The sequence below is a fragment of the Schistocerca cancellata genome, chromosome 1, assembly GCF_023864275.1.
Source record: "Schistocerca cancellata isolate TAMUIC-IGC-003103 chromosome 1, iqSchCanc2.1, whole genome shotgun sequence".
Lineage (NCBI taxonomy): Eukaryota > Metazoa > Arthropoda > Insecta > Orthoptera > Acrididae > Schistocerca > Schistocerca cancellata.
Window position 1 is genome coordinate 304,697,568 of NC_064626.1, and position 487,587 is coordinate 305,185,154.

General features: G+C 41.1%; 3 protein-coding genes, 1 long non-coding RNA gene and 1 other non-coding gene across 8 annotated transcripts; 2 read left to right on the forward strand and 3 right to left on the reverse strand.

Annotated features, from left to right (window-relative positions):
• Nucleotides 1-31,223: 31,223 nt before the first annotated feature.
• Nucleotides 31,224-137,529, reverse strand: LOC126172493 (pseudouridylate synthase 1 homolog). 2 transcript variants are annotated; one of them, XM_049920888.1, is made up of 8 exons: nucleotides 137,381-137,494; nucleotides 137,035-137,230; nucleotides 134,342-134,567; nucleotides 100,250-100,416; nucleotides 57,856-58,123; nucleotides 57,519-57,774; nucleotides 55,580-55,725; nucleotides 31,224-31,519 (listed from the first exon to the last, which is right to left on the reverse strand). In XM_049920888.1, the coding sequence occupies exons 3-8, from the start codon at nucleotides 134,524-134,526 to the stop codon at nucleotides 31,279-31,281; spliced, it is 1,263 nt and encodes a 420-aa protein (XP_049776845.1). In that variant the 5' UTR covers nucleotides 134,527-134,567; nucleotides 137,035-137,230; nucleotides 137,381-137,494; the 3' UTR covers nucleotides 31,224-31,278. The 2 variants fall into 2 exon arrangements, with proteins under 2 accessions (XP_049776845.1, XP_049776844.1); XM_049920887.1 differs by lacking the exon at nucleotides 137,035-137,230 and having other exon boundaries at nucleotides 31,226-31,519; nucleotides 137,381-137,529.
• Nucleotides 87,025-87,099, forward strand: Trnas-uga (transfer RNA serine (anticodon UGA)). Its single transcript has one exon. It is a non-coding gene; the product is annotated as a tRNA-Ser (tRNA).
• An 87,494-nt stretch (nucleotides 137,530-225,023) lies between the features above and the next one.
• LOC126172546 (cyclin-J) lies at nucleotides 225,024-294,264 on the reverse strand. Of its 2 annotated transcripts, none has more exons than XM_049920891.1 (6): nucleotides 294,021-294,264; nucleotides 268,739-268,846; nucleotides 264,925-265,096; nucleotides 249,918-250,202; nucleotides 236,126-236,285; nucleotides 225,024-227,096 (listed from the first exon to the last, which is right to left on the reverse strand). In XM_049920891.1, exons 1-6 carry the CDS (start codon nucleotides 294,045-294,047, stop codon nucleotides 226,964-226,966), a joined length of 885 nt encoding a protein of 294 aa, XP_049776848.1. In that variant the 5' UTR covers nucleotides 294,048-294,264; the 3' UTR covers nucleotides 225,024-226,963. The 2 variants fall into 2 exon arrangements, with proteins under 2 accessions (XP_049776848.1, XP_049776850.1); XM_049920893.1 differs by having other exon boundaries at nucleotides 294,045-294,263.
• An 81-nt stretch (nucleotides 294,265-294,345) lies between these two features.
• Nucleotides 294,346-472,464, forward strand: LOC126172520 (actin-interacting protein 1). Of its 2 annotated transcripts, none has more exons than XM_049920890.1 (15): nucleotides 294,346-294,488; nucleotides 295,111-295,232; nucleotides 296,825-296,915; nucleotides 313,492-313,639; nucleotides 355,522-355,702; nucleotides 369,908-370,063; nucleotides 385,351-385,479; nucleotides 391,906-392,010; nucleotides 393,814-393,916; nucleotides 408,803-409,017; nucleotides 416,061-416,180; nucleotides 436,014-436,172; nucleotides 466,573-466,723; nucleotides 466,802-466,911; nucleotides 470,492-472,464. In XM_049920890.1, the coding sequence occupies exons 1-14, from the start codon at nucleotides 294,473-294,475 to the stop codon at nucleotides 466,909-466,911; spliced, it is 1,806 nt and encodes a 601-aa protein (XP_049776847.1). In that variant the 5' UTR covers nucleotides 294,346-294,472; the 3' UTR covers nucleotides 470,492-472,464. The 2 variants fall into 2 exon arrangements, with proteins under 2 accessions (XP_049776847.1, XP_049776846.1); XM_049920889.1 differs by lacking the exon at nucleotides 294,346-294,488 and adding an exon at nucleotides 294,613-294,724.
• Nucleotides 470,736-479,419, reverse strand: LOC126172572 (uncharacterized). The gene is made up of 2 exons (XR_007535475.1): nucleotides 479,306-479,419; nucleotides 470,736-473,131 (listed from the first exon to the last, which is right to left on the reverse strand). It is a non-coding gene; the product is annotated as an uncharacterized LOC126172572 (long non-coding RNA).
• Between the last annotated feature and the right edge of the window lie 8,168 nt (nucleotides 479,420-487,587).

Genomic DNA, 487,587 nt, shown 5'->3' on the forward strand with positions numbered 1-487,587 from the left:
CCAATTACAAGTCCATGATGTAGAGGTGATACTCCGCTGGAGCAAGTGGTGCGATGTCGGAAGGTAGGCGCCGTGGACAATCATGGCAGGTGCCTTATATGCCCACCCCCCCACGCACACCTAACATGACCACTGGAAACGTTTGGGTATGCACAAGGTGCGCGGCAGTTGCGAGAAGTGTCACCTTAGGTTGCATGGTACCAGCATAGCAGGTAAGCATGGAGGCAAGGTGGTGTGGAGTGGGCAGAGCACGCAGCTGACTATGTCGTAGCCCAAGACTGCTAAGTCTGCTGTTCGGACAAGGTCGGCTGCTGTCAGGAGGTCGCAGGCAGTACCTCCTGTAGGCCACCAGGAGGCAGCTCCTGGCAGGTCACTGAGCTGTTGAGGTGTTTGTGCTGGCCCCTATCAGCAAGGTGCGGAACCAAAGGTGCAGGCATGCCAATTGAAGGTGAAGGCAATGTCATCCGTGACAGGTGGTGTCGGTGAGAAATGATTGCATAGACCCGATCAGCCACGCATAGACGAACGGCGAGAGATTCAGTTATGTGAGATAGTAGATGAAATTGTAAATCCGATGGAAGCTTGACCATCCAAAAGTTCCACAGCGTGGCGTCTGGTAGTGCTTGGTTATCAATTAATGCATGAAGCCACCGCCAAAGCTGCGAATATATGTGGTCATTGAGGTGCTCGTCATGGATGATGTGGTGGATAGCCTCTGCTGGAAGGTGAGAAAGACGTTTGGTGAGCAATGTTTTTGCCAATAAATACTTGTACGAGGAAGGCAGTGAGAGAAACAGATCACTGATGAGGTCTGGATGAGCATGGAGGTGGCTCACCTGGCAGACGAAGCGTGTGTTGTCGTCCGAAATCCCGTGGATATCCAGTAGATGATCCAGCAATGTGAACCAAGTCTTACGGTTGTCCTTTTGCAACGCAGGCAGGTTAGGAAACCTGCCGGGTAACACATGTTGATATAGACCTGGGAGACGAAGATCTGCATGAGATGTGTAGGTAGCACCTGACGTCGGGAGTGCAGCAGTGCTGGACGATGTATTGCACGAGGCCTGTGTGGGGCGGCAGCTGCAACCAGCACACGATGTGGAGGGAGCCGGTACAACCAACGATGTGTCCCAACTGCAGGCCCAGAGGTGGACGCAGAGCAGGTGTAACAACCAGTGCTGTTGTAAACAGCAGGCAGAAGGTAGTCGCGATGTAGCCAAGAGGGGGGGCTGATCCAGAAATCGGAATGGAAGAAATCGCTGGTGCCATTACGAGAGCAGGCAGTAGGCAGTCATAGTGTGCCCACGGAGTGATGGTCGTGGAAACCAGCACGGTCGACCGAGTGGAGTTGCCAAGACATCGTGTGGAGTGGGGGGGGGGGGGGGGGTGTAGTGCTGTCAGGCATATAAGAATGTGCGACCCAACAGTGTCGGCACATCAGACCAAACCGAAGGCGACTGCTAAGCTGACAGATGAAACACACCGTCCTTCACATGATTATCATTCACAATGTCACTAAGTGGCATGCACTGTCCACGTAGCAGCCATTGCTGCGTAATAGCATTTGACATGGCCACCAGTATGGCTGGGGCCAGGTAATTGTTCACATTTAACCAAACGTACATTAGGAACATTAGTAAAAACGCAAGCACAAAACAACACTGGTAGATCCATTGTTCCGAAGACAATGTGGACCAGTACATGAAGTCTGTTACAGAATAAAAGAAGCACAACATAATTCCTGAACACACAACGATAATGTTGGGGTCACCACTTTGGATATTACAAGTCATAGATGGGTAATAACACACTTTTGCAGTCGAATGACATTTATTTAAATGCCAGACAAGGCGAATACAATATGGCTGTACGAATATAGCCCGCAGAGAGAGCTAGAAATAAGTAGAATCAAAGATCATTGGGTCCAAAGACATGACGCTTCATGCCAGAGGCGCCACAATCTCATTAATGTAATTTGTTTTTTGCTGGTATATTTCGAATAACCAAAACGAGAATGATGTGATGTGAAAAGAAAGCTTTCGTAATACATTTTATTCCACTTTGCTGTATTCATGTCAACAGCAAATGAAGTTGGAAGTCCAAAAGGAATGCTTGTTGCTTACTAATAGGGGTTCTCGTTCGTTTTCAGCTTTCAACTCATATGCACAACACTTTTAATGTTCATGTTTGCAACTTACTCACCTATATGATCTATGTTAGCCCATAAACGTGTTAAATAAGGAAAGAAGCAAGAGATGATATCATCTTTTGTGCTTGTCAACAAAGTGCAGTAGTATTCTATTACTTAGTTGACCTATGTAAGTCGGCTGAAGTATGGTGATACAAATTTTACATTTGTCGCTTTTTTTCGCTTTTGCATAGTTCAACTGAGGTACAGGATGCCAATGTTACGTATATCGGTTTTTTCGTCTTCAATAGCATTAGTTTCATATTCTTCAGTTGACCCAAGTAAGTCAACTGAAGTATGGGATACAAATTTCACACACATCAGTATTTTAGGCTTCGCTAATACTAGTCACTGAAGTTCGGGATACAAATGTAATGTATGCCCCTATTTTTCACTTTCGTTAGCAGTAGTATCCTGTTCTGCAGTTGACTTACATAGCTCAACTGAAGAACAGGATACTGTCTTCATATTTCAACTGAGGCACAGGATGCCAATGTTAAATATGTTTTTTTCGTCTTCGCTATCAGTAGTATACTATTCTTCAGTTGACCTATATAGTGCAGATTAGCTGAAGTTCGGGATACAACTCATATGTGTCAACTGAGGCAGTCCATGCTAATGTTACTTCTGTCCCTTTTTTTTCTTTTGTGCACTAGCATCCCATACTTCAGTTGAGCTATATAGGTCAACTGAAGAATAGGATACTAGGACTCAAAGAAGTGATTTACCTAACATTATATATAGATATATATATATAGATGTACATGATATATGTCTACCAGATGTCTGCTCTGTTCTGCATTCCTTTATTTTTCAACATTCGTCTTTACTGTTAAATCTGTGCAGTACGAGATACAAATATAACATTCGTCGACTTTTTCGCCTTCGCTAGCAATAGTATCCCATTCTTCAGTTGACCCTGTAGGTCAGCTGAAGTACGGGATACAAGTTTTGCAGATTTTGTTTTTTTTCGCCTCTGCTACTACTAGCATCCTATGTAGGCCAACTGAGGTAAGATGTGCAAGTATTTTGTGTACCGGTCTTTTCGCCTTCGACAGTGCTAGTATCGACTGAAAAATAGTGCAGTTATATGAGGGTTAGGAAACGTGAAAAAAAGCGATAACAGTAAAATTTGTTTCCCATGCTGCAGTAAAGATAGACAAATCTATTCCTACAAACGAAAATCAAAACATAAAAATTGTCCAGAACGAAAAACAGTTCTTCCAAAATATCTCAAAATCATTAAGAATAAAATTAAGTACCGAACGATTTGGAAAGAACAAATTATTTAAACTGATGCAAGCGACAAAAATCGTACACAATGTCTAGACCCCCCCCCCCCCATGAACCATGGACCTTGCCGCTGGTGGGGAGGCTTGTGTGCCTCAGCGATACAGATAGCCGTACCGTAGGTACAACCACAACGGAGGGGTATCTGTTGAGAGACCAGACAAACGTGTGGTTCCTGAAGAGGGGCAGCAGCCTTTTCAGTAGTTGCAAGGGCAACAGTCTGGATGATTGACTGATCTGGCCTTGTAACAATAACCAAAACGGCCTTGCTGTGCTGGTACTGCGAACGGCTGAAAGCAAGGGGAAACTACGGCCGTAATTTTTCCCGAGGGCATGCAGCTTTACTGTATGATTAAATGATGATGGCGTCCTCTTGGGTAAAATATTCCGGAGGTAAAATAGTCCCCCATTCCGATCTCCGGGCGGGGACTACTCAAGAGGATGTCGTTATCAGGAGAAAGAAAACTGGCGTTCCACGGATCGGAGTGTGGAATGTCAGATCCCTTAATCTGGCAGGTAGGTTAGAAAATTTAAAAAGGGAAATGGATAGATTAAAGTTAGATATAGTGGGAATTAGTGAAGTTCGGTGGCAGGAGGAACAAGACTTCTGGTCAGGTGACTACAGGGTTATAAACACAAAGTCAAATAGGGGTAATGCAGGAGTGGGTGTAATAATGAATAGGAAAATAGGAATGCAGGTAAGCTACTACAAACAGCATAGTGAACGCATTATTGTGGCCAAGATAGATACGAAGCCCACACCTACTACAGTAGTACAAGTTTATATGCCAACTAGCTCTGCAGATGACGAAGAAATTGAAGAAATGTATGATAAAATAAAAGAAATTATTCAGATTGTGAAGGGAGACGAAAATTTAATAGTCATGGGTGACTGGAATGCGAGTGGAGGAAAAGGGAGAGAAGGAAACGTAGTAGGTGAATATGGATTGGGGCTAAGAAATGAAAGAGGAAGCAGCCTGGTAGAATTCTGCACACAGCACAACTTAATCATAGCTAACACTTGGTTTAAGAATCATGATAGAAGATTGTATACATGGAAGAATCCTGGAGATACTAGACGGTATCAGATAGATTATATAATGGTAAGACAGAGATTTAGGAACCAGGTTTTAAATTGTAAGACATTTCCAGGGGAAGATGTGGACTCTGACCACAATCTATTGGTTATGACCTGTAGATTAAAACTGAAGAAACTGCAAAAAGGTGAGAATTTAAGGAGATGGGACCTGGATAAACTGAAAGAACCAGAAGTTGTATAGAGTTTCAGGGAGAGCAAAAGGGAACAATTGACAGGAATGGGGGAAAGAAATACAGTAGAAGAGGAATGGGTAGCTTTGAGGGATGAAGTAGTGAAGGCAGCAGAGGATCAAGTAGGTAAAAAGACGAGGGCTAGTAGAAATCCTTGGGTAACAGAAGAAATATTGAATTTAATTGATGAAAGGAGAAAATATAAAAATGCAGTAAATGAAGCAGGCAAAAAGGAATACAAACGTCTCAAAAATGAGATCGACAGGAAGTGCAAAATGGCTAAGCAGGGATGGCTAGAGGACAAATGTAAGGATGTAGAGGCTTATCTCACTAGGGGTAAGATAGATACTGCCTACAGGAAAATTAAAGAGACCTTTGGAGATAAGAGAACAACTTGTATGAACATCAAGAGCTCAGATGGAAACCCAGTTCTAAGCAAAGAAGGGAAAGCAGAAAGATGGAAGGAGTATATAGAGGGTCTATACAAGGGCGATGTACTTGAGGACAATATTATGGAAATGGAAGAGGATGTAGATGAAGATGAAATGGGAGATACGATACTGCATGAAGAGTTTGACAGAGCACTGAAAGACCTGAGTCGAAACAAGGCCCCTGGAGTAGACAACATTCCATTGGAACTACTGACGGCCTTGGGAGAGCCAGTCCTGACAAAACTCTACCATCTGGTCAGTAAGATGTATGAGACAGGTGAAATACCCTCAGACTTCAAGAAGAATATAATTCCAATCCCAAAGAAAGTAGCTGTTGACAGATGTGAAAATTACCGAACAATCAGTTTAATAAGCCACAGCTGCAAAACACTAACACGAATTCTTTACATACGAATGGAAAAACTAGTAGAAGCCAACCTCGGGGAACATCAGTTTGGATTCTGTAGAAATACTGGAACACGTTAGGCAATACTGACCTTACGACTTATCTTAGAAGAAAGATTAAGGATAGGCAAACCTACGTTTCTAGCATTTGTAGACTTAGAGAAAGCTTTTGACAATGTTGACTGGAATACTCTCTTTCAAATTCTAAAGGTGGCAGAGGTAAAATACAGGGAGCGAAAGGCTCTTTACAATTTGTACAGAAACCAGATGGCTGTTATAAGAGTCGAAGGACATGAAAGGGAAGCAGCGGTGGGGAAGGGAGTAAGACAGGGTTGTAGCCTCTCCCCGATGTTATGCAATCTGTATATTGAGCAAGCAGTAAAGGAAACAAAAGAAAATTTCGGAGTAGGTATTAAAATCCATGGAGAAGAAATAAAAACTTTGAGGTTTGCCGATGACATTGTAATTCTGTCAGAGACAGCAAAGGACTTGGAAGAGCAGTTGAATGGAATGGATGGTATCTTGAAGGGAGGATATAAGATAAACATCAACAAGAGCAAAACGAGGATAATGGAATGTAGTGGAATTAAGTCGGGTGATGCTGAGGGAATTAGTTTAGGAAATGAGACACTTAAAGTAGTAAAGGAGTTTTGCTATTTGGGGAGCAAAATAACTGATGATGGTCGAAGTAGAGAGGATATAAAATGTAGACTGGCAATGGCAAGGAAAGCGTTTCTGAAGAAGAGAAATTTGTTAACATCGAGTATAGATTTAAGTGTCAGGAAGTCATGTCTGAAAGTATTTGTATGGAGTGTAGCCATGTATGGAAGTGAAACATGGACGGTAAATAGTTTGGACAAGAAGAGAATAGAAGCTTTCGAAATGTGGTGCTACAGAAGAATGCTGAAGATTAGATGGGTAGATCACATAACTAATGAGGAAGTATTGAATAGGATTGGGGAGAAGAGAAGTTTGTGGCACAACTTGACCAGAAGAAGGGATCGGTTGGTAGGACATGTTCTGAGGCATCAAGGGATCACCAATTTAGTATTGGAGGGCAGCGTGGAGGGTAAAAATCGTAGGGGGAGACCAAGAGATGAATACACTAAGCAGATTCTGAAGGATGTAGATTGCAGTAGGTACTGGGAGATGAAGAAGCTTGCACAGGATAGAGTAGCATGGAGAGCTGTATCAAACCAGTCTCAGGACTGAAGACTACAACAACAACAACATGTCTAGACCTGTTTCTATAAAATACATTCATTTATATCAATTCACAGAGATGACACTTCGCCACAGAAAATAAGCGATTTATTATCTGTGACTCGAAAATAAAGACGTTAATATTTATGAGTAAACTATGACATCATTGTATCCTGTTCTTCATTTGACCCATTGTATTGAAGCCAGTGTGAGCGGGTGGACGCTCGCTCGCTCGCTCAAAATGACAAACCTTTCCTGGGCTTGACTGTGAGTAGGTTAAGCGCCTGGTGCGCTGTTCCTACCATTCTTCTTTGGTTGGGGTAGTTGTGCCTCGCTTCTTGGATATCCTTCTTTTGAGAATGGCTCCTAGACCTTCCTCAGGGTGGTGGGATAGGTTTCTATTCCCACAGCAGGTCAGGCCAGTGCATGGTTGGCCTATGGTGGATCTGCTGGCCCAAGACTTTGATGAGCCAGTTCTCGGAGTTTTTCGTCTTCGCATAGAACTAGTGTGCTGTTTGCTTGTACCTATTTCGCAGTTGCGGGATGCCATTATCTTCGTGTAGCCTTTGCGTGCTATATCTGCTCGGAAGGCGCAGATCGAGCTTCAGAGCCCTGTTTTGCACCCTCTGCAGCGTCCCAGCGTTCGTGTCGGTCGCGTTTCCCCACAATACCACTGTGTAGTCTAACACTGGCCTGATTAGACTCATGTACAGTGTGATGCCGTGGTGTGAAGACAACGAGGACGGCGGGTTGATTAGAGGGTATAGTGCGCGAAGTCGCCCTAGTGCTTTGCCCTTGACGTCTCTGATAAGCGACAGCCATGTCAGTCTTTGATCCAGAGTGACTCCAAGGTAGCAGCTGGTCTTGCTCTACGGGATGGGACCTCCCACGATGGTAACTGGCGGCAGGTCAGGTGGCAGCAACTTTCTTGAGAATACTACTTCCTGGTTCTTGACAGTATTGTATTTCAGCTGCCATTTTTTTGGCCACGTTCCGAGCATGTCGCAGCCAAGTAGTCTTCTCATTACTGCCACGTTCATACTTCGCATGAGTAGCGCTGTATCATCAGCATATATGGCCAATTTCACGTGCGTCACCCACGTGGCGTCGGTGGTGTAGAGCGAGTACAACAGGGGTCCAAGCACTGATCCCTGTGGCACTCCCACTCGAATTGGCCACTGCGTCAATCTTCCGTCATCAGTGTGGATGTGGAAGACTCCATGCCAAAGGATACCAATGATGGTCGTCAGGGTCTGTTGGGCTCTCACTAGCAGGTTTCATAAGAAAGAGCTGTCAATTCCATCAGCTCCTCCTGCCTTTCTGATGTTCAGTGACTACAGCTGCTCTGCTACTTTCTCTTCCTCCATAGGGGTGTTCTCATCATTCTCTTGCCTCGCTGATAGGTACATTTACATTGGAATTTCTTCATCCACATGTCATATGTGATCCAGGTCCACGTCGTCTTCCATAGCTGTGGAGTTCTCCATTGCGAAAGTGTCTGCTAATATGCTGGTCTTCTTGTCTTGGTTGCAGATGTAGTTTTGTCCAACCTGTAGTGGCAGGATACATTGCCACCGGCAAAGGAAACTTTTCACTACCTGCCATGTGCTGCCATCCTCTGGGTTTAGGGAGGAGACCAGGCCATCCCAATCCCAGTTCCTGCGGTCTTCCACCACTGCCTTGATTTCTCACCTCATCTGGTTTAAGCGGCACTTGGTAACCGGCTGGTGTGTGAGCTGCCACTTTTGGAAGGCCCTGTTATTTCCCTGATGGGCTCAATGATGTGAGGAGGGAGCTTCCAGGAGTGTGCCCACTGCTGAGGTTGACTCCTCAGTGTGGCTGCTTCTGCTACTTGTAAAATTGGGCGGTTCATGGATTCAAGAGTGGCATTGTACCCTTGGTGTCAGGGCCCGGCAGGTCCTCCAGCATGTCGAGAACTTCGTTGTCACAGCGCTGTAAGTTAAACTTCTTGTAGCAGTGGCGGGCAGGTAGCACAGTACCTACTATGTCAATATCGTAAATAACTGGCAGATGGACCAATGACATGGCGCAGCGAGTTGTGTCAGCCGAATGTTGCTCAACAACTTTGATGATGGCTATGTCAAGGACGTCTGGCTGCCCTCTGGCAGGGTAGATCGTCGGGTCGAACAGCCCCACTATGATGTCGCCGTTTTACTGGGCAGCGTGCAGGAAGTGGCGATCACTGACATTTATGAGGTGGGAGTTCCACTGTGTGTGCATTGCGTTAAAGTCACCCGCAATGAAGATCCTTCCCCCCCCCCCCCCAACGTCAGCAATGCTTGAATGTCAGCAGCCTCCAAGTTCTCTCTTGGCAGTTGGTAGGCCGCAATGAAGATGATCTACCTGACTGTGGTGTTGACAGTGACTCCTGTTGCCTCCACAGTGTCCAGCGCAGGCAGATGCACCAAGTGGTGTTTCAGCGAACTCTTATTGTATATGGCAGTGCCACTGCCAGCCATCAGCCTGTTGTTTCGGTAGCATTGGTAGTTTGTGGCTCGCACATTGACATCCCAGAGTGCCCCTGAGAGCTAAAACACTAAGAAGAACCGCTTCTCGGCTTTTGGCAAGATCAATGTGTAGTAGTGTTTAATATATAACAAAAGCTTTGAGGTGAGTTTTGCACATGAGACAGATGTCGATTCCCTTGTCATGGAGGAATTGGCGAAACTCACCTTGCTGGGGACAGAGACTGCGAAAGGTTCTTCATGGGAATGGCGCTGGCCTGGAGGGCTGCCATAACTGCTGTCACCAGGACTGGCAGTTGCTGTAGGAGCTCACTGAGTGATCTCAGGAGTGATCGGAGTACTCTGGCGCCTTCTCTCTGGGCAGGGGCAGCCATTGTGGCTGGAGCAGTGCACTGCGACTGGGCAGCAGCTGCTGGCTGTTGTGTGGCTCGTTTTGCGGGCCACAGTTTGGTGAGGGCGGGTGGGCGCTCCGTGCGTCGGACTTGCACTCTGGGTGCTGTTTGCAGAGCAGCTGCTTCTTTGTCTGGCTGTTCCAAGGTTGCTACGGTAGGCTGCGGCTGTTGGTGTGGGTTTGCAGTGGGTGCTCCCCCTTTGACGGCATCCACGAAACTGGTGCCAAACCGCACCTTCTTACATGGCGCTGCCTTTCCTTCTTGAACGCCTTGCAGCCCCTGTAGCTTGCCACACGAGGCTCACTGCAGTTGCAGCATCATGGCGCATGTTCTTTCTTCAGAGAGCATTTGACGCAACAAGACAGCATGAAGCAATACTGCACCACATGGTCTAGGTCCTGCCACAAGTAGCATTGAGGCAACCTTCTCTTAGCTTGAAGCAGCTAGACTGTCACTTGTACTCAGGCAACGTGCTGCAGCTGGAAAATCTTACAATTTTCGACGTTGTCAATCAGGACAACACAGAACAGAGGCATGTCCCTGTGCGTCCTTGGAGACTTCATCAGGCTCATCGATCGGACACCATAGCCCAACGCCTCCAGTCCCTCCTTCAGGTGGCTAAGCTCCATCTTCATTGGAAGGCAGCGTATGACCACCTTGAGGAGTTTGAGGGGGTCTGCATTGTACATGTAGCAGTGGAGCCCCTCCTTTCTGAACATGTGTGCTTCAGTGCTGCTAATTTTGAGCTTGAGAAGGTCATTTTTGTTGACAACGCCTGTTAGTAGTTCGATTCCTGTGATCAGGTGCAGGAAATTGTTGTAGGTACCACCCCAACGGACGACAACAGGCGGAGGGGGTTGAGGTTTCCTCCCCTGTGACAGCTCAGTGCCACTCATGCCAGCGTCCCCCAACTCAGGTATACCACTGAAACGATTTTCCATTGGTAGTTGTTGCACTGGCTGGAGTACTTTGGCCTCAGCAGTGTGCTTCCGGCTTGGGAGGATAAATCTCTCTCCATCTCCCTTCTGATTAGGAGCAGGCGCAGCAACTTCCTTCTGCAGCCTCTTCTTTGACCGCAACTTTCTGCTTGTGCTTCTGCTTTCTGCTTGCATTGTGGAGTCTCCTTCATCAGAGGCAGCTCTGCATTTCCGTGATGGCTGCGAAGATTTCAGGTGTTTGCGATCTTCTGGGGCCGCACCCTTAGGGAGAATTCCCTTTACGAACACCAAGGCATCAGCCGTATACTGGGTGGATACTTCTGTCTTATCGGCATTCGGCGAGGTAAGCTACACTGCTGCGTGCGGCGCAGGGGCAGCGGCTTGTGTGGTGGGCGTGACCACCGACCGCCATCTGCATCTTCCAGCTACCACAATGATTTTTGCGTCCCCATCTTGGCAGTAGAGGTAGCCTCCTGTAGCCATGTGGTGCATGGCAGCGTTGTATCTGCCTGACCACTCGCTTCTGCAGCCGAGACTGCATCCGCATAACGACCTTCTGACCCTCTAGTAGCGTCCCTTTCGTGTTCCACTGCCAGAGACTGGTCCGTCGTAGGTGACAAGCAGGAGGGTACTGCTGATGGAGCAAGCTTCACCAGAGTTTCTTTGTGTATGTATGGTGCATTACGCTTATGTTTCAGCTGGTATGATGCAGTCCATATTTCATTTTGGTGTGTGGGTATCACCTGTATTTCTATTATGATCATTATTCCTATGCACTGTTACTTTATTTGTGTTCTCAGTAAAATTATTTTTGACAGTTTTGGCTCCAGTGATGCTATATGTTTACGATGATAATTATATTTCATGGGAAGTCAGTGATTACATCTAAAATTATTTTTGACAGTTTCAGCTCCAGCGATACTATATGTTTACCATGAAAACAGTGATCACTGGGTTTCACATAGTTAATAAATGTTGTCTTTATACCCCCCCCCTCAAAGGTGTGGGCGACAGAGTAGAAATTTTTACATTATGATGCGGGCAGTGATAAGATGAATCAACATTAAACCTATACTGTCAAAATCTATCAACAGTTGGCCTGAAGACTTTGAAAATATTATGGCACCTCCATTGCAGAAAAGAGACATTCATGTTTGAAAAGACATTCACGAAGAGGCACAGGCATCTAATGAATGATTTACAAAACCTTTTACAATCCAAGAATTAGAAATGGTCAGGGGTGGCTTCCGAGGCAGTGCTGCTGTGCTGTGGCACCACTTGTATAAAAAAGAAAGAAAGAGAAATCTATGTGAACTGCACATAAAACATTGTTGTGGAGTATGTATTTTCTGATTGAAGAGGCGTGTTTCGCTACGCGTGCTCTCACGGTAGTTTTCAGAAGCTTGGAGCCAACTACAGATTGGCACCGTCTGTCCTCATAAGTGCTGTGTGAAAGGCTCAGTTGTCGGGTTACTACATGCTTCTTATGGCAGACGTGGTGCCACAGCTTGTCTGACTCATAACTTTATGTCCCTTCTGCCAGATAGGAATAAAGTGCAGGACTTAGAGAAGCACGATCTGCCATCTAGCGACCATGTTGAAATACATTGGACCACAGATTTCTTGTAATTCAGTTTACCTTTCTGCAGGTTAATGCTAAGGCATTCCTAAACGCTAATTAATGCTTAATTAAATCGAATACAGAAATAATACACTTAAATGTCGTTATAAATAGCTTGAAGAGACATTGTAATAAATAACTATATGTAATTTGAATATCATTATGCCCTTAGATTTTGAAACCAAGAGGCATTATTTCAGTACTAGTATATCTCACAACTGCAGAGCTATTGCTACAGAACAAAAAAACTAACGTATTCACCACGTGTTGAGCAACTGTTTTCCAAATAAAGGTGTAATATTTCTGTTTACAGTCGTTATGTTCATTTAATACAGTGCTGTACAAACACATTGTAGTTATTGCAAGGTCAATGTTATCTGTAAGGGAAAATTCAGTTGACTGTTAAAATATCTAACATGAACAGAGTAAATGAGTTGTTAAAAACGGCATTTAGTGGCAGGACTCTCAGATAAAAAAAACACTAGGTAGGCCACTCCCAAATCTGAATCTACTAAAGCAAACAAAAAATCCATGCCGTAAATTCAATCTAGAGTTTACCAAAAGAAGAAATGGATTGGTGGTTGTGAAGAAAGCGATGCTATTTCTTCTTTTCCTTGTATATTATTTGGGGGAAAGTTTCATTGGTGTAAGGCTGGAAAAACTGATATTGGGCGTATGTTATCTAAAATGAAAGTATATGAAATGTCAAAGTGATACATGAATAATGCAGTTAGCCTTTCATTTCTAGGCAAAACCAACATTCAGCAGAAATTAGATTCGCAATATAGACAAACAAATGACAGCCACAACAAACACATAGAAAAGAATAGATATATATTGAATTTAATTGTAAACTGTATTCGGTTCTGTGGTGATTTGGAACTGGCTCTCAGAGGCCATGATGAATCTGATGCCTCTCAAAAGAAGGGGGTTTTTCGCGAGCTAATTCAGTTCAGTGCAGAAGCGGATAAAGATCTTCAAGTTCATCTCATTCAAGCAGCAGTCTTCAAAGGCATTTCTAAGACTGTTCAGAACGAACTGCTACAATGCACATTGGAACTGTACCATGATGGAGTTCGTAAAGAACTAAAAAGGCCTGATTATGTTGCTATAATCGTGTATGATAGCACAGATGCGTCTGGGGAATTTCAATTGGTTATTGTTTTGCATTATATTGTTGAGGGAAAAGTGTTGAACGATTTTGGAACTCTGTTAATCCAGAAAGTCAGAATGCTCATACTACAGCTGAGAGTATTCTGAGGAAAACTGAACCATTAATTGGTGATGGTCGAGCAAAAGTAATAGAGTTATGATGGTGCAAACGTTATGAATGGCAAGTCGAACAGAGTTCAGAAATTGATTAAAGACAAATATCCAAATGCAAACTACATCCATTGTTATGCACATCAGTGCAACCTTATGTCTACAGCAGCCTCTGTTAATCGCAATGCCTGCATCTCTTTTGCACACTTTTCAGTTAATTCTTTTTTTTTTTCTAACTTGCCACAGAGCTCAAAAATGTTGCGTAGCATTATTCAAAAAAGCTTGCCCCATGTGTGTGATGAGACGGAATTACCATTCCTGTGTAGTAAAAGATGTTTTTGAAAACGGAAAAATCTTATTACTGTTATGGAAGTCACCGAAACAAGTGAGAGCATAAAACTATCTTCTACTAATGAAACAGGTGCTTCATACAAACAAAGACTGCAAGATAACGAATTCATTTTCTGACTGTCATTTTTCTATAATGTAATTACTCGTGTAGACGTAATTTTTAATCTGCTTCAAAAGAAGATAGCCAAACTGACCACAGCAAAGCAAGACAACCAGAACTTTGAAGCAGTGATGCAAAATATCAGAGATGACATTGATTCCATCCTTAACAAGATTAGTTCCAAAAATTATGAAACAATGCCTGCCAAGAAGCCATGGATTCTTGATGGGCATAAAAAAAGAGATGCTTTGGATGTGTGCAATGCTGACCTTTCTGAAATAAAATTACATTTTCAGTTCACTAAACATCTCATTAAAGACAAATATACATTTCTGGACAAAAAGGTGAGCTTCAAGTCTTTTATGTTAGGCCTGCATTGAGAGCAGTTTCTGGGGCAGTTGGTTTCTTTTGCTGATTCTAAACGATGAACTTCGTGACACATCACAACACCTGTCTCAACATCATAAGTTGAGCAGTGCTTCTCAATACATATACATACATACATAATGTAACATTAGCGACAGCCCTGGACGGTGCACAACACCCACCCAATCACCCCCCTCCACACCAGTCCATACCCTAAGCTCCGCGCATGGTCTGCCACATGTTCCAACATCAAAGTTGTTCATATCACAGATATGACAGTCATAACAAGGGAGAAAATCAGTAGTTAGTACGAAATACAGTTTTTCTGGTACCATTGTGAAAAGAATTAGAAATATGTTCATTGAATATGCGAGTTGAAAAATCATCAATAAGAATGAAAAATAAAAATGGTATCCACACTGACTTTTTTATTTCATGAGCTTTCATCTGCACTATATCAAAAAATCCGATATTTGTTAACTGCAGTGAGCGCAAATTTCTGTCACCTCGTGTAGTGTAAGAAATTCTGTTCGGAAATATTAATTGGTAGTACCACCAAGGTTGCTGTCCATTATCTCGATTGTCTGAAGTCAATGTTGTGCATAAACAAGGCAAAGTCGATGTCTTGGTTTGTTTCTGATTACCTCATTAAGACTAAAGAATATAAGAGTGGGGTAATGTATAAATGCGTAATGCAAGCAGTCAGATATTTATACACTGACATTCTTCATTAATATTTGCCTGTGTAATGGGTGAATTTGTACTTGTGAACTCTTATGACTGCTTGCTTATAGCACGAGATTACTTTGAGTTCTTCTTCAAAGTTGAGAGCTTTAGACCTGCCTATTGTTAAACATATGTACATAATACCGTCAGTGTCATTCCAACACATATTATCGTACTTTAATGTCTGTTAGATATCAGTTTTGACAGCAGTTGGTGACAACAGTCAAGATTAGGTACCTTGTGTACGATAACTTTATTGAGAGTGCATATCTATGTTTCATTTTAACAGTATTACACAAACTGCTAAGAAGTACTAACAGCACAACACTGCTAGTATGAACAACCGTGGTAAAACAAAAAACGACGAACATAAACACGACAGCGAGAGGACTACCAAAGATCATATTGATGCGCTCTTGGTTGGTGTGGTGGGGGGTAGGTGTGGAGGGGGGTAAATGGGCGGGGCTTGTGCAAATGTCCAGGGCTGTCGCTAATGTTTCCTCATACATACAGTAATCCTCATACCATAGATCGTGAATGCGACATTTCATAATGATGTGGAACGTGTCACTTTAACACAAGTTTTCTTTACAGAAAATAATAATTATTTTTCTACAGTTACTACTTCATATCTAAGAATTCATCTATTGAGTAGAAGGAGTTGTCATTCAGAAATTCTTTTAATTTGCTTTTAGGTGTTGGTTGGCTATCTGTCAGACTTTTAATACTGTTCGGAAAGTGACCAAAGACTTTTGTGGCAGCAAAATTCACCCCTTTCTTTGCCAAGGTGAGATTTAATCCAGAATAGTGAAGATAATCCTTTCTTCTAGTGTTATAGCTATGCACTTCACTGTTATTTTTGAATTGGGATGGATTATTAATGACAAATTTCATAAGAGAATATATGTATTGCGACGGTACTGTGAACGTCCCGAGTTCCTTAAATAAATATCTGCAAGGTGGTCTTGGGTGGGCTCCAGCTATTATTCTGATTACACGCTTTTGTGCGATGAATACTTTCTCTCTTAATGACGAATTGCCCCAAAATATGATGCCATATGAAAGCAGTGAATGAAAATAGGCATAGTAGGCTAATTTACTGATATGTTTATCACCAAAATTGGCAATAACCCTAATAACATAAGTAGCTGAACCTAACCGTTTCAGCAGATCATTCATTGATGTGTTTCTTCCAGTTCAATTTCTCATCAATGGACACACCCATAAATTTTAAGTATTCTGCCTTAACGACAGACTTCTGTTCAAAGTCTATATTTATCAATGATGTTATGCTATTTCCTGTACAGAATTGTATAAACTCTGTTTTCTCAAAATTTAGCGAGAGTCCATTTTCAGAGAACCACTTAATAATTTTCTAAAAGACATTATTTACAATTTCCTCAGCTGATTCTTGCTTGTTGGGTGTGATTACTATACAAGTATCATCAGCAAAACGAACTAGCTTTGCATCTTCATGAATATAGAGTGGCAAGACGTTACTATATAATAAGAACAATAAGGGACCCAAGACTGAACCCTGTGGGACACCATTCTTGATACTTAATCAGTTAGAGGACTCTGCTGATTTTTGCAGACTATCTTTACTGTTAATTTCAACCTTGTGCAATCTTCCAGTTAAGTATGAATTATACCATTTGTGCACTGTCCCAATCATACCACAATACTCAACCTTATCTAGAAGAATTTTATGATACACACAATCAAAAGCCTTTGAGAGATCACAAAATATCCCAATGGGCGATGTTTGGTTATTCAATGCATTTAATATTTTATCAATGAAAGCATACATAGCATTTTCTGTTGAAAAGCCTTTCTGAAAACCAAATTGGCATTTTGTTAGTACTTAATTTTTACAAATTTATTATGCTACACTTGAATACACTACTTTTTCAAGAATTTTGGATAAAGCTGTCAGAAGTGAGATTGGGCGGTAGTTGTTAGCAACACACCTAACCCCTTTCTTATGCAATGGTTTAACAGTAGCCTATTTCGGTCTATCTGGAAAATGCCCTGTTTCAATGAGCTGCTACGTATGTGGCTGAGAATCCTACTTATTTGTTGGGAACAAGCTTTTAACACTCTGATGGAAATGCCATCAATCCATGTGAGCTTTTACTTTTGAGTGAATTTATTATTTTCCTAATTTCAGGAGTGATGGGCTGAATTTCAATTTTATCAGATTGCATAGGTACTGCCTCTTCCATAGACTGCCTTGCATTTTCTCTGCAACACTTAAAAAATGATTATTAAAAATATTTTCTACTTTCGATCTCTTATTAACAAACTTTTCATTGTGTCCTCGGTTGCCCTGTTTCCCTCAATTGCTCAAGAGAATTAAAATTTTCCTACGAGACACCATGAAAGAAGAATAACTGAATGCCATAGGGATGCTATCCTGTGAAAAGCCGTTCGTATGTAAAATTGAACATTTCAATCTGAGATGACAAATTTATTTGCCAACAAGGAGCTACGAATCGATTTACAATATTGTTCCCACTAATTAGTTTGACGCTGTCTTCCCAAAGTCATGGAGTTGCTGCTTTTGGTGAGTACATTGATTTTAGTTTTAATTGTTGGAAATTTGATTAAATTTGCTTCGCAAAATCCATATCACAAGTAGGAATTATTTATATATGCTCTATTATTTCTCATATTGGCACTCGTGCAGTAGCGGACACTTTTCTGACAGTCGGCCGCGAACGTAAAACAAACGAAGAGTTGGCTGTCGAGGGAGGAAGAGCGGAGTGGGGGGAAGGGCCACGCCTCCCTCTCACAGGGCTGGCAGCCTACGTCCGTTTTCTGTGCTCTTGGGAAGGCAGAACCGATGTAATAATGTACATATGGATCGCTGATTCCATCTGGAATTGTGAGAGACAGGTGATACAACAAGAGTGTTCTCTGCATTCATTTCAAAATAAGAAAAGGAAACAACCTGCATCACATAATTCACTTGGTAACGGCTAGAGCGCAATCGTATCCTGTGAGGAGTGAAGAATTGTGGTGCTGAAATGTGTGCGCGCGTGTGCATTTGTGTGTGCGAGAGAGATTTTCAGAGTTAGTGTTACGTTTTATGTTTCATGCAGACATGCGAAAAAGATAGCTAAAGCAACCCCCCCCCCCCCTCTCTCTCTCTCTCTCTCTCTCTCTCTCTCTCTTTCTTATACCATCACTTGCTATCATGTTCTCCAGGAATATATCAATCTCTTACTGTGCATAAGTAGTGCGCTGTTGTAATAATTGTGTATTTCTGTTTCTCTATACATTTTGCTTGACATAATATCATGTGAAATACACGAATTATCGACAAAATTAACAAAATTCTGCAATATGTTTGATGCTACCAAGCTACGCTTTTTCTTTTCTTTTCCCATCACAGAATGCCTCAGCAGTCGCCACTGGAAAGCACAGGGAAATGATCAAATAAATTACACTATGATATAAAACTTCCCAATAGCAGTAAACAACATAATATACAGAGCTTTTATGCAAAATGGGCAGAAAATGAAATTAATCAAGAATGAACCAAATAAATAATGGAACCTATACTAATGCCCAGTGAAGATCCTTCAACAGCAGATTCATTTCGTACAACTGCACTGTCATAGTGCTTAGCCTTTTGAAAGCCTTCTCAAATTACACTACTGACCATTACAATTGCTACACCAAGAAGAAATTCAGATGATGAACGGGTGTCCATTGGACAAATACATTATGCTAGAAGTGACATGTGATTACATTTTCACACAATTTGGGTGCATAGCTCCTGAGAAATCAGTACCCAGAACAACCACTTCTGGCCGTAATAGCGGCCTTGATACGCCTGGGCATTGAGTCAAATAGAGCTTGGATGGCATCTACAGGTACAGTTGCCCATGCAGCTTCAACATGATACTACAGTTCATCAAGAGTAGTGACCGGCGTATTGTGACGAGCCAGTTGCTCGGCCACCATTGACCAGACGTTTGCAATTGGTGAGAGATCTGTAAAATGTGCTGGCCAGGGCAGCAGTCGAACATTTTCTGTATCCAGAAAGGCCATACAGGACCTGCAACATGCGGTCGTGCATTATCCTGCAGAAATGTAGCGTTTCGCAGGGATCAAATGAAGGGTAGAGCTACGGGTCGTAACACATCTGAAATGTAACGTCCAATGTTCAAAGTGCCGTCAATGCGAACAAGAGGTGACCGAGACGTGTAACCAATGGCACCCCATACCATCACGCCGGGTGATACGCCAGTATGGCGATGGCGAATACATGCTTCCAATGTGCGTTCACTGTGATGTCGCCAAACACGGATGCAACCGTCATGAAGCTGTAAACAGATCCTGGATTCATCCGAAAAAATTACGTTTTGCCATTCGTGCACCCAGGTTCGCCTTTCCCGTGCGAGCAACATCATGGAGGCAGTAGTCTTGACAAAGCTTGCCAAGGCACGAGAATCTGACCAGGAGCTACAGAGATTTTTAACGTACACATCTGGTCTTCAACTGAGACTTACCGACATCGCAGGCGCTCCCTGTCTGTGATGCAGTGTCAAGGGTATCCGCAGCCATGGCCTCCGAGCTGATAGTCCATGCTGCTGCAAACGTCGTCGAACTGTTCGTGCATATGGTTGTTGACTCAGGGATCTAGACGTAACTGCACTATCCGTTACAGTCATGCGGATGAAGCCTGTCATCTCGACTGCTAGTGATACGAGGCCATTGGGATCCAGCACGGCGTTCCGTATTACCCTCCTGAACCCACCGATTCCATATTCTGCTAACAGTCATTGGATCTCGACCAACGCGAGCAGCAATGCCGCGATACGATAAACCGCAATCACGATAGGCTACAATCCGATCTTTATCAAAGTCGGAAACGTGATGGTACGCATTTCTACTCCTTATATGAGGCATCACAACAACGTTTCACCAGGCAACGCCGGTCAACTGCTGTTTGTGTATGAGAAATCGGTTGGAAACTTTCCTCATATCAGCACGTTGTAGGCGTCGCCACCGGCGCCAGCCTTGTGTGAATGCTCTGAAAAGCTAATCATTTGCATATCACAGCATCTTCTTCCTGTCGATTAAATTTCGCGTCTGTATCACGCCATCTTCGTGGTGTAGCAATTTTATTTGCCAGTAGTGTATGTTTCGAGTGCTGGTTAGAACGTAATAAAATTTTGCCAGCATCACAACATAGCTTTCGGAAAGGGAGGTGCACTATTGACACTTTATGGATCCTCACGATGGTCATTGAAAAAGCTTTCGACAAGAATGATTATCTTACAACTTTATTCTTGGATATATACCGAGAGCATATCACTCTGTTGATGCTTCTTTCTCTTGCAGAAGTTGGACTACTTAGGTGTCCCACACATTTTTGAACATTTTCTTCAAAATTATTCATACCATAGTACTGCTTACATTAGAAGGAAAGACAACATTTTATGTAGTCCCTTCTCAGTGTGGAAAGGCTTACCTCAAGCTGTTAGTGTAAGTCCCCTCTTACATGCCTTAATTGCAGCAGTTTGAGAAACTAGTGACCTCGCTAGTCATGTGCTACAATACACAGATGGTGTCTGCATACAAACAGCGTCCATCGGCTCGAAATTGTGTTGCTCATTGATGAATAATGTTGCTGATCCACTATCAGAATTGCTCCTGAGGAATGGTCTCAATTTGTCACTATCAAAATCTTGTGTAGTTTCCTTTACATGAAAACACAGAACATAGCAATAGATGTGGTAAGCCTGGGACCTTTTAGATTTACTGTACAATCATCAGAAAAGGTATTGGGGCTTTTTCTGGATAGCAGGCTAACCTGGTCACAACATGACAATAATATTGTTACAAAAACAGAAAGCTTTGAATATTTTACATTCTGTAAGTCGTGTGTGGTTGGAAGCCCAACCAGACACACTCCTTTTCTTCTGTCATGGACAATACGCTCCTTAATGGAATAAGGAAGCTTTATGTTTGTAAATGCCTCACAAAATTTACTAGAAAAACTAAATGTACTTCTGTTCCAGGCTATTAGACAGTGCCTAGGAGCAATGTAGTTGTCACCAGCTTCTAATAGCAGCTGAAGAAATATATTGAAAAATGCGGGATGGAATAACGACAATATTACGAAAAAGATAGTTGCTATTCACGATATAACGGAGATGCTGAGTCAATAGGCACAACAAAAAGACTTTCAAACAAAGCTTTTGGCCCAACAGGCCTTCATCAGAACACACACGCACACACACATGTATGCGAATGCAACTCACACATATACACAACTGTAGTCTCTGACTGCCAAGGCCAAATTATGTTAACAGCATTCAAAACAGATGGCACACATTAAAAAGAGAAGGAAAAACTACCTATGTCACAGGACCGTATAGAGGTCAAATATTGAAGAAGATGGATGACCTGTTCAAGAAAACGAAAATAAAATTAGCATTTAATTCAAATAACAACTGGATGACCAACATATAATGAACAAAAAGTAATATCTCCACTTTTCAAATCCATATGCCTTCTTGTGACTATTCTAACAAATTTTATATTGGAACAACAGGTAGGTATTTCGGAATTCGATTTAAAGAACACACATGAAACTGCATAAACAACCAATCCACATTTTACTTGCATTTAAAAAAGCAAACGCATACGCAGAAAGTATTGAAAGTGCCCTAAAACTTCTAAACAAAGCAGCTAAAAGACATACACTGAACATTTTTGAGGAAATTGACAAACGGATTTTAAGTATAAAAAATAGTATCTGCAAGATTTTATTGACTTTATAAAAGAGAACTGCAGGAGCCACTTACCTCAGCATTGTCTGGTCCTATAGTTAAAGGAAGAACACCAATATAATGGACCGACACGATGAACACTGCTTTCGAATCAGCTAAACAAAGCATAGCGGACGCAGCGCTTCTTGCGCATCTGGCATTAGAAGCACCTCTTGCACTTGTAGTGGACTCCAGTCAAACTGCAATTGGTGCTGCATTGCAACATGACATAGGCGATGCCTAGCAGCCCGTCGTATTCTACTCACATAAATTCCCCCCAGCACACAAAAAATACAGCATTTGACCGCACATTAGTTGCAGTTTAACGAGTTCATAAAATATTTTTGTACACAGTGGGAGGCAAAAGAATTTGTCATTTATACAGACCATAAACCCAACATCTATGTCTTTCAGCAAAATAATGACTAGTGCTCACCAAGACAATACGAGTATAATCAGTTGGAATTCATCACACAATTTAACACTGATGTGCGACATGTATCAGGAATCCATAATGTAGAGGCGGACTGCCTTTCCCGTACGAGCATCATGAAGGCAGTAGTCTTTACAAAGCTTGCCAAGGAACGAGAATCTGACCAGGAGCTACAGAGATTTTTAACGAACATCACATCTGGTCTTCAACTGAGACTTACCGACATCCTGGGTACATATGCCAACTATATTTATGAGGTAAATTTTCTTTACTTTACATCTATGGTCACAAACTTTTTGTCTGATGGCCATAGACGTAAAGTAAAGGAAATTTATTCTATATTCGGGTCACTGTTTTATTTGCACCATTGCACCAGGTGATCAAATAGTCAGTATAAATTTGAAAACTGAATAAATCACGGAATAATGTAGATAGCGAGGTACAAATTGACATACATCCTTGGAATGACATCGGGTTTTATTAGAACCAAAAAATACAAAAGTTCAAAAAATGTCCGACAGATGGCGCTTCATCTGATCAGAATAGCAATAATTAGCATAACAAAGTAAGACAAAGCAAAGATGATGTTCTTTACAGGAAATGCTCAATATGTCCACCACCATTCCTCAACAATAGCTGTAGTCGAGGAATAATGTTGTGAACAGCACTGTAAAGCATGTCCGAAGTTATGGTGAGGTATTGGCGTCGGATGTTGTCTTTCAGCATCCCTAGAGATGTCAGTCGATCACGATACACTTGCGACTTCAGGTAACCCCAAAGCCAATAATCGCACGGACTAAGGTCTGGGGACCAGGGAGGCCAAGCATGACGAAAGTGGCGGCTGAGCACACGATCATCACCAAACGACGCGCGCAAGAGACCTTTCATGCGTCTAGCAATATGGGGTGGAGCGCCATCCTGCATAAACATCGTACGTTCCAGCAGGTGTTTATCAGCCAGGCTGGATGCGATTCTGTAACATAACGGCGTACCTCTCACCAGTCACGGTAGCTGTTACAAAACCAGAGTGACGCATTTCCTCGAAGAAAAAAGGCCCGATAACGGTAGATGTGGTAAATCCAACCCATACCATGACTTTCTCGTCGTGCAATGGAGTTTCCACGACAGTTCTAGGAATTTTGGTAGCCAAAATTCTGCAGTTGTGGGTGTTGACAGACCCTCGGAGCGTGAAATGACCTTCTTTGGTCCACAATACGTTACTCAACCAATCATCATCTTCCGCCATCTTTTGAAACGCCCACACCGTAAATGCCCTCCGCTTCACTAAATCACCAGGTAACAGTTCATTATGCCGATGGATTTTGTACTGATAGCATCGGAGGGTTTGCCTAAGTGCCAACCAAACAGTAGTGTATGAAATGACGGTATGATGTGCGACTGCACGAGCGCTGACTTCCCTGTGCATAGACGAACCCGCTACAGTCTCCATTTCTTCCTGAAATGTCTCAGCAGCATTACGCCTTGTGCTCGGTCGGCCACTACGGGGTCTATCGTCTAAACAACCCGTGGCTTCGAACTTCGAAATCATTCTCGCCACAGCTGCATTTGTCAACGGACCTTCACCCGTTCGAATCCCCTTCCTATGGCGATAGGATCATAACGCTGAACAAGCACATTTCCCATTCTGATAATACAGCTTCACTAAAAGCGCCTTTTCAGGTAACACCAACATGCTGCGACTGCTGGCGCATCCGATTCTCTCTCTCGTTACAGCTCCTTTTATACATGATTGTCATGTGCAGTCACTGACGTTTTACTGTCTAGCGCCATCTATTAGTGGCATAGCAACAATCAAACTAATATTTAGTTATTTTATATGGCCAAGAATATAAAAAGATTGCCGCATCTGGGCTTGCACATGTCCACAATGCTAGTGCATTACTTGGCATGTCCACACCCCAGTGGGAGATTTTCTCAGGACAACAGCACAATCTGCACATGTTCATATTGATGTAGTAGAACCATTACCGCCTTCAGTCAAACAGCAATATCTTTTGACAGCGATTGACAATTTTACTCGAAGGCCACAGAGGCCGTCCCATTGGACACAACTGCTGCCGAGACAATGGCCACTGCCTTTCTGTCACACTGGGTGTCCCGCTTTGGTTGGCCACTTCACACTACAGCAGGCTGAGGACGTCAGTTTGAGTCTGAACTATTTGGCCAGTTGAGAAAATTTTGTGGCGCAGCGCACCACATAACTACAAGCTATAGTCTGTCTGCAAACTAAAGAGCGAGAAGCGCTTTTGGTGGGGGAAGTGGCCTTTCCCGGAAGAACTCTGCCACCGGCCTACAGGGGCACACAAAATCTGTCGCCCATTTCTGTCTAGGGGTGTAGATCAGCGTGCAGTGATATACGTCGTTTCTGTTCGTGGGATCTTAGTTGCCAGTGTCAGTGAGTTAACTTCGTGTACTTACTGATGTACTTCGATATCCAGAAGTGATGGTAGATGTGCAGAATACGAAGAATAGGAGGTGAAGAAGAGGAGGTATTGGGGAGTAACGAGCGTTTGGATCGTCTCTAATGTTATTACAGCGTGAATTAAAGAGGCGACCAAAAAGATCTGTTGACTAATATTACCAGACCCAATCAAATGGCTGGAATTTATGCAAACGTCAGCCTCACCTAATAGGACCCATATGTAAGGAATGGAAAAATAAGCTGCATGATTTACTGGAATCGCCACGAAGGAAAACTAATAATTTGGGGAGGAAACCCATCGTTAAAGATAGTTTCAAAATCACATAATGCTAATGGAACACTAAATCTCTATCTCGGTCACTATTCACCTGATTATAAGACATATTGCTTAAAACATGTGCGTAATAGCTATTCTAAACACTGCTGAAATTTCCTTCGAAACATGTACACCGATTCTGGACTTCTAAGCAAAAAGCTTGACATACAAGGTGTGTTCACATATTAATTTTTATTTTTTGGTAAGAAATTTATTTGTTAATCTACAGAAATGTTGTCCTCTTCAAAATATTCTCCATTACATACTATACACCTATGCCAGTGCTTTTTACAATTCCCGAAACACTTTAGGAACTGTTGCTTTGGGATAGTTTATAGGTTTCTTGAATGTGCATTTTTAATCTCATCCTTGTAAAACCGCTGTCCTTTAAGGCCTGCTTTGAAATGTTTATACCACTTTTCTGGCCTTGGTTTACTCATAACAGGCTCACCAAAAGCAATATTTACCATTTCTAAAAATTTCATACACTTTATTCCATTCTTATAACAAAATTTAATACAGATTCTCTAATTTATTTTTATACAAAACAAATATTTGTTGATGCTACCAAAACACATGTAACCTTTCTGAAAGCTGACAACAGAGTAATTACCCAATGTGCATAACATTGAACACATATTTTTGAGGCATGTTTACGAAGACAGTAACAAAAAAGTAGTGCAAATCGGACTGATACAACACAAAAAACTAATTTCTGCTTACTTTTTAAACACTCTTTGCGTTGCAAGAACTGTTAAGTTTCAATGTAGTCCTTAAAAGAAAACTTCTACCTTTTAGTAGAAACACAAAATAAGAACAAGCCTTAAATTCAACAGACTGATTGCATTATATGGGGTTCGTTTAACGAATAGCAATAGAGGAACATACATTCACATGAACAGGCATTCGGTTCTATGTTTGTAGCAGAATCCTGACTTCCGTTCTTGTGTTAATATTATTTACTCTATGATGATGTGTTTCGGAAGAAGCTATCGTTTTTTGTATTCCTTATGGTCTTAATGCATTTGTCTAAAAATCAACGCAGCTGAGACGTATCTGTACACGGCTTCGCCACAGATTTGAAGCGCGCTCCGAGTCAGGGCCGGTACTACGTTGTGACACAGCCTGTAGAAGCGCCTTGTGGCGTAGCTGGGTTGTGAGAGTGGGGACTCGCTCTTCAGTTTACCGACAGACTATACTACCCTGGAAGTAACGGTGTGGTTGAACACTGGCGCCAGCGTTAAAAGCTGCGCTAATGTGCCATGAGTCAAAATAGACATCTGCATTACCTAACTTTTGCAAGCCTGACATAAGACTCGTCGCCAGCTAAGTGAGGATATGGAGACGTTCTATGGCTAGTTGGCGAATTTGTCAGCCCACGTGCAGTCACAATGGATATCTCAAATTAATCAAGACTTCATTACTCGCTTAAGAGAACAAATGTCACAAAATGATCCAGGTCAAAGCATCACGTCATGGAACTCTACAAACCTTTGTGCATCGAGAGTTGCAATCCTGTGTACATGTAATGTTGCACAGAGATGAGGTGAAACCTGCACTGACACCTCCATGTACTGGACCACATCGTATCCTTAGCAGAAGTGGAAGAACATTAGATAGTCTTCTCAATGGCAAGCCTAACATTGTCTCACCGTGTTATAGGAAACGTCAGAACCAAATGCCCAACGCAACGAGTCAGAGCCTATGCTAGAAATTTTATTAACTACAAAATCCCATGGGCCGAATCAGGGCTATCACATCAGGTGGAAGAAAGAGTGCTTCTATACCATCAGACCTTAAACGCTAGGCGCAAATTGAGACGCGTATAGCACGTGTGACATGACACGACATTACAGCGGGACACGCACGTTCCGCTCAAGTCGAGCATATTGCGACGCGTACACCATATTTCGCACGCGCCGACTGGCGACGCTCTGCGCTGACAGAACCGAAGCGCGCGAAACCTGCTATCTTCCTCAAACGATTTTACAGAAACTATTCACTGAAAATATTCAATTTTTCCCTTACTTGTAGCGTTAAATGTCAGCTTCGTGGTGAAATGCCCATCTCGCTAAGGCCATTCTTATTGTGACGTACACATTTTAGAGTAAGACACTACGCAAAACTCAAAAAGTTTGCAACAAAAATTAGGGGTCGCTACGATTTTGCGCTTGATGCGTATTACACCATATGTTGCTGCGTATGAAATTTAGCTAACATGTTGAATTTTTGTTTAGACTTGGGAGGAGGTCTCTGTCTGACTCCGACCTCGAGAAAATGGATCCTATGTAACGCGCTCACTTCCAATCTCACGCCCGCGAGAATGAAATACTCGCAATATCTCTCATATCTCCTAAACCGTTCGAGACATCGAAATGAAAGTTTGGCGAATGATAGCACACAAGGATGAGTTTTTTGCCAATTCTTAAACATACGGAACTTTCTTATCTATGGCGATGTATCAGTACTTATACTTCCCTTTTTATTTCACTCCAGTGACTAATTTTTTAAGTTATCGACAGCTAGCGAAACAAGAGCTTCCTAGTATGAAAATAAACATGAAATTTCTTCTTTTATGTTACTGCAAACTGACACTATGAGGTTTTTCGTAAGCTATTTAGCTCTGTGATTGCCAATGACTTGTTTAACGAGGTACTCCGTTTCGGAATTCTGTCGCAATAGCTACTGTGAGATGAGTTTGGCAAATTACACTGTGACAAAGGAAGTACAATTAAACCTGTCACCAAGAGAAACGTGGCAGTTACTCATAAATGGTGATGCTTCTTCGAATGAGAAAAGGTTAACAACTCACACAAAAATAGATTGCCAATTCTGTTGGAATTTTGGTGGAATCCCCGTGACCCATCGTATTTTTAACGCTGAGCAACTGAAATGGAAACTTACCAAAGGATTTTATTCCTTCTTTTGATCTGAGCCGTATTAAAATGGTGACGAGCGTTCCTTCAGGTGGAATGATAGGCACATGCCAGATCCTGGTTACTCACCTACGGCTTGCCTAACTGACAATGTGTGATCGCGAATAAAATAGTTGTTATTGAGAAAAATAAACAATTGACCTGTCGCACAACACAACGGGCAGTGTATTGTCAGCAGTGGAGGATAATGCGTGCAACAGGAATGCAGAATCTAGCCATGTGAGCTGGAGTTCGAAAAACATTGCCATGAAAGTAGATCCGCCTTTGTCAGCAGTACATTTCAACAAATTAAATATATCTAATCATGACACTCCTTTAGGATATTCATACTTTCGTAATAATACCAACCATTTTCTTAATCTGTGTAGCCTGTAGTATAATTAGTTTATTAATGCTGATAATGTGCATGCAACAATTGAAATGCTTCTTCTCATCACGGCGAACAAATTAAAACATTGTTATTCGTGACTGCTTTTCGACTGTTTCGAGCTTGCAGTGGAAATGTGATGTTCCCATGCATGTAGTACAGTGTGTCGTATTACATTATTACATCCATATCCAAGTAATCACAGTGAGACCTCTATACTTCAGGTCTTGGACGCTTTTTACCAGGAGCACAAAGAGGTCACACCCGTGGAGATTATCCCTTTCCAAATTTTTGTAACAGATCGTACAGATACGCCAGCATACTAGGCAGCGAGGAGATAACCTTGTTTTACTTTCCTGCCTTACTTCTTAATCACATGATTTTATAATATTCCTTGCTTCCTTATTCCCTACCCTCTGTCCCTTCTTGCGATCTGAAAACATTGCGGAGGCATATGATACAATTCCAGCGGCCAATGGCTCAGCAGTTACTGAAGTATGCATTTTTCTTGACAGAAGAAAAACAAAACAAAACTATACAGATACAAATAACAAAAAAGTATTATTTACTAACGAAAAAAGCTGGAGCGTTTAAATGGCGAAAAACGAAACACTACACAAAGGCAATAAAATTTAGTATATAGTAAGGCAATATTTATCGTATGGGCAATATTACCACTGCTCAATTTCCCACGGTGCTACCGAGGCACGCGTGACGCGAGAAACTGCCACAACCACAACGCCGCGCGACCTGTTGCAGGCGTGTTTCGCGTCCCAGTCGCATCACGTCGCAATCTGCGCGGTCCCATTTGAACCTATGAAGTTACAAAAATGCGCGCTGCGCTGTGCCGTGCCACACGTGTCTCAATTTGCGCCTAGCCTTAGAGTCACATCAGAAGGAGCACCGTCAATTATAAGGATAGGTTTCAGAGGGAACCTGTTCTTCTTCAGCTTTTCTCTTGCAGCTGGTATGAATGTTTCGTGGAACCACGAAGAAAATATTTCTCTGTCCATTCACCGTTTGTACTGAACTCAATCTTGTGCTGGTAATGCATTTACGTCACTGTGTTGAAAGCAATGTGGATGTTGGGCTTTCCCAATTGTCATGTGCAATAATTTATGACTCCCATTTGCATTACAGCACGCTGTTTCTGTTGGTTTAACTAACTAGCATCCTTCTTGTTCTTGGTAGCTAATGTTTTTGAAGGAAGCATCTTGTAGAAGAGGACTGGTTTATCAGAACTGCACATGGCATCAGCAATTAAATATTCTTCCTCTATTATCTTCCGTATATTGTTACAAACTCCTCTGTAAGTTTTTTGATAAATAACATCTTGCTTTTTGATATCATAAATAGTTGCTTGGCCAACACTATACTCAGCAGTGATGCCTCTTTGTGAATAACCTCAGTTTAATTTATCTAAAATTTCAAGTTTTGTTGAGATTTAATGTAACATGTTTCCTTTTAGAAGCAACGATACTGAACTGTACAGAAAGCCACCATTTCAAATACATATAGCACAGTCTAACATAGTAACTACCTAACAACATTAATGTGCACAATAATTCATTGTTGTGCACGTGATTTCAGCTTGAATGACCAGAGGCTGGATGGGGTCCAGATTACTGAGAGACCACATCACTGAGGGCCATATTAGTGAGAGTCTAGTGTACTGCATCTGTCTTACTGCCGATTGATCTGTCTTCGTATCTTCTGCCCTTAGATGTCACTGTCATTACATTTTGGAGTTCTGTTTTCACTACTTGTACTAGCGCAGCATAGAATATGTAGTTTCCTCCACTATCCACACTTTTACGTGGGCGTAGAACAAGTGTAGTCAAAAAAACACAATATATGGGTCTCATTTACTTCGCTTTTTTAGGTATAATTCAAGCTTATTCCTGTTTTGCCAAAAGAAAGTAAACTGCAAGTTATTTGGCTTACAGATGTGAAAACAGATTTCAAAAAGGCCTAACACAGTTACACACCTTTTAGTTAAATGACTTTAGCTCCAGTGGAGGCCCGGGTAGCTAGCAACACTTTGGTACAGTGTGCAAGCAGCACGCATGCTCACAGATAGATGGCAATGCCACTGTGCCCGCTTGGTGCTGCACTCTGTGGTCAGATACAGAACTAATATGACTTCATGTTGGTGCACACAGCAGTTAACTGCCACACTGCAAACAGTAGTGACTCTAAGCCTGGTCACTGCTGCCATTGCTGGCCAATTGAGGAACCATTGGGGTGCTTAGCAACAGCACTGCGACGCACTTAGAGACAGCCAGTCAACACACGAAAAGTCAATATCTACGTCCTCCAATGAGGTAAAAAAGCACTGTTTGTTACTTATTGTCACTCTAATGTTTGTTAGCATTATTTATTAACCACAGGGTTCAGTAAATTTACTGTTGTAGAGGTACAAATATGCTTTTGTCGTAGGTTCCTTAACAATCACGTTCACTCTCACAAAAACACACAGCTTCACTAGCAAACCAGTTTACAAGCGTAAAACATAGTACTGTCTTATACCTGTGATCATTTTACTACATAGAAATGATTTTCTTCATGACAGACTACGAAAACATATGTCGCAGGAGTGCACTTGGGATTCATCTGCACAAGTTGACACCTCAACTCACTTCTTCAATACTGCCTTTTCTGAATTACATTACTGGAAAATGTCACTGCAACACATCCTTCAATCCCATAATCCTGCTGCCATCAATCTCTTCTAGCCCCTACACCGCACCCACTTATGCACCTGCCCCATGACACTAATTCCACTCATCTTGTACTCACATCCTTCTTTCTAAAGTCATTCTCTATTCCATTTCCATCTCTGAACACACACACACACACACACACACACACACACACACATTGTTTCCTGTAAATTACAAGAAAAAAACACAAGTTTTTAATAAAGTACAAAATCATTTTGTCAAAAATAAAATTACAGCAATGTATTAGCTCTTCTCTTCTACAATGCAATTGGGTACATTGGAACTATTTTTAAGGGAGGGAGCTATCACTCCTGCATTTTCACTGTCTGCTACAAATGCTGAATTTGAAGTTTTTAGTGTTGATTCATCAACTTTTTCATTTTTATTATACACTTCATTAATAGGTGATGAGTTATCCAATTCTGCATTCTGGTTACGAATGTCATAACTATGATATGGAAGAGTTAGCAACCAGTTCAAAAAGCTGGAAAAAAGTTAAGGAAAAACAAAAGATTTTTAAGCACATCAAATTTAGTATAAGTGCATTATCCAAAAATATAAAGTGTTTCTTGACTCTGCCTCTGTGATTACAGCCAAAATTTATTGAATAAAAATATGTAGATACAATATCAGTATGACCAAGCAGGGATATAGCACAGTTCATAAGGTGAAAGAGAAAATCTGCAAACTTAGCAGCTGTGGTCATATGGTTTGAAAATATGACACTTTTAACATTATGAAAGGTAAAAGATGCCCACTGGGTCATTGGTTATTACAACCTACTGGCAAGAGTACAATGATGACAAGGGCAATACAAACTGTCATTATGGAACAAGCCAATTATGGTGCGAAGATTTGGTTGATGCTGGAGGAGGAGACATACCAAAAATTATCACGGGGTCAACATCCACAATAATGAGGAACACATTTGAACTTTTTAAACAGTACACACTAGAACAGTGTGTCATCAAAAATTTCATTCCTCAGGCACCTCGACCACACAAATTTTATGGCATTCCTAAAGTTCATATCAAGAACATATTCTTACAGCCTATCATGACCAACATGCAGACTCACAAAAAGTCTCATGAGACTTCTCACTCTGCGTGTTGGTCACTGTGTGCACCACATCAAGACTGTGATGACTTCATTAACTGACTTAAATGCCTGTATCTAAGAGAAGAAGATATGGTTATCAGTTTTGATGTGGTCTCACTATTCACACACATTCTCATCAAAGACTCTATACCTCTGCTCTCCCAGTTATTTGATGATATTGTTAAGGTGCGTCCACATGATGCCTTTTTTGTGTTTAACTTTGTGCACACACATAAATTTCCAACAGTGCAACTACGCATTTGCATTTGTGTATGTGTAATTTCTTGGAAATGGAGGCCATGTGTAAAGCACATTGGTACCTGCCTTCGGTTGGATTCTTTGCGCTTTTTAGCAGATGACAAGGAGTCGAGGCCCATGTGCATTTGTGTAAAGTGTTGAGGTTATGCTGAGATGTGAATTATGCACAGTAATGTCTGTTGACCCCAAAGGAAGCTCACGTAAGTGTATGGAGCCCTGAGCATAAAGTATCATTAAAAGGCCTCCAATCATATTTTTGTAAATAATAAGATATCATAAGTTTAGAAGTAGAAAAACTGAGAATAATAAGCCAAAAATTTATAAAAAGTGTGGGCCTATATGAAAACTATGGACTCATATTTATACTGTGGCGACATAAGATCACAACTGGGGCATCCGACATTTGAACAAAAAAGGTGATGGGGTACGTTTAGCTCATCAAAAAATACACTGATGATGCAAAAAATACAAATTCCCAAATGTGCCGAGTGCAAGGATGTTAATCTACACATCATCTTTCATGATTAACATTCTGTATGCAAATAAAATACAAATGCTGCATTGACAATTAATTAACCTTCAATACTCCTTAGTTTCAGGAATAATCAACTGAAATGCTTTGTTTTGAAATAAGGAATAAATAATTGAAACTGGTATATAAGTTGCCATTTACTGGCTAACAAAAATTTATTGCTGGCCTTACCGCTGCAGTTTCCAAAGCAGAAAATCTAAAATCTTGCTGTGATCGCCTTTGAAATTTGCAAACAAGATATTGTCATCATTTCATATTTCTTTAACTACAGTTGCCTATGTGTTTTCTTTTTTTGTCACTTTTTCATCACAATAAATGAAGCAGAAGCCCCCAAGCGAAGAAGGGAATTCACAGCAGACTGCTTGCACAATGAGGCAATGTGTGGATAAAAGAACACCCATGTGTACATGTGTTCTTCCCACAAACTTTTGTGCATGGTCTTTTATTCCTGCGCATCTGCAACTGTGCATGTGTGAACATACTTTTATGGATTTATTTAAGCACTGGAGACTATTTCAACTACACAGATGGCATTGTGATGGAAACATGTTTATGGGGTACTTTGACAACTTGCATTGGATATGGCTCCTGCAAAGCCTAATTAATTACTTTTATCATCATCTTGACAATACATTCATTGTCTGGTCTCATGGATAAGAAAAGCTGCGAGAATCGTTGGACTGCAACAACAACATCCATGACAACATCAAGTTCATGATGGAGGTGGAGACAGATGGTGCCTTACTCTTCCCGTAAACTTTTAATGTCACACTGTAATATTATTAGCTATTTAAGCATTATAAGAAGAATAATATAACTAAAATAAACAAATTTAGAAATAAGATAGCCCAAATCAGAAACTAAACCACCTCAGTAATTGTTAAAAACTTTTTTAATAACAAGGTAAAGCAATTATATAAGGAGTAGGAAAAATTAATCATGATAAAAATCCTTCCAAAACTCACCACACAATCTGCATGCTACCAGGTACCACCAACCCTCACAGAAACATTCTTTTCTGGGCAACTTGGTGACCTCAACAACTGAAAGATTTCGTGACCCATCTCTCCGTAAACACACCAGCAGAATGCCACTGAAAAGGACATGAAAAGCCTGTGCTTTTGCCATTCTGTGGCTCAGTAACAGGAAAGATTAGCTGACTCCTAAAGAGGCATAAAATCAATTTGGACTTCAGGCCTCCAGCAAAAAGTTCAGCAACTTATGAGGCCCATGAAAGATGATGCAGGGCCAAGAACACCAGGAGTATATAAAATCCCATTTGTGTGTGGGGACAGATTTATGTTTGGCAGATTGGGTATACTACTTGACAGCATCTTACAACATGAGAGTCATCTCCACCTATAGTATCCTGAAATATCAATGGTAGCAAAGCATGCTCTGGAAAACAGCCCAAACTGCATTCGATGAAACAGCTGTTATTAAACATACTAATGGTTTCTGGGTTACTGAAATGAAAGAAGGGACTGAGATAAAAATTTATCATGACACGCTCAATAACGAAGGCAGCCTACAGCTAAGCACAGCTTGGGACCCAGCCATCAGAATGCTGAAGCAGACATTTTGCGTTATCAATGAAAACATTACTACGTATGAGCCTGGACTGAGCACCAGTGGTGTCACATGAAGCAGAGCGAGTACATGAGGATGGTGGCAGCGATTACATGGCAGTCACCACTTGACAAAGGTCAAGAAGCACTCAGCTGAAATCTCATGGATTTTAAGCCATTCAGACCCAATGGCAACAATTGTGTACATTAATATTTAGTGTATATTAGCTGCAACAGAAATATTTTTCCTCAATATAAAACTCATGTACACATCTGTGAATGTTTAATCTTTTCATCATGCACATATGCTTCCACATTTTGGGCATCTCTGTCAAAATATCAAGTGTATGTAGCAGTGCACAGCAGCCTGTGACCACCAGAATTCACAGAAGTTGTTGGTTAGTTATACTCCACTGTATGGTTGAATATTATTATTATTATTATTATTATTATTATTATTATTATTTTGCATGGTAATTATTGAATTATCAATTATTTATTACAACAGTGAATTTTTCAAAATTGTTTATAAAAATAAACCAAATGTAAAAAATATATATTGAAAACAAATACATATATTAGTATAAATTATAAAGAAAAATTTTCCTTCCTCTGGGCAGTAAAAAAAAGGAAGAATCAAATCTGAAACGGTTAAACCACTTGAAGCGGCTGGAAGCCCAAGAGAATTTTAGCACTATATACTGCTGTGAAAGCATGCATTCTTATATTACATAACTAGTGAACCTGCCTATGCTTTTTAATTGCTAAATATGTAGAGGGATTGGATATATGCCCTGCGTGTAAGCTACTACAAACAGCATAGTGAATGCATTATTGTGACCAAGATAAACACGAAGCCCACACCTACCACAGTAGTACAAGTTTATATGGCAACTAACTCTGCAGATGAAACTTCCTGGCAGATTAAAACTGTGTGCCAGGCCGAGACTCGAACAATTTTAATCTGCCAGGAAGTTTCATATCAGCGCACACTCCGCTGCAGAGTGAAAATCTCATTCTGGAAACACCCCCAGGCTGTGGCTAAGCCATGTCTCCGCAATATCCTTTCTTTCAGGAGTGCTAGTTCTGTAAGGTTTGCAGGAGAGCTTCTGTGAAGTTTGGAAGGTAGGAGACGAGGTACTGGCAGAAGTAAAGCTGTGAGGATGGGGCGTGAGTCGTGCTTGGGTAGCTCAGTTGGTAGAGCATTTGCCCGCGAAAGGCAAAGGTCCCAAGTTCGAGTCTCAGCCTGGCACACAGTTTTAATCTGCCAGGAAGTTTCATATCAGCACATACTCGGCTGCAGAGTGAAAATCTCATTCTGGAAACATCCCCCAGGCTGTGGCTAAGCCATGTCTCCGCAATATCCTTTCTTTCAGGAGTGCTAGTTCTGCAAGGTTCGCAGGAGAGCTTCTGTGAAGTTTGGAAGGTAGGAGACGAGGTACTGGCAGAAGTAAAGCTGTGAGGACGGGGCATGAGTCGTGCTTGGGTAGCTCAGTTGGTAGAGCACTTGCCCACGAAAGGCAAAGGTCCCGAGTTTGAGTCTCGGCCTGGCACACAGTTTTAAACTGCCAGGAAGTTTCATATCAGTGCACACTCCACTGCAGAGTGAAAATCTCATTCTGGAACTCTGCAGATGACGAAGAGATTGATGAAATGTATGATGAAATAAAAGAAATTATTCAGATAGTGAAGGGAGATGAAAATTTAATAGTCATGGATGTCTGGAATTCAATAGTAGGAAAGGGAAGAGAAGAGAAGGAAACGTAGTAGCTGAATATGGAATGGGTGTAAGAAATTAAAGAGGAAGCCGCCTGGTAGAACTTTGCACAGAGCACAACTTAATCATAGCTAACACTTGGTTTAAGAATCATGATAGAAGGTTGTATACATGGAAGAACCCTGGAGATACTAAAAGGTATCAGATAGATTATGTAATGGTAAGACAATTTAGGAACCAGGTTTTAAATTGTAAGACATTTCCAGGGGCAGATGTGGACTGTGACCACAATCTATTGGTTATGAACTGTATATTAAAACTAAAGAAACTGCAAAAAGATGGGAATTCAAGGAGATGGGACCTGGATAAAAGGACAGAACCAGAGGTTGTAGAGAGTTTCAGGGAGAGCATAAAGGAGTGAGTGACAGGAATGGGGTAAAGAAATAGTGAAGGCAGCAGAGGATGAAGAAGGTAAAAGACTAGGGCTAGTAGAAAACCTTGGGTAACAGAAGAAATACTGAATTTAATTGATGAAAGGAGAAAATATACAAATGCAGTAAATGAAGCAGACAAAAAGGAATACAAAAGTCTCCAAAATGAGATCAACAGGAAGTGCAAAATGGCTAAGCAGGGATGGCTAGAGGACAAATGTAAGGATGTAGAGGCTTATCTCACTAGGGGTAAGATAGATACCGCCTACAGGAAAATTAAAGAGACGTTTGGAGAAAAGAGAGCCACTTGTATGAATATCAAGAGCTCAGATGGAAACCCAGTGCTAAGCAAAGAAGGGAAAGCAGAAAGATGGGAAGGAGTACATAGAGGGTCTATACAAGGGCAAGGGACAATATTACGGAAATAGAAGAGGATGTAGATGAAGATGAAATGGGAGATATGATACTGCGTGATGAGTTTGACAGAGCACTGAAAGACCTAAGTCGAAACAAGGCCCCGGGAATAGATAACATTCCATTAGAACTACTGACAGCCTTGGGAGAGCCAGTACTGACAAAACTCTGGTGAGCAAGATGTATGAAACAGGCAAAAGACCCTCAGACTTCAAGAAGAATACAATAATTCCAATCCCAAAGAAAGCAGGTGTTGATACAAGGGAATGTTACCGAACTATCAGTTTAATAAGTCACGGCTGCAAAATATTACAGACGAATGGAAAAACTGGTAGAAGGCGACCTCAGGGAAGATCAGTTTAGATTCCATAGAAATATTGGAACACATGAGGCAATACTGACCCTACGACTTATCTTGAAGATAGATTAAGGAAAGGCAAACCTACGTTTCTAGCATTTGTAGACTTAGAGAAAACTTTTGACAATGTTGACTGGAATACTCTCTTTCAAATTCTGAAGGTGGCAGGGGTCAAATACAGGGAGTGAAAGGCTCTTTACAATTTGTACAGAAACCAGGTGGCAGTTATAAGAGTCGAGGGGCACGAAAGGGAAGCAGTGGTTGGGAAGGGAGTGAGACAGGGTTGTAGCCTCTCCCCGATGTTATTCAATCTGTATATTGAGCAAGCAGTAAAGGAAACAAAAGAAAAATTCTGAGTAGGTATTAAAATCCACGGAGACTAAATAAAAACTTCGAAGTTTGCCGATGACATTGTAATTCTGTCAGAGACAGCAAAGGACTTAGAAGAACAGCTGAACGGAATGGACAGTGTCTTGAAAGGAGGATATAAGATGAACATCAACAAAAGCAAAATGAGGATAATGGAATGTAGTTGAATTAAGTCGGGAATGTAGTTGAATTAAGTCGGGTGATGCTGAGGGTATTAGATTAGGAAATGAGACACTTAAAGTAGTAAATGAGTTTTGCTATTTGGGGAGCAAAATAGCTCATGATGGTCGAAGTAGAGAGAACATAAAATGTAGACTGGCAACGGCAAGGAAAGCATTTCTGAAAAAGATAAATTTGTTAACATTGAGTATAGATTTAAGTGTCAGGAAGTCGTGTCAGAATGTATTTGTATGGAGTGTAGCCATGTGTGGAAGTGAAACATGGACAATAAATAGTTTGGACAAGAAGAGAATAGAAGATTCCAAAATGTGGTGCTACAGAAGAATGCTGAAGATTAGATTGGTAGATCATGTAACTAATGAGGAGACACTGAATAGAACTGGGTAAAACAGAAATTTGTGGCATAACTTGACAAGAAGAAGGGATCGGTTGGTAGGAGATGTTCTGAGGCATCAAGGGATCACCAATATAGTATTGGAGGGCAGCGTGGAAGGTAAAAATCACAGAGCAGACCAAGAGATGAATACACTAAGCAGATTCAGAAGGATGTGGGGTTCAGTAGGTACTGGGAGATGAAGAAGATTGCACAGGATAGAGTAGCATGGAGAGCTGCATCAAACCTGTCTCTGGTCTGAAGACTAAGACAACAACAACAACTGCCCCTCTCTATGTCCATCTCCTCTTCCTCTCCTCTATCTGTCTCCACCTCCTTTTCCCTCATGTCTGTGCCCATCTCATTCTGCCCCTTCTCTATGTCCATTGTTAACCCTCTACCACCATCCCTGCTCCCCCTCCCCCTTCCTTTAAGTCAATTTTCTGTTTCCCCATCTCACTTATCTTAAGACTTGTTCATTGTTATAGCTAACGACACTGTGATTAGGAATGAAAGTCGTTTAAAATAAATGGGTAAATCAGTTGAGATCATGAGAGACTTCTTCAGCTGCTTGATCTGTGAGGATACTAGCTTCAATGACAGTATTTTGCATAGTTGTAAATGAGTAGGATTACAAAGTTTTTAGACAATTCAGATTCCATAGCAGTATTCTAATCATAACCCCACAGCCATAAATACAACTTTCCTGTTTCCTGTTAAAACCCACTGCTAGGAAGAAAACAAAACAGCACATAGTTGTGTATACAAATTTTGGTTGAAATTATATATAATGAGAAGGAAAATATATATGGGAGAAACAATTTATCCAATGGTTTAAATGCCCAGTTATTGTAGCCAGAACTGACTGTAAGAAAGAAAATGACACTGTAAATTTTTACCGCACAGTATTTTCATCCTCGCAGTTGGTCCTGATAGAGTACCTGCACACTGTTGTTTAAAAAAATATATGCTATGTCCATCCGAATGTTTATTAAAGTATTGTGTAAAAATATGGAGTAAATCAGTAAATAACTTTTTGAGATATTTACTAACAACTTTTGCCAATTACATTCCTTACATGTATTTATAAACCATATATATAACATGTAGTCTATGTCCATCTGAATATTTATTCGAGTATTGTGTAAAAACTGGAAATAAATCAGCCCAGAACATTTTGAAAATCTTGCTAGTAGCTTTGCCACATATGTTTGGCTGTATGTTGATTAGAATAGTGTCTAAACATTGTAAGTAGATTAGTCAAGAACTTTTCAAACTTTATGCCTAATAACATTTCCCCTTTACACAGTGTGTTTGTGTGTGTGTGTGTGTGTGTGTGTGTGTGTGTGTATTTATATACACAAACACACTTAAATAACAAATACATTTAAAATAAGCAGCTTACGTTTGTACATAGGTTTATAAGAATATCGAGTAAAAATCTGAATCAAATTGGTCCAGAATTTTTCAAGAATTTTATTACCAATTTTGCCCTTTTATAAATACAATAAACTCTCGACTATCCATGGCCTATTTCTCCTTTTAAGCTGCTGAAAATTTTTCTTTTACCAGAGAGTGGAGAAGGCAGTATTGATATCAGAATCTGGCACTGATTTATGGCTCTGAGCACTATGGGACTCAACTTCTGAGGTCATTAGTCCCCTAGAACTTAGAACTAGTTAAACCTAACTAACCTAAGGACATCACAAACATCCATGCCCGAGGCAGGATTCGAACCTGCGACCGTAGCGGTCTTGCGGTTCCAGACTGCAGCGCCTTTAACCGAACGGCCACTTCGGCCGGCACTGATTTATGATGTGGGTTAAACTATAATATTCAGAAAAGAAAGACAAAGCAATTCAATTTGTTAGCAGTTCTGACTCATCTACAGGTTTGCAAAAGCGGAAGGCTATAACAATGTTTACATCTGCAGAACTGGATAAAGCCATAATGGAATGGTTTCGACAGGAAACAGCAGAGGGCACACAAGAATCTGGCCCAATAAGCACCAAAAGTTACAGTTTTTCTTCAAAATCCAAGGGGTGGAAGGAGATTTTATCGCATCTTCTGGCTGGCTATCAAGCTTTAAACAGCATCATGGCATCTGGAAAAATGCCGTTCAAGGAGAAAAGTTAAAATGCAGATATAAAGCTACTTCTGAATTTTGTAATGATTTCCAAGAGTTTATTCCACAAGAAAATTTAGAGCTTGAGAAAATATAAAATGTGGATGAAACTGGACTATTTAGGCAGTGTCTACCAACAAAGACTTCAGCTTTCGAGACAGAGCATAATGCCCCTGATTACAAATGAAGTAAGAAAGAATAACTGTGGTGTGTTGTGCTAAAGGTACAGGACTACATAAAGTTATGCTTGATATAATAGATAAAGTTAAAAACTGCTATGTTTCAAAGGAAAAGGAATGCACAATTTACCTGTCCATTATTTTCACCAGAAAGGGGCCTGGATGGACCACACAGTATTTCAAAAATGGTTCCATAACTCCTTTGTGCCACAGGTGCAAGAAAACTTAATGTTAAAGGGCCTAATTAGAAGGGCTATACTGTTACTGGACAATACACCATCACATTCAAATGAACTTGTTCTAAAATTGGATGACAGGATGATATTTGTAAAACATTTACCCTCTAATGGGATAGCCTTAATTCAGCTAGTGGATCAGTGTTCCTGCCGCCATGAAGAAAATTTATAGAGGAAATCTGTTACAGAACCTTATTGATAAGGGCAGCAATCTTCAAACATTTGGGAAACTACTGACTGTGCTAGATGCAAAGGCGTGACGTAACGTAAAACAGTCAACCATAGCCAAGTCCTGAAAAACGTTAATCCTAAAACTGATGAAGTCAGTGATTCCGACAGTGAGGAGGACATTAGCTGCTGTTTTAAAAAGTACTCCGGGGTGTGAAACTGTTAACAAATAAAATATTTCTGAATGGTTTGACATGGGCCACACATAGCCTGGTCAGGAGATGTTGAGTGACGGTGCTATTGTCTGCGAGTATATGGGAAATCTGAGGAGGTGAATGACAGAGACGAAGATGACAACATTCTACTAATTCCAGAACACTAATCAGTCATGCATTAACATTTCAATGGGCCAAAGAGTTACTGGATACCTGGAACAGCAGGACGATGTTACCCTATCTGACAAGTTGGTGTTGCTTAAAATGCATAGTGTGATATGTAAAAGACAAGCTACCTCACTGAAACAAAAATCAATTTGACTATTTTGTTTGAAAGTGGTGTAGTGTAATGTGAAATTGGCTTCCACTTTATTCTTTGGAAATACTGCATTTTCACACATAATACATTGAACAAAGTAGAATTTATTATACACATTAGATAAGTAGTGTTAATTAAAACAACTCTAATACATTACTGTGTACTTTAATTCTTTAATTACAGGTTATCCATGGATAACTGATAGTACACTGTGCGTGTGGGTAGGGAGAAGGGGTTTCTTGGCAAGAAATAAAGAATGCACTTTTCAGCATTTTTGGAAATTTAGCCCCATGGGGGTGAAATAGTGGGTGAAAAAAATGTATTTCAGTGTTTTTGGAAATTCAAACCTCTAAGGGGGTGAAATAGAGGATGAAATGTTTTATGAAAATATTTCATTATAAAAGCATTTTTAACACTAGAGCTATTAATATTTGAATTTGGCTTCTCAGTTAGAAAAGAAAGAAATATGTGTTTCACTGTATTTGTAAATTCAGCCCACTAAGGGGGTGAAGTAGGGGATGAAATGTTTTATGAAAATATTTCATTATGAAGGCACTTTTAAAGCTAGATCTATTAACATTTGAATTTGGCTTCTTGGTTAGAAATGAAAAAAATATGTTTCACTGTTTTGGAAACTGAACCCCTAAGGGGGTGAAATATGGACATCACCCAGACCAAACTTCGAAGGACAGAAAATTTTAAATTTGGGGACTGTGATGATCATTCTTTGTGGACATCATTAAAGAAATGCTTGTCCAAAATTCCACTCTTAAGGGGCAGAAATAGAGGATGAAAAGTTTTATGAAATTATTTCATTATCAAAGCATTTTCAAAGCTAAATCTACGAAAATTTATATTTGGATTCTACGTTAGAGGAATTAAACCACCAAGGGGGTGAAATAGAGGATCAAAATGTTTTAAGAAAATATTTCGTTATATTGGGGAAGAAGAAGAAGAAGAAGAAGCTAAATCTATGAAAATTGGTATTTCACTTCTCAGTTACATATAAAGAAATATATGGAAGGAGAGACACACTGCAATCAGTCGCAGCCCCGTAGTTTTTATTACTCTTGCATATACACCAATAAGATAGAATGGCAACATGTACTGCTGTAAGTTTGTTGGATCATAACTCAACTGCACTGAAGATGGCTACTTATACCCAAAGTTCAGATTGCCAGAGTAATAAAAGCTAATGGGATTGTGACTGATTGCTGTGAGCCTCTCGTTCCTTACAGTCTATGGTCATTGTCCACAACAGTCCCTTATGGAATCAAAGATGGTGAAGAAATATGTGTTACGGGATGAAAGTTTCTATGGAAATATCACTACAAGAATATAAGAGGCATATGTTGTTACAGAGACTGTAGTCTAATACACACTGTACCGTACAGCCATAGTTACAGTATGCATGGTGGTACCGTTTCTCAAACATCATAACCTAGTGCCCTCTCCTACCATACCAATTGGTAATATTGCATCCGATTCACTTCTCTTGTTGACGTACCTTGTAGGGGATGTGATACAAGATTGTAAATAATGGTTCCATATTCTAATCAAGAACTTGCTGACGGAAAGGCAAATGGCAACGGGTGGCGGGCAGCAATGTTGTATCAACAGAGCTATCCCCGCTGACATTTAATCACAGCATTCAATGTTAGCAACAGCGTTTCGCCATATGTCTGAGACAGGCTTGTCTCAGGAAGCAGGAAATCATGAAGGAGGTACCTGAAACATTTGAGCACCAGGCTTGAAGGAAAATGTGATTAACACTGTGGAAGGCAACTGTCACGTACCAAGCAATTGGCCCGCCAATAAAGGATAACATCCTCCATGACAACTGTTACTACCCTTACCACTTACAGTGTGTGCAGGGCGTACTAGTGACAGACTTTTCACATCGGGAGCAGTTCTGTCACTGGTTTCTTCACCAGGCAACCATGATTCCTGGATTTGTGTCACCCATTCTATTCACAGCTGAGGCCACCTTTACACAGAGTGGTATTTTCAACTTTCATAACCGTCATCTGTGGGATGGTATGTAGAACCCCATGGTATGGTGACAGTGATCCATCAGCATCAGTTCAGCCAGAATGTGTGGGCCGGCATAATTGGTGACCATATTTTGGAATCAGTCTCCCTTCATGTTTCCTAACAGGCAGGAACTATCGGTGTTTCTTGCGGATGACTTTGCCTTCCCTCCTGGAAGAAGTACCACTGATGATTCAAAGGGTTATATGGCTGCTACATGATGGTGCTCCAGTCCACTTCACTGTTAACATCGAGACACAACTCAATTGTATGTTCCCCGGTCCATAGATTGGACAAGGGGGTCCAGTTGCATGGCCTGCTTGTTCACCGGGTCTCAACCCATGTGATTTCTGATTATGGGGTATGTTTCCCGGTCAGTGGATCGGATCAGACAAGGGAATCCAGTTGCATGGACTGTTAACCAGATCTCAACCTGTGTGATTTCTGATTATGGGGCCATCTCAAAAGTATCATGTATCCAGATCCCATTCCAGGTGTAACGACACTGGTGCAGTGTATTCATGCTGCCTTTGATACTGTTCAGATGCAGCCTGACCGATGTGAATGTGTGAGACAGAACATGCTACGGTGTGTAAACGCATGTGTTGAAGCACATGTAAACCATTTTTAATGCCTACCGTAACTGTGGCTACATGGTACAGCACATATTAGACTGCAGTCTCTGTAACAATATATGACTGAATAAATGATCTCTAGCACGGAAACCAAGGATTTACAGACTCGTTCATCAGACCTTTTTTTCTTCTGTATCCTCTCATCAATCAATCCCTAGAGTTTGTACATGGTGGAAAAAATCACCCTGTGTAAAGAGAAGTAGTTGTTTAACATTGTTACCAAAATCTCAATAAGTGCTTGACCGATTTACTTCCAATTTTTGCATGATACTCTAATAAACATTGAGACAGATGTAGGCTAAAATTGTTTTAGGTCTCTCTCTCTCTCTCTCTCTCTCTCTCTCTCTGTCTCTCTGTCTCTCTCTCAGGCCACCATGTCTTCCTCAGCCCCTAGGGCTGAGCGCACCATGCTTATCAACAGCACTTGCACCGGGCTAGCCAAGCCCGGTTGTGCTCAACTTTGATGGTCTGATGGGAATTACTTCAGATTTGTACACAATGCTCTAATAAACCTCGTAATGGATATAGAGAACCTATTTTTAAAAAATGATATGAAAATATATATTTAAATCTGTTCTACATACATGCATCAAAAAAAGTTTTGCATCACCCTGGTTCCCAGAACTCCTGAAGATAGACATTGACTGTGGATATTGTATCATAGCCACAGTCCCTTTGACTGTTCAGAGATATCACTAAACCTGCCCAAAGATGTAAACAACTATATGCATAAGCAGCACATATTAGACGGTGGGGGTCCAACAGTTGATCAGTTCCAGTTATTCCACCAGGAAGGAGATACACGGCTCATGTTGTCTGTAGTTCAACCATACCTAGATGGTCAATACCATGGTTCGATCACGTCCGCATTGTTACTTTGTGCCTCGAATGCACAGTCTCTCAGAGTGAACCAAAGCAATGTTGTTCGGACATGGAGAAGATAAGAGAGACAGGAACTGTCAATGACATGCCTCGCCCAGGCCGCCCAAGGGCTACTACTGCAGTGGATGACCGCTACCTATGGATTATGGCTTGGAGGAACCCTGACAGCGACACCACCATGTTGAATAATGCTTTTTGTGCAGCCACTGGACTTTGTGTTATGACTCAAACTGTGCACAATAGATTGCACAATGCGCAACTTCACTCCCGACGTCCATCGCGAGGCCCATCTTTGCAACCACGACACTATGCAGTGCGGTACAGATGGGCCCAACAACATGCCTAATGGTCCACTCAGGATTGACATCACGTTCCCTTCACCGATGAGTGTCGCATATGCTTTCAACCAGACAATCATTGGAGATGTGTTTGGAGGCAACCTGGTCAGCAAGTGCAGCAAGGTGGTGGTTCCCTCCTGTTTTGGGGTGGCATTATGTGGGTCCAATGTACGCCGCAAGTGATCACGGAAGGCACCATAACAGCTGTACGATACGTGAAGGCCATCCTCTGACCGATAATGCAACCAATCAGCATCATATTGACAAGGCATTCATCTTCATGGACGACAATTCGCATGCCCATCATGCACATCTTGTGAATGACTTCCATCAGGATAATGACATCACTCGACTAAAGTGGCCAGCATGTTTTCCAGAAATGAACCCTATCGAAAATGCCTGGGATAGATTGAAAAGGGCTGTTTATGGACAACGTTACCTACCAACCACTCTGAGGGATCGTGCCGAATCGCCATTATGGAGTGGGACAATCTGGACCAACAGTGCCTTGATGAACTTGTGGATAGTATGGCATGATGAATACAGGCATGCATCAATGCAACATGGCATTCTACTGGGTAGTAGAGGTACTGGCGTGTACAGCAATCTGGACCACCACCTCTGAAGGTCTCGCTGTATGGTGGTACAACATGCAATGTGTGGTTTTCATGAGTAATAAAAAGGGTGGAAATGATGTTTATGCTGATCTCTATTCCAATTTTCTGTACAGGTTCCAGAACTCTCAGAACCAAGGTTATGCAAAACTTTTGTTGATATGTGTAGAAAGAGACGTCTGTGTTTAACGGGTTGCCAAAAATCTTGATAAGTTCTTGACCAATTTATTTACAATCTGTACATGATACTCTAATAAATGTCTGGACAGATGTAGATTACATATTTTTTAAAATACATATGGTATATAAATATACATGTACTATACTAGCTTAGCACCTCATGCTTCACTCGCATAGACTTTATGATCCACACAGACCTTTTTTTCGCTTTTCTTTAACTGAATTTTTATGTTGTTCATCAATTGCAACACCTTCTAAACTTTTCAAACTAATTATGGCCATAGAAGCATGGTTTTTTTCTGAATGTACATCTGACCAAAAAGAAAATCTGGTAGCTGGAGTCCAAGGTTTCTGGTACTCATTCCTTTTGTATTCTTGTAGTGATATTTCCACAGAAAATTTCATTCCCTAACACATATTTCTTTACCAATTTCGATTCCATAAGGGTTTGTTGTGCACAGTGACCATAGACTATAAGGAAGGAGAGGAACACAGCAGTTAGTCACAATCCCATTAACTTTTATTTCTCTTGCATATCTAAATTTTGGCTGTAAATAGCAATCTTCAGTGCAGTAGTGTAACAATCCAACAAACTCGCAGCAGTATGTGTCACCATACTATCTTACTGGCAAAAAGGCAAGAGTAATAAAAACTACAGGACTGCAACTGATTGCTGCATGCCTCTCCTTCCACAATTTCTTTATATCTCACAATGAAGTGAAATACCAATTTTCATAGATTTAGCTTCTTTTTTTTAATATAACAAAATATTTTCTAAACGTTTCATACCCTATTTCACCCCCTTGGTGGTTGAACTCCCCTAAAAGAGAAGCTAAATACAAATTTTCATAGATTTAGCTTTGAAAATGCTTTCATAATGAAATAATTTCATAAAACTTTTCATCCTCTATTTCTCCCCCTTAGGAGTAGAATTTCGAACACATCCTTCTTAACTGATGCCTACAGTGTAGGATCAACACTGTCTCCGAATTTCAAATTTCTATCCTTAGCGATTTGGGCTGGGTGATGATGGCCATATTTCACCCCCTTAGTAGTTGAATTTCTGAAAACAGTGGAACACGAATTTTTTTCATTTTAACCTAAATGCCAAATTCAAATATTAATAGCTCTAGTTTTAAAAATGCTTTCATAAAGAGATATTTTCATAACACATTTCATCCCCCACTTAGTGGGATGAATTTCCAAAAACAATGAAATATAATTTTTTTTTTTTTTAATTGGAACCAAGAACGAAATATGAATTTTCACAGACATAGCTTTAAAAAATACTTTAGTAGTTCGTTCATAATGACTTATTTTGAAAACAACTTTCACCCACTATTTCATCCCCTTGGGGCTAAATTTCCAAAAATGTTGAAACATGTATTTCTTTATTTCTTGCCAAGAGGCCCCCATCCCCACACACATGCACAGTGTACTCTCAATTATTCGTGGACAACCTGTAATTGCAATATCAAAGTAAACAGTTATGCATTAGAGTTGTTTTAACTAACACTACTTAACTAAAGTGTATATAGTATATTCTACTTTATTCAACAAAATGCAGTATTTACAAAGAATAGAGTGGAAGCTAATTTCACATTACACTACATCACTTTGAAACAAAGTAGTCAAATTGATTTCGGTTTCAGTGGGGTAGCTTGTCTTTTACATATCACACTATGAATTTTAAGCAACACCAACTTGTCAAAAAGGGTAACATCTACATCTACATCTACACCTACAACCACATCCATACCTCGCAAGCCACCTGACAGAGTGTGGCGGAGGGTACCTTGAGTACCTGTATCGGTTCTCCCTTCTATTCCAGTCTCGTATTGTTCGTGGAAAGAAGGATTGTCGGTATGCCTCTGAGTAGGCTCTAATCTCTCTGATTTTATCCTCATGGTCTCTTCGCGAGATATACGTAGGAGGGAGCAATATAATGCTTGCCTCCTCGGTGAAGGTATGTTCTTGAAACTTCAACAAAAGCCCGTATTGAGCTACTGAGCATCTCTCCTGCAGAGTCTTCCACTGGAGTTTATCTATCATCTCCGTAACGCTTTCGGGATTACTAAATGATCCTTTAGCGAAGCATGCTGCTCTCCGTTGGATCTTCTCTATCTCTTCTATCAACCCTATCTGGTATGGATCCACACTGGTGAGCAATATTCAAGCAGTGGGCGAACAAGTGTACTGTAACCTACTTCCTTTGTTTTCGGATTGCATTTCCTTAGGATTCTTCCAATGAATCTCAGCCTGGCATCTGCTTTACCGACGATCAACTTTATATGATCATACCATTTTAAATCACTCCTAATGCCGACTCCCAGATAATTTACAGAATTAACTGCTTCCAATTGCTGACCTGCTATATTGCAGCTAAATGATAAGGGATCTTTCTCTCTATGTATTCGTAGCACATTACACTTGTCTACATTGAGATTCAATTGCCATTCCCTGCACCATGCGTCAATTCGCTGCAGGTCCTCCTGCATTTCTGTACAATTTTCCATTGTTACAACCTCTCGATATACCACAGCATCATCCGCAAAAAGCCTCAGTGAACTTCCAATGTTATCCACAAGGTCATTTATGTATATTGTGAATAGCAATGGTCCTACGACACTCCCCTGCGGCACACCTGTTTGAGAATGACATGCTGCGTTCTGTAATCTAGGAACTCTTCAATCCAATCACACAATTGGTCTGATAGTCCATATGCTCTTGCTTTTTTCATTAAATGACTGTGGGGAAGTGTATCATCCTGCTATTCCAGGTATCCAGTAACCCTTTGGCCCACTGAAGTGTTAATGCATGACTGATTAGTGTTTCTGGAATTAGAGGAATGTTGTCATCTTTGTCACTGTCATTCACTGCCTCAGATTTCCCATATACTTGCAGAACAATAGTACCGTCACTCAACATCATCTTCTGACCAGGCTCTGTGCGGCCCACATCAAACCAGTCAGAAATATATTATTTGTTAACAGTTTCACACCCTGGAGTACTTTTTAAAACAGCAGCTAACATCTTCTTCATCGTCAGAATCACTGATTTCATCAGTTTTAGAATTAATGTTTTTCAGGACTTGGCTACGGTTGATTGTTTTGACACTTCATAAATTGCATCTAGCACAGTAAGTGGTTTCCCAAACGGACTTCTGTTTTGTCTTCTAACATGTCAGCAGACAGTTAAATGACTGCCCTTTTTAGATTCGTCAGTTCCTCTTCAATCAATGTGTGTACTGTTGTGTTCATTATCACAGTATCTATAGCCTCAGAGAACTCTGAAGATACTTCATCAGTCTTCATTATTTCAGTGATCCACTTCTTTTCAAATTGATTTTTCCTGCTGACTATATTAAACTTCAGCCTGCTCTTCACATTACTACCGTAAACTGCAATGTTCCTGGGTACACCTTATAATCAAGTATCTGATATCAGAATGTCATTATGATGTAATCCAGCAGGTATCTTACCATGCCTCAAGTTGTTTCCACATATACCTCCTCCTCTTGAGATTTTTGAGCAGTGTATTTACTATTACCAGCTACAATGTATTGCAGAACTCGATTCATTTGTACTGCCAAGCCTTCATTCTTCTCTACTTTCCCCTACCACAGTGTTCCAATTCCCCCCCCCCCCCCCCCAAATGATTATCATTTCCCTTTACATACTGACAAGGGGAGGCCACGACATTAGAACCATGAATTGACTTCAAACTTTGCACACCTTTAATAGGCCATTAAAATAATAATGTGCAACCTACTCTGGCAATTCTGAGAGGAAGAGAAGTTTTACATGTCTATTATGTGGCATGTGGTTCAAATGGCTCTGAGCACTACGGGACTAGAACTTAGAACCACTTAAACCTAACTAACCTAAGGACATCACATACCTCCATGCTCGAGGCAGGATTCGAACCTGTGACCATAGCGGTTGCGCGGTTCCAGACTGAAGCATCTAGAACCGCTCGGCCACACCGGCCGGTTGTGGCATGTATATCAGTGCATAGGTGCTGTACATTAGAGTTCATGCTGGTCAAGTGAATAGCGTTAGAGTTTCAAAAGACTACCTTGTATGAGGCGATGGTTCAATCCCCACCGAATCTATATTTTTTTCATCGCTGGCCACATTATTTAATTTATATGACATTTGAGAGGTAACATAATTAAAAAAACACATCTACATGCATGAAGTTTTAATGAATTTCATGTTATTTGATTACCTACTATTGTTACCTGACTTAAATTACTAGAACAAACATATTTATAACTATCGACAAATAAACAACGAAACACAGTTTTTTCCTTAAAATGTTTGCCTGTCATGATTTGCAAAGTTCCTTATACATGCAATCTGCTAAGGTACCTGTAACTACTTTACATCTCAACACTTTGAGCTGAAGCCACAGAGGCAGGCCCAATTTGGCAGTTAACCTGCGTAGTGATAAGACGTTGCTAATTTTGCAAGAATGAAAAGTGTTGTGCAAATTTTTTGAATATCACAAAAAATACAAAAATGTAGGTGACTCCCTGTGACAGGATTCTAACTGTCACCTGGTGTGCGACCCTCTTGCCAGGCTCGAACATTAACCACTTAACTACAATGACTTCTCACAGGTGGCCTCTTAGCACAGATACCTCAGTTACACAATAGACGCGTAAAACTTCTCTTATGATTTTCTCATAAGTGCCAGAGCAGTGCACCTTCTTGCTTGCACATTATATTGTTTTAATGCCAACAAAAGTGTACAAAGTTTGAAGTCAATCCGTGATCCCAACATTGTGGCCTCCCTTTGTCAGTATGTAAAGAGAAATGATAATGGAACACCATGGTAGGGGAAAAAACAGAAGGCAGACTTATGGGAGAATAAAAGCTTGGCAGTAGAAATGAACTGAGTTCTGCAACAAATTGCAGCTAGTGTTAGTTAATACATACACTGCTCAAAAATCACAAGAGGAGGAGGTATATTTGGAGAAGAGTTGGAGACATGGTAAGACACCTACTGGATTACATCACAGTGAGACAGATATTCTGAAATCAGATACTTGACTGTAAGGTGTACACAGGAACAGATTGCAGTTTAGTAATGTGAAGAGTAGGACGAAGCTTAAGAGAATTATCACGAAAAATTAATGTGGAAAAAAGTGGGACACTGAAGTACTGAGGACTGATGAAGTGTCTTCAGAATTCTCTGAGGCTAGAGATACTGTGATAATGAATACCACACTACACAGTTTGCTTGAAGAGGAACTGACATATCTAAAAAGGACAGTCATGAAACTGTCTGTTGAATGTTAGAAGACAAAACGGAAGTCAATTTGGAAACCATAAAACATTCAGTATTACAGTCAAAGTTTAACAGGAGATTGGAAGATTTGTAAACAAATAAGGCAGAAGAGCTAGATAACATTTCTTCAGAATTTCTAAAATCATTGGGCAATTGGCAACACAAAAATTATTTACGTGGTGTGTGAAATCAACTGAGACTGGAGACGAAGCATCAGACTTCTAGAAAAGTAAAGACAGCAAGAGCAGATAAGTGTAGGAACTATTGCACAATCTGTGTAATGTCTCACATATCCAAGTTACTGACAAAAATAATATACAGAAGAATGGAAAAGTAATTCAGGGGGCTGTTAGATGATCATTAATTTGGCTTTAGGGAAGGTAAAGGCATCAAAGAACCAGTTCTAATGTTGTGCTTGATAATGGAAGGAATATTTAAAAACCAGACACTTCCATTGGGATTGTCAACCTAGAAAAGTATTTCACTGTGTAAAATGGCATATCTATAAGGGCCAAGAGAAAAAACTAAAAATGAAAGACCATAATGAGGTGTTCAGATTAGAAGAGGAGTAAGTCACTATTGAAATTTATTGGCTCCACTGTTCAATCTACACATCAAAGAAGTAATGATGGAAATAAAAGATAAGTTCAAGAGTGAGATTAAAATTTGGGGTGAAAGGATATCAATGGTAAGATTCAGTGATAACATTGCTATCCACAGCAAAAGCAGAGAAGTAGTACAGGACATACTGAATGCAATGTAGTCTACTGAGCGTGGAATATATATTGACAGTAAACCAAAGAAAGAAAAAAGTAAAATGAGATCAATAACCAACTAACCAACAAAACTAGAAATCACAAAGCAGACAAATTGAAGCAATTCTGCTATCTTAGAAGTAAAATAACACACAACAGATGATGCAAAAGCAACATAAAATGACAGTAGCAAAGGCAAAGAAGGCATTTTTGTCAAAAAGAATTCTGTTAAAGTCAAACGACATTGAGTGCCAGCTGCGGCAGCAGACCATTGGAATAAGTCAAATGCAAACAACACTGCTCTGCGCATGTGCGCGTTTGGCTGTGCTGTACAGTTTTGCCAGTTTTGTCACACAACAATGACAACAGCTGATATGGTCCCAGTACTCAGCTTTGTTGAAGCGTGTGCCTGAATAGCTGTGCTTGTACACTTGAACAAAACAGCAATCATCAAGTTCATACTCAATAATTTACTTCTTTTTACTTTAATGCCATAGAATTTGATTCTAGAAGACACATTACGGCAGGAAAGATGGGAAAACATGATCAACACTTTTTAAAATTATTTTGTGTGTCTTTCCTTTCATTTTTTTGTTTTATATCACGTGCAAGAAGCATTATTACTGAAGGATATTTATCTATAAAGTGACAGGATTCAAGATTTGTGAGTTATTACTTATTCTTAAAATTCCCAACGTTAACTAATGATAGTTGTGTCATTGCACGGTTCCATTCGGCAGTTCAACTCAAGTTGTTAGAAGCGCTGCATTTCTGATAGACGTAATAAACCCTATAAGCAAGTTCAGAAACATACGTGTGCTTGTCTTAAGAAACTAATGGTTAAATAAAGCAATGCCAGAGAGTAAATAGTTATGCAACATATTAATTACCCTTTGCTAAAATTATTACTTATTGTTCTTGAATATGTATTCTATCAAGGAATCAATTTCAAACTGCAGTAGTTACGTGTCAAAGAATATTACAAAGTTTTATCATTTATTAAAATCTTACCCTAAAAGAAATATAACAAATACTCGTGATATATGCCAAAATAAGTTTCCTGAAATTCTTACTTTACATAAGAAGGCAGTTCACATTTCTGCATGAGAATGTTAAATAAGAATAAATGAATAGTGAATTCACTATGTACTACACTAATTCAATACAGGAGATATGCCAAGATTCTCGTAGTCGGAGCAGACGCTGGAAATTTCACGATCAGCTGAAATCTCGTCCTCAGAGCTACTGCTGCACTCGTATTATCATCTACTTCACCAAGATTAACAATAATGTTTTCTGTCAGAAGTGCGGGTGTCCACATATCTGGTGTAACTTCATTCAAAGCTCGATGAAGCAATTTTAACACCTTGATTTGTAAGAAATGTGAACCCGTGTTATTTCTTGCTACATTTCCTTTCACTTGAGCCCAAATAAGTTCAATCGCATTGTACATGGAATGGTATGGTGGCAAATGAATAACTTTTGTATTAATCCAAGTCTCACCGGTAAATATGACTATGTCAAAGTCAATAGTGCACATTTTTCTGAGGAAACTGCAGTGCAGAAATACTATGTCTGTCCTCTCCATTACAAATTTGCTGTTGTTGTATGTTTTCTACCTGAAACCTAAAGGATTCAGAACCGAAGAAAGCAACATCTTACCACAGGAAAACAGCCCTGCTTCACAAAGAAAAACAATAAGTTTTTTTCCTAGTTGGTAATTCACCTCCACAGTAATAATTTTAAATATGGTCCTGAATAGCACACCGATTAAAACTGTCAACAGCTGTCACTCGCTTCGTACCCTTTCTGCGTTTACCTAGCATGCTAATCTTTCTCACCACTATCAAGGCCTATATATTTTTTCCTTAGTCACACATTTCACTGCAGCAGTTCCAATCAGCTGTTTGTTGTACTAATTTGACACAGTGAGAATAGGTCCTTCATTAGGCCTCTCACTTTCAAAGTAATCCCACACACAAACAACAAATTCCCTCCCTTGAGAATGCACTGATAAGGGCCATCACGATTGTTAGCTATACTGTCCGGCAGCAAACTAATGATTTGGCAACAGGGCTGCTTTCCATTTCTGTGTGCGGGGCGATCTCCAGGCCCAGTAGGCGGAGCCATGGATCATCATGTTTCAGCCCGACAATAGTATGAATCAGTGGACTTAATTTGAGAAATACATTTCTGAGAATGTACATCTGGAGCACACACTTGTATGGAAGATAATCATGGACTGCAGAGATAGCAGAAAGGAAGAGAACTGAAGTGTTGGGAGGTCATGCTATAGAAGGCTGTTGAAAATTAGGTGGACACAAAATAAAAAATGAAAATGTTCTCCATAGAATTGGAGAGGAAAAAAACATGTAGAAATCACTGACAAGAAGGAGGAACAGGATGATAGGGCATGTGTTAAAGATATTAAGGAATAACTTCCATAGTACTGCAGAGAGCTGTAAAGGGTAAAAACTGTAGGGGGGATATAGATTGGAATACATTGTGCAAATAATTGAGAATATAAGGTGTGAGCACTACTCTGAGATGAAAAGGTTGGCACAGGAGAAGTCATGACAGGCCGCATCAAATCAGTCACTCAAGACTGATGATGTAAAAAGAACGGGCCCATTTATTGAGCTGAGCCAACATTAGCCACAGATTTACTTACTACTTCACATGTGCACTGAAAGTATAGTTAATTATGTACTTTGAGTGGGCCCAGGTAATTATAAATGTACCAAATAGAATGGCAAATAAACATTTCTATATAGATAAATCAGCTGCAGGTAACAATGCAGTCAAATGTGATAAGTAATTTTTGTATGAGCTTAACACAAGTTACCAAATACCTAACCAGAGGAAGAGTGACTATTAAATCTCAAAATTGACTCTTTTAGTACGAGTGCTAGGATACCTTTGTAAGACAGGACACGTACACAGTCAACTGATTAATATATACAAAGTTTTAACAGACTTATAAAAATGAATATATGCATTACATTAAAACTAATTTCAGGACTGAAAGTTAGTTAGTTAGACCTATCAATCTAAAAATAGCTTTCTGAGAAATCCAGAGGTTTGCTTTTCATATAAGATTGATTGCAACTATCAGACAACGATGACAGAAATTAATATCTCATAATGCTGTCAGCAAGAATATTTTTAATTTCAGTAGGTAAAGTCTCTATAAATATTGCCTGAAGCTTTGCAATCTGGTAGCAATTTTATAATGATAAAATAATACCAAATAAAATTAACTTAAAAAGGATACCATTTCTCAGATATTTCTGTATTCACAATAGCTGAATAGATGTATTTTTCTCTGAATGTGATCAGTTCTTTCTCAACGTCATCCCACGTTAGTGGTTCATGAAGGCCATCATTTCCATAGCGTTTATTGTAGCGATCATAATGTACCTGAATTTAAGACAAAAGGAGTACTTCAGTCATAGTACTCAATTCAAACTACAAAACACTCCAAATATGATGAAACTGATTTATAGGCTAAGCATAAAATTACATATTTTGCAGTCATGATTATTAAAATTAAGACTAAAATTATGATGCAAATACAAAATTTACGCATTTTTATTACGTGCATTTTGCTTCAAAATTGCTGATTCTGATGAAACAGACAATAAATTTGCAAAACAGAAAACAAGAAAAAATATAAGTAAATATTTTTCACTTTCATCATTTCAACAAAATTTTATCATTCTTGTTCACATTTATGGTTTAAAACCCATTATTCCAAAACACTTCAACACATCTTATGAAGAAAAAATGAGGCTTTTGAATGATTACTTAAGAGCACAATGTAATTAAACTTGTCCATTATACTAAACCACTTCAGTAGCTTTCAAAAGAAGAAATGAGGTTGCCAGAAGATTATGTGAGAGCATAATGTATTTGAGCTTGTTTACTTGCTACTTTTAAGGTCATACATTCACCGTTTTTGAAGACTCTGTGGTCTTTGTTTAATCACTGTCCTGGCAACTGATCTCAAGAGTGCTTGTGTTTATATATTAGAATAATGTGTACCATTTTACTGTATCACAAAACCCCATCCTACAGAAATATGGGCTTGAAAAACTAGCCAACTAGCTCATCTACATCTATATTCCACAAGCCACCTTACAGTGTGTGGTGCAAGGTAGCCTGTACACCACTATCAATTCCCCACTTTCCTGTTCCAGTCACAAATTGTGTGTAAGAAAAATTGCTGTTGGTGAGCTTTTGTGGGAGCTCCAAAACCTCTAATTTACTTTCATGATCTTGATCACAAGATGTACATAGGAGGAAACAATATGTTGCCAGTCTCTTCTTGGAATGTATGTATTTGCAATTTTAACTGTAAACCACCCTATGATTCACAATGTCTCTCTTGTATGTCTGACATAGAGTTCAATCAGCATCTCCATGACACTTTCATGCTACTAAAGGAACCTGTAACAAGATGTGTTGCTATTCTCTGAGGTTCTCTATTGCCTGTATCAGTCCTGCCTGATACACAACCCAGATTTTCTCCCTCTTCCTCTTTCTTTTTACTTCCCTTCACAGGTTATTTCCAGCTTACTTTCCTCTATCTTCTAGTCTCATTTTCATTGTGGGACAGATTTATTTGTTTTGCTGGTCATCTTTGAGGATCCATTCTTTGGGGACATTGAATCCACCTTCTATTATTTTGTTCCAACTTGTCTTTTGCACAGCATATGTTTAGTTTATGCCTAAGATCAACATTTTTGTTTCTTTCTGTTCTTTTACATCTCTCCACACTTCTTAATAACTTCATTTTCTTACTTTGGTTGTGTATTTCTTGTTTCTTGATTTTATTCAAACATGATTCCCACTTAAATACACTTTTTTGACATTTTAAAGAAATAGCTTGGGGTTTGCAATCCCACTGACATGGCCTGCTGAGAGCAAGATCATAACGGCATTTCGGCATGGTGATACATCATTTTGTTCAAAAACATATAAATACAACTTGTTATCAATACTGTATCCCAGCATCTATTTGCACATACAGGTGGTATCTAAGTCAATCACGCAGATTTAGGGAGTCACAATATAAGCTCTGGTGTGTGACATTCAATGCACAGTTTTCTTCAGTTTATTTTTCAAAGAACACATGAAACTGCTCAAAAAGCAATATTATTGTATAAGCTAATATTTTTGTTTACCTGATATTTCATTCAGAAAGTACTCACTTCTTCCAACACAAGGCCCACTCCTGGAGCCATTGGTATATCTATCCTGTCTGGTTTCCATGATTTATTTATTGTTTCTATTGTCGTATGACCTCTTGAAACTGCCACTGCTAATCCTATCATTTTCCTTATTTGATGCAACATGAAACTTTGTCCTTTTATTTTTATGGTACAAAATTCCATATTTTCTGAGGTGAATGGTTCACCACAAACAAAGTTCATTATATACCTATGCGCACTTGGATCCAAAGGCTTCCTAATAATTAAAGAAACATCAGAATTAGAAATGAAAACAAATGAATTTCCTGGAACAGTAACTTTACAAGGTTATACATACTTTCTCGATGTAAAATTGTGAAAATTGTGTGTTCCTTCAAACATTTTCAGCACTGAATTGACATTATTAATAATAGTTGAAGAAACTCGGAAATTTTCTGATACTTCTTCACCAGCAGGCATAAAGGCAAATGTTGGCAGTGTATATGAATATGTTCTTGCATCACAGGCACTTTTACTGTTGAAGCCTTTGGTTGTGCGTTTTATAGCAAAAACTCTGATCTGATCTGGCAAATGCTTGTTGATATCACTGGTATTGGCACCTTCAGCTGTGAGGAAACACAAGGAAGAGTAGTATAAAAATTGTAGTACAATAATTATAATCATTATTCACAATACCTGCTTTACGCTTTTCTAAAAATATATTGAGTCAGCTAACATTAGAATAGTCATATTAGTGTTTTATCTACATCCACCCTTGCCAACCTAGCCACAGTTTTAAAGCCGAGACAATCTCTCATAATACAGAGCAGGCTTGGGTGCCTGCAAGCAAACCTTATGCATAACAACATTTAGTTCCAAAACACATTCCTTTATCATTCCAAGTACATATTAATAACTTACTTTACTGAGTCATAACTACCTTTAACATCAAATGAAAATGGGAAATGACTACAGTTCAAGACTTGAACTTTGTACTGAAGGTAGTAGTAATGATGACTTCCAGAAGTAGCCCATTGTCATTCTTACTTGACTGGGAAGAAAATACAACACTTAATACAATGAAAGAATATAAAATGCAGCATCACTATTGCACCTTCATGTTGCACAATATGATCTGCTGGACAGTAATGCAAGAAAACAACTTTTTGACATTCTGAAAGATGAAGTAGATACAGTAAGAGGTAAATCTAAAATAAGAAGAATAAGAAAAACCTGCTTCTGCGTGTGCTTCAAATACACTTTTGATTTTCCAAAAAGTTCCATGCAATAAATTTAGATCACAGACAATGGGTTCCATCATATTTTCGATGCAGGGATTCAGGAGATACATAACATAGAAAATGAATCAAAATTATTTAGCACTCCGTTTTCAGTTGCACCAAATACTGTAGCCTTGAAAACAGAAATAGATGAATGATTTATTGTATTGATACAGAGTTCAATGTATTGTAGCTCACAGACAGACACAGTTCCTCGTGGTCGTGCAAGCGATGTAAGTCAAGAGTCCAACTGGTCTGTCCTCTGGAGAAGTTCAGTGTTTAAATATGCTTGTGTGGTCATGCACTCCCATTAGCCTGAAGCCTTTGCTTCGAAGCATACAGATGACTCCATTTGATGCAGCTTTTGAATCTTACTAAGGGTACACTGTGAATTTCGAGGCAAACATTTCTTTTAAACATTAGCAGTATCTAAGTTCTGTTGAGAACGTCCAGTGCCATTTGCTATATGCAAACAAGTAAGGCTGAACTAGACAAGTTCGAAAGTTTGAGGGTTATTTCAGTTGCATCTTTAAGTCAATGGGCATCATCAATGGTTGCCTGTAAGAAGCCCAACTGGACATTCAGATTATGTGGTGATTTGAAAGTTACAGTAAATAAATGCTCATCACAAGTAGATCTGTATCGAATTCCAATGTAAGAGGAATTGCTAGCCAAGTGGGCTGGAAGCCCTTTGTTTTCAGAAATAGACTTGGCTGACTAGTATAAGCAGTTGTCTCTTGATGAGGAAACAAAATGGATCCTAGTCATGAATGTGATACAACAGATTACTATTTGGAGTCACAAGAGCTCCCTCAATTTTTCTAAGACATCTTAAACAGTTATTCAGGGCATCCCAAACTGTGCAAATCATTTGACGATATCATTGTAACAAGGGCTATAAGAGAGCAGCATTTACAGGCATTCACCAACTGTGGTGCTGGCTTGATAAGTGTCAGTTTTTTTACCCAAATATGAAGTAGCATGGTCGTATTTTCAGCGAAAAGATGCAAGGTCCGCACAGGATCACGTAGAGGACATAGACAAGAGACCTGTCCTGAGGGACCCAAAAGAGTTATAGTTGTTCTCAGTATAGTAAATTATATTGCCAATTCATTCCGCAACCTGTCAACATTTCACATCCATCCAACCAGCTGTGCAAAAAAGGGGTAAAATATGTTGGGTCGGAAGTGTGCCTTAAAGCATTCCTGAATTAAAGAAGTGTCTTTGAACAGCTCTCTGTTTGATTAAATTTATTCTGGGCTCATATCTTATAATGGTGACAGATGCTTCAGATTTTTATATTGCTGCCTTTCTGTTGCAAAAGCATACTAAGGGCACAGAGAAGCTAATTGCATTTGTGCTCTCACAGCCCACTGCAATAATTCCCAACTTGAAAAGAAGGCACTGGTGATTATTTAATCTGACTACACCTCTATTCCACCCCATGTCAAATGCAGGAGTGTAGTGCTGGCTAGAAAATTCAAAATGCACTTGTGCAACATACAGAGATGACCACTTCTGAGGAAGCATTCACCAGTTTTCTTGTCACTTATCAATCATCTCCACCAATGGACACAGCCCAGATGCAGGCCTCGGACTTTATTTGCTCTGCTACACCTGACCCAGAGGGCTCATGTCCTGCACAACCACACCCACAACCTCACAGCCACTACTATATGTGCCTGCACATTTGGCCAAAATCTGGGATCGTTGGCAATAGGGAGAGATGGATGTTTAAAATTGTAGCTGGATGTGAACTGAAATCAGCTCTGGTTTGACACTCCACACTGTCTTCGCTCCCCACCCTTCCTCCCACTGCGAGCTGGCAGTATAATCTGTACCCCTGTCCCAGCTTACAGCGGTCTGGGAGGAGAAGGGGGGGAGGGGGGGAATCCTGTCAATAGACCAGTGATGGGAGCCAATGGTGATGAAACCATTGCCACGCTCTAAGCTCTCAGGGACATAATTTCAGCCAGTGCAAATAACCACACTGCTTGTCCTAGAATAAACTGCACATGAGGTTCTGGCACAGATCAAAGCACCTCTCTCTCTCTCTCTCTCTCTCTCTCTCTCTCTCTCTCTCTCTCTCTCTCTCTCCCCCCCCCCCCCCTCCCCTACTGCCAATTAAAAGGGTGGAGGTTTTTGTATGCAACAGAGCTTCAGACTCCTGTCCAAGTCACTGTATCAATATGATGCTGGCAAGTAGGAACACTTCCTCATAGCTCTGAAGATGGCGCACGCCCAGAGTACTATTGGCATGCCTTCTGAAAGAGTTCTGTGCTTAACATGTTCAGGCTGGTACTGCAAACAGCGTTTCTTACTGTGGGATGTCATGTGTACTCACGCTCATCTGGCACTTCTGCTTTTCCTGTTTCTTGCCATGGGATGGCAGTCATATTCAAATGCCCTTGGCTACTATTTTAATATACTGACCTATTACTTTGTAAATGGCATAAATTCATTCTCCCTCTTTTTGAAGGGATGGAAGGATGGGCAGAGGGGAAGTAGAGAGGGGGGGGGGGGGGGAGAGGGAGAGGGTGTGTGTGTGTGTGTGTGTGTGTGTGTGTGTGTGTGTGTGTGTGTGTGAGAGAGAGAGAGAGAGAGAGAGAGAGAGAGAGAGAAGACATAAATTAATTTTACCCTACACTAATCACAATATACCATTTATTCAGAAAGCTCTACCATTCAAGGGTCATACAAAATTGTATTCACAGCTGTTTGTTGTGCCTAGCTCATACATAAACACCATATGTTAGTGTGTTGCTGGTACTGTAATTGGTAGGTTGAACTTGAGGTATCAACGTTATACACATGGTACATACCAGCGCGAACATGTTAAATATGCTTGCACGGTCACATATTGCCCCTTCCTGTTATCACATGAAATATTCGCATCATGCCATTTGATACAGTGTCCAAATATTGCTGTTTTACAGCTTTTTCTCTTTTGTTATTCACTCTGGTGTGATCTTGGGGTGCATCCAACAACCTAGCTTGGTTTCAAGCCAACCACTGACTGTGAACTTAGCCCTAAACCAACAACATGGAACTGCCATTTGTTCAGCTGGTCACCACATGCTGAATGATACTGAACTTTTGCAACCTACACTGGGTAGGACAGTAAAAAGCATTAAACATCCTGTTCTAACAACTCCATTTGGCTAGTCAAAGTCCCTTCCCTAGCTTGTATTGTTGCACATAGTGTTGACTGTCAGCTCAAAAGATGTTTGCCCCACCTACCCACACTACATATGGGCAGTCAAAGTGGTGGGCAGTAAAAAGTCTATCTCCCTCCACTTTCTTTCTCTTTCATGAGGACACATACATAAGGGCTGGGAGACGTACAGCAAGTACAATGTTTCAAGCATCAGTAAAAAGTGTAACGTACTTGATGACCTCTGCTACAGTTACAAATTTATCCCATTAATAGTTTTTCTTTAAGTTTTGCAGGAATAAGTTATGGCAGATCGAGATTTATGGTACTAATATTATCAGAAAGGTATAAATAACATACAGGTATTACAGAAATGCTACATAAACTAGAATGGGAATCCATGGAGGGAAGGAGATGACGTTTTTCCAAAACACTGCTGGGAAAGTTCAGGCAACTGGCGTTTTTGACAGACTGCCGAACGGTCCTACAGCCACCAACAAACATCTCGTGAAAGGACTGTGAAGACAAGAAACCAGATCTTCTATGGAAGCATACATATAGTAATTTTTCCCTCATGGCATTTGTGACTGGAACAGGAAAGGGAATGAGTGGTAGTAGCAGAAGTTACCCTCCACTGTGCACAGTATGGTAGCATGTGGAGTATCTATGTAAATGTAGGGAGGACATCTAACAACAGTTGGAATTTGCAAGCATACTCAGCACTTGTTCAAATTACACATTTCTGAGGGAGAAACTGAAAATGTTGTAAGTTGCAGCACTGAAAAATACACAAACTGGGCCCTTTCAAGGATAGCAATGTAAAGTTGTTATATTACTTCCTCTCCCTTGAGTAAAATGAAGAACTATAGAAAGTTTAGTGGTGGCAACAAATGATACTATGGAAACCGAGTAGCTGGCACAACATTACTGTCAACCAACATGGCACACGCTCAGATGGCACTTGTCATCAGAAGCACCCTCTGAGGGGTCTATGCTAGTATTTGGCATACAAGCCAGTCCAGGGCTGGTCTGAGTCAGTTGTGATGAAATCTCTGAACTGTGAAGAGAGTGTGCTACTGGTTTCACTAAGGTGCTATTATCGTGGACTCTATTTATCCCAGACAGAACTTTGATATAGTGTGGACTGGACTTTGCTTAGGATTACAGAATTAAGTTAGTTTGCGCTGTTTCAGAAGAACACCTTGTGTATGTGTCTTCTTGTAAATAAACTGGGATGATTCCCTGCTTACTCATGTGTAATTTGCTTCGATAAAAATTATGATGTCAGCCCTGTGATGCATGCAAATCAGAATTTGATCATTTTTGTAATTAGGCCATAGTAGATGTTTTCAACCACAGAAGTTTTCAGAGCCAGTGGCTACTTCTTCTGGCAGAAGAGTTGAAGGGGAAAGAAGAGGGGTGAAGGAACAACCCTTCCGGTAAGTCTCCCGTGAGCCGGGGTTCTGGGAGACTTTTCTAAACTGTATCCCATTCCCTAAACCTCTCCAGTCTTTTTCCTTCAGCCCTCTTCTTTCCCCTTCAACTCTTCTGCCAGAAGAAGGAGTCACTAGCTCCAAAAGCTTGTGAAAGTTAAATTCTCTTGTGTGTGTGTGTGTGTGTGTGTGTGTGTGTGTGTGTGTGTGTGTGTGTGTCCTTATGCCACCACTTGGTGAGATGATTTTTTTACCTATCCATTTACATGACATGAATAGTGGGACACATACCTCTGACAATAGCAGTTATACTTTTCAGCCTGTCAAATTTCTCATATGGAAAGGCAAAAGGCCATGTTCATGTCTGGAAATCCTGGATTGCACCATCTAACAGAGTAATAGCACTATTAATAAATGCAGCGGAACTTGAGTTGCCTAGGATTTTTTTATTTATTTCAATAACATTTTTCAATGAAGAAACATATTATTCCAGCCAGTTAGAATTTTGGCAGTGGAAAAAGGGCCCCAATAAATCTTATGTGGACCAAGTCAGCAAACTAAGTGGATTAAATAGGAATTACAATTTCAAATGTTTGCGTGGCCAAAATTACAGGGACTCTTCAATCATGGTCATCATAGTGCGACTTACATAGTTGAAATACCATGTGCTGAGGAAATCAGATCCTTCTCTTACTGAATTAATGTGAACAGCACGACTCTATGTAACTGCCCTTGTGGCCCAAACTTTGTTTCCAACAGAAGAAGATGTCACAAAACTCAGCATTCTGGCATCGGTCATTTGGGAGGCCACATCATGCGCAGCAGGGACCTGCCCTATGGCCCATACGACTATGTGAAAAACTGTGCCAGCGACAGGCAACAGTAGCAGCAGCACCATTGCCCAGCTGTAAATATCATCTCCTTCACCGCACCAGCGGTGCATGCCCCCAAAAGAGCACAAAGTTCCAAGGGTGTAGCATAAAAGGACACTTGCAAGAGGTGTATTTCAGCTGCCTCACTGCAAATATACACCAAGATGCTGTAGTCAACCACGTGAATGACGGGTGTACAGAAGTGCAGTTTCTCTTAATGCGACCCAGAAAATATTTTTACAAGTAGATGCTTTCACAGGTAAACACCCTATGAGGTTACTCCTAAACTCCTGTGCTTCTGTGTCCTTACTAAACATAGATAAGTTTATGGGCACCACCTTTGCAGGCAGCAGAGACAAACTTGTGGACCTATGGAGGCACCCAGGTGTCCTTACTAGAAAAACTTACATCAAAGCCACCTGTCTGGTAAATTTTATTGTGGAAGGAAATGTGAACAGGAATGGTTTTACCACTGTCCCTCATTCGTTTTCTACCAAGTGAATCCAGTAAGAGAGGTAGAAGTTGCTCAGATGGCAAGTGTAACTTTGCAGGTAAAATCAATAGCAGACAGCCTATCTTTATCACTGATACAGCTGCAGAAGTGTTTTGTTCATTAAGTCCACTTATGGTGGAGAATTAAACTTGCCACGCTGTAGACTGAGTGAATTGGGAAAAACGGTAATTTAACCAATAGGTCCACAAAATGTGGAACTGGAAACAGACAGAAGGAAGTATGAGTTCACACTCAAAGTGGTGTGGAAGCATGACCACAATTTTGATTCCAGTTTAGGTAATGATTTCCTGTGCCATTTCCATGACTTAGCTAATTTCCAAGCACAGGAAGTTAAAATTTGGGGAAATGTCCAACTTTTTGTGTTCCCACTATAAGGATGCAAGGGAGTACAGAGCAAATGGTCACGTTCCAATAAACAATGTACCACACCACTGAAGTTAAATGAAACCAAGAAAATATTGTCTGGTACTGGGACAATCCTTTGGATAATGTTAATAAAAGATTTATTAAGAGGAGATATTTTCTTAGTGGAACCATTAACAAGAAATGAAGTTCTGGACGGTAAACAGACACATATGCGATGTAGTTTATCTCGAATGAGTACAACAGAAGAGGATATAATTTGGCCAAATTTTGGAAGTAGTGACATTAAAATACCCCAGGATACCATACTCGCCAAAGTGCATGAAATAAATACTGATGAGATACAACAGTGTAACAAGAAAATGAACAGCCTGATAGAACACTATACATAAATTCCATCACAGTTACATCACCTATAAAACTTGAAAGTGAAAAGAAAGTTGAACCTCTGTGTGGGGCAGATTGGGAAGTATTGTGTTCTAGCCAAATATGCAACTTTGTTTGAAGAAAAGAAATGATTTCCAGCAAAAATCAAACAATGGAAAATGCAGGATGAAATGTAACAAAATTATGAAAAGGAAAGTTGCTACTCACCATATAGTGGAGATGCTGGGTCACAGATAGGCACAACAAAAAGCCTCTCACAATTAAAGCTTTCGGCCATTAATGCCTTCATCAACAATAGACAAAACACACACACACACACACAAAACTGCAGTCTCAGGCAACTGAAAGCACTGCGACTCAGCATCTCCGCCATATGGTGAGTAGCAACTTTCCTTTTTATGGTTTCCAGCAAAACTCAGAAAGAATCGCTTGGCACAAAATCCAATGTGCAGTAAAATTGTTACACAGCAACCAATGATTTCACATTGCTATAATTTACATTCCACCTCTCAATACAATTTATAGTCTAGGGTTTAAAAATTTTTATTGTAAATCTTTGGTGGGAGATAGCCCCAGTATTTTCTATGTCACTCTATAGTTTAGCCATACTGATGGTTTTGTTGTGTGTTTGCACATCAATCAGGCCCTGATTAGCTATAATATTTTGCTTAAGTGTTGTATTTGTGCCATTCTTAAAAAGTTGCCTTCTTAAGAACGTTAGTTCAATATTACTACTGCCTGTATAGAACCTCTTCCCCACTGGACTGTTAGTATGGACAACAGCCTGTCAGTTACTCACACCAACGCCAGCCAAACAGCTGATGCCTTTGGTTCGCTGTACCCCATTCTGTGTTCTAACATGGTTGCATGTTGATTCCACATGACTAGCAGGCCTCTCCAGTCGGCTTCTCGGAATACTGGTACTAGCTGTTTCTAGTGGCAATACTCTTCTTGATGCCTGCTCCTTCCCACTGCTTTGTTGTGGGTACATTTCTACCCTTCAGAATTTAGTCAGCACATACCCGGCTGTTGTACAGAATACAACGTGCGACACCTCACATTCCATTTGTTTTTGGTCATCTTTATTCTCCATTAAACTCTTTTTTTACATAATGTAAGTATGATTCTTTTTGTTTTTCTTATTTTTAATGTTAGTGAGTAGACTAGTACACATTCAGAAAGGTTTTTTTTAGGTAGAGCCTGGTAAAACTTGAAGATATTCATAAAATTTTATAAGAATTAGAAGAAGAACAGAATGAAAGAACAACTCAAAAAACAATCAACTTGAAATTTTGAGGCAAGTGATCCCTTCAGATTTAATTGAAGAAGAAACAACACAGGCTAGCCATGATTCTGAAACAAAAGATGGGGGGTGGGGGTGGGGGGGGGGGGGGAGGTGAAGAGAGCAAAGTTGAAACAATGGCTGAAGATATTTACGTCTGGAATGATAAATTGCAAAATGGTGTGAACCAGTGTTATTGAAACCCTAAAAATTTTTAAAAAAATCATAAGCTTAGATAAAATTATTGGGAAAACATGGTCTCAATTGAACATTTATTAACAATATGACTGACTTTTGCCTTTAGTAGTAGCCCAATATTCAGAAAATGCACCATCTGGCTGACAATGATCATGCTTGGAACAGCTGTGCTGACCCTAGTCACAAAACTGTGAGTGGGGTCAGGAAAATTGCAACTGGGGCCAGCACAGCTGTTCCATGCTTGATCATCGTCAGCCAGATGGTGCATTATCTGAAGATTGGGCAACTACTAAAGGTCAAAGCAGGTAACATTTTTATTAAATGTGCAATCGAAACAGTGTTTCACACTTTTAAGAAAATATAGTACAAAATATAGCTGGCCCAAGAAGAAAAGTAAGGGATTCCATATCTCCAACTGATGTACTTCTGATACTTTTCATTGTAAAGATAACTCCGAAATTCTAAGACAAAATAATTCAAAAATTGAAAAATTACACCCAGTGTACATCTGGCCCAAAGATTGCATTGATCTAACCAGAGAACAACTATTGGTCACAACAGGTATCCTTATTCAAATACGCTTGAAAAGGGGATGAGTGGTAAATGTGGAAGAATTATGGGCAAAGAATGGGACAGCAATACCACTTTTGAGAGTGGCCATGAGTTTCTATGATTTTGAGGAGCCTTCAGTATGATGACAGTGCAGCCCGGCAGGAAAGAAGGAAGCTTAAGGAACTTGCTGCCATAAGACATATTGTTGAGAGCTTTGTTCAAAATGTAAGAAAATCTTACAGCATGAGTGAACTTGTTACTGTTGATGGAATGCTGAATCAATTTTGTGCACGCTGTTCATGTATTCAATATACACCATCGAAACATGCCAAATATAGCATCAAAATGTATGCAGTGGCAGATGCAAAGATATTTTACTGGGGAAATTTGGAAGTATATATCAATAAACAACCAGTCTGTATTCTGCCAGAAGAAATTGCAAAATGTCTTGTTGAGGACACAGTCAATGCAAACAGAAATTTAATGGCTGATAATTCATGTACCTGTAATGCCTTTAGCCACATACCTTCTATCAAAAAGTACTAGACTTTTAGAAAAAAAAAGGCATCATTCATCTAGAATTTTTGCCTAATAAGATGACAGCTGCAGGTTCTTCAATATTTGGTTGCCAGAAAGATCAAACTCTCATATTGCACAACAACAAAATAAATAAAGCAGTTGTTTTGCTGCCTATGATCCATTGTAGTGGAGACATAGACCTGGAAAGTTGACAGCCAGATATTATTCTGGATTATAATAGGACCCAAGTTGGAGTGGACACAAAGAGCAAGTTATGTGCTAATGTGCTACAAACAGTGTAGCCAGAACAACAAGAAGGTGGCCCTAATTGATTTTTTTTCACCCTTGTAAATATAGCTGGAGGGAATTATAAATATAGCTGGAGGGAATGCTGAAAGGAAACGAAAGATCGATTTTAATTAGAATTTTTTTGAAAATATTGTCCCTTGAACTAATGAAGGAATATATGTATTCCAGGAGTAAAATTATCTGTCTCTCAACAGACCTCAAAGCATATCTACAGCTCCAGTATCCACAACCTTTAACTGCAGCTACAGTGAGTCCTCCAGAAAAAAAGGCGCGTCAGACACGCACCCTCTGCAGGAGGTCGAAAAACAAAGACGTGTAGTCACTTTGCATGTAAAATTCCCTTTTCAAAACAAATTGTTTACAAGTATTGTCTACATCAACAGTTTATAATTGTTATTAATTAGATTCAGTTATAATACAATGAACAATCTTAAAATTATTTTTTATTGTTTTTTATCATAAAAATTTAATACACACAATGGAAATTTGAGGTTAGAGTATCAACAATACTATGAAAATGACAGAGTGTAACTCACCATAGACATGATATACTGAGTTACAGGCAGGCATAAAGAAAAGATTGTTACACACTGAGCATTTGACCAGAGCCTTCTTCAAAAAAGGAAATGCACACACACACACACACACACACACACACACACACACACACACACACACAAGCAACCACACCTCATGCACACACGATCGCTGTCTTCAGCCACTTTGGTCAAAATGCAACTGCATCAAATGGAAGCAGCAGTTTGGAGTGGGGTGGGGAAGGAGGGGGGCCAGCAGTTTACAGGTACAAGAAGAGGGAGGGAACTGAGTGTTGAGTGTTGCCTGACAGAGAGTCCAGGGACTAGATGGTGGCAGGACAAGGTTGCCAGGTGCAGTTTCAGAAGGCTGTGGGGAAGGGGGGGTTGGAGGGGGGCAGGTGAGTGGTGGAAAAGGAGAGGAGCAGAGAAGGAGAAAAGACCAGTGGGTGCTTTATGTTGGCAGTGAGTGGAGTACAATGAGGGTGAAGGGACATGAATTGAGAGGAAGTGATAGCACAGAGGGAGCGAGAACAGTCAGGTGGAAGGTGTACCGCACAGTTCAGAAAAGCTGGTGGTGGAGAGGAGGATCCAGATGGATCCGGTTGTGAACTAACCATGGAAATCAAGCAATATTCAGCTGCATGTTGTGCCACAGAGCGATCCCCCTTCCTCTTGGCCAAGAGGCCCCGACTCTGACAGGGTAGGATAAGCCTACGACAGGGCTGGAAAAGGAAGTGCTGTGTGGGTGGATTCGGCAGTTCTTGCACCTGAGCCTTCCACAGGGATATCATCTCTGTGGTTGGGGGTTGGGATTAGGAGTGGCATAGGGATGGACTAGGATGATGTGGAGGTTGGGTGGGTGGCAGAACACCACTTTAGGAGGGGTAGGAAGGATCCGGGGTAGAATGCCCCTCACTTCAGAGCATGATAACAGATAATCAAAGCCGTGATGAAGGAAATGTTTCAGCTATTCCAGTCTGGGGTGGTACTGGGTGATGAAGGGGGCATTGTTTTCTATTATGTTCAAGGTGATGTGGGAGGTTTGGGGAGATGGCACAGGAAATCTATTTGTGGATGAGATCTGGGGGATAGCGCCTGCCTGTGAAGGCTTAGATGTGACCTTCAGTATACTGGGCAAGGGAGTTCTTGTCATTGCAGGTACACCGTCCCTGGGTGGCCAGGCTGTTTTGGAGGGATGTTTTGGTGTGAAAGGGATGGCAGCTACCAAAATGCAGGTACTGTTGGTGGTTGGTGGGTTTTATTTGGACAAAGGTGTGGATGGAGCCTTCAGAGAGGACACCAATGTCCAGGATGGTGGCACACTGGGTTGAGGAGGACTAGGGGAAGCAGATGGGACAGAAGCTGTTGAGGTTGTGATGGAATGAGGATAAAGGGTCTTGGCCTTGAGTCCAGATCGTGAAGATATAGTCAATGAATGTGAACCAGACCAGAGGTTTTCAGAGGCTAGGATGATACCTTGTAAATGGCTCACAAACAGATTGGCAATGAATGGTACCACAAGGGTACCCATGGCTGTCCCATGAATTTGTCTGTATATCTTCACTTTAAAGGAGAAGTGTTGTGTAAGTTAGTGAAATGTATGAAGGATGAGGCTGTGGGTTTGAAATCTGAAGGATATTAGGAATACAAGTGCTCAATAGCAGCAAGACCATAAAACGGAGGAATGTTGATGTATATGGAAGTGGCATCAAGAGTGAGAAGTAAGCATCCAGGAAATAAAGAAGTGTGGATGGTAGAGAGTCGGTAAAGAAAGTGGATTTTGGGCAATTGGTTGGAGGTTTTGTCAGTGAGGGCTAAAATTCTTTCAGTGGGAGCACAACAGCCAGCTACAGGATTGTTGGATTTGTAGATTTCAGGAAGCATGTAGAAGTTGGATGTATAGGGTATCATAAGAGTGAGGAGGAAAATGGATTCAGATGAAAGCACCTGGGAAGAGCCTAAAGTTTTAAGCAGGGATTAAAGGTTATGTTGGACTTCTGGGATCACTATGGCAGAGTTTATAGGTGAAGGAGTCAAATAGCTGGCAGAGATCTTAGCCAAGTAGTCACTGCGATTCATAACAATGGTGGAACCTTCATCAGCAGATGGGTGACTAGGTCACAGTCTGTTTTGAGGTAGGTTCACTTCACTTGGTTTGGGGGAAAGAGACCAAACATCGAGGTCATCCGTCTCATCGGATTAGGGAAGGATGGGAAAGGAAGTCGGCCGTGCCTTTTCAAAGGAACCATCCCGGCATTTGCCTGGAGCGATTTAGGGAAATCACGGAAAACCTAAATCAGGATGGCCGGACGCGGGATTGAACCGTCGTCCTTCCGAATGCGAGTCCAGTGTGCTAAAAGTGCGCCACCTCGCTCGGTTTGAGGTAGGTCAGGACTGGTTTTGAGGTAGGTGGGGATCTGTTTTGATGATGTGTATGAGTGCCTTTTCTTCTGTTGAAAGGTTGATGACCTTAGGGAGGAACCTGGGAAAGGATGGGAGGTCAAGCTGAGTTAAGAATTTCTTGGAAGGTGATCAGGGGCTGGTTAGGTGGGAAGGAGAAGGGATTACGATTGGATGGTGGTATGAACAGGAAGAAGCAGTGTTCAAAGCTGGGATTAGGTAGACTTCCACTGGAGGGATAGGTGCAAATAAGTGTTTCCATTGCAGGGATCGGGAGTAGGAGAGTAGATCTTTGAAAGTAAAAAATAATTAGATTTGGGTGTAAAGCTGAAGGTGAAGGCCTTTGGATAGAATTGAAATTTTTGTGAGGCTGAGGATTTTGGTGGAGAGGTCAACAACAGTGTTCCAAAATTGTTTCGGCTCTGGATTTAGTGGAGTGTTGGCGGGTAGTTGTGGAAGACATTGCAGGTTGAAGACATCAGCTAGACGAGGTCTGGGTGCTATGAGTGGTTGACATGGAGGAACACCTTCACTGGGCTATGGGTTAGAGAGCGGCGCCCCAACATACCAATAGTGGTCCCCCAAGGCGGCAGTAGAATGTCAGCAGGCTGGATAACTTGTGGAGGTAGTATCTGGAATGCTCTTCCAGATGCTGTAGCACAAGGGACTCAATTTCAGAGATGTGATGTATTTAGTATGGACTGCACAGTAGCAATGTCTTGCGCAGGGTGCAGACGTGATTCGGGGATGCCTGTGCCATGGAGACATGTGCTTACATTCCTAAGTTTGTGGGGAAAGGGACAGGCAGGAAATGAAACAGTGGAAGTCACTGTGAAAGGAAGGCTGGGATCCAAAGAAAAGAATTTTTATAGTTATGCTGTTGGGGGGGGGGGGGGGGGGAGGAGATTTCATGGTTCAGGCAGAATTTAAGACATAGCATGTGGGACTGGGTTGTAGCCAGGGAAAGGGATACTTTTCTGAACTGGCATATGGAGCATTGTGGTAGGGATGGTGTTGGGGAAATGAGAAATGACACAGGAAATGGGGAAATGAAGGCATTAGGTGGTTGTGAGGGGAGCTGGATAACAGAAAGAGGTGCATAAAAATATGTATAGATACACAAAACACTCACAAATACGAGGGTTGAATGAAAAGTAATGTCTCCACCTTCATTAATTGGGTTTTGAGAATATTTTAATAAATCAAAAGCAGAAATATTCCTTAGAAAGTGATCTTTAATTACCAATATTCACTTTTCCACTTAATCACCAGCCAATTGGATACAATTCTGCGAATGATAAACAATTTTTCTGAAGCTGTCATGAAAGAAGTCGACACTCTGTTATCACAACCACATTCTCACAGTTCTCTCAACGTCTCCATCAGAAGCATAAGAATGTCCCCACAGATCGTCTTTCATTATCAGGAACAGATGGAAGTCAGATGATGCTAAACCTGGACTAAATGGAGGATGCTGTATGGTGGTGAGATTCAGTTTCTGAAGTTCTGCTTTGGTGGCCTATGAAGTGTGTAGTTTGGCATTGTCATGCTGTAAGAAAACATTTCCTTTTCCTTTCGGACCTTTGTTAGCCGTCGTACCAGAGTTCACAGCGTCGAGGTAAAGCTCTGAATTTATTATTGTTCCACGATCAAGGAAATCAACATGGATTCCACCATCTGTGTTCCAGAACACTGTGGCCATGATTTTTCCAGCTGAGGGCTGCGTCTTGAATTTCTTTTTCTGGGGCGAGTGTTTGTGTCAATATTCCATTGGCTGACATTTCATCTCCGGGTCCTAGCAGTGTACCCTCATTTTGTCTCCTATCACAATTGAATGGAAAAGGCGTCACCTTCATTCTCGTAACGTGAGACGAGTTCCTGGCAAGTTTCAAGTCTGTGCCCTTTCATTTCAGGAGTCAGCATCCAGGGTACCCATCATGCACAGATCTTCCGATAGCCAAGAAAAACAATAATGTGACCCACATGTTCTTGTGAAATGCCGATTGTGCTTGCAGTTTCTCTCTGAGTGATACAACAATCGTCCTGAATCAATCTGTCAACATTTTGCTTGTGAAACTCGATGGTTACTGTCACAGGACGTCCAACTCTTTGTTTGTCATGCAGGTCAGATGTTCCCGCCTCAACATCTTTAAAGTTACTCACCCAACAACACACAGTACTCACATCAACACAATCACCATAAACTGCTTTCATTCTCTGATGAATCTCCTTTGGGGTGACACCTTATACTGTCAAGAACTAAATGACTGCATGTTGCTTAAATCACATTGACCGACCACCTGTGCAGGGTTCTTCCATACTTTACACTGTAACAACACAACCATTCAATGATAAGGCTTCCCACCAACTGGAGCTGTAGAGGAGAGGCTACGGAACAAGCCAGTACCTGCCATATACCAATGCTGCCAACTGTTGAAGAGTTATGAAGGTGGAGGCAGTACTTTTCAGTCAACCCTCATACATAAAAATATGAAAAAGTACATGAAAATATGCACACACACACACACACACACACACACACACACACACACACACACACACACAGAGAGAGAGAGAGAGAGAGAGAGAGAGAGAGAGAGAGATGTAGAAAAGTACAAAAATGTGGGAAAAAAGATGGAATGGATGAGATGGGAGAGAATGTGTATAATGGGATAAGGGAAGGGAGAGAGGGAGAAGGACGAGGTATTGGTTAGGTTGAGGTTCACAATTTCGCATGGCACAGGTAGGCGTGGAAAATAACACACGAAAATACTTGAGAATGAGGGAGGAAATATGATCAATAGGAATAATTATCAGTGGGAAGACGCTGCACCAACAATTCGCGCACTCGCATAGCCATGTGTTGAGTGCAGATGAGACCGTTGATACAGTGTGGCTTGGCAGTCAAAGCTTGTGCAGTTTGGAATGTGAGGAAAGAAGAGAAACAATGGACACTGAGTAGAGTAATGCTTTAGAGAATAGTAACAAAGGAAAACATCACTGGGATGTAGGATGAAAGAAAAGCCATTAGGAAAAATCACACCTCACGAACACATGACCGCTATCTCCAGACTGGTCCCTGACTGACAGTCGAATTAACACAACCTTTATTCCAAGGCATAAGAATTAGCTATTTATATGCCATCTCATACCCCATTCTGGTTTCAATTGTGTTCAAATCGTAATTTCAGTCCACACACACACACACACACACACACACACACACGTACTTCTATTCAAAGCATTTCGTTGCTCTATCTTGGGACCTGAATTCCAGTTCTCTACACAACTGAAAGATGCTTTAAATGTCACTATCAAACCAGAATTTAACTTCTCTCCCAGTAAACATCGCCCTTACCAGTTGTTCTGGATATTAACAGCACTGATTTGTTCAAGCCCTCGGAATTCTTGGTGGCACTGGAGTAGCAACAAATCACAAGACAGAGGTGTCACCTATATTGTTGCATTTTACCATACTTTACTTATTATAACTGCTCCCACAGTGACATCTACCCCGCTTGCTATTCTAATACTGTACACAAATAAATGCTTATGTTTCACATGCAAATTATGTAATATAACACAGCCACTTCAGATGCCCCATGCCTTTCCCAATTTCCAGTGCAAAAGTTAATGACAACTTTTCTTTTACTAAAGTCATGAACTGTAATTTTGTAATCTTACTTGTTTTCTGTAAATAAAACTGTTACTTTATATTTGCCTTATGCATTGCTTACTTTGGTGATTTTCAAACAATAGTCTTTTATCATTGCACATTGTCCATTTGATGTTTTATTGTAATGAGTTATTTTTACCACATTTCTATTCAGTTTAAATGAATTTAATTACCTTTCTTCTGTGATCACATAAATCAGGGTCAAAGGAGTTACCCTTCATGTGTTTACTGTATATGATTTATTACTTGGCAAGAGATGGATGGATGAATGGGTGGATGGGTGAGTGGATCGATGATAGAGACTAGAGCAGGTGACTACAACACCTAATCCTTGGAAGGAGATGATGATGATGATGATGATGATTTATAACTTGTTTATACGATGCATCGATGAAATGAGAAGCATCATATTTTTTAGTTGTCCATTTATACTTTTGTTAGTAAAATCTATGTAATTTCACATGTATTGTGGTTGTAGCTCAGAAATATTTAATCAAGTAATTGACTTGGTGCCTTCCACACATCACTGGTGATGACAAACTTGAAATAAATTTGACTCACAATGCTTCCCCCATTCCTGATTACAGTTAAACGAATTGCTGTGTTTCAAAATTCTATTCCGTGACTTTGATCTACCTTACCATCAAGTTGGCAATTAATTAGTGCCATCTTGGTGTTTATCCAGTCACCATAAGGATTTTATGTACTGTGTGCTCATGTCATCCAAAAAAGACCAATCGCAGTCTGACGAGGCCTGTATTCTATTACAAAACACATCTGACCAGTTACCTCCTCTAATAATGCTAATAAACAATCATTCACTTCCTTTATTAATTAATTAAAAAACTGACAAGTAAGCATGTATTATATTTAAATTATATTGTAATCCTTTTCATACAAGTGCTTCAACTGCTTTCACTCATTAAAGCTGTATGTGAAACCAGCTTTGACTGCCTTTGTAACCGCACCACCGTCACAGTCCTGTGTCGAGCACTGTAGTCACTACAGGATGACTTAACAATTATACTCACATTCCAAGATTCCAACTGTTACATGAAATTAAAGTATTTTTATCCATATATTTTGGACCCCACCGAGATGGCCAAGTACAAGTGTGGTGAATTCTTTCATGCAGAGGGGAAGAGATGCACAAGGTGCCCCCAGGCTCCAAACAAAAAAAAAAAACAAAAAAAAAAAAAAAAAAAAAAAAAAAAAAATTATTTAAACTTTACAAATAGGTCTCCTTTTTCATCTGCCACCTTTCAGCTGATGTGACAAAAATTGATCAGTTCAGACCGTTAACAGGCCAAATCATCATCAATAAAGCTACCTTGCCAATCAAATCATGTCGTAGGATCACCTGACCTATGAAACTGAGGACTTTCAGAATCAGTATCGAAAAACACCTCTCTCTTCTATTCCAAGCCACTATCTAGAGTGGACACTAAGCAGCTTAGTTTCCTTAGCTTTGCTTTTTCCCTTCTACTCTGAGATAGGTCTGGGGCAACTGGTGTTATTGTCTCTCGTTCCTGGCACTCCTTGCTATGTAATCCCATGAGCAAATAAACCAATATGGTTCCTTTTCCTAAACCTGAGTACCATATATTTACTACAAGCCAACACTGCTTTCCAATCCTGACTACAACCCCAAGGGGGTGTAGAGAGCTAAAGATAGAGATACCTCTTCTTCAACATTCTCTATTATCTCCTGACATATGGGGTCAGTTTTGATGGCTGTTATTTCTTGTGTACTCAGTCAGACATCTCTGGCTAGTGGTGATCCTCCACAACTGATAAAGGGGCCACATTCAGTAGTTGGTCATGCTTTTTTCATCTAATTCTTTCCTGTTGCATTTCCCAATTTGCTGGCACAACCTGATGAATTCCACTGTTGTTATGCCACCCTTCCCGCAACAGCTTGGTACATGTCTTCTGTGTACCTTTACATCAAGTGACATCTATCATATTCAGATTCACAATGTGGCACACAGGGCCAAAACATTCCATGTATAAGGCTGCGTTATTTTTCCATTATGTTGGTCATCATTTGTTCTTCTGCTAAGCGGTCTTGCTGCTGATTTTCACCAAATGTTTTCTCTTTATTTGGGCTGCAATTTTTCCCAACTATTGACATTTTCTTTGTTGTACCTGAACCACTGCTAGGCTGTCCATCCAAAACCAAAGTATACATTTGCCAAACACATTACGTCATCCTACCTGTTGTGTTTGGTGACTTGGTTGAATAATTTCAGACATTTCGCTGAGCCCTGATCAGTGTCCCTGGAAAATACTGATGAATGCCTGATGTGATGTTTTGGAATCCATTGGTCTCCTGAATGTATGGACCTTGAAAACTATGTAATACTTGTATTGCAGTACCTTTCCATGTAGGAGTTGGCTTTTACTTTGTCTAATTGGAGGACGGTGATGTTTATGTTTAGAAGTACCCAACATATCCACGAAACAACGTCATGTCATAACCACAAATCATTCCAAATACAACAGTAGTGTCATCAATGAAGTACAACACTTAGCCCTGAAAGCTCTTTTATTGTGGACACCAACGTACAGACAGAACACAACTGCCTTGTGGACAGTGTGTGTGTGTTGCTATTTATACAAACATAAAATATTCCAGATATAAAACATTACAAACATAAAAAATTCTGGGAATCTTTTAGAAATGATGCGTACTAAATAATAATCACGTTCTGGTGCTCGGATCTGAACTGGTGCACTGCAGCATGCCAGCCAGCAACACTAACCACTACATCACATTACACGCAGCACAGCTTGCAGCAATGCGTGGCCTGCTCTGTGTTATCGTGTTCTCATTATCATCACATAAGATACACGATGGAAGAACTAGGACTGCTGTATATGCTTCCTCAAATATTGTTTATCAAAAGAAGTTATCTATAGCAAGATTAGAGAGATCTTCGGAGAAAAGAGAAGCAACTGTATGAATATCAAGAGCTTAGAAGGTAAGTCATTACTAAGCAAATAAGAGAAAGCTGAAAGGTGGAAAGAATATGTGCAGGGTCTCTATAAGGGAAACAAACTTGCTGAAAACATTATAGAAAGATAAGAGGAAGTAGATGAAGATGAGGTAGGAGATACGATATTGTGAGAAGAATTTGTCAGATCACTGAAAGACCTCACTATGTGATCAAAAGTGTCCTGGCGGAAAATAACTTAAAAGTTCATGGTGCCCTCCATGAGTAATGCTGGAATTCAATATGCTGTCTGCCCACCCTTAGCCTTGATGACAGCTTCCACTCTCGCAGGCATACATTCAATCAGATGCTGGAAGGTTTTGTGAGGAATGGTAGCCCATTCTTCATGGAGTGCTGAACTGAGGAGAGGTATCGATGTCGGTCGGTGAGGCCTGGCATGAAGTCGGTGTTCCAAAACATCCCAAAGATGTTCTATAGGGTTCAGGTTGGGACTCTGTGCAGGCCAGTCCATTACAGGGATGTTATTGTCGTGTAACCACCCCACCACAGGCCATGCATCATGAACAAGTGCTTGATGATGTTGAAAGATGCAATCGCCATCCTCAATTTGCTCTTCAACAGTGGGAAGCAAGAAGGTGCTTAAAACATCAATGTAGGCCTGTGCTGTGATAGGGCCACAAAAAACAAGGAGTGCAAACCCCCTTCATGAAAAACATGACCACACCACGACACCACCGCCTCCGAATTTTACTGGTGGCACTACACACACTGGCAGATGGCGTTCACCGGGCATTCACCATACCCACACTCTGCCATTGGATCGCCACATTGTGTACTGTGATTTGTCACTCCACACAACGTTTTTTTCCACTGCTCAATTGTCCAATGTTTACACACCTTGCACCAAGCAAGGCATCATTTGGCATTTACCGGCATGATGTGTGGCTTATGAGCAGGCGCTTGACCATGAAATCTAGGTTTTCTCACTCCCTGCCTAACTGCCACAGTACTTGCAGTGGAATTCCTTTGTGATGGTCTGGATAGATGTCTGCCTATTACACATTATGACCCTCTTCAACTGACAATGGTCTCTGTCAGTCAACAGACGAGATCGCCCTGTATGCTTTTGTGCTGTACGTGTCCCTTCACATTTCCACTTCGCTATCACATCAGAAAAGTGGATCCAGGGATGTTTAGGAGTGTGGAAATCTCGCGTACAGACATATGACCCAAGTGACACCCAATCATCTGACCACGTCCGAAGTCCGTGACTTCTGTGGAGTGTCCCATTCTGCTCTCTCACGATGTCTAATGACCACTGAGGTCACTGATATGGAGAATCTGGCAGCAGGCGGCAGCACAATGCACCTAATATGAAAAACATGTTTTTGGTGGTGTCCAGATGCTTTTGATCACATAGTGTAAGTGGAAACCCAAGACCCCTAGAGTAGATGACATTTCATCTCAGTTAATGAGATCCTTGGGAGAGCCAGCCATGACAAAACTATTTCACTCAGTTTGCAAGATAAATGGAACAACTGAAATATTCTCAGATTTCAGGAAGAAAATAATAATTCCAAAGGCAGATTCCATCAGGTATAAATACTACTGAACCATTAGTTTAATAATTCATGGACATAAAATTTTGACTTGATTTATTTATAGAAGAATGGAAAAACTGGCAGAAGACAACCTTGGGGAAGATCAGTTTGGATACTGGAAAAATGCAGCAACATGCGAAGCAGCATAGACCCTACGACTTATGCTATAAGCTGAATAAATCCAAACATATAGTGTATCCAGGTGAACTATTTTGTCAGAGATAGTTTGAAATAGTTTGATTTCCTATACATAAATATCAAAGATACAATCAATTTTCAGTTACTGGTATTGTACATCATCTGGCGAATCCTAATTTGGAAAGATCATGTGTGTGCAAACCTATTTGTGTAAAAATTGTATGAATGGAGCAATGTAAGAATGAGTCAATGATGTGCTTTCATGCCAACAGTGGGTGGCTGAACAGTCTATTTAAGATACGCACTGCATAATGCAACCTAGTACTTAGGAATGGGACCTAACATTTTATGACAAAGAACCACGTACATTTGTTTGTTGGCTAATGCTCAAAAGAGAGTATCATGTGGACACTTTTAATGAGGCAAATTAGGTAGCAGATGTTTTGAACTGCAGTGCATCAAATACTGCTAGATATCAGACTTAAACAATGTTGTTAACAATACTCTGCTAACCTCAACAAGCAATTGTGTGCAGCCATCCCCAAATGCTGGGTGTTGTGCATTGCTCTTTTTTTCCCCTTATTTTGAGGTAAGTGAAGCAACTAATCCTGGTTCATCACAAATTTCCGTTATCATTGTTGCAACACCAGGAAAGATCAGCAATCCCTGTGACAATGTGTCAGTTCAGGCCAAAGACCTTGTAAAAATAAATAGATCCCCGAGGGTATTGCAGTCATGGGATATTTTGAACCTTTGGCTGGATGCCATTGTGGTGGTAAGAGTCTGTTAAGCACAAGTGTGTTGTGGCCACCAGCAATCCCTCTGATAATGTGCCAGTTCTGCTCAAAGACCTTGTAAGAATAACTGAAAAGGACTAGGCTCCCCAAGAGCACTGCTGTCATGAAATATTTTGAACTTTCGGCTGGACGCCATTGTGGTGTAACAGTCTGTGAAGCAGATCGAACACTATGTATTTATCAAGATGCATATACTGTATTTGTCAGTCATAATTGTACTACCTAGAAATTACAGTTTATGTGAAAAACCTGATGAAGAGTTGTGTAGCATTTAATTGCACAAATAAATTTGATAATAGGACCAATACTACCTTTCATAGGTTCATGGATGTTTTTAGATGCTCTGCATGTTAAAGCATTTGCCTAATAAAGTGTCTACAATGTGATAATATACTAAATGTGCATTTAACTGCAGGTTTCTGGTTTCAGACCACAGCTTTTAGAAAACTGGTTTAGCGCTTTTCAACCAACAGAAAACCATTTTCTATGTTCAGAACATTCCGAGGCAAGTTGTTTCCTTTAGAACTACGTAAACTGCAGAAGTCTAAAAGATGGTGCTGTTCCATCTATCTTTCATTTTCCAAACCTTATACAGCAGGATGTAAACTATTTATGTAAACCATAGGACCTGTCATATTTTATTTTAACTATAGAACTTTAAAGACACTGAAGCGTAAGCAAGAGGAGACTTCACATGTAAGTTTACCACCACAAGGGGCACTATTCAATTTGTCCGCTGTTCACTTACAGGATTGTGGGACCTTGGTTCTGCTGCAGACTGGAGCGAAAGCAAAGTGGGGCTTGTTTCTCCACACCACTCCTCTCCCTTCTGGTGGTCAAAATTCTAGTTTGGTTTGCTCATGGCAAACTGCCACTATATTCTATAGTACCCACACTCTGAGCAATAGTGAATGGAAAACAAAATCTGTAATGTTTTTCGACTGGATTGAAATTCTTCCCCTAATGTTAAAATAGAGGTCCAGTACACTCAATTCTATTTCTACATTAACTACCTAGTCAGTTCTGTTTGCAGCAATGTCAAGCTTGGGTCACATGGCTATGAATGCCCGTGAAAAATTGAAATTAATAGTCTGCAGATTTTGTAATCATGGAATTGGGAGGAAAAGACAATGTCCAGAAATACCTTAAATCGGGAATGCATTTAGTTCACTGGTGACGAAATGCTGCTGCTCTTCAACAGAGCAATCATTTTTGAAAGTTTAAATACAGCCAAATGAAGGAAACAAAGGCCATTTCTGAAGGAAAAGGTGTTGGAGTTTTTGTAAAACATTCCAGTCACAAAGTTCTCAAACAGCACTTTTTTTCAACAGTCAATTTCAAAGAATTAAGGTTTTCTTTGTCTTCACTTACATAGCATGAGAATCTTTTAAATTTGTGTGTGTTAACTATTTACAAACAAAAAAATAGTTGCAAATTTTGACAAAATAGATGCAAACTTTGCAAAAAATAGATGCAAATTTTGCCAAAAATAGATGCTAAATTTCTGGTCCCTGCTAATGAAGCAGTAAATTGAATTGGGGAAAAAATAAATTTATGGTACTTGACTAAATAGAGGGATCAGTTTATAGGACACAATCTGAGGTATTATGGAAATGCCACATTGGTAATGGTGGGAAGTGTGTGTGTGTGTGTGTGTGTGGAGGGGACAGGGTCCTTAAAAAAATTTAAAAAAATACTTTATAGGGAGACCAAGGCTTGAGTACACTAAGCATGTTCAAATGAACATAGGTTGCAGAAGTTATGTAGAGATGAAGAGGCTTGCATAAGATAGACTAGCATGGAGAGCTGGGTCAAACTTATATTCTAACTGAAGACTGCAACAACAAAAAATTTACCCAGCACTGTTTAGTGAAAATAACATTGGCTTTCTTCTAAACATTCATATTTAGGTTCTCTGAGGGTCACTGTCACACTTTTGTATGTTTTGTAGCATCATGAATATGAATGCATGATGAGGGTCATAAGTAATACAGCATTATCCTAGAGTTTGTGACACCATACTTGCAGATTCCTTTTTCAGGTGCACCTAAATTTCCCTAACAACTCTAAATCTTCCATACACCTACCCCACTACTGATTACACATCTCATATCAGTTAACATCATTATCCCTAGACACTCAAACAACATAAAGATCCCACAGGCTAACCAATGATTTTGTAATTGAATCTTGCACACCTAGCGGAAAAACTACATTTTGGAAACGCAAAACAACACCCATTAATTATGATACATGTAAATTGCTTGGTAGATAATGTCAGTAGATTCCTGAGATAGACTGTTTTATATTTGTTATATACAAAAAGGTATCGTGATACAAAAATGTTAAAAAATGGATGAAAACTTATAGATGATCAACAGTTGGTGTAAAGACTGACATCTGACTCTCAAATCATCAAATTTAACTTTACACCCGTAGCCAGGGAAATGGTTTTCTGTTGTTTAACACAAGAAAAGGTCAATGTATTTGGTCAGTTGGATACAAGACAACACATAAAGCTATTGAGTATACAGTGGAGCATCTTCGTATTTACTGCTGGTGGCACAGAAAGAGTGTCTCTTGTGAAGTAGCACAGAATATAATTTCTGAAAACTGACTCGAGCAGTTAGTTCGACACTAACTACATGTAATCAAAACAACTTATACCTTGTAGCTACAAAGAGGCCAGACCTTATAGACAGTGCCAGCACAGAGACAGAGAATAGTGATAACGATGTGTGGTGTAACAGGTGTAACATATCATTACGTGTGTGATGTATAAACCTATGTCTTCCAACCTGAGGAAAGAAAATCACGATCTTTAAGCCACATAATGAGTTGGTAGTTACCAGTATGAAACTGCCTGGTGTTTTTGCTATCTGTTTTTGCACACAAGGTGTGTGGAGGGCTGGTGCATGTCTTCAAGGTGGGGAGTATCTTCAATAGATGCAATACCTATGTCAGCTCGTGAGTACACTCTAGGGTCCATTCCCAAGTCTGGAGTAATATGACAAGCCAATAATAAATGCACACAGTGTAGTAACACTACATGACATCCGTGCAGAAACACAAGAAGATATACGATATTCACTCATATATCAAGCTGTCAAACTGACACACACACAGTCTTATGGAACATTCCTTATAGTGGAAAGTATGGTGTAGAAGATTTGATGTACGTATGAAAAAAATATGGAGACAGTTACAGAAGAAACTGTTTGTATTTATTTATGGAAGTATCATGTACCTCAGGAATTTCATTTCCAGCATTATGCAAGGCTGCAGCATCTACTACGAGCCTGATCCAGTTGCACCAGGACATTCATACATAAATCTATTTTGTGCACAGAAATTGATAACTACAAGATGAAAAACACAAATCTGAGGTCACTTATACATGACACACTGCAGATGTCACTGTAGCAACAATGATTACTAAAGTTAACAAATCCATCAAGAAAGCTAGGAGAGTTGTTATGTTAGAAAGAGCAGACAGGCAATTGTTAGAATCCTCTTATACAATGAATGGACATCATTTAGTTCTAGAATGATGAATGTAGAGCAACTATGATTGTAAATTGCACTCTGGTGAAGTATGTGCCAAGCAAGTGGTCCAAGGATGAAAAAGAACCACCATGCTTTAATAACAAAATTTGGAAATTACTGAGGAAGCACAAATTGTTGCACACTTAGTTAAAAAAAGAATAAAGCAGTCAACTTACACTGTAATACCTTAGCGAAAGATCCATCCACGCACTCATTGATCAGTCTGGTATGGTCACAGAAGACAGCAAAAGGAAAGCTGAAGTTTTAAATTTTGCTTATAAAAAGTAACTCACACAGGAGGATTATACAGTCATACTCTCGTTTGAACATCACACAGATGTGGAGAACATAGAAATAGACATCTCTTGCACTGAGAAGCAACTGGTGAAGTTGAAAACAAATGAGTCACCAAGTCCAGATGGAATCCCAATTCAGTTTTACAGAGAATGTTCTTTGGCACTGGCCCCTTACATAGTTAGCATCTGCGAATCTATCGCTCCGCGCAAAGTTGCGAATCTATCGCTCCGCACAAAGTCCCACGTGATTGGGAAAAAGCACAGGTGAATCTTGTACATAAGAAGGATAAAAGAATGGATCCACAAAATTCACAGACCAGTTTCCTTCAAATCAGTTGGCTGCAGAATTCATGAGCATATTCTAAGTTCAAATATAATAAATTTCCTTGAAATAGAAAGGCTTCTGTCCATAAATGAGCAAGGATTAAAAAAGCATTGCTCATGGGAAACTCAGCTTGCTCTTTTTTTGCACAAAATCCAGCAGACTGTGTTTGAAGGGCAATGAGCATATTCCATATTCCTAGATTTCCAGAAAGCATTTGACAGAATGCTCCACTGGAGATCTTTAATAAAGATTCAAATATATGGTATAGGTTCCCATGTATGTGAGTGGCTTCTTAAGTAATAGAACCCTTTACATTGTCCTGGACAGCGAGTGTTCATCAGAGACAAGTGTTTTGTCAAAAGTGCCCCATAGAAATATTATAGTGTGAATCTTGTCCACTAAATCACTTGTGCAAGCCATCCTAGTATAGTGCTCAAGTATATAGGATCCATGCCAAATATAACTAAACACGGAATACTGAACATATACAGGGAATGGCAACAAGAATGGTCACAGGTCTGTCTAACCCATGAGAGAGTGAAACAGAAATTCTTAAGAGACTCACTCTTGAAAATAGATGTAAACTATCCTGAGAAAGCGTACTTACAAAGTTTTAAGAAGCAGTTTTAAATCATGACTTTACGAATACACTAAAATCCCCTACGAATAACTCCCATGGGTATCTAGAGGACATGATTAGATTAATTACATTTAAATAATCACTCTTCCTGTATTTCACATGTGAATTAAATAGGAAAAAGCCCCCATAACTGGTACAATGGGACATACGCTCTACCATGTACTTCACTGTAGTTTGCAAAGTATTGATGTCGATGTAGATAAATGATCTGGCAGATACAGTGAGCAGCAATTTGTGTCTGTTTGCTGATGACATTGAAGTGTACGGGAAAGTATTGTCAATGACTGACTGCAGGAGGACACAGGATGACTTACAAATTTCTATTAGCTGGGATGAATGGCAGCTTGCTCTAAACGTAGGAAATGTAAGATAATGCAGACAAATAAACTTGTGATGTTCAAATACAGTACTAATAGTGTGGTGATTGACAAGTCATGTTGATTAAATATTTCGATGTAACATTTTAAACTGATATGAGACAAACAAACATGTAAGGTCGATTGTAGGGAAGGCAACTGGGTGATTTCGGTTTATCAGGAGAATTTTAGGAAGGTTTAGCTCATCTATAAAGGAGACCATGTGTAGAACACTTGTACAACCCATTCATGAGTGTTCCATTGTCTAGAATCCCCAACAAGTCTGATTAAGGGGGGACTTAAGGCAATAAAGAGGTATGCCACTAGATTTGTTATGGGTAGGTTTGATCAACACACAAGAATTGTAGAGATATTTCTTGAACTGAAATGGAACCCCTGGAGAGAAGACAACATTGTTTTCATGAAAAACTATTGAGAAAATTTAGTGAACCAGCATTTTCAGCTGACTGCAGAACGATTTTACTGCTGCCAACACACATTTTGCCACAGACAAGATAAGAGAAATTAGGGCTCGTACAGATGTGTGTAAACAACATAATGTGATTGGGTAGATAAAACAATCTTCTCACCAAGTGGCAGCAGGAGAACACATACAAAAAAAGGTTTAACTGATGCAAGCTTTCGGAGCCAGTGGCTCCCTCTTCCGGCAGAAGAATTGAGCGGAAAGGAAGAGGGGTGAAGGAAAAAGACTGGAGAGGTTTAGGAAAAGGGATACAGTTCAGAAAAGTCATCCAGAATCCCAGGTCAGGGAAGATTTACTGGACGGGATGAAAAGGAAAGACATTATGAGAATTTCACTCTGCAGCGGAGTGTGCGCTGATATGAAACTTCCTGGCAGATTAAAACTGTGTGCCCGACCGAGACTCGAACTCGGGACCTTTGCCTTTCGCGGGCAAGTGCTCTACCAACTGAGCTACCGAAGCACGACTCACGCCCGGTCCTCACAGCTTTACTTCTGCCAGTACCTCGTCTCCTACCTTCCAAACTTTACAGAACCTCTCCTGCGAACCTTGCAGAACTAGCACTCCTGAAAGAAAGGATACTGCGGAGACATGGCTTAGCCACAGCCTGGGGGATGTTTCCAGAATGAATGGTAGAGCACTTGCCCGCGAAAGGCAAAGGTCCCGAGTTCGAGTCTCGGTCGGGCACATAGTTTTAATCTGCCAGGAAGTTTCATATCAGCGCACACTCCGCTGCAGAGTGAAAATCTCATTCTGGAAACATCCCCCAGGCTGTGGCTAAGCCAAGTCTCCACAGTATCCTTTCTTTCAGGAGTGTTAGTTCTGCAAGGTTCGCAGGAGAGCTTCTGTAAAGTTTGGAAGGTAGGAGACGAGGTACTGGCAGAAGTAAAGCTGTGAGGACCGGGCGTGAGTCGTGCTTCGGTAGCTCAGTTGGTAGAGCACTTGCCCGTGAAAGGCAAAGGTCCCGAGTTCGAGTCTCGGTCGGGCACACAGTTTTAATCTGCCAGGAAGTTTCAGGAAAGACATTGTTCGGGACTGCATGAGATATTTCCTCCTCATCCCGTCTGGTAAGTCTCCTCTGACACGGGGTTCCAGGTGATTTTTTGAACTGTACCCCTTTTTCTAAATCTCTCTAGTCCTTTGCCTTCACCTCTCTTCTTTCCCCTCCAACTCTTCTGCCAGAAGAAGGAGCCACTGGCTCTGAAAGCTTGTATGAGTTAAACCTTTTCGTGTGTGTGTGTGTGTGTGTGTGTGTGTGTGTGTGTGTGTGTGTGTGTGTGTGTGTTTTATGGTGACCTGTGGAGTAAGTACATAGGTGTGGAGGTGCATAATGGCAACATAAGTCTCGTTAAATAAGCTATGATTCAATGGAAAAATTCACATGAAGGGAGATTCATCTACTAATGCTACTTACAAAACACCTGTCATATCCTTACTCGACTACTGTTCCAAGTTTTGAATATCAACAAACCCTATTAACACAAAGGACAAATCATCTCACAAAAAATTGCATGATTCTCAAGTTTTCCGTTATTATTTCCACAAATAAGGGAACAAATGTGAATGGGAGTTGCCAAACAGCACTTTTATGAATCATGAAAAGAATTAGTCTTAAATGTTTTAAGTCAAGTATATGCTGCTACCTACCACATTCATGTTATGTAATGCATACAATAGTAGAATTACATAAAGTTGGGCCAACATGGAAGTGTATGGAAGGGCTTTTTCCTATAGATTATCTGGACACTGAATAGGGTTAAACTACAACATCCCATGGGTCATTGTACATACAAATACTTTGCTTGTAAAGGGGGAAAAGGTGACTGTACACTAGTTAAGAACCAATCTAGTATTTTGTTGAAATTATTCTGGGAAACACAGTAAATGCAAAATGAGCTTGCCACATTGGTACACATTTTATGTTCGCATATCATGACCTTTCCGGAAACTGAAAAATCTGTGCTGTAGGAATCAACACAGACTCTACAAACAATATTCTTGTGAAACACAACTATACTTTGTATGCAAAAGAAGAGCCCTGAGACCTAGCAGCACTGTTGCCAGCTCTTAACAGAAAAGCACAAATGGCTGCTGGCATTAATGAATCAATGTGACTGAAAACAATACTCTTCTATAGGCTGCAGCTACACTGAGGGGCTGGCACATAAATGTATACAAAATAGTGTTACATGATGGGTTGTGGTAGATACAGGAGACCGGCATAATGAGTCCACTTATATCTCAGGCCTCTTCTTTTCCCAAACAAACTACATCTCTGTTGTGATTAAGAAGGCTTTCCCGGCGTAATAATTCATAACATTCTTCTCGGGTGTGCAGCCGGACCATAACGTCATCTTGACACAATATTTCAGCGGTCCAACTGGCCGCCATCTTCAGGTGAGAGTGCTGGTACACGATCTCACCGGAACTGACTTCTCAGTGCAAGCGGGGGCCCCTATATAGGCCGCAGAAGGCCCACAACGCGTGCGCGAGAAGGTGCCGTAACTGCCCTCTAGCACAAGTAAACATACTGCGCCACCAGTGGTGGAAACAGGTGAAATCGATATATCGCTATCAAAAATTAAAAATTATTCAAATGATCGAAACACAGACCGTTGCTTTTTAATGTCTGATAACACTGGGTTCCAAGTCTTACTTAAAAGGTAACCCTTGTCTCTATTAATAAGATTATCAGATAAACGAATCTCTGTGGATTCTTTTAAAACACAGTGCCAATAGCGAGATGCAGGGGCAACCATTTGTGTCTCGTCATACAGCATTCTATGTCCCTTGGTGAGACAGTGCTCTGTCACTGCAGATTTCTCAGGCTGAAGCAACCGTGTGTGGATTGGAGAGTCATTAGCAAAGAGCACACATTATTCAGAATAAATGTTTGTGCTGTAGGAGAGTGTGCACTGAACTGATACTGTATGACACATTAAAACTGTGTACTGGACTTGGACTCAAATCTGGGACTTTTGCCTTTTGTGGGCAAGTGTTCTGCTGATAGCTAATCGAGCATGACTCACAATCACTCTGATAGCTTTGCTTCCACCAGTACCTCATCTCCTACCTTCCAAGCTTCATACATGCTCTCCTACGAAACATGCAAGACTAGCATTCCTGGAAGAAATGATAGTGTGGAAAAATGGTTTAGTCACAGCTTTAGGGAGTGTTTTTAGAACGAATTTTCTCTCTGAGGCAGAATGTACACTGAACTGAAAATTCCTAGCAGATTAAAACTGAATGCCAGACTGGGACTTGAGCCTGAAAACTTTCCCACCAAGGAGGTGGCATAAGTCCCAGGTTCGAAACCCAGTCCAGCACACAGTTTTAATCTGCCAGGAAGTTTCAATACAGCATGTTATTCTTAACAGAGAAAACTGTTGTGAAATAAAAGTATATTGGAGTGTTACAACACCACATTCAAATATCCATGAGGTTGTTCGTGAATGGTTCTATCGTATACAGTGAAGTCACAACACCAGGAAATTGCAGTAAGATGCAGAAAGATGGGCAAAGAATCGACTTGGCACAGGGATTGCCAGCCAATTCTCACATAAACAAATGTAACACATTGTGCATAAATAGCCAAAGGATCCATTAATGTTTGATTATATGATTACCAAACAATCACTGGAAACAGTTACAACCATTAAATACCTGGGATTATACATAAGGTGTGATTTTAAGTGGAACAGTCATATAAAACTAACTGTAGAAAACACCTTAACCAGAATGAGATTCATTTAAATAATACTTAGAACATGTGCTCCACTCACAATGCAGGTAGCTTAAAAAAATCACAGGGTCCTTCAGTAATCGCAAAATTGTCACAGAGATGTTCATTCAATTCTGGTGATAGATGCTAAAATGGAGACATTGCATATCACAGTGTGGTTTACGGTTAAAATTTGAATGGAGTATATTCTTAGGAGTCAGAGAATGTATTACTTCCTAGCTCGAGCTTGTATGGTAAGTTGTTAACAGTAGATCTTCACAACTGGAACAGGAAAGTGGGTGAGTGACAATTGTACATAAAGTACCCTCTACTGCAGACTTTAAGCCTTTCATGACCAGTGAGATGTGTGTCCCATATACAACTTTATTTTCCAGAGTTCACACGGATGTGAAAGTCCCACAGAAGTATGGTGCTGTGACCTATCATTGAATTTATCAACTGTTTGCAGCCTACAGGCACATAACGCACGGGATATCACTTAACTTTTTCAGTTGTGCATTGTGTGCCTTATGTTTTCACAGTTTTATGCAATTTTTTTTTCCTTTTTGCAACTGATATTCTCAGTAAAGGTATTTATTGTCTTTTTACTTTGTTTGCTAGAAATATACAGATTTATGCACATATTTATTGATAAAAAACTTTTAATTTCGTGTATTGGTTTCACTTATGGCCAGCGTGGGTAGAGAACTTCTATTTGTACCTTTTATTCAATTTTGTGTCTAAATTTTTATATTTATATATTTTATTTGGTGCCATAAAGTTATTTTAATTACTTCGATTTGATACGAAACAGAAAACTCCACAAATTCTTGGTTTGTTTTTCATAACAAATGTTTGTCTTTACTTCTCTTTATACATCTCCCAGTTGAAAGCTGGATGAAAAGAATTTTAGCCACATTTTCCTCCATTATTACAGTCCCACATGATGAAACCATTTTCTATTGCAATTTCAAAAAACGAAATTAACAGATCACCATTTCTCTCCCCTGATAGAACTAGTCTACAGCTCCCATTACAGCTCTGTACTCGGCTATGGATGCAGGACAGGATGTAGCTGAGGTTGTACCATCTCTATTTTTCTTGTGAAGAATCTTATATTTTTCGGCTGGTGAGCAGTTGCCAAAACTGTAACTGGCTTGCTTGTAATTTGTTTGACATGATAATGGTGCTTACTTTCTTCTTTTGACAAATAATTCTCCGAGAGTCCAGCAGGACATGTACATCCCACTTAAAATAATTAAAAACCTATAAACAACAATCAAAATTTAGAAACATGGCTTCACTCAATACCCATTCCAGAAGCAGAAAACCAATTTTTACAGTAGAATGCAAAATTGTAATTAATGCAGTCATTAAATGGTTAAGGCGCACTTGCAGATGGGAAGAGCATTCCACTCCTAAGTATAAATTCAGTGCCTTATGGTTACTGGATCATCTTGGACTGTTAAGAATAGATACTAATGATAATCCCACGCTAATGTACCCCCTCTGCAATACACCAGACAGTGTCTTGCAGAGAGAGGGAATGAGCGAGAGCGAGAGAGAGAGAAATGTACACTATACTAAATCTAAAGAGAGCTAAAAGCTTGAAAACTTGTGAGTGAAAATGTCAAACATTGTAAGTACCACTTTTTTTAACATGTTTTCAATGCTACTGTGTTGTTGGCACTCTGCTGCAAGTCCCTTGACTTGGCAAGAAGCCAAATTATGGAGCAAATATTTCAAACATGTTTTGACTCACCGATCTTTCAAAGTGCCGCCGCGCAGTTACGTGCATCCTCTACATGCGGCGCTGTCTGCCAGCCATGCAGCAGCAGCGCCACCTAAGCGGCCAGCCAGCCAGCGGCAGCTAGACTCGGACTCAGTTATGATTTGACTGTTACAGTGACACACGTCTTACTCTGTTTACTTGTTCTGTGACATCCATGTAATGCATCGTCCTTGAAATATATTTGTTCACCTTGAAGTTATAACAAAACATTCATTACTAGATGGTGCATGGTCTTAGTACCAAGCAGCGCTTCCGCCTAGAGTTCCAAGTGCTGTGCATCAAGATCTCCCCCATTTAGCCAATGCACAGTATAGGCAATATGCAAAGTGCATGTAAGCTTTTATTTTTATCAATTAAATGGCTTTGTAATTGAAAGGGATAGTTTGGGTTTCAAAAATATTAAAAAATCTGGAGAAATGAGTAGACAAAACAATGTAGTTCTCAAAAAAAAATGATTAAGAGAGAAAGAAAAATGATATTGTGCTAATAAACAGCCACCAAACTGTCAAGTTAGTACGTCTGCTGATACTCTGTTGTCAACGAGGCATTTTAGGTCTCTAAATGCAGTATGGTCAAAATGTTATACTCGTTGTTGTTGTTGTTGTGGTCTTCAGTCCTGAGACTGGTTTGATGCAGTTCTCCATGCTACTCTATCCTGTGCAAGCTTCTTCATCTCCCAGTACCTACTGCAACCTACATCCTTCTGAATTTGCTTAGTGTATTCATCTCTTGATCTCCCTCTACGATTTTTACCCTCCACACTGCCCTCCAATACTAAATTGGTGATCCCTTGATGCCTCAAAACATGTCCTACCAACCGATCCCTTCTTCTAGTCAAGTTGTGCCACAAACTTCTCTTCTCCCCATCCTATTCAATACTTCCTCATTAGTTATGTGATCTACCCACCTAATCTTCAGCATTCTTCTGTAGCACCACATTTCAAAAGCTTCTATTCTCTTCTTGTCCAAACTATTTATCGTCCATGTTTCACTTCCATACATGGCTACACTCCATACATATACTTTCAGAAATGACTTCCTGACACTTAAATCTATACTCGATGTTAACAAATTTCTCTTCTTCAGAAACGCTTTCCTTGCCATTGCCAGTCTACATTTTATATCCTCTCTACCTCGACCATCATCAGTTATTTTGCTCCCCAAATAGCAAAATTCCTTTACTACTTTAAGTGTCTCACTTCCTAATATAATTCCCTCAGCATCACCCGACTTAATTCGACTACATTCCATTATCCTCGTTTTGGTTTCGTTGATGTTCATCTTATACCCTCCTTTCAAGACACTATCCATTCCATTCAACTGCTCTTCCAAGTCCTTTGCTGTCTCTGACAGAATTACGATGTCATTGGTGAACCTCAAAGTTTTTATTTCTTCTCCATGGATTTTAATACCTACTCCAAATTTTTCTTTTGTTTCCTTCACTGATTGATCAATATACAGATTGAATAACATCGGGGAGAGACTACAACCCTGTCTCACTCCCTTCCCAACCACAGCTTCCCTTTCATGTCCCTTGACTCTTATAACTGCCATCTGGTTTCTGTACAAATTGTAAATAGCCTTTCGCTCCCTGTATTTTACCCCTGCCACCTTCAGAATTTGAAAGAGCGTATTCCAGTCAACATTGTCAAAAGCTTTCTCCAAGTCTACAAATGCTAGAAACGTATGTTTGCCTTTTCTTAATCTAGCTTCTAAGATAAGTCGCAGGGTCAGTATTGCCTCACGTGTTCCAACATTTCTACGGAATCCAAACTGATCTTCCCCGAGGTTGGCTTCTACTAGTTTTTCCATTCGTCTGTAAAGAATCCGCGTTAGTATTTTGCAGCCGTGACTTATTAAACTGATAGTTCGGTAATTTTCACATTTGTCCACACCTGCTTTCTTTGGGATTGGAATTATTATATTCTTCTTGAAGTCTGAGGGTATTTCGCCTGTTTCATACATCTTGCTCAACAGATGGTAGAGTTTTGTCAGGACAGGCTCTCCCAAGGCAGTCAGTAGTTCTAATGGAATGTTGTCTACTCCCGGGGCCTTGTTTCGACTCAGGTCTTACAGTGCTCTGTCAAACTCTTCACGCAGTATTATATCTCCCATTTCATCTTCATCTACATCCTCTTCCATTTCCATAATATTGTCCTAAGTACATCGCCCTTGTATAGACCCTCTATGTACTCCTTCCACTTTTCTGCTTTCCCTTCTTTGCTTAGAACTGGGTTTCCATCTGAGCTTTTGATATTCATACAAGTGGTTCTCTTTTCTCCAAAGGTCTCTTTAATTTTCCTGTAGCCTGTATCTACGAGGTTCATTCAAGCTCTAAGGCCTCCGATTTTTTTTTCCTAATTAACTACTCACCCGAAAGCGATGAAACTGGCGTTACTTCTCGATGTAATTGCCCTGCAGACGTACACATTTTTCGCAACGCTGACGCCATGATTCCATGGCAGTGGCGAAGGTTTCTTTAGGAGTCTCTTTTGACCACTGTAAAATCGCTGAGGCAATAGCAGCACGGCTGGTGAATGTGCGGCCACGGAGAGTGTCTTTCATTGTTGGAAAAAGCCAAAAGTCACTAGGAGCCAGGTCAGGTGAGTAGGGAGCATGAGGAATCACTTCAAAGTTGTTATCACGAAGAAACTGTTGCCTAACGTTAGCTCGATGTGCAGGTGCGTTGTCTTTGTGAAACAGCACATGCGCAGCCCTTCACGGACGTTTTTGTTGCAGTGCAGGAAGGAATTTGTTCTTCAAAACATTTTCGTAGGATGCACCTGTTACCGTAGTGCCCTTTGGAATGCAATGGGTAAGGATTACGCCCTCGCTGTCCCAGAACATGGACACCATCATTTTTTCAGCACTGGCAGTTACCCGAAATTTTTTTGGTGGCGGTGAATGTGTGTGCTTTCATTGAGCTGACTGGCGCTTTGTTTCTGGACTGAAAAATGGCATCCACGTCTCATCCATTGTCACAATCGACGAAAAGAAAGTCCCATTCATGCTGTCATTGCGCATCAACTTTGCTTGGCAACATGTCACACGGGCAGCCATGATGTCATCCGTCAGCATTCGTGGCACCCACCTGGATGACACTTTTCGCATTTTCAGGTCGTCATGCAGGATTGTGTGCACAGAACCCACAGAAATGCCAGCTCTGGAGGCGATCTGTTCAACAGTCATTCGGCGATCCCCCAAAACAATGCTCTCCACTTTCTCGATCATGTCGTCAGACCGGCTTGTGTGAGCCCGAGGTTGTTTCAGTTTGTTGTCACACGATGTTCTGCCTTCATTAAACTGTCGCACCCACAAACGCACTTTCGACACATCCATAACTCCATCACCACATGTCTCCTTCAACTGTCCATGAATTTCAATTGGTTTCACACCACGCAAATTCAGAAAACGAATGATTGCACGCTGTTCAAGTAAGGAAAACGTCACCATTTTAAGTATTTAACACAGTTCTCATTCTCGCCGCTGGCGGTAAAATTCCATCTGCTGTATGGTGCTGCCATCTCTAAGACGTATTGACAATGAATGCGGCCTCATTTTAAAACAATGCGCATGTTTCTATCTCTTTCCAGTCCGGAGAAAAAAAATCGGAGGCCTTAGAACTTGAATGCACCTCGTATCTTACCCCTAGTGAGATAAGCCTCTACATCCTTACATTTGTCCTCTAGCCATGCCTGCTTAGCCATTTCGCACATCCTGTCGATCTGATTTTTGAGACGTTTGTATTCCTTTTTGCCTGCTTCATTTACTACATTTTTATATTTTCTCCTTTCATCAATTAAATTCAGTATTCTTCTGTCACCCAAGGATTTCTACTAGCCTTCGTCTTTTTACCTACTTGATCCTCTGCTGCCTTCACTACTTCATCCCTCAAAGCTACCCATTCGTCTTCTACTGTATTTCTTTCCCCCATTCCTGTCAATTGTTCCCTTATGCTCTCCCTGAAACTCTCTACAACCTCTGGTTTAGGCAGTTTATCCAGGTCCCATCTCCTTAAATTCCCACCTTTTTCCAGTTTCTTCAATTTTAGTCTACAGGCCATAACCAATAGATTGTGGTCAGAATCCACATCTGCCCCTGGAAATGACTTACAATTTATAACCTGGTTCCTAAATCTCTGTCTTACCATTATATAATCTATCTGAAACCTGTCAGTATCTCCAGGATTCTTCCATGTATACAACCTTCTTTTATGATTCTTGAACCAAGTGTTAGCTATGATTAAGTTGTGTTCTGTGCAAAATTCTACCAGGCGGCTTCCTCTTTCATTTCTTACCCCCAATCCATATTCACCTACTATGTTTCCTCCTCTCCCTTTTCCTACTGCCGAATTCCAGTCACCCATGACTATTAAATTTTCGTCTCCCTTCACAATCTGAATAATTTCTTTTATTTCATCATACATTTCTTCAATCACTTCGTCATCTGCAGAGCTAGTTGGCATATAAACTTGTACTAATGCATTCACTATGCTGTTTGTAGTAACTTACCTGCATTCCTATTTTCCTATTCATTATTAAACCTACTCCTGCATACCCCTATTTGATTTTGTGTTTTTAACCCTGTAGTCACCTGACCAGAAGTCTTGTTCCTCCTTCCACCGAACTTCACTAATTCCCACTATATCCAACTTTAACCTATCCATTTCACTTTTTAAATTTTCTAACCTACCTGCCCGATTAAGGGATCTGACATTCCACGCTCCGATCTGTAGAATGCCAGTTTTCTTTCTCCTGATAACGACATCCTCTTGAGTAGTCCCCGCCCGGAGATCCGAATGGGGGACTATTTTACCTCCGGAATATTTTACCCAAGAGGACGCCATCATCATTTAACCATACAGTAAAGCTGCATGCCCTCAGGAAAAATTACGGCCATAGTTTCCCCTTGCTTTCAGCCGTTTGCAGTACCAGCACAGCAAGGCCGTTTTGGTTAGTGTTACAAGGCCAGATCAGTCAATCATCCAGACTGTTGCCCTTGCAACTACTGAAAAGGCTGCTGCCCCTCTTCAGGAGTCACACGTTTGTCTGGCCTCTCAACAGATACCCCTCCGTTGTGGTTGCACCTACGGTACGGCTATCTGTATCGCTGAGGCACGCAAGCCTCCCCACCAACGGCAAGGTCCATGGTTCATGTTATACTCATAAATCTCAAATTGCTATTAACAGTGGAAAGTCCATGTTGGAATACCAACAATATTACGAATAGGGTAGATTACTACTCACCATATGGATAACGCATTGAGTTGCAGAGAGGCACATTGGAAAGATGGTTACATATAAGCTTTCGGCAGAAGCCTTCTTCAGAAAATGAAAACACACACACATTCACACAAGCAAGCACACCTTATGCATTAATGACTGCTATATGCAGCTGTTCTGGCCAGAATGCAACTGAAATACGTCAAACAGGAGCAACAATCCAGAGGGGGTTGAGGAAGGGATAGCATGCTATGGGTAGGGGAAGATGAACCAGTGCTGCCTGGTGGAGAATGCAAGACTAGAGCCGGCAGGACAAGGTTGCCAAGCACAGCATTGGGAGTTGTAGGGGTGGGAGGTAGGGGAAGGGAAACAAGGAGGAAAGAGAGGAGCAGAGAAGGGGGACAAGACCAGGGGTGCACTGGCCGAGAGCAGCACACAATATGTGAGAGGGGACATGAAATGGGAGGAGCTGACAGGACAGAGGGGCCAAAAATACACTCCTGGAAATTGAAATAAGAACACCGTGAATTCATTGTCCCAGGAAGGGGAAACTTTATTGACACATTCCTGGGGTCAGATACATCACATGATCACACTGACAGAACCACAGGCACATAGACACAGGCAACAGAGAATGCACAATGTCGGCACTAGTACAGTGTATATCCACCTTTCGCAGCAATGCAGGCTGCTATTCTCCCATGGAGACGATCGTAGAGATGCTGGATGTAGTCCTGTGGAACGGCTTGCCATGCCATTTCCACCTGGCGCCTCAGTTGGACCAGCGTTCGTGCTGGACGTGCAGACCGCGTGAGACGACGCTTCATCCAGTCCCAAACATGCTCAATGGGGGACAGATCTGGAGATCTTGCTGGCCAGGGTAGTTGACTTACACCTTCTAGAGCATGTTGGGTGGCACGGGATACATGCGGATGTGCATTGTCCTGTTGGAACAGCAAGTTCCCTTGCCGGTCTAGGAATGGTAGAACGATGGGTTCGATGACGGTTTGGATGTACCGTGCACTATTCAGTGTCCCCTCGACGATCACCAGTGGTGTACGGCCAATGTAGGAGATCGCTCCGCACACCATGATGCCTGTTGGCCCTGTGTGCCCCATCTGTCCTGTTATCGCCTCCCAATTCATGTCTCCTCATCCTCACTGTGTGCTGCCTTCTGCTGGCACACCCACCAGTCTTTTCCCCTTCCCTGCCTTTCTGCTCCCTGCCCCATCTCTCCCCCACAATCCCACTACTGCACTTGGCAGCCTTGTTCTGCCACCTCTAGCCCTCTGCAAACTCCACCATGCAGTACTGATCCCTCTTCCCCTACCCATAATTTGCTATCCATTCCCCTTTCTTGAACAACTCCAGATTGTTGCTGCTGTTCAACATATTTCAGTTGTACTATGGCCAGAGTGGGTGGAGACAGCAGTCGCGTGTGTATGTGTGTGTTCGTGAGAGAGAGAGAGAGAGAGAGAGAGAGAGAGAGAGAGAGAGAGAGAGATGTATTTGCTTGTGTGAATGTGTGTGTGTGTTTTCCTTTTTTGAATTATGCTTTGGCCAAAAGCTTATATGTAACTATCTTTTTGATGTGCCTGTCTACAACTCAACTACAACACAGCTACTCATTGAGTAGCTGTTTAAAAAGCTATTAAAAATTCTTACTCTGAAACAGAAGAATGGAAAAGCGTCAATGTATTCAAAAGAGGGAAGAGCATGGTTGATGTATGGCATGTAGTACTTCATCTGAAAGACCAGTTATGTTAATCAGTTGCAAAACAGAAAGATGTTCATGATGTTGCCAATTCTTCCTCAACAGCACAGAGTTCCACAGTAAACTTTGCAACATCAGATCGCAAGCATGGAGTTGTGTAAGAGACAGAAGACAATAATAAGAGGTTTTTGTCCTTCAATTTAATTTTCTTATTCTCTTGTAAAATATTAAAAAGATATGAGAAATGGTTTTTTGTGCTTCAATTCTACTAGTTGAAACATTACTGTTTCATCCCTGTATTTGTGTTACCACAAATAAAATGTAGTGATTTAATATTAATGGCACTTAAAAACAAAAAAAGCTTTCTTACTGGCACTTGGAACCAGTTAGTCCCGATATGGCACCTAGAATGTTTTTAATAAATTATTTATTTTCTAATTTGTCTCACAATTTTTTGGAGATATGAGATAACTAACATAATTCTGTGGTATTGGAATACCTTTCTGTGATGTCACCGCCAGACACCACACTTGCTAGGTGGTAGCCTTTAAATCGGCAGCGGTCCGCTAGTATACGTCGGACCCGCGTGTCGCCACCATCAGTGATTGCAGACCGAACGCCGCCACACGGCAGGTCTAGAGACACTTCCTAGCATTCGCCCCAGTTGTACAGCCGACCTTGCTAGCGATGGTTCACTGACAAATTACACTCTCATTTGCCGAGACGATAGTTAGCATAGCCTTCACCTACGTCATTTGCTACGACCTAGCAAGGCGCCATTACCAGTTACTATTTATCTTGTGATGCATGTACCGTCAGACCGATGTTCACCAATTATGGATTAAAGTTAAGTATTCCAGAAGCTACGTACCTTTATTACTAAACTCAACTCCTATAACTGTTCCAGACCTCACGCCAGCCTACGTGAGCTTAAACGCATGCCTTTCGGCTTCCTCCTCCAAGTGGCTTGGCTGTCTTGCCAAGTCACAACACTTTCCATTGTTTCAGATACAAATAAGTTACGTACAAAAAATGATACATTGTTTTTTGATTCCTCTGACAAATGTGATGTTTGGCACTTAGAATGTTTGGCATTTCCAATCTTCATATGATCTTCAAGCGAGTCTATGAGCAATGTAGCAATAATTTATGTGTGAGAGACTGACTATATGTTTATATATTGCTTTTATTCTGGAATTTTCATTACTATAATAATTCATGTCTTATATTAACACCCAACAGAAATTTTCTAATGTACATAACACTATAATTTTATAGTATATTTTGTGCACACTGATGAACTGTGTTTTAAAAAACTAATTATTATTTTACATCATCAAGATCATCAAAAACTATGTTCATCAGCCTGTGACAGATAAAATACACTGTAAATAGAAAGTTGCCTGTCTTGCACAAGTGTGTGTTAATGTCTTTTTTTTCTGTATCATCTATTATTGATACTGTTCTAATTGCAAGTAATAAATGTACCATTTTCCACACACCTACTAAATATCAAGAAACTTATTACTTCTGTATCTAGTCTGGAACTCAATTCCACATGCATGTGTTAAAACACACTAAGAAACTCTGGTATGCATTTCTGGTGTTACAGTTACATCATCAGGTTCACAGTCTTTTGGGGTTAATTTATTGTCAACACTACTCTGGAGGAAAAAAATTAAACACTTACGTAATTTAAGAGAGAGTATCTGGCGTGCTGCTGATACACCTTTATCTGTGCGTGCTGCTCTCTGAAACTGTATCTGTTGTGGTGATGTAAAAGCTTCCTCAGGTATAAAGCCAGCTCTTAACATAGCAGTTAGCAAATCTTCCTCAATAGTCTTTGCTCCTGGATTTCTAAATCAAAAAATCAGAATAACAGTGATTTACATCAATATTGTACCAGGTGAAAAACAAAATTTACAAACAACCCTACATAAATTAACAATGCCAGTACTAGCCTATATCAATTTAAAGGATGTTTAAATTTGGCTAGGTTACTGTTGAAATGAGTATCTGCATTATTCCTCTATAAATACCTAAATATTCTGTGATCAGTGCACTTGCTAAACTAATAAAAGAAACATTTGTTCACAGTTCGAGACCATCATCTAAAACGTAAACAAAAAAGAATAGAATGCCTTGATATGAAAAAAAGAATTCCACACAGTAACTGAAAGGGAATGACCATATTTTAACAACTTAAGAATACAGTATTTCTGAAGTAAAAACCACTTTTTCGTATAAAACAACAACAGATAATCATAACTCAAATTACTTCCTCTATAATAAAGATGTATCTCAAAAGAACGTAAAGGAAATTATAAAGAGATGTAAACATTTACGCAGCGACCTCCATGAAGCATAATAAATTTGATTGGGAGTGCAGTTTGCATTTTTGGCCACTTACACAACTTAAATACAGCTTGTAGAAAATTTTGTCATTCTTTATTTTCATGCACAATACTAAACATTTTTTAGTAGTGCTACCAAACCTACTAGAATTTTGTGTATAAGCTGGCCCATGGCCAGTTTGAGCCAGGTAACGGTGCAGTGGAAGTGTGTGCTGGTCGGTCTATTGGTTTGGTTCTCACTATGGACTTCATTTACAGGTATTTATTCTTCAGACTCTGTTAGTAACTGACTGGGGTTTGAAACTGCCTGAACTGGATATTGCTGTGATTGCTTACTTAATGACAGCTTGCATTGCTCCAGGGAGCATTCTCTAACATATGTCAATCTCTCAAATAAACCGGGGGCATTCTCCATTAATTTTGAGTATAGGTCACCTTTACAAAATAGAGTGTGGGTTGTCATCAAGGAGCAACTTCAGCAATTACTAGACTTCCATGTCATGTTGTTCTGGCAGGACCTGTGGTTCCTGATCCTACACTCCCATGCATGTGTTTAACGTGGGCATGACCCCCGCACCCATCACTGACTCACCCAACCACCAAACATTTATGTTTTTATAATTATTTAGTGGCACCTGAAGATGAAGCTTTAGACTTCAAAACCAATCTAGCAATAAATTAAGAAATTACTCACAATTCGGGTTTGATTCCCGGAGGGGTCAGGGATTTTCTCTGCCTGGGTGTTGTGTGATGTCCTTAGGTTAGTTAGGTTTAAGTAGTTCTAAGTTCTAGGGGACTGATGACCATAGATGTTAAGTCCCATAGTGCTCAGAGCCATACTCACAATTAATGCGGATTTTTTATTCTATAAAAATATAAATGTTAGCAAATGTAACAGGTAAGTCTTCCATACCACTCATATTTATGGTTTTCCCATCTTTTAACAAAGAAAGTGAAAAGTGGGAAACTTACCACCAATGACTGCATCTACATTTTACAGACTGACAAATTTCCATCATGGAAAGACATAACGCCAATTTCTTATCAGGAGTCCTGACCTGTATCACCTAACACAGAAACTAGAGCAAAAGAACTTGACTTGCGTAACACATTTTATTTATTACAAGAACATTTTTCAATGAAGAAACATGTCACTGCATCCAGTGTAATTTTTCCTCCTATCTACGTGATTATGAAGCTCTCAATTCGTTCGAGCAATCAATCATTCATGATAGGAAACACAGTCATAGCTCAGTCACTCCAAAATGATTCTGAAATTTTACTTGTTAGAATGAAATCAGGCGATGATTCTTCTTCTCTGCAGGCTCGTGCTTTGCGGCAGTCTGCTAATCTGTACAAATAAAATGCCTCGTAATTTTGGGAGCGTTGTATAATCAGTCGGGAAACCTCAGATCAAGCAGATATTTGGCTTTGATGAAGTTTAACCTTCCGAAGAAGTAATGGAGCTCTTGGATTATTAAATGCAGGTTCGTATCCAGTCTTTCGGAAGTCCCTTCTGATTAACAACTACGCAATATATCGATAAATATCATTAATTCCCAAATGTCACATACACACCTTTTATTTTTGAAGGAGCAATATATATATATATTTCCTTTTTAATCATACAGTTCGTATCAGTTATCTTCTGTGATAAATCTCAATAATCAGATTACAGTTCTTCCAAACCAAGCTCAGGCTAATCGGCACGAAGACAATCCCAGAAGCTCCCTTTCTTTTTTTTTCTAACAACCACCAGAGAGAGTACTACAAAGAATACTTATGCGCTCATGGCATAGCTATTGTATGAACTACTTTTCGCATGGATTCTGCGAGTATGAAGATAGAAAATTAGTAAACGTCATTCAAGGGTAGAATTGTATCAGAATAATTCATCGAATATAAAGAGATATTACACCAGGTTAGAATTTTGGCAGCAAAATAAGCACCCAATCAACCATACACAACCTGGGCCACTGACTTACACAGATTAAGCAGGAACTACATGAATGTTTGCATGAGCAGAGCTACCCTGACTCTTTAATCAAGGACATTATAATGTGTCTTATCATTGACTCAAAAGTGAGAAACCACGCACTGAGATGAGTCTCTGATGAAAGGAATAGCTCAAGCCTTTGAAACTGTCCAGACAGCCCAGAGTTTGTTTGCAACAGAAGAAGACATTATGGCAGTCAGCTCCCTGGCACTGGTTATATGGGATGTCACGTCATCTCCAGCAGGCTCTCACCTACTCCACAGCTTGGATGAACCCATTGACAACAACAGCAGTAGCGATGGGCCATCTCAATGGCAGAGCCACTGCCTGGCAGTAAATATTGCTTCCTTCACCACTCAGACAGCATGCCAGCCACAGGTGTGGCAAAATGAAGCGCATCTGCAAGAGGTATGGTGTAGTAGCTCCATCACAAACACACACTCAGACCTGTGAAGTGGACCAAGTGAACAATGAATTCATAGAAGTGCAGACTTCTAAGGAACATAGCACAGCAAACATACTTAGATACATGCGTAGGCAAGCTCTCAGTAAGACTGCTATTTCACACTGCTCTCTCTATATCCTTGCTAAAGCAAACCTTATGTAAGTTCAGAGTCTCCAATCTTGCAGGAAACCGGGACAAATCTTGAGACCTATGGAATCTTTCTGTTTTACTCACTCACAAACCAGTCACAGTAAACTTTCTTGTAACAGTTCATCCCAAAGTGGATAACATTTTTGGGGTAGCCTCTCTCCATGCTGTTTATGAAACAGTATACACCATACAGTCTCAAGAACCATCCTCTACTCTAAATGCTCTCTGTGATACATATGCTCAAATCATCTTACCTAGGTTGCAGAAGGTAACTGATTTCCAAGTTTATGTCATTCTTAAGGTCATGCCTACTTCACACTTCTTCAAAGCTTGCTCAGTGCCCCTGCCTCTAAAGGACACCCTCAAAACAGAATGAGACAGACTCACTCATGAAGCCCCGTCAATAGTGCCTCTGCTTTTGTCCAAGGAGCTTGACTCCATGCAAAAGTAGGCACTTTCAGAGGTGAGGGAGATAAGTACTCCCTCTTGGGCCATCCAAATCACATGCAAATGTGTACTGGGCAGAAGAAGTGGGACAAAATGAAAGCATTTGTCCAACGCAAGGTGTGACATGATCCATGCTCAGAGGTGCAAGGCACATGGAATGATGTGTCACAAATGGAGTATCTGGGACAACAAGCAACCTCCCTGAGTAACTATACTTGCAGCAGTGCAGGGCTCAGTTGGTATCAGTCGATGTGTGTCCCCTATACTTGTGGAACCAAACTGGATGAAAATAGAAAATTTAACAAAACTGATGAACTTCATGTTCCAGATACATCAAACACCCAGACAGATGGTGCTGTGCCAACAGAAGTTGTTTCCCCAACCGTAACAGGGGAGGGACTAGTTCCATGAATGGAAAAAGTTACTGAGAAGCTGGACCAGATCAAAATTACAGCCTTGTCTGGTGCATAGAGGACGAAAATGCTAAGAAAACAAAGAGAAAAGGAAGGAAAGGAATGGCTTACTAAGAATAAGTGGAGTGAACTAAAAGGTCTTGAATCTAAGAACCCCACAAAAGAAATGTCCCAAAATGAAGGAAATAAAAGGACAGGTCATGTGGCATTGTTGAAACACTTTGGAGAGGTCTGGAATTGAATACAGGACAAAGTCTGGTAATAAGGAACTTAATGCCACCATCCTTTCTCCCCTTTGCCTTTATTGACAAGAAAAACATTGCTTAACTTTGGTGGTCTGACAAGAACCAATGTACTCAATGAGGCAACAAACAGACAAGGATAAACAGGCCCCTTACTCCTAAAACAGGTAGCAAGAAAATAGTCGTCTGTTACTATCAGCACACAGGAGCAACATGTCCACACAAAGCCAAGGTAGGAGACAGGGAATCAGACCTATTGTACTCAAATCTCAGTTTTTCGGAGGGCACTTATTCAACAAGGCTACCCTCTTATTAACACCATCTCACAACAGGAGGAGCTAGTCTAGATGGTGTACTTTGAAAAAATTGGGAAGGACATGGACCAAGACCCCAAATTCAAGAGGGTCTATATCATTAAGGATGCTCTGATCTTTGTACATGAGGGGATGTGGACAGTGGATTGGCTGAAAGAACTGGTGTCCAAGTTACCTCTGTGGAATGAGGGAAAGCTGCTGGTCAAGACAGCAGCAGAACAATTCAAGACTGATTAAATATTTATTAACCTGCATACCAAAGTTACATAAGGATGTTCCCCCAAAGACCCTATTACAGAAAGTGGTGTTTAGAACCAGACAGTCTTGACAGACAACCAGAAGGTCATTAACACTAAGGTTTGAACTGACAATCAAACATTCATGGTGGAAATCAGAGAGAAATTCCTGAAGGCAATGCAAGAATAAGAAGTAAAACTGCATTTAGTGTTCTAGCTGGTGACTGTCAGGATGATTAACGATATCAAAGTTGGCGGCCAAAAAGTTACAGATAAACCTGCCTAACAGTAAGGAGGCAACCATCACCTTGAGTCACAATCTGGCAAGAAAAGAGGTGGACGTGAGCCTGATAAAGGGTGTAAAGGGGGTGTATAAGGCTCGGAAAAACTGGATTGATTTACACAGGGAGTCTAAACACACCCAGAACATTCATTTGTGTTAAAAATGGAATTGCATTCATGCCGAAGATGAACTTCTGTTCCAGGGACTTCCTGACCATCAGAATGAAACAGCATTAAGGAATGGAGCATGAAAGAAGTGGTATTGGCCTCAATAGGACAGCACCCCACCATGCCAGGAAGTGATGAGACTGATAGCTACCTGCAGCTGAATGAGCAACTAATGGTTTATGGTGATGGCAATGCTCACAACCTGGTGTGGAAGTAGTGATGCTAACAGCAGAGGCGAATACCTATTTTAATACATATTAACGAGTAACCTAGATATCTTGACTAGGGGTAAGGAACGTGTCTTGAGGAACAGTGGAAGGGAAGAAGTAACTGACATAACTTTTGGGACCGTCTTAATTGGTAATTACATCAAACAATGGCATGCAGGAATGGCATTATCCTTACATGGGCACATATACAGGGTTATTACAAATGATTGAAGCGATTTCACAGCACTACACTAACTTTATTATTTGAGATATTTTCACAATGCTTTGCACACACATACAAAAACTCAAAAAGTTTTTTTAGGCATTCACAAATGTTCGATATGTGCCCCTTTAGTGATTCGGCAGACATCAAGCCGATAATCAAGTTCCTCCCACACTCGGTGCAGCATGTCCCCATCAATGAGTTCGAAAGCATTGTTGATGCGAGCTCGCAGTTCTGGCACGTTTCTTGGTAGAGGAGGTTTAAACACTGAATCTTTCACATCACTATGCGTGAAACTTGCCCGTACGCGTTCAACCGTTTCTTCACTCACTGCAGGCCGACCCGTTAATTTCCCCTTACCGAGGCATCCAGAAGCTTTAAACTGTGCATACCATCGCCGAATGGAGTTAGCAGTTGGTGGATCTTTGTTGAACTTCGTCCTGATGAAGTGTCGTTGCACTGTTATGACTGACTGATGTGAGTGCATTTCAAGCACGACATACGCTTTCTCGGCTCCTGTCGCCATTTTGTCTCACTGCGCTCTCGAGCACTCTGGCGGCAGAAACCTGAAGTGCGGCTTCAGCCAAACAAAACTTTATGAGTTTTTCTACGTATCTGTAGTGTGTCGTGACCATATGACAATGAATGGAGCTACAGTGAATTTATGAAATCGCTTCAATCATTTGTAACAGCCCTGTACATTAAGCTTAAGGTGGAAATAGGAGTTACACAGACCATGGGCTATAGGAATCCAAGGAAAACAGATTGGGATTTGTATAGGAAGGACCTAAACTTACATCTATCTGAAGTTAAAGCTTGAATAACAAATCCAGTAGACTTACATGAAATGGATAATGAAGTAATGGCTGTCATTATGACCTCGTATTTAGAAAATCTTCCAATGCAAGAAGTACACAAACAGGATTGTACCTTGCTGGAACAATAATCTGGAATTGTGAAGAAAGTGAGCAAGAAGACTGTTTAACTTTGCAAGAACAAAAGGACAATTGACAAAATATTGGTGTTGCCTTGTTAAATACACTCTTGGTGATAAGCAAGTGAAACAATCATCCTGAAATGCATTCTGTGAAGAGGCAGAAGGTATAGCTGCCAGAGCCAGTCTTTGCAAATTCCTCACTAGGATGCCAACAAATCCAGAGGACACAATGAGGAGGAAGAATCATGATTATACTAGATCAATAAATGAGAATTACTCCTCAAGACTCATTTCCCCCAGTGCACTATTGCAGGTGATTCAGATCAAGATGTAGCCCCTGCAGTAATGGTTTACAAGTAACCAATGGAAGAACTGGGAATCTGCCACAGTATGTATAGATTTCAAGATGATCCAGTGGCTGGCAGGAATGTTTCAACTAGGCCCAGATGATATCTTTCCGGCTCTGCTACAACAAGGAGGAGATGGGTTAATCAGATTCCTATGCAGACTATTTAGAGTCAGTTTAGCTGCAGGAGTAATTCCTAATCCTTGAAGGACAGTGACTTGTTTTTATTCCAAAGCCAGGGAGAATTAATTCTAAGGCTAAGGAATGAGACCGGTCAGTCTGTTCTCCTTTCTCCTACAGATAAAACTGATTAGCATGCACATTAGTGAAAGGATGTTACATGAGGTTCCTCTACATGAAAACCAACATGCATATAAATCCGGCAAATTATGGGAAACAGCATTTCACCAAATTCTTGTGAAGATATAAAAAGCAATACACTTTCGTGAAATACCACTCTGCTTCTTCCTGGATACTGAGGAGGCTTACACCAGCTTCAAACCCTTGGTTAAAGTAGAGAACTGCATGGCATGAGGCCCACTCTATGTAGATGCATTAAGATCATGCTGGGTAGGCAAAATGTAGAAGCCACCATGATGGGTGTGCAAATGGTGGTAAAACCCCTAGAGGGCATCTGGAAGGTAGGATCTTGTCCCCATTATTCTGGAATCCATATGTGAATGAGCTCACTGAAGAGCTAAATGCCAAACACCATTTTTGCTATGGATACACAGACAATTTAGTCGCAGTAATCACTGGCAAGTCTGCAAGTACTGTTAGAACACAGGCACGATGCACTCTGAATGCTGTGTAAAACTGGTGTAGGAAACAGGATCAAAATGTTGGTCCCCGGAAAACCGTAGTTGTAGCATCCATGAAGAGGCATATCCAGGACACATACTGGAATCTTAAGCTCTTCGATGAAACTCTACAAGTACAGGAAGTACTGAAGTATCTTGGGTTAACCCTGGTTGCAAAGCTATCATGATCCCTCACATAAATGTGTTACAAGCCAAAATATGCTCTTATGTGAACTAGGAGGGCCTTTAGAAAAAAACTGGGGTCTTAGTGCCAAGAGGAAGTGCAGGATTTACACCTCTGTAATAAAATCCCATAATTTATGGGGCTACAGTATGATGGAATAAAGGAAAACAGAAGGTGGCTGGTAAGTAGCTCAAAAAAGTGTGTAGATTAGCCTGCCTAGTCTTAATGGATAGAATTAGCAACACTCTTACTGCTGGAATGGAGACCAAGCTGGAGATGTGACCATTATATCTTTGGGTTACAATGGAGGCTGCAGCAGGGCATACAGTTTAAAAACTGGATATCTTTAGGATGTCCAGAATCCCACACTAATATAATGAATGTGGTAAACATATGAATGGTCAGCTGCTTCAATAAATGTTCCTATGTAATCACAGGCATTAGGGAGCAGTTGAAGAATGAAGCATGATGCCATTCAGGTGACATAGTCTGGTTTAATGACACGTCGTGAACAAACAAGGCTGCCAGAGCTGGGGTAAATAGAATAAAACCTCAACTGGAGAATGCAGTCCCTCTGGGGAAGTTGGCTAGTATCCCTGGTGGAGATATTCACTATTACAGCATGTCCAGAAAAGAATCTACGTATCTGTATTCATTCACACAACCATGCAGCACTGAAACCTCTATCAGCTACTGCAACGAGATCACAGATCAGTGCAGAATGCTATGAAACACACAAGAATCTAGGGGAAAGCAACAGGGTAAACTTGCTGTGCATCCCCGGTCACTTGAGAATTAATGGTAACGAATAAGCTGACAGGCTGACCTGGGCACCATGGACCAGAATCTGTCTTAACAACCACTGAGGCAATGGTAAAAGCTAAGCAACGTAGCTTAATCATGAGACAGTATGTAGAATATTGGAAGACCAAAACCAAAAACATAGCAAGCTAATGAGGTGTTCTGTCATCCTGGAGTTGAACAGGAGGTAGGTTAAAGTCAAGACGGGTATAAAGATTGTCCATCGGAACTTTAGGAAACACCTGCACATGACGAACATAGAGAAAGACGTTCACTAGTGGATAGTATGTAGTACAAAGGATGAAACTTCACCACATTCAATTTTCCAATGCAAAACACTGGAAGCCAACGAACACAAAACACATGGGTCATTAATTCCAGAAGAAATTGTGGCTAACAAAGGTCTAGTAAAGGGTCTCTTACTATTCCTGAACTTGGATGGCTTCTATAAAATGACAAGGATAGATACAGCACAATAAACTCAGTTTTGGCATTGGCAACAGAGGGAGGGATGGGGGCTAGGACTGACTATTGTTTCATGTGCCTGGTCAAATTGAATCACTCCTGAAGGTGTGTTAATGCTGCTTTCTATAGTTAATGGGCCACCCCATTGGTAACAGTATGAAAACCTAATAGCACTTCGAGACTTTGTGGTGGCTTTACAGATATGATAAACACACAAGCCGAAGTGCACATTTACCCCCTACCAACTGCAGATGAACTCTTTGCAAAATTACGCCATGGCACCTTACCCGGTGAAACTGAGCTCCTAGAGGCATATTTTCAAATTCCCTTGGCTACAGCATCAAAGCATACCCAGTGCCCAATACATCACACACTCTCTTGTCACAATTGAGTTACCTTTTGGATTCTCATCAGCCTCCGCCATATTCTGGCATTTTATGGATCAATTTTGTTCTTTCATGCAACTATCCATGGCATATTTGGTGCTCAAACTATCAGCCAATGGATCAAACCAACAGAAGATTATCTTGGAACAAAGGACAAAGTGCAGCCAACTTCAAATTCAGAAGACCTACAAGTGTTTCTGGTTAATATCAACTATTATGGGCACATTATTGCAAACCTACGTGAAATGTCTTTCCCACTGTACTGCTATGACTTCAAACGTGAATTTCGAAAGGTCACCCCTCTGTCAACAAGCTTACCTGTATTTCTCTGTCGGTGCCTCAACGATACAGATAGCCGTACCGTAGGTGCAACCACAAAGGAGGGGTGTCTGTTGAGAGGCCAGACAAACGTGTGGTTCCTGAAGAGGGGCAGCAGCCTTTTCAGTAGTTGCAGGGGCAACAGTCTGGATGGCTGACTGATCTGGCCTTGTAACACTAACCAAAACGGTCTTGCTGTTGTGGTACTGCAAACGGCTGAAAGCAAGGGGAAACTATGGCCGTAATTTTTCCCGAGGGCATGCAGCTTTACTGTATGTTAAATGATGGCGTCGTCTTGGATAAAATATTCCGGAGGTAAAATAGTCCCCCATTCGAATCTCCGGGCAGGCACTGCTCAAGAGGACGTCATTATCAGGAGAAAGAAAACTGGCATTCTACGGATCGGAGCGTGGAATGTCAGATCCCTTAATCGGGTAGGTAGGTCAGAAAATTTAAAAAGGGAAATGGATAGGTTAAAGTTAGATATAGTGGGAATTGATGAAGTTCGGTGGCAGGAGGAACCAGACTTCTGGTCAGGTGAATACAGGGTTATAAATACAAAATCAAATAGGGGTAATGCAGGAGTAGGTTTAATAATGAATAAAAAAAATAGGAGTGCGGGTAAGCTACTACAAACAGCACAGTGAAAGTATTATAGTGGCTAAGATAGACACGAAGCCCATGCCTACTACAGTAGTACAAGTTTATATGCCAACTAGCTCTGCAGATGACGAAGAAATTGAAGAAATGTACGATGAGATAAAAGAAATTATTCAGGTAGTGAAGGGAGACGAAAATTTAATAGTCATGGGTGACTGGAATTCGACAGTAGGAAAAGGGAGAGAAAGAAACATAGTAGGTGAATATGGATTGGGGCTAAGAAACGAAAAAGGAAGCCGTCTGGTAGAATTTTGCACAGAGCACAACTTAATCATAGCTAACACTTGGTTCAAGAATCATAAAAGAAGGTTGTATACATGGAAGAATCCTGGAGATACTAAAAGGTATCAGACAGATTATATAGTGGTAAGACAGAGATTTAGGAACCAGGTTTTAAATTGTAGGACATTTCCAGGGGCAGATGTGGACTCTGACCACAATCTATTGGTTATGAACTGTAGATTAAAACTGAAGAAATTGCAAAAAGGTGGGAATTTAAGGAGATGGGACCTGAATAAACTGACTAAACCAGTGGTTGTACAGAGTTTCAGGGAGAGGATAGGGGAACAATTGACAGGAATGGGGGAAAGAAATACAGTAGAAGAAGAATGGGTAGCTTTGAGGGATGAAGTAGTGAAGGCAGCAGAGGATCAAGTAGGTAAAAAGATGAAGTCTAGTAGAAATCCTTGGGTAACAGCAAAAACATTGAATTTAATTGATGAAAGGGGAAAATATAAAAATGCAATAAATGAAGCAGGCAAAAAGGAATACAAACGTCTCAAAAATAAGATTGACAGGAAGTGCAAAATGGCTAAGCAGGCATGACTAGAGGACAAATGTAAGGATGTAGAAGCTTATCTCACCAGGGGTAAGATAGATACAGCCTACAGGAAAATTAAAGAGACCTTTGGAGAAAAGAGAGCCACTTGTATGAACATCAAGAGCTCAGATGGAAACCCAGTTCTAAGCAAAGAGGGGAAAGCAGAAAGGTGGAAGGAGTATATAGAGGGTCTATACAAGGGCGATGTACTTGAGGACAACATTATGGAAATGGAAGAGGATGTAGATGAAGATGAAATGGGAGATACGATACTGCGTGAAGAGTTTGACAGAGCACTGAAAGACCTGAGTCGAAACAAGGCCCCGGGAGTAGACAACATTCCATTGGAACTACTGACGGCCTTGGGAGAGCCAGTCCTGACAAAACTCTACCATCTGGTGAGCAAGATGTACGAGACAGGCGAAATACCCTCAGACTTCAAGAAGAATACAATAATTCCAATCCCAAAGAAAGCAGGTGTTGACAGATGTGAAAATTACCAAACTATCAGTTTAATAAACCACAGCTGCAAAATACTAACGCGAATTATTTACAGACGAATGGAAAAACTGGCAGAAGCCGACCTCGGGGAAGATCAGTTTGGATACCGTAGAAATGTTGGAACACGTGAGGCAATACTGACCTTACGACTTATCTTAGAAGAAAGATTAAGGAAAGGCAAACCTACGTTTCTAGCATTTGTAGACTTAGAGAAAGCTATTGACAATGTTGACTGGAATACTCTCTTTCAAATTCTAAAGGTGGCTGGGGTAAAACACAGGGAACGAAAAGCTATTTACAATTTGTACAGAAACCAGATGGCAGTTATGAGTCAAGGGACATGAAAGAGAAGCAGTGGTTGGGAAGGGAGTGAGACAGGGTTGTAGCCTCTCCCTGATGTTATTCAATCTGTATATTGAGCAAGCAGTAAAGGAAACAAAAGAAAAATTTGGAGTAGGTATTAAAATCCAGGGAGAAGAAATAAAAACTTTGAGGTTCGCCGATGACATTGTAATTCTGTCAGAGACAGCAAAGGACTTGGAAGAGCAGTTGAACGGAATGGACAGTGTCTTGAAAGGAGGATATAAGATGAACATCAACAAAAGCAAAGCATCAAAATTGACTGCAGCCCAAGGCCAACCTGAGCATATTGCAGTACTGATGCAGTGGAAGGGCGTGTCAGTTGGTCTATTGGTTTTGTTCCCACTTTGGTTTCATTTTATGGGTGTTTACTCTTTGGACTCTGTTATTAACTGGCTGGACAGTGACACTGTGCGAAATGGATTGCTTACTTAATAATAGCTATCATACTCTGGAGAGCATTCTGTAACATATCTCAGTTTGTTGAATACACTGGGGTAAACTGCTGTTAGTTTTGAGTGTAAACCACCTTTACAAGAATTTTACAAATGACTTAATACAAAATTAGGAACTGTGACATGCTATCAAACATAGTGAGTTCAAATCATTTTCTCATCTCCGTATGTGCGTGCGTGTGCGGCCTGCGGGTGGATGGAGCAACATTTATTTCCTGAACTCAAATGTTTCACTTTTTGAAGAAAACAATACTGAAATAACATAACTTACATAATATGATGCATTCGAGAGAAAACAATTGTGATTACAGAGGGGAAAATTTAGGCAGAATATTTGAAAGTGGAACTGCTTCAGAATACGAAGCTTTCAACTTACACACTGGCTGATTGTTCATTTATACTGCACCAGCTCCTTAGCTAACATACACATCTTACCTGATAGAGAGACTGCTGCATAATATCCCTTGGCTCGTACTAGTGGTCAGGAATCGTAAGCCGATTAGTAGATCGGTTCAACGACCTTCTTATTGTTATTGGTTCAAAGTTAATATATATTGTGAGGCGGAAAATTTTGCCTGTGCGAGGAAAATACACTCCTGGAAATTGAAATAAGAACACCGTGAATTCATTGTCCCAGGAAGGGGAAACTTTATTGACACATTCCTGGGGTCAGATACATCACATCATCACACTGACAGAACCACAGGCACATAGACACAGGCAACAGAGCATGCACAATGTCGGCACTAGTACAGTGTATATCCACCTTTCGCAGCAATGCAGGCTGCTATTCTCCCATGGAGACGATCGTAGAGATGCTGGATGCAGTCCAGTGGAACGGCTTGCCATGCCATTTCCACCTGGCGCCTCAGTTGGACCAGCGTTCGTGCTGGACGTGCAGACCGCGTGAGACGACGCTTCATCCAGTCCCAAACATGCTCAATGGGGGACAGATCCGGAGATCTTGCTGGCCAGGGTAGTTGACTTACACCTTCTAGAGCACGTTGGGTGGCACGGGATACATGCGGACGTGCATTGTCCTGTTGGAACAGCAAGTTCCCTTGCCGGTCTAGGAATGGTAGAACGATGGGTTCGATGACGGTTTGGATGTACCGTGCACTATTCAGTGTCCCCTCGACGATCACCAGTGGTGTACGGCCAGTGTAGGAATCGCTCCCCACACCATGATGCCGGGTGTTGGCCCTGTGTGTCTCGGTCGTATGCAGTCCTGATTGTGGCGCTCACCTGCACGGCGCCAAACACGCATACGACCATCATTGGCACCAAGGCAGAAGCGACCCTCATCGCTGAAGACGACACGTCTCCATTCGTCCCTCCATTCACGCCTGTCGCGACACCACCGGAGGCGGGCTGCACGATGTTGGGGCGTGAGCGGAAGACGGCCTAACGGTGTGCGGGACCGTAGCCCAGCTTCATGGAGACGGTTGCGAATGGTCCTCGCCGATACCCCAGGAGCAACAGTGTCCCTAATTTGCTGGGAAGTGGCGGTGCGGTACCCTACGGCACAGCGTAGGATCCTACGGTCTTGGCGTGCATCCGTGCGTCGCTGCGGTCCGGTCCCAGGTCGACGGGCACGTGCACCTTCCGCCGACCACTGGCGACAACATCGATGTACTGTGGAGACCTCACGCCCCACGTGTTGAGCAATTCGGTGGTACATCCACCCGGCCTCCCGCATGCCCACTATACGCCCTCGCTCAAAGTCCGTCAACAGCACATACGGTTCACGTCCACGTTGTCGCGGCATGCTACCAGTGTTAAAGATTGCAATGGAGCTCCGTATGCCACGGCAAACTGGCTGACACTGACGGCGGCGGTGCACAAATGCTGCGCAGCTAGCGCCATTCGACGGCCAACACCGCGGTTCCTGGTGTGTCCGCTGTGCCGTGCGTGTGATCATTGCTTGTACAGCCCTCTCGCAGTGTCCGAAGCAAGTATGGTGGGTCTGACACACCGGTGTCAATGTGTTCTTTTTTCCATTTCCAGAAGTGTATTTATTCCTTGACTAAGCATTGCTCCATGGTGAGCGAAGAAATGTAGGAAAATCGGTATGTGACTGGACTTTGTCATGAGACAGGATAACAAGAGGATGTGTATGAAGTGTGTGCAATGAAACAGTCATTGTTAGCCGCCATATTGTATAATTTGTGTTTTTTAAGATTCACATTTAATGTGTAACATTAATGTGGAGTTTAGTAACAGCCATAATGCAGCCTGGTGTATTCCAAAGGTAATTTCACGTATTTATTTTTGATCAAAAAATTCTGTGGTGAACTGTAATGTACAAGCTTATATAGGGCTACGAACATTTGGTGCTTGATGTTTGCTGTAGAACCTACGTCAATAGCATGGTCAAAAGCATAGAGAAAATTTTCTCTGCTAAAACAAACTCATTTCACTTGCAGACAATCATCGAATGACCAAATGCGAATGGCAGTTTTCTTTCTCTTACATTTCAATGATTTTACAGGCGACCGTCACAGTCGGCAACTGCTTCTACACCATAAGGGTAACTTGTCTACGAATACGAACGTATGTATGCTGTGGGAGTAGTCAATGCCACTCTGGAAATTGATATTGTCCTTCACAGACATGTAAATAGAGGCACTACACACACTAGTTCAATAATAATGAGTTTAATATTAGCAGCTTAGAAACATTAATTTCTTCTTTTGAGCCATAATTTTATAAAAATGGCTAAAACATGACAGGAACTACAAGGAGTTAAACACAGACACTGTCAAGTATTTCACGACCAAAAACAAATTAATACACGATCATTCAGTTAAAAGCATTTATTGTATATATTGTGATTTGTTGGAATAAATGTATATTTTATGTTATGTACATTTACTAATGTGTTTTGTATAATTTCATGTATGACTGATGGAATCATTCTAGGTGACCTGCATTTGACATCAGACAGCCACGACCACGCTGGTCCACCACATATGAACTTCATACGGTTCTACTCCAGTAACGGCAAGCACAAGAATGACATGCTAACTCATTACACACATTAGTCTGGTCTTTGTAGACTGGGTTAGGAATATTTGTAGATTTAGTTACTATATGTTTTAGTATATGCAGAGTGATTTGTGGATTTTTTTTTGTGTTCACAATTGTGTAGAGATATTCTGGGGTATAGAATCTGACGTGTATTTTCATGGGGTAAAGCTGAATAGTGTCCAGACTAAAGTAATTAAAAGAATAGTGAACAATTGAATTCTTATGGTTAAAACCAAATCACAATTTAAGGGGACCACGCCGTGGTTCAGGTCGAAAAAAATCAATTTTCGGTTTTCATCATATTTAGATAGAATAAGGTTTTATTCAAGTACTCTGAAAAGGATTTTGCTGAAAACCTTTTTTCGAGCATTTAAAGAGCATTTTCCAACCACGTGTGTTTATGTGCCATGCCCACTTTTCTGTCAACCACTTTTCTGCATATATTAGATCTTTATATCCCCAACATTGCACGTTAGAGATTTTTTTTTTACTCCCGAGTGTGTTGGCTATGGAATGCAACGGTTGGTATTCTTTTGTTTCTGCTGCTTGTAAACAACACGCTTTCAAACACACGGCTAATGTTCAAGGGTGATAGCGAGTAGTTGTTATAATTACGTTTGCAGTGCTTGTTTACGTGTGTTTTGTTGTGTTTATTGAAGATGATGAAATGTAAAGGCATTCTCAAGAAATGACAAATTAGAGGAAACAAATTTACAAAGCTTTCTGTGCAAGAGGTTATGTCGCTGGCAACGATGTTTCTAATTGTAATTCTCCAACAGGTGCATCATCAAAGAAGCTCTCACCATTTCAAGAGAGTTACAACAAATTTACTGTAAGTCACAAGGGGTGCAGTAACATTATTATAAAACTGAAAATATTATCAGATGTAATTTCTAAATTTGTACAATGTATACAGTGTGGTGAGTCGCAGAGTGTGAAAATTTGTGAGAGTGCCAGTGGGAGAAAAGGCCTAGCAACTGCTTTGCATTTAATTTGCACTAAATGCTCAGCTGTGGTTTCATTTATGAGTTCTTCAAAACCAGATGCAAGTGGCCCTTATGTAATCAATACTAGATTAGATTAAAACTGTGTGCCAGACCGAGACTCAAACTCGGGACCTTTGCCTTTCGCGGGCAACTGCTCTACCATCTGAGCTACCCAAGCACGACTCACACCCCATCCTGCAAGCTTTACTTCTGCCAGTACCTCGTCTCCTACCTTCCAAACTTAACAGAAGCTCTCCTGCGAACCTTGCAGAACTAGCACTCCTGAAAGAAAGGATATTGTGGAGACATGGCTTAACCACAGCCTAGGGGATGTTTCCAGAATGAGATTTTCACTCTGCAGCGGAGTGTCCGCGGATATGAAACTTCCTGGCAGATTAAAACTGTGTGCCAGACCGAGACTTGAACTCGGGACCTTTGAAATTCGCAGGCAACTGCTCTACCAACTGAGCTACCCAAGCACGACTCACGCCCCGTCCTCACAGCTTTACTTCTGCCAGTACCTCGTCTCCTACCTTCCAAAGTTTCATATCAGCGCACACTCTGCTGCATCATCAAAGAAGCTCTCACCATTTCAAGAGAGTTACAACAAATTTACTGTAAGTCACAAGGGGTGCAGTAACATTATTATAAAACTGAAAATATTATCAGATGTAATTTCTAAATTTGTACAATGTATACAGTGTGGTGAGTCGCAGAGTGTGAAAATTTGTGAGAGTGCCAGTGGGAGAAAAGGCCTAGCAACTGCTTTGCATTTAATTTGCACTAAATGCTCAGCTGTGGTTTCATTTATGAGTTCTTCAAAACCAGATGCAAGTGGCCCTTATGTAATCAATACTAGATTAGATTAAAACTGTGTGCCAGACCGAGACTCAAACTCGGGACCTTTGCCTTTCGCGGGCAACTGCTCTACCATCTGAGCTACCCAAGCACGACTCACACCCCATCCTGCAAGCTTTACTTCTGCCAGTACCTCGTCTCCTACCTTCCAAACTTAACAGAAGCTCTCCTGCGAACCTTGCAGAACTAGCACTCCTGAAAGAAAGGATATTGTGGAGACATGGCTTAACCACAGCCTAGGGGATGTTTCCAGAATGAGATTTTCACTCTGCAGCGGAGTGTCCGCGGATATGAAACTTCCTGGCAGATTAAAACTGTGTGCCAGACCGAGACTTGAACTCGGGACCTTTGCAATTCGCAGGCAACTGCTCTACCAACTGAGCTACCCAAGCACGACTCACGCCCCGTCCTCACAGCTTTACTTCTGCCAGTACCTCGTCTCCTACCTTCCAAAGTTTCATATCAGCACACACTCCGCTGCAGAGTGAAAATCTCATTCTGGAAACATCCCCTAGGCTGTGGCTAAGCCATGTCTCCACAATATCCTTTCTTTCAGGAGTGCTAGTTCTGCAAGGTTCGCAGGAGAGCTTCTGTTAAGTTTGGAAGGTAGGAGACGAGGTACTGGCAGAAGTAAAGCTGTGAGGACTGGGCGTGAGTCGTGCTTGGGTAGTTCAGTTGGTAGAGCAGTTGCCCGCGAAAGGCAAAGGTCCCGAGTTTGAGTCTCGGTCCGGCACACAGTTTTAATCTGCCAGGAAGTTTCATATCAGTGTACACTCCGCTGCAGAGTGAAAATCACATTCTGGAAACATCCCCTAGGCTGTGGCTAAGCCATGTCTCCACAATATCCTTTCTTTCAGGAGTGCTAGTTCTGCAAGGTTCGCAGGAGAGCTTCTGTTAAGTTTGGAAGGTAGGAGACGAGGTACTGGCAGAAGTAAAGCTGCGAGGACAGGGCGTGAGTCGTGCTTGGGTAGCTCAGCTGGTAGAGCACTTGCCTGCGAAAGGCAAAGGTCCCGAGTTTGAGTCTCGGTCCGGCAAACAGTTTTAATCTGCCAGGAAGTTTCATATCAGTGCACACTCCGCTGCAGAGTGAAAATCTCATTCTGAATACTAGATTAGTTTATGCCTTACGATCCATTGGCAAGTGCGTGGCTGCAGGGAGAACATTTAGTTCAGTGATGAACTTACATCAACCACCAAATAAATTCGAAAAATTGACTGAAATATTAGAGAAAGCTGTACGTGAGGTCAGTGAGGAAAGCATGAAGCTGGCTGCTAGGGAAGCAGTGGAAGAAAATGATGGATGTTTGGATATTGTAGTTGCACTTGATGGAAGTTGGCAGAAAAGAGGACATACTTCTCTGATGGAGTAGTGACTGCCACGAGTGTAAACAACAGTAAAATGTTAGATGTGGAGGTAATGTCCAAATATTGCAAATGTTGTAAAGTCAATGAACATAAAGAACACAACTGTGTGGCTAATTTTAGATTAACAAGTGGTGGTACCGAAGTTCGTGGAGTATGAACTCGAAGCCATATGGAGATGCCATTATTAGCAAAATAGAATGTGTAGGCCATGTTCAAAAACGTTTGGGAACAAGGCTGAGAAAACTAACTGTTGATATGAGAGGAAAAGAATTAGAAGATGGAAAATTGTTGACCGGACAGAGTCAGTTAACTAAAACTGAAATAGAAAACTTGCAGGTATACTACAGGCAGGCAATTAGGAGAAATAAAGAAAATCTGGAGGTAATGAAGAGAGAAGTTTGGGCCATATTCTTCCATAAGTCCTCTACTGATGATAAGCCATGTCAGGGATCGTGTCCATCAGGAGAAAATTCGTGGTGGAAATACAATAGGGCTCAGCAACTGGAGAATCTTATTCTCACCAGCATTCTCTTCCTGCTGCCGTTATTACAGCAATTAAACCTATTTTCAGAGACTTGGCTCATCCTGACCTTTTAAGGAAATGTCTGCATGGTCTTCCTAAAACTGTATTTCTATTTGTAGGCAAGCATACAATGAAACTAGGAGTTCATGATGCTGTTATTACATTCAATTGTGGTAATAATGGAAAGTATTGGGTACTGAAAAAGCTGGGAATTAATCCTGGTGAAAATATGATCACTGGGCTGCAACAATGTGATAAAATGAGGATAGCTGATGCAGACAGGTCTGCATCTAATATGGCCAAGAAAGCAAGACAAACATCCAGGAAGGTAAAAAAAAAAAAAGAAGCTGGAAGACCTGCTAGAGGCCAAAGAAGGGCCATCATATGAAGCAGGTTAGTTTTAATTAACTGAAAGTAACAAATTTAAAAAATTTTTTCTTTAAAGTCAATTTCCTGCAAACTAAAATTTTCCATACATATGCCCCATTATATCAGAAACTATCATAGATGAATCAATGAAATTTTCAGAGACTCTGCATAACATAAACAGCCACCTCTGGTACTCCATTCATCAATACTCCCCCTTAGGAAGTCCACAAAAAATATTTTCTGCAAAAAAACTTAATATTTTTTGTTAATAAATTTAAAAAAGTATTTCTTAAAAACTATAAAGTGGATAAAGTAGATTTTAGTACAGTTGACTCTATTAGCATCATGTAACATACAGTAAAAATATTAAGGTCCTGCATCAAATAGTTTTTTTCACAGATGGGTCAAATACTTGCCTAAATTAACACGGGTTAGATAGGCAGGGTGTGGTTCGCTTAAAATGCAGAGGGAACAGGATGCGAATGTGCAGCCCATTGTTGATGAGCAAAATCCAAGGCAAGCGGTAGATGCCAGCCAAGGAGAATGCAAAGATCCTATGGATGAGCTCTTAAATCAAATGAAACTTTTGATGAATACCGTAGCTAGTTTAGCTTCAGAACAGTCTCGCATGTCTGCTATTCAAATGACTATGTCTGCTACGCAAGCGAATATTTCAACAACAGTTGAAAATTTGGCTTCGGAACAGTCCAAATGTCTGCTACTCAGACGAAACTGTTAGCTGAGCAAGTGACTATGTCTGCTGCTCAAATGAATATGTCAGCTGCGCAGATGGCTATTTCTGCAAATGTAGGAGCCATAGCTATGGAACAGGCAAATATAGTGGCTAAAGTAACAAATCTGAGCGCCACTGTGGGCAATTTAGTTACAGAACAGACAGAGTTATCTGAGAAAGTGAAGGATATAAACAATAAAGTGAATGAACTGCCCACAATGGGAAGATTTTGTTGAAGTATTAGCTGATGTGAGTACTTTGACAAATGAACAGATAGAAATCAGGAAGAAATAAATAGTATGAAGCAAACCCATGAAGAATTTCCGATCAAAATAAACAGTGTAAACAGTGAAATTGAAACCGTGCGGAGGGGAGACAGTGAACGGTAGAAGTATAGGTACAAAACCTGGCCTCAACAGTAACAGAAATAGCGTCTGGATGTGAAGGGCGAATGGAATGAAAGTTCCAAGAAAAAAACCGGCAGTTTAAGCAAAGATTAGACAACTGTGATATTGTCTGTTGTTTGGTATCAAGGAAGGTAGAGAATATAGTGAGTGAAGGTCTACCGTTACCTCGGCAAATAGGTCACGAGTTGAAGGACGTTCAAGAGCAGATAGGAACTGAGTTCCAAAGATGGAAAGGAAAAGTTACACAGAATTTGCAAACGTGCACTCAAAGGATAGAAGAACTGCGGGGATACAAGCCCAAACAAACAGACGTATGGAAGTAATTCACCTATGAGTGATTATATAGACAAATGGATAATTTTCATCAAAGCAATACAAATAATGGTTATAACAATGGAGAAACTGTATGGAACAGCAGAATAATGGAAGGAGCCGAACAGAAGCGATTTGAAAGGAGGTACAATTCTGTATATAATGACTGTAGAAACTGAGGGCAAAGTAATCAAACCATATAAGAAGTGAGGCCAAGGCCCAAAAATAATCAAGCATGGTGAGAACAACCACAGTGCCAATATCAGCGATCTTTGCCGAAATATTAGACATGCCTATCAGAGTAATCTTGGATACCAGAGCTGCAATAAATGTGATCTCCAACAATTTATTTGAACAGCTATCCCAGAAGACAGAGTTATTGACATTGCCAATATGAAATTGTAAATCATTGGAACCTTCAGTACCCACCTGCAACCAGTCTGGATACAACTTTGCTAGACGTAAGAATAGGAAATACAGCGATAAGCTGCATGTTCCAAGTAATTTAAAAATTAATACAAAATTGTATCATCGGGTTAGAGACTATGAGGGAGAACGACTTAAAAACAGACTTCTCGTCCAGTAAAGTCAGTTTTTGTGATAAAAGGGAAACGGTACAAGTTGATCTGATCAAGGAAGAAAGGAGCATTGGAAATTACTGTCCTGAGCATGGTATTAAGCTCATTAGAAAAGAATGGAGATGTAAACATACAGAAGAAGTAAAGGAAAGCAAGATACTTGGGACAGCAGAACAAATGGAAGAAAAGGCTTTGATGATGGATTGGAAAATGGACAAAATGATCAATCAGTAGATCTTTTGGAGAAATATATCCAGGTTTTTGAAGAAAAGCCAGGAATTATTAAGGGATTTACGTGCCATTTGGAGGTGTTTCCTCATGGGGTGTATTGTAATAAATCATATAAGTGCTATTAAGGATTTTCCCTCGCCTAGGGATAAGAAACAACTTAAGGCATTTTTGGGTTTAGCCTCATTTTTTTGACGGTTCATAGAAAACAAAGTTATGAATGCAGAGCCATTAGTAAATTTGCTAAGAAAGAATGTTTCCTGGCAATGGACAAATGGCTATCAGTATGCATTTGAGCAAATCAAATACGCTATGGTAAATGTGAAATTTTTGCATCATCCAGGTATGGACTTAGATTTTTGCTTGATGACAGATTCTTCAAATGTTGGATTAGGATCTTGTCTTTTCCAAATTAAGACAATTAATGGTCAACCCTAGTTCTGCCCGATAGCTTTTGCAAGTAGAGTATTGTCGAGTTGTGAAAGAGTACACAAGATGCGTTCCATAAGTAATGTGACCAAATTCATAAAAAATCATTTATTGAATATATTCGTACAAGTAATCAAAAATTTTTAAAATAGCACTCTCTTGCATGGATACACTTTTGGAGGTGGTGTTTCCATGCTTGGAAGACATCCTGGAATGCCTGGAATGTCCTTTAGAGCTGATGTAACATGCCCCTGGATGCTTTCAACCGTGTCCCAATGTTTTACTTTCATGACTCCTTTTAACTGAGGAAACAAAAAAAAAAGTCAGCAGGAGCCAGGTCAGGACTGTGGGGAGGCTGGGGAGCCAATGGGGGTCTTGGTCCTGGGCAGGAAGTCGTTGACAATGAAGGCGCTGTGACTCGGTGCGTTGTCAAGGTGAATTTTCCATGTGTCCTTGATGTCGCTTTGGCAGCGCAAGACCCACCTTTTCAGTCTTTTGTGCACTTACAAGTAGAAAGCTAAGCTCACTGTCGTCCCAGTAGGAATGAACTCATGGTGGACAATGTCTCTGATGTCAAAGAAGACAATGAGCATGGTTTTGATACTGGACTTGCTCATGATTGCCTTCTTGGGATGGGGTGGGGTGGCAATGGTGTGTGCCACTCTGAACTCTGCCTTTTTGTCTCAGGGCCGTACTCAGAATCCACGACTCATCACCAGTGATAACTGAGTTTAAAAAATGAGGATCATTTTCACATATTTCCAACATTTCTTGGAACCGAAGCACTCGCATGTGCTTGTGTTCGTTGGTCAACACTTTTGGGATGAGTTTGGCACACACCTTTCTCGTGTTCAAATCTTCGGTCACAATGTGGAAAACGGTTGTTTTTGACATGTTTAGAGTTTGTGCTATCAATTGAAGGCTCAGCCGTCTGTCTGAGTTCAAACAATTGTGCACACTTGTCACATTTTCGTCGACTCATGCGGCTGATGGCCACCCACTGCGAGGTTCGTTGCTGACCTCCTCTCGGCCCTCCATGAACGACTTGTGTCATCGGAAAACTTGTGATTTGGAGAAGCAATCAGCCCCAAAGGCATGCTGAAGTAATGGAAATGTTTCGGTGGCAGACTTCTGAAATTCAACGCAAAATTTGATGGCGTACCGTTGCTCTACAGAATTATCCATTGTGCCATGTTACATAAACTCAAAACGGAGTTGACGGGAATGCACACCTTACTCTCCGGCAGCTCGCAGCCGAATGAGAGAAAAATCGTTTTGAAGCTAACACCTTCATCCACTTATCCCAGCCGGTTACAACACGCTGTGGTGTACTGTTGCTTCAGAAAAAAAATTGGTCATATTACTTATGGAACGCACTCTGTATACCATGACTGAGCTGGAAGCATTAGCTGTAGTTTGGGCTTTCAAGAAGTTCCATTATTCCTCATATGGAGCACAAACAATAGTCTATTGTGATCACCATGCCCTCAGCTACTTGCAGTTGTGCAAGGTGCTAACACCGAGATTATCACGGTGGGCAATGGCGTTACAGGAGTATTGATTTTACGTATGATATATTAAAGGAAAGAACAATCCAATTGCAGATACTCTATCTAGGCTGCCAGAAGGATTAGAGGAGGATGTAGATACACTGTCTGTCAGCTTCTTGGATGTATAAGGGGCGTTCAAAAAGCAATTAGCTGGAGGCGTAATTACAGAAACCAATACCTGTATGTTAGCGGTATTGACCCTGGTTGTTGAGACACCTGTCCCACTGTGACACAAGGCAGTTAATGGCTATCTCATAAAATTCCCAGGGCTGTGATGTTAACCAGTTCCGAGCGTACAGATGGACGTCGTCGTACACACAAGTTCAGGAAAGGTTATGCTGTCATTCTTCTTTGACCCAAGATGGCCCCCTTCTGATTTACTTCCTGCAGCACGGGACAACACTGAATGCCCAGTGTTACTTGCAAACCTTGACCACCCTTCGCCAAGTGATCAAATCAAAACGAGCAGGTAATCTCATACGTGGGGTCATTCTGCTACACTCCTGCACAAATTCAAATGGGACGTTCTCGCCCACCCTTCATACAGTCTCCCTGTGATTACGCCATCTTTGGTCCCCATAAAAAGGCTCTGAGGGGCAAACAATTCTCCTCGGACGGGGAATTTTATGAGACAACCATTCACCGCCTTGTGTCACAGTGGAACAAGTGTTTCACCAACCAGGGTCAATACATCTAACATACAGGTACTGGTTTCTGTAATTATGCCTCCAGCTCACTTCTTTTATAACACCACTTATATTTACAAAATGTGAAGTTATATCCAATGAAAACCATAACAAGTAAAACCATCTTAAGAAAATTATTGCTGGAATATAAACTCCAAGTAAGGAAACCACAAGCTATTTATCAGATAATAGCAGTAACTGTACCTCATATGCCTGGATGAACACAGTGGAGCAAAATGGAATTAAACAAATACTAACATCATCAAGATATAATCCACAAGCGAGCTGAACGGAGAGTGTTTTTCACAAGCTAAATCGATTTATGAGGACATATTGTCCAAATAGTCTTAACATGGTGGATAGAATACCGCTTACTCAATGCGTTTCACACCAGAGGAATTAACGTTTCAAAAGGAACAAAGGAATGAGTGGGTGAATAATCTATCAAAGATGCCACATGATAAGCCCACTTGGGAAGAAAAGATTAAGTTGGCTTTAGTGAAGATGGCCGAAAAGGCCAGAAAGAGAAAGGTAAAATGTGACAGTAAGTTAATGAAAGTAGAAACTTTTGCTGTGGGGAATAGAATGTTGTTGCACACTCATCCACAGGCATATTTATTGAAGAAGAGGAGCAAGAAACAGCAATTGTTATTTGTTGGACCATTTGAAATAATGATTGCACATCGTGAGGCATATCTATTGGCCTACCCGGGAAAGGTGAAGGGACTCTATCCTCACCATGATATCAAAAAGTACTTTGCAAAGTGAAAATTAGAATTAGTCCAGTCTCTAGTAAATATTGTATACATTAAGGAGATTTTATGTCACTGAGTTTTTAGGTGGAGGTAGCTTTAGTTAGATATGTAAGTGTATTGATATTTGTCTTCAGCAGAACCACAGAAGGAGCGCTGATGCTGACTGTACACATTTATGTGTATATGAATAACTTTTGTGTTTATTTCCAGAACGAATTTTAATTTTGTATGTGTTCATGTTCTAGATTAAGCATAAAGAGTAATGTAGTTCAGGAGCGATAGTGTCAGTAATTATGGTTCATCCCATATTTTGACGGGAAATGACTCCAAGTAGCTCTGGACATTGAACTTCACACAGTTCTCTGAGAAGTATGCTAAGGCAGAATAATTTTCTGGGGATACTAGACACCAAAGAGCAGGGGTGTGCCTGTGATCTTGTGGTTGGCTTTACTACAATTAGGTGGACCTTTGCTATATAACCAAATTTTCAGAGCTATGTAAAAGGCAAACTAACGGTGGCTGAGATGAGTTATGTTAGATTCGGATGCTAGCGAGAAATTATCATGTATTAGTGGTTAAATGTTTGTATTACTTGAGCAAATGACACTTCCAGTGAAGCAAGCTAAGTAATATGACACTGTACAGAAGGGAATTATTTGTTGTTGTTGTTGTGCTCTTTAGTCCAGAGGCTGATTTGATGCAGCTCTCCATGCTATTCTATCCTGTGCAAGTTTCTTCATCTCCAAGTACCTACTGCAACCTACGTCCTTCTGAATCTGCTTAGTGTATTCATCTCTTGGTCTCCCTCTACAATTTTTACCCTCCAAGCTTCCCTCCAATACTAAATAGGTGATCCCTTGATACCTCAGAACATGTCCTACCAACTGATCCCTCCTTGTACTCAAGTTGTGCCACAAATTATTCTTCTCCCCAATTCTATTCAATACCTCCTCATTAGTTACGTGATCTACCCGCCTAATCTTCAGCATTCTTCTGTAGCACCTCATTTTGAATGCTTCTATTCTCTTCTCGTATAAAATAGTTATCGTCCATGTTTCACTTCCATACACAACTACACTCCATAAAAATACTTTCAGAAAAGACTTCCTCACACTCAATGTTAACAGATTTCTCTTCTTCAGAAAGGTTTTCCTTACCATTGCCAGTCTACATTTTATATCCTCTCTATTTCGACCGTCATCAGCTATTTTGCTCCCCAAATAGCAAAACTCATTTACTACTTTACATGTCTCATTTCCTAATCTAATTCCCTCAGCATCACCTGATTTAATTCAACTACATTCCATTATCCTTGGTTTGCTTTCGTTGAAGTTCATCTTATATCTTCCTTTCATGACACTGTCCGTTCTGTTCAACTGCTCTTTCAGGTCTTATACTGTTTCTGCCAGAATTACAATGTCATTGGCAAACCTCAAAGTTTCTATTTCTTGGATTTTAATTCCTACTTCAAATTTTTCTTGTTTCCTTTACTGCATGCTCAACATACAGATTGAATAACATCAGGGATAGGCTGCAATTTTGTCTCACTCCCTTCCCAACCACTGCTTCCCTTTCACGCCCCCTCAACTCTCATAACTGCCATCTGGTATCTGAACAAATTGTAAATAGCCTCTCGCTCCCTGTATTTCACCTCTGCCACCTTCAGAATTTGAAAGAGAGAATTCCAATCAAAATTGTTAAAGCTTTCTCTAAGTCTACCAATGCTAGAAATGTAGATTTAGCTTTACTTAATCTTCCAAGTCATAGGGTCAGTATTGCCTCACATGTTACAACATTTCTACAGAATCAAAATGGATCTACCCCAAGGTCGGATTCTACCAGTTTTTCAATTCATCTGTAAAGAATTCTTGTTAGTATCTTGCAGCCGTGACTTATTAAACTTATTGTTGTTATTTTCACACCTGTCAATGCCTACTTTCTTTGGGGTTGGAATTATTACATTCTTCTTGAAGTCTGAGGGTATTTTACCTGTCTATACAAGTTGTTCACCAGATGGAAGAGTACTGTCATGGCTGGCTCTCCCAAGGCTACCAGTAGTTCTGATGGAATGTTGTCTACTCCCAGGGCCTTGTTTCAACTTAGGTCTTTCAGTGCTCTATCAAATTCTTCACGCAGTATCGTATCTCCCATTTCACCTTCACCTACATCCTCTTCCATTTCCATAATACTGCCCTCAAGTATATCGGCCTTGTATAGACCCTTTATGTACTCCTTCCACCTCTCTGCTTTCCCTTCTTTATTTAGAACTGGTTTTCCATCTGAGCTCTTGATATTCATACAAGTGGTTATCATGTCTCCAAAGGTCTCTCTAACTTTTCTGTAGGTAGTATCTATCTTACCCCTAGTCATATATGACTCTACATTCTTATATTTGTCCTCTAGCCATCCCTGCTTAGCCATTTTGCACTTCCTGTTGATCTCTTTTTTGAGACATTTTTTTAAATTTCTTTTCAACTGCTTCATTTACTGCATTTTTATATTTTCTCCTTTCATCAATTAAATTCAGTAGCTCTTCTGTTACCCAAGGATTTCTACTAGCCCTCATCTTTTTACCGACTTGATCCTCTGCTGCCTTCACTATTTCGTCTCTCAAAGCTACCCATTCTTCTTCTATGGTATTTCTGTATCCTCGACTGAAATTTCTGAATTTAAATTACTATCTTCTTGTTCAGTTTTTCAAAACTAGATATTGCAGAGAAGATGGGTGGTGTCGTCGTTCTCGCATGGAAACTGGTCTCTGCAGGGCTCTGGTCTCAAATAATGACTCTCTCCCCCACGACTGCAACCGGGATGCATAGTCGATGGATCGGGATCGAGTTGTCCCTCATGGTGGACCAGGTGGTTACAGGCTCACATTGGGATCAGGAATGGAATGTGGTGGACATGAAACAGAATGACAAGTATGAGCCTTCTGACCCCTTACTCTGAATTTCTTCTTGGCCCTGAAATTGTTAGTACTTTGGCATGCTAACATGTTTCTGCACTGGCATGTTAGATTAGGATCGAATTTTTCTTTACTCAGAGTCCATATCTGCCCCTGGAAATGTCTCAAAATTTAAAACCTGGTTCCTAAATCTGTGTCTTACCATTATATAATCTATTTGAAACTTCCCAGTGTCTCCAGGCCTGTTCCATGTATACAACCTTCTTTCATGATTCTTAAACCAAGTGTTGGCCATGATTAACTTATGCTCTGTGTAAAATTCTACCAAGCGGCTTTCTCTTTCATTCCTTGGCCCCATTCCATATTCATCTACTACTTTTTATTATCTTCCTCTTCCTACTATTGAATTCCAGTTCCCCATGATTATTAAATTTTTGTCTCCCTTAACTATCTGAATAATTTCTTTTATCACATCATACATTTCTTCAATCTCTTCATCATCTGCAGATTTAGTTGGCACATAAACTTTTACTACTGTGGTAGGAGTGTCTACCTTGCCTACAATAACGTGTTCACTATGCTGTTCATAGTAGCTTATCCGCTCCCCTATTCTTTTTATTCATTAATGAACCTACTCCTGCATTAACCCTATTTTATTTTGTATTTATAACCCTGTATTCACCTGACCAGAAGTCTTGATCCTCCTGCCATCGAACTTCACTAATTCCCACTATATCTAACTTTAACCTATCCATTTCCCTTTTTAAATTTTCTAACCTACCTGCCCAATTAAGGGATCTGACATTCCATGCTCCGATCTGTAGAATGCCAGTTTTCTTTCTCCTGATAACGATGTCCTCTTGAGTAGTCCCCATCCAGAGATCCAAATGGGGGACTATTTTACTTCCAGAATATTTTACCCAAGACGACGCCATCATTATTTAACCATACAGTAAATCTGCATGCCCTCAGGAAAAATTGCAGCTGTAGTTTCCCCTTGCTTTCAGCCATTCACAGTACCAGCACAGCAAGACCATTTTGTTTAATGTTACAAGATCAGTCATCATCCAGAATGTCACCCCTGCAACTACTGAAAAGGTTGCTGCCCCTCTTCAGGAACCACACATTTGTCTGGCCTCTAAACAGATACCCCTCCATTGTGGTTGCACCTACAGTATGGCTATCCATGTTGCTGAGGCATGCTAGCCTCCCCACCAATGGCAAGGTCCATGGTTCATGCGGGGGGAGGAGAGGGGGGGGGGGATGATGATGATGATGTTTGGTTTGTGGGGCGCTCAACTGCGTGGTTATCAGCGCCCGTACAATTTCCCAACCTTTGCTCAGTCCAACCAATTTCGCCACTTTCCTGGATGATGATGAAATGATGAGGACAACACAAACACCCAGTCATCTCGAGGCAGGTGAAAATCCCTGACCCCGCCGGGAATCGAACCCGGGACCCCGTGCTCGGGAAGCGAGAACGCTACCGCGAGACCACGAGCGGCGGACATGGGGGGGGGGGGGGGGGGGGGGGGGGGGGGGGGGGGAATATGTGACTGATTAAATTACACGTGAAGTTATTGAAATATAGGCGCAGTGTAATTGTGCATGCCCATGGACAACCTGTGACTGTTGATAGGGTACAACCAATGCTCCATAATTAGGAACATTATGAGAATCCATATTGTTTTGAGAGTGATCCACGGTGTAATTCGATGAAAACAGGATATAAAAACAGTGACATTTAACAGAAATGTTTGAAATATGAAAGAATGGCGAAAAGTGAACAAAGAAAAACTCAATCTGAATCTAACATGCCAGTACAGAAACATGTTAGCATGCCAATCTACTAACAGTTTCAGGGCTAAGAAGAAATTCAGAGTAAGGAGTCAGTCATTCAGTTTCATGTCCACCACATACCATTCCTGATCCGGATGCGAGCCGTCCACCACAGGGGAAAACCCAATTCCGATCCATTGACTACGCATCCCGGCAGCAGTCGTGGGGGAGAGAGTCATCATTCGAGGCCAGCCTGCCCTGCAGCACTCAACTTCCCTGTGAGAGCGACCAATCTCATCCAGCTTCTCTGCAATATCTAATTGTGAAAAACTGAACAAGAAGATTGTAATTTAAATTCAGAAAATTCAATCAAGGATAAGAATTACAGTACCAAAATGCGAAATGGGTATTGGAAACCAGGTTGGCTGACCTTACTCCCGGTTTTCCATCGTTTCTCGTGGAGGCTCTGGCCAGATTGGGAGATCCGAAATCTAAAAAGGCCATGGCCCTACCAATCACCTGTTGTCAACAGTGTTTGTTAAATGTAGTCCAACCTGGAGTAAGGATAGGGAATGATACCTGATAGCAGTCATTTATGAAATTAGGCTATCAAGTGAATTTTTATGTGAAGTTAAAGTGAACACAATGCGGTTGAGAAAGTAATGCATACAGCTAGCACAGAGTGGGTTCGCGAAACATTGTAAAAAAAATTTTGCTCTCATGGGGGGAGGGGGGGGGGGGGGCAATATTGAAACAACATAATGTACAGAATATGATACATCCGAGAGAAAACAATTGTAATTACATAGGGGAAAATTTAGGCAGAATATTTGATAGAGAAACTGCTTCAGAATACACTGCTTTCAACTTACGCACTGGCCGATTGTTCATTTATACTGCTCCAGCTCCTTAGCCAACATGCACATTTTTTATCTTACCTGATAGAGAGATTGCTGTATAATATCCCTTGGCTCGTACTAGTGGTTAGGAATCATGAATCGATCAGCTGGTCGGTTGAATGACCTTCCTATTCCAGAATGAGATTTTCACTCTGCAGTGGAGTGTGCGCTGATATGAAACTTCCTGGCAGATTAAAACTGTGTGCCCGGCCGAGACTCGAACTCGGGACCTTTGCCTTTCGCGGGCAAGTGCTCTACCATCTGAGCTACCGAAGCACGACTCACGCCCGGTCCTCACAGCTTTACTTCTGCCAGTATCTCGTCTCTTACCTTCCAAACTTTACAGAAGCTCTCCTGCGAAACTTGCAGAACTAGCACTCCTGAAAGAAAAGATACTGCGGAGACATGGCTTAGCCACAGCCTGGGGGATGTTTCCAGAATGAGATTTTCACTCTGCAGCGGAGTGTACGCTGATATGAAACTTCCTGGCAGATTAAAACTGTGTGCCCGACCGAGACCTGAACTCGGGACCTTTGCCTTTCGCGGGCAAGTGCTCTACCATCTGAGCTACCGAAGCACGACTCACGCCCGGTCCTCACAGCTTTACTTCTGCCAGTATCTCGTCTCCTACCTTCCAAACTTTACAGAAGCTCTCCTGCGAAACATTGTAAACAAAATTTCGCTCCCATGGGGGGAGGGGGCAATATTGAAACAACATAATGTACAGAATATGATGCATCCGAGAGAAAACAATTGTAATTACATAGTTCTGCAAGTTTCGCAGGAGAGCTTCTGTAAAGTTTGGAAGGTAGGAGATGAGATACTGGCAGAAGTAAAGCTGTGAGGACCGGGCGTGAGTCGTGCTTCGGTAGCTCAGATGGTAGAGCACTTGCCCGCGAAAGGCAAAGGTCCCGAGTTCGAGTCTCGGTCGGGCACACAGTTTTAATCTGCCAGGAAGTTTCATATCAGCGTACACTCCGCTGCAGAGTGAAAATCTCATTCTGGAAACATCCCCCAGGCTGTGGCTAAGCCATGTCTCCGCAGTATCCTTTCTTTCAGGAGTGCAGTTCTGCAAGGTTCGCAGGAGAGCTTCTGTAAAGTTTGGAAGGTAGGAGACGAGATACTGGCAGAAGTAAAGCTGTGAGGACCGGGCGTGAGTCGTGCTTCGGTACCTCAGATGGTAGAGCACTTGCCCGCGAAAGGCAAAGGTCCCGAGTTCGAGTCTCAGTCGGGCACACAGTTTTAATCTGCCAGGAAGTTTCAAACCTTCCTATTGTTATTAGTTCAAAGTTAATATATATCACGAGGCATTGTAAGAAAATTCGTATGTGACTGGACTTTGTTGAGAGACAGGATAAGGAGAGGATGTGTACGAAGTGTGTACAATGAAACAGTCATTGTTGGCCACCATATTGTATAATTGGTTTCTTTTTTAATTCACAAGCAATACGTAACGTTAATGTGGAGTTTAGTAACAGCCATAATACAATCTGGTGCATTTCAAAGGTAATTTCACGCGTATTTATTTTTGATCAACAGATTCAGTGATGAACTGTAATGTACGACAAGCTTGTATACGACTTCAAACGTTTTGTGCTCGATGTTTGCTGTAGAACCTGCTTCAATAACATGGTCTAAAGCATAGAGAAAGTTTTCTCTGCTAAAATAAACCCATTTCACTTGCAGACAATCATCGAATGACCAAATGTGAATGGTAGTATCCCAATTCGAGAAGATCCTACAGAAGTTTTTTTTTTCTCTTACATTTCAAGAATTTTACAGGCAACTGTCGGAGTCAGTAGCTGCTTCTACAGCATGAGACTAACATTGTCAGGCGACCGTTGGAGTCGGCAGCTGCTTTTACACCACGAGAGTAACTTGTCTATGTGTAGGAAAGTACATACGCTGTGGAAATAGTCAACACCACTCTGGAAATTGATATTGTCCTTCACATACATACAAACAGAGACACTACACACACTAGTTCAATAACAATGAGTTTAATATAGATGTGAGTATAAGCAACGTTGGGGGAAAGATTTTCACCACCAGTATTTAGTCAACAAAGAGGGGAAGTGGTGGCATAAAATTCCTGATCATCAGACTGTGGGCCACAGTTCTGTGTCAAACTGCACACATTTTTACATCATTTCATTATGAGAGGGTATCTGGAACTCTTGATGGTGTCAAGCTGACAGGTGGTATCAGACGCCTCCATTTACCCGCCTATTTCATATGGCTAATGGTATGATAACCTCTGGTAATTAAACACTGTCAAGAAAAGATGCAGTTACCTGTTGAAATTCAAAGTAGAAAACATGTACCCTATCTACTGCTCTCTCACTGAGTGTTTAGAAACAGCTGTTGACACAGCCTCTTGCGTTCCCATCATATCACATAGTGTGCGTTGCCAACATTGCCTCGCAAAACAAGTTAATAACTGCACTGCCCATGTTAAGACTCTAAAGCCATCACACTTTTGAGATTGTCGCAATTTTGAATTTGCCTTTCAGAAGGTGACAGCAATTTTTGAGCAACTGAAAATGTTACACAGAGATAATAAATTTGTTTATAAGATAACCTGTTTGTGTGGTAAATACAGTTACCAATACATGCAACATTCAAATACTTTCTCTTTACCATAGCTTACAACAAGGTTGCAGATACTTTTATTTTCAGCTCTTTCAGACTCCCTGGTTACTCTGTATCACACACTTTACCATATACTTTTACCTTATTTTTTGAGTTACTGTAGAAGTTCAAAGAGGAAGATTAGCACAATTATTACATGACTGACATCATGATTTGTGAGCATGAATAAAATAAAATTTAAAAAAATATAAAAGCAACACACAACTGTATTAAGCTTAAAAATTACCTTTGCATGCCAAGGTACCCTTGTCCTGAATAAGATACCAACATTGCAACTTTTTTTCTTTTTACTCTCTCTTTCTCAGTGAGATGTCTTTTTACATTTGGTTGAGGATCATCTTCATCTAAAGCTCTCTTTCTAGTTTCCAGTGCCTCTGTCTTCTCCGTATCTGCTGCAATATGGTCACTCATCTTAAGAAATTGGTTCCAAATTCCTGACCTATTCCCTAGAACTGTTATAAATATTATGATAAGTTCATAAATTAATGAAAGCTGTTATTATATAGATCCAGAGCATATTATAACCAATTAGTAATATTCTGTAAAAGTTTTTGTAAAGTTCAGTGCAGAAATCCAAAGTGCAAAAGCTGATACTCATTAGGCCAGAAGATGGTTTGAAGACAAAAAAATTCTCTTTCTGTCAAACCACTGTGTGCACAATATTCAGACACGAGTGAATCCTAAACTGAGTACTTTGAGGTAAGGCACAAGTGGTCAGAAATACTTGTTTCAGGCACAACAATACGAACATATGAAAAAACATTTTTAAACTGCTTCAGTTGTTATAAACAATGATGTTGATGGAACTAGCTTCCTAAATTATACACAATCATTTGCAAGCTACTTCTGTATTGCATAAGCCACTGTAAGTTGTGTGGCAGATGGTATACAATGTAGCAGACCTGTTTTGCACCCTTTCCCTCATCACCTACAGATGGCTTGTGAAGAGAAAGACTGTTGACAGTCCCCAATTTCTCTAATTTTACCACCGTGGTTGTTATGTTAGGTGTATGTCAAAGGAAGTAAGACATTTTGTTTTGGAATGTAGGATCTTAAAAGTTTTGAGTATGGCTCTCCATGGGTACAATGCGCTTCACACTATGTCTACCATTGCAGTTTGCTAGGCATTTCACTGACATTTTCACACTTCTTAGAAATTTTTACACTAGGTTTGTATTAGGTTAGGATTCACACCATTAAACACTACTCAAGGATTTGTGGAGCAAGAGTTTTGTAAGGCACTTTCAAATGAATCTAAGTATTAGATTAGATTGGATTCAGTTCTCGTTCCACAAACCCAAAAAATGAGATGATTCTCGTGGATGTGGAAAATTTCAGAAAGTATAACATAAAAAATGTAAAACATTTGAATATAATACTTACTACCCTGATCATTTGTCAAGAGATTGTCAAAATAGGTGAATACATTACAGTAAACTGGAACTGCTAATATTTACAGAATTAGTATGCTGTCAGAATGAAACATTGTTATGCACTTTTAATACATTTATGAAACACAAAATACCTAAATTTGACTGTTGTGGCCCAGTGCTGTCAAAACTTGAAATCTAACAGACATTTTTAATTAAGCTGGTCTAACAATCCCTGCTAAGATATTCATCTGTAGAGTAGAGGGAGTTGCCTATCAAAAAGTCTTTCACACTCTGTTTAAACTATGATTTATCTGAAACCAAGTTTTTAATGGTTGCTGGCAATTTGTTGAAAATGCATGTTCCTGAATATTCGACCTCTTTTCAGACCAATGCAAGTGATTTTAGGTCTTTGCATACATTGTTCTTATTCCTACTATTGATGCAATGTATTGAAATATTGGTTGGAAATAGAGATATATTACTTGCATTTCATTAAGGAATAAATATACTGAGAAGCAGTGGTTGGAATACAAAGTTCCTTGAACAGGGGTCTCCATGATGTTCTTGACTTTACTCCACAAATTATTCTTATTACACGCTAAAAACTTTTGTTCAGATTGGCGAGTTACTGCAGAATATGATCCTGTATGACATAATAAAATGTAAGTTAGCAAAGTATGCAAGTTTTTTTATATTTATACATCCTACATCTGACATCATTCCCACTGCAATTACAGTGTGGCAAAATTCTGTGGCATGTCCTTCCCAGTTGAATTTATTATCAAGTTGTAATCCCAGAAATTTAACACTGTCAACCTCTTTGATCTGCATGTCTTCATATCTTATACACATGCTGGAAGGAAATCTCTTATATGTTCTGAACTGTATATAGAAGGTCTTTTCAAAGTTTAATGGCAATGAATTAGTTTTAAACCATTTATTAATGTCAGTGAAAAATTGAGCAGCAGCTATTTCTAAATCTGTACTTTACTTACTACTTATTGCAAAGTTTGGATCGTCTGCAAGCAAAACAAACTTAGCATCTGGTAATGTAACAGACGTGAGGTCATTAATGTACACACAAAAAAAGCAACGGACCCAAGATGGAACCTTGAAGAATGCAATATGTAATCAATTCCCAATCTGATGAAGACTGACTGCTTACTGCACAGGTATTTAGCAACAACACCATTTCTGTCTTCCGCATACCTACATTCATGAAGTTATTACACCTTAATTCATTCCAGAAACATACTCCTAAGATATCTGATTCTTGTGTTGTAATGATGAGTTCAACTAGAAGTACGGGACATTTGTCAATATGAGTTTGGAATAAAATACAGAACAACTTTCCCGTTGACATTATTTCAAAAGAAGGTTGTTCACATAAATCTCCTACGCTTAAGATAAGACTTGAAACAAAACAAAAAAATAGTAAAAATTTGCAGAACAAACGATTACCGAAAGTTAGACAATAAACTATACAATGAGCGGTGTGGAAATACTCTGGCGGTGGCTTTCAAATGTCACAATACAGTACACTGACCTGCGGAAACAATGTGCAAGGGAACTGTATAGAATAAAATTTAACCCAGGCAAGAAACGAGGATCCAAATCAGTGCCCGAAAAATAATTTTTGTTTGTCCTTGCAAGGCTTCGTAACTGAAAGAAAATAGAATGAAATTTCTTTTTGGAAAGTTTCGGCCTTGCACCAGCACAACTGTGTTTGCTCAAGGTGGAACCTGTCAAAAGCAAATTTTATTTGCAGGCATACGCGGCCACAAGCGGGTGCTTCAATCTCATGATGAGAAAATAAATGATTTTTAACATTTATTTATAAGCCTACACAAAAATCTGTGGCGAGAATGCTCAAGGTGAAACATATTGCTTACATAAACTTGAAAAGACACTGTAGTACTTATGAGAAGCATAAATCATACGTAACATGAGGGTAAATACACAAACACAACACACCACACGGGCCGAATTGCTTGTCAACAAACGCTAACTATCGACATCTCGTTGACGATCGATAGCCGTTCTCTCGATAGTTCCTTATGCCGTAGTTCACATTCATGATATCAGTCGATATATGTTCTACCAAGGACGTTAAAATAAAGGGAGATGTTGTAGAGACTTGCTGTTAGAGCAAACTGGTTGTCAAATACTCTAGTGCGTAGCTGCAGATTTGACAAACTATTCTCAACACGTACGAACAAAGTTTGTCAGTTTAACCTCACCCTGTAGCACACGCTGTTCGTTTTTGTTAGTATTTTGGCTGTAGTGATAGTGGCCAGAAATGATGATAAAGCATTTCTTACATTGCTCTGACACTGTGTTTATGCAGAAAATGAAAATCAGACGCTATTCCAAGGACTAGTTTACAAAGAGAAGTAAATGAAAACCTGCTAATGGAAATGTTACACTACAAACCTAAATGTTACACGTTTATGTGGCTGGACTGTGAAACTTTTAATAACTTATTTAGAGTTACTTCGCCATCACTTTAAAATAGAATACACAATTGTACAAAACTATTTCTTCTCTGCTTGGTTCTCTAATGGCAGTTCGTTAAATACCACGACGTGGGAATGCGAGGACTATTTGGAAAGCAAAGCCCAATCGGACGCGAAATGGAAGCCACACTGAAAAATCCAATGAAGCTTTGCATAGATGTTCTGATCGCACAGTGAGCGCGTAAAGATGCCTAGAATGCCATGTAGCCCACATAACATAACTGTCATGCGTTTTCCTCATGACAATTCTCGTCTGCATACTATAGAGGCAATGAAGATGCTATTGCAGCATTTTCGGTGGGTAGAGTTTGATCACACGATACAGCGCATAATATCTTCCACTTGAGTTTCATCTCTGCTCACATCAACCGCTGGCATAGTGTCTCCAGATTGGGAGTTTTTCATGCAAATTTGGGGGAAAACAATTTGTTTTTAGGTAACTTTTGGAGAAACGAAAATTTCGGCAAAATTTGGGAAGTATTTTTTTTTGCGTAGCCATACTATCATACCACTCTACTACATCTCTTATGTTTTAGTTGAAATAACACATATCTAGTTTTATAAATATGCTCACACTCTCTCTATCTCTCTCCCCAAATCAGTCAATACATCTTTTCTTTTTTCGTCTCTGGTGTTTGGTATTAGCTTCATATTGATGGCTGCAAGATATAAATACAAGTGTAGCACATATCGATGTCATGGGATGTTCAAAAATTGCTAGTCGAAGCTACCAGCCCATACAATGAATTATACAAATTTTTATGTCTCCCTTAAGAAACTAAAGATATATTGATGATTATGATTTACAGCTTTGTCGGTGTGAGATATAGCAAGCAATGATTTCGACCGACATTTGACAAGTGGTTGTCATTTCTCCAAACATAAGTACAATTCAGACTCTTCATTGTAGCACATTCCGTCCATTTCTGGCTCTTTCTTACATTCGCCAAAGAAGAAATTTGTTTTGAACACAGCTGCCGATAGATTCGGTTTTAGATGTACACGGTAGAGATTTTAAGAGTGTTTTGTTTGTTGTTGTGTTCGCTGGTGCTGTGATTTCTGGGATATATTAATTGATATAGAGGCTGTAGATATCTATTATCTAAACTATTTACCATGGGGAGATATCGTTCTGCATGGAAAGATGAACAATAATTTTTTGGTAAGTTTCTGAATTTCTAAGGTTTCTACATACTTCACTTAATGCAAACTAGACCTTCAGTCCTGTAAAAACAGCTATAAATAAACGATTTTCATTTTATTTTTAGAATTAGTGCAACTGTGACGAAATCACCCTGTAGGAAATCACATCATTCTGATACTGCTTATTGAGTGAGATCAGTGAGTACTTCATAGGCTGCTGAAGTGTGGAAGGTTGGTTTCCGGTTACTGGTTCATGTTTTATTTCATACTCAGTTGGCTCCGTGGCTTTTCATGTTGTTTTGTATGCCATTAAAATAAGAAGTAACTATGTATTAATAGCAACTCGAATGCTGGCGTTATGTGCTTATTTTTGTTTTGGTGTAATAATCTGATTCGCTCTCCAAAGGATCTGCGGACGCTAGGAGCAGATGATGCTGTCCAGTGGACCAAACCACACACCACGGGCCGACTGAAACACACATAATTCTTTACACCCTCGTTGGTCAGAAATGAGCAGCACAGTGCGGCCTTTTGTTGAGTCTGTGGTCCAGATTTCCGTGTTATCGTTTGGGGGCACTTTCTGCTTCCCTGGTGTTGCCTTTAGGTTGTCCTAAGATATAAGTGGCATTTTTTCGCGAAATTAAACACACATTACCTCTAATTTTTAGCTGTTTGACCTTAGTACCTCATATAATAAATGTTATTGCGATTTAATTATGGTAACATGTGCTGATTCAATGCCAAACATGAGACATGAAAATTTGTACTGAGTGTAGAAGAATTCTAGAATTTATTGTTTATTGGATAACTGAAATACCAATATGCCCAATGTGCCAATTTCTTACCATAATAAACATTATTTTTTAAATTCTCTTTTCATAGTTGGCTTTCTATGGTCAGTAAAAATATTGCAGTGCTATTTCATGTAATGAAACAAAAATTGCTCTTGTTGTTCCTCAACCATGTCTAAATGAACAAAATTTTGTACAGGGCTTAATTTCAGCGAGCATCTCCCTGGAAATTTATATTGCACTGGATGGAACCAGTCCACAGAGGAGATTTAAAATGGTGCACATATACCAAATCGCAATGTAACTGTAATTTACCACTTTGCCAGCACTGATGAATGTGACAATGGGCGACCAATGTGATGTGATGAAATATCTCCACTGTTGTTCATCGCTAAATGTTTTATTAATTAATACTGGACACAAGTTCACCAAGCAACTACAAGGCAACTGGTTGAACATTGCGACTGGCAGCGGTTGGAAATGTGTTCTCATAGTCATCAAAACTAACAACTTGGGCTGATATGTTGAGCAGAAATAGGGAGCATCATGAGACTGCTATGGGGACAGATGGTAGCACCTGTTGATTATATTAAATCTTTTTTATTTAGATTATAAGAAATTATGTTTTTAAAGACCTGAAATTCAGAACAGTCTTCTGTAAAATAAAAGAAAGGAAACCAAAAACAAAAAGATTTCTCATTGTAAGTTTTTTCAAAAGTTTTAAACACTCAAAAGTTGTGACTTTTATGTGCGAGTGGGGCAGGGAGGGCGGGGGGGAGAAGTTGAGTGGTTGAAGACGTGCGTTTGGGACAAGTGTCATCTAAAATTTCAATATTAAGCACTGGTCTTGCATCACTTTACCGTTCTTTAGCTGTATCGCTCACTGCCCTCAGTACTGAAACCTTATTTTTGGATACTGGAAAAAAGCGTTATTTTGCCACATAGTAAACCATCAGTGGATAGAAAGTGTTATCAGTTCTAACATGGTCGAATAATGACTTGCTTCTGACTTGAATGAATTTGTAGAGGCATTTTTCAAAAATAAAAAAGAGAAAGTCACATAAAATAATATTCTAAATGAAAACTAAAAAGACAACTTCTATATTTAATTATTTAACTTACAGCAGAATGGAACTCAAAAGTTCTTCCTTTGATGGGATGTAATGTTTACCACGTGCAGATAAATTCCCTTTCGTCAAATTTTGGTTCTCTTACACTTTATTTATTGGTTCATATCATTGTCAAACAGTGAAGCGCAGTGGTTAGACACTGGACTCGCATTCGGGAGGACGACGGTTCAATCCCGCGTCCGGCCATCCTGATTTAGGTTTTCCGTGATTTCCCTAAATCACTTCAGGCAAATGCCAGGATGGTTCCTCTGAAAGGGCACGGCCGACTTCCTTCCCCATCCTTCCCTAATTCGATGAGACCGATGACCACGCTGTCTGGTCTCCTTCCCCAAAAACAACCAACCAAACAGTGAAAAAAGAGAAAATTTATCAGTCAGACACCATAAATACTGCCCTTTCTTCTGCAAAGCTGCTTGTGTGATGCTTTTATCAATTTTTACACAAGTCTACCATTGGCTTCGGAAAGCAGAATCCTTGGTAGGTTGTGTTTACTGTTGAAACAGATTGAATTCATTTCTTGACACAGCATGTCACAATGAACAGGCAAATTTTTAAAGGTGTTACTGCCTCATCCTTGCTCATAATTTAGTATTGACCACAAACTAATGACATTTTACAGAATAAATAGCTGTCACCTATTATAGAACTTTGTCTATTGCAGCTGGAGGTCGAATCTAAAATTTTCTGTGTATCTCCATTTAAAAATATCACAGAAATACAATGCAAGCTTTTCTTTATTGGACTGTACATGTATTTTATGTTCATTGTTACTTTTCCAGTTATCTCAGAACTGTTTGAAGAGTGAAATATCAGGATTTGTTGCCACTTGATTGCGTTTTCTTCAAACACACTTTTTAACAACAATTCATACATGTTATGTTGGGAAGCAAAAATAACCAAATCTGTGTTGAATTTTTGTTGAAAAAACACATGGGTACAACTGATTAATCTATATGACTCATATTTGAAGCTCTAGTATCGCAGCAAAGAATTTGCACTTTGTTTTTGAGATGTCAGTCTACAACCATGTTACAAACAGCTTGTGCCTGTTGGTATCCTGAAGAACTTTCCAGCCTTGGCACAGCAATAAGATTCTTTTAGCCAAATATGAAGTAACTGTTTTAAGAAATTCTTCTTTTGATTTTCGATCAAGTAAAGCAGGTAACAGTGTGCCATCCCAGTGAACAGTAACATCATCTAGTACCTCGTTTTGACAATAACCGTTTATGGCTTCCACATGCTTCTTCCGCTATTCTGCACGAATTCTCTGAATCGAGAACTTACTTGTAGGAAATTCATCAGCATTACATCCAAGCATCTAAATGTGGCTTCAATCATAAACATTGAATCTTTCATATAAGTATGAAAGAGTGAGTGTTTATGCACCTATCTACTGCTAATTAATTCTAGAGTAATGAAATTTATCCACATAGTTGTTTTACAGGTTCCGAGATCTATGTTCTCGAACAGAGTTGGAAAATCTGACTGCAAAAGCATATCAATTTCACTAGAATCAGAAGATAAATCTTTTGTAACGGTTCATAAGATGATGTTGAAGGAGTTGGTTTGGAAAACTATTTAGCACGTCATTTTAGTTACTAGTTCTGAGCATGTACTCTCTTCTGTATTGGCCAGATTTTTGTCCACTCGATCTGAGTGAGCAGATCGACTTGTCTTCATTAATTGAAGCGTATTGGCGTGTGCAGTATCAAACAAATTACCTGAATTGTTGACAAATTCTTGACGGCACTGCTCAAACGTGTATTGGTACTTTTGTTACATTTTTTTGTAATTTCCTCCAAGCATCACACAACTAGACCAGCATATGATAGGCATACAGTGAGATTTGCAGTTCTATTGACAGCTAAGTCGCTTCACTGATATCATAAAATAAAACTGCCGAAACTTGTTATTAGAAAGCAATTTTGAGCCGTTTACTTGATGTTTTATGCCCCTACTTAAAACGTACACTTTTTAGAACTACTATGTTCAGAATATTAACTTTCAGATGGCACTTCCAGTCCTGAATCGGCAGAAGTCGGTAAAAGTTGGACGGCATCGGCGGATAATCACTCGATTTAGGCTGCAGCCGACATTATCTAGCTGACAGTAATGTTTGAGGTAGCCAGTGTCGTCTGCTGCGTTACTTTGTTGCAATTCAATGTATTTAGTGCTGTTTTCCTTCCTTGTGATAAGTGTACATACTTGCCGTAGTTAGAATATTTATTAAATGTGTCAATACGTATGACGATTTCAGTTCTGTTTGCAAAACAGTTTAGCTATTTTTTTACTTCCACACATGACTTCTGCTTTTGTGGAACCATGTAGCATAGTTTACGGTGGAACCACTGGAAGGGCAGCATACAGTTAAAACACTGTAATTCCACTGACATGTTCACCTATTGACCACAAACCGTTTACTGAGAACGTTAAATATGTTTACAAACAAGTCAGTGCAATATTGCGCCTTCGCCTTACTTAGCAAGTACTCACATGTATCCAGTACAAGTCGACACAGGTTACCGTGGTCCTACATTTACAAAATTTTATTTGCAATTGGTTTTAACTTTGTATAAAATAATTAATAGGATATGAGTTCAACAAAAACTTTTTGCGGTATCCTACTGGCCATGAAATAAAAGTTGTCTGTTTGTGGGTAATTACTATAAAGTCAATTTCAATATTTATTTAAGGGTGGTTCATATGTTCGAAAAGTGATGGAACCAAAGCGTTTTGCAAATAGTGCAAGTACAAGCACATAAAAAAGGTTTGTCTAACCTTACAAACTGTAAGAATCATTTACAGGCCTATAAATTTTCACAAGTCGATTGCAGAAACACAAAATTAACAACATTTTTATGAATATACTAAGCGAAAGAAAATTTACAGAGCAGAAAGTGGTGGCATTAGTTGTGGAGCGTTGCTTGGTATCAGCAGCAGACCATCTAGAAGATCTGTTGTCCGCTTTGGACAAGTCATCTACTGTTCTCAGTAGAATGAAATTACATCACACTAAATGTATGTCCACCGCTCGTGGTCTCACGGTAGCGTTCTCACTTCCCGAGCACGGGGTCCCGGGTTCGATTCCCGGCGGGGTCAGGGATTTTCACCTGCCTCGAGATGACTGTGTGTTTGTGTTGTCCTCATCATTTCATCATCATCCAGGGAAGTGGCGAAACTGGACTGAGCAAAGGTTGGGAAATTGTACGGGCGCTGATAACCACGCAGTTGAGCGCCCCACAAACCAAACATCATCATCATCATCACACTAAATGTATATGGCGTATTAATAATGTGATTTCACCATGGTTGCTTGTGGATCTCCGTGAAGACATTGACAACAATCCTTATTCGATGATAATAGATGAGAGTACAACTACTGACAACAAGAAGAAGTTGTGCATCTTAGTGTTATTTTAGTCAAAACACGAAAAGATAGCAACAACATTTTACAGTCTGTTGGAAATAGAAGGTGGTGATGCTGGTTCTGTAGCTAATGTGTTTAAAAAGCAAATAGCTATGACCTTGATTTAAATAAATTCATAGGTATAGGTGTGGCAGAGCTAATGTAATGACAGAAGAGCATCGTTCATTTTCTTTGACAGGAATCTCTGCCCCATCATACTACTGTCATATGTGTTGAAAGGTGGCTACACTGAGCCACAGCGCCAAAGATCGCGCCAGAGAGTATTGTTCCGCCGCCTCCACTGGCAGTGATTATTGAGACGTAGCGGCAAGCAGTTCTTACCGAGAAGTTGTGGTGGACACTGCTTGTCGTGAAGTCAGAGTGAGATGTGGTAGTGGAGAGTGTTGTTCCATGTTTTATGCAGTGGTTTGATGGGAGAGATAGCAGATGTTGTTCTAATGGAGATATTGTAATGGTCAGAGTGCATTTCGTCAATATATATGGAGGTATTTTCTTTAATTCTTTTATTCTTTCAGTGACCTGAATAATGTGTCATTACAGGTTCAGTCAACAAAGCATCTGGCGTGTGTTCTTGTATTAGAGTGTAATTTTGGTTTTCTTGCACAATTATAGTATTTATAATTTTCTTTTATCACGTCAGTATAAATGGTATTTAAAATTTCTTGTCTTGTTGAAGAAGAACCGTGCCAGATGTGCGTTGAGTCACACTACCACACACAGAACAGCTACACTTGTGCTTTGTTGGCTTCGTAGATTTTATAGTTGCTGGGGACTTAATTAATTAATTGTATTAACTGAAATTTTCATTTCATTCTTTGTTGTTGTTCTATGCAGTCAGATTGCGTACTAATACTAGTCAGGGCCAGCCGTTTACGAAACAGCGTAATCGGACATACAGCGACAGAAAATTAAAAAGTATTTGCATTGCATTCTTATATCTTTATTTTAATTAAGCCCCCATGCAGTGTGCCACACCCATTGCACCTTGCCACAGAATACTCCTGCAAAGTATTACCTTCACATTTAAAATACATCATTAGAGAAGTTTACAATTGGCTTTTGTGCTGTACCAAGCAGCAAATGAATATTCTCTGCAGCATGAAACATTGGCTAGAAAGGAACTGCTCGGAATTGACAAATTGTCAAGGATGTGCTGGCTGGCTAGCATAGAAGCCATTACTAAAATTTTAGACCAGTTGGATGATTTAGGGCTTATAACCGCTCTCTTAATTGAGAGCAGTATTATCAGGCTTATTCTCATATAGCTGAGAGGTGATCGATAATATCGGAAATAATCAATAACATTGAAAAAGTTGTAATTAAAGTTATTGATATACAATCTCTCATCAGAACAATACCTGCAGAACAGCAGCACCTAAGGGAAATCAAAGAAGGTTCAACGCAGTTACTTTTGTTTCTAAATTCTACTATATAAACTATGTGCGAGTATTGTTAGTTCTCTTGTCTTGTTTTCTGAGCTCTGAATAAGCCGATGTAGCTGTGGCATGTGATATATCTGGCATTTCCGTGTGATATGCTACGGAAGGGATCAGGGCACATCCGTTAAACTGCAAGGAAAGTGACTACAGTTAATTTATACGAGACAGATTTAAGTTGAAACTTATACTGTGGTCTAGGTAGTCTTCCCCATAAGGTCACGAACAAAGGATATCTGAGGAATTGTCTGCATAAGAGAAAGTAGTGCTCAGTATTAAACTCTATTACATGCCGAATAACCGATAATAGGATGTATGGACCTTAAATTGAATGTAAGAACGGAATTGGATGCTTAGTTTTGTGAAAATAAAAGCGTACTAAGTTTGAATGACTGTATCGAAGTATACTAATGGACCATAGTCCTTGCTATAATAGCTTTAATGGCTTTGAGTAACGAAAAATAAAAATCACGGACATTTTAGTTGCCGTAAATGCTGAGAGTAATTGTAGGATCAACTCTTCTTTTCTCTATATACAAAACGGAATCATTCACGATCATTCGATTATTATTAAATGTTGTTAATAAAAAACTAAAGTGATATCCACAATAGCATGTTTTATTAGTCAATAGTGATCATAGGCAAGCTGCACACTGTAGCTCTGGATGATGGAAGGTTCGATTATGAAATATTATGAATCGTAAATTGTGACTTAAAAGGTATTTAACATTTCATTTTCAATCGCACAGAAATAACACAAAATCATAAACAGTTCGGATAAGTAGTAATGTTGGAAACACGATGTTGAAATAATACAAACATCCAAAGACATTATTAACTATCTTGTTTACGGTAATGCAGCAACAAATCAAGGGTGATTGACTGTGCTAAAAGTCAACATTAACTATTATTATGAAAACCCGAAATTTAGTTGCAATTACAGTGAAGATGTTTGTGGCTGCTCCATCTGATGTGTAGATATAACAAAAAGTTGGACTATACAGTAGATAAAAACATCAATATCTTATGTCAGAGAAGTTGACGACAGAAGATCGATGGAGAGCAGCTACAGCTGGAGCCCAACGAGTGACATGAAAAAAGATATGAAAACAGTTATTACATAATAAACAGTGGTGAAATATAATTGTTATGATTTTGTACTGAATAGTGACTGAAAACTTCCAATTACATGTTTCATATTCTTCACTACCACAGTCCACGATGCACGCACGACGACACAAGGTGATTGCGGACAGAAGATCGCATCTGCGAGTGCAGCCGACAACGATGAACCTACCTCCGGTAACTAAAATACGTCAGAAGCTGTACAGAAGGTAGGAAAAAATTGACTTGTGTTATTTGGATCGGGCTGGTATGTGTAAAACCAATTCGATTCTACACAGAGTACGCGAAAGAACTTGCCCACCTTCTAACAGCCGTGTACCGCAAGTCTCTAGAGGAACAGAAGGTTCCAAATGATTGGAAAAGAGCACAGGTAGTCCCAGTTTTCAAGAAGGGTCGTCGAGCAGATGCGCAAAACTATAGACCTATATCTCTGACGTCGATCTGTTGTAGAATTTTAGAACATGTGTTTTGCTCGAGTATCATGTCGTTTTTGGAAACTCATAATCTACTATGTAGGAATCAACATGTATTCCGGAAACAGCGATCGTGTGAAACCCAACTCGCTTTATTTGTTCATGAGACCCAGAAAATATTAGATACAGGCTCCCAGGTAGATGCTATTTTTCTTGACTTCCGGAAGGCGTTCGATACAGTTCCGCACTGTCGCCTGATAAACAAAGTAAGAGCCTACGGAATATCAGACCAGCTGTGTGGCTGGATTGAAGAGTTTTTAGCAAACAGAACACAGCATGTTGTTATCAACGGAGAGACGTCTACAGACATTAAAGTAACCTCTGGCGTGTCACAGGGGAGTGTTATGGGACCATTGCTTTTCACAATATATATAAATGACCTAGTAGATAGTGTCGGAAGTTCCATGCGGCTTTTCGCGGATGATGCTGTAGTATACAGAGAAGTTGCAGCATTAGAAAATTGTAGCGAAATGCAGGAAGATCTGCAGCGGATAGGCACTTGGTGCAGGGAGTGGCAACTGACCCTTAACATAGACAAATGTAATGTATTGCGAATACATAGAAAGAAGGATCCTTTATTGTATGATTATATGATAGCGGAACAAACACTGGTAGCAGTTACTTCTGTAAAATATCTGGGAGTATGCGTGCGGAACGATTTGAAGTGGAATGATCATATAAAATTAATTGTTGGTAAGGCGGGTACCAGGTTGAGATTCATTGGGAGAGTCCTTAGAAAATGTAGTCCATCAACAAAGGAGGTGGCTTACAAAACACTCGTTCGACCTATACTTGAGTATTGCTTATCAGTGTGGGATCCGTACCAGGTCGGGTTGACAGAGGAGGTAGAGAAGATCCAAAGAAGAGCGGCGCGTTTCGTCACAGGGTTGTTTGGTAAGCGTGATAGCGTTACGGAGATGTTTAGCAAACTCAAGTGGCAGACTCTGCAAGAGAGGCGCTCTGCATCGCGGTGTAGCTTGCTGTCCAGGTTTCGAGAGGGTGCGTTTCTGGATGAGGTATCGAATATATTGCTTCACCCTACTTATACCTCCCGAGGAGATCACGAATGTAAAATTAGAGAGATTCGAGCGCGCACGGTGGCTTTCCGGCAGTCGTACTTCCCGCGAACCATACGCAACTGGAACAGGAAAGGGAGATAATGACAGTGGTACGTAAAGTGCCCTCCGCCACACACCGTTGGGTGGCTTGCGGAGTATAAATGTAGATGTAGATGTAGATGTATTACTGCCTGAACACTACCTCATTGTGCTTCCTATTAATTTTAATTGTGTAGTTAAATGAGGCAAACCCCAAATAGAATTATATTTTATTATGTTGGTGTCATTCAGAGAGTGTATATTGGTAACACTGAAACGGGGATACCATTTAAGATCAAATCTTGTTACAAGTCTAAGGACTTTGGGGAGAGAAGATACTAGTGAGGATGAAAACTGTGTGGAAAATTTAGATGTTAATAGGACAGAGGATTTGTTGGAACCTGAATGTCAAATATGAGTAGAGCTAGTTTGGTAAGGAGTAATGACCATACCAAAAATGACGAGTTTGAAACTGTAAGTACTTGTGAGGGAAGTAATCCTAAAAGTTTGGTCAATATGCCATCTGGAGATATCAGTATCAATAAGCTGTTTAAATTTCTAGTGAAATCAAATCAGGAACAATTAGAGCAAAACAAACAATGCGAGATTAGAGGAAAGTAACAAGAGAAACAACGTGAACTTAGAGAAGGGGCCAGAAAAGCAATGTGAATTTAGAGAAAGGGAACAAGAGAAACGACGCGAGCTTGCGGAAAAAACTTTTCAGGTGGAGATGTTAGAACTACACAAACAACGAGATTATCACCAAGAATTTAAGAAAGAGGTAACAGAGATCATTAAATGTTATTTTTTTAAAAAAAGTGATATTCACAATAGCATGTGTATTAGTCAATGGTAATGATAGGCAAGCTGCACACTGTAACTCTGGATGACAGAAGGTCCTATTATGAAATATTACGGTGTGTAAATTGTGACTTAAAAGCTATTTAACATTTCATTCCAGTCAGATAGAAATGATACAAAATCAAACAGTTAGGATCAATAGTAATGTCTGGTATAGGAAGTTGAAATAATAACTAACACCCAAAGACGTTATTAACTATCTTGGCTTTGGTAACACAGCAACAAATGAAGGGTGATCGACTATGCGAAGAGTCAACATTAATTATTGTTTGAAAACCCGAAATTTAGTCGCCATGATAGTTAAGTTGTTCGTGGCTGCACCGTCTGATGTGTAGATATAACGAAAAGTCGGGCATATACAGTAGATAACAACATCAACATCTTAAACAAGAGAAGTCGACAACAGCAGATCGACTGAGGCAGCTATAAGCATCAGTTTATAAACTGCCAAGGAAAAAGAAAGATGCTACACCGCTGGTCAATTAAATCATTTTCTATTGCCATAATCCAAAAAATTATATATTTTTGAAGCACTCACTAAAAGCAATCACCGATTGTATTTGCATGTTTCAGACTCATAATGTTGAAGCTCTTAAGCTGTTATCAGAATTACATACTTTCCTGCAGAACTATCTGTCAATTTTAGTTCCTTCAGAACTATTAAGTAATGTCAAGAGATAAGACTTGACAGGCTTCAACTTCATGGATTATGTGATGAATATTGAATGCATCAGTTTAGGGTTTAGTTACAATGAAATGACACATGGTATTGACCAAAAAGATTCATGGGTTATAAAAGTGTGGTGTGTATCATTTCTTCATCAATTGTGCCAAGAAATCCAGAGTAGAATCCCAAAAAAATCTAAAGCTTTTGGAAACAGTTGCCTGTTTCACACCTGACTCAGCTATTAACCACATCTGGCCTGATATGTGGGATATAATGGCTAATTTTAAAGAACTCCTTGGAGCTGAAAAAAGTTGACAGTACTTTGGATCAATTGCGAGTTCTCCCTTTCCAACAATGGAACAAGGCTAATTCAACAACAGAAACATTTTGAGGTAAAGTGTCGACCTTTGAAGATGCTTCTGGAGAACGGAAATTCTTGACTGTCAGCAAGTTGATGACAGGAGTTTTGAGCTTGTCACTATCCAGTGCTAGTGTGGAGAGGGCATTTTACGTAACGAATGTGGTAAAAGACAAACTGAGGAACAGAATGCATACAAGCACAGCAGATAACATAATTAGAGTGTACTACAAAATGAAGAATGAAGCGTGTAATAAATTTGAGCCAAGCAGTAAAATGATTTCCGAATTTTAAGTCAGATGATGTATATAATAGTTACAATAATTACGATGTCATGTCACTTCTGACATAAAAAATGATCATGTGGTTTTATAGTTGTTTTATTCCTATGCAAATGGTAATGAACTATTTTTGCATAGGCACAGTAATTATAGTAGGCCTACATGTCACATAATTTCATTCATTGTACCACATAACATGATATATTTATAATAGATCAATGTAATGTAATTTTTATGGCAGAGAAAATTCATATTTTGCATTGGAAAGGTTTAACAGATTAAAAATTATAAATTATGCAGCCCTAATTATACTTTTGTCATTCACTAAGCCACAAAATAGCTCTTTCACCTATTTCTAAAGTTTCCATAGTATAACAATAGGACAATGAAGAAACGTGGAAAAGGCAGATGTTCGCTTGAAGACCATGCTTTATATTTTTTGGTCAGGCTATCTGTTTTTATTTACAAATTAAAAATTACGCATCTTCATGCTGCCAGCACTGGTGATAAACGTAACTATTCCTTTTAACTATTATTTAAGATATCTGTGGAAAAACTGCCAAAATGGTATTTTGGGAAGATTTTAGTCTACTACGGAGAAATTTAGAAAACTCAGTCTGGAAACGCTGTGCTGACATGTTGGCACAAACAACGAGGTGTAGACAAGCATAGGGAATTGGCGGAAAGCACAGGCAGCTGCCTTCTATGATGAGGAATTGGAAAGTTGATTTAATGCTACGAGAAATGTCCAAGTTGGAGCGGCGACAACATAGAGAAGTAGCTAGAAGGTGTAGCCAACTGTTGCAACTAAAACATTTTTGCTTTTCACAATGGTTTCCATTTTGCGATCGACTGAACCTAAGTTTCCCAATAGTCCTTATATGTATAGCACACATCTTCCGTGGAAAAATTGGGAACTTAGATTTTTCTTTAATTTCATTTCAGTTCTGCTTGTATGTTATTTGTAGAATATTGATTCCGGCATAATATATGGCTAGCAAATATGTGACACCTCTATCATACTGCTTTGTTTTTATTCTTGATTATAATTATCATACTTGGGGAAACTCACGAAACAGTGAGATATAGTGTAATAAAACTCTTTTTCACTGGACATTTGCAGCAAAACATGTATACAAACAACATCCGCTATTTTGTCAAACTTCCTGTCAATCAAAATTTCTCGCACACACGATCTCTTGATTGACAAACATGTCAAGTAGCACTGAACGTGGTCAAAAGTTTAGCAATGGCAGTAAAGTTTGACAAAATGTTTGTTCGTGTATGGGGTCCGTCTCAGACTGCCCGGCCCAGAACAAGAATAAACAACAGCATTTCACGACATTTGGGTTGAGTCACGTCACGTCGCTCGCTTTTTACTGCCATACAGTATACTCTCCAGCTACTGCAGAGACTCCATATTTTGTTTCACGATATTTCGTTTCTTTCTGTATGACTAGGGTGTTATACAGTATGCCGTTTGAAGGGAATCATGCGTTGAAGATTTATCACAAATGTCATTCTTAGTACGATTTGCTAAATTAAAAGTCATTTTACGACATGTCGTGGTCGCTTGGTCGGAAACCTCTGGTTGTCATGTAGAAAAAAGTAAGTTCACATTCTGCTACATGCACATACTTTTTCTTCATTTTCGCGTTTGTAACAGATTATCTGTCTTTCTTATTCGCATAATGGTAGTTCGTTCTGGAATGGTGGATATTATTCACATATAAAACATGCTTTCTCATGTTCTCGCAGTTTCTTCGACTTCGTGTCTTCAGTCTGATTAAAAACCGAAAAAAAGCCCCTTCAAGAGAAACGACCAACAATGATATTTCTATTCTAAATTATTACAAATATATTTTTTATTCTGAATATGTCTCAATTTCTGAGGGTATAGATTGGAAGTAATCTTTGAGTTAAACTTTTGAGTTAAACAAGCAGCAAACATATTTGGTCGACTCCATGCCAAACTAATGTTGAGGCATATTTTTAAATGTTTAAAAAATTTAATTATGCCATAGCTCTCTGAACCTACAAAAGTTAAATTTTACTGTCCTGAAAAAATTATTAAAATTACAAACTTAGTTGAGGAAACACAGTCAAACAAAATTCGCACTTCTGCAGTTGAGAATGGAAAACAAGAGGTTTGCTTTTTGTGTTGGAAACTGTTTAAATTTGGGTTCCAGAGACTACAATAAAATTATACAATACAATAAAATTAATTTTAAATTAAAAAACAGATTCTGCTTCACACGAGTCCCACCCATAACAATTCCTTGTCCCATCCATGACGGTATTCCATTGTTGTTATTATAAGTATTAATAATATAATATTTTTTTATATTATGTCATGTAGAGAATTTTTTTAGTAGTGTGAATTCAGTATTTTCATAAGAAAATAAGTGCATAATTCACAGATTTCTTGTAAAATGTTGGTGGCTATTCAGCCCTATGTCCATTTGCTGTCCCACCAGTGACAAAGTTTAAACATGTTCAACAGATTAATTTGTTAACTTCTGACATTTAGATTTAAAGGGAAGTTAAAACAACTATTTGTATGACATCCAATCAATCTTTACTTTTTTCTATTTATACTTTTTGTTATATCAGCTTTTGACTGTTGAAAAACGTAGTGCAACTTCCCCACCCATGACAATGAGATCCCCCTATTTCGAGTCCTGGTTCTCAGAAATACCTTTGCTTGTTATTCCGAATATCTCCTGATTTCCGAGGGAGCAGTTACACAGGAACCTAAGAGCTCAGCTCAAATTACTGCAAGTGAAACAAGTAGCGATGACATCGATATTCTTGTTTGGAACAAACATTTAACTGCATTAGTCCATCTAAAATTAAATTCCTCAATATTCTACACAGTTTCAACCTGTATTCTAATATAAACAGTCCTAGAAGGGTAACAAAAATTTCAGAAAGTCTTATAGATAATATATTTTCAAATATAGAAACCCAAGATACAGAAGTTTTGAATATTGACCTATGAATATCTGATCATAACGCACTTATTATTAAAGTGCTCACAGTTCCAATACATACAAAAACAGTACATCATATGTATAAGAGAATTTTCTTTCACAAAAACTGTAACCAATTTGGTATCACACTGACTAACTAATCTTGGGCAGATGTATTGTCACAAACTGATTCAGATGCTGCATACAATGTTTTCTCCTCTCTTTTCATGACAAATTTTGAAATATGCTTTCCAAAAAGATTAGTTAATATCAACTCATCTAGCCATAGACACACAAATTCTTGGATCACATCCGGCATTAAAAACTCTTCCAAGACTTTGAAAAGACTATATTCTGAAATGAAAACCAATACTGACCCTTTTTCAAAAACATGTTAGTAATTACAAAAAGGGTAATTAATCTTGCAAAAGTATTAAGTAACAATAGACTGATAAGGAAATCAGACAATAAATCGAGGCCCACATTGCTAAAAGAGAAATAGGAAAAAGCTCTAAAGACCAGGATATTGTACTTAAATCTAGAGAAAACATTGAAATAAAGACGGAAGTCTAGCCCAATTACATTAACAACTACTTTCTAAGTGTACCTCATAAATTAAGCAAGATCTTTACCAAAGAAAAGAAAACAACAGCTCCAAAAGTAGTCATTAGTATGATAATAAAATCCACTAATAAATATGAAATACCGAAAGTAATTAACAGTATGAAACCCAAAATGTCTGCAGGACTGGACGAAGTGCCAGTGACAATAATAAAAAAAGTCGCCACACAAATCTTGGAACCACTGGTACATATCGATAATTTATCATTCAGTGAAGGTGTGTTCCCCTAAAGGCTGAAAAAACTAAGGTTAAACCATCATTAAAAAAAGGGGATATACATAAGGTAGAAAACTATAGACCTACATCACTCCTTCCATTTTTATCAAAATTGTTTGAAAAACTGATGAAAATTAGGCTCATAAGCTACGTTGACACCTTCAATCTTCTAAATTGTAATCAACATGGTTTTCGTACAGGTTACAGCACAGAAACAGCTATACAGGCCTATACAGAAGAAATTATTAGAAATTTAGACAATAAGAAATGTGAGGTAGGAATCAACCTAGATGTTTCCAAGGCCTTCGATACAGTAGATCATCAAATTCTCCTTGACAAACTGGAGGCAATAGGTATCAAAGGAATTGGGAGAAAATGGTTTGAATCCTATCTCCAAGATAGAACTCAGAATAAGCAAAAAATAAAGTGGGTTTCTGATGCTAATAAAGTGGCAGTAGGTGTTCCTCAGGGTAGTGTTCTTGGCCCCCCTATTATTCCTAATCTATATAAATGACACTGAAAGGCCCAACAGATCATTAAAAATTATGTTATTTGCAGATGATACAAGCATAATTTTAAGTGATGACAGCAAATCCTTATTCACAACAGCTGAAAACGTTCTGAAGAGTGTGGAACAGTGGTTTTATGCTAATAAATTAACACTCAGTTTAAATAAAACAAATTACATACAGTAAAGTAAATGAGAAGGATGATCACCATTTATCATTGAGTGACCATGAAATAAACAAAGCTGGTCTACAAAATTTTTGGGCATGTACATTGATCAGCACTTGAGCTGGAAAGACCATGTCACATACATATCCAAAAAACTCAATTCAGCATGTTTTGCACTGAGAATAATTTCTAGAGTTTGCAGTGCAAAGTGTACAGGATTAGTGTATATGGCTTATTTCGATTCTATTATATCCTATAGAATAACATTCTGGGGTGCAACTAAATGTCCCTTGAGAGAGGTTTTTAAACTACAGAAAAAGGTCATTACAATTATTACACACAGGACCCCACAAAAACACTTCAAGCCCTTGTTCATGCAGCTAAACGTACTTACAGTACCATCTTTGTACATATTAAAAAGGATACTGCATACAAGAACACACTTGAGTAGTTTATGTGTAAATTCAGATCTTCATTACTACAATACAGGTATGTGTAAGAAACTGCATGTAGAAAGAACAAGAAAAACCAAAACTCAAAAACATGTGAGCCACTATGGAATAAAGCTTTATAATGCTCTGCCACTCTGCATCTGAGGAACAGAAGAGGAAGGAAAATTTAAGTCAGAATTAAAAACGTTTGTGATAAATAAATGTTTTAAAGCATAGAGGAATATTTTGAAACCTTAAATCACTAAATGATAGTTGTATTGTCAATATCATGTTCTCATTGTCAGTTCTATGTCTCATTTATACTCTTTTTAACTCTAAAATTATGTTTAATATATGTTTTTTAAATGTACTAAATATATATAAATCGATCACACATGGTAAATGTTAAAGGAGCATGTAAAAGAACAACAGATTAATTCAATGTTTTAATTTTCAACATATTATATAATGTTAATTTTATGTGTTTTAATTCAATGTTATAATTTTCAACATAAAGTTAATTTTGTGTGTTTGATAGAAATTCGTAATATTCTGCTGTGCATATTCTGGACAGTATTATGACAATTCCTATATCATGTAAATAATGAAAAGGATGATATTAAATGAAATTAAACGAAAAAAAATCAAATTGTTCACAATGCCTTTGTAAATTCAACAGTCAGGAAAAAAAAATGTCGCCACACAGCAAGTAATAATTAGCTTTGTTCAAAATAGAGAATGGACATCAGTCAGTCATTTGCACCACAATTTCAATATTTCATGTTTTACATCTCACTAAATAATCAAATAAAGACGAAATATACACTTAACTGTAGCAAGTAACACTACTCTCCATGGCAACTATTCAATATAAATTGTGTTAAAAATTACAAAAAAGGATTCTATGAATCTTTACAATTAATCGGTGATTTAGAAGCACAAGCCAGCAGCACGAGCACTCGCATTTTGAAAATATGAAGCAGCTTTCAATTCCCTCCCCTTTTTCACAAAGTAACTATAATGACAAAATAGAGTGTTCTATGAATCATTTGCTTACAAATCGTTCCCATAATGTTTCACATATAAACATTAACCCTTCGTTATGTCTCCCATAGAGCCCACAGAACGCTAAATATAGAAACATCTCTTAGAGACTGCACACAAGTGCATCCGAAACAAGGCAATCCTATTGGCTCCCACTTGAAACAGGTATGGGTTAATGAAGCTTTGTGGGTTGGGAATTTGCCTAGAAGAGAAAGAAGACCCTCCCTTTGAAATTTAAAGAAAAAGACTTAAAAAACTATTATTTAAGCTCTTTTGAGACTTAAAACAGTTGCAAAAATTTGTTTTAATTTAGACAAAAAAGTTTTAAATTTCTTGAAATGTATAACATTTACAATCTTTCTCTGAGTAACTTATTTTATTTAGTTGCTAACTCAGAGCAAAAAGCCCATAAGTCTTTTGTTAACACAGAGTTGATTAGCAAATTAAAACCAAATAAACAAATAAAATTATACTAGAATAAAATACTTTTAAAACTGAAGATTTTACTTTGCTGACAGTTATATTTTTGTCAGGGTATATATATATATATATATATATATATATATATATATATATATATATATATACACTCCTGGAAATGGAAAAAAGAACACATTGACACCGGTGCGTCAGACCCACCATACTTGCTCCGGACACTGCGAGAGGGCTGTACAAGCAATGATCACACGCACGGCACAGCGGACACACCAGGAACCGCGGTGTTGGCCGTCGAATGGCGCTAGCTGCGCAGCATTTGTGCACCGCCGCCGTCAGTGTCAGCCAGTTTGCCGTGGCATACGGAGCTCCATTGCAGTCTTTAACACTGGTAGCATGCCGCGACAGCGTGGACGTGAACCGTATGTGCAGTTGACGGACTTTGAGCGAGGGCGTATAGTGGGCATGCGGGAGGCCGGGTGGACGTACCGCCGAATTGCTCAACACGTGGGGCGTGAGGTCTCCACAGTACATCGATGTTGTTGCCAGTGGTCGGTGGAAGGTGCACGTGCCCGTCGACCTGGGACCGGACCGCAGCGACGCACGGATGCACGCCAAGACCGTAGGATCCTACGCAGTGCCGTAGGGGACCGCACCGCCACTTCCCAGCAAATTAGGGACACTGTTGCTCCTGGGGTATTGGCGAGGACCATTCGCAACCGTCTCCATGAAGCTGGGCTACGGTCCCGCACACCGTTAGGCCGTCTTCCGCTCACGCCCCAACATCGTGCAGCCCGCCTCCAGTGGTGTCGCGACAGGCGTGAATGGAGGGACGAATGGAGACGTGTCGTCTTCAGCGATGAGAGTCGCTTCTGCCTTGGTGCCAATGATGGTCGTATGCGTGTTTGGCGCCATGCAGGTGAGCGCCACAATCAGGACTGCATACGACCGAGGCACACAGGGCCAACACCCGGCATCATGGTGTGGGGAGTGATCTCCTACACTGGCCGTACACCACTGGTGATCGTCGAGGGGACACTGAATAGTGCACGGTACATCCAAACCGTCATCGAACCCATCGTTCTACCATTCCTAGACCGGCAAGGGAACTTGCTGTTCCAACAGGACAATGCACATCCGCATGTATCCCGTGCCACCCAACGTGCTCTAGAAGGTGTAAGTCAACTACCCTGGCCAGCAAGATCTCCGGATCTGTCCCCCATTGAGCATGTTTGGGACTGGATGAAGCGTCGTCTCACGTGGTCTGCACGTCCAGCACGAATGCTGGTCCAACTGAGGCGCCAGGTGGAAATGGTATGGCAAGCCATTCCACAGGACTACATCCAGCATCTCTATGATCGTCTCCATGGGAGAATAGCAGCCTGCATTGCTGCAAAAGGTGGATATACACTGTACTAGTGCCGACATTGTGCATGCTCTGTTGCCTGTGTCTATGTGCCTGTGGTTCTGTCAGTGTGATCATGTGATGTATCTGACCCCAGGAATGTGTCAAAAAAGTTTCCCCTTCCTGGGACAATGAATTCACGGTGTTCTTATTTCAATTTCCAGGATTATATATATACACTTATATTTTGAATATAATAGTCTTGATAGATACCCAACAATTTTTTTTAATTTTTATTTTTAATATAATATTCACAATGATGTTTAACAAACTTAGTGGGAATAAAAATGTAAAATTCATATTAATGATGTCATCGAAAGAATGTATTTGTGTACAGCGTAGACAATGAGAATGATATTACATCGTTACAGTAGCTCAAAGCTTACTTGCAGGTACATAAAGCAATAGTTTTGAATCTAATATTGTGTTTCTTTGATATACTGAGTCCTTAAAATCTGGCAAAGAAGATGTTTTTACAAAAAAAATTGTATTTATAGTGTGCCTTTTTGCTCTATGAATTCAGTGCATATTTGGCATGCTTGATGCATATTAGCATCTGAATCACACCTTTTTCAGTTTTTATAGAAAATTGTAATCTAAGTGTGTGAAAGCTAACTATGCTGTCATTTTACATTACATTACATTAATACTTATCCCATAGATCATCAATATGGCATTTCATAATGATGTGGAATCTATCAATGTATTATACAGGGTGATTCAAAAAGAATACCACAACTTTAAAAACTTGTATTTAATGAAAGAAACATAATATAACCTTCTGTTATACATCATTACAAAGAGTATTTAAAAAGGTTTTTTTTCACTCAAAAACAAGTTCAGAGATGTTCAATATGGCCCCCTCCAGACACTCGAGCAATATCAACCCGATACTCCAACTCGTTCCACACTCTCTGTAGCATATCAGGTGTAACAGTTTGGATAGCTGCTGTTATTTCTCGTTTCAAATCATCAATGGTGGCTGGGAGAGGCGGCCGAAACACCATATCCTTAACATACCCCCATAAGAAAAAATCGTAGTGGGTAAGATCAGGGCTTCTTGGAGGCCAGTGATGAAGTGCTCTGTCACGGGCTGCCTGGCGGCCGATCCATCGCCTCGGGTAGTTGACATTCAGGTTTCATAACTAACCTTTTTCGTAGGACTCTCTATACAGTTGATTGTGGAATTTGCAGCTCTCTGCTAGCTCTGCGAGTCGATTTTCCTGGGCTGCGAAGAAATGCTTGCTGGATGCGTGCTACATTTTCATCACTCGTTCTCTGCCGTCCAGAACTTTTCCCTTTGCACAAACACCCATTCTCTGTAAACTGTTTATACCAACGTTTAATACACCACCTTTCAGGAGGTTTAACACCATACTTCGTTCGAAATGCACGCTGAACAACTGTCGTCGATTCACTTCTGCCGTACTCAATGACACAAAAAGCTTTCTGTTGAGCGGTCGCCATCTTAGCATCAACTGACGCTGACGCCTAGTCAACAGCGCCTCAAGCGAACAAATGTACAACTAAATGAAACTTTATAGCTCCCTTAATTCGCCGACAGATAGTGCTTAGCTCTGCCTTTTGTCGTTGCAGAGTTTTAAATTCCTAAAGTTGTGGTATTCTTTTTGAATCACCCTGTATTTTCTTTACATCATATAATTATTATCTTTTTTACTTTTACTGCTTCGTAGCTAAGAATTCTTGTATTTAGCTGAAGGAGCTGTCATTCAGAAATTCTTTTAATTTGTCCTTAAATGTTGGTTGGTTTTCTGTCAAACTTTTAATGCTATTTGGTAAGTGAGCAAGGATTTTTGTGGCAGCATAATTCATCCCTTTCTGTGACAAAGTCAGATTTAACCCGAAATAGTGAAGGTAATTCTTTTTTCTGGTGTTGTAGCTATGGACTGTGCTATTATTTTGGATTGGAATGGGATATTAACAATAACTGAATATATGTATTTCGAAGGTACTGTGAATATCCTGAGTTACTTAAATTATTGACGGTAGTGTGATATTGTGTGGGATCTAGCTATTATTCTGATTTCATGGTTTTGTGCAATGAATAATTTTTCTATTAATGACGAATTATCCCAGAACGGAAGAAAAACTGTCATTATATTAAATATTATCTGTTCTTAACAAAACATATCTTTTCTGTTGTTTCTGCCATTCTCAATACACCTATATGTAATTTTTTCTTTGTTCATAGTGAGTCTCTATGGACATACAATAAAGCAAGTCCTGTTAAGCGGTTTTGTACACAATGGTTTCCCAACCAATTCTTCATCAGTGTGAGTGTCGAGGAAGATCTTTCTACTGTTGACACAGGAAGAGAATAAAGGATCAACATCAAAGATCTAATTGTAGGAAAAAATTTTGGAGTGCAAAATGCAAGCACTCAAATGCATAGCCAGTCAGATGTTTTTTGTTTGTATCTTCCATTCTCCATTTGGCCACAAACAGCTTGATCTCTAACTTCATATTAGAAATGCAACACTTCCATCCTGTCCAAGTACTTTGTAGTACTTTGTACCCAGAATTTCTGCATTCCTAATAACTTGCATCCCTAATGACATTGTTGAAGGTGAGCAGGTTTTGGTGGAATTGTGTTGAGATTATAGAGACTGAGAATGTCTAGAGAATATGTTTTCTAGATCCGTCTTTATTGCATGAAGAATAGGAATAAACACATTCATCATACAATAGCATCCTGTTCTTGATGGAGCCGCATTGGGCCTGTTTACGTGACAATATGTGATCCTGGGTGTTTGAATGATGCTTCCTATATCATCTGTCAGTTTTTTCACTTGATCATACAGCAGGCTGAATTCTGCAACCACATTTACTGGCTTTGTTTTAAAAACTGAGAAACTATCAGTCAAGATCTCAGATGCCTTGCTAACATCAGTAGTCTTTTTTTTTTTTTTTTTGGCAAAAACTGCTGAGAGATAATGTTTGACTCAGCGTATCAGGAAGGCACAAGAGAATTACGATGAATCCTCCATTTCTTATTGCATATAAATGGGTCCTAGCTGTTATCCTGGAGGTATCACTTGAAAAATGTGAACATTGAGAAATTTCCTCAAGGCACGACATCATCTTTTCAATGTATTTTTTAGAAAAGACGCTGAATAATAGATGCCTTTCTACCCACCTTGTTTCAGACACAGAGATAGCTATCACCCTACATGCCTTATGAGCAAAGCATTTCCTTTTGGTGAAGCTGCTCTCTTCATCCACTTTAACTTTGTCACGAATATTGGCATCTTTGTCATCTTCAAAAGACTCAGGTTGACCACTGTCACTTTTAGGAATAGAAGAGAAATCTTTGTTTACTTTATGTTGGTTGTGAACTTTGAGTGTTTGTTTCCACAGGCTGTTTTCTAGCTCTCACGGGTTGATGAAACCTATGAAACATTCTCTGATCATATGTGAGACAAATTGTCATCTGAGATTTGTGAATTAAATTAGTGGTTTTGTCAAACCCAATGCTATATAATCCGTTTTCTTGAATTCTGTGTAATATTTGCGAAATAATTTCTTCACCATAGCATTCAATCAAATCATTTTGTACAGTTTTATTAAGAAATGCACTTCTTTTGCTGTCAGAACTATACTGTGCCACTTACTCATTATCTCCATATTCTTCAACACGAAATTTCATCAAGTCTTTACAGTTACCTGCATTTGACATCCTAGCACCTTTTACAAACACAGGGCCATCATCGTGATGTCCTCTATAAGGTGTGTTCTGCCTCCCAAGAAGTATAGCTATTTGAGACGAAAATGACAACTTTCTTCAGTATTGTTTTGCTCTTTTCAATCTGTGTATCCACTTTGTCTTCAGTGGAATTCTTGGCGTTTTTGCAAGAAACCAGAAAGTCGTTAGCACGTTCTGAAGCTTGCTGATGATATATTGTCTCACTGTGCCGTTCGAGGTTATCGCCTTTGCCTAGTAACTTAGTGAATTTTGTTATGGTTATGATCATTAGAGTGTTTAGTTTCATTCCTCTAAGGTGACCATCCTTAAAAGCAGGTGCAAAAAAGGACATACTTTGCAAAGTAGGCCTTGTTTTGATAGTGAAGAAGCTAACCACGATTTTTATTTATCGAAGTGCTGTTTTTTCAACATTCCCTCCCTTGTCGTGATTACAATATGGAAATTCATATTTGTATGAGGATAGTTTAAGTATCTTGACAAGTACTCTGAGGGCTTAGTCCCGATATGTAGACCAACGTCATTTTCATAATTATTGGTTGATTGTGAAGTCTAATCTGTAGGTAATGATGCTGAAGAGCAGCTGAACCGACCATTTTGGACCTGTGATGTATCACTCATTGAAGACTCTGAAACTTTAAAATGTTCATCTCGTCTAGAACCTAGGAATACACGTAACACTAAAATCATAAGTCATGTGATTAACCCTTTTGCCATACAGGCATACATGTGTATCAGAGTTACTGTATCTAAGCAGCTATTGGCATAAATGAATGCATTAACTCATTCATAAAGTTATCAGCTGTTCTATACATGGGAGTCATATTCATTAAAGAATTGAGGTTCAGTGGTTTCATACTGATGTGAACGTGAAACGATACTTGCTCTGTTGCACAGTGACATGGATCTAACATTCCTAGATGTCACTTGTAGATATGGGTAACCAGATGCAGGTGGACCAGAAATTATCAGAAGAAAGAAAAAATTCAAGGAAGATGGCTCTGTTTTAAGCAAGTATGAGCACCTGTATTTATGATGGTTATGTAAAGAAAATCATGTACACAGGTCACACTGCCGGCCGGAGTGGCCGAGTGGTTCTAGGCGCTACAGTCTCGATCCACGCGACCGCTACGGTCGCAGGTTCGAATCCTTCCTCGGGCATTGAAGCGTGTGATGTCCTTATGTTAGTTATGTTTAAGTAGTTCTAAGTTCTAGGGGGCTGACGACCTCAGAAGTTAAGTCCCATAGTGCTCAGACCCGTTTGAACCATTTTTTGAACAGGTCACACCAAACGATGCATGGTCAATTATACCAATACAAGAAAAACAAAGTGATTGATGTCTAGCTGTTTTACGGGCGTTCACACTTTCAATAATATTCTCAAACTGTCACTACCGTATATTGACTGTCTGAGGGTGCATATTAATATATTGTCAAAACTAAAATCTTGACGAGCTGTACTCAGAGACCTCAAAATGTTTTCACTATTGTCAAGACATACTGAATGTATGAGGTCAAGTATTGACAACTGACAACATTCATCATTCAGATGTTGACAGAGCTTCAGGAACCACCATGCAGTGTAAGTGTGCTCCACTTATTTTCAAAACCATCTTGTCTATTGTACCTCAGATTCAATATTTAGGGAATATTTTAACCTAAAAGAATTTTTATAGGCCTAAACAAGGATAATCATTGTATATATCACTTTGGAATGATTTAATAGTCGTGGGTGACTGGAATTCGACAGAAGGAAAAGAAAGAGAAGGAAACGTAGTAGGTGAATACGGAATAGGGGTAAGGAATGAAAGAGGAAGCCGCCTGGTAGAATTTTGCACAGAGCAGAGCTAACGCTTGATTCAAGAACATAAAAAAAGGTTGTATACATGGAAGAATCCTGGAGATACTGACAGGTTTCAGATTGATTATATAATGGTAAGACAGAGATTTAGGAACCAAGTTTTAAATTGTAAGACTTTCCAGGGGCAGATGTGGACTCTGACCACAATCTATTGGTTATGAACTGTAGATTAAAACTAAAGAAACTGCAAAAAGATGGGACCTCAATAAACTTACTAAACTGGATAAACTGAAAGAACCAGAGGTTGTAGAGAGTTTCAGAGAGAGCATAAGGGAACAATTGACTGGAATGGGGGAAAGAAATACAGTAGAAGAAGTATGGGTAGCTTTGAGGGATGAAATAGTGAAGGCAGCAGAGATTCAAGTAGGTAAAAAGATGATGGATAGTATAAATCCTTGGGTAACAGAAGAGATACTGAATTTAATTGATGAAAGGAGAAAATACAAAAACGTAGTAAATGAAGCAGGCAAACAGGAATACAAACGACTCAAAATTGAGATTGACAGGAAGTGCAAAATGGCTAAGCAAGGATGGCTAGAGGACAAATGTGAGGATATAGCGGTGTATATCACTAGGGGTAAGATAGATACTGCCGACAGAAAATTAAAGAGACCTTTAGAGAAAAGAGAACCACTTGTATGAATATCAAGAGCTCAGATGGAAGCCCAGTTCTAAGCAAAGAAGGGAAAGCAGAAAGGGGGAAGGAGTACTTGGAGGGTCTATACAAGGGCGATGTTCTTGAGGACAATATTATGGAAATGGAAGAGGATGTAGATGAAGATGAAATGGGAGATATGGTACTGCGTGAAGAGTTTGACAATGCACTGAAAGACCTAAGTCGAAACAAGGCCCCAGAAGTAGACAACATTCCATAAGAACTACTGATAGCCTTGGGAGATCCAGCCCTGACAATAATCTACCATCTGATGAGGAATATATATGAGACAGGCGAAATACCCTCAGACTTCAAGACGAATATAATAATTCCAACCCCAAAGAAAGCAGGTGTTGACAGATGTGAAAATTACTGAACTATCAGTTTAATAAATCACGGCTGCAAAATACTAACACGAATTCTTTACAGACGAATGCAAAAACTGGTAGAAGCCGACCTCAGAGAAGATCAGCTTGGATTCCGTAGAAATGTTGGAACACATGAGACAATACTGACCCTACGACTTATCCTAGAAAATAGATTAAGGAAAGGTAAACCTACATTTCTAGCTTTTGTAGACTTAGAGACAGCTTTTGACAATGTTGACTGGAATACTCTCTTTCAAATTCTGAAATACAGGGAGCGAAAGGCTATTTACAATTTGTACAGAAACCAGATGGCAGTTATAAGAGTCGATGGGCATGAATGGGAACCAGTGGTTGGGAAGGGAGTGAGACAGGGTTGTAGCCTATCCCTGATGTTATTCAATCTATAGATTGAGCAAGCAGTAAAGGAAACAAAAGAAAAATTCCTAGTAGGTATTAAAATCCATGGAGAAGAAATAAAAACTTTGAGGTTCACCAATGACATTGTAATTCTGTCAGAGACAGCAAAGGACTTGGAAGAGCAGTTGAACGGAATGGACAGTGTTGTGCAAGGAGGATATAAGATGAACATCAACAAAAGTAAAACGAGGATAATGGAATGTAGTCGAATTAAGTCGGTTGATGCTGTGGGAATTAGATTAGGAAATGAAACGCTTAAAGCAGTAAAGGAGTTTTGCTATTTGGGGAGCAAAATAACTGATGATGGTCGAAGTAGAGAGGATATAAAATGTAGACTGGGAATGGCAAGGAAAGCGTTTCTGAAGAAGAGGAATTTGTTAACATCGAGTATATATTTAAGTGTCAGGAAGTCGTTTCTGAAAGTATTTGTATGGAGTGTAGCCATGTATGGAAGTGAAACATGGACGATAAATAGTTTGGACAAGAAGAGAATAGAAGCTTTCGAAATGTGGTGCTACAGAAGAATGCTGAAAATTAGATGGGTAGATCACATAACTAATGAGGAGGTATTGAATAGGATTGGGGAGAAGAGGAGTTTGTGGCACAACTTGACTAGAAGAAGGGATCGGTTGGTAGGACATATTCTGAGGAATAAAGGGATCACCAATTTAGTATTGGAGGGCAGCGTGGAGGGTAAAAATCGTAGAGGGAGACCAAGAGATGAATAAACTAAAAAGATTCAGAAGGATGTAGGTTAAGTAGGTACTGGGAGATGAAGAAGCTTGCAGAGGATAGAGTAGCATGGAGAGCTGCATCAAACCAGTCTTTGGACTGAAGACCACAACAATAACAACAGGATGGTTAACGGAGGAATTCCTGTGACACATTAATTTCAAAATATAGTATAGATAGATGTATTACGTAGCACTTCGAAAAAACGTTCCCATTTCGAAAAATACCTAATATACCTGCAATGACTAGTAAGAGATCTGAGAGATACACGTCAGTTACACCAAATCATGACAAAGTCTAAAGAAACTGTTTTACCTTAATTGCCTAAACAGTTTCTTGCCAGGCTGATGTAATTGCTTCGCAGGTTTCTACAGAATTTTACTAATTCTGCTAGTTAATATGACAGAACTGAACTTCGAGCATTAGAATGACCTGCCTGTCGCCAGAAATCTCTAAAGGTGTGTTCACATGATGCCTCTATCATCGTCTGCAATAGCAGACCCAAGGAAGTAAAAGGTGACACACAAAAATTTGTGGAAAGAACGCTTATACACATGAGTGTTCTCGTGTCCACACGTTGCCTCATTGTGCAAGCAGTCTACTATGAATTCCCATCATTGTTCGCAAGCTTCTGTTGCGGTTTATTGCCATGAAAAGGCGATAGAAAGAGAAAATACAAAAGCGACTATAAGTTAAGAAGTATCTAAATAACAGATGTACGAGAAATACGAAGTGATGACAACAGTTTATCTGCAGATTTCAAAGGTCAAAGCGAGATTTTAGATTTTCTGCTTGGGAAACTGCAGCGATAAGGCTGGCAATAAAATTCTGTTATTTAGTAAATGGCGATTTGTATACCAGTTTGAACTACTTATTCCTCATTTCAAAACTAAGCATTCCAGTGATTTATTCCTAAAACTGAGAAACATCAAAATACTTCGTGCTTATGAAGTAAAACGAGTGGTGTAGAAATTCTCTCTACTTTCTAATTTAACCTTGCAGTCGCAGCATCAAAAACAGTCCACTACTGAACGTGTAAAAATTTGTAAGTAATCTCAAATAATGTTACTGTACTAACATTAATTCCATGCGGGAATATTTCGAGGAGAAAGACAATTGTGCCACTCTATTGCCTTTAACAAAGACAGTCGAAAGAACTGCAGACGCTTTGAAGATACACAAAAATATTGTCGTCACAGTTTGTAAGGAAAAATACGGACGGGGAAGAGTCTGGTTCATCAGACTGACGCCCAGGAAAAAGAGGATGACAGAACCATGAGTAACAAACTTGGGCTCTTTTCAGCAAGTTACTGTTAGTCACCACATATATAGATATTACTAAAGACAAGAACATCCAGAAAAAAAAACTGAGTGTTACTCCTCGCAAGGCGGAGTTATTCAGTGTCAGCAAAACTTCTTTACTAATCGTTGTCAGAGCCCTTGCCTTTCATTAAAAAAAATCAGTGGATGGAAAATTATAATGGGGAGAGATGACACCGTCCATTTTTAAGAAATATCGTTTAACTTGACGTTTGAAGACATCGTGTGGTCCGACGAAAAATGGTTAAACGCTGATCATTCCATCACAAAAGACTGGACAAATGATAGCCAATGTGGAAATTCTGCTATTCCCGTGCGAAAGGGCGTATGGATTATTTATTGTCTTGCTTGAGGAACTGCATCTAGTTTTGTGCCTAATTGTATCCTGGTTTACAAATCGAAATGAAAATGAAATGATCGTATGGTATTGTTGGCCGGGAGGCCCCCATTCGGGAGAGTTCGGCCACCATATTGCAAGTCCTTTTTAGTTGACGCCACTTCGGCGACTTGCCTGTCAATGATTATGAAAATGATGATGAAGGACACACAACACCCATACCCCTGCCGGGAATCGAACCCGGGCTCCCTGCATGGTAAGCGGTAACGCTACCGCTACGTTACGGAGGCGGACTACAACTCGAAGAAATCAAGTGACTACCACAAGGAGCTGAATCACGACATTTTTCTGAAGTGGTTCAAAGAGCAACCATTGAATCGGCCGCCTGTAATTGTAATGAATAATGCCCCATACCAATCTGTGATTAAAGATAAAGCTCCGACGACGGCAACGAAAAACGGCGACATTGTTGAATGGTTTAAACGCCACAAACTGAAAATTCAGGACGATTTATGTAAGGAAGAGCTCATGGAAATAGCAAAGAAAAACAGGCCATAGTTTCAACAATATGTTGTGGACGAAGTAGCTAAAGAACATGGTCACAGGGTTCTTAGGCTTCCATCATACCACTGCCACTTTAACGCCATCGAAATGATTTGGGCACACACTAAAAATTACATGTTAACAAATAAAAAAAGGCTCACTGTGACAGAAATTCAAAGACCGTTACAGAAAGAAGTGACACAAATAACGCCAGTGAAGTGGAGTAATGTTGTACGCCACACAGAAACGGTTTTTGGAAGAGTGAAGTAAATGTAGAAATTAATATTGAAAATATAATTATATCCTTGGACAATGTCAGTTACTCTTCCACAGACTAGAGCTGAGGTAATGACAGTGTCGAGGAAGAAAGTGATTTTAAACTAAGTGCCATTTGTCCTTTGCAATATTTCTCTTTCTGTTTGTGTTGGCACTTCATATTTTTGCTGAATGGTGTGTACGACATTCGCACAATCAATCTCATCTCGTTAATAAGGGATACCCCTCTGTACAAGTGTGACGATCTACTTGCACACTACACTGATTAGTAAGTAGTCAAGAAGTTTACATTATTTTAATGTTGTTAGTTACTGTATTTACTTGAACGACTCAGAACCATTTTAGTTTCCCCTTCGTGTCCAGTACGACAACTGATCGTGATTAATTCTAATTACAGTAAAAGGCGGTGTTCTTCCCATTGCTTTCGTTGAGCTATAGAAATAGCAGGAACACAGTATCATTTTATTCGCAGGAGTGCGTCTGTTAAGTCACAAGGATATTATAATCCTGTAAAGCGAACTCAACACCACACGTTAGATGGCGTGGGAACGTAGTCCAGTTACCATTATACACTCCTGGAAATTGAAATAAGAACACCGTGAATTCATTGTCCCAGGAAGGGGAAATTTTATTGACACATTCCTGGGGTCAGATACATCACATGATCACACTGACAGAACCACAGGCACATAGACACAGGCAACAGAGCATGCACAATGTCGGCACTAGTACAGTGTATATCCACCTTTCGCAGCAATGCAGGCTGCTATTCTCCCATGGAGACGATCGTAGAGATGCTGGATGTAGTCCTGTGGAACGGCTTGCCATGCCATTTCCACCTGGCGCCTCAGTTGGACCAGCGTTCGTGCTGGACGTGCAGACCGCGTGAGACGACGCTTCATCCAGTCCCAAACATGCTCAATGGGGGACAGATCCGGAGATCTTGCTGGCCAGGGTAGTTGACTTACACCTTCTAGAGCACGTTGGGTGGCACGGGATACATGCGGACGTGCATTGTCCTGTTGGAACAGCAAGTTCCCTTGCCGGTCTAGGAATGGTAGAACGATGGGTTCGATGACGGTTTGGATGTACCGTGCACTGTTCAGTGTTCCCTCGACGATCACCAGTGGTGTACGGCCAGTGTAGGAGATCGTTCCCTACACCATGATGCCGGGTGTTGGCACTGTGTGCCTCGGTCGTATGCAGTCCTGATTGTGGCGCTCACCTGCACGGCGCCAAACACGCATACGACCATCATTGGCACCAAGGCAGAAGCGACTCTCATCGCTGAAGACGACACGTCTCCATTCGTCCCTCCATTCACGCCTGTCGCGACACCACTGGAGGCGGGCTGCACGATGTTGGGGCGTGAGCGGAAGAGGGCCTAACGGTGTGCGGGACCGTAGCCCAGCTTCATGGGGACGGTTGCGAATGGTCCTCGCCGATACCCCAGGAGCAACAGTGTCCCTAATTTGCTGGGAAGTGGCGGTGCGGTCCCCTACGGCACTGCGTAGGATCCTACGGTCTTGGCGTGCATCCGTGCGTCGCTGCGGTCCGGTCCCAGGTCGACGGGCACGTGCACCTTCCGCCGACCACTGGCGACAACATCGATGTACTGTGGAGACCTCACGCCCCACGTGTTGAGCAATTCGGCGGTACGTCCACCCGGCCTCCCGCATGCCCACTATACGCTCTCGCTCAAAGTCCGTCAACTGCACATACGGTTCACGTCCACGCTGTCGCGGCATGCTACCAGTGTTAAAGACTGCGATGGAGCTCCGTATGCCACGGCAAACTGGCTGACACTGACGGCGGCGGTACACAAATGCTGCGCAGCTAGCGCCATTCGACGGCCAACACCGCGGTTCCTGGTGTGTCCGCTGTGCCGTGCGTGTGATCATTGCTTGTACAACCCTCTCGCAGTGTCCGGAGCAAGTATGGTGGGTCTGACACACCGGTGTCAATGTGTTCTTTTTTCCATTTCCAGGAGTGTAGTTAGCAACCGCGCAGCTGTCGTTGCTACAGCCACACTGCGAGGACATGCATCTGCGAACCTACAACATCGTCCCCTACAATGATCAACTGTGCTTCAATGTCAATCACTTCGTTATTCAGATTCGGATATAGACGTTCGGAAAAATTCAAGGAAATATACACTACCATTCGCTCAAGAGGACTCACTACATCAACAAGAACGTCTACCCACGAAAGCTCACTTTCCATTGTCTAACTAAAAACAGCAAAACTTATTTAGATTCCTCAATTGGTTTGATTCATTTACCATCTGAAGGTGATGAGTGAACATCAAAATACGTCGTGCTTATGAAGTAAAACGAGTGATGTAGAAATTCTCTCTACTTTCTAATTTAACCTTGCAGTCGCAGCATCAAAAACAGTCCACTACGAAACTTGTAAAAATTTGTAAGTAATCTCAAATAATGTTACTGTACTAACATTAATTCCGAAATTAAGTAATATAGGAACAAAAAGCACTGGTCAACATTTACTTAAGGGGTCACTTACATGTTGTTTCTGCTTTTTTTTTTTTTAGAAAAGAAATGTGTAATTTTGGAAACTCGTTTCAAGTCGCACAGAACTGAAAAACTCCACACTGCCAAGACGAACGTCCCCTTCACTCTGGGCTACCACTTGCGAAACAGTTTGCAATAGTCACCTTCACATGAAACAATTCGGCTGTGCATTTGACCGGCCAGGCCTCGGATCGCCGCCTGTGAAAAGTCGTCACGTGACGTCCGCGTAGCAGTAGCAGTAACGGCGCCAACAAATCTGGTCACGGTAGCATAAAAAGCTATTCACAGCAACTGTTCTCCTTGGCGGCGTACCGCGGCGCGTTATGTGAAGGCTGGGGCGCTGAAGCGAAGAACTTATCGATGGCGCCATGTGAAGACGCCTAAACTGTTTGGATATGCTCCTATATTTTGGGCAAGCAGTCTAACAATGGTATCAATGACAATAACGGGGGCAAAGCAGATAGTGCCGCAAGGGAAACGTGAAGCGCGTGCTGCTGAGGTGTATCGGGAAGCCCTGCTAATGTTTGGCGACCACAATTCCAACAGGATGGGGAGTACAAGTCACTGGTACAGGTAGTATATTCTCTCAGGCGCACAAAGTAAGGCGGCTTGGGGAATTCTGAATTAAAAAATCCACTGACCAATATTCTAAATTCGCATGGTTGACTTTGGCGCAGATTACAAAAATTACCATTTGATTTAAATTTACTTTCAACTCGCGGAGGGGGGGGGGTCGCCCCTCCCCTCCGTTTCCTCACTGGAACAATGCTTCAACTGACACTTGTAATTGTTGATGATAGCACCAAGTTCGAAATGCTTGTCATGTTCCTTTTTGGAAGTGAAGAAAACTAAAATGTTGTCCAACTAAGTGTAGCAGAAGGGAACTTTTTGAAAGAGCATTGTCTATGAATCTTTGACAAGTCTGTGTTGCCCGAAAATCACATCATGGTCTATAGGTGCCATCTTTCTTTGGTACAAGCCAAATGGGCAAGGTGCAAGGACTATTAGGCTGTCTAAGAAGTCCAGCTTGCAGCAGCTACTCTATAACCAACATAGCTTCATGAAGTCTGCCCGGAGCTAGCCTATATGGCTTGTAACAGGTTAGTGGGCCTGGCATCGTATTTATTTTATGAGCTGTACTGTTACTGATAGCACACTGTTTGAACTGCACACGCAGATTAGAGGAAACAGAAGAAACACACAAAGAACAGTGTATTTGATAAATCTGTATAGGAGCTGATGAATCTATAGCAGGCTGCCCCAATAATGAGTGATTGTGTACTGCAGGGTGCTCCGTGGCTGTTGACTCGTCCATGATGGGAAAAATGGAATGATGACACTGAGCTGCTCCAGGTATATACATCCGGCAGTCAGCTCATCTGCTCTTTTGTCATATATAGTGATGTTCTCTTCGGTAGGCGAAGATTTTCCTTCTATTTGTCAAAGTATTGCTGTGTAGTTTTTTATAGTTCCAGATCTGAAGACAGGCAATCTTGTAGTATTTCTTCTAGAATTTGTATGTGTGGATGCAACCGATAGTGTGTGAACTGAGATCCATAGTCGGTTGCGCGAGTGACAGGGGAATGCCAACAATGCCTGTCACAGAACGTCTGCTGCTGTGATAAAGAAGAATTTCATGAGCCAGACTGGGGGAAAGATGAAAATGTCTTAGAAAGTTATCCCCCAATACTGATTCATTGATATCAGCAATGAAAAATTTCCACCAGAACGTGTCTTCTAAGCCAAAATCCAAGATTTCAAGTCTGGTTCCATGCACTGCACTGTATGAATCATTTGCAGTTGGAAAGCATATAACATATTTCCTGTTGGTGGTAGAATACATGGCACAATGCTCACCTCAAACCCCATGTTGACAAGAAAATATTGGTTGTAAGGGCAAGGGCTCACACACTGAGGCAGTAGGCAACATGAAATGGTGCAACGATCTGGAGGACCTATTACAAATCATTCTGCATATATGGGTAGCCACAGGATGCCATGCAATTGCGAGATTTATCACCAAAACGCCCACGAAACCAGCAAAAGGTTGGTTGCGTCTTTTTGTCAGTGTGTCTCTGTTGTTGCTGGCCAGCCATCTATTTGTTTTGGCTGGCTGAAGGTCGCTGCCTGAGTGGGTGGGAATGACATCATCCTCAGTGATGTCAGTGATTCTCAGCTGCCTCCTCCTGCATAAAACAACCTATAATCTAGCAGGGACATGGCTGGTCATTGTTGTCAGTTGAATGAATGCGATTTTAATGTTGTAATAATGCAAGAAGTCTATCCACTAATCTTCTGCCTATGAAAGATTGTTGCTAATTGTAACTGAGGAGGTAACTTTATAAGCCACAGTGTCTACAAAATGTGATCCAGCATTAGTGCAGCATCAGTTAATTGCTGGAGACATCTCCAGAGTTAAGAATGCACTTTTGTGCCTACGAGTTCATCATACATAACATGACATGCTTGTTGTTCCAGTAGTCAGACAATATGCTGAATGAGTGCAGTCTTCACTGTGTCGCATTTATTGATAGCAGGGATGACAATGTAATATCTCTGATAAGGTCTACCTGCTTGCTGCTATGACATAGTAGTGTGACAAACTTGGAGTTGTCATCGGAAATGCCATGACTGTGCAAAAAATTCACTCAATGACAGCAAACAATATGTGCGATTGTCCAGGGAGAAAGAGGGTCAGCTTGAATGATGAATTAAGATGCACAGGGCAGCTGTGAAAATCCTGAGGTCCATGTAACACTGTATTTGGTCAGAGAGTTACATTGGAAGAGCTTTCATGTGGAGGCCATGGCATGAAAGTGAAATCCAGGAAGGTGTACATGCATGGCCCAATTGGATGGGCTGCACATTGCAATGCGAGCATGTTCAGCAACATCATACATAGTCAGGAAAACGACAAATGATTGAACAACATAAATCTCTGTCTGTCCTTGCTGCTTCGTTGCGAGTCGTCTTGTTTGTTTGTGGAGTAGTGCCATTTACAGCCAAAGTCACCCAGGAGATTGGTACCTTATATGTATTATTCAGGAACATGGAGATCATTCTTGATACAGACAGCACTGCATAAGAAAATGTCACTTTCACGTTGAACCAAAGGGAAGAGTTGTCACTGTTACTGTGGAGCACTGAACTGAACACTGTGTAAGAAACTGTTTTGTACTTGCTCTGCTTCAGTACAAAGGTGATTGATGGCTCCATTGTTCTTGCATGCAAGATGAGTCAAAGAACATGAAATACATCGTAGCTGATGGTATTGTACAATGTGGAGTCGGCAATGTAGAGTAGAAGTTGGCGAGGGTGCTCCAAATAGAATAATTGAGACCATGAATATCAATAATCTATGCTTTACTGCAAGACAGAGGAACATCCAAATACATGTGTCCACGACAATAGGCAGTAACGATTCAAAGATTGTTGCTGCCTCAGATTGTAGTACTGGCCAAAGAGCTTCCTCACTGGACCGCATTATTGCTGTTTGGTCGCCACAGTTTTAAAAGGCAGATAAACAGATATACTGATCAAAATTATCTACACAGTGGCTGCTGAAGCGAAGGCAGTTTTTGCACATAAATTTCCTTTATGAGTTGTAGGACAAACCCAGCAACTGGCGTAATTATTTGTGAAAGGATTTTGAAGCATGTAATTATCTTTTGACACTCATAACTCTTTATACAATGAAGTGCCAAAGGAACTGGTACAGGCATACGTATTCAAAATGAGATATGTAAACAGGCAGAATACGGCACTGCAGTCGGAAACGCACATAAAGACAACAAGTATCTGGTGCAGTTGTTAGATAGGTTACTGCTGCTAAAATGATACATCAGCAAGATTTAAATGACTTTAAACATGGTGTTATAGTCAGTGCATGAGCGATGGGACACAGCATCCGCAAGGTATCGATAAAGTGGGGATTTTTCCGTATGAATTTTAAGTGCTCGTTTTCTCGCGCGCCGTTCGATAGTGGAACGGTAGAGAGACAACGTGAAGGTGGTTCATTGAACACTGCGAGGCACTTTATTGTGAATAGCAGAGTAATCACGTAGATGTTGATGTATGATCGTTTCACAAGTTTACCGTGAATATTAGGAATCCAGTAAAACATCAAATCTCCAACACCGCTGTGGCCGGAAAATGATGCTGCAAAAATGGAACCAACGACAAATGAATCGAATCGCTCAATGTGACAGAAGTGCAACCCTTCCGCAGATTTCAATGCTGGGTCATCAACAAGTGTCAGCATGCGAACCATTCAACAAAACATCATCGATATGGGCTTTCAGAGCTGAAGGCCAACTTTTGTACCCTTGATGACTGCAGGACACAAACCTTTATGCCTCACCTGGGCCCGTCAACACGGACATTGGACTGTTGATGACAGGAAACATGTTGCCTGGTCGGAAGAGTCTCATTTCAAATTGCATCGAGCGGATGGACGTGTGCGGGTATGGAGACAGCCTAAGGAATCCGTGGACCCTGCATGCCAGCAGGGGACTGTTCAAGCTTGTGGAGGCTCTGTAATGGTGCGGGTCGTGTGTAGTTCGAGTGATACGGGACCCCTGATACGTCTAGATACGACTCTGACAAGTGACATGTCCATAAGCATCCAGTCTGATCACGTGCATCCATTCATGTCCATTATGCTTTCCAACGGACTTCGGCATTTCCAGCAGGACAATGTGACACCCCACACATCTGGAATTACTACAGAGTGGCTCCAGGAACACTCTTCTGAGTTTAAACACTCTGCTAGTCACCAAACTCCAGAGACATGAACATTATTAAGCGTATCTGGGATGCCTTGCAACATGCTGTTGAGAAGAGATCTCCACCGCCTTGTATTTTTGCGTATTTGTGGACAGCCCTACCGGATTAGTGGTGTCAGTTTCTCCAGCACTACTTCAGACATTAGTCTAGTCCATGCCATGTCGTTTTGGTGGCACTTCTGCACGATATTAGGCAGGTGCACCAGTTTCTTTGGCTCTTCAGTGTATAATATGGAGAACACATGTATGAGGAAAGCAATTCCTTCACATAAGCAGCTGATTGTGTTTTTAAGATTCCTGGAAATAGGAAGGAGCTATAAGGATCTAGAATTTTCTACTAAAATTAAAAAAAAAAAAAAGTGAAGTCAATCCAACATGTGTAAAAGCTATTTATGCTGCCCTGAATACGATTTCAGGAAGTACAGTACCTCATTTCTAACATGTAACAGATAATATTTTTACAGTTCTTGGAAATTATGTACCGGTACATGGCCAATGAGCGTAGTTTAGTTTATTTCAAAGTTGGAATTTTCATTTCTCTGCCTGAAGTCTACCAGCACCCTATTAAAAACTCTTACACCAGAATAAGGAACTGCATCCTGAACTCTAGTCAGAGATTACGGTCTATCAGGAAAGTTTTACTTCTGGTTTGTGGTAGTGAGTTCTACAGTTCACCCCTAGATCACTCTTGTTATAAACCACATACTATGTTAGAAAGTGCTGTAAAACAAGTGTAATCATCTTCATGTACCAGAAAGCACTGTTGCAAGATCTTCAACTATCAGTTTAACATAATATTCTGACTGTATTCATCTTTAGAACAAATAGGGCCTACTTTTTTAATTCTGTGTCACGTAATATTATTGCATAGAGTAGGATGTGCCCCCTCCCCCCCCCCCCCCCCCTGCCAGATCAAATAGATTTCGTTACTTTGCTTAGCTCTTTGCAATAACAAGTCTGCAATGAATTTACTTCTATATTGCCATTTCCCTGTTTCCCATAGGGTCAACCTCATGTAGTTTCTCTTGTTAAAGAATTATAAGCAGCTGGATTCTTACCTCTGTTGCTGTTTTCCCTGCTCTTAATTTTCCACAAAAATGTACATTTCCTACACATTTCGATAAATTTGTTAATGAACTCTCTATAGCATGGGCATGTATCTGCCACTTGAAAATCCAGTATTGTAACACCATGAACTAAGTTTTAGTGAAAAGGTAATAAGAAGTGGTACATTAGCCAAATGAAGGTTAGTATTAGCCACCATGGGTTGGAAACTGCCTGTGTGGCAACATGTAGGACACTTTAAACAGACTTGCAAGCTGGTTGCATACTGAATACATCCAGCCACAGCAGAAAACAGCACAGCATTAACCACCATAATGGGTGAGGTAATGTCACCATACCAGGGCTGGTGTCTGTTATGAATCACGTGACTGGCTGCAAGTTTTACGAGAACAAATTTTCTGCAGAGAAGTATAAATAGTGTTGTATTTTTAGGCAAGGCAGATTTGTCGCTGACTCACCATCCAGTCATCTTCTCTGTATCGCTGCCAAGTTCTGCAGCACCACATTGAACAGTGGGGCGACAGAGCAATGCAAAAAACAGCCACAGGTTTGAGTCCGGTCTGCACATGCCGTCCTCAGTACTAAGTTCCTGGTGGGACTTGGCACCCCAGAACCACCAGCCTGTCAGCATCGCCTGCTGCCACCAGCACTGAGTTCCAAGAGGGACTCAGTGACACAGCATTAGCCGCTGTCTGACTCGTGCCCAGCGGCAGCGAGTTGAATCCTGAGTAGAGCAGTCTCTGTGACCCACCACAGTGAACACGCACTGGCCAGAGGGAGCCGTCCAGATGGGCCGTCACCAATTCCGAGAGAAGCAGCGTGCCGCCGATGTCACGCTTGTGGCCTGGTAGGCATCCAGCTGTCCATGAGCATTCCGGGCAGACGCCATTGCACATACGTCACTGATGGCCAGGGTCAATGAGGACAGGCGTATTTGCCTCACTGAGCCACAAAGCAGTACATATTGAACCTAAGACAAAGAAGCTGTTTGTTGTTGACAGTATTTACCTGTGCCACTTTGACCCTACCACTCACCTCTGCACCCTTCACTGTGCACGCACAGATGACAAACACTAGATTGAACAAACAGCTGACTCACACATTTCGCATGCCAGATTTTCAGCGATTTCCTGTCCACATGCTTCAACCTGTCTGTGCAGATGTGATTTTAACCCACAGGTTTGAGCCGTTACACTCAAATGGCCAACTACCAGAGTTTGTGCACATCACTATCTGCACAAATCCCCTGTTCAGACTCAGTGCTCTGTCTGCCATGTGGACAGGGCTTACAGGTATGTCCACACAATGCCTCTTCCCTCATACACAATCAGAGGTTCAGGGGAATAGAAGGGTACACTCAAGAATGTGTGGAAAGAATGCAGACATGCATGGGCATTCTCGTGTCCACATATTGCCTGACTGTGTGAGCAGTCTGCTAAGCATCCTTTTCTTGCTAGGGAGCTTGTGCTGCATATTTATATGATAAAGGATCTTTCTTTATATGTATTTGCAGCACATTACAGTTGTCTACATTGAGATTCAATTGCCATTCCCTGCACCATGTGTCAATTCATTACAGATCCTCCTGTATTTCCGTACAATTTTCCATTGTTACAACCTCTCGATATACCACAGCATCATCCACAAAAAGCCTCAGTGAACTTCCGATGTTATCCACTAGGTCATTTACATATATTGTGAATAGCAACGATCCTACGACACTCCCCTGCAGCTCACCTGAAATCACTCTTACTTCAGAAGACTTCTCTCCATTGAGAATGACATGCTGTGTTCTGACTCCAAATCACTACGACATGAAGTCTCCTGACTGTTGTCTACAACTGGGGACTGGGGAGACTATATGCCAAATTGTAGGATATTTTCATGTGGAGACACTGAAAACAAATGCAGTGGGCAGGCTACCTACATAGGCAACTGGTTGTTAACTAGGTGGCACACACAAGGAAACTCAGAAATGCAAAACAGCGGTTGCCATGTGTGAGTGTGGAGGAGAGGGAGTATTGTTTGTTGCATCAGAGCATATTTTGGTCAGGTTCGGCATGTAGTACACATATTCAAGCTCTGAGAAAGTTGTGGTTGCCTATTATTACTACACACAAATCAGAAAAAGGAGAAAATTCTGGCTACATTTGTACATCCAAATAATTCTAAACTGCAGGCTGTATGTAGTAGCCAAGGAGCTGTAACAGGCAGATTCAGAATTCCTAGATTCTTATAGAATGACTAAACAATGCTACAGTGATTTGGTGCAGTTAATTTATTCCACCATAACATGACACTACTTTTAATTTGAAAACCCAAACAATAGATGTACCATACCTTTCCTGGCCAACAGAATTCTACTCAAACATAGACCATAATATGAGGAAGAAATAACTGAGAATATATGTTTGAAGCATAGCATTGTATGGTTGTAAAACATGGACTGTGGGAAAACTGGAACAGAAGAGAATCAAAGCATTTGAGGTGTGGTGCTACAGACGAATGTTGAAAATTAGGTAGACGGATATGGTAAGGAGTGAGCAGGTTCTCCGCAGAATAGGCAAAGAAAGGAATGTATGGAAAACACTGACAAGAAGAATGAACAGGATGACAGGAAATCTGTTGAAACATCAGGCATTATCTTCCATGGTACTAGAGTGTGCTGTAGAGGAAGACAGATATTGGAATATATCCAGCAAATGATTGAGGACATATGTTGCAGTTGCTGCTCTGAGGTTGGGATAGGATAGGCATTTGTGGTGGTCTGTATGAAACCAGTCACAAAACTGATGACTAAAAAGAACGTTTTTCTGTCAAAAGCTTGTATAAAATGATATTGTTTTTAATTTTCATGCAAAGCTAATGTTCACAACCTGCTCATTCATTTTCAAATTAAACCAATGCATAGCTGTGTTCAAGCACACGATGGCAAGTCAGATCACTTTGAAATGCGGGTGCCAAGTCACTGACAACTGGTTGGCAACATGGGTGCCAAGATGCTAGCAGCTGGTTGACATTGTTTTGCAAATGATTGACTGGTGAATCACTGTGATATGGTATTGGTTGGCTTTGGAATAACTGTGCTGGGAGGCAGCCCAACAGCTAACACAAAGAATATGAATCAGCATGAAATTTAAATAATAGAGATAATTACCACTTGCAGTGCTGGAATTAAACCATTGATTCTTGTTGAAACTAAACTGGTGCCATGAACAGTCTTCCTCATAGCATAATAAAAATACAAAGCAACCTAAAAATACTGAAAATGAATAGTGTACATAGGATAATATTTCAAAAAGTCAATTGTTTGATTATTACACATATATATTTAAAAGAAGTTACTATTAGGTTGCACTAATATCATTAATTTACCTCTAATTCTCTGTGGTTGTCGATCGTGCCGTCCATCCACTAAATCTTGATGATTAGCACATATATATATTTTAAGATGTCTTGCAGGATGGAAGAAATTACTGCCTCTTCTTATGATTGCAGGCAAAAGTCATGCTTAAGAATGAATCTTGGAATATTTTGGCATAATAAATAAAAGTATTCTTGCAGCTATGATGATTTTAATATACATATTTTCTTGCATTTTTATACACACATAGCATTTACTACGCACATTGTTGATACATGAGTAAAAATTACACGTCCTTTTTGTGTGAGATGTTAAACATAAGTACTCTCAAGCAAGACTTTAAAAAAATTTTGAATATTCTCCGGACATTGCTCTTGTGTTACAAAGATAATTTTAAAAGCCTGTCTTTACCATCTTCTGCAGCAATGTACAAATTTCTTACTACTAATGAGGAAAAGAAAACATTCATACAAATTAATAACAAGAAAAAAATATAAGGGTATGTGTGATACTGGGAGATAGTTGCCCCCCATTGTACACTGATATTGTATGGACGTGTGCAGTGCTAGGCAGTATCATATGATTAATCGGTTGCTATGTATTATTGATATGGGGTGATCAAAGCCCTTTATTTCTCAGTCTTTTAGATATATTTATGTCATGTAAAGTTGATATGTCAGCTTTACCTTATTGTATCTACACATACTAATGCAAATAATTAAAAGGAAAACAGGTTTTTAAGAACGGGTACAAATATGAAATACTGTGCATATTCAACAGTGTTTGGTTTGGTCAAATTTCTTTCATTATTGCACACATGCGCATGGGAAGTAGTTGGTGGTCTGGCACTGGGACTTTAATGATCGCATCCTTGCTGAATTCTTCTAACTCATGCGTGTCCATTTCACGTGGCATGAAAGAGTGAAGTCTTCGTGTGCTGCACCATGGATTCCTCCACAAGAATTTTTCATTTCTTGGAAACGGTGTGCATGCTTGTGGTAATTTTGATGTTGTGACAGAAGACCTCCAATTTATGGCCCGGGACAACATGTAACTTAAGTATTTATGACATGTGTTTCATTGCCATAAGTGCTGTTGTCATTCGACATGTAGCAATGTTTATAATGATTATGCACATATATTTGTTTGGTAGCATCAAACCCATATCATTATGATGTCACTTACAGGACTAATACTGCGTATACTTTGAATCGTTCATTCATATCATGTATATATATAATATTTCTTACAACTAAATTTTATTTGCTTGAGGTGCAACCCATTAAACTTGCCACTCACAAAGCTTATCAGTTCTTCTTTCACACCGTGTTGACGTATTAGTCACTGAAAAGAAAAAACTTAAAACTAACTTAAAACTAAATGTGTAGTAGCTCAGTGGTCACTGATTCAGTAATTCTTTTACGACAGTATACAGCCATTTTATTCGCTTGTCCTGCCCAGTATATCACCAGCTTCACTTACATTTACCCTGTAAAGAGAAGTATCTACAAAATTCTATAAAGGTACATATCTGTATATAGTAGGTTAACATTATTACTTTATGTAGAGAATATGCGTAGTCTCCGGTACATTTCCATATAGTTATTGCACCCGTGGTCTAGGGGTAGCGTCTTTGATTCATAATCTTCGATCCCGGGTTTGAATCCTGTCACTGCTCAAATTCTGATTAATAATCAGCAATGGCGGCCAAAGACTTCTGGCATAAGAAGTCACCCTCACTCTGCCAACGGCCTTGTCAAAGAGGGCGGAGGAGTGGACAGAAGTCCAGGTTACTCTCTTGTCCCAGGGGTGGGAAACTGCTACTAAAGGTGGAAGAATCAGCAATGATCAACAGCATGAGGATGCAGAAGGCAATGGAAACCACAGCATTAAAGACATGTAACATGTATCCACAAGACACGTGGCCTATAATTGAAGAAGTGTTGTGATGATCTCTCCATTGGCAAAAGATTCCGGAATAGTCCCCCATTCGGATCTCTGGGAACGGACTGCCAAGGGGGAGGTTACCATGAGAAAAAGATTGAATAATCAACGGAAGGATAACATTCTATGAGTCAGGGCGTGGAATGTCAGAAGCCTGAATGTGGTAGGGAAACTAGAAAATCTGAAAAGGGAAATGCAAAAGGCTCAATCTAGATATAGTAGGGGTCAGTGAAGGGAAGTGGAAAGAAGACAAGGATTTCTGGTCAGATGAGTATACGGTAATATCAACAGCAGCAGAAAATGGTATAACAGGCATCGGATTCGTTATGAATAGGAAGGTAGGGCAGAGAGTGTGTTTCTGGGAACAGTTCAGGGACAGGATCATTCTTATCAGAATTGACAGCAAACCAACACTGATAACAATAGTTCAGGTATATATGCTGACGTCACAAGCTGAAGATGAAAAGATAGACAAAGTGTATGAGGATATTGAAAGGGTAATACAGTATGTAAAGGGGGATGAAAATCTAATTGTCATGGGGGACTGGACTGCAGTTGTAGGGAAAGTAGAAGAAAAGGTTACAGGTGAATGTGGACTTGGGACAAGGAATGAGAGAGAAGAAAGACGAATTGAGTTCTGTAACAAGTTTCAGCTAGTAATGGCGAATACCCTGCTCAAGAATCACAAGAGGAGGAGGTATACTTGAAAAAGATTTCAGTTAGATTACATCATGGTCAGACAGAGATTCTGAAGGAATAGCTAAGTAGGCAGTATGGTTGAAGAGGAATAAACATCTCTGAAAAGGGCCATCACAGAAGTTGGAAAGGAAAACATAGATACAAAGAAGGTAACTGCAAAGAAACAATGGGTAACAGAAGAAATACTTCAGAAATTTCTGAGAATGTGCATCTGGAGTACAGCATTGTATGGTAGTGAGACATGGACTATGGGAAAACCAGAACAGAAGAGAATCGAAGCATTTGAGATGTGGTGCTACAGAAGAATGTTGAAAATTCGGTGGACTCATAAGGTAAGGAATGAGGAGGTTCTACGCAGAATTGGAGAGGAAAGGAATACGTGGAAAACACTGATAAGGAGAAGGGACAGGATGATAGGGCATCTGTTGACACATCAAGGAATGACTTCCATGGCACTAGAGGGAGCTGTAGAGGGCAGAAACTGTAGAGGAAGACAGAGATTGGAATATATCCAGCAAATAATTGATGACGTAGGTTGCAAGTGCTATTCTGTGATGAAGAGGTTAGCACAGGAGAGGAATTCATGGCGGCCCACATCAAACCAGTCAGAAGACTGATGACCAAAAAAAATTATATGTATTAGATGTAGTCCATCTTAAGTACATAGTTATTCCTTCTTTCTTCCTTTATGTATATAATTCTTATAAATATGTGTGTGGATGAGTTGCATTTAACTGCATTAGCTGGAAGTCGTTTATCATGTCAGCTGTTTAATAATTAAACCGCCTCCTTCTGTGTTTACATGCGCATCACGTGAATTGTTGCTTTCACCTTGTCTGTGGATGCAGCTCACCGTTGTGATTACACCACAGTGTGTGTCGCAAGTTCTGCTCTGCTTCGCCACACCTCGCATCAAGTGAAGTGCTGTATCATTTAATATCTCTCTCAGTTTCACTTACCTGCTACTTTATATATCAAAATACAAGTAAAATCTCTCATATCTAAACATGTTTCCTTAACACTAGTATTCAAAACAAAACAGAAATTAAATTACTGTTATGTACACTATGTACAGTCATTTTCAGTAAAAATACTTGTGTCAAAAATGTTTATTTCACAAATGCCTTTAAGTACTTGTGGGGTTAGAGGCCTTTCCCTCAACCAGTCCTTTTGTAAATCAATCTATAAGCTCCAGAATATGGGATTTTGGAAATTACATACAGTCCTGTAAAAGTAATTGCCACTCTTTGTTTAACTTTCCCATTTTTGTTAACTTAGGGTGGATTTGTAACAGAACTCGTTGGCCTTCAATAAACTTAGTAAAGTACTTCAGTTTCCGATCATAGATTTTCTACCTTCATTCAGTCCTGTTTTTCAATGTGATTACTCCTTGTTTAGTTCTCTCCTCTAATGTTGTTTCCACCACTGATATTTTTGGTACGGGTGACTTCCATCTGTCCTTTTGTCTGGTGTAAAACATTAATTCATTTGGTGTGAAACCATTGGAAGAATTTGTAAGATTGTTAATGACCTGCATGAAAGGTGTGACGCATATATGCATTTTGTGTGTGTGTGTGTGTGTGTGTGTGTGTGTGTGTGTGTGTTTTTACAAACCAATTAAATTCCTCGAAGTTATGCTTCGGGGTGAAGTCTTGATACTAAGTTGTTTTTTATAACCAGTGATGTCATAAATTGCTTCCTTTTCTGTCCTATAAAATATGAGGCATTATCAGTAAATATCACTCATGGCTTCCCTATCCTCCTCAAGCAATCTTCTTCGATCCTTTTCCTGAGAGAGGTCGCTGTTGCACAATGTACAGTGTACGTCTTAATACAGGGTGGAGAAGAATTGTGTCACAAAATTTTAACCCTGGATAACTGATGCCACTAGGGACGAAAATTACTAATGTTACATAGGTTGACAACACACCATTTTTAAACTATGGAAACTTGGTGCCACACTCTCCGATTGGCCGTGGTTATCCCTGTTGTGGTTCGTCGGTTGACAGGCAGCGCTATGGTTGTCGGTTCACACATACAAACGTCCCTCGCCCTGTCACTGCCACAACATGATACACACACATGTCAAATAAGTCTTGCTGTCTGTCTCCACCCTCCCATCAGAGGTATTCACACATATGCTTCACTTCAGAGCACACACAAGTCACTTGTGATTTAGTCATACAGTAAGCATGGTGGCACAGTATTCGTTTGAAGAACAATGAGATATTGTTTTTGTTTATAGAGTAGCCGATGGTAATGCGCATGAAGCTCGGGAGTTGGAGTTGTATGAGGAATGGTGCCCAGCAAGACACTACCCACACCCGCAAGTGTTTACAGCAATTCACCCGCGACTTGGCAAAACAGGCTTATTAGCGGAATATCATGGTAATGCTGGAAGACCTTGAACACGACAAGATGCTTCTTTTGAAGAGACTGTTCTTGAGCATTTTGAGGAAGCACCTACGACAAGTACACAAGCAGTTGGACATGGGTTGGGGGTCACTTATCAATTAGTCTGGTTGAACCCGAGCATTGTAGTTCAGTTGAATTCACGGCTTGCAGTGAAGTATGATGAGGGCAGATGTTCGATGACACTAAGGATGTAGGCAGCAGCGAAACATCGGCGCCTGTGTCCACTAGAAAAAGGTATCCCGACGAAATGTCTTTAATGTAAAGTCGTCCGCAATTATACAGTCGTTCCTGGACAGACTGGAGCACTGGGGGGTGCCTGTCATGTTGTGCGTGGACCTACCTGCGATTGGCGTTTGGGAAGTAGCAGGGTGGTCTGCAGTTCTGTGCCGCCTCACCAAACCATGTGTGGAAGTAACAGTATGGGTAGTGCGGTTGCATTTCCTGCGGAAATTTCGTTGCCAGTGGCGGTGGCCGAGGTTCGGTGGCCGCAGCAGGTTCGGTTGCAGGAGGGGGCGTGACCATGGGCGGAGCCGGTGACGTCCCAGTTGCTTGTTTACTGCTTCCCGGAGCGAGCGGAACGGTCGGCACAGTACGGCCCTGGCTGCGTCCGGCCGCAGGGCGATGAGCCTGAACCGGAGACTTGTCAGGTAGACAGTGGCTGGCGAAATAGTGTAGCTTGTCAGCAATTGTCATTCTTTGCTCGACAGGTTCAGGAGACCTTTGAGCAAGAGCAAAGCGGATGTGAGGAGATAGTTTATCTGACCAGATGGCGAGGAGAGCTGTGTCAGACAATAGATCGGCACTGACCAGGGCATGTAGCCATTTCCAGAGCTGGGAAGGTTTGTCATTGTCTAGTTGCTCGATGTGGAGCACTTGCCGTATTGGTGCCTCTGCTGAGCATGCAAGCCGACATAGAACTGTCTTTTTGTCTAGAGTGTACCGGGTAGATGAGTCTGGGGCATCAACCAGGTCAGAAATTAAGTCCTCCTGGTCGTGCAGGTGGGTGATGAGGCACAGAAACCTGGTTGACTTGTCGAGTTTGTAATGGTCAAACATTTTGTCCACAATTTTGAACCAGGTCTGTCAGGATTAAACGGCGGCAGTGTCGGTAAGCATTATAGAATGTTCGGAAGAACAGGTTGAGTGAGTTCATCGGGGCACTGTCTGCATTGAGCTGTTGTTGCTGTAGTATTCCAGGGGATGTGGCAATGACGGCTGTTCGGGTGGCAGCGTGAAGGTGACATGTTGCGGTTGAGCGCGATCCGTCATGACATGGAAGGCTGACATGGGTGAGACACTGTAATGTGTCGATTGTGGTTGCAGAAGCTCAACACGTTCTGGGTTTGTTTGGATTGACGCATCACGGAAGACCGACGCGGATGAGGCACCGAGATGTGCCAAGAACGGTAGCGGAAGCTTGATTGGAGCTGGCGTGGGGGTGACAGGTGAGAAAAAGTTCAAAGTTTGAGAACATGTGTTAGTCCGCGGAAAGCTCGACATATGATCAGAACCGGGGCCACCTATGTTGGACGGACGCTGCAGAGGTGCGGGCTGTTCAGAAGCACAGTGTGGGAAATGATGTTGAACGTGGGACGGAATGTGTGAATGTTCACTGTTCATAGTCATTCCACTCAAAACGGTGTGCGGATAAGGTGAATGTCGTGGCACAAAACACTGAGGCATAGCAATGGGATGGAGGTGGAGGTCAGGCACAGATAACAAGTTATTGTTCCTGTTACAGGCCGTGGTATCGAAGTAAGAAGGCATGTGCTGATGCGGAACCGAGGCAGGCGTGGGCATGGTCAGATGCTGAGGAGGTAGACCTGTGAACGAAGCAGTTCCAGCCATGTGGCAGGTATCCGCGTGGTACTGCACAGATTGTGGCATGGCAAATCATTGTCCTGGCGGTAGTAGGTTATCCGACGAAGCATTTGCAGGAATCGGCATTGGTCCCAGACTGCATGGTGATCCGTAAGGGCTAACTGTACAGTCGATGAGGGAGGGCACATGTGGTGGGAACAAAGGCGTTTGATGGCCGGAGTCATGTGCACTCCTAACCTCACTTATTGTTGCAGACTTGAAAACATCCGGCGAAATTGGTGGAATCATCGAGTGAGAGGCATCGTGTTGCAGTCCTGGTCAGTGTACATTGCCCGCAACACGATGCATGTCGATTACAAAATCCAGCGTTAGGCACTGGGCCGAAGTCGTTGTTCAAATGCTGTGTTGATGTAATACACGCAAACATAACCGACACGGAGGTTGCGGACACGGTAAAATGGCGAAAACGGAAGACGTTGCAACTCGGGGTCACCAGTGAGGAGGATTACTGGGTTGGTTGCACCAATAATTACACCCATTTAGCAATAGTTCATTTATTAACCTTAACACATACAAGGATCACAAAGAACTGAACTGAACATGACAGAACAGCCAAAGATAATGCTTAGAGTCCAAAGATGAATGCATATCAATGTTGGTGTTGATTTCATCGGCGCCACACCTGTATGCTGTAGAGGCATTGTTTAATTAGGAGTGACCGTAGTTTTACTTTAAAATTCTTCACTTGTGTAATGTTCTTCACTGCCATTTGGAGATGATTGTAGAGTTTTATTCCCATATTTTGATACCTTTACTGTATAGTTTTGTTGAATGGGGAATTACTCGTAGAGAGTTCTTTGACCTTGTCTTGAAGCCTTAGTCCCACAGAAATATCAGTCCTGTCCAAAGGCCTCACCTTTTGCCCCACTCCAAAATTCAACCATGCAGGACTAGTTAAAGCCCTTCTCTCCTCCCGGTCCCTACAGTGGAAACACTTTTTCGCCACCAACCCGACCAATCAGACTCAACCAAAGACCAATATTGAACCTTGCCTAACTCAGTTCACTCCTCCATCCCACCGTGATCTCCCCCCCCCCCCCCCCTGCCTCCAAACCACCCCCTGTTAATTTTCCAGAATTTCTTATCCTCGAACCTTGCCTCACCATCATTCCCTAAATCCCTCAACATGCATATTAACCTTACATCCGTAGAAAGAACCACAGTCCACCATCTAAAAACTGATCCCAATCTTATAATCCTACCTGCAGACAAACGCTCCACCACCGTTGTTTTGAACCGCAAGGATTACATGGCAGAAGGACTCCGTCAGCTGTCAGATACTTCCACCTACAAACCATGCCACAGTGATCCCATTCCAGCAATCCAGCAGGATCTCCAGTCACTACTCAAATCCTTAGGCCCATCCCAGAACCTCTCCCCAGAGTCCATATCTCTACTTACCACTACCACTCCCCACACTCCCACCTTCTACATGCTTCCTAAAGTCCATAAACCCAATCAGCCAGGACACCCCATTGTGGCTGGTTACTGTGCTCTCACTGAGAGAATCTCTGCTCTTATAGACCAACACCTTCAACCTATTACAAGGAACCTATCCTCCTATATAAAAGATACCAACCATTTCCTCGACCGACTATCCACAGTTCCTTTCCCTTTACCACACGGTGCCCAGCTCGTCACTGTTGATGCCACCTCCCTGTACACTAACATTCCTAATGCCCATGGCCTTACTGTTATCGAACACTACCTTTCCAGATGCCCTATGGATTCCAAACCAACAACCTCCTTCCATGACCAACTATATCCTCACCCACAGTTACTTCTCCTTTGAAGGCATTACCTACAAACAAATCCACGGTACGGCTATGGGCACCCACAAGCAACCATCCTATGCTAACCTATTCATGGGCCATCTATAGGAATCCTTTCTAAAAGCCCAGGATCCGAAACCCCTCACCTGGTTCAGATTCATTGATGACATCATTGCTATCTGGAATGAAGATGAAGACACCTTGATCACATTCCTCCAGAACCTCAACAACTTGTCCCCCATTTGCTTCAACTGGTCCTACTCCACCCAAAAAGCCACCTTCCTAGATGTTGACCTCCACCTCAGACATGGCTACATCAGTACCTCTGTCCATATGAAACCTACTAACCACCAGCAGTACCTTCACTTCGACAGCTGCCACCCGTTCCATACCAAGAAGTCCCTTCTGTACAGCCTAGCCACCCATGGTCATCACATCTGCAGTGACGAGCAGTCCTCTAAATATACCGAGGGTCTCACTGAAGCCTTCACTGACCGTAATTATCCTCCCATCCATCTTTCCAGTCTCCCACCACCTCCCAAAGTCACACAGTCCAGCCAAAGAGGAGCATTCGCCTCTTAACTCAGTACAATCCGGGACTGGAACAACTGAATTACATTCTCTGCCAGGGTTTCGATTACTTGTCATCATGCCCTGAAATGAGAAATGTCCTACCCACTATCCTTCCCACCCCTCCTACCACGGTATTCCACCGTCCACCGAACCTACACAATATACTCGTCCATCCTTACACAACCGCTGCTCCCAATCCCTTACCTCATGGCTCATACTCTGTAATAGACCTAGATGCAAGACCTGTCCCATACATCCTCCTACCACCACCTACTCCAGTCCGGTCACTAACATCACCTATCCCATCAAAGGGAGGGCTACCTGTGAAACCAGTCATGTGATTTACAAGCTAAGCTGCAACCACTGTGCTGCATTCTATGTAGGCATGACAACCAACATGCTGCCTGTCTGCACGAACAGCCACCGACAAACTGTGGCCAAAAAACAAGTGGACCACCCTGTTGCTGAACACGCTGCCAAACATGATACCCCTGTGCCTGTGCCATATGGATGCTTCCCACCAGCACGAGCTTTTCTGAATTGTGCAGGTGGGAACTTTCCCTGCAATACATCCTATGTTCCCGTAACCCTCCTGGCCTCAGCCTTCATTATTCACTGTCCTCACTCATGCAGCCCCCTCCGTGTTCCCATTCCAGCACTACACAGCCGTCATTTCACTGCCACACCAGTCTTTTAATTTCTTTTTATTTTTATTTCTCTCCTTTTCGCTACTTACCCCCTCCGCCCTCCGCACCTTCTCTCCTGCCCTCCGTCTAAACTGCAACACTTCACTGTCCGCCACTCCCACCATACTCTCCCTCCCCCTCCCCATCCCCATCCCAGCCTCCTCTTTACCCCCACCCAGTCACCACTCCCATCATGCACTGGTGCTGCTGCTCACAGTGTAGTTTCAGCTCTCTGAGACTGCTGACATGTGTGCAAGTTGTGTGTGTGTGTGTGTGTGTGTGTGTGTGTGTGTGTGTGTGTGTGTGTGTCTACTGCTGACAGGGGCCTTAATGGCCAAAGGCTATGAGTGTGTGAATCTTTTTATTCTGTCTATCACGACTCAGCATCTCCGCTATATGGTGAGTAGCAACTTTCCTTCTCTGGTATTATTACATTCCATCCTGGATCTTCTATTGTTTGGTAATATTTTTTCTTGGTGAAATGTAGTAGGTCCAGTATGTACCAATGTGGGAGAGGTAATATGTTCAGATTCTGGAACAGTGGTTTACAAGATTCTTTCTGCTGTTTGAATAATATTATCCTAACTACTTTTTTTGGAGTTTAAACAGCCTCACTGCTTCTGCACTGTGGCCCCAAAAGATAATTCCGTAGCCTAATATAGAGTGGAAAAGAGCATAGTACATTGATGTGAGGGTGTTGGTATTAACAATATTCCTTATTTGTCTAATTCAGTTTGGTGCAGGTTATAACAATATGACTTTTCCATGTAAGTGTGCCAATAATGGTAACCCCCCAAAATTTGGTTTCCTTTACATAGTAGATTTTATCATCACTCAGTGATATATTTGGTACTGGTGGGTTTTTATTTTGGACTGTGTGGAAAGTAATACCACCTGTCTTTTAGGAGTAGTCTGTTTGAATTAAGCCATGAGTTTTGTTGTGCTGTGCACCTGTTTATTGCGTCTTGAAGATGTTCATTTGAGTCAGATATCATAATTGTGGTATCATCAGCAAAAAGGAAGGTTCTGTTATTGTGTAAATTTAAGTGGAGGTAATTTACATAAAGTAAGAACAATAAGGGTCCCAACACTGAGCCTTGGGGAACTCCATGTTCTGTGATTTGGGTAGATGGATGTACAGCATTAGCAATTCCTGGTACATTGGTTACATTCATTTGGACATATTTGTTTCTGTCTTTGAGGTAGCTTTTAAACCAGTCATGGCCAGTGCCCATTTTTCCATGGGAAAATTTTTTTTGGAACAGTATATTGTGATTGACCATATCAACTTGGGGGATTTACTGTCATTGGGAATATTTTTGATTTTAAGGGGAAGTGGTAGTTGAAATAATAACTAAAAGTATTTAGAAAAATCTCAAAATTGTTATCTACAGTTTGAGACTGATATATATATATATATATATATATATATATATATATATATATATATATATATATATATATATATATAATAGAGGGAAACATTCCACGTGGGAAAAATATATTTAAAAAGAAAGATGATGAGACTTACCGAAAGTTTTCTGTTTGCATGTGGGACAGAAAGATGTCGATATTGCTTTGACAAAAATTTCTAGTTTGTGCTGTAAACTTTTTTTGAGGGGGCTTGCTTACTGGTATCTGTATAATTAGGGCATTGTGGTCAGAGAATCCTAGCTTTACAGAGCATGCTGTGCATTCTGTGTCAGTAGCTACTTGGTCAAGACAAGATTTACTGTGGTTGGTTATTCTGGTTGGGATTTAACCTTTAGTTCCAGTTTGTAGAGATTCATAAAGTTTTTGAAGTTTACATGGTTGCTATCTTCTATTAGGAAATCTATGTTAAAATCGCCACAGATTACAATTCTGTAGGATTTCCATTTGGTTAGTTTTTCTAATACTAAGCCCGATTTCTTATAGAAACAGCTTAGGTTGCCTGAGGATGATCTATATATACTGATATTAAGTAAATACAATGTTCAGTGAGTTCTATACCCGATAATTCTATGAATATTTTCTATGAATATTCTCCAGACATTGCTCTTCTGTTACAAAGATAATTTTAAAGGTCTATCTTTGCCCTCTTCTGTGGCAACATACAAATTTCTTATCGCTAATTAGGAAAAGAAAACATTCATACAAATTAATAATGAGAAAAAAATAAATATGTATGATATTTTGAGCTAGTTGTTTAGGTATTACACAATATCTAGACAGTATGGTTCTTGTACCAAACTCATAAAGTTCTTGTATTTTAGTAAAAATTCTAGTACATTTTGAAAAAATATTGATTCATGGCATTATAGACTACATGATAGGAAAAAGATTTGTAAGAGAACTAGACTAAAAATATCAACATAATTTCGTACCTATGATTCTTATTTGAAGTCCATCTCTCCTTCATTTTATACAAGCTAGAGTACATTCTGAGGCAAGAAGTGCTCCGTTCAATATGTTGATTCGCAGTAGGTTTCCGATTTCAGTTTTCATGAGATTTACCTGCCATTTAACACAAAATATTAATGATCTTAAAAAGCATGTACACATGTCATTAACCAGTGTATGAGCTTTAATGCTTTAGATACCTTATAAAAAAAACTCTTTTGCAGTCAGCATTTGAATGAGCTAAACTCAAAACTGAGACGGCAAAATTGCTCAGGTCCTTGAATTCTTCAGATTCATGATTTAATATATTCCACATTTTATCCAGTGATTGCTCCTCTCGCAGTAAGTCTGGAAGACAAACCAAAACCAGTGGGAGATGTCACCATTGGTCACTTGTAGTTTGTGCTAAATCAACATATATGGGAGCAATAATATGTGGCAATAGTTCCATCAAGAGCATAAGTGAAGGTGGTGTATGTCTGGAACTTCGTGACAGAGTATTTTTAGGTTACAGAGCTGCTGGTTTGGACAGCACTTTATCATCCATATCATATCGTAATGTCATCTGGCATGAAAATTTCTGTAACACTGAATTAATAGCACTCATTACAGTTCTGACATATAAATATACAAATGTAAAAAAACATGAAATAAAAATATTAAGTCATGTATTAGCAGCTTTTATGGTGCAAAGGCCATAATATTGACACCTGCTCGAAAGAAGAAACATTACAGCAGAAGTAAATGAAATTCTTAGGATATTTTTGCTTAAAATTTGTTCTAAATAAAAATGAACTTGCTTTTTTTTTCTATACCCTACAGATAAAACAATGATGAAGGGACTTACTGGAAGGAAACTACTGCATCAATTATAAAAATCCTTAAGAAGGTGTGGGCGATTCCTAATTGCTGGTGTCCCAGTCTTCTACAGAACTTTTACACCTAAGTATGGTTGTGAATTGTCCAGATGATGAGCTGCAATTTTTGGGTCATCATCATACAGATTTCTTTCCATAACATAAGACTGTTTCATGAAATACAGAAGTATTTCTGTATAGAGAGCTCCATCTTGTCATGAAGATTGAGAATTATTACTGATTTAGACAGGAAATACTCATTGAAAGTAGTACATTTTGGTAAAATCCTCTCTAAGAATGTATAGTACATTGTTGCAAGAGTGTCACGTTAATAGCCAAAATCTTATTCAGCAATTTTTGTAGACCTCACTCAGAAAGCCCTTTTTTTTTTCAATTGTACAGCAATGTCCTAACAACTGCAATCATAAATAGCCAACATGTCTGTGGAGGATGAAGCAAATTATGTGGTTCCAAGTTTAAAAGCACCAGGAGTACAGTTTAGGTTATTTCCATTCGATCTGACATTAAATAAAATGTATGAGATGTAAAATACCTGGAATTCCTTGAACTTCAACTGCCTTTTGGCTCTGCATCTGAAAAGACCATAAATATTTCTCACAAGATCTTCACAAGCCTTTAGAACACGTTTGCACACCTTACTTGCACATACATGAGTTGAGTGGCAAACACACTTCATTACGCAAATTCTCAGGCAAATCTGTCCAAATCTGATTGCCACTGAATTATGCACACCCGTCATGAAATTGCAACTATCTTCTCCAAAGCCAACAAAATTTTCTACTGAAATATTTTGTTGCTGGAACATTTTTACTACACCATTGTAGAGATTCTCAACAGTAGAAGCATTTTCAATATTTGTCTTTATCATTCTAAACTTTATATAACTCCTAAAAACTACTTTCAATGCAATTGTAAAAAGAAAAATACAACAAAATTATAACTTAAGAGGAAATTTTATTTTAGAATTTAGTTGATTATTATTTCAAGAGGTGCTCTTATTATTACTCAACTGAATCTTTGTCATAAAAACGGGTCACTGCACAGGAATATTTTACAGTTCCAATATCATTGGACATGTATGCCATTATTCTAAATTTGGCATGCTGCAGCATTTTCACTATTACTTCTTTGTGTGCCACTCCTTTCACATTAGAAACTTCATGCCATTTAAGAGTTATGGACTGTGCAATATCTGAGCCTGGAAATATTTCTTTCTACAAATCATATGAATGAATAATTGCAAAAAATGCCAAATTATGTTCTGCTGAGGATGCTGATAGTTTCATTTCAGCATTAGCAACCTTCCTCTTAATTAGCTGCATGTTTGAAACAAACTGAGAAACTGAAGGCTGTTGTACAGGCACAGACTGCCTCATGTTAAGGTACTTCTTACTTTTTGAATGGCTTTTAATGGTTGGAACTACTGAAACTATACATGTATTACAGCATCTGCATTATGTCCTGTACATGTCACTGTCATGCACCAGCCAGTTACAGAACTCTGGTATATTTCATGATTCTCCTCAAACTTTTTGCAAACTATGCGCAGGATATTTGGTTTTTGAGATTTCGCCTCACCTTAAACTTTTTTTCTGCCATGCGCAACTGCTATGTGGTTGGGTTTTTTTCAAATTCACTATTACTTCCCACTTTTTGTATATACTTACAGCTACACACAGTGACATGAAGCACTTACAGAAACTGGGCAGAAAATTAATTCAGCTGAGAGTACTGTGACAGTAAAACACTTGTTGCAGTTGAAACCGTGGCACCTGATGCAATGCCAGGCTAAAGTTTATTTGTATTTAACAATTCCACTAAGGATACTGGCTTATTGTAGGATAAATTACTGTCAGTAGTGTTCCAGTTATATGAAAAAACATGTGAATGAAAGTTTAGTACTTCGAGATTCAGGTGGCCACTCTATTCCTGAAACTTAATAATCCGAACTGAGTGCAAAAGGGTATACAAAACAAAGTGGCTCATTATTGTGAGCTTTTTTTAATTTTTTTCCAGGGTCAGGCTCTGAAGCCTCATTCTCAACTGTTAAGCCAGCGTCAGTGGCACGGCACTCAATTTCTCTGGCTGATGTTATTGTTAGACGGACACCGCATTGTCCTTTATCATGAATCTGTGCTTTCTTATGTGAAATTCATTAAGTATATCAGGTGTATATGTGTATAATGTATGTTTGGTAAAAACTTAGGCCTTTGGCAAAATTCTTGTATGTTTGCATATGCTATCCACTTTTGCATTGTACTGTGTATAAATGACAAAATTCTCATATGAGTATGAGAATTCTCATACAAATCACTACCCTGGCTCACTCTGCACTCACACCATCTGTAGAGTCTTATTTATCTATGCAGGAACTGATTTGCTGCCGACCTAGGGTGACCAACTCTCCCCTATTTCCTGGGATCTCCCATATTATAGCAATAATTTTTCAATCCTCTTTGCTCCTTTGTTAGCTGCCTCTTTCTCCTGACCATTTCGTCAGCAATCACTGTTGTAAATATTAATCTCTTTGAAGTATTACTAATAGTTGAGGTTTCATTACTGATAGATCTCGAAAAGTTATTGTATAATAATTATTGTCGAGATATTGTCCATTTCCTGTTGGTACTTATGTGGAAAAAAGATGGTTTGGCTCAAGGGAATTTGAGGAGAGTGGAAAGAATGACAAAGCCCAAGTGTCTAAAGGGACTGTGAGAGTGGGATGATTACTTGTTTCTTGGTCAGTACTGGCAACCCATAAGCGTGCTTGCCCTGGCTCACCTCATATCAATCAGCAGCTGTGTTACAGACAACACATGGAAGTAACAAGAAGTTACAAAAGAGAATCCTAGAGATGTTCATGTTTAAACATGCTTCTGACATTACTTATTTCTCACACAACACATTTCACAATATTTCTTAGTCTTATGAATAATGAGTGGATTGATCAGAGAAACAGCAGCAGCTTTGAACTGATTAAGTCAGAGCTTATGACTGAAATCAGTTTTGATTATGACTGTAAAGAGGTTTTTAAATTTGCACCGGAAGATTTAAAATTGCAGCTTCTATAAATAAGTATTCATAGAATACACATAATATATATGTGCAAATTTGTTAAAATTTATTATGATTGTATTTATGTGTTACATGTGATGAATAGATAAACTGTTTTGTTTGGATTAGATTAAATTAATTTTTCATTCCATAGACCCAAAAATGAAGGGATTCTTGTATGTCTCAAACATGGCAGAAAACATAACAAAAATATTTAGAATGCTTGACTGTAATACTCATTTCTGAATTTACATCTCAAAGGCTCTTTAAAACCTTTCTTTTGGTTTGTGGAGTTACCAAAAAATATCATACATTATGATATAATAGAGTAAAAGTAAGCAAAGTATGCCAGTTATTTTCAGTATTTATATCTCCTTTGTCACCAGTTCGAGGAAAATGTGACATAGTTGTGCAGTTTAAACTTATTGTTGCCACGTCTCCCTTAAACCCCCCTTGAAATTGTGGTCGGATCTTGGTTATCTTCCATAAAACTGTGATAAAGTCTTGGACACCCTATGCCACCACCTGTTGCCAAGTCATGTCAGCAATTAGTTGCTTTTGAGTCACTCCATGTGGGAAGGACCATAGTTCCCACATAGTAAAAGACTGCAAGTGAGTTTTTCCTATAGTCTGGAAATCTAGTACCAAAATCCATAATAGCAATTAATACAAAAGTAAATCACAGAAAATTATCATATCAAATCAGGTGCAATATCCAAAGTTTGAAAACTTTTTCTTGGAGCGCTTCCACGTCACAGTGCTCTCCTCTTTTCATGTTTTTCTTAAAGTTTCTCAAGTCTGAACCATAATGCACAGCATCTTTAGCAGTTTAAAACACTATCTTACTTTTCATTTTAAATCCCTTCCTTGCAGTAGAAAAATCTTTACAAAGGTTTTAAGAACAACAATCAGCTGTAAATTCCTTTTCTGGTTTTTGAAAAGAGGAAAACGATTTCCGAAACGACTGTTACTTTCAACAAATACTTTCTCCCTCCCTTCACTAGTTGATAGTGCATTATTTCATTTGACTGACAATGACAGTGTAGAGTTTTTATCAGTTATTCATTAAATTATTCACTTATGTTATTCATTAAATTACCATAAACATTGTTTTATTTTCTCTACTCTCACTTTCAGAATTTCTATCAATAATGTATGGTGATTTGCACACTTCTTGCAAATGCTCCTGTGCATGTTCCATGTGGGTAGATAAATTTGCCTTATCCAGTATCTTCACTACAATATGAATACCATCTTTTGACATTAGAATGAATTACTCTTAACATGTTACAGTTTTCTTGCACTTCTGACTTCTAATACTTTTTTCCCCTCATTAACGTGACTATTGGTTGCTTTGAACTCTGTTTCCTATTATCCAGGCTTTTCAGTGGTATCTCATGATAGTTCCTTGACAAATTCTGATTTTTTATGTATATATTTATTTTGCATTCCACAAATGCATACTGTGATAAATCACAAGGATGTAGGATGAGTCAGATTTACATTATTATACAGACAGAATAAACAAATGTATACTAACAAAAATGTAGCAAAGTGGTGAGTAAGCTTAAAAGTTGAAGTAAAATTAATAACTATGATTAAAGTAAATATCAAATAAATTAATGAGTATAAATACCTTGTGAACTAACTCAGTGTGAGCATAGTTCACTTTTTGAATTACAGTGTTATTTCTATTAATTTCATTTGTATGTAAAGTTTTAGATCGCCTATCTGCTCATTCGACCTTTGTAACTACATTTTTATGTCATTTGAGACTTTTCATCTTGTCATAATTCCAGTCCTAACAGTGATATGGTAGAGGATGTAAATCACCAACAAGCAATTTGTTATCAGAAAACTGTAGTGAAACATAGAAGCACAATACAACTGAAGAACTCATAACAGTGCGCAGACACAAAGACAAAGAGAGTAAAGTTTGGGGGAGGTCATTGGGCAGAGTGTTGGCCATGCTGGAGGTGAAATGGGGACGATGATTTGGCTGTCAGAAATTTTCGCTGAAATAAGATTCTGGTCAGCATTGGGAGGAAGCTCAAAATAGTTCAGGAGCCAGATATGCATGGTGGAAGCGTTGCCTCGAGGCAGTGGTGTGATGACAAGGATGAATGCTGTGCCATTCCTGACCTTGATAGAGAGGTCACTGATGTTAACATCCATGATGTTGAGAGCAAACAAAGCAGGAGTCAGGTGTGCAGATGTAGTGGTGCAGATGGTATGTGGTACTTCACTATTGTCACACACATCACTCAAACCACTGGGGAGGGGGGAGGTGGAAATCTCAAAGGGGAGCGAGTCGCTGTCAGCACGTATATAGTACATTCATTCACTGAAAGATGAAGCTGAGGACATGGAAGGCAGGATGGAGTTGTCGGGTGGGTCCACAGGGATGGTACATATCATCTGAGTAAGATCGTCAAAGAGTAATAAGGCAGGTTTCAGTTAATTCAGTGAGACTGTCTAATGTTTGCCATTACTTATGATGTCAAAGGTATTATGTCTGTGGGTGAGGACTCTGTGAGGGCTTGAATAAGGAGACTGGAGGGATGTGTGAACAGAAGTGTAGCAGAGCATCACATAATCATAAACAGCCAGTTCTTTGTGGGCAAAAGCATGGGATAGACAATGTGGCTGCAGAAGTGGCATATGGAGGTGCATGATGTGTTCACATAAACAATCAACCAATGGTGGAAGCTTGTCATCCTGTGGGGAAGTAGGAGGGGCAATGAATTCAGCAGGTAGGACAAAGGCATCACTGTACAAGATGTCTGCAGGTAACATCTGGAGATCCTCCCTGTAAGCCAGCAGTGCATATCCCTAAAAGGGTCCACGATAGTGCTTCCAACCAGGAATCACCATGGCATGTGAGTACTGCTTTAAGTGTATGATACCAAAGTTCCACAAGACAATTGTTCTGCGGGTGGTAAGTCTTCTTCTTCTGTCTGCAGCTCGTGGTCTCGCGCTCGTGTTCTTGCTTCCCAAGCACGGGGTCCCAGGTTCGATTCCTGGTGGTGTCAGGGATTTTCACCTGCCTCAAGATAACTGGATGTTTGTGTTGTCCTCATCATTTCATCATCATTCATGAAAGTGGCGAGATTGGACTGAGCGAAGGTTGGGAATTTGTACAGGTGCTGATAACCTCACAGTTGAGTACCAGACAACAACAACAACAACAACAACAACAACAACAACCACCACCACCGCCACCACCTCCTCCTTCACATAGCATTACAACCCTGTGTAGGTTTTAACCTCGTCAACAAGTTTCCTCCATTCTGCCCTCTCCAGCGTAGTTCTCCTTCATCTTCAGACTCTGAGAGATTTTATCTTACACATCATCTACCCACAGTTTTTGAGGCCTTCCTCTCTGTTTTCTTCCAATCTGTCTCCATTCGAAAATATTTTTAGTTGTTCTTCCACTATCCATCTTGAGCACATTCCATAGCCAGGCTATTCTTCTACTTTCTATAATTCTTACGATGTCAGCTCCTTGTATGAGGCAGTCCAGCTCAGCATTTGTCCTAGATCTCCAGAAACCATTATTATGCTGAACTGACCTGTAGATCTTATCCTGATCTGCTGCTCATCAACACTCATTGGCATCCATGTTTCGCATCCGTAGGTTACAACTGGCCTGATCATGACCTTATATAGTTACAGTTTCACCTGCCTTTTTAATAATCTAGAGGCCAACAATTTCTTAAACATGTTGAAGCACCTATTAGCACTCAGGATGTGCAGTTTTATTTAAGTTGACATGGAATTTGTGCTGTTAATATTAGAGCCAAATAGTCAAAGTTCTGCACATGTTCAGAATTGAAACCATCTGCTGACAGTCTATCCAAGTTATTATTTTTCTTCCTGGTGAAATTCATGTACTTAGTCTTTGTTTTACGTATAGAATGGCCTCTAGGTCCTGTGGCTCCTTTCAGCTCACATATTGTCCTCTCTAGTCATACCATTCTTCTACTAATAATTGTTACATCATCAACATATGCGCATATCTGAGTCGACTTTGTGCCTATGTAACCAGAAATCTGAGGCTTCTGCGTGGCTACTTCAAGAGTCAGATTGAAAATCATTGGAGAGAGTGTGTCCCCTTGTCTGACTCCTTTACTAATGCTAAACCAATTGCTCAGTTCTCCGTCCACTCACACTGCAACCATGGACCCAGCCAATGTTCCTTGAATAAATGAGACATACTTCGATGGTATACCAAGCGGTAGCAAGTCATTTAGCGTTTGTGCTCTATTAAGAATATCAAAGGCCTGCTTGAAGTCTATGTAAAGGCTTTGAAGCTCAATGTTATTCTCATATGCCTTTTCATGTATTTGCCTCAATTCAAATGCCTGGTCTCTTGTTGATCTATTAGGCCAAAATCCACACTGATACTCCCTGGTCCTCCAGGTTGGGGGTTGAGCGCAGGGCTGATGCCTCTGCCTTTAAAAAATCTATTGTTGCAAATAATTCGACAAGGAATGCCAGACTGCTCCCACATAGACAAACTGTGCTAGGAAACAGGTATATGGATTTATTAGTGCTTAAATTTGGAACACAGAATGTGCATTTGCTGTTGCAAACAGGAGCAATGAATAGTGTTGCAAAAGAAGTGCTAAGGTATGGAATGGGAGTTGTTGCACTGTATGAAATCAGGTGGAAGGGAAGTGGAGAGATTTATAAGCAGAAGTTCTTCCTGTACTATTCAGGAAACGACGAAAGATGAGGTGAGTCTGGAGTTGGGTTTATAATCTCCAAGGATATGTGTAGATCTGTTATTGCTATCACCTCATATAATGAAAGAAAATATACTCTGTATGAAAGGCAAATTTCACAATGTGACCTTTGTGAATGTACATGCACCAACAGAAAAATCGGATGAAGATATTGAGAATCTCTTCTATTATCAAATGCGGGAGATGTGTGACAGAATACCCAGATATGATTCCAAAATAGTTCTTGGTGACTATAATGCAAAACTGGGAAAGGAAGAGGCTTTCAGAAGTCTGTCTGGTAATGAAAGTCGGCATGATGAAGCTAATAATAATGTTGTGAGGGTTGCCCAGTTTGCTTCTGCAAAAAAGTTGAAGGCAGTAAGTACCTGTTTTCCAAGCAAAAATATTTACAAAGGGGCATGGAGAATACCAGGAACAAATGAAGCAAACCAAATAGAACATAAATTGATATCCAAGGAGCTAATTCTGATTCTGACCTAGTAGGAGCCAAAATGAGACAGAAACTTGTCATTGCTGCCAAAGGAAGTAGTACCAGAGTAAAGAAATGGAATACAGAACAACTGAAAGATAGGTCTACTGTTCAGGAGTACCAGAAAATATTGACACAAAAGTTACAAACAAAAGATGGTGTGGGTGGTAAGTAGTGGTGTGAAATTTGTTGATAAGAGAAGAGCAAGGTCCAAAATTGGTGGCCATTGGCAGTTGTAACTGAGGAGGGGCAGCCAAAGCGGGAAATCTAGGAATTGACAAAATTATGGGCAACTGTTTCAGTTGTAATGTGAAGAGAAAATGGCTTCAACCCACCTCGTAACTCGGTTGATGATAGACAGGATGTAATGAAAACCATGCGAGGGTGCCATTGGCCCCACGATATTAATATGGATGTGGATGTGGTCTTTGGGGATGCTGAATTGTCCAAGAGAGGGCTTAGTGTGTTGTCCCACTTTACTCCTCTGACATGGAATACATGTGTGTGTACAAGCACAACAATCATTGTTTATTTGTGGCCAAGTAAAACGTTCAGTGATTAGTTTTGTGGTACCTTTGATACCCAGGTGGTCCACTCTGCCGTAGAGGGGCAGTCATGACTGGGTGTAGTGTGCCTGTTGAGGTGTTGCTCATGATCGATAAGGGGGTCCTAAGAGGAGGCAATGCTCAAGTGTTAAAGTGCATTTTGTGTCCATCAATATATTGGCTAGTGCGGGATCATATTTCTGTAAACATGACATCTTGTTCAGGTCCAGGGAAGCCGATATAATGTTTACATGGTACATATAGACCACAACAATGTTACTGATCCTAAATATATACCATACATCCATGGAATACTGGCAGATGAGGTCAATGTGCTGGAGCCGTCGAATCCTCATCCTTTGATACTGCTGTGAAAGTATTTAATTGCCTTGTAGACTGCGAGAAGTATGCAGTTGAACATTGACCATTGGTGCTGTGAGGGTGAAAATAAATGAAGAGGCTCAGTTGTGTTGCCAATATACTGCTGCTGTACTGAGCCATTTGATGTGTTGCTCGTGTCCACATTAACTGAGATGTGAACATTGGGCACCCAATGTAAGCATCAGCCACCGGGTGAGCCAGTGTGACAGTGTGGGGAAGGATGGTCTTGAGTGACGTGAAAGTTGCGATCATATCATTCATTTGAGGCACCTTCTTAGAGCCTGAGAAGTTCTTACCGATGCAGTGTCAATAAGTTGGCCTGGATAGAGGTGGCATGTTGAAGGTGGTGGTGGTAGAAATTTATGATCTTGAGGAATCTACGTAGGTCATGGTAGTCTGTAGGTAAAGGTAGGATCTTGACACAGTAAGATGTTGGTCAGATGGAAATGCCGTGTGGCTAGGGCCTCCTGTCAGGTAGACAGTTCGCCTGGTGCAAGTCTTTTGAGTTGACACTACTTCGGCGACATGCGTGTTGATGGAGATGAAATGATGATGATAAGGACAACACAACACCCAGTCCCTGAGCAGAGAAAATCTCTGACCCAGCAGGGAATAGAACCCGGGCTGTTAGGTATGACAGTCCATTGTGCTGACCGCTCAGCTACTGGGGGCGGACGTTGGTCAGATGCCATAAGATGAAATGGTGTCAACTAGAAAAGTGACACTGTCATGGATCAGTTGAGACATTTAAACACTGGACCTGTGACAGATGCTCTTCATGCTCCTCAATGGTAGATGAAAAACTCAAAATGTCATCGAGGTAAGTGTATGGCAATGGAAAGTTGAACAACTGAGACTCAATAAATATCCGTCATGTTCGACCTGCTTTCTTGAGGCTGTAATGCATGAAGCAGTACTCATAAAGCTGGAAGAGAGTAATTGATGTCATTTTTGGAATGTTGTTAGTGAACATAGGTATGTGTTGGTGAGCCTTGTGGCAATCCAAGATACTAAACACCCGTGTCATTAACTCATTGGGCAGTGTCTTGGATGTGAGAGATTGGGTAGTTATCTATGGTAGTCCAAGAATTCAGGACCCGCTGATTCCTGCATATATGAAACAAGCTATCTTTCTTCTGGAGAAGCTTTATGAGGGAAGACTGATTGCTGTCTGGTTGGCAACTGATTCCAGTGTTGAGTACTGATGACTGACTAGCATGTTGTAACATTTGGCAGTTAAGGCGGTGCACATTGTGATGTATGGCTGGATCTTCCATTGTTTTAATTTTGGGGCATGTGCCATTAGAGATTGTTGCCCTGTGTGCTTTGTTGCCACTCATCTGAGGAAACCACAGTAAGAGCCCAGGGGGGTGTACACTAGGGAGAGACATTGGAGAGACTGGATCATGAGACTTGACGGGGGTGAAGATAGTGCAGACTTGATAGTAGCCATATCATCCAGTTGTGAAGAAGTCTTGTCAGAGAGCTGGCATACTATGTGTAGAGCCTGTGCCAGCCATGCAGATGCAGTGTCGATCTGTGGACATGGTGGGACATTATATGCTCAAAGAGCTATGATGGAAGAGTGCTCGAGTGAGACCTTGACTACTGAAACGGCAAGCTGGGACAATAATTTAGAGAACTTGGGAGTGGGAGTGTAGGAAGGTGTCTTATACAGGCAGCACGGAAGGGGCAGTGCTGAATGAGCCTCGAAACAGTGCACCAGATGCTTGGGGTAATAGTGACCCCAACTATATGTTGGGTTAAAGTCTGAAATGTCCAAGGAAGTCAATGCTGAGCATCGGTTCATTGAAATTAGTGACATGACATGATAAACATATATCAAACACGAGATGGATCTGGATATCCAAAGCACCAGGGACTTTGATGTGGGAATTGTTTGTCATGCATAATATCAGTGTGATAGTGAACGTGCAAAGTGAGGCCTGTGCCACAGATATAACACTAGCTTCTGCACTGGTATCGATTAATGTAAAGATGACTGCTGGAAGAAGAAGAAGAAGAGGTGTTCACTGACCATTGCCTATGAGGCGCGATGTAGGGGGGTGGGGAGGTGGGAGGGGGCATGGGCCAGGGTGCCTAAACCAGTCCACATGCAGAGTTTATTGTGCAGGGCATGTGGCAATTCTGAGCAGTTTTTACAGATGTAGTGAGCTGTGCACATGGTCTCTGTTGGATTCTGCAGAAAGGCTTCCTGCTGTTCAGCTGCTTCCTCAGTAGAAGTAGAAAGCAATTATGGAGTCAGTGTGGGTAGTGCACAAAAGTTGCTGTCAGGTGGCTGTTCGTACTCCGGGGAAACTGTGCACACACTGGTCTAGCCCTTGACAACTAAGTAAAGTGTAGTGGAGGAGGGGAGGGGGTCTCCAACAGTGCCAACAGTAACATCTGAAAGATTGATCAGGCTAATGAGAAGTGTCTGTGCCACAACATACTACATGCTTTATGTGCAAGGCATAACTTATTTTCAGTGGATCGGAAGCATGTGACAATAATTGTAAATGAGAATCTGATGAGCCACAATGTCCATGACACAATGTCCAGCATGAATTCAACTGCCAGAGTTGAAATGGAGTCCTATATCCTAAGTTCTCGCTGTGAGTAATATGATGTGTGACCTCAGAAGGGGGGGCACAAAAAATGTTCTCTAATGATAGTTATAGCCACAGAGTATTTGAGATGGGCAGGTGCATAGAGAACCAAGTCACTGATAAGGACTGTGTTGTTGTGCAAATGACTAGCTAATCAAATGAAACTGGAGTTTTCATCCACAATGCCAAGGCAAACCATGTACGTAGATTGTCCCTCAGTTATGGAGGCAATTGAGGAAACCTGGCAGATAAAACCATTTGCATAGGTGTTGGTGTAGGAGGCAGACCTGCAGTGACTGGTGAAAGTGGTATGGTGTTTCAGTGGCGAACTCTTGATCAAGCAGTTACCGATGCCCTTGAGGTGTCCCCGAGGTCGTCGTGGGGAGCTCAACGTTATGAGCACATGCAGAACACAATGTGGTAGGCACAGGAGTGTGGTAGGCCAGTGCTTTGGGGATAACTGTGTTCATTGGAGGCAGCATTGCATTCAAATGCGGAACACAGATGCAGTGTGATGTGTCACCCGAGGCCCATCTGGGGCAGCTGAGGATGCATGGCGTGGAAGCACGGTTGACCACAGTGAGACTGTGGGAGGTACAGCCATAGCTGCAGAATGTGAGAAAAAAGGGAAATCAGAACATGTGGAGCCAGGGAGTGGACAGTATCTATAGAAGGCAAGTCATGCATGGATCCCAGACTGCCGAGTGGCAGTGACAAAGTATGTAGTACAGTTGTTGCACATTGCAAGGTAACATTGGGTACAGAGCATAGCATTGTCAAAAGGCTGTGTGATGTTCAAAGTGCTGAAATTGACATTACTGTGGGGAAACATTGAAGTCTGTACACTGTTTTCACACTATTGTGCAGTTGGTGAGGTTAGAGTGTCTGTTCGAGTCATGTAAGGGCAGAATTATTCCTGCTCCAGTTTAACAGTAGGATGTGGAGGGTGACATATTTGAGATTCACAGTGTACCAGTGCATTGTCTTGCTGTAGCATAGAGTTCAAAATATTGTATGATGCAGAATTCATGGTTAATAAGGTGCACATGCAGAAGTAAACATACACCTGAATAACATTTAAAAGAATGTAGATGAGTCCAAGGCTGTACACACTCAGGTCAAGAAAATATACCCTGATCATGCTTCCAATACACTCCATCCAAATACAGCAGTCTGTAAAACTGGCGAACGTAGAAGTTGAACAAGATATAACCACATTGTCAATCTGTGATAAAGTGCAACAAACATGAGGTTCGTGAGCATTATCAGGGACGCCACTGTGGTAATTTCAATGCTAACAATGATATGATAGGAGATCCAAATCACCAACAAGTGATTCATTATCAAGAAACTTTAATGAAACATAGAAGTACAATACAGTTGAACAACTTACAATGGTGCACGGACACAAAGACAAAGAGAACAGAGCCAAAAATCATAAAATCAGAGAAGGATGATAGTGTTCTAGTGGCTGACTTTCACCACAATCTCATGATTTACAAATGTGCAGCTCTACTTGAAAGTCCATATTCTCAGCTTAAGCATTGAGACTGTTAACTTTTTGATGTAAAATTTGATTAAATTGTGTTAAAAGTTTAAATATACTCTTAACTCCCAGGGTATGTCCTTTTCATATAAACTTTCTTTTAATGTGATTGCTGATTTTAATATAAACTCCCTATAGTCTACAACACGAGTACCACACTTTTTTACTAATGCAAAGACAACACTATTCTAATTGTTACCTCAGTATTAGCATGAACAAACTCACTGGGCAAGTGTATTGTAGTAGCTTGAGTGGAAGGCAGTATAGACCTCACCGTAGAGAGCAGTTAGTATACCCTACTGCTACCACCAGGTCAGTCGCATCTCGGATTAACTTTTACTTTAAGAATATTTATTTCTTCTTTGTCAATTTTTACAGTGATTCATAGTTGAGAAACAGCAGTCATATTTAACCTTGGATTTGCTGATTTTTGTACACAAAGACTGTTACTGTTCTATTCTATTACATACCATGTCTTCAACTGTCTCTAATCTCTTGTCAAAGCTTGTCCCTCAATTAGTGACACTCTGTAAATAAGTTTCTAAGCTATCCAGCCAATTACTCAATTGAGATTTGAATTGTTTCATATCATTGTCCACATCATTCAACCTCTCATTAACTATCGCTTTGTATCAATCTACTCTATTTTCCACTGAGTCTATTTTATTAGCCAGTTGTTGTTGTATGCACTCTGTTATTTGCAAGATAATAGTGTTTCTCTTGCTACCATCACATCAGTGTTTGTTATTAGTAATTAATTACTATCTCACTTCTCAACATAATCTCCAAAGGTGTAGTCTAAATACGAAAACTGCATTCTTCTCCAACATAGAAGAAACCCACCAAATTTAAATAAGAACAAAGTTTTGTAGTCAATAGTGTCGACAATGTAGTGAACAGTGCCTCACTGCACAGGCAACTGGTGGCAATGGTGTGAACAGAAGAAAATGTTGTGCCCCACTCTACTCACCAATGAAATCTGTTTAGTAACTTTTATTTTCTGAATATTTTGCTCTTCAGTAACAGCTGAACGCTTGCAATTCCAGACTACATGATTCTGAATTTACAAGGAATAGTAATAAAGGTGTATACCAGGTATATTTACTACAGGTTGCTTGGCTCTTGCAAGATATTCTGGTATGTCCATTTAAACCACCTTGTAATGTTCCAGGCTTATGGTTAACACCCCTGCATTATGTATTACTAGATCAAAACTCTTATATTTACAGCTATAATTAAATTCAATTACTTTTTGATAATAGGAAAAAGGCTTTTAGAAGAATAATAGCAATACCAAACAAAAGTAGTTACAATACCCTTTGTACCATGAATGATCAAAATCATATTCAGGAAATTAATATATGGAAAATGTTTAAATAATAGAATAATATAGATTCAGGAAATTAATATATGGAAAATGTTTGGATAAAAGAATAATATATTTCATTCTCACATGCAAATGGTAGGAATCTTGAGCCTAATTAACAAAATATAGATAACTGATGATGTAGCATTGTTAGAATGCTTATTTCTGCAATTTCAATATTAATGTGATTTTTATGGGTTAAGAAAATGTCTTAAACTTGTTCTAGCAAAGTAGGGAATATTATACAGTGTTTGATAATGTTGTTTAACTATTTCATATTATATATTATTTTTGCATTATTATAACCAGTAGTACATTGTAGAAAGAAGATAAATACTCAGCCTCGAGTGTTGGTAGGGAGATGAGGACAAATTGGTGCATACAGTTGATATAAGTTCTTGGTGCATGATTCAGGTTTGGTTATACAATATAGCAACCCTTGTGTTGGACATTGTCTAAAACAGGATATTAGAACAGTGCAGTGACGGATTATTTCAGAGTGTTAAACAGTTTGAGTTAATACCGCAAAACGCAGAATGATATGTGACTTTATATTCATACTTTGTTGAGTATTAGTGTTGGACAATGCAATGGACCTCACACACGCATTAAATTACGGCATCTGGACTGCCAGTGTAATATCGGTTAGCTGTAGTAGTAAAAACGAGGCTTATTACACTGAAGATTGATCATGAGCTCAAAAGATACAGGTTTTAAAGTGAATAAATCTACATACTTACTTTACTTCAGTTGTGGCCTACATCACTGTAGTGAAAACCATTATGGTATCCTGTATTTATTGAACAAGCATATTTTAGCTCATGTATGCAGTCGTCGAGGGACACCGAAGGCAAAATATTCACAGGTATTTAAACCATTTTTTAACTCCTCACTAATCAATGGGACATTACAACCTCACTGAGTATGATACCTATGAGCATGCTTTTTGAGTACAATACGTATGAGTCTAAAAAAAAGACCTTAATATGCTCTGACAGCATCAGCAAATTAAAAATAACGATAAATGCAGCTGCTTGCTTTATCTTTGCTACATTTTGTTGCACTTCCTGTTCTGTTTTTGGTTCTTGAATGTTATTGCCACCAGGTCCCTACAGGGGGGGGGGGGGGGGGAACACTTTTTCTCAAATCTGGATTTTTGTTGAGTACGTTGGCTCATGTAACTGCCAAGAAGTTTTGTGATTTGTACATCCTCAGCTTGCAGAGATGAATATATTTCATGATGTAATGTTCTGTATCTGAGTTGTTTCATGGATTTAAGGGTTCCAGGGATACATTTTAGATTTTCAAATGAGCCACCTTCTAATTAACAAAAACTTTCATAATGTGTCGTGAGGAGGGCTGATAATACAAATGTGTCTTAAACACAGCTCCTAATTAAGTCCCAGTTCCATAATGAAGAAAACAATGCTCTGCTATAATCACAATACATATAATAAATGAAATTTCAGTGCTTTGTAGTTAGTGATCAGATCATCTATTTAAGAAATACAGGGTGATGATAATAAAAGTTCCTGTTTCGAAGCATCGTAAAAAAAGCATAAATAAATAAAAATAATCACTGCTCAGAATGTCTTCAAATCTCAATGGAATTTAAGAAGGGGGCACAATATAGAAACAAAACAAATTTAACAACAATTTTCCACTAGATAACACTGTAAGCAGCATAATATGCAAAATAAAAGACACAGGGTACACGGCTGTTCCTCAGTTTGCGTCTGAGATACCTGGTGAGACTGTCTCAATGCAGGGTCATATGCTGTTGGTAAAGCTCTTTTACAAGAATGGTGAATGTGCACAAGTAGCTCTGCAGAAGCTCTAGACCCTCAAGTTTTCAAAAAGGCATTGCTCCGATGTCCACGAAAGGTCTGGAGTTAAAGATTACAGAATTTGAAGTGACAGGTCTTTTGAAGTACAGTACAGAAGTGGAAAACAACTGATATGACATCTGCAGAAGATATGGCCTCAGCATTGCAGAAGGGGTTGAGCAGCGATATGCAAACACACAGTGTATGGGGAATCATCGAAACTTTAGACATGCCAGTGAGCATGGTTCATAAAATCCAACTAAATCTCCTGCATTGCTAGTCATACAAAATTACCCATGTTTAAGAGTAGCTTTCCAATGGCCTGCCAGAAGACAAACATTTTCTCTGGACTTCCTTGTTCGTATGGAAGTGGACAATGACTGGCCATGGAACATTCTGTGACAGAGGAAGCGCATTTCCATCTCCAAGGTCATGTCAACACACAGAATTGTAGAATATGGCCAACAGAAAATCCACTTGCACATCAACCAGTACCACTTCATACTGAAAAAGTAACTGTTTGGTACAGGTTGACTTCATTATTTATTGTTGTTGTTGTTGTTGTGGTCTTCAGTCCAGAGACTGGTTTGATGCAGCTCTCCATGCTACTCTATCCAGTGCAAGCTTCTTCAAGTACCTACTGAAACCTACATCCTTCTGAATCTACTTAGTGTATCCATTTCTTGGTCTCCCTCTACGATTTTTACCCTCCAAGCTTCCCTCCAATACTAAATTGATGACCCCATGCTTCCTCAGAACATGTCCTACCAACTGATCCCTCCTTCTACTCAAGTTGTCCCACAAATTACTCTTCTCCCCAATTCTATTCAGTACCTCCTCATTTGTTAAATGATTTCCCCATCTAATCTTCAGCATTCTTCTGTAGCACCACATTTTGAAAGTTTCTATTCTCTTCTTATCTAAACTATTTATTGTCCATGTTCACTTCCATACATGGCTACACTCCATACATATACTTTCAGAAAAGACTTCCTGACACTTAAATCTATACTCAATGTTAAAAAAAAACTTCTCTTATTCAGAAACGCTTTCCTTGCCAGTGCCAGTCTATATTTTATATCCTTGCTACTTCGACCATCATCAGTTATTTTGCTCCCCAAATAGCATAATTCATCTACTACTTTAAGTGTCTCATTTGCTAAACTAGTTCCTTCAGCATCATCTGATTTAATCCGACTACATTCCATTATCCTCGTTTTGCTTTTGTTGATGTTCATCTTATATATTCCTTTCAAGACATTGTCCACTCTGTTCAACTGCTCTTCCAGGTCCTTTGCTGTCTCTGACAGTATTACAATGTTGTCAGCAAACACAGAAGTTTTTATTTCTTCTCCTTGGATTTTAATTCCTGCTCCAAATTTTTCTTTTTTTTTCCTTTACTGCTTGCTCAATATACAGCCTGAATAACATTGGGGATGGGCTACAACCCTGCCTCACTCTCTTCCCAACCACTGCTTCCCTTTCATGCCCCTCAACTCTTATAACTGCCATCTGGTTTCCGCACAAATTGTAAATAGCCTTTTGCTCCATGTATTTGACTCCTGCCACTGTCAAAATTTGAAAGAGAGTATTCCAGTCAACATTGTCAAAAGCTTTCTCTAAATCTACAAATGCTAGAAACATAGGTTTGCCTTTCCTTAATCTATCTTTTAAGATAAGTCATAGGGTCAGTATTGCCTCATGTGTTCCAATATTTCTTCTACCAGTTTTTTTCATTTGTCTGTAAAGCATTTGTGTTAGTATCTTGCTGCCGTGACTTATTAAACAGATAGTTCGGTAATTTTCACACTTGTCAACACCTGCTTTCTTTGGAATTCGAATAGGTCTTTCAGTGCTCTGTCAAATTCTTCACGCAGTATCATATCTCCCATTTCATCTTCATCTATGTCCTCTTCCATCTCAATAATATTGGCTCAAGTACATTGCCCTTGTATAGACCCTCTGTCCACTCCTTCCACCTTTCTGCCTTCCCTTCTTTGCTTAGAACTGGTTTTCCATCTGAGTTCTTGATAGTCATACAAATCGTTCTCTTTTCTCCAAAGGTCTCTTTAAATTTCCTACAGGCAGTATCTACCTTACCCCTAGTGATATATGTCTCTACATCCTTATGTTTGTCCTCTAGCCATCCCTGGTTAGCCATTTTGCACTTGTTGTCGATCTCATTTTTGAGATGTTTGCATTCCATTTTGCTGCTTCATTTACTGCATTTTAATATTTTCTACTTTCATCAGTTAAATTTAATATGTCTTCTGTTACACAGGGATTTCTATTAGCCCTTGTCTTTTTACCTAGTTGATCCTCTGCTGTCTTCACTATTTCATCTCTCAAAGCTACCCATTCTTCTTCTACTGTATTTCTTTCCATCACTCTTGTCAATCATTTCCTAATACTCTCTCTGAAACTCTCTACAGCCTCTGGTTCTTTCAGTGTATCCAGGTCCCATCTCTTTAAATTCCCACCTTTTTGCAGTTTTTTCAATTTTAATCTACAGGTCATAACCAATAGATTGTGGTCAGAGTCCACATCTGCCCCTGGAAATGTCTTACAGTTTAAAACTTGGTTCCTAAATCTCTGTCTTACCATTATATAATATATCTGGAATCTTCCAGTTCCTCCAAGCCTCTTTCATGTATACAACCTTCTTTCATGATTTTTAAACCAAGTGTTAGCTATGATTAAATTATGCTCTGTGAAAAATTCTAATAGGTGGCTTCCTCTTTCATTCCTTACCCCCATTCCATATTCACCTATTACTTTTCCTTCTCTTCCTTTTCCTCCTATTAAATTCCAGTCCCCCATGACTATTAAATTTTTCTCTCCCTTCACTATCTGAATAATTTCTTGTACTTCATCATACATATCTTCAATCTCTTCGTCGTCTGCGGAGCTAGTTGGCATATATACTTGTACCACTGTGGTAGGTCTGGGCTTCATGTCTGTCTTGGCTACAATAATGCATTCACTATGCTGTTCATAGTAGCTTACCTGTGCCTCTATTTTTTATTCATTATTAAAACTACTCCTGCATCACCACTATTTGATTTTGTATCTATAACCCTGTATTCACCTGACCAGAAGTCTTGTTCCTCCTGCCACCAAACTTCACTAATTCCCACTATATCTACCTTTAATCTATCCATTTCCCCTTTTAAATTTTCTAACCTATGCCCAATTAAGTGATCTGACATTTCACATTCTGATCCGTAGAACGCCAGTTTCATTTCTCCTGATAACAATGTCCTTCTGAGTAGTCCCCAACTGGAGATCGGAATGGGGGACTATTTTACCTCTGGAATATTTTACCCAAGAGGACACCATCATGATTTACCCATACAGTAAAGGTGCTTGCCCTCAAGAACAATTACAGCTGTAGTTTCTCCTTGCTTTCGGCCATTCGCAGTACCAGCACAGAAAGGCTGTTGTGGTTAATGTTACAAGACCAGGTCAGTAAGTCATCCACACTGTTGCCCCAGCAACTACTGAAAAGGCTGCTGCCCCTTTTCAGAAACCACAAGTTTGTCTGGGCCTCTCAATAGATACCCCTCCATTGAGGTTGCACCTACGGTATGGCTATCTGTATTGCTGAGGCACACAAGCCTCCCCACCAACGGCAGGGTCCATGGTTCATGGGGGAGCTAGAAAGTTTCAAGGAGATATGTCACTCGAAAATGCTATGAGTGTCTTTTGCACTCCAACATCATTCCACCCTTTCAGCAGCATGGGTTTGTGGGCAGGATCATTTATACACAACATCACTCATTCACACATTGCACAGTCAGTGAAACAGCTGATACAGAGGCTTTTGTGAATGCTAGCATTATCGGCCATCTTTTCCTATAGCTGGCCATTCAGATCACCTGATCTTAATCTGCATGATTTCTGGCATGTGGTTATCTGAAAAATGCTGTGTTCAGTGCTCCAATTACAAATGTAGCAGAACTGAAAGCATGCATTGTGCAACACATCCTGTTGTGGGTAATGCTGTTTCTCAGTTTCAACTTCTGACAGAAAATGGTGGACAGAATATTGAACATGTTTTGCACCAGTCTCATGACAATTAGAAACCAATGTCATTGTTGCTTTTTATGCAATTTTTGACCTCAGGACAATAAAAAATCAATTTTATTGCTGCTTTTTATGTGGTTTTTTGTCTCAGCCCAATTAAAAATTGAGTTTTTGGTGTCAGTACTGTTAAAAACCAATTTTTCCCATCCCATTCGGTACAATCTTCCAAAGCGGATGCTCTTACCTAATTAACAGTGCCACATTTGTTGAAATCCAGATGTGTGGGGTCATGCACACTGCACAGTATGGTTGATTTAATGTGCAACTCACATCAAGCCATCATATAATGATTTGTCTATCATTTGTAAACCTGAATCATTTATGTTACGAAAATTTCTGTTAAATTTTCCTGTTTATATAACTCCCCCACCCCTCCCCCCCTCTTTCCTCAATAACATTCCATTCAAATTTGATGTCATTCTGAGCAGTGGTTCTTTCTTTTATGAGTTTTGAAACTGGAACTTCGATTATAATCACTCTATACTTTTGTGCAATACAATGAAGCTTTGAAATCTATGAGTTTCCTATGAGGTGATTGTAGCTGTGTGGAGTTGGTAATGTTTAATACAAACAGATGTGCTTAAGTAATAATAGGACACTTCATTATGTTTCCTTTCGAATTGTTACCTAATAATCATACTGCTTCACGCGTAATTCAGTTGCTCGAGCAGAAGTGGATGAGTTAAACAGTTGAATTGAAACTGTTGTAGAATGGAATTGATATATTTCTGGACCTGAGTTCCTATTCAAAATATTATGTACTCACTCCCCTCTACAAGTCCGAGAAGTTTGTAACAGGTATTTCTGAATACCCTGTAGATCTGCCAGGAAAGACTGAAGAGTCATATCTGTTACCTGGACAGGGAGAAGATGGCAAATGATATATACGAGTTCGATAAGCTACATAACATGATAGATAGTCTGCTGTTTACGCACTTTTTTACTAAGATGCAGTCATGAGCAAATTATTCCTATGTTTTTTTAGCTTAAACATCATACTGTTTCTGTGGCTGCCACCAGAATTAAGTGACAGATTGTGACAAAGCAGGTGGGTTATTTTCAGACTAAGTTTCCCCCACTCCCCCCCTCCCCCTCCCCCTCCAGAAAAAGACAAAATTAGTGATGTCTTTGATATTGACATTTATGTGGCATGTGCACAGTGCCTTAAAATTTTGAATTTTGATTATTGACTCTGGGATCATTCAGCTTAAACTTATTATCTATCTCCTTTTGGCTATTCTAAATCCATTAGTATGGCTCAAAATCATGTTTGTTACAAAATATCAGTTTCAGATTTCATCACCATTATTCATATATAAACATATGCCTGATTACTGACTTCCTGATAAAGTAGCTAAAATGAATTCAATAGTGACAAAAATATGTTAAAAACATCTACATTCACTTAATTTTGAAATAATTAATAATTTTGTTATTGAAATAGAATCACATATTTGCGCAGACTAACCAGCATGTTCAGTAGAAATTATTACTTGATCTGGAAGTTCATGTTCAAAACCTCCACCCAATATTCAATTGCTCATAAATTTAAATCTTTAAATGTAATTTGTGAAAATCAGGCAAGCAACAATGGACAACTTTGGTTTTAGTTATTGTAAACTTATAAGAGAAGTCTGATGGGTGCCACTTTAGTTCAGTCTGTGTTGAGTTGCAAAAAGAGCAAGATCTATATCCAAAAATGTACTGCAGATGATTTAGTACAAATTACAAGTCAGAAAATGTATCAAATGTTATCTAAATTTCTGTTCCAGGAGTTTGTTCAGTGACTGAGTGACTGTTTTTAATAATTGAGTGAGAACTTGTAATTATTTTCATTGACAGTGTTAAATTTCAATAATGGCTAGAGCAAAACTGTGACAGTAGGGTCAGATTATGAATTGTGTTATTTCCAAATGATAATTATTGTGCACATATTTTTATACTGGTATGACTGTTGGATCTGAAGGACAGTACTTTTTATTAGTGACTGTGTTAATTACGTACTTCCCACATTTGAGTATTTGTGAATGATTAGTTCAGTATTAGGTTACTACACTCAAACAATACTGCAGAACAGCAATGTAGTGTAACATGGTGGCTAGTCATTTGTCTGTACTGTAATTATAGTAAATGAGATCAAGCTGGACATGAACAGTAGCTCATTCAGCATCCAAGTGGAAATAAAATGTGTGAACAATAACTTTTTTGGTCTAGATTACATTATTTATACTAGACTATTCCCACCATCAACTTTTCAGCCAGTTTCAACTGAGGCACTGCTACCAAGGCTAATTGTGCAGTTAAAAATGGGTGGGCTACGGGGTAAGTGCAGCCCTGTTTAATGAGAGGATACACTACAACTGACAAGAACTGGACTTGGTAGTAAAGAGATTACTCTGACTGCATTCGAAGATATTGTTAATATTACAGTATCACCCTGGGACTGTGTAGATGGAACTACCTGGGCATTAAGTAATTGGAGAAACAACAATAAGAGTTTGTAAAGTGAAAACTGCAACTGACACCAATTAGAAGCATGGGAAGAAGATACATCATGATGATGCAGCATGTTTAATCAAACAGAATAGATTTTGAATGCCACATTCATCTCAGTATTGGAAGGAAGGAAGATTAGAGTTCAGCATCCTGTTGATAATGGGGTCGATAGAGATTGAGTATAAGCTTGGATTAGGAAAGGAAATTGGCTGTAACCTTTTCAAAGCATCCTTCCTGGCATTTGCCTAAAGTAGCTTAGGAAAATTATTGAAAATCTAAATATGGCTGGGAAATTGAACTGTTGTCCTCCCAAATGTGCATTAATCACTTTGCCACCTCACTCGGTTAATGTTGGAGAAAGATCTGATTTTGGAACACACACAGAACATGGCTATGGACACACAACAGTTACCGTCAGATATTTTATCAGTGGACTGGAACAGGTGACATCCCAGCTCTCCAGTGATGCAGTGGAAGAATTCAGCTGGGACAAATGCTGCATTTGACTCAGTCTCCATACATGAAGTATCACCTGCCTGAAAAGAGCTCTACAAAACTTAACAGAAGGCAGGGATCTCATTGTTTTGTCTGCCAACAAGTCTTATGTCACTGCCACCAAATATAATAGTAAGATAGTTCAATTTCCCGACAATCCTGCACAACACTGATTAAATAATGACCTGACTGGCAAGAGCCAGAAGAAAATCCTCAACCTCCTCAAGAAGAATACACTTCCTCCCAATATTATTTAGATTTTGCATTACCTGATTGTTGTTCCTCCCAGACACTGTGGCCTACCAAAAATCCACAAGGATGGTGAACCCTTCGCCTTATTCTTAGTAACTACCTATTTTGTAGCTAAGCACCTTGTATCACTTCTGAGACCACATGTAGGCACCACATCTGGAACACAGAGGTTGCCTCAAGATGCTCGGACTACAACCATCAGAATTATTGACATTTTCTTTTCGTTTACAAAAGTTTCTTGGCAGTGTTCTCTAGAATTCATTGACAACACTTTTGAAGATCACTATGGTTCCTTTTAAACATGTGCTAACTTCAATACAGCTGTTATCCAGTGACAAGTACTTTGAACAAGCAAAGAGTGTTTTCATAGGAAACTCTGTCTCCTGTAGTGGCTGAACAGAAAACGGTGCAGTTGGCAGCTTTAACACTTAGCATTCATGGTACATGGGATGGCATGCTTGTGGTGTGGCCTCACTGAAAAGAAACGTTATCCACATTTCTTCACTGTTTAAATTTGCTTTATTCGAATAAAGTTTGTGGTGGAGCTGGAGAAAGATGGCTTTTATCCTTCAGCAGCAAATGTTCATTAACCATTTCACAGATGAAATACTTAATTACATCTTAGTAAGTGGTGTTATTTGTCAACAATTGTCCAAGTACAGCTGGATGTAATATTGTACCTTCACAAAGTTCTCTCATTTTTTAAATTGCATTTCAGAAGATTTCTGCTCTTCAAACTGTAATTCAAAATACTGACTTTGATGCTTACTTTTGTTACACATGTATTAGAGCACAATTAAGTATAAAATTGCCCTACTGCTATACATGTTGTCGTTAGCTATGAACAGCTGCAAGCACCCACTCCTTGATGACAACTATGTAATGCTCACTACTGGATAGTAGTCTCAAACACCACTGTGGTGTGCCACCCTACAGCATGCTTCTTGCTGCTGCCTACATTCCAGGGAAAATGTTAAATTTAAAAATCAAATACATTACAAGCTAAATTCATTTAAAAGATTAATAAAGATAATTTCTCTTTAACGTTTTGAGAAATTAAGTCTCTCTCTACAAACATCATATGTCAGTTTACTCTTGGAGAGTGTCATGAAATCGATGTCTCCATCAAAAGTGCTTTTCAGCTCTTCTTAACACACTGATGGAAAAAATTGCAACACCAAAAAATAATTAATAGAGGGTATTGAAATTTTGGGAATGCTTTTGCCTAGGTAGTCTGCCGAGCGCTGCTGGCAAGCGATATGCACTCATCCCTTATGTGGCCAATTGAGGAGCTACTTGATTGAGAAGTAGCGGCTCCAGTCACGAACCTGACTATGGCTGGAAGAGTAGTGTGTTGACCACATGCCCCTCCATATCAGAACCCAATGATGCCTGTTGACTGAGGATAACACTGCGGTTGGTCTGTAACACAGGACATTTTGAAGCCTGTTCAGATAGTATTTGTCAAGGTAATATACTTATGTGATTAACATTCCAAGATCACCGGTTAATATAAACATGAGGTAAGCCATTACAAATGTGAAATGGTGGTACATTAGAAACTGGTGCAACTGCCAGAATGTTGAATGCAAGCATGCAAATGTGGATGCAATGTGTTTTGCATGTGCCAGATGACAGTTTGAGGGATGGAGTTCCATGCCTGTTGCACGTGGTCAGTCGTTACATGGACTGTTAATGCTGTTAGTGGATGATGCTGGAGTTGCCTTATGATGATGTCCCATATGTGCTCAATTGGAGACAGATCTGGTGATCATGCAGGCCAAAGCAACCTGTCGACACGCTGTTCAGAATGTTGTGTTACAACAGTGGTTTGTGGGTGAGCATCATCCTGCTGGAAAACACTTCCTGTATGCTGTTCATACGTGCTACCAAAACAGATTGACGGACAAATTTGCAGTCAGAGAGTGTGGCATAACCACACAAGTGCTCCTGCTGTCCTACGAAATCGCACCTCAAACCATAACTCCTGGTGTAGGTCCAGCGTGCCTATCATGCAGAGTTGGTTGCAGGTCCTCAACTGGCCGCCTCCTGACAAACAGCCATCACTGCCACTGACGTAGAACCAGCTTTTATGGGAAAACACAACAGATGCTCACCCTGCCTTCACATGAGCTCTTGCTTGATGCCACTGAAGTCACAAATGGCAGTGGTTTAGGGTCCGAGAAATTCACACTACAGGGTGCTTAACTCAGAGTTTTCCTTGAAGTAAATGATTTGTAATGTTTTGTTTTATCACTGTGCTGCCACCAACTGCTCACACTGCTGCTGCTGATGCAGTACAGTGCACCAGAGCTATACGCCGACCACAATGGTCTTCCCTCTTGGGAGTGCCACATAGCCGTCCTGAGCCCAATCCTCTTGCAACCATGCATTCTTGTGACCATCGCTGCCAGTAATCATGTACAGTAGCTACACTCCTGCCATGTTTTTCTTCAGTATCACAGAAGGAACACACAGTTCCTCAGTCTCATTACAGAACCTTGTTCAAAACTCAGGTGTTGATAATGGTATCTTTGTCACCTTAAAGGGATTCTTGACTAACATCAACTCACAATGTCCAGTCTCCAAGGTAACTAACACTGATGTGACAGTATATAACCTTGTATGACTACATTTGTCACTCAAGGCAATACTTATTCACCATAGTTACTTAAAGCAAACCTGATTTGCAGCCTCATTGTGGTGCCATTAGCACCACTGCAATGCGATTAGCGCAAAGTTTGATAGACATCTTTCAGAAGTAGAAACAAGCCTACCAACTTTTGTTTATGTCCTCAACTCCTTGGTGTTGTGATTTTCTTTTCATCAGTGTATAATGTGAAGAGGTAGGCCAGTAATCTTCTTTGCTTGATCCATCTACTTGCTGCTCTTCGTTATGGTTTACTACCTTTGATTTTGCCTTGCAAGATGGTCTTTTGTTAGTTCTCTCTTTCTTCTCTCAAAATGTGCCCAAGAAACTGGAGGTATCTTTAACTGATATGGGAAGATAAGCTTCTTGTGACGCTAAGTTCTCCTCTGATAGTAGCATTGGTTCTTCACCTGTCCATGGTATGTGTAGCATCTTCCACTAACACCACATCTGAAAGGCACCTATTCAGCTCTTGTTCCTAGATTTTACGATCTGGGTCTTACAGTCATACAAGAACATGCCCACAGGGAACACCGATGACTCCACCTAGCACAAATTTGTTGTTTTAGATATTGCCTGGTTCTGTCATATCTTAGCAAGGTTAACTATTGTGGCTCATCAAAGAATGATTCATCATTTTACTTTACCACAGTTTCTTGTGTCATTGATCAGAGGTCCTAGACATTAACAGTCATCCACAATCTCTAGATTTGATTCACACCTTGTTGATTGATTATTATTAGTTAGGTCTTTTTCCATGTTTACCTATAGATAGAAATTTAAAGTATAAGTCTCCATTCTGAAGAAGAGACCGCTAAATTCATCCTCAGTTCCAAAAATGAGGGCAGTATCATCAGTAAAATGTAGACTGCCAAATTTCCTGCTACATATTGAAATTCCACCATTGTAGCCACCCTGTGCACCCCTGTTGACATATTCTGCACAGATGTTACAGTTATATAACTTCATCTGATTACATTTGTCACTCAAAACACTACATATTCACCATCCACCTTTATGGTTGCAGTATGAATGTTATCAAGCCCTTGTATTAATGACACTAAGTGTTTTAGAACCAAAATTTGTCCCACATACTATCAGGAGAAAGAAAACTGGTTTCTACGGATCGGAGCATGGAATGTCAGATCCCTTAATCAGGCAGGTAGGTTAGAAAGTTTAAAAAGGGAAATGGATAAGTTAAAGTTAGATATAGTGGGAATTAGTGAAGTTCGGTGGCAGGAGGAACAAGACTTTTGGTCAGGTGAATACAGGGTTATAAGTACAAAATCAAATAGGGGTAATGCAGGAGTAGGTTTAATAATGAATAAAAAAATAGGAGTGCGGGTAAGCTACTACAAACAGCATAGTGAACGCATTATTGTGGCCAAGATAGATACGAAGCCCACGCATACTACAGTAGTACAAGTTTATATGCCAACTAGCTCTGCAGATGATGAAGAAATTGATGAAATGTATGATTAGATAAAAGAAATTATTCAGGTAGTGAAGGGAGATGAAAATTTAATAGTCATGGGTGGCTGGAATTCGACAGTAGGAAAAGGAAGAGAAGAAAACATAGTAGGTGAATATGGATTGGGGATTAGAAATGAAAGAGGAAGCCGCCTGGTAGAATTTTGCACAGAGCGTAACTTAATCATAGCTAACACTTGGTTCAAGAATCATGAAAGAAGGTTGTATACATGAAAGAACCCTGGAGATACTAAAAGGTTTCAGATAGATTATATAATGGTAAGACAGAGATTTAGGAACCAGGTTTTAAATTGTAAGACACTTCCAGGGGCAGATTTGGACTCTGACCACAATCTATTAGTTATGAACCGTAGATTAAAACTGAAGAAACTGCAAAAAGGTGGGAATTTAAGGAGATGGGACCTGAATAAACTGACTAAACTGGATAAACTGAAAGAACCAGAGGTTGTACAGAGTTTCAGGGAGAGCATAAGTGAACAATTGACAGGAATGGGGAAAGAAACACAGTAGAAAAAAAAATGGGTAGCTTTGAGGAATGAAATAGTGAAGGCAGCAGAGAATCAAGTAGGTAAAAAGATGATGGATAATAGAAATCCTTGGGTAACAGAAGAGATGCTGAATTTAATTGATGAAAGGAGAAAACACAAAAATGCAGTAAGTGAAGCAGGCAAAAAGGAATATAAACGTCTCAAAAATGAGATCGACAGGAAGTGCAAAATGGCTAAGCAAGGATGGCTAGAGGACAAATGTAAGGATGTAGAGACTTATCACACGAGGGGTAAGATAGATACTGCCTACAGGAAAATTAAAGAGACCTTTGGAGAAAAGAGAACCACTTGCATGAATATCAAGAGCTCAGATGGAAACCCAGTTCTAAGCAAAGAAGGGAAAGCAGAAAGGTGGAAGGAGTATATAGAGGGTCTATACAGGAGCGATGTTCTTGAGGACAATATCATGGAAATGGAAGAGGATGTAGATGAAGATGAAATGGGAAATATGATACTGCGTGAAGAGTTTGACAGAGCACCGAAAGATCTGAGTCGAAACAAGGCCCCGGGAGTAGACAACATTCCATTAGAACTACTGATGGCCTTGGGAGAGCGAGTCCTGATGAAACTCTACCATCTGGTGAGAAAGATGTATGAGACAGGTGAAATACCCTCACACTTCAAGAAGAATATAATAATTCCAATCCCAAAGAAAGCAGGTGTTGACGGGTGTGAAAATTACTGAACTATCAGTTTAATGAGTCACAGCTGAAAAATACTAACGCGAATTCTTTACAGACGAATGGAAAAACTGGTAGAAGCCGAAGAAGATCAGCTTGGATTCCGTAGAAATGTTGGAACACGTGAGGCAATACTGATCCTACTACTTATCTTAGAAGAAATATTAAGGAAAGGCAAACCTACGTTTCTAGCATATGCAGACTTAGAGAAAGCTTTTGACGATGTTGACTGGAATACTCTCTTTCAAATTCTGAAGGTGGCAGGGGTAAAATAAAGGGTTTTACAATTTGTACAGAAACCAGATGGCAGTTATAAGAGTCGAGGGACACGAAAGGGAAGCAATAGTTGGGAAGGGAGTGAGACAGGGTTGTAGCCTCTCCCCGATTCTATTCAATTTGTATATTGAGCAAGCAGTAAAGGAAACAAAAGAAGAGCTCGGAGTAGGTATTAAAATCCATAGAGAAGAAATAAAAACTTTGAGGTTCGCCGATGACATTGTAATTCTGTCAGAGACAGCAAAGGACTTGGAAGAGCAGTTGAACGGAATGGACCGCGTCTTGAAAGGAGGGTATAAGATGCACATCAACAAAAGCAAAACAAGGATAATGGAATGTAGTCTAATTAAGTCAGGTGATGCTGAGGGAACTAAATTAGGAAATGAGGCACTTAAAGTAGTAAAGGAGTTTTGCTATTTGGGGAGCAAAATAACTGATGATGGTCGAAGTAGAGAGGATATAAAATGTAGACTGGCAATGCCAAGGAAAGCGTTTGTGAAGAAGAGAAATTTGTTAACATCGAGTATACATTTAAATGTTAGGAAATCGTTTCTTAAAGTATTTGTATGGAGTGTAGCCATGTATGGAAGTGAAACGTGGACGATAAATAGTTTAGACAAGAAGAGAATAGAAGCTTTCGAAATGTGGTGCTACAGAAGAATGCTGAAGATTAGATGGGTAGATCACATAACTAATGAGGAGGTATCGAATAGAATTGGGGAGAAGAGGAGCTTGTGACACAACTTGACTAGAAGAAGGGATCGGTTGGTAGGACATGTTCTGAGGCACCAAGGGATCATCAATTTAGTACTGGAGGGGAGCGTGGAGGGTAAAAATCATAGAGGGAGACCAATAGATGAATACACTAAGCAGATTCAGAAGGATGTAGGCTGCAGTAGGTACTGGGAGATGAAGAAGCTTGCACAGGATAGAGTAGCATGGAGAGCTGCATCAAACCAGTCTCAGGACTGAAGACAAAACTACACAACAATAACAACAACATACTACAGTGGAAAACTTTTCTTAGTCTTGGAAACAAATGAAGGCAGTGCTGCGAAATTAATGACATTATTCAGTTGTCTGCCTCAAAAATCTGCAGCTTTACCTGTCACAATACCTTCTTGTTCTACAGAAGTCTGATATTGAAGGAATTTCTTTAGGCATTGATTCATAATACAGAGGAGGACTTTGGTAGCATGTGATATTACTTCTTAACAGTTTCTACATACGCCACAACAGCTTTGACTTGGTGCACTGCTCTCCTTTTGTTTACTGCTGCATAATGCATGACCAAAATAAAACTGGTCTCAAGCTGATTAAAACACCTCTTTTAGTATGATTGTTCAGTGTACTGGTGAGGATTTTCGGATACACAATGTGAGTTCACATACCAAAATAGGTTGAACATGCTTGTGAAAACTGAATATCCACATGACTAATATCCACTTTATTCAGAAACTAAATGCAGTTTGTCTGGAAGCCGTAACTCATTCACATCAGAAAACCTGTAAGGATAAAGAAGCAGGCCCTTTCTGATAATTTTCTGACATAACTGGCATCGTAGTTTGTTGGACTTTCCCACAGGCTATCGTTCGTTTGAGCAATGTTTTCTTTTGTTTGTTCTCATTTCAGAAATTTTTCTACTGATTGACTTGTTGTTTACATTAACTCGTCACAAAAAAGAAATAAATAGCTTTTACGTTGCTTTTATTTCTTCCATCCACAATTTCCAATCACATTACATCAGTTTTACACATTTTTATGAAGTTATGTGTTTTGTGGCTAATTCTTGTTTGGTCGTATCTTAATAACTAATTTGGTATGTCATCACAAGGAATAGATTTCAAACAATAAAGAACAAATTAAGAAGTACAAAAAATTGTTTTATTAAAATAAATTATTGATCACAAATTGGCTTCTTGTGATGTATAGAAATTTCATCTATTGTTTGAAGCAGTGACTTTTACAAAATTTGTAACATAAACATTCTTCTGAAATCTCATACAAAATATAGTTAAGATAGGAATTCTCCAATAAAGGAATTAAAAATCAAGAAAATGCATGCAAAAATTTCAACAACTATGATACCATTTTCATGTATTTGCCTGAAATTCTTTTAGAACAAAAATAATTCTTATTCCCTTATTTGAGTATTACATGACAACAAAAATGAGCAGTACCTTAATTGTGCTGAAAACTGCAAATGGAAACTATCATATGATCAATAATTATGTTAAAGTAAATCTCAGTCTTCAAAATTATTTATTTATCTTAAAGCTACACTCCAAATAACTTGACAGTCTTATGTAAATTGCCAGTCTTAGGTTGTACGTGATATTCCATAGGAATGTGGGGGAAGAAATCATAGTATTCAATCTTAAAATATATGTCATGTAACAATGCCATATCTGACAGAAATTTCAACAGTAGAAACTGGGAAGGAGAAAGAAAGCATCAACAAGGTATCCTTAACAGTTGAGTATTGTCTAGCAGTTGATGCAATCAAAACATTTGTAAATAGAATAATCTTTACCCAAACATACACCTAATATCAGACATAATGTGAAATGTGTTATGCACAAACTTGGCACACAAGCTCATCCAACTACAGCACTGATTTGTAAGAACACTGTACATAGAAAAAAGTGAAATGTCACATCACAGCATAAAAATATCACAGTAATAACACACAACCATGTAAGGCAGAAACACATAACTTATTTTTTAAATGGCTACTTCAAATATTTAAAAAAAATAGTAAGTGAGCATTTAGAACAACCCAAAGGGACTGTTTGTATTTTCAATCCTAAAAATAAAAATTTGTTTATATATGAGTACACTGGACATAAACAATCATCTCTTGATTTAGAATCAAGAACTGAATGTAAATGAGAATTTAATGTCCATGAGATCAGACAGTTATTAATCTAATAGAAAATCAGTCCTTCACAGAAGGAACAGACAGGAGGAGGAGGAGAAAAATAAGTTACTGGCACAAACAATTCTTGGTGGTGGGAAGAAAGAGACTGTGAATTTCGAAATACCAGTCTCTTGCAGAAGTTTACGTAAATTTTAACTTACATAAGTACATGAAATTGCAGGTACAGTGGAAAAGAACATTAATTCCTTGAGTAATTCATATACTAAGAAATGCCCAGCATTGAAAATATTGTCAACACAATAAAAAAAAGTACTCTCCGACATCAACAGTAACATTGTGTCTCCTTAGAATTTATAATACCAGAGATCAAAGGCATTACACCTCTCACATCAAATAAATTAGGAAAAAAATGTGCATTGCATGTTCACCTCTTCTAACACACTTCATTTACCTCAATTACTTTTTACTCCTAATACTGAAAATGCAGCACTGCTGCAGTAGACATTTACGTTGCTTCACTGAGGAAACACACAAACAACAACTACAACAACAATAACAAAAATTTAATGACTCTATTCTTAACCAGACTGGTTAAAACAAGATGAAACCAATAAGACTTATAATCTCTCAAAGCTCTTCAGTTAATTAAATCAGGATTTTTTTTGCTTAATGGTTGCAGTTCTTTTGTACATCATTCATCTAACAGAAACAATAGACATTGAAGGCACATGTATTCATGGGAACTTTAGAAAGTTCTAAATATCGCTTTCTCATGATCTGCCAGATGTTTCTGGACTACTAGTTACACTAGTACAGGTGCCATAACCATGGTCTGGTGATTCAGTGAACTTCCTCTTCCTTTCTTCAGCTGCCTTGTTGGTAGGTTGATTCAAGTGGTATACACTGAGGACAAAAATTTCAATGATCATCAACATAACAATTGAAACTAGTGGCTAGTTATTCTGCTGCCATTCCAAAGGCTTGATCTAATTTTGAATTTTAGTTGTAGAGCACCATAAATGGAAATGATTCTAAATCACAAGGGTATTGCATGACATTGTTATTTTCAAATGTAAGTTATACAAACTAAATTTGACAGATTCAGTTGCACAAGTCAGGCTATACACGTATCATAGCCTTAATACAACAGCAGTGATGCAGCACTGTGTGTACACCTATGTCAGTGTGCTAAATGCTATAGTGCTTGTTTAAACATCACAGCTATGATTCTTCTACTACTATTACAGTTCTGTGCTTCTAGAGAAAAGGTAAAGAAATGTATGTATCTGAGTGGCATCTGTTCTGTTGGACAAGTCCTCAATATCAGTGTGAATGCACAAATATCATAGAAACTCCTATGGGAATCAGGATTTATGAGTAGAGTATTAATGGATGAGGGTTGGTTGGTTGGTTGTTTGAGGTTTAAGGGACCAAACAGCAAGGTCATCAGTCCCTTGTTTCAAATGTGGTCCATTCCACTAATGTGACATCTCAGGAAAGGCAGAACAATAAAAAGGAAAAGACTAAAAACGTAAAAGGGCAGTCATGTTGTCAACGGTAAAACAAAATGAGGGAAGTCAGCAAGAGAACGAACCCAACGCTATGCTGAAGCAGCATAGGCAAGACCACCTGTGACTTAAAAGGTGCAACCGCTAGAATGTAGAAGTACATATGGGAAAAGGAGACTAACCAAACTTTTCTTTTTTTTAAAAGAAAAGGGGGGGGGGGGGGTAAAAACAGAGTAAAAGGGGAAGAAAAGAGGATTTCGGTCAGGGAGGTGAATCGGGAATCTCCAAACACTGCTTACAGTGGGAGACACCCAAACACTCACCGCCCTGCCCCAATACCAGAGAGAGATATAAAACTGAGAATAAAAACAACTTTCCCGGAGGAAACCGAGAACCAGAGAGACCATCCGGGACTCGTCAGCCAACATCAAAGGTAAAGTGTGGGGGAGTCTGTACTTAGCATGCAGAGCCAAAAGAAGGGGGCATTCAACCAAAATGTGGACTACTGACTGGAAGGCTCCACAACCACAAAGTGGGGGTGGCTCATCACGCAAAAGAAAACCGTGGGTCAGCCTGGTATGGCCAATGCGGAGACGACACAGTGTGGTCGAGTCCTTTCGGGAGATGCGAAAGGAAGAACGCCACGGGCCTGGTGTCACCTTAATCGCACAAAGTTTATTAGACAGGGGAGTAGCCTCCCAAGAATTGGCCCATGACTGGGCGAAGTGGGATTTGACGTGAAGCCATAAATCCGCTGCAGGAGGGGTTACAGAAAACGGGGGGGTAAGTGACTGCTCCTCCAGCCAAACGATCAGCGAGCTCATTATCCGCGATACCCACATGGCAAGGGACCCAAAGGAAGTCAATGGAACAAGCAGCACGGTGAATATCAGTGAGATGGTCATGGATGGCAGAGACCAAGGGATGGCGCAAAAAACACTGGTCAATAGCAAGAAGGCCACTCATCAAGTCCGTACATAACAAAACGCAGTTGTGTTGGGACTGTTTAATAAAGGTAAGGGCCTGGGAAATTGCCATCAATTCCGCAGTAAACACCCCACATGTAGGTGGCAGCAGATGATTTTCCGTTCCGACAGAGGACGTGAAGGCATACCCCACATGATCAGCAGATTTAGAGCCATCAGTGTAAAAAACAACAGCATCCCGAAACTTCCATAAAATTTGGTGGAAAAACGAACGGAACACCACCGGGGGGGATGGAACCATTTGGACCTCGGCGGAGATCCATCTGAATTCGAGGCCGAGGAACTAACCAAGGGGGGGTGGAGGGGAGGCAGCGAGGAAGACAGGACAAAGAAGGAAGCTGAAAATCACGGCAAAGAGACGCAAGGCAGAGCCCAACCGGTAAATCCATCCGAGGGCGGGAGTCGGGTGGGTGACGTCCATGGTCTGGGAACAGGATAGAATAGGAAGGATGAGTGGGAGAGGAACGGATAGCGAATGCATAAGACACCAGAAGCTGGGACCGCCGAACTGAAAGGCGGGGGGGGGGGGGGGGGGGGGGGGGGGATCCCAGCTTCAACCAGGAGACTATCAACAGGGCTAGTAGGGAAGGCACCGGTGGCCAAACGGATACCACGATGGTGGACTGGATCCAGCACGTGCAGTGTGGAAGGAGCAGCTGAACCATAAACTTGACAACCATAGTCCAAGTGAGACAGAACTAGAGCACCATAAAGACAGAGGAGGAGGGAATGGTCCGCACCCCAAGAGGAGTGGGCAAGGAAGCGAAGGACATTGAGTTTACGGAAACATCCTACCTTCAGACGTCTGATATGGGGCAGCCAAGTGAGCTTGTTGTCGAAAAGAAGACCCAGGAAACGAAACTGTGGGACCACAGACAATCATTGTGCATCGAGGTAGAGCTCTGGATCAGGGTGGATTGTAGTACGGCGACAGAAGTGGACCACCCGCGATTTTGAAGGAGAAAATTGTGACCCGTGTGAGAGGGTCCATGCAGAGGCACGCCGGATAGCTCCCTGGAGCTGCCGTTCTGCAGATGTCATCGAGGAGGAACTAACCCAAATGCAGATATCATCCACATACAGGGCAGGGGCGACCAAAGGACCGACAGAGGCCACAAGTCCATCGATAGCAATGAGGAAAAGAAGGACACTCAAGACAGAACCCTGTGGGATGCCCGTCTCCTGGGTCCGTGGAGAACTAAAAACAGTACCAACTCAAACTCTGGATGGCCGATGGAACAGGAAGTGGCGGATAAAAATTGGGAGTGGGCCCCGAAGACCCCACTGATGAAGGGTAAATAAGATGTGATGGCACCAGGCCGTGTCATAGGCCTCGCGGAGGTCAAAAAACACTGCAACCAAATGGCGGCGCTGGGAAAAAGCCTGCCGAACTGCGGATTCCAAGCGAAGTAAATGATCGATTGGAGACCGTCCCTCTCGAAAGCCACACTGTTTAAGGGGACAATAGATCCCGAGATTCGAGGACCCAATTGAGCCGACGGGCTACCATCCGTTCAAGTAACTTACAAACAACATTGGTCAAACTAACTGGCCGATAGCTGTCAACAGATAGGGGGTTCTTACCAGGCTTAAGGACAGGAACTACGATGCTATCCCTCCACTGAGAAGGGAAGTCACCCTGGAGCCAGATATGGTTAAACACCCGAAGAAGATGTTGCCGTTGTGGAGCACTGAGATGTTGAAGCAGTAGGTTATGAATGGAATCTGGGACAGGGGCCGTATCATGAGAAGAAGGTAGAGCAGAAAGAAATTCCCATTCAGTAAAAGGTTCGTTGTAAGATTCTGACTCACAAGGGATAAAACATAAAGTGGAAGCTTCAGCCCGCTGTTTCTGGTGAAGGAAAGCAGCTGGATAGCAGGCTGATGCTGATGCCACTGCAAAATGGGTCGCAAGATGTTCTGCAAGAACTAATGGGTCCTTACAAAGTCCATCTGGGAGGTAAAGGCCTGGGAGGGTGGACTGCCGATGGCAATCTTGGCGAGGGCGAAGTGTAGCCCATACCCGTGACAGAGGGACAGTAGAACCAAGGCAAGAAACGAATCGTTCCCAACATATCCGCTTGCTCTGTTTGATTAAATAACGGGTTTTAGCACGGAGGCGTTTAAAGGTAGTAAGGCTGGCTACGGATGGGTGCCTCTTAAAGTGTTGCAAAGCTCGATGGTGATCACGGATGGCAATGGCAATGGCCATACTCCACCACGGGACTTGCCGGCGACAAAATGGTCCAGATGAGTGCGGGACAGCAAGGTTAGCAGCACGAACAATCGCGTCAGACATGTCACGTAGGATGTCATCAATACAACCCGACAAAAAGGGAGAAAACACGACCTGTGCAGAGTATAGAGGCCAATCGGCGCGTTGGAAAGACCAACGAGGTAACCTGTCCATCGGGGAGCGGGAAGGGAGCGAGATAATCAATGGGAAATGGTCGCTATCACAAAGGTGGTTGTGTGGCGACCAGTGTAATGAAAGGAGGAGAGAGGGAGAAGAAAGAGAAAGATCAATGGCAGAAAAGGTACCATGACCGGCACTGAAATGAGTAGGGGAGCCATCATTAAGAAGGCACAAGTCGTGGTCTGCAATAAACTGGTTTATAAGAAGACCTCGTCTAGATGGAAAGGCACTGCCCCACAAGGGATGATGACCATTAAAATCCCCAAGGAGGAGGAAGGGAGGAGGAAGTTGCTGAAGCAGGGCAGTTAAGGCAGCAGGTGTAAGAGTCCTGTCAGGAGGGAGATAAAGATTGCAAACCGTGACCGCAGAGTCTAGGTGGACCCTAACAGCAACCGCTTCCAATGTAGTTTGAAGAGGAAACCACGTGCTAGCAATGTCTGTACGGACCAACGTACAAACACCACCAGAAGCCCGCAGGGGTCCGACCCGATTTCGACAGAAAACACGGAACCCATGGAGAGTCGGTGAGTGAGAAACAGTAAAATGAGATTCCTGGAGAACCACACAAGCTGCAGAGTAAGACGAAAAAAGGGATTTCAATTCCGGAAGGTGACTATAGTATCCATTACAATTCCATTGGAGAACAACAGAACGATGATTTAAATGGGGGCTGAACACGCTAAAGCCAGTCATACCGCCGGGTCCCCACCCATCACCAACAAGGAGGGGGCAACATCCATGAACGACAGGTCAGAGTCCGGTTGTGAAGTCGGGGAAGGGACCTCCGGTGACACCAGAGGCTCTTTGTCCCGGGACTTATGTTTCTTCTTCTTTTCAGGCTGAGATCGAGGAGGGCCGTGTGGCATAAAGGAGCCAGCTGCAGCAAGATCAGGAACAGAAAGAGACCGGGCGACCTGGGGGCCGACAGACCACGGTCGTCGCGCGGCAGCAGACTTTTGGCCTGGAAGGTGCTGGGAAGGGGCATCCTGGGAGAGGCGCCCTTGACCGGCAGACGCCGAAGGAGTGGGACACTTCTCCGGCAGGGGAGGGGGAGCAGCGCCCAGAGGAGAAGGTGTGGGAGCCGCAGGGGTGGGGGGGGAGGGGGGAGGAGAGGGGTCCGGGATGGGGGTAAGGAAAGGGGAGGAAGGGGTGAAGATGTAACCAAGGCGTAACTAGATGTCATGGACACAGGGTGAAGACGTGCATATTTCATACGGGCCTCTGTGTAGGTTAAACGATCGAGGGACTTATACTCCTGTATCTTCTTTTCCTTCTTATATACTGGGCAATCTGGTGGACGTGGAGAATGACTACCATGACAATTAACACACACAGGAGGGGGAACATAGGGACTCCCCTCATGGAGTGGAAGTCCACAGTCACCACAGAGAGGGGCCTGTGAACAGTGGGAAGACGTGTCCAAAACGCAAGCACTTAAAACACCTCATAGGAGGTGGGATGTACGGCTTCACATCACATCGATAAACCATAATCTTAACTTTCTCAGGGAGGGTATCCCCTTCAAAGGCCAGGATAAAGACACCAGTATCAATGCAATTGTCTTTAGAACCCTTCTGGACACGCCGAACAAAGTGAACACCCCGTCGTCCGAGATTGTCCTGAAGTTCCTCATCAGTTTGAAGGATGAGGTCCCTGTGGAAAATCACACCTTGTACTAGAGACTGGTGGGGGGTAATGGACACACGAATTGTGCCAAGATGGGTACAGGCACGAAGGACCGCAGATTGGGCAGCTGAAGCAGTTTTGATCAGCAACGAACCCGACCGCAACTTGCTCAGTGAGTCCACTTCGCCAAACTTGTCTTCAATGTGTTCCACAAAGAATAAAGGTTTGGTATTGGTGAAAGTATCTCCATCAGTCCTGGTGCAAACTAGATAACGGGGGAAAGGTTTCGCCCCTAGCCGACGGGCTTGACCCTCTTCCCAGGGGGTAGCCATGGAAGGGAAGACCAAAGGGGCAAGAGAAGAAGCACTTGATGAATCAGTTCCACGCAGAGAGACAGCCGCAGAAGAACGGCCAGAGTTCTGGACCCGTATGTGTTTCATTTGCATAGCGTCCGCCCTGGTACCACCCACTCCGATCAGGGGCTCTCCTCACGGGCGCCACCCAGCCACAGCAAGGGCCGCCTGGCATGGTGGCCATTGCCGGGAGTTCTGATGCTCCAGGATGACGAGCAACCACTCCAAGGCATGCATGAGGTGGTCACAGCTCAGGTATCAGAAGTGTGATCCCTGTGTGTTCAGGGGGCTCAACCAAAAGGGTACATAGCGACCCCACCACACGGGCTGGCTACCGTGCTGGCTATGCACCCTAGCATCAGACAACGACGTGAAAGAAAAGGTGGAATGTACTAGGAGGGCGCACGTCGGAGACACTAAGTAAGGTGCTCTTCCCCAAATGGCTCCCACTACAGAGGACAAATTTTGTAATGGAGGTCAAACCCCAAAGGAGGACCAAGGAATGCCAAAAGGAGGAGATGATTACGCAACAAAGCCGGATTGTAAAACCAACAGAACCAGGAGGACAGCGGGGACCAACATAAGCAAGGACACCAAGAGAGGGAGAGGAGAGGGCAACGGGAAAGGGGAAAGGAGGGGAAGGGGAAGGAAATGCAGCCCTGGAGAGAAAGAAGGCTGCAATAGCTTGGGGCCCCGTGCTCGCCACGCACGTATCCACAAAAGAGTTGTGGAACCCCTGGGGGGAATGGATGAGGGACGCTGCATTGCAGCGAGCTGTAAGTTGAAAATTTGAGTCAGTTAGGGACCATGTTTAGATGGCCAAGTGGTTAAGCTAATAAGAAATGGTAAATCTGGGTTTGAGTCCTAGGCCAGCACAAATTTACAACTTTTGCCATTGTATTACCACAATGCCATGTGCAGCTAGCTGCCATGATTTCCCAACCATCCTTTCCCTTTCCTACATTTCATGTTACATAAATGTTAGAGAGATATGGTTACATAGTTAACAAACTAAGAGCTCAGATTGTTTTCTCTTATTTATTTGTGAGATCACTTGGAAAACATTATGTATAGGCCATCTATGTAGAGACTATCATGGCATTTTCATTTTTTGTGCCAGACAAGCTCATGGTGTAGCCTAGTAAATAAGCATACACATTGTGACAGAACTGCTGACTTTGGTGACTACAAATCATTTAATTTCAATGGCAATCTTAATGAGGTATATTTGTGTGCAATCTTTTTACAGATCTCTAGTCAACGTACAAGTAGCAGAAAATGATAATTCTGAGAAAGTTGCTGCTAACTACCCAGCAAAGCAGCAGCTTTTTTGCTAGTTGTACTATTTTAAGATACGGTCTTTATTCATACATAGATCAGGCCTGGCCAAATAGTGCTCCAAGGACAGTGGCATGTAGGCTGAGGGGTGAAGGAGGGAGAGGACAATAATGGCCACACCTGGACGCTGCCAGAGTTGGAAAATAACCTCGTTATACACTGAGCAGTACGTGACAGTAATACTTGCATTAAATTAGATTTAAATTCTGCATTAGGAGTACTATGGCATCTATTCACTTGTACAAAAAAGAAAAAGTGGAGAATCTGCTCATTCAATACCAAAAGGAAATTGCCTTGCGTTTCAAATTGTTTAAGGCCAAGCACAGGACTTAATATGTCATAGCACTATTATGAGCTGGTGAAACATTATTAGAATGTCATTACAATGCCAGCCGCAAAGACAACACGATGATGCACTTGTTTCAGATGAGCGATGATGAATGCCGGCTTAACTGAACATAGCCATTAGGGAATAAAACTAAGCGTAAGTAGAATGGTGACAAAATTTTTTATTGTCTTCCTCACGAATTATTTGAATATTTTAACTGACTTAATGCAAGGGGAGAATAATTTGGTAACAGATGTGGCAGATGAGACTCATGCTATCAAATAAAAATTAATCCTGTGGAAAAATCTGTTTTAAGTTCATGATATGAAACATTTCCCATAATTCAAGACAGTCAATTATAAATCAGATATGGCTGAATATGTTTCAGTAATTGGAACATTTCATGATGAGTTCTCACAGAAATTGCAACACACTGCACGACTGAAGATGGATTTCAATTTATTTGTTAGATCATTTTTGCATTTTTCTGCTAATGTACCTTATTACTTTTGACTTTAGATGACAGGTATACAGTAGAGCACGCAACTCCATAATCTTTTTGTCCAATCCAGGAATTTACTACAGACTTTATAAAAGGTTACCTCAAGAGCAATGCTCTCAGCTACACAGACAAGCAGCTAAGTTATTTTAATGTTTAGTTTGACAATGAGTGTGAATTTTTCTTCTTCTCTCATGAAACTGACAAGGTCCTGCAACGTTAAGAATATAATATGCACAACCTCTTGTGTTTGACTGTATCGCGAGCCATAGTTCCAGAATTATTACAAATTCTAAAATCAAAAAGTGGGTAAGTTTATATGCTTATAGGTAATACTTTGATAGTTCTGATCACTGTGTTGGCATTAATATTGCATTTATTTAATCAAGCAATAAAAGTAAATGCTTTGGCAGAAAAGCAAAAATTTGAAAATAGATACATGATAAACATCTGCTTATAAAAGTATGCTGCAATATTCATCTCATAGTTGCCTTTTCAGGAATAGTCTCATGAGGGCAAAATAAAACCGAAACTCATCACAATGACACTAAAAAATTGAAACTGTTGTGGTGGTTTGACTAAATATATAATAATGACTATATATATAACTGTATGAAAGGAAAATTCAGTTGAGAAAACTAACAAATTATGAGACAGCATTGCTGTCAATTACTTACTTTAAGGAGGCGGAAATATATAGCACTGCCAATACACACACAAAAAATAAATGTGACACACTATCCAGCTTTTGGAATTAATTGTTCATTTATCAGAGAGAAGAAAAGGAAGGGCAGGTGATCAAGATCCTAGAATGAGGAGGATTCACTTCTAGTAAGGACAGGGGGTCCTTTTCAAACTCCACCACAAAACAGACTTACCGCATTATAAGTTCCATACACGGTTTCAGATCACTGAGGCGATACTGCGTTACTTCTAGAAGTCCAGGTGTCCATTTCTCAGAGAGACGAAGTCTTATTCGTGCTAGAGCAATGCATGACCCAGCAACAAGAGATGGATTAAAAAGATGAAACCCTGGATCTGCAATACAGAAAGAAGTACAGCTATGATTATAAAACATTAATCACACTATCCCAGTACATAAGAGGGAAATGGGCAGAGGGATAGAGGGGTTAGAATAGGCGGAGAGAGGGAGGGGATGGGTGAGAGATATGGGGAGGGGACGGGGAGAGAGGAGGAGAAGGAAAGGGCGAGAGAGGAGGAGAAGGAAAGGGCGAGAGAGGAGGAGAAGGAAAGGGCGAGAGAGGAGGAGAAGGAAAGGGCGAGAGAGGAGGAGAAGGAAAGGGCGAGAGAGGAGGAGAAGGAAAGGGCGAGAGAGGAGGAGGAGGAAAGGGCGAGAGAGGAGGAGAAGGAAAGGGCGAGAGAGGAGGAGAAGGAAAGGGCGAGAGAGGAGGAGGAGGGAGGGCGAGAGAGGAGGAGAAGGAAAGGGCGAGAGAGGAGGAGAAGGAAAGGGCGAGAGAGGAGGAGAAGGAAAGGGCGAGAGAGGAGGAGAAGGAAAGGGCGAGAGAGGAGGAGAGGGAGGGCGAGAGAGGAGGAGAGGGAGGGCGAGAGAGGAGGAGAGGGAGGGCGAGAGAGGAGGAGAGGGAGGGCGAGAGAGGAGGAGAGGGAGGGCGAGAGAGGAGGAGAGGGAGGGCGAGCAGATGGGTGAGAGGAGGAGCAGTTTAGGTGAAAGGAGGGAGAGACGGAGAGGGGGGAGGGGGAGAACGAGGGAAAAGGGGGCGAGGTGGAGGGGACAGAGGGTAGGAGAGGGGGGAGGGGGAGAGGGGGAATGGGAGGAAAGGGAGGGAGGGAGGGAGGGAGGGACTGAGAGAGGGGGAGGGGAAAGGAAGTGAGTGGGGGGGAAGGTAGTGGGAAGGAAGAGAGAGAGAGAGAGAGAGAGAGAGAGAGAGAGAGAGAGAGGGGGGGGGGGGACGGGGGAAGGCAGCAGGTGGAGAGTGAGAGGGAGGGGGAAGGGAGTAGGAGGAGAGTGAAGGGAAGGGACTGGGGGGAGAGTAAGAGAGAGAGGGAAGGGGAAAGGAGTGGGAGGAAGGGGGAGGAGTGTGAGGGAAGGGGAAGTGAGTGAGAGGTAAGGGGAAGTGAGTGAGAGGTAAGGGGAAGTGAGTGAGAGGTAAGGGGAAGTGAGTGAGAGGTAAGGGGAAGTGAGTGAGAGGTAAGGGGAAGTGAGTGAGAGGTAAGGGGAAGTGAGTGAGAGGTAAGGGGAAGTGAGTGAGAGGTAAGGGGAAGTGAGTGAGAGGTAAGGGGAAGTGAGTGAGAGGTAAGGGGAAGGAGGAGAGAGGCAGGTGAGAGAGAGCGAGGCGGATGGAGAAGGGAGGCGAGTGAGAGAGGTAAGGGGAAGGAGGAATGGGCGAGTGAGAGAGAGGGAGGGAGGAGGAAGGTGGTGAGTGAGCAAAAGGGAGGGGGAAGGGAGACTGAGGCAGAGCGAGGGCGGAGGCGTGGCGGAGGGGACAGAGGCGTGGCGGAGGGGACAGAGGCGGGGCGGAGGGGACAGAGGCGGGGCGGAGGGGACAGAGGCGGGGCGGAGGGGACAGAGGCGGGGCGGAGGGGACGGAGGCGGGGCGGAGGGGACGGAGGCGGGGCGGAGGGGACGGAGGCGGGGCGGAGGGGACGGAGGCGGGGCGGAGGGGACGGAGGCGGGGCGGAGGGGACGGAGGCGGGGCGGAGGGGACGGAGGCGGGGCGGAGGGGACGGAGGCGGGGCGGAGGGGACGGAGGCGGGGCGGAGGGGACGGAGGCGGGGCGGAGGGGACGGAGGCGGGGCGGAGGGGACGGAGGCGGGGCGGAGGGGACGGAGGCGGGGCGGAGGGGACAGAGGCGGGGCGGAGGGGACAGAGGCGGGGCGGAGGGGACAGAGGCGGGGCGGAGGGGACAGAGGCGGGGCGGAGGGGACAGAGGCGGGGCGGAGGGGACAGAGGCGGGGCGGAGGGGACAGAGGCGGGGCGGAGGGGACAGAGGCGGGGCGGAGGGGACAGAGGCGGGGCGGAGGGGACAGAGGCGGGGCGGAGGGGACAGAGGCGGGGCGGAGGGGACAGAGGCGGGGCGGAGGGGACAGAGGCGGGGCGGAGGGGACAGAGGCGGGGCGGAGGGGACAGAGGCGGGGCGGAGGGGACAGAGGCGGGGCGGAGGGGACAGAGGCGGGGCGGAGGGGACAGAGGCGGGGCGGAGGGGACAGAGGCGGGGCGGAGGGGACAGAGGCGGGGCGGAGGGGACAGAGGCGGGGCGGAGGGGACAGAGGCGGGGCGGAGGGGACAGAGGCGGGGCGGAGGGGACAGAGGCGGGGCGGAGGGGACAGAGGCGGGGCGGAGGGGAAAGAGGCGGGGCGGAGGGGAAAGAGGCGGGGCGGAGGGGAAAGAGGCGGGGCGGAGGGGAAAGAGGCGGGGCGGAGGGGAAAGAGGCGGGGCGGAGGGGAAAGAGGCGGGGCGGAGGGGAAAGAGGCGGGGCGGAGGGGAAAGAGGCGGGACGGAGGGGAAAGAGGCGGGACGGAGGGGAAGGAGGCGGGACGGAGGGGAAGGAGGCGGGACGGAGGGGAAGGAGGCGGGACGGAGGGGAAGGAGGCGTGACGGAGGGGAAAGAGGCGGGAGGGAGGGGAAGGAGGCGTGACGGAGGGGAAGGAGGCGTGACGGAGGGGAAGGAGGCGGGACGGAGGGGAAGGAGGCGGGACGGAGGGGAAGGAGGCGGGACGGAGGGGAAGGAGGCGGGACGGAGGGGAAGGAGGCGGGACGGAGGGGAAGGAGGCGGGACGGAGGGGAAAGAGGCGGGACGGAGGGGAAAGAGGCGGGACGGAGGGGAAAGAGGCGGGGCGGAGGGGAAAGAGGCGGGACGGAGGGGAAAGAGGCGGGACGGAGGGGAAAGAGGCGGGACGGAGGGGAAAGAGGCGGGACGGAGGGGAAAGAGGCGGGACGGAGGGGAAAGAGGCGGGACGGAGGCGAAAGAGGCGGGACGGAGGGGAAAGAGGCGGGACGGAGGGGAAAGAGGCGGGGCGGAGGGGAAAGAGGCGGGGCGGAGGGGAAAGAGGCGGGGCGGAGGGGAAAGAGGCGGGACGGAGGGGAAAGAGGCGGGACGGAGGGGAAAGAGGCGGGACGGAGGGGAAAGAGGCGGGACGGAGGGGAAAGAGGCGGGACGGAGGGGAAAGAGGCGGGACGGAGGGGAAAGAGGCGGGACAGAGGGGAAAGAGGCGGGACGGAGGGGAAAGAGGCGGGACGGAGGGGAAAGAGGCGGGACGGAGGGGAAAGAGGCGGGACGGAGGGGAAAGAGGCGGGACGGAGGGGAAAGAGGCGGGACGGAGGGGAAAGAGGCGGGACGGGGGGAAAGAGGCGGGACGGAGGGGAAAGAGGCGGGACGGAGGGGAAAGAGGTAGGGTGAAGGGGAAAGAGGTAGGGTGAAGGGGAAAGAGGTAGGGTGAAGGGGAAAGAGGTAGGGTGAAGGGGAAAGAGGTAGGGTGAAGGGGAAAGAGGTAGGGTGAAGGGGAAAGAGGTAGGGTGAAGGGGAAAGAGGTAGGGTGAAGGGGAAAGAGGTAGGGTGAAGGGGAAAGAGGTAGGGTGAAGGGGAAAGAGGTAGGGTGAAGGGGAAAGAGGTAGGGTGAAGGGGAAAGAGGTAGGGTGAAGGGGAAGAGGCAGGGGCAAGCACGAGCTGCAATATGGTAGGGGGAGAGAAATTACATGGTGGGGCGAAAGGGTATATTACGGGGAGAGGTGGAGAGAGGGACAGGAAAAGGGGGAGGAGATTGGGGGAGAGGAGTGAGAAAGGGAGAGGAGGAGAGTGCGGAGGAGGAGCGGAAGAGGGAAATTAGAAGAGATCGATGGAGGAGCGATAGAGGGGGAGGGGAATGAGATGCTGATGGGGTGGGGATGGGCTGGAGAGGGCACCGTGATGGGGAAAGCAAGGGTAGGAGAAAGCAGAGAAGGATGTGCATGAAGGGCGACAGCAGGGCAGGGGAGACTGCAGGACAGGGGATGGAGCGAATGAGGTGGATGACAGGGAAGGAGACGAGGGGGGCAGAGAGGGGACGAAAGGGGCAGATGGGGGACGAGGGGGGCAGATGGGGGACGAGGGGGGCAGATGGGGGACGAGGGGGGCAGATGGGGGACGAGGGGGGCAGATGGGGGACGAGGGGGGCAGATGGGGGACGAGGGGGGCAGATGGGGGACGAGGGGGGCAGATGGGGGACGAGGGGGGCAGATGGGGGACGAGGGGGGCAGATGGGGGACGAGGGGGGCAGATGGGGGACGAGGGGGGCAGATGGGGGACGAGGGGGGCAGATGGGGGACGAGGGGGGCAGATGGGGGACGAGGGGGGCAGATGGGGGACGAGGGGGGCAGATGGGGGACGAGGGGGGCAGATGGGGGACGAGGGGGGCAGATGGGGGACGAGGGGGGCAGATGGGGGACGAGGGGGGCAGATGGGGGACGAGGGGGGCAGATGGGGGACGAGGGGGGCAGATGGGGGACGAGGGGGGCAGATGGGGGACGAGGGGGGACAGAGGGGTGGGAGAGCGAGGTGGAGAGGGTTTTGGTAAAGATGGTTTGGGTAGAGAGAGAGAGAGAGAGAGAGAGAGAGAGAGAGAGAGAGAGAGAGAGAGAGAGAGAGGGGATAGTAGAGTTATATTGAGTCACTTTGATATGAGGTGGTTTTAAGTAAGAGGTTCATTTTGATGAATTTCAGGCAGGTGATAATAATAAATTTATTTTAACGTTTCTGTGAAAACACAGTGAACTAGCTGACATGATTGTATTACAGATCATCTTTACATAAACATGACACACTGAGTTACAGACAGGCACAATGAAAAAGACACATTTAACACTGGTTAAAGCCTTGTGCGGAAATGAAATCACACACATTCACACATGCATGAATACAAGCAGATGAAGAGGGAGAGAGTGGATGATGGAGGGGGGATGTGGAGATGGGAGTGAGAGGGAGGTGAAGAGAGGTCAGAGAGGGAGGTAGAGACGGGACAGAGAGGGAGGCAGCACTGAGCAAAATTCAAAAATTCAAAAATTCAAGTGTCACACTGAATGAAAGTAGCAATGTGGAGTGGAGCGAGAAAGGGGGAGGGACAGGGAGTGGTGAGAGAGAAGAGTGAGGTCTGTCAGAGCATGCAGGGACTACATGGCAGCATGACAAAGCTGTCAAGCGGAACATCGGGAGGCCGTTGGGCAGAGCGGTGGTGGGGAATGGGGGGAGTAGAAAAGGGGAGGAGTGGGGAAGTAAAATGGCAGAGTGGCACACAATGAGAATGATTGGACATAAATAGGGACGAGGTTATTGGACAGAGTGAGCAGAAACTACTGTGTGGACGGTGTGAAAACACACATGTACTGGTGATGAAGGCCAGAATGGTTCTGGGGGAAAAGGATGTGTTGCAAGAATAACTCCAATCTATACACTTCAAAAAAGTGGGTGGTGGAGGGAAGGATCCAGATGACCCAGGTTGTGCAGCAGTCACTGAAATCAAGCATGTTATTTTTAGCAGCATGTTGGGCAACAGGCTAGTCTACTTCACTCTTGGCTACAATTTGGTGATGGACAGCTGGTTGTTGATCATACCTATATAAAAATCTCTGCAATGACTGCAGCAGAGCTGATGTATGGCATGGCTGCTTTCACGGACTGCCTGGCCTCTGACGAGGGAGGATAAGCCTGTGACATGACTGAAGAGCTGGGTGGGTAGATTGGGCAGGTCTTGCTCCTGAATCTTCCACAAGGATATGATCTCTGTGGCATGAGGTTGGGATTGAGAGTGCCATAGGAATGGGCTAGGATGTTGCTGGGGTTGGGTAGCAACATATCATTTCAGGAGGGGTGGAAAAGCTCTTGAGTAGAATGTCCCTCATTTCTGGCCATGACAGATAAAGCCATGATGAAGGATGTGGATCACTTGTTCTTGTCCGGGGTAATATTGTCTGGTAAAAGGGTACTCCTTTGTGGCTGGTTCTTCAGGGGGGCAGAAGGGATCAGGGATGTGCGGAGAACTGGCATGACAAATCTGTTTGTGGACTAGAGCTGGGGGATGGGGTCTGCCTATGAAGGCTTAGGTGAGACCTTCAGCAAACTGGGAACTGGAGTTCTTTTCACTGCAGATAAGTTATTCTCAGTTGGGCAGGCTGTATGGGAGGGACGGCAGCTGGCAAAATGCAGGTACTGTTGGCTATAGGTGAGTTTGATGTGGACAGAGGTGTGGATGGAGCCATCAGACAGGAGGTCAATGTCCAGAACAGTAGCAATCTGGGTGAGGAGGGCCAGGTAAAGGGGACTGATGAGGTGTTGAATTTGTGAAGGAATGAAGATAGAGTGTCTTGGCACCGAGTATATATATGACGATACCATCAATGAACCTAACACAGACCAGATATTTGGGGTTTTGGGAAGCTAGGACGGTTTCCTCTAGATGGCCCATAAACAAGCTGGTTTAGGAGGGTGCCATGCAAGTGCCCATGGCTGTGCCACATGGACTTTCCATAGTTAGATACTCTTCCTGTATGTACAACAACACATATTACTTACCAAAATAGAGAAAAATAAATATTCAAAATAAATGCCATAAAAATTTCAGAATTTAAGTGAAAATGTTACAAACTATTTTTGAAATTGTATGACTGACATATTTGTGTCATTTGTGTAAAAATGTAGTTTGTTAAGATATGTTAACACCGTGTTCACTGATGTACAACTTTCTTATAATCTCGTCACACTGGAAGACACAAGAAAAATCTGTAAAATACTGGTATGCCAGAAACACTAAGTACCAGTAACATCTATAGTACAGTTCATTAACGGAGAGTGTAAAAAGCTCAAATGAAGAGGAAAATGCAAATGCCTATGCCCATAATTGCAAATATACAACATCAGTTCTAAAAGTGCTTCATTTTATTAATCCACCAAATGGGACTGCAATAAAAGTGAAATTTAAACCATATCTGGTAATTTTGACAGTGTTGTTCGGTAGGAACAATGTTGTTTAACTATGAATGATAATGGAACAAATCTCCAAAACATGTCTTTGATTAATTACACAAGTGTTCCTTAAATCCCATACAGAATGACAACCTTCAGCGATGTGGGACAAGTCAAACAAGATATCTATTAACAAAAGACTGTGTACGCCATGACGATTTAGGTTGGCACTAGTCAATTTTGGTTGACCAGTCTGCTTTGTCCGTATAAGTGGAAGTTCTCTGAGGAGTAAAGGGGTTTATGTGAGGAATGACAGGGCTTCGAGAGCCTGATGACTGGTGGTTGTGAGGGGAGAGAATGGATGTATAGAGAGACTTAAGCTTTTAAGGATAGCGGAACACTGAGTGAGTGTATCATTGCTTTCTTGATACAAGCTAGGCTGGCAAGAGCTATTAGAATCATGCACAGAGGAAGTAAGAGGAATGCTGACTCAAAGCAGAGAGCAGTGCATTAACATGTCTCATGTGACCAGATAAATGAAGTATCAATGAAGTCACTGGGCTAATTGAAAGTTTGTGAAAGATACTGCCATTTGCCAATATTATAGACTCACCAGCTTAGTCAAACATTGCTCATCCTTGTGGTTAAAGCATTGTCTTCTGTGGATTGTGCAGCCTCTGACTTTGAGACTAAATGGTTGCTTAAGTGTGCTGTGCTGAAGAGTTTCATGAATTGGGAGTTGTCACTAATTACGCAATTAGTTCACATTCATTTATGTCTGGTTGTTTATTAATCATACTGTAAAGGCTGCTTACAGGATGTAGTGATTCGAGAATTTCTGTGTAAATTCTAGAACCAATCAGCCTTCTACAATCTTGAACACACGATATTCTGGACATGAGTGTGGGATGGCAGAATCCTACCTACTGCGCGTCACATGTTTGTGTGAGCAGGTTTAAAATCAGTCGCAGGAAGAAAGTAGACGTGGCGGACGAACAGCACCGACAAGTACCTGTGGGGCAATCCATAGATGTTTTAGTGAGTGTGTAAGGAAGAACCATGGAGTTTATACACAGCTCTGTGCTTATTGGGTCATTGAATATTGTTATTAAAACAAAGACAGTTGAAAAAGAACTCCTGAAAACTCTTGACATAACCTTGTTATAGGCAAGACTTATTTTCTGATTTATGTTAAGAAAAGTTCTGGTGTCAAAGCCAACTTTCTTTTAACTGTAATTTAATTTGTTTCTGATGTTTGACTGTATGAGGGACTTACCGGAAGTTGTATATTTATGTTGAAAGTGAGAGTTTTATGGTGTATGGAAGTCAAATACATCGTTAATTGATGAAAAGCAAAGTTTGTATGTCTACTTATTTCATAAGTAGAAAAAGTCTAAAAATTCCTGTACCTAGTGTTATTCAATGGAGAAGAAGTCAAGAGGGTTTCCAGCAGCCGGCTATTCAGTAAATAAGAGTGGCTACAAATTCCCAGTACGTCACCTCGTAAATAAGTGGAAGGTGGTTTGGGGGAATAAACCGAAATAACCCAGATTCACACTCACACTTTAAGTCAGAAATGTTAGAAGGGACTGTGGTGTCAAGTGCCTGCAGTTGAAGTTATTTGCTTTCTAAAATTATTGCTATTTCTGAAATCTGATGCCAAACAGTTTCAGGTGTAAGAGCTGACACTGTCTTGCATTTATGTGGGCTGTGGCAGATGGAGAGAGCATATCACTGGATAAGGTGTGTGGTTTAGTAATAGCTGTGACATTACAAAAAGGGAAGCAATGTCCCATTTCTAATTTTATCAAAACCAATGTAAGTGAACACTAAGATCATATGGGTCCACTGAGTCTTCCGTAAGTCCTAAACAAAATTTGTATATTCACTTGTATATTCTGCTAAGCTTAGTGGTAATGGATTTGGTTATGCTTATTCTGCCTCGTGTGTAAGTGTGAAAAGCTGGCAGATTACTGGTTTAAGTAACATTAAGCAAACCAACATTTCTAAGGGAAAATAATAACTGAAAGACTTGCCTAAAAGGTTCAGTTTTGAAGATGTTAAATTGTAAATTTTACTATCAGTATTGATATGGTTGTAACATGATTTTTTAAATGGTGGTTTCCTCAAGGAAATAATTTATTTGGAAATTTTTACACTGTACTGGATAATTGTATTGGAAGTAGTTGTTGGATTATAGTGACCAAATCTGGCATGACTGTGTAATTTTAAAATAAATGTTTGAAGTGTTAAGACTGTGTCTACTGGATCAATTGCGCCACCCTTTTCCATTGTGGCTCAACTACCTGTAACAATGGATACTTAATCTTCAAGTTTATGCCAGCTAAATTTACCCACGTAAATAAGAAGAAAGCTGCTCTATTTACAAAAAGCTGCCACTTTCCGAGTTACATTAAATAATTTCTTTTTATCTCCTACTGGAAGCTTATTATTTAATTACATAAAATATGAAAAAAGCAACCAGTCTCACTGCTAGTGTGGATGTTTGGATGTGCATATCCCTACTTCGAAAACAGCAAGAGCTCAAAACCTAGTTTTAACTGATTTATATTACATTTGTGTGTGTCACGCAACACTCCTTTATTGTTAAGTGGTTGCCTTTCCCTTATTTACTTATTTTTCCATCCAGAAATTTCCATTATTGTTTAATATTTAGTTGATTAAGTTCGTATTATTCAAATAAAACTTTTATATACGTCTGTAAATTCACAAGCCTGTATACACTCAACTTATATTTTACCTAACAGAAATTGTCAATTAAGGAATTAAATTAAAATTTAGTGACTGATTACATTGTGTTTGTTTATTTGTAGTTTACACGTACTGTCACAGAAGTTGTCTATAAAACATTTTTAAGGATAAAATATCAGATTGTATCCATGTCATTGGACACTACTGCAGGAGGCAGTGCATTTGCAAAGTAGACCAGGCACTGCAATTTTTACAGGCTACCATGTTACGTGTGTACCATGAGTACTTCAATCCCAATAGAATGAGAAAGTAAATAAAACCAGACAGCTCTAAAGTTTACTACTGCTGTTATTGTCAAGAAGGAAAAAGACAGTGCCACTGACCGGCTCAGACTGCAACAGCCAGCCATTTCAAAGAAAAAGGCGGGATGATTAAAGTTTAATGTCCCAACAGTGACAAGGTTACTAGACGATGAACAGCAGCTCTGATCTGACAAGGATGGGGAGGGAAATCAACTATGTTCTTTTCAAAGGAACCATCCATGCATTTGCCATAAGTGACATAAACAAGCCACAGAAGACCTGAACCTGGAAGACAGGATGAGGATTTGAACCTTTCTCCTCCCAAATATGAGTTTAATGCCATAAGCATTGCACTACCTTCTTTGGTGCCAGTTAAATGCTAGGAAACGAAAGAAAAGAATTGAAAAAATAAAAAAATAAAAAGGGGACCGGAAAAATGCCATTGAAAGTGTACACGAAGTTCCTAGGCTTTCCAGGTTGGGAAAACATTGACCCATAAAGACAGCAGGGTAAGAGTTCTTCAGAAAGTACAACATGAGGAAATGGACTCCACTCGGCAGCAGATTAGAATAACAGAAAGGCAGGTAAAAGGAGATTTGCTGCTTTAAGGAACAGAACAACTACTAGTAATCAAATCATTTCATATTTAAAAGGAGAAAAACTTTGTTAAGACATTCTGCTGAAGTGCTGCACCAACAGGGAAAAAAAATTAAAAATAAAAAAAAAATTGACAAAAACAAAAGTTGGTGAGGGAATTATTGCATCTGAAAGATGATGTGTCTCTGAATTTTGTGCGAGTCACATAAGAGTGGCAATAATAGTGCCACTCTGAGGATGCAAATCAAGTTGTTTCAAATACATGCTGCAACAGTTGTGAGCATTAGCTACCTCTGAGATTGTACATGGTGAGTTTGTTAGTAAAGAGTGCCTTTAAGGCAATAAAGATGCCATTATCAACACATCACTGAGTTTGATCAAAGCTACAAGAAACTGGGTATTCCTTCTGCACAACTGCAGAAAAATTTGGCAGAAATGTAGCCACTGTACATGACTGCTGGCAGCAGTGGTCACAAGAATGTACGGCCACAAGAAGACCGGGCTCTTGATAGCCACATGGCACTACCGAGAGGGAAGACCATTGTGTTTGGCATATGGCTCTGACACATCGTACTGCATCTTGAGCAGCAATTTGAACAGTAGTTGGCACCACAGTGATACAACAAAACCTTAAAAACTGCTTACTTCATGACAGCTCTGAGCCAGATGCCCTGCTGGGTATATTCCACTGAACACAAACCACCACCACCGTTTACAACTTCAGTGGTGACAAGCACGAGCTCTTTGGAAGGCAGGGTGGGGGGTCTGTTGTGTTTTCTGATGAAAGCTCATTCTGCCTCATTGTCAGTGATGGCCAAGTGTTGGTTAGAAAGAGGCCAATGGAGGGCCTGCAACTAACGTGTCTGCATCCTCAACATACTGGACATAAACCTGGAGTTAAGTATAGATGCAATTTTGTGCAGGAGTATTCTTGAGGTTCTCCCATGCACTCTGACTGCAAATTTGTATGTCAGTCTGGTCATTTGACTGGTGTGCTACCATTCACGAACATACTACTGTTGTAACCAAACATGCTCTACAGAATGTGACATGTTGCCTTGGCCTGCTCTATCCCAAGCCCTGTCTTCACTCAAGCACACATGGGACATCACTGGATGACAACTCCAGCATCATCCGCAAACAGCATTAACCATCCCTGTATTGATCGACCAAGTGCAACAGGCATGGAACTCCTCCATCTCTCAAACTGACATCTGGCGACTGCACAACACAATGGATGCACATTCGCATACTTGCATTCAAAAAATTTCTGGCAGTTAAACCAGTTATTAACATTTCACATTTGCAATGGCTTATCTCGCACTTGAAGGAAGGAAGGAAGGAAGATTGCGTTTAACATCCCGTCAACATCGAGTTCATTAGAGATGAGCACAAGCTTGGACTGTGTCAATGATAGGGAAGGAAATCAGCCATGCCCTTTCAAAGGAACCATCCTGGCATTTGCCTGGAGCGATTTAGGGAAATCGTGGGAAACCTAAATCTGGATGGTTGGATGCTGGTTTGAACAATCACTCTCCCGGATGCGAGTCCAGTGCACTAACCACTGCACCATATCACTTGGTTCATGCTTACAGTAACCTGTGATCTTGCAACGTTAATCACCTGCTAGACAAATGTATTCCCACAATTTCATTACACTATATTAATTATTTGTTGGTGTCATGATCTTTTTTCCTGCCAGGGCACATTTACAGTATACAGTAGCACATAGATTTACAACAACTAGTGTCCAGCCAGATTACCACACTGGTAGTCTTCTGTTGTCCAGGTAAATCTCTGTCTTGTGTGGAAGTGGGGGTACTGAGCCGCAACACCACACACACTATAGCAGATGAACAAATAATAACTTAATTCATGAAACGGTTCGCAAATACTCGCATACATCTGAGCTTGTGTCAATTGTCAACTGAAGATTGCCGCATTGTGTAACCATTAGGTGTTGCAGTCTTTGCCGAGATTCTCAACAGTGCCATTATGTGACTAATTTGTTGCATCCTGTGTTATGCCAGTGTTGACAAAATGGATGGAACCTATGAGCAGTCAGTCGATTGCAACAGGGCCTTGAAGCCACATGATGCACTTACGCCCCTACACGCAACAAACAAGGCAGATGCAGTTGATGCAACAAACAATGCGGCTCCAGTTGGCTGGTCTTATTGCTTCAGGTAGGTGGCAGCTGACACACACAGTCCATAGTTAGGGTGGCAGAACTTGCATCTAGTGTCACTGTGATATCTACTGCTCATTGTGGTACTTCTTTGTTAGGAACACTACATTCTTGTGCAGTCACTCTTAATGCTGGAGGAATCTATCCTGCTGATACACCAATAATTGCTGTTCTTGTAGCTTTTCATTCTGCAGCTGGCACTGATGTGGTAACTGTTACAGCAGTGGCCTCATGTGCTCCAAATTCAGGTCAGATGATAGTGAGCCTTCAATGTTCAGGTCTCTTGGACTACTGACACTCTTGGCATCACGCCATCTGCCAACAATTGCGCTGTGTTCATACAAAGTTTCCATTCTTGTGTAGGGATCACAATTCATGGGATACAAATACGCTTAGGCTATGTATACTAGCACACAGATTTAAACATTTAATTCTGGATTTAGTACTGCTTGCAGCTATTGTCTGGATAGGTCACACTCCATAGGTGCAAACTGGCATTCTTACCACAGGTAGTTTTCCAGGTGTTCTTACCGCAGGTAGTTTTCAATAGTGCTGAGTAAATCCATGCCCAGATGTTGCCATCCACAAATTACAAAGATAAGAAGAAGAGTGTGGGGAACCACAACTATGACAATCTATGACACAAGTGCAGAATTTCTGGAAATTCTCCATCATGGAATCATATTTTCCTTACTTCTTAATGCCTAAAATCCCATTCACACATAATTTTATACACAAATTTTACAGTTATGGGAACATTAGGTATTCCTACTGAGTATAATACCTCTCTTTGTTAGTTGCTCTCTTTTTTATTTTGTTTTTTAGATGTACTTACTAAGCGAACAGAATTTCTGTCACAAGAAATCCAGGCACTTCTCTAACAACAGAGCATATCCAGCTACTTAAAATACTTGCTATTATCAGTCACACAATTTGTAAATTATTTGCCATCATACTGTACCTTGAAGAGAATAATCCAAAAATTCTTTCATATAATGATGGGCAGCATGTTGCAGATCTTTGTAAGTTTCAAAATGATTGTCAGAGCTAAAATCTGCTGGTGAAATGATATGTACCACATAAAATTCAGCGAAATGTGCAGCTGTTGGGTGCACAAGACTCCATTTAAGAAACTGAAGAGTCATGAATTCCATTGCAAGAAATTCAGCCACTGGATATGGACTTTCAATCAATGCATTCATATCAGATACTTTTGGTACATTTATATCCCGCTCCTCAAATTTTGCTGCAATTAAAACAGTGTATTAGTGTGAGATATGTCATGTGCTATTTACTGCATGCAATATAAATAATATCTGTAATTACTTAGGGTTTTTTAATCTGTCTATGCTGCATAACTACAATCATGACCATAAGATAAAAATATCTTCAAAGGCCCATTAGAAAACACTGCATCAAGATGACACTAAATTGTAGTGAGACATTATGGAAACATAACAAATGGCATGTTGGAAGGAGACCACTTAAATGAGCCAGTAACAGTCTATGTATTTGGCACTCAGTATTTGATACAGAGGGTAGCATATTACAGCAAACACTTAAAATGATCATTATAAGACTAGAGTCCGATCACAGTTGGTGCAGAATGGGAAAGTAGTTGAATATCAAATTATGCAAAATTTCATAACAGGAGAAAACAGTCAATGATAGTACAGGCATGACTGACTGCACATCACAATCCAGTGGCAGGGTCATTGTCACCCTGAGGTATCTAATTGCTAAAACTGCTTTGGTTTGAGGCCTTACAGCAGCATCTTGGATGCCCATCTCCCATCAGATTTCATGTCAGTAGCTTCATGACGTTCCTCTGTATACTCATCAACCTGCCAAAGGCACAAAGGCACCATGTGGCACAGCAAATGTGGTGTCTTGCTCACTGTGAGTGGGCCAAGAAAATGTTGGTTACAGCTATGGGCAAGGAGAAGTAGTTTAGCTTGGAGAGCAAGTCTCACATATTATTTGGCACGGCACGCCTATGCAACAGGTTACAACCCTGCCAATAGTGTTTAAAGTGACCAATGTGGTGCCACCAGTATTCTTGTATGTGTGACACCATCATGGCTTCCTGGATGATGATTGTGCTCAACCATACATAGCTGGGCTAGTGGACCAGTATCTACAAGATAGAGATATCATGCAGCTATAGTAACTAAATTATTCTTGGAAACAAAATCTAATTGAAGATGCATCAGAAAGGCTAAGCTGAAGGAATGGAGCTCTACCTCTAGTGCAGACCAGTGCTGACCTCCAAATGGCACTTGTCCTGCAATGGGAGACATTACCAGAAGCCACAAGATCCACAGGATAAGCTGCAGTAGTGCATACTTGATCCTTATTCTAGGGCACCAAATCTGTATGCTGTTGGCAAGTACGCCAGACATTGAATGTGCAAACCCATTCCTAGTTTTCTAGTATACCATGTATCAGCATCACTGTAACACAAATTTGCCAAATGCACCTCCTAGTGACTCATTGTCATCCTGGTTTATGGACACATTTGTGTAATATCATGAGTAGATCAATGATTTAGCAAGATCCATAATGTATTTTATGCTACATTACAACTGTTACAAACTTAATTCCCAAATAAAATATGCAGCAAAGGGTTGTTGTTGTTATTATTATTATTATTAGCTCCATGAAATGTTCTGATAGTTTCACACCCTCATCTTCAACTAGACAGGAGTCATGTTGAGTTTTTCTTTCACTTCTGCAAAGTTGTTTGCCAATACATACATTACGCAATTAATTACTATTCCTACAAAATTACGACTTACATAAGAAAGTTAATATATTGTCTTCTTTACTTTCCTCACAGAACATAATCTCCAGACACCTATACAAAAACATTTCATTACCACAACCTTTATTCTCTTGTTAATAGAGGCAAAGAACTTACTTGTGGGACATATTAAAAAAAGCTAATGCTTTAGCATCTATGGTGACAAAGTTCGTTGTTACCACTAGTAACACCTGTACAGCTTTTACAAAGAGAGTTGAACTGACTATTACAGTACCCTTCACGTCAGGAGAATGAGTGCTGTACAACATTGCTTATGAGATGCCACTGTTTTCCAACAGTGATTAACACAGACAGCTCATAATGTGAAAAGTAAAGCAGCTTTTACTTACATGTGCAATGATCTTCACGGAAATAAAGCTTGAATTTAAAAAAAAAAACAGCCTCACACCTTATGTGTGCAATTAGTTAATAATATTTCGTAACGTTGATTTGACAGTAACAAACGATTTTAGCCATAAAATTCAGCACCACAACAAAAAGTCAATAGATGATTAGAGCTGTCAGACATTTCTCATGTGCATGTAAAATCTCAACTATGGCACCAGCAGGAAGAATGCATGTTCATAGTTTCTCTGTTTCTTGAGTTGTTTCAAATGTCCCTCTCTTAAGCAAAGGCTGTGATGTACAGCCATCAGACATGAGACACAGTTGGAATCTGAGCTGAATGCTCTTCAAAATATGGAAGAGATATCCCAAGGAGTTTTATTCTTATTTTTGCAACTAGCACGTGGGGCTAGGGATAATATTCAAATGCAATGATGGCAACTTGCACTGGTTATAATGTAGTAGCTTAATAAATTGAAATAGGTGCCTCATTTGTGTGCTGCATCCCATAAATAGTGAAGTTTTTTTTAATTTATTTTCTTGTGGTTTCAAATTAACAATAGCTTTTAAGTTATCAATACATTTATTCAGAATTAGAAAAGAAAGGAAGGAGGAATAGGGCAATTCCCACTAATTATATTATAAGGGCAACCAAAAAGTTTCTGTTTGAAGGCCTTACAATTGCAATGTCAATCAGGAAAATCACCATAAACATTGAGGCAATCATCCCACTCACACAGCAGGCTGAAGATACTCATAACTGTCTGCTGCACATCCTTATCCAACAGGAATTGTTGACTCTTCAAGGCCTTTTTTTTTAAGGGACCAAAAGCATAATAATCATCACATAGGGAGAGATCAAGACTATAGGGCGGGTGCTCAAGCATATCTCACTTGAGCTGGTGTAACTTCTGCATTATGACATTTGTGATATGGAAATGTGTTGTCATGAAGCAGCAGCACACATTAGTCACAATTTTCCTGGATATTTCGTGCTTTAATTGCACGTTATAATTCTTCTAGCAGTGGGCAGTACCATCTCCCAGTGACAGAGACAATAAGTTCCTTGAAATCAATAAGCAATGGACCCTGGTAATCAAAGAACTGGGTGAGCATCACTTTTACTGCAGATGACTAGCTCCAACTACTTGGGACGTGGGGATGATCGATGACACTACTGATCCATCAACACTTTCAACTGTGGTTCCCAGTAGTGGCACCAGCTAATGTTGCCTGTAACAATGTGCTTAAGGAACATGTTGCCTTCAACACAAACACATCAGGTGCTTCAGGCAGACAGTCATTCAGTTTGCTTTTTGTCCAGCATTCAACACCCGGGGTATCCAATGGCTGCCAACCTTACATTAGCCTAACTCCTGCCGGATAATGTACCGGATGTTACAAAGCTGATGTTGAGCTCCTTTTGTAGCGGACAGATGGTTGCACGATGATCCGTCCTAATCACATCATCAGCCACCTGTTTGTTGTTGTCTGTAATGGACGAAGCTGGCCTCTCATATCAACTGGCATCCTGTGACGAATTGTGACAAGCATGGAATTGGTATGCCATTCCACGATGACGATTTTCAACAAACATGCTGCCTCATACAGATTCTTCATTCCCCGATGGCTGTATACTGGTATTTGTCCCTTGGCAGCCAAGAAAAGAATAACAGCACACGTCCCGTTTGGATGCGTTTGGTAGTAATGTCACCTAGTTCATGTTTCTGCATGTACATCGGAAAGGCACAAATGCCACACTAACACCTTTTCTACATGTCGGTGCCTATATACCCACACTGGAGTTGTGCTGGGTTGAACATATGCTGCAGCAACGTCCTCAAATGGAAACATTTTGATGGCCGCTTACATAATGTATTGGAGGACAGTTAAAGAAATAGGTTGTGCAATTTCCGAATGTGAAATTCAGGCATTTTAGTGATGTAGGGAAACAATAGAAAACCTAAACCTGGATGGCCAGGCAGATAATTGGACCACAGTTCTCCAAGATGTGAGTCTACTGTCTTAATCACAGCACCACCTTGCTCCTTTCAGAATTATTTAAAAGTGACTGTTAGATTTGGTTGCTACCATAAGTAGAGCTCCCTTGCAGCTGAATATAATTGTTACACTGATTTTTCCAAGTGTTGCACTGGCTGACTGTTGAAACTGAATTCAGACACATGTAAATCAGCATCATTTGCTGGGAATAACTTTTTTTTAAAATGCATGTTACTTGGTACAGAAATTACTAAAATAGCACAGGAACCTACTAAGTAATTTGCTGTCGTCTTGTGACATTCTCTAAAATATTCAGTCAGAGATGATTAAAATACTTGTTTGCTGCAGTTCTGTATTTGATTTTGCCAAACAACAATAACAGCCTTCTTCTGGTCTGAAATACTAGGAAGTAGAGGGCACAGGTTTCATTGGATATTTTTAGTATGTACATCCCTGTTCTATCAACTGAAGACATCAAGTCTGTAAATGAGTCCATGGTCATATTGTGGCACTTTATTTGCAAAGGTCCGTCTTGACCACACAATTTTTGCATTTCCTTATTACTAGTTTCAGCTATTGCCATCTTCAGATCTGTTAGAAATAAGAAACAGTGGTGTAACCAACTGCACAATTAGCTGAAGCTAAATCTATAACAGGCCTAGTGATACAAAAGAAAAAAGAAAGAAAAAAAAAAAAATAAAATAAAATAAAATAAAAATTTTACATTACTAACGACCATGTGTACCAGCCACAAATACTATAAAATATTCTGATGTAGGAATCAATTTCAAAATCTGCACATATAGGTACACAGTAAGTGCTGGTCATGGCCTGGATGCGTCTGATATTTATACAAACAACTGAGGTCAGCAGAAGGCACTATAACTTGGGTACATGAGTAACCAGTATCATAAATGTAATAGTTAAGATGCAATATGCATGGGCACTAATTAAAATTACTTCACATGGCAAAACGAGCGCCTGACAATAAAACATGAACTGACATAAAACATGTGAAATTAGATCCATATTTAAAATCCACATAAAAGGTGTAAAGAGTAATAATGGGAAGCTCCTAGCCTGGCAAAGCAAAAAACACAATTGTTTAAAAGTCAGAATAAGAAGTTTAACAATAGCATCACATCTATAAATCGAGACCTTTCATCATGACAAAACAATTAAACCATAACTGTAAGTGTAAGGTAATTAACAAAACAAAGACTATTAATTAAAACCTTGATAGTTAATAACACATTCAGAGTGGGATTTCACTGGCAAAACTTGTGGAAGAAGGCCCATTCTTCTTGCCGCTGTTGGCAGTGCACACGACCGCACAACAAGCTGCTGTGGCACTTGATGCTGATCAGACTAGTAGGTTTTTGAACACATCAAAATAAGTATTCGGGTTAAACTCACCCTGTTCATTCTGCAGTAATTCCAGTTGTCATTTTCTGTCCATATAAATTTCCATTTCTTTGAGTAGGTTCAGTAATTCACGCATTATGCAACACTTCCACATTATCCTCTATGTTTCCTGTACACAGAAAATGGTGACTAGAATTAGTGCTGGATGAACAGAATGAGTTACATCTGAATGCTTGTTCTGATGAATTCAGAAATCTGATAGTTTGAGCAGTGTCGAGCATTGCAGTAGCTTGGAGTGTGGTCGTGTGCACCAGCCACCTGCAGTGAGGAGACTGGGTTTTCTTTCACAAACAATGCCACAGTAAAAAAATGAGAACTTTACACAGAGAAGCCATGAAGCAGTGCCACTGAAATTCCAGTCCAGATTTGTTATCAACTATCAAGGTTTTAATTAATAAGTCATTGTTTTGTTAATTTCTTACACCTATGTTTATGTTTTAAATGTTTTAACTGCTTTGTCATGATGATCCCCCCCCCCCCCCCCAAAAAAAGAAAAAAGCACACACAGCAGGTAAACTACCAAATTGAGTTTTGGTGTGTGTAATGCAAGTTATTCCTGCAAGGGGTGCTTAAAATTGATTTGCAAAATGGACAGTTGGTGCGCTACGTTTGGCCACCTCATTTGGACAGGACACACTACTGTGGAATTTAGAAAAAAGAGTGGTCAAAAACTGGAACAGGGACCATGTGAAAGTTGGTCAAAATGGCTGTAGAAGAAAGGTCAGGAAAAATAGTAGCAAATGGAGTCAGGTTGTCAACACGGAAGCCATCTTGTAAACTCAAGTCTGAGAACAGGACTTTTCAAGTGATGCACAACCCAGTGTGTTGTCCTGGACGGCAAGTGTCCATTGGAAATAAAGTACTGTCAGGAGTGTCATGGCGAAATGTGACAGGACTGCTCTTGTTCTATACACACATAAACAATCTGACGGGATGTGTGAGCAACAATCTGTGGTTGGTTGCCGATCGTGCTGTGGCATACAGAAAAGTGTCATCCTTGGGTGATTGTATGAGGATACAGGATGACTTGGATAGAATATTTTGTTGTTTGATGAATGCCTGCTTGCTCTAAATGTGGGAACCTATAAGTTAGTGCAGATGAGTAGGAAAAGCAATCCTCCACAAATGATAAAGCACAGCAGTCAGTCATTCTTTTTCGCACATTTTATTCGCTAAATCTAGATTTTGGCTGTTGCCTAACCATTATCATGCACTATTTCATAGTAGCAATGCATGTCAGTGCCCTGTTGTTTGGGCATCTGTCATATTTCTCCCAAGACTGCCTTGAAAGAACTGTGACAGACGCCTGAACAACAGGAGACTCACATGCATTGATACTATGAAATAGTGCATTGATAATGACTAGCCAAAATCTAGATTTGCCAAAGAAAACCTGCAAAAAAGGATAACTGATTGCTGTGCTCTATCATTTATGAATCATATCACAGTCGCTGAGTGCATCCGCGTTCCTAATGAAAGGTAACATGAAAAACAATCCTGTAATGTTTGAATACAGTATTAATGATCTTTGAGTAACATTGCAAAACAATATGAAATGAATTAACAAATAAGGTCGGTTATAGGGGAGGTGAATGGCTGACTTCGATTTATTGGAAGAATTCTAGGAAAGTGTACCTCACCTATGAAGGAAACCATATACAGAACACTTTAACAATCCATTCTAGAAAACTGGTCAAGTGTTTGGGATCCACACCTTGTTAGATTGAAGAAATGTGTGTGTGTGTGTTGGGGTTTATGGGCGCTCAACATCGAGGTCATCAGCGCCCTGACACACATTAAAAGGAACGAATGTGGAGAGACCTAATAAAACTGAAAAACACATTCAAAGAAAGCAGGAAAATAGAGAAATTACTACATAAGAAAGTAAAAGCTAAGGGAAGGGAAAACATAGCAACAAAAATGACACAGGAAAGTGTCATCGGCTGGCCACTTACATAAAAGATGGGCGAGCTTGTCACACAGTGAGCAAATTAATATCCTCTCCCTAAAATCTTTGTAAAAACATTTGACAAGGCACAGAACTTTAAAACTTTAACCACATTCGTCCGAGTGTTGCCTAAAAGAGTTGGCAGGTCCGCTGGCAAATCAGCCGAGGCCCGCTGGTCAGAAAATAAAACACAATCCAGTAAAATGTGGCTCACAGTGACCTGGACGCCGCAAGCACCACACAATGGAGGGTCTTCTCGCCGGAGCAGGAAGCCATGCGTCAAAGGGCTGTGGCCTATTCGAAGCCGAGTGAGGAGAACCTCGTCCCGTCGACAGGGCTGAAAGGAAGTACACCACACACACGTTGTGGGCTTGACTAGACGGAGCTTATTGTCAGTCACTTCCAGCCACTCATCCTCCCACCGACACATGACTCGGGAGCTCAACAGCGAGGTGAGTGCGTGCAACGGGATCGCACACTGAGATACGTGTGGATCAAGACACGCCTCCTTGGCTGCGAGATCTGCCCTTTCATTCCCAGCAATGCCGACATGCCCCGGAACCCAGCAGAAAGCTACAACCTTCCCCAGTCGCTGTAGCCGGAGGAGGGCATCCTGGATGGTCTGGACTACTTTATCCGCCGGATACAAATGGTGCAATGATTGAAGGGCACTGAGTGAATCGGAACAGACAAGAAATTTAAGAGAGGAAGAAAGTCTCATCGGCTCCAGTGACCGCAAGATCGCAGACAATTCTGCATCAAAGACAGTAAAAGTCTGAGGCAGGCGGACCTTGAGGACACGATCCAGAAAAACAACTGAGCAACCCACGGAATCCCCTTGTTTCGACCCATCCGTAAAAACAGCTACATAGTCGTGGTGCTCAGATAAAATAGCAGAAAATGCTCCAGTAAAAACGGTGGCAGGAGTGCAATCTCTCTTGTACTGCAATAAATCTAAAATCACACGTGGCCTCATTAGTAACCAGGGTGGCAGGCGGTTAAAACCCAGGATTTGGGGTTGGACAGACTCCACACCGAGGGACTCAAGCACACGGTGCACTCTGATCCCAAATGGCAACGTAGCCCGGGGACGGCGGGAAAAAAGGCGATCCAGAGGTGGAAGGGCAACAAGATGGTCAGCAGGCGAGCTGGGAGCTGCAAGAAACTTACAAGCTTGGCGCACCAGCAGGAGCTGCCGCCGGATGGTAAGTGGCGGTTCGCCAGCCTCAGCACAGAGGCTGGGTACGGGACTGGTCCGATAAGCACCCGTAGCCAGTCGAATCCCAGCATGGTGAACAGCGTCAAGGATCCGCAAATAAGACGGCCTCGCTGACCCATATACTGTGCAGCCATAGTCCAGCCGTGAGCGCACGAAAGCTCGATAAAACTGAAGGAGACGCGCCCTGTCCGCTCCCCAAGACCTGTGGCTGAGGCACTTGAGGATGTTCAGTGCCTTCAGCGTTCTGACTTTCAAGTCACGTAGGTGTGGCAACCATGACAACCTGGAGTCAAAAATTAGGCCCAGAAACCACACTATGTCTCCAAACTGTAGGACAGTATCCCCCATATGCAAGGCAGGCAACGTAAAAAGACGACGAGAACGATTAAAATGAACACAAACACACTTATCGGCAGAAAACCTAAAACCCGTCTTTGCAGCCCACTCCTCTAACTGCCGCACCGTTAGTTGCAATTGACGGCTCGCGGATGCAACACTAGAGGAGGAACAGAAAACAGCAAAGTCGTCCACAAACAAGGAGCACTGTACTGGACTCCTCACTGTAGATGTTATACTGTTGATTGCTATGGCAAAGAGGGTAACGCTTAAAACACTGCCCTGGGGGACACCGTTCTCTTGCTCAAAGCGATCAGACAGTGTGTTACCAACGCGGGTCCGAAAAAACCGCTGAGACAGGAAAGACCGAATGAAAATAGGGAGGCGGCCACGAAAGCCCCATTGATGCAGTTGTGCAAGAATACAGTGTCTCCAAGTAGTATCATATGCCTTACTGATATCAAAGAAGATACCGATACAGTGATGCTGACGGAGGAAAGCCTGCTGAATAACCGCCTCGAGGAGGGTCAGGTTGTCGACTGTGGATCGAAATTTTCGGAATCCACACTGAAAGCGGCTAAGGAGCTGTCTGGTCTCTAGCAGCCAGACCAGACGACGGTTAACCATCCGTTCCAGAGTCTTTCCGACACAGCTTGTCAAGGCGATACTACGATAACTACTGGGACATGTGCGGTCCTTACCTGGTTTGAGGAGAGAGATGAGGATTGCCTCCCTCCACGAGGTTGGGAACACTCCTGTGTGCCATATGAGATTAAAACATTCAAGGAGGATTTCCTTTGACGCCGCTGGCAGATGTCTAAGCATGGAGTACCGGATGCGGTCGTAACCTGGTGCAGTGTCAGAAGTCTCAGTAAGAGCCGACTCAAGTTCCCACATGGAGGAAGGGGAGTTGTAGGCCTCAGAACCGTTCGACCGAAAGTTCAAATTCGCTCTTTCGACAGTCACACGGTAGCGACGAAACGCTGGATCCTGGGTTGCAGTGGCAGTACTTTGTGCAAAATGCTCTGCCAGCGACTGGGCTATGGCACTGGGTGTCGTTTGGAGGCATCCCTGGTTCAGGACTGCAGCTATTGGTAAACGGCTGCGTTTACCGGAAATCCTCCGGATGGCTTCCCATACCTTTGTGGAACAAGTGGAACGGTTGATGGAGTCCAGAAACTTATGCCATGACCTTTTCTTGCTCTCTTTAATGACACGGCGTGCCCTGGCTCTCGTGATATGAAAAGCGGTAAGATTGACCGCTGTTGGGCAGCATTTAAATCGGCGAAGAGCCGCACGCCTGTCACGGATGGCTGAACGGCACTCTTCTGTCCACCAAGGCACAAGGCGCCGCTTAAGAGTGCCAGAAGACTGTGGTATGGACAGGTCAGCAGCATGGTGGATCACAAGCGTGATGTGATCCACCCATTCCTGTACGCTGTTGTGGCGGTCAAAGACAGCCAACCGAGTGAACAGTGGCCAGTTAGCCCTGCCAATCATCCACGATAGTGGCCGCTGCTCCAGCAATACACCATCCAGGAGATGAATGCGGATAGGGAAGTGATCGCTGGAATGTAGGTCGTCAATGACCTCCCAGTGAACGGAGTCAGTGAGGGTTGGAGAGCAGAAAGATAGGTCAATGGCTGAGAATGACCCTGTAGCACTAGAGAAATGAGTCGGAGTACCTGTGTTGAGGATGCACAACACTTGAGATGTTAGGAGGCTCTCTAAAATTCGACCTCGAGCGCAAATAGAAGTGGAGCCCCACAGGACATGATGGGCATTGAAGTCTCCCAGGAGGAGAAACGGGCGGGGGAGTTGGTCGATAAGATTTGTGAGAGCCTCTAAGTTCACTGCATCCAGAGGGGGTAAATAAAGGGAGCAAACGGTAAGCCTCCGACCGGAATAAATTGCAACTGCAACTGCTTGCAGGTCAGTATCCAGGGGGAGAGCAGAGGAGTGGTGGTCATTATCGACAAACACGGCGACTCCGCCTTTGGCCCTGTCTCCAGTCAGGTCATCTTTGCGATACAACCTATAGCCCCTGAGTACAGGAGCATCAGATTGTTTTAGATGTGTTTCCTGTAAACACAAGCACAGGGGGCGTTGCCGTGCTAGGAGGTGCAGTTCCTCCACATGTGCCCGGAATCCATTCATGTTCCACTGAATAATGGGAGCCATCTATCGGGGCGGGAGTACCTTCAGTCGCACTTTCTGTCGGGGAGGAGAACCCACAACAGGTGGAGGCTCAGTTTTGGGGCGAGACGATTGCCCCAGTCTGGCATCTACCTCCATCGCCTCAGAAGAGGAGTCGAGAGAGACGTCAGAGAGAATGACATCCACATCAGCAGACTGTACAACTTCAGTCTCCTTTAGCGGGCGAGTCTTCACCTTTGGCTTGTGCTTCGATTTTCTGGCCTGAGGTGGCATTGGAGCCAAAACCTCAGAAGCAGTAGGGGGTGTAGAAGCGCTAGGCATGGCACAAGACTGGACCTGGGAAGGGGCAGGAAGTTCCGTGACGTCAGCTACCACGGCCTGGTCAGAAGGCCGGGGAGGAGCAGCAGGCTTCACAGGAACAGCAGCAGCACATGTACATTGACAAACACAGGTGCTAGTGCTGACAGTAGCAACCTCCGTTTGTGTAGCGGCATCAGTTTTCAAGACTGGCTGTTTCAGAACGGAAGAAAAGGAAGCAGCGAACGTGGGCGGCTGCAGGGACTGGTAAATTTTCTTTGCCTCACCGTACGGGATGCGTTTGGTGGTTTTAAGTTCCTGGATCTTCCGTTCCTCAAGGAAAACTCTACATTCCCTACTCCACACAGGGTGATCCCCAGAGCAGTTGACACACTTGGGAGGAGAGGAGCAATCAACTCCCTCATGAGCGGCTTTACCACATTTCCCGCAAGTGGCTTCCCCTTTACAGCCGAGAGTAGTGTGGCCAAAGTGTTGGCATTTAAAACACCGCATGGGATTGGGGTAATAAGGCCGTACACTGAGACGTAGGAAACCTGCCTTCACATGCTCTGGCAATTTGGTGCTGTTAAACGTAAGAATAAATGAGTCAGTTTTTATGAGAGCACCATCCACCCGTTTCATAACGTGTTGCACGTCGATAATTCCTTCCCGGGACCATTCAGACTTCAGTTCGTCTTGGGGGATGTCGACAAGATCTCTGCAAGTCACAACACCCTTGCTGTAGTTCAAGGTGGTGTGAAATTCAGTCTCTATCGCAAACTCCCCAAGAAATTGTGCCTTCTGAAGGTTCTGGACTTGCTGGAAGCTAGATGTTTCAACCAGCAAGGTGCCATTGCGCAAGCGCTTTACAGACTTTAACGTGCCAGCAATACCCTCTAAGCCCTTCTGTATATAAAATGGCAAAACTTTTTCAAAACTCCCATCTTTTCTTTTAATTACGAGAAACACATTCTGAGAAGCAGAATGCGTTCTGTTACTAGTACCTGAATTAGGAGGACTGGCTACACGAGCCCTCTTGTTAGATTGGGTGTTAGAACCTACCAGCGGCCCACCCTTTCCGCTGGGAGGAAAAGAAGAAAAGTTCGAGGGTTCCATCTCGATCCCACGAGCAGCTAGGGAACTAAAGGTCCGCTCAGACAGAGCCCCGCATGCCTGAGTAAGCCCTATACAGCTGGAGTGTGGTAGGTGCCCCAGAGGTTGCCCGCTTGCAACTGTTCCACCTCAACAGCCATGCATCTCATAGGCGCGGAGCACACCGGAAGATTGAGGTTTTTTTTATAGAGGTTTGTTCCATCCTCGCGATCCGGGCGGTCAAGCCAAGATCCCCATTCCCTGAGACACACAACGTTCCACCGCCGCGCCGCACGGTGGTCGCTGAAGTATGCTCAGAGCTTATGGTGACGGGGGACAGGTGGCGCTTACCAGTCCCCAGCTCAGGAACCCCGGGGTCGCCAAGCCCGTACCCAACAAATGAATGCTGAGCCCCTGGGGGCAGATTGAAGAAAGACATTATAGCAATTCAGAGGGGTGCTGCTAGATTTGTTTCCAGTACATTCAATCAACATGCAAGTATTACACAAATGCTGCCAGAACTCTAATGGGAATCCCTGGAGAGAAGACAAAGACTGCAGAATGATCCAACTGTCACTAGTATATGAGGGTGGTTTGAAAATTTCTCGGAACGGAATAGAAAAAAGTACTTACATCACTGAAACTCTCTTTTATTTTTCAATGTAGTCTCCTTGTAGATTAATGTACTAGGTCCAACGATGTTCCAGTGCCTTGATCCCATCTAGAAAATGAGTTTCCTCCAGGCCTGCAAAATAGTTGTCAACTCTATCAATTCTACATTTGTAGTGAATCTTCGTCCACCAAGAAAAATCTTCAGTTTTGGAAAAAGATAGTAGTCTGACGAAGCCATATCAAGTGAACAAGGTGGGTGTGGCAACAATTCATACCTTAGTCCATGTAATTTTGACATGGCGATGGCACGTGTGCAGGCGCGCATTGTCTTGATGGAAGATGACTTTCTTCCTTGCTAAACCTGGCCTTTTTTCGCGTATCTTTTGTTGCAATTTGTCCAGGAGGTTAGTATAGTATTCTCCAGTAATTGTTTGCACAGTAGGGAGATAATCTACAAACAGAATCTCCTTCACAACTCAGAACACTGATGCCATGACCTTTCCCGCTGAAGGAATTGTCTTTGCTTTCTTTGGCGGCGGAGAATAAGCATGTTTCCACAGCTTTGACTCTTGTTTTGTCTCTGGGGTATCTTAGTGCACCCAAGTTTCATCTGTGGTCACAAACTGGTGCAAAAAAACCTGTCTGTTTCTCCTAAAACGGGCCAAACATTATGCGTTTTTGATACAGCGTCAAGAGTTGCTTCACCTATCTTGCAGATAATTTTTTCATTTCTAATTCTTCAGTTAAATTGTGATATACCCTATCAGATGACATCTGGCAAGCATGAGCAATTTCACACACTTTCAATCGGCGATCCTCCATGACCATTTCGTGCACTTTTGCAGATTTCTGGAGGAGTGACATATCCTGTCCGACCACTGCACGGATCGTCTAAGCTCTCCCAACCAAATTTAAATTCATTTGTCCGCTTGGCAACAGTTGAATATGAAGGAGCAGAGTCCTGCAGTGTACTCTGGAAATTGGCATGAATATTCATTGCTTTCATACCTTTCTTTATGAAGTACTTAATAACTGCTTGAATCTCAATTTTTTCCATCTTCGTAAATCTTATGCAGGAACAACAACAGGGCCACATCACCACTAAGACTACTGACATGGCACATGTTTACAGGCAACAGTTCTATGAATATCATGTGAACAACTCGTTGCACTAGTGCTGACCTTTCATGGTGATTCCGAGAACTTTTCAAACCACCCTTGTACATCCCGTAGGGACCACGAAGACAAGACAAAAGAAAACATGATTTGTACAGAAGCATGTAGACAGTAATTTTTTGGTTGCTCCATTTACAAGTGGAACAGGGAAAGGAGTGACAAGGTACCCTCTGCCATGCACTGTACAGTGGCTTGCAGGGTATTTATGTAGAACAAGAACAGCCAGATAGTGGGACTGCAGCACTAGAAATCATGAGTACTGCAACGAGTTATGAGCTCCATGCTTACAAAGGAGTTATGAGCCCCGCGAAGGGCAATGCATAATTCAATCACAAATGGCTGTACGGCCTTCAGGCCAAAAGAAAATTAGCGAAGAAGACTCAATTACACTTACATGGACAAGTTCTTTGTACTTTTATGAGCAGTATTGTACATACTGTTATAGAACTGGCCCCTGTAACACTTGGCATGAAATTCAAATTTCAACTCTGAGCATTGCTTGTGCTATCAAATGCAATAAGTGGATTATAAGTAATAAAAAAAGCATCCACACCTACCTGCTAACAAGACAGATACTAATGTTAGTAAGTTCAGACTTTCCAGGGCAATACTATGGTTATCCATAAAAATGTCAAGAATATATATAGCCAAATGAACTGTTGTACTACTAAGTTTCAATCCTTCAGCTATGTTGCAGATCCATTTAACTAAATGACTTCTGTACTGTATCTGAAAAAAAGTAAATAACAGCAATATCAGAAAATGAAAGGAGGCCTCTATGACCATATAGCATTGGAGGAGAGAGACTGGTGACCTTGGTATCCAAATAAGTCACAGAATTAAAAAATTACCAGGTTTGGCTTTATGGTCACCATCACATTTACAAGAGGTATTTCAGATTTAGTGAAATCAACTACATACACATAGAAAAATTACTAATCTTATTACCTGAATAATACAGAAACACCTAGGAGACACAATCGTTATCTGAATTGACTAATAATGAACGTAATACTTAAATAATATGTAAAAAGTGCTGGTGGATGGGAAAATAGCAAATTTTTTATAATAAAAAATTAGTTGACAAAGAAATGTCCCCAGAGGTGCAATCAACTATATAGTGTTATAGGTTAGAGTCACAGGTATTACACCCAGCAGGTCCTCTTTTGTGAGTAATCCATGAATAATAATTCTGTATGATGCTCTTCAATCTTAAAAATAATACTGTTATCCAGTGTAATGGTGAAGTGAAGTGGTTAAGGTACATTCCTGACGTACTCAAGGTTGTGGGTTCATAGCCTGACAATTGCTCTCAAATTGTTATTTTTAAACTGTTATTTTTGTAACTAAACCTTCGCCACATCATTTTAAGCACAATATTAAGTTTTTTATTTGTTCTCATTTTTTCTTACTGTCACACTTTTTTTCATTTGGAATCTTTGTGCATGTGATTTTAATTATTTTTATTTATCTATTGCATTATTTAAATGTTTCAAAACACCAATCTATCATTTAAGAAACTAAAGACGAAATAATCCACTTATATTGTCTATTCAATGGTGTCATAAATGTACTTTTTACTACATTTATTGCATTAATTAAAGAAATTCAAGCAAGATGAGGAATAGAAATAATTAATGCCATAACAAGGGCAAAAATATGAAATTATAAAACAGAAGAAATTAAAATTAAAGTTAATACATAAGGTAATTAACATCACTCACAAGGACCAAGATTCCAAGTGAAAAAGGAATGATATGAGGAAAACACAAGAACATGTAAAAAAGCTAATGTGATGAATAAAATGATGTGGCAAAGGATTATAAATAAAAAATATAAATTTAAACCAATCACTTTAATAAAAATGAAGATCAAAGTCATTCTGTTAAAGATTTAAAAACAAAAATTTAAAAAACATCTGATGGGATTCCAAACTACAACCTTCAGCATGTCAGCAAAACACCTCCATCAACAAACTACGTCACCGCTCTGGGTACCATTATTATTTTTAAGACTCTACACCATCATGAGATTTTTTTTCCGTCGATTACTTGCACATATGGGCTCACTTGTGCATTTTAGAGAATCTTACATTCCCTATATTTTACACCTCCTATGTTCAGTTTCAAAGATTTTACTCCAGTCAACACTGTTAGGAGCTTTCTTTACATTGATAAATGCTATAACATACGTTTGCCTTTCTTCAACCTATTTTCTAAAATAAGTCATGGAGGTCAGTACAGCCTCATGTGTTCCCACATTTCCCTGGATTCCAAATTCATCCTCTCTGAGGTCAACCTCACACCAGTTTTCCCATTCTTCTGTAAATAATTTGTGTCCATATTTTGCAACCATGACTTATTAGGCTAAATGTTTGGAATATTGTCACATGTCAGCACTTGCTTTTTCTGAGGAATTATTACATTCTTCTTGAATTCTAAGGGTACTTTGCATATCTCATATCTTGCAGACTATAAGGCATAGTTTTGTCATGGCTGTCTCTCCCAAGAACCTCTATAATTCCAAGGGAATGTCACCTACTCCAGAGGCCTTGTTTCGATTTACGTCTTTTAGTGCTCTATCATATTCTTCTCACAGCATTTTATCTCCTATCTCATCTACATCTATTTCTTTTCTTTCTATAATACTGTATTCAAGTTCTTTTCCTTTGAACATTCCTACTCTCTATTCCTTTCACATTTCAGCTATCCCTTCTTTGCTTAGTATTTTCTTGCCATCTAAGCTCTTGACATTCATACAAATGCCTCTCTTTCCTCCAAAAGTCTCTTTCATTTTCCTAAAGATGGCATCTTTCCCCTCCTAGTTGTGCAGGCTTCTACAGCCTTACATTTCTCCTCCGCCATACCTGCTTTGTCATGTTGCACTTTTTCTCTGAATCTCAGTTTTTTGACATCTGTATTCTCTTTTGCTTCCTTCATCTGTTGCATTTTCATATATTTTCCTTTAGTTGATAATGGTATATATTTCTTTATTAAAGATCTGTTTCCATCAGTGTCACTCATACCAAGGTATGTAACCAATCCATTATTTATGAATCTTGTATATTGTTAACAAACTCTATTAATAACTATTGTTTGTCTCTGACTTATAAGGCAATAAGTTTACTCATTTTCCCATTTTTTACTTTAGGCTCACATTCACGTTTCATAAATTCAGAAATATCTTTGAAAACACTGAGATAGTTTGCTGTTTACAGTAAAGATGACACATTAAGTTGCACACAGGCACAACTAAAACATATTTAGCTATTAGCTTCTGGCCACAGCCTTCGTCAGAAAAGGAAATGCACACACATTCATTCATGGAAGCAAGCATACCTGACCATCTCTGGCAGCTTGGAGCTAACCTGCTGGCGTGGCAGTCGTGTGTGAGAGATGCTCTTGTTTTGTGTTTGTGTGTGTAACTTAACTTGTTATCTTTATGGTGTGTAGCAATCTATCTTTTACTTACACTGTTAAAAATGAATGAAATTTTGTTGGCAAAAATCATGTCAAATTGAGTACTACCTGAAAACAATAGTGTTCCACAATTGGGAGTAAGACAAAGTGAAATGTTTCATTACATATAGAGAAACTCTCAGACTGTGATGAGCAAACAATCATTTCATCGTTAAACCTCTCATTTGTGCACTTAACAGCTCTGTGGCCTCTACACAAGGATTGACTGTCTTTAATCATATCATGTACAATGATAACTGGTAGATAATGTAACAAGGTGAGAACACAGCTAATGAGTGCACATTTATATTAGTGTTTTATGCTTCGTCAGTTTGAATAATTCTAGCCATAAAATTGCCAATTTGTTCATGGTAGGCTGCACAAGTACAACAGACACACATCAGAATGAACCTAACTGTGATACCCAAACCAGAATAACTCAACTGGGCAAACAAATAGAGAAGTTAGAACAATAATTTAATCTGTAGTTTCCTGTTCTTTTATCACTGGAAGGAGAGAACAGTCCTCACAAACACAGAATTATGAGGGTGACAGAGTGCAGGAAGGCACATTTAGTAACAAAAACTTGCCATTTGAGATACAAATTCCAGCGTGTTAATAGCGAGTTGTTCGAAACCGATAACCAGCATGTTAGCTAAATCCAAATGAATCAGTGGGGTAAATATTTATCTGACAGATCACAAATGTAGAGTTGGAGTGCAGTGGTGATAACAAAGGCACAAAGATAGAAAACATTTTTAATATCTAGCAATGTGTCATTCTCTGACTTTAGCTTTTGATTAACATGAATGGTTCCGAGTTTTAAGCAGACTAGTGAAATTTACAGGATTTTCCAATGTGTATACATCAGATTAGATGCTAGACAGTATAACACTAAATTTAACTTCATTACCTGAGGAGAACGAAAGTTGAATGGAATCCTCTGACGCTCTTTTTCACGTAGCGAGCTAACCACATCTTTTGCATAATCAGTTGTCCACCATTTTCTTACTAACGCCATCTGTAAAACAATAAATTTAACTGCAATGCAAAGCAGGGGAAAATGTTACATTTAATTTAGTTTTTCTTTGAAAAATGTCATGTTATTAACCAAATTGAACAATTTCAACATGAGAAGATCAACATGGACAAGGTTGTGATCATATATATAATAGAAGGAAACATTCCACAAAGGAAAAATATACCTAAAAACAAAGATGATGTGACTTACCAAATGAAAGTGCTGGCAGGTCGACAGACACACAAACGAACACAAACATACACACAAAATTCAAGCTTTCGCAACAAACTGTTGCCTCATCAGGAAAGAGGGAAGTAGAGGGAAAGACGAAAGGATGTGGGTTTTAAGGGAGAGGGTAAGGAGTCATTCCAGTCCCGGGAGCGGAAAGACTTACCTTATGGGGAAAAAAGGGCGGGTATACACTCGCACACACACACATATCCATCCACACATATACAGACACAAGCAGACATATTTAAAGACAAAGAGTTTGGGCAGAGATGTCAGTCGAGGCAGAAGTGCAGAGGCAAAGATGATGTTGAATGACAGGTGAGGTATGAGTGGCGGCAACTTGAAATTAGCGGAGATTGAGGCCTGGTGGATAACGGGAAGAGAGGATATATTGAAGAGCAAGTTCCCATCTCCGGAGTTCGGATAGGTTGGTGTTAGTAGGAAGTATCCAGATAACCCGGACGGTGTAACACTGCGCCAAGATGTGCTGGTCGTGCACCAAGGCATGTTTAGCCACAGGGTGATCCTCATTACCAACAAACACTGTCTGCCTGTGTCCATTCATGCGAATGGACAGTTTGTTGCTGGTCATTCCCACATAAAATGCATCACAGTGTAGGCAGGTCAGTTGGTAGATCACGTGGGTGCTTTCACACGTGGCTCCGCCTTTGATTGTGTACACCTTCCGGGTTACAGGACTGGAGTAGGTGGTGGTGGGAGGGTGCATGGGACAGGTTTTACACCGGGGGCGGTTACAAGGGTAGGAGCCAGAGGGTAGGGAAGGTGGTTTGGGGATTTCATAGGGATGTACTAAGAGGTTACGAAGGTTAGGTGGATGGCGGAAAGACACTCTTGGTGGAGTGGGGAGGATTTCATGAAGGATGGATCTCATTTCAGGGCAGGATTTGAGGAAGTCGTATCCCTGCTGGAGAGCCACATTCAGAATCTGATCCAGTCCCGGAAAGTATCCTGTCACAAGTGGGGCACTTTTGTAGTTCTTCTGTGGGAGGTTCTGGGTTTGAGAGGATGAGGAAGTGGCTCTGGTTATTTGCTTCTGTACCAGGTCGGGAGGGTAGTTGCGGGATGCGAAAGCTGTTGTCAGGTTGTTGGTGTAATGCTTCAGGGATTCCGGACTGGAGCAGATTCGTTTGCCACGAAGACCTAGGCTGTAGGGAAGGGACCGTTTGATGTGGAATGGGTGGCAGCTGTCGTAATGGAGGTACTGTTGCTTGTTGGTGGGTTTGATGTGGACGGTCGTGTGAAGCTGGCCATTGGACAGGTGAAGGTCAACATCAAGGAAAGTGGCATGGGATTTGGAGTAGGACCAGGTGAATCTGATGGAACCAAAGGAGTTGAGGTTGGAGAGGAAATTCTGGAGTAAGAGAGGATATATTGAAGAGCAAGTTCCCATCTCCGGAGTTTGGATAGGTTGGTGTTAGTAGGAAGTATCCAGATAACCCGGACGGTGTAACACTGCGCCAAGATGTGCTGGTCGTGCACCAAGGCATGTTTAGCCACAGGGTGATCCTCATTACCAACAAACACTGTCTGCCTGTGTCCATTCATGTGAATGGACAGTTTGTTGCTGGTCATTCCCACATAGAATGCATCACAGTGTAGGCAGGTCAGTTGGTAGATCACGTGGGTGCTTTCACACGTGGCTCTTAGTACATCCCTATCAAATCCCCAAACCACCTTCCCTACCCTCTGGCTCCTACCCTTGTAACCGCCCCCTGTGTAAAACCTGTCCCATGCACCCTCCCACCACCACCTACTCCAGTCCTGTAACCCGGAAGGTGTACACAATCAAAGGCAGAGCCACGTGTGAAAGCACCCACGTGATCTACCAACTGACCTCCTACACTGTGATGCATTCTATGTGGGAATGACCAGCAACAAACTGTCCATTCGCATGAATGGACACAGGGCCTCTTTGCCTTTACAAATGTCTGCTGGTGTCTGTGTATGTGTGGATGGATATGTGTGTGTGTGTGTGCACGAGTGTATACCTGTCCTTTTTTCCCCCTAAGGTAAGTCTTTCCGCTCCCGGGACTGGAATGACTCCTTACCCTCTCCCTTAAAACCCATATCCTTTTGTCTTTCCTTCTCCCTCCCTCTTTCCTGACGAGGCAACCGTTGGTTGCCAAAGCTAGAATTTTGTGTGTATGTTTGTGTTTGTTTGTGTGTCTATCGACCTGCCAGCGCTTTTGTTTGGTAAGTCTCATCATCTTTCTTTTTAAATATATTTTTCCCACGTGGAATGTTTCCCTCTATTATATATATATATATATATATATATATATATATATATATATATATACCTCAAAACAAAGATGATGTGACTTACCAAATGAAACTGCTGGCAGGTCGACAGACACACAAACGAACACAAACATACACACAAAATTCAAGCTTTCGCAACAAACTGTTGCCTCATCAGGAAAGAGGCAACAGTTCCCTCTCCTACTTTCCGGGACTGGATCAGATTCTGAATGTGGCTCTCCAGCAGGGATACGACTTCCTCAAATCCTGCCCTGAAATGAGATCCATCCTTCATGAAATCCTCCCCACTCCACCAAGAGTGTCTTTCCGCCGTCCACCTAACCTTCGTAACCTCTTAGTTCATCCCTATGAAATCCCTAAACCACCTTCCCTACCCTCTGGCTCCTACCCTTGTAACCGCCCCCGGTGTAAAACCTGTCCCATGCACCCTCCCACCACCACCTACTCCAGTCCTGTAACCCGGAAGGTGTACACAATCAAAGGCGGAGCCACGTGTGAAAGCACCCACGTGATCTACCAACTGACCTGCCTACACTGTGATGCACTCTATGTGGGAATGACCAGCAACAAACTGTCCATTCGCATGAATGGACACAGGCAGACAGTGTTTGTTGGTAATGAGGATCACCCTGTGGCTAAACATGCCTTGGTGCACGACCAGCACATCTTGGCGCAGTGTTACACCGTCCGGGTTGTCTGGATACTTCCTACTAACACCAACCTATCCGAACTCCGGAGATGGGAACTTGCTCTTCAATATATCCTCTCTTCCCGTTATCCACCAGGCCTCAATCTCCGCTAATTTCAAGTTGCCGCCACTCATACCTCACCTGTCATTCAACAACATCTTTGCCTCTGCACTTCTGCCTCGACTGACATCTTTGCCCAAACTCTTTGTCTTTAAATATGTCTGCTTGTGTCTGTATGTGTGTGGATGGATGTGTGTGTGTGTGCGCGCTAGTGTGTACCCGTCCTTTTTTCCCCCTAAGGTAAGTCTTTCCGCTCCCGGGACTGGAATGACTCCTTACCCTCTCCCTTAAAACCCACATCCTTTCGTCTATCCCTCTCCTTCCCTCTTTCCTGATGAGGCAACAGTTTGTTGCGAAAGCTTGAATTTTGTGTGTATGTTTGTGTGTCTGTCGACCTGCCAGCACTTTCATTTGGTAAGTCACATCATCTTTGTATATATATATATATATATATATATATATATATATATATATATATATATAGAGAGAGAGAGAGAGAGAGAGAGAGAGGGTACTAATGGTTTGACCATTATTTTTATTTTTGTATGGAGATTTTTCTTTCATCATAAGAGTTTGAGAAAACATTTCTTCCCTCTGTACTAATGCATTTGCTTGCAAAATTACTACTATATTCCCAGAATTTAAAATTAAATGAGTGGTTCTTTTTTCACTCTACAGGCATATTTGTCAGCCTCTTCCCATCATACATTCATTCACCCATCACATTCTGTTAATTCCATCAGGAACAGTAGACTTCAGAGATGTGGAACAAACAGAGTTACACACTGACAGGGAGAAGCATCACTGCGGGCTATTTCGGTGAAATACACTAACTACAAATTGTGACTACAGCTAACCCACTCACTCTCATAATTATAGGAATTAATTTAAGACGGAGTTACTTTGGGCAAGGGGGATGTGAGGAAATACTGCTCCTCCTCTTTTACTACTCAGCTGCTGCTGTTATCTGACACATTAAACAAAGTGTTTATGTAACAAGATATGTTTGTGTTCAACATTAGCGTTACGTAATATTTATACCTCTAAACAAGATATTCTTTTACTTTGCTTTTGAATATCTGGGATTTTCAATTTCCTGCCTGATGTCTACCTGTAACATTTTACAGATGACTGCACGAGAGTATAAAACACATACACTGACTACATTTCATCCTTTAAGACAGAGGGTTGATTGTCTCTCAGTCGGCAATATCCCGACCATATTTCTTTGCAACAAATACTCCTTTATTTTGCATACTTCTGTAATCTCAGAAAATCTTAACTTAGTGATCTCCTCTCCTTCAGCGGTTGTAAGTACAAGTTACATGGATGTATAAAATTTTTGTCATCACTTAGCTATGCCGATTCCCACATATGTCTGTCACTTTCCCTCACCGTGGGCAGGGGACAAACTTAAACAACCTCCTGCAGGATGCCCGGAAGCATGTGCCAGAGCTGTTAGTAATACACTGTTATGTCCAACCTCACCTGCACATCATGAAGGAAAGAGCCTCCTCTTCCACCAACTAAAACTTCCAAATAATCCTCTTGTCCGAAACATGGCTACAACCACACATATCCTCCACATCTGCTCATCTCCCAGGATATATATTTCTTAGGGTGGTCCAGAAAAACAAGCTTGGTGGTGGTGTTGGTGTTGCAAATGTACATTCTGATCTCAAACTCAATGCCTTATGCAAACTGAACCCTGAACCCTACTGAAAAAAGATCGCAGTCACACTCAGAGTTAATTGCAAGAAAGGGGGGGGGAGAAGACTGACAAAGTAGGAGATAGAGATCAAATGTTAGTTCCAGGCCTCTCAGCACATGGAGTAATATTCCTGGTCTTCTTCTCGCAGCTCTCAAAGCTCAAATCATATCACATAACATGTAGGAACATTACAAAAACCAACTGTGATGTTCTAACATCTGATTGCTCAGAAACTTCATGGTATTAAATAATCAGAGGAGCCACAACTGATAGCAAAATCCAAGAACTTTATTTTAATAAACACACTGCTCTCTATAACAAACACGCTCTGACACATATATCCACATAAGAAAAACTGCTACTCCTCAGCTGACAACTGAACTATGCCAAACGATGAACAACGGGGATGCTTGTCAGACATTTCAAGGAAAATTTGAAACATGAACGTTACAAACACTACAGAAAACTGTAAAACGGGGTACAAAGCATTCACATTGTTGAAGTCAGACATGCTTGTTGCTTTTTATGTAATATACAGAAGCAGTTCTGTGGAAGAATCTCAGTAGCTTGGGTGTTGGAAAGACAAAATTAAAAAGTGTGTTTCAGATGTCAGCCGATAAATGGAAGTCAACTCTCATGCCGCAAAGAACTGTGCCCACTAGAAACATCAAAGTACTTACCAAACACAATGCCTAAAACATAAATACAAAGAGAAAAGCAATACTGAGGATCTCCTCTGAAGCAATAGGCAACAATGGTATCAGCATAACCATGATCAAGAATCTTGCCACTAGCTTAGTTTCTATCTTAACAGAGAAACTCAATTTTCCTCTGAGACTGAAACATACCCATTCTTCATGGAAAGGAAGCACAGTCAACCCTACCCCTAAAACCAAGAACCCGCAATCACCTTGTGATTAACGATCAATCAGCATATTATCCACTGTATCCAAAGCCGTGGAATATATTATTCGCAATCAAACTACTGAACATTTCTGCGAATTCAACTTATATGACACAATATCTGTTTGGCTTTTGTAAACACTACAGCACAAACACTGCACTGCATTAATTAAAGTAACTAATGACCCAAAATATGCCACTGACATATGTGAGACCGCAGTACCGACGCTACTTTACTTCTGCAAAGCTGACACTGCCAAGTTTAACATCTGCTCAGAAAAATGTGACAATCACATGGTGCACTACTGTGGTTATAAAACTACTGGAAAAACAGAAAGCAATGTGCTGTATGTGAGAATAAAAAGTCATCCTGCAAGCACATCACAGTTTAATTAAACAATGATAAAATAAACTTAAATTATATGAGCTAAATAACGGTTTAACTAAACAGTAATAGAATAAACTTTCATTATATCACTCTGATGCCACGTACAAGCCCACAGTAATGACACACACTAAGCATTAAGCAGCGCAGTTGCATCTGATCTCAGGCAACCACTTATTCAACTGCTAATTATCTCTCAGACAACTGCCTCATTGTGGGATTGTGCCACTAGCTTGCAATCTGGGTGTTTTCTTGCTCGAATCATACTTTTTTTCTAACCAAGCTTGCTGTTTATTTTACACTACTGCTGCTAACTTGGATGTATGACAGCACAGCTTAGCAGTGTTTTAGCTGAAGCAGTAATGACAGAATAGGTATGGGCTTGCAATTTTAAAGCAACAATGGTATGGTACAAGACACTTATTTGTGATTGGTGCACTTTATACATAGGCACTAGAGGATGAAGGATGCCACAGTGGTCAGTGCCAGGAATACTTCTGTTTTCTTCACATGTAAATGATATCTCATTGATCTTGTCCTGTAAATATCATTTCTATGTCATTGACCTCCAACTCCACCAAAAGTGCCATACCTGCAGATATCAATACTACTATCATCCAGATAAATGGTGATCTGCCTTCGGTAGCGACATGGGCCTGAGGCGTGGGACTACAACTAAATATGAAAAAGTCACAAGTAATCTTGGCATGCCATCAGAAATTACTATGATCATAGTTCCACAAACGTCTGTCTCCTATTCTGCTCAACAATATTATAATATCATCCCAGAAAACAGTGAATAATCTGTGTGTAATTTTGGATGAGCATTTCAATCGCACAGAAAATATTGTTGCCAGTCATAGAATGACTTCCACTTGTATCAATGCCCTCAACAATTTTTGAAACGTATATCCACAGGATGTGAAACAAACACTCACAATCATTCTTTCTACCAAACATCCACTAGTGTGATGTACTCATAAAATAACACTAGACAGTCAGAACTAACCGTGAATGCTTGTATACATTTCATCTGCAACATTTGTCTAGATGATAACGTAAATGCCCCCTATGCCCACTTAGGGAGGTCATGGGCAGACAAGTTACATGACTACCATACGATATGCCTACTTCATCAGATCCTCAGTGTGCAAGCACCACAGTATCTCACATCACATCCAAGATTAAATACCTGGCATCTCATAGTAATCTAAACACAGAATCCCATTTATCCTTGTATTGTACCTGCACTCATAAAAAAATATGCAAGTTCCTTTTTCATTGCTGCTGCCTGTGCCAGGAACAAGTTACTATAACATTTCCCCAGAAGATAATGATAATGTATATGACCAATGACCCCCCCCCCCCCCCATCCACCCCACAGCCCTGACTTAGCACCATCAGATGTTCATATGTTTCCAACACTGAAGGAATTTCTTGGTGGAAATCACTTGGAAAATGATGGCATGCTGAAAGAAATTGTTCCTAACTGGTTTAACCATCAGGCAGCAGAGTTCTTTGATGCTAGGATCCAAAAGCTGGTGCCACAACTTAAATGTTTAAATATTCACGGTGACTATGTTGAAAAGTGAAAAAAATGTGCACACTGTAGATTGCAATACAATTTATGTTCATAAATAAAGTTTCTCTTACCCCATTACAAATTGGTTCTTACTTTTAAATATGACCCTTGTACTTCCTCTTCTGAATTAAATCATCTTCCTGCTGCACAACTCATAAATGCAATATCTTTGGATTATTAAACACAAGACTCCATCTATGCAAAGAGATGCCTTCAGTGTCATGATATTTTAGTTTCCCTACTATAATTTACACAATCAAAGACGTCGTGAAGATCACGGAAAATGCCAACAAGCTAATTTTTTTGGGTTAGTTGTAACAGAACAGTTCATGAGATTATATATTGCGTTCTCAGTACAGAAGCCTTTACAGAAATCAAACTTTAAAAGTGGTTCATTATTAAGACATATCAAGATAAAAATGCAGCTATGATAATACAAACTAATTTCATTGTAACAGACTAATTGGCACTACAGTCAATGTATGAATATGAGCAGGACAGACTGAGTGGAATGGGCCTAAACATCAGGAGTCATGGGATAGTCATGACCAGATAACGCCATACCACATATAATAAGCACAAATGGTTTAATGCAACATCGAGTGCACAATTAGATTTGCCAAAAATAAATTCTGCAGCTGATGGGCCAGTCAAGGGGATCTTAGGGGATGAGTAGATTAGATATAAAGGGTGAGGAAGCTAAGTCATAACACCCCTTTTATCTCCCCAACCGTAATAGATACAAAGATGCTGTTTGGACAGTGAATTGCAGGGATAGGGGCTACATGGATACATCACATTTCATGTTTGTGCTACTTTTTATTACAGAGATATGAGGCCGTCTTTGTTTTTTTTTTTTTAAATGGAACCATATGTTAAATTTTAGTGTAACATGATGGGCTTAAAAAGACTGTTTCAAATACGTGTATATCATAATATTTAGGCGAATAGAACAGATATGTTCTTGTATCATGTTTGTCCTTCAAAGCGGCATTGTCCAATGCGACCTTTCCTGTTGACCACTGAGGAATTTAACAGGGAAGGCGTTGTTTTCCTGCTTCTCGATAACGTCGCAAGGTGATGGACGAGGTAGCTGGATAGAAGGGTATAAATGTGCTGCTGGGGTAATGAGACATTGCACTTCCGTCAACGTTTCTTGGAGCAGACATGTACACCAACGAAGAGAAGTTAGATATGCTTTTAGTGTATGGTGAAAGCAGAAGAAATGCTGTTAGAGCAATTTAGAGAGCTGTATCCTGATTGTGAGCATCCTACGCGCCAGCTTCTTGCACGTATTTGCAAGAAACTACTATGGAATGCCATACAGAGGACAAGGCAGAAAACTGCAACTGGCAATGTAAACGAAGAGGGAGTTCTAGCGTTTGTGCATAACAACTGTTTTGTCGAGACTTATCACCTCGGAATGTGGTACAAGTCAGAGAAGGTTTTTTTTTGGTGGGGTTTAAGGGCGCTCAACTACTGAGGTCATTGGCGCCCAGTCACAGTTATTAGAGCACATGGAATCTAGTAAAACTCAAGGGGAGGGGGGGGGGGGGGGGACACCAGAAAGGCTTGACAAAGATGCAGATAAAATAAGTAAAAAAGTTAGATGTCTTCGGACATGCCAGTCAAAGTTATAAAACGCAGAACACGAGCAGCTGCTCGAGCGTCATCAGCTAAAATATCCGGTAAAGTAGATGGCAGGGACAGGACAACACGAGATTGACTAAAGCGGGGACACGAAAATAAACCATGGCGCACTGTTAATGCCTGACCAAAAGGGCACTGCGGGGCTGGGTCACTGGAGAGCAGGTAGCTGCAGCTAAACCGGCAATGCCCAATCCGCAACCTGGTCAGAAGGACCTCCTCTCGCCGAGATGGTCGGGAGGAGGTTGTCCAAGCAGTTGGGAGCGGTTTTACTGCCCAGAGCTTGTTTCCTTGAAGGGATGACCAAGCATCCCACCACAACGACACAAGCCTGTTACAAACATCCCCACGAATGTCAGATGACGGGACACAATGGGAGGCTGGCCGAGGCAGGAGGACTGCAGCCTTGGCTGCAGCATCCGCAGCCTCATTCCCAGGCACTCCTACATGTCCGGGAACCCACAGAAAGCTGACAGGAGAACCATTATCAGCGAAAGAGTGGAGGGACTGCTGTATCCGTTGAACCGAGGGATGGACAGGATAGGGAGCTCCAAGGCTCTGAAGAGCACTGAGTGAGTCAGAGCAGAGTACATACAATGAATGGCGGTGGCGGCGGGCATACTGAATGGCCTGATGGAGAGCAAAAAGCTCGGCCGTAAAGCTGGAACATTGGTCGAGGAGCCGGTATTTAAAGGTGGCGGCCCCGACGACAAAGGCACAGCCGACACCATCGTCAGTTTTGGAGCCATCGGTGTAAATAAAGGTGTGACCGGCAAGTTGAGCACGAAGTTCGACAAACCGTGAGCAATACACTGCAGCCGGAGTACCCTCCTTCGGGAGTGAGCTGAGGTCGAGATAAATATGAACCGGAGCCTGGAGCCAAGTTGGTGTCGGGCTCTCACCCTCTCTGAAGGTGGTAGGGAGGGCAAAATCCAATTGTCGAAGCAGGCGACGGAAGCGGACTCCGGAGGGCAGCAGGGCAGACACATACAACCCGTACTGACGGTCGAGAGATTCGGCGAAGAAGGACTGGTAAGAGGGGTGGTCGGGCATAGACAACAGCCGGCAGGCAAACCGACACAGCAGTACGTCGCGCCGGTAGGTCAATGGTAATTCGGCTGCTTCAGCATAAAGACTCTCGACAGGACTAGTGTAGAAGGCTCCGGTCGCAAGACGTAACCCCCGATGGTGGATGGAGTTGAGACGGCGTAAGAGGGATGGCCGAGCAGACGAGTAGACGAAGCTCCCATAATCCAGCTTCGATCGGACTATGGACCGATACAAGCGAAGCAGGACAGTGCGATCCGCTCCCCAAGATGAACCACTAAGAACTCTGAGGACATTAAGGGAACACGTACAACGGGCCGCCAAATAAGAGACATGCGGAGACCAACACAGTTTCCTGTCCAACATGAGCCCTAGAAACTTAGTTGTTTCCACGAATGGGAGAACAACGGGACCGAGATGTAAGGATGGCGGAAGGAACGCTTTATATCGCCAAAAGTTGATACAAACCATCTTCTCTTCAGAGAACCGGAAGCTATTTGCCACGCTCTACGAGTATAGGCTGTATAGACAACGCTGAAGGCAGCGCTCCAGGACGCATGTTCTCTGGGCACTGCAGTAGATCGCGAAGTCATCGACAAAGAGAGAGCCTGAGACATTAGGTGGAATGCAATCCATAATTGGATTGATCGCGATGGCAAAAAGGGCTACGCTCAAGACGGAGCCCTGAGGCACTCCGTTCTCCTGGAGGAAGACGTCGGACAATACGGAACCCACACGTACCCTAAACTTTCGATCCGTTAAAAAGGAATCAATAAAAAGGGCAGGCGACCGCGTAGGCCCCACCTGTGCATAGTGCGGAGGATACCTCCTCTCCAACAGGTATCATAAGCCTTTTCCAAATCGAAGAACACGGCTACCGTTTGGCGCCTTCGCAAAAAGTTGTTCATGATGAATGTCGACAAGGTCACAAGCTGGTCAACAGCGGAGCGGCGGTGACGAAAGCCGTATTGGACATTGGTAAGTAGCCGTCGAGATTCAAGAACCCAAACTAACCGAGCATGAACCATGCGCTCCATCACCTTACAGACACAGCTTGTAAGAGAAATGGGGCGGTAACTAGAAGGAAGGTGTCTATCCTTCCCGGGTTTGGGTATAGGAACAACGATGGCGTCACGCCAATGCATGGGGACCTGACCTTCGGTCCAGACGCGATTGTAGGTACGAAGAAGGAAGCTTTTGCCCGCCGGAGAAAGGTGTGCCAGCATCTGAACGTGAATGGCATCTGGCCCCGGAGCAGAGGATCGGGACAGTGCAAGCGCACGTTCGAGTTCCCGCATAGTAAAGGGGGCATTATAAGTTTCCAGATTCAGCGAGTGGAAGGAAGTTCGCCGAGCCTCTTCTGCCTCTTTCCTGGGAAGGAAGGCAGGGTGGTAATGGGCGGAGCTTGAAACCTCCGCGAAAAACCGGCCGAAGGCGTTGGAGACAGCCACAGGATCAATGAGGACCTCATTACCTGAGGTCAGGCCAGGTACCGAGGAGTGGGCCTTAATGCCCGACAGCCGGCGCAGGCCACCCCAGACGACAGAAGAGGGACTAAAACTGTTAAAGGAGCTGGTGAAAGAGGCCCAACAAGCTTTTTTGCTGTCTTTGATGACTCTACGGCATTGCACTCGGAGTCGTTTGTATCCAATACAATTCGCCAACGTAGGATGGCGGCGAAAGGTGCGTAAAGCAGGTCGTCGAACACGGATAGCGTCTCTACAAGCCTCGTTCCACCAGGGGACGGAAACGCGACGTGAAGAAGAGGTAGTACGAGGAATGGAACGTTCGGCAGCATTGATGATAACAGCCGTGAGGTATTCGACCTGACTGTCACAACTGAGAAAATCGTGGTCCAGAAAGGTCGCCAGGGAGGAGTAGTGCAGGAGACGAACGACACAGAGGAAGTGGTCGCTCGAATAGGTGTCAGAAAGGACATACCACTCGAACCGACGGGCAAGAGTGGTAGAACAGATCGAGAGGTCCAAGTGGGAGTAGGTATGAGTAGAGTCCGAGAGGAAAGTCGGGGTGCCAGTATTGAGGCAGACAAGATTGAGATGGTTGAAGACATCCGCCAAGAGTGAGCCTCTTTGACAGGATGCAGGAGAGCCCCAAAGGGGATGATGGGCATTGAAGTCGCCAAACAATAAAAACGGCGGGGGAAGCTGAACAATCAGGTGCATCATGTCAGCCCGACTAACAGCGGATGACAATGGAGTGTAGATGGTACAAACAGAAAAAGTGAAAGCAGAAAGAGTAATACGGACAGCTATTGCTTGGAGTGGGGTGGTCAATGGGATGGGATGGTAATAGACATCGTCCCGAATGAGCAACATGACCCCACCATGAGCTGGGATACCGTCCACAGGGGTGAGGTGATACCGCTCCGAGGTATAGTGGGTAAAGGCAATACGGTCAGTCGGGCGCAACTTGGTTTCCTGGAGACCAAGGATGAGCGGACAGTGCAGGCGGAGGAGCAGTTGTAATTCCTCCCGATTAGATCGAATACCTCTTATGTTCCAATGTAACAAGGCCACCGCTAGTCAAAGAAGAGGGGGAACGAGATTGGGGAAGAGCTGGTCACCTCGACGGCCGCGGAGGGTCAGGTTGCGAGGGAACAACAATACAACCGGCGGGAGGCGGATCCTGTTCCATCGAGTCGTCGCCAGCTGCAGCCGCTGTTCCTGGTGGTGTAGGAGGGGCAGTATCATTTACCGACGAGAGGCCAGCTGAGCGCCTGGCAGCAGAGCGTCCCGGCGAAACTGAGGACGGCCGGGAGCAGCGAGTCGCGGATGGAGCGTCAGACGAAACGCCGGGGCGGAGAGGGGGATAGAGACTTCTTCTTGGAGGCCTTCTTGGAAGTCCGAGGAGGCACAGGGATGGTGGGCTGGACCCGAAGAAGGTCCTCACGCGCGGTGTCCGTTTTGGAACGCCGGACCTCGGAAGCTGGGGTCCGGAACGTTTCCCCGATGGACGCCTGAGAAGAGGATCGCTTCTCAGGCGGCGAGAGGGGGGGGGGGGGGGTGGAGGAAGGGTGGCCCCGCGGGCAGAGTGGGCGGGGGCCATGGGGGAGGAGGATTTGGAAGGGAGGGATTTGGGAGGCGGAGGCAGAGACCCCGGATAGGGGGAGGAGGCGGAGAGGGGACAGGATAGGGGTGAGGATACCGCGGAAGGAGTGGACACAACTGAGGCAAACGAAGTGGTCAACGGCACGGCATGGAGGCGGTCATACTTCTTCCTGGCCTCAGAATAAGAGAGATGATCCAAAGTTTTGAGTTCTTGTATCTTCTTCTCCTTCTGATATGTGGGGCAGTCTGAGGATCTAGGTGAGTGGATGCCAGGACAATTAACGCACCGAGGTGGTGGGGTGCATGTATGTTCCTCACGAAGAGGACGTCCACAATTGCCACAAAGGGGCTCAGCCTCACACCATGACGATATGTGCCCAAAGCGCAAACACCGAAAACAGTGCATAGGAGGCGGGACGTTAGGTCGCACGTCGCACCGGTAGCACATCACTTTTACCTTCTCCGGGAGAACGTCCCCCTCGAAGGCGAGTATAAAGGCCCCGGTGTCGATGCGACGGTCTTTGGGGCCGCACTGGACTCGCCGGACGAAATGCACGCCTCGGCGCTCCAGGTTGGCCCTGAGCTCCTCATCAGATTGCAGCAGGAGGTCCCGATGAAAAATAACCCCCTGCGTCCCATTTAGTGCCAGATGCGGGACAATGGACACTGGGATGTCCCCTAGGCAGTCGCATGCCTGGAGCGCCGCCAACTGTGTGGCGGAGGTGGTCTTTATAAGAACGGACCCCGAACGCATCTTACTGAGAGCCTCGATTTCCCCGAAGATGTCCTCAATGTGCTGAACAAAGAACATGGGCTTGGAGATGGCGAACGTCCACCCCATCGGTTCGAGAACAGACCAAATAGCAGGGGAAGTACTTTGCCTCAAGCCGGCAGGCCTGTCCCTCCTCCCAGGGAGTGGCCAAGGGGGAAAGGGCAGGAGAACCAGAACCAGAGACAGTACCTTTCCTTTTGAAAGACTTGGCCGCAGAGTGACCTGATATGTGTTGACGTTTCATCTGCGAAACGTCCGCCCCGATACCACCCACTCCGACCAGGGGCTCTCCCCACAGGCGCCACCCAGCCTCAGCAAGGGCCACCTGGCAGGATGACTGTTGCTGGGAGTCCTGATGCCCCAAGGAGACGGGCATCTACTCCTTGGCCGACGTGGGGAGGGTGCAGCTCAGGAATCGGCAGTACGATCCCCGAGTTGTCAGGGGGCTACAACCTACACGGTACATGACGACCCCACCACAACGGGCTGGCTACCGTGCTGGATTTCTGGTGCCATGGAAAATCCATCATGATCGTAGGTGCAGATGGGGACGCACTATGGGCGTAACTTGTACAACCCATCAGGCGTTGAGGCCCAATTTGAGGAATAGTGGGTATGGTTACAACGCCGGTACAATGCTGAGTGCCAAGGTCTTAGTGCACTGAGGACCAGTGGTACAACACGTAAGGCGTCCTTCCCCAAATGGCTCGTACTTCTGTAGAATTTTGAAAAATGGAGGTCAAACCCCAAGGGGGACCATCACATGGAAGGCCGAAACGGTTGAAACTCCTTTTAGTCGCCTCTTACGACAGGCAGGAATACCTCGGGCCTATTCTTACCCCGGACCTGCAGGGGGGAAGGCAGAGAAGTGTTCTACGCATATTGCACCAGCATAGATTTCACCCGTTTCACCTCTCATTACATCAAGCACTCTCCGGTGTGGATTTCGAATGGCGCCATGAATTTTGCCGGTTTGCTCTGCAGTGCCTACAAAATGATCTAATGTTTTTTCAACGGGTGCTTTTTACTGATGAAGCGATTTTCATCAACCACGGTAATGTGAATTTTAATAATATGCATTACTGGTCAATACAGAACCCTCATTGGCTTCGACAGGTACAGTATCAGCAGGTGTGGAGTGTTAACATGTGGTGCGGCATTATCGGAAATGTCATTGTGGGACCATACATCATTCCAAGTGTACTAAATGGCAATAACTATGCACAGTTCCTGTGAAACGTGCTGCCCATTTTGCTGGAAGAGGTACCACTAACTATGAGTCAGTGCATGTGGTTCCAACATGACGGCTGTCCTGCTCACTCTTCTTGTGTGGCTACAGAACTGTTAAATGGAAAATTCCCGGATTGATGGATAGGACGACGTGCTGAAGTGAAGTGCCCAGCTCGAACTCCTGGTCTGGTTTTTCTGTGGAGAGCAATCAAACAAAGTGTATGCTCAAATACCAACTACGACAGACGATAAGAAGCAACATATCATCAACGCATGCACTGATCTCTCACGTGACACCCTCGCAGCTCTTCACAACTCATTCGAATGGCAACTACAACTGTGCATTGCAACAGAGGGGAAGCATTTTGTGCAGTAAAATTTTGTATCATGTACAGTAGGCATTTTGCATCTTTGTATGTATTTGCTTCGTACTGTGATCAATAGTAAATATTTTCAAATAAAAAACAAATACGTACGAAATAATTGTGACCAATAAGGGCCTCCTCATTTACATTTGTATATCTGCTACTTAAAATGTACTAATATCTTGTAGTATTTTAATGCTGTATGGTGTCTGCTATTTTGGTATCACAGTTGTCCAATAACTGAATAATACTCGTGTGACATCATCAGTTAATTTTTTTTGCAAAATATCGCAGTATGTATTACTATTGTCAGGTAAAAGGGCATGTTTGTGTAAGGAGGACTTCTGACATTTACCATGTACTCTACACAACAGAAAAGGTTGCATTGGACAACAATGCTTCGTAGGCCAAACACGATACGAGACCATATCTGTGGCTCAAAAACTATTTGCCTAAATATTATGAAATACACATATTTGAAACCGTCTTTTTAAGCCCATCATGTTACGCCAAAATTTAACGCAGAGTTCCATTTAAAAAAAAAACAAAAGATGGCCTCATATCTCTGTAATAAAAAATAGCACAAACATGAAATGTGATGTATTCAAGTAGCCCCTGTCCCTGCAATTCACTATCCAAATGGCATCTTTATATCTATTACGGTTGGGGAGATACACCGGGGTGTTATGACTTAGCTGCCTCGCCCTGCATAAAGTATGATGACTCTTTGATATCAGTGACATAGAAAAAAAAGAGTATTGTCACATATAAAATAATAAAAGAAAATTACAGATGTCCTCACTGTATGTGGCTGAACACCATACCGAGCACTTTTAACTGATTCAGGAAATGGTTCCTCATTTATGTTTTCTATTTTCTGCATTATTATTTCAAAGTCCTTGTGGAGGCTAGAGTTTCCAATAGACAGTGATAGGACAGTTTTCAAGACTAGAGACTCAAATTCTGTGGAACTTATTACAGGATCAAAATCCTTTAGATTATTAAGATACATTGGTCTGCAGAGCAGTTTTCCAGACTGGTACTGCTCCATGTAATTTCTTCCTGCATTTGATTTCTCAGATCGAAGACATACAGATGCTTCAGTCAGGCAATGTTTGAAACAATTGTTCTTGTAACATTAATTTAATTGCTTTGATCAAGTATTCTTCCAAAGACAAGCTCCTGGTTGACAAATGTGTGTGTGTGTGTGTGTGTGTGTGTGTGTGTGTGTGTGTGTGTGTGTGTGTGTGTGTGTGTGGAGGGGGGGGGGGGGAGGGTGTATCATTATTGGTGTACAATCAAATGGGCAAAGTCCTTCTGAAGTAACACACACACACACACACACACACACACACACACAGTCTCTGGTCCCCATAGATTCTACTTTGGAAGGAGGACTTTATGTGAAAGCTTAAACACTTCAGCAGCCTTTTTAATTATGCCTGTCTGCGTCTTCCATGTAGTGAGCAATAAACTACTCTTTCCATACTGTCATTATTTCATCCCGAACTTTCCACTGTTTAACCTGAAAAAGGTGTTTATAAAAAGCATAAAACTGAAAAATACACGAGATGTTCAACAATACTCAGAGTGGTAAACAATAAAAACTATGACTTGTCACAGTAACAAGACAAAAGTCACAATGAGGTTGGTTGATCATTTACATAAGTATCGGGTAAGACAGCAACAAGAACATTACCTCTGCAATATACTCATGAGAAACTTCATTAAGAGACTGCTACTAAATGGTGTGTACATTCTCTTTTACTTTTATGTTGGGGGCCACATGTTATGGCATGGACTCCATGAGACAGTGATCATACTGGATCTCTAATCATGGTTACATGGTGGTGATGGAATACTCAATCCTGGCTGACCGTGGTAGGCATTGCAGAGTGCTTCCCCACAGATGAGACAATGTCTCTACAAGCTGCTTGAAGGTATCCTTGTCTCACCACACAGCTACTATGAGCAGCCTGTTACATTTACTGGAAATCACCCTATTGGCTTTCCATACTTGTGTTGACATAGAGGAATATATGTAACTTAGCATTCCGTGAACCACGGATCTTGTCACTGGTGGGCTTGCTTGCGTGCCTCAGCAATACAGGAAATCATATGGTACGTGCAACCACAATGGATGTGTATCTATTGAGCGGCCAGACAAATATGTGGTTCCTGAAGAGGGACAGTGGACTTTTCAGTTGTTGTAGCGGCAAAAGTCTGGTTGACTGATCGATCTGGCCTTGTAACACCAGCCCATATGGCCTTGCTGTTCTGTTAATTTTGACAGCTGATACCAGGGGGAAAACTACAACTGTTATTTTCCCCGATGAAATGCAGCTCTACTGTATGGTTAAACAATGATGATCTCCACTTGGGTAAAATAGTCCCCCATTCAAATCTCCCGACAGGGACTCCTCTGGAGAATGTCGTCATCAGGGAAAACAAAACTAGGGTTCTACGAATCAGAGCGTGGAATGTTGTATTTCTTAATCAGACAGATAGATTAGAAAATTTGAAAAGGGAACTGGACTGATTGAAGTTCTTCTGGTAAGGTGAATAAAGGGCTTTAAGTACAAAGTCAAATAGGAGTAATGCAGCAGTGAGTTTAATAATGAATAAGAAAATAGAAATCCTGGTAAGCTACTATGAACAGTATAGTGAACACATTATTGTAGCCAAGGTAGACGTGAAGCCATAAAGAGATTGAAGAAATGTATGGGGAGATAAAAGAAATTAACTGTTTAGTTAACGGAGACAAAAATTTAATTGTGACAGGAGATTGGAACTCAACAGTAAGAAAAGGAACAGAAGGAAAAATAGGCTAATATGGAATGGGGGAAAGAAATGAAAGAGGAAGTCGCCTGGTAAAATTTTGAATGGACATAATTTAATCACCGCTAACACTTGGTTTAAAGGATAATGAAAAAAGTCTGTATATGTGGAAGAGACTTTGAGAATGTTTCAGATTGGTTGTGTAATGGTAAGAGAGAAATTTTGGAGCCAGATTTTAAATAGTAAGACATTTCCAGAAGCAGATGTGGACTCTGATCACGATTTATTGGTTACAAACTGTAGATTAAAACTGAAGAAATCAGAAAAAGGTAGAAAATTAAGGTGAAAGGACCTGGATGAGTTGAAAGAACCAGATGTTGGGAGTTTCAGAGGAAGCATTAGGCATTGATTGGCTTGAACAGGGGAAAGAATACAGCAGAAGACGAATGGGTAGCCTCAAGAGGTGAAATAATGAAGGCAGCGGAGGATCAAATAGGGAAAAGACAAGGCCTAGTAGAAATCCTTGGATGATACAAGAGATATTGAATTTAACTCATGAAAGGACAAAATATAAAAATGCATCAAATGAAGCAGGTGAAAGGGACTATAAATGTCATAAAAAATAAGACTGATAGGAAGTGCAAAATGGCTAGCAGGCAAATGTATGGATTTAGAAGCCCATATCAGTAGTGGAATGATAGATACTGCTTACAGGAAAATTAAAGAGCCCTTTGATGAAAAGCAGTGTTGCCACAAGTTTCCCCAAGTGAAATTCCCTGATTTCCAGACAAGTTTTAGTATTTTTCCCTGACAGAGTTTGAGATCTCAAGGGCAACAAAAAAAAATGTAAAGACTTCTGTATTTCTAAACATCTGAGCAAAAAAGGTTAAATCACTAACAGTAACATCTTTTGAAATGAATTGTTTTCAGATGGAGAAATCAAGTCAACTGGTATATGTGTTTCATTAAGGCCACTGATGTTATTTTATTTCAATAAAGCGAACCACATTTGATGACAAAAAATGTATTTTGTTGCAGTCGCAAGACAGATTTAAAATGTCTTCACTGCTTTCAGAAATAACTTTAGAAAAAAGTAGGCCTCTTGAAAGAAACATATAAGGTGGGGAAAAGTTGTGTAAACCAACACTATATGTGACTGCCAACAAAATGTTGCTTCTACAATGTATGTTATTGTTGGTTATTACCCAGTATGTTATGTCTATAATTCTACAGGTATTGTGTGATATTTCCTTCAAGAAATTCATGAGTACATACATAGTACAAACTGCCAGCGATGTCACAATTTTCTTCTTCTTATCATCCATACTTTCTAATATATGAACTACTTCTGAAGTGCCAAATGTACTACATACATAAAATTTCTATAAAACACTGCACTGTACAATGTATTTGCGGTGAGACAGTTGCAATTCTTGAAATCCATCACCCATGGCCTCTGGCCTGCTGAGGAGCACCACAGTCCTGGGTCCAAGGATAAACCATGGAAATCCACCACATTATGCCACACACAGACAGACCCGGACTGCAGGCAGATTGGTTACACCAGATCCGATAGGCAAGGCCCGCACATGAGTAGGAAACTATGGGCTTGAGATTGACAGGCCCTATCCGTTAGAGATACCCACAGAAATGGCCTAGGGTTTTGACCCATCATGGAAGTCCACTCATGTGGCCAGCTATTCATGTGTCACAGACACCATCTTGATGAAATGAGACCACAGTGATCACCCACACAACAGATAACTTGCGCAAATAGTCTGAGAATCAGTACTAATGAGGATAGGTAGCAACTCACTGTAAAGATGATCGCTGAGCCACAGACAGACACACAGAAAAGACAATCACTCTCTCACAACTAAATTTTTGGCCATAGCCTTTGTCAGAAAATGAGAGCACACAGACATTCACACAATCACTCAGACACAACTAGTGCACACATGACTGTTGTCTTCTGCCATTGCGTTAACAATCTCTCAGAATTAGATAAAAAAAAAATCACTCCTCACGCCTCTCAGCCTCTCACCGGCAGCTGCTACGCTAGCCGCAAGTAGTAGTGGCAGCACTGATTGCAAGCTGAGGGGAGGGGTAGGAAGGGGAGAAGCAGTTTGAATGATGAAGTAGGGAAGCGGCACACGTATTCTGCTGCGCCCAGCCAGTGATGAAGTGCGATATCTCAGTAAACGAATAATTTCATGCTACTGAGACAAAAAAAGTGATTTACCAGTTTTTTTCTTCCTTTCCCCCCCCCCCCCCCCCCCCCAATTTCCTTGATACATTTGAAATTTGCTGATATATCCTGATTTCCAGAACTTTTGGGAACCCTGGAAAAGAGAAGCCGCTGAATGAATATTACACGTGCAGATGGAAAACCAATCCTAGACAAAGAAGGGCCAACAGTACGGTGGAAGAAGTTTATAGAGGGTCTACACATGAAAGGTGAACTTTAAGGCAATATTATAGAAATGGAAGAGGACACAGATGAAGATGATATGGGAGATATGAAACTGTGAGAAGGATTTGATAGAGCAGTGAAAGACATAAGTCAAAACAAGGCTCTGTGCGTAGATGACATACTGCCAGAACAACTGATAGCCTTGGAAGAGCCAGCCATGACAAATTCTTCCACCTGGTGAGTGGTAGATGCATCAGATAGGTGAAATACACTCAGCCTTCAAGACGAATATAATAATTCCAAGCAAGTGCTGACAGGTATGAATATTACCAAACTACCAGTTTAATAAATCATAGTTGCAAAATACTAACATGAATTCTTTACAGAAAAATGGAAAAACTGGTAGAAGACAGCCTTGGGGGAAGACCAGTTTGGATTTCGGAGAAATGAAGGAACACACAAAGCAATACTGATCCTATGACTTATCTTAGAAGATAGATCAATGAAAGGAAAACCTACATTTGTATCACTTGTAGACTTAGAGAAAGTTTATGACAATGCTGAATGGGGTACTCTCCTTGAAATTCTGAAGTTCGCAAGGGTAAAATACTGGGAGCGAAAAGCTATTTACAACTTGTACAGAAAACAGATGGCAGTTATATCAGTTGAGGGTTATGAAAGAGAAACAGTGGTTGAGAAGGGAGTAAGACAGGGTTGTAGCCTACCCCTGATGTTATTCTACCTGTACACTGTGCAAAAAATTGAGGGAGAAATAATAACAACTTTGGGGTTTGCCGATGACATTGTAACTCGGTCAGAGACATCAAAAGAACTGTAAGTGCAACTGAATGGAGAGGACAGTGGTGTTGAAAGGAGGTTATAAGGACACCAACAAAAGCAAAACAAGGATAATGGATTGCAGTTGGATAAAATTAGATAATGCTGATGGAAATAGACCAAGAAATGAGACACTGCAAACAGCAGTTGAGTCTTGCTATTTGGGCAGCAAAATAACTAATGATGGCCAAAGTAGTGACGATATAAAATGTACACTGGCAACGGCAAGAAAAACATTTCTGAAGAACAGACATTTGTTAATATCAAATATTGGTTAGGAAGTCTTTTCTGAAATCATTTGTTACGACTGTAGCCACATATAGAAACAAACATGGATGATAAATCATTCAGATAAAAACAGAACTGTAGTGCTACAGAAGTATGCTGCAGATGAGATGGGTAGACAGAATAACTAATGAAGAGTTGCTGAATAAAATTGGAGAGAAATGAAATTTGTGGTAAAACTTGACTCAAAGAAGGGATTGAATGATGGGACATATTTTGCGACATTAAGGGACAACCAATTTAGTATTGGAAGCAATTGTGGTGGGGAAAAAATCATAGCAGAATACCAAGAGATGAATGCAGTACACAGATTTAAAAGGATGTGGGTTACAGTAGTCATTCAGAGACTGAGAGATTGCACAGGATAGAGTCTTCACACAGGATAGAGTAGCACGAAACACTGCATCAGACCAGTCTTCAGACTGAAGACGATAACATCAGCGTGTCAAATATCCTTCCAACACACATGAATGACTGATAAATGGTGTAAAATTTTTATACTGGATTCCAAAGTACTCACATTCTTAGCAAGAAAGACATTTCTAATCTTATTAAAAATTACAGAGAATTTTTATTTGGGTATCAACCTTTGAAAATTCTGAAAGATCTTTTGCATTCATATCCAAATGTTATGAATGTCTGCTCGTATGACAAGAATAACAAGCTTATATCCCACAGACTATCAACAGTTCATCTTGTTGATTAAATCACATACCACTGTTTATTTCTTACATCATTCAGTCAAACACAAATTATCGGTCACTTCATTATCACAATACAGACAGATCTCCAACTAGCTCTTAGCATATTCACACACTTCTTGTCATTAATTAGTGTTTCTCTGGTTCTACTAAACAATGTGGGCCATCAGTATAGTCTACGAAGTCTGTTGTCATTTGTTATGTAGATGGATGGGGTCTGCGATGTTTCACTTTGATATTTCAGTAGTATGTCGTTACCGTGTTTCGTTTACGATAGGATGTTCAGTCATTGCATTTGTTGGTTTCGGTCATATGATTGACTGCAACTATATAATCTATGTCCTGTAGCATTAACAGTCCTTTGAGGGGGCAATAAATTGGATCATACTGCATACGACTGATAACCAGTTTGCCAACCCACAGCTAAATTATCATTCAATCTCACCTAGACCTCCAGATTCATTACAGATCAGTATGTCACCACAACTATGATTTAGTATTCGCATTCATTAGTTTCACCAACTTACAAATAAATTGTGATCTTTCAACTCAAACTACATCTCTGTTGATCCACTGTGGACATGGGACAGTGGCTGATCAAATATTTAACTCAGAAATTCGCCAAAAAGTTGTGCAAATTAAAAAGTTATTTTATTTTATTTTCACTACCAGTTCCAGCAATTCAATATGCCGTCTTCAGGCCCCGTATGCACCTTTGGTCCCAGCATGGCAATATTGATAGTTTTTGAGAGATGCATATGGGCCTGAAAATGATATATTGAATTGCTGAAACTGGTAGTGAAAATAAAATAACTTCTTAATTTGCATGGCTGTTTGGAAAATTTCTTTGTCAAAACAAACTAGATCTCTTGCTGTGTCGCTACAACTAATATTTTATGTTCACATTAATTGGTATCAGCATCTCACAAGCAAACTGTCACATTCAAATCTATTCTTGACTTCACATTACACTACAGATCAGTCTGCCACCACAAACTACATTCCCAAAAATAATAAAGAGACAAAATAACTATGGCAGTATCCTGATTTCTTTGTGTTTGTACACATATGTCGTCACATGCCACTGCATCATTATACCACAGTAAAAGCTGATACTCAGTATTCATAGGTTCGACTGACCCGCAATTACCACCAGTGCACATGTGGTGGGAAGTTTTGTAAGCTGTAAGCCAATGCTCAGAGGTGAATACCCAAGCTCTATGCAGCTTCTCATGGAATTATGATAGTGTTGATGATGAGCTGGATGCTGTATTTGGATATTAAGTTCAGTAGCCCTCCTCCTGACACTTAAAAGCAGCATACCTTTTACCAGCAATAGTTTCTGTCTCTCCTCTCCTCTCATTTCACATAAACGTCCACAGAGAACACATTCTGCCAATGAAAAAGGCCGGGGGGGGGGGGGGAGGAGCTAACTTAGTACACGATACAAAAACCCATGACAATAGATACAGTATTGAACTAATGGATAATCATATTTCAAAAACACCGTTACTGTAAATGTACAAGTCAATAAATAAAACATTTACATGGGTAAGTGTACACCGGTGCCCTAAAAAATTATTCCTTCTCATTTTGACTAATACCACTATATATTTCCCCATACACTTCACTAAAAATTACAACTACATAAGCATGAAGTATGAAGAGGCTAATGATTTGTGTATATTTAGGACTTAGTGGACGAGTGATTACTGAAGTTAATCGTGAGTATTAGATTTAGACACTAGACGCTATATTAACTCCTGTTACAGTATGATAACATATGAAAGCCTAAAGATAAATTTTAAATACTAGTATATTTATAATTTTTAACAGATTAGTACCTACAGTCACAAGGCAAACTGACCTAAGCAACTGAATTTAATCACACAGTGTTCCTACAACAAATTAATAACTGTAGCTCTGTAGTGTACATATATGAAGTTCTCAACAAACAAACAAAACATATACCTGCTACATGCATGTTCAATTTATAATATTAATTTGCAATTACGAATAATCGAAAATTTTTAAATTGCAATTAATAAAAATATTGACAGTTACAACAGGCAATAACCATGTTTAGTACAAAAAAACTACTAATTAGTTAACTGGATCCACTCATTACACATGATTGAATTTCTATAAATTAAGCCTATGCTATGGACGAACGGAAAGAATATAAACCTCACAAATGTGGAAACTCATTACCATTGACGGTCGAAAGTTCGCGATACAAATATTTGAAGATACGTGTTATTTGTCGCAGATCCTTATAAAACACAATCTTGAGTTAATATCACAGTACATATCTTATGACTGAATTTATGTTTCACATTAAACATTGAAGAAAACCACGAAATGGTGAACAAGGCGAAATGCCCACCCACATAACAGTACTTGTCTAACGCTACATTGCAGCACTTCAGCAGACAAACATTGTTTCGCCCCAGCGCATATTACTATTCATTTGTTTAATTTTGTACTCAACAGTGCTTCCATCTGTTGGAAATGAAATTCTACTCGTTGCTATCATTCCGCCAAATAAGGGAAAGGAGGTGGTGTGGAAAGAGGGTGGTTACGAGAAGAGAGATAGTGAAATATAAGTTGCTCTGTGCAATTCATGTAAGGAACCTGACATGTCTTACTCCAACAGTAAGTGAAATTTTAGATGCCATGGAAGTTTATCGTATTTAATTATTTTGCCATTGTTAACTATTTGTTATACATAGCCGGCTGCTGATGTCAGATGTGCTTGTTGAGTGTTTACTATGAGAGATCGCATAGGATATTTCTTCCTCTAGATTATATATAGATGAACATTGAATTAGGAAGACAACAGAATTCATTACTTAAAAGCTGTTTCCAAACTCAAAAGCTGTTTTTACCGGGTAAGTTTGTTTAAATCATTTTTTTACCACGAAACTGCCCGTCCCACATGTACTACTGTCAAAATAATGCAAAGCAGTTTGAATCTAACCCATCAGTAGCAGATTGGGTAGTTATAGCTACATAAATGGAGCTGGTGCGTTAACAAGCTATGGAAGCTGTTTAACACTTGTTGTTGCGAAATTAGGTCGGCATTACTCAAATTAAAAGTTTTGAAAGTTGTAGAATTAAGTGTTGAAATGGAATTATGTACATAATATTTTGTTTCTTTATTAAAAGTTGTGCATTATGGTTATGCAGTGACAACGGCCCAAATGTGAACATTAAACAGTTATTGGTACACTGTGCAGTATGACTTTGTAGAAAAAAATTGTTTTTCGTTTTACAGAATATATTTTTGCATCCCTTCCGAGAACTCAGAGGGGCCAACCAATTGTTCTGGGAGGAGATCCAAAGGGAAAAAATTTTCTTTACACTAATGGAAATAGTGTTATAATAAGAAATATCGAGGTATGTAGAAATGTGAATAATACAAACGTTCTCTTAATAAGTTTTATTTTGGAGGTTCAGAATTACACCATAAATGGACAGAAGACCACATAGTGTGCACTATTGGTGTATCATATTTGTTCCATCATTTTTGTCTCATGATTAAAAACATTTCAACAGATACTGCTTTGTTGTCTTAATGACTTATTAGCTAATGTTTTGGTAGGAAAGTAACATAACAAAGTAGGTTGTAATCTTCCTGTCAGTTCAAGAATATTGAAATATTTAACTGTATATTTTTCATCATGATTAGCTACAGATCAAATTGAATTCATGATCGGTATAATATTTCCAGGGTACCAACCCTACAGTGAGAAATTTGTTATTTTTCATTGTTGCAGTTCAGTATTGGAAGCTTTAACATTAAACAATGGAAAATTTAGGATGTAAAAATATTATGAAAGGGATAGCTGCTCCTCACCATATAGTGGAGATGCTGAGTCGCTGATGAGTAGTTCATAGTGTGGCTTCAGCTGCCAGAGACTGTGTGTGTGTGTGTGTGTGTGTGTGTGTGTGTGTGTATGAGGCAGAAATGGGAGCTAAAGTTTGTTAAGGGCAAACCACATGCCATGCTTGCTTGCCGTATAGAACAGATAGTGGCATTGCATCAACATACCAGAGGCAGCCATGAGTGGATAGTATAGGAGTCATTCGATGGCGGTATGTTAACCAAATGAAGGGAAAGAAAAATTGCTCAGAAATATCTTGATTCAATTTTTGTGTTCATATGACATTTTAGACATCCATATAATTGATACATTAGCACATAGTTGCTGCTGTTTTATGTTTTCACCTGAAATATAAAATATTGGTTGTGGTGACAAACAGATTGATAGGCACTTTGAGATCTAGTTCAGTTGGAAGTTGATAGTTTTATTTGCCATGCGTAAAGTGAATGGCACAAATAAGCTGAAAATGAGTTGCTAGAAATGTGAGAGATTACTATGTGCCCTATGTGCTGTGTTAACTAATTTCACACAGTGTTGTACTTTAATGCGGCAAACCGAGTATTTGTCACCAACAATAAGATTATATTTAGTTCTGAATGAGATTGCTGCCATGTTAGTTGTTTCTGTTATTGAAAGCTACTAGTCTCACCAATATGCCATTGGTTACTGAAAATACACTGCTCCTTCAGCTTTTTAATCCTTAGATTGCTTACATGACATTACCAATGTATTTTTTTAAGGTGAGTATAGGGATTGCTTTCAGGTAAATCTCAGAACAGTGAATGAGTGGGCAGGAAAGGTGGACGAGTATGCTCATTGGTACCCTGTGGTAGCTTGTTGTATTAGCTTACCTAGGGGTGCTAGGCTGAGCTGAGATAGTCTATGTAGTTATCTAGCTCTTCCTGCGAAGAGAAGAAACTTGAAAGATTCAAGTGTAAAATATTAAGTGTGTGTGTGTATGTGTGTTAGTGTGTGTTAGTGTGTGTTTGTGTGTTTGTTTTGGAACTGGGGGGTTGTTCACTTGGGATTCTACATCTTCACTTTTTCAGGATGGACATGGGAAAATTTCATATATTTAATACCATGTTTTCATTTCTGTTTTAGAATCCTGCAATTTCGGACATTTATACTGAACACTCCTGCACTACAAATGTCGCCAAATATTCTCCCAGTGGATTTTACATAGCATCTGGAGGTATGAAAATCCTTAATATCTTAGAGATTTTGTTATTTTTATCTCCAATTTTATGTAATTTTCTGTTTGCTCTGGGAAACAATGCAGAGGCAACCTTTCACTGTAAACCACTATTCTCATTTAGCATAAAGGTTTTGTTTATTTTTGTTCCCCATGAACTAGTTGCTGTTTCAGTATCAATACATTACTAACAGCATTTAATACATGCCTGCAAGAGCACAAGCAGGAACAATTCAAAGCAGAAGCAATGAATAAGTATGATAGCAGAGAGTAAACAAGAGTCAGCAGTAACACTGCAGTGCATAATGACATCACTTCATCACATTTCAGTACTCCCCCCCCCCCTCTCCCACCCCCTCCAATTTCTTACAGTATTTTCCATTGAAATGGACATGGAGTCCAGATAATATAAAGACAGCTGGAGGAGCAGGCAGTTCTCCCAAGTTTGCTGTAGATTCATTAGGCACTTTGTCCGGCATATGTTGTGGGTTGTCAGTAATGATGGATGGAGGGGTGGGTGATTCTGCCAAGTTTGTCATAGATTCATTAGAAGTTTTGTTCATTGTCTGCTGTGGCTTGTCTGGTTTGCAGGTAACACCATAGGAGGTGCAGAAAGCAGGTTTAAGGGGATCAATGGAAATTGTAGTTGAGGCATGGTAACATTGACCTTAAGTATATTCTCATTTCAATGAAGGACTGTGAACAGTACGTCATGGTGGCTTGTGCACAGCATCATGTCTAACAAGAACCTAGTTTCATTTACAAAGATCAGCAAAAATGAAAAGGCGGCAGGTATGCTACTCTCAATGTGACTGGACATAGTTGGCGAATGTGCGAACATAATTTTTGAACAGAGTCTGATGCCTCAGTCAGGTCATTAGGCACCTTGCCAAATAATTAACGAGGCAATCAAATTGGTTGACTATAAAACAGTTCTGTTGCTGTGGTGTGAAGATCTTCCTTGATGGAAGTACATATACCTAGTAGGACAATTTGTAGAGTTTCTGTCCAATGTTGTGGTTCAAGGCATCGTAGAAATTCTTTTAATTGGCAGTTTAAATGTCCAACTATGCCATTTGCTGCTGATCAATAAACTGCAGTTCAGATACATTTCATGCCCAATAATAATAAAACGGAGAGCAATTTGAAAAAAACATGAGTCAAACTGCCTGCAGTGGTTGGTGGTGATAGGAAGAGGCTCTCTGAAAAAGTGATCCATCTGTGAAAGGATGTGGTTGCAGTGGTTTCAGTGGTGGCATGAACCATAGGAAAAATTTCTGGCCAGTGGATAAAGCATTCGGTGGCAGACAGTAGATGTCTCCTTCAGAGGGCAGAAATGATCCAACAATGTCTGTGCGCAGATGTTTGAATTGTTGGTTGGACGGAATGAAAGTGTCAAACAGGCGCACTGATGTGACGAGGGATCTAATTACGCCGAGAGACTGTACACTGGTGCACAAAAGTTTTGCAGTCCCTGTCCAAGTTTGACCATACACTAACTTGTTAACAAGCCTCATTATACTCTGGACTTCAGGATGGGAAAAATTATGCAGTGACAAGATTGCTTGCTGTTGAAAGTTCATTGTCACAGACATGTGTGAATTTGATGTAGAATCATCATGATACGACATCACATTTGAATGAGGTATCTGGATGTGGTGAAGACGTAATAAGATGGGTTTACAACTAAGTCTTGCAGCTTGCTGTTGTGTTGTGCAAGGCAGGTGCTCTGTAGCCCACATTGCCTGTAACTGCGTCTGCACAGGAGAGGATATATGCTGGTGTAATCAGTTCCCCATTGATATGGGCGATATGTGTCATATATTGTGCTTATGTAGCCCAAGTGCCATTGTTGCTATAATGATATTTTCTTTGGTCTCTGACGAAAGCATAAACAAACAGCTTGTAACCAGTGACCGGTGTAAACTGTTGGCTTTCAGACATTTGGCAAAATTTCTGTGTGGAGGTGTAAAGTGCATATAACTCAGTTGTATGTTGACCAGCTCTGCTGCAGTTGAGGTATCTTCTGACTGAAGAATGCCAAGGGCTGACAGTGTTATATATTTGTTGTTTAAGTACAGCACCTATTGCAGCTGCAATCCATCAACTATTGAAGTGAGAGACACTTGTAAGTGCAACCTAAGTGATATGTCTACACATTAAAGGCAGTTATTGCTTCATGAGTCTACTGTAATTTGCAGCTTGGTTTCAGAGTACCACTCAAAAAGTCATTCAGGGGAGCTTGCCAGCAGTGCATGGTTATTCACAAAACGGGGATAAAAGTTAGCAAGCTCAAGAAATCTAAGCAACTCACAGGCTGTGGGTTAAGATGTTAGTGACTTCCACTCTTTCTCTCCTGTGGCACCTGAATTGAGTGTTAACGGACTGTCTCAGTAACTGAACTTTGGATGCTCCAAACATGCACTTTGATGTATTGAGGAATAATTCATGTGAACACAGGTGAGTGAATACTTGCTATTATGTGTTCCAGATGTTCTGTTTTGGTGCTAGACATCACCAAAACATTGCAGTATAGATATAGCAGGAGTTGAGGTTGCGTGTGACTTCACCCATGAAACACAGCAAAGTTTTGCAGCGTTGCATTATCCAAAAGGCATCCTAGTAGACTCAATAGGCTGTGTGGAGTGCAGTCAGCAGTCTTGGATATGTCTTCTGGAGCAATGGGTATTTGGTGGAAAGCATGTTCCAAATCTTTTTTTGAGAAGGAAATTTATTGTGCTTACTGAATGAGAAATCTTCAACATATGGAACAGGATACCAATCTTGAATTGTTCAGGTATTCAGTTGCCAGTTATCATTGCTTGGGTGCCATCCTTTGGTTGTCTTTGGAACTAGCTGTTGTTTCAAAGATAACAGATCCCTTGGGTGAGCATAAGAGAAAATTCTTGTGTTGCTACCTTCAGTTTTTTTTTTTTTTTTGTGAGATCATGTATGAACTGATGGTCCTTGAGGAATTGTGAGAATATAATATATTTTTGAGTGCTGTACGGATCTTAATGTGGGTATATGTCAAATGATCTACGGGAACTGTTTAAGGAGATCTAAATATAGAGAATCATGCTTATATTAATGTTGTCTGCACAGCTTAAATGTCTACAGGTAGCAAATTAATGCTTGTATCAAAAAGGTGGCAGTGGTAAAGGACCAGTAGCAGGCTGTAAAATGAAATCTGCACCAAGGGTGGGTATATATCTGCCACAATGAATTGCCACTCAAATTCACAACAAAAGGTTAAGTTCAGTGAATGTGTCACATGACAATATGTATTGATTGTGGAACCACTGGAAGTATATAGACAAGTCGTCATAGCTACAGTGAAGTAGTCGAAAAGGATGGTGCATAAATACATGAACATCTATGGCCCCCAGAAACTACAATATTGTATAATGGTCAGTGACACAGTCAATGACTGCAGTCTGGAAAGCCATATCAGCTATTATTTACTTCCCTAGCCCTAATGGGAAACACTGAAGCTCAAATAGTCATAGGTACGGAAAGCTGGCTAAAGCCGAAATTTTTTCAAACAACATAACAATGTTCAGAAAGAATAGATTAAATACCGTTGGTCGTGGAGTATTTATGCTGTCAGAAGTAGTTTACCTTCTAGTGAAATTGAAGTAGATGGTTCCTGTGAAATAGTAAGGGTAGAAGTTATACTTGACAATAAAACTAAACTATTAAGCTGCTGAACATTCAATGAAAACTTGAGTTCCATTTCAAATAGGTATCCAACTCATACAATTACAGTTGGTGGTGAATTCAATCTACCCTCAATGTGCTGAAAAAATTGTGTGTTTAAAGCCAGTGGCAGGCATAAAATGTCATCCGAAATTGTGCTGAATGCTTTCTCAGAAAATTATTTTGAACAATTAGTTCATGAGCCCACATGAAGTGAAGTGAAGTGTAAATGGTTGTGAAAGCATACTTGATCTCTTAGCAACAAATAATAATGGACAAATAGGGAATATCATGACGGATACAGGGATTAGCGACCACAAGGCAGTTGCTGCTAGGCTGAATACCGTAACACACTCAGTCATCAAAAAGAAATGCAAAGTTCATCTAATTAAAAAAGCTGATAAAAATTCTCTTAATGCCTTTTTAAGAGACAGTGTCCACTCCTTCCAATCTGATCATGTAAGCGTAGAAAAGATGTGGAATGATTTCAAAGAGGTATTTTCGATGGGAATTGAGAGATTTATACCAGATAAATTAGTAAGTGATGGTACTTCTTCCCCATGGTACACAAAATGGGTCAGATTGCTGTTGCAGAAGCAAACGAAAAAAGCATGCCAAATTTAAAAGGACACAAAATCCCTAAGATTGGCAAAGTTTTGCAGAAGTTAGAAATATAGTGTGTACTTCAGTGTGAGATGCTTTTAATAATGTCTCCAATGAAAGTCTCGGAATCTGTCAGAAAACCCAACGAGATTCTGATCATACATAAAGCAGACCAATGGTAAGACGCAATCAATATCTCCACTGCGCGACAACAATGGTGAAGTCACTGATGACAGTGCCACTAAAGCAGAGTCATTAAACACAGTTTTCCGAAACTCCTTCACCAAAGAAGACGAAATAAGCATTCCCAAATTCCAATCGAGAACAACTGCCAAGATGAGAAAGATAGACATATATATCCTTGGTGTAGCAAAGCAGCTTAAATCACTTATTAGAGGCAGGGCCTCCAGTCCAGATTGTACACCAGTCAGGTTCCTTTCAGAGTATGCTGATACAATAGCTCCATATTTAGCAATTATATACAACCTCTCACTCATAGAAAGATCCATACCCAAAGACTGGAGAATTGCTCAAGTCACACTAATACCCAAAAAGGGAAATAGGAGTAATCTGCTGAATTACAGGCCCGTATAACTAACTTTGATTTGCAGTAGGGTTTTGGAACATATACTGTACTCGAACATTATGAATTACCTTGAAGAAAATGATTTATTGATACATAGTCAACAACGATTCAGAAAATATCATTCTTGTGAAACACAACTAGTCCTTCATACTCATAAAATAATGATTGCTATTGACGAGGCATGTCAAATTGATTCCATATTATATTTCCAGAAGGCTTTCAACACCATTCCTCACAAGCACCTTGTAACCAAACTATGTGCCTATGTAATATCACCTCAATTGTGTGACTCAATTCGTGATTTCCTGTCAGAAAGGTCACAGTTCGTGGTAATAGATCGAAATAAAAGTAGAAGTAATATACAGTGTTCCCCAAAGAAGTGTTATAGGCCCTCTAGTATTCCTGGTCTACATTAATGACGTAAGAGACAATCTGAGTAGCCATCTTAGATTGTTTGCAGATGATACTGTCATTTACCATCTAGCTAAGTCATCAGATGACCAAAACGAATTGCAAAATGATTTAGATAAGGTATCTGTATGATGCGAAAAGTGGCAGTTGACCCTGGATAGAGAAAAGTGTAAAGTTATTCACATGAGTACTAAAAGAATACAACTAAATTTTTATTTTTTATAAGTCACACAAATCTGAAGGCTGTAAATTCAAGTAAATACTTAGGGATTACAATTACATATAACCTAAATTGGAATGATCACTTAGATAATGTTGTGGGTAGAGCAAACCAAAGACTGCGATTCATTGGCAGAACACTCAGAAGGTGCAACAGGTCTACTAAAGATGCTGCTTACACCACACTTGTCCGCCCTATCCTGGAGCATTGCTATGCGGTGTAGGATCCGCATCAGGTGGGGCTGACGGATGACAAAGAAAAATTTCAAAGAAGGGCAGCTCATTTTGTACTATCGTGAAATAGGGAAGATAGTGCCACAGACATGATATGTGAATTGGAGTGGCAATAATTAAAACAAAGGCATTTTTCGTTTCGACACAGGACCTTCTCATGAAATTTAAATCCCCAATTTTTTCTTCCGGTTGCGAAAACATTATGTTGGCACCCACCTGCGTAGGGAGAAATGATCAGCAAGATAAAATAAGAGAAATCAGGGCTCGCATAGAAAAATTTATGTGCTCGTTTTTCCCGTGTGCTGTTAGAGAGAAGAACGGTAGAGAGACAGCTTGGAGATGGTTCATTGAACCCTCTGCCAGGCACTTTATTGTGAATAGATGTACGTATGTCCCAGCTGACACAAGGAATGGCATTTTCAAGCTTCAGAGCCAAATTGTCTGTGGTACCACCACGTCTTTTTAGTTGATGGGGAATAGCAGCATTTCCTCAGTGAGCGTTGGTACTGCAGCGGTCAATGGAATGTTGTGTTTGAAGAGCAGCAATCTTATGGTTGTCTCGGTGCTCTGTGCTTGTAATGAGGCCAAGGAATTGTGTGATTGTGGGTATATGGCTGCAACACCTACAGGTGAATGCATCTCGATAATACGGTCTGCTTTTTGTCTTTGTGTCGGGGTTGTTGCCACATACAGTAAATATTTTCCCTGTGAGAGATGGTAGGTGCAACAGCTAATTGTTTTGTAGAATATCTTCATAAACAGCATTTCTCGCCAGGGTCCATAGGCAACACAGAAATTGCGAAGGGCTGTGATCACCTGACTAAGTGTGGAGTATCTTTTCTAATTTTTTGACTCCAGGTTGACACAAGTGACTGCCTGGAGCCTTTTTAATGGCAGTGTATTTATTAGCACCTGGAGGTGAGGCCAAAATATCCTGGACTTACGTTGTCATGTCATTAACAGCATTGACATTGTAACTATACTTGCTTCATTGGAAGTTATGTGGGCTAACAAAAACGGGCCTTCGGATTATGCAAATCATAGAATAGGATTTTCTTGCTGGAATGGTGGTGGTTTGACTTACGTCGTGTGGCTGAATTCACAGTCACATCGGCAGTCGGCATTAGATAGTTAACATTCAGTACATGCAGGATGTGTGTCACAGTTGATGCAGTTTTTTCGTATGTAGTTTGTTATGCAGCACAGCTGCTGCTCACCAAAAATGTTGTGGTTTTAGTATAACTATTTTATTTGCAACATTTACATGTGCACACAAGAGTGCAAACAGTTCTAGAAAAAACAAGTGAACATTAAAAGCAATGATTAAAAATAAGGTCAGAGAGTAAAAAGGAGTTGGCAGTAACATTGCAGTGAATAATGACATTCCTATTTAATTCCACTGAGACGACAAAAGTCATGGGATACTTCCTGATATCATGTCTGACTTCTCAAGTCCTTGGAAGTCTCTTGTCAAGTCCTTGTAAGGTCCTTGCTGAATTATTCAGCCATGCTGCCTCTAGAGCTATCTATAATTACGAGATTACCAGAGCAGGATTTTGTGCACAAACTGATCTCTTGGTTATGTCCCATAAATGTTCGATGGGATTCAGGTTTGGTAATGTGGATGGCCAGATCGTTTGCTTGAAATGTCCAGAATGTTTTTCAAACCAATTGTGGACCGATGACATGGTGCATACATCCATAAAAGTCCATCAATGGCGGAAAATGGCCTGCAAGTAGCCGAACATAACCATTTCCAATCAGTGATCAGTTCACTTGGACCAAAGGACCCAGTCCATTCCATGTAAACACAGTCCACATCATTATGGAGCTACCATCAGCTTATACAGTGCCTTGTTGACAAGATGGGTCTGCACTACACTCGAGCCCTACCATCATCTCTTACCAACTGAAACCATTACTCATCTGGCCAGACCACAATATTCATTCATCTATGGTCCAACTGATGTGGTCAGAGCCCAGGAGAGGTGTTTCAGGTGACATCATGCTGTTAGAAAGGCACTCATGTCTGTCGTCTGCTGCCGTAGCCCGTTAGCGCAGTATTTGGCTGCACTGTTATAATGGATATGTTCGTTGTACATCTTACATTGATGTCTGTGGTTATTTCATGCAGTGTTGCTTGTCTGTTAGCACCGACAACTCTTTGCAGACGTTACTGCTCCGAGTGCCTTGAGGTAATGCTTGAAATTTGGTATTCTCGGCACTTTCTTGATACTGTGGCTCTAGGGATACTGAATTCTCTAACAATTTCCAAAATTCCTGTCGTGCGGCCATAATCACATTGGAAACTTTTCACATGAATCACCTGAGTACAAATGACAGCTCTGTCGTTGCAGCACTCTTGTATACATGGTACTACTGCAATCTGTGTATGTGCATATCACTATCTCATGTCTTTTGTCACCTCAGTGTATAGCCATGTTGGCATAGAACTTGTGCAGATGATACTTCCTTGATTATCACAGTGTATTTCGGAATCTCTAACATCTGACCCTTGGTATCCCTTCACAATCATTTCTCGAATGTTGTGTAACCTCATAATTATATAGCTCAGAGTGTTTCAGCAAGTCTGCAGATTCACAGGTTACTTATTCATTACATGAATACTACTTCCATATTATTAAACTGCAAGTCTGTGCTATTGAAGCAACTTTTCAGTGTGCAGTTGTAATCACAGTATCATCACACCACACTTAGCATTGCTGTGATTTGAACCCAAGAACGATGATGTTTTGATTAGTAGTCAAAGACACTGTACTAGACGACAGGTCCGGCACAGTAATTTTATATTCAGCATAGCAGTGAGCAATAGCCAGTGAGCAGAAATGGTCAACGCAGTGGGAGTGTTGGTCCCTATAATGTGCTCTGCGAATGGAAGATCCCAGAGAACCGAGGCTTGTAAGGTGGGAACCAAGCATAAACTTGCTTGCTAATCGTTTTGGACAGAATTACTGTCTGACATATCAGAAAGTGAAATAAATTATGACTGAACTTTTTGTAACATACAGACAGAGAAGATTGCCAAACTTTAGATAACTGCCATAGCAAACTGCTGAAGCTTATAGTGGTTCAGCTTGTGCATATTCTGAGACACAGAATTCTGATAGTGGCTATGTTTGTTGTTACTTTAACATTCAGCTTGGACTAAGAATTCATTTTATGTAACCACTGTATTTGATTTTCTTTGTGATGCTCTGAAAATTGAAGTAACATATGCTTATTACGTGGAACATTTATTTATTTACTTATTTAATCATTTACTTTTTTTTAATTATTAATGGCTGGTATTTAAATAGTTTTGCTGCCAGGAAACTAAAGAAGACTGTAACTTTTTATTGTGTATAACTGTTCTTTACAATTTCATTTAGTAACTATTTTCAGAGATAATAGTTTCCAGCTAATTTATTATTTACGAAGATAACTCTACTTATTAACTAAAATTATCAACTTGCTAACTGTTTACTAATTGCTGGTGAAATCTCAATTCTTTCTTCACTGCACTTTATTTCAATATATATATATATATATATATATATATATATATATATGAATATAATAGAGGGAAACATTCCACGTGGGAAAAATATATTTAAAAAGAAAGATGATGAGACTTACCCAACAAAAGCGCTGGCAGGTCGATAGACACACAAATAAACACAAACATACACACAAAACTCTAGCTTTCGCAACCAACGGTTGCCTCGTCAGGAAAGAGGGAAGGAGAAGGAAAGACAAAAGGATATGGGTTTTAAGGGAGAGGGTAAGGAGTCATTCCAATCCCGGGAGCGGAAAGACTTACCTTAGGGGGAAAAAAGGACAGGTATACACTCGCGCGCACACACACACATATCCATCCTCATATACACTTTGGTTCCATCAGATTCACCTGGTCCTACTCCAAATCCCATGCCACTTTCCTTGACGTTGACCTCCACCTGTCCAATGGCCAGCTTCACACGTCCGTCCACATCAAACCCACCAACAAGCAACAGTACCTCCATTATGACAGCTGCCACCCATTCCACATCAAACGGTCCCTTCCCTACAGCCTAGGTCTTCGTGGCAAACGAATCTGCTCCAGTCCGGAATCCTTGAACCATTACACCAACAACCTGAAAACAGCTTTTGCATCCTGTAACTACCCTCCCGACCTGGTACACAAGCAAATAACCAGAGCCACTTCCTCATCTCCTCAAACCTGGAACCTTCCACAGAAGAACCCCAAAAGTGCCCCACTTGTGACAGGATACTTTCCGGGACTGGATCAGATTCTGAATGTGGCTCTCCAGCAGGGATACGACTTCCTCAAAACCTGCCCTGAAATGAGATCCATCCTTCATGAAATCCTCCCCACTCCACCAAGAGTGTCTTTCCGCCGTCCACCTAACCTTCGCAACCTCTTAGTTCATCCCTATGAAATCCCCAGACCACCTTCCCTACCCTCTGGCTCCTACCCCTGTAACCGCCCCCGGTGTAAAACCTGTCCCATGCACCCTCCCACCACCACCTATTCCAGTCCTGTAACCCGGAAGGTGTACACGATCAAAGGCAGAGCCACGTGTGAAAGCACCCACGTGATTTACCAACTGACCTGCCTACACTGTGAAGCGTTCTATGTGGGAATGACCAGCAACAAACTGTCCATTCGCATGAATGGACACAGGCAGACAGTGTTTGTTGGTAATGAGGATCACCCTGTGGCTAAACATGCCTTGGTGCACGGCCAGCACATCTTGGCACAGTGTTACACCGTCCGGGTTATCTGGATACTTCCCACTAACACCAACCTGTCAGAACTCCGGAGATGGGAACTTGCCCTTCAGCATATCCTCTCTTCTCGCTATCCGCCAGGCCTCAATCTCCGCTAATTTCTAATTTCAATTTGCCGCCGCTCGTACCTCACCTGTCTTTCAACATCATCTTTGCCTTTGTACATCCGCCCCGACTGACATCTCTGCCCAAACTCTTTGCCTTTACAAATGTCTGCTTGTGTCTGTGTATATGAGGATGGATATGTGTGTGTGTGTGTGCGCGAGTGTATACCTGTCCTTTTTTCCCCCTAAGGTAAAAAGCTGTGTATATGAGGATGGATATGTGTGTGTGTGTGCGCGCGCGCGAGTGTATACCTGTCCTTTTTTCCCCCTAAGGTAAGTCTTTCCGCTCCCGGGATTGGAATGACTCCTTACCCTCTCCCTTAAAACCCATATCCTTTTGTCTTTCCTTCTCCTCCCCTCTTTCCTGACGAGGCAACCGTTGGTTGCGAAAGCTAGATTTTTGTGTGTATGTTTGTGTTTGTTTGTGTGTCTATCGACCTGCCAGCGCTTTTGTTTGGTAAGTCTCATCATCTTTCTTTATATATATATATATATATATATATATATATATATATATATATAATCACGAGGTTTACAGCTTATCTGGCACTAGCATAGTGTTTCTGTTATCACCACACTGCCCAGGTATGGGAGTGCCTCAGGTCAGTGTCTGAAAAAACAGCTAGTGGCTGTAAGTACCAAGTGGTCGAGGGCAGGGGAAAAAAAATGAAATGATCAGTTGCATTACTAGCCAGTAGATGCTAATTGGGGTAGTTCAGCCATACAGGGTGAGTCACCTAACATTACTGCTGGATATATTTCGTAAACCACATCAAATACTGACGAATAGATTCCACAGACCGAACGTGAGGAGAGGGGCTAGTGTAATTGGTTGCTACAAACCATAAAAAAAATGCACGGAAGTATGTTTTTTAACACAAACCTACGTTTTTTTAAATGGAACCCCATTAGTTTTGTTAGCACATCTGAACATATAAACAAATACGTAATCATTGCCGTTTGTTGCATTGTAAAATGTTAATTACATCCGGAGATATTGTAATCTAAAGTTGACGCTTGAGTACCACTCCTCCGCTGTTCGATTGTGTGTATCGGAGAGCACCGAATTACATAGGGATCCAAAGGGAATTGTGATGGCCCTTAGGTACAGAAGAGACTGGAACAGCACATTACGTCCACGTGCTAACACCTTTTTATTGGTCTTTTTCACTGACGCACATGTACATTACCATGAGGGGTGAGATACACATACACACGTGGTTTCCGTTTTCAATTACGGATTGGAATAGAGTGTGTCCCGACATGTCAGGCCAATAGATGTTCAATGTGGTGGCCATCATTTGCTGCACACAATTGCAATCTCTGGCATAATGAATGTCGTACACGCCGCAGTACATCTGGTGTAATGTCGCCGCAGGCTGCCACAATACGTTGTTTCATATCCTCTGGGGTTGTAGGCACATCACATTCTCCTTTAACGTACCCCACAGAAAGAAGTCCAGAGGTGTAAGATCAGAAGAACGGGCTGGCCAATTTATGCGTCCTCCACGTCCTATGAAATGCCCGTCGAACATCCTGTCAAGGGTCAGCCTAGTGTTAATTGCAGAATGTGCAGGTGCACCATCATGCTGATACCACATACGTCGACGCGTTTCCAGTGGGACATTTTCGAGCAACGTTGGCAGATCATTCTGTAGAAACGCGATTTATGTTGCAGCTGTTTGGGCCCCTGCAATGAAGTGAGGACAATGTTTCAAGTGTCAACTTTAGGTTACAATATCTCCGTATGTAATTAACATTTTACAATGCAACAAACGGCACTGATTACGTATTTGTTTATATGTTCAGATGTGCTAACAAAACTAATGTGGTTCCATTTAAAAAAACGTAGGTTTGTGTTAAAAAACATACTTCCGTGCATTTTTGTATGGTTTGTATTAAACAATTACACTAGCCCCTCTCCTCACATTCGGTCTGTGTAATCGGTTCGTCAGTATTTGATGTGGTTTACGAAATATATCCAGCGGTAACATTAGGTGACTCACCCTGTATAATACAAGCCTTTTTATTCAACGCTGCCTCAGTGACTTGCACACTGATGATGAAATTATGGAGGACAACACGGCAGCATACAATTGTCAGAAACCTCAATACAATTTGTGTAGGATAGCATGCACACTTTCCTCCTAGCTTACAGCGCCTGAGGTCTTTGTCAACTGATGTGAAGTCCATGGTGCCCATGGTGCGGATGCAAAACCAAACAACCCTCTATGCCCAACACCAGTGCATCCTTCCCCATCTTGATCTCAATGTCATAGCCCACTGAGGATACGAAATAGTTCAAATTTGGTAATATCAGCATTTCTTTAAAAGTTTCCACTGTCTGCAACACATTCTCTCTCTACCACTTTGTGAAACACTTCCTCTGAGGGTGAAATAGCCTCTGTGACTCCAATATGGACATACACTGCAACAGTGGTGAGTATCAAATCTTCTAATGTACTTTGCTTACTGTGTCACTGTACTGCGGCATGTTGCAAATGACAGACATGGGGTCCACAGAAACCTTGTCACTCCACCACATTCAGCTCAACATATACAGGGTGTTATAAAAAGGTACAGCCAAACTTTCAGGAGACATTCCTCACACACAAATAAAGAAAAGATGTTATGTGGACATGTGTTCGGAAATGCTTGATTTCCATGTTAGAGCTCATTTTAGTTTCCACAGTATTTACTGTACTTCCTCGACTCACTGCCAGTTGGCCCAAATGAAGGAAGGTAATGTTGACTTCGGTGCTTGTGTTGACATGCGAATCATTGCTCTACAGTACTAGCATCAAGCACATCAGTACGTAGTGTCAACAGGTTAGCGTTCATCACGAACGTGGTTTTGCAGTCAGTGCAACGTTTACAAATGCGGAGTTGGTAGATGCCCATTTGATGTGTGGATTAGCACGGGGCAATAGTCGTGGCGCGGTACGTTTGTATCGAGACAGATTTCCAGAACGAAGGTGTCCTGACAAAAGGCATTCGAAGCAATTGATCGGCGTCTTAGGGAGCACGGAACATTCCAGCCTATGACTCGCGACTGGGTAAGACCTAGAACGACAAGGCAATTCTTCGTGCAGTTGATGGGAACCCTAATGTAAGCGTCAGAGAAGTTGCTGCTGTACAAGGTAACGCTGACCACATCACTGTATGGAGAGTGCTACGGGAGAACCAGTTGTTTCCGTACCATGTACAGCGTGTGCAGGCACTATCAGCAGCTGATTGGCCTCCACGGGTACACTTCTGCGAATGGTTCATCCAACAATGTGTCAATCCTCATTTCAGTGCAAATGTTCTCTTTACGCATGAAGCTTCATTCCAACGTGATCGAATTGTAAATTTTCACAATCAACATGTGTGGGCTGATGAGAATCCGCACGCAATTGTGCAATCACGTCATCAACACAGCTTTTCTGTGAACATTTGGGCAGGCATTGTTGGTGGTGCCTTGATTGGGCCCCATGTTCTTCCACCTACGCTCAATGGAGCACGTTATCATGATTTCATATGGGATACTCTACCTGTGCTGCTAGAACATGTGCCCCAACACAACATATGGTTCATGCATGATGGAGCTCCTGCACATTTCAGTCGAAGTGTCCGTACGCTTCTCAACAACAGATTCGGTGACTGATGGATTGGTAGAGGCGGACCAATTCCATGGCCTCCACGCTCTCCTGACCTCAACCCTCTTGACTTTCATTTATGGGGGCATTTGAAAGCTCTTGTCTATGCAACCCCGGTACCAAATGTAGAGACTCTTCATGCTCGTATTGTGGACGGCTGTGATACAATACGCCATTCTCCAGGGCTGCATCAGCGCATCAGGGATTCCATGCAACGGAGGGTGGATGCATGTATCCTCGCTAACGGAGGACGTTTTAAACATTTCCTGTAACAAAGTGTTTGAAATCACGCTGGTACGTTCTGTTGCTGTGTGTTTCCATTCCATGATTAATGTGATTTGAAGAGAAGTAATAAAAGAAGCTCTAACGTGGAAAGTAAGCGTTTCCGGACACATGTCCACGTAACATATTTTCTTTCTTTGTGTGTGAGGAAAGTTTCCAGAAAGTTTGGACGTACGTTTTTGTAACACCCTGTATACCCTGCAATCTTTGCTTGTATTTAGTTGCATAATTAATTCCTTATAGTGAATTTATATTACTCCGCTCTTGTCTGTGAAGTTAATCTCCAGTTGTCTCTTGGATACCTTTTTGGTTAGTTTATTTAACTTGTGCTGTATCTGATTCATCATGATGATGTGTGCTGTCTCATCCCCTGTTCCAACTTTTTCATATATTGTGGTGTCACTGAAATAAATACAGTGTCAAACAGTATGGTCCAGCGTTCCAGTTTCGCGGCATACTGTTACTATTAAGTTCATATGGTGTTTTGTTGAGATATGTGGAGTTAGAAAATTTATTATACTCTTTGAGGAAGGATTGTACTTCATCTGAAATCTTTCCTTCACACTATGAAAGAACTCTGAGCTTTGTCATCCTGTTGGTTCTTCATGCCAACCCTTCTTCCGTGCTTGCATTATACATAATTTCTTCCTTGGATTTGGCTCTTTGCCTTAATATGTCCGTTGCTTTTTCTGTATCCTTCCTCGTGACCAGTGTTGGGCTCACTTTTTTCTAATTACTAGATCTGAGTGACATAGTCTTAATATCGTGAAAAAAATCTTATATGGAAGTGGTCCTGTACCCACATGTAAATCTCAGTAACATGCTTCTCTGCACTCTGCATAGAGCTAGTTAAAAGTTAGTCCATTGTGCCATATTACCCACACATTTGCAGTGTAACGTACTATGGAAACAAGTTTAGTTTTATAATACAGTCTAATGATTTCTAGAGGTAGATGAACTTATTTTTGCTGATTATTGGAATTTTGTTCATTAGATTAAGAACTTGTTAGCAGAAAATTTATATACATTTATGAAAATTTTGCTTCACGTTAACATACGTCTGATAGTACCTTTCAACAACATATGTCTTGGTCAGAGAATTATTTATTCTTATTTTTGGTTGTCATGATATTTTCCGTTTGTGGACCATATTGTTTTATTTGTAGCTTTTTAATGTTTGGGCGAAGCAGTGCCTTAATATATTGACTATTTGTTTCTAATTCTGCCCTAGTAATACCTGTTACTACTATCATCAAGTCACTAGAGTATACATGCACCCTTCTAGTAGGGATAGTTACTTATTTTCTGTAATAAAGTTTCCAAGTCAGTATCCCAGAACTCCAGTCCAAATATAGAGCCCTGTGGACGTCTCTTTGCTATGTATTTTTCCGTTATGTAGTCGTGGTGGGGGAAGGGGGAAGGTGCTAATGTGACCTGATTCTAGGACCTTGAAGAGTCTCATTGAGATATGTGGATACAGATCCTAGATGATCATTCTGTTATTGGAATCTCTGTTGCCATTTCTTTAAGGTTTCATTTTTTATCTATGTTTAAAAGTGACTTCTGTCGTGTACTGTGAAGATGATATCTTTACATCTTCTTCACCTTTTTCACTATTTCAGCTTCTTCTTTATTACTCCATATTGCGATTCCACATGTATTAAACAATAAAGGAAGTCTTGGTCTTAAGCTTTGCAGTGCACAGTATTAAGACCTTAGGAGGAAAAATTATAAAGTTTGTATTGCTGACTGAATGTTCTGAGGTAAAGGCACGCTATGTTTTCATGTGGGGAGAACAGAGTTCAAATTCCTATTTGGCTTACCAGCTTTTTTGTGATTTTGCTTAAAGTGCTCAAGGCAGTTCCCATCATGGGCCCATGCAATGTTATATTCACACTCTAATAACTTCATCGATGGGATGTTGAATCCTAATATACCTTCCTTGTCAGCTGTACTTTGGGTAAGACAAGTGACTAACTACATTTTATCTTTGTCTGTTTGAAATTTAGATCAGTCGGGTAAAATTAGAATCTGGGACACAGTTAACAAGGAACATTTACTGAAAAATGAGTTCCAACCATTTGGCGGACCCATTAAAGATATTTCATGGTCTCCTGACAACCAACGCATTGTTGTTGTTGGAGAAGGAAGGGAAAGGTAACATACAAATTATCTTGTACTAATAGTTTTATTTGTTATGAGGACCTACAATATTAGTATTTTATATGTTAACAGTTTTTTCTAATTCCATTGAATGTGTGTTCAGTTTTTGTATATTTTCACTATTTATGCTAAATGGATATTATCAGCAAGAATACAGGGTATTATTAACAGGTAGCTTTTATGGGAGTTTGCTTCTATTGCATTTGACGACTGCAGTTTATGGTTTAGGTCATAGGAGACAAAATTATTCTCTCCTACAAGCAACAAGCTTAAGAAGTAGTGCTGCAGTTGTGCATCAGTTTTTATTGTTCATACTTGATTAGTTGTATAGAACTCTTAATTTATATTTTATGTTTCAAATTTGTAAGTGCACAGACAATAAACCAGAGATATACAAACTTTAGTGAAGGTAAAATCCAATTACAGTACTGTAATATATTTAATTATGGGTGTATTTCATAGTTTCTGCAATTACACAGTAAAACTGACATTTGTTGTGAGAATATTTACAAAGCATTTGCTTTTATAACTGACTTATATTTTAACAATGAGTATGCTCTCTGAGCAACTGAATTCAACTCACCTACCTAGTAGTGTCTTTTTCCCCCTTTCACCTTAAAGACAACAGAAATTTTCTGTGGCATTGGGGCATGGACTCTGTGTAACATCTAAAGTGTTTTCAGATTGGGACTGTTTAACCACAGCCGATAACACACAAAAACTGCTTTGAACTAGATTTCAGCACTTGATATTGTCCAAGATGTTCTCAGTAGGATAAAATTAGTGACATGGAGGGTCACAAAAGAACTCCCATGTCTACATCTGCATCTATATCTATACTATAACTGTAGCTGTGATACTGAATCAAATGTATTCAGATATCAAGAAATACAGCATCTATCTGGTTGCCTTGATTCAAAGCTTTCAGTATGTCATGTGAGAAAAATAAGAGTTGGGTTTCATGTGGTCAATGTTTTCAAAATCCATGCTGGTTGGCATTGAGGAAGTCATTCTGTTCAAGATAGCTCATTATGTATGAGCTCAGAATATGTTCTGAGATTCAAGATGTCCATGGAGCTTTCATAAAAATTTGCTGACTCAGTTTGGAAGAGATCAGCAGGTGCGTAGAGTTTTTTTTTCTGTTTTCAAAGAAATGGATATTGTGTGTGACTATTAGTAGTTTTCTCTACTGTTTGACACTGTGAACAGTAGCAGACATGTCATGGGTCCCAGTTCATCTGGAGTAAACATCGCCCACATGAGAATACCTCCACCACCTGCCTGGAATGGCGCCCTGTTGACAAGTGGGATGCTTCACTGCATGAGAATTTTTATATATTTGTAGACTGTTGTTGATGTATTTCGTAACTTTATCAGTCCAAGCAGTATTATTCCATGCTTGTGTCCATTCCTGGTGTTCCTACCCCCACATCAATTTTTGTCCTTGTGATGTGTGGTGAACAGAATTAAAAGTATAGGGACATGGCTCCAAATTAAGAATGTGTTTCTGTATGACATGGCTGCTCATCAGTTGTTGTTGCGTAGCATTGAATTTGTGTGATTCACTGAATTGTAATTTGTCTAGTTAGTGCTACAACAGTTAATGGTGACCCTGTCGTAAACATATTTTTGTCCGTTGCGTTTGATTCCATCTGCACAGGCTTTGCACATTTCATCATTGTCTTGGCGACACATGAAAAGATTAGTGTGTGTACAACCTTGAATTGGAAGTGCCCTGTATGCAAGATTGCCATGAGCTGCAGTTGTATGTACTGACAATAGTGCCTATTTTTCACATCCTGTGCCTGAATGCAGGTAAATGGCAAGGACAAGATCTAACAACATCCCAGTTACATTATAAGATAAACCATTCCATTTGCTTCTGTAAGAAGTTATTTATGGTTGGGTGCACAATCTTATAAATTAAAACAAATGTACACTGTTAAAAACTGTTAGTACAATTTGTTACACACACACACACACACACACACACACACACACACACACACACAAAACTTTTTAGTATATCACAAGCTGCATTGCTGTAATGCAAGTCATCTGGACGCAGAATACAAATATATTGCTCCAGTTGGTGATAAACAATCGATGCACAGGAATTGGATGGATAAAAGTGGTCATGATAATGTTATACTGAGAATGTGGTTGTAAATTCTGAGTAGTTATCACGGCAATTTTTTGCAGTTAAAGTAACTGATGAGCAAGACATTATGACCACCTGCTTAAAAGCATGTTGGTCTGCAATGCATAGCGTGTTGAAATTCAATACAGCAGCAACTCTGCATGGCATGGCTTCAACAAGTTCTTGATAGGTTTCCAAATGTATTTGAGAATAGATGTCTACACACAGATCCCATTGTTCCTGTATATTATGGGATGCGGGTTTGTTGGCTCAAAGGAGCTGGCATCCGATTGTGTCCCAGGCGTGTTTCATTGGGTTCAGAGCACAAGAATTTGGAGGCCAACACATCAACTTTATTTCTCTACAGTACTCCTCAAACTGCTGTAGCATCCTTGTGGCCTTGTAACATGTACATTCATCCTGCCAGATGATGCCATCGCCATTGGGGAAGAAACCAAGTTTGGTAGCTTATCATCTGCAAACCAAACAATGTAAATGCTAATTTCATTGGAGAGTTAATGCATCCATATGAAGAGCTATCAGTGCAGGACACCACACTGATGGTCCTGCAAAATCATGTAATGTAAAAACACTGTAACAAGCAAAACAAAAAAAAAGAAAAACACTTTCTTTGGCCTCACTTCGTTAGATCAGTTAAAACCCAAAATTTGTCCACTTTTTACAGTTTTCAATAAACAAAACACACAGAGGTTCCGAAATGTGTTTGGGTAAAAAAAATAGTCTTTTTGCATAAAGGCGGAACCTGTATCCTATAATTTAACTACAAACTTGAATAGAAAGACAAGAGCTGCAGATCCAAAAGTGGAATACATATCATCTATATTATCCCACACCCCATCGTGCCAAATATGGACTAAACTCCGCCGCATTTGTGACCATCCAGCACCTATAGCAGTTCTTGGCATCCTTGTAAATGGTAACATCTGCTCTGACTGCGTGGTACTTGCTGAATGTTTTGCCTCTCTGTCATACGAAGTTTCTTTTAGTGAATGGGAGCTTCACAGCACTGTGGTAGTGTGTCAAGATATGGCATCTGGACCCAACAAAACCTCGAACCAATTTGCTCAAACATCTTCAAGCTGACAACGTGAAACATATCCTCGGGCTTTCTAATGGTGGCAGGATGGAGAATTTCTCTCACAATGGCAGGAAGGTATTATTATTCCTGTTGAGAAACTGGGAAAGGTCCCACATATTTTAACTTAATTACTGGCCAATGTCTTTGATAAGTGGGCTGTGTAAGTTATCTGAATGAATGGTCAACTGACATCTTTGTTGGTGCCTCGAAGCTGGAGGCCATATATCGCGATTCCAAAGTGGCTTTTGGGTTTTCTTGTCCATCACAGATCACCAGATCTGTCTAGAATCTTCAGTGTGAAGCACTTTCGTGCATGGCCAAAATCTGATTGCAATGCTCATTGTTCTACAGAAGGCGTATGATACCACCTGGCAACATCACATTCTGTGTACAGTGCAGGAATGGGTTTTCCAGGGCAGTTTCCCATTTTCATCCAGAATCCCATATCTCTGTGGCTTTTTTGGCTCCAGATAGGTTCAACTCTTAGCAACCAATATGTACAAGGAACTGTAGTCCCTTAGGGATGGATTCTGAATGTAACACTGTTTGCTTTTGCCATTGATGGTATCATAGATGTGGTGGGTCCCACAGTCTCTACAGAACTGTGTGCGAATGATATTTATCTGCACTATGCCTCTACATCACTGTGCACCACTGAGCACCAACTTCACACTTCATGACTGGGCCGGTGAATCATGGCTATCAATTTTCTCCTGCAAAATCACGAGTTGTGCTTTTTTGCCAACTCCAGACTGTGCATCTGCAACCAGAAGTTTATTTTGGTGAGCAGTTACTTGAAGTCATTGAATCTCCTCAGTTATTAGGTATTTTGCTTGACAAGAAGCTAACTTGGCTGCCTCATGTCTGCCAGCTCAAGGCAACCTGCATGAGGACGGGACGTTAAACACTACTCTCCTCCTCCTCCCTGCATGAGGAACCTAAATGTTCTCTGTGGGTCACAGACTGCATAGTTATTCTGAGATTTTACTGAGTGCTGATTTTATCCCACGTGGTCTATGGTTGCCTGGCCTATTGGTCTGCAGCACCATCCGCTCTGAGCTTGCTGGATCCTGTTCACCACACTGGTGTATAGTTGGCAAGGGAGCCTTCCCTACAACCCTGTTAACAGCCTCCTCCTGTTGGAAGCTGGTGTCCCACCGCTGCGGGTTAGATGACAACAGGTTTGTCAGATGCATATTCACCCTGTCACTCAACTCTGTTGCACAACTAACAGTTCAGATTGTTTGTATATTGCCCAAAATTGAGTAGACCAGCTGATATCCGACTCGATACTCTCCTGAAGGCCCTCAGTCTCCTTTAGTCTGTGTTTGTAGAGCTCCCTCTCGACTCCCCTCTCCCTCCCCTTTCCATGTTCTGTACTCAATTTCCAAGGTGCTCATTCCAGCCACCAGGTTGTCACAATTTCCTCTTTGTCCTCAGCTTTAGTTACATATTTAAGCTACTGTGTCAAGTGCCTGTGATACTAGCATGCGGCATTCAATCTTGTTGTGGCTGGTGGAGGTGTAAATGATAAACTCAGAAAATTGTACAACATAAGGTTTTGAAGATGATTTAAGAATAACAGCAACATTGATCATATATGCAGTTCGTTTAATATGTAAGATTTTTGTTCATAGTAAGTGTGTGAGGAGACTTTTTAAAAAAATTAGGGCTGATTCTGTTTTTAAGTAAGCTTTTATGACAGTGTCACATTTAAATACTTTTTTTGTCGTTATAAGGAATGGATAAATAATTACATTAATGCAACAGTTGTTGATCCTTAGTCAGTAACTAGATGACCACCATGAATTAAACACAGATGGCACAAAACCAATTAGAATCTACAAAGGAATAACTTGCATTATATACAAAAGTCTGATGATAAGACAGACAAGAGAGTGATAAAATTTCAACTTTTTATGCGAGTGTTTTTAGAGTTTTCAATTTCAAGGAGTAAAAGGTACGTTGCACATTCTACTGTCATCAGTGTACACTTTGCATAAAGACCACAAACATAAGAGAAATTAGGGCTCATAAGGAGGTATATAGATGGTATTTTCCCCTCGCTTTATTTACCAGTGGAAAGGAAATGACTAGTAGTGGTTCAAGGTACCCCAACCCACAGACCATATGGCCATTTGCAGAGTATCTCTGCATCTATAGAATTTGGATAAACAACATGTGCCACCTGGATGATCTTAAATTTTGAGCAGCTTGATGAACTAGGCCAACCCTTGCTGGGTACAGATCCTGATATTCCTGAGCTGGTTGTTTGCCAACTCAGCTCCTGCTCATGTACCACTAACTCATGTACATCAATCAGTGATTGCCATTGAGTGTGATGGAAGTGTGTTGTGTGTCAAAAAGAATGGTAGTAATCTTGGCTTAACCGACTAGATTACAAGGAAGAAAGAATGACAATTTTATAGAAAGGATAGGTGCTACTCACCATATAGTGAAGATGTGGAATCACAGATAGAGACTACAAAAAGACTGTCAAGCTGTTTGACAATCTATGACTCAGCATCTTTGCTTTATAGTGAGTAACAACTATCCGTTTCATAATATTGTCATTACTCTATCCTGGATTATCCATTTTTTAAAGCATGGTAGAATCCTTTATTTAAAATGCTGATAGATTTTGTTGCTGAACACACACAAGTACACCTTGTTGCATTTCAGTAATAGTAGGGTTGCTCTAGTGAGGCTCTGCCTGCGTAAACTTCCAGTTTTGTTGATATCACCGGGGTGTTGTGGAGCCTTAAAATTGTTCTCCTACTCTCAATGGACTGGGTGTGCCATTGATTTCTAGGAAATCTGGTAGGAAGAAATCTGAAAGTAGTTCTAATAGGACAGAAACTGCTTATGTGGAAAAAGCTGAAGTCATAAAGGTATACTGAATCTTAAAAATAAGTGAACTTTAGAAATGGGATTTTGTTGGTAGAAATGTTGACTTCTCAATAGGCCACTGGACTTCAAGCAGCAAAGTTTCTTGGAGAATATCCTACAGAAACTTCATGAACTAAGCCGTATGACACCCTGAAGTACAATCTACATTTGAAAAATAAGGGTCTAACCACTTGCAGACGTTATTGGAAACGCCTAAAGAGAAATTCGAGGAGGAGTGGTATCAGGAAGGCATAATTGACATCCATAATGTAATGGAAAAATGCAAAAGGTGGACAAGTAAAACCAGCAAAGTTTACTCTTGTATTTGAAATATGCCCACTATTTTTATTTACTTAAATTTGGCATATTTCATGACAGTACCTTTTCCGTGAAATGCTTACAAGATATTTGTCTTGGCTTCAGTTGTCTAGTGGAAGTATGATTCCACAATACAGTTTCGTCAGCTGCAGAAATGACCTGGTTCAATGCGTTTGCCTCATTTTTGGTGCTTCAAATACCATTTCTTCGAATGTGGTTTCTTCTTAAAGTTTATATATATATACATATTCCATGGAACATTCATGCCAGAGCACATAATGGCTAGGTACATTCAGCTTAATATCATGTTTTACATTCTTAAACAATATGGCGCTTTAAATTTCTGCAATATGATCACACAATGCCGTTGTTAGGGAAATGTGGTAGAATAACCCGTGATGGAAATATTTGTTTATATTGTCATGTAGAAGAAGGTGTAATTAGATGAATGATGAACACTAACTTCACTTAACAAAGGTTTATTCAGCACTTGCACATAAAACAGCGTGGAGCGAACTGCCTCCAGCCAGAACACATACAGTATATACACAGCTGCAAAACATTCCAGTACAATGATTCTTGACATTTGTGGATACTTCTAGGATGTACTCGAACCAAATACAGAAATTAAAATGGTACAATCCAGGTGAGTTTTGAACTCAAAACCCTTCATTCAACAGTTCAGTATCGTAACCACTACACCACGGTAGTACTCAGCTTCTTCTGCGACATTGCTCCCTCCTTAGAAAATAGCGTCTCAGTGTTACGTCCTCTTATTCCGGGAACAAGTCAACGGTCCTGTATACTCAGACTTCCGATGACTGATGCTCGCCCTGGTGGTGATCTTCTCAGAATTCTTTTTGCCACTATGCTCTTCATCATCTTTCCGCTTGTTGCCTGCTGCTGGAGCTTTGAATTTACCCTGGGTGGTAGGATCCTTATAGCGCTTCATTCAAAGGATGTGGACCGTATCTCTGATCTTTTGTCGTCTTGTGTCGGGGTCGAAATCTCAAACTTCATAAGTAACATCAGACAACTGTCTTACAACCTTAGAAGGTGCAAAGTAGCACCTGGGGAGCTTCTCAGAGAGACCAATCTTCCGAACAGGAGTGAAGATCCAGACGAGGTCGCCAGGCTGGTACACAACAGGGCAGTAGCTCGCGTCATACCTTCAGCGATCATTTTCTTGAGCCTGCAATGTTGGAAGTCGAGCTAATTGCCAAGCTGCATCAGCTTTGGTTAGCACGTGGCCGATGTAGTCGTTTTCCATGTCATCAGGATGTAACAGAAACAGTGTCCATCATCATAGTCGCCTCACGCCCATGCACCAGGAAAAATGGCATAAATCCTTTGGTGTCTTGTTTGGCAGTGTTGTAGGCAAACGTCACGAAAGGTAGTAGCTCATCCCAGTTGCTGTGCTCAACACTGATGAACATTAATAGCATGTTGGCCAAGGTCTTATTAAGGTGTTCAGTAAGCCCGTTACCTCCTGCGGGTTCGGGGGTTAGAATAGGCCTGCGGTATTCCTGCCTGTCGTAAGAGGCGACTAAAAGGAGTCCCTCCCCCTCAAGGGGGTAGTTAGCTCCTGCGTCCGGAAACGGACGGTTCCATGAACTATATTTGTGGTCTTTTTGGTTTTTCACTCCTCGTTTCTTCCTTCCTTTGGTTTGTTCCTTTCTTTGTTCTCCTCCATCTCATTGTCTTCTTTACTCTTTCCCTTGCCGCCTTCTCCTTGCCGCCTTCTCCTTGCCGCCTTCTCCTTGCCTTCTCTGGTCTCCGCCTCGGCGTTTGCGACAGTCTGTCCTCTCTCTTCTTTTTCCTCTTCTTCCTTCCTCCCTGTGCGCGCCTGAAGGCAGACCCATGCGTTCGCACGCGTAGCCGGTGACGGGGTAACGCGTAATTCCCTGCCCTGGGTAGACAAGTAAGGCACGCACGTACCCCCTGGTAAAGGCCAGGCCCAGGGAGGGGTGATTGCCTGAGCTGATACCTTCTGACCATGCCGATTGGTCCCTCCATCTGTTTCTCGGGAGGTGTGACCTGAGGTGTAAACATTCACCTAAGCGGGAGTGCCCTCTGAGAGGGTCCCCATAAGGAAGGAGCGCGCTATCGGAGACACTGGCAATCATGGGGGATTCCTCCGCAATGGATTTCTCTTCTTCTCTCTCGACTTCTGCCCACAAACGGAAACTTGACCAGCCACCAGTGACAAAAGTACTACCGCCTGCCCCACAGTTCCTCGTCGTTTCTCGATCTGAAGACGGCAAGGATTTTTCCTCTGTCAACCCTTTCGTTATCCAGAAGGGCGTAGATGCCATAGCCGGTACTGTTAAGTCTTGTACCAGGTTGCGTAATGGTACCTTGTTACTAGAAACTGAGAGTGCCTTTCAGGCACAGAAACTGCTTCGAGCCACACTCCTGTACACGTTCCCTGTCCGGGTGGAGACTCACCGAACTTTGAATTCGTCTTGTGGTGTGGTCTATACTAGATCTCTCCTCGGATTGACTGATGAGGAGATTCAGTCTTTCCTCGCTGAGCAGGCCGTGACGGCTGTCCATAGGGTCATGAAAAAGGTTAACAATGACCTTGTACCGACCCGGACACTTTTCTTGACCTTTGATAGTGTTCAGCTGCCATCGCGCATCAAAGCGGGCTACGAGGTTATTTCCGTTCACCCCTATGTCCCGACACCTATGCGCTGCTACCAGTGTCAGCGTTTTAATCACACTCGCCAGTCTTGTTCCAATGCGGCTAAATGTGTCACTTGTGGCAGGGATGCCCATGAGGGTGACTGTCCACCTCCGTCTCCTCGTTGTGTGAACTGTCAGGGTGACCATGCAGTGTCCTCCCGCGACTGTCCCATCTATAAGGAAGAACGCTGTATCCAAGAAATTCGGGTCAAAGAGAAAGTGTCCACCTTGGCTGCTCGCAAGCTATTTGCTGGTAGGAAGTCCACGCTGCTCCCAGCGGGGAAATACAGTACTGTCCTCGCCTCTCCTTGGACTACCGGGGAGGTGGCAACCCAGACATGCGATCTGACCTTCAGCACCACGGTCATCCGTTCGGCCAGTGCTAAGATCGCACGGTCGACGTCTCCTCTTCCTCCCATCACCCCACAGACACAAGCCCCTTCATCAGCTTCTGCTAAGATGAAGACCCAGAAGTCAGATGCACGGGCCTTCAAGAAGGAACCGTCCCGTGCAGACTTCCTACGTACCTCGACCTCCCAGCCATCGACCAGTACTTCCACCAAACGACCTTCCAAAAAGGCTCATAGAAAGCGCAGTTCTCCTTCTCCGCCACGGCGCATTTCTTCTCCTGCGCCATCCAGCGGTTGCCGCCCCAGGCCGTCATCCGTTTCACCTGGCCGCACCGCTGGTAGCCGAACATCTGGCTGTTCACCGGCGGAGGAAGCTCCCCCTCCCGGCCATCTTACCAAGATGGCCGATGAACCTATAGAACCAATGGACGATGACTGTCGGCCTACTGATAGCGGCGGCAGTGCTTGCTCGAAGCCAGACCCTCAGCGGCCTTCGAGGTGACCCCTTCTTTCATATTCCTTTTCTTCTTACGATGGCACTTATTCGCTGGAATATTCGCAGCATTCGCTCCAACCGAGAGGACTTGAAGTTGCTGCTCCGCTTGCACCGTCCGATCGTCGTGGCCCTCCAGGAAACGAAGCTACGCCCATGCGATCAAATTGCCTTGGCACACTACACCTCTGTGCGTTTTGACCTACCCCCTGTGGTAGGTATTCCGGCTCATGGAAGGGTTATGTTGCTGGTCCGGGATGATATTTACTACGATCCCATCACATTGCACACCGGCCTGCAGGCAGTTGCCATCCGAATTACTCTCCCCACTTTTACATTTTCCATTTGTACCGTTTACACTCCATCGTCGTCTGCCGTTACCAGGGCAGACATGATGCAAATTATTGCTCAGCTACCTGCACCATTTTTGTTAACTGGAGACTTCAATGCCCACCATCCCCTTTGGAGCTCTCCAGCATCCTACCCGAGGGGCTCCTTGTTAGCAGACCTTTTCAACCAGCTCAATCTTGTCTGCCTCAATACTGGCGCCCCTACTTTTCTTTCGGACACATCTCACACCTATTCCCATTTAGACCTCTCTATATTTACTACCCAACTTGCACGCCGGTTTGAGTGGTATGCAATTTCTGATACATATTCGAGCGACCACTTCCCGTGTGTTATCCATCTCCTGCAGCATACCCCCTCTCCGTGCTCATCTAGTGGGAACATCTCCAAAGCAGACTGGGGGCTCTTCTCTTCCAGGGCGACCTTTCAGGATCAAACCTTCACAAGCTGCGATCGTCAGGTCGCACACCTCACGGAAGTCATTCTCGCTGCTGCTGAATATTCCATCCCTCACATTACTTCTTCTCCACGTCGCGTACCGGTCCCCTGGTGGACCGCAGCATGTAGAGACGCTTTGCATGCTCGCCGACGTGCTTTACGCACCTTTAAACGCCACCCTACAGTGGCGAATTGTATCAATTATAAACGATTACGTGCACAGTGTCGTCGTATTATTAAAGAAAGCAAGAAAGCCAGCTGGGCTGCTTTCACAAGCACCTTCAACAGTTTTACTCCTTCTTCTGTTGTCTGGGGTAGCCTGCGCCGGCTATCTGGCACTAAGGTCCACTCACCAGTTTCTGGCTTGATGGTCGCGAATGACGTCCTTGTGGCCCCTGAGGATGTCTCCAATGCCTTCGGCCACTTTTTCGCAGAGGTTTCGAGCTCCGCTCATTACCACCCTGCCTTCCTCCCCCGCAAACAGGCAGAGGAGGCTAGGCCACCTAACTTCCGCTCCTCGAATTGTGAAAGTTATAATGCCCCATTCACCATGCGGGAACTCGAAAACGCACTTGGCCGATCACGGTCCTCCGCTCCAGGGCCTGATTCTATTCATATTCAGATGCTGAAGAACCTTTCTCCTGCGGGTAAAGGTTTCCTTCTTCGTACTTACAATCGCATCAGGATTGAGAGACATGTTCCCGCATGCTGGCGCGAGTCTATTATTGTCCCGATTCCTAAGCCGGGGAAGGACAAGCACTTGCCTTCCAGTTATCGACCCATCTCGCTTACCAGCTGTGTCTGTAAGGTGATGAAGTGAATGGTTAACTCTCGGTTGGTTTGGCTGCTCGAGTCTCGACGCCTACTTACCAATTTACAATGTGGATTTCGTATGCGCCGCTCTGCTGTTGACCATATGGTTACCTTGTCGACCTTCATTATGAATAACTTCTTGCGGAAGCGCCCGACCGCAGCTGTGTTCTTTGATTTGGAGAAGGCTTACGACACCTGTTGGAGGGCGGGCATTCTCCGCACCATGCATACATGGGGCTTTCGCGGTCGCCTCCCTCTTTTTATTTGTTCCTTTTTAATGGATCGACAGTTCAGGGTACGTGTGGGTTCTGTCCTGTCAGACACCTTTCGCCAAGAGAATGGGGTGCCACAGGGCTCAGTTTTGAGCGTCGCTCTCTTCGCCATAGCGATCAATCCAATAATGGATTGCCTCCCAGCTGATGTTTCAGGCTCCCTTTTCGTGGACGATTTTACCATCTATTGCAGCGCGCAGCGTACATGTTTCCTGGAGCGCTGTCTTCAGCGTTCTCTTGACCGTCTTTACTCCTGGAGTGTCGCCAACGGCTTCCATTTTTCTGCCGAGAAGACGGTCTGTATTAACTTCTGGCGCTACAAAGAGTTTCTCCCACCGTCCTTACGACTCGGTCCCGTTGCTCTCCCATTCATGGAGACAACAAAATTTTTAGGTCTTACATTTGACAGGAAACTTAGCTGGTCTCCACATGTGTCATATTTGGCTGCCCGTTGTACCCATTCTCTAAATGTCCTCCGTGTTCTCAGTGGTATGTCGTGGGGAGCGGATCAAACTGTCCTACTTCGCCTATATCGGTCGATCGTCCGCTCCAAGCTGGATTATGGGAGCTTCATATACTCCTCTGCACGGCCATCCATCTTACGCCGCCTCAACTCCATACAACATCGGGGTTTACGTCTTGCGATCGGAGCATTTTATACTAGTCCCATCGAGAGTCTTCATGCTGAAGCTGGTGAATTGCTACTCGCCTACCGGCGCGATATACTGCTTTGTCGGTATGCCTGTCGGCTACTGTCAATGCCCGACCACTCGTCTTATCGTTCCTTTTTTGACGACTCTCTTGACCATCAATATGGGTTGTATGTCTCTGCCCTGCTACCCCCTGGAGTTCGCTTTCGTCGCCTCCTTCAACACCTTGATTTTTCACTCCCTGCAACCTTTCAAGTGGGCGAGAGCCACACGCCACCTTGGCTCCAGGCTCAGGTTCGCGTTCACCTTGACCTCAGCTCGCTCCCAAAGGAGGTTACCCCCGGTTCGGTATACCACTCCCGTTTTGTCGAACTTCATTCAAAGTTCATTAATATGACCTTCATTTATACAGATGGCTCTAAGACCAATGACGGGGTCGGGTGTTCTTTTATTGTCGGGGGCACAAAGTTTCAAATACCGGCTCCATGGCCATTGTTCGGTCTTCACAGCTGAGCTCTTTGCCCTGTACCAGGCTGTTCTTTACATCTGCCGCCACCGACATTCTGCTTATGTCATCTGCTCCGATTCCCTGAGCGCCATCCAGAGCCTCAGTGATCCTTATCCGGTTCACCCTTTCATGCACCGGATCCAACACTCTCTTCAGCAGCTGGTGGACGACGGTTCTCCGGTTAGCTTTATGTGGGTTCCTGGCCATGTCGGTATCCCTGGGAATGAAGCTGCAGATGCTGTGGCCAAGGCTGCGGTCCTCCAGCCTCGGACAGCCTCTTGTTGTGTCCCTTCGTCAGATTGTAGCAGGGTCATTTGTCGGCGCATTTTATCGCTGTGGCATGCCGATTGGGCTGCACTTACGGACAACAAGCTTCGGGCCTTGAAACCTCTTCCCGCAGCTTAGACGTCCTCCTCCCGCCCTTCTTGGCGGGAGGAGGTCGTTTTGGCCCGGTCACGAATTGGGCACTGCCGGTTCAGCCATTGCCATCTGCTGACGGCTGCGCCGGCGCCGTTCTGCCCATGTGGGCAATTGCTGACGGTCCGCCACATTTTAACGTCCTGTCCGGATTTTAACACACTGCGTCTTGATCTTGGCCTGCCATGTGCTCTAGATGCCATTTTAGCGGATGACCCACGAGCAGCTGCTCGCGTTCTTCGTTCTATCAACTTGACAAACCTCTCTAAGGACATTTGATTATGCTGTTTTTTTAATCCTATGCCTGTCAGTCTGTCTTTTATCGTGTTTTCCCTTTTAGTTGCTGTTATTTGGCTACCTTGGATGCTTCGGCTGTTTTCACAGCTTTTGTAATGGCATAACGTGTCAGATAACCAGTGCAAACAATAATCCGTCTACTGCCACTAGCGGACGTTGGAAATCGTCCGAGGAGGTCAATCCCAACACGCTGGAAAGGTGTTTCGGCTGATGGAATTGGTATTTGTCAGCCAGGTGGTTTCTGAGGAACTGCCTTTCTCCTCTGGCAATCTCTACAGTGTGACACATAGTGACAGACACTCCTAAATAAACCTGGCCAGAAAAATCTCTTGTGTATGTTATCGTATGTCTTAAATGTCCAGACTCAAGTTTGTCATGGAACTTCTGTAGAACATCTAAGCACATATGTTTTGGAATCGCTGGTAGCCACCTCTTTCCAAATGGATCAAAGTTTTTCTTGCAAAGTAATCCATAAACTACCCTAAACTGTCCATTCACATCCTCTGACCGATTTAAGGGAAGCATAGTTTGAGATATCTTGGTGTCATTCTCCTGCTCGGCAGAGAGATGCTGGAGTGTAGTGAGACAGTCACTATCTTCATCAAAATCTTGATGGTCTTGCACAGGGTTTCTTGAGACACGGTTGGCATCTTGGTGTTCTCTTCCACTTTTGTACACTGTGGTAATGTCATACGCTTGAAGATGTAGTACCCACCTGGCGAGTCGCCTGTTGGATCCTTAAGACCTGTCAACCAACTAAGTGAATGATGGTCTGTAACAACTGTGAATGGCCTTCCATAAAGATACTGTGGAAATTTGCTCATGGCTCAGATCACAGCAAGACATTCTTGTTCTGTAGTTAAGTAGTTTCTCTCGGCTTTTGTAAGTGTCCTAGAAGCATAGGCTATAACCATCTTTTTTCCATTCAAAATATGCACCAGCACAGCACTGATCCCATACCCACTGTCATCTGTGTGTAGTTCTGTAGGTGCTCTCTCATCATACAGACAAAGTACAGGGTCAGTTGTCAGAGCTTTTCGCAGCACATCGAAAGAATCTTGTTGAGCACCACCCCAGATAAATTTAGCATCAGTTTTTAACAACTCTTGGAGTGGCCTGGCTTTGATACAAAAGTCTTTGATAAAACAACAGTAATAAGAACATAATCCGAGGAAGCTTCTCACATCTCTAATACTTTTAGAAATAGGAAATTCTGTTATAGATCTTACATTCTCTGGGTCAAGCCGCACACCTTCATTTGACACATGATGTCCAAGTATTTTCATTTCTTTTGCTCCAAAGAGACACTTTCTTGGATTAAGTTTCAGTCCCCCTTGTTGGAGTCACTTAAGAATGGCCCTCAGTCCTTTTGTATGTTCATGATATGTCTCTGAGAACACTACAGTGTCATCTAAATAACAAAAACAAATTGTCCACTTCCGGTGACATAGAAGATTATCAATCATCTGTTCAAAAGTTGGTGGTGCATTACACAAACCAAACAGCATTACCTTAAACTCATACAGGCCCTCAGGGGTGATGAATGCAGTTTTCTCACAATCAGCCTCATCTACTTTGATTTGCCAGTATCCCAAGTACAAGTTCATGGTGAGAAAAACTGAGCCCCCTTCAGACAATCCAGCATATCATCAGTTCGCAGAAGAGGGTAAGCGTCCTTTTTAGTTATCTTATTAAGCTTCCTGTAATCAACACAAAAGCACCAACTGCCATTCTTCTTCCTGACGAGGACCACTGGTGATGACCATGGGCTCTGCAAAGGCTGAATGATGTCATTCATCATTTTCTCTACCTTGTCGCGAATTATTCAACGTTCCCTTGCTGACACACAGTATGCTCTCTGGCTTATTGGTTGAATTGGTTGATGGCCTCCAGTGCTAATCCCTTCACCGTTGATTTGTCTAATTTGCTCTTCACCTGTGGATTGAAGCAGTCGGAGAACTCTTGAAGAATGACAAATAGCTTCTTCTGTTGTTCCTTAGTGAGATCTGGTGATAGTCGAGCTATAAGATCTTGTCTCGTAGTAGTAGCACTAGTTTCGTACACAGACTCTGCATGGGAGGTTTCTATGAGGCTCAGCTGTTCTCCAGTTATCAGCTCAGTGTTTGCTATGCACATGCATTTTGGAAGGATCTGCGGTTCTTGGCGACAGTTAACTATCCACAATTCACTGAATCCATTCTTGAATGACACGACAGAGGCTGGGAGGACCAAGCTATTCTTCAGTGGTACGCTTCACTTACATCCCACTACAAGATCTATGGGTTGGTGCATGGCATGACACGTGACAGTTACCTATCGAGCACTGACCGCAGGAATGGTCACTTCATCCAGCACACATAGTCTCCACACACTTGGATGCACATCTTTCTGTCCACAGTATCTCATCTCATCTTGTCTAGCATAATCTTCGAGTGACCACAATCTATAATTGCCTGAGAAGCTTTAAAAAAGTCCCATCCCAGAATGACGTTATGACTACACTCTTGCAAGACGATGAATTCTAAGGGCTGTTTATGGACACTTATAACCACATGAATGGTACATCTTCCTGTAGGTTTTACATATTTTCCATTAGCCACCTTCAGAAGAGATGTTTTGTTGTCGATGAATATGGTTTTCTGCAAATGGCGGTGGTACTTCTCCGAAATGACTGAATATGATGCTCCAGAGTACACAAGAGCTTGGGCTGGTCGGCCATCCATGAGGATATCGACGTAGTGTCTTATCATTTTTGTAGTGATCGACGGCGGAGGATTTTTCTCTTCGGCTGCCTCACCTCCAAGGAAGGTCACACCCTTTAGTTTTCCAATTTGCAGCGGCTAGGTGATCGGCTGGAGCTTCTAAACAGTGATGGAGACCTTGATTGGCGTGTTGAAAAGCACCCTCTCCAGCGGCTAGCTTGTGGTGATATGTTGTCCTGCACCCACATCATCTTGTTCATCTTCCTTGTCTCGGAGTTGGTGTTGGCTAAGATTGGCCTGCTGTCTTCTGGCACGGGCGACATCAAATATCTGCCACCATTCTCAACAATAGCGCACCGCATGTCCCGCTCGTCCACAATGGAAACATACTGGTTTGTTTTCGTGGATCCTCCAGATGTCAGTTTTCCTTGGTGCCCAAACAGGTTCCTCATGCGGCATTATAGGAATGTAACTCCGTCTTGGTTTCAACTCCTTCACCGTTTTAAATGGAAATGAAGGACGAGAAATTGGGTTCAGTGTCTGTTCCAGTTCCTCATTTATGATCTCTTGAAGCTTCTCGGTTTTTTGCTCACCGTGTAATCCAGGTGCCTTCTGAACTTCCTCTCTATCTGACGAACACCACTTGTGAAATCAGTTGCTACCTCCATCACATACATTGATACAACGTTTGGAAGCTGTTCAAACTTCTTGCATGTAATTCTTTTTTAATGCATTATACTGGCACCATTTTATGAAGTCGTCTGCTGTGGAAACCTCCTTCAGTAGTAAGGTTTGATACACTCATGCTCATAAATGAAGGGTAATGCTGATACATTGTGAAACAACGCTCTGGTGGGCGGTTTGCGAGTTTAAATCACCTCGGGTTATGACCATTTGGTGCATTTGACCTGCGGTCGTCGCACGGTGACGCTGGCAGCATTCCACATATGCAGAGATGTGTTGATGTATGTCAGAGAACAGTGCAGTGAGTAAGTCTGCAGACATTTTAATGGTGACTGTGTTTTGAAAATGGCTCAAAGAACGTATATTGATGATGTTTTGATGGGTAGAATACTAGGGAGACTGGAGGCTGGTCAAACACAGCAGGTCGTAGCACGGGCCCTCCGTGTGCCACAGAGTGTGATCTCAAGATTATGGCAACAATTCCAGCAGACAGGAAACATGTCAGGTGCTACAGTACGGGACGTCCACCATGTACAATACCACAAGAAGACCTATATCTCACCATCAGTGCCTGCAGATGACCACGGAATACTGCAGGTAGCCTTTCTTGGGACCTTACCCCAGCCACTAGAGCAGTTGTCTTCAGACACACAGTCTACAGACGACTGAACAGACATGGTTTATTAGCCTGGAGACCTGCAAGGTGCATTCCACTGACCCCTGGTCACAGGAGAGCCCGTGCGGCATGGTGTCAAGAACACAGTATATGGTCATTGGAACAGTGGTCCCAAGTTATTTTCACGGACAAGTCCAGGTATAGTCTGAGCAGTGATTCTCGCTGGGTTTTCGTCTAGCGTGAACCACGAACTGGATACCAACCCCATAATGTCATTGAAAGGGATCTGTATGGAGGTTGTGGTTTGATGGTGGGGGGGTGGGATTATGATTGGTGCACATACAACCCTGCATGTCTTTGACAGAGGAACTGTAACAGGTCAGGTTATCAGGACGTCATCTTGCACCAGTATGTCCGCCTTTTCAGGGGTGCAGTGGGTCCCACCTTCCTCCCGATGGATGATAACACATGGCCCCACCGGGCTGCCATCATGGAGGAATACCTTGAAACAGAAGATATCAGCTGAATGGAGCGGCCTGCCTGCTCTTCAGACCTAAACCTCATCAAACATGTCTGGGATGCTCTCGGTCGACGTATCGCTGCAAGTTTTCAAACCCCTAGGACACTCAGGATCTCTGACAGGCACTGGTTCAAGAATGGGAGGCTACACCCCAGCAGCTGCTCGATCACCTGATCCAGAGTATGCCAACCCGTTGTGCGGCCTGTGTACGTGTGCATGGCGATCATATCCCATATTGATGTCATGGTACATGTGCAGCAATCAGTGGCGTTTTGTAGCAAATGTGTTTCGGGGCGGTTTTCTCAACTTATCACCAATACCATGGACTTTTGGATCTGTGTCGTGTGTGTTCCCTATGTGCCTATGCTATGAGCACCAGTTCTGTGTAGTGCCATGTTTTGTGGCACCACATTCTGCCATTATCCTTAATTTATGAGCATGAGTGTACATGTCCTCAGCAACACCCTTCATGTTATGTGCAACTTTATCTTCCTCCTTCATTCTAGGATCCACTATTTTACACTGCTCCAAGACATCTTGAATGTAGGATGCAGTAGTTTCTCCAGGACGCTGGGCCCCTGCACTTAAATTTATCTTCAGGCTTGCACTTCTGTTGTTGTGTGTCGCCGAATACTTGCACAGTTCTGCCTGGAATACTTCCCAGCTTGTGAACTTCTCCTCGTTGTTCTCATACCGTTGCTTGACAGTGCCCTCCAAGTAGAAAAATACGTTAGTCAAACACATGGTGTCATCCCATATGTTAAATTTGGCTATATGCTCATATACCTTCAGCTACTTGTTTGGATCTTGGCCACTGTCACCAGAGAACCCGGAAGGATGTCTCATGTGGTAGCACACAGTTGCTGACATCGTAATGTTCTCTTCTTCTTCTCCTGTCTCCGGTAGATTGTGATCTGTTGAATATGGCTCGAACTCGGGTTTCTCGCCAAGTAAATGGCCACTGTGTCATCGATAATGTGCACTATCACATGTTCCAATACCCGGTGCCTCCAGCGGAATAATGTCATGTAGAAGAAGGTGTAATTAGATGAATTACAAACACTAACTTCACTTAACGAAAGTTTATTCAGCGCTTGCACATACAAGAGTGCGGAGCGAATTGCCTCCAGCCAGAACGCATACAGAATATATACAGTTACAGAGCATTCCAGTACAGTGATTCTTGACATTTGTGAATACTTCTAGAATGTACTCGAACCGAATATAGAAATTAAAATGGAACAATCCAGGTGCATTTTGAACTCGTGACCCTCCATTCAACAGTTTAGCATCATAACCACTACACCACAGTATTACTCAGCTTCTTCTGCGACAATATCTTCAATTGCATTTGAATTGCTTAGGTAATTACTGTTTGAAATCTTGATAAAGTGTAGGCACAGGAATTAAAGGTAAGAAATAAAGTTAGTGTTGTCAATATAACATCAATGTTAGATGATGTAGAAAGTAACCCTCGTGCATTTGCTACCTCACAAGCTTCAACTTCTAAAAGCAATTTTAAAAAGCTATCCCCCCAATACAAGCAGAAGTTAAAAGTACTTCCCTTTAAATCTGCTATTCTCTTCAGGTAGCCTACAAAAGATTTGTCACACCTAAACACCCCAGAAACAGATATAATCTATTGGTTTCAGTGTAAGTTTCCAAGTCAGCTTCATTCACTAAACATCACCAACCAGCTAGGTACTTGCCTGCACTACCTAATCTGAAGTCCCTGCCTACCAAGTGTCTGAATGTTGGCTAAATGACAATGGTAACCTAGAAAACTAAAAATGACTCAATCAGAAATCCACCCTGCGTGTGAGAATGCATTTTTGGTGTCTCTCTGTTTTCAGTACTAGAAGAAGTAATATGATTGATCCTGAAAGATTATGTACTCCTGACTTCATAAATACACTACAAAAACAGAACCTTTGCTCCAGAGACCATACTGCCATGTTTCCTGCTCTCACAACAGCTGCCAACCAATTCTTCGATTTCATGAGCTCTGAACCGCTTCACAAAATTGTTATAATATTCAAGTCTTATTGACAACCAGCTTAAGGAGGCAAATGCAGCCATTTCAATTGACCACTTTCTGTTCCCCCTAGCAAATTGTTGTGACCTGCCAGTACCTCTCAAAAGTTTACTTTTAACAGGTGTTGGAAAACACCAACCATCCTGGGGAAAATCATTCACCCATTAAAATAGCGTAGCAGGCCCAGGTCACGATTTACACTGCCATTTGTGAAAAGTATTCCACCAAGAAGGAATTACCAGAATAGCACCACACGGGTGTGCAAGCAATACGTGATATGTTTTGCAGCGAGATGGGGTATACGTAGGCTGAGCAGAGCCCTCTCGTGTCAGTTCGACAGGTTCGGTGTTGTGCCTAGTGTAGTCGGTGCAGAGCTGTCTCATTAGGTAGAAACAAAACACTGAGTGCCAGTATGCCTCGTCGACATCAAAGGGAACCATATTGGCATCTGAGCAAGTCGAACGGGGCAGAATGATCGGTCTCCGGGAAACAGGGTTGCCATATTGTAACATTTCGGCTCGCACAGGGCATGCTGCTACAACAGTGAATCGTTTGTGGAAGCAGCGGATAGAGGGAGGTTGTACACAGCGACGAGTGGGAACTGGACCATGGAATGTGACCACAGTACGGGATGACAAGTCATCTTGTTTGCATGGCCATTACGGTCTGTACAGTGTCATCCACAGTGTTGGCTCATCGCTGGAGCACTGCAACAGGTGTGAAGTTGTCTGCATCGACGGTTTGTTGCCGACTACTGCAGGTTGGACTGGTTGCACGCATGCCATTACATCGGCTTCTGTTGTCCAGAAACTACAAGCTCCCTCGGACTGCAGTGGGCACGTGAACACCGTCACTGGGGTGCTGAGTGGCAACATGTAATTTTTTCAGATGAGTCCCACTTCACTGTGTCCTACAGCGATGGCCGCATGTGTGTCTAATGGTACCATGGTGAGTGCAACCTGGAGGGCTGCATTGTGGAGCGGCATAGTGGACAAACACCAGGTATGATGGTTTGGTGCGCCATTGGTTACAACAACCGACCTCCCCTTGTACGTATTGCGGGTACTCTGAACAACAACCGGTACCTAATGCAGGTTGTGGAGTCTGAGGTAGCCTCCCTGTTTCAAGTACCTCCACTGGTCACCTTTCAACAGGACAATTGCAAGGAATGTCCATGCCTTCTTTGAAGAGTGATTGGTACAGTTGCATCCCTGGCCTGCATGTTCGCCAGCAATGTTGTCCAGCAAACATGTCTGGAATATGGTTGGTCGGCACCTGGTGCATCACAGTTCTCCAGTAACTGGTGTCGTGGATTTGTGAGCTCGGATACAAACTGTGTGGAGGGAAATCCCTCAGGAACATATTCAGAACCTCATTGATTCATTGCCATGGCGTATAGCAGCTCTAATTGCTGCACATGGTGGCCAAACGACATACTGAATAGTAGGGCTCAAAGAACATGTACAGATTTGAAAAGGTAATCAGTTGTTACTTGTCATGTACCTAACCCGTGGTATTAAAATAACTGAATTCATGTGTTTCCTTCCTGGTGTTGCAATTTCCACAAATGGTAGTGTACTTACAAAGATTGTGAGTAAACCGCCAATCATTTCCAGGCTAGACAGAAGCTTCCTTCCCCTGGATACGGAAAACCATCATTGTCATATACAGTAGCAAAGGATACAGTTCACAGATCCAGCCAGGAAATGGCATCTTACATTATGAAGTGTTTTGACAGTTGGATGACTTGTGGTTTGGGATGATTCATCAGCCAGCAGCCCTCTGTGATGTAGGCAAACTCTGCAACCTGATGAAAACTGTTGTGAAAATATTTTTGTACACGCTGATAACAACTGGTGCCTGTGATTGTTATTCCACACTTCTAGCATGCAGTATAAAAACATTACACAGTAAGTGACCTTGAAAGCTGGACTTTGCATTTATTGTGCACGCAGTTTATTGTTTCATCTCTAGTACATATGGCATTGCATAGCCTGAACAAAAGAGAACACATTATCTAAAAACTGCAAGAGCCCACACTGTTGCCAGTTAATGCACCTACATCGATACTCCACAAGCCACCACACCACACTTGGCGGAGGGTACCCTATGCTACTACTAGTTATTTCCTTCCCCGTTATCTTCATGGTCCATAAGTGCACTGTGTGTTAGAGGCAACAGAATCGAACTGTAGTCAGCTTCAGATGCCGGTTTTTCAAATTTTCTCAGTAGTGTTCCTCAAAAAGAATGTTGTCTTCCTTCCAGGGATTTCCATTTGAGTTCCTGAAGCATTTCTCTAATACTTGTGTGTTGTTCAAACTTACTGGTAACAAATCTAGAAGCCAGTCTCTGAACTGCTTTTTACTATGTCGTCCATATACAATTCTGTCGTATGGTCAAATGATGGTATGTTTGTACAATTCTCCTGCTTGAAAGATTTCTTTGGCGCAAAATTTAAAACTTTGACTATTGTTTTGCTGTCTTCAACTGCCACACCAGACTGATCAGCAAGGGACTGGACAGAAGTCTTGGATCTGCTTAGTGATTTTACATTGGACCAGAATTTTCTCAAGTTTTCTGCCAAATCTTTTGTTAAGGTATGACAGTGGTAGCTGGTGTATGTTTCACGCGTAGATCTTTCCACAGATGCACAAATCTCTTAACATTTGCTTGTTGTTATGTGTACACTCTCTTTTGACCCAACAGTGCAACAGCCTCTGCTTCCTCAGCATTTTCTGAATCTCGTTATTAAACAATGTTGGGTCTTTCCCATACTTAATCCACTCTCCAGGCACATAACTCTCCAGATCATGATTTACAATCTCCTTAAACTTCGCCTACAATTGCTCTGTGATCATCTTATTGCAACTAAGTGATGTCAATTCAGTGTCTAAGTGAGATGCTTTCTAGCAGACCCTTCTTGACTGATGTATTGACTTTCATAACCATAGTTGCTATAATGTCATCATGATCACTAATCCCCTTTTCTATACTGACATTGTCTATAAGGTCTAGCCTGTTTATAGCTGCAAGGTCTAAGATATTTCCATTGTGTGTGGGCTGCTGAACTGGCTGCGAAAGATAGTTTTCAGAAAATGCGTTAAAAAGTACTTCACGCGATGGACAGTCTGTACTCCCAGCAGTGATTCAATAGACATCCTAGTCTATACTCAGTGGGTTAAAGTTGCCTCCAACTAGTATTGCACGATCTGAGTATTTATGTGCTACGACCATGGACTTCCTTCTAATGATATAGGACTGTCACAGCAGAATCGGATGGCCGGTAAAAAATCCAACAATTAACTTGGTTTCACCTAGACCCGTTATATGCAATCAAATAACTTTACTGTCACACTCCACTTCATCCTGAGTAGAAACAATATTGTTGTCTACTGCAATGAACACTCCCCCCTCCTGTGGCCTCTAATCTGTTTTTCTGATGTATGTTCCACGATTCGCTAAATATCTCAGAGCTTTCCACTTCAGTTTTCAGCCAGCTCCCAGTCCCAAGAATAAGTCTGAGTGTGAGAACTTTCCTGGAAGGCAGTAAATTCGGGAACTTTGTTATGAGTACTTCGACGGTTTTCTGATAAAATTTTGACATTCAAAGTGTCTTTATGCTGCTGCTTATTGACTATCAAGTGTTTATCAGAGTACCTCAAATTATCGCCTAGCCTGAAAAACCCTTATGTGCATCTCACAAGTACTCTGCTTCCCGAGTAGCTGCACCCTTTGTGTACTACACTCTTGACCTATCAAGGTGTGTCCTATAAATTCTCACCTGATAACGCAGATCTAGAAATCTACAGCCAAGACCATCACAGAGTCAATGAAGCCTTTGATTAAGACTCATCACTTGACTCCAAACCAAAGGACTCTGATCAATTCTGGGAACAATACTGTAAATTGCAAACTCTGTTTGCACAACACACCTGAGGCCAACAGCCTTCACCAACTCCATCAGCTGCCAGTACGAACTGATGATGGCATCAGAACCCATGCGACAGATGTTGTTGGTGCTGACGTGACCCATAACTTAATGATGACTGCATCCCGCACATTAGATATCTACAGGCAGGGCTGCCTCGACATATCGGATGAGGTCCCCTGGCAGACATACCAAGTGCACATTGACTTTCATTCCAGCTCTGAACGCTACCTACCTATGGGGCTCTGTAATGCACCTAATGCTGGAGTTCTTGATGACTAGTAAACCGTTCCCTCCTTGTGCCTGCTCAGACCCTACTGAAGCAGTGGCCATATGGACCCACACAACGTGATTGGGAGAGGCCAGACAGCCAGTCTCCACATGGGTCCTTTGCCTCTACTGACTTGAATGGCGTACTACCTGCCACTCACCCTACTGTAAGGGCAGAGCCATTGCTTCAGATACACTAGGAGGTGCGTCAACAACAGAGCTTATGAGCGAAACAAGTGAGACCTGAGTTGTCTCGTACAACGTGCCAGATTCTCCGCCACCACTACAGCCTGAGGCAGCAGCCTGCAGGTGACTAACTTTAGCCAAAAGCGCATTGAGCAGTTTGCGAACTGCAGCCAGCATCTGCACACAGCGTGCACACGACCTACCCGTCCTAGCGAGTCTAACTGAAGAAATAACTGCAAAAGCAGAAAGAATCTTAGATATACCCTCCTGATGAGTCGCAAACGGTCGCTGATGCATTAAGGAGCTATGAAGCTGGCTGTTCAGAAGAAATGAAAATTGCAGGCTGCTGGACTTAAAATTCTGTAGCCTGTTGAGTTTGTATTCGGATTAGCAGTTGGCAGGAACTTGGTCAATGCAGAAGCTATGTGGTGGCTAGGTTGTTGCATAATGTGTGTGAGGCTCTGCCTTCATTTACTTCATATGTGAGCCATTGAGAACTACTTTCTATCAGAACAACTGTGCTGTCAGCCCATGATACAGAGGTCTCAGAGTAGGAGAAACCCTTCATATACTCTTCCCACATGAACAGACTTCGCTCAGTGTGAAGTGGTCAAAAATAGATTGCTGATATGGAGCCACTGAACTGCACAGAAGCTGTAGCCAGCAACCTCTGGAGCCAATGCAAATCTGAAGACCGTCACAGTGTCTGGAGCAGATGGCTGAATTATGCAATAAAGTCATGAATGTTGACTACAGGCAGTCTCTGCATGTGATGTAAATATATTTGGGGAAGCATTTGAAATGGCACCGTATGTCAACAGATTTGGTCTTCCAGCTACATCGTATCATAGATATCAGCATTAAATCAAATTGAAGTTATATATTTCTTTGATGGTGATGGTGATGGTGATGGTGATGGTGATGGTGATGGTGATGATGATGATGATGATGATGATGTCCCATACTCCGTGACGGATCGTAGGGGAACGATGCGGGAGACCCGCACCGCCGTACTAGGCAAGGTCCTAGTGGAGGTGGTTTGCCATTGTCTTCCTCCGACCGTAATGGGGATGAATGATGATGATGAAGACGACACAGCAACACCCAATCATCTCGAGGCAAGAAAAATCCCTGACCCCGCCGGGAATCGAACCCGGGACCCTGTGCTCGGGAAGCGAGAACGCTACCGCTATGTAATATTTGACATCCTCCATGAGGTGACCAGCTGAGCTGGACATGCTGTCTTATTGAAAGAAATTTTTGGCATTTGACTGTAAATTACTGTTTATTTAAATCACACAATCGTGATTCCAGCCTTATAGCCATTTTCAAGTGTGTGTTGAACTGAAATTAACAAAGTGCACATATCATACAGTGCAGGGCATGGGAACAAGAAGCCATTATGTATTTGGAAACGTTATTTACACATTACAATATATCTGAACTGTCTATTTAAAATGTCATTGTCAAAAAAACATTTTTCTGGTCTTCTTGAACAGTTGCCACATTACAGGATACGAGTAAGTATTTGGACATACATAATATGGCTGATGTTGTGCACAGTGAATGACCATTAACACACAATATGGTATATTTACATCTACATCATATACACTGTACTCTGCAAGCCACCTAACAGTGTGTGGTGGAGGGCACTTCTTGTACTGTTAACTTATCACAACACATTGCTGTGGCCTGTATTAATCACATCCGTGCGTCATCTGACATTTACATTTGTCAGAACAAAGCAACACCACTGTGTAAGCCCATAACCTTTCAGTTACCAGAGGCATTACCAGGAAAGGGTAGGTGGGTCTTTATTTGACTAAGTGCTTAAAACTTTGTTGCGATACACACTCTTTTTACTGAGATGCAATGTAAAACTCTGTACTCAGAGGGTAAATGTAACCAGTTTATATGTACAACAAAATTTGATTCAGAAGTGATTGTGTAGATGCAATAGTAGAAAGTCATAATTCGCTGATTTCTACAGACTTACAAGGCATATTCCAAAATTAAGGTCCATTTTGTCAATAAAAAGTTTTTATTGACAGTAATGTTTTGCCACATATGTACTTTATTTTTCTACGTAACTGTCACATGTATACACCTTCTTTAATGTTGCATCAGCTGCTTTAATCCCTACGCATAGAAGTCTGCTGCATGGTAATTCAAGCAATTGGTAACATTGGTCTTGAATTCATTGTCGTTTTGAAACCATTGTCCACTTAGCTGCTTTTTTAAATGCAAAAAGAGGAAATAGTTTCTTGGTGCAAATTTGGGACTGTATGGAGGGTGCTCAGTAATTTTCCAATGATAATCTTGGATCTTATCCTTGGTTTTGGTAGCAGTGTGAGGACATGCATTCTGTTGGAGGAGGATTATGCCATATGACATTTTCCTGTGGCATCAATGTTGGTTCTGACATTTTAGTTTCAAAACTATTTTGGTTTGGGTGAACTTCAATGGCGTCACTGCATTGACTGTTGTTTTGATGCTGTGTTGGTGTTGATATCCACATATCATTGCTTGTAACAATGTGAGAAAACAAATCGTCTCCATCTCGTCTAAAGCGCTCCAAAAACTGTCGTGTGCTACCCATTCTTGGCTCTTTGTATTGATCAGTGAGCGTTTTTGGAACCCATCTTGCACACAGTTTGTGATATCAAAACTGTCCATTGACAGTCCTGTAAATTGAGGTTTGAGCAACATTTTATAATTCCGAAAGATCAGTTTGCGTGACATGAATAATCCAGCGTTTGCAGATATTGTCAGGAAAAGTTAGAGAGTTTTTGATGCTAGTTTATGACCTTAAGCATTGACATCTTCACCGAGTGCACACAAATTTTGGATGCAGCGATTGAAATCAATAAATGTAGAATTAAGTGATTCTGGATTTGAAAAGTGTATGGGCTAAATATGAGTAGTAGTCAGAAAGTAGGAAGCGTTTCCATCTGACGCCGCTAGGCGCATGCTGGTTGCGTATATTTAGGTATGTGCGTGCTCGGCAGCTCCGTCGGCATTCATCTGTGACAGCGGGAATGTCTCTGCGCATCTGGTTTTTTTCGATATTCGAATATGATTCATTACTTGATCGAATCGTAACTGGTGACAAGACATGGGTGAAACACATCAGTTGCGAGACAACATTACAGTCAATGGAGTGGGGGCACACAAGGTCCCCCCAAAAACCAAGAAAATGTTTGCAAATCTTGTCAGCAAGGAAGTTGATGGCGACAGTGTTTTGGGGTAGGCAAGGTGTGCTTCTTATTGATTTTCTCGAATGTGGAGCAACCATAAATTCTGACCGGTACTGTCAAACTTTGCACAGCCTTAGAAGAGCAGATCGAAACAAACACTGAGGAAAACTGAGGTCCAAAATTTTGTTTTTTCACGACAATGCCTGACCTCATATGGCAAACTGCACTAAAGAACTCCTTAATTCATTCAAGTGGGAAATTTTCCCTCATATGCCCTACAGCCCCGATCTTGCACGAAGCGACTTCCACTTGTTTCCCCAAGATGAACTGCTTGCTTGCAACACAGCGCTTTGATGATGACACAGACACCAGGTGGGCGTGACTCACTGGCTGAAGTCTCAGGCGTCAGAATTTTACGACAAAGGTCTTTCAAAGCTTGTCCATTGCTGTGATAAGTGCCTTAGTGTGTCTGGTGACTATGTGGAAAAGTAGTACGTCAATTGCTCTTTCAGATGTATATAATAAAATGTGTTTCTTGTACTTAGTCTTTTTAAATGCCAAAATGTTCCCTACTTTCTGAATAGCCCTCATAGATTCCAAGTAGTCCAATTGAACTTGTATAATTCTATTTTTATAGCCTTAGTGTGGTGTGAGGATTCAGTTGGTTTCTTCATATGTATCAGAGATCACAGTGATAGCATCATCTTCTAAGCAGCCATGAAAAATGTATTTACGGATGGTGGATATTGTCGGGTCTTAAGCAGCTGATTGCTGGAACTGTTTCCAAAAACAAGCCCAGGAATTACCATCTCCAGAAAATGTATCCAGTTTTATAGTTCGCAGTCTGATACTATCTGTTGGAGCTACTGAAGTGAAGGTCATAGCAGGTTGTTTATCAGTTGTGATTGTGTCAGCCATGGATTTCATAGATTTCCCCTTCTGTTCCCTGTGAAGTGCATAAAATAGCATTTTGGCTGTGTGTATATATTCATGACATTTGGGTGCGTCAGCAGCATCATCGAGAAGATTGTTAATTTTGTTATCAATGTCTGTCAGTGCACATGGTAATTTGTGTAATTGACCTTCGGAATATTATTTTCTATAGAGATTGCATGATTAAAGTATTGTAACACATTCAAAATGTGTGTAATATTAGCTCTTGCTCTCACATGTTCACTTTTCAGGTGCTGTAACTGATTGTTGTTATTGATGTGTTCTGTGTCAGACATTGTGAGGGGATTTGCAGTTGTCCGAGTGGGTCAAGGTAGTAGATAGTTTGATAAACAGCTAACAGATGCCAACATCTGTCATAAACAATTGATAGACGTAGGGTAATGATTTGGGTATGCCATTAAAGCATCAGCAGAAAAGCTACAGTGATAGTAAAGGGCACAATAATGAATTAAGCTGCCTTTCCTAATAGTACTGAAAAAAGAAAAGAAGAAAGAAAGTGGTGTGAGTATGCCCTTAAACTTAACTGTCTCTGCATTTCTCATCATCGAAAGAGCTTCTTCCTTGACATAACAAATCACTTCAGTGAGCTCTCCTAGTTTTGCTTCATGAAATACATTCGAAAATCATTCCACACAGCACCAATCCTGGAATGTTCCCAGGTCTCGGCACCAGTTACTCTGTTGTGATGGCAGTAGTAAGCAGTGATTACAACTATTTATTTACAATCACAGAATTTGTGTTACAAGGAGTTTACAGTAAGTCAAATCATGATATCAGTAAACCAAATCAAAGATATAAACATCTTTGTCTCTGTCAATTCTCAGAAGTGAGCCACCACTGTCCACGTGTTAAAGACCGGTCCGGCATGTGGCCCCGCTCTCCCTTCGGCAAGGTCACTGTTGTCCTTGCATTTAGGACCAGCCTAATACTTGACCTGTGTATTGTGATTAGTGAGTTGCCACCATTGATGCATTCAGTCGAAATCCAGTAACGGTATCCCTACTGGTGGTTGTGTGTCGTCATTGTCCATGTATTCGGGACCAGTCCAGTACTTGGCTTCCATATTGTTGCTAATGAGTCACCACCCTTCATGCAGCAGCAACTCCTCGTGGTGCATCAGATATACAGATTTTTGTATTATACTCTGTTACCACTATTCCCTTTTGGTTTAACACAATGCACGTAGCTCAACTGCGATATATGTGAAGCAAAAACGTGTGTCTGTTAGTCCCAAAGTGAACTTCCTCAAATACAAGTGTGGATCATGATAAAATAGCTGTAATTCCTATTGTTGACTGCATTGGAATTTGTTCAGAGTTCAGTGACTGCTGTTGTGAAATGTCACAAATTTTGAACAGAACACTACTGGTGAAATTCCTTTCTTCAGAACTGTTTGACTGATATTATAACTAAACTAAAATCACGTCTGTGCATAACTCTTGGGAAATTATATTTTCTAAGTGCAAAATGGCAACTAACCCACATTCATTCAAGTGCAAATTTAAATACACTGGTGCTTCTTCTGCCAGTTTCATAGTTTATAACTGTGAACTGAAGTCACGTTGTAAAATACTGATATCTATATATGTATTTAATGCTATAGTAAAGCTAAACAAATCTTTGAAGGCACACTTTTGTGCCAAATGAAGAGGTAGTTGTATCATTTGTAGCTTTTTTTTGTATTGGGCTGATTATTGTTTCACAACATCCCACTGTTAAAAAAATGTAGAACTAATATATTAACATGCAATTTGCACTTCATTCCTATGGGATTTGATGTGCCCTTTTGCATATTGTTTCAGGAATCATTGAATCTAACTCCATTTATGGGGTAATTAACTAAAACACTGAAGAAATCTAATTACTGTATACACATGCTATAGTCCTTGTCTTATCCTATATTTTGGAAACACTAACCGTACCACATCCTCATGTGTGGGATTCATTGGGTATAAAATTGTTAATTAGCTTTTTTTGTATTCTCCCATTACTAACATGAAAATTAATGTGCAGTGCAGCAATGCAACTCAACTGTTGGTGCTGCTTTGTAGTTTACAATTGTTTCATTGATTTTCTTTGAAGGAGGATTCTCAGGAGTCATGAATTTCTTACATGACTCCATGTCACCTTCAACTACTGAATTTTATTTATGAGCTATTGCACAGTTTCAGCTGTAGATCATTTTCAAGTACCCTGTTAACAATATTTTACCCTAACTGTGTTAGTTTTTTGGTGCATTATTTGCTGTTACAGTGAAAATCAGTGACTAAACAGAATATAGATTACATAATATACAATAAATTAATACACATGTTTTGCTGTCTGTTTGACAATCAAAATTCTGTGTTGACCAGTATTGCCATATTGGTCTGTTGCATATGAAGTACACCTCTTAGTGCAGTACTGAGAGCAAATGTCACTTATTATTAACCCTCAAGCAGGCACGCCATTTTTTATAACACAAGCGGACGCATGGCGTACTTTCTACATGTGTGAAGACAAGCTGTGTCTATGTTACCAAGGTATGCATGTATGAGCAAAATCACAGTTTAATATTAGTTTAATTAAAGGACAATTTTAAACTTACATTATATGAGCTCAATCACTCTTTAAGTAAATAATAATGATATATACATTCATCCTATCACACTGTTGTCGCATGCTAGTGTTACCCCACATTAATGAAGCATTAAACGGCACATTTGCACCAGATCGCAGCCAACCACTTATTCGGTTGCCAATTATCTGGTAGACAACTCTCTTTGTGGAATTGCACTGCTAACTTGAAATTTGTGTTGTTTCCTTGCACGGATCATAAATTTTTTCTTACCTAACTTGCGGTTATTTTATCTTACTGCTGCTCACTTGGACGTTTGATAGCACAACTAAATATTGTGTTAGCTTAAGCAAAAATGAAGGATTAGACACAGGCTTTCTATTGTAAAACAACAGTGGATCAGTACAAGACAATATTATTTGTGGTTGGTGCACTTTATACAATGGTGCGCCTGCTCAAGGGTTAAAATGTCGCAACTAGCACCAATGGTCACTAAGTTACAATAACAGGCAATCGTTTAATGACTAATCACGCTTAAATGTTGCCTACAGTGAACAACAGCTTATGTAAACAAGTTCAGTAGAAGTTTTTACAAAGACTTATACCAGTATTGACTTTGTACAGTGTATTGACAAAGATATTACAAATATCTTTGTCAATACACTGTACAAAGTCAATACTGGTATAATAGATATTACAAATATCCCCCCCCATCAACCATGGACCTTGCCGTTGGTGGGGAGGCTTGCGTGCCTCAGCGATACAGATAGCCGTACCGTAGGTACAACCACAACGGAGGGGTATCTGTTGAGAGGCCAGACAAACGTGTGGTTCCTGAAGAGGGGCAGCAGCCTTTTCAGTAGTTGCAGGGGCAACAGTCTGGATGATTGACTGATCTGGCCTTGTAACAATAACTGTGCTGGTACTGCGAACGGCTGAAAGCAAGGGGGAACTACGGCCGTAATTTTTCCCGAGGGCATGCAGCTTTACTGTATGATTAAATGATGATGGCGTCTTCTTGGGTAAAATATTCCGGAGGTAAAATAGTCCCCCATTCGGATCTCCGGGCGGGGACTACTCAAGAGGATGTCGTTATCAGGAGAAAGAAAACTGGCGTTCTACGGATCGGAGTGTGGAATGTCAGATCTCTTAATCGGGCAGGTAGGTTAGAAAATTTAAAAAGGGAAATGGATAGGTTAAAGTTAGATATAGTGGGAATTAGTGAAGTTCGGTGGCAGGAGGAACAAGACTTCCGGTCAGGTGACTACAGGGTTATAAACACAAAGTCAAATAGGGGTAATGCAGGAGTAGGTTTAATAATGAATAGGAAAATAGGAATGCGGGTAAGCTACTACAAACAGCATAGTGAACGCATTATTGTGGCCAAGATAGATACGAAGCCCACACCTACTACAGTAGTACAAGTTTGTATGCCAACTAGCTCTGCAGATGATGAAGAAATTGAAGAAATGTATGATGAAATAAAAGAAATTATTCAGATAGTGAAGGGAGACGAAAATTTAATAGTCATGGGTGACTGGAATTAGAGTGTAGGAAAAGGGAGAGAAGGAAACGTAGTAGGTGAATATGGATTGGGGCTAAGAAATGAAAGAGGAAGCCGCCTGGTAGAATTTTGCACAGAGCACAACTTAATCATAGCTAACACTTGGTTTAAGAATCATGATAGAAGGTTGTATCCATGGAAGAACCCTGGAGATACTAAAAGGTATCAAATAGATTATATAATGGTAAGACAGAGATTTAGGAACCAGGTTTTAAATTGTAAGACATTTCCAGGGGCAGATGTGGACTCTGATCACAATGTATTGGTTATGACCTGTAGATTAAAACTGAAGAAACTGCAAAAAGGTGGGAATTTAAGGAGATGGGACCTGGATAAACTGAAAGAACCAGAGGTTGTACAGAGTTTCAGGGAGAGCATAAGGGAATGATTGAAAAGAATAGGGGAAAGAAATGCGGTAGAAGAAGAATGGGTAGCTTTGAGGGATGAAGTAATGAAGGCAGCAGAGGATCAAGTAGGTAAAAAGACGAGGGCTAGTAGAAATCCTTGGGTAACAGAAGAAATATTGAATTTAATTGATGAAAGGAGAAAATATAAAGTTATTAACAGGCAAAAGATCTGGAGAATTTTCTGGCCAGGGTAACAGTCAAAACACCCTGTCTATTGAGGTTGGTCAAGACAACATGGACAACATATGGTCTTGCATTGTCTTGTCAGATGATGTTGCAGAGACCTCTAAGAAAGGGCATAGCCACTGGCAATAACAAGACAGAAACGTCACACCTGCTGCCCAAATTATGGCCTGTGTGAACCAGAGACGATCGTGTTGTCTACCCAGTGGCATTGTAACGTTACATGAGTATGTCCTATATAGTCGGATCTACTTTGCGTCACATGAGTGTAGGGGAGTCAAAACCAGTAGTGACCCATGACGTAATATCAAGTTGAGATTTTTTTATACATGTCATTCATTTCTAAATTTATTGATTATTTACAGAGTAAAGAATTTAATTATGTACAACATTTAATAGGTAATGAGTTTTAACGATATGTTTTGACATATGCATTATGCGTGTAATGTTTTCTCTTTGTAAGAAGAAAAAAAAAGAACTTCCGTGTTGCTCTTGTGCGCGATCAAGTCGTTGTCGAGTGTGGATATGCTGTAACTTTCATGAATGGGCATAGAATTGTTAATTTACAACCTGCAGTGGATTTAAAAATTATTCTAGCGAACCACGGCCCAAATTTGGTGCAAACAAATCGCGCGCGAATTCTCAAATATCGGTGTGGAGTTCAAGATACGCAGCTGGATATGGGGTGTTATCGTCACTTGTGTGATTCAGTAACATTAACCACAATTTACGGACATTAGCTTGATAATAACTATCAAAGACTTATATGAGGGGCATAGTAATCGTCTTGATGCTTAAAGCAAGCGAGAAGCGATTTACTGTCGGGATACGACAAATATTAATCATTGCATTGTCAACTTGTTGATACATTGCTTAGCAACTCATAAATGGACAGTGATAGAATTATTGAAATGATCTTTTAAGTATTAATGACCGCTACACACACATGAGAAACTAATTGCTCTAACTGTGAGTGACTTCTGGATTGGATGACTCTTTTTTTTAAAGCTTACTAGTATTAATAAACTTCTTTCGAGGTTGAAACTTCATCAGTGGTGTCACGCTCATTCAGTTTAGTAGAACGATAGATAGTACTAACTACGCTACTATTTATAGTTTTAAAAGAAGAGAGAGCACATACCTGTTTTTCTTTTGAGAAATGTTCGTAATTCAGTCGTCAGTCTTCTCAAACTAGAGGCACAAGTGATGCTCCCTCACAACACTATGATATCGTGAACCACAACACACGTGTGCCCCCTTCTCACGACATTTCTGCATTGAAAACCCTGAGATATAGCCGCACTACGAAGAAGGAAGAAAGAAGAGAAATGATCAGCGAAAGAAACAGCAAAGAGAGAAGGGGGGGTCACAGCATCACATAGCATTACACCAAGCACTAGGCCTATTTGAGAATGAAGAATGCAATTAGGCAGTGTTCATTCTTCTCAGAGCCTCCACACTCGGGTACGACCACTGTAATGCTGTAGGCTGAACTGGGGCTCATCTAAAAAGATGGTGTGTTGCCACTCCAGTGTACAATGTTGTCATTTGGTGAATGGCTGTTAATGTGTTTTTCTATGTTGCCACATCAAGGAAAGCTGCGTTAATGGTCGTTTTGGTGATAGGATGTGGTACTCTATGTGATGTGGCACTGTCTTGCTGAAAACATGCCCATTTCTTGAATCAACTTATGTGAAGGTGAATGTACTATCCAGCACAGCTGAGGGTACAATATGTCTGTCCTCTCAGATTCTAGTCGCATATGGCTGTTGAGATCCTCTCCGGCATTGTATATGACTGTCTCGTAACCATCAATTTTGTATTGATGAGTGGGTCATGAAATCCCATACAATGCAAGCACCAATACTGCAGATAAAAAAAAAAAAAAATGTTGTCCCAATAGGCTATGATCCTGCCACTGCCGAATTTCGACATGGGGTGAAAGACTTTTCTCCTACTTGCATAAGGTATAACACAATCTTCTCACAAACAACATTCAAATGTCATTTTGGAATGCGTGTTATTTCTATGTCTAGGAATGTAGATGGCATTACTCTTTCCTACTTTGTGCAGTTGTGCTGAAATGCTAATCATTTGTATAGCCAAGCATTTAGTACGCTTCAGGCCAACTTGACATTTGTTGTATGCTGCCTTCATGGTCTTGCAACTTTAATGGCAAACATCATATATTCTTAAGAGTTAATGAGTAATGTGATCATCAGTGGAGGCAGCTCACTAGAACCATTAATTGAATGAAGTACTGATGTACACTTAATTTCAAGTTCTAAGAGTCTTGCTGCATTTGGACCCATTCTCAGAATTTACTTGTAATCTGCATCAAAATATGAATCTCACACTTTGACACCCATGGCACACTTATTAAATGCTACTTTCACAGAAAATATATGTATGTAAAGAGTTTTAACAGTAATTTTGCTTTTTTTAAATTGGAGGTGGATAGTAACACAGAGCCTTTTTACCCACATCAAATACATTTAAAAATCATTTGTTGGCAAATGAAGAATTTAAATTGTAGCTTACAGAAAGGTGACATTGTGCCACAGGAGATAACAGTGATCATCAGTCTAGGTCCATTGTATTGACACACATTAGCTGATGACTGTGGTAACAGCTGTGCTCCTGTGTTTTAAATTAAAAGATGGCCTAATTTGGCTAAAATGAGGTGATGAAATTTTAAAAAACTTAATGTAAACTATGATTTCTTCATAAAATATTATTATAGTGTCATACCACAATTTTCTTTTAACTGTAGAATGTCAGTACTCCTTATTCCAACAGTACTGTATATTTATGAGCAAATGAATTTAAATACACACAGCTACATCTAGCACCTCCTTTCAATCTGATGACAATAGTGATCAGTCATGGCACTAAATCTGTGTGACACTAAACACTGCTCAGATGCTGCTCACAACACCACTGATTGAATGAAAGTTATGCTGAAAACACAAACTGTGAGATGAATTGCTTACTTTACTACCAGTTCATCGTAAATGATCATCCTAAGGCACGTGGTATCCTGAGGATGATAATTTATGATCAGAATTGGTAGCAAGAATAAGGTGAAGTCTTGAGGCTGATCGATTGTAACCAAAACTGGTAGCAAAATAATGTTATTAATCTTGGTAGCTGTCAATTTTATCAACATGACTTTCTTTAAACTTTTGACAGCTATAGTGCACCTGTTACTGAAAATATTACATAAAGATTCGTTGTACCTGTGCCAGACACCAAAGCAAGCTTCCAGCGTGATGGTATTCCAGAGGTGTTCAGTAAGAGTGAAGCTAAGTGACTTGATTGGGTCGTATTCATTCCCACATGTTTATGAAATGTTCATTAAATTTGTCTGACGCTGTTAGGGAGCTGAAGTGCAGTCTTGTGAAGGTACAGATTGTCTGTTGAGGGATGTAGATGAACAAACAAATGCACACGACTGGGGACAGTAGGTTCCTATATTTGTTGCTCTTGACATGAAGGCAGATATACTGTATCTGGTAAGTAATATAATATTAAATCTTACACCACTACTTTTTCTTACCCGAAAATAACTTCATGTAGACAGCGAACTAACTCTAGACAACATGTTGGGCATATTGGGTGCTCAAATACCCTAGCTTTTCAAATCGGTAAATGCAGAGGAGAGCGTTAGAGATCATAAGCATCATTGATTGCATGTGTTACAAGGAATGTTAAGAAAATTGTTTTTGCGTAGCAAGCTTGAAAGGAAACAAATTGCAAAGTGCCTGAGAAGTGAATATCAGATATTCAGCTCTGAGGATGACACTGGTGGAGAAAAAATGCAAGAAATTCAGGAGGATTGTACAATATACCTTAGATCAGTATGTGCTGATCAAAGCTTTGAGGGATGGGAAAGACTGACTGTGGTAGAACAACCATATTACAAAGTTGCTTTGGAAGCAAAGATAACTTCTTCACAGATTTAAATGAAGTCCGTCTAGTTCACAAACAAAAGCAGAATAGAGCCAAATTGGCTGAAAAAGAGGAATGCAAGAAGAGTTTTTCAATGAGTTTGAAAGTAAAATTTTTCCAACTGGTCTAATTAAAAGTCCTAAGAATTTTTAGTCTTGGGTAAAGTCAGGAGGAGGATTGAAATCATCTGTCGAATACTTTGGTGTCAATAAGGGCACTGAAAAGATGATGACAGAGAGAAGGCCAAAATACTAAATTCAGTTTTCCAAAATTGGTTTTCACTATGGAAGATCATGATACACTTCCTCCTTCAGTCATCGCACCAACTGTGAAGTGGTGGATATTGAGAGAAGTGATCGCAGAATAGAAAATCTAATAAAATCACTCAATACTGGAAAGGCATCTGGACCAAATGAGATTCTGTGGAGATTACACAAAAGAACTTGCTCCTCTTCTACTAATAGTGTGTCTTAAGTCACCGGAAAAACATAGGTACTGAGTGGTTGGAAACAGACATAGGTCATTCCCGTTTTCAAGACAAGTTACCAAACTGTTGCTCATAACGATAAGCCTACATTGCTGATGATGTTAATCTGTTGCAGAATTATGAAACAAGTTCTGCCCTAACTCATTATGATATTTCTGGAGAATGAAAATCTCCTCTAAAAAAAAACTAACCTGGATTCTACACTGAATCACCAAAGAAACTGGTAAAGCCATGCATATTCAAATGCAGAGATATGTAAACCGGCAGAATATGGTGCTGCAGTTGGCAATGCCTATATAAGACAAGAAGTGTCTGGTGCAATTGTTAGATCGGTTACTGCTGGCACAATGACGTGTTATCAATATTTGAGTGAGTTTGAACGTGGTGTTACATTTGGTGCACGAGCAAGGGGATACAGCATCTCTGAGGTAGCAATGAAGTGGGGATTTTCCTGTACGACCATTTCACAAGTGTACCGTGAATATCAGGAACCCGGTAAAGCATCAAATGTTGCTGCGGCCGGTAAAAGGTCCTGCAAGAATGGGACGAGTGACGACTGAAGAGAATTGTTCATTGTGACAGAAATGCAAACCTTCTGCTGATTGCTGCAGATTTTAATGCTGGGCCATCAACAAGTGTCAGCGTGAGAGCCATTCAGCGAAACATCATCGATGTGGGCTTTTGGAGCTGAACGCCCACTCGTGTACCCTTGATGACTGCACAACACAAAGTTTTCCACCTTACCCGGGCCTGTCAACACTGGCATTCACCTTGCCCGGGCCTGTCAACACTGGCGTTGGACTGTTGATGACTGGAAACACGGTGTCTGGTCGGACGAGTCTCATTTCAAAGTGTATCGAGCGGATGGGCGTGTACGGGCATGGAGACAACCTCATGAACCCATGGACCCTGCATGTTATCAGGGGACTGTTCAAGCTGGTGGAGGTTCTGTGATGGTGTTTAGTGTGTGCATTTGGAATGTTATGGGACCCCTGATACGTCTAGATAAGACTCTGACCAGTGATAAATACGTAAGGATTCTGCCTGATCACCTGCATCCATTCATGTCCATAGTGCATTCCGACAGACTTGAACAACTCCAGCAGGACACTGCGACACCCCACACACCCAGAATTGGTACAATGTGGCTGCAGAAACACTCTTCTGAGTTTAAACATTTCCTCTCTCCACCAAACTCCCCAGACATAAACATTATTTGAGCATATCTGGGATACCTTGCAACGAGCTGTTCAGAAGAGATTTCCACCCCCTTGTATTCTTGCATATTTATAGACAGCCCTGCCAGTTTAGTGATGTCAGTTCCCTCCAGCACTACTTCAGACATTAGTCTAGTCCATGCCATGCCATGTCGTGTTGGTGGCACTTCTGCACAGTATTAGGCAGGTGTACCAGTTTCTTTGGCTCTTCAGTGTATAAACAGAGATCTTACAAAGCACTGTTCATTGGTTTGACCATGAAATCCAGAGTTCCATAGACAAGGCCATACTTCCAGTAAACATTTGGTGCAGTTCTCCACTGTCATTTTGTGAACAAAATTCAAGCATGTTAAGTATCACACCAGGTTTGTGACTGGATTCAGGACTTTCAGATACTGTATAACTTAACTTGTTATTTGTAATGGGAGAAAATTGCTGGAGATGACCCAAGGAAGTATCAGAGTGTCATTACAGTTTACAAAATCTGAAGCACAATACATCTTTTAGCAGATAATGCTGTTATCTATAGGAAAGTCGCAACATCAGAAGACCATAGCAAAATCCAAGAAGACATGCAGGGTATTAATGATTGGTGCAATGTTTTTCAGTAAATAAATGTAAGATATTGTGCTGAAATAGGTGAAGAGATCCATTGGTGTTTGATTACATTATTGGTAAAAAAATCACTGGAAATAATAGAAATTATAAACTACCTAGGAGTAACCATCTAGAGCAACAAAGTTTAATGACCTTATAAAACAAGTTGTAGAAAATGCAGATGGCAGGCTGATATTCATTGAAAGAATTTTAAAGAAATGTAATTCATATACAATTAAAGAAGTGGCTTACAAAACACTTGTTTGACTGATTCTGGAGCATTGTTAATCAGTGTGGGATCCTTACCAAATAGGATTAACAGAGGAGACACAGAAGATCTATTGATGTGTGGCACATTTCACCACAAGTTTTTCAGTAAGCATGAGAGCATTTTGGAGATGCACACTCCAGTGGCAGTTACTGTAAGAGAAGCGTTGTGTATTATGGAGAATGTTACTGCTGAAATTCCAAGAATGTATATGTATGAACAGTTGACAGCATATTAGTCCCTTCCACATGTCTTCTGAAATGATCAGGATGAAAAAAAAATCTGTCAAATTAGAGCTCCTGCAATCATTTATTGACAGTTGTTTTTTCCCAAGCTCCATTCGTGCATGGAACAGAGAAGGCTATAAATGACAGCAATATCAGAGGTACCCTTCACCAAACACCGTAACATGGATTGGGGAGTGTGTATGTAGATGTAAAACTGTTTCTGATTTAGTAAATTCTTTTTCTGGAAATTTGTGGTAAGTTTCTATGGGACCCAACTGGTTGAGGTCATTGGTCCCTAAATTTGGTAAAATAATTCAGTAATGTTAGTCATGTTCACATACATGCTATATGAAGTAACTTAATTGAATAGAAAACGATTCTACTCACGAAGCGGCAGCAGAACACACACATAAATTGATTGTTTTCGTTGTTACATTCCACATGAAGTGCAGTATATAATCTTAAAATTTTAAAGGGTTTTTAAATTATCTTACGGGAACTCCAGTTGTACCTATCACATTCCTTGTTGCACCAGGTGACAGTTTGCTAATTATTAGAAATACTTCGCTGAAAGAAGCTAAGATCGTTTTATGACAAAATTGTGGAGGAAATGCACTTAAATTTCATGTAGGAGTAAATAAACAAACAAACGTGTGGACAGTATTGTGGCAAACTGATTGACTGTGTTTGAGTCACTAAAATAGTTAATGGAAAGCCTAACATTAAATTAAATTCATCATAAATCATGCTGAAATGTTATGGAACTTGTAGTATCAAAATTATGTATTTAGTGGTGATGGGTTCTGAATATTGCAGCCAACAAGCCTGTGTACAGCCACTGGCCAAGGGTAGTTATTTGTGACTTATAACTAACTATATTGCTCACACCCATTGTTATGCCAGATAGCTGTGTTAATAAATGATGGCCATATGAGCAGAGTTGCAGTAGATATTTGTAAAGAGAAACATTTTGAAAGTGTAACTTTAGTCAGTAATTTCATCTATTCTCATTAGTCAGTAATTTCATCTATTCTCATATAAAGTGAAATGTGGGGTTGGTACTCTGATTGGGTTATTGAATTATTCAGCAGCAGCATCTTCATAGAAGAATAACAAGAGACGTTGCAGCAATGGACAGAGAAAACCTAAGGTTTTATTTTTTTCTCTTTTCTACCAATTTACTGAGCAGTTCAGTGTTCCTGACAATGTTTGTAAACAGAGCCATACAAAGGAGTATTGCAAGAGCTAAAACTACAACATAGAAATACGTAAACTCTTAGCTCAGTTTTATGAGTAAATATTCATGAAAGTGCATAAAGAAGTTTGTTGTTTCATAGAAAGTTCTCTTCAAGAAATAATTTTGCTCTTCATGCTTAGACTTCCCTTTTTCTTTGTGGCTCTAGTCTGCTTTCAAGACTGATATTCCTAGACTGCTTCATTACGTTTTTTACTGACTTGTTTTGCTGCCTCTTTACAGTTTCACTACAATTCAGATTCCTAATGGCAGATAAAAAAGACTTCATTGTATCGATTTTGTAACGTTTAAATGATGTTATTTGCAAGGCTTAAGAGTTCTCCTAAAGCACTTTGTATTCTGTTATAGGTTTGGCCATGTTTTCATGGCTGAAACAGGAACGTCTGTTGGAGAAATCTCTGGTCAGTCTAAACCCATAAACTCGTGTGATTTTCGACCTTCACGACCATTCAGGATCATTACAGGAAGTGAAGACAATACCATTGGTGTGTTTGAAGGACCACCATTCAAATTCAAAATGACAAAGCAGGTATGTAGCTTATTTCAGCATAAAATCATTTATGGTAGTACAATGTGTGGGCTGCTGCATGTGAAAGAGACTGCTTTAAAAGGGAAACTAATTACTTTGTGAGAGCTTCAAGCTTTCACTGATAAGAGAACTAGTGAAATAACATTATATGTTCCTAACGTAAAAATTCTATTAAATTTGAACAACTCTTTGAGGGTTCTGCAAACATCTGTTTTCTGGCTAGCTTCTGTTCATTTTCTATATTGTTCAGTATACCTTTAACATTGAGGTGTGTGTGTGTGTGTGTGTGTGTGTGTGTGTGTGTGTGTGTGTGTGTGTGTCTTTCCAAATCTGAAAGAGGACGTTGTCTAATAGCTTAGTCTACATTTAAATGTACTTCAAATGTGCTTCTCTACCATTCAACACCATCTCTATGTAGTGAATAGCAATCAGTTGATTGATATTGTTGCTATCCCCTCCCAGATTTTCAATCAAATATTTGTGACAACTGGGATTATAAATTTAGTTGCTGCTCATTTCACTTGTGCTATTAGGCCCCAACCTAACCACAACACAATAATGCTTGACATATTTGAACATAATTTGTGACCAAATAAAGAAAAGAATGGTTTCAATTTTGGCACTAGAAACTGCCTCTTTTTCTCATGTCAAATTGCTTAGCTGAAAGTATCATCCCATTGGCTACGCAAAAGTGATGCGTTGCCAACCTATGAGCAGAAGAGAAACACTGCCATGACTGCTACTGGCCCTAATCTGTACTGTAGACATAATTTTTTTTTTTTTGTACCATATGGAAAAGCCATACGGTAAAAATACTGCCTACTAACATCCAGTGAACTGAAACTATTTTTGTTTCTAAAATGTCAGTTTTTGTTAATGAAATGTTCACATGTCCACATTTTTATATTACAGTTGGTTGTTATACATTAACACTTTGAGCCCTGATCCATAGTGCATGAAGCTCTACTACAAGGTCTAGCTGTTTTTAGCATATTTTAATCAACAACAACTCTTAAATGGTTTTTGTTATAATAATGACATTACCCTTATTGAAAAGCCTGAACTTTCTAGTTTGAAGCTAAGTGTAATACTTTGTTCTTTGAATTAATATTTGCTTTCATGAAACTTTCATTTATAGCATTGTTTTTGAAAAGAGGAAAAATTGGTCAAGGAGATATGCACTTAATGCTCAGAAGGAAACTACATTATTTTAAACAAGAACTTTAATAATTATTTATACTGCTTGTTTTGTATACAGTAACCTCCTTTGGCTTTATTTTAAGATGTACTTTTGGTCTTTGTATGATAAATTTTGAAACACAGTATTTTGCTCATTGCCACTTTGCATTCACTACACTGGTAGCTTGTGTCTGTGTGTCACACTTTCCCAGTAAGCTTTTTGCCTCTCAGAGAACACACTACACATTGTTTTTGCTACTGTTTCTTGCCTATTTCAGTCAATCTTTTTCAGTTGATAGTTTGGAGAGTCCCGATGTACCAGGTTGTGGTTCGAGATCTCTGCTGCCTGCAAGACCTGCACAGATAGTTGTTCAAATGGCTCTGAGCATTATGGGACTTAACATCTGAGGTCATCAGTCCTCTAGAACTTAGAACTACTTAAACCTAATCTAAGAACATCACACACATCCATGCCCAAGGCAGGATTCGAACCTGCGACCATAGCAGTCGCGTGGTTCCGGACTGAAGCGCTTAGAACCGCTCGGCCACCGTGGCCGGCACAGATAGTTGTCATAAACTGTGATGTTGTGAGGCATTTTCCAGTTACCTTGTTGTACAATGTACTTGAATTAATTATCGCCATTAGTATTATGTGGAATGACAACTTTCTCCACCACTTCACAGTTCAATGCTCAAAAGCCCCATATGATAGTTGTTGGTCTGATAAGTCAACACACAACTTGTTTTTATTATAGTCCACCACACAGGCTGGTTTTGACTTCTCTCTGCCTCTCTTATCAATATACGTCACAATCTCAGCAGTGTGCCTTGTACTTATCATGTGCACATTTCTTTTGTCCTTCCAACAGAATGCCAAGATATTTCCTTTATGCCTCGTTGAAGTTTCGGATCTTTTATAGTGAAAGGTAATCCCTTTCTGGATTTTCTTGTAGTTCCCACAAGGACAGTTTTTTGCAGCTTCCAGTTCTGAAGCAAGGACTGAACTGGTGTAGAATCTGTCTGTAAACAAAGTGTAACCTTTTCCTGACAGATTTCCAAGCAATGTCTTTACAAGTGTCACTGTGTCAGACCTCTCTCCTGCATAAACAGAAAAATTCGACATAATCTGTCTCTGACTCTGACAATGTGTACAGTTTTATACCATATTTATGGCTTCTGTGGCATGTACTGCTTGAAATACACATGGCCTCGAAATTTGCACATAGCTTAATCAATTGTAATGTTTAGAAGAGTGTATATGCTTGCTGGAAATTAGCAGACACCATATCCAGGAGGGGTCTCACCTTGTGCAGTGGGTCATAACCAGCTTCTCCTTTATTCTTAGCAACTGAATTGTCACTGATGTGAAAGTTTCTCAAAATAGAAAGAAACCTGTCACGGCTCAGGATGTTTGGACAGAAATTACATGACACAACAGGATTCTTGGACCAGTGCTCTCGTATACGGTGTCTCACACTTACACAGATACGGACTTCAGTTGCCAGAAACTTTCTTATTTCTATGAGAGTAACTCCTTTCCACTTTGATAGCGAGCAGGTAGGGGAAAGGGAATTTGTGCTTCGTAATTTCCTTATGCTTTGTTGTGCATACAGATTAGTTTGTTGCTTTATATGATTCACCATACTGTCTGTAAGCAAACACAAAAAGAAGTCTAGAGGTGTACTGTTCTGGTCTAAACTGGTAAGGTTGCTCTTTCCAGAGTGTCCTGAGAATGGACAGATATTTGGCACACAATCAGTAGTCATCCGGCCTTCCTCAGAATCAGTACGGTGCGAAGTTTTCGGTCTCACACTCACCCTCGGTTGCCCACGCACTTTAGGTGTGGTATCAGCAGAAACAATGGCAATACATGCTTCTGAAGAACTTGGATGCTTGTTCTCCTCGTCTGAATCTACCATAAAATAGTATTTGCAAATAAAATCGCTTACTACAGTAGTTACATATTGAAAGCTATTTCAATTGAAATCAGAATAAAAATACTGCGTATTTTGTTATTTGCATTCCTTACCTGAAGACGCAAAATCTTCTTCTTGAATATAGTCTACGTCATCATCAGAATTGAGCAAATCATCATCCTCTGAAAAATCAACATCACTTTCTTCAAACTCTCGATAACTCACCAGTGATTTCATCACCTGTCAAACCGCGCTTCGCCGTGATGACGCATCTGAGCGCACGCGCAGAAGAATATTCCCTCTCGCAAAGCCTCACAAGAAAAGGAGGAGAAGAAGAAGAAGAAGAAGAAGAAGAAGAGTGGTTCTCCCTTGTCCAGCATGCTCGCACTGTCTAACATCAAATACTTCAACTATAGCTTCTGCCCTGCCTCCCAGACCATTGGGAACCCTACGACCATGAAAAGGAAGGAAGAGGAAGATTGAGCACACGTGCCTGTAAAATTACAGGCATCAGGTTTTCGGGCTGGTCAGGCGCGCCCATATTTTTACGGGTGTTGGCCCCTAAGTATTAATGTGTGGAGAAATGTGTGTTGTCAGGTTTTTCACATTTTCTATATCTTCCAGAACACAAAACTGGCAGGGAAAACTCTGCAGAATGTAAAAGATTTAGGGTGAAGGTAATAACCCACTGAATAGTTGAGGTGTGTCATCAGTAGGCACACAAGAAAGACTGAAAACTTCATTAGATTTTGCACAAATCCTTTTCTTAGACACACACACACACACACACACACACACACACACACACACACACACACACACCTGTACAGCCACGTTGTGATGGTTGAATACCGAATGCCAGGACTGCATTTTGGCAGGAAGATTGGAGTGAAGGATTGTCATATGGAGCGGGTGAAGGGAGAAAAGATGTGAGTAGCAGGAGGGAGTGTTAGGGAAGGATGGCAGACAGCTCAGAGGGAGGCAGCAGATGTGGAAAATAGGAATGAGACACACAGACATTGGAGCTGATGAGTTCGTGCAGTGCACAATGGCAGTGATGCAGGATAGTGACTGAACAGAGGAATGGGTGACTGTTGAGAAGTAGGTTGGGCAGTGAATTTACAGAAAATGAGACCAGGAGGATTATAGGAATGAAGGATGTGTTGCAAGGACAAATCCTATCTTTGTAGTTCAGAAAATCTGGTGGCAAGGGGAAGTGAATAGTTTATTTATTGAATCTGAAGATTGCTTAGCTTTAGATTACCTGCTTTGTGACAGCTTGTACCTTCGTAATCCATTCAACAGTCTTTGTTTTGCAAGCATTATAATTATCACCAACACATTACACAAAATCCAATATGATATTTGTTTTCAGAGAGATGCCCACAGAGTGGTGGAATTATTGAGTCTTAAAATACAGTTGTTACATTTTAATAAAAGGCAGTCCATATCACAATAATTTTTGTATTTTTTATTCTGATAACTGGTTTCGGTTTATAAGACCACACTCAGACCAAAACCCTGAAATACAGGTTTATTACAAATGATTGAAGCGATTTCACAGCTCTACAATAACTTTATTATTTGAGATATTTTCACAATGCTTTGCACACACATACAAAAACTCAAAAAGTTTTTTTAGGCATTCACAAATGTTCGATATGTGCCCCTTTAGTGATTCGGCAGACATCAAGCCGATAATCAAGTTCCTCCCACACTCGGCGCAGCATGTCCCCATCAATGAGTTCGAAAGCATCGTTGATGTGAGCTCGCAGTTCTGGCACGTTTCTTGGTATAGGAGGTTTAAACACTGAATCTTTCACATAACCCCACAGAAAGAAATTGCATGGGGTTAAGTCGGGAGAGCGTGGAGGCCATGACATGAATTGCTGATCATGATTTCCACCACGACCGATCCATCAGTTTTCCAATCTCCTGTTTAAGAAATGCCGAACATCATGATGGAAGTGCGGTGGGGCACCATCCTGCTGAAAGATGAAGTCGGCGCTGTCGGTCTCCAGTTCTGGCATGAGTCAATTTTCCGCGGGCTACGCGTGAAACTTGCCCGCACGCGTTCAACCGTTTCTTCGCTCACTGCAGGCCAACCCGTTGATTACCACTTACAGAGGCATCCAGAAGCTTTAAACTGCGCATACCATCGCCGAATGGAGTTAGCCGTTGGTGGATCTTTGTTGAACTTCGTCCTGAAGTGTCGTTGCACTGTTATGACTGACTGATGTGAGTGCATTTCAAGCACGACATACGCTTTCTCGGCTCCTGTCGCCATTTTGTCTCACTGCGCTCTCGAGCGCTCTGGCGGCAGAAACCTGAAGTGCGGCTTCAGCCGAACAAAACTTTATGAGTTTTTCTACGTATCTGTAGTGTGTCGTGACCATATGTCAATGAATGGAGCTACAGTGAATTTATGAAATCGCTTCAATCATTTGTAATAGCCCTGTATATAACATTTATAGTGGGTCATATATGGAAAAACTTAATCACCTTAGAAACTAATTTAAAAGCAACATTAGTTATGATATAGTATGGTGTGTTACCCAGATGAGTGAGGAGCCAGTGCACAGAGCCACTGTGTCATACCGACTGGTGCCCTTCACAAACTGCTGACTAGCTAGCAAAGTCTAGGCGTTATAAAAGGGAAACTCTGTCCATTGTTCATCACGTGATCCATTGTAAAAATTATCAGATTCCACAAATAGTGTTTGTGTAAATATAAAAACACGATACTGCACATGAAAATGTAATAGGATATTGCTTACAAACTACTAATATGCTTAAAAAATGCTTAAAAGGGCAATAGCAATAGCCGGAATATTAAAAACTCCCCATTGTCAGGTGCCTGACCCAGCTATTACATTTTGTGTATGTTGCCATAGTGACTAGCACAGCAGATCTATTCAGTTAAGCAATGATTATGTTCCGTTGGATAACAATTGTTCTAACCCATGAACACTAATTTATTGCTCAAACAGTACACACACTTGTAAGACAATGTACAATACAATTAGCAATACACAAGTGGCCAGAGGAGCCTTGTGCTTAGGCCTATATATTCTTCACTTCCAAAAGGGATGCACCCGGTAGGCTGCTCATGCAATTGCTATCATATTAGTAGGTTGGGTGGCCTCTAGTGGCGGAATCTATCACAAACTTCACACGTGAACTATGAAATGGTGCACATACAAAATTAGTAGTTACAGCTCTTGTCTTCCTCTGTGAAGAAGTGAGCACCATGCTCACGTCCATTTCTTGTGTGGTCAACGTAGGTTGTTGAGTCATACATCATGCTGCCACCAGTGTGTGGAGTTGGAAGTGGTGCAGACATAGAAAAGTGCAGTGTCCACCTTCCTGTGAGAGGCCATATGTTAGGACAAAGCCCAATCCCAGGGAAGGAGGTTGCGGCGAAGGCGGTGGAACAGGCAACGCTGGCTGCTACAGAAGCGGCAGAGGTGTCGGCTGTGACAGCGTGTGAGTTGGAGTCCCACCGTAGCTCCTGACAGCTGAAGGGGGCACCCGTAGCAGAGGAGACAGTGTGGAAACGTCGACAGAGGTGATGGAGAAGGGGAAGGTAAAGGCTGTGATGTAGGAGACAGCCTGGTGGACAGATTGTGTGGGGCAGCAGAGGGACACCTGGTGCTCAGCCACCCATGTGGGGTCGTTGCTGGTTGACATGTTGTGATAACCTCCCCTCAGCCTTGCAGATGACCCAAAGACATTGGCTGTGGGTACTCTTCATTACCATCAGCACCCATTACGTCCAGGTGCCAAACCTGTGAGCCCAAACAGCTGTGCCAAGCTGGAAGCATTGTGGTGCCAGCGCAGTGTGATGTCATGGTGTCGGCTGAAGCAGGTATAGCGGAATCCAGGGCTGACAACCATGCCACAACTCTACCAGACTCGTTATCACTGATAGGGGTGAACCTATAGGAACTGAGGAATCTGTCAAGTGTTCCTTCCGGTGACACATCCAAAACGTGTTTTTTTCTTCTGTGTCTTAAATGTTCGTACTAGTCGTTGTACACGCCCTTTCATTTGAGGGTGGCAAGGAGGAACCGTGACATTATGAACGCCACTTTTTGTACAAAAATCTTCAAATTCGTGAGATATGAAATGGGAGCTGTTGTCGGCAACTAATGTATAGGGAAGACCTTCCATTGGAAAAATTTTTGACAAAGGAGAAATTGTTGGCACTGCAGAAGTAGACAGACAACGCACCACATACAGAACCTTGGAATAAGCATAATTACAACAGACCAGTAGAAATTCAAAAAAGGTCCCACAAATCTACTTGAATTTGTTCCCAACGCTGCAGTGGATCTGGCCCCGGTGGAAAAAAAAAAAAAGCACGGAGAACTGCCTTACGGATGGCACACTGTGGTGATAGGGTGCAACAACTCTAACTATTTCCTCATCAATGCTTGGCCAAAAAACTAGCTCTCATGTCTGTGACACACTCCAGTGGTCCACATGCAGTAAATGCATAACCTCACACCAAAGGGCAGATGAGACTACAACCCAAGGAGTGGTGTCCATTGTAGCTAACAGCAGCAGCACTCTGTCCCAAACAGAAAGACAATTTTGCAATGCAAAATAATTTCTCAGATGATCAGAAGCATGGGCCGGAGATTTGTCTAGCCATCCATGTTGCACATAAGAAACAACTTTACTTAAAACAGAATCTGCAGCTAGTGAAGCTGCAATTTTAGTGCTAGTAATAGGAAAACCATCAAAAACATTTTATGCTTCCGTGCCTGAATGAAAGCAAAGTAATTCCTCTTTATCAAACTCTGGAGCCAGACCAGTCGGCAAATGCGATAAGGGGCAGCATTTACATTTAGTGCTGTAGGTTGAAAATTTATCTCATGATTGTATCATGACAGGAAAAGTGCCTACTGCTGTAAGCGATATGTGGCAAGGAAGCCAAATGGTTAAAAAGAGATAACTAGTAGTTTTGCAGTCTGTGATTAGGTTAAACTTAGACCCTTATAGTAAAACATGAATTTTTTTTACATCATACGCCATCGCCAAAGCCTCTTTCTCCAAGTGAGAATAAAGCTGTTACGCTGAATTAAGGGATTTAAAGGCATATGCATTAGGGTGTTCAGAACCACTCCCCAAACTTATGAGCAAAGACGGCGTCAAGGCCAAACTGAGACACATCCGTTGCTAACACAAGGTGCTGGTCCGGCTGAAAAGTGACCGAACAAGGGGCAGCTTAGATTTCAACAACTTGACTGCCCGTCGGTAAGCCGGGGACCAGTGGAAAGGAACATTTTTACATAATAATGCATGGAGTGGTTTCTGCCACAGTAACAGCATCAGGTATGAATTTGTGGTATTACGCAATTTTGCCTTAAAAGACCTGTAATTCCTTGAGGACATGGAGGTGTGGCAACAGCGTCAGTATGCGTGTGCAGTGGTTTAATGGCAGCACACAACACTTCAGAACCCAAATAAATAATGTATGGTTGAAAAAGCTGTCTTGTCCGAATGACATTTTAGCCCAGCAGACTGTAAAACAGAAAATAGAGCATGAAGGTTCTACAAATGTTTGTCTGTAGAGGCACCAGATGCTACTGTCATCGAAAAAGTTGATGCACCTGGTACTAATACAGTATGTCAAACGACAAACATTGGTATTGATAAAGCCCAAATGGGGTATTGATAACTAGAAGGTGTTTAGATTCCTCGTCGAGTGGCAGCTGTAAATATGCCTCTGCCAAATCAGTCTCTGAAAAATAATGGCCCCTGACAATTTTGCTTACAGCTCGTCAGGGTGCAGCAAAAGATAGATAGCAATGACTGACTGTTTTTAAGTTACCAATACTGAGCAGACTCGGAAAAAACAGGGGCGGACTGTCTGTTTCATCATAATATGAGCCTGAAATCTGTTGCACAACCCAGTTCTGGGGAGAATAGAGTGGAAAATTACGCACAGAGGGCATCTAACTGTTGATATGGATCTATATCAGAAACCAAATGCACTTCATCATTGATGGAGAATCCAAACCAAACAGATTTTCAGTGTAAGCGTTGTCTACAACTGGGAATGTTAATGAACGAATCATAGCATTTTAAGAGACAGGCTCAGAAAACTGGCCAAGAATGAGAATCTGTTGTTTCTTATAGCTCACCAGCCTCCATGACACTAGAATTAGAGGGGGAGAACCCAAATCCTAATAAGTCTGAGAATTCGCTAATTTTGCTGCTGCACCTGTCTCTACCTGTGTTCTCAGTGGTTTGTTAAACACACACATACTTCAGTGTATGACTTACTTTGAGGCACTGTCACTGCTGTATGCATCCATGTTCGGTTCAACCTCACTCATGTTTGGGAAGGAGTTGGATACAGAAACAATGCCCTTTCATATGACACCTGTTACACATTGCCCAGTGCTTGGGACGCATGGTCTGTTCGTGTTGAATGAATCCGTATGGGCTTGAAGGCAAACGATGATTACCTGTATGACACTGATACATCTGCTGGACTGTTGCAGTAATGTCTATGTTCGCTTGTGAAATGACTGATGGCTGGGAAGGGTGAGAGAAACTGATTTCTGAAACTTCAGACCACCTACAGCACATGAAACTTCAAATGTTCAATACTTCCACAAACATATGATTTTCACACTGTAGAGCTCGTTCGCGAACTTCTCTATCAGGAGCAAAATGTATTATTGCATCACAAACCATTTTATCGGCTTAGGATTCCTTATGAATATTTGTCACAAAATTAGAATGCAAAGATTGTAACAACTACAGAGGTATCTCTTTAATCAGCGTTGTGGGTAAAATCTTCGCAGGTATTGTTGAAAGGAAAGTGCGAGTATTAGTTGAGGACCAATTGGATGAAAATCAGTGTGGGTTTAGGCCTCTTAGAGGTTGTCAGGACCAGATCTTTAGCTTACGGCAAATAATGGAGATGTGTTATGAGTGGAACAGGGAATTGTATCTATGCTTTATAGATGTAGAAAAGGCATATGACCGGGTTCCTAGGAGGAAGTTATTGTCTGTTCTACAAGATTATGGAATAGGAGGCAAACTTTTGCAAGCAATTAAAGGTCTTTACATGGATAGTCAGGCAGCAGTTAGAGTTGACGGTAAACTGAGTTCATGGTTCAGAGTAGTTTCGGGGGTAAGACAAGGCTGCAACCTGTCTCCACTGTTGTTCATATTATTTATGGATCATATGTTGAAAACAATAGATTGGCTGGGTGAGATTAAGATATGTGAACACAAAATAAGCAGTCTTGCATATGCGGATGACTTAGTTGTGATGGCAGATTCGATTGAAAGTTTGCAAAGTAATATTTCAGAGCTAGATCAGAAATGTAAGGACTATGGTATGAAGATTAGCATCTCCAAAACGAAAATAATGTCAGTGGGAAAGAAATATAAACGGATTGAGTGCCAAATAGGAGGAACAAAGTTAGAACAGGTGGACGGTTTCAAGTACTTAGGATGCATATTCTCACAGGATGGCAACATAGTGAAAGAACTGGAAGCGAGGTGTAGCAAAGCTAATGCAGTGAGCGCTCAGCTACGATCTACTCTCTTCTGCAAGAAGGAAGTCAGTACCAAGACTAAGTTATCTGTGCACCGTTCAATCTTTCGACCAACTTTGTTGTATGGGAGCGAAAGCTGGGTGGATTCAGGTTACCTTATCAACAAGGTTGAGGTTACGGATATGAAAGTAGCTTGGATGATTGCAGGTACTAGTAGATGGGAGCAATGGCAGGAGGGTGTTCACAATGAGGAAATCAAAGAAAAACTGGGAATGAACTCTATAGATGTAGCAGTCAGGGCGAACAGGCTTAGATGGTGGGGTCATGTTACACGCATGGGAGAAGTAAGGTTACCCAAGAGACTCATGGATTCAGCAGTAGAGGGTAGGAGGAGTCGGGGCAGACCGAGGAGAAGGTACCTGGATTCGGTTAAGAATGATTTTGAAGTAATAGGTTTAACATCAGAAGAGGCACCAATGTTAGCACTGAATAGGGGATCATGGAGGAACTGTATAAGGTGGGCTATGCTCCAGACTGAATGCTGAAAGGCATAATCAGTCTTAAATGATGATGGTGATGATGGCTAAATACATGTAGATTTGCAGCCCATGCCCTGTATGACTGTTTTGGCAACTTTTGGCAGCGGTAAGACTCCACACGAACAACAACAATGTGAGTGCAGTTACAGTGATAGGTAGAAAGCAACTCACACATCTGATCATAAGAAAGACTTGAAGGTTTTTAAGGGGCCGAACTGACACAACTACTGATATCCATGAGATGAAATCCATCACAAAAAAAAGTGTTGCACCAGTGTCCATCTGTTTCCCCAAATGCCTGGAAATGTTGTCACAGGTATTTTTCGTTAAGTGTCCCAATCTTCTGCTGCATCATCAAATGCGGGGAACAGTTGCGGGTATGTTGTTGGAAGGGCAATGAGTATCCACTTGCATACTTAAACTGTCAGCTTACTGAAATTACCAAAAATAGTTTAAAACATACAACAGCAAAAACATAATAATGTAGTTAACCACACTATGAGGTTGCATTTAGATTGTAATGATAACTGGCATGAAAAGTTGATTCAGTTGAGCAATGAATATACCAGCAGGACATAAATAGGCATGATATAGATACAAATAAGCTAGTTGTTATTGGTGTAACTTCTCTTACTGGTGGACCAGTGTGTTGTTGTGCAAGCCCAATTCTCAGTTGTCGAGAATGGTGCACCACTGCATCATTTAATCACAATCTTTGTACTTGCTATCATAAACACCTGTTTCATTGGTATTACCTAAAGCCATTTAAAATATACTACGATAAAATATAATAATAGCTGTAATTAATCATGCCGTTCAAATATAGTGGTTTCATAACAATTACAAGTGGTGGTGTATTGTTTATTTATATATTCTGTGCCTTTATTAATCTAATACAATAGAATCTTGTTATAAAATGGTGCTAGTGTGTACACATTTGATATTAAGAATTTAGTTAAAACCATGTCACTTCAGGTACACCATACCATGTACATTGCAAAAAAGTGATTAAAATGTAAAAGCAGAAAAGCAGTCCATCAAAACAATTCAGTGAATAAGTCACAGAAGTATTTTTCCTCAAAGTCTGTCTTCTCATTTCACAAATTTAGAGGCAAACTCTTGTGATAGCTATAAATTTGTATTTCTTCTAATGCATCTAATAATAAACTTTTTGGGGCATTTAGCAATATTTTTGAACTGTTACTTTTGGTGCCTACTGAGAGCTATATAGATATATTACTTGCTATATAGATATATTACTTGTTGTTCATGTGGTATGTTCTTTGAAATTGCAGCCTGTCTGTCATACATGTTGCCATCACATTTAATATCGTAAATATCAGACTGGCAAAAAATATTCTGGTGGTTACCTACAGTGCATTTCAATTTCATCTCTGAAGAGTTTCTAATAACATAACTTTTATTAATATTTTGTTCAATGTAAAAGACAAACAGGCAACCATCACAAAAAGTGGGGTTTATAAAATCACGTGCTGTGAGTGTCAGTTTTGCTACATTGAACAGGTGGTGAGGTCAGTCTAAACCAGGCTTAAAGAACTCCGTAGAAGCTGGAGATTGCAGAAGCCTGATTCATCCTTTGAACATTGCCTTAACAATAACCACAAATACATAATAGATGTAAAACTCTTACACACAGATGAAAGGGGGCTAAACTCAACCAGTTAGAACCATTAGAAATTAAAAAAACAGATACTTACATCTCCACATCTATTATTAAATGAGCAAATCCAGTTCAGTTATTCAACTGTTTTAGATGATATCACAACTCCAGGATAGAAGTAAAACTTTGGGCCTCAGTTCATCAATAGATAAAAAGTTCTTGTCTGATGCATAACGTTATTCCCAGATGGGTTTAGTTATGTTAGTGTAATTTCTGAATGTTCATCAATAGATAAAAAGTTCTTGTCTGATGCATAACGTTATTCCCAGATGGGTTTAGTTATGTTAGTGTAATTTATTAATTTATTAAAAATGGTCATTTTACACTAAGCCTTGTTTCGATACATTAAGAAGTTGAGATGACTGTCTTTGTGTTATGTTTATCTGTGCATTATCATCTTTGGTAATCAGTAATGAGCTTGAAAATGGGCTTATAACCTGTTTATGATAGACTGATGAAACTGGGTATTTCTGTGGTTGACATATTTACCAGTCCCCATTTTGCCTTATTTAGAACATAATCTACTTACCCAGTATTGTAGTCATTGGCACTTGCAATTTGTTTCAAAATTACGATTTTATTTTCAATTTCTTTTGCATTAATAACTGCAGCTGTGGCTTTAGGTTCTTGAATTATACCATTCCGATGCCTGTTTTTATTATTTGTAATTGTCAAGTCCAGGAAATTAATTAATTAGTCTTCATATTTGACGGTGAATTGCATCTCAAGAAGAATACTGCTTAACATTTGTGCAACGTTATTGATTTCATTTTTAGTGCCCCTACAAAGTAGTATAGTATCATCAAGGCATCTTTCATAAAATGTAGTTATGGCTCTAATTTCAAGGTTTTTTTCAAACAATTTACAGTTGTTGTAGTTTATGAATATATCCTCTACTTTCCCAGTGAGCGAAGGAATACTTATAGCCAGCCCGCCTTTTTGAAAGAATATCCTGCTACTGAAAAAGCTGCAGTCAAGATGTATGGTAACACGGTTTTAAGTAAATGCTACAAATACTACTAGTTCACTGGTATTCATCCTTGTATGTTTCACTAAGTTAGCTCTAATGATATCAGTTGTCTCTCTGCTGGGAATATTTGTGTAAAGATTTTTAACATCCAATGACATGAACATTGTGTCATCTAAAATGTTTGTTATGGATTGTATGGCAAGCTTGTAACTCTTTTTCTAAGTACTATTGCTGTTGTTCCACAGTAATGTCAAAAATTATTAGTGTTTTAGTTCAGCTTTGCTTTTTTGATAATAGGAACAGATTATTATTATATTTGTGAAGCATGTCAGAAATAATGCAAAAAATTTTTCCATATGAGATGTGAAATGATAGCTATGTATTTTGTGTGTTTCAGGAACACAGTAAATTTGTTCAGGCAGTTAGGTACTCGCCCAGTGGGAATCATTTTGCATCAGCAGGCTTTGATGGTAAGGTGTTTCTGTATGATGGTGCATCTGCTGACCTCGTTGGTGAAATTGGCTCCCCAGCACACAAAGGAGGTGTATATGCTGTGAGTTTCCTTTTAAGTTTCATTTATGATCTTACATGTGAAATATAGTAAGTAATTCACATATTTCTGAGTTGGCTGGTTTAAAAATGCTTAGAATCATGAGACCATTTAACTTTGGGCTGATGCTGTGAGCACTAAATGAATATATAGAATTGTACTGTAGAATTCTTGAGCATATCAATTTAAGTTTTTGCAAAACAAAAAAAAAGCCATTGTTCTATAAGATGAAAACAGTGTGTGAAGTGTCACGTTATCTGCTGGGGATTAGGCACAGGCAAGGATACAAGTCAGAAGATAATATATTCAAATGAGCATTCTGTAATGCTGACACAGGGGCCTCCATCACTTTTATTTAAATTGCTACCACCTGGACAGTTAGTGTTCCACAGAGATTTGTGCGAGTCTCTTTGTGGAAAACATGAGACCACTGACCAACAATTTGGGTATACATTAAAATAAAAAGTGTGTCTCCATTCAAATGTATTTATGTAAGCATTACAATACAAAACTTTTCATTGCGATATTTTTTGAAGCTCTAAGGGTGGACTGTTTCCATCGCCACTTCACTCAAATTGTTGGCAAATGAATCACTGTCACCATCAAAATCATTGTCTTCAAAATCACCGTCTCATATTCACATAAATATTCCTCTAGAAGCTCTACAGTCTCTTCCTCAGGAAGGAGTGTGCGTTAAGAACTGGCCATTTTGTGTCAACTAACTAAGAAGAGGCTTTTTATGTGCGAGTACAGTCATGTGTAAATCAAAAGGTGGGCCAAGAACAATAACAGCAACTCAAGAAATAAAGTGCAAAAGAAAATATTCTGCTATGTTCTCTCATATTGCACACTGCACTTCATACTGATTGGCCTTCTCAGAGAGAGCACACAATGAGATTCCAAACAACAGAATCAAAACTAAAATGATGAGTATTAACTTGTCAGTATATCACTTTTCCTTTCCAAATTTTCTAAACCAACGAACTTAATGTTGTTGTCTTTCTTTTTTTCCACTCTCCAATTGCTGCATCTTCACTTTACTATTTTTTGGGAGTATCATTCACATTAATAGATATTTAGTGTTTCCTTATGCTTCTGACTTTCATTGAATAAAGTAATTTGTCTGTTTCTTAACATTGATGAACCTTTAGTAAAGACATGAGTACAAACATCCTATCCTGTCTTGCACACTCGTGGAAGTAATTAGGAGTGTTTTGAGGGCCTCCTTTGCCCTCCATATGGCATTGGTAGGTACATGCAGCACCTGCTATGACAGAGATTTGTACTGTTGAACTCGATTCACTGGCCTCAGATAAATAATAAAAATACAAAATAAATATATGAACATACTTAGGTTATCATCTTCTTGCAAGTAACAGCTTTATGGACTAATTTCATCCCATTTACTTATTATTACAGCTGTGTTAAATTAGTTGCACAGACCCTTGATTATTTATACATGACATATGTACAGAAACATACAAGCTCTAAAGTGACATTGTGTCGTCGTTATGGTCTGCCTTGAATGAGAAAGCTCCACAGAATCCTGCCTCCCAGCACCCTGTCCACTACATCATCACCTGTCTACTCTGCCCTTGTCATTAGCCTTACTGTACACAACTAACAACACACCATGTTCAGTAGTACACCCCTTGTAGAGAGTATCAGTATTTTCTGGTAGAGGATAGTGGGCCAGAGTAAGTAAGCAGCCTCTTCAATGTAGCAGAATCACTTTATTGCAAGACCTTTTCTGGCATCAACTGGAAGGTGGGCTTCGATCCACGAATACAGTGGCATTGAAGCATTGTAGTAGGACACTAGCCAACTGCTATGCTCAGTGCAGTCCAAGTGCGGTGCAAGCTCACACTGTAGGCAATTTCAACCAGCAGCTGTGCTCTGTCAGGGCTGATGTGGCATTACAGCTCGCTGAGTGTGAGGCACTCAGTCCCGCCCAACCTTGGCAAGTGATAGGCACGGGCGTCAAAGGAGTGAACCCCAGACAGGCAACTGGCACTGGTGAACGCCCCTGTGGCTCGTGGCTATGAGGGCCTCACTTTGACAATTAGGTACTGGCTGGACCCATTCTGCAGGTGGTCCTTTCATGACGAGGGCAGAATGTCTGTGACCTCACAGTAGATCTCGTCTCCTACATTCCAAACTTTACAGAAGCTCTCCTGCGAACCTTCGCAGGAGAGCTTCTGTAAAGTTTGGAAGGTAGGAGACGAGATACTGGCAGAAGTAAAGCTGTGAGACTGGGCGTGAGCCGTGCTTCAGTAGCTCAGCTGGTAGAGCACTTGCCCGCGAAAGGCAAAGGTCCCGAGTTCGAGTCTCGGTTGGGCACACAGTTTTAATCTGCCAGGAAGTTTCATATCAGCGCACACTCCGCTGTAGAGTGAAAATCTCATTCTGGAAAGGGAACAGTGTTCACAAACCCAGAGAATCCTTCATTCATTAGTTAGCACTTGAGGTAGATACTTGCTAATACTCTAAGATATCTCGATTTTATGAGCAAATTTGGTGATATACGTTGTCTGTAACAATAAGAGAAAGTGAACTTGATTCTGAAGACGAATTGCTTTACAGGGTATTTTCAAAAGTGCAATTTTTAAAAACAACACATGTGCATAGTGAACAGATCTTTCTCCAAAGCACCTTCATTGCATCTTCAAGAACTCATGAAATTGGAGAAGCAATATTTCGCAACACTTTTAAAATGCTAGTAGAGAAACAACTTGTGACACAAGATGAACTAATTCCCTACTGGGAAATATATGAAGGATGACTGAAGAAAGTAAAGAAATTACTTCATCTTAATCGGATGATTACGAGCCTTTTGAGAAGAAAGGAAAGATGGACAGCAATTATGCTCTTCTGGATTACAATAGGAGGATCATTAATCTAATGAGAGAGCATCCAGGATGGAGTTTGGCCATTCTTCATAGAAGGAGTGTCACAGCTCAAAAGCATTACTGATTGGAAAAGATTGGAAGAACATATAAAATAATGTGAAATGAAGAATGAACCATTTAAAACATTTGTTTTGTGGACCTATGATCATTTCATAGGAGCTTGAGAATGTGATCATCAGGTAAGTGAGAAACTTGCAGCAGTGGTTTCTTGCTGCTGCTAGCAAATTTCCTGATTTGAAATTTAAAACTTCAGACTCTTATGTCATGCTCTTCAAAAGAAAGCATTGAGAGTGAAAGGACTTCACAGCAGGAGGTCTTTGATGCTGCAGCAAATTTCCTAATCCAGACAAGGCTTTTATTTTTAACATTGATCAAACTGCTATTACAGAAAAAAGAACCCATTCATTCATATCAATTGCAATAGAACTTTTACAGACTATAAAACACTAATTTGTAATCTATATTTGTTCTAGAGTGCCAATATCAGTCAATTTATGACCAAATTCTCGCTATACGAGGAAAAAAGGTAGTTCTGTGCAGTGAAAGGATATGCATAAGGTGACATATTTGTGGATTGCACAATATGATGTCACCTTATCTGGAAAATTACTACCAACAGTTTTTGTTTGCTTGCAAGAGACCACTGACCTCATTCGGACTAAGTTGATGACAATGCAAGCAAATAAAAAATGTTACAATATCATACTTAAAGTTCAGCAAACCCAAAACAGCTTAAACAAGGATCTTTTAACAGATACCTTGAGTGCACATGTCAGGGAAGAACCATTTATTTTGCTCTTCAGTTCAGGCAGATTAATCTGTGTTTATACAGTGAAACTTCCCAGGATGGAGGGGGTCTGCTAATGTTCAGTATTAAAGAAATTCCTCCATAATGTACTCTGCTGGTGCAGGCTTGCAATGTTTATTTTTACGGGCAAATGGAGAATATTCTAATACAAATACAAAATTGTATATGCATTATCAGAGTGAAGACAGAGCGTCTAGAGAATATTGTGTAAAAATTCAATCAGTCGTACACCATCAGTTGTCTGCGTTAATATTTGGTGATATGCTTCGATTTGCGTGGTACACTGCAAAATTATATATGACCCAGAGCTGTTTATGAGTGTAAACAAAGTTTGTTTGGCAGTTTGACACACTGAAAAAACCATGCATAGGCAAAATTCTGCATTCATTACATGTGCTGTGTGTCCTAAAAATTGTTTTCTATGTTTCTACAGTCAATATCAGCCTCGTGTTGAATTCCTAGTCTTGCCCTACACTCACTGTCAATATGAGTCAGATCAATGAGGGGAAGTTCATACAGTCCCTTTCTAAGTTGCTGCTTTTCATGGTCACTTGCTGCCTCCTGCAGCACTCTCCAAGCTGTCTGCTGAGAAGTCCTTAAGTCTGATTCAATCTGTGTTGGCAGCTGTGTTAAACCATCTCAGAGGATTAGTGTTGTGGGACCCCATTGGGAGCCATCAAACAATGGTACTCCTACTAACATTATGCATTCTTGCACCCACCATTTTGCATGTGTTATCCTTAGCTTTAACAACATATCGCTCATCTTCTTTGCCTATGAAAAGGAAACATTGTTAGCAAAATTGTCAAAAAGTTCTTGACCGATATACTTCAGATTTTTATGCAATATTGTAATAAACCTATGGAAGGACATAAGCTATATATTTTTTGAACTGCGATGTACAGCTTTTCTATCCGAAATGACTGCAAGAAAAAAATGTCGTGCTATGCTATGCCATGAAAATGTGCAGCTTCGTTTGCTTCCACACAGTCAGTTTTAACTACGGTAGCATAAGATTAAAGCGGTTAGACAAATTGTTTCTCCCCTATATATATTGGTTTTCCATGTATGTAAATTTAAATGAAAATTATACACACAAGAATGTCCTGTTTTCTTCCTGGCAGTTGCTTTTAACAGAAAACCTGTTTATTAATAAAGTTGTGTTTATGGCTTATCAGCTTAAATTAAGACTACTGATATGCAATCTGAATCATCCAAAACTTTGTAATGCTACCCATTCGCTGATCAAAACTACGCGAAATTATGTCATTGAAACTGCTGTCCTCATAGATCCAACTGCTGGAGAGGTCTCTCTCATATCCCAACCAATGTACCCATTCAGTTTAAGCAGATCATTGTGTCATTGGAATGATAAAGAAGTCTCGGTATCAGACATTCAGATACATTGGAACTGGTTTATGATCATTCACATGGTCAGTTGTATGTTACCCTTTCGCAAACTAGTTGTTCAGAAAACCAGTTTGTTCTCTTACCACAAAGTATACAAAAATGAAAAATATCCTGAAGCTTTGTAATTCTATTGTGTAAAAATTTTTTAAAGAACTTAAAGCAGTAAAATTCGAAAGATAAGCCAAAGGAGCCTTTTTAATTCCTATTCTATGTGATATTTTTATAATTTCGATTTCTGTACCTTCAAAGTGTGCGAAGTTGCAATAAGAGGCAGAAATTTGCATCCTGACACAATTCACACAGATATCACAGATTAGGGTGTACATGCGATCCACATACATATTTAGCAATTGAAAAGTATTACGGGCTTCACTAGTGCCCCACAAGACTTTCTCCTCAAGATCACCCCCCTGATTCTCCTATCATGTTGACACTGATTTGGGCAGTTATCTTGGGTACATTTTTTGGTATTGTGCCCACTTAATTTCAAAGGACCTGGAGCGATGTAACAGCGATGTCATGGCCAGTGACCTATTTCACATCTGGGACATTTCAGCACCTTGCTACATTGCTTTGACCCAGTGTTGTATGATATGAACTCAAAAAACCCATACCATAAGTTACTGTTGTGACAGTGATTTGTGTTTTACTTTCTTTGCCAGCATTGTACCACAGTTTATGACTAACTAACTAGAAAATAAGAATAAGCAGGAGTGTGGCACAGATATGGAGAGAAAAAAAAAAGCTCTGCACGTGACTCAGGCACTCTATGGCTGTCAGACCACGTATCTTCTTGGTAGACCCTTCGAGAACTATTAAACCGCTAATTTACATTATAATATTCATTACAGTTACGCCTTTAGTCACCTAATATCTACATTTATGTAGACTTCACTGGTAACCATGGCCTTCCTTGTCTCAATCGAGCCTCTCCTTGCACTGCCTGGCATAATGCCCTTCTTTACAGCATACCCAGTGTACCCTGTTGTCTGATTCGGTGCACGGTACCACATAAACTGGAAGGTTACACTGTGTGTACACAACTAGTGTTATCAGTTCATCCCTTGTGGCTGTTCAGGTATCACAACTTAATCCGCAGCAGACATAATGAAAAACAGGACAGCTGGAAGAGGACAATCCAAGAACAACAAATACCAAGGACCCCACGAGCGGTTATCAAATACTGTATTTACTCGAATCCAAGCCGCACCTGAAAAATGAGACTCGAAATCAAGAAAAAAAAATTTCCCGAATCTAAGCCGCACCTGAAATTTGAGACTTGAAGTTCAAGGGGAGAGAAAAGTTTTAGGCCGCACCTCCAAATCGAAACAAAGTTGGTCCATTGTAATATGAGGCACAATTTAGGTCGAATGAATGACGATACAGTTACAGTAGTTTGGTTCGAGTCGTAAGCTTAGCAGTTAAGCTTTACCAGGTAGCCATTGCTATGCGTCAGGTGCTCCGTCCGTATTTATACGGGTACCCTTCCTTTTTCACGTGCTTCGTCTGGTTTGAATTGATTGCTTATTTTTCTTTGATCTGATAAGTGCCGTTCTCTTTGTTATAGGTGTCTACGTCACTCTAAGCTGAAAATGCATTACTGTACTGTGTCTTGCATTGTTTGTCGCATTCTGATAATGTGTGTTTACGACTTGTCGCTGCTTGCGGCATGGCTTGCTTTTGTGCACGCTACTGCCGCTTACAATTAAAAAAACAAAAGAGAGGAATTGTCTCATTAGCGAAACAATAGCAAGAGACTGCTATTTGTTGTTACTTACACTGCTGCTTTCTTCGATAATCACCAAGGACCAAATAATAGACTGCGTATGATATAAGATGTTCTGTACGAGAGTTTAGCGAAAATTTTTCTCCGTTTGAAAATCTTTGCAGACGCCTCTTTAGTACATTACATTCTGCACAGAAATTAGTCATCTTAGATTTAAAAATGAAGTCAATTGCCGTCCCTCATTTCTGATTGTACCACTATTAGACATAAGAATAATACGAATATAAACACGACATGATATGTATATTCTTCCGCGTTTGCTGTTGTCTCACTCTATTTTCGTAGTTTATTAGGCAGACAGGATTTAAATGAGACAGCAGCAAACACGAAACAATACATGGCAAAATGTTTATATTCGTATTATTCTTATGGTGAAAAGAATACTGCATACATAAAAGTTCCTATTAGCAATCATCTCTTCTCACAGGTAGGAAAAAATTCAGAACATAGAGTTGGCAATATTGGCCAACATCCCAAACAGTCACACCTGTCTGATTTTCGTAGTACATTGAAATGCTGCTACATTCGAAGACGAACAGTACGGAATTTGTAATTACTTCGTTGGATAATGTATGAAAATGTAGTGGTCGAAACTCAGGGCGGAGAAAAAAGCTCATCTTAAACCTTTTTTTTTTATTTATTTACTGACGCAGAGGTTTTGGCGCCAGTATTTATCATTGTGCCTGCAAAGCATGCCTGTGTAGCGCTACATATATTCGACGGCAGAACTTAGTTGTGGCGGCACCTACCAACATTTTTCAGAACTTCCGCTTACTTTGCACTCGATTCTAAGCTGCAGGTGGTTTTTTGGATTACAAAAACTGGAAAAAAAGTGCGGCTTAGATTCGAGTAAATACGGTATACATGTTGCTACTTACTTGCATTGCCCTTTGCTGCTGCAGACATCAAACCACCATTGTAGTTTCCATCAGCACTTCTGACACCACTTGCAAAGCATGTGGGTATGCAATGGTGCAGGATAGTGGATCAGGGTGAATCAGAAGCCAGTCAAAGTTAGCAGAATCCCTTTTTTGATTTATTACAACCTCAAGCCCACGTCTTGCAAAACTGTGGAAGTTACACATTTGTGCTGTGCGAAGAACAGCTTATAACAGCGGTTTGTACAGCCCTGCCCACCTAGAGCATGATTCGGCGAATCACACAGCACCGCGTAGTGGAATTATCTGGAGTTCACACACACCAATTTTAAGCATCTAAAGCCTGGTTTAATATGTTATGAATGGAAGTGAAAATGGGTGAATGAGCATTTGCAGAAAATTCACTACCATTCACTTGTATATGGGTAGAATAGTTTATACTAGAGGGAATGGAAGGGAACACTAGGTAGTAAACATTGCATGTTATTAGTTTTAGTTTTTGGAGCTGATATTCAGCATACAAATTTATCTTGTTAGAGCCACAATGCGAAACTTTGCTATTCAGTGAGGATTATTTTGCATGGCGAGCACACTGTTCTTGACAGAATATGCAAAATGTCGCAGGGAAGGAAGAATTTAAGTGTCTCAATTCGTATGGAAGCGTGACATGAGTGGGGATTGTGCACTTTACACAGAACTGCATCTCTATCTCTCCTTAGCACTGGTGCAAAATTTTCCTTGTATGTCGGCTGCCGTTTTTCCCTGGCTTATCATTACCATTGAGAGGAAATTTATAAACAGAGCACTAATGACCGACGTCGAGCATCATCTCAAGAGGTGACACAGCTAGCGTTTCCACTATGCATGTAAGGTTCAATGGTCAAATCTTTTTTTTTTTTTTTTTTTTTTTTTTTTTTCCCCTAAAACAAAAATGGTCTAGTGGCAAAGCACGCGTTTCGTGATCCGGAAAGCAGGGAATCAGATCCCGTTCCGACCACAACATTCTTACTATGATTTTAACTGATCATTCACTTCTCATAGATGGTGGAGTGGCCACGAAAGACTTGTGGTTCGGATTCTACGTTAAACCGCAGGTCTCCATTTTCCGATTAGGTAACTGGGGAAGGTTAGGATGTAAATAGCTGGAGTGGCATCCAATTGAAAGGTCTGCAAGAGGCCTACTGGGTACACCAGACAGAATTTTCTTTTGCTCATGCTTGTTAGCCTGTTTGCTTTGTTCGAAACGTGGCTTAAACTATACAAACTTTTTTTTTTTTTAATAGTAACTTCATATCGACAGTTCAGTTCTTGCACATGTAATTCTGATAAAAGTGGCTGGCAGAGAAAATAAAATCATGGCAATGTTTGATGTCACAGATGACTTCCATCAATGAGGGCTTATTTGTTGAAATGAAATGTGTCTTGCAGTACTACATGTTATAATTCCTGTAGGCCATTCCTTATAATAATGTTTGAATGTTGTACTTTTGACTATCAAACAGTTCTGTTTCCAGAATGTAATTTTCACTCTGCAGTGTAGTGTGCGCTGACATGAAACTTCCTGGCAGATTAAAACTGTGTGCAGGACCAAGACTTGAACTCAGGACCCTTGCGTTTCACAGGCACACTCTGCTGCTGAGTGAAAATTTCATTCTGGAAACGTCCCCCAGGCTGTGGCAAAGCCATGTCTCCGCAATATCCTTTCTTCCTGGAGTGCTAGTTCTGCAAGTTTCGCAGGAGGGCTTCTGTTAGGTTTGGAAGGTAGGAGATGAGGTACTGGAAGGAGTAAAGCTGTGAGTACGGGGCGTGAGTTGTGCTCGGGTAGCTCAGATGGTAGAGCACTTGTTCGCGAAATGCAAAGGTCCCGAGTTCGAGTCTCAGTCCGGCACACAGTTTTAATCTGCCAGGAAGTTTCAGTTTTTTTTATTCCCTATAGTCATTACAAAAATGTGAAGTGTTTATTATTGAATGACAAAAACAAACATATTTCTTGCACCAGGCACATCGGACAAAGGAAAAATTGATGCAGTCAGGCACTTTGCAGTAATCACTAGTTTTATTTAGACAGTACTGGTACGGAGTCAGAAATGGTCCCAGCTGTTGCATACCAGACATACTTGATCAGATTCATAAAGCACAGCAAAGAAAATTCGTAATGCACAATTTAGTGGAGCTTAAGAAATACTGTTCCGCTGCAGTGCCTCAAGAATTTCGGGGTGAATTCTACACACACTCGTATGTAGTCGCCTTGGAAGTTACACGCCCAACACAAGGAGCAAACGCGACGTACTCCGTGACGGTGCTGCATCAGTCATTATTGAGAACAGTTGAAAGTTGTTAAAGTAAAGGAAAGACACTTACTTACTTACATCCGTGAGGTCTAGATGGTTGACTTGATAGAGCTTTCTCGGTTGTATTTGTTATAAAGTACGTAAGAGTATCTGTCGAACTGGTAATTGTTGGGCTTACAAAGATAAATCATTTATATGGTGTCTTGTTTGTGGAACTGAAAATATAGTGAGATTGGTTTAAAAGTATCCTGAGTGTATGGAGTTATTGTAAGAGTATAAGAAATTCCTCCAAAACAGCATCTTATCTTCGGAGAAGAAGTTGGGCAGACAATTGCAGCCGGCTATCCTGAAAGGAAGATCAGCGAAAAACATTACGCAAACTCAGTAGTAAGGTGGGAGTGAGTTTTCTGGCACACCAGCACCCCGCTGCTCCCTCTAGTCGCCGGAAACCACAAGACCGCTGATAAACCTGAAATGAGAGAGATGTATTGGAAATTATGTTGTCTGATAATTTTCTGAAAAATGCTTTCCACTGTTGAAAATATTCTTTATTGAGAGGTTGAATCACACCAGTAGTTCCAGGTGGAGTTCACTTTACATCTACAGATTTTTCGTCGTCCTCCTCAAAAACAGAGGTGTCGTTATGTCCAGATCATGAATCCAACAAAAGCAATGAATTAGTTTTCGCAGCTGGTAGGAAAACATATTGAACGAAATGTTCAAAATTATTCTTTCCCATTTTCCCAGATTTTGATATGTCAATTACAAGATTTTTGCAATTAAGCAGTCTATTTTTTACTTTTGGTCCTAATTTGCATTGCAGTTCTTGAAGACATGTATACAGCTGCGGAAACAGTAAACCAGTTGTACTTACCGATGGCATTATCATATATGAATGCATCATTGCATTCATTGATTGAGCAATCTACTCTCTCTTTTTCACCCCTTCAAGAAGAATATAAAAATTCCAATCCCAAAGAAAGCAGGTGTTGACAGATGTAAAAAGTACCGAACTATCAGTTTAATAAGTCACAGCTGCAAAATACTAATGCGAATTCTTTACAGACAAATGGAAAAACTGGTAGAAGCCGACCTCGGGGAAGATCAGTTTGGATTCCGTGGAAATATTGGAACACGTGAAGCAATACTGACACTAAGACTTATCTTAGAAAATAGATTAAGGAAAGGCAAACCTACGTTTCTGGTATTTGTAGACTTAGAGAAAGCTTTTGACAATGTTGACTGGAATACTCCCTTTCAAATTATGAAGGTGGCGAAAGGCTATTTACAATTTGTACAGAAACCAGACAGCTGTTACAAGAATAGAGGGGCATGAAAGGGAAGCAGTGGTTGGGAAGGAAGTGAGACAGGGTTGTAGCCTCTCCCCGATGTTATTCAATCTGTATTTTGAGCAAGCAGTAAAGGAAACAAAAGAAAAATTCGGAGTAGGTATTAAAATCCATGGAGAAGAAATAAAAACTCTGAGGTTCACCAGTGACATTGTAATTCTGTCAGAGACAGCAAAGGACTTGGAAGAGTAGTCGAACGGAATGGACAGTGTCTTGAAAGGAGGACATAAGATGAACATCAACAAAAGCAAAACGAGGATAATGGAATGTAGTCAAATTAAATTGGGTGATGCTGCGGTAATTAGATTAGGAAATGAGACACTTAAAGTAGTAAAGGAGTTTTGCTATTTGGGGAGCAAAATAACTGATGATGGTCAAAGTAGAGAGGATATAAAATGTAGACTGGGAATGGCAAGGAAAGCGTTTCTGAAGAAGAGAAATTTGTTAACATCGAGTACAGATTTAAGTGTCAGGAAGTCGTTTCTGAAAGAATTTGTATGGAGTGTAGCCATGTATGGAAGTGAAACGTGGACGATAAATAGTTTGGACAAGAAGAGAATAGGAGCTTTAGAAATGTGGTGCTACAGAAGATTGCTGTAGATTAGATGGGTAGATCACATAGCTAATGAGGAGGTATTGAATAGAATTGGGGAGAAGAGGAGTTTGTGGCACAACTTGACAAGAAGAAGGGATTGGTTGGTAGGACATGTTCTGAGGCATCAGGGGATCACCAATTTAGTATTGGAGGGCAGTTTGGAGGGTAAAAATCGTAGAGGGAGACCAAGACATGAATACACTAAGCAGATTCAGAAGGATGTAGGTTGCAGTAGGTACTGGGAGATGAAGAAGCTTGCACAGGATAGAGTAGCATGGAGAGCTGCACCATACCAGTCTCAGGACTGAAGACCACAACAGCAACATGATAAACTGCAGTATGCACGCAGTTCTTCCACGAAACCTGACTGAACAGTGTTATAAACACTGGTTGTAGGGATAACAGAAAGTTTCGTCTTTACGTCAGCAATGAATTTCTCTGTAGCATTGTCTATCACCAGCAGCTGCTCTACACATTTACGTGATGTAAACTTGATAATTTTGCGACTTCCTATTCTGTACGATTTCTTGAACCTGCGTAGCCAGGCTGACCTACCCTGCAAATTAGCAATGTTCATGTCAGATGCAGTTTGAAGGGCCCAGTCTCGTAGATCTGCATCAGGGAAGGTGCATAGCCTCTTACTAGCAGTTCTAAATCTTTCAAACAGTTTTTCATTCATATGGTTTCAGGTTTCCGTTTGGCGCATATTTCTTAAGTCGTGTAATTGATTCTTCCATTTATATAGTTCACACTCCGATTTTACGAAATGAAAACGCCTTTCACATTGCATAACTTAGTGTTTTTTCTCTCCTTCATTTAACCAATATTTCACTTCCTTCCCTTTCTCACAGAAAGCTGTTGCAAAAAAAAAGAGGCTTCGAAGGTATTCTTCTTCAGAACTGTTACTGGCACAACTGATGTTTCCCAAACCACAATTCATGGAATTGTCACAATTACTTCGAGTTTATGTATCTACAGTTTAAAACAAAATGTCAGTATCATTCAAATGAATGTCCGGGAAATCAACTAACAAATGATGCATTTGTACGTACTCAGTAGAAGTAGGTGATTTTGGCTGGAAATCATGTTCTTCATATTTATTCATTGCTAAATTGAGAACGTTAATTGGATTCGACATTACTGTGAAACTGGAAGGAAAAAAAAGGTACTATTAGCAGGCATTCCGTATGAAAGCACAATAAATATTAATTCAGCTTTATCTGTATTGTCAATACTTACCAATACTGGAAAAAGGAACTGATAGTTTGTAATAGATTTTACTGGGGTGGCTAATTCGAGAGAATAGTAAGTTTGTACTGCAGTGTGAGAGAAACTTTCAGTGAACGGTAACCTGAAACGTCCTCTACAAATCATGATCTGATTGTGTCGTGTTTCCTGTGTGTCGCCGTCCTCAGGTGTGTGCGCATTGAGCCCGTGCGCCTAGTTGCTCATTCGCAGTTTCTACAGCGCCAGTAGGGGTGTCAATTTCTACTGTCGCCTGGCATGCTAAGAATTTGGCAAATTTCAGTTTTTTTTTTTTTTTTTAAAAAAAAAAAGACTTGCAGTGATTCTTAGCAGCTAAAATTTTTGACAGTGCATTTCTTTTGGTGTCTTCTTCCTGTGTAAAAATATTTCAGGATAGGTTTCAACATGTCTTCTTTCTCTTGTCATTGCACCTGAGGCATGACATGTCCTGAAGTCATACACTATCACATCCAGCAGCTGAGTGGCATTGGTAATGATGCAGTAGGCAGTCCATGCTCACTGCGTGCAGGATGATGAGTCCCATACAGCCATGGCAAGTGAAAGTGTGTTCGTACAGGAAGCAAACCCCACACCAGCGGCTGGATGGTGCAGACTGTTGGTGGTGAGCACACAAGTGACTTGGTGGCTATAAGGGCATCACGTTGAACCCTGGCCCGTCAAGTGGTGGCTGTGCCTCCTTGGCAGGCAGTCATGTAAGGATGACTGCATGACAACTTTTATCACTCGCTGCTGGACACGTCTAGCCTGGCCAGATAGCCGGTATTTATTCATGCCTAGATGGGTTTGTTTTGATGCCGTGGAAGCAAAAGTCACATTTACCACATGCTGAAGTGTTCTTGGTTTTGGTAATCATCTGGGTGCTGACAGGCAGGCATACAGCAATTCCTGGTTAATGCCATGGCGCAGTGCTGGGTCAACATATTGCCGTAAATGGCCCATTTCATAACATTGAGCCCATCTGCCTAGGGCATATTAGTACATTCATAAGAAATCTATACTACAAATTTGTCATTTTGTCAAAAGAAGACATTCAAGTTGTATACATTACTACCATTTTTGGTATTCCGTGTATATTACCATATAGTTAAAAAAAACCAGGTCTACATGGTCTCTGCAATAGGTAATCTGCAGTTGTGTCATACCGATCAATAACATCTTAATACCCACAAGATGTTTTGTATCTCCTTCTAATCTGCTAGATGTACTACGTACCAATTGCTGCTTTGCAAGAGACAAGAAAATTTAGGTTTTGCATTAAATATTCAGTGTGTGGCATATGATCATTATGAGTTATTTAATATTTTCGTTTTGGTACACTGCATTCCATAGGGAGGAAGTTCTATCAGTTTGGGGACTGAGGCTACAGAGATTTAAAATAAGTTTGGTTTCAGTTGAAATAGCTTAGGATGTATATCAGGCAAATGCGGGAAACGTGATGACAACATGTATTCACAAAGAATTGTGTAGCAGTAGAAGAGAATCCAGTTTTGTAGCACAGTAGAAAATGTGTGTTCATTTAGTCGTATGAAGAAGGTAATGGGGTGAAGACTTAGTAATTGCAACATAATTACAGATTTGGACATTCTAAAAACAACTGTGTAACTCACTGACACTTCTCTGACTGTGTTAAAAGATTTTCCAACAAGCATGGTAGTTTGGACATGAAATTACTTTCATTTGATATAAAAATGGCAACTTTAAAAACTGTGTAATTTCACCTGCTCCACAGTTTGAAAGAATATTGAGAAATAGAAATGATTTTCATTCCGTTGCGTCAAAAATTAACTCACATTGGCATTTTTTTTATTTTTTATTAGCAGAAATTATAAAATAAGAGACTTGTGAGGAATTATCATTTCCATTCTACCATAAATAAAAACACTTTGGTTAGCTTCTCTGCACCTTCTATATCTTTTGAAATCTTTGTGTAGTCTGTGTTTGAAATAATGAGTGTTATCTTCTTTATTTATTTTTTTGTGAATGTGTGTGTTTTTAAAGGTTGCTTGGAAACCTGATGGGAAACAACTACTGACAGCATCTGGAGACAAGACATGCAAACTGTGGGATATAGAAACCAGAACTGTTATCTCTGAGTTTGTAATGGGCACCCAAGTTGAAGATCAACAGGTAAACTGTTTTGAAAAAAGTCAATAGCAATAAAATCACATTAATTGCACAGGGAGAGACAACTTCTAGTTTTATACAAAATTTTCTATTTGTTTTTTCTTCTTTTTTATTTAAGGTTACAAAGTCAGAAACAACATCGTTCAAGCCAATGGTACAGTAACATATGTCAACACTTGTGTGGAACACTCTTAAAAAAGTAAATTATGCAATATTCTGACTTTGCCTCAATTACTTATTTAAAAACAGCTTCAAAAGAAATGAAGTAGGATGCAGATTATTAAATTTTTGGTTCAGATTGTGAAATCTATGAAGTACACTCTGTCTTTAACGAACTATCGATTTTATTGATATTTTTAGCACTTCATTCTTAGTATTAACAAAACCGAACAGTCTTTTTTATAAACTGGATTCAACATGGTTACATTGTTGCTACTAAGAGGACTCTTGGGATGAGCACGATTTATGTGACTAAGGTTAGTAATACTGGGTGTCCAAAAAGAATGACCCGATTTTAACTTGTAATAATATTGAGACAAATGTCACTAGGTAACTGAAACAGCACTAGATGTAATTGGCATGGTCTAGAGTTTCAGAAAAAATCCGCTGGATGTCGCTAAGAGTGCTGACCTGGAGCGTGGACATGGAAGATGACAGTTATGTCACAGTTGATATACAGTGATGAGTCAACTTTCCATATTAGCGGTAAGGTTCACCATCATAATGTGCGTATATGGGGGCTTGAAAATCCTCATGAAACAATTGAACACGAATGTGATTCATCAAAAGTGAGTGTTTTTGTGCTGTTTCGCAAAGCAAGGTTTATGGACCCTACTTTTTTGAGGCAGAAACTGTAACAGGACAATCATATCTTGCAATGCTATGAAACTGATTATTCCCAGAACTTTACTCTGACAATTTCATCTGTCAGTAAGATGGAGCACCACTGCACTGGCACAACAACGTGCGCAGTTTCCTTAATGCCATTATGCCTCAATGTTGGATAGGGCGTACAGTACCGCGAGACCAGGTTTTACACTCTTGGCCTCCTAGGTCCCCTGACTTAACACCATGTGATTTCATCCTGTGGGGATACGTTAAATAATGTGTTTACGTTCCTCCCTTACCTCATGACATTGATAAACTAAAAACCAGAATATCAGGTGCTGTAGCTTCAGTGGCAGAAGACATTGTACGCTCAGTTTGGGATGAATTCGGCTATCTGCTAGATGTCGTCCGTACAGCCAGTGGAGGACATATTGAACATTTATGATGGATTTTTATAAAGTTCTGTCTTTTCTGAGTAATTTAGTATGCAATTTGTTGGTGCTAAGCCCTTCTTCCTAATAAACAATTCTATTTAAAATCAGGTTATTCTTTTTGGGACACCCTGTACATTTGTACCTATCAGTTCCCGTGCATGAATTAGTAATAATTTTTTCAAACATTAACCTCACATACAGTATATTCATATAAATAATGAAAAACTATATACATTTATAAACGGGCAGTAATAAAAGGCAATTGCTGTGTTAATGGTACAAAGTGTTCATGTTACAGAGTGCTCTCAATCACCTGCTGTAAGGTGGGTTCTAGATTACTGATTACATCTCCTAAGACAGTGATATCCCCACTCACAAAGCTGTAAATGTCCAATATAAGTCTGTCAACATTAACATGAAATATTGCACTTTCCTTGGATTTGTGCAATAGTATTGAGCCAATGTGGCCTTTATTGCAAGACTTCCTTTCTTTCTATTATTGAAGCCTTCTTGATAATAAATTAAGGATTTATAAACATCGGTCCTCAGAAGGATTCAATCATTTTTTTAAAGCCAAAGGTCGCCTTATATGATACGAAATGGTTGTTTGTATTACTTTGCTCTTGTTTATTTTTTGGAGACCTCACTCTTTTGACTGGTTCACGGTGGCCCATCACAAATAACACTCTTGCGCCAATATCTTCATCTCAGAGTAGCACTTCTCTCCTATATCTACAGTTATTTGGTGTATTCCAATATCTGTCTTCACTACAGTTTTATCATCTGCATCTCCCTGTATTACTGTGGAAGTTATTCCTTGATGTTTTAACATGTCCCGCCATCCTCTCTTCTTCTTCTTCTTCTTCTTCTTGTCAGTGTTTTCCATATTTTCCTTTCTTCACCGATTCTTTGAAGAACCACCTCATTCCATATCGTACGGGTCCACCTAATTTTCAACATCCTTCTGTAGCACCATATCCCAAATGCTTATATTTTCTTGTTTTCTCACCGCTCATGACTCACTTCCATACAGTGATGTGCTCCAAGCATGCATACTCAGAAATTTCCTCCTCAGACAAGGCCAATTTTCAATACTAACAGAACTTTCTTGGGCAAGAATGCCTTCTTTGGCTGTGCTAAGCTGGTTTTAATGTACTCCTAGATTCATCTGTCATGTGATATTTTGCTTCCAAGGTAGCAGAACTTCTTAACTTCATCTATTTTGTGTTAATAAATTTTGATTATTTTATAAGGTAGACTGAGTGTTGTCCTCAAACACATGGCCCACTAAAACTGTGTATTATTATTAATGCTTCATGCATCAAAAGCTTCACTGTAACAAAAAAAAGACAGATTGAAGTATCATGAATAGTAGTTAGAAACCGATGTGTTGCTTTTCATTGGCTGTTTATTTTGCACTGTCAATTTAATACAATTTAAAAAGAAAATTCTTAGTTGGTATAAAAGGCTCCACTTCAAAATTTTTCACTTTAGCATCTAAATAGGTTGTTTGATAAAGTTTATAAAAATATCTTGCTAATGTTACAAGAGCTGAACTGGATGTGTTAATCTTAACGTTTTTCCCCCTCTGAGAATATCTCCTTTTTTGCTATGTTTAGTAGTGCTTGTAAGTATGTATGTATCTTAGTATGTTATAATTTCAGTGAAAAATAACTTCAAGCTGTTAAGTTATTCCTGAAACTAGAGGGATAAAATGTATCCACAATTTTCATGTAAATAATATTATGGAAAGAACAGATTGCTACTCACCATATAGAGGAGATGATGATTTGCAGGCAGACACAACAAAAGACTACTACACATGTGAGCTTTCAGCCAAAAGCTCTTATTCTAATGTAGAGCAAGCACACCGTATGCTCACATGACCACCAATTCCATCAGCTTGGGCTGGAATGCACTTACCATGTGGGATGCAAGCAGCAATCTGGAGGATGCAGGCTAGGGGAAGGAGAAGATATTAGTTTACAGATGGGGAGGGGATTGTGTGTGGGGACTAGAATGCCAATAGGTGCAACATCAGAAGGTCATGGGTCAGGAAGATAGAGAAAAAAGGAACAAGAAAGGAGAGGACTGGGGAAAGATGGATGGTTGCATTGGCAGAGGGTGGGAGACGAGAATGGGGAAGAGATGACAGGGCAGAGAGGTTGGAAACTGTTGGGTGGAGGGTATGGGAACAGTATGTTGCTGTAGGTTGAGGCCAGGATAATTATGGGATTGGAGAATATGTTGTAAGAAAAACTCTAATCTTTACCATTCAGAAAAGCTGGGTAGGGAGGCAGCCATTGTAATAAAGTGTGTTATGTTCAGCTGTATTGTTGTGCCATAGGGTCGTCTGCTTTGTTCTTGGCCACAGTTTGGCAGTGACCGTTCATCATTGTGGACAGCTGGTTTGTAGTCACACCAGTATAACAAGCTGTGCAGTGATTGCATCAGAGATGGTAAATGATATGGCTGGTTTCACAGGTGGTGTGGATACTGATGGGGTAGGATAAACCTGTGACAGGACTGGAATAGAAAGTGCTGGGTGAATGGACTGGGCAGGTCTTGCACGTGGCACTTTCACAGGGATATGATCCTTGTGGCGTGGGCCACGCCACCTGTGGGAGCAACCATGTCATTTACTGGCTCTGCAGCTTTTTATATGGTATGAGTCCCAACCAGCTGCCCACCAGTATGAATGGCCACCACCGAACTGTGGCGAAGATAAAAGCGGACCACCTAATGCCACAACAGGTAGCGGCACATAACGTGCTTCATTTCAATGGCTGCGTTACTACCTGAGCCATCTGAATCATCCTGTCCACCACCAGATTTTCTGAAATGTGGAGATTGGAGTTATCTCTACAATACATTCTCCACTCCCATAATTATCCTGGCCTGGCCCTATGGTAGCATGTTGCCCCACACTCTCCATCCATCAGTTTGCACCACCTCTGTCCTGTCATCTTCTCCCTATTCTCATCTTCCACCCTCTTTGTTTGCTGCCCTCTGCCAATGCACTCATTTTTACCTACTCCTCTCATTTTTCACTCCTTTTCTTCCCCACAACCGTCTGACACTGCGCCTGTTGGCATTGCAGTCCCTATACACTCTACCAGAAAGTGCTTGTCTCCCCCCCCCCCCCCCCCACCCATACACTACTATCCCTTCCCCTTCCCCACTCCCTCCAGATTGCTGCTTGCATACCATGTGACAGCTGCAATCCGGCCTGAGCTGCCAGAATTGGCAGTCGTGTGCATGGGGTGTGCTTGCTTGCTTGTGTGTGTGTGTGTGTGTGTGTGTGTGTGTGTGTGTGTGTGTTTGCTGATGAAGGCTGTGGAGCGAAAGCCTTATGTAAATGTATTTCAACTGCACCTGTCTGCAACTTAATGTACCTTCTTCACGGTGTGTAGCAGTGTACCTTTTCCTGCATTGTTGGTATTCCCATCTGGAGTTTCCATTGTTTGTTTTTTGCTAAACGGCTTTCTTCCATCCTACAATCCTGTGATGTTTTCCTTTGTTACTCTTCTCTCTGGCATGGCTCCTCTGTGTCCCTTCTTTCCTGTGTTTATTCACCACCTTCCAAACTGAATCTGCTTCCAAGTTTCACTGTATCAACAATCGTCCGCATATAACACAGGCTTCATGACTGCGCAGATTGTTGATGCAGCACCTGATGCCCCATATTCTTTCCTCTGGTAGTTATAATTGTGTATTTTAATGTGGTTTCACACACTCTTGCGTATTTTTACATGTCTGTGCATATTCGTACATATCTGTGCATATTTTTATGTACCACTTATTTTTGCATATTTTTATGTACCTGTGTGAGTTTTTTATGCATATTTTCTGTTATCCAACTCCTTTTCTGTTACCAGTCTCCTCTCAAAACGATCAACACCTATTTTGCCCATTTCTGCATCATTCCTGTTTCCTTTATACTATTCCTGCCACAATAGACTCTGCTCCATCTTTCTGCACCAGTTCAGAAAAGTCTCTCTTTCCCTGGCTAAAGCCCAGTCCCACGTCCTGTTTCCCAAATGCTACCTAAACCATGGAATCCCCCAAATGGCTTAACCATAAAGATTACTTTTTTTGGATTGTGCCCCTCCTTTCACAATGACTTTCACCTTTTCGGATTCAGCTAATCCCTGGCCCTCACAAAACTGGTACTATAGAAACACATGTCCTTGGCACAGGCATCCTAGAACCACCTCCCCCCTCTCTTCAAGATACTACCACTGTGTAATCCCTACTCCATTCATTACATCTCTTAAATTGAATCCCTTGCTCTCCAGCACCTGGAGGAGGATTCCAAACACCACTTCCATGAATGGTGACACCCTAATGCCACCTCTGGGCACCACTACACAACTCCTATCCTACCCACAAAGTTCCTCCTCGTCCATCATAGCACGTAGACCCTGTCTAGCTGATCTTTTCAACTTGCCACATCCCCCAAAATTCCCTACCAGCTCTCCACTAAATCCAGAGCCAAAGCGGTTCTGTAACACTGTTGTTAACCTTTCCACCAAAACCTTCAGCTCCACAGAAGTTCGTCCTACCCAAAGGCCTCACCTATAGCCCTACCCCCAGATTTATCCATGCTGAATGTGTGTGTGTGTGTGTGTGTGTGTGTGTGTGTGTGTGTGTGTGTTTCTACATTAGAATAGGAATTTGCATGTATAGCTGTCAATATCTTGTGCCCACTTGTGACTCAACACCTCCTCAATACGGTGAGCTGCAGTCTATTCTTTTCCTAATGTTGTCATTATTCCTTTTCTGGTTTTTCCGTTGTTTAACAAAAATTAGAAATATTTTACACATAAAAAACTTTTTTCAATGCAACCTATAATTTCTATGAGTTGCGCTGTATTTACCTGTTCTTTGTCTCAAACTGTTTCGTGCAAGGAAAGAAATTGTTAAATATTAGTGCAAGAAATCTGTCCATTAAAAATAATCAAATGACCCTATATATAGCAAATGCACACTAGCAAAGCAAATAAATATGTGTAGCAAATTCATAGTGAATATTGTAGGTTTCTAGTGCATTGTAGTAAAATCAAGCATTTGTGCAAGTAATAAATATTTGTTGTTGATTATGGAAAAACAAATACATTGAATTTTACCAGGTGACTTACTGATATAACTAAGATTCTTGTTTCAGGTATCTTGTTTGTGGCAAGGACAGTACCTTCTGACCGTTTCCCTTAGTGGATTCATTACTTATTTGGATGTCAACAACCCTGAGAAGCCCATAAGAGTGATAAAGGTAGCTTTTAAAAATTTTGTATTACAGTAATTCCTGTAGATAATGTTTTTTTACTGCTATTGCTTCTTGCGAAAGCTGTGTCCTGGTTCATTATTGCCTCATGTTTGATCTGCACTAAGAAAGTTTTTGTTTGCTGTACAACAAATACTTTAGAACACATTTTTAATTGTCTATATCTTTGCATTGATTTTGATAAGCTGTGACCACTTTCTTCAGCTATCAGTGTATGTCCATCATTTCAACCTTCATTGCAAGTATTGTTTTTTCTTTTTTTCTTTTTTTTCTACATCTTTTTAAGTTTTGGTTCATCATAAAACCATGGTCTTCTTGAATTTTCTTCCTGGATGGAATTCCTGACATGTTTGTAATTTTATTTTGTCTCCATCCTTTATCAATCCTTTGTTACTAAATTATTACCTAAAAATTGATGTGAACACTACAAGGCACTATTAGGCATGGGTATTTGTTGGAGGTGATATGTCATTGCCTTTCTCAAACCTGTGAATTGAATTACCCATCCAGATTAATGAGACCTAAAGCCTAACATGGAAAAGTGTGAGGTCACCAACATGAGTGCTAAAAGGAATTCGTTAAACTTCGGTTACACAATAAGTCAGTCTAATCTAAAAGCCGTAAATTCAACTAAATACCTAGGTATTACAATTACGAACAACTTAAATTCGAAGGAACACAGAAAATATTGTGGGGAAGGCTAACCAAAGACTGCATTTAATTGGCAGGACACTTAGAAAATGTAACAGGCCTACTAAGGAGACTGCCTGCACTATGCTTGTCCGTCCTCTTTTTAGAATACTGCTGCACGGTGTGGGATCCTTACCAGATAGGACTGACAGAGTACATCGAAAAAGTTCAAAATATGTGAGAGAGTATCACAGAAATGATACAGGATTTGGCCTGGAAAGCATTAAAAGAAAGGCATGTTTTGTTGCGACGGAATCTTCTCACGAAATTCCAATCACCAACCTTCTCCTCCGAATGCGAAAATATTTTGTTGATACAGGCCTACATAGGGAGGAACAATCACCATGATAAAATAAGGGAAATCAGAGCTCGTATGGAAAGATATAGGTGTTCATTCTTTCCACGTGCTATACGAGATTGCAAACAGAGCATTGACAACTTTGAAATAAACAATAAATCTTAAAAAAATGTAGGAACAACTGGGAATCAAACTTTGAACTTTCCTCTTTTTATTATTATTATTATTATTATTATTATTATTATTATTATTATAAATAAAATAGAAAGAAACATTCCACATGGGAAAAATATATTAAAACAGAGATTCCATGACTTACCAAACGGGAAAGCGCTGGTAGATAGGCACAATAAAAAACACACAAACACACACACAAAATTTCGGCTTTCGCAACCCCCGGTTGCTTCGTCAGGAAAGAGGGAAAGATGAAAGGATGTGGGTTTTAAGGGAGCGGAAAGACTTACCTTAGGGGGGAAAAAAGGATAGGTATACACTCGCACTCGTGTGTGTGTGTGTGTGTGTGTGTGTGTGTGTGTGTGTGTGTGTGTGTGTGTGTGTGTGTGTGTGTGTGTGTTTTATTGTGCCTATCTACCAGCGCTTTCCCGTTTGGTAAGTCATGGAATCTCTGTTTTAATATAATTTATTATTATTATTATTATTATTATTATTATTATTATTACTAGATTTTGAGGTTTAATTCTTGAATTTGTCATTAGTTGCTGGTCAGCATTTTTAAATGTTAAAACACAGTTTGCTTTAGGAAAATACTGATTACATCTTATCGCATGCTTCTATAATTTTAGGGACACAATAAGCCTATTACAGTTCTTGCTTTGAGTCCAGACAAGAAGACTGTTTACACTGGTTCACATGATGGTTTTATTACTAGCTGGGATTCTAAAACAGGTAAAAAATTCCTACTTATTATACATAGATTAAAGTTTGAGACTGATGTGTTATTGATCATAATAAAAAAAAACACCTTGAAATGTGTCTCAAGTAAATGTGTGTTGTTAGGTCTCTACGTGTTGAAGTGCTCTGCCATATTTAACTATTATTTTATATACTGAGTCATCTTGAAACAGAGAAATTGTGGCAATCTTACACTGATGAGCCAAAACATTGTGACCACCTACTTAATAACTTGTTTCTCTATCTTCAGAACTAAATACATCACTGGTTCTGCGTATCAGGAGCCCAACACTTTGTTAGTAGGTTTATGGAGCTTTGTGACATTATCTATGACTCAAAAGTAAAGACAGTAATATCTATGAGTGAACTATGTCATTGGTGAAAGCCAACAGGTTGTATCCCATTCTTCGGTTGCCCCATAACCTGCTTAATACCATGTTTGTGCGTCTTTGGAATGAAATAAATCACTGATTCTGGGTATCAGGGATCCCACAGTTTGTTGGGAGGTATGTGGATGTCTACGCACAGGTTGTGCAATTTGTGTAAATATCGGGCTGCTGATTTGTGTACATGGTGATGGTGCCCAGTAGTGACCCAGATGGGTTCCATAGGATTTACATCAGCTGACTTTGGCTGCCAAGACATCATTGTGAGTTCATATAATGCTACTCCAACCACTGTAGCAGGATTCTGGCTCAGAGACACGACAGTTATATTGCTGACAGAGGACATTGCCGTCAGGGAAGACATTAAGCATGTAGGGGGACACAGATTCAGCATGTCTTTGATTACTACCACAGGTCTCATGCAAGTACAGGAGAATGTCTCCCATAGCATAATAGTGCTCCCACCAACCTTTGTCTGTGGTTCACTGCAAGTTTTGAGCTACTGTTGCCTGGATGGCAGTGTTTATGGAGATGACCATCAACCTAGTGTAGCAAAAATGTGATTTACCTTAATCCTGATGCTCCCTTGCCTACAGCAGTCATAATTGACAATGTCGTTAGGTCAGCAGTGGACACACAGGGTGGCCTGCTGTGGAGGTCCATGTTCAACAACGTACGATGAACAGTGTGCTCCGAAACACTTCTGCTTGCACCAGCATTGTGCTCTTTCAGCAGAGATGCCACAGACCACAATCTGTTGCACTTTCAGAGCAGCCAAGCCTATGAACCCCAAGTTCTGTGAAAAGTCATGGATATCCAACCATTTAACGCCTAGTGGTAGTTTCACTGTTCTCTGACCCCTTTCTGTAGATGTTCACAACAGTAGCTCATGAATATCAGACCAGTTTTGCTTTTCGAAATTCTTGTTCACAGACTCTATGTAACGACACTCTGCCCTTTGCTAAAGTCACTTACATTAATGGATTTCTCCATTTGCAGTCCATATCTTCGCTAGGGTGATGCCCCACCCGTGCTTGTCCACTCACATACTTATGTTACCACATCATGTGCCCACAATGCCACCAGATGGCATTGTTTGTCGTGCCGGAAAGTGGTCTTGATGTTCTGTTTCATCAGTGTATATATAGTATATAGGAGTGATGCTGTCACTAGTGGGGAGAAATTTACTAAATGTACAAAATATGCCTTACAATTGGATTGTAATTTCACTAGTGCAGTTAGAGAGCAGAAAAGAATGAAAACCAAGATGAGACACTGAGACTACAATTATGCAAAAAACAATTAACAAAAAGGTGATAATATTATTTGTATCAGGCTGTGCAGTTTTCCCCCAAATATAAGAGGTATGAAGCAGCTGATAGGTATGTAGAAAGGACAATGAGTTGCTTAACTTAAGGTAAAGGGCTGTGCAGTAGAGGTGACATACCTATGCAGAGAGATGTTGAAGGGGGGAAATCAGGAAAGTGTTGCTCCTAGAGTTCAATAATTAAAAGAGGATAATTACAATGGGCAAGTAGGAGGAGAGTAGAAAAATCCCCTCTTCCCCCTCTCTCCCCTCTCTACATCACGTATTCTCTGATAGCCAATGAGCATTCAGTAGTGTTCTCAGCGCTCTGCTGTGAACATCGTACTCAATGCAAATATTAAACATGATCGTAGTGAGTAATGCAGTGAATTTTTTTTCAATTTGTTGTCGCAGCTGATGCTGGTGGAAAGTAAAAAGTCTAACAAGCAAGTGAGAAACATAGTTTACGGTATACAGAAAACATGTATGCGCTTACTGCAACCATCACATGGAACCAGCAACAATGCAATCCCCATCTGTGTCTTGAGCTACGTGAACTGCCATAGTTCATGGATCGGATTATACATTCTAATACTTTCGTTTCAGATGCTTTAAGAGTAAAAAATGGTTAAAGATTTCTTGTCTTTCAGAAATACTAACTTTCTGTATTCTAGCCACACACATTACCATAGTTTGCTCATTAATGCCCCTCCCCATCCAAAGCATTCTAAACAAAAAGGAATAAACTGCATATTTTTACTTAAAACTGAGCAAGGTGGTGCAGTGATGAGCACATTGGACTCACATTGGGGAGGATGATGGTTTAACTCCTCATCCAGCCTTCCTGATTTAGGTTTTCCATGATTCCCTAAAGTACTTCAGGCAAATGCCAGGTGTGGCCAATTTCCTTCCCCGATCCGAGCTTGGGCCCTGTCTCTAATGACCTCGGTGTCAGCAGGATGTTAAACACTAATCTCTATCTCCTCCTCCTCCTCTTTCACTTAAAACTTTAAACTCAATACAAAGTGAAATTACAAACTGTGTGGGGCTCAAAAATCTGTGACTGCACAGATCCACATTTAAAATTATGTCCATCATACAGATGCAAGAATTCTCCCTCACCCTAACCAAGATTATTCATTTCATTATACGTCAAAAAAATCTTATTGATGTCGATTCAAGAGCTGTTTACTGCAAAATAACCTACATACTTTCTTTCATAAATTGCTGTTTATCTGATTTCAGAGCTCAGTAAGTGAAATATGAGCAACATCTCATTGAAATACTTGATACCATTTTCTTAATACAGTATAACCCCGCTTTTATGTTCCCGGAATTAATCTTTTCCCACCATGTAAGACATTTTATACTGTTCCTGTCAAATTTCCTATGTTTACAGTGTTAATTTGCACACGATTTTGGGTCAACATATTTATAATTTTCCTGCAATGTATGCATTACAAAAAAGTTTTCATGGAGAGAAAAAAATGATGCAGGCATGATGTTGGCCACCCAGTGGTGTTTATAAATAGTACATGGTTAAGTTTCTCTACACCAGTGGTTACGTTTCTCTACACCAGAGTGGTTATACTCAGTGGATTTGAACTGGTAAACACGTACAGTTGGAACAATTCGCGCCGTATCTCATGCCACTGCCAAGCTCTACTTGGCATTGTGGCTGATGGAAGTAACTAGGTTCATTCGAATAAATATATTATGACCGATCACAACAACGCATTTTTGTGATTGTTGTGATCATCATGTTACCTTTGTCGAACCATATTTGGTGTGTTTCGGCATTTGGCCACTTGTAATGTTAGTTGACACCACATTCATTTTTGTGGTTGCTCAAATACTTTTACTTTTTAGTATAAACACAGCACTGGTTATGTGATTTTTTCATGATGAGCAAAACGTGTTTCGAGAATTTATTCTCATTGTCAAGTGCAGTATTTACTTATATAATTTTTTCTTCTTTTTTCTTCGATGTTACACAAACAATGTGAGGGATAATTTGCCTGTGTGTGTAGTTTTATAAATAACTGAGGAGGTACAGTACCTGATAACTTCAGAAAGATGACTGCAGGAGAGACACAGAGCAGCACAAAATACGTATCAACATATTTACACTTGACAACGAGAAAAAATTGTCGAAACATGCCATTCTAAGCATGACAAAAATACATAACTAGTGCAGTATTTCGGTGTTTGAATAACGAATGACAGCTGCAGGCTTTTGAAAACAGATTATGACATATGAAATTGAGTCAAATGTTCCTATTTCCCAGACAGTTATCAGTTCGTCACATCATCAATTTTTGTTAGATAATAAACAAGTCTGTGACAAGTCTTTTGATGCCTGTTATGTACATATATCACACACAAAGTGTGAAAATGCAAGAGGCTATCCTATACATAACTTTTACAGCTTAAAACATTATTATTTCTCTCATTTTACATTTTCCCGAGGGGTGTTTTTTTTTTTTTAAGCCCCTTGAAAAGTGTAAAACCAGGTTTCACTGTAGTTACATTATATGGCCTTCATTTCATTTAAAATATTTGACAAGTTTTCTCCTACTGGAAAACAGGTTCTTACATTACGTCAGTAAAGAAGACAAATCATCTTCAGTCACTGTTAATTTTATTTCAAGACATGGTACATTTTGAGTCCTCTGTGCAAGAACACTGACAACAGTGGACAAAATTAAGTCACACATTTATTTTTGCTTGACTCAGCACGATTCCACTATATGTCACTAACAGGAAATATTGCAACACTCAGTAACTCATGTGCAGAATTAATGTAGCTTCACAGTACAAGTTCTCATTGTGTTACATCTCTTGTGTTTTGAGAGAGGCTACCCATTTCACATGTGATTTCACATCACATAAAAAGAAGGGGAGGGGAGGGGGCAGGATTAAAGTAGATTGCTGTTTTATATGTAGTTTTGTTTTCAATTAAATAGGAAGTGAAGGAATTATAAATATTTAGGATGCTTAGATTTACTGCTGTGTTTACCATTTAATTTATTTGTTCACAACACTTCCTTTCATACCTTATTGTCAAGAACCATTTCTGAGGTGACACTTTTCCTTCTAAAGCTCATGTAAAGAAATGGGTGCTTGCATAGATTTCAGCTGGTGCAGAAGCAAGGGGTTGAAATATGGGAAGAAGAGGGGGAAGGGAGGAGACAGGTGGAGACCAGGAGGTATTAGAGTATGGGGACAGGTTGACTGTAGTAATGAAGGATATTTTGCTAAGAAACTTTCCCTGTTGCATTACTGGAAAGGTGTCGATGAAAGTACGGGGTGTGTTGGAAGAGCATTTAGACAGCATTGGTTGCATGATTTTGTCACATTCAGAAAATGTGGAAGTTAAACATCCAGGTTGAAAGAGAAGGAAAATGTTATGGGAGCTAAATTTGAATATTTTTGTAAGTTGACCAGTAGATTTGATGGATTTCTCGAACTAAAGAAGGAACAGCGTGACACACATGTTAGGATATACCACTGCATATTGGTTGGAGTTATACAATAGTTCATTTAGAAGAAGACCTTTGTTGCGGTGACTTCGTAATTTAACATGTAGAAATATTAACAAACTATGTCCTGTTAGTAGAGAAGCCAAATCTTCTGACTTGATTAACTAGTTTGTTTTTGCAATTGCTACACACTTGCAAGTTACAACTCAGAGTACATTTCGCTGGTGAGTCAATTTTTAAGGTTTCCAATAAATTGCTAGTCTTCAGATGAAAGACTTACAGGGTGTATACGACCCGGGACAACCGGGAAATCCGGGAAAAACCCGGGAATTTTTTCATCCGGGAGAAAACCGGGATAAACCCGGGAAGTCTTCGGAATTCCGGGAATTTTTCATTGTTTTAGCTTTCAGTTAATCTTTTTTAAATTTTGGCTGCAGAATTGATTCTCTAGCAAAGAATGTTATTGTATCCTGCTACTGGAGAATGATACTGCAGCAATAAAATATAAACGAGAGGGAAAAAAATAAAACTTTAGTGACAAAGGAAATGTGCAATTTACAACAAAAAACCGTGCACGCACAAGCGTTTGCAAATAGCAAAAATATGTCAAAGGCCGTAGGGCGCAGACTGTAATTCTTCGTAACAATAAACTGCTTGCTATGAGCATGACGTCACAACTGTTCACATTAGGTTCGTTTGACCAATTGCCAGCGGTCTGTGCGCGTGCGCATTTGACTCCCGTATAAGCAGTACCTTCTCCTTCTACTTGAAGTTTGGCTGTTAGCTGTGTCTGTAGCAGTAGCAAGCAGCCAGATGCAAACAAGAAAAATTTTTCTCACGCGACCTAGCTGCCAGATTCACACTAGCACAGAGTTGTCTGAGTTGTAGTGGGGAGGGGGTTAACCTCCACGTGACGCGTGTTTACGTTAAGTGATTTCGCTGCTTCTCTTCGTGTACAGCTCCCAAGTCAAATGAAAACCAAACGGATTTCTGTGGCCGGGGAGCTATCAAGTGAATTAAAATACATTCACATAATTATGGAGAGCAAAAATATATTATTAATTTCAGTTTTCTGATTTTATTTTATTTCCAAGTTAGTAGCAGTCAAGCATTAATCGCCTTGCAGAACAGTGAAGTTATTTTAGCAAGTTTGCTAAAGAAATTTGGCTTTATTAATCTTTCCGCTGAGGCAATCATTTTACTTGAAACGAAGTGTTTCATTCTACAGTATTGGCTAGTTCCAACTTTTCGCTGAATTTCAAGTGCACGTTATCATCTTCTGCCATATATGGCATTATGCCATAATAAAGAAACAAACATGAGATTGTAGAGTACTGGTACTCCGAGAAAATTTACATCCCAAAAACCACACTGAAAAGCTTAATATCAGATGGGACATACTTCATTGTGAATCTGGCAAAAGGCAATTCGCACTTCAAGCCGAATTATGCATTTTAGTATGGTTTACGAAATTCCGATGCTCTTTGGAGTACCCTCTGATGCCCTGTTTCTTTTATGGTGTAATATAAGCTCTTTTAGTGCTTTATAAACACGAACGTACTGGCTTCCTACACCACTGCAGTTGCACACGCACAATAATGCCTGTTTTATGGTGCTCTCTGGAAACTGGTAAATCGAACCTATTTCTAACAGTCTTCGGATAGTATTGCGAACGGTGGTTAGAAAAGCGTTACTTTCAAAGTAAATTTCTTTTTACGCAAGATGAATTATGTTACGTGTGAGAAAGTGGGATGGATATCTAAACCACAGAGCGTTCGAAACTGAACAGTTTGAGGACCAGCTAGTTTCGAGCCGAGACATTTATGTCATAATATTAAATTTACTGGCACATGTGTGTGATGTATCTTAAAGTATAACACACGCAAAAAAGATCAATATTACATGTGAAAGCTAAGCTTCTGTTGTAGCGTGTTAATCTTAAAGACTAATATTATATTTGAAAGCTTAGCTTTTATTGTAGATATACGGTACTGTGTACATTAATGTAAACCGTTAACTTTTCCTCTTGAGTGTTCGCGCTATTTAACCAGTGATCTTGCTATTGGCTGACTATAACACGTATCCTATGCTCTGAATATCTGCTGTCATCGGCTGACGAGATCTCGTGGCTTGAGATATGACTCGCTTACAAAATGACATCGCAACCTCGGTTTCAACGCTCCGCAAACTAACGCGCTGTGTTTGGTGCAATTCGAATTTATACTTTCGTAATACGAAAATATGCAACGTATATGTTGCTGCAAATCAAAGGTCTCTTTTTTTGTTATAAGTCTCTCCAAAACTTCTCTGCCCGTCTTTTTTTTTTTTTTTTTTTTTTTTTTTCGGGAAGTTCTACGCGATTGTATAAAACGTTAACCATTCAAAGAATTGATAAGTTTTGCAGTTCCGAGGGAAAATCTACGGAAAATCTGTCAGTTAGCACAGAAAAAGTGTATTTTCGCCCGGGAAAAAGCGTATTTGTTAAACGGGATATCCGGGAGAAATCCGGGAATAATCTGGGAATTTTTTTTCCTTGTCCCCGTATACACCCTGGACTTAATAGAAATAGACCAGCAAGCATATATCCAGCTCTTTATTTAACTAAAGACAGAAATAAACATTCCAAACTAAACAATTTCAGGGATATTTGTCATGACAAAATTTATATAATATACACTCCTAAATATTTTTCATGTCCAATTGCACTACTCAGCCAACTGATTCTGATGGTCAAGGTGCCCGGCCACTGCTTCCACCACATTCCCCACACTCTCCCTTAAATTCTCACTCATAGTGTACAAAATCAGATGTAGAGAGTCCTTTTCAGTTGTAAACAGTTACCAGATTTATATTCATAGTTGCTTGGGTAATTGCATAGTTCAGAAATCATTCAGCATTTCAGTGAAGTCGAGCTGATCGCAATGGGGATTGTTTGATTGGTACCGGTTGGGTACAGTTTTTGAGGTGCCATATTGAATTTTCAGACCCTTGCAGGCATCATGATTTCTTCAAACAGTAGAACAGTCATTTACAAGCTAATTAGAACAAACAATGATGTAAAAGTATGTTTTTATTGTAAACCAAATCATAATTTCCTAGAGAATAATTGAGAAGAGAGGGAGAGCACTAGAGTATGTACTCCATGTGCGAAAGTAATTGCTCAGACAATGAAATAAAATTACTGTGAATGATTTGTAGATGAGAGATACTATTATATGAATCATAGTGCGTACACTTACATGTACATCTAATAATAACTTTTAAAAAAAGGTAGGAAATTTAAAATTATTAAGAATAAAAACTAACTAATACAGTGAAGCTGTAATTGCAAAAATTTGGCTACATATTGTAGGAAATGGATACTTATCAAGTCTCTCCTAAAAGTAAAAATGTATGAAAATGTCGTAAGCTCCAATGGGGTACTTCAATATCAGTCAAAGTGCACGAACATAATGCCACTATTCCTTTTATGTGTGTTTCAACTTCTTGCTGTGGAGTCTTATACCATCATAGTATAATAAAATTTTAATTATCTAAAACATGTATCAGAAACACAACTTAAAGTACGCCACAAATATTTGTGTATTTAGATACTTGTTCATAAGTTATGTCTAATTAAAATATTAGCATGCACAAGCATTTCAGTGCTTTATTCGTTTGACACATTTTCTGAATCACTTGGTGTCAATCGACGCAGTATGATTATCCATTTTTGATGATTTTTGTAATATAAATGACAGGCTTCATCAGAAAAAGAAAGAAATATTTTATTGTTTATGTAGCATTGTTACATTCAAAATTTACCTTGTTATCATAAGGGTAAGTTTAATGTGTTATATCCCTGTCAGTAATCAATCAGTACAGAGAACACATCATATAATTAACTCTATAGAGCTCAATAACTAAGTGCTAGATCCCATTCCTCCATTGTTGTCAAGGTGATGAATTCACACTTGTTGTTCATGTTTGGCATAATTAATAAGATACTTAGCCAACCACAAATTCAGACATATAGCTTCTGAGACAAGTTCCCTGTTCATGTAATACATTTGAAATGACAAAATCATCATAAGCTTATCCTGCTGCACATGACCCATTTATCTGCCAAGAAAAACTGGGCAAAGATTTGTGATACATTATCCAGTCAGCTTAGATAGGAAAGAAATACAGAGGAATGTGCACAAACAGAAATTGTATGATTTAATAGCCAAGCAAGCATCTCAACTTGATTCACCATGTCCTCTCCAAATTCGTCAGTGGCCTATTCTTATAAGTTCAAAAACAAATTATTGGTCACCCCTTTGAAAGAGCATACTGGTTACTTTGGAGTGGTGTAGAACTGGTACCAGGTGATTATGTGACCTTTCACTGCTGACGTAAGTCATGGCAGTGTGTGGAATCAGCTCAGTAAGATGGGTCAACAAGGAGATGTAACAGAATGACAGAATGGAGCTGTTGTCTCTGGACATGCCTATGCGCCAGTGTGAATGCAGTTTCCAGGTTTGTTAGTTTATCAACATACACTGTCCAACATGTGTACACAGAATGGTTTACCATTCGCAGCCATGACACAGGGCGTAAGAACAGTAGCTGTAAAAAGATCGTAACTAACGTAGGCTAAATGGGGGGGACCCACCTTGTCAGTGACAACCCATTTCAAACCTGACAAGAGTTGCTGTTGTCATTGAATTCAGGTCAATCTCAACCATTCTTTGAGCATACATAGTGAAGGGAACTAAGGGATATTTTGAGCTGCTTGCCCCACAGAAAGCCATTTCTCAGTGGAACAAAAAGCTTCAAATCTTTGGTGGGCTAAACAACACAGAAATTGGACAGCAGCAGACTGCAGGCATGTAATATGATTTGATGTCACTGAATGCACTGATGGCCTAATAATATGTTTACCATGCTGTGTTTGTACAGTGCATTTTAGTCCCGAGGTGGTTGTGTGATGTTTTGGAGGGTTTTCGTTCCACAACTTAAGCCCACTTATTCAGGTTACCATGGGCATAAACCAGAATATTTAGGTCAACGTTCTCGGTGACCATGTATTGCCCTTTCTTCTATAACTTAAAGATAAGTATGCCGTGGACACTTCTATCTTCCAAGATGACAACAGCTATGTTTACAATGCATGCATACATTCCTGGTTTGCTAAACACTTAGGACCTATCACACAAGGTCTATTAAATTACCCAATTTTAATGTCATAGAAAGTGTCTAGGACTATTAGGAGCAGCGATTGAAATGTAACAGTCAACATCCTTGCAGTTTGTCCGCAGTTCATAGACTAGTGGATAGCGTGCTGCTGCTGGATCAAGGGATCCCAGGTTTGATTCCCAACTGGGTTGGGGATTTTCTCTGCCCGGGGACTGAGTGTTTGTGTTGTTTTCATCATCATTGTCATCATCTTCATCATCATTGTGACAGTGGCTAGATTGGACTACGTAAAAAAACTGGAGTGTAAAAAAAAAAAAATAAATAAATAAAAAAAAAATTTGGGACATCGTACGGGCACTGATGACCACGCAGTTGAGTGCCCACAAATCAAACGTCATCATCAACATACTTTAGTTTGGTAGCTCTACAGAGTTTAATCACCAATGGGTGACATGAGGAAGATGTGGCATACCTGAAATAACTTCTGGACTGTCTTCCTCACTGAAATTGGGTCTTTATGGCTAGATGTTCCTTTAGCATATGGATGTAGTTAGAGTGTGACTGAAATGATAAGGAAATTTAAATATAGATTTTGTGCTCAATATGATGTGGCACCTTTTTCCTCCAAACATGTATTACATCTGTTACTGTTACAGAACCAAAGATGCATTTATATGAATCATTCAGATTCTAAGTTTGAACATATTCAATTGACAGTCTTCGAAAAATATACTATATTCGTCCTGTATGAAGTGTTGGTAAGGGGTTTGAAATGCCAGTGGAATTTGATAATTCTTTGTTTTGAAGGCGTAAACAAAACTAGCAAACTCAATCATTAGTTCTTGTGCAGAATTTCTGCTGTTTCACCTTTCCCTGTGGATATATGGGAAATTCTTGTATGGAAAATCTACACTATTAACACAACTCAGATGTGTACTTGCCACCTCTCTGGGCCACTGGCAACACCACCACAAGAGATGCACATAAACTGTATGATAATGACATCAGCACACCATGTTTGTTGTCAACTGTATCTCCTGCAGAAATATGGCAACATGTAGAACCAGCTTTAGTGAGAGAGGAGCCACAATCAGTGCTTTGTGGGCACCAATTTTTCTGCAGATCACATGCCCACCTGTCATCGTGGAAGTATTCTTCCACTGGGCAGTTATAAAAAGCCCAGTCAACCAGAGCCAGTTGGTATTGGGAGATTGGGAGACACTCCAGTCCAACTGCTGATCCTCCATGGTACCTCAATTGGAGCTCCCATAGTGTCTGAGTCTTTGCTTTTTGTCTCATCATAATTATCCACGCTGGACTCGATGTCTGCTGTACCCGTGACCTGTCAGTGTACAACTCCCCATTGCTCCTGGATCATGCTGGCTGCACCCATGGCCTGTCCAACAAAGCCCATCTGTCCACATGTCTACAGCATATATGCTACCTCCAACTGGCCACGAGCTTTTGCCTTACCAGGCCATCTCTCCTAGAACATCCTCTACCAATATGGCTGCATCAATGTTGCCCTTGTCGGGACTCTCCTAGTGCTACGTCAGTGAATGTCGGTGAACTGGGACCAAGTAGTGTTGATTAATGTCCAAATGACTGTATTGTTGTATTCTATTATTGAGAGTAAATAAGTTTCATTTGTTCCTGCTACTTGGCACATGTTAATTGGCGTGGCTCTTGCTCACAATGCAATACCGTGTTTTCTACTGAAAGATGTTGTGAAAAAGTAGCAATACTCGTCATTTTGAAAAGAAAGTACATTGTAGCTCGTAGAAAAGGAATAATTGTGGCCTATTTTCCATATATACCCAATGTTTGCATGAACAGTGTTCACCAGAAATGTTGTAACTCACAACCGATGCCCCAGGTCTAAATGTACATCTATATTCTTTGAAACACTACGAAATGCATGCCAGAGGATACTTTTTATTGTATCATATACTGAACTTTCCTTCCATGTGATTGTATAGTAATGTAAACAAATAAAAACAAACTTTACCTTTCTGTTGATGGCCTTGCTGCAATTGACATGGGTATGTAATGAAAGGAATCGCATTAGTGGGTATAACTGAAGCGTGTCTTGTTTTTTCAAGTCTGATTGCGAGAAAAATGCTCACTTTTTACTATCATTTAAAAAATATACACAAGTAACTGATAAACATTATTATTTTCAATTTAATTATTCATACTGCAGTACCAATTTTAATACACATTCATCAGTACTAGTATGTGCACTGTTTTTGTGGGGGAATAATTTGATGAGAAAATCACTTTCGTAATTCATATTTTTTAACAAAGCCTCTCTTTTATCCCCTGGAAACTTATGACATTGCTCAAATATGACCTGCATCGTGGACGGCTTCTCTGTCTTAAGCCTGACACATCTGTTGGATAATTTATAACTTTAAAATTTTTTATTCACAATGTTTCACTTGCCTGTGATGGACATGACAGCTTATTAGTTTTGACTCTTATGATTCATTACCAGAACTAAAAATCCAGAAAACAATAAAATGTAAAATTATTTCTAAATCTAAAAAGTTATAAAAATATACCCAATATATTGTTACGAAAAACAACACATCAAATAGTTGGCTGTTGTCCATCATTACGTTGTCAACTGCTGTTCCTGCTCTTGCATCATAAAATGGAGCAATTGTTGGTAGAGGGTCCATAAGCATGCTTGGTCTGCATGAGCAAGCAGTAAAATTTAACAAATATGATGATATTATTTTTTATTTTTTGGTTTATTGACTGAGTAGTGTGTTGAAAAATCTTCAATTTAGTGCCATTGCAAAGAATTTGTCATAAAGAACTCGTTACTCAAGCGAAATATGATGTAGATTAGAACTGTTCTATTAGGAACAAAGTGTCTAATCCCAGTATTGGTAATTTCTATAATTTGATTCATTCCTACTTGAACTCTTTTAATATTTTTGTCTGATGTTTCTGCGCAATGATATGATTCATTTTCAATTTAGAATACAAATTTAGATAAAAAAACAAAAAGGCAACAGATTCAGGAAATTGGTACCAAAACAATATTTGAGTTTTTGTAGCGTGACACAGGAGATCACAGTCGACCACGTGATATCTGTGAAGTTATAAAGAACCATACTTTGATATGGACACAAACAAAGAAAATGTAAATATAAAAAAATGTGCACCTTTATTTCAGTGGTAAAAAAAATGGTGCCCCCTTATTTTGGTGGTAATTCAAATTCATCCTGGAATGGCAGTGTTTTCAGGTGGTAAACATCTTCTAGCAGCCTGAGGGCCACAGAAAGATATTTCTTGAGATGGTGCTTCACTCAAGAACAGTAGCACTTTGATACACACTTAACTTGCACACCCACAAATCGTATAATAAAACCACTAATATTGGTGTGACAGATGGCAGTTATTTCAGGTGGCTGATACACAAACAAATAAAAGCTCGCCATTAATTGAATTGCTGATTATCTCGTTGTACTTAAAACTGCTACCTGCTTTTGAAAAATGAAAGATAAGTGGAATATTGTGGTTTGGGTCATCAGAAAGAATCGCTCTCTACCTGGGGTGGGATAATTAATCCACCACACCAACCTCCTGGTGTCATCTGTGAAATGAGAATGTATTCAGCTTAGGAGACTGAAACCTGCTCACATTAGTTAATCAAGGAATTTATCAGGCAGAGGTAATCCCCCCCCCCCCTTTTTTTCCCTGGATTTTGCAGTTTTGAAGACTCAGGGGATCTCCTCCCTCTTAACTGAGTCGAAATTTCACACAACTACCTTTTATACAGAATGGAACTATTTTTCATGACCTCGGAAGGAGGTACCCTTGTAGTCATATGCTAGGTTTTTTAGTCTATTGTAACTGCAACTTTTTCAATTAGTGATGTTTTTTCAATTAGTGATGTTTTTTCAATTAGTGGTGTTATTTTCGATTAGTGGTGTTATTTTCGATTAGTGGTGTTATTTTCGATTAGTGGTGTTATTTTCGATTAGTGGTGTTATTTTCGATTAGTGGTGTTATTTTCGATTAGTGGTGTTATTTTCGATTAGTGGTGTTATTTTCGATTAGTGGTGTTATTTTCGATTAGTGGTGTTATTTTCGATTAGTGGTGTTATTTTCGATTAGTGGTGTTATTTTCGATTAGTGGTGTTATTTTCGATTAGTGGTGTTATTTTCAATTAGTGGTGTTATTTTCAATTAGTGGTGTTATTTTCAATTAGTGATGTTATTTTCAATTGTGTTCTGTAATTCTGTGTGAAAACTGTAATAAATTATTGCCATTTGTGACAAGTAAAAATTGTGTAAAAGACAAATACTTCATTCTGCACATGAAAGTATGGAAATTGGTGTGCTATCAGTTTAGCACACCTGAAGTACCAATCGGAAATTTTGACTTGTAACTTGTTTTCCCGTGTACCTTCCAGACTCCACAATTTTAGTCAGTCATAAATGTTCACAGAAACAAAAATTTGGCTGATGAATAAAAGATTTAGTCTTTTGTTATAAATTCTGTTTTAACATTATTTTAAAATTGTTTCAGGAGAGAATGACAGAATTGAAGGAAAGGGACATGGAAATCAAATTAATGGCATGAAAGCAGTAGATAATTTTCTTTACACCTGTGGAATTGATGACAGTATCAAGCAGGTTGATATTGCTACTAAAACATATCTTCCAACTGATGTGAAACTTGGTTCCCAGCCACGTGGTATGGATATCAAAGGAGAGACAATTGTAGCAGGCACAGTGAAAGAGGTGTGCATATAAGAACTATTGCTTTGTATATCAGTACTGGAAATATTTGCATTATTGTAAGCCGTACACCTACTAATGTGGTTGTTGTATGTTTCAGACTGACATTTCACATACAGTATGGAAAAAAAAGTTCCACCCCCACCTCTATGCTCGATTGTGCGTGCGCGCGCGCGCACACACACACACACACACACACACACACACACACACACACACACACACACACACACACACAAAGCACATGGCTTTATCATGTAAGAAACATTGCTGGTAAACTCCTTAAAATGTTTTATTGTTATCACAGCTTAATTTTCCTACATTCAAGGCTAATGTGTTGTGGAATGGCTGTACATTTTCAGGCATTGTTCTTTATTTTTGTGATAATGATATTGGCCACCAATTTAATCTCTTTCACCAGTACATCTTCCAAAACTTGGGCCGCTTGTTATGTTTCTATATCTTTTTTACTTTCCTCATCATTCCTAAGAGTGTATCCATAAAAATAGATATGTCCTTGCATAATCTCTTTCTTCGTGTTTGTCATAGCATTCTCTGTCTTGGCTATTTACCTAGTAGTTGGTTTATGTGCGGAGAATATTCCATCTTTCATATTTTGGACACTCTGCCATCGATGCAGCACTCCTCGGTAGTTTCTAGCAGATTTACCACAGAGTACACAAGAATTTTAACATCACATGAAGAAGCTACATCATGTGTGTCGCTAATTCATTGGAAGACATGTAAAGGGGAAGGGATAGGGATAGTAGTGTACGGGTGGACAGACAGACAGACAGACAGACAGACAGACAGAGAGAGAGAGAGAGAGAGAGAGAGAGAGAGAGAGAGAGAGAGATGAACGCTGTCTGGTGGAGTGTGCAGGGACTAGACTGCCAACAGGTAAAGCATCAGGAGGTTGTGGGGCAGGGAGGTAAGGGAAAAAGGAGAGGAACGGGGAGAGGCAAGTGGGTTTGTTGGCAGAGGGCTGTAAATAAATAGGGCGGGAGATGAAAATGGTGAGCAGATTATAGGAGAGATGGGGTGAAAACTGTTGGTGGAGGGCATGGGGAGAGTATGTTACTGAAGGTTGAGGCCAAAATAACTACAGCAGCAGAGAATGTGTTGTAGGGATAACTTCAGTCTGTGCAGTTCATAAAAGAAAGTAGTGGAGGGAAGGTTGCTGATGGCACAGGTAGTGTAGCTGCCATTGATCTCAAGTGTGTGACATTCCTCTGCATGGTGTGCACAGTTTGGCAGTGGCGGTGGCCGTTCATCCTGGTGGACGGCTGGTTGGTTGTCATACCAATATAAAAACTGTGGAACAATTTCACCAGAGCTGGTAAATGACATGGCTGCTTTCAGAGGTGACATGTCCCTGGTGGGGTAGGATAAACCTGTTTTGGACAAATAGGAAGTACTGGTTGAGTGGATTGGGCAGATTTTGCAACTGGGTCTTCCACAGGGATATTATCCTTGTGGCAAGGAGTTGAGATTCTGAATGGCGTAGGGAGCAACTAGGATGTTGTGGAGGCTGGGTGAGCAACAGAACACCACTTTAGGAGGGAGAGGAAGTATCTCGGGTGGGGTCCCCCTCATATCAGGGCACGATGATGGGAGTCAAGGCCTGGAAAAGAATGTGGTTCAGTTGTTCCTGTCCAGGGCTGTGCTGAGTGCTAAAGGGAATGCTCCTTTGTGTGGCTAGTTCTTGCGGTTGGTGGCAGAATTGGGGGTGTGGGGGGAAATGACATGGGAAATCTGTTTGCAGTCTATGTCTAGGAGATAGGGTCTGTCTTTGAAGGCCTTGGTGAGACCCTCAGCACACTGAGCAACGGATTTTTTGTCACAGCAGATACGCTGGCCCTGGGTAGTCAGTCTATGTGAAAGGGATGTTTTTGTGTGAAAGAGATGACAGCTGACATAATGCAGGTACTGTTAGTGGTTGGTGGGCTTAATGTGGACAGAGGTGTGTGGAGACATCATTGATGCGGGCCATGTGAAGCGGAGGGGAGAGAAGTTCTTGAGGTTGCGAAGGAACAAAGATAGGGTGTCTTGGCCCTGAGTCCAGACCATGGTGATATCATCAATGAACCTGGACCAGAGTGGGGGGTTTGGTGTTTTGGGAGGCTAGGAAGGTCTCCTCTACATGGCCCATAAAAAGGTTGACATAGGAGGGTGCCATGCAGGTAGGTGCCCATAGCTGTGCTGCAGATTTGTTTATATACCTGCCCTTCAAAGGAAAAGTAGTTGTGGGTTAGCATAAAGTTAGTAAGGTGTATGAGGAATGAGGTATTGGCTTTGGAGTTTGAAGAATATCGGGAAAGGTAGTGTTTAATAGGAGCAAGACTATGGGCATGAGGAGTGTTGGTGGATAGGAAGGTGGCATCAACAATGACGAGTATGAAGGAAGTGATAGGTGTTTTTGACGTGGAAGGCTAGATTACGGGCAGTTAGTGAGAGGTGTTGGTAAGTGAGGGCCAAAATTCTTTCAGTGGGGGCACAATAACCAGTCATAACAGGATGTCCAGGATTGTTGGGCTTGTGGATTTTGGGGAGCATGTAGAAGGTGGGTGCGTAGGGTGTCATAGGGGTGAGGAGGAAAATAGATTCAGAGGAGATGTTCTGGGATGGGCCTAAGGGTTTAAGCAGGGCTTGGAGTTTGTGTTGGACTTCCAGGTCCTTCTACCAGGTAGTCACTGAGATTCCGAACAACAGTGGTGGATCTGTTGTCTGAGGTAGGATGAGTAGGTCAGGATTAATTTTGAGGTTGGGTATGGCTGTTCTTTCTTCTACTGAAAGGTTCATGCTCTGAGAAAGGGGCCTGGGAAAGGATGGTTAGGCTAAGTTGAAGGTAAGGAATTCCTGGAAGGTGACCAGTGGGTTGTTAGGAGGAGGATCATGGTCGGATGGTGGTATGAACTGGAAGAGGCAGGGTTCACATGGTCGGATGGTGGTATGAACTGGAAGAGGCAGGGCTCAGTGTTAGAATTAGGGTGGTTTTGGTTGGAGGGATTTGCAGCAAAGAAGTGCTTCCATTGCAGGGATCAAGAGAAGGAGAGTAGGTCTTTGACAGTTATCCCCTCCCCCCTTACACCCTCCCCCCTTACACCATCCCCCCTTACACCATCCCCCCTTACACCATCCCCCCTTACACCATCCCCCCTTACACCATCCCCCCTTACACCATCCCCCCTTACACCATCCCCCCTTACACCCTCCCCCCGTACACCCTCCCCCTTACCCCCTCCCCCCTTACCAACCTTTACCAACTCCCCCTAACCCCCTCCCCCCTTACCAACTCCCCCCTTAACTCCCCCCTTAACTCCCCCCTTAACTCCTCCCCTTAACTCCTCCCATTAACTCCCCCCCCATTACCTCCCCCCATTACCTCCCCCCATTACCTCCCCCCATTAACTCCCCCCATTAACTCCCCCCATTAACTCCCCCATTAACTCCCCCCATTAACTCCCCCCATTAACTCCCCCCATTAACTCCCCCCATTAACTCCCCCCATTAACTCCCCCCATTAACTCCCCCCATTAACTCCCCCCATTAACTCCCCCCATTAACTCCCCCCATTAACTCCCCCCATTAACTCCCCCCATTAACTCCCCCCATTAACTCCCCCCATTAACTCCCCCCATTAACTCCCCCCATTAACTCCCCCCATTAACTCCCCCCATTAACTCCCCCCATTAACTCCCCCCCATTAACTCCCCCCCATTAACTCCCCCCCATTAACTCCCCCCCATTAACTCCCCCCCATTAACTCCCCCCCATTAACTCCCCCCCATTAACTCCCCCCCATTAACTCCCCCCCATTAACTCTCCCCCTCCCTTAACTCTCCCCCTCCCCTTAACCCTCCCCCTCCCCTTAACTCTCCCCCTCCCCTTAACTCTCCCCCTCCCCTTAACTCTCCCCCTCCCCTTAACTCTCCCCCTCCCCTTAACTCCCCCCCTTAACTCTCCCCCTCCCCTTAACTCTCCCCCTCCCATTAACTCTCCCCCTCCCCTTAACTCTCCCCCTCCCCTTAACTCTCCCCCTCCCCTTAACTCTCCCCCTCCCCTTAACTCTCCCCCTCCCCTTAACTCTCCCCCTCCCCTTAACTCTCCCCCTCCCCTTAACTCTCCCCCTCCCCTTAACTCTCCCCCTCCCCTTAACTCTCCCCCTCCCCTTAACTCTCCCCCTCCCCTTAACTCTCCCCCTCCCCTTAACTCTCCCCCTCCCCTTAACTCTCCCCCTCCCCTTAACTCTCCCCCTCCCCTTAACTCTCCCCCTCCCCTTAACTCTCCCCCTCCCCTTAACTCTCCCCCTCCCCTTAACTCTCCCCCTCCCCTTAACTCTCCCCCTCCCCTTAACTCTCCCCCTCCCCTTAACTCTCCCCCTCCCCTTAACTCTCCCCCTCCCCTTAACTCTCCCCCTCCCCTTAACTCTCCCCCTCCCCTTAACTCTCCCCCTCCCCTTAACTCTCCCCCTCCCCTTAACTCTCCCCCTCCCCTTAACTCTCCCCCTCCCCTTAACTCTCCCCCTCCCCTTAACTCTCCCCCTCCCCTTAACACCCCCCTCCCCTTAACTCCCCCCCTCCCCTTAACACCCCCCCTCCCCTTAACACCCCCCTCCCCTTAACACCCCCCCTCCCCTTAACACCCCCCTCCCCTTAACTCCCCCCCTCCCCTTAACTCCCCCCCTCCCCTTAACTCCCCCCTCCCCTTAACTCCCCCCCTCCCCTTAACTCCCCCCCTCCCCTTAACTCCCCCCCTCCCCTTAACTCCCCCCCTCCCCTTAACTCCCCCCCTCCCCTTAACTCCCCCCTCCCCTTAACTCCCCCCCTCCCCTTAACTCCCCCCCTCCCCTTAACTCCCCCCCTCCCCTTAACTCCCCCCCTCCCCTTAACTCTCCCCCTCCCCTTAACTCCCCCTCCCCTTAGATCCTCCCGTTAGCCCCTCCCCCCCCCCTTCCCCTTTTTCTCCAATCGGCAAGTGTGAAATTGTGGGTGACTTCATCAGAAACTTTTTTGGCAAACAAAATCAACTTGAACTACACTGACATTCACTATAACCAAAACATTTTTTTTAAGTCAACTTGCCTTCAATGAAGCTCATCAAACCTGGTTAATCAGCACGTTGCATGATGATGATGATGCTGATGATGATGACGTTACTTTTCTGCTGTTGGAGAGGCCATATAGTTTTAGGTCCCAAACAACTGCTGTTAATACCGCTAGTTGCTGGAAACCTGTTGAATACAGTTGTCACCCATAGAAGTAATGACCACCAGTCCTCATTTCATAGACTTAGTCTGTGACATGGCCTTTGCTGTTTACTTTAAATATATTTATTGGCAAACTGTTTCCCTTTTTAGCATTTGGCTTTCAGTGTGCAGTCAGCTACACACTACTTCTTGATGTTCTGTTGTTTACTCGGTTGTCAAGGATATTTGTAATATTGTCAAACAAATTTTTTATTTAAAATTTACAGTTCTTCCTTAATAATTTGGATTTGCTAGTTATTATTATTATTATTATTATTATTATTATTATTAGTATTAGTATTCATTAATGAATCACTTCAAGCCTTAATTGTTCTTTGTCCTGGCACCAGGTAGCCAGAACGTGATACTTCTTACATTGCTTATGTTTAATTTTTAAAGTTTTAGTTTGCAGCTGAGCTGTAATTGTGGAAGATGATTTAGTTCATTGTAGTTTGTGGACTTATAGACTACTTCTTCTCTGAATAGTGGAAATGAAGTCCCAGGCTTCTTGAAAGAGCGTTGGGGAATAATGCGGGAGACCCGCAACGCCATACTATGCAGGTCCTAATGGAGGTAGTAAGCCGTTGCCTTCCTCTGACCGTAATGAGGATGAATGATGATAATGAAGATGACACTATTACTCCCAGTAATCTCGGGGCAGGTGAAAATCCCTGACCCTGCCGGGAATTGAGCCCGAGACCCCCGTGCTCAGGAAGCGAGAACGCTACCGTGAGACCACGAACTGCGGACTCTCTGAATAGTGCAGTTTGAAATATAGCTAAATGTTAAATTGCTTAAGACAGTATCAAATTCTTGGAAATAAATAAAGAGTATTTCTTTAGACACATTTGCAATATATTATTTCAGAAAACTTCAGTTAACTCTAAGTGATAGACCTTTCGTACTACATGGACCTTACATGAACCCTGTAACTGGCAAAACATGTAATGTCGAAGGGAGAGCCACCTGTGAAATAATACATCATATACCAGCTGCTGTTGTGTACGCACTGTTTGGCCTTTTATTTTGGTATGACCACCACCAAATTAACAGTTCGGATGAATGGGCATAGTCAGAGGTCTATACAAGCAACACACAATATCCTGTTGCATAGCATGCTCTACAACTTGATAGTCATGACCTCAGTGCCTGTTTCACCACACGTGCCATCTGGCTTCTTCCCTCAGACACAAGTTTCTCAGACCTCCACAGGTGGAACCTAGCGTAGCAACATGTACTTGGTTCTTGCCACCCACTGTCCATTAATTTATGTTAATTTCTTCCAGCTCAGCTTTTCTTCACAGTAACTGCTCCTTTCTTTCCTCCATTTTAATTTTCTACATCTTCCATTTTCTTACCCGTCTATTTTTCGCCACCCCTCTCCCACCACTGTACTGTACAATGCACTTAACTTTTCACTTTTGTTAACTGATGCACGATGTTTTAGCAGTAATCTCTGTTTTGCATGTTATCCTGTCTTCCATCTGTAATCTCTTAGGTTTTCAAATCTCATTTGGTGCAATCCCTGACAATCAGTCTTTCCTTCTCAGCCTGTCCGGTAAGTCTCCCTGATCTGCAGTTCTAGGTGATTTTCGTAGACCTCTCCAGTCCTTTTCCTTCACCCTTCTTTCTTCTCCTTCAACTCTTAGTCATCTTTTGTCTCACCTTCCCATAACAATTAAATCATTTTCTGCATCTTACTGTACCATATCCCATTATGTATTTAAAGAATTGGATTATCATATTCTGTTCTCAGGCGAGGATACATGGATTCTAATATTCTCTGATTTCCATTCAGGTTTGTGTTGTCCAAGGAGGCAGGAAAGTATTTAGCCTGCCTGTAGATTACGAGCCATCATGTGTTTCATTAAACAGTGAACATCCAGATGTTGCTGTTGGAGGAGCACTGGACCAAAAGGTAACAAACATTTTTACTGTTTTAGTTTTATTACTTACAAAATGTTTGGAAGTAGTATAAAAGCAGAACATTATTAAGAGTTCAGTCCTCACAATGTTAAAACTGATGTAAAGCAAATATATTAATTTGTATGGCAATAAATTAGTTACTAGTAACATCATGGCTGGGAGCATGTTTATATAAGCCCACTCCTGCCAACCTCATAACACTCAGTAGTTAACATTTGACAACATTCTTGTGAAAGCTTGTGAAACACTAAGTACTTGATACATATAGCAGCGCTAGGTGGTTTTATTAAATTGTATTACCAAACTCTGCGTGCTCATACATATAGATCTTTCCTTCCCATTTAAATGTGGGAATGGAAAGTCCTCGATGGAATATAAATATGGATAACAAAAGGATAACAAATCAGAATATAGTTCAGGATAACAAATCAGAATATAGTTGAGATATTCAGTCATTTATAGACAAGCCTGAGAAAGTTGTTAAGCTCGGCATCATGGTCATTAGTGCCTGAAGTAAAGTAATATACTGTTGCACTAAAATAAAATGCAACAGAGAGACATCCTTGTTTTTCCTGTTTTGTCACAATACTTTGGTCAAATTACTTATGTATATTAAGGAAAGTTCTGGCTGAATGTGAAGTAGTTGTAAAGGAGACTATTCACCACAGAACGGTAGCACTGGTCGCCAGGTATACACAGAAGGGGGAGGGGGGGAGGAACTTCCTAGATTTTGAAATAAAATGAGAATCCCCCCCCACACACACACACACATTTAGGTGGGAAGAAGGAAGAAGGGATGGTGGTAGATAGCTACTACCGTGGAGGGAGGCAGGATGTTTGCTGGATAGGAATTCAAGAGAGAGGGGTGGCAGCTGCTTGGGCTAGGTATGTGATACACAGTTACCAGGGCTGGTGCAGTGCACAATGAAAGTCCCCCAGGGGACTCTCGGCCCTTTCGTGAGTATGTGCGTGGCGAGCATGGAGCCCCGAGCTATTTAGGTCTTCCTTTTGTCCTGGACTGCATTTGCTTTCCCTTCCCTTCCTTTCCTGTCGTTTCTCCTTCCCCTCAGCCCTAACTTGTCCCTCTCTTGGTATCCTCCTGGTTCTGTTGGCTTTGAGATTTGGTTTTGTTGACTAATTAAGTCATCCTTTTGGCATTCTTTTGGACCCCCTCTGGGGTTTGACCTCCATTACTAAATTCCTATTCCGTAGTGTGAGCTATTTGGGGAAGAGTTCCTTATTTAGTGTCTCCGGCGTGTGCCCTCCTAGTTCCTTCCATCTTTTCCTTCACATCGTTGTCTGATGCTAAGGTACGTAGCCAGCACGGTAGCCAGCCTGTGTGGTGGGGTCGCTATGTACCCTTTTGGTTTAGCCCCCTGAAAACACAGGGATCACACTTCTGATACGTGAGCTGTGACCACCTCATATAAGCCTAGGAGAGGTTGCTTGTCATTCTGGAGCATCATAACTCCCGGCAATGGCCGCCGTGCCAGACGGCCTTTGCTGTGGCTGGGTAGCGCCATGGGGAGAGCCCGTGATCGGAGTGGGTTGTATCAGGACGGACGCTATGCAAATGGAATGCATACGGATCCAGATCTGTGTCCCTTACCCCCCACCCTTCCACCATTCTTTGAATGTGGTTCAAGGTGTAATTTTTCACAGGGACCTCATCCCTCAAACTGATGAGGAACTTAGAGATAATCTAGGACGACGGGGTGTTCACTTTGTTCGGCGTGTTCAGAAGGGCCCAACCGACAATCGCCTTGATACTGTGCCTTTATCCTGGGCTTTGAAGGGAATACCCTCCCTGAGAAGGTCAAGATTATGGTTTATCAATGTGACATGAAGCCGTACATCCCACGAACTATGAGATGTTTTAAGTACTTGAGTTTTGGGCACATCTTCCAACTGTTCGCAGACCCCTCTCTGTGGTGACTGTGGACGTCCACTCCATGAGGGGAGTTCCTGTGTTCCCTCTCCTGTGTGTGTTAATTGTCATGGCGATCATTCTGCACATCCACCAGATTGCCCAGCTTATAAGAAGGAAAAGAAGATACAGGAGTATATGTCCCTTGATTATGTAACCTACGCTGAGACTCCTAAGAAGTATGCACGTCTTCATCCTGTCTCAATGACGTTTAGCTATGCTTTAGTTACATCTTCAACCCTTCCTTACCCCAGTCCTGAACCACCTTCCCCCCCCCTCTCCTGCGATTCCCACACCCTCCCCTCTGAGCACTGCTCCCCCTCCCCAGCCGGGGAAGTGTTTCACTACTTCAGCCTCTGCAGTCAAATGCGCCCCTCCCAGGAACCCCCCTTCCTGGCACCTTCCAGGCCAAAGGCCTGCTGCCACACAACAATCACGAGAACCACTTTCTATGTGCCCCCAGGTTGCCCACTCTCTTTCTGTTCCAGATCTTGCTGCAGCTGGCTCCTTTATGCCACACAGCCCTCCTCGATCTCAGCCTGAAAAGAAGAATAATTTCAAGTCCTGGGACAAAGAGCCGCTGGTGTCACCAGAGGTCCCATCCCCGGCTTCACCACCAGATTCTGACCTTTCGTTCATGGATGTCGCCCCCTCCTTGTCGGTAACGGGTGGTGACCCGGCAGTATAACTGGCTTTAGCCTGTTCAACCCCCATTTAAGTCATCGTTCTATGGTTATCCAATGGAATTGTAATGGATATTACTATCACCTTCCAGAGTTGAAATCCCTTATTTCGTTTTACTATGCAGCTTGTGTGGTTCTGCAGGAATCTCATTTTACTGATGATCACTCACCGACCCTCCGTGGGTTTTGTGCTTTCTGTCAAAATCGGGTCAGCCCTCTGCAGGCCTCTGGTGGCGTTTCTACGTTGGTTCGTACAGATGTTGATAGCACATGGATTCCCCTCCAAACTACATTGGAAGCGGTTGCTGTTAAGGTCCACCTGGACTCTGGGGTCACAGTTTGCAATATTTATCTGCCTCCTGACAGGACTTTTACGCCTGCTGCCTTAACTGTCCTCCTTCAGCAACTTCCTCCTCCCTTCCTCCTTCTCGGGGATTTTAATGCTCATCATCCCTTGTGGGGCAGTGCATTTCCATCTAGTCAGGGTCTTCTCGTAGACCAGTTTCTTGCAGACCACGACTTGTACCTTCTTAATGATGGCTCCCCTACCCATTTCAGTGCTGTTCATGGTACCTTTTCTGCCATTGATCTTTCTCTTTCTTCTCCCTCCATCCTCCCTTCATTACACCGGTTGCCATACGACGACCTTTGTGATATGACCACTTCCCATTGATTCTCTCACTCCCTTCCCGATTACTGATGTACGGGTTACTTCATTGGTCTTTCCAATGCGCCGATTGGCCTCTATGTACTGCACAGGTCATTTTTTCTCCCTCTTTGTCTGGTTATGTTGATGACATCCTACATGATGTGTCTGATGCTATTGTTCGCTCTGCTAGCCTTGCGATCCCACGCTCAACCGGACCATTTCGCCACTGGCAAGTCCTGTGGTGGAGTATGGCCCTTGCCATTGCCATTTGTGATTGCCCTCGAGCTTTGCAACACCTTAAGAGGCACCCACCCACTGCCAATTGTATTACCTTTAACCTTTTAAGTGGGTAGTTTGCACGCGCGCGCATCTTCCACAGTGGGTAATATACGCCAGCGCTCCCGTTCGTGGTGGTGCTGCGCACTGTTCTCAGATTTTCCTTCGCATTGTCATTGTTGAATTTAAATTGATATTGGGTGGAAATGAATTTTCACAATATTACATATCGTTTTCAGTGTGAAACATTTTAAATCAAGGTGCTGCACACAAGGAAACTTCACATTCTGTGCACCAGTATGAAGTCTCTTTGCGAAGGCTTTTTCTCGTACGCACCACACACATCCTTGTTGGTCTTTTCTTCATTGTGGGTGGCAGAAGGTCTGGAAAATGCCTGGCTGTAAGGCATGTTGCTTTTGGTGTTCGAGGTGGGCGTCCTACTGATGTCCCTTGATGTGAAGATATGGTCAGCGCTTCACCAAGACTAATCAGGAAGCTCATTCTACTTTGTTTGCCAGCATGCTTCTTGTACAGAATGTATGCATTGTAGCATGCAATGTCCAACAAGTGACGGAAAAGCTTCTGATAGTATTTTTTCAGCCTGCTTCTGGCCATCTGGTAGCTTTGTAACTGAGAATCGCACCTATCCACGCCCCCCATATTCTTGTTGTAGTCAACGACAACTTGTGGCTTTTGAACGATTCCATTCTTAGAGTTTACATTTACAAATGTATCGTCATGGAAGGTGCTGACCATAACAACGTCTCTTTTGTCTTTCCATTTCATTATCATCTGCTTGCCTGTTATGTACTCCCCCTTTCTTCAGTTTTTCCTTTTTTACGAAGACAGGGAACCCCTTCCTGTCTTGCCGCATTGTGCCGACAACATCGGTGTTATTGCTGGTTAGTTTGTCCACCAAATCTGTACTGGTTTACCAGTTGTCAAGATAAATACAGTGGCCTTTCCCGAGTGGATCGTGTGCAAGTTCCAAAACAATTCGAAAGGTTATTTTTTCGTCTGGATAGTGGCTACCATAATTAGCGGCCTTTCCAGTGTAAACAATAAAGTCCCATACATACCCGGAACTGCTTTCACAGAGTTTGTACAATTTGATGCCAAATCTGCTACGCTTTGATGGAATATATTGCTTCCATCAAGCCGTCCTTGCCAGAGCAACAACGATGATGTTCCTTTCTGGCATGTACACTGATCTGAATTTACACCGCAGATGCTCCATAATGGTTTGAATTTTGAATAGTTTTGTGCTGATAGTGCCTAGTGGATCATATGAGGTATTGTCAGCAAAGTGGAGGAATTTCAATAGAAGATGAAACTGCTTTTAACTCTCATCACTTTCCTGAAGAAAGGTGTGTCAACTGGTTCCTTCTTTGAAAAGTACATTTTGTGGTCCGGTTTGTGAAGAATTCCTTGAAGTACAAGCATTCCAATAAGTGTTTTTACCTTGACGCGTGTAGTATTCTGCCAACTGTGAACCCTGGAGCGTGCTGCTAAATTGGGATGAGAAGCTATGAACTGTTCTGCATGTAAGTTCGTCTGTTCAGCTATCATTGTGCACAAAGCATCATCCACAAAACACCTAAAACAACTCATCACTTCATTTTGTTTTAGAGGCACAACTGAACCACTATTACCACTGAACAAATATTGAATACGAACTGAACTAGCATGCACAAATTCATTAGGTACTGTCTGCTGCAGTAGTGTTGTATCGTCATCACATGTTTCTGAATCAAAGTCACTTTCACTAGCCTCAACATCTGTATCTTGAAAACTTTCAGAACTGTCACTGAAATTATCGTCACTTTCTAAAAGCAGCTTCTCAATCTCCGAATCTGATAAACGACTTATTTTCACCATTGCAAAAGATCACTCACTAACACTGCGATAAACACAGCCGAAAAAGGCGCGCTTTTGCGGCTGTTTCACAGGACGTATTTTCTCGACGCGCGCTTGGGTGGACAATGTTATAACTAGCCTAGAGCACACTGTGTTGCGTGACAAGAGCTGCCATCTAGTGGACGAAGCTCAACTAATACCACAGTGTCAACGGCAGGCCAATAACTCGTCATTCCCACTAGCTACTAGCCACAGAACGCAGTGGACGGATATATCCGTCGAACGCACTGTGCAATAGCAGAGCATGGACGAATATATCAGTCGTGCCCACTTAAAAGGTTAAACGCCTTCATGCCAAAGCCCGTTACTTAATCAAACGTAGCAAACGGTTGTGTTGGAAACACTTCGTTTCTTCCCTCGCTTCTGCTGTCCATATGTCATGGTTGTCATTGGTAGTCTACCCTCCTGGGCCTTGGCCTCCAGGATGGCCTTTGCACAGACCCTTTGATTCTCACAGAACATCTTGCGATCCATTTTGCAACAGCATCAGCATCAACCTCCTATCCGGCTTCTTTCCTTCACCAGAAACAGTGGGCCGGAGATTCCGCCTTATGTTTTACCCCTTATCAGTCAAAATCTTACAACAAACCTTTTACTGAATGGGAACTTCTTTCCGCACTTTCTTCTTTTCATGAAGAAGCCCCTGGCCCATGTTCCATTCATAACCAAGTGCTTCAACATCTCAGTGCTCCACAACGACAATATCTTCTCCAGATGCTTAAACGTATTTGGCTCCAGCGTGACTTCCCTTCTCAATCGAGGGATAGTATCATGGTTCCCTTTCCTAAGCCTGGTAAGAACCCCCTGTTTGTCAAAAGCTATCAGTCAATTAGTCTGACAAACGTTGTTTGCAAGTTACTTGAACAGATGGTAGCCCATGGGCTCATTTGGGTCTTCGAATCTCGGGATCTATTGTCTCCTTACCAGTGTGACTTCCGAGAGGGACGGTCTCCAATCAATCATTTACTTTGCTTGGAATTCGCATTTCGGCAAGCTTTTTCCCAGCGCCGCCATTTGGTTGGAGTATTTTTCGACCTTCGCAAGGCCTAGGACACGGCTTGGTGCCATCATATCTATCTTACGCTTCATGAGTGGGTTCTTCAGTGCCCACTCCCGATTTTTATCTGCCAGTTCCTGTTTTATTGGTTGTTCAGGTTTCAGGTTGGTACTGGTTTTAGTTCTCCACACACCCAGGAGAATGGCATCCCACAGGGTTCCGTATGAGTGTACTTCTTTTCCTCATTGCTATAGGTGGACCTGTGGCCTCTGTTGGTCCTTTGGTCACCCCTGCTCTGTATGTGGGTGATTTCTACATTTGTGTTAGTTCCTCTTCGATGGCCTCTGCAGAGCGGCAGCTCCACGGTGCTATATGGCATGCCTGTGCATGGACACTCTCACGCTGGTTTCAATTCTCTCCTTTAAAATCGCGGGTGGTCCATTTCTGTCGCCATACTACGGTCCACCCCAATCTGGAGCTCTACCTCGATGCACAACGATTACCTGTGGTTCCACAGTTTCGTTTCCTGGGTCTTCTTTTCGATAACTGCCTCATATCACACTTCTGCAGATAGGATGTGTCCATAAACTCTAATGTCCTTCGCTTCCTTGCCCACACCTCTTTGGCTGCGGATCGTTCCACTCCTCTCTGCTTTTATTGGGCTTTAGTGCTGTCTCACTTGGACTAAGGTTGTCAAGCTTATGGTTCAGCTGATCCTTCCACACTGTGCCTCCTGGATCAGGTCCACCATCGTGGTATCCATTTGGCCACCAGTGCCTTTCCTAGTAGCCCTGTTGATAGTCTCCTGGTTGAACCTGGGATCTCTCCCCCCCCCCTTTTCTGTTCGGCAGTCCCAGCTTCTGGTTTCTTATGCAATCGCTGTCCATTCCTCTCCCACTCACCCTTCCTATTCTATCCTGTTCCCAGATCAAGGATGTCGCCCACCAGATTCCCACCCTTTGGCGGGTTTACCGGTTGGGCTCCGCCTTGCATCTCTTTGCCATGATTTTCAGCTTCCTTCATTGTCTTGTCTCCCACGTTCCCTCCTCAACCCCCCCACCCCCCCACCCCAAATCCCCTCCTGGTTAGTTCCTTGGCCCCGGATTCGGATGGATCTCCCCCGAGGTCCAAAAGATTCCTTCCCCTGATGGTGTTCCATTGTTTTTTCTGCCGAATTTCGAATTTTATGGGCATTTCGAGATGCTGGTTTTTTTTTTACACCCATGGCTCTAAATCTGCTTGTCTTGTTGGATATTCCTTCACGTCCTCTGTTGGCATGTAAAATCATCTCCTGTCAACTGCATGTGGGGTGATTACTGCGAAATTGATGGCAATTTCCCAGACTCTTACCTTTATTAAAGAGTCCCAACTCAACCACATATTGTTATGTATGGTCTCAATGAGTGGCCTTCAGGCTATTGTCCGGTGTTTTTCCCCGCCATCCTTTGGTCTTGTCTATCCATGACTGTTTCATTGATCTTCACCATGCTGCTTGTTCCGTTGACTTCCTTTGGGTCCCTGCCCATGTAGGTATCCCAATGAGCTTGCTGATCGTTTGGCTGGGGGAGCAGTCACCCCCCCCCCCCCCCCTTTCCCTGTAACCCCTCCTGAGGCAGATTTACGGCTTCATATCAAATCCCACTTCGCACAATCATGGGCCAACTCTTGGGAGGCTACCTCCCTGTCTAATAAACTTAGTATGATTAAGATGACACCTGTCCCATGGCGTTCTTCCACCTCTCCCAAAAGGACTCGACCACCCTGTGTCGTCTCCGCATCTGCCATACCAGGCTGACCCCTGGTTTTCTTTTGTGTAATGAGCCACCCCCACTTTGTGGTTGTGGGGCCTTCCTGTCAGTAGCCCACATTTTGGTGGAATGCCCCCTTCTTCTGGCTCTGCGTGCTAAGTACGGACTTCCCCGCACTTTAATGTTGGCAGACAATCCCTGGATGGTTGAACTGGTTCTCAGTTTCCTCCGTGAAAGTGTTTTTTTATTTTCAGTTCTAAGGTTTTTTTAATCTCGCTCTTGGGATGGGGGCAGGGTGGTAAAGGTTGGGGTCCCTCCCACTGTAAACTGTGTTTGGGGATTCCTGACTCTCCTCCCTGGCCAAGATCCTCTTTCCTCTCCCTTTTACTCTGTTTTTATTGTTTTTTAGATTTGGTTAGTCTCCTCTTATAATATGCACTTTTACATTCTAGTGGTTGAATGCTTTTAAATAGCAGGTGGTCTTGCCTGTACGGCATCAGAGGTGGGATATTTCCTGCCTCTAGCATGGCTTTGGGGTTGCCCAGTTGCTGACTTCCCTTCTTAGGTTTTCACCATTGACAGCACGACTGCACTTTTACATTGTTTAGCCTTTTACCTTTTATCACTATGACTCTTCTGAGATGTACACCCGTCCGAATGGACCACCTATGAAACAAAGGACTGATGATGACCTTGCTGTTTGGTCCCTTCAACCCCAACCAACCAACCACAATGAAAGTGATTTGGAGACGTGGGACTGGGAGGGGATAACAGGACAAATGAAGGCGAAGCTGTTGGGTAGAGAGTGTGGGAACAATAAGTTAATGGAGAGAGGCCACAAGGGTTACGGGAGTGAAGGATAACACCCATCTACATAGTTTACACAAAAAGTTGGTGGTGTAGGGAAGGATCCGGTTGGCCCTAATTATGAAGTGCCTGTGTTCTGCTCGGCTGCGTGTTGTGGAACTGGTTCTTGGCCACACTTTGATGGTGGCCATTGAATCTTGTGGACCGCTGTTTAGTTGTTATACCAACATAAAAAGCTGTGCAATGATTCAAGAGCACTGGCAAATGATATGGCTGCTATTTTAAGTTGCACCCTGTCTTTTATGGGATGGGATAAGCCCGTGACAGGACTGCAGTAGGATGTGCTTGGTGGATGAATTGGGTAGTCTTGCACCTGGGTCTTCCACAGGGATATGATGATAGTGGCAAGGTGATGGGAGTAGTAACAGAATAGGGATGGATCTGGATGTTCCACAGCTTTGGTAGGTGAAATAATACCACTGTAGGACATGTGGATAGTATTTTGGGTAGAACATGACTCACTTTTGGGCGTGATGATAGATAATCAAAGCTGTTGTAAAGGATCTAGTTCAGTCGTTCTGGCCCAGGATGATATTGGATGACGAGGGGACCAGTTCTTCGTAGCTGATTTTTAGAGGTAGTGATAGTGGGAGGTTTAAGGATGTGTGAGGATAAGTCACTGTAAATCTGTTTGTTGACTATGTTTGGGGGCTAGTGCCTTTCCATGAAGGTTCTCATGAGACCTTTGGGATACATAACAAGGGAGATCTTATTGTTTCCCCAGCATGCTGAAGGTCTTAAGAGGGCATTCACAGACAGGCACTATCCCTCAAACTAAGTCCACAAATTATATTTCCCATGCAGTATCCATATTCTCCCACACCCTTAATCCACCCAACACCACAAAGAACCAGCTACAAAAGAGCACACCCTTGACACCCAGTATCATGGAGTAGAACAACTGACTCATTTCCTTTGCCAGGGATTTAATTGTCTATTATTATTGCCAGAAATGAAGGACTTCCTACCCAAGATCTTTCTCACCCCCCCCCCCCCCACCCCCTCCCAAAACTTATATTCTGTCGGCCAACCAGCATACACATCATCCTGGTCCATCTTACTCCACTTCCACTCTCAAGCCCTTGCCTCAAGGGTTATACAAAGTCTGTTGAGAAAATAAGAGATATTTTGTAATGTATGGTTGCAGAAATGCCTTGCACATTCCCTCCTTTGTAATCACATGTTAATATTATCATAGAAGAAGCTGAGTAACACTGTCACTTCGGTGTAGTGGTTATGATACTAGACTGTTGCAAGGAGAGTCTTGAGTTCAAAACTCACCTGAACTGTAAAATTTTAATTTCTATATTTGGTTCGAGTACATTCTAGAAGTATCGACGAATGTCAAGAATCATTGTACTGGAGCGTTCTGTAACTGTATATAAACTGTGTGTGTTCTGGCCAGAAGCAGTTAACTCCGCACTCTTGTACGTGCAAAGTGCTGACTAAACCTTTGTTAAGTGAGGTTAGTGTTCGTCATTCATATAATTACACCTTCTTCTACATGACATTACTATGGTGAAGACCCTGGGTACTGGAACATGTGATAGCGCACATTATCGATGACACAGTGGCTCCCATCAGGCCATGACAGAGCTGCTGTTTACGGGGTGAGAAACTGGAGTTTGAGCCATATTCAACAGATCACAATCTTTTGGAGACAGAAGAAGAAGAGGACGTTATGATGACAGTAAGTGTGTGCCAACACGAGACATCCTTCCGGGTTCTCTGGTGACGATGGCTAAGATACAAACAAGTGGCTGAAGATATATGAGCGTACAGCCAAATTTAACAAATGGGATGACACCGTGTGTTTGGGTAACGTATTTTTCTACTTGGAGGGCACTGCCAAGCAATGGTATGAGAACAATGAGGAGAAGTTCACAAGCTGGGAAGTATTGCAGGCAGAACTGCACAAGTATTTTGGCGACACACGACGACAGAAGTGCAAGCCTGAAGATAAATTTAAGTGCAGGGCACAGCATCCAGGAGAAACTACAGCATCCTACATTCAAGACATCTTGGAGCTGTGTAAAATAGTGGATCCTAGAATGGAGGAGGAAGATAAGGTTGCACATCTCATGAAGGGTATGTATCAGGACATGTATCAAGCCCTACTCCTGAAGGAGGTCTCAACAGCAGACAACTTCATAAAATGGTGCCAGTATATCGAGACAATGCATAAAAAAAGAATTACACACAAGAAGTTTGAATGGCTTCCAAATGTTGTATTGATGTCTGTGATGGAGGAAGGAACTAATGTCACAAGTGTTCATCAGATAGTGAGAGAGGAAGTTCAGAAGGCACTTGGATTGCATGACAAGCAAAAAACAGAGAAGCTTCAAGAGGTCATAGGGGAGGAAGTGGAACAGACACAACCTAATCTCTCGTCCTCATTTCCCTTTAAAAGGGTGAAAAAGTTGAGACTCAGGTGAAGTTACGTTCCTACAGTGCCGCATCCTGTTTGGGCACCAAGGAAGACTGACGTCTGGAGGACCCAGGAGAACCAACCAGTATGTTTCCACTGCGGATGACTGGGCCATGTGGTGCACTGTTGCCAAGAAAGGCGGCGGATATTTGATGATGCCCGCGCCAGAAGACAGCAGACCAATCTTTGCCAATGCCAACTCAGGGACAACAAAGATGAACAAGATGATGTTGGTGCAGGACAACATAGGTCACCATTGCTGCAAGCTAGCCCCTGGAGAGGCCACTCCCCAACGTGCTGATAAAGGTCTCCATCGCCGTTTAAAAGCTCCAGCCAATCACCTAGCCGCCGCAACCTGGAAAACTAAAGGGTGCGACCTTCCTTGGAGGTGAAGCAGCCGAAGAGGAAAAATCCTCGGCCATCAATCACTACAGAAATGATGATAAAGTATATCGATATCCTCACGGATGGCCGACCAGGCCAAGCTGTTGTGGACTCGGGAGCGTCATATTCAGTCATTTTGGAGAAGTACCTCGCCATCTGCAGAAAACCGTATTCATCGACAACAAAACATCGCTGCTGAAGGTGCCTAATGGGAAATATGTAAAACATACATGTAGATGTGTCATTCGTGAGAGTATAAGTGGCCATACATAGCCCTTAGAATTTGTCGTCTTGCAAGAGTGTAGTCATGATGTCATTCTGGGATCGGACTTTTTGAAAGCTTCTCAGGTAATTATAGATTGTGGTCGCTCGAAGATTATGCTCGACGAGATGAGATGGGATGAGATACTGTGTACATAAAGATGTGCATCCGAGTGTGCGTTTCGCGCGCAAGTGCTCTTATCAACTGAGCTACCCAAGCACGACTCACGCCCCATCTTCACAGCTTTACTTCTGCCAGTATCTCGTCTCCTACCTTCCGAACTTTACAGAAGCTCTCCTGCGAACCCTGCAGAACTAGCACTCCTGAAAGAAAGGATACTGTGGAGACATGGCTTAGCCACAGCCTGGGGGATGTTTCCAGAATGAGATTTTCACTCTGCAGCTGAGTGTGCACTGATATGAAACTTCCTGGCAGATTAAAACTTTGTGCCTGACCGAGACTCGAGTTCGAGTCTCGGTCTGGTTCACAGGAGTGCTTCTGTAAAGTTTGGAAGGTAGGAGACGAGATACTGGCAGAAGTAAAGCTGTGAAGACGGGGCGTGAGTCATGCTTGGGTAGCTCAGTTGGTAGAGCACTTGCCCGCAAAAGGCAAAGGTCCCTAGTTGCAGTCTCGGTCCGGCAAACAGTTTTAATCTGCCAGGAAGATTCATATCAGTGCACACTCCGCTGCAGAGTGAAAATTTCATTCTGGAAGATGGTTATAGCCTATGCTTCTAGGACACTTACAAAAGCCAATAGAAACTACTCAACTACAGAAAGAGAATGTCGTGCTGTGATCTTGGCCATATGCAAATTTCGACAGTATCTCTATGGAAGGCCAGTCACAGTTGTTGCAGACCATCATTCACTTTGTTGGTTGACAGGTCCTAAATGATCCAACAGGACGACTCACCAGGTTGGCACTAAATCTTCAGGAGTATGACATTACCATAGTGTACAAAAGTGGAAGAAAACACGACGATGCCGACTGTCTCTGTAGAAACCCTGTGCAAGACCATCAAGACTTTGATGAAGATACTGGCTGTCTCGCTGCACTCCAGGATTTCTCTGCTGAGCAGAAGAGGGACGCCAAGATACCTCAAGTTATGCTTGCCTTAAATCAGTCAGAGGATGTGAAAGGACAATTTAAGGTAGGTAAGGTATTACTTTGCAAGAAAACCTTTGATCCGTTTGGAAAGAGGTGGTTGCCAGTGATTCCTAAACACATGCGCTTAGATGTTCTACTGAAATTCCCTGACACTCCTGAGGCTGGACATATAGGCTTTATTAAGACATGTGATGGGATACGCACGAGATTTTTCTGGCCAGATTTATTTAGGAGTGTCTGTCACTTTGTGTCACACTGTCGAGAGTTCCAGAGGAGAAAGGCAGTTCCTCAGAAACCACCTGGGTGACTCATACCAATTCCACCAGCCGAAACGCCTTTCCAGCTTGTTGGAATTGACCTCCTCTGACAATTTCCAACATCTGCTAGTGGCAATAGCTGGATTATTGTTTGCACTGGTTATCTGACACGCTATGCCATTATAAAAGCTGTGAAAACAGCCAAAGTATTCGAAGTAGCCAAATTAATCGTGGAAGACATTGTATTAAAACATGGTGCCCCAAGGTTGTTAATTACGGATCGAGGGAACGTTTTTCAACTGAATCTTGTGACAGAGGTAAACCTTTGGTGCAACATTACTCATCACATGACGACTGCCTACCACCTGCAAACTAACGGGCTTACTGAACGCCTAAATATGACCTTGTCCGACATGCTGTCAGTGTTCTTCAGTGTTGAGCAGAGCAACTGGGGTGAGGTGCTACCTTTCGTGACATTTGTTTACAACACCGCCAAACAAGACACCACAGGATTTATGCCATTTTTCCTGGTGCATGGCGTGAGGCGACTACGACAGTGGACACTGTGTTTCCACTACATCCTGATGACGTGGTTGACAACTACATCAACCAGGTGCTAACCAGAGCTGAGGAAGCTAGGCAGTTAGCTCAACTCCACATGCTGCAGGCTCAACAAAATGATAGCCAAAGGTATGACACCAGCCACCACCCTGTTGTCTACCAGCCTGGTGACCTTGTATGGATCTTTACTCCTATTCAGAAGGTTGGGCTCTCTGAGAAGCTCCTCAGGTGCGTGGACTTTATAAAGTTGTAAAACAGTTGTCTGAAGTTATTTATGAAGTTGAAGATTTCGACCCTGACACAAGATGACGAAAGATCAGAGATACGGTCCACATCCTTCGAATGATGCTCTATAAGGATCCTGCATCCCAGGGTAAATTCAAAGCTCCAGCAACACGTAACAAGCAGAAAGGTGACGAAGAGCGTAGCGGCAAAGGAAGTTCTAAGATCACCACCAAGGCAAACATCAGTCATTGGGAGTTCAGAGCATGCAGGACCGATGACTCATTCCTGGACTAGGATGACATAACACCAAGACGCTATTCTCTTAAGGAGGGAGCAATGTCACAGAAGAAGCTGATTAGCACAGTCACCGTGGTGCAGTGGTTATGCCACTAGAATGTTGCATGGAGGGTCGTGAGTTCAAAACTCACCTGAACTGTAAAATTTTAATTTCTATATTCGGTTCTAGTACATTCTAGAAGTATCCACAAATGTCAAGAATCATTGTACTGGAATGTTCTATAACTGTATATATACGGTACGTTTTCTGGCCGGAGGCAGTTTGCTCCGCACTCCTGTATGTGCAAGTGCTGAATAAACCTTCGTTAAGTGAAGTTAGTGTTCGTCATTCATCTAATTACACCTTCTTCTACGTAACAATATCTTTACAGAAGCATTTCATCTTCTGAAACAAGCTTATGGAGACAATGCTCTGGGTCGTATGCAATATTACAAATAGTTTCCATGCACTTAAATCAAGATGATCCTTGATAAGGGTCACACATTCAAAAAATCAATGATCTGGTGCATGCAAATCTCCAACTGATTGTCAAAGAAATTGCAGGTTAGCATCTCAGCTGGGTCTTGCCATGAAATTTTGGTGGAATAATTGAACATGCGTAAAGTTGCTACAAAATTTTTTCCTTGTGTAATGACACAACAACAGAAAGAAAAGAGAGTGAACTTTTGTTGGGAAATGATTGAAGTTGTTGATGATGATGATGATGATGATGATACTTGCACTAAAGAATCATAACAGAAAATGAAAGCTGGATTTCCAGCCTTGACATTGGGACAAAAGATCAGTCATAACCGTGGATCTCTCCCCTAACTTCAACAAGCATTGTACAATAGCAGGCTACTGAGGGAGCTGGCATAGTGGTTAGCACACTGGACTTGTATTCGGGAGTACAACGGTTCAAACCTGCATCTGGCCATCCTGATTTAGATTTCTCGTGATTTCCCTAGATCGCTTCAGGCAAATGCTGGGATGATTCCTTTAATAGGGCAGGGCCGAATTCCTTCCCCGTCCTTTCCTAATTCGATGGGACTGATGACCTCACTGTTTGGCCCCTGCCACGAATCAGCCAACCAATGGCAGGCCCTCTAGTTAGACGTAGTACCTTATTTGACAGTGACTTGACTTACTTTTGCTTTAGTAGCTAGAAGAAATTATCCCACAACTGTAGGTTTTATTGAGCACAGATTGTTGTCCCTCACTTCTGCTCAGTCTTCCCAGTGATGCATGGTCCTTTGCCTTAACAGCAATATTACTATGACAAGGGGAATTTAGCTCTGGGCTAAGGCAGACAGATCTCTTTTCATATGAATTTCAAATGGCTTTGTAACCCATGAATGAGTGATTTTTGGATGATATTTCCCTGGTTGGTGCTGAATTATATGGAATTTCGGCAGCTGTGGATCAGATAAAAATGTTTGAGCCTAATGAACCATGAGGAGTTGCTGTGAGATGACCAGTGGTAGTTGTAGTGCAACATGAGACTATCCAAATAACATGCTTTATCTTTGTCCTCTTAGACTGACAAAAGATGCTTGTGAAATAAAGTTTCTAATGGTGGTTTCATTGCTGGCTTGCATTTTCTTGAAGCTGTGGACCAGCTACATGACTGCCTTCACAGGTAGCACTGCTTTTGGTGGAACAGTTGATGCCAGTGATCGATCTGGAATAGGTGATGTGACAGTGGGAGGATGTATGACAGAGGTCTTGCGCCTAGGTCTGTGTGCAGATACAAGCCATGAGGCAAGGGCTCAGGAGCAAGGGTGGAGTAAGGATGTACAAGTATATTGCGTAGGGTCAGTAGGTAGTGGAATATCACTGGGTGTGTGTGTGGGGGGGATAGTGAGCAGGATATTCCTCATTTCAGGTCAGAACAAGAGATAGTTTGAAACCCTGACTAAGAATGTGATTCTGTTTCTCCAGTTGTGGGTGGTATTGAGTCAAAAGAGAAGTGCTCCGTTGTGTCCAGACAGTATGTGGGAGATGGTAAGGTACAGGAGAGAAAAGGCACAGGAGATGTTTTTCTGGCCAAGATTGTGAGGGTAATTTCATTCTCTGAAGGCATGAGTGAAACCCTTGGCATATTTGGAGGGAGACTATTCATCACTACACATGTGATGATCTCCAGTGGCTGCCTGTGTGAAAGGGACTTTGTGGTATGGAATTGGTGATAGCTGCCAAAGTGGAGGTATTGTTGGTGGTTGGTATGTGTGATGTGGATGGAGGTACTAACATAGCAATCCTTTAGATGAACACCAACATAGAGGAGGACCAAGTGAAGTGAGTGGGGAAGAAGGCATTGAGGTTCTGAAGGAATGTGGTTAGGGTGTCCTCACAGTCAGTTCAGGTCATGAATATGTCATCATTGAATATGAATCAGTTGAGGAATTGGGATTTTGGGTCATTAGGAAGGATTCCTCTATACAGTCTGTGAATATGGTGCCTTGCAGGTGCCTATTGCTGTATGGTGGATTTGTTTGTAGGTGATGTCTTCAAAGGAGAGAGTACTTTTGGGCGAGGGGATAGTTTGTCATGATGACCAGAAAGGCTATTGTGGGTCTGGAGTCAGTTGGACATTGGTAAAATTAGTCTTCAGTAGGGGCAAGGCCATGAGCATTGGAGATGTTAGTGTAAGAGAGGTGGCATTGACAGTGATGAGCAGGGCACCGGGCATTAAAGGAACAGGAGCTATGTAGTGTCAGTTTCGGAAGGTAGAATGTGGGAAGTGGTGAGTGGCAGTGGCAATGTTGGTGAGGGGCAGGGTGAGGGTGCGACTAACTCAGCATGAAAGGCTCTGGGTTGGATTTAAGGAGGGACTGGAGATCCTACTAGATTTAAGGATTGGGATGGTTGTGGCAGAGTTTATAGACAGATATATCTGAAAACTGATGGAGTCCCTCTGCCAGGTATCCCTGAAGTTCATAACCACAGCAGAGGAGACTTTGTCAGCAGATAGGATTATAAAGTTGGGATCAGTTTTTAGGTGGTATAGTGTGATCCTTTCTTTGGCTCTAAGCTTGGTTTCCATGTTGAGAAATTTGGGGAATGATGGTGAGGCAAATTTCAAGGTTAGGAAATTCTGGGAAGTTACCAGGGGATAATATGAGGGCAGTGGGGATGGATAATTGTTAGCTGGAGGAGTAAATTGGGTTAGTCAGAGTTCAGTGTTGATTTTGGGTTAAATCTGACTGGTAGCATTGATGAAAATAAAGTTTTTCCACTGTAATGCCTGGGAGAAGGAGAAAGAATCTTTAACAATCCCAGCATTAAAAAATTTGGGAGCGTGTCAAAATGTAATTCATTTGGAAAAGATTAGTATTCCTGTGTGACTGTGGCTTTAGGGGGAAATGTTCTGATAGTATTTTGGACCTGTTCAGTTTCTGTGTTCCATATGGTGGTGTGAAGGAGTTTCTCAGTGTGTGTCAAACATAGTAGGGTCTGTGAAGCAGGGTTGTCTGCTATGAGGAGATGGGGAGGGAGGTTTGATGGAGGCTTTTGTAGAGTTGGTATGTATTGGTAGTCAAAGATAGGAGTAGGACGTGTGCAATTTGGAGAGGTTTTTGAGGTGGCATTTTGCATAGTGTCTAGTTCCTGGAGAGCAACAGATTCAATCCGGGAGATGCGTGAAATTTGTGATTGCAGACCAAGAGAATTTCACAGATCATGAGGAGGTATTACAAGGTGGTTTGGGCCTGATTTATACAGGACTAGGTTGGTGAGGGCTTCAGATTGATAGGATTTGAATAGATAGAGGTCATTGTGGAAGGAGGCAGTGCTGCCGGAGATGGGTAATTTGTTGGTCAGGCTATTTTGGGGGGGGGGGGGGGGGGGAGATCCCATTAACTAGGCAACGTTGCATGAACAGTATTTGGGACTGGGTTCTAGTATGGATAAGGAAAATTTCCTTTATTGGTGCAGATGAAAGGATCAAGGATCCATTGTGAAGGATAAATGCTTTCTATGTGGGAATGGCATCTAACAAGCTGCCTGTCTGCGTAAATGTTCATTACTGAAGTGTTACCGAGAGACTGCTGGACCGCCAGTAGCTGAACATGCTTCTCAACATGATGTGCTTCACTTAAGTACTTCAGTGACTGCTTCACAACCAGTGACATTTGGAATCTTTCTACCAACATCAGCTTTTCTGAACTGCACAGATAGGAACTCTTTCTACAACATATCCTCCTTTCAAAATGGTAGATAGGAGCAGTCAGTCTGTCATTGTTTCTGTTCTAACTTGATTAAAGGAGATCCAGTAACTAGCCATTATCAGTGCAGTATTTCAGAATTACTAAACATTCCTTAGTATGTCTACACCTGTTGTTTGGGTTCCTGTGACAATACATTAAAGACTCTTTAATGAACTGTGACAGGTGTAGTTGTACTAGAGTATGTATAACAACTCTGAAATACTGCGTTGATAATGGCTGGTTACTAGCCGAAATCTGGATCTGCTCTAATAAAGCGAGAATGGAACCGATGACTGATTGCTGCTCTCTACCATTTTGAAAGTCCTATCACAGTTGTTGAGTGCATTCTGCTCTTTTAATGGAAGGTAATTTGATATACTACTTTCCTTTACTCCCCACCTCTGGGCCTCAATTTTTGCATGTCGCTGTCCTCAACCTACTTATGCTTCTCATTTGTTTGGAGGAGGAGGAGGAGGAGGAGGAGGGGGGGGGGGGGCGGCGGCAACACGCAGAACAAAGAGAGGGCAGAAAAGAGAAGCAGAGAAGGTGGAAAGACTAGTAGGTGTGTTGGTGGGATATAAGAGTTGTACAATGCAGTGAAAAGACCAAAGTTATTAGCAAGTGAGGCTGCAGCAGTTTCTTTAGGCTGACTGAATTATTCGGTGCACATATCCTTTTCATGTTGTTGTTATTCCATCCTGGATCTATCCTTTTCATATTGTTATTTTTACAGCCTGAACTTTCCATTATTTGTGATATGGATGCTTATTTTAAAGGCTCATTTGGTAAATCTTATTATGGAATTTTAAATTTTGCAACTACAACATAGCAAGAGGAACTGTACTTTACAAGTTCCTGTTCTTCCCCAGGAAAACAGATAGTAGTTAAATAATAATTCTGGGAAGATTTGTAGTGTAGATATAAAACGTTTGGATTTTTAGGATACTACGAGTCAGACAAAATATGTATCTGTGGAATTATTTATTAGAATGATATATGCTGTCTTGTATTGTTATTTATCCATGACATGTTATTTGGAATTAATTTTTCAGGTTCATATCTATGCAATGACTGGTGCTAATCTGAGTCCAAAGCTTGAGTTGTCTCATCTTGGGGCATTGACAGATTGTACGTACTCACCTGATGGCCAATATCTTGTTGCTTGTGATTCTAATAGAAAGGTCATCCTGTACAAGTTGCCAGATTATCAGGTAAATACAATAATTATTTTGTATTTAAAGATTAACTGAGAAACCCTCCAAAGGGGCTCCCAACTCTTTTGTGTGTGTATGCATTTGGTCCCAAGCCATTGCAGTATTTCTTTTTTTCCTGTGCTGCAATATTACTCTCTATCTTTTTTCTGTAAGTCATGTTCCTTGTGTTGACCAACTAGCTTGTTTATAGGACACAGATTAAAACTTTTCCCACTTTATTTATTTTACACAATTTATTTCAATTAACTGATGTTTGTTCCCCACGTCCATGTTTGAACTCCACCTTTTCAAATTTTTTTACAAAATTGTGGGTTATGCAGCAGAGGTCACCTAATAGCCAGTCCATATGGAGGGTTGTCAGTTCCCCATGCAGTGGTAGCCCCATGACTATGCAGGGAACATGGTATTGATGCCTGAGCAGTTCCTTCCCCAAGCACTCATAGAAGTAGATGCATGTCCGCTTAGGGTTACTGGGACTTCAGACAGTAGGCAGTGATTCTCAAGACAGACAGCCATTTCTGTGGTTGGAAGGTGCCCAGCAGAGAGCCCTAGTTCACAGTAGGTACCATCATTATGGATATCTTGTGCAGTGAAAAAACCAAAGTTATCAGCCAGTGAGTCTGCAGCAGTTCCTTTAGGGTGACCTGAATGCTTCAGTGCAGGTCAGTATGACCCCACTCCTTGAACACACTGGAAGGAAACCAGATTCATGAAACTGCAGAAATTTACTTCCCTCAGATCTTGATTTGCACCCAGACTGATGGATAGAGCTTTTTATATATTAAGCTGATGTTCTTTGTAGGTAATATTGAAAATGTATTTGCAGAAATCTCTTGCCTCAATAAATTACAAAATTGTTCTGTCTTAAAAAAATTCTACTCAGTCCCATGCATTAATCTCTTGCTAGAAACTTGCCACAACACCAGAGAAGAGCCTGAATTTGGAAGAGAATCTGATTTTTCACCAGGACGTAATGCTGCCGACAGATGAAGAATTGCGCAAATACTGCAGAAATAAAGAGTTCCACTTCGTGTGCCGATTATGTCACTGGCCACCAGGCAAAAAGGTTCACGTTAGGGCAGTTATCCTCACTTGAGCAGGGTTTGCTTTGCCAAAGAAGTAGTATCTTCCTCTGGCATCTACTGGTAACCTAGGATTATAGTGACTTCTGTCAGAACCATACTGGCCCCAAGAGAGCATCTGGAGGAGTCTGTATGTTTGTTTGCACAGATGTCATCAATGAATGGATTCCCCTCCAAACTGCTTTGGAAGCAATAACATGCGAGTGTGAATGACCCCAGCAATCACCATTTGCACCATTTATTTACCCTCGAGCAGGCAATTGTGTATCATGACATCGTCACCTTAAAGTGACAAATCCACTCCCCTCATTCTCTTACTTGGGGATTTCAATGCAGAGCCCCCCCCAGTGGGAACTATCGCATTGTATGGGAGGGACTTTCTAATCTGCAACAGCTATTCAGAACCTATGAAGGGCCCTGCAACATATCAAGCAACATCTTCACTGATTCCCCTGATCGATTGTAATTGGCTCCATTCAAATACTAACCACCTGATCAAACATAATAAGAAAGAGTGCTGGAAGTGCTAGTCTCCTCCTTGGGAACAAATGCTTCTTAACCCAGGCACGGCCCAAACTCCATTGTCTAAGGGGCCACTAGATCAACAGCTGTTCCTGGTTTCCTTGATGATGGTATTTCTATTGATTTCAGTTGTTGCTGAAGATCTCACAGGCCACTTTGCAAATATGTCAGTATCCTCATCTTACCCAGCTACCTATTGAAGATAAGTTGAAGACATCCCTACCCTTCACTCCCTGTAACCCTAAAGTATAAACTGAAGTTTCCATGACTGTGAACTGGTTCAAGCTCCAGAGCTGTCTTACGATACAGGTTTAGGCCACGACTCAGTTTATAATCGTATGGTCAAACATCTGAACACAACTCACTACTGCTATTTACTGGAGATCTTTCACTATGTTCAGCTAGAAGATATGTTCTCTTCATCCCAGTCCTTAAACCAGGAAATAACTATTCATCAACAGCTACTGACAGATTAACCTCACTGATGTGCTCTGATACTTTCTTGAAAGGACACTAGCCCACTGTTTTTCCGTATTTTTTAATCGTGAGGCTTTTTGTCCCAGAGAGTCAGAAGTCACACATGGTGCATGTGCAGTGGAAATTATGAGCACAGATGATACAGATTATGTGAAGTGCTACGTTCTTTTATATAAATGGTAGACTCCTGTCTTATTTTACTAAAGAAATATTTAAAAATTGTTAACACAAGGACTGTGTTCTGTTAAGAGAACAATGCATTGGTGCACTCCATAGTAAGCTGTCACTCAAAAATGGCATAATTGGCCAAAACTATTATCATGGTGACTAAATACATTTAATAACAGTCTAGGCAGAAAATGTCCTTTCTAAAATATTTCAGTACTATGGACACAAGTAAAGAGAAAATGATAAGTCTTGGAGGGTGAACCATGCCATCCCTAAACGGCACTGGTCTTCTTTCTACTAGGTGGTGGATGCTAGATATACAGCGTTATTATAAATGATTGAAGTGATTTCACAGCTCTGCAATAACTTTATTATTTGAGATATTTTCACAATGCTTTGCACACACATACAAAAACTCAAAAAGTTTTTTCGGCATTCACAAATGTTCAATATGTGCCCCTTTAGTGATTCGGCAGACATCAAGCCGATAATCAAGTTCCTCCCACACTCGGCGCAGCATGTCCCCATCAATGAGTTCGAAAGCATCGTTGATGTGAGCTCGCAGTTCTGGCACGTTTCTTGGTAGAGGAGGTTTAAACACTGAATCTTTCACATAAACCCACAGAAAGAAATCGCATGGGGTTAAGTCAGGAGAGCGTGGAGGCCATGACATGAATTGCTGATCATGATCTCCACCACGACCGATCCATCGGTTTTCCAATCTCCTGTTTAAGAAATGCCGAACATCATGATGGAAGTGCGGTAGAGCACCATCCTGTTGAAAGATGAAGTCGGCGCTGTCGCTCTCCAGTTGTGGCATGAGCCAATTTTCCAGCATGTCCAGATACACGTGTCCTGTAACGTTTTTTTCGCAGAAGAAAAAGGGGCCGTAAACTTTAAACCGTGAGATTGCACAAAACACGTTAACTTTTGGTGAATTGCGAATATGCTGCATGAATGCGTGAGGATTCTCTACCGCCCAGATTCGCACATTGTGTCTGTTCACTTCACCATTAAGAAAAAATGTTGCTTCATCACTGAAAACAAAGTTCGCACTGTACGCATCCTCTTCCATGAGCTGTTGCAACCGCGCCGAAAATTCGAAGCGTTTGACTTTGTCATCGGGTGTCAGGGCTTGTAGCAATTGTAAACGGTAAGGCTTCTGCTTTAGCCTTTTCCGTAAGATTTTCCAAACCGTCGGCTGTGGTACGTTTAGCTCCCTGCTTGCTTTATTCGTCGACTTCCGCGGGCTACGCGTGAAACTTGCCTGCACCCGTTCAACCATTTCTTCGCTCACTGCAGGCCGACCCGTTGATTTCCCCTTACAGAGGCATCCAGAAGCTTTAAACTGCGCATACCATCGCCGAATGGAGTTAGCAGTTGGTGGATCTTTGTTGAACTTCGTCCTGAAGTGTCGTTGCACTGTTATGACTGACTGATGTGAGTGCATTTCAAGCACGACATACGCTTTCTCGGCTCCTGTCGCCATTTTGTCTCACTGCGCTCTCGAGCGCTCTGGAGGCAGAAACCTGAAGTGCGGCTTCAGCCGAACAAAACTTTATGAGTTTTTCTACATATCTGTAGTGTGTCGTGACCATATGTCAATGAATGGAGCTACAGTGAATTTATGAAATCGCTTCAATCATTCGTAATAACCCTGTATAATTTGCCAGCACTATTGGCTATGTAGCTGTTGGATCCACTTCATTATTGTTGAGGAAGACTACTCACTGGCCCCTTTCATAAAAGTGCCATTTACTGACTGCCTTCTGATGGAAAATTGAGATACCACCTCTGTGATTTTGGCACACCCAAGTTCTTCTCTGTTACACTACTACCGTCCTCCAATTTCCTAGCTATTCAAATTACCCGATTGTTGACTGTTGACCCCAGGGAAAATACCCAGATCAGGCATCTAAACTGGATGCACCTGGAAAATCCTCATACCTACCTGCACTTTCTTTCTCCTCAAATGCACTCACGGAATGACTCCACATGCTCTCCGCTGTTGTGTTCCCAAACCATAGATTCTGTTAGACCTTTTCCAACATAGCTTCCTCTCAGTTCTCTGAGAAAATCGGCAATATTCTTTTTCAAAGGAATTGCCCTGCTATTCGCCTGAAGGATTTCAGGAGAACTATGGAAAACCTAAAGCCAGTCAATATTGGAAAGTAAAATAAAAGAAGGGGGGGGGGGGGGGCGAGGGAGGTATGATGGCTCATTCTTATCCCATCTTTGTCCACTGTAATCTTGTCCTCTGATCGTAATTACCATATCATTGATCAAATGTTAAGCTTTAATCTTATTCCTTTCTTCGCGGTCTTGTTACTTTTTCTGTGTTAAAGTGATTGCTTTGAAGCCCCAAATGAAATGCTCACAAGAAACAACAGTTACAACTATAAAGTTAATATTAAAATTTGTTCTTAAATTGTATGTGACTGGTCCCTTGCATTAATATTGTCTTGAACTCATAGTGGTATTAATGACCAACTGATTTCCCAAAAGGAAAGAAATTTACGTGGTTTATATAAGTGCTGATTTAATAAATTGTATCCATTCGACCTAATAAAATGTACCAGTTAAATGATAATGGTAAGAGCAATAATTGTAATGAAAATAATTTCATGATAAATCCTTGTATCATATGTTCGATATTTCAGCAGTAAACTTTAATTTTTCATGTCATTCCTGGATAAATTAAAGACAGTAAGTATATAACATACCAGAGACGAAAAATGCAAGTTGCATGTTATGACACCTTTGTAGTTCACAGCAAAATCATCTTTACCTGAAGTATCAAAATTCTTTTTTTGTTCCTAGCTGTTGTAATCTTTTTCAACAAATGGCTTTAATGTGATGCATGGATTGTGCTTTTTACACTTTTTGATGTGTGCTTTTATGCAACCTGACATAAATATGTAAAATTGGTGGCTGTATTGACTGGGGCACCTGTCATTTACACAGAAATCAATAACTGGGTGTAAGTGCCCTGGACCAACCGGGAAATATTGGAAAAACTCAGAAATTTTTTCATCTGGGAGAAAACCGGGAAAAACCTGGGACTCTTTAAGAATTATGGGAATTTTTCAGTTTTCAATTAAATTTTTGTGAGTTTGACTGGTAGGAACTGACACTCTAACAAAGAATATTACTATATTCCGCTACTGCAGCTAAAATAAAAATTAAGTTGCAAAGGAAATGTGCCATTTACAACAGCAAAACACAGTGCATGCACAAGCATCTGCCACAGCAAAATGTGTCAAAGGCTTTAGGATGAAGATGCAATACTTCATAACAACAAACTGCTTCTGATGACAATGATGTCACAACTGTTTGCATTAGGTTCGTGTGAGCATTTGCCAGCAGTTTCATGCTCAGTTGAGTCGCATGCGAGTGTACCATCTCCTGCATCTAGCTATTTAAAGTACGGCTGTTAACTATATTGGCAGTAGCAACAGGCAGCCATATGCTACCAGGAAAAAATTTTCTGGAGCACCCAAGCTGCCAGATATTCACAATCGCAGAACAGTCTGAGCTGTAGAGGGGAAGGGTTAGCCTCCACATGACCCATGTTTACATTAAGTGATCTTGCTGTTTCCGCTTCATTTACAGCTCTCATGTCAAATGAGTACAAAATGGCTTTCTGTGGCCGAGAATTATCGATTGAAGTAAAATATATTCACATAATTACGGAAGGCTAAAATATGTTGTTAGTTTCATTTTCTTATGTCCACATATTTGGCATTCAATCATTAATCAATTGCCTTGCAGAACAATGAAATTACTTTTGTTGGTTTGCTAAAGAAATTTGGCTCTTATTAATCTTTTCTGCTGAGGCAGACAATTTATTTGAAATAAAGTGCTTCATTCCACATTGTTGGCTAGCTTCAACTGTTTGTTGAATTTATAGTGCATGTTTCCATCTTCTGGCACAAATGGAATTCTGCCATAATAAAGAACCAAACATGAGATAATACAATGGTGGTGTTCCAAGAAAATGTACATCCCAAAAACTACACTGAAAAGCGTAATGTCAGGTTGGGGCCTACTTCATTGTGAATCTGGACATACGAATGTGCTCTTTAAGTTGAATTTTGTATTTTAGTATGGTTTACAAAAGTATGATGCTGTTGGAGTATCCTCTGATGTCCTGTTTCTGATATGACATGATGTAAGATCTCTTAATGCTTTATACGTACAAACACACAGGCTTCCTATGTCATCGTAGTTGTGCATGTGCAGCAAAAGATACCCGTTTTCTGGTGCTCTCTGGCACTATTGGAATGAACCTATTGCCAACAGGTATCAGGAAAATATTGCAAGTGGTAGTTTGAAAAGCGTTACTTTCAAAGTAAATTTCCTTTTACACAAGGTGAATTACATTATATGTGAGAATATGTGGTGAATTTCTTAAATCACAGAGCATTTGACTTTCACTTAAAACTTAACACTTTGAGGGTCAGCCACTTAGAAGAATTTTGAACCCAGAAAACAAGACATTTATGTCATTATTAAAATTTTACTGGGACATTTGTGTGATGTATCCATAAGCATTACACACTCAAGAGAAGACCAATATTATAAGTGAAAGCTCAGCTTTTTGTGTGGCTTATTAATCTTAGAGACCAATATTATATGAGAAAGCATAGCGTTTTTTTATGGCTAAACCATGTATATTAATTTAAACCATTAACTTTTCCTATTCGTGTGTTCACGCTACTTAACAGTAATGTTGCTTTTGGCTGACTACATTACGTGCCCTATGCTCCGACTATTGGGTGTCATCGGTTGGCGAGGTCATGTGACATGGGCTATGATTGGCTTACAAAATCACAGCACAATCTTGTACTCTCTGTTTCAATGCTTCAACACTAACATGCTGTTTTCGGTGGAATTTGAATTTATAGACTTTTGTAATATGAAATATGCATTGTATCATAATACAAAATATGCAGTGTACATGATGCTGCACATCAGAGATCTGTCAAAAACTTGTGTGTGTGTGTGTGTGTGTGTGTGTGTGTGTGTGTGTGTGTGTGTGTGTGTGTGTGTGTGTGTGTGTGTGTTTTAATCTTATCCCATGTTGGTAGAATTCTGGATGCTATAAATATTGTAGAGATACATCACACGAACGTCAGACTGCATGTTATGCACGTATTTTCAGGCTTGTTCGCTTGCTGTATTCCCATTACTAAATAGCTAAAAAGGATGTTCTCCCATTTTAGATGAGTAACATTTTTACTAATATGGTTATAAGGGTATAACTAATTACAGAGGCTTGTGCAGTAGCATTGAGCAAGGCTAAAATCAATCTCGGAGAATGAGCAAACTGTGAAACTTCTTGTTCAACCCATTTTTTAGTGTGGTTATGAATTTCCAACCAAGGCATCAAGTATTGTTCTTTTGTGTATTCCACTATGTAACATTTGTGATTCATGAGACTTTGCTATGCTTTTCAGTATTTAATGTAACTGAAACATAGTTTTGAACGAAATTTTATAATGAATTTATGTATACAGTACATTTAATTTTTAATCCATAGTTAGAGGGGAAACTGCTTTTAATACCTCACTTAATTAGTCAGTGTGGTTGTATTGCATTTGGAATTCCCTTACTACTTCCAACCGGAAAGCAAACTTGACCAGGCAGTTGAGAGGAAGTCCCACACTTTGAGGAGGAATCAAACCTACTAAAACTTGACAGTATCACTTCAATTGGGCGTTGTTACAGATTGAAGCCAATTTTATTGAATTAAGAAACCCCTAGATCATAAAGTGGTGAAAGCCTATCCTCTGTTTATTGTTGCAGCCGTATAGTTCGTTATTATATCCATTTATTCTACACCTAATTTGGAAAGCAGCTGCACAATGTGCAATTGAAATTGAGACAACTATGATTATCAGATTTATGAGTAGGTAATACACACGTTTGTAACTGTTTTTCAACATAGTCACCATAGCGATTGAGACTTTCTTCACCATTGTGCAGCTTTGCAAAAAATCTTTCTCCTGTTGTTCAACTGTGTCATCATGTTGCCCTCCAGTTCTTCATTTGAAGAAGCCATAGGTTACAACCAGCATTTTAGCAGAACATTATAAACATTGCATACAGTATGCATAGTGTTTCAAAGCAACCATTTGTTGTCATCCTGGTACATGAAGTTGCTCAAATGATACTGCTGCATCTATGGAACTCCTCCAGTGATTACGTGGAAGGCAATGGATTATCCTCATCATAGTGTGGATATGTCAACTTCCATTTCTTTGGCGTATGATGGATGTGGTTGAGTAGCATTTTGGCTCAAAGGAGGAACTTCAACACATATGGCTCAACAGGCAGGGATTGTGTTTTTGCAGAAAGGAGAGGGAACCTGCTTCACCATTACATTATATGTTTAAGCTAACTCAGTGATTGTTCAAAAATCCCCAACAGGTTTATATGATGTGTGCTTAACAGTTCTGAAATTCACTCTTGTTTTAATTTGAGCCTTTGACAGATTGAAAAATATGGTCCTCGTACTTCCTTGTCACTTGTTTTGTTGCTGCACGTTTTTCCACTTAATATTTTGTGTGAGCTGTGAAGCACATGTGTTAACATCATTTTGAGCACTTTCCTACCTGTAATTTTATGAATAGTAGGAGAAATAATATATGCTATCCATCACTCAGTCATACTGCAGTACAGAGAGAGGTGAACTAATGAGCTATAATTATCTCTGCGCAATTATCCAGTGGTTTGAGCAATTTAATAGTAATAAAATTAACTCAAAATTGCACTCAATAACACACAAAACCGCTTGGTCTACTGGTCCTAATGGACCTCAGTATCTCCTGGCTGCTGTGCCCTCCTCTGACAGTGGCATTGTGTGGGTGCATGAGGTCAGTGCACTACTCTCTTAGTTGTTGGGCTTCCCAAACCTTGGAGAAACTACTTCTTATTGAAGCAGCTTCTCAGTTACTATCGTGAAGCAGAGTGCATCCTGTTCCAGTCCTACCAACAAGGAAAAATCCTTGGCAGTACCAGAATTGAACGTGGATACTCCACATGGCAGTTGGACATGCTACAAAGGCATTTCATTATCGCCCATAGAAAATGCCAATAATCAGCTATCATTAGCTTAGTGCCTACAGGAAAAGTGTAGGTAAACTTCAACAAAAATCTTAAGAGTGGTCTCAAATCAAATATAGAAATACTGAAATAACATCTGATTATCACATCAAAAAGAAAATACAGAATTGATTAATCACTTTTGGGATCAGATGGTGATTGGATGACTAAAAGTGTTGGATAATCAGAGGAGAATGAAACATGTCATTTACAGAGCTCAAAATGAGTAAGAAAAATTAGATTTATAACAAAGAAACAGGAAATTCTTTGTAAATGCAATACCTGGTTGAATGGCTAATTTAGTAACTGACTCACCTTTGCCAAGTCTGTGCTGAACATTTCGTTTCTGTTCACTCGTGCACACAACATATTTGTTTTCTAATTTGTAGCCACTTTTAGCCACTCGGAATGCCTTACACTTCTCAAGCCCAACCTACAAAATTGTACAAAACTACATTGCAACTTTGAAATTAAAAGTAGTACAGTAAAAAGCTTCATAACGACACAGATAAAGCAGGAGATTAAGACATATAGTAAAGTGAACAGTACAGTAGCACAGTAGTCTGTCAACTGAGTGTTTGTGAGGGGTGTGACTCAGATGGACACCTTTTGTGACAAGAGTAAAATCAGTCGATAACACTGGCATACTGTTCAGTGAGGAGCACAGATGGATGATTGGACACATGATTGGATAGTCTGATGAGTTGTTTAATCGAAGGTCAGGTAATTGAGGTTCTTTAATAATGGGGAGTTTCTGTGTTTAGGAAAATTGAAGACAGGAACTTAATGGACAGCAAAATGATAAAAAAAAGAGTAAATATAACTTGGTTCGCTTTTGGTACACTAACTCTACTTTGCAGAACAGATGACATTGTCTCAAACAAGTTTTACAATCTGTATTAATCATATTTTGACTTATGGCAGTTAGAATGGGCTTTAAAACAAAAATCATTCAACGACTTGATTGTTGGGAGCACTAGGGAGCTGCACATTGGTAGTTACAAACAGTGACAGGGAAACAAATAATTGGTTCAGGAAACAAATCGAATGAAAGATGTAATTGTGACAGTTATGAAATTGAATTTGAATAAATAATTGAGGAGTAGTGGAAACAACTCACCAAATTGTAGAAGCACTGAGCTGTCGACAGGCGACAGGCAAACAATAAAATAATGAAAACTTTGCTAGCTTTTGGATGAATACATGCGTGCACGACACACACACACACACACACACACACACACACACACACACACACACACACACACCTGCACCTGCACCTACACCACACTTGTACAGCTCATTGTGCTGGCCGAACATAGAATGCTGAGGCCGCAATTTGGCTGGTAAACTGGAATGAGGGTTGTGGCAGGTCGGGTAGGTAGAGGGAGAGAGACGTAGGGAAGGAAGGGGGGCTGGGGAGGGTTAATTGGTGGCTCAGGGGGAGGCAGCAGTTGTAAGGAATATGAATGCAGGAGGGAGAGACAGCAGGTGAATGGGATTACCCACCTCCCATATTCCCACTGTCTGGGCACAAAAGGTCACTGCCCTCGTGATTCAGTACCTCCCAGGACTGGAGCGACCGAGTTACATTCTCCATCAGACTACTTATCGTCATGCCATGAAGTGAGGAATATCCTATCCACTATCCTCCCTAACCCTCCCACTGTAATGTTCCATTACTCACCGAACATATCCTTGTCAATCTCATCTCCACGTTAGTAGCTCATATTCCTACTATAGACCTAAATGCGAGACCTTTCCCTCCCACCACCACCACACCACCACCACCACCTACTTGAGGCCACTCACAAGCATCATCTGTCCTCTCAAAGGTAAGGCTATCTGTGAAAGCAGTCATTTGGTCTACAAGCCACTGTCCAGCTTTCTACTTGGGCATGACAACAACGAGCTGTCTATCTGCATGAGTGACCACCGTCAGACTTTGGCCGAGAGACAGCTGGGCCAACAAGTTGCTGAAAATGCTGCCCAACACGTTGTACTTCACAGCCTGTGCCAACTCCAGCTTTTCTAAACTGAGGAGGTGGGAACTCTCCCCATAATATATCCTACATTCCCGTAACTCCCACCGAGCGACGTGGTGCAGTGGTTAGTGCACTGGACCCACATTTGGAAGGGCAATGGTTCAAACCCACATCCAGTCATCCTGATTTAGGTTTTCTGTGATTTCTCTAAATTGTGTTAGGTGAATGCCAGGTTGGTTCCTTTGAAAAGGTAGGGTCGACTTCCATCCCCACCATTCCCTTACTCAATGGGACTGATGACCTCGCTGTTTGGTCCCCTCCTCCCAAATCAATCAACCCATAACTCGCCTGGCCTCAACCCTTACTAGTCCCTGTCCTTCCCTCACGTATCAATTTCTTGCTCCCACTGCAGCAGTATACAGCCTTGTAGTCCACCAACTCATCCCAGTCTTTTTCCCCCCTCCTCTACTTTCTTCTTTTTCTGCTCCCCACACTCAGAGCAGGGCCTCCCAGCTATGCATCTGGCAGTCATAGGCTGTCCTAACCATATCCCACAGCAGCACTACACCTTCCCCCAACCCAACCCCTGCTTTCCCTCCCCCTCCTTATGTCAGGCTCCTTACCCCCGCCCCACCCCACCCCAGTCCGGTCTGTGTGTGTGTGTGTGTGTGTGTGTGTGTGTGTGTGTGTGTGTGAGAGAGAGAGAGAGAGAGAGAGAGAGAGAGAGAGAGAGAGAGAGAGAGAGAATTGTGCTTGTGTGAATGTGGGCATTTTTTTCTACCTTAGAAGGAGGTCTTTTAGCCGAAAGCTCAAATGTATAACAGTCTTTTTGTTATGCCTGCATGTGACTCAGTGTTTCCACTATATGATCAACAGCAGTCAGTCCTCTTTGTAATATTACCGTTATTCCTTTGTTTTATTTGTGAATATAGTAATTCATAAGTATGCAATCTTGAAAGTTGGAAACTTCAGGTTTAAAAATAATCATTAAGTTCATTGTATTTTGTCCTGGCAGTGACAGAAACACAGAGAAATGGAGTAAGTCAACATTGTCAGTATTCTAGAAATATTCAGCAAGGGTGAAGCAGACCACGAAGATTCTCTCTTTTCAAGGTTGTCTTTTTTTTAAAAAATGTGTTGTAGATACTTCCATGCCTGAGATATAAGATAACATAGCCCTTGATTTATTATTTACATAGTGTATGCTCACATTAGAGCACTAAAATCAAACATTATATAACAGAGTCTACAATGTATAAGTTAAGATATTAGCAGTCAACAATTTCTTCCTTTCCCAAAACATCTTCATATGGAGTGATGTGGTGGGTTGTTCTTCTGCAGATGTGACATACATCTTCCACTGTGATGTTTTGAATGTCAGTCATATGTGTTTGTTGTTCAGAAGCAGCTTCTCCATATTCATGTTTCGTAATATTCAGTTCGTTCAGATCCATTTTTACTACTTCAAACCAGTTGTTTTTTGTCTTACTGTTCCAAAAGTAGTCAAATAGTTTTTTCAGGAATCTAGCATTCGGTGAGCGAGAAATGTGGACAAAATGTACAACTCTTATTTTTTTTATTTATTTTTTTGCATCGTACAAACAATGGATTCACTTTCTTGATAAACAACCAAATTGGGCAAGAGTCTCCACTGACCATTAACTTGGTGTAATTTTTTTTTTTTAATGATAATCATTCAGAGTATTCTTCTATCAACTTTCTGCGATTTACCAGTTGTTGCTTGAGTGTTTAGTTTAAACAGTGTTTCAGTTGCATATATTGCTTCCAGTTTAATGATGGAGGAATAATGCCAAATTTTAGCATTTATTGAAAGAGATTATTTTTTTGTGAGTTGGCCACGTAGTTCTCTGTGCTCCTTGTAGTTTTAATGTTCTATTACCTCTTCAAGCACTTTCATTGGCGTTCCAGGTAATCATCTAATGAGGTAGTTAAACTTTTCTACCATCTTAATTTTTTGAGCATTATGGGGTATAATATGGGATGTGTCAGCACGGAAGGTGGGTATCATATCTGTTTTCTCAAAAGAAATTTGCAACCCAGCCTTTTCTGCTAATCATTCTAGTTTCTATCTGAAACTTTGCTTTGTCGATACTGCTGCCAAACAACACCAAATCGTCTGTAAATGCAAGATACTCAAGTCGAATCTTTCTTCTAGTCTTAACAGATGGTGGACATATCTTGTTCCATTCACTCATGATTTTCTCCAGCACACAATTAAACAGTAATAGAGACAATCCGTCACCTTGTCATAGGCCAATTCGAATCTCAGAAGATTCGGAGACTTCATTTCTGAACCTTACTCTAGATTTAGTATTTTGAAGGGTGACAGTAATGAGATGGATAAGTTTCTAATGTTAACTAAATTCTGTAAGAACAGACAGTAGAGATTTGTAATGGATACTATCATAGGCTTTTTTTAAAATTGATGAAGTGGATCGCTAGCTTCTTGTTCCTGACCATCTGATGCTTCATTATTCGTTTAAGTCTACTCATTTGATAAGGACAGCTTCATCCAGGATGAAAACCACCTTCTTATTCACAGTTTATGGATTCTGAAATAAAAAACCTTAGAAATTGTTCCAATCTATATGTGGCATACCGGTGTACCGGTATAAAATGAGCGTTTTTTTTTGTGAAAATGAAACACTAATTTGGAATTGAAAAGCAAAAATATTTTATTCAAACTACTGACCATTGCTTTCTATACATTTTGACCACCTTTCTGGCAATTTGTGGACACCACGCCAATAGAAATGTTCGTCTTTTGAAGCAAACCAATCAGACACCCAATTTTCGACTTCTTCATAGGAATTGAAGTGTTCCTTAGCCAATGCGTGTCCCATTGATGAAAACAAATGGTAGTCGGAAGGGGCCAAGTCTGGTGAATATGGCGGGTAGGTTAGCAGCTCCCAGTCAAGTGTTTTGATTGTATCCTGAACCAGCTTTGCTTTGTGTACAGGTGCATTGTCATGTAAAAAAATTACTTTGCCATGTCTTGTGGCCCATTCTGGTCTTTTTTCAATCAATGAATAGTTCAAATTGATCATTTGTTGTCTTTAGCAATAAGTATTCACAGTTACGCTGGGTTCTAGAAGCTCATGATACACCACACCTTTCTGATCCCACTTGCCGAATCGACCTGGTTTTGCAGTTGATTTAGGATTCTTAAAATAAATCGATTTTTCATTGCCAGTAACAGTTTGATGCAAAATTGATTTTCTTTCATGTCTTTGAAGCAAAATTTGACAAATGGTTTTTTGGTTTTCCATCTGTCTTTCATTCAATTCATGTGGCACCCATTCTCCACACTTGTGGATATTTCCCATAGCTGTCAAACGGTCAGAAATTGTTTGTTGTGCAACATTTAGCATTGCTGCCATTTGCTTCGGATTCAAAGTATCATCTTCATCCAATATTGCTTGCATTTCGGCGTCTTCGAACTTTTTTGGTGATCTTCCACGTTCTTCATTTCTTACATCAAAATCATTATTTCTGAACTGTTGAAACCATATTTTGCATGTTGCTTCTGATAGAGCATGATCACCATATGCCTCAACAAGCATTCAGTGCGACTCTGCAGCACTTTTTTTTCAAATGAAAACAAAAAAATTAATGCTTCCTGCAAATCATCACTTTCTGGTACAAAATTCGGCATTGTTAACACGATGAAAACACATGATGTTTGTTCCATGACTTGATGTATACTAAATATCTTTGACAGATGTCATACCAACCAAACAAAAACAAAAAAAAGGCTCGTTCACAACAAATGTTCCCTATTGACATATTTGTATCTTAATGCTCATTTCATACCGCTACACCTGGTACAGCAAACCAGTGCTTAACAGTATTGATTAAAAACAGTCTTGGTTGCAACTGGTCCAGCAAGTGTAATTGCAACCAAGACTGTTTTTAACCAATACCAAAACCTTAGAGAAAATTCTTTAAGTCGTGTCCAGCAAGCATAAGACTCTCTAATTATTTGGACCTGATCCATCTCCTTTCTATCTCCTTATTGTACCATTCCATTCCTCTGGGAATTTCTCAGTATTCCAATGTCAATAAGATGTTTATGTAAATTTAGAATAGTTTGTACATTTGCATACTTCCAAAAATGGCCACTAGTTGATTCTCACCTGCTGCCTTATAAATCTGAAGTGAATTAATCACTCTTGATGGAGTGAGAGTCTGACTTTTCTAGATGCATTTTGCTTCTGAGCTAAGGGTAAATTCCAAATTGTGTTCTGGTTCCAGACTGTTTATTAGCTGTTCAAAGTACTCAGCTGAAATCATAGTACTGTCATAATTGTTATGTTCTACCTGTCCATTCATATCCTTCACCATAAGAGTGGGTGAAGTATATTTCGATTAGTACTGTTAAAATCTCTGGTATAATCTCTCATCTTATATTGACTGAAAGCCTCCTCGATAGATTTTAGTGATTCCTAATGAAATTTCCTTTTGGCACTTGTAATTTCTTTAGCTGTTGATTGTCTAGCAGTGATTAATTCCTCCCTGTAACTTTTTAGTCACTTAATAGAGCTCTATGCCTGCATAAAATTGCCATATCACATTCCTCAATCCAGCAAGTGTATTTCTTCAGTTTCTTTAATGGAGCAACTTCTTCAGCCATGCTTTTAATCCATTGAAAGTTGCTCCTAGATTATCACTTAAAGGTGTTTCGATCTCTCGCAATGTATTGTATTATTAATGATACCTGTAGAATCATAAGTTCTTTTTCTACGTAGCTTTTGAAGTCTAGGATTTTAGCATTTGAGATTCCTTTAAGAAATTTCCGATCCATGGCTGTATAATCTATCTGAAACTCTCCTAGCTTGACGTTGGGATGTTTCCAATTCATTTACTTATGTGGTCTTCTCTTAAAGCTCCTTGTCTCCAAAGCCAACACATATTTTATACAAAGTTCAGTTAACTGTTCTCCATTCATTTAAGCCCCCCAGGGGGTCCACAACTCTTTTTGTGGATACGTTGGTGGCGAGCACGGGGCCCCGAGCTATTGCAGCCTTCTTTCTCTCCAGGGCTGCATTTCTTTCCCCTTCCCCTCCTTTCCCCTTTCCCGTCGCCCTCTCCTCTCCCTCTCTTGGTGTCCTTGCTTATGTTCGCCCCCGCTATCCTCCTGGTTCTGTTGGTTTTACGATCTGGCTTTGTTGCGTAATCATCTCCTCCTTTTGGCATTCCTTGGTCCCCCTCTGGGGTTTGACCTCCGTTACAAAATTTATCCTCTGTAGTGGGAGCCATTTGGGGAAGAGCACCTTACCTAGTGTCTCCGACGTGCGCCCTCCTAGTACATTCCACCTTTTCTTTCACGTCGTTGTCTGATGCTAGGGTGCATAGCCAGCCCGTGTGGTGGGGTCGCTATGTACCCATTCGGTTGAGCCCCCTGAACACACAGGGATCACACTTCTGATATCTGAGCTGTGACCTCCTCATGGATGCCTTGGAGTGGTTGCTCGTCATCCTGGAGCATCGGAACTCCCGGCAATGGCCGCCGTGCCAGACGGCCCTTGCTGTGGCTTGGTTGGGCCCGTGAGGAGAGCCCCTGATCGGAGTGGGTGGTACCAGGGCGGACGCTATGCAAATGAAACGCATACGGGTCCAGAACTCTAGCCGTTCTTCTGCGGCTGTCTCTCTGCGTGGAACTGATTCCTCAAGTGCTTCTTCTCTTGCCCTTTCGGCCTTCCCTTCCATGGCTACCCCCTGGGAAGAGGGTCAAGCCCGTCGGCTAGGGGCAAAACCTTTCCTCCGTTATCTAGTTTGCACCAGGACTGATGGAAATACTTTCACCAATACCAAACCTTTATTCTTTGTGGAACACATTGAAGACAAGTTTGGCGAAGTGGACTGCCTGAGCAAGATGCGGTCGGGTTCGTTGCTGATCAAAACTGCTTCAGCTGCCCAATCTGCGGCCTGTACCCATCTTGGCACAATTCCTGTGTCCATTACCCCCTCACCAGTCTCTAAATATGGTACAAGGTGCGATTTTTCACAGGGACCTCATCCTTCAAACTGATGAGGAACTTCGGGACAATCTCGGACGGCGGGGTGTTCACTTTGTTCAGCGTGTCCAGAAGGGTCCTAAAGACAATTGCATTGATACTGATGTCTTTATCCTGGCCTTTGAAGGGGATACCCTCCCTGAGAAAGTTAAGATTATGGTTTATCGATGTGATGTGAAGCCGTACATCCCACCTCCTATGAGGTGTTTTAAGTGCTTGCGTTTTGGACACATGTCTTCCTGCTGTTCACAGGCCCCTCTCTGTGGTGACTGTGGACGTCCACTCCATGAGGGGAGTCCCTATGTTCCCCCTCCTGTGTGTGTAAATTGTCATGGTAGTCATTCTCCACGTTCACCAGATTGCCCAGTATATAAGAAGGAAGAGAAGATACAGGAGTATAAGTCCCTCGATCGTTTAATCTACACAGAGGCCCGTATGAAATATACACGTCTTCACCCTGTGTCCATGACATCTAGTTACGCCTTGGTTACATCTTCTCCCCTTTCCTTACCCCCGTCCCGGACCCCTCTCCTCCCCCCTTCCCCTGCGGCTCCCACACCTTCTCCTCTGGGTGCTGCTCCCCCTCCCCAGCCGGAGAAGTGTCCCACTCCTTCGGCGTCTGCCGGTCAAGGGCGCCTCTCCCGGGATGCCCCTTCCCGGCACCTTCCAGGCCAAAGGTCTGGTGCCGCGCGACAGACTGCGAGAGCCGCGGTCTGTCGGCCCCCAGGTCGCCCGGTGTCTTTCTATTCCTGATCTTGCTGCAGCTGGCTCCTTTATGCCACGCAGCCCTCTTCGATCTCAGCCTGAAAAGAAGAAGAAACGTAAGTCCCAGGACAAAGAGCCTCTGGTGTCACCAGAGGTCCCTTCCCCGACTTCACAACCGGATTCTGACCTGTCGCTCATGGATGTTGCACCCTCCTTGTCGGTGACGGGTGGGGACCCGGCGGTATGACTGGCTTTAGCGTGTTCATCCCCATTTAAATCATCGTTCTGTGGTTATCCAATGGAATTGTAGCCACCTTCCGGAATTGAAATCCCTTCTTTCGTCTTACTCTGCAGCTTGTGTGGTTCTCCAGGAATCTCATTTTACTGATTCTCACTCACCGACCCTCTGTGGGTTCCGTGTTTTCTGTCGAAATCGGGTCAGACCACTGCGGGCTTCTGGTGGTGTTTGTACGTTGGTCCGTACAGACATTGCTAGCACGTGGATTCCTCTTCAAACTACATTGGAAGCGGTTGCTGTTAGGGTCCACCTAGACTCTGCGGTCACAGTTTGCAATCTTTATCTCCCTCCTGACAGGACTCTTACACCTGCTGCCTTAACTACCCTTCTTCAGCAACTTCCTCCTCCTCCTTTCCTCCTCCTCGGGGATTTTAATGATCATCATCCCTTGTGGGGCAGTGCCTTTCCATCTAGATGAGGTCTTCTTATAGACCAGTTTATTGCAGACCACGACTTGTGCCTTCTTAATGATGGCTCCCGTATTCATTTCAGTGCCCGTCATGGTATCTTTTCTGCCATTGATCTTTCTCTTTCTTCTCCCTCTCTCCTCCCTTCATTACACTGGTCGCCACACAACGACCTTTGTGGTAGCGACCATTTCCCGTTGATTATCTCGCTCCCTTCCCGCTCCCCGATGGACAAGTTACCTCGTTGGTCTTTCCGACGCACTGATTGGCCTCTATACACTGCACAGGTCGTGTTTTCTCCCTCTTTGTCAGGTTGTATTGATGACGTCCTACGTGACGTGTCTGATGCGATTGTTCGCGCTGCTACCCTTGCTGTCCTGCGCTCATCTGGACCATTACGTCGCCGGCAAGTCCCATGGTGGAGTACGGCCATTGCCATTGCCATCCGTGTTTGCCGTCGAGCTTTGCAACACTTTAAGAGGCACCCGTCCATAGCCAGCCTTACTACCTTTAAACGCCTCCGTACTAAAGCCCGTTATTTAATCAAACAGAGCAAGCGGATATGTTGGGAACGATTCGTTTCTTCCCTTGGTTCTAGTGTCCCTCTGTCATGGGTATGGGCTACACTTCGCTCTCTCCAAGGTTGCCTTCACCTCCCAGATGGCCTTTGTACGGACCCATTAGTTCTTGCAGAACATCTTGCGACCCATTTTGCAGTGGCCTCAGCATCAGCCTCCTATCCAGCTGCTTTCCTTCACCAGAAACAGCGGGCTGATGCTTCCACCTTATGTTTTACCCCTTGTGAGTCAGAATCTTACAACGAACCTTTTACTGAATGGGAATTAGCATCGTGGTTCCTGTCCTTAAGCCTGGTAAGAACCCCCTACATGTAGACAGCTATCGGCCAATTAGTTTGACCAATGTTGTTTGTAAGTTACTTGAACGGATGGTAGCCCGTCGGCTCAATTGGGTCCTCGACATGGCCTGGCGCCATCACATCTTACCTACCCTTCATCAGTGGGGTCTTCAGGGCCCACTCCCGATTTTTATCCGCCAGTTCCTGTTCCATCAGTCATTCAGAGTTCGAGTTGGTACTGTTTTTAGTTCTCCACGGACCCAGGAGACGGGCATCCCACAGGGTTCTGTCTTGAGTGTCCTTCTTCTCCTCATTGCTATCGATGGACTTGTGGCCTCTGTCGGTCCTTTGGTCGCCCCTGCCCTGTGGATGATTTCTGCATTTGGGTTAGTTCCTCTTTGATGGCATCTGCAGAGCGGCAGCTCCAGGGAGCTATACGGTGTGCCTCTGCATGGACCCTCTCACACGGGTGTCAATTTTCTCCTTCAGAATCGCAGGTGGTCCACTTCTGTCGCCGTACTACGATCCACCCTAATCCAGAGCTCTATCTCGATGCACAACGATTGCCTGTGGTCCCACCGTTTAATTTCCTGGGTCTTCTTTTCGACAACAAGCTCACTTGGCTGCCCCATATCAGACTTCTGAAGGTAGGATGTTTCCGTAAACTCAATGTCCTTCGCTTCCTTGCCCACTCCTCTTGGGGTGCGGACCATTCCACCCTCCTCTGTCTTTATGGTGCTCTAGTTCTGTCTCGCTTGGACTATGGTTGTCAAGTTTATGGTTCAGTTGCTCCTTCCACACTGCACGTGCTGGATCCAGTCCACCATCGTGGTATCCGTTTGGCCACCGGTGCCTTTCCTACTAGCCCTGTTGGTAGTCTCCTGGTTGAAGCTGGTATCCCCGCCCCTTTCTGTTCGGCGGTCCCAGCTTCTGGTGTCTTATGCACTCGCTATCCGTTCCTCTCCCACTCATCCTTCCTTTTCTATCCTGTTCCCAGACCATGGACGTCGCCCACCCGACTCCCGCCCTCGGGTGGGTTTACCGGTTAGGCTCCGCCTTGCGTCTCTTTGCCGTGATTTTCAGCTTCCTTCTTTGTCCTGTCTTCCTTGCTCCCTCCCCTCCACCCCCCTCCCTTGGTTAGTTCCTTGGCCTCGAATTCGGATGGATCTTCGCCGAGGTCCAAAAGATTCCATGCCCCCGGTGGTGTTCCATTCGTTTTTCCGCCAAATTTTATGGGAGTTTTGTTATGTATGGACTCGATGAGTGGCCTTCTTGCTATTGACCAGTGTTTTTCGTGCCATCCATTGGTCTCTGCCATCAATGACCATCTCTCTGATATTCACCGTGCTGCTTGTTGCATTGACTTCCTTTGGGTCCCTGGCCATGTGGGTATCCCGGGTTATGAGCTCGCTGATCGTTTGGCTGGGGGAGCAGTCACTTAGCCCCTGTTTTCTGTAACCCCTCCTGCAGCGGATTTACGGCTTCACATCAAATCCCAATTCGCACAGTCATGGGCCAATTCTTGGAAGGCTACTCCCCTGTCTAATAAACTTTGTGCGATTAAGGTGACACCAGGCCCGTGACGTTCTTCCTTTCGCCTCTCCCGAAAGGACTGGACCACACTGTGTCGTCTCCGCATTGGCCATACCAGGCTGACCCGTGGTTTTCTTTTGCGTGATGAGCCACCCCCACTTTGTGGTTGTGGAGCCTTCCAGTCAGTAGCCTACATTTTGGTTGAATGCCCCCCTTCTTTTGGCTCTGCGTGCTAAGTACAGGCTCCCCCACATTTTACCTTTGATGTTGGCTGACGAGTCCCGGATGGTCTCTCTGGTTCTCGGTTTCCTCCGGGAAAGTGGTTTTTATTCTCAGTTTTAAGGTTTTATATCTCTCTCTGGTATTGGGCAGGGTGGTGAATGTTTGGGTGTCTCCCACTGTAAGCAGTGTTCGGAGATTCCCGATTCACCTCCCTGACCGAAATCCTCCTTTCTTCCCCTTTTACTCTGTTTTTACCCCTTTTTTTAAGGCTTGGTTAGTCTCCTTTTCCCATACGTACTTTCTACATTCTAGCGGTTGTACTTTTTAAGTCACAGCAGGTCTTGCCTATGCTGCTTCAGCATAGCGTTGGGTTCGTTCTCTTGCTGACTTCCCTCGTTTTGTTTTTACCATTGACAACATGACTGCCCCTTTACGTTTTTAGCCTTTTTCCTTTTATTGTTCTGACTTTCGTGAGATGTCACATTAGCGGAATGGACCACATTTGAAACAAGGGACTGATGACCTTGCTGTTTGGTCCCTTAAACCTCAAACAATCAACCAACCATTCCTTTAACAATATCGGTAAATTGAAACATAAAACAGATAGCTTATGTCAGCACAAGATATATGGCATAGCTCTTCAACATTTATGTAATACTGATCAGGACCTGATGGAATCAGGAGGATTGTTGTTGTTGTTGTTGTTGTTGTTGTTGTTGTTGTTGTCTTCAGTCCTGAGACTGGTTTGATGCAGCTCAGTCCTGAGACTGGTTTGATGCAGCTCTCCATGCTACTCTATCCTTTGCAAGCTTCTTCATCTCCCAGTACCTACTGCAACCTACATCCTTCTGAATTTGCTTAGTGTATTCATCTCTTGGTCTCCCTCTACGATTTTTATCCTCCACACTGCCCTCCAATACTAAACTGGTGATCCCTTGATGCCTCAACACATGTCCTACCAACCGATCCCTTCTTCTAGTCAAGTTGTGCCACAAACTTCTCTTCTCCCCAATTGTATTCAATACCTCCTCATTAGTTATGTGATCTACCCATCTAATCTTCAGCATTCTTCTATAGCGCCACATTTTGAAAGCTTCTTTTCTCTTCTCGTCTAAACTATTTATTGTCCATGCTTCATTTCCATGCATGGCTACACTCCATACATACACTTTCAGAAAAGACTTCCTGACACTTAAATCTATACTTGATGTTAACAAATTTGTCTTCTTCAGAAATGCTTTCCTTGCCATTGCCAGTCTACATTTTATATCCTCTCTACTTCCACCATCATCAGTTATTTTGCTCCCCAAATAGCAAAACTCATTTATTGTTTTAAGTGTCTCATTTCCTAATCTAATACCCTCAGCATCACCTGATTTAATTCGACTTCATTTCATTATCCTCATTTTGCTTTTGTTGTGTTCATCTTATATCCTCCTTTCAAGACACTGTCCATTCCGTTCGACTACTCTTCCAAGTCCTTTGCTGTCTCTGACAGAATTACAATGTCATCGACGAACCTCAAAGTTTTTATTTCTTGTCCATGGATTTTAATACCTACTCCAAATTTTTCTTTTGTTTCCTTTATTGCTTGCTCTAATAACATTGGGGATAGGCTACAACCCTGTCTCATTCCCTTCCCAACCACTGCTTCCCTTTCATGCCTTCGACTCTTATAACTGCGGCCTGGTATCTGTACAAATTGTAAATAGCCTTTTGCTCCCTGTATTTGACCTCTGCCACCTTCATAATTTGAAAGAGAGTATTCCAGTCAACATTGTCAAAAGCTTTCTCTAACTCTACAAATGCTGGAAACGTAGGTTTGCATTTCCTAAATCTATTTTCCAGTATAAGTCGTAGGGTCAGTATTGCCTCATGTGTTCCAACATTTCTACGGAATCCAAACTGATCTTCCCTGAGGCCGGCTTCTATCAGTTTTTCCATTCGTCTGTAAAGAATTCGCGTTAGTATTTTGCAGCTGTGACTTATTAAACTGAGAGTTATGTAATTTTCACATCTGTCAACACCTGCTTTCTTTGAGATTGGAATTATTATATTCTTCTTGAAGTCTGAGGGTATTTTGCCTGCCTCATACATCTTGCTCACTAGATGGTAGAGTTTTGTCAGCAGTTCTAATGGAATGTTGTCTATTCCGGGGGCCTTGTTTCGCCTCGGGTCTTTCAGTGCTCTGTCAAACTCTTCACGCAGTATCGTATCTCCCATTTCATCTTCATCTTCATCTACATCCTCATCCATTTCCATAATATTGTCCTCAAGTACATCGCCCTTGTATAGACTCCTTCCACCTTTCTGCTTTCCCTTCTTTGCTTAGAACTGGGTTTCCATCTGAGCTCTTGATGTTCATACTAGTGGTTCTCTTTTCTCCAAAGGCCTCTTTAATTTTCCTGTAGGCAGTATCTATCTTACCCCTAGTGAGATAATCCTCTCCATCTTTACATTTGTCCTCTAGCGATCCCTGCTTAGCCATTTTGCACTTCCTGTCGATATCATTTTGTAGACGTTTGTATTCCTTTTTGCCTGCTTCATTTACTGCATTTTTATATTTTCTCCTTTCATCAATTAAATTCAATATTTCTTCTGTTACCCAAGGGTTTATACTAGCCCTCGTCTTTTTACCTATTTGATCCTCTGCTACCTTCACTATTTCATCCCTCAAAGCTACCCATTTTTCTTCTACTGTATTTCTTTCCCCCATTCCTGTCAATTGTTCCCTTATGCTCTCCCTGAAACTCTGTACAACCTCTGGTTTAGTCAGTTTATCCAGGTCCCATCTCCTTAAATTCCCACCTGTTTGCAGTTTCTTCTGTTTTAATCTACAGTTCATAACCAATAGATTGTGGTCAGAGTCCACATCTGCCCCTGGAAATGTCTTGCAATTTAAAACCTGGTGCCTAAATCTCTGTCTTACCATTATATAATCTATCTGATACCTTTTAGTATCTCCAGGATTCTTCCATGTATACAACCTTCTTTCATGATTCTTGAACCAAGTGTTAGCTATGATTAAGTTATGCTCTGCGCAAAATTCTACCAGGTGGCTTCCTCTTTCATTTCTTAGCCCCAATCCATATTCACCTACTACGTTTCCTTCTCTCCCTTTTCCTACCCTAGAATTCCATTCACCCGTGACTATTAAATTTTCATCTCCCTTCACTACCTGAATAATTTCTTTTATTTCATCATACATTTCATCAATTTCTTCGTCATCTGCAGAGCTAGTTGGCATATAAACTTGTACTACTGTAGTAGGTGTGGGCTTCGTATCTATGTTGGCCACAATAATGCATTCACTATGCTGTTTGTAGTAACTTACCTGTACTCCTATTTTTTTATTCATTATTAAACCTACTCCAGCATTACCCCTATTTGATTTTGTATTTATAACCCTGTATTCACCTGGCCAAAAGTCTTGTTCCTCCTGCCACCGAACTTTCTAATTCCCACTAAATCTAACTTCAACCTATCCATTTCCCTTTGTAAATTTTCTAACCTACCTGCTCGATTAAAGGATCTGACATTCCACGCCCCGATCCGTAGAACACCAGTTTTCTTTCTCCTGATAACGACGTCCTCTTGAGTAGTCCCCGCCTGGAGATCTGAATGGGGGACTATTTTACCTCTGGAATATTTTACCCAAGAGGATGCCATCATCATTTAATCATACAGTAAAGCTGCATGCCCTCGGGAAAAATTACGGCTCTAGTTTCCCCTTGATTTCAGCCGTTCGCAGTACCAGAACAGCAAGGCCATTTTGGTTAGTGTTACAAGGCCAGATCAGTCAACCATCCAGACTGTTGCCCCTGCAACTACTGAAAAGGCTGCTGCCCCTCTTCAGGAACCACACGTTTGTCTGGCCTCTCAACAGGTACCCCTCCGTTGTGGTAGCACCTACGCTACGGCTTTCTGTATCGTTGAGGCACGCAAGCCTCCCCACCAACGGCGGTCCATGGTTCATGGGGGGGGAGCTTATATATAAGAAACAAAAAATTATTCAATACAATTGGCCCCCACTGTGCACAGATATCACACAGAGGTGCACAGTGGCCGAGCTTATTTCTCTTTTTGACGTTTGCTAATCCTGACTGGTATGGGTGTAGTCTTTATTTTTGGCCATTGGAGCTATCCTGAATGTTTATCAATTTATATGGGCATGTTGGCTTCTTTTAACCCATACATATATGTCTTCTCTCCTAACAATGTGCATGCCGTAACCGCATAGCCCCAATATTGTCAGTCACCATCTGCACAGTTTTTAGCTTGCAAAGTACGTGCGTGCAGGCCATCATCATCATCATCATCACAGATTGTGCTCATGTGTCTAGTATGAGGCTGGAGTGTCCGTGTTGTGCGTTAACAGTGGCTTTCACTGCACATATTCGTGAAGCTCATGTTCAGTGGTGTGAACCTTTGTAAAATCTTTGATACGGTGACAACTGGTTTCCATATTAGCAGCCCGAGCTGCTCATTAATTGGGACAATCTTAGCATCTTAGCTTGCAGGATGGTGAAGGGGGCGGGGGGAGGGGAGTGAGGCGCGGGGTGTTGAAAGCAGGAGAGAGAGAGGACTGGAGTACGGGTGAGGAGCAGCGAGTTAGAAAAGTTTATTGCAAGCAATGAGGGAGTATAGGAGTGAAGGTGGAGAATTAGTAGTAGTAGTAGTAGTAAGAGAGAGAGAGAGAGAGAGAGATACACTCAATTGTATGACGTAAGAAAAACTAGAGAGATAATGTTGTTATTGTGATGATAGCAGGTTATAATGATGTGCGAAGAGTTGAGGAGGATAAAAGGGAGGGGATGATAGTGACTGTCTCCACGTTACCCAGGCGACGCTCTAGTTTGTTTTGTGTACTCTAGGCTTTGTTCTACAGTACCGAGGTGCTGGGATTTCAGTGTGTGTCAGTAGTTTAGAGATGTGTCTACAAATAAACATAAAATTATTTAGTTTTATATTCAATTATGGTAACTAAGTTTGGGATTAGCCCTTGTAGAGGCAGAGTTAAGATATGTTCAGTTTAGAAAAAGTGGGCTTGGGCAGTGAGAGGGCGTGAATGGCGTGATTTCAATTGGGACACATTGTAAAGCAGCTGTTAAAAACAACAAAGGAGTGTTGTGCAAAAATCTCAGCAGCTGAATGGTTTAGTTGGCATTCGGCCACAGTTTGGAGGTTGCTAGTTATCTGAGTTAATAGTTTCTTTGTGGCCACATCCAGGTAGAGTGCTTTGCAATATTAGCAGTGAAGGTGCTGTGTGGTATTACTTTCACTTGTGGTCTGGACTTTAATAGAGCAGGAAACAGTAAAAAAGTTATTATATCTGCTCTTTACAGGTATATGACGTATGGGCAGAGGGTTTCAAGCAGGAGAGGAATAAACACAGACATGATACTATGGTTGAATGAGCAGTAGATTGCTATATTTGCTCGAGTTGGGATTGTTATAGGTAGGTTATTCCTCATTTTCAGGCCACATGAGAGGCAATCAAAGCTCAGGTGAATGTAGTTGTAAGAGTCCTAGGTGGTACTGAGTGATGAAGAGTGCACTTCTTTGGCACGTTTCAGCTGGTGTGAGAGTTACTGTCCAAAGTATAACATTTTCACCATGTACTTTGTGGAGTGTGTATGTTGTGTTTTGAAAAAAGATGAAACGCCACGCATCTGTTTATGAAACTTTGATCAAACCTTGCATAAGAAACTGATTCTGTCCTGGTGCGTCCAACAAACAAATACACTTTTGTAAGGGAGACTGCGTCCATTTGAAGATGAGGGTTTTATATTTTCATTTAAAACTGTGTCATGATCAACATCGTTAAAAAGTGATGGGATATATGTAACCCATTTTTTATTTTATACTCAAACTCAATGGAAACTTGCTCTTCATTTTAGTTGGCTAAGAAACAGGTATGTCTCATGTCACTTCTTAGCATTGTAGGATGCAGACTTCAGTGAGTTTCCTAAGAGATGGGATGAAACATTTTTTAGCCATTTATCAGCCAGCCATGTGTAACTGCTCTAATATTGTAGATAATTCCTCGTGGGATTTCTCCATCTTTTGTCATAGATTTAAAAAGGACTGAATCATCATAATCTTCTAATATGCTTTCAGCCAGAAAATGACAAGTTTGCTGGAACTCTTGGTGTCGCATGGCTTGAAGCTTTTTGAGTGATCTCTGACTGATATTGCCAGAGCTGGCAGTCTGCGTGACCATTTCATGTTGTAAACATATGACAGCAAAACATCGAATTTTTATTGTTGGTCAATGTCGGTGTTTTTCTCTATAAGGTATCAATGTTAGGAAGGTTACAGACATTTACTCAAGACACTGTGCAGGTTGGAGAGGGACACATTCATATTTATTCGTCAGACTGGACCGTCACCATAAGATTGTATGACGGGAAGGGATAAAGAATGGGCCAGGGCAGTGATATGTACATTGTCTGTTTGCCTAATTGAGTTCTGTCCAGTTGGGGAAACCCTACCAATAGGCCCAGTACTTTATATTGTGCAGTTTATTTTTGAAGTACTTTCCTTATTTTTTGTCAGATTTTTGTGCAGGGAGACTGTTAAAATTACTTGCCGTATTTTTGTCCAAATTTTAATAGTCAAATGAAGAATGGGAAATGGACAAATGGAGAATGTAAGGTGCCCAGCCCACCCCACCCAAAATAAAAAAACTTGGAAGTAACCAGGATAATTAAGAAAAATTTAATAGTTGATTAGAGGGAAATATAGTTATGTAAACGAAGTGTTAAAAAATTCATTTGTTCCAGGGTTAGATAGTTTGCACTACTAGTTGTGTTGGCGTAGAAATTATCGAATTCTTTTTTCCATTTTGGAAAAAAAAAGTATCAGATTACAGTTTCAATTTAAACTTCTATGCTTTCTCTTGATCTATATACCCTTAATGATAATAGAAAACTGTGTTTAAATTTATTATATTTCATGCTTTCTGAACAAAACTTCAAAATTAAAAAAAGTGAAAAAAAGTCAAATGTTTTGAAAAGTGATTTTTCTAAGAGTAAGAAATAAAATAAATTAGAGAGCATATGACACACCTCATTTGCAATACATGATTTAGAGCATCATTCAAAAGTGTGTCAAATGTTTCTCTAATCTATTGTACTTCTCTAATCTATTGTACTTCTCTAATGTATTTTATTTCTCTAATCTATTTTATTTCTTACTTTCCGCAAATCCCTTCACAAAACGTTTGTCCATTAAAAGAAAAAAAAAATTCTCTTATTTGATTGTTTCTCAGTGTTATGTTGAAACTGAAAATATGTATATCATTTAAATTATATTTACTGATAATTCAGATCACATTTATTTGAATTATTTAAAAAAAAAGAAATAATTTTTATTAAACACTTAAAATGTAATAAATTAAAGAGAAAAACTCGGCAATGATAAACTGTTGAAAGTTTTTCAGAAGATAGCATTGTAATAACATGAAAGTTCTGTTCTGAGTCGTCATGCTGTTTCACTACAGTAAGAAAATCAGTTGCCCATAGTCAAAATTTGAACACAGAAAACAAACTGCTTTCAGCATAACACCAGACATTTAACAATGCCCTCATATCCTGTGAGATTCCACATTCACAAGACATTTTGCCATGTCACCATCAGTAGAGTTTATCATCATCACATGCATGAAACAAGAACTTAGAGCTATGAATACAGACTTACATTGATCTGTGGTTATGAGAGTTGTTAGCTTTATTTGAAGGTGCAACCCAGTGTGTCTTAATATTCCCTTCAACTTTGCATGATGTATTTGTCCCTTGATATTGCTCAATATCTTACTGATTTAATCATCAGATATTCATTTTCCGTCAGTAATTAAGCAGTTTTCATACACTTTAAACTTAGAATATATGTAATGATTCTGTCCAGCAATATCAGATTTCCCGAACAGAACAATAGTACCGAAAATGCCAGAGTTTTGAAAGATCTTTAATGTGTTGCATCAGTTTAAATTGAATATTTATGTAACACATGTATATAAATACAAAAACCAGGAAATACAGCGTTGAAGTTTCACAGACACACAAATCAGCATCGTGCTTGCTCAGTTTTCTTATATCAGTCGATCATAGCATAGGACACTGACATTGTGCAACTGTGTTTTGAGTGGTGAAACAAGTGTTTTGGGTGCAAATTAGAATGCTGAGAATATTTGTTTCAGTATTTATTCAGTATTTCTTTAATGTTTTGAGAATGAAGTTTGTGGTGACAACATGAGCTTTCGCATTAGACCAGTGTAGGTAAGGTTGGAATGCAATCAGATGCCATGTTGATTTACATATTTGCAGGAGTAAAGTGCTGTTATTGATTTTTTTCTCGTATTTATGCTTGTGAACTATGAAAATATATATTTTAATTGATGAATTTTATTAAAGCCATCTCAAAATCGTGTCATTTTCTGCATGAATATTTATGAAAAAATGTTCAGAAATGTGACATTGATGACAAAAACTGATATAGGAATGGAGTTCACTTGAGATAGGGTATTTTAATTTGGCATCACATCTAGAGCCCCATTTCTTTATGTGGAAAATAAAGTGTTGAGAAAAAAGTCAAAATCCAGTTTCAGCATTCAATAACTATCAGTTACCTATAAACTGTTTCCTTCCAATTTGAGATTTTTTATGCAATAATGGAAATAACACCAACTTTTACAACATTCTGTAAAAACTACCGGTTTCATGTTTTTCGCTAAAAATTGGCAATTTCTCAATATATTTTGTGTTACGAGTTGTGCAAAGTTTTCTTATCGCTAAATACGTCACTGCTCTGACATAGTTTCTAGAAGGCTATCTGATTCTTTGTTTACAGGATACTCCTCTTTCAACATTCCTTTCAGTCTTTCTGCTTTTAGAGATTTGGATGTGACAAATTTTGCTTACATTTTTTAACAATAAATATTTTAAGATATGTGGAGTATGTTTTTGAAGTCGATAACGTGTTGTGTTTATTTTCCAGTTGGCTCACAATAAAGAATGGGGATTCCACAATGCCAGAGTCAATACTGTTGCTTGGTCACCAAATTCTCTTTTAGTTGCCAGTGGAAGCTTGGATACAACTATAATTGTGTGGAGTGTACAGAACCCTGCAAAGCACACAATTATTAAAAGTAAGATCTTATTTGTACAAGACTGTTCTTGTACCTTATAGCTACAAAACAACTTCTGTGTTACATTTTTATTTACAGATGCTCACCCACAGAGTCAGATTACTCGGCTGGTGTGGCTGGACAATGAGACACTTGTTTCTGTGGGACAAGACTGCAACACTAAAATTTGGGAAATATCTTCTATTTAGGTAATGTATGAAACAGAACACATTTTACCATTTAAATTACATGTATTTCCCGTAGCCCTGTTGATATTATTCCACCTAGCAAATTGTCTTTAAGATGTCTTTACCATTTAAATTGCATGTATTTCCCATGGCCCTGTTGATATTATTCCACCTAGCAAAATATCTTTAAGATTAAATGAAACAACAAGTTCACTGTTACCAGTCACCGTTTTATTTATTTCCACGACGCGTTTCGAAGGTTTAAACTTCCATCATCGGGTGGATTTACATTAGTTAGTATTACATTTGTGTGTGTGTTGTGTTACGATTTTTGGAGGAACTTGTGGCACTGCCTAGTGGAGAAACAAGACACTACACTATTACAGGTGGTTTAGGATTACTTTTGACAGAAAATTAAACTGATATCTAATGGTAAACATTAAATAAGTAAACTAGAGTACCTCCAGTGGTTGTTTCATTTAATGTCAGAAACAGTCACGGTAAAGCCTAACCTAAAAATGTCTTCAAGATGTAAAAGGATCATGATATGACTGGCAACCTCAGATGCACATGCAAACAGGTTTGTGTGTGTGTGTGTGTGTGTGTGTGTGTGTGTGTGTGTGTCATGCTGTTTCTACTGTGCAGTTTTGAATTTATTCAGGACCAGACTTTCAAGACATTACACACATTGAGAAGTTTAACTTCTTCAAGGACTGAATAATTAGTGAGAAGAGATTTTTTTCTCTTCAGAAGTAGGGAGAATTCTTGGGACAATTTATAAGGTATACGTTTCAAATATCTGGAAAATTGATACAGCATATTATTTCATATTTGTTATGTTGTGTAAACACTTGCTTATTAATTAATGGTAGACTGAAAAGATGGAGCTGTTTCATAAAGAAATATTTAAATCCAAAATAATTTCTGGATTTTTTTCACTTCAAAAGTGCACATTGCTAATGAGTGGTTGAAATTCCCTAGTTATGGATTACAAGAGACACAGCATCCCATAAATTTATTGCTAGTGGTTATTAACCCTTTCATTACGAGTACCATATTTAGCCGGCATCAGTGTGTTGCTCTATGTGTACGAGTGCCGCCATAGTTTGCCGGTGTCCACCATGCTCTGTATGTATGAGTGCCATATTTAGCCGACATCCACACGCTACTGTGAGCGTACAAGCAACATATATAGGCAGCGTCAGCATAAATCTTTCTTCAAGCATTACAAGCCACTGGAAAAACAGTTATTAATTTATGCAAGGTTCATAACATTCATTTGAAAATTGTATTTATAGCTATGTTTACTTTGTTTTATAAAATATTGTACCTTTCTTTCAGAATGCTAAAAAGGAGTTCAAAAAGAATTATATTTGCTAACGGACTCACTGATTCGGGGATGATTCAGATAATGAAAATCAACATATTGTTGCATTTCTTATAAAAACTAAGAAAAGAAGAGCTGTATGTAGTACTTCCGAATCAGAAGCGGAGAATATTGAACCTATTAACAGTGACCATGGAGTATGGATGTCAAAAATATTTGTGCATAAAATACACAAGTTTGCATCAGAAAGTTCAGGGATTAAAGTAAACAAACTTGCTCAGTGAAAATATTAAATTACTTTCAGCTTTTCGTCTCTGAGGATCTCGTAGAGTTAATTGCAAATGAAACAAATCACTATTGGTCTCAGAAAGGTGATAATAATGTAAACAATTCAGAAGGAACTGGAGTAGCTGAACTACACTGTTTTTTTGTCATATCATTTTTAATGACGCGCAACAAGAAGTTATCTTTAATAGATTATTGGAGTAAAGACAAACTAATGTGTAGCAATATTTTTGGATAAGTAATGGCTGGAGTCTGCTCTTTCAAATTACTACGAATGCTACATTCTAACCATGATGTCATTTCTACCAAAGGTCATTTGTACAAAATACGGAAAGTCATTGACTTATTACAAAAAAAAATTTAGTCAGTCATCTCTACCATTCCAAAAGCTGTGCATAGATGAAAGTTTACTTTTTATACAAAGGGCGGCTGTCGTTCATACAATACATTCTGTCAAAAAGAAACAGATTCGGAATAAAATCTTTTATTCTCTGTGACTGTGAGACAGGGTTTGTAAAAGATTTAATTGTTTATGCTAGATCATTTACCCTGGTGGACACCAAAAATAAGGATACTGGAAAGTCGGGAGCAATAGTTGAAGCACTTATGAAGCCCTATTTAGGAAAGGCCCATACTGTTTACGTAGATAATTGATATTCCAGCCGAGGTTTATTTAGAATGCTACACATTGCACAAATGCGTGTGGGACTGTAAGAAAGAAAAGGAAAGGAATGCCTAAAATTGATGAATGATTAAAAAGAGGACAGACAACCTCGCGATCATGAAAAAATTTAATATTCATACAGTGGATGCACAAAAAAGAAGTCTATATGCTTTCTACCATGCGCTCAGATGAATTTGCTACAGTAATCGAGCACAGTTGGGAAAAAGTTATCCAGAAACCTGTATTGGATTATAATAATTTAGTGGGTGCAGTTGATAAAGCAGATATGGTTATAAGCACTGTGGAATCAACACACAAATCTCGGAAATGGTATCGCAAATATTTCTTTCACTTACTGGACGTTTGTGTGTGTGGAAGGCCTATTGCCTTTATAAACACAAGAGGAAAGAACCGGTATCCATGGCAAAATTTCAATTGCAGTTAATTAGGATAGGAAGAAACCGAAACAGAAAGTGTGTTATTTGCAGTGCAAACGGCAGAAAACGAGAGTCTAAGTATGAGTGTAAAAACTGTAATGTGGGTTTGTGAGTTGACCCATTGTTTTCAAATTTATTATACTGAATTACATTATTAATAATCTTTTGAATGATCCTAAATTGCATTTTTATTTATAATACTTGTAAAATCCAAATATATTGTTAGGTAACACTTAAATAAGATAACCTGCACATCAGCTTACTGACATGCAATGTGCACAGTTCACGGCACTGTGCACTGATCAGTGACGTCAGTGCAGCGTTCAGTGGCGCCACGCAGCGGAGCAGACTGTTGTAACAAAAGGGTTAAGGAGCTTTCAAATTATTTGGCAAACATCAAATATAGTGAAATTAATTAGAAGATATCTTAGGAATTTTAAAACAAAATACCTGTTATTTTGTTAACAAATATTTATACAAACAAGTCAGAATAATGTGTCTACCTGGAGATTTGTAATCATGTATTTCAAAGTAGAACAAGAAACTTGTTTATATTGACTCACTGTAATTCACAGCCAAGGGGAGATAGACACAGCAAAATCTGTATAACCAACTGTGAGAATAGATCAGTTTCTTTTAGGTATTACAAACAGTAACTAAAATGTATCACTTAACTAACCACCTCTCATTCATTTGAACAGTAACTGACCATTTTACATGATCTTCATATAGTCAAAAGTGATACATAGTTACGTTAGTGCTTGAATCAATGGTAATGTAATGATCTGACTCAGTAGCAGTTGTATATCTCTAATATATTATGGGAGGAGCTATGGATTATGTTAAATATATGTAATCTCAATTTGATGAGTGGTGTTATAATTTCAGGATTGTGCACAACGTTGAGAAAACAAGAAGCTGAACCGTGATTGAAGAAGTTCTCTGTCTTGCTATAGCATCTTTACAAAGGCAGGGGTCATTTCTGTCTTTTATTAGTGACACAAAGCACTTTGTAAACTTTTATATGTTCTGTACTATGTGCAGCTCTTAAAAATGAAAAGGTAACAGTTTGGCTATGAAACTATGAGAGATGGGTTGAGCCTGTGTTAAAATTAATATTTTTTTAAGAGAACTTTTGTATTACTCTAAGTCGCATTTATAGCTTATGCTATGCAGGTTTTTGAGCAGAAGATTATAAAGCTCTCTCACTCATGTGTCAACCCATCAAGTTTATTTTTTGAGGAATGTGTACAGTGTTTGTATTCAAACATACTTAGACCAAACTCAGCATTCGTTAGAATATGGTGATCATTGAATAACTGCTAACTGTCATGGAATTCACCTTGTAACAATCAGCTGTAGATTTTTCAAAACTCAACAAAAAAGCAAGACAATTTAGTCCTTGCCTGTCTAAAATGGAAATACTTTGAAAGACACGGAACAACAATTTGTTCCATGATATATGTCCCTCTTTCCCATGCCCCCCCTCCCCCCCCCCCTCTCTCTCTCTCTCTCTCTCTCTCTCTCTCTCTCTCTCTCTCTCTCTCACACACACACACACACACACACACACACACACACACACACATACGGGGGGGGGGGGGGGGAGTTACTTTTAATTTTTTTACAGATTCTTTTGTAACTGTAAATGGTAAGGATTTGTTTGTTTATTAAAACTGATATGAAACTTCACACACAATTTGGGAAGGTTGTGCACTCATTAGAATTGCTTTCTGGATAAAATATTCACAGTTGAATGGTTGTAGTGTTTGGTATGGACAGCAGTCACTTTCACAAAGCTGCTGACTAGTTATGTCAGTGGCAAATGTTAGTCACATAATAGTGCCACATGTCTTAATTGGACAACCAGAACAGGCCCTAACAAACTATATTTGTGTAGTTTTAAAATGTTTGTATATTGATGTGATATAAATTAGCATATCACTGCCAGAAACTCTCAAATTCATATTCAATGTACATGGAGTCAGGCAGTGCATTTACGTTGTCTGTACACCAAAAATAATTTTCAGGCATTTCATGAGTAATGAAATATCTCACGTTACCTGTATTAATATGTGAACTTGTGGTAGCTCTGGTTCCTGAACATATATTGTGAAAAATGCACTGACTGGAAATTACATACCAAAGAAGTTGTAGCTTTGTTTTGATGAAAATTTGGGTGCAGTTAATGTCCTATGAAAGTCAGGAACATAGGTATACTTTGTTATTCTGTTTTTATTTCGGTATTCAGGTTGTGTAGTTTCCTCTGTTTGAAGAATAATCATTAGCAGTGTCGTTTTACATTATGAGTTTCATATATAATTTATTGCCTAGTGCTTTTGTGGTCGCTACATTACTTCACCATTTTATAAAAACTGTAACCTACAAATTAGAAATTTCCATATCATGTGTGGCTTTTGTAAAATGAAGGTTACTGTTGGAACAGTATTTTATTCAGTAAAGAAATCATTGAGAGATATATTTACAATAGAACGTTTTTTGGGTATTATCAGTTTTTTAATGATTTTATTTACTTTTTAGTGTTCAAAAATTAGATTAATCTATGGACAATGCATTTAATTAAACTATAAGTATTGCATTTGATGTTCCTTAATTATATTTATTTGTTCAAGGAATGTTGTTATGGCTGTGTACAGTAAAATGTTTTGATTTGAAGCTTTCATATAAAAAGAAAATCTGTTCAATTAAAATTTTATAAACACCATATTGATGTCTTCTTGTGTGATTTTCTTTAGGTAAATATCATACCACATTATGGCATTCTTATTATAAAATGAGGAGAAAGTTTGTGTATCTTTCAAAATCAATAAACTGGTCAGACCGTGTTTTCCACAATAAAACGCCTGAGAAGTATGTGTCGCTCCACCACCACCACCACCACCACCACCACCACCACCACCACCACCTTGTTGTCCTTCCTTTTCTTTTCTACTTTTTAACGTTAACTCAACATTAATTTGCCATTGATGAATCAGTTTACAGTTTCTAAAGGTTACTTGGCATGTACTGTAAGTTACCATAACTCTTGCCTCTTGAGTAAATAATAGCCTTAGCTTCAGTTTACCTCCCAGTAATAACAAAGCATCGGAATTGCGACTGTTATATCATACACCAGCTCTGCACTCAACATTTAGCAGGTCACATACTTACAGAATTCCTTTTACTGGTGAGAATAGATACCATCCCAGCAATAGACATTAGCTTCTTGAGTTAGAAGAATTAATACATTGTATCAGTGAACACTAATTTTTTATTGACACCTACATTTGAACTGAATGACAAACTAAAACAAACTGGCTCAAAATTGTTCACAATTCATAATTTTAATAACTTTTATGATCTCATGGAATAAAAGAATTATGATGCTACTCTGTGTTTATTATTATGTGGTCTTCTGAATATAACTCAGTAGCAGCCCGGAACCACAGTGCATTGCTGCTGCCTGGTGTATTTGTGACTTAACTCCATTTTTTTGAATGCTGTCACCTGTGTAACATTAAAGAGCCTCTGAAACACATGTAAAACCACAATAAGCATTATTCTCCTACCTTATCTAAATGCTAATATATTATATAACACTCAATTATACTCTACACTGATATCATAAGTTCCGATCCTTCTGTTGTATATATAATGCCCATGTTTGAACTGTTGCAGTGTCTCTTCACTAACTGAGAGGTGACAAATAGGAATACAGAAAGAAAACAAAACATTTTGCTCTCATATAAACATTATAATACCATCCTAGCTAACTGAAGATAAAATGTAACTGCCTCTTCATGTTACTTGGTACATGTATTAATTTTGAACACTGAACAGGAAGTATATTTCGTTTCTTGAGCAGTTAGATCCTTAAGGGAACATGCCGAAGTACTAAAGCAGTTGAATACACACTCCAGTGGCTATGGGAATTTAATGAGTAGGAAAATAAGTAGAAATGTTGTATGAACAACATTTTTATTATTAATAATGTTGTGGTTAACACATTAAGTGCATTGACTTTCTATTGAAAGGCAGCATTATATCAATAGCAGAGACTCTGTCCTTGTTTTGTAAGCAAACCACAGTCTAGATCATGTGCTTTTATTGCCATGACAGGTTTAATTCAGCCGAAAAGAGTTGTAGCAGTTATTTTTTTTTTTTTTAATAGTCAGTGGTTTTACAAATGCATACTTCACTTCTTTCCACACCAGGCACACTAGGCTAAGACTTAAGTTATGGATTTTGTAGGTATTTTTCTGAAAATGAAAGAGAGATCTGAGTATTGTTTGTGGAAATTGCAACACCCAGAAATAATTGTCTGGACCACTCTAAAATTGGAGGATTTGTAGAACAGCATGTTAATCACTTACTATTTCTGAGAGATAACATGTACATAGGCCCAACAGAGTTCTATATTGTGTGACTGGACAGGTCAGTGTTAAGCCACGCTCATTAAGTGCAGAACCATCAAACAAAGGGAAAACATGCAAGGGGATTCTGGTGTACCTTATCTACATCAAAAAGTGCAATACTACTGTATGATATATACTAAGATGGTATCTGTCCTTTCGGACATGTCCGAAAGAACAGATACCATCGGTGACCATGCAGCTCGTTAGAATGAAATGTAAGCAGGAGATCCCAGGTTCGAGTCCCGGTCAGGGCACACATTTTCATCTGTCCCCGTTGACGTATGTCAACGCCTATAAGCAGCTAAGGGTGTTCATTTCATTGTAACTACTGTATGAGTTAGTTTGTACAGGGTATAACAACTGTCGTCCTGCAGACAGGTTCATTATACAATGATATTGCAGCTCATACAGGGCACGCTGGTATGACAGTGGTGCATGTGGGACCACACAGTATGACCACATTGTAGGATGGCTGCCATCTTGTCCACATGACCATAACTGGCAGCACATATGTGTCCACAGCATTGGCCCAGTGCTGGAGCACTGGATTGAGCCTGGACGTGTCTACATTGATAGATCAGCGCCATCTGATTAGAACTGAACTGGTGGCACAAGTCATTGTGTCAGCTTCCACTGACCAGAAACACTCAGTCCTCAGATTGACATGGGCTTGTCAACACCATCATTGGCATGCTGCATGGCAAAATGTAGTGTTTTCAGAGGGGTCCCACTTAAACCTGTAGCTCAGTAATGGCCATGTACATGTTAGGTGCTACCATGATGAATGCATTTGGGCAGAGTGCATTGTTGAACAGCACAGCTGAGAAATACCAAATGTGCTGTTTGGGGTGCCATTGCCTGCATATTATATTTCAGCACGATAGTGCCTAGCCACATGAGGTAAGAAATGTGCAAGCTTTCTTCAAAGGATGATAGGTACCACTCATTCTTTGGCCTTCTCATTCAACTGACATTTCAGCCAACAAACTTGTCTTGGATATGGCCAGGTGGGTAATTATTCATTTAACCTGCACTTTGTGGATAGGCGTGGAAACTGAGTGGCAGTTTGTGCTCCAGCAGCATACCCACAGCCTATTTGATTTCATGTCATAATGTCTAGAGGCTCTGATTGCAGGCTGTGGTCGCTTAATTCCACATTGAATTCTCGTGCTCAAACTGCATCTACTGTTCCATAATTCTGATCCATTTTGTATTCTCATTTCCCTAACCTGTGGAATGTGATGAAAAGTCATTCCCAATACAGCGATTTTCTCATTAATGTCACGGGCCTGAGCTGCATGGTTTGCAGTTCTGCAGTCTTGCATGTGGAGCATGAGTATAGATTAATGTAGGGGCATTGATTAAAGCCATATGAATTTATCTGTTGCTATTTGTACATGGTAAATAGTCACTGGAGAAATAGTACAATATCTGACGATTGGAGAAGGAACATTGCTCCCATCTTCAAAAAAGGCAATAAGACTTTGTAAAAACTACAGAGGAATAACCCTTATGAGTCATGCAGCCAAGATTTTTGAAAGAATTTTACTGAATCGAATAAATGAAAAGAGCTGAGTGAAGAACAGCATGGGTTTAGGAAAGGAAGAAGCACGATCGACCTGATATTTTCTATCCGTCAACTGATGGAAAAAAGGTTGACAGTATAACAAAAATGTGATAATGGTTTTTATAGACATAGAAAAGGCATATGACTCAGTTAACAGGGAAAGACTGGGAAGAAATGAAGAAGATAGGTATAGAAGATGGATACATTGATGTAATAAAGACGATGTACAGAGAACACAGTTGTAGAATTAGAACACCATCGGGAAATTCTGAATACTTCGAAATAAGACAAGGACTTAAACAAAGAAGTATTCTGTCTTCTCCACTTTTTAATGTTGTGATGGAGGGAATGAATAGGGCAGTTAAAGGCATAGAAAAGACAGAAAGATGATTTTTGCAGATAATATGGTAATATGCAGCAATAAAGAGGTAGATGTGCAGTTACAACTTGTGTGGAAGGAAATGATGAAAAGGTATGGATTAAAAATAAATAAAGATAAGAGTGAAGTAATGGTATTTGGAAGAACAAAGGAATCAGTGGGAATATCACTTTGAATGGTGAACCCCTCAAATTGGTAGACAGTTTCACTTATTTAGGGAGTGAAATATCTAGTGATGGAAGAATAACCAACAAAATTAATAGGAGGTTACATATGCAAGGCAATTTCCATCAAACAATAAAACACCTGATTTGGAATAAGGAAGTTTCAGAAAAAGCAAAACTCCTTGTGTATAAGAGTTATTACTTCCCTGTTGTCAACTATGGAGGAGAAACATGGACAGTGACAGAAAGGGACTGGAGAAGAATGCAAGCAGGGGAAATGAAATTTCTCGGAGCAGTTAAGGGAAAAACAAGAATGGACAGAGTAAGGAATGTAGATATTAGAAAGGACCTTAAACAAGAAAGTGTGAGAGAAGAAATCTAAAAAAAAGAGATTAGGATGGTACGGGCATGTTAAGAGGATGTGTGGGCAGAGACTCCCCAAAATTATGGAAGAACTGAAGATGGATGGAAAAAGACCTAGAGGGCACCCAAGAACATGGTGGAAAATGGGAGTGAGAATATCTGTCGAAAGGAGAGGTGTGACATGGCAGCAAGTGGAGGAAGAAAAGTGGTGGGAGGACCGAGCCAAATGGAGAGGACTAGTCAGCACCCAGACCTGGCAGTAGCTGGAGTGGGATCCGGATATAGACAGAAATAGTCACTGATTGCATAGAAAAAGAAATCCTCTCTACATTATTTTAAGTTGATGTTATTTCAGGGAGTGACTAAAGGTACGTCATATTATGGGATCCTTGACATCTAAAACTGTTGTTAACTTGTAAATAATCAGTGTTCAGTTTAAAGGGTAATATACAAAATAGCTTATTGAAAGAAATGTGTAAGACATTTAAAGTAATGCAAACTCTTCTATTCTCGTAATAAGAAACAGAGAGAGAAAAAGAATTTTCTTTTAACTTGTAAAGGCAATATGGAGTACATTTGCAAAACGTAAGTACAAAAACCACCCCATGAAAATCTGATTAAAAGTAAGAAAGTGATAAGATCCAATATTACACGAGATTCTTAAACAGAATTTTTATTTGAAATCTGTTCCCAACTTGGGGTTAATTACCCCTTGAGGGCGTAAAATTAATTTTTCTGAGGCATAAAAATGAAAGGGCTTGGTTGGATTTTGGTTATGAAACTAAATTAATTTTAAAAGATCATTACTGTTACCACTTTTTTGTAATACACTGATACTGATTATGTACATAACACAGCATGTTGGAGATTACAGCTTCTGAAATGTATGTAACACATCATCTACCTTATAGAGGCCATCCACTACACACATACACTAAGGTGACGAGTGATGGGATAGTGACATGCTGAAATACAGATGACACTAGTATCGCATACACAAGGTATCAAAGGGCAGTGCACAGGCGGAGCTGTCATTTGTACTTGAGTGATCCATGTCAAAAGGTTTCTGATGAGATAATGGCCACGTAACAGGAATTAAGATTGTAAACATGGAATGGTAGTTGGAACTAGATGCATGGGACATCCTGTCTTAGAAATTGTTAGGGAATTCAATATTCCAAGATCCACAGCATCAAAGAGTGTGCCGAGAATACCAAATTTCAGGCATTATCTCACAACATGGGCTATGCATTAGCTGAGAGCAGTGGTGTTTGCGTAAAGTTATCAGTGCTAGCAGGAAAGCAACAGTGTCTGAAATAACCTCAGGTATAAATGTGGAAAGTATGACAAACATATCCATTAGAACAGTGAAGTATTGCGTTAATGGGCTGCAACAGATGTGAGTACCTTTTGTTAACAGCATGACATTCGAATGCAGCTCCTCTCCTCGGCTTGTAACCATATCTGTTGGACCCTAGACGACTCGAAAATCATGGCCTGGTCAGATGAGTTCCGATTTCAGTTGGTGAGGGCTGGTGGACAGTTAGAATGCAGCACAGATCCCACAAAGCTATGGATCCTAGTTGTCAAAAAGGCACTGTGCAAGCTGGTGATGGCCCCATAATGGGTGGGATGTGTTCACATAAAGTGGACTGGCTTCTCTGGTCCAACTAAACTGATCATTGACTGGAAATGCATATGTTCGGCTACTTGGCTAGCAAGTCCACATTGGTGGACTTCATGTTCCCAAACAATGATGGAATTTTTTATGGATGACAATGTGCCATGTCACTCGGCCACAACTGATTGCAACTGGTTTGAAGAACATTCTGCACCATTCAAGCATATAATTTGGCAACCTAGATTGCCCAACATGAATCACATCGAACATTAGAAACATAATTGAGAGGTCCGTTCATGCCCAAAATACTGCATCGGCAACACTTTCGTATTTATGGACGGCTATAGAGGCAGCATGGCTCAGTATTTCTGCAGGGGACTTCCGACAACTTTTTGAATCTGCGCAATGTCGAGTTGCTGCACTACACTGGGCTAAAAGAGGTCCAACACAATAGTAGGTGTGTTATGACTTTTGTTGCCTTAGTGTGTGGCACTTTGTACCATGCACCTAGGACAGTCAAATTGAGACATTATAACACATATGCTTTAATATCCCAGGAAAATGCCTTCTCTGAGTTGTAAGTAGCTCCCACAGCGGACCAGACATTGTTTCAGTATTCACTTCACAACACACAAACGAATTAATTGACAGCACAAAACAACAGTAACTACATAATGGCTACTACATTGCTGTAGGCTCTCCACATTATTGTTATTATTATCATTATTATTAGAAGCAGTTATTATTATTATTATTATTATTATTATTATTATTATTATTACAGTATAATTACAGGGTGTATACGACCTAGGATAACCGGGAGATCCAGGAAAAACCCGGGAATTTTTCCATCCAAGAAAAAACCGACAATTTTTCATTGTTCTAGTTTTCAGTTAAATTTTCTCGCTGCTGCAGAATAATACTGCAGCAATAAAACACGAACGAGAGGAAAAAAAAACGAAAATAAAACTTAAGTTGCAAATGAAATGCACCATATACAAGAACAAAACACTGCTCATACAAGCGTCTGTCAACAGAAAAATGTGTCAAAGGCTCTAGGAAGACTATGCAATGTTTCATAACAACAAATTGCCTCCAATGAGCGTGACGTCATAACTGTTTACATTAGATTCGTTTGAGCGGCTGTAATCGAGCATATGCGCATGTGCAGTTGAGTCGCGTGTGAGTAGTACCTTCTCCCGCTTCTGGCTACATAAGTGTGGCAGCAGTTAGCTGTATAAGCAATAGCAGCAAGCAGCCACACGCTATCCGGAAAAATGTTACTGGTGCTTCTAAGCTGCCAGATCCACGTATGCGCAACAGGCCCGGAACTAGGGGGTGGGGACAACCAGGATGTCTGCTGGGGCGGCAGTTTCAGGGGGAGGGGGCGCCAAATTCATACAATTGAGGAAAAAGACCTTGTTTCACAAAGCGCCTAGCACCCAGCGCACATTGGTCTATCGATTCCTCATATGATTTTGAACACATCCCTGTTGGTTTTTGAACATTTTTGATCAAATTCTAAGTTGGTTTCTGAATGAATAGTAAGTTGATTTTTGAATGCGAGCATAGTGTGCATGATGTCTCTGCCTGGGGAATTCCCGTCGCATCTAGAAATAAACTTTCCTGCAGACAAAAGGGGACGGGTCTATACGTGCTGAGCGAATAAAGCCGAAAGGGTGAATGACAATCGCTGTTTAAATAGTTGACAGGGTTTGCCAATGACTAGCTTTGTTGTAATTACTAGCGAATTCCATAGATTAACATTACAATTGTGGAAATAGACGACTAACAGGCAACAAAGATTACATATTGTCTTATTCGTGTATCCAAGTAGATGAAATATTGGCAGAAACTTTTTGGCCAGACCGCTACACTACTAATGGCCAGTTATACAGTCCCCGGATAGCAGCCGCTAAAGTTCTATTCTGGGAGTAGCGCGGGAAACGTGCTGTGCGAACACTTAATAACGCATAACCGGAGAATAAATGCAGGATAACTAAACCGGTGATTGTGGCAGGGTTAGTGAAGTTAGCAGAGAATAAATTTAGACACTGGCATGAATAGTTAACGAATCAGTGATGACAAGATTGTTTGTTAGAACGAGGAAGGAGAAGAAACGGGAACTCACACAAATTACGGAAGAATATGACGATTCCAAAAAAATGGCTCTGGGCACTATGGGACTTAGCTTCTGAGCTCATCAGTCCCCTATAACTCAGAACTACTTAAACCTAACTAAATTAAGGACATCACACACATCCATGCCCGAGGCAGGATTCGAACCTGCGACTGCAGCGGTCGCGCGGTTCCAGACTGTAGCGCCTAGAACCGCTCGGCCACTCGGCCGGCATGACGATTCCAAATTTATATAAAAATTTCGTACTACTACTTTTCGATCTCATGCTTCAGAAGCTAGAGAGTATAAAATGACCATTTGTGCCAAAACAGTCTCGTTTATTTGATGTGTGTAACAATTTCTGCAATATTAGGCAGGCGTATTTCATTTTATCTAGCAGACAGTGGCAAAATACACGTAAACAGATCGAGAAACCACACCAGTCTTGGCTACTATTTGTATTAACAGCTTTCCTAGTATTAGACAACGACATTTGGCTTTTTAATGTAGCAAAACGTTGACGAACTTTGATGAGGTAATAGATTCTTTTCCAGAAAGGAAAGTACGCCATATAAAGCTGTGGCAAGATTAGAGAGAGAAAAAAAAAGCTAGGACTTAAGGATTGAAGAAATGTGTACTGTCTTTCTTGTCTCTTGTCTACTCGTTTTAGGTATCCTATATTTAATTATATGTCACACAAAACAGCAAGTTATTAGCTAATAGGCAGTAAAGACTGAAAATTTTCTGAAAAGTACTTGTAATTTTCTGAAGAGTTCTTGTTCTGCCGGTTACAAATAATCCCATCCAGTATTAATTGCGAAATTTTTTAAAGAGGGGCAGGATGTCAAACCGGCCGACTGGGTGCAGGAGAGGCACCACAGGACATTTCCACTGGCCTGAATATATTTTGATGGCACCTATTACTTTATCTATAAAATATTTTCTCGATATTTAGGATTGCATTTTGGTTTAATTTTATCAGGATAGCAACTGTAGCACTTTTTACCATCACTACACCACTATGCACAATTATGACAAAATTCAGGTGGATAAGATACATCAGGAATATCAATCACAATTGCTTTCTGGAATTGATCCATTTTCTATATAAAAAAAAACTAAAAAATTGTTGTCATTATTTTTTGTCGATTAATAAATAAATGAGAAATTAGAAAAAGTTATACACTAACAGAGTTTTTATATTTCTTTCTGAAGTGCTTTAATGGACAAAAAAGCATTGAGTCTGCATGATGATAAAAGATATATTCTAGAAAATAAAATAGATACATTACCGTATGGACATTACAAATTATAGAAAATGATGAATGTCATTGTTCGTAAAATAACTGCAATATAATCAGGTAATTTGTATAGTAAATCTACTGTTTTTGCATTATAATCTAAATTTTAAAAAAAATACTTTACAGAAGACTGCATTTATAGCCAGTTTTTGAGCTAATTTTTCGATATTTTTGAGTTTGTGAAATTGTGGGGTGGTGACCCCAAAATATATCTACTCAAAAGACCCATTTTCATTATGGCATCTCTATTTTGAAGATGAAGTTCTCGATCACACCCTACTGTTGACAAATGCTAAAATAGACTGTGTCAGGCAGAAGTACTCTGACAAAAGCAATGCTGAACTTCAGAACCTGGATTTGGATGAACTTCTGGCTTTTTTAGGACTTATGATATATTCTTCTGCCTTCAGATCCAACCACAAAATGTAAATTATATACGAGGGCTATCCACAAAGTACATTACGTTTTGTAATTAAAAATAAATAAAGTATTGGAAATTTTTTTAATTATTTACAGATGAAAGCCACACTTAAATACTACTTTTCTACATAGTTGCCATTTAAATTAAGGCACTTATCATGGCGATGGACGATCTTGGAAATTTCTTCATCGTAAAATTCGGCCGCCTGCACCTTCAACCACGTGGTTACCTCTTTTGGGACAGAAAAGGTGTGATTTTTGTGGATTTCCTGGAAAGAGGCATTACAATAAACTCTCAAAGGTATTGCCAAACTCTGCAAAACCTCAGAAGAGCAATACAAAACAAGCGCAGGGGAAAGTTGGGCTCAAAGATATTGCTGATTCACGACAACGCCCGGGCACACACGGCAAATGCCACTCGTGAAGTTCTCGAAATCTTTTAAGTGGGAGTTGTTTCCTCATCCGCCGTACAGCCCCAACCTGGCACCGAGCGACTTCCACTTATTCCCAGCAATGAAGAATTGGTTGGCTATGCAGCGTTTTGATCACGACGCACGGCTTTAAGAAGAGGTAACCACGTGGTTGAAGGCGCAGGCAGCAGAATTTTGCGACGAAGGAATTTCCAAGCTCGTCCATCGCTACGATAAGTGCGATTTAAATGGCAACTATGTAGAAAAGTAGTATTTAGGTGTGGCTTTCATCTGTATATAATAAAAAAAATTTCCAATACTTTATTTATTTTTAATTCCAAAACGTAATGTACTTTGTGGATAGCCCTCGTATTTGCAACTGATGGTTCAGGTCAGGTAATTTTCAAATGTGTAATGTCTAGGAACCATTTCCTAATGTTGTTGAACTGCTTACAGTTTGATGACTTTTGAACTAGAAAAGAGAGTCTTAAAGTTGAAAAAAAAATGGCAGCAGCATCTTTTCTCTTTAGAAAGATTGTGGAAAATTCCCAAAAATATTTCAGTTTAGGCACATGTGCTACTGTAGGTGAGCAACTAGTTTCCTTCCATGGTAAATGCTCATTTATGGTCTACATGCCAAAGAAGCCTGGTAAATATGATTTAAAAATAATGTCCTTGTGTGATGCAAGGATCTGTTACCTTTAAAAATGGGTACATACAGTGGAAAAGGCTCTTGATGGCGATACTTTTCTGGACAGTGATAAGAAACTGATTATATCAATGCAGTCACTGTTGCAATTGTGTAAACCAATCTATGGCAGTAACCGCAACTTTACTGCTGACAATTGGTTCAGTTCAATATAGGCTGTGGAAGAATTAAGGAAAAGATGATTGACTTTTGTTGGAACTCTAAAAAAGAATAAGAGACAGATTCCACGAGCCTTCCAACCAAACAAGCAAAGGCCAGTTGGTTCGTCTCTGTACGATTTTACATAAGGTATAACTTTGTCAAATGTGCCAGAGACAAACAAAGCTGTTCTTCTTGTCTCTTCCATGCATCGTGGCCCTGCTGAGGATTTGACTTCTCAGAAACCAGAAGTAATATCATACTACAACGGTCACTAAAGGAGGTGTCGGTGAACTGGACAAAAAGTGCTCCATATACTCCGGCAGTCAAAGAACTCAACATTGGCCAATGTGTTTGTTCTCCTGTTTATTGGACATCACCACAGTAAATGCATATGTTCTTAAGAAGAGTGGATCAGATGAAGCTCTTGTCGACAGATGTATCTTCCTGAAAGAGCTGGCCTGTAGTCTCGTGCTGAAACATATGCCAAAGCGAGCTCAGAACCCACGACTTCTGCAGGAGTTATGACTAATGACCCACCGAATTTTAGGCCCCGATGCTCCAACAGAAGAAGCAGTGGGAACAGAATTAGGTCCTAGGAATAGCAAAACGTGCAGAATCTGCCCAGCCAAGAAGGAAAGAAAGACTTCACATGTTTGCTACATCTGCAAGAGATCAATATGCTTGCTGCACTGTTCCCAGGTCTGCAAGCACTGTTGTGAAAAATCGTGATTTGGAGAGCACTGATTTTTCATGATGTATTTTTTCAGGTAAAAACGTTACATTTTTTGTTCTCTTAGTTCTTCAAGAAGAAATTCAAAATCTATCAAAGCATTAATTTCGTTATTGGCTTATTAAAAACATATAAATATATTAGTTTGTGAGGTGTGCAGTAAAAAAATCTGGATGCTAGTTTATCAATAATTATTTAATGTTAATGTTTTGTATTTTCATGTTTATTTACATTGTATTAAAGACTCTGCATATGCAAAACAGAGAATTTCAAAGGGATTAGAATCGTTAATGTTACACCCACCCATAATTAAGAGGGCAGATTGACCGCGTCGTTAGTGTCCCATGTTTGCCATTACATTAGTTAAAGGTTAAACTAAATTGTGTTCTTTTAAAATTTTTAAGGGAAATAGGCCTATCCTCATTCAAAACAGTCTTTCTCTAATTTCATTGTACAATTACATGAGAAATAGGTTAGTTTCAGAATTTTCGAATGCTTACAAAACTTTATTTTCATACATTAGTGATACAAGTGTTTTGGCTACGAAATTTAATTCATAGGAAATCAATATTTGTGGTTCACAGATCAGACAGAGTATAGATCACCCCTGAATTTTATAGTATATCATGCAAATAAATGTGCATTTTCAAGTATTTTCGGAAGCTACCATTGCCCTTCGCATAATCTACGAGCAACTTGTAATAAATCGGTGTTTGTGATTTAGTTACTGTAGCAGATTTTCTAATTAACATTTTGTGTTGCATCTAGTATTCCCCTAAAGAGGAGTAGCCCTTTATATTATCTGCACTTATTGTAAATTGTTTGCCAACAACTATAACTAACATCAAAACGTTTTAGGAAACTAGTAATTTTTACCACAGGTTCTTGTGCTGCCATAATAGAAATCTCGTTTTGTGTGTCTGCTTTAATTCTAATAGGGAATCAACAGATTAAAAAATATTCAGCGGGGTTAATTTAAAGTCCTTTGTTCACTGCTTTGTAATACATTGCACCAGCCAAAATGCAGCCCCACTGTGAATGCTGGTCTCAAACATGGTATCACCTGGTTAACATTTGTAAGCAGCTGGAAAACGCCCTGACTACTGTCAAATGATTGACAGCTACTGCGAATTGGTGTGTTGGAAGAGTTCCTGAGAGTTGTGTATCTGTGATACCTATATGACTGATTGATTTTATTTTGTGTTCCATAGGTCCAACTGTGTTGGGTTCACAAGGTACCTGAAGTATTATCCTCTCCTCTGGATCCTGTCTCCTCTGAATAAAGTATAGGCTCAGTCTTTTGTCATCCACTTGATTGCAGTGACATGTCAGTGATAGGTCTGGACATCTGGTACAGGGTGGATGGGGACCAGGAGGACTCGGGGTGTTGTATTGATCCTCCTAACCAACACGTTTGAGGTGCTGTCTTTCACTGAAACTGAAACTGAGCCAGTGAGACTCACTTCACCAGTTTTGGGGAAACCTGTTTTGTCCAGTGTCAGCAGAAGACAAAGGTGTTTATTAATAGTCAGCAGTTCAAAAGTTTGGTGAAAGATGGTACACCTCTGAGAAATGGCAGCAAGGGATAGGAAAGGAAACCAGGTACACTCAGTATGTATGCCTGGGGGCCTCATTCAGCATGCAGAAAAGGCTATTCCGGCAGCCACTGAGGGAACAGGGTGCAGCCAACTGCAGATTGTGATGCATGTTGGAACAAATGATGCCTGTCATCTGGACTCCGAAGTCATCCTTGCATCATTGCAGTGATTGACAGAGAAGGTTGAGAAGACTAGCCTTGCATGTGGAGTTTCAGCAAAGCTCACAATTTCAGTATTGCCCCGGAACTGATCTTGGCTCTTTGGTTCTGAGTCGAATAGAAGGACTGAACCAGAGACTTCAGAAGTTCTGTGACAAGCTAGGCTGCGACTTCCTGGACTTGTGCTGTAGGGTTGAGAACTGGAGGGTCCCCCTAAATGGGTCAGGTGTGCGCCACACACCAGAGCCTGCTACTCAGGTAGTTGACTGTGTGTGGGGTGCATACAAGAATTTTTTAGATTAGTTGACTCTCCATCCAATCCAGATAACGGTTGCTGTAGAAAACCCCGAAGTGTCAGTATAAAAACAAAAGAAATGCATCCTGCACGTGAGAGTATTGAAATCCTAATGGTAAACTGCCGAAGCATTCACAACAAATTGCCAGAGTTTGAAGCACTCATGAAATCAGTGAAGCTCACATAATCATAAGTACAGAAAGTTGGTTGAAACCTGAAATTGATAGCAGTGAGATTTTTAGACAACATTTAAGTGTGCTTTGAAACAATAGGCAAATGGAAAATGGAGATGGTGATTTGTCACAGTAAAATCCACCAAGATAGAAATTTAAGCCACGTGTAAGATTATTTAGGCAAGACTTAGTAGCTTGGTGGGCATAAAATGATAATCGAATCCTTATATTGCCCATCAGTCTCATCTCCTAATGTAACCAAAAACTTTAGAGAAAACCTGAGTTCACTTGTACATAAGATCCCCGATCATACTGTAATCATTGATTTAGACTTTAATCCAACAATTAATTGGGAAAATTTCCATTTTGTTAGTGGTGTGTATGATAAGACATTCTGTGAAACTTTAATAAAGGTCTTCTCTGAAAACTACCTAGAACAAATAGGAACTCCACTCATGATACAAATATTTTGGATCTAATGGCAACAAATTGGCCTTAACTCTTTGAGGATGTCCACACTGAAACTGGTATCAGTGACCATGATGCGGTTGTGGCAGCAGTGACTACCAAAGTGCGAAGGATAGTTCAAACAAGCAGAAAGATATATATATTCAGTAAAGTAGATAAAAAATCAATACTATCATATCTCAGTGAGGAACTTGAAACTTTCAGCACAGTTCAGGAGCATGTAGAGGAACTCTGGCTCAAGTTTAAAATAATAGTTGATCACACATTGAACAGACATGTATCCAGCAGAACAGTTCATAATTGGAGGAAATGTCCATGGTATGCAGTCACGGGAAAGAAACTTCTAAAGAAAAAGAGATTACAGAACAATAGGTGTAGCACAAAGTGTGGGGCTACAGATAGAGAGATGCTGAATTAAATGCATTTAGCTGTCAAGTGAGCAATGTGTGATGCCTTCAATGTCAACTGTAGCAGAGTATTGCAAATGACATTTCCAAAGAAACTCTAGTCATTTGTAAAGGCTGTTAGTGGCACCAAACTTAGTGTCCAGTCCCTAGTGAACAAGACAGGGACTGAAATTGAGGGTAGTAAAGCAAAAGCTGAAATGCTTAACTCCATTTTCAAATGTTTCTTTACAAAGGAAAACCCAGGAGAATTGCCCCAATTCAATCCTAATGCCACTGAAAAGATGAATGAAATAAGTATTAGTATCATCAATGTTGAGAAACAGCTGAAATCATTAAAATTGAACTAAGCTCCAAACCACAATGGAATCACTGTCAGGTATTATGCTGAATTTGCAGCTGACTTAGCCTCTCTTCTCACTATAATCTATCATAAATTCCTCAAACAAACCATGCCCAGTTCTTGGAAAAAGGCACAGATCACATGTGTCTGCAAGAAGGTTAGTAGAAGTGATCCAGAAAACTACCATCCAATATCCTTGTCATCAA

Bases quoted from the DNA above. Each gene is read 5' to 3' on its own strand.
- LOC126172493 (XM_049920887.1), bottom strand. From the start codon at position 137,435: ATGTTACGTATGATTTATGCTTCTCATAAGTACTACAGTGTCTTTTCA. The intron at 100,417-134,341 runs GTAATTTTTAAG...TTTTTGATTTAG, and splicing joins GGGTACCTTGGCATGCAAAG to AAATCCAGGAGCAAAGACTA. The intron at 31,520-55,579 runs GTATCCTTTTTA...ACTTTTTTCCAG, and splicing joins ACAGAAATATCTGAGAAATG to CTTTTTGAACTGGTTGCTAA.
- LOC126172520 (XM_049920889.1), top strand. From the start codon at position 294,649: ATGAACATTGAATTAGGAAGACAACAGAATTCATTACTTAAAAGCTGT. The intron at 313,640-355,521 runs GTAACATACAAA...ATTCTGTTATAG, and splicing joins GTTGGAGAAGGAAGGGAAAG to GTTTGGCCATGTTTTCATGG. The intron at 466,724-466,801 runs GTAAGATCTTAT...TTTTATTTACAG, and splicing joins AAAGCACACAATTATTAAAA to ATGCTCACCCACAGAGTCAG.
- LOC126172546 (XM_049920891.1), bottom strand. From the start codon at position 294,047: ATGGTAATGAGTTTCCACATTTGTGAG. The intron at 265,097-268,738 runs GTAATGAAGTTA...ACTTTTTTTCAG, and splicing joins TCAACTTTCGTTCTCCTCAG to ATACAGTACAGAAGTCATTT. The intron at 250,203-264,924 runs GTAGGTGTGGAT...TTTTAATTGCAG, and splicing joins AGTATCTGTCTTGTTAGCAG to CAAAATTTGAGGAGCGGGAT.